Source organism: Schistocerca piceifrons, chromosome 5 (assembly GCF_021461385.2).
Source record: "Schistocerca piceifrons isolate TAMUIC-IGC-003096 chromosome 5, iqSchPice1.1, whole genome shotgun sequence".
In the NCBI taxonomy this organism is placed as follows: Eukaryota; Metazoa; Arthropoda; class Insecta; order Orthoptera; family Acrididae; genus Schistocerca; species Schistocerca piceifrons.
The window spans coordinates 592,375,199-592,951,914 of record NC_060142.1 but is presented as its reverse complement, the minus strand read 5'-3'; the positions used below and the strand labels follow the sequence as shown (position 1 = coordinate 592,951,914).

General features: G+C 40.2%; 5 protein-coding genes across 12 annotated transcripts; 3 read left to right on the top strand and 2 right to left on the bottom strand.

Annotated features, from left to right (window-relative positions):
• Window positions 1–7,729: 7,729 nt before the first annotated feature.
• Window positions 7,730–10,680, top strand: LOC124798342 (gamma-glutamylcyclotransferase-like). Of its 2 annotated transcripts, XM_047261699.1 has the most exons (4): window positions 7,730–8,040; window positions 8,167–8,300; window positions 9,755–10,093; window positions 10,140–10,680. In XM_047261699.1, the coding sequence occupies exons 1-3, from the start codon at window positions 7,936–7,938 to the stop codon at window positions 10,047–10,049; spliced, it is 534 nt and encodes a 177-aa protein (XP_047117655.1). In that variant the 5' UTR covers window positions 7,730–7,935; the 3' UTR covers window positions 10,050–10,093; window positions 10,140–10,680. The 2 variants fall into 2 exon arrangements, with proteins under 2 accessions (XP_047117655.1, XP_047117654.1); XM_047261698.1 differs by having other exon boundaries at window positions 9,755–10,677.
• A 13,048-nt stretch (window positions 10,681–23,728) lies between these two features.
• LOC124799305 (leucine--tRNA ligase, mitochondrial) lies at window positions 23,729–179,348 on the bottom strand. 3 transcript variants are annotated; one of them, XM_047262892.1, is made up of 12 exons: window positions 173,303–174,552; window positions 172,359–172,571; window positions 146,545–146,787; window positions 134,168–134,310; window positions 132,094–132,846; window positions 127,725–127,891; window positions 103,090–103,263; window positions 92,395–92,577; window positions 70,926–71,167; window positions 61,480–61,713; window positions 46,261–47,125; window positions 23,729–24,477 (listed from the first exon to the last, which is right to left on the bottom strand). In XM_047262892.1, exons 1-11 carry the CDS (start codon window positions 173,504–173,506, stop codon window positions 46,898–46,900), a joined length of 2,784 nt encoding a protein of 927 aa, XP_047118848.1. In that variant the 5' UTR covers window positions 173,507–174,552; the 3' UTR covers window positions 23,729–24,477; window positions 46,261–46,897. The 3 variants fall into 3 exon arrangements, with proteins under 3 accessions (XP_047118848.1, XP_047118850.1, XP_047118849.1); XM_047262894.1 differs by lacking the exon at window positions 173,303–174,552 and adding an exon at window positions 179,043–179,348 and having other exon boundaries at window positions 23,741–24,477; XM_047262893.1 differs by lacking the exon at window positions 23,729–24,477 and having other exon boundaries at window positions 44,427–47,125.
• Window positions 179,349–179,557: 209 nt separating this feature from the next.
• LOC124797999 (60S ribosomal protein L13) lies at window positions 179,558–198,908 on the top strand. The gene is made up of 5 exons (XM_047261188.1): window positions 179,558–179,635; window positions 179,801–180,053; window positions 180,677–180,853; window positions 198,428–198,559; window positions 198,728–198,908. The coding sequence occupies exons 2-5, from the start codon at window positions 179,808–179,810 to the stop codon at window positions 198,839–198,841; spliced, it is 669 nt and encodes a 222-aa protein (XP_047117144.1). The 5' UTR covers window positions 179,558–179,635; window positions 179,801–179,807; the 3' UTR covers window positions 198,842–198,908.
• A 48,007-nt stretch (window positions 198,909–246,915) lies between these two features.
• Window positions 246,916–410,798, bottom strand: LOC124798516 (pyruvate dehydrogenase phosphatase regulatory subunit, mitochondrial-like). 3 transcript variants are annotated; one of them, XR_007016947.1, is made up of 16 exons: window positions 410,548–410,798; window positions 395,080–395,393; window positions 394,870–394,997; window positions 370,882–370,985; window positions 355,673–355,814; window positions 355,395–355,516; window positions 345,243–345,513; window positions 341,218–341,342; window positions 340,912–341,108; window positions 317,988–318,142; window positions 317,712–317,851; window positions 298,287–298,435; window positions 277,183–277,504; window positions 276,771–277,090; window positions 273,172–273,496; window positions 247,570–247,692 (listed from the first exon to the last, which is right to left on the bottom strand). XR_007016947.1 is itself a non-coding variant. In XM_047261960.1 (15 exons), exons 2-15 carry the CDS (start codon window positions 395,373–395,375, stop codon window positions 247,440–247,442), a joined length of 2,724 nt encoding a protein of 907 aa, XP_047117916.1. In that variant the 5' UTR covers window positions 395,376–395,393; window positions 410,548–410,798; the 3' UTR covers window positions 246,916–247,439. The 3 variants fall into 3 exon arrangements, 2 of the variants coding, with proteins under 2 accessions (XP_047117916.1, XP_047117917.1); XM_047261960.1 differs by lacking the exon at window positions 273,172–273,496 and having other exon boundaries at window positions 246,916–247,692; XM_047261961.1 differs by lacking the exons at window positions 247,570–247,692; window positions 273,172–273,496 and adding an exon at window positions 271,584–271,699.
• Window positions 410,799–411,168: 370 nt separating this feature from the next.
• LOC124797953 (low-density lipoprotein receptor-related protein 12-like) lies at window positions 411,169–516,935 on the top strand. 3 transcript variants are annotated; one of them, XM_047261103.1, is made up of 8 exons: window positions 411,171–411,393; window positions 411,543–411,651; window positions 434,680–434,796; window positions 435,755–435,914; window positions 463,172–463,398; window positions 505,549–505,860; window positions 510,983–511,200; window positions 515,427–516,935. In XM_047261103.1, the coding sequence occupies exons 3-8, from the start codon at window positions 434,715–434,717 to the stop codon at window positions 516,264–516,266; spliced, it is 1,839 nt and encodes a 612-aa protein (XP_047117059.1). In that variant the 5' UTR covers window positions 411,171–411,393; window positions 411,543–411,651; window positions 434,680–434,714; the 3' UTR covers window positions 516,267–516,935. The 3 variants fall into 3 exon arrangements, with proteins under 3 accessions (XP_047117060.1, XP_047117059.1, XP_047117058.1); XM_047261102.1 differs by having other exon boundaries at window positions 435,752–435,914; XM_047261104.1 differs by lacking the exon at window positions 505,549–505,860 and having other exon boundaries at window positions 411,169–411,393; window positions 435,752–435,914.
• The last annotated feature ends 59,781 nt before the right edge of the window (window positions 516,936–576,716 follow it).

Below are 576,716 nucleotides of genomic sequence, written 5' to 3'. Positions count from 1 at the left end.
GTCACAAATGCCTATCTGCAACTCAGCATCTGAGCTATATGTTGAGTAGCAACTTTCCTTTTCACAGTACTGTTACATTCCATCCTGGATTTTCCATTGCTAATATCACAAAACATATACACAGGTCACGTGGAGAATGACTCCCTCCCACTATAACTCAGATTGATTTGTACATGCGCAGATCTGGCAGCTTGGGCGTGCCAGAAAAATTTTTCCCAGTAGCATCTGGCTACTTTCTACTACTGCTCATATGGCAAACACTCCAAACAGCCACGATTCAAGTAGCCAGATGCGGGTGAAAACACCGCTCATTCGCAAATTCAGCGCTGCACATGTGATCCCGCTGGCAACTGCTCAAACGAACCTTGGACGATCAACAAGTTTACTAAAGACACATGTATCACACAAAAACAAAGAGCTCATAGACATCACAGCTACCCTTTGACGATAGGTACTACCTATGGTCGAAGCAGCTATCACAGTTGGAGGAAGCAAGGAAGGAGAGATCATAAGGATCAAGGGAGATAGGGTGAGGAGGGTGGTTGGGAACTGACAGCTGGAAGGAGGATAGGAAGAAAGAGAACGCGATCTGACAGTTTTATCATCAACACCAAAAACAGGCATCTACCACTGCCAGAGTTAAGTGGAGAACAGCCTCAGGTAGAACAAGGAGCAGGAAATGTGCAGCACACTTCAACTGAGGCCAAGAAGCCTACGAATGTAGAAAGTCTTAGGAAGAAGAAAGTGCTGCTGCTAGGTAGTAGCCATGGGCGAGGTGTAGGCCCTCAGTTACAGGAAAGTATAGGGGCAGCGTACTAGGCCACCAGTATCTTTAAGCCAAATGCAGGGCTAAGTCATGTTATAGAGGACCTGGGGTCTTTATGTAAGGACTTTACAAAAGAGGACCATGTAGTGATAGTGGGTGGGGCAGGAAATAGTTTTGACAGGAATGGGGTGTATGACATAGGTGGTAACCTGGACAAGATAGCTTCCCTGATGCATGGCACCAACGTACACTTTGTTGAGCTGTTCTGGCGTCATGATTGGCCACAACTTGATGGAGCTGTGAGGCGAATCAATGTGGGGTTAGGGATGACTCTGAGGACAGTCAACTTTGCTCGTGTTTCCCTGGTGCCTGTCAGGGCTATCAAATGTCTGACAGACAGCAGTAATAGTTTCAAAAACAAATTGAAATCATACCTCCTTGACAACTCCTTCTATACCACAGATGAATTAAATCTGGAGATATAATATGTGCATTTTGTGCCATTTAAGGGAATGTGATAGATAATAGGAACATTTAGGTATAACACTATAATGTAAACGAAACAAAAAAAATTGTATCCTGCGCGCATTTCTTGTGCGTTTGACATGTTCCACATCATAACGGTTTTCTGTGTTATTGATCAATAGAACACGTAACTAACTAACTAACTAACAGATGAGGTTTCACTAGGCATGGCATACACCTTAACAGGATTGGGAAGGGAAGATTGGTAGAGCTGATTCATGAGAGTATTGGGGGTGGATCTCGGTCCACACATGGTCAAATACCTGTTGTCATAGGTAGGAAAAGTAGGTCTTTTGTAGGATAAATCCAGACGACAAGTTCCCCTGCCTAAAGAGTATCTCCAACACTTCCAAAAATACTGAAACAGCCACTCACAAGACAGATTTTAACATATCAAACATCACACATACCAGATGTCACGAAGAAAAACAAACCGTTGGGAAGAGTAACATGGGGCATTTCACAGACTTAACAATCCTCCATCAAAGCATGCAATCAATAAAAAATAAAATACAACTCATACAAGTTGAGCTTCAATCTTTGAACTGCACAGTAGCTTGTATTACTGAGCACTGGTGTAGAGACACAGAAATCCAACATGTAGTATTATTATTGTATGAAAAGGCAAACTCTTACTTCAGAACTACTTCAGGGGGTGGAAGATCATGCATTTAAATCAGAAAAGGAACACAGTTCAAATCAAGACATGACCAGAGTACAGTAAGTGAAGACAAACACTTTGAAATCTCAGCCAATTAACAGGGCTTGATATCACCAAGAAATTAATCATTTTGTGTGTGTATAGATCTCCCAGTGGTAGTGTGGACACTTTTTTCAATAAGTTCTAGATAAAGTCTCAAGTGCAAAGGTCAACATAATTCTGTGTGGGGACATTAACATCAACACTAATTTCACAAATGAATCCAGCAGCACCTTCATAAGCATCCTTCAAAGTTCTTGCATCTCCCTATTGGTCAATAGTGCAACAAGGATTACTACAACGACATCAGTAATTGACCATGTGGCCACAAATATGGACAGGGAAAAATGTGATGTAGCTGTAAAAGATCTCAGACTACCAGACCATCTCAGTCAAATAACAACAGTAAAATCAGGCATCAAATCATTCCCTAAACTCCAAGCCTACAAACGACATCTATCAGAAATGAAAGTAAAAGATTTTTCAAAATAACTAGAAAAACAAAGCAGGGATGAAGTGTATAAGGAAACCAATGTGAATATGAAATTCTCTAAATTCTCCACATTGTTTCAATTGAACTTTGAAAAGGCACTTCCAAAAGTATGCCTGTCTGTATCAATAACAGCAGGTATTAAGAAGTCCTCCCAAACAGTTAAACACCTCAGTTCCATGAAAAAGATTCGCAATGATCCAGAATTCTTAAATTTCTATCATAGATACAAAAAGATATATAGGAAGGTGCTGATTGCTGCAAAAAGTCATTTAATGACAAAATAATATATAATGCAGATACTAAAGCAAAGCAATCTGGGATGTTATAAAAAAGGAAATGGGGAGAGACAAACAAACGCAGAATAACATACTGCTAAGGGAGAAAGATAAGGTAATAAATGATTCACAACATTTAGCAAACTATGTAAATGAGCATTTTTTTAAGTACTGCAGAGAAGTTACAGCAAAAATTCCCCCAAACTAATATAGCACCTGTAAATAATGTTGCACTAAATACAATGATGTTACTCCCAACCACAGAGAATGAAGTCAATAAAACTGTTCAAAAACTAAAAAATAAAATGTGTGTACGGAAACAATACATAGGGATCATACAAGGCCCTTTATCAAATATAATAAATGAATCCTCCACATCAGGGACATTTCCAGAGCAGTTAAAACAGGCAAGAGTTGTACCTTTGCTTAAGAAAGGTAATGCAGAAGACTTAGAAAATTACCAGCCCATTTCCCTGCTGTCACCATTCTCAAAAATAATAGAAGCAATTATAAAAGACAGATTAATGAATTACCTGAACAACTACAATCTTTTAAGCGAATCACAGTTTGGTTGCACTTGATGCTCTTGATAAAGATGAGTGTGTCAGAGGTATATTTTTGGATCTTTCCAAGGTGTTTGATACAGTCGACCACAAGATTCTATTAAATAAATTAGAAGCATGACTGGTTTCGATCTTACCTAACAGATAGGGTACAAAGAGTAGAGATAACACATAGTTCAAATAGGTTTAAGTATTTAGTAAAACACTTATCAGAACCAAAATACATTAATATAGGGGTTCCACAAGGTAGCATATTAGGACCAATACTGTTCCTGATATACAACAATGACTTTCCCAGTAGTGTTACTCATGGTGAAAAAATTCTCTTCACTGATGACAGCAATATTATAGTCACTGAGAAAACAAGAGAACTCCTTGCCGAGAAGGAAAATGAAACTCTCAAGGAAGTTTATGATTGGTCAATAAGCAATAAAGTGACACTGAACATAAAGAAAACTAACGCCATTAATTTCAGTTTGAAGACGAAAAATGACAATGTTAAATTAAATGTAGGTGGCACCTCTATAGCCTGTGTAACAAATGCAAAATTTCTAGGTACTGATATTGATTTTCAGTTGAAGTGGTGTGAACACACAAAGGAACTCACAAACAGAATGTCATCAGCATGTTACGGCCTTAGAATCCTATCATCAGTGTGTAGCATGCAGTGTCTTTTAGTTACATACTATTCATATGTACACTTACTTCTTAGCTATGACATTTTTTTTGGGAACAAATGCACAAAATATGAACACAATTTTCAAACCCCGAAAAGAGCCATAAGAATAATAACCAATAATACTATTCGAGCTGATTGTAAAGATCTGTTCAAAACACTGGGGATTTTAACTGCTCCATGTGAATACATTTACCAGTCAGTTGTACATATCAAAAATAATATTGGTAATTACTGCACAAACAGCTCTGTCCATGACCATGCAGCAAGGTATAGACTCAACTTACATTTACCAAGAAAAAATAAACATAAAACTCAAAACAGCATTTTCTACCAAGGAATAGAACTGTACAATAAATTACCAAAAGGGGTTAAAGAAATTGCAAAAATACACTTATTTAAAAAGGCAGCTAAAAAGTATCTATTATGCAATATTTAAGATTACTTAGCTAAAACAGAGTAAGGGTTTGCTAAAAAATGTTATACAAATAAATAATAATAATAATAATGATTATAAAATATCCAACATTCCACATAACACCTTCACTTTATGTTTTTTTCCTTCTTTTTTCATTTCTAGAAATACTACATACATCTGGCACAAACATTTCAGGACTGCTGGATTGGTCAGCAAGTATTTAGAGTTACTGTTACACTCGAGAGCATACCCATTTGACACAGTTGCATTTTGTTTATCAAATAATGTCATTCAGTCTCACCATTTGATTTCTTGACACATGCAGATTTTCACAAACAACGTTTTATAGCTATGGAAGGGTGAGAGAGAGCAAGGGTGGGAGCGTATGTTAGATAACACGATAACAGTGCAAAAAAATCGTCATATACACAGTTCGATCATTCACAAATCGCGAAATACAAGTCCAATGCTCCCCCTTGTTATCTACGTGAAAAGTTAGAGTTCACACAAGGCGCACAGCTGCTCACCACTCCGAGACTAAGTCCTGCGATACAATACAACGCGCAATTTTCTAATTCGTTTCACTTCCTAGCTACCTAAAAACCGATCATCTGCTTTCACGTCTCCGCCAACACTGTCCCTCTGCCCGTCTCTGGCCGCATCTCTCATGTGCTGAACATCGTCGCTTAACTGATTAGTACAGTTCCCTTCCCTGCAGCCGTCCATTTGATTGGCTACAGCTTATTCTACATTATTTTACATTTTAACATATTTAAATAATCAAAGCCTGACCACTGTCACATCCTAAATAAATGAATAATAATATCCATTACATAATAAGTGTTAAATTGAGATTTTAGCATTCAGGTCTTTGTTATAAAACTTGTTAATTTCACTTTAACAGTAAATCTAAACTATAATAGATATGATCAATATTCAAGTTTTATTGGGATCGCCATGAAAATTTAAGAAAAACGGTAGATTAAAATTACTGTGGCTTGATTCCCTGAATTACTACAGGATTAAATAGTTTTCGTAAATGTTTCCCTTTATGGCCGAGCTTATGTCTACCATATTTAACACTGCTACGCCTCCCTGGACAAAAACAGCTCCTAAAGGTTTCCCTATGATGTAGGTTCTCGTCTGTCTCACTCGCACACTACAGTGCTTAGGATTGATCAGCCTGGCCTCATTCAGCACAATAGATGCCTGTGAGTTTCCTCATCTCATGGCGAATCTGCGCTCTTTGTGGCACACGGTCCTGGACTGCAGGATTCGTTTCACAACTCCTGGAAGGCTGTCTCTTTTGTCCATATATTTAAATGAGAACGACATGCTCGTTAACTCACAGTCATCACAACCGACATTCAAGGTGGGAGAGATGGACGGATCAGTATCACACTCTAGCAAGCCTTTATCACTAAATACATGGCAGAAAATTCTGGGGTATGGGATGAAAGATCAGAATTGCCATTATCTTAATTCACTCACAAGTTAGTAAATATTAATTTATTATCCCTTTCAAATCACATAATGACTTTTTCATGACACACTGTACCAATACTCATTTTATCAATTATGGCTCTAATATTCTGAGAATTCTTCAAGGGTCGTTTTGAATCTTGACGATTCTCTCTTCTAGACGTGGATGGGTACATAGAGCAGACAGTAATCGAAATGGGAACTGCTTCCGGAAAATCATGAGGATTACTAAACTTTTATACTGCTACTAATTACTAATAATATAATTCACATTATACAACTAATAATACTTGTGGGAATTTTAAAGGCACACTTGTAGAACAGGCGTGGATATATAGCAAAAACGTAGATATAAGTTCAGAATATAAATAAAAAATTACATAAGATATTAATTAGTAGAAGTGGTTGTATCGAATGTGCTGTGCAACCGCTGAAACAATAGAACAATTACGCAGTTCAGTTGTCTTGCTGAGAAGATCGCACATTTTTTAATCTGGAAGCCGTCCTGACGGGAGGCATATCTGCCATCGCTGCAGATAATTATTTGGCACACCGCCACTATTATATATATTAAAACGCAATCTCATTAGGCGTACTCATAGCTGCTCACAGCAACAGAATTAATGTGTCTGTGTTATTCAATTTAGTATAATATTTTGTAAATACAGTGATATTATTTAATCTTGTGTTTCATTTATGTTGCAAGCTATTGTTCCAATTAAACTGCATCTTGGCAAGGCTAAAGGTTTTGTATTACAATTTATATCAAGGTCCACTACGAACCAAAGCTTTGGAATTATTCAAACTACGAAGTCCGATATTTACCATAAAATCACAGTAAATTTACAATAAACGGACCTTACGCAAAAACCCATTGTTAAGCGCGTAAAGTTTGTATAAACCTATCACATACCATTATTAATAATTATTATCTATCTGTTGTCTGATATTCAAAATCCTGACAGGAAAAGCCACGGCAAGAAAAATCAAATAATGAAAGCAGTTGAGTGGGGGTTTCACACTTTGCGTAAACGATACCCCCTACGTTTTTTTACGAACATAAAAACTAACCTTACTTCTGACGAAGACACTGTAAAGTCGCTGTGGCAACTTTTCCAGTTCGTTGTCACTGATATTTTGCATTATTGCTATATAGAGTGACTGACAGTGTTGTTCAGATACTTGTGAACATATCGACGTGGTTAGAATCCGTATTCTAAACTTGAACTTCTATGATACTGTGTGGTATTTATGTTATGATTCTCAACATAACACTATCAATATTTTCACCCTTGTTTCATTAATGTAAAACTTAAGTCACAGGAATAACATACGTAAAACATTCTTAATACTGACTGTTTTTTGTAATATTAAATTTTGTCTGTGGGCAAACGTTTCTTTCGTATACCACGTAACAACTGAGCAAGAATCGTTGGAAATATTAATAATACCATTTCAGGTAACCTTTTGTCAGCTGAAACGTTACATTAGGCCATCATAAATAATCGTATATACAGGCGCGAACATTTCTCGATTGCATTGACACAGTTTACTTCTTACTTGCGCCTAATGACAATGTGGCATCCACAGTGATAAATCGCGTAAGCCCATAAATCGCAGAAGTAACAGAAATCGCAGGTGTAGCAGAAATAGCGGAGGGATACAAGTTGTGAATTCGTTAACTGCGACTCTTCACTGCGACAAATCGCAGTTCAGAATGACAATTACTGAAAAGCAACAGTTACAGAAGTCACTGATATCGGGGAATCGCAGTTTAGCCATCCTTCTCATTCCCAGAGAGGTTTCTACCGTTTGGCGAAGTAGGGTGTGTATGACAATGTCATATGACTACAGCACTCCACGTACTTAATTGTATGTGTCGTGATCACGAGTAGGTTGTGGGCAAAGGAACTGTGTTTGACTGTTAAGTCGCTTTTGCGAGCGTCGTGGGTTAATGTTTAGCAAAATAAATTCTGCTGGAAAATACCACGTCAGTGCTTAAAGTCACTTACACTATATGCGCTTAAATAAGCAGTAATGGGCGGAAAATTCTTTTATTTTGCATACGGAAGTAATTTGCTAGCAAAAAGGATTCACATAAACAATCCATCAGCAATAAGGATATCAGCAGCAAAGCTTAAGGTAAATCGGAAAAAGTTAAAATTATGGGAGAACTATTGACACATCAGCTTGCCGAAAATCTGGAAAGCGAGGTACAGTTAAAGAAGGATTTAGGAAAATTGTTAGTACTGCACTGCCTTTTTGCAGGATTTCCGACTGGATTTCGGAACGTGGGCCGAGAGATGGAGAGGTGCAGTAGCAACGCTAGTGCCAGAACAGGGCAAACACGTATGGGGAGCGGTGTGGGAAATTGATAAATCAAATTTGGCGGATTTAGACAGGTCAATAATTTTAAAATACAGTTAGTGTTTGCAAAAGCAATCTGAGAATTACGGTAATGCGAAACTGTAGTGAACTAGTATTTCTGAACTAGTGATTCAGCGGTGCAAATTCGTGTAATAGATTTCTTGAGAAAAAGAACAAATTGTGTCAGATTCCCAATATTGTTATAAAAAAGAAATCTTTATTGCAAGAATTATAAAAAATTCTCATTATCACACCATATAGAGAGACGCATGAAGTATAATTTCTCAACGACTGAAACGAGTAATGCGCTACCCACCACGGTACAACATTGGGGCCAGCGTTTTTTATGTAAATTTACCTGTTAGATGTTATGCCGTGCAATTTTACAAAGAGAAATAATATATTCATATGTACGTATACTAAATATTCACTTAAGCAGTATTAGTGTAGATATTCTCAAACAGATTTGTCAGATAATTTATACGTTGGACACACCATTCTTCCTTTTAATCGTGTATTGTGATTGAGTATGCAACAATTTTTTTTCATGTACTGCCACCATTCCCATAACAGTTCTACGCAAAAGAATTAGTGTGTCAATATAATGTAATGTAAATGCATGCTAATGGTAGTAATGGTTCACACAACTATTCCCAATAATGATTTAAGTTTCAGTTTTGGGTTGCGAATGACCTGTGAGCTGCTGTAGAATTTCCCCAGGATGTTAAGCCCTATTTCAGATGCACATTAAAATATTCATAGTAAGCACTTGCCTATGCACAATCGTGAACTGTTGAAAGTTAACTGTGCACTCAGCTTGTAATTGATTTATTCAACATGGTTATTCCATTTTAAATCACTTTGTCTTCAAATACTAGAATCCTTGTTGCCTCTTTATTTACAGTGGTTAATTGTTGATGGTGCTTCAGGGTGATGCAAGATATTGACATGGAGCATTCTGCTGCATGTGTCATTCTTTTTCTTGATTTATGTGGCCCATTTTATCAGTACCTACCATGAATATGTCTCTCCACAAAATATAAGCACGTTCACAGAATCTTGTTTTGCAGAATAGGCAGCTAAATGTGACTGATTGACATCACAGCCATGAATAAAAATTTGTGTACAACTCTGCACAAAGAGTGTTTTCAAACACTAACACTCGCCAAACATCTGTTTCAACTAAGTAATTTATGACATGCCTGTAGGAGGAATGCTGATATAGTTCTTTTAATTTTCTTTGTATTTTTTCCATATGATGCTAAAACTCATGGTCTGGTTATCAGATAATTGCTTAATATTTACTCCTGTACAAGATAGTCTTACTCCTTGCTTTATGAGGTGTCAGCAGTAGATGAACACAATCTCCACAATTGAATAAATTTTATGTGTAAACTTTGAAAATTAACAATGCTTTCAGTTTAATTACTATACATATATCATTTGCTAATTCCCTCAGTTGTGTCATTCATTTTTTTTCTGTTTTCAGGCAAGAAGGTGTAAACGATGGATTTTATTTTCCCATGCAAGTTGATGTGGAGAAGCTCTCAGGAGAATTTGTAAATTGTCGCTCATATCAGCTTTGTGATACGCCAACAAAGATATCTGAAGGAGATATCATTCCTGAAAACAGGCTGCCATCTGCACTTTATTTGGATGTTGTCATACAAGGAGCAATTGAAAGTGGATTACCAGATGATTACATAAATCAGTTGAAAAAAATACAGCATAATGGTTATGAAGGTGTTGGTAATAAATTACAGTTCTTGATTTCAAGTCAGTAGTTATCAGCAAAGGGATATAAGTTAAACATAAGATATGAAAGCAGGGAAAAATTGAAATTACTTTTTCAGCAGTATTTGTTAGTGTAAGGTGAGTAGTTAATATAGCTGAGAAATTGGAGAACATTAAGGAATGTACGGAGAGGGAATTAAAAATGTTCACATGGCTGAATACTATGTGGCGGAACTGATAATGCTGTGTCATCAGTCTTTTTTTTAATTTGATTTACGAAGTCAGGCAGTGACAGTCACTAGTCTGAAGGGACATACAATAAATATTAGTACAAGCATTTTCTTGCAGAAAACAAATGTGTACTGCTGATTCATAAAATATGCCTTTCTCTGGAAATGTGTGTTCTTGCAACACGAAATCTTAACCATAGGATTCAGAAAAATTAAAGTCTTTTTGTCAAGGAAGAGGTAGTTCCCAATTCTGTCTAGTCCTGCCACGTTGTCTCTCCCGTGAATGAGGATTCTGCATAACTTTTTTGTGTAATCCCATTACTGACAAATTATTGGAAAGAATTACCATATTCAAAAACAATTTAAAAATTGTGTGTTCATTGGCTTTTTTTTTTTTTAATTTTCGAAAGAGATATTGGTATAATTCTGTTACTGTGGTCTCATTGGCTTGTAGAAAAACTAAAATATGTTCATTTTTTATCTTTGGAAAATAAAATTTCTTTTGTTACTAATAGTAATTATAGGTTTTTTAATTTGTGGAATTCCTCAAAACAAGAGTTCCCACACATAGTTCAGTCAGCAAAGGAAAATTAGGGGAAAAATTTGTATAGTCACAAACTTTTGTAGAGTGAAGGGGGGAGTGTAATGAACAACATACGAAAAATCCTGATCAGCGGGGTGTGAGTGCAGAGATGAGGGTTCTTTTTAGAGGTCACATTTTTATGTTTTTCGTAATTATCTCGAAAAATGTGGCATTGAACAGAAATGTTTTCCAGTACAAAATTAAACTAAATTAAATTTCGTACAAGAAAGGTCCTATTCATTTTTTCCCTAGGACCATGAGTACTGCTCCATGTTGCAAGGGACGGAAAAATCACATATTATTAAAAACAGTATTTTAATGGCATAATATTTATGTTAAGTGAAGTGGGTTAAGAACAAATATTAAATGTGTGTACTCCATCTAAGTTCAGGGAAACCATGTTAAAGGATGAATTGTGTTCTGGAGGTGTAACAGGGTGAAAAAGGGGTGGGGGGGGTTGGGCAGGGTTGAAGTTAGAAGCGTGAGGGAAAGTAGGTTACTGGATCATGGTCCTAAAGTTCCATCATTACAGGTTTGTAAACTGAAGAACAAGCAAGTAATTCCCTAATTTCTACCGCACTATGTCACAAAAAGAAACTACTAGGTACTTCTCAACATTAAGTCGACCCTTCCGCAGCTCGCGTTATGAATCAATGGCGGTACAGTGTGCAGACACTTGCAGATTGGCGTTTATTTTCCACATAGTGTGTTAACTCTACATTCAATATAGATATGATTTGCAAAGTGGAGTTATAATACTAATGCAAGAAAAGCATATGAACAGATACTATGTAAATCTGTGCTCACTGTTCTACAGTGCTAGAGGGGAAATTGATTCTCAGTGATCCTGCATGGCTGCTGTAGCATTCTTCTGGGAAAGACAACTACCCCCACCATGACTGCTGTTCATTTTTCAGTTTACAGGCAGACTATACCTGCCCAGAACTTCCTGCCCAGTTCACTCATGTGAGTAGATAAAATAACTTCACTGACCTCTTGTTTATACAGTGGAGTTATTTTCTGTTCATTGAGTGAGTATTTATTTGCAGTTGTTAAATAAGCTAATATAAAACAAAGCTCAACAGCTGGGGCTGTCAACAGTTTACCACACCCCCACCCCAAGTGTAACACATAGTCGATATGTATACGACTATGTCGATTTAATTTTTTTCCACTATTAATGGCTGGTATTCTTTTTGCATGCTGAGGCTATCAAATGCCTCACCCCATCTTCAGCTCTCCCAACATCTGAAGAAGCCCAGAGACTTAAATTGCCTCACCCCATCTTCAGCTCTCCCAGCATCTGAAGAAGCCCAGAGACTTAAATTGGCTCCCTCTGTAAAAGCAGTAGATCACCTAGGTTTATGGAACTTCAGATATTTCAGCATAATCAAGCAATGGATTACAGCAGATTACTGTTGCAGATATAAATGTGTTCAGTCCTATTCCATCAGACACGTTTGACACTACACTTGATACATACACTGTGGATGTGTGATAAGTGACTTTGCTCAGTGCAGCTCACTCTACAAGTGCCAGGAATTCCTGAATTGTAGAGGTTTGTGCAGCCTGTCGGTAACACAATTAATGTTGAGAGAAGAGCAGTAACTACCTGGTCATTCACTAATCCACCACCGTGACTACAACATGATTAAATCGCTTTACAATATACAGTCAGTGACTGAAGATATCACATTTACCAGTTCAGTCCCTTTCCCACCAAAACTACATAGGTCACCGACTACAGTAAAATTACAAATTAAGCACTTCTCACCCATTGTTTATAGGAATGCAATTTTACATAAAAGCTCACATAACAACTGCAAATCACTCAATAAATTGAAAGTAGCTCCACTATTCTCAAGCTCAGTGAGGTTGTTTTGTCTACTTGCATGAAAGAGCTGAACATGATATTTTGGGAAGGTATAGTCTGTCTGTAAACTGAAAAGCAAGCTGTGATCACGCACATGAGTGCAGTCTTCTGTGACTACAGTTGTATGTGTGAGTTACGTTTGCGTGATTGTGTATGTGTGCGTTTGTCGTCTAATTTCGACGAAGGCCTTACTGGCTGAAAGCTATATTTGTGAAAGTCTTTTTGTTGTGCCTATCTGCAATTCAGCATCTCCACTATATGGTGTGTGGAAGCTTTCCTTTTCACAATATTGTTACATTCCATCCTGGCTTTTCCATTGTTTGAGATACAGTCACAACTTCAATACTTAATAATATGAGTTCACATTTTACACTGAGACACTGTCTGCAGGCCACACACACACACGAATGCTTCATTGCTGACCACAGTGTGATGACATTCATTAGCAGTCCACACTTCCTGGTCACGGCATCACTCCAAACTCAGCTGTTTCTGTTGTGTCTCAGATGAGAGTGCGGCACCTTTGTGTCCTTCGTAGTAATCAACATTTGATACTGTTCGCAGCACTTATATACCCTACCACGCCTGGTAACAACAATAAACAGGTACAAAGGTAATGGGCATTGGGGTTGTCCTGCCTGCCTGTCACAGGTAACTGCAACTCTAAGTATGTACATACCAGGCAACGGTGTGTAAATGTATGAAGTTACCTTGACATCTGACCTTGTCTTTTGATGTGGCAATAACTGTGTGAAACATTTATTCATGTTATGTGGATGCTTCACTTTTTTTGTCAGGCAGTGTATTTTGGCTTTGCACACACTGACCTTGATTGGTGAGTGTCTTTCCTGTATTTGCCCCCTGTTGCCTTCCCACCTATGGTGGTGTGATCATAGCAGTTTCATCACAAGCATTCTATTGCAAAATTGTTTTATATATATAGCAACATTCATTTTTCTTTAGTGCTCGACTATTGTTGTCAGGTCCCTTTCTTCTTTGGAGTCCACAACACCCCTAAAGCACAACTGCAAAGAGCACATGACCATTCACTGGCCAGTCCTAATTACAAATCTGTAGTCACTTTCTATGCTGTGCCCACATTTTTCTATTTGATATTTGCACATAAATTGCAACAAACCTGGTCACAGTAGATGTTCTTTACGCTACTGCTAATTAAAGTCACATTTTTCACATTCACATATTTCATTGGTGTAGTGAAATGAAAATGAGATGTGTTGCTATGCTTTATAGCAGCAACGTACCACTACAGAAGACATTCTTACACTGTCAAGCTTTTTTACAATAACCAAGATTTCAGCTTCTTAATGCAACTTCAGAGGACTATTCTGTGAAGCCTCTTAATTTGTGTTGGTTTTGGTGATGTCTACTGCCCCACCGCACACATACCATTGAGAGATTTTTTTTGTGTGTGTGAGGTTCCAAAGTGTTCCCATGAACAGCTAGAGATCTATACAATCCACCCAAGCATAGCCCTATTTGCCTCGGTAAGCCATTTAAGACTGATTTCTTATATCAATCACCATGATTTAAAACCCATTTGCTCTCTGACCATGTAAAGATTTCTTTCTTTCTTTTCTTTTTTTTTTTTTTTTTTTTTTTTTGCAGAAAGACGATAAAGTTAAATTAAACAAGAGGCAGTTGCTCTTTCATATACACTTTTTGTCCAACTTTACACTATAATTTTTTAAGATCATTATTTTAATAACATGGTTTGTTTAATTAACATGAGATACTAAATTTAGCATGCTATTTACGGCATTTCATGTTACCTTAATTTCCACTTTTATGAATCTCGGAGTTGCTCTCGTTCAACTTGTAAGCAAAAGGGAAAAGTCTGAGGAATCAATCAAGTCCCAGTAAGTCATATGCTTAAACTATTTTGGAGAATACTTTCCAGTTTCCATTTACTTTACTTTCCCAGTTTTGTATTTTTATATTCACTGCATTCTCACCTAAGTCTCTATACAGATACACTGAACATGCTGTATTGCTTTCACAAGGTAAGTGCTCCTTCATTGTGTATGCATTTATTTATTTTTTTAAAAGGAAGTTCCAGGTCCATCCTCCTTCGGACCCACCTGACCTGAGGTGTAGGTTCCCTGTTTCATAGGTAAAGCTACCCTCTCTTTCGTACCAAATTGGTTCAGGTCCGTCTTTCTTTGGATTCACCTGAGCTCAGGTACAGGTGCCTTTTTTCCTCGGTAAACTTACACTCTCATCGTCATACCTCTCTTCAAATCTGGATACATTCCACTTTCATGCTTACAATCATATACCTAGTCTCTGACCATATGGTTTTTACCGTGTCTCATATTGAAGATTTCTCCTCAGCATAGTGATCTTATCCATTCACATGATGTCACTAATATAATCTACAGCCATTTAACTTACTGGAGAAAACAATGTCTGTCATGACCTCTGGTTTTGCCTGTAAAAACAGTGTCATTACCACTATATGGCCAGATAAGAGAAGGATTACAGCAATAGTAACATCTGCATATTGTTTATGTAGAGGATAAAAAAGACAAAATCTCACATACAAACTATATAAAAGTATTTAGATCATTTTTAAAAATATTGTGCAAATAAATACCATATTTACCTGACAAAGTTTTTTCCAAATCTGTCATTTGAAAAATTGGGGTCATCTTATATTCACAGATTAAACTATTGCTGCTGAGGTCAAAGTTTTACATTATTGTCTTACATTTATAGACGAAGCTTTCGGCTATTTAGGTTTCGTATAAACTTATTTTGAAGATTCCGAAGGCGAGCACACTTAGAAACAGTGCTATACAGGAGGAAACAGCACTAAATTCCATCAAACTACAAACTTTCGTTGTATTTAAACAGGTTTGCAATGAAAGTTGTCATTCATGTCTTGATAGTGTATATATAGTGTATGTAAAGGTAACATTCAAAGACGAAAATTTTGTCCTTCAAAACCGATTACTTGATTCTGAACCAAAGTCAGTATTATATTTGGTTATGAGAACCTTATTGAACTACAAAGGGGGTTGTAAATGAGAATACTGGAATGCAGGGCAAAAATGTCACAAATTTGCAATCAGCCTCAGAACAAGGTGGTGACGTTCAGATAAAATGAGAAAAAAAAAAAATTAATCAAGAATTAAATGTCCAACAAATGAAACGTTGTTGTTGTTGTCTTCAGTCCTGAGACTGGTTTGATGCAGCTCTCCATGCTACTCTATCCTGTGCAAGCCTCTTCATCTCCCAGTACTTACTGCAAACTACATCCTTCTGAATATGCTTAGTGTATTCATCTCTTGGTCTCCCTCTACGATTTTTACCCTCCACGGTGCCCTCCAATGCTAAATTTGTGATCCCTTGATGCCTCAGGACATGCCTACCAACCGGTCCCTTCTTCTTGTCAAGTTGTGCCGCAAACTCCTCTTCTCCCCAATTCTGTTCAATACCTCCTCATTAGTTATGTGATCTACCCATCTAATCTTCAGCATTCTTCTGTAGCACCACATTTCAAAAGCTTCTATTCTCTTCTTGTCCATACTATTTATCGTCCATGTTCCACTTCCATACATGGCTACACTCCACACAAATACTTTCAGAAACGACTTCCTGACACTTAAATCTATACTAGATGTTAACAAATTTCTCTTCTTCAGAAACGCTTTCCTTGCCATTGCCAGTCTACATTTTATATCCTTTCTACTTCGACCATCATCAGTTATTTTGCTCCCCAAATAGCAAAACTCCTTTACTACTTTAAGTGTCTCATTTCCTAATCTAATTCCCTCAGCATCACCCAACTTAATTCGACTACATTCCATTATCCTCGTTTTGCTTTTGTTGATGTTCATCTTATACCCTCCTTTCAAGACACTGTCCATTCTGTTCAACTGCTCTTCCAAGTCCTTTGCTGTCTCTGACAGAATTACGATGTCATCGGCGAACCTCAAAGTTTTTATTTCTTCTCCATGGATTTTAATACCTACTCCGAACTTTTCTTTTGTTTCCTTTATTGCTTGCTCAATTTACAGAATGAATAACATCGGGGATAGGCTACAACCCTGTCTCACTCCTTTCCCAACCACTGCTTCCCTTTCATGCCCCTCGACTCTGCCATCTGGTTTCTGTACAAATTGTAAATAGCCTTTCGCTCCCTGTATTTTACCCCTGCCACCTTCAGAATTTGAAAGAGAGTATTCCAATCAACATTGTCAAAAGCTTTCTCTAAGTCTACAAACGCTAGAAACGTAGGTTTGCCTTTCCTTAATCTTTCTTCTAAGATAAGTTGTAGGATCAGTATTGCCTCACGTGTTCCAACATTTCTACGGAATCCAAACTGATCTTCCCTGAGGTCGGCTTCTATCAGTTTTTCCATTCGCCTGTAAAGAATTCGCGTTAGTATTTTGCAGCTGTGGCTTATTAAACTGATAGTTCGGTAATTTTCACATCTGTCAACACCTGCTTTCTTTGGGATAGGGATTATTATATTCTTCTTGAAGTCTGAGGGTATTTCGCCTGTCTCATTCATCTTGCTCACCAGATGGTAGAGTTTTGTCAGGACTGGCTCTCCCAAGGCCGTCAGTAGTTCTAATGGAATGTTGTCTACTCCCGGGACCTTGTTTCGACTCTGGTCTTTCAGTGCTCTGTCAAACTCTTCACGCAGTATCGTATCTCCCATTTCATCTTCATCTACATCCTCTTCCATTTCCATAATATTGTCCTCAAGTACACATCGCCCTTGTATAGACCCTCTATATACTCCTTCCACCTTTCTGCTTTCCCTTCTTTGCTTAGAACTGGGTTTCCATCTGAGCTCTTGATATTCATACAAGTCGTTCTCTTTTCTCCAAAGGTCTCTTTAATTCTCCTGTAGGCAGTATCTATCTTACCCCTAATGAGATAAGCCTCTACATCCTTACATTTGTCCTCTATCCATCCCTGCTTAGCCATTTTGCACTTCCTGTCGATCTCATTTTTCAGACATTTGTATTCCTTTTTACCAGCTTCATTTACTGCATTTTTATATTTTCTCCTTTCAGCAATTAAATTCAATATTTCTTCTGTTACCTAAGGATTTCCACTAGCCCTTGTCTTTTTACCTACTTGATCCTCTGCTGCCTTCACTACTTCATCCCTCAGAGCTACCCATTCTTCTTCTACTGTATTTCTTTCCCCCATTCCTGACAATTGTTCCCTTATGCTCTCCCTGAAACTCTGTACAACCCCTGGTTTAGTCAGTTTATCCAGGTCCCACCTCCTTAAATTGCCACCTTTTTGCAGTTTCTTCAGTTTTAATCTACAGTTCATAACCAATAGATTGTGGTCAGAGTCCACATCTGCCCCTGGAAATGTCTTACAATTTAAAACCTGGTTCCTAAATCTCTGTCTTACCATTATATAGTCTATCTGATACCTTCTAGTATCTCGAGGATTCTTCCACAAGCTTCTTTTATGATTCTTGAACCAAGTGTTAGCTACGATTAAGTTATGCTCTGTGCAAAATTCTACCAGACAGTTTCCTCTTTCATTTCTCTCCCCCAATCCATATTCACCCACTATGTTTCCTTCTCTCCCTTTTCCTACTCTCGAATTCCAGTCACCCATGACTATTAAATTTTCGTGTCCCTTCACTACCTGAATAATTTCTTTTATCTCATCATACATTTCATCATCATCTGCAGAGTTAGTTGACATATAAACTTGTACTACTGCTGTAGGCATGGGCTTCGTGTCTATCTTGGCCACAATAATGAGTTCACTATGCTGTTTGTAGTAGCTTACCCGCACTCCTATTTTTTTTATTCATTATTAAACCTACTCCAGCATTACCTCTATTTGATTTTGTATTTATAACCCTGTATTCACCTGACCAAAAGTCTTGTTCCTCCTGCCACCGAACTTCACTAATTCCCACTATATCTAACTTTAACCTATCCATTTTTCATTTTAAATTTTCTAACCTACCTGCCCGATTAAGGGGTCTGACATTCCACGCTCCGATCCGTAGAACATCAGTTTTCTTTCTCCTGATTATGACGTCCTCTTGAGTAGTCCCCGCCCGGATATCCAAATGAGGGGACTATTTTACACAAGAAGACACCATCATCATTTAACCATACAGTAAAGCTGCATGCCCTCGGGAAAAATTACGGCTGTAGTTTCCCCTTGCTTTCAGCCGTTCGCAGTACCAGCACAGCAAGGCCGTTTTGGTTAGTGTTACAAGGCCAGATCAGTCAATCATCCAGACTGCCCCTGCAACTACTGAAAAGGCTGCTGCCCCTCTTCAGGAACCACACGTTTGTCTGGCCTCTCAACAGATACCCCCCTGTTGTGGTTGCACCTACAGTATGGCCATCTGTAGCGCTGAGGCACGCAAGCATCCCCACCAACGTCAAGGTCCATGGTTCATGGGGGTAGGACAAATGAAATAAATAACATTAAACTGACTGGAATTGTCATCACAAAAATAATTACAAGGGAAAGACCTATTGTGAAGATAGTACCACAGCTGACTAAAGATACTGGCCTGGGTGCACTCTGACGACGTCAGCTTTGTAGTGCTACAACCAAAACACAGCGCTCTAGTCACCCAGCTTTGCATGCACAGATCCCGCATATTTGCCATTTCTGCTTCACAAAATTGCAAATGATGTTACTGTTTGTTCATTATTATTTTCTCTTGATACTAAAAGAATACTAATCTTAGTAATACTATTATTTTTAAATTACTTCAAATCTTTGGCCTCAAAAGAGTTTGATTAATACAGTTTAACAACACACTGTACTGTTTCAACTTTTTATAAAAAGAAAAGGTGTGAAACTAACTCACAATGATGCTCATAAATAACTGTTTTACACTTTACTGATGCATTTTGTTTATCAAATAATGTCATTCAGTCTCACCATTTAATTTTCACAAACAACGTTTCGTAGTTATGGAAGGGTGAGAGAGAGTGAGGGTGGGAGCGTATGTTAGATAACACGATAAAAGTGCAAAAAAATCGTCATATACATATGATTATAAATGGTTTTTGTTTTATATCAGACTACAGCATATTTAACATGAAACATTGTACTTCAATTCTGTCTCACCTCCTCATACATTGAGGAACTGAGTGTTCAGATACAAATATTAAATGAACTACCTCCAAAAACTGTACAAGTCAAACATACAATCCTTAAAGTGGAATCCTCTGTCTTTCCTTGGCAGACACTTCATCAAAATTAGAGTTGAAAACTTATTGTAAAGGACAAGGGGAAATTAATTATTTTTTCAAAGAAATGTATTTAGTATTTACATAGTAATTTATTGAAAAACTACACATTCCATGATTTTTAAAGTAGTAGAATACATTATTTACAACTGTCATGGACATTGTTCCACGTTGTGTGTTAAACGTTATCTTACTAACTACAAAATTCATTTTGTGGTGAATGTGTGTTAGAAAATTGTATTTATTTTGTCACACATTAATTAACAGTAGACACTTTGTAGTGACTCGAGAATTTCGGTGTAAATTCTAGAGACACTTGGCCTTCCACCGTCTTGAACACCCGGTATTTTAAAAGTAAGTAAGAGAGCGGAAACGTATCTACTGCGCTGCCTGTTTCTGTGTGCAGGTTGGAAGTTTGTAATGAGAAGATGATAAGCGGGGCAGTTGAAAGGCACCGACAAGTGTTTGCTGCAAGAGCCACGGATGCTGTGTGAGAGAACACGGAGTAATTAAATGCTATTCTTTGCTGTGTTAGTGACTGTGATTGTTGAAACAAAAGAAAAATGAACATTTGCCTATAGACTTTTAAATAACTTCACGTCTTATCTCTGAATGAAGCAAGATACATGGGACGTCTATAAATTATTTGGTTGTTAAAACCAGGCAGTTGTGATTATATGTAATTGTGTCAAATGGGTTAAAAGCTCGAAATATGAGTGAAATACGAGAAGACAGAAATATTTACATGTGAAATGCGAGAATGCTATTCTGCATAATCCAATACATCGTTAATTGGTGAAAACATGAAGCTTGTATATTTACTCCACACATTCTATTGTCAGAAACCGTTAGAACGTAGCGACTGACATGATCAGGACTCTAAGAAAGAGGAATTTCCAAACAAAATCAAGATAAAAAGATATTGTGAGTTGCTATAGCAACCAATGGTAACATGACAAGGAAATTGTTTCACAGAGTTGGATTCTGCATAAATGGTAAAAAGGGCTGAAAATCAATAAATACCATACAAGAAAAGATGCAAGGAAAATCTCAACAGTTTAGACTAAGAAGAGTTACGACGAGATCTGTTTGACGATGAAGATCCAGTGCGGAGAGTAAGCAGCCCTCACACACATCGCGAGGGCGTGGACTCTATAACCAGCAACCGACGCCAACGGCACCAGGTGCTGCTCACCAGTGCTGACTACAAATCCATTCATTGACACCGACGCTGAAACCAACCTTTGACGCTGCCGGCACCCATGCTGTTCACTGGTGCTATTCCCCACCTGCTCACTGATGCAGCCTAAAACTCTACGCCGGGTGAGCGAAAGACAATTACTTGAGTGTGCAATTAAAGACACTGTTCAGTAATAAGACTCGGAGGTGATTTTTTTTTTTTTTTTTACTGATAACTTGATCTAAAAGTAAGAAAAACGTGGATAATACTAAAAACATCAGAACCAGCCACGGCCATGATGGTGACAAAAGAAATACCAGACTGGACTGAGGTAGCAAATTTAATTAAAGCACTAAGTCTTAAATTAGACTCAGTGAATACTCAGTTAAATGATAGATTGGATGCACAGAGTGAAAATTCAGCTACTTTACGACAAGAACTAGGTCTTAAGTTCGATTCAATAAATACTCAGTCAAATGATAGATTAGATGAACAGAAGGCGGATTCAGCTGCTATAAGAAAGGAACTAAGTGCTACTTTAAGTGAAAAACTAGAAGCACAGCATGAGGTTTGAAATTCTAAGTTCAATGCCTTAAATGATGAAGTGAAGAGTTTGCAATTAGATTTAAAGAATGAATCAAGTAATTCCCTGACTATCCATGTAAACCAACTGTTCACTGACTTTAGTCAGACCCATAGTAACCAGTTTCAGGATTTAGCTAAAAAACTAGAATTTGATATTGAAGAGATAGTAATTTTTTGGTTCCTCTAACCAGCATTATTTCTTCAGAGAAGAAGTAATGGAGATCGACGCAGTCGCATATCCAGAGAAGGGGATCGGCTAAACATTTCAAGTAAGTCAACTGTAGTAAGAGAAGTGTGAAGTTTGCAATCCAGTATTGCACTGCTTCTCTTGTTGCCGAAACCGTTAGAATTTCTCCACTGATGTAGTGAGTTAACAAATCAAAAAAAATATTGTACACAAAAATATTATATGTTGTCCTCAGTTTCTTTAACTGCCTGCTTACAGAATTATTGACATTTTTATTGAGATTGTTTGTCATTACTTTACAGGATCGGAAGTATGTTCTTCAAAGTTGTCTGACATTTACAAACATCACTTAAGTCAGCCTCAGTAAGAACCCAGCTCTCCAGCTTTAAGCAAGACGGAAAGTTTATGTGAATCACCAATGAAACTACCCAAATACAAATCGTAATACTGCTTTCAGCTCGAACCAAGCAAGGCTAGTCACCGTAACAGCAGTTTCAGTGGGAATTGTCAACTTTCGATGGTCATATTCTGTTATGAAGTAATTTGGGATGGATATTTCAACTTCTTTAGCAGATAGCATCCAAGTACCGTATCTTTGAATTTTAATTTCTTTTCTCTCTCAAATATCTGAATGTAACTTACAGAATAATTTGCCCCACTCATTTGACAGTAACTTCTAATCTACCTTCCAGATTGTCATTCTGAAACTCAGTAACATATAATCTGGCTTATAACATTCACATACATGTGGACTCAGTAGTAAAACCCCGTCAAGAGTATTGATCAGTGCCTGAAAAGTTTGAGAGCACAAAGTAAGGTAGTTATGAACACACTATCTCCAATTTTTTTTAACCAAAAAGATATTTTTCTTAAAAAACCTCACTGTAAAAAGCTGTTTACCCTAATAGACTGCCTGTATTGATCATTAAACCTTTCATCTTCATATGCACCTTTCACATTAACAATGTGCCACCAGTTACAAATTACTTGTACAAAAGGTGATGAAGTATGTTCAGAGACTGCAACACCTGTCTCTCTTGAAGCTAAGACCTTTAAAGCAGCAATATTTCTATCATCAAAATCTTGAATGCAAGGTTAGCATTTTGCTCCTGAATATTGGAAGGAGGTAAGGCCTTAAAGGACTGTATTTCACCATCAAACCCTTTTCCTTCTTGTACATCCATTCTAAATACTTAGTCTGCAGTAACTGCAACTTCAAAATAGTCAAAACCAGGAAATTTCAAGACTGTCAGATTTAGTACTCCAGTTGTTACGGATACATTTCAGTATATGTACTGTGTTAAAAATTAGGAACAGCTTCCTAGTACTGCATATGAGGCTGCAAAATACCACTTGGAGTAAGTAACTCAAACGCTTTTCGATTTACTGCTTTATTATCTAAAACTGAAGTTAACCCAACTCTTTCTGTAACATATTTCTTAGCTGTTCAGCAGTTAAATTATTAATTGGTATGTCACATTATCTTTAAATTTTGAAAATAAAATGGATATCATGAAAGGCTGAGCTGTTTTGGCAAGATCATGGCTATCAGTGTTACTGTCACCATAAATTGTACCTCCTTTGAAGATCAAGTGAGCCTCAATGTAAATTTCATTGAGGAGCACATTTATCCCAAGTTCATGATCTTTTAAAAATTTTGTCTTAACTGTTGAATAATCTATACTCCCATCTACATTTATACTATTTAAACTGAACTGTGGCAAATATAAGTAACCACTATTGTGCATAGCTGTGTATGCTGATGAATGAACATACAGAGAAGTGGCCAGTAATAATGTATTCCAAAAATATCTACAACTGTTGTCATTTTTTGTTAGGAACTGAATTTTTATCAGCTGCAGCTGTGAACATGTATCACCTGAAAATTTATCGTCTAGCACTTTCACTATATTTTCAATTATCAAACACTTGTTTAAACTGTCACCTCCAGACACTATTGAACGCAACATATCTCAATATTCTATCAAGAACTTGCTTGGTTTTTACTGAATTATATTCAGTGGGCACTTTATGCTGGGGAATTTTGTATCTGTTGACAGAAAGTAGGATCCTTAAATTCATATTAATAGTTACAGAACCTAAAATAGCTGGTAATTCATTACTGACATCAATGAAACAGAGCATTATCTTCTGTTCACACTTGATACAGCAGTACTGTACCCATTTTTAATAGTGATTTGTTTTTCATATTGCCTGCAGTCATCCAAACTTCTTGCACTGCTTTTTCAAGATTGTCACGTACTACATCACATAATCTTCTACATGAGGGTGCAGCTGTTGTCAAGTGTTCTGGTAAATTTGGAAAAATTGAAGGCATTGCATTGGTTTCAGCTTTGGATATCTTCTTTAAAATGTGTCTATTTCTCCATCAATGACAAACTTTTCCATCGTGATTATGCACTCTTCAGTAAAATGTTTTATGCATATTACTGGTTTCTTTAGCTTTGTGAAAATGGTGGGAGTTTTCCTTGGCCATTTCCTTTTTAGTTCCTCATTGTTTGGTAACAAAAAGAGTGTTGACAGCTTTGTTTTGAGATCTGAAATTACTTTTACGGCCAGCCACACTAGAGCACCTTGGCATTTCTAGGATCAGTATCTGAAAACAGAAATTTAGTGTAGCTTTTGCAATGAAGATATACACATTTCAAAATTTATTTGTGCACATTTAGTTAGTTTGCAGCTTTTGGCATAACCTCTCAAACACAAGTGTTCTCTGCTTATTGAGTAGTCACAAAAAGTAGTTATATTGGCATTTATAAAGTACTTACTGTTCAAAGAACTGCAAATTCATTAAATTTTCTTTGCTAAAAGAAGATTGTAGCAGCTAATATAAAAATGCAGTAAATGAAGCAGGCAAAAAGGAATACAAACGTCTCAAAAATGAGATCGACAGGGAGTGCAAAATGGCTAAGCAGGGATGGCTAGAGGACAAATGCAAGAATGTAGAGGCCTATCTCACTAGGGGTAAGATAGATACTGCCTACAGGAAAATTAAAGACACCTTTGGAGATAAGAGAACGACTTGCATGAATATCAAGAGCTCAGATGGAAACCCAGTTCTAAGCAAAGAAGGGAAAGCAGAAAGGTGGAAGGAGTATATAGAGGGTCTATACAAGGGCGATGTACTTGAGGACAATAATATGGAAATGGAAGAGGATGTAGATGAAGATGAAATGGGAGATATGATACTGCGTGAAGAGTTTGACAGAGCACTGAAAGACCTGAGTCGAAACAAGGCCCCCGGAGTAGACAACATTCCATTGGAACTACTGACGGCCTTGGGAGAGCCAGTCCTGACAAAACTCTACCATCTGGTGAGCAAGATGTATGAAACAGGCGAAATACCCTCAGACTTCAAGAAGAATATAATAATTCCAATCCCAAAGAAAGCAGGTGTTGACAGATGTGAAAATTACCGAACTATCAGTTTAATAAGTCACAGCTGCAAAATACTAACACGAATTCTTTACAAACGAATGGAAAAACTAGTAGAAGCCAACCTCGGGGAAGATCAGTTTGGATTCCGTAGAAACACTGGAACACGTGAGGCAGTACTGACCTTATGACTTATCTTAGAAGAAAGATTAAGGAAAGGCAAACCTACATTTGTAGCATTTGTAGACTTAGAGAAAGCTTTTGACAATGTTGACTGGAATACTCTCTTTCAAATTCTAAAGGTGGCAGGGGTAAAATACAGGGAGCGAAAGGCTATTTACAATTTGTACAGAAACCAGATGGCAGTTATAAGAGTCGAGGGGCATGAAAGGGAAGCAGTGGTTGGGAAGGGAGTAAGACAGGGTTGTAGCCTCTCCCCGATGTTGTTCAATCTGTATATTGAGCAAGCAGTAAAGGAAACAAAAGAAAAATTCGGAGTAGGTATTAAAATTCATGGAGAAGAAATAAAAACTTTGAGGTTTGCCGATGACATTGTAATTCTGTCAGAGACAGCAAAGGACTTGGAAGAGCAGTTGAATGGAATGGACAGTGTCTTGAAAGGAGGATATAAGATGAACATCAACAAAAGCAAAACAAGGATAATGGAATGTAGTCGAATTAAGTTGGGTGATGCTGAGGGAATTAGATTAGGAAACAAATACTGCTTTGGACTGTAGCATCCCTATTATCTTGAAAGGTCCAGCATATTTTGGGAAAAACTTACTTACGTGTTTCTATATATTTGAGTTCTGTAGCATAAATCGAGAAAATACTCATAAACATATTGAATGTACTTCTCCTTCTGGCTTAAATTTGTGAAACTGCTTAGCACAACTAACTCCATTTCCTATTTGTAATTCTTCTAATACTTGTGCTGATAATCCTGTGTTAGATGTAGATATTTTGCTTCTAATTTCCTATTTAGTGTTTCCTAATTCTATCCATAATTTCAATAAATCAATCTTATTATTAATAGTACTGTCCACGGAATTAGAGATAACACTGTTGATATCTACTTTTTCATGCACTTTTTGCTCTACTATTTCTTCTAGATGCTTCTCCGAATCAGTTAAAGTGTTTGGAATGCTGGAAATTTCAATAAGTTTTTTATTTAGTTCTAATATTTCTAACCTATCTTGAGTCTCTGAGATTTGATTACATATAGTTAAGTAACTGCTCAAAGATGATTTCTCTGACTGTGTCATCATTTACATTTTTAAACCCTATTTTCTCTTCCTGTTTAACAGTATCACAATGCTCGACTATTTTCATTTTGAACTTGTTAGGTAAATTAGCTAAGGTTTCTTCTAATTTGGAAATTTTATCTATTTCTGTGGCTAAATCATCTATTTTTTTTATTATTTTGAGGTAGTTCATCTAATTGCTCCATTTTATTAGACTCTCATCTAGTTTATCTGCTTGTTCATCTCGTTTTCCTAATGCTTTAAACTTAACTAGAATTTCTGCTAAGAACTTACAATCTGTGCTTACAGTCGTGATAGACGTGTAATCTAAATTATGATACAGCTTATTAAGCCTATATCACACTAATAACCTTCATTGTTTATCAACATCTTTACACCATCACCTAATGATATTCAGTGTCGTACACAATCAATTATTTCAGATTAAATGACTAAACATCCTGTCACAGTCTCTACATTAGGCTTTTTTCTTGTTGTGGGTTGATTTTAAGTGATCGATATATTGCAAGATACCGAGTCTTTACAGAGTCTTTCCTGAATTTCTTGGGTGCCATCTTGTTTTCTCGTGATGATGTGGTTCTGCTATACAGTGCCACGTTATTGACCGTTGACTTCATTTCCGATTGCAGCGGGCCAAGGGCTATAAGAGAGCTTGCATTTAAGCAATTCACTACAAAATCACCAAACACAGTTTCTGTAATTCTTCTGTATTGAAATGTTCACAACTCACAACAGCTGATAATTAAGAAAGCTTTTAGGACATTTTATGTATGATGCTTCGGTGCTTGACTAAAAGCGAGTTCATACTTAATTTGAGATAGCTTAGGATAGAGTCTATATAACAACATTCTTTCTTTCTTTTTTTTTTTTTTAGTGCCCTACCATTGCTGTCAGGTCCCTTTCTTCTTTGAAGTCCACTGCATCCCCAAAGCAGGACTGCAACGTGCACGACCACTCAATGGCCAGTCCAAAGTACAAATCTGTAGTCACTTTCTGTGCTGTGCCTGCATTTTTCTATCTCATATCTGCACATAAATTGCAACAAACTTGGGCACAGTAGATCTTTACACTACTGTTAATTACAGTCATGTTTTTCAATGTGTACATCTTTCATCCACTACACTTTATAGCAACAACCTACCACTACAGAAAACATTCTTACATTGTCGGGCTTTCTTACAATAACCAAGCTTTCAGCTTCCGGATGCAATTCCAGAGGATTATTCTGTGAAGCCCTCTAATTTGTGTTGGTTTTAGTGATCTCTACTGTCCCACCACACCCATACCGTCAAGAGATTTGATTTTGTGTTTGTGAGGTTCCAAGGTGTTCCCATGAACAGCTAGGGATCTATACAATCCACCCAAGCAGAGCCCTGTTTGCACGGCTCGCCCTGTAATGACTGTTTTGTCTCAACAGTAATCCACCCCATTGGCATGCTGCTCCTCTTGAGATTGAGGATAATTTTTAAAAATTTTTGTTACATATGTTGGTCTCATCTTTGCAATCTCCGTAGTTAAGCCATGACATTGACTCTCCAAGGCACACTATGCTGCATCATCATGCCTCACCATGTCCCGAGCTTAACGTAAGAAAAGGCACGTGGAGCTAACGAGCTCACATCTCTGTAACCTTTGATATGTTACACCTGTAGCTAGCCCTCACTGACTGAACTTCTGGGGGTAATGTATAGGGCAGCCAGGTTTGGCTTACAGCACGGAAAGGGAAATAGTACGACAAAAAACTTGAAGACCCATGTTCTACAATCATTTGCTCACAAATGAATTGTAAGCCATCTTTGAGGGTGGACACTTTCTTTTTATTGTATTACAGAATTCTTTACCATTGTTATCAGAAAACTTCATACTGTCAATTGTTAATTGCTTGCAGTACGGTAGTTTTCTCGATCCATATCCCCTGTTTTGAGATTTTAACCAACTCTCCCTCCTCTTGTGTTGCATTGTACTACAAGCCATTTCCCTTTGGCGAGTCTGTTACTTCCAAGAGAAGTTACCCTGCAGTTCGTAGTCAGTATGAATCTGTTGACTTTTTTAATCGTATATATCCCAACACTTTCGTTTGGTAAGTTACATCATCTTTGTTTTTAGATATATTTTTCCCACATGGAATGTTTCCTCTATATACAAAGATGCTTTAACTTACCAAACGAGAAAGCGCTGGTATGTTGATAGACTCAATAAAAAACACACAAACACACACACAAATTTCAAGCTTTCGCAACCCAAGGTTGCTTCATCAGGAAAGAGGGAAGGAGAGGGAAAGATGAAAGGATGTAGGTTTTAAGGGAGAGGGGAAGGAGTCATTCCAATCCTGGGAGCGGAAAGACTTACCTTAGGGGGAAAAAGGACAGGTATACACTCACATACACACACACATATCCATCCGCACATATACAGACACAGGCAGACATGTAAAGGCAAAGAGGTTGAGCAGAGATGTCAGTCGAGGCGGAAGTACAGAGGCAAAGATGTTGTTGAATGACAAGTGATGTACGAGGGGCAGCAACTTGAAATTAGTGGAGGTTGAGGCCTGGTGGGTAACAGGAAGAGAGAATATCTTGAAGGGCAAGTTCCCATCTCCAGAGTTCTGATAGGTTGGTGTCAGTGGGAAGTGTCCAGATAACCTGGACAGTGTAACACTGTGCCAAGATGTGCTGGCCGTGCACCAAGGCATGTTTAGCCACAGGGTGATCCTCATTACCAACAAACACTGTCTGCCTGTGTCCGTTCATGCGAATGGACAATTTGTTGCTGGTCACTCCCACATAGAAGGCTTCACAGTGTAGGCATGTCACTTGGTAAATCATGTGGGTGCTTTCACACGCGGCTCTGCCTTTGATCGTGTACACCTTCCGGGTTACAGGACTGGAGTAGGTGGTGGTGGGAGGGAGCATGGGACAGGTTTTACACCAGGGGCAGTTACAAGGGTAGGAGCCAGAGGGTAGGGAAGGTGGTTTGGGGATTTCATAGGGATGAACCAAGAGGTTACGAAGGTTAGGTGGATGGCGGAAAGACATTCTTGGTGGAGTGGAGAGGATTTCATGAAGGATGCATCTCATTTCAGGGCAGGATTTGAGGAAGTCGTATCCCTGCTGGAGAGCCACATTCAGTGTCTGATCCAGTCCTGGAAAGTATCCTGTCACAAGTGGGGCACTTTTGGTGTTCTTCTGTGGGAGGTTCTGGGTTTGAGGGGATGAGGAAGTGGCTCTGGTTATTTGCTTCTGTACCAGATCGGGAGGGTAGCTGCGGATGCAAAAGCTGTTTTCAAGTTATTGGTGTAATGGTTCAGGGATTCAGGACTGGAGCAGATTCGTTTGCCACGAAGACCTAAGCTGTAGGGAAGGGACCGTTGCACATGGAATGGGTGGCAGCTGTCACAGTGGAGGTACTGTTGCTTGTTGGTGGGTTTGATGTTGACGAATGTGTGAAGCTGGCCATTGGACAGATGGAGGTCAACGTAGAGGAAAGTGGCATGGGATTTGGAGCAGGACCAGGTGAATCTGATGGAACCAAAGGAATGAGGTTGGAGAGGAAATTCTGGAGGAGTTCTTCACTGTGAGTCCAGATCATGAAGATGTCATCAATAAATCTGTACCAAACTTTGAGTTGGCAGGTAACCAAGAAGGCTTCCTCTAAGCGACCAATAAATAGGTTAGCGTACAAGGGGGCCATCCTGGTACCCATGGCTGTTCCATTTAATTGTTAGTATGTCTGGCCTTCAAAAGTGAAGAAGTTGTGAGTTAGGATGACGCTGGCTAAGGTAATGAGGAAAGAGATTTTAGGTAGGGTGGCAGGTGATCGGCTTGAAAGGAAGTGCTCCATAGCAGTGAGGCCCTGAACGTGCGGGATATTTGTGTATAAGGAAGTGGCGTTAATGGTTACAAGGATGGTTTCCAGTGGTAACAGATTGGGTAAGGATTCCAGGCATTTGAGAAAGTGGTTGGTGTCTTTGATAAAGGATGGGAGACTGCATGTAATGGGTTGAAGGTGTTGATCTACGTAGGCAGAGATACGTTCTGTGGGGGCTTGGTAACCAGCTACAATGGGGCGGCCGGGATGTTTGGGTTTGTGAATTTTAGGAAGAAGGTAGAGGGGCGGGGTGTGGGGTCAGGAGGTTGATGGAGTCAGATGAAAGGTTTTGTAGGGGGCCTAAGGTTCTCCTACTGTGACGGAGGATGGAACTCTTCCAGACAGGGTTCAATGTGGATAGTGTCTTGGGGAGTTGGATCATTAGGAGTAGGATTAGGATTATTTTTCTTCATGGCAAAGTGATATTTCCAGCAGAGACTACGAGTGTAGGACAGTAAATCTCTGACGAGGGCTGTTTGGTTGAATCTGGGAGTAGGGCTGAAGGTGAGGCCTTTGGATAGGACAGAGGTTTCGGATTGGGAGAGAGGTTTGGTGGAAATGTTAACTACTGAATTGGGGTGTTGTGGTTCCAGATTGTGTTGACTAGAGTTTTGAAGTTTTGGGGGGAGTGGAGCTGGAAGTGGGAGATTGAGTAGATGGGATGATGATAATGTTTGGTTTGTGGGGCGCTCAACTGCACGGTCATCAGCGCCCGTTCGAAGTCCCAGTTTTCACACAGTTCAATTTTTAACTCTGTCCAATCTGGCAACTCTCACAAATGAGGACGATGAAATGATGAGGACAACACAAACACCCAGTCCCCAGGTAGAGAAAATCCCCAACCCGGCCGGGAATCAAACCCGGGACCCCGTGATCCAGAGGCAGCAATGCTAGCCACTAGACCATGAGCTGTGGACGGAGTAGATGGAAGAGACTGGGTCTGTGCACAATGAGAGGAGGTTGAGGTTTGTTGGAAAGGTTGAGAGAGAGAGATAATGCTTACCCGACTCGTGTTCTGCTTTGACAAATCAAACTGATGAAATTAGAGTAGTAAAAATGCTTCTTGATTTTGCAATAGCTTTAGGAGGGGATAATTTGTTGAAAGAACTGCATGGATATATTTTTCTTTGACGATAAATTTAATTTCATTTCTGTACAACATCTTTCACTATCATAATGCCAAGAAGTATTTATATGGCTCTTCAAGCACAAGGGAGAAATGAATTGCCACTAAGCTGACTGCATACCTAATATCTTTGTGTCTTATCCAGTAAAGTGAAATCAGATAATTATTAAAACGTGTGTGCTGTACTTCCATCACATGTGACAATGACGTACAGGTAGACAGAAATGGTGGTGGCAAAATCATTTCATTAAAATCGACATTATACTATACAGTAATGTCTTAAGCTCACTCATTTCACTATTAGACTAATACCAACTTTGACTGTAGTATGTCAGATGCTCTTGGGCCAAACTTACATGTGACTGCCTTGTTACTATTTGCGAGTCTTTTTGTTGGGTTTATCTGCGACTTAGCATTTCCACTATATATGGTGAGTGGCAACTTTGCTTTTCATAATATTGTTACATTCCATCCTGGATTTTCCATTTTTTGACGATTACTGTCATTCACATTTTTAATATGCGTGACAGCTATTGTAAATTTTTACTGATGTCACTGTGTAGAGAACCATTTTATGTTTGTACTAATGGAGCAACTGACATTGCCCAATGTGACAAGGCTGGTCAAGTGGGCAATTTGACGATTTGAAGATGAGTTCAGTGCCCTGCAAAGTCTTTTCTGTATCCCCCAAGCAAAGGGATATAAGAGCCTGACAAAAAGAAACTGTCTAGTTTCTCTACCAGAAGCAGCACCCTCCTTCCACACCAGGAAGAATGAAGTCATTCTCTGTCGAAAGAGAGTGCCATCTTCATTAGTGTATCAGGATCGTGGAAAACAAAGTACTGCTGCTTTGGACGGCTGAAGAACACCCCCACAGGAACAGATTTTGGAGATGTAATTAAATATAGGAAAATATAGCGAAGGAAGACTTGTAAACTCAATGAAGGGTCAGTGAGCTATATTAGGCCTCATCCAAGCATCAGGAGGAGGAAGTAACAAAGCTGACTTTGGCAAAGAGTCTGCTCTGATGTCTCTGGCTTCGCTGATAATGGATGAAAAAACTTTTTTTTCGCTACAGATCATTTTTCCTTATAATTACTTGCTCAGTGACCAATATAAAGGGCACTGAATTGCATGTGTAAGTGTGTACAATAAGCGAAAGGCCCTGATGGAACTTTCATCTAAACTTGCATGGAAGCAACTCAGTGATAGAATACGCTGACAAAGGTGTAGCAACACTTTCTTACAGTCATGGTGAGATGAGCACTCTCTTCAGTTATCTTCGTACTGGTAATTTAAATCCCACTGTAATGTTGTCTGAATGCACATCATAATTTGTGGGTTAAACAAAGACATAACAGTTTTGCTTTTAGGAGAAGATAAATCACGTAAAAAATGAATGTTCGCATAGAATATCAACTTCCACAAGACTTCAACATTCTTTCTACTGTCTCCTTTGGCTACATAAAGTACTAGGAGACGTAACTGCCTGGTAAGTCAAGAAGGTAAGCTAAGTGCAGCACTGACGTGCAGTACAGGTAATATTGTACCTCATCCAGCTTTTCAGTGGTGCAGCAACAGTTTTACACCAGCAGAATACTATGAGGGTGAATTGATAAGTCTCTGAAATTTCCATGAAAGACTGGAACATTTTTGTTGTACTTTTATTGTTGGTAAACTTGGTTATTTCAAGGATCACACAAAGAATTTCAACAATGTACAGTGTACAATTTATTGTTGAAAACTGTCTGAATTGGTCAGTGTGTCAACAGTGATTGAATGTGGAGTAAAGAGAGTTTCGTGCTGTTATAAAAAAATTTTCATTTGAAGGGTTAGACTGCTGCACAAATCAGAGTAGAATTGCATGAAGTTCACATGGACCCTACATCATCACTGAAGATTAGCTACTTGTGTATTAATGAGTTTAAACGATGTCAGACAATCACACAAGCACCGAAGATATAGCACGCTTCCAATTGAGGTCACCACAAAAGAAACGATTGACAAATTCCATAATATGGTAACGCAAGACTGCCAAATAAAAATTAGTGAGACTGCCAAGACTGTAGGCATCCCAACTGAGTAAATGAGTAGTGTCCTGCATGGAAAATTGGCTGTGAGACGCTGTGTGCAAGGTTGGTGCCACGATTGCTCACAGTTGACCGAAAGCGCATCTGGCACAATGTCTCAACATAATGTGTGGTGAAGTTTAATCGCAATCCGCAAGATCTTTTGCACCAATTTGTGACTGTTGATGAAACCTGGATTCATTATTACACACCAAAGTCAAAATGGCAGTCAAAACAAAATGGGGTACCATCTTTACCTGATTTAAAAGACCACGGTTGCTACACACGAAAGTGCTTTTTCACCAGTATAATGCACCATCCTATTCATTAGCAATAACAATAGCGAAAATGTATGAACTGGGTTTTGAACTTGTTCCTCATCCACTCTATTCACCCACAAATGACTTCTTCCCGTTACTTTAACTTGAAACTTTGGTGTGCTGGCAAGAAATTTTCATCAAATGAAGAAGTGATAGTGTAGTCAACAAGTATTTTGCAGAGTCTGACAGAACCTATTTTCCAATGGGACGAAAGAGATGGAGTATCATGTGTTTTTTATGAAACAAACTTTTTTTCTTTCTTTTTTACCAGACTTATCAAATCACCTTTGTATAGCACACTTTGACAAATTGTTACCAAGAAACATGATGAAAATTGAAATACGTAAGTCATATAACATTGAGTCATCACTGGAACAATAGCGAGATACACTGTGAAGAAATTAATGAAACAAACTACTACTCTTGTCATATGGAACTAGAATGAATTACAGATGAGTTTATTTGGAATATGATGGAAAATATGGACACATGCATAAGTTAAATCCGAATAGTATTTTGCAAACAAGTAGGCAAAAGAGAGAGAACTTGGAACAATGGATCCCTGATCAGTCTATGTTGTTCTCACTATTCGTCATTTTTCTCGATAATATAACATCTGGCTCCAAAAACCAACATTTACATATATGTTTTTATATGGCTGTATCTCATATGACCTGAAAATGGAAAATTTGTTTATTTTTTATGCATTTGTAAACCATGGAGGCAGAAGATGATAAACTGATGCAAATACAAGAGGAAACTGAGAAATTGGCACATTGAATAACGCACAATGGGAGTTTTGTATTTAAGGCTAGAAAACTATAGTAAAAGAAAGGAATGAGGTAGAAGCAGAGGGGCTTTGTCAGCTCTTACACCTTGGGATATAAAATTATGTCTACTAAACCCATTTCTTCAATCCAGTGCAGCTGCAGAGAATCTTAAAAAGCCGAGTCCTCTCACAAGGATTCACAATTGCCTACATACAACTCTTTATTCTTCCTGACTGACTCCGCATCCTTCTATTCAACCTATTTCCCAAAATACCCCCTTACAATCACTCTGTTGTCCCAGCAGACTTAGAAGCTCTGTTTATCACCACCTTAGCCAGTTTCATCCTGAACTATAACTGCTCCATGTTTGAGGGCTCGATCTATCATGTAAGTGGAGCTGCTATAAGAACTAGGATGACCCATCTTATATCAACCTTTTCATGAACTGCATGGAAGAGGCATTTCTCAACATCCAGAAGATGATCGTATTTGCTCATCTAGACTCATGGTGAAGAATAACTTCTAAACTTTCTGCAACAGCTTAGCTCCTTTTATCAAGTGTTATTCACTGGGCCCTTTTCCATATCCCCAACTCTCTTCTTAACATTGACTTTCACCTCACTGAAGTTTACATTCATATTCCAGATCATACACAACCAATACGTGACAGATGCCACCCCTTCTACATCAAATGTTCCCATCTATACAGCCTATGCACAATTCCTCAACACCTAATCTACAACCTCTCCGTGGCTTTTCTCTTCTACAGCTATAGCACTGATTCTGCACACAAATCTCCAAAAAACTCAGAAGCATCCCACTTGTCACCCAGTAACAACCGATTTTCTCAAGTGATACCTCGAAATGAGATCACCTCTTCCTGAGATCCTTCAGACACCACCAACTGTTGACTTCCATCCCCCCCCCCCCAAACGCCATTACACCCTCCCCAGACCATTATTCCTACCACAAGGTTACTACCCCTGCAAATGTTCTCACTGTTAACCTGAGCATCCACCCAGCTCCGCCAATGTGAAACTACACAACCAAAGGCAGAGCTAAATGTAAAACAATGCATGTTGTTACCAACATGTGTACACAGCACAACTTTTTACTCAGGAAAGAGTACCACTAAACTGATTGAGTGTATAAATGGACACAGAACTACTCCCTGCACTGGGGTGACCCAGTACCCAGTTGCTGAGCATGCTCTACAGTATTATGTTAATTGAGGTGATTGGATATCTTCATCAAAAAAAGACCTTTATGTGGATCATACTTGGGAAAAATGTCAGTGATGGTGCACTTCATAGACCCGCCCAGATATCAGTGCACGTTGAAACAGATCCCGGATTCGTGGATGAGCACCAGACCTGGTGCGTGACTGATGATGACTGGTGTGCTGGACAGCTTGGATGTGGTTTCTAGGCTGCTTCCTACATCCAACTAGGTGAATACAGGGCTGGTACCCACATCCACCTCATTTACACAATTCACAAACATTTCGAAAATGCTTTCACACTTTCACAATGGTGACACTAGGCGCAGAGGGACAGGGCACACAAATTTTGTCCTGAGAAGGAAATAGTTGGCAATAAGAAGGGTGTCTGGCCAACCTCTACCACTAACTTCACCAAATCAAGAATAACATGCCAACCCCATGGACATACAGGGTAAGACCAGGCAAAAGAAGAAGAATAGTCAATTTTATATCTAGAATCTGAAATGGAACAAGATGGCTACTAAAGAAAAGGGGAGAATTTCAAGCAAATGAAGCAGGGCAGAATATGCTGAATTAACCAAAACTAGTTGGAAAGCTCTTTGATACGTTGTGATAAAAACTTAAAGACAATTTAGTAAGCAAAATAATTGAAAAAAATAAATTTATGAAGAAAAAAACACAAAAAATGTGTTGGGCTGTTGATAGTGTAAACAACAGTATTCCTGAAATAATGCCTAAAGGTGTGTCTAAAGCCATTGTTGATACAAAGAAAAGAAAGGTTTCAGAAGATAATGGCATTTCAGTGGAAATGGTTAAATTGGGAGATGTAATGCAAGAGCAATGTGGAGTAGTGTGTCTGTGGAGGAAGACACTTTCTTTTGACTGGAACAACACAGACACAGTCATGAACAGCACACGGAAAACATTGATTTTTAATCAAGAAAAGGAACAAGCTGTCACTGCCAGGTGTCAACAACATGTTTGCTCAGAAGGTTGATTATTTTTATGGAGTTATCCTCTGGCCTAAGACATTGGAATATGAGCCCATTTGCTGACAGACATCTACACCATCCTTTCCAGCTACATAGAGCTGTTGTACAGAGACCACACCTCATGTGTTGACCAGGGACGACCTGCTTTGAGGCTCTGATACATGTTACAGACACAGCATCATCCAGACACTGCATCAGCAGGACTATTGTCCAGGCAATGCCACCCTCTCCCCGCTGTTTTCTTTCCTAAGCAAGGAGGGAAGAGGAGGCACAAGTAAAGCACAGTTACCACAACAGAAGTACCACACTCAATCACCACAGTGGCCTTCTTGGTGTTGAGACAGCATCAGAGCAGGATTAAAACTTGAGCTATTGAAGATTATTAGCCTCATTTTCATCAGGAGATGATTGTCTGCTGTTAGCAAAATCTGCTTCCCTTATAGTTGCATTCACATTTGTCTTTAGTCAGGGAATATCACTTGGAATTCTAATTTCTATAGGCAGTGTGACATTCACCTGGAAAGCGGGATTCACTTGCGTTTATGCAGGAAATTGGCAATGTCACAACATGCCAACCTCCTATGATTGAGGGGGAAAGGGGAAGGGATACTACTCCCAGTATCACACCTTTGAAGATGTTCTGTCTCATGTGCTCACTTCCAGGCACCACTCAGATTAAAACCTTCATCTATGTTAAAACTGCCACTGCACATGCAAATTTCCTCTGCTTCTTTTATCACAAAATTCCAGCAAGTTGATGTGTGGGAGAAGACTTCCATTTACTCAAAGTTGACCTTCTGCCCTCCCATAAGTCTGCGGTCTGTTATCGCTGATTTATCAAGATTTCTATACTTTATGTAGCGTTTATGTTATGCGCAGCACTCGGTTACAGTGTCTTATGTAATTTTTTCACACACTCACATGGCTTATTGTAAAACATACTTTCCAACCAGTCTGCCTTTCACTGGGTACAGCAAATTGTTAATTTTCTGCAGAAGTCAGAATACTGATTTAACATCAGAATTATATGATATGCGCCCAATTTTGCTTGACACTGCTCAGTAGAATGCAAGGAATGGTGCAGGTTTATCTTCTTTTGTTGGCTGGATTGGTTTGTGCCCACATTTATCAGTGAGTGCAGCTCTATTGTGATGTGGTCTGTGTCCATCTTCCCTGAAGACATTGTGAAGGTGTTTCAAGTCAGATCTGAGGTGATCAATGTCTGAAACTGTCAGCATTCTATGGTCTGAACAACAGATTTGATATGAGGATGCGGCAGCAAAAAAATTTCGAAGTCAGTTCTGTTGGCTGCTCTTCATCCAGGGGTTGTACCACCATGCATCTCCTAAGAGGCCAGTGTTGCAATCAAAATTGGGCACCATTCAGAAAATCCGACAATGCAGCATAACTTGGTCCAGTCATGGTTCTACCTTTTTCTGAATAATATGGAGAATTAGTCCTTAGGAATCCCAGAAACAGTGAGCATCACCTTATCAGCTGATAAAATGGTACTTGCCTTCTTCGGTACACTTTCTCCAGCCTTTGTCCATTATGGAAGTTGACAGAAAGCTAACAGCAGTTCAAGCCACACTTATTCCTGTGTTTGATTTGCGGGAAAAAAACAACACCTGTTGTCATACTAACTGTTCGTATACATTATGGTCTTCATTTCTAGTTCTGCTCTTTTAACTCGAATGCCTTTTGTGTGTGTGTGTTTCCTGCAAACTCCCAAAATACCAACTTAGTATAAAAACCCACCTAGCAGTGCTTATTTATTTGTACTACTTCTTGTGATAGAGGGGACATAAAGTATCGTGTGGTCTTCAGCTTGATGCAAATGCTTCAATTTGATGTGTCACTTTGTTGGCTTTTCTGTCAATTTTTCTGCTTTTTTTTATCCATATAACTTTTCCTTTGGCCTCTTGATGGTGAGTAGACTTAGTTCCACAAAAGTTTTGTGGTTATCCAGAATCAAATCTGTGACCTATGCATTAGTAGCCAGCAATGTAACAAAACGAGGAAAGTAACCTTCTTTGTTGGTGTTTCACATCATGCTCTGAGTAAATAATGAAATTGTACTGAGGAAGAAAGGCACAGAATTGTTATTAATGCTGTGGGGGATATACTTTGCAATAACTGTGTTACTTCACTATGTTTATGGGAACATGCTGTACTGCTTCTTTGTACTCCTGGCATGTAGTGGTATTTCACTGCACCAGCTGTAGTTTCTGTTTGGTGTGAAATATACCCTCAAACCCCAGCAAACAACAGTGTTTTTAAAGGTTCCTCAGAAGTATCTTTACCGCAAAGTAGTTTCTCAAAGGGGCTTGGGAAGAATTCATATCACAAAATTATTGTCTTCTGTGGTCCATATGAAGCATACTTACCGAAAACATAGTGGTATCCCAAACGTTAGGAATATGTTACCAACTCTGGATGTACCTGATTGTGGTAGTACACTGCAACAAGTGCACGTAAACTGTTACAACAATCAGTTTGTTTGTTGTGGGATCACTGCTGTTGGAACACACTACTGCATTTTTGCAGTATATGTTATTGTTACATGTACTTTGAGCAAGCAGTAAAGGAAACAAAAGAAAAATTTGGGGAGCAAAATAACTGATGATGGTTGAAGTAGAGAGGATATAAAATGTAGACTGGCAATGGCAAGGAAAGCGTTTCTGAAGAAGAGACATTTGTTAACATTGAGTATTGGTTTAAGTGTCAGGAAGTTGTTTCTGAAAGTATTTGTATGGAGTGTAGCCATGTATGGAAGTGAAACATGGACGATAAATAGTTTGGACAAGAAGAGGATAGAAGCTTTCGAAATGTGGTGCTACAGAAGAATGCTGAAGATTAGATGGGTAGATCGCATAACTAATGAGGAGGTATTGAATAGAATTGGGGAGAAGAGGAGTTTGTGGCACAACTTGACAAGAAGAAGGGATCGGTTGGTAGGACATGTTCTGAGGCATCCAGGGATCACAAATTTAGCATTGGAGGGCAGCGTGGAGGGTAAAAATTGTAGAAGGAGACCAAGAGATGAATACACTAAGCAGATTCAGAAGGATGTAGGTTGCAGTAGGTACTGGGAGATGAAGAAGCTTGCACAGGATACAGTAGCATAGAGAGCTGCATCAAACCAGCCTCAGGACTGAAGACAACAACAACAACAACAACAACATGTATTTGCTCATGACTTAACTGTGTGTAAACAAAGTTTGCTTTCACAGAGTGGTAAGTAAACATTAATACTAATTACAAATATAACTTAAAAATTAGTTTATGATTTAATGTTCATCTCACAAGCATTCATTACTTTTTGTGGCAAAAATGTAAAAGAAGCAAACCTATACAAGGAAATACATGACAGAAGAAGCAGTGGAATTGATATGTTCACTTCCTACCAATCCTGAGGATTTGTAAACAGTAAGTGATGAAACTTTGAAACTTCCTGGCAGATTAAAACTGTGCGCCAGACCAAGACTCGAACTTGAGATCTTCGCCTTTCGCAGACAAGTGCTCTACCATCTGAGGGCTACCCAAGCACGACTCACACCCCGTCCTCACAGATTTACTTCCGCCAGTACCTTGTCTCCTCCTTTCCAACTTCACAGAAGCTCTACTGTGAACCTTGCAGAACTAGCACTCCTGGAAGAAAGGATATTGCAGAGACGTGGCTTAGCCACAGCCTGGGGGATGTTTCCAGAATGAGATATTCACTCTGGAGCAGAGTGTGCGCTGATATGAAACTTCCTGGCAGCGGATTAAAACTGTGTGCCAGATCGAAACTCAAACCGAGTCTCGGTCCGGCACACAGTTTTAATCTGCCAGGAAATTTCATATCAGTGCACACTCCGCTGCAGAGTCAAAGTCTCATTCTAGTAAGTGATGAAGTTACAGAAAATGAATTCATTGTAGGCCTTGTACAGGACATTGATCTGTGTCTGGTTCCACAGCTCGATATCAATAACAGTGCAGACAGTTCCTGTCCTATGGACACTGGGTTTCTAGTCACAGTACCGTAAGTGTAAAATAGTCATTGGTAGAAGAGAAATGGTCAGGTGACACTTCTGCTCTTCTGTTTTCGACTTGCTTGACATTGATACACAAGGAGAACAGTTGTCATGTCACCCACTGACAAAACACAGCACAGAGAGAGACTACTTCCTTCCTTATTTACCACTGAGATGTTAAGAGCATGTGATTCGGCAGACAAATGCATATGCAGAGCAATTTACACAAAAACAGCAATCTGTTCAGATTGTAAGTCAGGCGATAAACAACTGGACAAATTTATCAGCAGATGAGTTGAAAGGCTTGGATCGGTACAAATATCCTGATGGGTTTTATTGTGTTGCCAAGTGTAATGCACTACTAGAGCTCAGCACCTGGTCTAGGTCAGTCTTGTATATCGAAGCCTGTGAGATTCAAATGTTTCAGGAAGATACATGAAATTACTCATGTAAATGACAGTATTTGGAATCCTCCAAGAGAGCATACAAATCACAGCACACTCCATAAGGTCAGACCTTTTATAACCTTTTGAACACATAGATCATACACTGCCAGTAACATATTAGCTATGGAAGAAAGCATGACATCTTTCAAAGGATGGACATTGCTCAAGCTGTAAGTGCCTTTGAAAACAATCAAATGAGTATACAAAGTGTTGTGTTTAGCAGACTCAAAGAGGCAATGTCACAAAATTTTATATTCATGAAGGAAATATCAGATGCTGTATCTACAGAAAATGGAGCAACATACAGTAGTACAGAGGGAGGTGTCGATCAATTCAATCAACTTAGAGAATGTTATGCAGTAGGTTGATGTTCTTGTACAAAATGGCATTGGATTCTCTACTTTCTGCTACACATGGCACTTAGAAAGGTGTTTATATTGTGCCAAATTAGTAAAGGACAAGAAGGGCAACAAGATCACCTGAACTTTCGATTACGACTTGCAAAACAATTGTTCCAATGGCTTCACATCCTGCATAAAGAAAGGCTGTCCAGTAAATAACCAAGAAAAACACCATGGCAGAACATGTTTGACTGGCAAACATAGGAGATCATATGCCTATTTTGGGAAAAAAATGTACATACAGTGCCGAAAGTGTTCTACAAAAGCTTGAGAAAAAGACAAAATACTTATGCTGCTCCTGCATATATATGGAAAATAAAAATTGTGACAATCATTTGAACTTTTTGGGTGAAAAAATATTGTTGGTTTGTAGGTACCAATTTATTAATGTTAAACATAAACCACATGTAAATATGAAAAGTAAATATTTTTGAAATAAAGTAAAGTAAAACAACAAAATGCAGTTTATTTTATTTTATTTATTTATTTATTTTTTATTTTTGAAATGGCAACACATAACAGCTCCAAAGAGGGAAGTGGGACTTTCACTGACCCCCATAACTTAAAAGCTCACAAACGTGCCTTGTAATACACATATACAAATGGCAGTAGTATGACATACGCAAGGTACAAAAGGGCAGTGCATTGGTGGAGTTGTTGTTTGTACTCTGGTGATTCATGTATGAAAATGTTTCCAGTATGATTATGACTGCACAATGGGAATTTACAGCCTCTGAATGTGGTGCTAGATGTGTGGGTCATTCCATTTTGGAAATTGTTAGGGAATTCCATACTCCAAGATCCACAGTGTCAAGAGTTTGTTGAGAATACCAAAGTTAAGGCATTACCTCTCACCATGGACAATGCAGGGGTCAATGGTATTCACTTAATGATCGAGGGCAGTGGAGTTTGTACAGAGTTGTCAGTGATAATTGACAAACAACACTGCATGAAATAACTGCAGAAATCAATGTAGGACATAAGATGAACATATCTGTGAGGACAATATAGCTAAATATGGCATTAATGAGCTATGGCAGCAGATGATCAATGTGTGTGCCTTTGTTAACAGTACATTGCCTGCAATGCTTCTCCTGAGCTTGGGACCATATTGGTTGGGCCCAGACTGGAATCCCATAGCCTGGTCAGATGAGTCCCAATTACAGTTGGTAAGAGTTGATGGTGGAGTTTTTAGTGTGAAGCAGACCCTGCAAAGCTATGGACCCAAGTTGTAAATAAGGCACTGTGCAAGCTCGTGGTGGATCCATAATAGTGTGGGCTGTGTTGACATGAAATGGACTGGGTCCCTTGATCCAACTGAACCAATCATTGACTAGAAATGGTTATGCTTGGCTACTTAGAGACCAGGCATTCATGGACTTCTAGTTCCCAAACAATGATGGAATTTTTATAGATGACAATGTGCCATGTCACCGGGCCACAATTGTTCCCAACTGGTCTGAAGAATATTTTGGACAAAATGAGTGAATGATTTGGCCACCTAGACTAACCACATGAAACAGTTCAAACATTTATGGGACATAATTGAGAGGTCGTTTGTGCCCAAAATCCTGCACTGCCAACACCAATTGTGGATGGCTATACAGGCAGCATGGTTCAATATATCTGCAGGGAATTTCCAAAGACTGGTTGAGTCCATGCCACCCGTGCCACTACCCCCCCCCCCCCCCCAAAATAGTTTTTGGCCCTAAATCACAAAAATAAAATTATAAAAAAATAAATATGTTCAATTGATCACAATTCTAATACAATACCAAGAAAACTATCTTCACTGAGTCTTTATAAAAAAATGTCCAGTGAAAGGGTTAAGTACAGGAGGATGGTGTAGGGATGCGGGGAGATGTGGAAGAGCAGGTTCCTCTCTAGAATTCAGGGAAACTAGTATTGGTTGGAAGGATCCAGATGGCTTGTGTGTTGTAGTAGGCACTCAGGTCCTTTGAGTCATGTTGTTGTGCATGCTTAGCATCAGGGTATTGGTGTGCTAAGGCAGACAGTTGTTCTGGGGCCACTAATGAGTTCAGGCAGTTTGGTGGTGGTCATTCGCACATAAAAAGCTGTGCAGTTGGAAGCAAGCACTTTTAGCTGCACAGAAAAGTGATGAGCTTGGGGGGGGGGGGAGAGGGAGAGGGAGAGGGAGAGGGAGAGGGGGAGGGGGAGGGGAAGGGAGAGAGAGAGAGAGAGAGAGAGAGAGAGAGAGAGAGAGAGAGAGAGCACTGTGCAACTATATAACAGAAATTAAATATTGCTAGAATTTTAAAATTTGTTCATAGATTAGTGTAGAATGATAAAGATGTAAGAAATACACTTTGAGAAGCACTGACTAAGCAGTTTCTACAAAAATTGAAGTTTTCCATAATTTTTAGTGGCAGGGAAGAGAGAGAAAAAGCTGAAATTTAGAGAATGTATGTATTTTGGCATAAAGGTATGATTCAGAGGGTTTGGTGCAATTTTGTTAAATAGTGTTTGACATTTTTAAATAAATGTAAATTTCGAGCTACAAACCAGTAAAATGGAGTATATTATCATATAATTAGAGAAAAGCCAGAATGGAGAAAACACTACACTATATTTGATATAATAATTCATGATGTACCAAATTACAGTCCTTTTAATGAACTTTTCTTGGAAACAGCATTAATACAAGAGATATTTCAGAGGCTAGCACCCACTCGAGATTACATGGGAAAAGTCATAACAGTCATAATTGATTAGACATGAGATGATGACCTAACATATATTTACAAAAGAATTAAATTACATAGGGGATATAGTCACAATAGAAGAAGTTATTAATACTATAATATGCTCTTTGAGCACCAAATTAGATGCACTAACATTTTACAGGCAAGTATTCCCTTTAGCGGTCAGGTCCAAGTAATACCAATGGTATTTAAGGAATCTCAAAGCTTTATTATGATTCATTTGTTCAAATCTTTCGCCACATTGTTTGTGCTGTACTCTGTGACAAAATGCATTGTGATATAATCTGTAACTGGGAACAAGAGACATCAGATAGCTGTATACAAACACTTTGAGTGATGCCAAAAACCTATAGGATTGCTCATTATACAACTGGGAGGAGCGAACTTTCACATGAATTGCAATATTTGTAAAGCCTCTTTCATTTCAATCTAACGTGGTTTGTATATTGTCTGTCACATTAAAAATCCAAGTGGCAAGCAGAGTAAAAATTTAACACTGTTAGGGGAGTGATACATAGTACTTTGAATTATTTGTTTCAGAACAGGGAGTAATATGAAATAGAATGTTGATGAGATTTAGGCTCTGAACCATGCCAAGTGCTGATTAGGGTAGTAAAAATTGATTTGTTTTACAAAATATTTCAGTGCATGTGAAGCAGTTTATTTTAAAATATATGATACTTTTGAAACCAGTGACCTTTTAAATTATCAGTCATTGCTTTACTGCTTTTCAAAGTAGACATCATGACTTCATTTTTCAGTCTAGGCGAGCTGAAATGTGGACAAGGGAATGTAAGTTACAAGTATCAAGTTTCAGGCTACTTCTAGGAGTTCAGCAAAGTAACCTGCAAGCTCTTGTGGCAAAATCACCACACCACACAGTGAACACGTTACTTAAAAATAATACATGTGGCTTCACATGTTGTTCTGCCTTTGATGATGTTGGGTTTACCAACGGTGCAGGTGGTGGAAGTGGTACAAGTCCATGGGACATGTTTTGGTTGTAAAACTACTGCAAGGGATGGAACCTTTGTGAAGGGATAGTGGACTGGTTACGTCATATGGTTTTATAAGAATGTTACAGAGGGTAGGATGATGGTGTGGGAAGGCTATAAGGGAGAGATGATCTTATTTCAGAACTTGACTTGAGAAAGTAGAAGTCCTGGTAGAATTTCATTATATCTTTCCTTCTTTCTCTCTTTGTTTTTGGTTTTCCTTTCCTCCTAGTTTTTAATTGTACTATTCATTCCAATTCTCATTTCTCTTCATCTTAATAAATATTTGCTTCTTACTATGTCCTACTATCATCTCTGGTCTGAAGATGGCATAATGCATACCAATGTACCAACTGAGTTCTCTGACACACCTGTCTTCACCTTGTCCTAGCAACATGTAGGTCTCTTGAACCTGAGGATTTGAATGACTTGCCTTCCTTTACAGCCATCCCCAGTCTGTGTCCCTTTCCTCTCTGACAAAGGAACTAACAGTTACAATAGTCTATAAGCAGTAACTGGAATTACATTTCCCGAAGGTAAGTACTGGTCGGCCATTCTCTTTCTTTGGAATTTTATAATTTTCTTATGTGAAATATAATTTTGACACAGAAACTGTATCCTCAAATAATGTCAAATATAAACACGATATTTGTGACCAATAAAGGTGGCACAATAGCAAATAAGAACCATATTTGAGAAATGTTATGGTGTATATCACAGCTACAGCCCCAAGACTTCATTTGAGCAGTGTGAATGACTTTTAGTGATCTCAAAAAAATTGTATTTCCTTACCATAAGTGAAAGAGAGATTTCTCGACCATCTAGGTGGTTTGACAGATCCATTCTTATGCAGTACTTTCAACAATTTATCTTTCTGTCAATTGATGCAAAAAATTCTCTTAAACAGGTGTGTTGTCTAGACTGCAAATGGACTGAATAATACGAGTTCAGGCAGCGGCAACATCTAAAGTAATGACTTGCAGTACCTGATGAAAAAGATTAGTCATTTGTTCATATTTGTACAGCAGAATGTAATCTTGAATCCATCTGGACATCTGGAACTATTAATCAGGCTTAAAAACTTTCAAACACTCAGCACTTCTATGACAGATACTTCTTTCACTAATGCAACTTATTGCTTAATCCCATAGTTAAATTACTTATTATAAGCTAAGGCATTTTTCTATCAGAAAGAAACCTTCACAGGCAACCATTTCAAAAATAAAGTTGTTACTTTAATTATTTCTCGTCAATATTTTGCATGATAAAAGCTACTAAATTATTCAAATTTGTAAAAGCATATAGAAAATCTGTATTTGAGACTTGTTTCTGCATCATTTATGTATAAGCATAATGTGCCAACAGAGCACCACAGAAATATCATGTATCAGTTTCACAAAGACAGGCTAATGAAATGATAGTAGTGTTTTCACACTTCTTGATGTTGTTTCATGCTGTTCACAGATCGTTCAGTTATAATGTTGATAATAGCTTTGTAGCCTGGATAAAGTGTGAACTGTGTGTTTATAATCTTGAATCCTGATAACATTTCTTGCACTTTTGTCTGTGTTAATGCTAACTCCAAAGCCTCATCATGCGTTATGTTGTCCATCTCATAGCGAGGCATACGGACTGTAGCATTATCGGCACCATTTACCTGAAACAAATGATTAAACCGAGTATGATTATGCTTTTATTTAATGAAACTTCCCAACATTAAAATTGTATGTTAGGCTGAAACTTGGACCCAGAATCTACTAGGACATTTCAGAGCAGTGCACACAATGTTGCAGAGTGAACTTTTCATTCTGCTCTCTCCTTGCTATCAGTTTTATGCATTTGCCTTGATGGCCCTGTGGGGGTTAAACTTTCAGTTTCCAGACAGACTTAAAATATTTTCTAGTTCTTTTCAAGACTTTTGCCTCATGCAATGTACAGGTGGAGCAGATAATCTAGGAAGAAATTGAGAGTATTACTTTTGATGTTGTTTATTAAAACTGTTGTAACATAAGTATTATGCTTTTACTTTCATTGGATGCAACCACATACCACAGTTGTTATGTAGTGCAGGGGAAATGCAAATTGTGTACTGTCTTCAGAGGAATCTCCATGTGTTAGTGTCATGGTAGCCCATGGGCATATGTACTCAAGACGCAATGCTTTTTAAGCGGAGAGTAGCTTCTTTTATACTGATGAAAAGCAGCTTGGTGGCCAGTTTAGAAACTCGAAAACAAAAGTCAAACATACCAACATCAATTTACATATTCAGTGCAGGATGACTATATGTTATAGTATCTGATAGTGTCCTGAGGTACTCTGTGTGCTTCAAAGCTCTGAATACAATTCACATCAACAATACCTTCCATGCAAAAGATTATGGACACCTGGAATGCAAAGAGCAACAAAACACTATTAAGTTATGTGAGAAAACAAATGTTACATACGTCAGAGCAGAAAAATAAATGTCTTTCCCCAACATTTTCACTATGAAAATATATTTTTGTTTTCAGAACGAACGCTCAAGAAATGAAACTGCAATTTGAGCAAGTTACCATATTGTTTTTCATGTTAACAAAATACTGCACAGTTTCAATGAAGGGGACTTTATAAAGACATGTTCAGGATCTGCAGCAGAGAGACTTTAAGAGATGCAGGCAGTTAGTTTTTCTCGTTCAACCATCAGAATTCAGGATTAGCCAATAAAGTTTCTGATACGGCAGTGGTTTTTGCAAAAAATTTATTGCATTTTCTAGGGTTTCCTTTGTAATATTATGCACTACATAAGTGTTTTAAACTTTTCATGAAAAAAAAACCCATTGTCATTTCAGAGATGTATGACTACATTTGGGAGCTTCAGGTGAACATCTCTTTGTGGAGTGGACAAGAAATGGAAACGGATGGGGGCAAAGTGGAATTTTGAACAGAATCAAAATCTACTCATTGATCTTTTCCACAAATTTAATAATTGTGTCCAGGATTTTCAAAAGTTACAAAAGAACTTTAACATAGTTTTGCTTTCCTTTTCAATTGATGTTGACAGTGTGGAAACTGAGCTACAAATTAGAACTTCTAGACCTACAATGTAACAGATTTCTGCTTGATAAATTTCATAACAAAATTAGTCTGAGAGGCTTTTATACGGATTTTCTTCAAAATACATCTCCATGACCAAAAGTTTGCAGCTACAATTATATTGATGTTTGGCTCTTTATACCTGTGCAAGCAACCTTTTTTCTGCATTTAACAGAACAAAATCTACCAACAGAAGCTCACTGACAGACTTCACCTCAAAAGCTCATCCTCAAAGCAGCAGTGTTCAGAAAGTGGCATCAGAGATTGATGTTTTAGTGAAAGGCAAAATTAGGAATATTCACCAACATCCTATGTTTTTATGTGTAACATGGGAATAAAATAGTCACTAAATACAAGTTGTTGACAATTTATACTTCATTCATTCTAAGGCTTGCATCCACTGTAAAAAATATATTTTGTACTTAGCTGCCTCAAGTTCTTGGATTCATCAGAATATTATAAGAAATGTGTTTCAGTTCATTATCATTTCTCATCAATTCAACAATATTAGAAAATAAATTTAGCATGAAACATACTGATGAGCCACAATGAAGGGATACAGCTTAGTAGAACTTGATTTTAGTGACTGCAGAATTAGACTTGTTAACAAAAATTTCTCTTGTAATTCTACCTTATTCTGACTCCTCCCTCTCCTCCCCCAGCATTAGCCATTGTGAGCTGGTCATTTGCTCACTGTTGAGATGTGGACATGAGACAGCTCACATGAGCAGGTTACTAACTGGAAATTTGATTGTGAACCCAACAGGATCAGCACCAAGGACATGGATAACTGCAGACTGTTCCTATCATTCACGTCATTGCCAACAAGGAAGATCAGCCTAAAATAATCATTATCATTCTTCAAGGTTTACTGCAAAACTTTAAAATGCACTCTAAGACAAAAAAGACAAACCACAAAGAAGTTCAGCAAACTGGTCACAAATTGATATTCATATGGGTATTGATCGAGAATCCAAACTGTAAACTTCGGTGGCTGACAGATCAATGTGTGATGCTGCAGCGCAGTTTCACCATGCACCTGGCACAGATGGTAAATGGGAATGTTGATATTAGGGCACAAAATATTTACAAATTTCATTCTGTGTACTCAGTTTTAAAGTAACTATGCCTCACAGGCAGGCACATGAACAACATATGCAGGTTTCTTCTAGAATGAGATTTTCACTCTGCAGCGGAGTGTGCGCTGATATGAAACTTCCTGGCAGATTAAAACTGTGTGCCCGACCGAGTAGAGCACTTGCCCGCAAAAGGCAAAGGTCCCGAGTTCGAGTCTCGGTCAGGCACACAGTTTTAATCTGCCAGGAAGTTTCAACATATGCAGGTGTTACCATTTGAGAGGGGACATGTACGCTACTGGCCATTAAAATTGCTACACCAAGAAGAAATGCAGATGATAAACAGGTATTCAGTGGACAAATATATTATACTAGAACTGACATGTGATTACATTTTCACGCAATTTGAGTGCATAGATCCTGAGAAATCAGTACCCAGAACAACCACCTCTGGCCGTAATAACGGCCCTGATACGCCTGGGCATTGAGTCAAACAGAGCTTGGATGGCATGTACAGGTACAGCTGCCCATGCAGCTTTAACACAATACCACAGTTCATCAAGAGTAGTGACTGGCGTATTGTGACAAACCAGTTGCTCGGCCACCATTGACCAGACGTTTTCAATTGGTGAGAGATCTGGAGAATGTGCTGGCCAGGGCGGCAGTCGAACTTTTTCTGTACCCACAAAGGCCCGTAAAGGACCTGCAACATGCGGTCGTGCATTATCCTGCTGAAATGTAGGGTTTAGCAGGGATCGAATGAAGGATAGAGCCACGGATTGTAACACATCTGAAATGTAACATCCACTGTTCAAAGTGCCACCAATGGGAACGAGAGGTGATCGAGACGTGTAACCAATGGCACCCCTTACCATCACACCAGGTGATACGCCAGTATGGCGATGACGAATACACGCTTCCAACGTGCGTTCATCGCGATGTTGCCAAACACAGATGCAACCATCATGATGCTGTAAACGGAACCTGGATTCATCTGAAAAAATGACATTTTGCCATTTGTGCACCCAGGTTCGTCGTCGAGTACACCATCGCAGGCACTCCTGTCTGTGATGCAGCATCAAGGGTAACCGCAGCCAAGGTCTCCGAGCTGATAGTCCACGCTGCTGCAAACGTCGTCGAACTGTTCATGCAGGTAGTTGTTGTCTTGCAACGTCCCCATCTGTTGACTCAGGGATCGAGACGTGGCTGCACGATCTGTTACAGCCATGTGCATAAGATGCCTGTCATCTCGACTGCTAGTGATACGAGGCCGTTGGGATACAGCACGGTGTTCCATGTTGACCCTCCTGAACCCACCGATTCCATATTCTGCTAACAGTCATTGGATTTCGACCAAAGCAAGCAGCAATGCCATGATACGATAAACCGCAATCGCGATAGACTACAATCCGACCTTTATCAAAGTCAGAAACGTGATGGTACACATTTCTCCTCCTTACAAGAGGTGTCACAACAACGTTTCACCAGGCAATGCCGGTCAACTGCTGTTTGTCTATGAGGAATCGGTTGGACACTTTCCTCATGTCAGCACGTTGTAGGTGTTGCCACCAGCGCCAACCTTGTGCGAATGCTCTGAAAAGCTAATCATTTGCATATCACAGCATCTTCTTCCTGTCGGTTAAATTTCGCGTCCGTAGCATGTCATCTTCGTGGTGTAGCAATTTTAATGGGCAGTAGTGTAGTTTCGCTCAAAGAAGCTGGTTGGAGTAATCAACAAATCACTCAACATTTGAATAGGAGTGATGCCACTATTTAACAATGTTGGTAGGAAAGGGGGAGCCATGGCTGAAACAGGTCAAGAAGGAAGCAGTTGACCTAGAGATATTATAGAATGAGAAGACCGAGCAATCATCAGAGAGCCCCATATTCATCATTATCATGGATCTGACATGCAACTAGTGCTTCAGTGACCACAAGGACCATTAACAGGTAGCTAACTGAAAGGGGTTTGTACTGACTACCTTGATCTCTGTGCACCACCAAGTCCGTTTGCTGTGGTGCCGGCCACATTAGGTCTGGAATCTCATTGACTAAAGTAGAACTGTCTTCTGTGATGAGTACTGCTCCCAATGACCTTTGAAGATTTGTCTGGAGACGCCCCTGACAGCAGTGTGATACCAATCTGACTGTTGCTCGCCATGTGGCCCAACAACCAGGAGTAATGGTCTGGGGTGCCATTTCACTTCAAGACAGGACCCCTTTGGTTGTCTTCTGCAGCACCCTTACAGCACAGTGGTATATTCACAGCCTTACAGCACAGTGGTATATTTGCTCTTCACAGCAAACCATTCTGGACAAATGTTCCAGCAAGGTGATGCCTGCTTGCACAGCAAAAGTTTCTACTGCTTGTCTTCGTACTTGCCAAACCCTACTTTGACCAGCAAGGTCACAAGATCTCCCCCCCCCCCCCCCCCCCCTGCACCCTCTTTGAGAAGTTTGGAGCATTATGGGCAGGGCTCTCCAACTAACTTGAAGATATTGATGATATAAGGCACGAACTGAGCATAATTTGACATGATATCCCTCAGGAGGACACCCAACAATTCTATCAATCAATGCCAAGCTGAATAACTACTTGCATGAAGGTCCGAGGTGGACCAATGCATTATTGACTTGCTCAATTTGTAAAGCTCTTTCTCTTGAAATTTCTTTCTGTAAGATGTACATTTTTCTTTGTAAATCTCTGTATAGTACTCTCTTTCACACTCAAAACTGAAGGTAATCTTTAAAATGGTATACCAGTATTCTTTATAAGCTATTTTTGAGATTCTCACCTATTTTCATACCTTTTTTTGTGGGTGTTCATACCTATTTTCTTTGGAATTCAGAAACAAAGAATTTTTTAGTGTGGTCTAAACAGAAGAATTTGTGTAATGAAAGACTTTTATACTTTACATTGGGATTTAGCCATTAAAGGACTGTGCAACTGATTCTTTGGATATGTTCAAGATTATAAAGAGTAGCACCCATTGTGGAAGTAAACGTTAGTGGGAAATTCAATTTAAATTAGTATCAATTTAGACACAACACCCTGCATATGCAGAAGTGCCAAATTGAATCTTAGTTTGGATTTTAAGTTGAACTGTAGGCCCCATACAACTAGCTAGCTTAGATGGTTTTCAGGTTACGGCACAAAGATTTCTTCTGTGGGGCTATTTCTTGAAAACTGTGTTAAAACTCAATAAAATATACGACCTAAAAGAGCTTATTTACCACTGCCTAATCAATATACACTATGGCAAACAACTAAATCTTCCTCAGTCACAATGAGTGGATAAATGAATGAGGTCTTTAAATAGCTTCAAGTAACTGATTACCTAGCAAATTCCATCAAGTGATAAGGTGACAGAGGCAGTTGATAACTGGATCATTTTCTACATTCGTTGTGTAAGAAGATTAGAACTGGTTCGGTCAGAATAGACCATGTATGACAATATATTGTAAATATTCACTGAAGAAACAAAGAAATTGATACACCTGCCTAATATCATGTAGGGCCTTGTGAGCATGCAGAAGTGCCGCAACACGATGTGGATGGACTCAACTAATGTCTGAAGTAATGCTGGAGGGAACTCACAGCATGAATTCTGCAGGGCTGTCCATAAATCCGTAAAAATACCCCCAGGGGGTGGAGATCTCTTCTGGACAGCAGGTTGCAAAGATGTTGAATAATGTTAATGTCCGGGGAGTTTGGTGGCCAGCGGAAGTGTTTAAACTCAGAAGAGTGTCCCTGGAGCCACTCTGTAGCAATACTGAACATGTGGGGTGTCACATTGCCCTACTGGAATTTCCCAAGTCTGTCAGAATGCACAATGGATATGAATGGATGCAGGTGGTCAGACAGGATGCTTACATGCGTGTCACCTGTCAGAGCCATATCTAGACATATCAGGAGTCCCATAATACTCCGACTGCATACGCCCCACAGCCTCCAACAGCTTGAACAGTCCACTGCTGACATGAAGGGTCCATGGATTCATGATGTTGTCTCCATACCTGTACACGTCCACCCACTCGATACAATTTGAAACGAGACTTGTCTAAGTGAACATGAGTGGGCCTTCGGCTCCGAAAGTCCACATCGATGGTGTTTCATTGAATGGTTTGCACACTGACACTTGTTGATGGCCCAGCACTGAAATAGGCAGCAATTTGCAGAAGGGTTGCACTTCTATCATGTTGAACGATTCTCTTCAGCTGTCGCCGGTCCCGAACTTGCAGGATCTTTTTCTGGCTGTAATGATGTCAAAGATTTGATGTTTTGCTGGATTCCTGATATCCACAGTACACTCATGAAATGGTCGTACGGGAAAATCCCCACTTCACCGCTACCTCGGCAATGCTGTGTCCCATCACTCGTGCGCCACCTATAACACCACCTTCAAGCTCTCGTAAATGTTGATAATCTGCCATTGTAGCAGCAGTAACCAATGTAACAACTGTCACTTGCTGTCTTATATAGGTGTTGCTGACTGCAGTGCCGTATTCTGCCTGTTAGTATACCTCTGTATTTGAATACGCATGCCTATATCAGTTTCTTCAGTGCTTCAGTGTATGTGTTCATTTCTATGACAGTGATACTGTTACAATTGGTAAGGGTGACTGTTCTTATTGTGCTGATGCACCTTGGATTTCCTAACACCATAGCGTTCAACAAGTACTCATTTTTACTGTCAGATAGCATGGTATTCACAGATATTTCATGAAAATTATGAATCAAATATTGTGTTGGAAAAAGAAGAGACATTAAGTTGCAGGCAGGTACAATTAAAAGATACTTACACAAAGCTTTCAGCCACAGCCTTTATCAGCAACAGAGAAAAACACACACACACACACACACACACACACACACACACACACACACACACACACACACACACACACACAAGCTAGCACATCTCATGCAGACAAGACTGTCAACTCTGGCTTGTGTGTGTGTGTGTGTGTGTGTGTGTGTGTGTGTGTGTGTGTGTGTGTGTGTGTTCTCTTTAGCTGATGAAGGCTGTTGCTGAAAGCTTTCTGTAAGTGTCTTAAAACCCACTTTTTTTGTTTTGAAAAATTGCCTCCAAAATTCAGGAACGCCTTTCACTCAAAATTAATATAAAAATGTCCAGTGTTTGATTTAAAATTCCCATCAGTCTTAAAAATGGCCATATATTCAATGCCACGGGAAACCTATATCTATCTGGCAACAATGGATTCAACTAGCAGCAGCAGTGCACCGCTATGACGAACATGAGTTGTGGGGATTTACAAGCTTGCTAAAATTGTCTCCCTCCCGCTTTGCCATCACAAACCCATCACTACAATGTGCCATTGCAATCTACGGTGCCATGAACTTGAACTGAAAATGACTTGTGCTATTGGTAAAAATAAAAGGTATTCATATGATGCATTGAAAGTAATAGCATATGCAGAAGAACACAGAAACAGAACAACTGAGGGGCAGTTCATATCTTCACCAATAGAGAAAACCATTCACAATTGGCGAGCTGGTAAATAAAATATATATATATATATATATATATATATATATATATATATAGAGAGAGACACACACTCCTGGAAATTGAAATAAGAACACCGTGAATTCATTGTCCCAGGAAGGGGAAACTTTATTGACACATTCCTGGGGTCAGATACATCACATGATCACACTGACAGAACCACAGGCACATAGACACAGGCAACAGAGCATGCACAATGTCGGCACTAGTACAGTGTATATCCACCTTTCGCAGCAATGCAGGCTGCTATTCTCCCATGGAGACGATCGTAGAGATGCTGGATGTAGTCCTGTGGAACGGCTTGCCATGCCATTTCCACCTGGCGCCTCAGTTGGACCAGCGTTCGTGCTGGACGTGCAGACCGCGTGAGACGACGCTTCATCCAGTCCCAAACATGCTCAATGGGGGACAGATCCGGAGATCTTGCTGGCCAGGGTAGTTGACTTACACCTTCTAGAGCACGTTGGGTGGCACGGGATACATGCGGACGTGCATTGTCCTGTTGGAACAGCAAGTTCCCTTGCCGGTCTAGGAATGGTAGAACGATGGGTTCGATGACGGTTTGGATGTACCGTGCACTATTCAGTTTCCCCTCGATGATCACCAGTGGTGTACGGCCAGTGTAGGAGATCGCTCCCCACACCATGATGCCGGGTGTTGGCCCTGTGTGCCTCGGTCGTATGCAGTCCCGATTGTGGCGCTCACCTGCACGGCGCCAAACACGCATACGACCATCATTGGCACCAAGGCAGAAGCGACTCTCATCGCTGAAGACGACACGTCTCCATTCGTCCCTCCATTCACGCCTGTCGCGACACCACTGGAGGCGGGCTGCACGATGTTGGGGCGTGAGCGGAAGACGGCCTAACGGTGTGTGGGACCGTAGCCCAGCTTCATGGAGACGGTTGCGAATGGTCCTCGCCGATACCCCAGGAGCAACAGTGTCCCTAATTTGCTGGGAAGTGGCGGTGCGGTCCCCTACGGCACTGCGTAGGATCCTACGGTCTTGGCGTGCATCCGTGCGTCGCTGCGGTCCGGTCCCAGGTCGACGGGCACGTGCACCTTCCGCCGACCAATGGCGACAACATCGATGTAGTGTGGAGACCTCACGCCCCACGTGTTGAGCAATTCGGCGGTACGTCCACCCGGCCTCCCGCATGCCCACTATACGCCCTCGCTCAAAGTCCGTCAACTGCACATACGGTTCACGTCCACGCTGTCGCGGCATGCTACCAGTGTTAAAGACTGCGATGGAGCTCCGTATGCCACGGCAAACTGGCTGACACTGACGGCGGCGGTGCACAAACGCTGCGCAGCTAGCGCCATTCGACGGCCAACACCGCGGTTCCTGGTGTGTCCGCTGTGCCGTTCGTGTGATCATTGCTTGTACAGCCCTCTCGCAGTGTCCGGAGCAAGTATGGTGGGTCTGACACACCGGTGTCAATGTGTTCTTTTTTCCATTTCCAGGAGTATATATATATATATATATATATATATATATATATATATATATATATATAATGGAAGGAAACATTCCACGTGGGAAAAATTATATATAAAAACAAAGATGAGGTGACTTACCGAACAAAAGCGCTGGCAGGTCGATAGACACACAAACATACACACAAAATTCAAGCTTTCGCAACAAACTGTTGCCTCATCAGGAAAGAGGGAAGGAGAGGGGAAGACGAAAGGAAGTGGGTTTTAAGGGAGCGGAAAGACTTACCTTAGGGGGAAAAAAGGACAGGTATACACTCGCACACACGCACATATCCATCCACACATACAGACACAAGCAGACATGTGTGTGTGCGAGTGTATACCCGTCCTTTTTTCCCCCTAAGGTAAGTCTTTCCGCTCCCGGGATTGGAATGACTCCTTACCCTCTCCCTTAAAACCCACTTCCTTTCGTCTTCCCCTCTCCTTCCCTCTTTCCTGATGAGGCAACAGTTTGTTGCGAAAGCTTGAATTTTGTGTGTATGTTTGTGTGTCTATCGACCTGCCAGTGCTTTTGTTCGGTAAGTCACCTCATCTTTGTTTTTATATATATATATATATATATATATATATATATATATATATATATATATATATATAGTTATAATAGAGGGAAACATTCCACGTAGGAAATATATATCTAAAAACAAAGATGATTTGACTTACCAAATGAAAGTGCTGGCAGGTCGACAGACACACAAACAACCACAAACATACACACAAAATTCAAGCTTTCGCAACAAACTGTTGCCTCATCAGGAAAGAGGGAAGGAGAGGGAAAGATGAAAGGAAGTGGGTTTTAAGGGAGAGGGTAAGGAGTCATTCCAATCCCGGGAGCGGAAAGACTTACCTTAGGGGGAAAAAAGGACGGGTATACACTCGCGCACACACACACACACATATCCATCCACACATATACAGACACAAGCAGACGTGTGTGTGCGAGTGTATACCCGTCCTTTTTTCCCCCTAAGGTAAGTCTTTCCGCTCCCGGGATTGGAATGACTCCTTACCCTCTCCCTTAAAACCCACTTCCTTTTGTCTTTCCCTCTCCTTTCCTCTTTCCTGATGAGGCAACAGTTTGTTGCGAAAGCTTGAATTTTGTGTGTATGTTTGTGGTTGTTTGTGTGTCTGTCGACCTGCCAGCACTTTCATTTGGTAAGTCAAATCATCTTTGTTTTACGTACTGAAATGGATTGAAGGACACTGTCAAAATGGCATTGGAATCAATACAAAAATGATTCGAAGATATGCTTGTACATTTGCACTACAACAAAACTTAACAGACTTTAAGAGTGGAGTTGGTTGATGCTACCGGTTTATGAAGCATCATGGACTTAGCATGTGGACCAAAACAAAATATCTCAGAAAATATCACAAAATATTATCTTTCCATTGCTTTTTTATTCAACATCAAAAGTAAACCAGTGTGGAACTAAGCCAAATAGCGAATATGGGCAACAATCCTCTGACATCTGATTTGCTGAGTGACAGAATTGTTGCCATGAAAACAACTGGACATGAAAAAATGCACTACACTTTTTATTCTTTCATGCTGTGCTGATGGTACTAAACTTAATCCAATGATCATTTTCAAACGCAAAACAATGTCAGAACCTTTTGAAATACTGTCAGGCGCCTACAGGGTGGGAGAAAAGGAAAGGTGCTGTATTGAAGAAAAGTTCTCTTCTTGTGTTAGATCAATTTAGCAGTCATTTGAAAAATTCTGTGAAAGAGAAATTGAGACAGGGAAATGCTGAACTTGCTGTTATTCTGTGGGACTTACTTTGCAACTGCAAGATCTTGATGTCTCGATAAATAAACCATTTAAGGAGTATATGAGAGAGGGATGGAAAAATGGATTATGGATGAAAACCAAAATGAATTCAGGATGCAGGGAGCTTTAAAATGGCCTATAATCAAACAAGTGTGTCAGTGGATAAAACAGCTGTGGTCTAGAGTGAGAGAAGACATTACTGTTAAATTTGTCCAGAATTGCAGCATAAGTAATGCACTCAATAGCAGTGAAGACAATCTTATATATCTTTGATGATGATGATGATGATGATGAGGATTATGAAGAGAAAGAAGAAGAAGAAGAAGAAGAAGAAGAAAATTCAGATGACAATTTTCAGGGATTTTAAAGGCAGTTCGCTTCTATGAGCTAAGAATATTTTTAGTGTGGCTTTGCACTCAAATAATAAAAATAGTAAAAATGTTTTTTTTAATGCTTAAAAATTAAGGTGTGTCTTGTAGTCCTTAAAATACGGTATCTTTCCCTACATTGTAAATATTAGTTGTGATTCTTGCTGTACATCCTGAGCTTTCTGTTCTCAATTTTTATATTCCAAAACTATTTAAATCCCCATGGGCTACCTTTCTGAGGGTACTGAGTCCGCAACATACTCACTCAAGGAAAGTTTATTTCATCCTACACATTTTTGGCTACATAAAGATAACGGCTGCACTGTGTCTTTCAGTACAAAGAAGGCAAATATTATTACTGGACAGTCTTTTGTCCTTAATTTACTGTAACACACAAAACACACACACAGTATAAGGGAATTTCCAGTTTATGTCAAAGAGTATTGTTACTGGAAGGAATTTTGATGACATGCACAAGCAAACCACAAACCAGTGTAATAGGCAATTACCAATCTTCAGCAGTAATAATATAATAATAATAATAATAATAATTGCCTGTAAATCAGACACAATCAATGCAACTAAATAGTGGTGTTAATCAATAATAAACATGTTACTCGGCTCTGACATCACCACCCTTGCTTGCTTGAGAAGGAATTTAAAGTGTGTGTCTAGAAACCATGTGGGCTATTGCTGTAGTAAAAATTATTAGTCCTTGAATCCATTTATATTCAATTGTGGAAGGTACATATTTTTTTCATGTTTTTATTGGTGTTTATCAAACAAATCACATAATACTCAACAGCACTCATGGAGTCATGTGCATAAGAAGTAGTTAGGTTCTGCCTTTATTTATCGCATCCCCCCTCCCCAAATGTTTTGCTGCAACGGAAAGAGAGCCGTGACATTCTTTACTGATGCAACTGCTAGCCTATGTTTAAGTTAAGGTAAACTGCTAACCTATGTTTAAGTTACAGTACATTCTTTCAGAATGTACTGCCCTCAAACTCCATAGTCGTAAAAACTTTGTATGTAATAATACTATGAGGTTCAACAACCTGGTGCAAGTCTTTCAATAGCATGCCACTTTCGCGACTTGTGTGTATCTAAACTACCCCAGTAATCCCACTATGGAAAAAGGATGTATAATTTGATGTGGAATCTGAACCATGTCTCATTCCTGGCAAACCTACGTGTCACACGGAGGTGAAGGCTAGTTTAAAGACAGACTGAAATATTATGTGGTCTGACTGAAATTCAATCTCATGACATTTCAGTTTCCAGGAAGATGTTTTACCACTACAACATCAAACCCAATGTACAATCCAACAGTACACATTTTTGTCTCCTTAACTCTGATTAGTTTTTATATGTGAGAAGTGGACACTAAATGCTGAACAATCAGCACAGTTATTGAAAGTTTGATATTGTTATGTTGGCAACTGCACATTAATGTAAGGCAAGTGTAAACTTGAAATGTTAATGTCTTGGTTTACAAATCTCTTTGCAAAGATAAAATGAAATAATAAGCCATTCTAAAATTATATATTCTGGATGATTTATCACCAATAGATTTTCACTGCTTAAGGCTTATAAGAAGTCTAATCCTTTATTTTCAACTCTTAAAAAATGGGCAACTGAACAAAAACAGGCCATATTTCTCTTGAAAATTCCAAATGAATGAAATTCTAAGAAAACATTGGGAAAGTGCACAATATGTTGTTGGGTGATAGGCAATTACAGGTATGTGAAATTGCTGACACTAGTGGAATAACAAAATAAATTATATGGTACACTTTACAAAGAAAATTGTCTATGAGAAACCTTTGTGCAAGAGGAGTATAGTATTTGTTGAATGCTGACCAAACGGAAATGTGAAAATAAACTTCTTAGTAATGTTCAGCCATTTTTAATAAACATTCAACTAATTTTATGCCCAACCCTGTTATTCTGAATGATACAGGTATCAAATACTTCCATGGTCATGTGACTCATCTTATCACAGACATGTTTATCTAACCATTATAGAGCCAGTAAGAAGTGTAGGCAAGTAGATAAATTAACAGAATCACAACTGAGAATTGTAACTTGTTTGCTTATAGGTCAGCCAAGTAACAAACACTGCTTGAAAATAATCCTGAATCCAAACACTCCTGCAAGCAATGTACAGCACACACGTTCAAAGAGCACTCCCCCCCCCCAAATACACACACACACACACACACACACACACACACACACACACACACACACACACACACACACTAAAATGAGAGTAAAAAGAAAAAAGATATGCACACACACTTGTTTTGTGCTTGCCTATTAAACATTTGTGACAAGCTTCTCAAGGATGCGTAACATCAGAGACAGAATGTTAGCTTGGAATGGACAAGGTTGGGGATGGAAATCAGCCATAACCATACTGAAGGAGGGAAATCGCAAAACGACTGGTGGGAGTTGAATCCTTTACCTTACAAATACAACTTTTCTCTTGACCACGGCATCACTTTGCCCAGTCTAAGAAGAAGCGGAGATAAGTTCTCAGAAAAATATTAACTGTGCACTTGCTCAAAACTTTCAGCTCGGCCCTTGTCACAGAGCAAATGAAATTTTTGTGTCTGTAATTTAGTACATAGCTTTGCCTTGTTAACTGTCACTATCTAGAAAGACCTGGCGAACTGGCTGCTAACCTTGCAAAGAAGGTCCAAAATATACTGTTGATCAACATCAGGCCACTTCTGCTGGTGAACTGGGGCATCCCAGAGAATTTCACTCGAGGCGGTGTCAATCCTGTGAGGTGCTGCTAAAAATCCAGCCCACAATTCAGATGCAAAATGTGGTGCCATTGGAGCAAGTACTACAATAAGAGTGGCAAGAGCCCTCTCAAACTGCTGGCTGGTTGCAATGATTTCCTTTGGTGTTTGCTGAAACAAAAATGAGGTATAATGCTGTTATTTCATTATTCTAATATGTAATGCAAGGCCAGCTAGAGGTTTATGCAGTACTTATATAATCTCTAAAAATACTAACTAGCCACATTCCTTAAATGTGGTGTCTCTTTATGTGCAACGGCCCTTATTAATGTCCAAAAAACCACTTTAAATTGCCACATGTCACTACATAAGTGGTTAATGCTTTAACAGAAGAAACAAAATCAATAGCAATAGTGTGGCTCCACAAGACCTTAATTTCAAATTACTAATAATGGATATGTGACAACAATAATATATTGTCAGCATCTCAACATTTTCCAGGAATAAAATGGGAAAACAGCAGAAAATCCCAATTAAAATGGCTGCAACTGAAATCCTATTACAGAAACCATATTTCCAAAATTTCATTCATTTCAGTGAGCCACTGAAAAAAAAAAAAAAGACGCTGTTTAATGAATCTTAAGTACTTTTACACAGGATGAGACTAAATACTTAACAAGTGACTACAATGGACATGGCACAATCACATAACGCACTGAATTCAGAGTCGTATTTCCAGCCAGTGGTAGTTATTGGGTCACCAATAAAACTACAAGACTTGCTGAACTGCAAATCAAACTAGCCACTCCTGCAGTGGTGGTGATATGTAATTAAAAATCACGTGGTAGGTCTCCCTTGGTCTTGGGGCAAATACTTTTCTTGTATCCTCAAATGTTACCAGTTCCTTTTCCTACCAGCCTTTCCTTATTTATTTCAGAACAGACTCCTGGTTCTGCCACCTACAAATTTTACATCTTTTTAGGGTTTGTATCTTATGCTGCTTGAAGGACTTCCTCAACCTATATTATAAATATTTTCCATTTATTGAGCACATTTAAAGTTACTTTCTGCTCAATGGTAGAGAATGGAATGCACACACACAGAGATTGCTTCTATGCCTTATGTCAAATGAACGGATGTAAGAGTTCTTTTAAAACAGTGCATGTTCTCAACAAAAAATGTAATGTGATTCATTAATTGCATGTGGCATAGGTGGCACACTTTTCTACAAAAAATATACTTTGTGATTCATCTGAGTTGCTCCAAAATATTAGCCAATGGGGAGACAGTGAAATGTAAACCATTTTAAGTGTATTGCAGTAGTTGGTAGTAAATAGTATTTACACTATAAAGAAGCTGTGTCAAAACTGTGCTGGATATTATGAAAAATGTCCCAGCTATGCTGAGAATAAAAATTTGATGTCTTCCACTTCCTTTATCATGTCATTATTGTAAGGCCGTATAATGTCACCCTTACATTAATAGTGTTTTAGTTTTGTTGCAACCAAGAGTTGATCTATTAGCTATAAACTAATTACAAATATCAAACAATTCATTATTGTGTTGTTATTCAGCCCCTACATGGATCTGTAACAATTCTGCTTGTGTCACAGGCAGATAAGGGAGATCTGTATTAATCTTGTTAAGTCGTACATATACAGGTGTTTCAAAATAATATTGACAGACACAAAGGAATACACTCGCAAAGCAAAAGCGGCTACAGAAAAAATTCAAAGCTCTAGAAGCATAAATGATTATATGAAAATTAGACACCGTGTACAAGAAAATTAAAGAAACATTTGCAGAAAACTGAAGGACCTGTATCAATAGCAAGAGTTGTGATGGCAAGTGAGTATAAAGCACAGAAGAAAAGGCTGAAAGCTGGATGGAGTATACAGCTGTACTACATAAAGGAAATAAACTTGAAAACAGTATTAAGGAAAGAGAAGATTATGTAGTTAAGGTGGGTGTGCAGCACTGCAAGAAGAATTTTGAAACAAATGATGGGAGACTCAAGTCAAAACATGGCACCTGGAGTGCATTACATGCCTTCAGAATCATTCAAATAGTTGGGAGAACCCAACCATGACAAAACTGTTCCACCTGGTATTTAGGATATAAGAGCCAGGCAAAATAACCTCAGATTCTAAGAAAAATGTCATGAACCGAATACCAAAATGGTTAAACAAATCATCAATTAGTTTAATAAGTCTTGGCTGCAAAATACTACCATGAATCACCTACAGAAGGTTGGACTGAACTTCGCAAGCCAATCAGGCGGAAGATCAGTTTGTGTTCTGAAGAAACATAAGAATACAAGAGGCAATACTGACCCTAAGACTTACTTTAGAAGGTAGGTTAAAGAATGGCAAACCCACTTTTATAGCATCTGCAGATTTAGAAATGCTTTTGGCAATTCTGACTGGAATACACTATTTTGGAATCAGAAGTTATGAAGATAAAATGAAGGGGGTGAAAGGTTAGCTACAACTAGTATGGAATTAGGTGGCCATTACAGGAGTCACAGGACGTTACAGGGAGGCAGTTGTTGAGGTGGGAGTCAGACAGGATTGTAAACTATGTGCCATGTTATTCACTTTGAATGTAGAGCAAGTATTAAAGGAAACTAAGAAAAAGAAAAACTTTGAGGTTTGCTGATGAAATTGTTGTTCTTCAAATATGGCAAGGACTTCAGAGATCGGTTGAATAAACTGGACAGTGTCTTGGAAACAGGTTACAAGATGAATGTCAACAAAAGTAATACACAGAGGTAAATGAGTGTACTTGATTTAAGTCAGGTGATACTGGAGAAATGAGATTAGGAAGTGAGATGATAAAGGCGGCAGACAACTTAAGCTAATTAGGCAGCAAAATAACACATACTTGCAGAAGTAAAAAGTATATGCAGTACAAATTAGTCTATGCAGTACACATTAGCAGTAGGCAATGAAGAAATAATGAATCAAACTGGCGAAAAATTATGACAAAACTTGACTAAAAGAAGTGATAGGTTGATAGGTCACATCCCAAGTCATCAAGGAACAGCTAATTTGGTGGTGGTGGTGGTGGTGGTGGTGGTAGTAGTAGTAGTAGTAGTAGTAGTAGTAGTATGTGTGTGTGTGTGTGTGTGTGTGTGTGTGTGTAGGTGGATAGATTTGGGGGTGGGGGGGGAGTGGTATAAGTTCTAGAGGGAGACCAAGGCGTAATTACTGTGAACTGCTTGATGTGGACATAGGTTGCAGTAGTCGTGCAGAAATGAAGAACACAGGTTAGACTAGTGTGGAGAGTTGCATCAAACCAGTATTCAGACTGAAGTCAACACCATTAACACGAACATTATAGTCATACAGTAAGCTCTGTTTCAGTATTCTTCAAAACCAGACAGGTATTACAGTATGGAAACAGGTATCCCACACATAACAGTTTGTCAGGGGCATGATCTGTGGCTGTGATCATACCAAAACCAAGCCATCCAGCCACTGTCCGTAGAACAAAAAGCATGCTCACAAGGAATGATCCAAGTGTTAGCAAAAACAGTGAATATTCATGTGGACATATGAATCTCATAGCTTCAAAAGCAGCTTTTACGAGAAGCAAACACATCATCCAATTAACTGTAATCTTCTGAGGTGTCAACAACAAACTATGCATGGTATGGGAAGATGAATTTAATTTGTTACAGTATATGAGTAGTGTGCAGTACTGTCATTAGTGTAATGGACATCACCATCACCATCACCATCATCATCATTGTTATTATTATCTGAACCCCACAGTGATGATGTGGCAGTTTGCTGGTATTCAATGAACTTTGATTGCAAATCAGCAAAACAGTGCACCATCATGATATGTCTGAATAGTCTGAGATTACTTTGACTGACTATTGTACAGGCACCCACAGTGCACACACTGTGATAACTGGTAATGATACAGCACCTTGTGTCCCACCACAAATTCCTCTCTTGTGCCAAGCTCATCATCTCAGAGTAGAACTTGCACTCTACATCCTCAATTACTTATATGATATATTCCAATCTCTGTCTTTCCCTACAGTTTTTGCCCTCTACAGCTCCCTGTAGTATCAATGTAAGTTATTCCATGATGTCTTAACACATGTCCTATCATCTTGTCCCTTCTTTGTACCAATTTTTTTGCATATGTTCGTTTCTTCACAGATTATGCAGAGCACCACCTGATTTTTCTTATGTTGTCACTCCACTTATTTTCAACATTCTTTTATTGCACAACATCATAAATGCTACAATTCTCCTCTTTTGTGGTTTTCCAAAGTCCGCGATTCACTACCATACAATTCTGGGCTTCAAAAGCAAATTCTCAAAAATTTCTTACTCAAATTAAGGCCAATGTTTGAAACTAGTAGTTTTCTCATAGCCAAAAATAACATCTTTGCCTGTGCTAGTCTACTTTTCATATCCTCCTAGTTCATCTATTATTTGTTATTTTGCTCCCAAGGTAGGAGAATTTATTAACTTCATCTTCTTCTTGGTCCCCAAGTTTGATGTTAAGTTTATCACTCATCTCATTTCTGCTACTCCTCATTACTTTTGTCTTTCTTTGGTTTACTTTCAATCCATTATTCTGTACTTCTTAGACTGTTCCCTCCCTGAAACACATCCTGTAATTCTCCTTCACTTTCACTTCACCCCTCCCCCTTGTAAGGCCTTCAATTTACTCTTTCCACTATCTGCTCTCTCTCCTTTGCATTTAACAGTGGAATTCTCACTGCAATCTTAATTTTGATGCCCTAGGTTTTAATTTCACTGAAAGTTTTTTAACTTTTCTGTACACTGAATTAATCCTTCCAATGAACATTTCTTTTTCAATTTCTTCACATGCTTCCTGTAGCCATTTCACCTTGGTTTCTCTGCATTTCCTATTTATTTCAATCCTATGTAACATATTTCTGTATTCCAAAATTTCCATGAACTTTTTTGGGCTTCCTTCTTTCATGAACTGAAGTATTTATTCTGTTACTCAAGGTTTCTTCACAGTTACCTACCTTGTACCTGTATTTGTCTGTCCAACTTCTGTGACTGCCATTTTTAGAAATGTCCGTACCTATTCAATTGAACTGCCTACTGTGGTATTTGTTGCTACATTATATATATACCCTTCGAGACCTTTGAATGCACCACATCATTCCTGTGCACTTCAGTATCCCACTTCTCTGTGTACTGATTCTTCCAGACAATCCTCTTAAACTTCAGCCTACTCTTCCTTATTATATCTCCTCCTGGGTGTGGCTTATGATCTACTATTTATTTTCACAATTTCTGTCTCACCACATTGTAATCCAGCTGGAATCTTCCTGTACCTACGGGATTTCCAAGTATATGTCCTCCTCTTGCAATTTTTGAACAGTGTAGTCACTATTACTAGCTAATATTTATTGTGAAATTCAATTAGTCTTTTTCCTTTCTCATTTCTACTACCAAGCCCATATTCTTTCATAACTGCTCCTCCCATTCCTTACCCTATTATCTGTCTTCCAATTCACCATCACTATTACATCATCATCTCTCATCTTCCATTATATCCTGAATTACTCATTCAGTGTCCTTATACAATTACTCTCTCTCTCTCTCTCTCTCTCTCTCTCTCTCTCTCTCCATCCATCTTCTGCTTGTGACACCAGCATGAATACCTGAACTATTGCTGTTGGCATTGGCTGGCTGTTGATTCTGATGAAAACAACCTTATCACTCAACTGTTTGCTTTGCCTCACTTTCAACCCACCTTCCTATTCATAATGAACAGCACTTCTTTTATAACATTTTCTGCTGTTGTTGATATTACCCCACATTTGTCTGACCAGAAATCTTTAATCTTCCTTCAGCTTCACTTCACTGATCTCCACTATGTCTAGAGTTCACCTTTTCAGATGTGTTTGCTTCCCTATCACTTATAAACTTCAGACATCGCACACTTAAGTGTTGTTCAAATGAAAAGGTATAAAACATCATAACAACCAAACTCGTTGAAATTTGCATGTACCGATTTGGGATAACATAGTGAGACATCCATCCAAATGTCTCAAATGGCCAAGTTCAAGAGGGAGCAGCTTAAGCATCCGCCCTACAACCTGGACATGTCACCCTGTAACTTCCATGTGTTTTGTCTACTACTAAAAGAAGCCAGTGTTTCAATTTAGATGCCGAACTGGGGACACAATGGAGGACTGGCTCCTGTCACAATGAGAGAAATTCTGGAAACAGAGAATCTCTCAGATACGAAACAGTGGGATAGTAGTGCTCAGGTCTCTGGTGATTACTTTTGAGTGAAGACTTCAATTATACCCACAGTGTTATTTCCTACCTTTACCTTTGAACACCCCTCGTACATTACCCTTTCCTTAATTTTTCAGTCTTTTTCTCATGGTGTCTCATGGTGTCCAAAGAGAATTTAAGAAATCCACGAGTCAGAAGTTCATCAACTGCAGCTTTTAAGAGCTACAATTGATTGTCAGGGCCACAACGACACCCTAGTAATAATAATCACATTCGCGGCTCATCAGCCTAAAGAATGGCAGATTCAGCCATGCAAACCCCCTCCCGCATCAACACAGTTTGCCCACCACACAGATCCAACTTCCTGGCAGTATTGCAATATGATGATCTGAGCAAACATTGCCTGGTGGGCTGTATTTAATCCAAGCACATTTTTATTGATTGTGTGTGTGTGTGTGTGTGTGTGTGTGTGTGTGTGTGTGTGTGTGTGTTGCATGGGTAATTACAAGGGGATTTGACACTCAATGTTGATTAGTTGTTTGACAGAGTTGTGCAAATACTGTAACTGTTAGCAGTAGACTAAGATCAATTGCAAACATTTTATTGTAGTTTTCATTGTATGCCAATAGTGATGAGAGGTGTGGAGGGGAACTTAAAAGGTTTGTTTAAAAGTTTGAGTGAACTAAGTACTAAACTACTAAAGCAAGAATAAAAGCTTAGGGCAATGAATTCAAAAATGAATTTAACAGTGAGTCAGATAGAGTAATAAAGTTGAATTTTTAGAACAATTAAAGGCTCAAGGAGGTGATTTAAAAATAGATCTGCTGGTAACTAATCACAAACTCAATCAATATATTACAGAGTTACATGCAGAACACTCAACAATAATTAATAAAATATCGGAATTAGAATCCACTGTATTAAAAACACCAACAGGGTTACATTTTAATGTAACTGTACCATCTAATTTCATGGCAGATCTGTAACTATAAGTTTTGTTTGGTTAAATATAGAAAGTTTTTATTTTTTTTCAAGCAACAACATTGTCCCTTTCAAAGTAGTCCTCTTCGGCAGGTACATACTGGCGGAGTTATTGCTCCCAGTTTTGGTATTGTGCTGTAAGACTTCAACTGGTAAGTCCTTTTACATGTCAGTCACATTCTTTTGAATGTGTACCAGAGTCCCAGAATGATATCCTTTTAAGACTTTTTCAATTTTGGAAAAAGAAACAAACATCGCAAGGATTCAGATCAGGTGAATAAGGGGATGCCTTTTGAGGTCAGAAATTCCATGATGGAAGGGACAGTGTGACATGGGGCATGGAAACTCAACTTTAGACCAGGGTTATTCTAACATATCAAGTTTTACTGATTTAGAAGCTGAATGACATAACCTGACTTCCAGCAGTCTATAAGCTGTTGACACTGAGTATCACTGACAAGTGAGCCCAGCTGGTGTGGCTACCAATAACTACCACTTAGATACTCACAAATCATAGCCATCTAGTAAAGTAGTCTTTCGCTCTTAAAAGATCAACTTTTCTGACAAGTCACTGAGCAGCTTGAAGCTACCTCTATTTATGTCAGAATAATAATACCACTTTTGCCCTGCCACCAGAACATCAGCACATGAAACATTTCCATTAACACTATTAGAGTCACACAACACACCAACATCAATTGTTTGCTCCTTACTAGACAATGTAGTCCAGAGTCTAGTATTTATCAACATTTGATTAGCATCTTGAGATTTCTTTGCCCTGATTCTCAACAGAAATAATTCCCCTAGATCATAAAATTTCTCTGACCTGACACACCACTAAAGTCTGACCGTCAAACACCGTAGGCCAATTATCTGATTAGGTATGGAGACAACTTTTTGCTTACAGTCTTAAGAAGTAGTAGAGCATAAACATTATACTTTTCTCAGTTTTCTAAAACTTTTCCTGTATTTTTAAAACTTCTGTGACTATTGTGCCCATTCATTTTTTCTGGTTATCCTCATTTTCAAGTCATTTGTTAGAGTCATTGATACCAAAGACATCAAAGATAGATCACTACTTCAGACTCGTGCACAAGGATCAAAGAATAAAATGTCGGTAGGTTCACTGGTCATGTCATCTAGATCTTCAGATTCCATTCACATATGCAGTGCACTTAAGTGGTTTTATATGAATGATCTTTACACGTACTTTGTGAAGGTGTGTGTGTGGGGGGAGGGCAGTAAAACCATTTATGTATACTTCCACACTGTTGGAAATATGTATGCACATGGTGCAGCATTGTCATATGTACTGTTGTGTTTACTGACTTGTGGTGCTAAACTTCTCCTATAACAGATACTTAAAACACCATTTATATGATTGTTTTGTTGAGTGCAAAATGCAAATGTAGTAAGTTTATAGTTCTATGATGCATCAATGTTATTTGTACATGTAATACTTTGAAAAACATAGAGCACTGAAAATGAATGAACTAGTTATAGTAGCATTATCCTTTGTGATTCAGTGTCTACAAACGTAAGATGAAATCATTTCAGATTTTCGGGTTTGTAAAAGGCTTGCCTGTATTTTCAGTGATTTAAACACTATAATCTTTGTGTGAAATTTAATTATAATCAGTTCCAGTGACATCTTTGAATTTCTGGATGCTAACTTTGATGCCACTGAGCAACCTTTGCATATGACAAGAATTTCTTTGGGTTTGTGAGAGATCTTTTGATAACATTTTGGCACAGTGGATGATGAGGGCTTCACACAATGGCTCTGACAGTCAAACACATTTTATTTAGCATTTCTCTATCTGTAGTCTATGTTTTGTTTTACAGCTGTTGTGTAGGAGTCATCATTTCTTTAGAAGTCATTTCAGCTTCATCCTGGAGATATTTAAAGAAGCCACAGAAAATGTAAAAGAGCAAAATCATGGACAAAGAATTCAAGTAGTGGTCCCTTCAAAGCAAAGTCCTATTTTAACTACAGACCATCCCATTGAGAAAGCGGTGGTGTAGCTTGACATGGCTCAGATACATTGGATAAGATAGTTAAAGATTGTTACAACCATCGCCCAAGCCCAAAAAATAAGTAATACTTTCTCTTCTCTGCCTTTAAGAAGTTCTATTACATTATCATCAACTTACTCGTAAACTATTTGTGAGACCTTGCATTTTGGAAATAGCCACACTCAGCTGATAAGTTTCATTATAGTTGAATGTTATACTCTTCAGGTAATAGTTTCGGGCATCTAACAGCCTTGCTTCATGCTCTTCGAGTTTTGCAGGATCTGTAGGCTTTTGTTCCATGCTGAGAGAGGAACGAACCTCTATAAATGTTCTTATTGTAAGCCAGAGGCGATGCTGCCATTTCAGTATGCCAGGAAAGGCTAGAAACAAAAACAGTCACTTATTTGTATGAACATATTTTGATACTACTTATATTGAGAGTAATCTTATGACCAGGAAGCACTGAATGTATTAGGGACAGAATGTAAATGATAGAAGTATTAGGCAGAAAATTAATACACAGAAAATTCTGTACTATTTTATCCTTCTTCCAAGGCCCATCTCACATTTATTATTAGAATTCATATTATTGGAATAATTATTTCCTACTCTGCTCAGTTAGTTTAGGAATAAAGATGCTAAAAGAAAAGATGACAAAGAAATGAACAAAGTCCGCAGAATTGGAAAGCAATTTCTTTCGTAGAATAAAAAAGCGTGTGTGTGGGTGTAACAATGAAAGAAAGCTTCTGCTTGGTAATGGAAATTATTAGTGACATTTTATGAAGATACCCTCCACAAGACTAGAATAGATTATGCACCCATTGTAGAAATATTACAATGGTAATTGAGAGTACGCCTGAGTATGGACGTAAATGTGGTACTCTCTCTTTTTAGGTTCTCCACTCATAAGTCAGATACAAGATCTAATTATGTTGCCAACAGAAGCCTACAATCATACACTGGTCTATATAGTATACATATCAATACTCAAGATAAAAACAAAATAATATCAGTTGTATGAATTATAATAAAGCAGATGCAACTAATTACTGGTTTTTAGTGAACAGCAAATGGCAGCAGTGTCTCTATGACATACAGATATGATGTACTTACATGCTTAAAAACCTATCTTTGTAAAGATGTTCATTAAAAGATATAAGTATCAAATAAAACAAAAGACTGAAGGATACTTGACTTAGAGCAGTGATGATGATAACGATGATGATGATGATGATGATGATAGTAGTAATAATAATACCAATAAGAATAAGAAGAAGAAGAAGAAGATTATAACAAAAATCCAAGCAGATTCATTTATTCATCCACTCGATTAATTCTAAAACGCTAGTCATTCCTCATACATTTTGAAATACTTCAAACTCTTTTCTTATTTATTTCATTCAGACATCACATGCCATCTGAAAACTATGTGCTGTTCCTCTCTCAGCAAATTAAATGCCATTGGTTGAAAGTGGTGTACAATGTGCTACAAACTTTGGGAAATGATGGGTGTTCTCTCCAGATGAGGAAGCAATGTATCTTAAGGAAATGCACACTGTCTCAGTTGGTTAGAATGACCTGATGCAATCTTGTTAAAAGGAAGTAAATTTGCTGTGGATATCACACACATGGATACAACAGTTGGCCTATATGCCTGATGACAAAGTACTTCAGGCTTATGGAACATATTAAATTCAGTTTTATCCATACAAATCATTTTTAAAGCACAATCAGCCTTTTATGTTCAACACTGAGGGATGTAAAATAAGCTTGCTTGCTTGCTTGTCTCCTTCATAAAATTACACTCAAAACTAAAATGCAAGCAAACAAAGTGAGAAGAAATGTGTGTGCAACCAACTGCAGGTGACTGGCTGGCTTCCCCTTTATCATCATTTTTGTAATATAACTGGTAAATTACGAAATGGTGAAACAACATCGGGTTGTTATAACACGACAAACTCAGTCTAAGAAACCAACATTGATAGAGATCATGAACAGCTTTGTGCTATGTACTTAAACCTACAAGTTTAGTTGGAAATCAGATAACTTAAGATCATTAATGATTACAGTTATGCAATACATGATACTGGTGAAATCTATAATGCTGGATGTGACAATCGCATTCCATCTTGCAATGGTCCACATGACTGAAGTACCAATTTCCCACTAATATTTGCTGTTGAAAACTTGCATAAATAACAGTTTCATATACTATTATATATTTGTAAGAGTATCTGTGTTGCTGTGTAATTTGCCTTTCTTTAAAGTTCTCAGTTGTTGATGTGTGTCTTGCTAAAAGTAATGTGTCGTTGATTTTAGAACACTGAATAAATCTTTGTTTAAGCAGCATACTTATTAGATCTTTTGTATTCTTGATATGATAGCAGATGTGCATGGTCCTACAAAACATTGATTTGATGGATGACTGAGCTGCACAATTAAATAATGTGTTCTAAGAAAGGAGGAATTCAAGCAGACAGCTTGCGATGTTATACTAAATTATTGTGGACAGCTTATGAAGTCACAGGACATCTTTGTGAGCTCAAAAAAAGACACAGAAGAGGAAAAGGACTCCAGTTAATGTGAGTGGATAAGAAGAAAATCATGAGTGAAGAAGAAAAACAAATTGAAAAATTAGTCAGCAAAGAGAACTGGGCAACCTGGCATATTCTCATGAAGGTTATTTTGGAATGTGATCCAGTTTTTGATGATGTGCATTTTAATCGAACCAGAAGCAAACATTGAAGGTTGTGTTGCAAAATTAGATGCGTAGACAAAAGCAAATTCCACGGCATAAAGGTCTTTTTTTCTCATTAGATACAAAGTTATTACTTCAAGTTGCTACATGTGAAACCGTAAAATATGTACGGTAAAAGTCGCAACAGATCTACAATGGTCAGTCTGCAGTAAATATCGACTTGTTATGACATAAGTTTGATAATATTGAACGGGAATGGCCAGGTGGTATGCAAGGTCATTTAGCAAAATTTGATGAAGTTTAAACATAGATACCTATGCTAAATGAACCTACAGATGAAGCTGATTTGTGTGCCCATTTCCTTCAGACACTGACAAAGGAATCTGATCACACTTATGTGATTTGGCATGATCTTCCACAAGAAGAAAAACAAAAAGGCATAAATTGCAGGAAAGATGTCTGAATTATTAGTTGCAGATATAAGGAAGAGATGAAACAAATGTAGCAACTGAAATGATTTCAAAGTGAAAAGCGAATGTATCATCCCAGCAATGAGGCAAAAATACAATGATCAGTGTACAAAAAGAGAAAATTCAAGCAAATAAGAAGTGCGGAAATGTTTTTCCTGTTGTAAAAGCAGACACATTTCAAAACACTGCAGCACAGGATTAGTGTAAACAGAAAGGTAAAGCAGTACAATGGAAAACCAGCCAAACTAGCAGATTTCACTTTTTCTTCTTTACTTGGTGACTAGTTTCGGGCCAGGACCCATTTTTAATTCATCCAGTCAAAATGGTATTTCCAAAAATACAAGAACTATGTCATGATAACAATACGGGAATTGTGGGTCTGTCTTGATGTAAAACACTTTTGTTATTTATTTATTTATTCCCCAAACTAGTTTCAGTGACAAAAATCATCATCATCATCAGTGGGTTATTTAAATCTAAAACACACAGAAAATGGCGTAGTTACAAAACACAGTAAAACATTATTACCGGTGTACTGTTTTTCTTTTAAATATTATTTTCTGTGAATACTTTCATAATACCTTATTTATTATACATTACAACATGGTTTTAAGATTGTTGTCGCTGTTTGCACCATAGTTTCTGTGTTTTTCTGTTGCCATTTTTCTCTGCATGCATAATGTCATCTGCAACTGTGTGAGCAGCTGTTAGTAAACAAATCCAAAAACGTGAACTTATACAGTTGGGATTACGATAGTGTTGTGGATACAGTTTTGATGTGTACTAGGTTGTTCCTTAGTTTCTAATGTACTCACATTCATTGGACACCTTGCAGCTACTTTTGTACACAGGAAAACATACTGAAGACGGCGAAACTAGCTTGGGGAATCATCAAGGCAGGCCCACAATTTCCGTATTATTGTTTTTGCATGCAAACACGGACCAAATGGAAGCGTTCCAAGGTAAAAATATACTGTCATGATAAATATGCACATATTATGAAATGCAAATGAACAGTTACAGCATATACAGATACTGTTGATTTACACTTCATAATATGGTTTTGATTTGATTTGATTTGATTTGATTTTTTATTGGTCCAGTTTTATCATACAGCACAAATTGTACAATTGATATTGGACAGGTCAAAGATAAGTTACAATTATACATAGTATTAGCAAAATAGTAGGCAAATTAAAAATAGGTTCCTATTACAATTAATTTTGTTACGTATTCAGAAATTCTCTGAAAGAATAGAAACAGTGCTTTATTAGAAATGCCTTTAGTTTAGCTTTAAATATTGGATGAGTAGCATTTTTTATTTCCTCTGGTATCTTATTGTGTACTATTACACTAATGTTAATTATGCTCCTCTGACAGGTGGTTGTTCCGTGATACTTTTGATGTATATTTGATTTTCCTCTGGTACTATAGTTGTGTACATTTTTGTTCTGTAGCAGTTTGCCTGTTTTCAGGACACCAAGCTCAGTATAATGGGATTTACAGGACTCCATCTTTTTAAGGCCACAAATTATTCTTAGAGCTCTTTTTTGTATTCTAAAAACCTTTACACTGTGAGCTGAGTATCCCCAGAAAACGATCCCATATCGGACTAGTGAGTGGAACTGCGCATAGTATGCCTGCACTACAGTTGTTTTGCTTGTTGTAGCCTTTAAAATTCTTAGGCCATAGCACACAGGTGATAGTTTTCTAGACAAGTTATTTATATGTGTGTCCCACTTTAAGTCTTGCTGAGCCCATAGACCCAAAAATTTTGTGACACATACATTTTCTAGGGGATCATTTTTTAATTGTGCTTGAATAGACATTTGATTAGTTGGAGGAATTAAATGAAAATCGACACACACATTTTTTTCAGTATTTATAATGAGTTTGTTTTTTGTGAGCCACTCAGAAAGTCTTTTCATAGAACTTTCTCCTGTGGACTGCAAAGTTTCTCTGGACTGGATCCATTGAGCAATATGCTGGTGTCATCGGCAAACAGGATAGTTTTTGTGGGACTCATATATTCAACTAAATCGTCCACATAAATCGAGAAGAGTAGTGGACATAGGATTGAGCCCTGTGGTACATCATATTTTATTGGTAGTTCGCTAGAAAGAAAGAGAGTTGTTTCTTGTTTTATTCATTTTGTTGAATTCATACTGAAGTGATACTTTCTGCCTGCGGTTTTTTAGATATGTACACAACCAGGTATGTGCTACACCTCTTACTCCTCGTCTTTCTAATTTTTCGAGCAGAATGTTATGGTCTAGGACATCAAAGGCTTTTGATAGATCTAGGAAAAACACCTGCAGCTAACTTATGTTGATCAAGGGATTTTAAAATGCAGTCTATGAATTCGAAAATTGCTGTCTGTGTAGATTTAGACTTTCTACAACCATGTTGTTGTACTGTAAGAGGTGTATATTTATTTATGAAACTTAAAAGCCTGCCATAGAAGAGCTTTTCTAGAATTTTTGAGAAGGAACTTAACTGTGACACGGGTCGGTAGTTTGATATTTTTTCAGAAGAACCTTTTTTTAGCAGTGGTGAAACTTTTGCTTTTTTAAAAATATCTGGAAATACACCAGTTTTTAAAGAGAGGTTGAAAATTTTTGCCATGGGGTTTGCTATGTGGTGAGCACATGCTTTTAATATTAAATCAGGTACTTCATCAAGACCACTTGACATTTTATTGCTTAATGATTTAATTTTGCTTATAATTTTATTGGGGTTTGTTTCATAAACATACATAGAAGCAGTCGAGATCACTGACTTGCTGGAGAAACTTGGGACTGATCACTGACACAGTGTACTTGGATGAGGTCTTCAGCTAGTGAAGTGAAGTATTCATTGAATTTTTCCACAACCGAATTTGGGTCTGTCACTTTTGAGGCTTCTAGTGTTAATGATACATTCTTTTTCTTTGGAGCTGAACTACAAGTTTCTTTCTTTATAACTCTCCACATGGATGTCATTTTGTTAGATGAGTTTCTTATCAAATTGTCATTCCACATAATTTTTTCCTCTTTGACTACTCTACCATAGATTCTTTTGTAGGCTTTTGAATAATCTGTGAATTCTTGGGTTACTTTATATTTCTTACAACAGTACTGCAGAAATCTGTTTCTCTGTTAGGTTTTACCATTTTTACTACTTTTGGAAATACTACATTAAAATAGCGAAGAAAGATGCTCTGAAAACTCATGTACATGCTATCAACATTGTTCTGAGTGGCGACGCTTTTCCAGTTTTCCTTCCCAGTAAGAGATTAAAAATTCTAATGTTATCTTCAGAAAAGGTTCTTTTTTCAACACTTTTTCAGAACTACTACTACTTGTTGGCATTTCTATACACAGCAGCTGTGCCTCATGATCACTATAACCCATGCTCAGTACTCTGCTTGCGAAACTGTAATTTATATCTGAGATGAATATTTGGTCAATAATGGAATTTGTGCATTCTGTTAATCTTGTTGGGCAATGTATTGTGGGGATCATACTGAATGTGTTGGTCATATTTATCAAAGCATCTCTGGTGCTGCTGACTCTTGTATTTTTTGAAATACCATTTCGACTATCCGCACGATATGAAAATGGGTCCCAGCCCAAAACCAATCATCAAGTAAATTAAAAAGTGGAGTTTGCAAGTTCGGATGGCTTTCCTTTGTACTGATTAATGGAAACTACTGAGCTGAAATATTTCAGCTTGCTGGAATTTCGCAAAGGAAAATGTAATTTATATAGGAACTGTCGTAACTGTGGTGATTCTGCAATGTTACCAGGTGTGAAAATACCATCAGAAGTAAATCCAAGAAAGATTTCATCAAAGATGTATGGTTTATCTCCAAGTATAGGTATAGCAGTGTGTGAAGAATGGGGCATTGGGATGGTTGTGCTACACATCATGTAACAAACCAAGGAGTTGGTTTGTTTTGTACAATCCTTTTGAGGCATTAAAGAAAATGGACAGAGCTAAGAATAATATCCACATCAAAGCATTTGGAAGAAGGTTGTACTGTTGTTGAAGCCTATGATGGACACAGGTGGACTAAATGATATTTTGAAGATGTGTAGCACTGTCCAGATGGTGCTTGTATTTTATTCTCTCTTAGAAAGGCTGAAGAAAAAGGTATTGATCAAAGTATCAAAAATGGTGGTAAAATACGGTTATTTTACAGAGACAACATACCAATTGCTGCTGCTCTATCAGAAAGCGAGAATAAACTTTATCAATTGTCAGCAAAAGTGATTTAGCAAGAAAAGCATTTTGTTGCAAAAGTAGCTACTTGGGCACCGGACTAAAAACCATGTACTATCAGCCTTGACAGCACATGGTACTGATGTAAAGGTTGATGGTGAATTTTGTGAAGTTTTATGCTTGACTAGTTTTTGGTAACCGAGTAAGTAAATAAACTAGCCCAGGAGAATTAGTCTTCGCCAAGGCCTGTGGTCCAATGGTAGAAAAGGATTTAGCTGTCTACTGATGTTTTCTTTTTTTAAGGATGGTCTTTCTGGTTTCAGGGTGACATACCTTTTAAGGTAAAGAGACGAAGTTAAACGGAAGTAACTAATATTTATTGAGACGGTGAAAACAGGAGATCAAGTGAACATTAAAGAACTGCGAACTGATGGTGGCAAGGAATTTGATAACTACGATGTAAAAAGATATGGATTCAAACATTCCCTGACTGTTCCATACACACCACAGCAAGATAGAGTTGCTGAAGGTGAGAACATGATTATTTGTGAGATGTTATATTGATGGTTTTAATCAGCAAGAGATATTCCAAAAGCATTGTGGAATGAAGTTGTACTTGCAGCAACTCATACTTTTACCTGAATTGGGACAAGGGACAAAGGAAATACACTAATTGGAATATTTTTGAGGAAGAAGAGTCAGTTTGAACATCTAAAAGTATCTGGGACAATGTTTTGTCTGGATTGCAGCACAGAAACAGAAGTAGTTTGATGCCGGATCTTTGAAAGGTTATATTGTTGGGTATCATGGCTATGGCTATCACGTCTACTTTACAGACAGGTATGTAGTTATTGCCAGCTGAGATGTAAAATTCAAGAATGAAAAATTACAACCATTGAAAAATGATGTAACCAAGTTAGCTGACATCTTGTCTATGAATGGTTTTACATATGCGACACCATATAATCTGAATGATGAAGAAACCATTGAAGACTACATTGCAGGATTGGATCATCATCATGATGGTGCTGAAGTGAATGTAGATGGAAATAACATCGCTTTAACTGGAGATGGAAGTACAGATGGACATCGAGTTTTGAGAAACAGAGAAATGATTAGACAGCCAATATGTTATCAACATGAATCAAAGGTGATGATGTTGAGGGAACCTCCAAAAGACTATGATGAAGCAATGAAGTCTTCAGATGCAGAAAACTGGAAATCTGATGGATGAAGACATGCAGTTTTAAAAAAAAAATTGTACCTGAAAACTAGATGATTTACCAGCCGGAAGGAAAACTATTGCTAATCAATGGGTGTTTTGTAACAAAACTGAATAATAATAATAATAATAATAATGACCTCATCTGCTACAAGGCAAGATTAGTTGCAAAATGGCCAAGAATTGATTTTTCTGAAACATTTAGCCCTGCGGTTAGGTTTGAAACTATGTGAGCTTTTTCTTGTGTTGCTGTTCAACAAAACTGTAACACTGAACTATTTGATGTTAAAACAGTACTGCTGCATGGCACATTGGAAGAAGAAATTTACATGTGACAGCCACAAGCTTATGGTGATGGTACAGGTCATGTGGGCAGATTGCCTTGAAGTTTGTATGGACTGAAGCAAGTAGGAAAATGTTGGTCTCAGTGTTTGTAAGAATATCCTAAGAAATCCACTTTAAAGGAGAGCAGTGCCGATCCCTATGTGTATTTGAATGAAAATTTAATCCTTTTATTTCATGGGTATAATGGACTGATGATGTGACCTGATGAAATGGTTCATAGTTGCACAAAAAATCGCAAGAAGAATTTGATATCGTGATAAGTGAAGTGGATTCCTATATTGGCATTCAAATCCAGAGATTTGAAAACTGTGTGAAGATCAATCAAATGGCAAATGCAAAGAGAATGGTGGCAAGGTGTGGTATGACTAATGCGAACCCGATACCATTACTGACTGAACCTGGATGGATACCTAGCAATCCAGTGCCAGCCACTGAAACTAACACTTACCAAGATATTATTGGTAGTCTCAAATATCATAAGGCTGTGGCCTATGTGAAGGTGAGTGAGGAGGACCTCGTCCTGGCGATGCAGCTGGAAGGAGGTATGCTACGGCCTAGTTATGGGCTTTACAGCACAGAGCTTACTGTCAATCACTTACAGCCACTCGTCCTCCCACTGACGCAAGACTCTGGAGCTCAACAGCGACATCATAGCATGAAGGGGGTTGGCACACTAAAATATCTGAGGATCAAGGCACGCCTCCTTGGCTGCGAGACCTGCCCTTTCATCTCCCAAAATTCCCAGGTGTCTTGGTACTCAGAAGAAAGACACCTCTTTTTCCAGTCATTGTACATGGAGGAGGGCATCCAGGACAGTCTGGATTACTTTATCTGCTGGGTACAAACGTTTCAGAGTGTGAAGGGAAGTCAGAGAATTGGAACAGACCAGAAACTTAGCACTAGAAGAATTTCTCATCTGCTCCAGTGCCTGCAAGATTGGATACAATTCTGCATCAAAGATAGTAAAGTCTGGAGGCAGCTGGACCTTGAGGTCATGATCTGGGAAAACAATAAGCAACCAACAGACTTCCCGTTTCGACCTATCTGTAAAACCGGGACATAGTTGTGGTGCTCAGATACCATGTCAGAAAATTTCACATTAAAAATGGAAGCAGGAGAGCAATCTCTCCTGTACCGCACCAAATCTAAAATCACTCTGGATCTCTCAAGTAACCAAGGTGGCAGATGGTTAAAACCCTGGATTTGGGATCATACTGGCTCCACACTGAGTGACTCTAGCACATGCTGCATGTGGACCCCAAATGGCATTGTGGCTTGTGGACAGTTGGAGAAAAGTCATTCCCGAGGTGGATAGGCAACAGGACGGAGTGCAAGAAAAGTCAGAGCTGCGAGGAACTGCCTGATTCACCGGATGGTTAAGTGCAGTTCTCCTTCCTCAGCACAGAGGATGGGTACAGGACTGGTCCAATAAGCACATATGGCCAGCCGATTCCCCTCATGGTGAACAGTGTCAATGATCTTCAAATAAGAGGGCCTAGCTGACCCATACACCATGCACCCATAGTCCAGCCGCGAATGCATGAAAGCCCTATAAAAATGGAGGAGACGCACCCTGTCGGCTCCCCAAGACCTGTGGCTAAGCCACTTTAAGATATTCAGTGCCTTCAGGGTACTGGCTGTCAGGTGTCTATGGTGTGGCAACCCCGACAATCTGGAGTCAAAAATGCAGCCCAGGAACCTCACTGAGACTCTAAAACATAGGATGGTATCCCCCATATGCAAGGGAGGTAAGTTAAAAGTATGTTGAGAATGATTAAAATGAACATACACACACTTATCTGCAGAAAAATGAAAACCCTTCTTTGCAGCATACTCCTCTAATCCTGCACTATAAGTTGCAACTGGCAGCTCGCCGTTGCAACACTGGAGGAGGGAACAGAAAGAAGCAAAACTGCCCATAAATAAAGAACACAGTACAGGACTCCTTACCATAGATGTGATACTGTTTATGGTTATGGTAAAGAGGGTAACGCTTAAAACACTGCCCCGATGGACACCATTCTCCTGCTCAAATCAATCTGACAACGTCATCAACTCAGGTTCTAAAAAATTTCTGAGATAGGAAAGACAATCTAAAGATGGGGAGGTGGCCACGGAAGCCCCATTGAAGCAGCTGTGTGAGAATACAGTGTCTCCAAGTAGTATCATACTATTTATCTATATCGAAGAATAAGCCGATACAGTGATGCTTACATAAGAAAGCCTGCTGAATAGCTGCCTTTAGCAAGGTCAGGTTGTCAACAGTGGACCAAAATCTCCAGAATCCACACTGGGAGCAGCTAAGGTGTTGCCTGGTCCCTAACAACGAGATCAGATGACAGTTAACCATTCGCTCCACTGTCTTTCCTACACAGCTTGTTAAGGTGATACTCCAATAACTACTGGGACATGTGCATTCCTTTCCTGGTTTGAGGAGAGGTATCAGAATTGCTCCCTCCATGAGTTGGGGAAGTTACCTGTTGCCAATGGGATTAAAACATTCTAGGAGGATATCCTTTGACACGACTGAAAAATTATGAAGCATGCAGTACTGGATTTGGTAATGACCGGGTGCAGTGTCACGAGTCTCAGTCAGAGCCAATTCAAGCTCCCACATGCAGAAAGGAGAGTTATAGGCCTCAGAACTGTTGGATCTGAAGTCCAACTCCCCTCTCACTACAGTCGCAGAGTAGAAATGAAATGCCAGATCCTAGCTTACATTGGCAGTAGAGTTTTTGTAAAATGCTTGGTCCCTGTCTGAGCAATGTCTCCGGATGTTGTTAGGAGGACCCGCACCCCCCGTTTCAGCACTGCTGCTATTGGTAAACGACTGTGTTTACCAGAAATCCTCCAGATAGCTTCCTATACTGTTGTAGAAGAAATGGAACAAATTGATGGTGTCCAGGAACACTTGCCATGACCTTTTCTTACTCTCCCTAATGATGTGTCGAGCCTTGGTCCTTGGAATTCAAAAGGCCATTAGGTTGTTTGCTGTTGGTCGGCATTTAAAATGTCTAAGAGCCACATACCTGTCCCGCATTGCTGAACGGCATTCATCTATCCACCAAGGTACAGGTTGCCTCCTAAGGTGGCCTGAGGACTTCAGTATGGATAAGTCAGCGGCACGAATGGAGCACTTGTCTGATGTGGTCCCCCCCCCCCCCCCCCCCCCCTCCATGGACACTGTCACAGTGTTCGAACACAGCCAGCTGCCTGAAGTGCATTCAGTTAGCCCTGCTGACCATTCATTTAGGTGGCTTCACTTCAGACAGTGCTCTATCCAGTAGGTGGATGTAGAGTGTGAAGTGGTCACTGGAATGAAGGTCATCAATTATCTCCACTGAACAGAATTTGTGAGGGTGGGGGAGCAGAAAGAGAGGTCAATGGCTGAGATGAGTTTCCAGTACCTGTGTTGAGGATGCACAGATCGTGTTATGAGGCCCTCCAAAGCCTGACCCCGAGGGCAGGTAGAGGTTAAGAACCACAAGACACAATGGCCATTGAAGTCTCCCAGGAAGAGAAATGGCTGAGGGAGTTGATCCACAAGAGCTGTGAGAGCCTCAGAGTCTACTGCACCTAGAGGAGGTAAATACAGTGAGAAAACTGTAATCCTCTGACAGGCATGAATTTCAACTGTAACTGCTTGCAGGTCAGAAGCCAGGGGGAGAGCAAAGGAGTGGTACGCATTATTGACAAACACCACGTCCTCTCCCTTGGTTCTTTCCCCTGATAGGTCATCCTTGAGTTACAGCATATAACCCTGTAGTACAGGGATGGATGTATGTTTAAAATGTGTTTCTTGTAAACACAAGCACAAGGGGTGCACCTGTGCTAGCAGTTTCACTTCCTCTACATCAGTTCTGAACCCATTGAGTTCCATTGTGGTATGAAAGCCATTTTAAAAATGAGGTTTTACTCTATCTATCCCCTTCTCATTCCATGGTGGTGTGAAACAGCTGGTACCCTCAGATAAAATTCAATGTCCATACCAGTGATCGTACGATCTTCAGATCCATCAGACAATAACAAGGGTGCATGTTCTGATGGCTTCGGAGCGGACCGCTTTGGCAATTTGGCCTTCGTCACCAGTTTGGACTTTGGGGACATTGGCAAGGCTGATGGTACAGAAACAATCTGGTAATCTCTTAAGATGTCTGCCATCAGGGTTTACTTACACTGACATTATGTTTGGCAACATTCAGTGCTTCAGCTATAGGGAGCAGCAGTGCAGGCTGGCAGCTACATTTACAGTTGCAGGTAGATGTGCCCTTCTGGACAGGCTGCATCAATGCCGAGATGAAAGACTTGACGAAAATTGGTGGCTGAGTGGTCTTAAATTCCTTCTTTGTATCAGAGTATAAGACATATTGGGTGACGTTAATTCCCTGAATCTTGTTTTCTTCAGCGTAGATACGACAATCCCTGCTCCAAACCAGATGGGCCTGGGAGCAATTAACACACCTGGGTGGTGCAGTGCACTGGAAACCATGTTCGTGGGCCATGCTGCCACATCGGCCACATGTAGCCTGACTGTTAAAACCCTTAGTGGTGTGACCAAAGCGTTAAGTGTTGGCACGTGAAGCAGTATATTGGGTTTGGGATATAAGGTCTTACCTTAAGGTGGAGAAAACCTGCTGCAATGCAGTCTGGCAACTTCGGAAGATTGAATGGCAGAATAAATGATGCTGACTTTCGGAGCTCTCGAACAATTATTTTCATAATGTTTTGGGCGTCAGTCGCCCGTGCACTTCCCCATTCCTGTTGCAGTTCTTTTGTATCCATATCCATAGTGTCCTGGCAAGTAACAACATCTTTAACACTATTCAACCCGGTGTTCAGCTAACTAGTGATGGGATATTTCCCAAGTAGACTGGCATTCAACAGCTTCTGTACTTGGGGCACCTTCATAGTCTCCAGCAGAAGAGTACCATTCCGTAGATTTGAGTTGCCCAGCAAGTCTCTCGAGTACTTTATGGATATAAAATGGTGACAATTTTTCAAAAGAACCTTCCACATGTTTCACAACAACAAAAACATTATTCACCACAGGCCGTGTACTGCTACTTTGGTTACTGTTGTTGACAGTCAGAGATGACCCATGTGGACTAGCCACAAGAGGCCTCTTAAGATTTTGGGTGGTAATACTACCCAACTGCCCACCCGAACCACTGGTAGTAGAAAAATGAGATTTATGCTTCATGGTGTTCCCATGAGCAGCTAGGGAAGAACGTTCACTCAGGCAGAACCCCACATGCCTGAGTAAGCCTTACACAACTGAAGTGCGCCAGGACCCTAGAGGTTGCCTGCTAATAACTGTTCCACCCCAGTAGCCACGCAACTCATCGGCATGCAGCACACTTCAAGACTTTTTTTTTCTTCTTTTTTTCTTTTTTTAGAGGTTTGTATCACCCTTGTGATCTGGGCAGTGAAGCCAAGGTCCCTTTCCCTGTGGCACGCAATGTTCCACCACTGTGCCAAATGGCGGTTGCTGCAGCATAGCCAGAGCTTACGGTGACAGGGAACTTGTGGCACTTACCAGTCCCCAGCCCAGGAACCCCGGGGTCATCAAGCCCGTACCCAGCAAATGAATGCTGAGCTCCTGAGGGCAGCAGATCAGGCAGCAGACATTTTTACCGTGCGTTCACCCATAAAGATGTTATGAATAATGAAAACTTTGATTGGAATGATTGAGTTAAATCTTTGATGTGATAATAAAATATGAATATTGCGGGAGACAGTTAAAGATTCAGTACCTGTGTTGCTGTGTAATTTCTCTTTCTTTTAAGTTCTCAGTTGTTGGTGTGTGTGTGTGTGTGTGTGTGTGTGTGTGTGTGTGTTTGTTTTTGTTTTGTGAAGTTGCTGATTTTAAAACACTGAATAAATCTTGTTTAAGCAGCACGTAGCAACTGAGGCCTACAGTTCTGTACAGTGTAGTGTACGACTGTTTCACGCTCGAGTTGTGCCACGAGTGTTTGATTTCGCACTGTCAAATCAGTTCTCCGCTGGCTGCCAGGAGTTCTGTTTTTCATCTATTAGCCCCTTGCCATTTACTCCTAGTTTACAGGAATTTGCATGTTCATGTTTACTCTATGTTAAGTTCTATCATGACAGTCATTGTGCATGCCCTTAGTAACCAGTCAAGAGTCTTTTGGGTTTTCTCACTGCACCTAAAACATGTTCTATATTATTCGACCTATGAACGAATAAAGTCATCACGGTCCCAACACATTAGATATTGTCTGTGCATTATCTGTCATAAACTAACCAAGCTGGACAGGTCAGTATTCATCCCTATGGCCAAATTGGTGACACTGATGTGATTTATGCCTGCCTGATGCACAAATTAGAGGAGGTACTATTGCAGGATAACAGAAAATCTGCTGTGTCCAGACTCACAGTACTATCACCACCATTCTGGCCTCACAACCTGGCCCTTTGATTTTCTCAAATTGAAGCCAGTGTCATTTATTTGGGAATAATCACCGACACTACCAAGTTTGTGCTGGTTGTGAGCCAACTTGGCCATCAGTACACGGATGAATTGCAAGATGTAGTAAATCTGCTGCCAGACAGTGGTTCCTATGACCATATCAAAGCAGAGCTAATCCGTTGTGTATCTGCTTCACAAGAAGAACACCTCCACCAGGTCCTGATGCAGGAAGACAATGGGGATTGCAAGTCATCCCAGTACCTGTGAAGCAAGATCAACAATGGCACAGTACTGGTCAGCCTGCTGAGAACCATCTGGAGTAGTCGGTTGCTGCCTGCCGTTAAAGCAATCATTGGGTCACAATCTAACATGTCTTTAGACACATTGGCAGAGCTAACAGACAAGGAGCAAGATGCTATATCACCTGCACCTATCAGTGTAACATGCACATCTGCCATGGTACTGTGCACTGACTACGATGCTCTGACAGCACAGGTGGATGTACTAACTAAGCAGATCAGATGTTATCTCTCTGTGACACGAACAGTGACTGGGGCTGAGCCGGATTCTGGAAGCACTCACGCAGAAGATCGTTAACCACCTCGACTATACCCTGGACAGAAACACAGCAGGAGACACACTGGTACCACAGAAGATTTAAATGAAGCACATCGCTGGGCCAAACTCTGCGCATATCCAAATGCCAGCAGGACTTGAATGCACACACACTCCGTCCAATTGCTGGTCTGAGCCACAGTGTCCGTCTGTAAGTGACGAGTGTACAGGACAGAAATATCTGGTTGACATTGGCTCTGATCTGTGTATATTCCCACAAACAATGCTACATCAGTGTATGCCATATACATTGTTCTATCCAGCTGCTACAAGCAAGTTCTTTTATTGTGACGTAGAGCACAGACTGATTTGAGCTAGACCCATGCCTACACCAGACATTCATGTGGGACTTCACGATTGTGGATGTTGCAGAACCAATAATGGAGTGGACTTCCTGGCATACTACAACCTTCTGCCTGACACTGCCAACACATGCCTGGTGGACCAAACCACCAGACCAATGGCTGCAGGATTTCAGTGCCATGTGACGACCCAGTCCACCAAACTGATTGAAGCCGCGGACAGTGAGAGTACACTGCACTGATGAGACTGCCAGGTACACCTAAAGATGAGAAGCATAACATCTTGCATTATATGAAGACTACTGAGGGACCCCCAATAATTTGTAATCCATGATGGTTAGCCCCGCATTGGCTAGCAATTGCAAAGGCAGAATTTGAGAGGGCATCATGCAACTGTCCAGTAGTCATCGATCTTCAATGTTGCACCTAATGCCAAAAAACTGTGATGCATGGCACTCTTGCGGTGACTATAGAGTGCTTAATGCCTGTACAGTGCCAGATCATTATCCACTGATGTTATTCCATGATTACAATCATGAGTTGAATGGTGCTCACCAATACAGTGGTTTGGACTGCATCAAGACATACACACAGATACCTGTGGCCCAGGCACACATCCCAAAGATGGTCATCATTATACTGTTTGACGTCTTTGATAGAAAATTCATGAGCACACAGGCATGGCAGAGATTCCAGATTTCATTCGGGAAACATGCATCAGGCTGTGGCTAAGCCATGTCTCCATAATATCCTTTCTCCTAGGAGTGCTAGTTCTGCAAAGTATGCAGAAGACCTTCTGTGAAGTTTGGAAGGTAGAAGACGAGGTACTGGGGGAACTGAAGCTGTGAGGACGGGTCGTAAGTCGTGCTTGGTTAGCTCAAATGGTAGAGTACTTGCCCAGGAAAGGCAAAGGTCCTGAGTTCGAGTCTCGGTCCGGCACACCATTTTAATCTGCCAGGAAGTTTGATGGCAGAGATTTATTGACTCCGTGTTGCACGGCCTGCCATTCTGCTTCACTTACGTTCGTGACATACTGGTATTCTCAGCCTCACCAGAAGATCATCGCCAGCATCTCTCAGAAGTTTTCAAATGGCTGGATAAATATGGCATTGTTCATAACACCGAAAAGAGTGTTTTCAATAAGTCACAAGTCGATTTTCTTGGCTAGCACATAACACTTATGTTTATCACACAGTGCAGCATGGACATCCAACAAATGTCCAGGATCGAGAATGTGGTAGCAGACTGTCTCTTCTTAGTCAGGAGTGACTCCACTATTGGCTACGCAGAGCTCACAGAAGCACAATGTACTGATCAGGAACTGCAAGAGTTGTTGTTGGAAACAACTTCAATGTTAGACTTGCAATCAGTCAATGTTCCTAGCGCTGGCTTCAAGTGATTGTGATTTATCAACTGATAACCAAAGCCTCTTTTACAAGCAATATTCCAAAGAATAGCTTTAAATCTTTACACAACCTGTGTCACTCCAGTGTGTGATCTACATTACACCTCATCACAGATTGCCCTATGTGGCCAGGAATGAAAAAAGGTTGCCATGAGTAGACCATGTTGCATACAATGTCGGCATTGCTAGGTAAGCTGGCACGTACATGCGCTGATCGGCAACTTCCCAAACGTTACCATGTGTTTCACTCATGTGCATGTGGACATCGTGGGGCTGCTACCATCTTCGAACAGTCAGTGGTACCAGGTGACAATGACTGACTGATTCACTCACTAGCCAGAAGTAGCACCGGTGAATGACATCTCTGTGGAAAGTTTGGTGCTTGTCTTCGTGCTGAACTGGGTATCACATTTTGGCTTTCCTCTGCACATTAAAATAGACCATCGTAAGGAATTCAAATTGGAATTGTTCACCAAGCTGGCAGCATTCTGTGGCATGATCCTTCACAAACAACAAGCTACCACTCAGCCATCAATGCACTGATGGAGCATTGGCATTGAACACTACAAGTAGCTCTGATGTGCCACACTGCACACTGTCAGGTGTACAGAAGCTCTGTCGATGGTTTTACTTGGCCTACTGTATGTGTAGAAACCCAATCTGGATGGTTCCTCTGCAGAACTCATGTATAGAGAGTCACTATGACTGCCTAGTGAATGTGTAGATGTGGCTCCACAGCCTGATACCTTAGGGGGTAACCTTAGAGATCACACCAAGAAGGTTTGACCTCCACAGCAGTCCAGACATGGAACTGTTGCCACATTTGTCCACAAAGATCTTGGCACGTGCACACACATTATGTTGAGTACTGAAGGTGTCAAACTGGACCTACAACCACCAGACATCAGGCTACATTGTGTCGTCAAGAGGGGAGATCACACCCTACATGTTCTGGTCAATGGCAAACACACTGCTGCTACTACTAAAAACAGGGTCAAGCCCCCATACATCTCCAACAAGCGGCCCCTCCACCAAGACTCGACGAACACAGCCTCGCCCAGCACTTGGCCAGCATCAGCAACTCTGGCACCAGCACTAGCCACAACTTCAGCTCCAGGGGATCAGTGCACTACAAGATGTGGGCGATGCATCCACTTACCGGTGCACTTGCTGAATGGCGTTCTGTTTCTGCCGAGGGGGCTGTATAAAGAAACCATGGCTAACAGTTCTGTACAGTGTAGTGCATGAGTGTTGCGCTGTGGGTGTTCAATTTCACGCTGTCAAATTAGTTCTGCACTGGCTGCCAGGAGTGCTGCGTTTTGTCTATTAACTCTATGCCAGTTACTCTTAGTTTATGGCAATTTATATTTTCATGTTTACGCTGTATTGAGTTCTATCATGTTTGTCATTGTTCATAGTCCTTAAACCAGTCCACAAGAGTCTTATTTGTTTTCTCACAAGACTTGTTTTGGCATACACTGCCTCTGTAAGATGTTCTGGTTTATTTGACCATTGAACAAATAAAGTCGTTGTCATCCCAGCAAAGGAGATATTGTTTGTGCATTAGTTACCATAATCTAACCAGGCTAACTGGTTGGATGGGCCAGTACTCAGCCCTATGGCATATTTGTTAGGTCTTTTATATTCCTGACATTTTCACAACAGAAAAGGCAAAAACTTACAAGATAAACACAAACTTTTTGAAAAGACTGTATTTTCTGCACTCTTCTATGGCTTGACTGTCAGACCTTCACTATACAATGCTTAATCTTTACCCTTTATAAGTTACTGTATAACCTGAAGGTATATCTGCAATATCACTCCAGAACAAATCAGTACATTTGTATTTTTGTTTATCATTTTCCCTCAATAATCTAAAAGAATTATATTTGTTACCTGTTACTACGATATGTCGTTACAATCTTATTAGTTACTGTTGTTCTGTTTGTACATAATTTACTGAAGTCATCAGATGTATTACTGCTGTAATTTGGCCTATCTATACCAAATATCAATGGAATAAAATAAAACTGCTTTGTGTGGACCTACACATTGATAAAACAGAATCATTAAAGAGAATACAAAGTTCATCAGGTCACTAAAAAGGTATACTTCTGGTAGCTATAATGATGTTTCTAGTAGAGTTGTTTCTATGATGACTTAAATTGCTTGTAATAAGACCTATCCACAAAACTGGATGTATGCAGACTACCTCTACTGAAGACCAGTATATTTCCTCCCAGTTTTTCTCAAAAGTGTTTGAGAACATAGCCTATGATAGAATACTGATGCATTTACGTCTAAACAAGCAGAACTTGTTAACTGCCTCTAAATTTGGCTTTTATGACGGATTCTCCACAGGGAAAGCAATACAAAATCTCACAAATGAAGTGCTTGCTGACTTAAACAACTAAAATTATCCCGTTGGTATACTCTGTGACCACCTCACAGCTGTTCATTGTATCACAAAATTCTAGTAGGCAAACTGAAGTGTTGTCATATTAAAGGTACTCTCTTGCAACGATGGAGTCTTACCTTCATAATATAGAGGTCTCACTAACAGAATGTATCACAGGCATGAAACTAACCTCAGAAGATAGGAAAACATGTGGAGTGCTACTAATGTTTCTAATCAACATAAATGATTTTCTAATCATTTTAAAAGGAGGTTCAAAAACTGTAAAGTCTGTTGATAGCAAAAGCATATCAATTATTAGTCCAAGATAACTACACTGTGAGACACACAGGTATATCTTGTCCGCAAAAAGTAAGTATTTATGAGTAATCAATGTTTAAATTTATTTTGCTTTTCTTGCTATGTAAGTGAATGTTTACTGCTTGTATAGTACTTGTTCTTTTTTTTTTTTTTTTTTTTTTTAATTGTATTATTTGACATCTTGATAGCTGTATATGGCCCAATGCTTTGTGTGTTATAAACATTGAAAATTTTATTTAAATTTTCTCCACACTATAAATTTACTTAAAGTGAGGTGGTTGCTATTAAGTAGTGTCTGCTTTAACCATGAAAATGCAATTTAATGTTTCTAAATAGTATTTCTGAACACATTTTGTGTTAGTTACTAGTTGGATAGACACGACTTGCATCTAAATTTAGTCATTTTGTGTGTCGGTTGTACGTGAAGCAGGTGGTGGACTATGGTTTATTGGTTGAATACCAGAGAAATACATCAGTCTGGAAAGGAGATAGCATACAAAACACTTGTGTGTCCCATTCTAGAACACTGCTTTAGAGTGTCGGGTTCATACCAAATAGGACTAACTGGGGATACTAAACATATGAAAAAAGGGCAGCACAAATAGTCACAAATTTGTTTGACCCAAGGGACTGTGTCGAAATATACTGAAAGAACTGAAATGGCAGACACCTGAAAATAGATGGAAGTCTCTACAACCAACTTGAAGTGATGAACCTAGGAATATACAACAACCACCTACATATAATTCTCATAGGGAGTGTAAACACGAGTTACAGCACGCACAGATGCATTTACGCAATCATTCTGCCTGCTCTCCATATGTGAATGGAATGGGTACAAGTGGGATGTATGATCTACCAAGCACTTCACATTGGTTTTCACAGTTTAGATGTAGATGTAATAAAAGACAGAAGTACTGTGTAGACAAATGATGTAGATACTTTCATTTAAGAAAATTTTTTGTGGGGGGTGTATAAATTTATGACGTATTAGACATATCTATCAAAGTACAAATCACTTACCGCAGACACATGTGTAGAAGAGGACAATTACCAGCAGAGCTTTCAAACAAATATTTCAGAAATCTAATAAACACAAAGTCACTAAGTCTTCTGTCACCGCAGTTTGAATTTTCATTGACATATGATTTACACTAAGTGGCACGACACATACTGAATGTTCTACTCAGTGTGTACTTACTTTCAGGAGACCAGTTTCTATGGGAAGTAGGTGCAACACTTCCTAATATCAAAAGGCGAGCTGTATCAACTCCATACTCTTTGAATACAGCTTCTGGATCAACTCCATTATGTTTTGACTTGCTCATTTTCTCCCATGCAACAATGACAGGTTCTCCAGTTTTCTTCTCTTTAGGCTTCTTCCCTGAAACACCAGCAGCATGACCATCTCGATGAGAAACTTTTCTCCACTACATGCTTTGAGCACTAATATGCAATTAATTCACTATGTCCAAAATATTAACTTGTAACATGCAAGAGATGTGTGACACACACACACACACACACACACACACACACACACACTTGTTTGTGGACATTTGATCTTTATCTTATGATTATGGGTGTAGTAAGATCAGTCAACAACACTAAAGTTGGGTGGTTTGCAAGACATTTATTACAGTTTGTGAAACAAGATTAATATTGCACTGTAGATATACATGAACCCTACCTGTGATCAGAAACACTGCTTGGATGCACGCTTGACACTACTCGGGATGGTAGAAGCAAGTTTTATTACATAGCGGGTGTTAGGGGTGTAAGTGCAGATACTGTGATCATTGGTACCTTAATACGTAGCCATTTCAGTGAGTTACTTGATTTTTTTGCTGCATCTAACAGGCTTTCTGCAAACACATCACATAATTTACTACCTGATGTTTTCCGCATATTCATAACTGTACCACTAAGTGGACTATGCCTGTCATTCTAGACTAACTGTTTTGTGTTCTTGCGCCCACACTTCATCATTTGACCTGCTGCCCAGTGGAAAGTAAGCATTAATGGCTTTCTTTTGCCCTATGTATTTGGAGATAATAACCAACTTCAGAACATACTACTACTAATAGTTATAATTATTAGCCTAAAAATGAAGTAAATACTGATGCAATGTTGTTCAGTACACTGTCCTCAGCCACCAAAAAACTGTGATTATACTCCTAACACCCTGTATAACAGAAAGAATAAAGGTGACCACTCACCATAGATGTCAAGTGTTGAGTGGTTGATATGCACCCAATCGAGACTGAAACAGCTGCTGAGCTGACAAGCAATGTCCTCCTTTGGAGTCAACACACACACACACACACACACACACACACACACACACACACACAGTAACAGTGGGTGTGAGGTACACAGAGGCAGAAGAGGAGGAGGGGTACGAGTCACATAGTGTGCTCAAAAAAATTTTAAATCCAACTGTGAGCCAAATGCTTAACAATCAGTTTAGCGGCTGAGCTGTGGCACTAATAAATAAAGCACTGAACTACACAGCATCTTGTAAACAATAACCACGACATCACACTTCTTTTGTCAGTTCTGTTTGTGCATGAGGTTGGCAAGCTGAGTTCCACCCACAATGAAATTTTCAATCAGCACAGAAAATTATGACATGGTAGCAAATTCTGTAGTGCAGGTTCTCTAAGGATCAACAAGAACCAAGCTGAATGCTGCTCAGTACATCCTTCATAAAGTCATAAACATATAGAGGTAATTCATTTAAAACTTCCTTAGCAAACAGGTAGTTACATGAAATTTTGGCGGAACTGTCAGACATCTGTAACTTGATATCACAATATTTCTGATCATTCTCAGGTGTACATTGCTGAAAGACACCTCCAGTATGCACACAGTGTACTTGCAACTTGCTACACAAGACTTATTTAAGTGCCTGTGGTGCTGCTGACAGTTCGTGCACTTCTCTGATCACACTCTCATGTTATCAATATGAGACTGGTCATCTGCATTTGGTGAAATTACAGGAAGATGTTGACTATGCAGAGAATGAAACTTCCCAATGACAGGATTCAATCCAATATCAACATGGAAACCCCTGTTCTTACTGATTACATCCTCAGTCAGTCACAAATCAACAGACTGCTCGACTATGCAAACAGCTTTGCAAGCAGAAATGGAACATCTACTAAATTTGTTACTCAAAAACATATTTCACCTTTTCAGATGCATAGGACACTAAAGAGAAGTAAATGATGGAAGAAAGCATATGAGACTTTCAGGATTACAGTTTACTTGTCATGTATTGGGAATGTTTCTATGAACATATGTACAGTACTGAGAAAACATCAGGTTAAAGAGGTCTTTGGTCCTCCAGCAATAATCTTGGGAGTTCTGAGATTGGTCAAAGACAACTAGGTACTGTGCAAGGCAATGGTTTACAGGATTCTGTGCAAGTTTGGAAAATTGTATATAAGGCAAACCACCCACATTCTGGAGTATTAGTGGCATACTTGTCTTCTGTAAGGCAGCCAAAGTGCTATTGCCAACCACTACATTTCTACTAGTCATTCAATGGATGCTCTGAAACAAAAATTGTGGCCCCACGCATTGAAATATTGGGACTATACTGTCAACAGATCAGCAGAAATACATCTGAGGACCTGACCAACCATAACAGTGGTATCCATTTGGATGACACATATGCTATTGGGAAACTCTGTGCTCTACATAACAGACCATTTAGATGACACAGAGGAATATGTTATTGGGAAACTCTGTGCTCTGCATAACAGAGTTCTTGTGAGATTTTACCAACTGACTGATCCGATATCAATGAGGTGGGCTTTTGTCATGAAATGTGTTCAGAACAATGGACAGTCTCACAGCAGAAGCGTGTGTGCTCCAGTAACACCTGTTTAATGACTTGCAAGTACACCATGCTTGTGCTGGCAGGATAAAACAGTAAATCAGTGTACTTTTGGCATTATAACCTGAAGATGGCCTGAAGACTCTACAAATGACTGAAATACAGTGGCAGTAATTTACTGATACCCTGTATTTCTCCCAAAGTTTCATAGAATATAGAGCATCTGCCAGGGACTAAACTGCTACGCATACCATCAACATCTACATCTACATCCACATACGAGGGCAGTTCAATAAGTAATGCAACACATTTTTTTTCTCGGCCAGTTTTGGTTGAAAAAACCGGAAATTTCTTGTGGAATATTTTCAAACATTCCCACTTCGTCTCGTATAGTTTCATTGACTTCCGACAGGTGGCAGCGCTGTACGGAGCTGTTAAAATGGCGTCTGTAACGGATGTGCGTTGCAAACAACGGGAAGTGATCGAGTTTCTTTTGGCGGAAAACCAGGGCATCTCAGATATTCATAGGCGCTTGCAGAGTATCTACGGTGATCTGGCAGTGGACAAAAGCACGGTGAGTCGTTGGGCAAAGCGTGTGTCATTATCGCCGCAAGGTCAAGCAAGACTGTCTGATCTCCCGCGTGCGGGCCGGCCGTGCACAGCTGTGACTCCTGCAATGGCGGAGCGTGCGAACACACTCGTTCGAGATGATCGACGGATCACCATCAAACAACTCAGTGCTCAACTTGACATCTCTGTTGGTAGTGCTGTCACAATTGTTCACCAGTTGGGATATTCAAAGGTTTGTTCCCGCTGGGTCTAACCGAACACCATAAAGAGCAAAGGAGAACCATCTGTGCGGAATTGCTTGCTCGTCATGTGGCTGAGGGTGACAATTTCTTGTCAAAGATTGTCACAGGCGATGAAAGATGGGTTCATGACTTCGAACCTGAAACAAAACGGCAATCAATGGAGTGGCGCCACACCCACTCCCCTACCAAGAAAAAGTTTAAAGCCATACCCTCAGCCGGTAAAGTCATGGTTACAGTCTTCTGGGACGCTGAAGGGGTTATTCTGTTCGATGTCCTTCCCCATGGTCAAACGATCAACTCTGAAGTGTATTGTGCTACTCTTCAGAAATTGAAGAAACGACTTCAGCGTGTTCGTAGGCACAAAAATCTGAACGAACTTCTCCTTCTTCATGACAACGCAAGACCTCACACAAGTCTTCGCACCCGAGAGGAGCTCACAAAACTTCAGTGGACTGTTCTTCCTCATGCACCCTACAGCCCCGATCTCGCATTGTCGGATTTCCATATGTTTGGCCCAATGAAGGACGCAATCCGTGGGAGGCACTACGCGGATGATGAAGAAGTTATTGATGCAGTACGACGTTGGCTCCGACATCGACCAGTGGAATGGTACCGTGCAGGCATACAGGCCCTCATTTCAAGGTGGCGTAAGGCCGTAGCATTGAATTGAGATTACGTTGAAAAATAGTGTTGTGTAGCTAAAAGATTGGGGAATAACCTGGTGTATTTCAATGCTGAATAAAACAACCCCTGTTTCAGAAAAAAAAATGTTGCATTACTTATTGAACTGCCCTCGTACATATGACTTGCAAGTACACCATGCTTGTGCTGGCAGGATAAAACAGTAAATCAGTGTACTTTTGGCATTATAACCTGAAGATGGCCTGAAGACTCTACAAATGACTGAAATACAGTGGCAGTAATTTACTGATACCCTGTATTTCTCCCAAAGTTTCATAGAATATAGAGCATCTGCCAGGGACTAAACTGCTACGCATACCATCAACATCTACATCCACATACATATTCCGCAAGCCACCAAACGATGCGTGGTGGAGTGTATGCTATACCACTACTAGTGGTTTCCTTTCCTGTTACACTCGCAGATAAAGCGAGGGAAAAACGAATGTCTATATGCCTCCGTATGAGCCCCAATTTCTCGTATCTTATCTTCATGGCCCCTAAGTGAAATGTTTGCTGGCAGCAGAAGGATCGTTCTGCAGTCAGCTTCAAAGGCTAGTCCTTTACACTTTCTCTGCAGTGTTCTTCGAAATGAGTGTCTTCTTCCCTCCAGGTACTCCCACTTTAATTCCCAAAGCATATCTGTACCACTTGCATTCTGATCAAACCTACCAGTAACAAATCTAACAGATCGCCTCTGAACTGCTTTGGCGTCTTCTTTCAATCTGACCTAGTGTGGATCCCACACACTCAAGCAATGCTGAAGAATAGGTTGCACTAGGGTCCTACACGCAGTCTCCTTTACAGATGAACCAAACTTTTCTCAAATTCTCCCAATAAACCGAAGTCGACCATTAACCTTACCTACCACAATCCTTACATGCTCATTGCATTTCATACTGCTTCGAAACTTTATGCTTGGATATTTAAATGACGTGGCTGTGTCAAGCAGGAGAGTACTAATGCTCTATCTCAGCATTATGGGTTTGTTTTTCCTACTCATCTGCATTAACTAACATTTTTCTACATTTAGAGCCAGTTGCCATTCATCACATCAACTACAAATTTTGTCTAGGCCATTTTGTATCATCCTACAGTCCCTGATCTTTGGTAACTTCCTGTACACCACAGCATCATCAGCAAAAAACTGCAGGCTGCTGCCCATCCTGTCAGTCAGATCATTTACGTATATATGTATTTATGTATATTCGTATTTATGTATAGAAGCTTTCTATCAACGTGTCTATCAACATGCCAGCGCTTTCGTTTGATAAGTTACATCATCTTTGTTTTTATATATCTAAAAACAAAGATGATGTGACTTACCAAATGAAAGTGCTGGCAGGTCGACAGACACACAAACATACACACAAAATTCAAGCTTTCGCAACAAACTGTTGCCTCATCAGGAAAGAGGGAAGGAGAGGGAAAGACGAAAGGATGTGGGTTTTAAGGGAGAGGGTAAGGAGTCATTCCAATCCCGGGAGCGGAAAGACTTACCTTAGGGGGAAAAAAGGACGGGTATACACTCGCGCGCGCGCACACACACACACACACACACACACACACACACATACACATATCCATCCACACATATACAGACACAAGCAGACATATTGGTCTTTAAATATGTCTGCTTGTGTCTGTATATGTGTGGATGGATATATATATGTGTGTGTGTGTGTGTGTGTGTGTGTGTGTGTGTGTGTGTGTGTGTGTGTGTGTATATACCCGTCCTTTTTTCCCCCTAAGGTAAGTCTTTCCGCTCCCGGGATTGGAATGACTCCTTACCCTCTCCCTTAAAACCCACATCCTTTCGTCTTTCCCTCTCCTTCCCTCTTTCCTGATGAGGCAACAGTTTGTTGCGAAAGCTTGAATTTTGTGTGTATGTTTGTGTTTGTTTGTGTGTCTGTCGACCTGCCAGCACTTTCATTTGGTAAGTCACATCATCTTTGTTTTTAGATATATTTTTCCTACGTGGAATGTTTCCCTCTATTATAACCATCTTTGTTTTTAGATATATTTATGTATAGAAGTATATACATCATTTATGTATATAGGTCCTATCACACTTCCCTGACATTACCTGTGTCTGTGATGAACACTCACCATTGAGGACAACATACTGGATTCTATTACTTAAGAAGTCTTTGAGCCAGTCACATATCTGGGAGCGTATTCCATATGCTTGTACGTTCATTAACAGCCTGCAGTGGGGTACCATGTCGAATGTTTTATGGATATCTAAAAATATGGAATTAGCTTGTTGCCCTTCATTCATAGTATGCAGTATATCATGTGAAAAAAGAGCAAGCTGGGGTTTTGCACAAGCGATACCCTCTAAATGTGTGCTGATTGCGGGGTCAGGGATTTTCTCTGCCTCGTGATGACTGGGTGTTGTGTGACGTCCTTAGGTTAGTTAGGTTTAACTAGTTCTAAGTTCTAGGGGACTGATGACCATAGATGTTAAGTCCCATAGTGCTCAGAGCCATTTGAACCATTTTTTTGTGCTGATCGTGGACATGAACTTTTCGGTCTCAAGGAAATTTATTATATTTGAACTCAGAATGTGCTCTAGAATTCTGCACCAAATCAATATTAAGGATATTGGTCTGTAATTTTATCCTTTTTATACACCAGCCGCTTGCCCCTTTGCACTTGTGGAGAGATTTACAATAAACGCAAACTTTGTAAGGGGCCAATGACCTAAGAGTACTCTTTGTAAAACTGAACTGGAATTCCATGTGGACCTGGCAACTTATTTATTTTCAACTTTTTCAGTTGTTTCTCTATGCCAGGGTTGTTTATTACTATATCATCCATATGGGACTCTGTGCGATGATCAGATGACAGTACATTTGTATGATTCTCCTGCGTGAAAAATTTGTTAATCATGGAATTTAAAACTTTGGCCTTCCTTTTGCTATCTTCTACTGCCAAACCAGACTGATCAAATAAGTGACTGGATGTAAGCCTTAGACCTGCTTAGCAAATTTACATAGGACCAGAATTCTTTCGGGTTCTCCACTAGATCTTTAGCAAAGGCATGATGGTGGTAGCTGTTCTGCGCTTCGTGCATAAATCTTTTCACAGATGCATTAATCTCTATAATCTTTGCCTGTCATAATTTGCATGTCTTCTTTTGAACCAGAAGTACAACAGCCTTTGTTTCCTCAGCATTTTCTGAATTTCATTATTAAACCATGGTGGCTCTTTTCCATCGTTAATCCACACATAGTTGTCCAGAGCATGATTTACAATCTGATTAAACTTTGCCCTTAATTCCTCTATGTCCATCATTCTGGAACAAAATGAGTGCAGTTCACTAAATGAGAAGCTAACAACTGCTTACCTGTTCTTTCTAACAGAAACACTCTGCTAGCACTCTTGACTGATTTATTAACTTATGTAACCATAGTCACTACAATGACATCATATTGACTACTCCCTGTCTACATACTGATGTCATCAATAAGGTCTGGCCTGTTTGTAGCTACGAGGTCCAAAGTACAATACCAGGAAGGTATTGAGGGCTGCCGCCTCTCCAGGTAAAAGTGAGTAAACAGCTCATATCAACATGACTCACTGAGCTGTTTACATGTCTAGCAATGCATGGCTCAGGCTCTTTATGCCACAGCTTCCCACAGCCTCCGTGGCATCTGTTGGTGCCAGTCTCATCAATAGGCAGTGTGCCCATTGTGGTAGAGAACACTGTAGTCAGGGCACTACTCTGTCACCTTTATTACATGCCCATTCAACACCACACTGGTGGTATCCTTCTGCTGGAGCATATTAGGCCACTGTCTCACCATGCTTCAGCCAGTACCACTACAGGCTTCATGTCGGCCACCCTAGCAGCTCACTGATCAGAGTAATCACCCTCACTGTTGAGCACTGGTCGCTGACACTACTCTGGACCACTGTCTGCTGCCCCAAGTGCCACGCCTCGCTACACTGCATCTACCCAGTGGCCGCCATTGTCAAGCTATCACCTCAGACATCTGCTGGCACCCGATGCCCTAGAAGCACCACAGTCTCACCAGGAGCTGTCATCACTAACACATTGCCTCCGATGTCTACTGATGCCCAACATCCGTGAAGCCCACTGTCCTCGAGGGCACACTCCAAGCGCCCTGTTGGAGCCTACCACTGATTATCTTCGGCTCAGTCTGCTCTGCTGCCTACTAGGACTTGTGGATTTCAACATGTAGGCACATCCCAAGCAATGTCTAGGAATGATATTTCTGTTTGTATTTAAATTGTGTGGACATTCACCCATGGACCTTGTATTTGAGTTCTGTTTCTTACAAAAATAATAAACAGTTGTCATGGCCCTTGTGCATTTCACTTGTAGTCCATAACACCCCTCAGCCAAGGGACACACAAGAAATATGAAGGTTTATCAAAAAGTCTTAGAAATGATGCAATCTCAATTGATACATGTAAATCAATACAAACTAATATTTGACTGCCAAATTTTCAGAATGGATATTGCTTTGGACTGCTTTTCATAGTAATCTTAGCAATAAGGGTGTAGTGCAACAGTTGCTGACAATATCGTTTTATGTATAAAAATGTTCAGCATTGCTGTCCAGTTAGAATGCTCACAGGATCCTGTTATAATTAATAACTGAGTTAGAATATTTAATGAGAACTTAGGCAAAAAGCTATGGGACAAGCATGGAAAATGATGTTTAAGTGTGTGGGGGAGGGGGATGGGGAGATGGTGACAGAGACAGAGGGGGAGGGAGGGAGGGAGGGAGGGAAGTAGAGATTGCGGAATGCAACTGCAGAGCTATTTTCACAATGTGCATCCCTTCCAGAATAGCTATTTTCACAATGTGCATCCCTTCCAGAATGCCCATTATCAGCAATACACTGCAGTGAAGAACAAGTGAATTACAAACACTTGCCTCATAGCACACTCATTTGTTCTGAAACTGGAAGCAGTGTACTGAGTCATGGACTGCACAAAAAATTAAAAGCAATAGAGAAACATTCAGACCCATTACCACTCAACCAACAATCACAACTCCTGGAGGCTGATCAGAGCCAGGACCAAAGTGCTACCAACCACCCTTGTTTGCATCCAGTGCTGCTCACACTATTCTATCACAATTCACAAACAACGGGTGGTGCACTATATGAAGAAATGAATGCAACAATTGACTGCCAGTGATATTTGAGCAGACACTCAAGGGACTATTTTTAATCCCATGTAAACATCATCTTCACAAAAATACTTCCAAGAACAGCTTGAGCAGTGCCCTGCTAGCAAGAGGGATACATAATACCATGTGGTTTTCAATGCCATTGGCACAATTACATCAATATGACTTGCCAGTCCACATTCCCATTTTCTCAACCTCTGTACCATGCAACGTGATTAGTAGATGTACATGAGTGGTGGTACCTTCCGTACCATACAACAATGAGGAAGGGAACGCTCACCAGTTGTTTTTGTTGTTCAATACTAAGCTGTCGCGTGGCATGGGTATTTGTTATTACAATTCACATTAGCCAAAGGGCGTCATTGCCATCAACATGGTGTTGTGCATGGCTGCTGACTGGTACGGGTGGTCAATACTAAGCTGTCGCGTGGCATGGGTATTTGTTATTACAATTCACATTAGCCAAAGGGCGTCATTGCCATCAACATGGTGTTGTGCATGGCTGCTGACTGGTACGGGTGGTTTTTCCTCAGACTGGTGTACTTATAGTACAGCGCGAACACAGTGTCTTATGGAAATTCCAGTGCTGCAGAACCTTGGAGAGTCCCTTGTGATGGGCATCCACTGTATGCCCACTAACAAATGCTTCGGCATTGCGCACCTTGCTCTTTTTGTGCCTGATTGTCATGCAGATGTCCATTACAATATCCCAGTCACACCACATGCTGTGTCCATCTCTTTTTTCAACAAAACAGCTATTTATAATTCAATTGGTCATGAGAATACTCATATGTTGTAAACTTTTCCAATTTCTTTCCTTGTTATTCCTCCTCATTCTACCTATTTTCATTTACATCTGTTACATTATAGTTTAAAGTCATTTATGCTCAGAACTTCCCTTTCTGGAAATTTTCATACTATTTGTAACTGAAATACCAAAGGCTTGTATACTGAGTGCCAAAGTGTATGTAGTATTTATATACTTACTGTCATACATCATAAAGCTTATCAGTATGTAGTTTGTAAGCAGCAGTGATATCATTTAACCGTACACACAAACTTCAAAGAAGTTTCTTTTGAATGCTTGAGTCCATTTCAAATCTCCCTTATACAACTAGAGATAATATCAGGCATGTAACAACAATAATTTGCACTATAACAGAAAATATACCTTAAAGTTTACTGTGGTTTGAAATAAATTCTCTGTCTTCACTACATACTGGTGAATGCAATACTTTTTCATGAGATACTTAGGATGTTCTGCATCAATTCAATACCTACTTAAAACATTTGTATCCTGCTTGAAAAATGCAACAGCCTTGTTTTTGTACAAGTCAATGGAAACCACAAAATTGTTGAGTCTAACAATACACACACAATGTACTTACCGGATAAGTCCACTTCTGATTCTGGAATGTATTTTCCTGTTGCTTTCACTCTGTAACTTCGCCCCATCACCATACCTTGCACAATGAGTCTTGCAAATGGCTCCTTGTGTGGTACAAGTTTTATAGAATGCAAGAAATGATTCATAAATCGAGCATAATACAAGTGTAGTGTAGCTGTAATAATACAAAAGTAATGAATAAAACATTCACAGATTATATTCTGAAGGATTTGTCACTAAATAAGAACACAGTGTTACAAATACATGAGATGCCAATGTATACTGCGAATTAATTTAACTACAGCTTAATCACAGCTTATATAATAAACTAAGGGCAGACATGCTCATCAAGATTTTTTTAAAAGAGAGAGAAAGAAAGAAAGAGAGAGAGAGAGAGAGAGAGAGGGAGGGAGAGAGAGAGGGAGGGAGAGAGAGAGGGAGGGAGAGAGAGAGGGAGAGAGAGAGGGAGGGAGAGAGAGAGGGAGGGGGGGAGAGAGAGAGGGAGGGGGGGAGAGAGAGAGAGAGAGAGAGAGAGAGAGAGAGAGAGAGAGAGAGAGAGAGAGAGAGAGAGAGAGGAGGGAGGGAGGGAGGGAGGGAGGGAGGGAGGGAGGGAGGGAGGGAGGGAGGGAGGGAGGGAGGGAGGGAGGGAGGGAGGGAGGGAGGGAGGGAGGGAGGGAGGGAGGGAGGGAGGGAGGGAGGGAGGGAGGGAGGGAGGGAGGGAGGGAGGGAGGGAGGGAGGGAGGGAGGGAGGGAGGGAGGGAGGAGGGGAGGGAGGGAGGAGGGAGGGAGGGAGGGAGGGAGGGAGGGAGGGAGGGAGGGAGGAGGGAGGGAGGGAGGGAGGGAGGGAGGGAGGGAGGGAGGGAGGGAGGAGGGAGGGAGGGAGGGAGGGAGGGAGGGAGGGAGGGAGGGAGGGAGGGAGGGAGGGGGGAGGGAGGGAGGGAGGAGGGAGGAGGGAGGGAGGGAGGGAGGGAGGGAGGGAGGGAGGGAGGGAGGGAGAGGGAGGGAGGGAGGGGGAGGGAGGGAGGGAGGGAGGGAGGGAGGGAGGGAGGGAGGGAGGGTGGAGGGAGGGAGGCGAGGAGGGGGAGGGAGGAGAGAGAGAGAGAGACGAGAGGAAGAGAGAGAGAGAGAGAGAGAGAGAGATAGGAGAGGGGTGGGGGGAGAGGAAGTTAGCCATTTCTACAGTTCTGTTTGCACAATCCATCAAAATAGTATGTTTGAAATGTACACAAACGTACAGGAAGATATGAACATGCACACACCTCAAGAAATGCTAATTCAGACAGTAAAACACTGGTACATACAGAAAAAGTGAAGACTGTTAGAATATTTCAATAAGACCCATGACTTAACCATCAGCTTCACAGTGGTATGATGCATTAAGTGCTATATACTGTAAACCAGGGCTGGTTACGGCACACCAAACTTCAGCGCGTGCAACGTGTCAGCTGATGGATTCAAACCACCTCATCTCTCAAATATATGGATTTGCCTCAACTCAGCGCCTCAATGAACAGCGCTACCCGGTCGATGGAGAATGTGGAAGCACTAGTTGTTGGTTGAAGGTTGATATGGGGGAGGGGACCAAACAGGGTCATAGGTCCCATCTGATTAGGGGAGGATGGGAAAGGAAGTTGGTTGTACCCTTTCAAAGAAACCATCCTGGCATTTGCCTAGAACAAATTAGGGAAATCACGGAAAACCTAAATCAGGATGGCTGATGCAGGTTTGAACTGTCATCCTCTTGAATGCAGGTCAGGTGTGCTATACCACTGTGCCCCTTTGCTCAGTAACACTGGTTGTTGTACAATGTTTTAAATAATAAAAAGCATCACAACAAAAGATGCAATTCTGATAGTCCATATTTCCCCCTTTTTTTCTTTTTCTTTAAAAGTAGTTCAGAATCAGAATGTAACCATATGTAAAAATTAATTTGCAACTTGAATATAAAATGACTTGTTCCACATAATTACAATCTATCATGTAAAATGATCCACGGATCCATGGAATATGTAACTAACTGAGATTTAATTGTGCATGGAACTCCAGGCTCAGTTATTATAGGGGCATAATTAGATTCTGGATGAAAGGGAGGGGATACAGCACACTGTTGGCTTGGAAAAATTCGAGCAGCCCCGAGAGAACTGCTTTCAGAAATGAATGAACTATAGAATGTGCTTTTGGCACACACCCATTTTGCTTTTTCACTCTCCACAAACCCCTCCCCATCGTTCTGCACTGAAACTGGTTTTCATAATTGAGTACCACCCATGTGACCACATTAGACAATATTTTGCCATCTGGGCTAATGACAGAAGTTCAAGCAAATTTTTTTAAGAAATGCAACCACTGTAATTTGGGCAATAATTCTGTTGACTGATGTGATTTTTGGATGACACAGGTAAATCTAAGTCTATTTTGATGCACTGATTTCCATTTCATGTTATATACAGATATATTTACCACTCTGCTGCCTTGTGAAATACTGAAATATTGCAACCCAAAGTTTTACCAGTCTCCAAATAAGGACTCCAGTGCTAACATTAAACTGCTACAGGCAGGTAATTAGACTACTATAGTAGGGTGTACATATTTTTAGCTGTCCGTAATGCTGGTGGACAAATCAAAATCGTCTTTCTTCTTCTTCTTTCTTTCTTTCTTTTTACAAACTTATTGATAATTAAAAACTATCATGACAGCACACAGCACAAAAACAATGAATGCCAGCACTTATTACATTTAATTCAAGCACAAGTAAGAACTGAACTGCTGTTCGATGGGCTTGTTGATTACCAATGATGCATATTCTGTTTTCATTGCAGGATTGAAAATCAAAATATCTTTCAATTTCAGTACAGAGCAACTAGGTCACATGTAATTTCATTCGGGTTGTAGGGCAGGATGGTCTGGAACCTCCCTCCCTCCCTTCCCGACTATATCCTCGTCTACAGTAATGTCGACATATTGTCTTGGGCTGCTCGATCTCAATCACTAGATATGTCTCCAATCGAGCACATATGGGACATCATCAGAAGATAATTCCATTGTCATTCACAAACAGCATTACCTGTTCCTGTATTGGAACGATGAAGGACAACAGACAAAGGAACTCCATCCCAAAACTGACACCAGGTACCTGTACAACACAATGTATGCATGTTTGCATGCTTGCATTCAACAGTCTGGCAGTTACACTGGTTATTAATGTACCAGCATTTTACATTTTTAATGGGTTATCTTGTGCTTACATTATAACCTGTGATCTCGCAATGTTAATCACTTAAATATGTTGTTACATTCCAGCCTGGATTTTCCATTGTTTGATTTTTACCTGCACAAATTTATTCCTGAAATTTTATTACTCTACATTATTCTTTTTTTGTGTTGTGATGTTTTTTTCTGTCAGTGTATTTTACATAGCATGTTATGCAAATTATTGTCTGCTGAGTTTATTATTAGTGGACTCTGTGTTATGTTAGGAATGCTACAGTACATCAATGCAGTGTATTTACTAGTAAGAAGTGTAGTGTTTAGTGTAATGCTTGAAAGTGAAGACTTATGATGTACTTATTCTCCTGATTTACAGAAAGCTATCATATATTTTGTTGAGGGCACCTGACGATCATTATGGGTGTAATGTGCCTCACATAAATCAGTGGCAGAGCTGGAATGACTTAATTATTCCAAAAGTTATTTAGTAAGACTCGTACAATATTTACATGCCTCAGGTATAGTAAGTCTTATTTTCTTTTTTACTTGTTGATAAATGAACAGGATAAAGTAACAAAAGATTAAGTATTTAGGTAATATGTGGAATGCTGTCAAGTGTTCATCTGTTTTTGTGCCACAGCAGAAGGTCTAGAGTAAAACAGACTAGGTAGTTATGCAGCATAGCCTAGGCCTAAAGTTAACCAAAAACTGAACTGAAAAAAAGGCCTGGAGTTTATTTTAAAGTTGTAGATTGAAATTTATGATTTTATTTATTTTTATTACTTACCTGAGATTCTATGGCCTTATTACATATTTGTTTATTGGTCAGTTAATGATGAACTATGTCATGAACAAAGTGAGCAGCAACTTTAGTTGTCAATCAGCTATGTTTTGAGCTTTTGATTGGCAGGAAAGAATCTACAGCTAACATTCAACTGAATTTATGTAAGAATAGTATGTCACCACAAGACATAGTCTGTTACAAACAGACAACAAAACCCTAAGAGCATGACAAGCCGATGACTTCCTTTTTGCTAGTATCTCTGTGAGTTTTTAACTGACAGTTGATACTAATACCAAAAACTCTGTGCTTCTTACACACACTATAGATTCATCATCTATGCTTAATGCAACAGTTGTTTTCCCTCTTTATGCTGGAGAGCATACTGTTTGTTTTCTTTTCTTTCAATGTTGATTTCTTGTACATGTTGGCCAGTCAAACACCCTGTGGGTTTTCTTTTGCTTTCTCTAATAGGAGCTCTAGTGTTTTATCAGCGTCTATGATGTAACTGTCATTAGCGAATAGAATTCTTGCTCCATGTCTTATACTATCTGGAAAATCATTGATATATAGGGTGCATCACCTAAAACGTGCACCAAAAATATTGCGGAACTGGAAAGTGCTATTGATGTGTGGTTTTCACAGAATGGATTGGTTGTCAGTGGGCTCATATTTTTAACCAGTAAAGAGATTGTAACAATATTTAAAAGTGTCCTTTTGTGCAAAAATACACTTTTTAAATGGAACAGTGCCTATTGACATTAACAAACTAAAAATAGAGTAAATGAGAATGTAAGTGGTGTTTGTTGCAGGAGTCTAGAGTGAGTCTTTTATGAGATATTGTATTGTGAAAAGTTTCTGCACCAACACTTGTTTGTGCCATTCAACCAGCATAGTTGCTAGGTATGTTATGTCTTCTTACAGTGTGCTTGCTTGTTCTTTGAGTGCATTGCGATTGCGATTGCTATTCAGTCAGCATGTGATAGTCTGTGTAGTAGGTCGTGAGTGGACTATGAGATTTACCAGTGCAGAAAAAGTCGATATGCTCATTGTATATGGAGAGTGTAGAAAGAATGCAGCTTGTTCTTTTATGGTGTTTGCAGCAAGATATCCCAACCGACATCAACCATCTTGGCAATTATTTATTACCCCCTACAACCAGTTATGTGAAAGTGACAATGTAAGACCTAGACAATGTTCTTGTTGCTGTTGCAGTTGATATACATGTTGGCTCCCGTGCAGTCGCATGAGGAAGTGGCATGAGTCAGGGAAGTCTCCTACATTTCCTCTGTTGACATAGGTTCCATCCCTATCACATCCCTCCATCAAGTGCTTCATGGTAATGGTTATGAGAATTGTGTTAACTTCTGTACATGGGCACTAAGACAGGATACTCCAGATTTGTCATGTACCTTCTTCACTGATGAAGGTCATCCGAAGACCAGTATCATTTGCAAAGCGATTTAGAAAAGATTGCTGTATGGGGTGGCAGGTGGCAGTTGACGCTAAATAACAAAAAGTGTGAGGTGATCCACATGAGTTCCAAATAAAATCCGTTGGAATTCGATTACTTGATAAATAGTACAATTCTCAAGGCTGTCAATTCAACTAAGTACCTGGGTGTAAAAATTACGAACAACTTCAGTTGGAAAGACCACATAGATAATATTGTGGGGAAGGCGAGCCAAAGGTTGCGTTTCATTGGCAGGACACTTAGAAGATGCAAAAGTCCACTAAAGAGACAGCTTACACTACACTCGTTCGTCCTCTGTTAGAATATTGCTGTGCGGTGTGGGATCCTTACCAGGTGGGATTGACGGAGGACATCGAAAGGGTGCAAAAAAAGGGCAGCTCGTTTTGTATTATCACGTAACAGGGGAGAAAGTGTGGCAGATATGATACGTGAGTTGGGATGGAAGTCATTAAAGCAAAGACGTTTTTCGTCGCGGCGAGATCTATTTACGAAATTTCAGTCACCAACTTTCTCTTCCGAATGCGGAAATATTTTGTTGAGCCCAACCTACATAGGTAGGAATGATCATCAAAATAAAATAAGAGAAATCAGAGCTCTAACAGAAAGGTTTGCGTGCTCGCTTTTCCCGCCACTGTTCGGGAGTGGTATGGTAGGGAGAGAGTATGATTGTGGTTTGATGAACCCTCTGCCAAGCACTTAAATGTGAATTGCAGAGTAATCATGTAGATGTAGATGTAGATGAAGCCATTTACCAACCATGGCCAAGTAAACTGCCGAAACATTCGCTATTGTTCTGCTGACAGCCCCTGTTGGCTTCATCATGTAGCCCATCAGTGGCCATGGAGAGGAAACAGGTGGTGTGGGATAGTGAACCATCAGCTCATAGGCCGATTTGTCATAGACAGAACACTGAACATGCACAAATATCGTAGCCTCCTAACAGACTATCTTACATGGATGCCACAAGACATTCCCCTGCAGACTACGATGAACAATATGACGGCTATCCAGCCCAGAGTGTACGAAATACTATAGAATGTCTTCATGAATTGTTTCCAAATCATTGGATTGGACACAGAGTACCTGTACTTTGGCTAGTTTGTTCCCCAGATTTGACATCTGTAGACTTTTCTGCAGGGGAAGTTGGAAGGTGCTGACTGCAAGGACATACCAACTACATCCGATGATATGCAGCGACATATTATTGAAGCCTGCTCAGACATCTCTGTTGAAAAGTTAGCAGATGTGCAGCTATCGTTCCACACCAAGCTGGAAACTTGTATTGCTGCTGCCGGTAGTCATTTGAACACAATCTATGATGGTCGATTGTCTTGTTACTGGTCCGAATCCACATAACTGGTGTGTCCACTTGTGTTGTTCTTTGGTGCGTAGAGCCACAGGTATTGCACAAGTGTTTGTGTGGGAACGTTTCAAAATATGATATCTTGTAAATGACTCGCACTAGAATCCTGCAACCAACAACACTGTCATTCTAATTTATGATACTTTTAGTTTGTTAATGCAAACTGCCATTGTTCCTTGTAAAAAAGTGCAAGTTTAACAAATAATACACTTTCTAAGTATTATCAGAATCTGTTGATTGGATAGCAATATGAGCCCCTAGCTACCATTCCATTTGGTGAAAACCGCACGTCAATAGCACTTCCCATTCCCACAATACTTGCAGTGCACATTTTATACTAAGAACAGAACTGGACCCACTACACTACCACAAGGAGCAGCTATGTTTGTGTGTTTATTGTGGGATAGTTGTGTCACTAAAAATTTATCACCAGCAAATGTGTGAACTCTCTCTACCTTTTGCATCTTGTTTTCCAGATAAAACTGGAACCACTTATTCACTATTCCTCTTACACCTAGTGTTTGTAGCTCGTTTTGCATTATTTTATGGTCAACAGTGTCAAAAGTCTTGACATGACCAAGAATATGCCTGGAACACATTCATCCTTGTCAACAGCTTCAAGTACACTTCTGTAACCTCCATAATGGCTGATATTGTACAAGGCGTAAATGATAGTACACATATTAGGTTATTTTTTAATGATCTCCATACCAGTTTAGGCACTTGCTGCTTCATAGGATGAACTTGAATATAACCTCCTGGTAAAAATCTTTTCTTTGCTTGTTCAGCCATGTTGCTGCAAAGTGTTTCACCTCCTTGTTTGAAGCAAATTGTCGGCCTTCTAGGTGCTCCTTCAAGTGAGGAAAATGGTCAAAGTTACTTGGAGGAAGATTGAGGCTGTAGGGAGGGTGGTCGATGATATCCCAGTGAAACAGTGTGGTAGTGATCTTGGATGTACAGGGTCTCATGGTGCATGAACGAAGATGATGTTCTTGGTGAGAAGTCCTAGCTACTTGTATTTCTTCCCGATTGCTCTTTGCAATCGTGTCAAGGTCTCGGAGTACCAGTCAGCAGTCACTGTCTTCATCTTTCCAAAAATCCCAAGAGTATGACACTCGCACTGTCCTCAAACACTGTGGCCATCACCTCCCTGCAAATGGCATTGTCTTAAACTTTTGTCTTTGGAGAGAAGGGGTGTTTCCACTCCACCACAACTGCTTGCTGCAGGGGATGGAGTGGTGGATCCACATTTTGTTGCCTGTGACAATCTGCTGAAGAAAACTTTTTCCTTCCAAAGAGAGCCATTGCAAAAGTTGCCAATTTGCTCCCATGAGCTTCTCCTGGTGTTAGTTGGTCAGAGTTCATGGAACCCATCGGGAACAAACTTTCCGATACTGCAGAGTATTGTGAACAATGTGACGAATGCTTCTGAATGACACTCCTAATTCTACTGTCATATGCTGTAGCACTATCCTGCTGTTGTCCCGAATCAGCACTTCCAAGCAAGCTGTAGATCTGTTGACACAGAGCTGGGTCAGCCATTGCGATCCTTATCTGTGAGATTTTCTCTACTGACTGCAAACTTTCGACACCATTCTGCAACATGCTGATGAGATATTACCATTGCTCTGTAAGCCTCTACTAGCTGCCAATGAATTTCAACTACGATTACTTGTTTTGCCCATATAAATCAAATAACTGAGTGGATTTCTTCCAAACAATTTGACATTTCTGTTTACTTACAACTAGCACGTAGAAGGCGTGTGGCTGAAACAACTATGCACAGTTGCCAACCACATGTATCAAGATTACAGCAGATTACTAATTCCTCTACAACAGACTAAACTCCAGGAACATCAGCCTTGTAACTTCAGTTTCTGATCACCCCTCATACTTGTACAAATGCATATTGCACGTATGTTTGCACATTTTTAGCATTTGGGGAATAAATGCGTACTTCAAAGATTTCATCAATATAAATGCATGAACTTAGACATTTAGAACGCATAATATGTAATTTTTTTTAACCCAGTGCATGTATTGCAACAAGTTGCATAACAGCATCTTTTACATTAGAATTATGCTGAAAATGCAGAACACAAGTAATCTCACTAATTCTGTTAGCCTGTCAACTTCATAATGAGCTCAAGTGCCCCAGTTTGGCTTGGTAGATGTATGCAGAAGTCAATATACTTAATGCCGACAAATATAAATAAAAAAAGAATTCTATTGTTGATGAGTCACGCTGTCCCCTAATATGTTGAAGGCCAGGAACGAAAGTAAAGTATTTATCCTACCCTAATGCATGTTATATGTTTCACCCATGTGCTACATCATGTAGCTGAAACAGTATGTCTAAATTGACAACATGAATACACTGGTGTCACACACAAGATAAATATACACACAAAATACAAAGGTTTGATAATTCTGACAACTAACAAAGTCATCTCTGTTGCTGCAATTAGAGGTTTACTGTCAGATTTAGTTCTGCCACCATAGCCTATGTTAACCAGATGGGGATTGGGATGGGGTGGTGGGCAGAGTAGCTGGATAAATGATGCCATTTTTTACTATGATAATTTCGATGAAGTTAAGTCAGTAAGAAACTATAAATTCCTTCAAATTTATTATAGTTAAAACCTGTTTGCTTCACTCTATTGAAAAGCCTTATGATACTGCACCCAATACTTTTTTGGGTCATAGATACTTCCGAAGCCATGAATGCAGCTTGTAGAAGTGGCACTGAAGTAAACACATTTTAAGAAAAAGCAGATTTACATCAAATCACATTTTGTGCATTTGCCTGCGGAAATAACAAAGCTGAAGCTACAGCTAACAGGAGGAATCTTTGATGATTACTGAAGAGGTTGAAAAAATCTTTGCAGTCATACTATGGAGAAATGGTTGTTGCAGCAAGAGTTATCACATCAAATTGTGATTTTGCATTTACGAAGTTACCGAAAAGTATTTTGTGACAAAAATATAAAAGGTTTTCAACTTTGTCTGACTTTATCAAAATGTCTTAACTTAAGTAAACACCTAGCATTCCTTACGACATCAAAAGGTAATTCCCTATCTAAGTACATTTTCTATGTATAAAATCACTATCAAGAACCAAGTCCCATATACTGTTCCTGCACCACTGCTTCACTCATGGAATTTCCCCATACAGTCTTACCGTCAAGTTACTCATCTCCGACTGCAAACCCCTCCTTCCGCGATGATCTCCTTTTGGTCACATTCTGCCAGTCCTTAACCCTCACCAACATAGTAACCCTCACCGACATGTAAATCAGACTCAAACCTCCTTGCAATACCTCCTCTCCAGCCATAAAATTCTCCTGCTCTGCACCTCGAAAAACTCTCCAACCTGTTCACCTTCTACTGCCACCTTGGACTATCACTATGCACCACCTCTACAACAGTCTCTAAACCTCACCTACATCCCCTCATAACTGACAAACCCTGCCTCACAGTCCTACTACATCTACTCCATCCTCACAAACTCCCACCACAAGAGAGAATACAGAACCTATGTAGATTCGAAATGTAGTCATGAAGTTTCCTCCAAAGGCCTTAGTCCTACAGAAGTATCAGTCCTTTCCAACAACATTACCTTTTGCCCCACTCTCAAATTCAATCATGCTTGACTTTTTAAGGACGTTCTCTCCTTCGTCTAGTCCCTACAATGGAAACACTTTTTGCCACCAACCCTACTGATCAGACTCAACCAAATACCAATGTTGAACTCTGCCTGCCTTAGTTCATTCTTCCATCCAACTGTGGTCCATCCCCACATCCTGATAATTTTCTAGAATTTCTTAACCTCGAAACTTGCCTCACCATCATTCCCCAAATCCCTTAACACGCAACCAAACCTTACTTCTGCAGAGAACTGCAATCCAGCACCTAAAATCTGATCCCAACCTCATAATCCTACCTGCTCAAAAAGGCCCCACCACTGTTGTTTTGAACCACAAGGATTACCTGGCAGAAAGACTGCCAGCTGTCTGATTCACCCACCTACAAAACCTGGCATTGTCCCCATTCCAGAAATCCAGTACGGTCTCCTGTCTCTCCTCAAATCTTTAGGCCCATCCCAGAACCTCTCCCCAGAGTCCATATCTCTCCTCACCCCTAGCACTCCCTGCACTCCTACCTTCTATATGCTTCCTAAATTCCATAAACCCAACTACCAAGGACGTTCCATTGAGGCCGGCTACTGTGCTCCCACAGAGAGAATCTCCACTCTCACAGACCAACACCTTCAGCCTATTACCCACAAGCTATCCTCCTATATAACAGATATCAACCATTTCCTCTACTGACTCTCCACACTTTCTGTTCCTTTACCACACAATGAGCTGCTTGTCACTACTGATGCCACCTTCCTTTACACTAACATCTCTAATGCACATGGCCTTGCCACTTTTCACAACACATGGCACGTTCCAGACCTACAACCTCATTCCTAGTCACATGATCAACTATATCCTCACCCAAAATTGCTTCTCCTTTGAAGGCATCACATACAAACAAATCTGGGGTATGGCATGAGCACCCGCATGGCACCATCCTCTGCCAACCTATTCATGGGCCATCTTGAATAATCCTTCATAACCACCCAGACTCCCAAATCCCTCAACTGGTTCAGATTCACTGATAATATTTTTATGATATGGATCAAGGGCGAGGACACCCTGTCCACATTCCTCCAAAACCTTAACACTTTTTCCCCCATTTGCTTCACCTGGTCCCCCTCAACCCAACAAGCCACTTTCCTCAATGTTGACCTCCACCTTAAAGATTGCTACATCAGCATCTCCATCCATATCAAACCTCCAGCAATACCTTTACTCTGACAGCTGGCATCTATTCCATAGCAAGCAGATCCTCCCATACAGCACAGTCAACAGTGGCCGTTGCATCTGTTTTGACAAGCAGTCCCTCTCAAAATGCACCAAGTTTCTCATTGAGGCCTTCACAGACCATAATTACCCTCCCAGCATTGCAACGAAACAGATCTTCTGTGCCTCATCTCTCCAGTCATCTGCTACCTCCCAAAGTCCCACCATCTGGCCACAGATGACTCAGTACCACCTAATGACTCAGGACTGGAGCAGCTGAGCCACATTCTGCTAGGGTTTCGACTACCTCTCATTGTGCCCTGAAATGAGGAATGACCTACCCACTCTCCTTCACACCCCTCCCACAGTGGTATTCCACTGCTCACTGTACCTACACAATATGATTGTCCATCCCTACTCAACCCCTGCCCTTGCCTCACAGCTCATGTCCCTGTAATAGACTTTGATGCGAGACCTGTCCCATACATCCTCTCACCACCATCTACACTATGCCATCAAAAGTATCCGGACACCTGGCTGAAAATGACTTACAGATCTGTGACACCATCCATTGGTAATGCTGGAATTCAATATGGTGTTGGTCCACCCTTAGCCTTGATGACAGTTTCCACTCTCACAGGCATACATTCAATCAGGTGCTGGAAGGTTTCTTGGGGAATGTTAGTCCATTCTTCACGGAGTGCTGCACTGAGGAGAGGTATCGATGTCTTTTGGTGAGTCCTGGCACGAAGTTGGCGTTCCAAAACATCCTAAAGGTGTTCTATAGGATTCAGGTCAGGACTCTGTGCAGGCCAGTCCATTACAGGGATGTTACTGTCATGTAACGACTCCACCACAGGCTGTGCATTATGAACAGGTGCTCGATCGTGTTGAAAGATGCAGTCACCATTCCCGAATTGCTCGTCAACAGTGGGAAGCAAGAAGGTGCTTAAAACATCAATGTAGGCCTGTCCTGTGATTGTGCCATGCAAAACGACAAGGGATGCAAGCCCCCTCCATGAAAAACACGACCACACCATAACACCACTGCCTTCAAATTTTACTACTGGCACTACACACACTGGCAGATGAAGTTCACTGGGCATTCGCCATATCCACACCCTGCCATCGAATAGCCACATTGTGTACCGTGATTTGTCACTCCATACAACATTTTTCCACTGTTCAATCGTCCAATGTTTACGCTCCTTACACCAAGCGATTTGTCGTTTGGCATTTACTGGAGTGATATGTGGCTTATGAGCGACCGCTCAACTATGAAATCCAAGTTTTCTCACCTCCTGCCAAACTGTCTTAATACTTGCAGTGGATCCTGATGCAGTTTGGAATTCCTGTGTGATGGTCTGGATAGGTATCTGCCTATTACACATTGCGACCTCCAAATGCTGGCGGTCTCTGTCAGTCAACAGATGAGGTCAGCCTTATGCTTTTGTGCTGTACATGTCCCTTCATGTTTCCACTTCACTATCACATCAGAAACAGTGGACCTAGGGATGTTTAGGAGTGTGGAAATCTCATGTACAGACGTATGACACAAGTGACACCCAATCACCTGACTACGTTCGAAGTCCTTGAGTTCTGTGGGGCGTTCCATTCTGCTCTCTCATGATGTCTAATGACTACAGAGGTCACTGATACAGAGTACCTGGCAGTAGGTGGCAGCACAATGCACCTAATATTAAAAGCATATGTTTTTGGGGGTGTTCAGATACTTTTGATCACATAATGTACTCCAGTCTGGTCACAAGCATCACCTATCCCATCAAGGGCAGAGCTACCAGTGAAACAAGTCATGTGATCTAAAAGTTAAGCTGCAGTCTCTGTGCTGTGTTCTACATGGAAATGACAACCAACAAGCAGCCTGTCCACATGAACGGCCGCCAACAAACTGCGGCCAAGAAACAGCTTGACCAAACAACTGCTGAGCACGAATGCTCAACACAATGTTCTTCATTTCAATGACTGCTTCAGGGCCTTTGCCATCTGGATCCTTCCTACCAACGCCATATTTTCTGAGTTGTGCAGGAACTCTCCCTGCAACATATCCTAAGTTCCCATAACCCTCCAGGCCTCAACCTTTGTTAGTCACTGTCCTTCACTTACCTCTCCCCTTCCCTGTTTGTACTTCAGCACCACATGCCTTGATGATGATGATTTGAGGTGAGAGGTGCTCGACATCATGGTCATCAGCTCCCTGACAAAAAGTCAGCATGCTAATCTCATGGGTGGGAGTGAAGGCTGTCCTCACATGTAGAGCAGCATATAATGTATTTAAGTCTGCCTCCCTTTCCCACCAATTGAGGGGTGAGGCCTGACAGTCCACAAAATTTCACCACCCTTGTAACACTGGAATCAGTATCTGTGAGAATGGTGGGCAGATCTCCATTGAGACTGAGGGCTCCCCTAACATCAGTATATAGGACATAAGCTGCCACAGTATGATGAACTGAAAGTGGCATGCCATGAACTTCACAGAGTGGTAGATCCTCCCACCTGAGAAGAAAGCCACGTGTTAAAGGGCTATGTCCGCTATACAGTCTGGTAAGCAGATCAGCACCTTACCACAATGTTGGAGCTGCTGTAAGGAGCTATGAATGAGCTGAAGTAGCTGATCAACAGGATACATTTAGTGAAGTGATTGTAGTGCACTAAGCGAGTCTGAACAGACAAGAAACCTTGTATGGTGATGTCTATGAACCCTCTCCAGTGTCATCAGAATGCCATATAACTCCGCATAGTAATTTGTAAATTGTTCCAGAAGATGCACTTTACAAACCCAATCAGGGAAAGAGCAGAAAAACCGAGGCCATTCTCTTTCTGGGATACAGCTGTATAAACAACAATGAAACTGTGGTAGATACTGAGAATGGACGAAAACAAAGTTGTAAAAACATAACCTGGAGTACTGTGTCAAGCTTAAAACCACTTTGGGCCTCTGAAGACATCAAGGCAGCAATGTGTTCCATCCCTGGCAGGTATTTTGATGCCTGATAGATTCAGATCCTTCAGACAGGCTGTAGCATCTATCCCAAATGGCTTGGTCACATGGGGCCGATTCCTGAACAGCCGTTCAAAGGTGGGTTGGATCACTAAACAAAATGTCAAATGATTGAGGTGATGCTGAAATTTTCAGTGCCTGTCAAGCCAAAAGGATACGTCGCTGAATCCAGACAGATGGTTCACCAGCCTCTGCACACAGACTTGGGACTGACAGGCTGATCCACAGACCATGCTGCCATAATCTAAACATGATTGAACAAATGCCCTACAAAACTGCAGGAGGTGGCACCTGTCAGTTCCCCATATTTTTCCGCTAAGGCAGTTCAAAAATATTTATGACCGGAAGCCCTTTCTTTGTAGGTCTTTCAGGTGTGGAGCCAACTTAATTTTGAGTCAAATATAAACCTAAAAAGTGCACAGTTTCTTGAAAACATAAAATATTGTCCCGCACTGTGAGCTCTGGTTGGTTAAAACTTCAACAAACATGGGTAAAATTGACACATGTAGTCTCAGGCGAGAACCGAGAATCAGTTGTCCTGGCCCACATTTTCAGCCTATTAATGATCAGCTGTAGCTGCCTCATTGTCATTATAAGATCAGAGGAGGAGTAGAGCATTTGACAGGGCATCTGACTGTGGAGGAAATGCCATTGATAGCGATGACAAACAATGTGACACTGAGGACACTGCGTTGAACATAGCAGTCAGACAAGGCATTGCCAATGCGATACTGGAAATGACAGTCCTCGAGAAAGAATTGGATAAGAATGGCAGGCGTCCATGTAGTCCCCATTCATGAAGTTGGTGAAGGATCTTGTACCTCCAAGCAGTGTCATATGCACAAACCAAATGGTTCCGGTGTAAGAAGGACTCCTGTATTGCTGTCTCCAGTAGAATTAAGTTGTCAAGAGTGGAATGTTAGCACCTGAAACTGCACTGGGAGTGGCTCAGGTTATCTCGGGATTTGAGCAGCCAGATGAGGTGGGGGTTGACCATGCCTTCATGAGTCTTCCGATACAACCGGTATGGGCTACACTCTGGTAACTGTTAGGGGCACTACAGTCCTTGCCTGGTTTCCAGAATGGAATTTATATTGCCTCTGCCCAAGTTGTGAGGCAGTGTCCATCAAACCAGATCTGACTGAAACAAGAGAGGAGCTGTCCTTTGAATTCAGGGCACAGATGACAAACCATGTCATAATGGATCTCATCAGGTCCTGGAGCAGTGTGTCTGGCTGCAGACAAGGCTGATTTCAGTTCCCACTTGGAGAACAGAAGGTTGTAGACTTCCCTATTATGCGAGAAGAAACTGAGCTTCCCCATCTCTGCAGTCCTATGGAACACCTAAGAAGCAGCACAGTGGAAGTGAACCAACTAATGGAAGTCATGAATTCCCTCCAGGAAGCCCTCTTCTGTTCTTTTATTACTCTTCTCACTTGTGCTCTCGCAGATATGAAGGTATGACAGTTTTCTGTAGTTGGACAGTGTGTGAAGTTTGGCAGATCTGTTCATCTGGCCCTGATTGTCAATCAACATTCATCATTCCACCAAGGTACAGGCCATCATCTGAGGTGGTTCGGATCCGGGGATGGATCTGCGACAGCCTGTTGGATCCACACCGGGAAGTGTCACTAGAAAGTAAATCTGGAGCCACTTACCAATGAACTGAGTCTGCAATAGCTGGGGAACAAAAATAAAGGTCAGTGGCTGAAATGGTAAGAGGGGCAGGAGAGGAGTGGCATCTGTCATCAATGAAAACAACCACTCCACCTTTAGCCCTGTCTCCAATAGTATCATCCTTTCCGTACGGGTGGTAAACCTGTAATGTAGGTGTGTCGATGACTTCAAGATGCGTTTCTTGTAAGCAGATGCAAAACAGTTTCTCCTGGACCAGGAGATGTAATTCTTCCAAATGTGAGTGATATCCATTTAAATTCCACTGCAATACAAAAGTCTCCACAGAAACCATTGTTTAGCAATTGTTCTTTTCTTTCTCCCTTGAGGGTGGTGATTGACCGGGGAGGTCGGGGGGAATGTTAGCCAGTTCCCAGCTCTCCGGTTCCTCCGACTGGAAGTCCATATCCTCCAGGGCATAGTCCCTATCAGAGAGGGAGAGAGCTCGCCGATCTGAAGGCTTAACTACCACTTTCTTGAACTTTGAATTACTTTTCACAGGATGTTTTTCTTTACTGATGGGAGGAGGTGGTTGTCTGGGTTGTGGGGATGGCTTAGTTGGCTTCTGATGGTGGGTAGTGATATGTGGCTTAGGTGATAAGCCCATTGCTGATGGCTTCTGAATGACTTCAGTTTGAAGTGGAGCACTTCCCCCATGGGTACACCAACAAGTGCATGTGCTCATACTTTAATCTGTGGTCTGAGTTTGTGTGGAGGCATCACACTTGATGATTGGCGTCCTAACGACTGATGCAAAAGAAGTAGCGAAAACCAGAGGTTGCACAGCTTTGAAAGCTTTTTTACCTTCACCATAGGCCATGCGTCTCTTGACTTCCAACTCCTGAATTTTCCTTCCTTCGTTGTAAACCTCACACTTTCTGCTCCAGATTGGGTGATCCCCAGACCAGTTTACACATTTTGGAGGAAGTGTACAAGAGTTTTTGCCTGATTCATGAGCTGAGTCTCCACAACTGTCACATTTAGCCCTCCCATTACTTCCCATAGGGGGTGGAATGGCCAAAACTTTAACATCTGTAGCATTGTATTTGGTTAGGAACAAACAGGTGAATTTTAAGACGGACATAGCCGGGAAGGATATGTTCAGGGAATTCCGGAGTACTAAATGTTAGAATAAATTTTGCTGATTTTTCCAATTTTCCATTGACTCTCCTCATACAAAACTTCCTGGCAAATTAAAACTGTGTGCCGGACCGAGACTCGAACTTGGGACCTTTGCCTTTCGTGGGTAAGTGGTCTAGAGTACTTGCACGTCAAAGGCAAAGGTCCCGAGTTCGAGTCTCGGTCCGCCACACCGTTTTAATCTGGCAGGAAGTTTCATATCAGCGCACACTCCGCTGCAGAGTGAAAATTTCATTCTCCTCATACAGTTCTGCACTTCCATGATGCCCGTATTTTTCCACTCTTCACATAACTCCAGGGGGTCCACCTCCACTATATCGGAGCAGGTAACCACGCCTTTACTAAAGTTAAAGGTGGTATTCAACTTAGCCTCAACTGGGTAGTCCCTCAGGCATTACATCACAGGAACTTAGATACTTGGGTTGAACTAGCAGTTTCAACTAGAAGTATTCCATTACAAAGTCAATTGGCACTTTTTAGAAACCCAGCAGTACATTCGGATGCCTTGTGAATATATACAGGGCATTCAAACATAAATGATCTGGAGGCATAATTACAGAAACCAGTAACTGTATGTTATAAGTATTGACCCTAGCTGTTGAGATACTTGTCCCACTGTGACACAAGGCAGTGTATGGCTGTCTCATAAAATTCCCAGAGCTGCAACATTAACCAGTTCCACACGTACAGCTGGACATCATCGTACAAGGTGAATCATTTGCCCCTACGCTGACATTCTTCTTTGACCAAGATGGCCCTCTTCTGATTCACTTCCTGCAGCATGGGACAACAGTGAATGCCCAGTGTTACTCGCAAACCTTGACCACCCTTCGCCAAGCGATCAAATCAAAACAACCATGCAATCTCACCCATGGGGTCATTCTGCTCCAAAGCCTCATACGGCCAACACAGTCGTGGCACTCCTGCAGAAATTCAAATGGGAGTTTCTCGGCCTCCCTCCGTACAGTCCAGACTTCTCTCCCTGTGATTATGCCATTTTTGGTTGTCTTAAAAAGGCTCTGAGGGGCAAACGATTCACCTTGGGCAATGACGTCCAGCTGTACATGCTGAACTGGTAAATACCGTAGCCCCAGGAATTTTATGAGACAGTCTTTCACTGCCTTGTGTCACAGTGAGACAAGGCTCTCAAGGGTTCCCCACTCCCCCCCCTTTTCTTTGATTACAATGAAAGTGTTATGGCACACTGATGCCCTGTTACTATGATTCTGATACATCTTTTCGGGAGGATTGACCAACCGAGCTCTCTTCGATGAGTGGATGTAGGTACTACCTGACGGTACACTTGTCCTGTCAGGAGTAGTAGTTTGATGAGGCTGTTTTATAGGGATCCCATGAGATGCTGAGGAAACAACCGTCGACCTGGGCAGAGCCCTGCATGCCTCAGCAAGCCTTATACAACTGGGGGGAGGCAGGTGCCCCATTGGTTAGAGACAGTTTTACCTCAACAGCCATTCACCTCATCAGCACATAGCATAATTTGAGGTTGAGTTTTTTTCTTTTAATAGATGTGTGTACCTTCCTTGCAATCCAGGTGGTGAAGCCAAGAGTCGTGTTCTCCAAAACACACAACATCCCACCGCTGCACTGCATGGATGGTGGTCCTGAAGCATGTCCAGAGCTTATGGTGACACAGGGCTGGCGGTGCTTACCAGTCTCCAGCTCAGGAAACCCAAGGTCGCCAAGCCCCTACTCAGCAAATGAACACTGAGCCCCTGAGGGGACTACACAGCCTTCTATCCCACCAATGAACCCACAGTCTTTTTCCTTATCTCCTTTACCACATCTCTTCCCACTCCGTGTAATCTCCCAGCTGCACCTAGCTGCCCTACCCTCTCCCCACCCCTTCCTTCTATGCTCCCACAAGCAGCCCCTACACTACTATCCCACCCTCTCTCCGATCCAGCTTCCTCTTTACACCAACCACCCAGAATGATTCTCCCATCATACTTTGTTGCTTATAGTCTGGTCTTAGCAGCCAGAGAAAGTGATCATGTGTGTACAAGTTGTGTGTGTGTGCGTGTGTATTTGTTTTGTTGTGCCATTCTGCGACTCAACATCTCCACTCTACATGGTGAGTAACAATCTACCCTTTTCATAATATCATAAAAATCTTTTATCTGATAAGCAACTAAGTGAAGAAGATTATGAGAATATGGTGGTTGTGTACTGTTTTTGGAGAAAATAGGATAACTACAGAACTGAATTTTGATTCCACACATTTTTATTGTTTTGCTGTCTTACTGTGCATGTTTAATTATATGATAATGCATGAATGCAAGCATGCTTTGCAATACGATACTGACAGGGCATGAAAATCTGGCTCTGCTGATTAGTCTATCCTTCTTGATAGATTCAATTATTTTTTAGAATAAAGACAGTAGTGAAATTAGCTTTTAGTTTTCAGTACCTTCTGTGTTACCTTTCTTTAGTAAGAGCACAACTTAGGCATGCTTTATGTACTTTAGAAAAGTACCTGAACTAAAGGACTCATTTATTGGGTTTGTTAATGGGTCTTGTATGCTTCCTACGCATCCCTTCAGAACTGAGATTGGAATCTTGTCTATGCCTGCTGGCTTCCTACATGGACAGATTAAGCACTATGGTCGATTGTCCAGGAAATCTACTTGCACTCTTTATACATGATATCTTCAATGCCATGGATAGATGAAGTGGTTGCTGAAGAAAACACAAGACTATGGGCTATGTAACAAAGTTTGTGACGGAATCAGAAATTTCCTGACAGGAAGCACACATTATGCTGGATAGGGTGCCATGTGCAGACACTACAGTAATAACTGGTGTGCACAAGGGGAATATGAAGATCACTGTTGTTGCTGCTATACATTAAAGACTTAGTAGATAGTATTAGTTGCAAATCCATTTAGCTATGGGGAAATTTTATCTGGGAGAAATTTTATGGTTTTGAGTCCAGAAATGAAAACAGAGGAACTATGGACAATGACAGAAGTAGCAGAGATAAAAGCCACTGAAGATGCCTAAAACAATTGTTTGAAACAGGTTTGGTTAAGACACAGGATAAAATTCAGGTGCAGAACATGAGTAATAGTTATTCTTATCCACAAGATAACCAGCAATGAACTAGCAACCGAAAAAGGATGACTACATTATACATTTAACCTGTTAATGCATAGTGTAGCTGATCAGCTACAGGCTTCAGTTCTTCAATGTAACCTATACTGAGCAACATTTCCTTACAAATTCATTATGTAGCTGAGTGTATACACTCTACTGCATCAAACATAGATGACAGGACGAACTGAAGCAGTTCAACAATGAGCTGTGTGGACATATTGCGCATGTGTGTTTTGGCGGAGAGTTGAGATTTTTTTGGAGTTTGTGCATTGATTTGTGGGTTTGAAAACTACTTTTTTATTTTGAAAACGTAAGTAGATATGGTGTAAACAGTTAATTTGAGTGTCTTTACGATAGATTTGAAATGAGGTCTGTTTTTGTGTTTGTAGCTTATCAGCTACATTTTGCATTTACTGCATTTCAGGCGCTAACTAAAAATATGTCGTAAGAGTGACGAAGAACTGCTTATGGAGTGGTTAGAGATTCCAGTAAGCAGTGATGATGATCTTGAGTGTTTCTCTGATGATTCCATTCAAGATGAGACATACATTGCTCCAGAATCTGTTGGTAGTGATAATGACAATAACGTTGAAGAAATTCATGTAATTAGGACTGAAGATGTTTCTGGAACAAGACAATGTGATTTTATAATGAAGGAATCGATGTAACAATTGGTTGATAATTCTCTGAAACTCCCACACAGCAGCAAAAGTGTGACCAAAAACAGCAGGAGTGTGGTTTGGAAAGATAAACAGTTAATTATTCCAGAACTGCAGTCAAAATTTTGTGGCAATGTTTTGTTACCAGAAGAAATACTAAACTTAGATACTTCATACCAATTCTTTAAACACATATTTACATATAAATTTTTTGATATAATTGTTGAAGAGTCTCATGGATACAGTGTGCAGTGTAATCCTGTGTGCAGTGTAATCCTCATAGACCAGTAGACTTGTCCTGTGATGACATAAAAAAATTATAGGCATCTGTCTCATAATGTCAATTGCTCATGTACCTAATACAAAGGATTACTGGGGAGAAGTTACTGGTAATCATCTGATCAAGTCAATGATAACAGTGAATGAATATGAGCAAATACTTAAGTTTCTGCACTTCAGTGACAACAGTGTAATGATATCCAGGGGTGAAAAAGGTCATGATAGACTCTTCAAGATAAGACCCATAATAGAATTGATGAGATCTAACTTTGAAACCATCCCTATTGAGGAGTGTGTTTCTGTTGGTGAACAGTATGTTCAACAAAGGCTAGAAGTTATCTGCAACAATATATGCAAAACAAACTTCATAAATATGGATATAAATTATTTGTTATTAGTGGCATATATGGCTACACCTATACTTTTGAGATTTTCACTGGAGATGAAAATTCCCCTGAAAAAAGAATGACTGGGGAGGAAGACTTGGGAGCAAGTGCAAATGATGATGTTCAACTCAGTAGAGTACTACCAAGAAATATAAACCACAAACTGTGACAATTATTACACGAGTCTGGCGCTGCATGTATGGTTACATAAGCAACGAATTTACTCACCTGGGACAGTGAGAAGAAACAGAGTGCCAGACTGCAAGCTCCCTTCAGGAGCTGAGCTGAAGACTGTGGCATGAGGTACATTAGTAGAGCACATCGCAATAGTGGATGGTGTCGAAGTATCAAATGTAGTGTGGAAAGATAACAAGAGTGTGATGTTGCTTTCTACGTTGCTGGACAGCACCCTACTCACGAAGCAGGGAGGTATGACAAAAAAACACAGTCAAGAATAACAATACCTCGTCCACAAATAATTACGGTCTACAATAAACATATGGGAGGTGTTGACCTTCTTGACAGCAGAACGGATCGACATAAAATTCTGATGAAAAGTTGAAAATGGTATATAAGATTGTTTTACCATCTTCTGAACATGGGAGTAGTCCATTTCTGGCTGATGTGTAGGAGAGTAGCAGAAACCAAAGGGAACTCGAAAACCAAATACAAGCTAAGAAGACAATGGGGACCACAGCATGTGTACCTCTACAAGATGTAAGGCTGGATCAAGTAGGTCATCTGCCTTCATACTTGAGAGTGAGAAAAAGGTGCAAAATGCCAGGATGCAAGAGAGTTTTTTGGGTTCAGTGTAATAAATGTGCAGTTGCATTGTGTTTGCACAAACAAAAGACCTGTTTTCAAACTTTTCATGTAAAGTGATTATCACGTGCTCGAGTACAAACCTTTTGGAACTAGATACTATATTGTTCATATATAAAAGTGTATAAAAATATGCAACAAATGCTCAGTATTCACAACACCAATGTCCTATTTATTTATTCTAGCATTTTTCCCTTCCCGTGCAAAGTATTTAATCATAATCAACAATTAAATTATGAGAGACTTGGTAACAAATGAGGTAGCAAAATAAGCACATTTGTTGTGGTTCGTAAGGTGTTAGCTCAATATGTAGCTGATCGGCTACAAAGTGATTGTCAACAATAGTGCTTAGTTAATTTAATTAAAAAACTTTTTCAATATTTTTTCGTAATTTAGGCATTATAAACTAAACACGGTAATTTTTACAGCTTGAAACAAAAAATCGTGCATTTAAGGGTTAAACTTGCTATTAATTCATCTCTCTTGTGATTTTAGTGGTTCTCTTGGGTTGAATCTCATTCTAAAGCCTAGTTTACATGACGACACTAGGTTGCAGGGAACTGGGCTACCGGCCACTGTGCATGTGCGCCGCACGTTTACCCAACTCATTGGTGAAACTAAAACACTTTCAGTATGTTCCAACTTTGAAGACACTAGCTGCATGAGTTTTGAGGTTATGTGTGTTCGTAGAGTGTAGACAAACTGAAATATGAAGTGGGGAACGGAGAATAATGTTCACTTTTTGTTTGTCTCTGCTTTGCATAGGTGTTTGTGGGATTTCAGTGATGCTGATTACAAAAATAACCAACATATTGCTGCCGCTGAGACCGTCGTGTGCGATCATAACATAGATGGTTTGACAGTATCTGAGCTGCAGGGCAATTTTATTGAGTTAGCAGCACATATACAACTGAATTAAGAAAAATACAAGCAAGTGCAATTCTAGCTGTGGCAATGCTTTCATCTACAAGACTAAAATCCCATTGTTCCAGTTGGTCAACTCTTTTTTAAGGGATATTTTTGACAGGAGGGAAGGCTATACAAATTCATAAGCTGCATTCTTTATTTAATATTCATCTGTTTAAAACGTCACTGCAGTGCTCCCCATTCACATATGTTAGAATTTTGAAATATTGCCACTGTACAGGTCTATCTTCAAGAGAGTAGTTTGCAAACCATTCTCTTCTTAATGCAGCTTGCTTTGAATAATTACTGTTGCTAATGTTAATAATTATTACTGTCAATGTCAATAATTATTGGTATTAATGAAAAAGCGTCATGACCAACTAAAACCGTATCTTATAGAATGCCGAGTGTTCTCGACTGTAATGCACACACTATATGTAATTTCAGTTCTGGCAACAGTGCTTCGTGCACAAACAGTACCTTTATTCCTTATTGCATAATTAACTCTATTTAGATGAAACATGAACGGTCCTGGTGACATTCTAAGATAATTAAAAGAACTTTTTGGATCTTCCATTATAAATTATTTCAGGAAGGATGCTGAGCAACCGAGCTGACGTCTTTTCTTCATCCAGTCATGAATTGAAACACATTTCTTATTTTTTTCTTATGCAGCGATTCCACACAACAAGCTTTAACTCCATCACAACTCGTGAGACGTGCAGCTGCCAAAACTTTCATTTCAGAGATGACTCAGGGACCCACAAAACGACGAAACTGAAGTGTACACTGGTGTCACCGTGTCTGTAGTCATATATGAAACCACTTGCGTACAACTCATTCCACGCAATGAGTGGCACAACCCAATGTCGTCGTGTAAACTAGGCTTAAGAATATGGGCATGAAACTAGAACTAGTTCATTTACGTAAGAGAAATCAGTTGGTGGAACAATATGACTTACCATGTTCTTTGCCTCCAACATATATGTCAACAGGCATCATGCCGTCTACTTTTTCAGGGTTGAATGGTACATCTTTATTATATGGATCGAGAAATCTGAGAAAATACCATGCTGAGTCTACAAATGTATCCATTGTGTCTGTTTCTCTAACTGCATTGCCTTTGCACCTGCAAGGAAAAGTTTTCATACATTTGCAGTGTACAATACACAAAAAATTCGCTGCTTATAAACCAAAGAGAAGTTTTGATTTTAGGATCCGGCAGCAAACCCGAAGAGACTTTCAAGACTTATTACGCCGGGAAAGCCTACGTAACTACATCATCTTTGTTTTTAGATATATTTTTCCCACGTGGAATGTTTCCCACTATTATATTCATATTATTTTATTATTAGTTATGTTTCATTTCTGTTTGAAAAACAGTCCATTGTTTGTCTTTTTCCCTTTATCTAGAGCTCACTAAATACTGCTGTATACCTGAAAAACTGTGACAATAGAAAATATAGGTTGGAATATATTTCTTTTTAAAACGAATTTAATCTTTGGTTATATCTTTTCTATCTTAGTCACTGTCTTCTCAACAACAGCATTCCTCTAAGCTGACTTTGAACTATGTATGCAAATATCTAATGTTTGGAGGTAATTTGCTGACGTTGCTACAATGGGGGTAACATATTCAGCCATTATGTCCTGCAATCTAGTGACACCTCTATTAAGATTACTGATGGCCTGTCTTTTGGTAATTTATTATTGGTATTATAGGTAACATGGTAAGGATTTACACAGATAATATTTATACAGAAGATACAAAAATAATTACATGCAGAGTGTTAACAAAGGAAAGTATTAATTGTTTTGTCACTAAGAAATTGTTACGTTAACTGAGAGATGAAACAAAGTTTTTTATGTCTAGATACTTTCAAACCTTTGATAGAATCTTTTACACAAAACCAATCATATGGTTTAGAATGTGAAGATTTGTATTATGTTAAGAAAATCAGAAAGATGATCCTACTGGAAATCAAGGAAGTATGACAGAATTCAAGGTTAGTATTAAATGACCAAACTCAATTTCCTTTTTCTTCTCTGTTAAAATATGTTTTAGTTACAAATACTAGATGGAAAACCTAAACTCAGCTTCAATAAGAAGAGTTATTACAAAAATTCAACTCTACTTTTCATTAGTTGTTAAATGTATCTCCACATTAAAAAAAAAAAAAAAACACACACACACTTCATGTTTCCTCTTTCATTTAATAGAACTATTTCTGCATGACAAAAAAATGTAATACTTTCCTATGTAAACACTCCACATGTTACTATTTTTGAATCTTTTCTATCCTCAGTATGAATAATATTTGTGTAAATTGCATGAAATTTTATCTGTATTTGCAACATTCAGTTGTCATCTGATGGTGAAGCCAAAAGCTGGTTCATGACCAAACAAATATAATTTTACAGAACAGCATGCACAGACAGAAAATCCAATTAATGTTACAAACATTATACTCCCATATCACTTCAAAATTTATACTCTCAATTTTTTTTCTTTTTCTTTTCATTTCTATTTTATCTGTATTTGCAACATTCAGTTGTCATCTGATGGTGAAGCCAAAAGCTGGTTCATGACCAAACAAATATAATTTTACAGAACAGCATGCACAGACAGAAAATCCAATTAATGTTACAAACATTATACTCCCATATCACTTCAAAATTTATACTCTCAATTTTTTTTCTTTTTCTTTTCATTTCTTACAGAGGTTATCAGACTTAAAAACATACTGGAAAGTGACAGGCAGAATGCGCAGTAAAGGCAACCACTCACCTCGTAGTTGAGGTGTTGAGTGAATTCTTTGGTATGACTACCAACCAGCTGTCCACCAGCATGAATGGCCACTGCCAAACTGTGGCTATGAGCAAAGTACACCACCCTGTGGATCAACATGAAGCTGAACATAAAACACTTGATTTCAATGTCTGCTTCACTACCCAAGCCCTCTGTATCCCTCCTTCCAACACCAACTTTTCTGAACTGCACAGATGGGAGTTATCATTACAACACATTCTCCACTTCCATAATTATCCCAGCCTCAACCTATGGTAACTACTGTCCCCACAACCTCCACCCAACAGTTTCCACCCCTTTGTCTTATCATCTCTTTCCCTCTTCCCCTTCTTAGCCCCAATTGCAATTGCTGCTTGCAACCCACATGATAGCTGCATTGCTGTCAAAGCTGCACTACTTAGCAGTCGTGTGTGTGAGGTGTGCTTGCTTGTGTGTATAAATCGTGTGTGTATGTGTGTGTGTGTGTGTGTGTGTGTGTGTGTGTGTTTCTAATACTGATGAAGGCTGTGATCGAAAGCTTTATGTATGTGTCTTCTAATTGTACCTGTCTGCAACTTAATGTGTCTTCTTTATGGCAAGTAGCAATCATTGTATTCCTACTTGGAGTTTCCATTGTTTGATGTACTTATTACAAACTCTACCTTATAATGTGACTGCTACAAAATATCCAACATTGGCACAGCTTCAGTACAATAATAAATTTACCCTATTTACTCGAACTTAAGCCACACTTTTTTTCCGGTTTTTGTAATCCAAAAAACTGCCTGCAGCTTAGAATCAAGTGCAAAGTAAGCGGAAGTTCTGAAAAATGTTGGTACGTGCCGCCACAACTAAGTTCTGCCGTCGAATATACGAGGCACTACACAAAGATAAATACTGGCGTCAAAACCTCTGCGTCAGTAAATAAATTAAAAAAAAAGGTGGAAAATGAGCTTTTTTCTCCGCTCCGAGTTTCGACCACTGCATTTTCATACATTATCCAACGAAGTAAATACAAATTCCGTATTGTTCATCTTCGAATGTCGCAGCATTTCAATGTACTATGAAAATCCGACTGGCAAGACTATTTGGGATGTTTTTCAGAACTCTACGTTCTGAATTTTTTCCTACCTGAGAGAAGAGATGGTTGCTAATAGGAACTTTTATGTATCGTGAATCACGTGCAGTATTCTCTTCACCATAAGAATAATACGAATATAAACATTTTGCCATGTATTGTTTCGTGTTTGCTGCCATCTCATTTAAATCCTGTCCGCCTAATAAACTACGAAACTTGAGTGAGACAACAGCAAACGAGGAAGAATATACATATCATGTCATGTTTATATTCATATTATTCTTATGCCTAATAGTGGTACAGTCAGAAATGAAGCACGGCAATTGACTAGATTTTTAAATCTAAGATGACTCTAATTTCTGTGCAGAATATAATGTACTAAAGAGGCGTCTACAAAGATTTTCAAACGGAGAAAAATTTTCGCTAAACTCTCGTTCAGAACATCTTTCATACGCAGTCTATTATTTGGTTCTTGTTGATCATTATCGAAGAAAGCAGCAGTAACAACAAACAGCAGTCTCTTGCCATTGTTTCGCTAATGAGACGATTCCTCTCTTTTAAACACACATTATCAGAATGCGACAAACAATACATACATGCATTTTCAGCTTAGAGTGACGTAAACACCTAAAACAAAGAGAACGACACTTTTCAAAGAAAAATAAGCAATCAATTCAAACCATACGAAGCACGTGAAAAAGGAAGGGTACCCGTATAAATACGGACGGAGCGCCTGACGCATAGCAATGGCTACCTGGTAAAGCTTAACTGCTAAGCTTACGACTCAAACCACACCACTGTAGCTGTATCGTCATTCATTCGACCTAAATTGTGTCTCATATTACAATGGACCAACTTTGTTTCGATTTGGAGGTGCAGCCTAAAACTTTTCTCTCCCCTTGAAATTTCAAGTCTCAAATTTCAGGTGCGGCTTAGATTCAGGAATTTTTTTTTTTTTTTTTTCCTTTCTTGATTTCGAGTCTCATTTTTCAGGTGCGGCTTAGATTTGAGTGCGGCATAGATTCGAGTAAGTACGGTATTTATTTAAATGAACAAGTAAGTAAATCTGTGTAAATATGGCTCCCAAATTGTTTTTGTTTAACATTAATATATCAGTTCATTTATAAACAAGTATTACATATCTTTTTCCAAGTTGTATCACATCCTTGAGGATTTCCTCAGTGTGGGTCTATTATTCATCTGTACTTATTTGGCTTGTCAGTTTGCCATAAGAACCTCTTTCCTTACTACCATATGAAATGAGACTGTCTTAATCTTGCACCTCCTTGAGTCACATGATTCAGTGACCCTAGTAGATGATATAATGAAGTCTGGAAACACAGTACTTAGAAGGGTAATATTACCTGTATCTATACAAAATCTCAACAAGAAAATAAATGGGTCTACATTTCTTATGCTGATACTCTAACATTTGTTTTACATCAGATATTTACAAGTTACTTACCTGGGACATTTCGTGTGTAGCCAAGCAGTTGCTTCCTTCATTGACAATCTCTCTTTCCCTCGCAGTTGTGGTAATACAACAGGCAGTTCGGCAACTGGAACTGGCTGGGGCCCTTTGCAGTTAGAACAATGTACCATTGGTATAGGCGTGCCCCAGTATCGCTGTCTAGATATCAGCCAATCGTGAAGTTTTGAACTTGTCGGGTATCCACCAATGCCTCGTTGCCTGGCAATGTGGCAGATCTGTTCTCGTACAGAACTGTTACTACTTGAAAACTCGGGAGTACTACATTCTTCCTCAGGAATGCTAAATATTGGAATATTGGCAGAAAGGGCAAAGTCTTTATCAGAGTCAGAAATTCCTGGTATGCCCAGGTGAGTGTCCGTGCCTTCGCTGAACTCCACCTGGTCAGTCACAAATACTGGAAGCAACTGAGCAGTAAATGGATTTTTGGCAAATATTGGAAGTTTCACAAAGCCTTTTGAACAAATATTCTGCTCACATCTTCCATATAGTTGGTCCAGAACACTGTTTGGGGAAACAGCAATAAATGATGCACCAAAAATGAACTCCGGGGTTTCAGTCCACACAGTTAGAGTTCGTTTGGAATTATTATCGGTGTTGGCATCAGGCACATCAACTAATTCAAACTGTAATGTGGTTCCATTACATTCACCAATCCAGTGTCTCTGTAAGTCAATAACATCACGCCAGTTCTTCAGACAAGGGTCATCAAGACCATCAAGTAGGGATCTGAAAGGATTTACATTATTATCATCATTATTATTATTACTACTACTTTTGCTGCTGTTATTGTTACTACTATTATTATTATGAGTGCTAGTCAGTCAACTTATCAATGAGCGATAACAGTTTTTTTCGGACATTAAATGTAAGTATTTGAAACACAATATACTTTTTTGTTGAGGAGAACATGAACAATTTGGCAAATCTAAAAATTAAAAAAAAAACTGTAGATTTTAACTTTAAGACAGTGTGATGTAAATTAAGGTTTCATTACACAATGAGAAAATGGCTTAATATGCATATGAACCAATGACTGCATGCTCCACATATTTTATTTATATAATTGAAAAAGCTTATTAAAAGAGACTGACATGGGAATGACACAGTTACAAATACAACATATTAATGTTATTATGAACGAATGACTGAAGCAATGTCCAAAGGATCATACTTGTAACAGTAGCCGAGAAGCAATAAAAGAATTACAGAAATTAGCAAAATCTTATAACCCTTTGTGTAAGTAAATAAAGCTGATTGTTAAAGGTAATACAGTGCTGTAATTCACAGATTTTATGGTGTATGTTTCTGTGTGTGGGTTAAGGGCATAGATTTTTAAGGTATGGATGTTGGTAGGTATGTGGCAGTAATATGTTAAAAAGCTGGGAGCCTCAAATACCAAGTACAAAGTTGTCTCATAACAGGGGAGTTTCTGCACTTCATCACCTCAGAAATTTTTTCCCCATGCTAAAAGGGAGATGGGGAAAGACAACATACTATCTGGCCGTGATAAGTTGACCCTTTTTTACTGGTGCTGACTGCAGGCTGAGAAAACTGGCACTAGTTGGAAGACATTCATTTGTCTCCAAGTGCTATCAATATTTCCACATGTCACCTCTGCTTCTGTATAAGAACAAAACCAGGGCAATGGTGTCAGCACTGCAGGACGGAGACAGTTCTACCCTCCTACCTCACCTCTTCTCTTGTCTCACCATTATGAACATAGAGCAAGGCACAGCTCTGGCTTTTCTGGCCAGCCATGCCAAGGGTCAACTTTATCATCATTGCCAAACAGCACAGGGAGTGATGGTAGTGGAGGGAGTGGTGTGTGTGTGTATGTGTGAGGGGGGCAGGGTGTCAGTGGGGAGGGGCAGGGGGTGGCAGCTGCACGTGCACATACTGCTGAGTGCTCCATCTTATGAAACGAAGACAGCCAGCCTTTGTGACCATGCTTTAAGTGCATACTAGAAACGTTACTGTTTATTTACAATTAAAACATCCTTTTACTAACTAATATGAAAACTGTATCAACAAAAACAATTAAACTAACTTTGAAAACTGTGTTGTTTTAATGAACCATTGTTTAAGAAGTTTTTTCTCCACTTTTGCTCCAGATCTCCACGAACAGCCATTAACATCAACTTGTTCATCAGCCAAAACTGTTTCATCCACTGGATCCCAGTTCACCATGGACTAAAAAGTGAAAAACAAATGCCACTAAGTACAGAAAATTACAGCAAACAGCTGACATTATACTGTCCTAGGTAGGGAAACGAGGTGGGGGAGAAAGAGCAAAAGTGGCTTAAGGGTAGGTGTTGGCTTAAAGAAAAACATTTGAAAGTAGACAGTTCTTGCAAACATTCGACATTAAATAATATTTGCAGAATACATGTAACTGTAATAGTGGTTGTATATTACATACAATATCACAGCATATTTCTTCCATTACACAGATCCTGGCAATTGACTTTTGCAGTTCAATATTTAATGGAAGCTGAGATGTAATATTCGAAGAATTGGTCCACCACATTAAACAATGTGATATAATCAGAGAATTTCTACAATGTTTGGCTGTCATCAAGACTGATACTGTGGCAAGATATCGGGCCTAGGGATTCGAAGATTTTCGAGAATGTTTTAATGATATAAATGTGACAAAATCACGCAGGAGGCAAGTGAGAATATTATAATAATCACTAGTTCTCCATTCAGGCTGAGTGGGCACAATGGTAAAAGTCAAACAAATGGCAAGGAATGATCTTATTGCTCATATGACATGTTTTGGGATTTATCCATCATCAGATATCCAGAAGCAACTATTGCATATAGATATGGCATTTCAAGTTGTATGTGACACAAACATTCGCATACAACTTGAAATACTAACCTATGTACAGTAACTGCTCCTGTATATCTGATGACTGATAAATTCTGAAACGTGTCACACGAGCAATAAAGTCATTCCTTGCCTGATGCTTGACTTTTACCACTGTGACCCAGTCAGCCTGAATGCAGAACTATTGATTATTTTAATTTCAAGTTTGACATTGGATAACAAGTAACAAAAGAAAAATTTTTTTTCATGTGATATAATTAAAAATCAATACTTTCAGATTGTTTCCCTTACTTGTACTGTGAAACCTTACTTACCATTAAATTTCATCATTTTAGATCAATGGGAAGTATGCTGTAGGTTCTGATGGATGAGTTTGTGAGTATCAAAATATGCAACGTAAATAGCCAAACCTTTTGGCTGCACTGACTTAGAACCTAATGTTTCTTGTACTGCCAAGGGATCAATTTCAGCTTGATATGTCGACACATTCCAGAGAAAAAGGGGTCTTAACAGATGGACAAACAGACAGAAATATCATGTGATATAATTACAAATTTACAGTTTTCATATATCTTCTCATACCATGCAGTAAGCCTTCCCTGACCCGTGATTTGGGATGGCTTTCCCAACATCTACCCCTTTTCCTAGACATCTCCAGTCCTTTTCCTTCACCCCTCATCCTTCCCCTTCAATCCTTCTGCCTGAAGGAGGAGCCACTGGATCTGAAAGCATGCCAATTACAACCGTCTTCTGTGTGTGTGTGTGTGTGTGTGTGTGTGTGTGTGTGTTTCCGCCGCTTGGAGAGTAAATTTTTTATCTATCCAGTTAAATTATTTTGTCAGTAATTGATTGTTTTAGTTGTTAAATATTAACATGTGTGACACAAATGGGCATATCTTTTTAACTGAACTGACTTAAATTCAGCTTGATACATTCCTGAGAAAAAGGAATTTTAACAAATGGCTGGCTCTGAGAACTATGGGACTTAACGTCTTAGGTCATCAGTCCCCTAGAACTTAGAACTACTTAAACCTAACTAACCTAAGGACATCACACATATCCATGACCGAGGCAGGATTCAAACCTGCGACCGTAGCAGTCGCGCGGTTCCGGACTGAAGCGCCTAGAACCGCTCGGCCACTGCGCCGGCGGATTTTTAAAAGTCGGATGGACAACAAAGAGATCTTATATGGGTTCCATTTTTACTAACTGAGGCACAGCACCTTAAAAAATGAATTATCCCAAATAGTACAGGGGTATTTCAAATGGCTCTGAGCACTATGGGACTTAACATCTTAGGTCATCAGTCCCCTAGAACTTAGAACTACTTAAACCTAACTAACCTAAGGACATCACACATATCCATGCCCAAGGCAGGATTCGAACCTGCGACCATAGCAGTCGCACGGTTCCGAACTGAAGCTCCTAGAACTGCTCGGCCACCATGGCCGGCCAAGGGTATGCAATCTCCACATTGGAATATCAACAATATTATGGGAAGGATAGATTGCTACTTACAATAAAGATGAGGTGCTGAACTGCAGACAGGCACAATGAAAAGACTGTACACACACACACACACACACACACACACACACACACACACACACACACACGCCCATTTTTTTCTGAAGAAGGCTTTGGTTGAAAGCTTAATGTGTAACAGTCTTTTCATTATGTCTTCCTGCTACTTGACATATCATCGTTATGGTAAGTAGCAGTCTCTCTTTTCCATAGTATTGTACAGTTTACATTAAAATAATTGTTAAAAATTACTGACATATAAATTAAAGACACAATTAAGTCTCTCAGATTTTGGAAAAAATAACTGATTGTGTTGACAGGAATAAGTTATGTGACTAGTATTGTTGTGGTACTCGTGTTTAGTCTGATGACTGGGTGGATGCAGCTCTCGACACTACTCTATCCTTTGCGAGCCTCTTCACCTCTGAATACCTACTGTGACCTAAATCCATTTGAACCAGCGTACTATCCTCATCCTTTGGTCCCCCTCTACAATATGACAGTGCCTTACAATATCAATTATCCTTAGTGGAAATCACTTAGAATAATTTATAACTCAGGACAAATGTTTTTCAGCAATGTAACAATGCATGGATCACTAGAGGGACTAAAGTATCTCGAGAAAGAAAAAGGGAGATGTATGTGTTGGCAAGAAAAGTAAAGATCCTGCATTAGTTGTGCACTACAAAAACTACTGAGAATTATCTAAGAAATATTATTAAAATTAAAATAAAATTAACATTATGTCAGAATCAGTAACTCTAATAACAGACTTAAGTCTACATGGATTGTAGTGGAACAAGAGACAATACAACAAGCCACAGAACATGATAACAATGCAACTCAATTACATGGAATGGCTATAAATGAGCAGCCACAGGTAACAGACATGTAGCTGCTCAAATAAATTTGCCCAAGAGGAGGCAAGATCGCGAAATTTCCATTTTTGATATAGCTGATTCATTGTGTTTAAGACCTAAATTTTACGAGAAGTCTACTAAACATATTATGGGAAGGGTGGATTGCCCTACCCACCAAATAAAGGAGGCATTGAGTCACAGGCAGGTAAAAAAAGAAAGACTGCTAAAATATGGTACACAATTGTAAGCTTTTGGACAAAGTTCTCAATCTGAAGTAGGACTCTCTCTCTCTCTCTCTCTCTCTCTCTCTCTCTCTCTCTCTCTCTCTCTCTCACACACACACACACACACACACACACACACACACACATTCAAAACTCATACACACATTGCAATTCTCTCCAGAAGCTGAAGCCGAAGTGCCTAGAGACAATCATCTCGTGTGTGTGTGTGTGTGTGTGTGTGTGTGTGTGTGTGCGCGCGCGCACGTGTGTCCCCTCTGTTACAGAAGGAATTTGTCCAAAAACTTATGAATACATATCTTTTTCATTGTGTCTGCCTGCGACTCAATACCTCCTCTATGTGGTGAGTAGCAATCTACACTTTCCATAATATTGCTGTTATTCAATTCTAGACTTCTTGTTGTTTGGTACTAAACAAATTACATGTCAAACAATTGATAGTTTCAAATCAATGTTTTTTGGAGGTAGATTACTTTGATACCAAAGAGGTACGCATACTTCATTAACATAAATAAAGTACATATTTTGGTTGATGGTATACGAATATAGATGTCACCTTTTCAATTTAACAATACGAAACAGTATTCCTCCTTAAATACCCTCCTAAGGGGACACCGCCTTACCGCAGCACTGTCCGTGTGGGAGAGGTGGTTTGCGTGCTCTGGATCTGGAGGGCTATGCTGGTGGTATCGTAGCTACCAGCAGGGTCATCCATGCCAGACAGGCCGAAGGGGAGGAGCCAGACAAAGTGTGTCCCATAACAGCCTATTGGAAACCTGTCTCCTGTCCTTTTCCTATCCCTAGCCCATTCTTTTTCTTTTCCTTTCCACTTCCTCCACTTAACCGATGCTGGCGGTTAAACCACATATAGGGGTATGGAGGAAATGCCAAGCCCATACGCTGAACATCTGGTAAATCGTCATTGCCTAGCCGATAAGGAGGCAGCCCCACCAAGGCATTCAGAGGTGGTGGGCCAATCTTAAATAACCTGATTACTGAAACCGAGATGAGAATAAAAAAGCAGATGGATAAACTCGTGACGACCTCTGGCATGAAAAGGAAAACGAAAATTGGCTTTTGGAATATACAAACCTTGAGGGAGAGTAGCAAGCTGAAACAAGTGACCAGGGAAATGAAGAACTATAAGCCTGATATCCTGGGATTGAGTGAAGTGAGGTGGCCAGAGTTTGGTGAAATGCAGACATCGGATGGAATTATGTTTTTATACTCAGGAGGTGAAGAGGAGGGGGAACACTGGAATGGAGTTGGGCTATTGTTGACCAAGGCAGCAAAGAAGAGCCTTCTAGGACGAAGATCCGAAACGTGATGATTATCCAATGCTATGCCCCCATAGACACATCAGAGGTCGAGAAGAAGGAAGTACCTGTTACGAGAGACTGTAAGGAAAGTGAGCGAGAAAGATATCCTCATTGTTATGGGAGACATAAATGCCAGGGTGGGAGATAGCAATGATGGGTTAGAACAGATAATGGGGGTACATGGCTTGGGTGAAATGAATGACAATGAGGAAAGATTTAGTGACGTCTGCACAAGCCATGACCCTGTAATACAAGGGCCCTTATTTCCTCATTGGAGATGTCATAAGATAACTTGGGTATCCTCAGATCATATCACAGAAAATCAAACTGACCACGTCGCAGTATCCAAGAAGTTCAGGAGGAGCCTGGAAGATGTGTGGAGTAGAAGAGGAGTAGATGCAAGTAGCAACCCATCACCTTGTTACTGCCGGTTTCTGAAGGAAGAGTGTGGCTTCCAGAAAAAAATTCGAGCCAAAGAGTAGAAGATTTGGCATAAGTAAAGATCTACAGATAGCTGAGGGCTCCCAGCTGGAACTCCAGAATCAATTCCAGGCACTGAAAATGGAGATGACTGAGGATAAGAACATGGAGGAAATGTGGAAAGAAGTTAAGAATACTTTTGTGCAAGTGAGTGAGAGACAACTTGGCTTTGAAAAATCACCAACAGAGAGATTGGATGTCCGAACATACCTGGAGAAAGATCACCCATAGAAAGGAGGCCAAGGGAATAGTAAACCAGAGCAGGACCAGACAACAAAAAGCACAGGCACAAGCTGATTATAGAGCAGCAGATAAGGAAGTGAAAAGCAGTGTGAGAAGAGACCACAGAAGATGGATAGATGAACTGGTTGACAGAGCAGAACAGGCAGCGCCGAGGGGGGGATGTGAAAGAAATATATGCTATCTCTAAGATGCTCTCCAAGGATAGCTTCCAGAGGAACCGACCAATAAGGTGTAAGAAAGGGGAGGTACTAACTAAAAATGAAGAACAATCACATAGATGGAAGGAACACTTTAACAAAGTTCTAAATAGAGACCTTGGCAGGGAGGTAGAAGAACAAGAACAAAGGGAATACAATCATCGTAGTCCTAGCATTGGTGTAAATGCACCCACGAAAGCAGAAATTCAAATAGTGCTGAAGCAGTTCAAGAATGCGAAGGCACCAGTACCAGATAATATATCTGAGATGCTGAAAACAGATTTGGATACCACTGTCTGGTTGTTGTACATCCTCTTAGAGAAGATATGGAGAGAGGAGAAACTGCCAACAGATTGGAAATGAGGTATTATCATGAAAATACCCAAACAAGGAGATGTTATTAACTGCAACAACTGGTGGGGCATTACCCTGTTGTCAGTACTGAGTAAGATACCTTCAAGAATCATTTTAAACCACATTAAGGATTCTGTGGAAGCACAACTGAGGAGAGAGCAGGCGCATTTTAGAAAACTTCGAAGCTGTGTGGACCTTATCAAGGCTTTTGACTCTGTCAATCAATGAGCCATGTGGGATACACTTGCAAAATATGGTATTCCATTGAAGATTATTAAAATCACCAAGGAAATGTATGAAGACTATGAATGCCAAGTACTATATAATGGAGAAGTAACAGAGCCTTTCCATGATAATTCAGGAGTATTTCCTTTGGTGTTGGACCATATGATGAAGAGAGTGAGGGGAGGGGGAGGGGGGAGGGGGAGGCAAGAGAGGTGTGCAATGGGGGATGCGGGATAGGCTCGAAGATCTAGATTTCACAGACGACATCTGCTTAATGGCACAATGATATCGAGACATCAAAGAGAAACAGGCCAGGTTACAGAGAGAGGCAGAAGTTGCAGGCCTCAAGATAAGTGTTCACAAAACCAAAGAAATGTGGATAAATTCCACCATCATGAGTAGGCTGGCTGTTATTGGAGAGGACGTAGAACAGGTCCAATCTTTCCTCTATCTCAGAAGTATAGTCATGACTACAGGAGGTGCTGAGGAGGACGTCCGTAGTCACATCCGCAAAGCAAATGGTGTGTTTGTACAACTGAACTCTTTTTGGAGAAATAAGAACATCTCAAAGAAGACCAAACTCTGGCTTTTCAATAGTAATGTGAAAGCTGTTCTGTTGTATGGCTGCGAAACCTGAAAGGTGACTAACCACATCAAAAACCAGCTCCAAGTTTTTATCAACCGCTGTCTCCAGCGTATTTAAAATGTGAGATGGCCAGATACAATGACAAATGAAGATCTCTGGAGGGAGACAAATCAGCAACCAATCAATATACAAATCAAGGAAAGAAAATGAAACTGGATTGGGCATATATTGAGGAAACCAGATGGAGCTGTTGGAAGGATGGCATTGGACTGGAACCCTCAAGGAGTTAGAAAACGTGGTCATCCCAAACAGACCAGTAAAAGGGTGATCACGAGAGAAGCTGCAAGGATGGGAAAACCTGGAGTGAAGTGAAGTGAAGAGACTTGCTAGCAATTGTACCAGGTGGAGGAATTTTGTCACGGCCCTACGTTCCAGAGGGAACAACAGGAACTAATGCAAAAAAATAACTAAATAAAATGAGTTAGAAAATACAGTGAGAAACTTCCATGAAAGATACTTTTGATCATATATCAACAATGTTGGCACTGCAAATTATAAACCTGACATTTAAAAAAAAAGCTGAAAAATAGGAGAAAATCTTCTTGGTCATTAACGACAGCAACTAGCTCAAATGTAACAGATGAATACTCTTTAATGTGGAGAACCAGGATATAAATAAAGGTACAAACATTTGGAAAAAATATGTGCCGGATCACTCATACAAGAGACGCCCTGTCTATGTTTATTAACTTTCAGATTTGTTGTTATCTTCAGTTTTGAACAGGCTGCATCTACAGTTAATATTCTTCCTGACTACATCAATGCAGTGTGTCTCTCAAATTTCAATAAAGGAACACACATACTGCTACTTCTGATAACTGCTTGTATTGTATCCCAACATATAACATTACAACAGTTAATAACAAGAAATATTACTTGTTCATTCAGTTTAGCATTGGACATTAGACTGTGATATTACGTGGACAAAAGAACGATTTAACATTTCTGTGGACGTCTTTTGCTCATTGTGACATTGTCAGCATTGTCAAGGCACATTCCTTACTCGTAGCGCACCTTATTACTCCAAGACGAGATGCCACATCACAGAACAAATACAAATGGCCACAGGCACTGTAATTCGTGATAATACTGCAAACTCTGTCACACATTGAAAATGTGGTGTCACCGCCAGACACCACACTTGCTAGGTGGTAGCCTTTAAATCGGCTGCGGTCCGTTAGTATATGTCGGACCCGCTGTCGCCACTATCAGTGATTGCAGACTGAGCGCCGCCACATGGCAGGTCTAGTCTAGAGAGACTCTATAGCACTCGCCCCAGTTGTACAGCCGACGTTGCTAGTGATGAATCACTGTCTACATATGCTCTCATTTGCAGAGACGACAGTTTAGCATAGCCTTCAGCTACGTCATTTGCTACGATCTAGCAAGGCGCCCTATTCAGTTACTATAATTACTTCAAGAATGTATTCTGAACAGATAATATTGTGAATCATGTACCTTCAAGAGCGACGTTCATCATTAATGGATTAAAGTTAAGTATCAAAGTAATTACGTCCGCTTTCTGAATTCTCATTCCTTGTCATGTTCCAGACCTCATGTCGGTATAGTTCTTCCCTCCTCACGCCAGCCTGCATGAGCTAAAACGCGTGCATTTCGGCCTCCACTCTAACGCGGTGTTGGCTCTTCTGCTAACACAAAAGAAAATGTGTGGCGGCCATCTGTATCACGTCACATGCAAAAACAAATTACAAAAACCTCAAAATAGTTTCCTATTTTTAATTATTTAATGAATAAATTGTTCCAACTACTGCAATCACCATTTGTCAGTTAGGTAGATGTAGGGTTACACATTGATATCTGAGTAACAGAATGATATCTACTTGTACATCTACACTTTGCATCAACTGTGAAGTGCTTGGGAGAGGGAACGTCCTATTGTATAAGTTATTCGGGTTTCTTCCTGTTCCATTCACTTCTGGAGCATGGGAAGAATGATTGTTCCAATGCCTCTGTGTATGCTGTGATTGTTCTAATCTTGTTCCAATGATCCCTAAGTGAGCGATACGTAGGGGGTTGTAGCATATTCCTAGTCATCATTTGAAGCCGGTTCTCAAAATTTTATTAATAGACTTTCTCGGGTTAATTTACACATATCTTCAAGAGTTTGCCAGTTCAATTTCTTCAGCATCTCGGTAACACCCTCCTATGGGTCAAACAAACTTGTGACCATTCATGGTGCCCTTCTCTCTATAAGGTCAATATCCCCCATTTGTCCTATAGTGTGGGTCTCACACACTTGAGCAATGTTCTAGAATGTGTTGCATAAGTCATCTGTTAGCAATCTCCTTGCAGACTGATTGCACTTCACCAGTATTCTACCAATAAACCAAAGTTTACCACCTGCTTTACCCACAACTGAACCAGTGTGTTCATTCCATTTCATATCCCTACAAAGTGTTCAATCCTGGTATTTTTGTGAGTTGGTCAATTCCAACTGTGACTCGGTTCCAACTGTGACTCATTGATATTGTAGTCATAGGATACGACATTTTTTTTCCCCATTTTGTGAAATGCATAATCTAACACTTCTGAACATTAAAAGCATGTCACCAATCTTTGCACCACTCCATCTTATCAAGACCTGATTGAATATTTATGTACCAAGCGAGGTGGCACAGTGGTTAGCACACTGGACTCGCATTCGGGAGAACAACAGTTCAAACCCACGTCCACCATCCTGATTTAGGTGCTTTACTTTAACCTCATTCAGTTTTGCGATGGCTTCATATTAGCGAAGTTGCTAAATTTCAGGCAAAATCTTTTACTAGCCATAACTCTGTAACTAAACATTTTCGGACCTATGTTTATCTGAACTTTTTTCTTTAGTTTTACTTCTAAAATAACACATTAAAATATCTGCATATCTTTGTGAATCACCCTGTATACTTTTCCTACTGTTGGTCACTGTGGCTTCATACCTATGATAGGTTCACTACGTAGTTGAAAGTAGATCACCAGCATTTCTATTTTCTTATACATTATCATACTTGTTCTTGCACTACACCTATTTGATTTTATATTTGTAACCCTGTCTTCATCTGATTAGAGGTCCTGTTTCTCCTGCCACCTCCCTACACTACTTCTCACCATAGCTTCAGCCTTTCTATCTTCCCTTTGAAATTCTCTAACTTACTTACATTATTAAATGATGTTAACATTCCTCACTATGAACTGGGAAACACTAATCCCCCTACCCTAAAGACAGCAGCCTCATGAGTAGTCCCCACTTGGAGAATGGAAAGGGTGGCTGTTTTAACTCCTGAACATTTTATCCAAGAGGATGCCATTGTAATTAAACCATAAAGTACAGTGGCAGGTTTTTGGGAAATATAATGGCTGCACTTCCCCTTTGCTTTCAGCTGTTTGCTTTACAACCACAGCAAGGCTATGTTGGCTAATGTGACAAGGCCAGAATAACCAATCATACTCCAGACTGTTGCCCCTGAAATTACTGAAAATGCTGCTGCACCTCTATAGAAATGAAATGTTTGTCTGGCCCTTCCACACATACCTCTCCAATGTAGCTGCAACTACAGTCTGTTTTGTGGAAGCATGCAAAGTGTCCCACAAAGGGAATTCGGTGCTTCACTGTTCTTATGTGACTATAAATATTAGAAATGAAATTTTCCAAATCTGTTAAAGGTTGCAGCAGACAGGACAAAATCAGGAACAACTACATAAGAGTAGAAATATGCATAAAATTTATGACACAGAAAGCTGCTGCACAGATCAAACAGAATAAAAGGAATGTGTTCTGCATATTTTGGATGACAGGATACCAAAGAAATTTTGCATTATGAACCACTGTGGAGGTCAGTGGGCAAACCAAGGAGAGAATGATGACAGAAATAAGCTTATCTTACCCAAAACCTGAAAAGCAAGAAGGAGGAGGAGGCGATGAAAATGAAGAAGAAGAAGAAGAAGGACCCTTACAAAATACATGGAATATCTTTTACCACTTTGCAGTCCTCACCAATAAAATGATAAGTTTATATTCTCTCTCTCTCTCTCTCTCTCTCTCTCTCTCTCTCTCTCTCCCTCTCCCTCCTGTGCATGCCCACACCATGTCTCCATGCCACTGCCGCACCCCCACATGAGGCCCCCCCCCCCTCCCAAACACACACACAGACACAAAAAAATCTGTAACTTTCAGTAACTGAGGTTTAACATCCAGTTGACAGGTCACCACTGAATCCTCCATTCTCAAATACTAGCTGCAGCACAAACTACAGTAAAAGTATTTCATAACTCAAACTTCTGTACATTAGAATGAGATTTTTACTCTGCAGCAGAGTGTATGGTGATATGAAATTTCCCAGCAGATTAAAACTGTGTGCTGGACCGAGACTCGAACCTGGGACCTTCATCTTTCATGGACAAGTGCTCTACTTAGCTACCAAGCACAACTCACAACCCATCCTCACAGCCTCTATTCCGCCAGTACCTTGTCTCCTACCTTCCAAACTCCACAGAAGTTCTTCTGCAAAGGTTTGCAGAAGAGCTTCTGTGAAGTTTGAAAGGTAGGTGACAAGGTACTGGCAGAATTGAGGCTGTGAGGATGGGTCGTGAATTATGCATGGGTTGCTCAGTAGAGCACTTGCCTACAAAAGACAAAGGTCCTGAGTTCGATTCTCGGTCCGGCACACAGTTTTAATCTGTCAGGAAGTTTCTGCACATTAGATTATACATATCCTCATATAAATGACCTTTGTGTATCCCACATGTTGAACTGACAGTCCCAAATATAAGGTACTAACTCAAATGAGAACTTAAAGCTAGTTCTGAATTTAGTGAATCAATATATTCAAAAAGCAGCAGCAACTTTGTGCTATTTATTACATTACACACTAGTTATTTGTACTACTTAGTTCGCCTCTGCAATATTTTCAGTGTAAAATATTTGTGACAGTGACAATGTTTCGTACAAAATCTGGATCACAGACATAGCAATGGGGTTCTAACTGAATTCATGACAGTTTATTATTTTACTTAAAACTACATTATTAATTTTTGGCCAGTCACAGAAACAGGAATTTTTATGGGTTCTGCACTGAGTATGAAACTGATAACAAATCACAACAAATTAAATCTTTTCCATCATCTTGATTACTATGTGTATGAAAACATTCGCAGTATGATAAACAGTTTTCTTAATTTATAGAATTATGGTATTTATACTCGGACAAATTAACAAATAGCTTTACTGGTATCAAAACTGGAGCAAGTAACAAAGAATAATAACCCTATAGAACTGAAAAATAATTATATTGGGTTTTGGTATGCAAAATGATTTCTCCATAAGCAAAATGAAAGATACAAATGTAAGACTACTTACTAGAGACTGAAAATATTTGAGGAATAGCTAGATATAAAACTTGTGAATAAATGACAGAACACTTATTTTCAAAATGTTTCACAAACTCCTACTGACTGAGGATCACATTAAATACTAACAATATTACACTTGAAATATGTGTTACCTCCTTTTGATAGACTAGGCCAGCTTCATACAATTTTAGAAAAATGTATTGTGTCCATTGGTAATATTTAGGGTCACAAGTTGCCAGCTCTCTTTTCCAGTCAAAACTGCAACCAAGTTTCTGCAATTGGGTTTTCATGTGAGAAATGTTACTCTCAGTCCATTGGTGAGGCTCCACTTTATGCTCTATGGCAGCATTTTCTGCAGGAAGTCCAAAGGCATCCCACCCCATTGGATGCATTACCTGAAAATTATACTCACAGTAGCAAAGAAAACTGCAAATGTAAATTTAAATTAAATAGATCATACTATATAATATGGCACATCATAACTCAATGCTCCAGGTTTTGTATTTTGTGGTAATTCATCAAGCTGAACTAAATTTTTCTGGTTCCAAAAGTATGACTTGATTGGGAAGTAAATTTTAGTATGTTGTGCAGAAGCTTGTTGAAAGAACTGAGTATACTACCTACCGCCTGCCAGCGAATTTATTCTTGACGAAATTTGTCATATGCGAGAAATCAATACCTCAGTTCACAAGTTCAATACCCGGAAAAAGAATGATCTTCATTAAAGAGTTCCAATTGCTCACTCCAGAGAATTGCCCATTAATCAGGGAAATACATTTTCAATAGCTTGCCAGCATCCATAAAAAGTTTGGCTGCTAATAAAGTAGAATTTAAGTGGAGCCTAATGAATTTATTAATGGCCAACCCCCACTCCATCGATGAATCCAGTAGCAGAACCAATAGATGAACTTATTTTTAACCATATCAAGTAACATGAATGCCATGCTAACTTCTGCACAGATGCAGTGCATTAATCCAATCCAAGTGAGTAAACCTCATGAACTATTTTTGTTTCTGACAATGCTTTCCTTGTTTTGGTGCAATATAAAAGGAAAAAGTACATTAACATATCAACTGCTCTATAAATATGTATTATGTATTTTTTGTTTTCCTAATATGGGGAACACCTAACTATGAGGTTATAGAATGAACAGTCTGTCAACTCTAATGTAATCCACTGTTTGGAGAAATACACAAAGACTTAAATTTCAGCTTGTCATTGACTGCAGTTCCTCCATGATGATTCACAAGCTTGTACAATGGTCATTTCTCAAGAAGGGTTGCTCAGAGTAAGCTAGCTCATTGTTCCTTTACTGGTATTTCATTACATCATTCAAAGGTGTGCTCTAAGAAAAGCTTGCTAGTATAAGAATGTGATATTTAAATACAAGGTATAATACATAAATAATATACAATATATATGAATATAATAAAGGGAAACATTCCACGTGGGAAAAATATATCTAAAAACAAAGATGATGAGACTTACCAAACAAAAGCGCTGGCAGGTCAATAGACACACAAACAAACACACACAAAATTCAAGCTTTTGCAACCAGCAGTTGCTTCATCAGGAAAGAGGGAAAATGAGGGAAAGACGAAAGGATGTGGGTTTTAAGGGAGAAGGTAAGGAGTCATTCCAATCCCGGGAGCGGTTCCTCCCCCTAAGGCAAGTCCCCCCGCTCCCGGAACTGGAACGACTCCCCACTTTCTCCCCCAAAACCCACATCCCCCCCCCCCCCCCCGATGAAGCAACCGCTGGTTGCAAAAGCTTGAATCCCGCGTGCATGCTTGTGTTTGTCTGCGTGTCCATCAACCCGCCAGCGCCTTCACCTGGCAAGTCACACACACACACACACACACACACACACACACACACACACACACATATATATATATATATATATATATATATATATGAGGCAACAGTTTGTTGTGAAAGCTTGAATTTTGTGTGTATGTATGTGTCTGTTTGTGTTTCTATCGACCTGCCAGCACTTTCGTGTGTGTGTATATATATATATATATATATATATATATATATATATATAAAAAACAAAGATGATGAGACCCACCAAACAAAAGCGCTAGCAGGTCGATAGACACACAAACAAACACAAACACACACACACACACACACAAAATTCAAGCTCTCGCAACAAACGGTCGCCTCATCAGGAAAGAGGGAAGGAGAGGGAAAAACGAAAGGATGCGGGCTCTAAGGGAGAGGGCAAGGAGTCACCCCAATCCCAGGAATGGAAAGACTCACCTTAGGGGGAAAAAACGACAGGTATATACTCGCGCACACACACACACATCCATCCGCACATACACAGACACAAGCAGACATTTGTAAAGGCAAAGAGTTTGGGCAGAGATGTCAGTCGAGGCGGAAGTAAAGAGGCAAAGATGTTGTTGAAAGACAGGTGAGGTATGAGTGGCGACAACTTGAAATTAGCAGAGGTTGAGGCCTGGGGGGGAAAAAAGGACAGGTATACACTCGCACACACACACACACACACATATCCATCCGCACATACACAGACACAAGCAGACATTTGTAAAGGCAAAGAGTTTGGGCAGAGATGTCAGTCAAGACGGAAGTAAAGAGGCAAAGATGTTGATAGACAGGTGAGGTACGAGTGGCGGCAACTTGAAATTAGAGGAGGTTGAGGCCTGGCGGATAACGAGAAGAGAGGATATACTGAAGGGCAAGTTCCCATCTCCAGAGTTCTGACAGGTTGGTATTAGTGTGAAGTATCCAGATAACCTGGACGGTGTAACACTGTGCCAAGACGTGCTGGCCGTGCACCAAGGCATGTTTAGCCACAGGGTGATCCTCATTACCAACAAACACTGTCTGGAATGACAGCCTACTTACCATTTGCTGACATGGAAAATAAATATATGCTGAAAGGAAAGTTTTTCTAAAACCCAGGCAGGAGCAACAGAAGTAGTAGTTAGTTACAAACTGGTAAATCTGACTAACAAATATCAACAAGTCCTAAATGTCAATTTTATACAATGACTCTCATACTAATTACCCTGATTACACATCCTCATTACAACTTTATCTATATCCTGTGAGCCACTTTACAATGTGTGGCAGTGTGTACTTTAGGAACCACTATCGTAACTCGTTCCTGTTTGATTCAAAAGTCATGTGGTTTCTAAACAAACATGTGACAAAACATGTTACTCTTCTTCGAATTTCCTCTGTCTCCTCTATTAATCCTTCCTGGTATGGTTCCCAGAGTGGTGAAAAACACTCAAAAACTGGTCAAACGATTGTTTTGTATGCCATTTCTTTCTTTTCTGAACTGTATTTCCTTACGATTCTTTGAATGGATTATTTTTCAAGTAATATTATGTATACGAATCACTTTAGGGTGCCCCAGGCACCAACTCCTACACGTTTACAGCGATAAATAATAATGTTTGATACATTAAGAGTCAACTGTCAGTCCTCACATGAAGTGTCACTCCACTAGAGGCATTCCTGCACTCTGCTACAATTTTCTGGCTCTGTGATTCACTATATACTACAGTATCATCCATTAACAACATAACAGGGTTTCCAAATGTCATTCACCAGTCTATGGGGCCAAGACACCCTCTCCTCATTCCTCCATAACTTCAACACCTTCTCTCCGATTTGCTTTACTTGGACATCAGCCCCATATACCACCTTCCTGGACATTGAACTCCACCTCTCAGATGGTCCATCTGAAGCCAGCTAACCACCTACAGTACCTGTACTTTGATAGTTGCCATCCATTTCACACCAAAAAGTCACTCCAATACAGGCAGGCCACCCATGGACAGTACATTTGCAATGCGAAGCAATCCCTTGCCCAGTATGCTGAAGGTCTCACAAAAAGGCATATCCCCAAAATCTAGTCAGTAGACAGATACATGCTAATTATCTGGCCATCCCTGGGAACCAGTTTCAAAGAAGCCACAGGACCCTAACTTCACTCATCCTGTACCCACCTCCTCTCCCTCACAGTCTCTATTTTGTCTTCCCCCTCCAATCTAGTCCTACATGTCGCTGTGCACTACGCACAACTCACCCTGCATACAGCCATAACAATCTCGCCAGTGCCACATTCCTACTCACTGCCATCACCACCCCTTTTCAACCCTCCCTCCCATCACTCGCCTCTTTTCTCCCCTCACTCACTCAACTTTACAAAAACCCTCAGTCCAGTCAAGCTGCAGTGCTGGCACATTGTAGCCATAAAGCATGCATTTGAGTGTCCTTCAGCAGGTACTAGTGGACAAACAGTAACATGTAACATAATGAGGCTGTACTGTATTTCTTGTGTAAATAGGTCTTGGGTGAAATTTGAGCCTAATTAGATGAGGACCTAACTGAAAAGTTTACATTTCAAATACATTTACGCTAATCATGGCAATATTTGATGCTGAAGTCAGTGGCTTTTAACCACACATTCAAAATTATCTCACAAAAGGCTTATTTGCACTGAATGCCTTTTGGAACTCAAAAAGAAGGATGGAAGATTAGGGTTTAATGTCCTATTGACTTTGAGGTCATAAGAGACAGAACACAAGCTCAGAATGTTTCAAGAATGGCCTAATTGGGCCCATGCAGCTTTAGACTATACAAAACGAAACTGTAAGTGCTACAGAATATAGTCTTGTGATGAGCACCACATGCTATGTGTTTCAGTAAGGTTGTTGAGTTGCCCATGATGAAGACATCACACCCTTCCTCCAGGGCTACAAGATAATGGCAATTAGGTTTTACCTTTCCTGCCGTATGGTTCGAAACTGTCACATCTGGAACCTTTGGAGGTATGCCAGTAACAAAACCTGGATGCTCAGGCAGCCCTTGTGACTGTTAAGGGATTGAAACCACTCATTTCCAAGTCATTTTCATTTCAAGTTATCACATCTAAACCATCATTATCTCGATAATCATGATTCAACAATTACTGTCATACCATTTTGATCAATGGCTGGATAGTTAATTCCACGTCCTGGGGTGTAATACTGAAATAAATCCCAAATGACAATAGCCATTTGAGGTATATGAAGATGTGCACACCTGTTGTTGTTGTGGTCTTCAGTCCTGAGACTGGTTTGATGCAACTCTCCATGTTACTATATCCTGTGCAAGCTTCTTCATCTCCCAGTACCTACTGCAGCCTACATCCTTCTGAATCTGCTTAGTGTATTCATCTCTTGGTCTCCCTCTATGATTTTTACCCTCCACACTGCCCTCCAATACTAAATTGGTGATCCCTAGATGTCTCAGAACATGTCCTACCAACCGATCCCTTCTTCTATCAAGTTGTGCCACAAGCTCCTCTTCTCCCCAATCCTATTCAATACCTCCTCATTACTTATGTGATCTACCCATCTAATCTTCAGCATTCACCTGTAGCACCACAATTCGAAAACTTCTATTCTCTTCTTTTCCAAACTATTTATCGTCCATGTTTCACTTCCATACATGGCTAAGCTCCATACAAATACTTTCAGAAACGACTTCCTGAAATTTAAATCTATACTCGATGTTAACAAATTTTTCACCTTCAGAAACGCTTTCTTTGCCATTGCCAGTCTACATTTTATATCCTCTCTACTTCGACCATCATCAGTTATTTTGATCCCCAAATAGCAAAACTCCTTTACTACTTTAAGTGCCTCATTTCCTAATCTAATTCCCTCAGCATCACCCGACTTAATTCGACTACATTCCATTATCCTCGTTTTGCTTTTGTTGATGTTCATCTTATACCCTCCTTTCAAGACACTGTCCATTCCGTTCAACTGCTCTTCCAAGTCCTTTGCTGTCTCTGACAGAATTACAATGTCATTGGCAAACCTCAAAGTTTTTATTTCTTCTCCATGGATTTTAATACCTACTCCGAACTTTTCTTTTGTTTCCTTTATTGTTTGCTCAATATACAGATTGAATAACATGGGGGATAGACTACAATCCTGCTTCACTCCCTTCCCAACTACTGCTTCCCTTTCATACCCCTCGACTCATAACTGCCATCTTGTTTCTGTACAAATTGTAAATAGCCTTTCACTCCCTGTATTTTACCCCTGCCACCTTCAGAATTTGAAAGAGAGTATTACAATCAACATTGTCAAAAGCTTTCTCTAAGTCTACAAATGCTAGAAACATAGGTTTGCCTTTCCTGAATCTTTCTTCTAAGATAAGTCGTAAGGTCAGTATTGCCTCACGTGTTCCAACATTTCTACGGAATCCAAACTGATCTTCCCCGAGGTCGGCTTCTATCAGTTTTTCCATTCGTCTGTAAAGAATTCGCGTTAGTATTTTGCAGCTGTGACTTATTAAACTGATAGTTCGGCACACCTAGTGATGTGATAAACAGGAGAGTTACTTTCATTCCTTAGGAAGGAAACAATTCTGAGACAGAACTCTCAACATGGACATCCTTGTTAATGGAACAATGTACTGATGTAGTTTCATCACCCAGTCAACTGGCAGTTTCATTTCATTTTATTATAGCTTACCAGTAATGCCTGGAGTTTGTTGACATGTGATCTGTCTTTCTTTTACTGTTCACAAGTAATAAAATCCCAAATATTCTGGTTACTGGAAGGTAAATTTAGTTTTGTATTTTTCGTCATATAGGTACCACATTGCATTTAATTTTTTAAGGACGAATTTTCTTTTAATGTTTTACTTCATGTTTTTACATGTCTGTGTTCAGCATTGATTTAAGACAATAATTCCTTTACTGCTGGCAAGAACACACAATGTACATGTCTCTTGGGAAAGTGCAACAATCTGGCTCAAGAATATGTATGGACATTGAAAATACACTAGTGTGCGCAACTTAAGGATGAAGTAAACTTTTGCGCAATGTGCACTGCCAAGTAACATAGCTTGATAAAACATGGAACGTGCAGAGAAAGAACTGCTTAAGTATAGTACAGATAGTAACAAAGAAGTACACAATGAGATGAACAGAAATGACATTTTTATTCAGAGACAATAATTACGCCAATGTCACCATGACCCATAATGGTCTTGTGGTAGATCATTCCATTCTTCTACCAGCTTGGTTGACAAATGGTGGATGGTCGTTCGTGGATGTGGACATGCTGCCATGTATCTCCCCAGTACTCAGTGGGGTTTAAGTTGGGGACCAGGCAAGCCAGCCCATTCGTCGAACGTCCTCAAGTTCCGAGAGCTCCTCCATCTGTACTGTTCAATGCTGTCATGCACTGTCACCCGCTTACTACACCCAGATTACATGCATCAATGACCATTCGGAAGTTGTAAGTCATGCTGGTGGAGAAATAGAATGTCCTACCAGAAGAACTACTTGACAACCTTGTGGCCAGCACGGGAGTACATAGCAGACCATGCATTGCCATCTTTGGTGCTGAAATACCTTACTACGAAACATGTTCCATCTTTTGTAATGTACAGGGGAGCATATCAATCTAGGTGACTTCAGTACAATTACTGGCTTTGAAAAAAGTGTATTTTCTGTTCATCCCATTGCATGTTTAGTTGTTACCTTCTGTACTAACTGCAACAGTTCTTTCTATGTGTTGTCAAGTTTCATTGAGCTATGATATCTGGCACTGACACATTGTCCAAAAGTTACTTTTGTTCTTAAGTTTTGCACATCAGTGTAAGTTGATGGTTCATCTGCTTATTATGAGTGTCATGTCACTTACTGTTGCTACCTTGCACCAGGTATGGGTATTGAAACAAAAATATTGATAATTTGTATTGATATTGTACAAAATGTAATGTACATTTGGGAAATGTCAACATTTGTGTGTCCATATTTTAGATTCTCTTTTGAAACTAAAAGAAAATATCAAAGCGCACGCTCCAGTTGTTCCAGCAAATGTTGAAAGATTTTCTTGCTCACAAGCACTTGTTGTCTGACTAGAGACATTCTCTCATTTTCAAAAACATCTGCATGCTGACTGACACACACTGCAATGACTCTACACTGGTTATATAACAATTTTCATAAATCTTAAAAGAGTGACTTTAATTATGAAAAGCATAGCAATTTTAAATTAATTATCCATTTTGTAGTTCCAGTTCCAACCTCCTACAGTTTTTTAATTGCTCTAGTTCACTTTATACATATTTTATATCAATTTTACATTTTATCAGTATCTTCACTTCATTTACCTATAACTTTAAAGGTATCTTATCTAGATGAAAGCTGGGGCCTGCAGCTACAGATCCTTGTTCACAATAGTAAACTAAATGGATTCTCACTAGTGACAACTGCCGCCCCCCCCCCCCCCCCTCCTCTTGTGGGTACCCCTGATTTCCACACCATAAAAAAATAACGTACAAGCGTTAGTGTAATAGTTTCAACTGCTCTATTGGCTACTAATGGGATTTTCTGTCATCTATTGCACATTGCAGAAAGAGAAGGAAAATGAGAAGTTGTTGCTCAAGGCTTTCAATATCAATGGAGTTTTCCAAACCGTTTGGGAGCACTGGGTGGGAAGAATTTTCCATGAAAAGATCACTTCAGACTGATTACTGTTATTATAACTATAAGAAGTTTTTCAGCATAGTACTAATGGCTGTTGTAAACTAGCTGTGAATTTATAATGGTTGATGCTTGCATTAACAGCAGAATTTCAGAGGTGTTTTGAGCTACACTGATTTCTGAAAATCATTACTTGACAATGCAATAAAAAATCCCTGCACAATGTAAAGGGTGACAATTATTGAACTACCCGAAAAAAAGTAAGTTAGTTACAAACTAAGGCATACACACACTTTATTCAACATGTAAATGTCACTATGGATATTCGAATTTTTGTTATGACATGTTCGATATGCATGCCATCATTGGTGATGATGCGGCGCAGAAGAATAGTGAAAATCTGCACGACTCGCTGAAGTGTCTGACCATTGACGCTGTCAATGACCTCCTGAATGGCCGTTTTCAGCTCAGCAATGGTTCTGAGTTATTGTTATACACCTTGTCTTTAATATAGCCCCACAAAAAGGAGTCGCATGTGTTCAGTCCTGAAGAATATGGCGGCCAATAGAAGCCCATGCCTCTGTATACTCCAGAGCCAGAATGTGATCCCCAAAGTGCTCCTCCATGACATCAAACACTCTCCTGCTTCAATGGGTTTGAGCTCTGTCTTGCATGGTCATCATCCTGTCGAAATCAGGGTCACTTTGTATAAGGGGGACGAAATTATCTTCCAAAACCTTCACGTATGTGTTCAGTAGTTACCGTACCATCGCGGAATATTGCACTGATTATTCTGTTAGTGGACACTGCACACCACAGTCATCCATCGAGGGTGAAGAGACTTCTCGATTGTGAAATGTGGGTTCTCAGTCCCCCAAATGCGCCAGTTTTCCTTACTGACGAACCCATCCAAATGAAATCAGGCTTTGTCACTAAGGCGCATGCGCATAATAATCTCCATCATGTCCCATGGCCAACCATGCAGTCTGAACGTTCTAACGTAAACTGTTCAGAAGCTATGATGATTTTATTTCATACAGTTCAATAACTGTCACCCTGTATATTGCCAAATAGTGACAAGAATCTTTCATTCATTTTTTTTTTGCCACTGACAATTTCCTGAATCCTTTCAACCATATTGGATTATAAATACAACAGAAAAATTTTAATTATCGACTACATCAAGCACGCTGTATTGAAGAGAGTGCATTTGGAATATTGGTCTTACGAATTAGTATACTTCAAAGACCTGTGAATGTGTCTTCCAATGAAGTCCAAATTGTAGTATTAGTCTGTTACCATTTGTTCTACTTTCTCAGGAAAATCAAGAACACACATAAATGGCTAATGGATCTATAAATATGGAATATGTGGAGTCTGGTCATGTCACACGAGGAACTTGGTGGCAGAATCAGGAGAAGCAGGACAGTGAAGCACTCATTCCTGACATGCAAAATCAGTGAAGGACACTTTTTTTTCTTCCTTCAATTTTGAACACCAGGTTCCAAGGCAAACAAATTTCATGCAATACATACTGGGTGGATATAAATAAACTGACAGTGCTCTGAATGGTGCAATGTGGGTTCTGTAGATTGCAGGACTCTGAAACACTGTAGGTATATTCATTAATCAGTGCACTCACAGAGTATGCTGAGAAAGAAAGTTCCGCTTCCTGCCACAAGATGAAAATATGGTGTTGTAAGCAGTCAGTAAGTGAAATGTTCCGAGGTTTGCTGTCAGGATGTTGTTTGCTCTCTGGTGACACACGTCAATTTCTTTTTTGAGGTTACTGTTGGTGTAAAGGGTTAAGAAAGTTGAAGTTTTCTGTACAAAATGCCATGGCTATTGAGAAAAAAACCCTGTGCACTGCTGGTAAAGTTGTTTTATCAGAAAGGCAGCAACAACAGTGCTGCACTGCAGGAATATCACCAACAAAAAGAGCTGCTCCATGTCAATGAATGGGCTAAAGAATATGATCAAGAAATTTGAAGAAACAGGTGAACTAGGTGGTGCAGCCAGGAGAGGGAGACAGCCGATTCTCATGGCAGTTGTTGTTGTTGTTGTTGTTGTTGTAGCTGTAGCTATAGCCAGCTACGCAACACATGCCTCAAATTCTGCAGCCAGTGCTTCAGCTGTCTCATGGGAATTCTCTAACCCCCGCTCAACAGTTAAAACGATATTGCGGCACATTTTACACTTGTATCCCAATGATATTCAGAATGCACACCAAATGAAGCCCCAAGATACGCTAAAAACCTGTGTATTTGCTCTTTCTTTATTCAGATGCATGGAAATGAATGACTTGTGGCTGGGGTATACTCTTTGGCCAGAAGAGGCACATTTTACTCTGCAAAGTGTTGTGAATGCACAGAACTATCGCACATGGAGTTCTACTATGCCACACGCTGTGCAGAAATATCTATTGCACACAGCTTGTGTCACTGTCCAGTGTGGTTTCACAAGCTCCTTCATTCTCAGTCAGCATTTCTTCGAAGAGATGACAGCTGTTAGGTGTATAGTGACACTGGTTGGTTGGTTTGTTGATTAAGCGGACTAAACTGCAAGGTTATCACTCCCTTTCCCCTTACTCAGATCTCGGATTAAAACCATACCCCAAAAGAATCCTATCACCTGAAATCTGGGAAAGGCCGGTTGGCTGATTCAGGGGAGGTGACCAAACAGCAAGGTCATCGGTTCCATCAGATTAGAGAAGGATGGGGAAGGACGTTGACCGTGCCCTGTCAAAGAAATCATCCTGGCATTTGCCTGATGCAGTTTTAAGGAAATCATGGAAAACCTAAATCAGGATGGCTGGACGTGGGTTTGAACATTGTCCTCCCATATGCAAGTCCAGTGTGCTAACCACTGCGCCACCTCGCTAGGTCCCAGGAAGAAACACAATGTGTAGAACTTTGTGTGTATGGAAAATGAAAGTAGAAAGCCAAAACAGAAAACATTAACTAATAGGAAAAATGCAGTAAAAGGTGTTAAAACAATACAGCAGATGGCCTGGGCTGGTTCATCACAAGAATAGAAAAGGCTGAGCCAGCAGCTCTGCAACACACTAAAACCTCCAGACTAAAAACAAAACACAGACAGTGAAAACATGAACACCACGCTGAACAGACAGTGCCAGAGGGAGCAAGAAGTGGTTAAATGTAGGTAGGGCGAGGGCCCGGGTGGCAGCGTGAGGCACCCACCCTTAGATTGAGTGATAACCCCCTCCCACCCCTCAAATAAAACTTAAAACTAGATCAGCCGTTGAGGCATTGTCACCTAACACCTTGGGCAGTGTGATAGGAAGGTTAAAAATCCACTTCAGGGTGGCGAGATTGGGACAGTCCAACAAGATGTGGACTATTGCCAATCAAGAAACTGCAGAAACACTGGGGTGGAGATTACTTGTGCGTCAGCCAAGCAGGACCGATGCGGAGTCCCTGCTAGTGGTTCACATAGATGACCTCCACACATTTGTTATCTCCCTTATAGCAAGTAATTTATTGGCATAGTTTAGGTGTGTGCCATTTGGTATTCCACATCCCGAAAACTTTATGCCATAATACCTAACATAGATCAGTTTCTGGTTGCGCCAATCACCAGAGTTGGTTTATTGGTAGCCTGCTTTGCCAGTCTGTCAGCAAGTTTATTTCCCGGGATTCCAACATGTCCTTGGGTCCAGATGAAGGTCACCGAACACCCACATTGTTCGAGGTCATAAACAGATCCCTGGATAGTCATTATCAAAGGATGGTGAGGGTAGCAGTGGTTGAAAGCTTGCAGGTTGCTTAAGGAGCCACTACAGATGAGGAAAGACTTACCAGTACAGGAGTGGATATGCTCAAGAGCATGACAAAAGGCTACAACCCTACGATGAAAATAGTGCAGCCATCTGGTAAGGAGCACTGTTCAGTTACGTCCAGCCTGAGCACAAGAGAAGCCAGCCTAACCATCTACCACCAAGTCATCAGTGTACGCTATTTCTGATCCCTGAAATGCACCAAGAATAGAGAAAAATTGGTGGAAGAGGGCATCAGGATGAACCAAGTCTTTTGAGCCTTGTAATATGTCTAGATGAAGCTGTAGTTGAGGTACACACCATGGAGGTGTACGTTAGTGAACCTGGAGAAGAGGTGGTAGAGGGAAAGACTTAGCTTCAATGAGAAGGGACCAGATACGCACTGCAGTAGGGTATTTACTGCTTTCTGGAAATGGTCTTCAACGATTAATTGTGTCATGTTATGCTCCTACCTTGCTTTTTCCCTCTTGAAATTCAGTATTATTTTATAAAAATGGACATGAAATTCAAATAATTTGAAAGTCCACTAAAATGCTCCATCCAAGTCAAGTGATGCCAGTGACGTCAATAGTTAACTCGGTGCTCCTACTGTCATAATGCTAATTCACAGTGATGTCTTGTTTTGGCGTTTACAAATTGTGCACAGTGTACACATTTACAAAAACTCCTAAAAAAGTTGTTTTTGAGTGTTCCAGAGAATAAGATGTGCAAGATGTGGTTGCACTCTACCGACAAATTGTCATCATGTCAATGCACAAGTTCACTAACTTAACTAAAAATGTGTAGCACTGTGAATTAACATTAATTTACCTCTGAGACACGTTCTCCTACTGTTACAATGAAGGACTGCGTCATTCAACGAAATTAAACATCTAGTGAAAACTGTTGTTTTACCCAACTACACCTCAATTATTCAGTAGTTCATTTGTTACAGCGGTAGACAGTCGAATTTTATAACACGATGTCCAAAGATCGCTGGTTCGAATCTAATGTGAAAGAACATTTTTTAACTTATTTGTAGAATGACTCTACTGCCTTCCCATGTGAAAACCAAATCACAATTATAAAACTTCAGCACACCGATCAGAATTAGATTATTATTGTGTGTTCCTTACTCTTTTACATGCACTTACATTTGCATTCAATGCTGTTCACAGGTCATGACCAAGAAGAGATTTTCTAGTTAGTGTGACCACACACTTTTCACTTTATTAGAAACAATGTTTTTATCTTCATACTGTCCAGCTGGAATCCTTACTGTTTAAACTTTTGCAGTTACATCATCTTACATAAAGATGAAGTAAGTCTGCTTCAGAAGCTAAAGTTAGTTTACATTCATTAACATCACAGCCCTTACGTTTGTGTCAAGAAAAAGACAGCTACATAGGGAACTAAAATATAATAAAAGTCCTGATTTTGTTACCGATGTAAAAGATTACAAAAATATTTTTTAAAAAAGTTGTAAAGGCAGCCAAAGAACTGGCAAATAATAGATTTATATTGGATAGTGAAACCAAATCAAAGGCGTTATGGTCAGTGATCAAAGCTGAAACAGGTGCCACAGGTAGAGGCCACGATATTTCTGAAATCAAGATAGAGGATTAATGAATTCTTTATACATGTAAACAAATCTAATGTCAATGTAGCAGAGTATCCAGACACAGTAAACTTCTTCAACGGTGAGCAACTTGACAGTGAATTTTTCAGTACCTCTACAAAAACTACAGTAAAAGATAAGTAAAAGATATAGAAAATGTGATACTGTCACTAAAAAGTAAAACATCAGCAGGATGGGATGGGATACAAACAAAAGTGTTAAAAACAATCTCTAAAATAATTGCGCAGCCACTAACTACAATAGTTAACCAGTCCCTTCAAGATGGTTATTTTCCAGGAACACTGAAGTACGCAGTAGTTAAGCCCCTATTCAGAAAAGGCACAAAAGAACACATGGGAAACTATCATCCAGTCTCTTTTCTTCCATCACTGTCAAAAATATTTGAGAAGGTAGTCAGCATACAAATTCAAAATTTCATAGAAAAATTTAAAATAATTTCAAAAAATCAGTATAGATTTCAAAAAGGCAAAGCCACTATATCTGCTATAAATAATTTTGTTGATAAAACTAGCTCGTCTCTAGACAACTCACTGCATGCCACAGGAATTTTTTGTGACCTATCAAAGGCCTTGAATAGTGTGAATCACTCCTTGCTACTTTGTAAACTGGAAAAGTATGGAATTAGGGGCACAGTATTAGAATGGTTTAAATCCTATCAAACCAACCAAAGACAAAGAGTGGTTATGACATCAGAGAGAGGAACTTATACTTCAGAATGGAAAACCATTTCACAAGGAGTACCCCAAGGTTCTGTCTTTAGGTCCCATTCTGTTTTTGTTGCACGTAAATGATCTGCCACTTAATATTGAGTGACACTCAGTTTTATTTGCAGATGACATATCTTTAATCACTGAAAGTAACATTACAGATCAAATTCCACAAACTGTATTAAATACTCTAGAAAACTTAGATATCTGGTTTGATTTAAATAGGTTAAAATTAAACATGGAAAACACTCAGTTAATGCAATTTAAAACAAAACAAGCAAAATTAATGATATTCAGGTCAGTCACAGAAACCAAGAATTGCAGGAGGCTAGCTGTGTGAAATTCCTAGGAATGCAACTAGATAAAAATCAATCATGGGGTCACACATACAGTACCCTGCAAATAAATTAAATAGCCTAGCATATGCGATGAAAATATTGTATGGGCATAAGAAAAGTAGTATATCACAGCTACTTTGAGTCAGTAATAAGGAATGGAATTGTATTTTGGGGTACCTCAAACCATATGTGTCGAATACTAAAACTTCAGAAAGCCATCATTAGAAATATGTACAATGTAGTGCGAAGAAAATCATGTCGCCCACTACTAAAAAATCTGAGTATACTAAGTGTTCCCTCACTATACATATATGAGCTGATTATCTTTGTACACAATAACCCTGATTTATTTGAAGCAAATCATTTTCAACATGATTACAACACCAGAAATCAAAATAATTTTATGCTGCCCACCCACTGTTTAAAACTTAATGCTCAAACTCCACATTATATGGGTATGAAAACTTATAACAAAGTGAAAGGAAGAGAACTGCTCCGCATAAATTTAGAAACACTGAAAAAAATCCATATATGAGAAACTAGTGCAGAAATGTTACTATTCAGTAGAAGAATTCATAAATGACAACCTGAAAATTTGAGCAGGAGAGAGCAAATATTTAGGACTGATAATCTTAAAAGTTTGTTACTTTTGAAGAAAAATTATTAACTGCTTAATTAAGTATGTAATGAGACAATAAACTTCTACTTCTACCTGCACACTGTACATGCTTTATATCTCTCCATATAATCTCATCGTCCCACACCTCTTTGTGCTCTGGACGTATGCCATATCTCCACTACTAGCAAAGCTTCCCAAAAAGTGAATTGTTTGTTCGTACAGTAAATGCATTTATCCTCTGTTGTCCAAACCAAGACTAATTTAAAGCTATATATCAGCGTTCACAAAATTCCTTTCATTATTCAAAAGTTGCAATTGCAAAAGTACGTATAAAGCTCGCAACTTCGGCTAACGCTCCTTCACACACATATAGCTTCATATTTCTCCTAGCCTGTGATGTTACCAGAACATTAGCCAATAACAGGGCATTTTTAATCATGTGACCAGATCCTGATGCTTAATGATTTTTAAGCTTAAATTAAATAAAAATAACAGCTATTTTGTGAGAATATTTACCATAAATGCTATTTATATGTTATAATGAGTCAAAATAATAACAATCCGAACCATATTTTTAACACAGGAAAATAGCCTATTGGAGCCCCCATCTGGGTCACCACTGTGGGAGATGGATCACCATGTTAGAGAAAAGGAGACAGTGATTTGGATGTTTAGGAAAGCTGGGAATGTGTGCAGTATAACTGGCAAGCAACTGTTGTCATAGGATTTGCAATGGAGGAACTGCAGATTCCATGAGCAGGCTGTTCACAGGTCTCTTTTGGAAAACTCCTGGTGTATGTGGTCCACCATCCGCAATGCTGAGGGTGATGCTGAACCATATGCCATGCCTCCATAGCCAGGATGGGACTGTTCAGGGGCTTTGTACAGCTGCAACAGTGTAGGGCAATCTGCAACCCAGTCGGTGTAACTCAGACAATGAAGAATGTTAAGATGCTGCCAGCACTTTTGCTTAAGAGATGAAGATGGGGATGCCAAGTTAAGCAGGCTTTGAAAACCAGTCCCAAAAAGCTTTAAGAGTCCACTACAGTAAGGAGAGAGTCATTAAGGTAAATTTGTGGGTGCAGGTGAAATGTACAATGGCAAAAGAAGTGCATGATCCAAGTCTTGGCATCTGTAAACTGAAAGGCGTGGGTGACGGTCCGTGATTGAACCTTCCATATGGTTCCTTGCAGTTGACATTCAGCCACACCTGTAGTAGATGAGCAAAAAGAAATGCAAAAGTTGTCAGCATATAAGGAGTTTGCTACTGAGGACCCCACAGCTTCTGCAAGACCATTAATGGCCAATAAAAGGAGAGGGATGCTCAGTGCAAAATCCTGTGAGACGCCATTGTCTCGGATATGGTGGGAACTGTGTGAACACTGACTCTAACTCTGGAGGTGTGGAGTGACAATAAGTTCTGTATAAAAATGGGGGTGGGCCCCATAGACTGCACTTGTGTAATGTAATGACGATGTGGTGTCACCAAGTGGTATCATAGGCATTCATCAGGTCAGAAAAGATGTCAATAAGTTGATGACGGCAAGAAAAGGCCACTCAGATCACAGACTCCAGGTATACCAAGTTGTGAATGGTGGAGTGTTCGTGGCAACAACTGCTCTTGGACAGAGCCAGAAGGCTCGACACTAAAGGAGCTGAGCCAACACAACTGCCAGCTCACAATATGTTCGAGCAACTTGCACGCAACTGCCGTCACTTCAGATGCAGTTGAAGATGACAAGGATGTGGCATTGGTAATCTGCTCAATTATTTGGTGATGGATGCAGTCTGGCCCAGAGGTTGTGTCGGGACAATGCGCAAGGGCACTAAGAAATTCCCAATCACTGAATGGAACATTATATGACTGAGGGTGGCGTGTAGCAGAAGACAGGTGTTGTCATTCCACCTGCTGTTTTAGGGAACAAAAGGCAGGGTGGTAATTCTGAGACGCAGAGGTTCAAGCATAATGCTCAGCAAAATGCTCTGTGATTGTTTCCGGTTAGTATATACAGCTCCATGTGTGGAAATCCCAGGTATACCTCCAGGGTTCTGATATCTGTAAAGTCGTCTGGTCTTAGTCCAAACATGGGAAGGAGATGTTTGTGTTCCAGTGGTGGATATGTACCATTTCCCCCACATTCCTGCTTCTGTGTTTTAATTAGTTGACAGACCCAGGCACAGTGCTGTTTGAAGGCAATGAGGTGCTCCATCGATGCGTGCCGATTATGACACTGGAGTGCCCACCTACGATCTTTAATGGCCACAGTGATTACCAGTGACTACCAAGACACTTTCTTCTGCCGGCGGCAACCTGAAGAACAAGGGATTGCCAATTCAGCTGCAGAAACAATGGTTGTAGTTACATTTTGGATCACCACATCAGTGTTGCCATGAAACGGAGATCCAATAGCGGTGGCAGAGGCAAAAGCATCCCAGTTAGCCCTGGTAAGAGTTCACCTGGGCAAGCATCCAGGTGAGACACACCGGAAGAGGGAACGGAAGAGTGAAAAGTGGCCACAAGTGGGAAAGGAATGGGCAGAAGGTGGTCACTGCCATGCAAGTCGTCATGAGCTCTCCAGCGTATAAATGGTAGAAGGCTATGACTGCAAATTGAGACATCAATGGTCGAATATGTACCCTGTGCAACACTGAAATGAATATGGGCACCTATATTTAGGAGGCAAAGGTTGGGTTGAGTTAGTGGATTCTTGACATTTTTACCATGGCCAGTAATCTCGGTTCTACCCCAAAAAGAGTTATAGATGTTGAAATCACCTAAAACTAGAAAAGGAGGAAAGACGTTGCAAATGGTAATTTTCCGTGCTGTCCTCACCCTGACAGCCACAGTTTCTAAAGTTGTATGAAGGGACACAGGTACACTCCAGACAGAGGTCAAGGACATATACACATACTCTACATGACAGTCACTGTGATTTTTGTAACACCTCCAATAGCCACAAAGAGTGGCACTCTGCATTGCTGGAAACAGGTTTCCTGAAGGGCAGCGCAGAAATCAGGTGTAATGCTCAGCTAGGTGGGGGAAAAAAACCACCACATTTCCACTTGAGGATGACGCTTTCTTGAACCAAGGAGACAGTTTACACTTCAGGTCATCTGTGGCCACCAGTTGAGTGCTTGTATCCATTACCATTAATTCTGAGGCATCGGTGAGATTGAGGTCCTTGTGGGATGCTAGAATCTCCACCTCATCCTCACACGCGGAACCTGTAGGTGGGGACCACCAGAGTCTCTCATTTCTTAACAGTCTTCTTCTTCATCTGCTTGCTCTTTTGCTGTTCTTTATGGGCTCGCTGGGAGGGCTTCTCTGAAGTGGATTCAGAAACAGATGAAGAGTGTGAAGCCCTTTGAACAGCAACTTGTGACCCCTTCAGCCACTGGCTGGTGTCTACTTTGGAATTGATGGAGACCTTGGAATGTAAAGTCCCAAGGGACCCCGTCCATGCGAGAGGAGTTGGAAAGGCTGTTTCTTCTCTGGCAGGTGGAGGGGGGGGGGGGACCGATGTCATCGGGATTTGGGGGGGGGGGGGGGGGGGAGGGGGCGGCAGTGGCACTGCCCCCACAGAAGGTGTTTCGGGAGCAATGGAAGAAGAAATGCCTCCAACCACCAAACGGGGGTGGGGGGGGTGGGGGTGTAGTTGGGCAGCCCTGAGGGTCCACTGTAGGAGGCATAGATGAAGGGTCTACAGTCGCCAGTGAGGACGACATCACTGTAGCTGCAACATAGGACAATATCAATCGAATGGGGTTCAACTGGTCATATTTCTTTTTAACCTTTTGGTAAGTCAGCCTGTCGAGGGCCTTGTATTCCATAATTTTCCTCTCCTTTTCAAGAACCATGCAGCCTGGTGAGCAGTGGGAGTGATGCTCTCCACAGTTGACACAGGTTGGAGGAGTGGCACATGGAAGTATTCAGATGTGATGTATGCCTGCAATCTCTGCATGTGGCACCGGAATTGCACCGGAAAAACATGTGCCTGAATTTCCAGCACTTGAAGCGCCACATAGAGGGAGGGATGTATGGTTTGACATCACTATACCATCACCTTGACTTTTTCAGGTAACAAATCACCCTCAAAGGCCAAGATGGCGGCACCAATAGCAGTCCTACTTTTGGTCCCCTATAGATGTGCTGGACCAAGTGAACAGCCCATCATTCTAAATTGGTGCGTAACTCATCATCGGACTGCAATAGGAGGTCTTGATGAAAAATAATGCCCTGAACCATGTTTGGGCTTTTACGGGGAGTGACTGAAATGGAAATATCACCAGCTGGGGGTGCTGTCTTAATCACAACTGATGCATATCTCATTTTGGACAGTGCCACCACTTTCCCAAACTTATCCTCTAGGTTTTCAACAAAAAATAGAGGCTTCGTAGCCAGAAAGGAGTCCCTGTTGGTTCTCCTGCAAACTAAGTATGGAGGCGAATATGGCTCTCTTGTTTCTGTAGCCCTATGTGCCCTGGTAGCTAGGGATGGGAATTATTTGGAGTCATACTTTTTGGTGCTGAAATCTAGCCTTCCTTTCTTAGAGACTTCTGGGGCCATTCAGCTACCAGCAAAAGATGACTTGGTCTGCTTTACTGTGAGTCATTCACCCTGGTGCCACCCACTCCACCACTCCGACCAGGAGCTCTCCTCAAGGGTGCCACCCAGCCACAGCAATGGCCACCTGGCAGAATGGCTGTTGCCAGGAGTCCCAAAGCCTCAGGCATCTACTCCTTGGGATCTGTTAGGAGTTTGCAGCTCAGGCATCAGCAGTGAAATCCCTGTGTTGCCAGGGGGCTACAAACAAGATGGTACATGACCCCCCCCCCCCCCCCCCCCCCCCGGCCCCCCAAGAGATGTTGTGCTGGAAGTTGGGTGCAAAATGATCCAGTATTATCGTGGGTGCACCCCATAAGACATCCTTGCCCAAAAGGCTGGATGACAGGTGTAATTACATTTCCATTACAATAATTGGTGCAGAAGGTCTCAGCTTAGAACCGATATATAATGCATCACATAAGGCGTCCTTCCCCAAATGGCCCGCACTTCTGTAGCATTTGAAAGGTGGGGATCCAACCCTAAAAGGGGACCATAATACTTAAGGCCAAAAAGTAGGAGACTCCTTTCAGTAACTCTTACGACAGGCAGGAATACCTTGGGCCTGTTCTAGCCCCCAAAGCAGCAGGGGGTACAGTGACATTTGCTCCCTGTTAAACACGTGATTCCAACTTAGCAAGGACACAATTGTGACCCCACCACTATTTTCATACGAGGTTGGGCGACACCACATCTCGCTTGCCAGGTGAAACATTTACTTAGAGAAAATTTTGGTAATGACCAATTCACCCTTAGGCAATTTGAAGATGTGTGCGCCCTACCAGATCCCCCGACATAAATTCTGGTTTTAATGATACCTGTTGAAGCACAACATATGGCACCATGTTGCTCTGGTTACACTAGACCTGTTGCAAGCAACTGGCGACCATGTCGTGTTACAGATGCTGAATACTGCCGAGCTAGGAGACCATATTAAAAAAATGTCGTAACAACTGATCATATTCTAATTAACATGCCAGAACCACCGTTATCATGTGTCTGACTGTTGTCCTGCTTTTCCTACATCCACACCACATTCTGATTGCTTACAGCACCATATTTTCGGCTGGTAGCAGAAAGTGGAACTATAATTTTTTCAGCATAGTTCATGAGCACACTGATTTATGAACATACCTATGAGGCTTCAGCATACTACAATATATACAGCCCACAATGAAGCACTTCTAACACCTCCAGTCTAATTAGAACCATATGGTATAACATATGTAATGGGGTACATGCTGTTACTTAGGTGATAAAATGTATAAATACCAATGTATAGAGTAATATACGAAATAAAATTGATATAAAACTATTTACAATGCTTTGCTTAAGTACAACCACATCACACCTCTCTCAATCCTCTGCTTCCTCTCATCCATATGGTTTTATGTTAATGGAAGTTACTGAATTAAAAGGGATTTCTTGTTCTTGCAAAAAGTTCATGGCATTGAATTACCAAAGTGTTGGCTCCAGTAACTTGGTAGCAGAAGCTCTGCATGTCATTACACTTTTAATCCTTTTTCAGTTCTTTCCAGTGAGTCATCCACAATGAATTGAACTTCTTTACTAACTGAATATACACTTGTTTGATTCTACACACCACAAGGTTGACAAACCCTATTTACTGCCAATAATTCCAAAATGAACACGTGTTCCACTAATTTTTAAGCCACTTCCACAATTCAATTTATGCTATAGTACAAATTGCAGAAAATAAACAGTTTATCATATGAGACTGAGTGACAGACAAACATATACAATATTAGCCCGAGAATATATGGTTCAGTATTCTGTGCAATAAAAATCTAAGTTCAGTAGATCGTTCAATATATTGCATGACCTCCTATTTTATCCATAGACAGTCAATAATATTGCACAGTATGGAATGCTGTGTAATATTAAGGATAGTGTGGGTGCTTCTTAAAAATAAGATATGAATTTCACATCATCTCCAATGCTTGTTGACAGGTAAGCAGTATGCTTTGATGTATAGAATTACAATTGTTGTTGTTGTTGTTGTTGTGGTCTTCAGTCCTGAGACTGGTTTGATGCAGCTCTCCATGCTATTCTATCCTGTGTAAGCTTCTTCATCTCCCAGTACCTACTGCAGCCTACATCCTTCTGAATCTCCTTAGTGTATTCATCTCTTGGTCTCCCTCTACGATTTTTACCCTCCACACTGCCCTCCAATGCTAAATCTGTGATCCCCTGATGCCTCGGAACATATCTTACCAACCGATCCCTTCTTCTAGTCAAGCTGTGCCACAAACTCCTCTTCTCCCCAATTCTATTCAATATCTCCTCATTAGTTATGTGATCTACCCATCTAATCTTCAGCATTCACCTGTAGCACCACAATTCGAAAGCTTCTATTCTCTTCTTGTCCAAACTATTTATCGTCCATGTTTCACTTCCATACATGGCTACACTCCATACAAATACTTTCAGAAACGACTTCCTGACACTTAAATCTATACTCGATGTTGACAAATTTCTCTTCTTCAGAAACACTTTCTTGCCATTGCCAGTCTACATTTTATATCCTCTCTACTTCGACCTCCATCAGTTATTTTGCTCCCCAAATAGCAAAACTCCTTTACTACTTTAAGAGCCTCATTTCCTAATCTAATTCCCTCAGCATCACCCGACTTAATTCGACTACACTCCATTATCCTCGTTTTGCTTTTGTTGATGTTCATATTATATCCTCCTTTCAAGACACTGTCCATTCCATTCAACTGCTCTTCCAAGTCCTTTGCTGTCTCTGACAGAATTACAATGTCATCGGCAAACCTCAAAGTTTTTATTTCTTCTTCATGGATTTTAATACCTACACCAAATTTTTCTTTTGTTTCCTTTACTGCTTGCCCAATACACAGATTGAATAACATTGGGGAGAGGCTACAACCCTGCCTCACACCCTTCCCAACCACTGCTTCCCTTTCATACCCCCCGACTCATAACTGCCATCTGGTTTCTGTACAAATTGTAAATAGCCTTTCGCTCCCTGTATTTTACCCCTGCCACCTTCAGAATTTGAAAGAGAGTATTCCAGTCAACATTGTCAAAAGCTTTCTCTAAGTCTACAAATGCTAGACACGTAGGTTTGCCTTTCCTGAATCTTTCTTCTAAGATAAGCTGTAAGGTCAGTATTGCCTCACGTGTTCCAACATTTCTACGGAATCGAATCTGATCTTCCCCGAGGTCGGCTTCTACCAGTTTTTCCATTCGTCAGTAAAGAATTCGCGTTAGTACTTTGCAGCTGTGACTTATTAAACTGATAATTCGGTAATTTTCGCATCTGTCAACACCTGCTTTCTTACAATTAACATTTATAATAAGTAGGCTAGTGTATAGCACAATCCCCTCACCTGTAATATCACAAACATGTCGTTAGTAAGTTGGTCAAAAACTTACATGATATCATACTTCATAACAACAACAATACTTTATATTATCAGATATAATGCAAAAAATAATCTATGCTAATATATAAAGGGGAAATGATGTTAGCAAAGAACTTATAAAGTTCTTGATCAATTCACTTCAAATTTTTACATGATTCTCTAGTAAACATTTGGACAGACATAGTCTATATATCTTTTTAAAAACAACATAGAGGTTTTCTTTTAAAAATGGTAGTGACAAAGAAAATGCTATGCTGTGAAGATGTGCCGCTTCGTTTTTTCTCGCAATAGGTTTAAGCTACAATTGCTGGATATTTAAACCATCAACAAATTGTTTCTTTCAATACATAATTTTAAACAAAAATGGTATACACAGCAATGTGCTATTTTGTTTTCTTCCTCACAGCCAGTTTTAACAGAAAACCGGTATTTAGGAAAGTTGTCTTTTTAGCTTATCAACTTATTAGAATACTACTTTGCAATCTGATGAATCATCCAAAATTTTGTAGTGCTATCTGTTTGCAGATTAAAACTATGTGAAATAATGTCATTGAAGCTTCTATCCTCATAGATCCAGGAGCTGCAGATATCTTTCTCATACCAATGATCATAACTGATTTACCCATTCAATTTAAGCAAATAAAGGTTTCCTTTGCAGGAACAATAAAAAAAGAGTAAAGTCAGACATTCAAATACATTGAAAGTGGTTTGTGATCAGATTGTTTGTGCATGATCAATTTCACAAACAGGTAGTTCAGAAATACCTGTTCATACTCTTACCACACAGTATCCAAAACTATTGTACATTCTGAAGTTTTGTAATTGCATTGTGTTCAAAAAGTTTAAAAAAACCTTAAAAACATTAAAAGCCAAAAATAGGAATGAAGAATTTTCTAATAACTTATGGGTACAACAGCCAGGTAATATTTGCAGCGAGCCCTGATATTTCAGCGGGAGTACACCCCACCATTTTCAAGGCACAAACTGCAATGGAAAGGCAAAGGCAATGTACAGGCAAATTAAAAATCTCCATTCTTGGAGTAATTCAGCAAAGATAAAAACACACACACACACACACACACACACACACACACACAAACACACACTAGTGCCACCAAAGATGACCAAAGTCAGAGGTATCGATAGTCTTTGAAAGGCAGAGTGAACATGCGTTGCACTATTGACCAACTGTACATCAGGTGATTGATGATAATATTGAGTTGACACCTAAGTCTTATGAAGGAAGCACTTCCAACAAGATCAGTTGTATTTTACAGAAATACGATGTGAAGTGCTTATGAAGGAAGCACTTCCAACAAGATCAGTTGTATTTTACAGAAATACGATGTGAAGTGCGTTTTCTGACCTCCATCTAAAATTAGAGTGCTTTTGGGTTTTGTTAAGGATGAGCTCGGTTTGCGTAAGGCAGGTGTATATCACATTCCTTATAGCTGTGGCATGGCATATATTGGTCAGACTATCAGGACCATGTAGGACCAATGTACTGAGCATAAATGGCACACATGATTACAGCAGCCAAGTAGATCTGCTACTGCCTAACACTGTTTGGATACTGGTCACCCTATGTTATATAACAATACCGAGATATTGCCATGCACGTCCAGCTATTGGGACAGTGTTATTAAGGAAGCTGTTGAGATTAAATTAGTGAGCAACCTTGTAAACAGGAATGGAGGTTTTTGTTTAAACTCTGCTTGGAATCCTGCTCTCTCCCTTGTCAAGAAAACAGATGGACAGAGTAACTGCTAGTTTGTAGTCTTTCACTATGGTCATCTTTGGTGGCACTAAGGTTCAGCATGTGTGTGTGTGTGTGTGTGTGTGTGTGTCGTCTTTGCTGAATTACTCTAAGAACAGAGGTTTTAAATTTGCCTGTACATCGCCTTTCTGTTGCAGTTTGTGCCTTGAAAATGGAGGAGTCACTGTAAATATTACCTGGCTGAATTCACCTAAGTTGTTTGAAAATTGTATACGCCAGGAGAAACTCAGGTCTCACAAAAATGAAGAAGTCTTTTTCACTCACATACTGCAACATTTATTATAATTTGAATCCAATAGCTCCAAAATGGGCCAAAATTTGAGTCCTGACACAATTCCTGCTGATAACCCAGATTAGGATGAATATCCAATTTCCGTACATATTTAGCATGAGTAGTGCATTGCTGGGTTTACCAGTATTGATTATCATGTGAAGTCCAAGTGGAGAGGATAGGTTATTCCACTTAACATACTGACTACAAAGTTTCTGCTGAATGCCACAAAGACATTAAAACATACCAGAGTAAACATCTGAAACTGGCTGCAATGACCCTGCATTGTTACATATACTCCTACTTAAGAACAACTTCAGTGTACAACGATAAAAATATTGACTCACATTTTTTCCATTCATCATGTGAAACCGTGCCATTGCATCACTTATTGCATAGACACGCACATGGCCCATATGTAATTTTCCAGAAGGATATGGTATCATAGAAAGTACATAACATTTTGGTTTATCACTATTTTCATCAAATACAGGGTTCTTCAATTTATCCTTCCAGTATTCCTCAATGCTATGTTTTATGTCAATGCTGAGGTCTTCATTCTGCAGCATAAATGAGAAAGATAACAGATTAGTAATAAGTTTTATTTCAGAAAATCATGACACTTGGCTGCATTAGAACAATTTATTAATTCACTACTGGTTTCGGTCAATGGCACAAGAAAGTGGCTACTGCAAGTCACATATCTATCATGCTAACCCAGACAATCATATTAACTGTCTGTTTCATGAGTAATAATATCGATGAACAATGATTTTCATACATCAGCAACCTTCCTAATGTACACGCAACGGAAAACTGGCCATATGTAGTCAGGCTCTTTGAATCTACAAGTGCTTAGGCTTCTCATCCCATCTCCTGACTATACCTGGCCAATTTCCTGTTATGTGTGCATGATGAAGGTTGCTGATGTATGAAAAGTATTGTTCTACATTATTACTCATGAAACTGACAGTTAATATGACTGTACAGTTCAGCATGATTGACAGGCGACTTCTGGTAGCCAATTTCTTGTGCCAGATGATGGTCAGTGACCAAAACCGGTAGCGAATTAACAAATTGTTGTAATGGAGCCAAGTTTCACGAATTTCCTGAAACATATATCTAGTGCTGACAGCTGCCTAAAGAAAACATTTGAAGTTTTCTTTTCTGTAATGAGTAACAAACAATGTGTGAAGTACAAGAAGCTCAAAATACTTCTATCAGAATTGAACAATGGAAAATTGAAGACTGAATAAGGACAATATTATGAAAACAGTAGACTGCTACTCACCATATAGCAGAGATATTGAGTCACAGAAAGACTGTTAGAAAAGTAAGCTCTTGGCCAAATGTCTTCTCCCAAATTAGAACACATACACCTGTATCTGTGCAAACACAACTCTCTCTCTTCCCCCTCTCCTAGGGGGAGAAATAAACCACCACCACCCTCGTTGAGCGAGGGAGGGAGGGAAAAATGGTCCCAGTTTTCTTGCATATGTTACTAAAGAAACCAGGATGACAACCTCAGTCCTATTATAGGAATATGTTAATCAAGCCTCCAGCTTCCTCGGCGTTAAATGATTCATTTTGATAAGAGAGAAGATTTTGTCGGGGAGGGGGAGAGGCAGACTCTACACTGATGATAACTGCAGAGAAAAAGTGTAACAGCTCTTGTTTGAAGGACACAATAACTATAACTTGATATCAATCACCTGAAGTAGCTCACACTGCAATACAGGGAGGAAGCAACTACAGAATCACTTAGTCAGTTAGGTTATACACCTTCAGCAGATGACATATAAGCCTTTTCATCATAGAGAATGATAATTTAGAGCCCTAGACAATACAATTATTAGTGCCCTTACCTAACAAATTGAGATAAATGTGATTACAAAACACAAATACTGCAACATGAAACACAAATACAGTGTAAAATAGAATAAGCAAATGTACAACTGCAAGTTCTCAACTCTGTCTCCCATTCATATCAAATATATCATTTTAATATTTTGAATATAATCTTCATGATAATTTACTTTTAGAAGAAAATCAAACACTATTTAAATAAGGCGCAGAGCAATGCCTTTGCTACTGTTCCTTTCAAGAGAATCAGGCTATTGGTGGTGGGTTGCTACCACTTGAAACTACACTCCAGAGGAGTGAGATGCTTCATAAATTGCATAAGACACCTTTAAGTGGCTGGTGAGCATCCTCTTTAACGATTCTACCCACACAAATAATTAGGGTTACACCGCAATGTGTACCTGATCTTTCACTGGCTTCAGGGTACAAATTATTTTGGTCCCCCTTGAGGAGTCATGATATTGGTTGGTTTAATAACTAAAAGAACCCAACTACAAGGTAATCAGTCCATCCTACCTGGAGCAGGCAATTCAACAAAGCAACATACCTAAGAAGGACCTAGTGTGCAAAAGCCATGCAAAGAAAACATCAACATCTACCAAATGTCAACATAACCAAGAGAAAGGGGGGAAAGGAAGAAAGGCAGGCAAGGTGCATTGTCCAGAGAGCAACTGGAGGTCCCCAAACGCAGTAAGTGCAATGGGGAACATATTCCGTCCCTGTCCCCCCCCCCCCCCCCCCGCCCTCTTACCAGACACACCACACCCAACACTACCCAGGAAAGAATGAAACAGACAGGATGAGAGAGGCACAGGGAAGCAGTGGAAAAACACTAAGTCAAACAGAACATGCGAGAAGGGTGATGACGAGCAAAAGAGTGGGTAGGGCAAGGTCTGGGACAGACCACCAAACCGAGACAGCCTTGTCAGGGCGAAGGAAGCAACAGAGTCTCCTGCCAACCCATCAAAGAGCCAACAAGGCTGACGTGACTTCCCTACGAGAGATTGGTAAAAACCCCTTTCATGAATAAATTGTAAAACAAGCTCAGCTACTGAGGCATTATCCACTAACAGCAGGGCTAGATAGTCAGGAAGATTGAGTGTCCGTCGCAGGGCAGCTAGATTAGGGCAGTCCCACAAAATGTGTCATTTGGAGGACAATCAAGAGCATCAATGCCTCTAGCACTTTGAATTTCTTACACATCAATAGGAGTGATATTGCAGTAAAGAATCAACAACCTGATGACAATTTCAGAAGCTTTCAAGAGACCCTAAAATATGAGTCAGACAGCATTCTACATTCCAGTTCATAGATACATTTCTTGAAAGTCTATCTTCACATCACCGAAGACAAAAAATCCACCTTTATCATTTCCACTGATCTAGTTTTTTCAGACTTTAGCTGTGCAGCCTCATCTTCACATCTCACCGTCAAACAGGCACCACAATGACAGTGGTGCAGATCCTTGTAACAAAGGAGATAACTAAGAGTCAGCCTAGTATGACCAATGCAGAGCTGGCAAAGGACGATGGAGTCCTTGTGAGAGGCGCGCATGGAGGACCTCCACAAATCTCTGGTCTCCTTAATTGGCCACAATTTGTTCAGCAAGGTCATAGTCTGCCACACTGCAATCCAAATCCTTAGAATCTGATGGCATAACACCAATCAAAGGACCGAATCTGCCAATTTGGCCAGTGTGTCAGTGAGCTCATTCTCTGGGTTCCCAACATGACCCAGGATCCAAGCAAAGGGTATAGTGTGTCCACACTGTTCGAGGGCAAGAGGGGAATCCCAGATCGTCAGGACCATGGGATGGTGAGGGTAACAGAGGTCAAGTGCTTGCAAACTGCTCACAGAGTCACTACTGATGAGGAAGGACTCACCAGTGCAGGAACAGATATACTCAAGAGCACGAGAGATGGCTACCAGCTTCAAAGTAAAATCACTGCAACTCTCCAGCAAGGAGCAGAGTTCATTGCATCTTGCATGAATATAAGTGAAGCCAGCATGACAGGAAACCACTGAGCCATAAGTATATATTACTTCTAAACCCCCAAATGCACTGAGAACGGGGAAGAGTTGGTAACGGAGGGCCTTACAATGAGATAAGGCTTTTGGACTTGTGATAGGTCAAGACAGAGCTGTGGACAAGGGATGCGCCATGGAGGTGTATGTGAGCAGGCCCATAGAAGAGGTGATAAAAGTGGAAAGCTGTAGTTCAGAAAAGAGGAATTACATGTGGATGGCAATCATAAACACAGACGTGGGAGGTGGATCTCCATATCTGGAAAGTGGAGCAGCGTATGCATAGGACATAAAGGATAATCTATTGATGGTTCAGAACCTGCAATGTTGACATCTGCCTCCCCAAGGAAACCGATCACAGGGCTAGTCCAAAGGGCACCAGTTGCCAGTCATACACCACATAATGTATTGGTTCCAGAACCTGTAACATCAAAGGCGATACCGAGCCACATTCGAGACTCCCGTAGCCTAAATCGGCTGGACCAAGTAACTTGCAGAGGACATTGGTTAAACTGGCTGGAGGATAACTGTTCAGTTGAGGAGGCAGTTTGTATGATTTAAAAACTGTAATAATGATACTTTCTTGCCACCGGGAAGGGAATTCCCCTTGCTCCAGAGGTGGTTAAAAAGGACAAGTATATGATGGTGGCTAGCCACCAATAAGTGCTGAAGCATTTGGTTGAACACCCAGCCTGGTCCAGGAGCATGGTGGGGCAAAATGCAAGGGCACTTGTGAATTCGCACTCACTACACATGCAGCGGGGAATGGGGGAACAAAACAGAAAGGAAGTCTTGCTGGTAGATCAAAACTATGTGCCGGACCAAGACTCGAACTCAGGACCTTTGCGTTTTGTGGGCAAGTGCTCTACCAACTGAGCTAACCGAGCACGACTCATGCCCCGTCCTCACAGCTTTACTTCTGCCAGTATCTCGTCTCCTACCTTCCAAACTTTACAGAAGCTCTCCTGCGAACCTTGCAGAACTAGCACTCCTGAAAGAATGCTAGTTCCCCCCTCCAACATCCCAGGGGTTGTCAGCCCTCCCTCTCCATCAGGATCTGATCTTACATTCATGGATGTAACCCCATCCTTACTGGTGATGGACACTGACTCGGCACAATGGCTGATTATGGACTAGTTGATGTCCATCAAGCCTCTTGTACTACTCTCCTCCAATGGAACTGTACTGGTTACTATTGTCACCTTCTAGAAATGCAGTCTCTTCTTTGTTTCTACTATGCAGCTTGTTTTATATTGTAGAAATATACTTCTGCCAGTATCTCGTCTCCTACCTTCCAAACTTTACAGAAGCTCTCCTGCGAACCTTGCAGAACTAGCACTCCTGAAAGAATGCTAGTTCCCCCCTCCAACATCCCAGGGGTTGTCAGCCCTCCCTCTCCATCAGGATCTGATCTTACATTCATGGATGTAACCCCATCCTTACTGGTGATGGACACTGACTCGGCACAATGGCTGATTATGGACTAGTTGATGTCCATCAAGCCTCTTGTACTACTCTCCTCCAATGGAACTGTACTGGTTACTATTGTCACCTTCTAGAAATGCAGTCTCTTCTTTGTTTCTACTAAGCAGCTTGTTTTATATTGTAGAAATATACTTCTGCCAGTATCTCGTCTCCTACCTTCCAAACTTTACAGAAGCTCTCCTGCGAACCTTGCAGAACTAGCACTCCTGAAAGAATGCTAGTTCTGCAAGGTTCGCAGGAGAGCTTCTGTAAAGTTTGGAAGGTAGGAGACGAGATACTGGCAGAAGTATATTTCTACAATATAAAACAAGCTGCATAGTAGAAACAAAGAAGAGACTGCATTTCTAGAAGGTGACAATAGTAACCAGTACAGTTCCATTGGAGGAGAGTAGTACAAGAGGCTTGATGGACATCAACTAGTCCATAATCAGCCATTGTGCAGAGTCAGTGTCCATCACCAGTAAGGATGGGGTTACATCCATGAATGTAAGATCAGATCCTGATGGAGAGGGAGGGCTGACAACCCCTGGGATGTTGGAGGGGGATGGGGGGGCCCTTGTGCTGAGACTTACGCACCATCGTCGTCATAATACTCTCTTTCGGAAGGTGAGAGGAGGTGTAATCGAGAAGACGGCAAATTGCAACAGGAATTGAAAGAGAATGAGCAGCCTTGAGGACCACAGAGCACTGGTCCTCAAAGTAACAGGTTTCTTGTCCCAGAGATGCTGGCCAGGGAGCCTGATACCCACCAGGTGCCAGAGAAGAGGGTTTCTTCCACGGCCAAGGAGAACGATTCCATCATTTGCCGTATGCAGTTTTGAGAAATGTATGTCCTGTGGGGATTTGAACTAGCATATTTCCCAATAAAAGGTGTGCCTTAATGCTACACCAGCTTGCTCTGCAAGTTCTCAGAAAAAAATGATTAGATAGCACAAAAACTTTATGAACCAGTTAACATGTTTGATTACCCTCTACACAAATATGACATTAAACTGGTGATGCTGGATGCATTTCCCTTGTAACCTCTGGATCATATACGAAAAACAACCTATAGATTCTAAATCAGTACAAGGAGTAATCAAACAAAAGGTGTTGAAAGATGGAAAGAAAAAGAAATCTGTATTTGGTGCCCTAATGTTTCATAATGACAGCTCCACAGGGGATGCACATTTTTGTTCTGCAAAGAACATTTTGCCATGCATACAATACAAAGTGTGCTCTCTTTGTTTTATGGAGACCATCACGTTTAGAGGAATATTTTATTTTAATCAGTGGAAACACTGGCCTACTAGTATCTAACACAGACACTGAAGCATTATCCTAAAACAACACGTCTGGGAAATCAAATTTGGCGTTTATTTTTATTGCTTCATTACAGATCAAATCTTATTTTGTATTCAATCTGTCGCTCGTTAAGAGTTGAATGCTATATTTTTGGGGAAAAAACTCAAACTGGAAGTCAACTGGGGTCGGGGGGGGGGGGGGGGGGGGTAGGTAAGTAGTTAACTGCGATGCAGCAAGAGGCCGATTATTTCTCCGAAATTTATCGACCTATAATTTCAAAACGTTGCTGGAAACACCACAAATTTCCTAAATTCATCCATAATGTAACTCCTGATTCTCAAAACGGGGTGTCTCTCTTTTATACTTTCACTTACCCATCTCCTAATTCCACTAGATATACACCTGCTGTTCTTCCCATATTTTGAAAGTTTCTCGACAAGACAACTTGAAAAAGCTTTCGAAATACTCGCCGGCACAGGTACCATCCTGAAGTTTTGTTTTCTTACGAGTTTTTGAATAACACAGCCTAGCGTTATATTTTAAATGTTGAACTACAAACATCTGTCATATGTGTGATGGCACATTGTGGCGTCGTGTGTCTTTCGGTCTATTTCTTCTTTTCATTTGCTACTGCTTCATCCCAACACTCCCTTATCCCTAATGTTTTGTAAACTATTAGGAAGCACCTGGTTCGCCAAAGATCCTGTTGATGGCAGCCATAGGTGAAATCGCAATTTATCAAGTTCGTCAACATATCTACGTAAGAAATTTGAAAAATAAAGAGAAATATTTTATGCTTATAATTATATTTCCTTTCCAGGGTTAACGGATATAAAGTAACTACATATTATTTGAAAACTTTCCTACTGCCAAAGATACTAACACAGTCTTTTATAAGATCTTTGACAAACTGGTCTTTCCTCGTGTCGGCTGAGGGTGGTGAGGAGAAGACGTGAGAATAATAGTGGTAAGTTGTATCGCATGCCATCGGTTTTTTTCGACGATATTTAAGTGCAGTAATACTTCATATAGTATATTCTTTCATCGCTTTCTAGATAGAACAAGCATGTTGCTAAGTCCAGTGTTAAAACTTGTTAATCCACTGTAACGAGACTTAACCTCTGCTTTTCAGTGCCAGGATGGCGCCCAAGAGGAATAATATGATCCCTAATGGGCATTTTCATAAGGATTGGCAGCGATTTGTGAAAACTTGGTTCAATCAACCAGCAAGAAAAATTAGGCGAAGACAAAACAGAATTAAGAAGGCAAAGGCTATTGCTCCAAGGCCAGCAGCCGGTCCCTTGAGACCCGTTGTGCGATGTCCAACGTTTAGGTATCATACTAAATTACGTGCAGGTCGTGGTTTCACATTGGAAGAAATAAAGGTAGGTGTAATATGACCATGTGGTTTATGTAATGTTACGTGATGTGTGAACATGTGATGTAGGTATTTAGATGTGAGTTTTCTTTGTAGCTATGGTTGCGGGTATTTTGAAGGATTATGTTGCAGCAGTAGTATTGCCGTTAAGTTGTAGCTCATGCTCATTAACCGAAAGCGCGTTCAAGAACGATGCGGATTACAAGACTTGTTTCGTGTAGTCAGCTGTTTAGGTAGTCTCTATTTTCTGTTTAGTACTGTTTCTTGCTGAAGCTTGTCTTGTAAGTAGTGCTGGCGTTTGAGATTAATGTATGCTAGCTTTGGAGAGCTGGTGATTACATGGGAACCATTAAACTATAGGATCATATGTACATTTCGTATATATTATTAACATCTGTTGGTGAAAATTGTTTATTTTTAGTTCTGTGGATTGTTAGCGTCACTGGGAATCAATAGAGTGATATGGTTTTGAGGTGAAAGTACTTTTTTTCATGAACCATTGTGGCACTATGAAAGCTCTCATGATCAAGTTTGAGAGATTTCAGCAAACAGTAAGGTATAATTTTATCAGCTGGTACTGCTGTGCTACCTATTTTGGTTTCTTTATTTAGTTACATCTTTCTATTTCAGGGTGCTGGACTCAATGCAAATTTTGCAAGATCGATTGGGATTGCTGTTGATCATCGTCGTAGGAACAAGTCAGTGGAATCCTTGCAGCAGAATGTTCAACGTCTGAAGGAGTACCGATCTAAACTCATACTATTCCCTGTTCATGAAAATAAGCGACTAAGGAAGGGTGAAGCCACGGTATGTTATTTTCCGCTCTTAGCATTGTTTTACGTAGTTTAATCACTTAATGTTAAGAGTTGAGAGCTTTGTTTTTACATGGCTAGGCTATGTTAAATGTGGAACCTTTCAGTTGTGCCAGTTTCGTAAAAATGTTACTCAGGTCTTCAATTCCGTTGGTTGTAAGTTGAAAATTTTCCCATGTGGAAGGAATAGCAGTGTTAAACCTGTTGGTTTTAAAATTTGAAACATGTTCAATGAAATTGTAGAAAAGCTGTTTAAAATATAAATGCAGTATAAAATGCCTTGCTTCATAAATTAAATATCTAGGGTGGTTCTGTGGTGCATGTCTTATGATAGTTGAACTGGTGGCTGTCTGTTGTACCCTTTTCATAGCGTCAACTATTTGTATTTTTGCCCATTTCTAATTTTGTCCCTTCAGATACTTTTCACAACTCTTCCTCCCATTCCTCCCAATTTTCCTCTATAATTCTTTGTTGCTTACAGTTTCTACACAGTATGTGTCCTGGCAAATATTTTTCCTCTTTCTGGTCACTTCCAATCTTCTTTCAGCCCTATTTTCATTACTTTGTCACTCCTAATTGTCACTCCACTGCACCTTATGCATTCTCCTGCACTTTATTTCAAAAGTGTCTAGATATCTTTCTTTTTAAAACTGGCTGATACATATGGGTCAAGAGGAATATTGGTTACTAGTTGTCAGCTTGACCAGTGACATAATGTTAATGGCTACTGTCATGCCTTTTGGTGCATGTTTTTGTGGAAGCAAAGGTCCTGGTTGTGACAGCCTATATGTACTTAGCCCGTTTGAAAAACCTGCTACACTGCAGTTGCCATGTTTACTACATTTGAAGTGTTCCCAATGGTTCTAGTCAAAGCCAATGACTAGTATAAAATATTCCTCTTTATCCTTCACTGCAGTAAAACACTACACTCCAGGCGTAATAATTAGCAAATCTTTTCCTCTGTTCCATTGGAATTGGTTAGTAACTACTTCACTCAAATGCACTTTTCCATGGACATCATCCTCATGAGTTCTCCTGTACAGCTTGCAGATACAAGGAGGATTTTTTTTCATGTAAGAGTGGACATTTCTCTTGCTTATGCTCAGGACGTTTGTTTCCTTTTTATTCAATAGTCATCATCCCATTATGCAATGCTTTTGAGCATCTGACTGAGCAAGGCAGTGACATGGACTCACATTTGGATGCCAAGATGCCAACATTTCAAATTTTCTGTCCAGCCATCCTGATTTTGATTTTGTTCAATTTCTCTAAATTGCTCGTAGTAAATAATTCTTTTGAAGGGGATGAGTGGTTTTTCTTACTCAACTGTCATTATTCTTGGCTTGTGCTCAATCTCTAATGTCCTTCTCGGTGGGATGTTTAAGTTGGCGTACTAATCTTCCTGTCTTTCTTAAACATTTGCTCTTGTCCATCTGCTGATTCTTCTAGTACTGCTTCATTGTTTGTTAGTCTGTATCCATCCTCCTCCCTTTAAAATGCCTCTTCCAACCTTTCTGATCTTATCTACCAGTTCTTCATCTCATGGTTATGATGGAGTGTCTAGTAGAATATTAAAGTACTGTGCTGCACGTGTTAGCCCTGTATTTAGCCATATTTGTAATTTTTCCTTTCGGAATGGTCAGTTTCCTGAGCGATTAAAGTACTCAGTAGTAAAGCCGCTTTATAAAAAGGGAGAAAGGGATAATGTAGATAATTTTAGACCTATTTCTATGCCATCAGTGTTTGCAAAAGTTATCGAAAAGGCTGTGTATGTAAGGTTAATTGATCATTTTATTTCACACGAATTGCTATGAAATGTAGAGTTTGGCTTTAGAAGTCGTATGACAACTGAAAATGCTATATTCTTTTCTCTGTGAGGTACTGGATGGGCTAAACAAAGTTTCGAACGCTTGGCGTATTTTTTGATTTAACAAAGGCATTTGACTGTGTTGATCACATAATATTGCTCCAGAAGTTGGACCATTACGGAATAAGGGGAGTAGCTCACAATTGGTTCACCTCTTACTTTAGCAACAGACAACAAAAGGTCATTATTCACAATGTTGATAACAGCTGTGATGTGGGATCTGAGTGGGGTACTGTCAAGTGGGGGGTGCCCCAGAGATCAGTGTTGGGGCCTCTCCTGTTCCTTATTTATATAAATGATATGCCCTCTAGTATTATGGGTAACTCTAAAATATTTCTGTTTGCTGATGACACTAGCGTGGTAGTAAAGGATGTTGTGTGCAACATTGACTCGGTTTCAAGTAGAGCAGTACATGACCTCAGTTCATGGCTTGTAGAAAATAAACTGACGTTAAATCACAGTAAGACTCAGTTTTTACAGTTCCTAACACACAATTCAACAAAACCTGACGTTTTAATCTCACAGAACGGGCATATGATTAGTGAAACTGAACAGTTCAAATTCCTAGGTGTTCAGATAGATAGTAAGCTGTTGTGGAAAGCCCACGTTCAGGATCTTGTTCAAAGACTTAATACTGCCATTTTCACTATTCAAACGGTATCGAAAGTGTGTGATATTTTGACACGTAAATTAGTCTACTTTGCTTATTTTCATTCATTTATGTCTTATGGTATTATGTTTTGGGGTAACTCTTCCCATTCTAGAAGAATATTTTTGGCACAGAAACGGGCAGTTCGGGCAATAAGTGGTGTGAGTTCACGAACCTCTTGTCGACCTCTTTTCACGAGTCTGGGTATCTTGACATTGGCCTCTCAATATGTATATTCCTTATTGTCATTTCTTGTTACCAATATTAGTTTATTTCCAAGAATAAGCAGCTTTCTCTCGGTTAATACTCAGCAGAAATCAAACCTCCATTTGGATCGGGCTTCCTTAACTCTTGTTGCAAAAAGGTGTGCAGTATACTGCTGCATCCATTTTCAATAAGCTGCCACTCGAATTCAAAAATCTTAGCAGTAATCCACGCGCTTTCAAATCGAAACTGAAGAGTTTCCTCATGGGTCACTCCATCTATTCTGTCGAGGAGTTCCTTGAAAAATTAAGATGATTCTCATTGTATTGCTGATAGCGTTTGCTTAAACTTATGGACTGATTTTCTTTCAGGTTCATGAACATTTATTTTTATCTGTTGTTACTTTTTATGTTGTAAGTTCATGTACTGACACGTTCCATGACCTTGGAGATTTGCTCCTCAATTTGGTCCTACAGAACTTGACATTTAAATAAATAAATAATAAAATAAATTTCTTGAACAGCTTCCTCATCTCTTCTGTTTCCTTATTTGCTACTGTCAGTTTCTGCTTTGTGTACATCTCCTTTATTAACGTTTTATCTTTCCAGTCTAGACCAACATTATGAAATTCTCAGTGGTGTGCTCTAGTTGATACCAAATTCCTTCCCCAGGTGATGAAATAACATTGTTCATTTCCAACTTTGTCTCAAATCATTTTCAGGCAACTTGTAGTACCTCTTGTTTGTTTGATCTTTCTGAACTTGAATGGAACGGGTCTTCCCTAAGTTTTCCTCTATTTTCTTTTAACTTCTCCTTAGTATCACCCTATATACAGACTTTGTGACATGACTGACAAAACTAATTGTCCTATAGTCTTTGCATTCTTTTGCAGTGCTCTTTTTAGGTTTAGGTAGTATAGTTAAATAGATCTTGGAACTTAATTTGTTATAAATTGTTTCCTATCTGTCTGGCTATTGCATTAGGATCTTGAGACTTTTAGTACCTCAGATTGTATTGTCAGAGATTAATGCTTTCTTTTCCTGGAGCTCCTGAATTGTTCCCAAATTCCATTTCAGTATCTTAAGACCTCAGTCTTCTTCATTCAGTCTCCCTTTATTCTAAAATCTGCCTGGTGTTATCCATCTGTGCTCTTTATAACTTTTCCACATAACCCATCCAAACATTCTTCTCTTCTGTTTATATTGTCTTCTTCCCATGTTTAACATTCCTTGTTTATTTTCCTAGCTTCTTCCTTTTCTTCTTTTTTTAAAAAAAAGAAGAAAAAACCTTCACTGTTCTGTACATCACTTCCAACTTTCCTTTTTTTAAAATTCTTCCTCAGTTTCCTCACCCAGTCCTTTTTAGCTTGGTCAGTTAACCTTCTTAGTTTGCTGGTCAATTTTCTGTACTGTCTTGTGGCTTCTTCAGAATCATCGGTTTAGTTAAATTTTACTTACAGCAGCAGCAGTGTACTGTGTTACTGTTAGCAAAGTGCAATCGATCTGCACAAGCACACAGTGGATCCATGTTTTTAATTAACTTGTGGGAGAAGGTAGGTGGATTAATATGTGTTCATAATACTTACACTTGATTATACTAGAAAACATTGATCCACGTGGTGTCCTTGCACAGATTTCGCGTTGCCAACATTAGAACACTAAACTGATGCTGCTGTAAGTAAAGTTTTACTGTCATTTTTTCATTTCCTGTGCTTATCCATTTTACCCAACGTGTTCGTTTCCTTGTACTTTCCACTTCGACAGTTTCTGTCTTTACTCCTTCCAACATTGTCTTTCTAACAATATTCCACTCTTCATAGACTTCTGCACTTCCCCTTATATGTTCCAATTTATTTTAGACATAGTAACTATTCGAAGCTTCCTGGCAGATTAAAACTGTGTACCGGGCCGAGACTTGAACTATTCCTTTGGCCGAGCGGTTGTAGGCACTTCAGTCTGGAACCGCGCGACCGCTACGGTCGCAGGTTTGTATCCTACCTCAGGCGTGGATGTGTGTGCTGTTCTTAGGTTTTTTTTTAGGTTTAAGTAGTTCTAAGTTCTAGGGGACTGATGACGTCAGATGTTAAGTCCCATAGTGCTCAGTCATTTGAACTATTCCTTTAAGTTTCATTCTTCAGTTTCCCAACATCCCGTTTATTTCATCTTCTGTCGTCTTTTCTTAATATGCTGTAATCTTGTCATGTTATATGAATGAATGGTGGTTTTCCTTCTGATGAAGGCTGTGGCCAAAAGCTTTGTGTAAGTCTCTTTTAATTATGCCTGCCTGCAACATGTGTTGTATTTGGGTATTTTTTAGACAATTATGAAACATTAGGCATCAGAAGATAAAAATCTTTATAACTGAAATAGTATTTCTGCAGTAATTTTCTATACATTAATTTTTTAAATTGGTAATGTGCACCAGTGCTGTACACCTTTCTCACACAAGTTTTCCCTCATATTTTTGTTTTTGAATGTAAATTAATATTGGGTGGGAGTGGATAAAATATATTGCCGAAGTTAACGAAAATCAACTTTCCAGCATAAAACATTTTAAAGCAAGGTGCTGCCCTCAAGGAAACTTCACGTACTGTGTGCCAGTATGAAGTCTTTGTGAAGACCTTTTCTCATGCCTCCTTAAATTTCAATTCTTTGTGGGTGTCAGGTGGTCTGGAAAATGCCTGGCTGTAAAGCGTGTTGCTTTTGGTGGGTATCCTATTGATGGCCCTTGTTGTGGTGAAGATTTGGCCAGTTCTCAATGACTAATCATGAAACTCATTCTGCTTTATAAAATTAATGAAAAACAACCTAGGTTGCAGTGGTTATTTTATTTAAAATGACTGGTTTTGGCCTACTCTTAGGCCATCTTCAGAACAGTACCATCAGCTGAAGCTGACAGTGTCCAGAACAGTCAGTAGACTTAAGTTGCTGAGGGACCGATGGCTTTTCTAGTCCCTTCAACCCCCACAAACCAACCAACACCAGTTGCTGAAACTGCTGAAGTTTTTCCTGTTGTATTGTCACAAAATCTGGACTGGTGTACGACCTGTCAAGATAAAAACAGTGGCTTTTTCTGAATGTATAATGTGCAAGCTCCAAAACAAGTAGAGGTAATTGTTTCCTCTAGATAGTGGCTACCATAAATAATGTTCTTTCCACTGTAAACCACACATATACACAGCTGCATTCACACAGTTCATTGAATTTGATGCCAAATCTGCTGCACTTTGGTGTAATAAAATTGCTTCAAACCAAACTGCCCATTCCAGAGCAACAATAATTTGTCAACGATGTTCCTTTCTGGCTTGCATCCTGATCTGAAATTATGCTGCAGATGCTCCATAGTAATGTGAATTTTGAATATTTTTCTTCTAATAGTTTTTAGGGTACCATCAGTGGTATTGCCAGCAAAGTGGAGGAATTGAAGTATGAGTATTCCAACAAATCACTTGGAATATCCTGCCATCTGTCAACACTGTGTGCGCTGCTAAATTGAGATAAGAACTGTTGTGAATACAAGTTTGTCTATTCAGTTTTCATTTTGCAGAAAGAATCATCCACAAAACACATGAAACAACTCATCACGTCATATTGTTTGAGGCACAACTGTACCACTATTATCACTGAGAAAATATTGATCAAGAACTGAACTAGCATGCACAAATGCACTAGGTACCATATGTTGCAGTAGTGTTTTGTCATCAAAAGTTTCTGAATCAAAACGTCTTTCACTAGCCTTTACATTTGTATCTTGAAAACTTTGAGCAGCTGCTCATCTCCTAATCTGATAAACTACGTCTTTTTGCATTGCAAAATATCACTCGCTAAAGCGCCAGTAAACACTGCTCCTGCAACAATGGGCACATACTGTCGTCATGTGCTCAAATGGATAATGTAACTACACAGAATATACTGTATTGCATGAAGAGAGCTGCCGTCTAATACATCAGACCGATAACTTGTCATTGCCACTAGCTGCTAGTCTCAGGATGCAGTGGATGGATATCTGTCCAACGCACTGTGAATTATCAGTGTGTGTATGGATATATCCTTCATAACTGTATGGATATATCCTTCATAACTGCTTAGAGTTAAAGAACTCTGATGCTTTTTACATTGCATTGATGTTTAACATTTGGTGGATTTAACATGAAAAGGGTTGATAAACATTGTCGTGATTGGCTTAAAAAAAAAGAGAGAATTTTGTAACAGCTTCTAGTGACCAATATCTAACCTGTAACCACCCCAAAATCCTCATTTCATCTTTCATCACTTTTATCTTAGATGGTTCTAAGCAAAAATTGGCATAAAGGTTGTAAATTCATTTTTGATTCTCTTTTATACCGAGTCATGCCATTTTTGCATGTTAACAAATCATAAAATTGTAAGTTATGATGTGAATCAATTGTGAAATGTCTTCTGGCTTGCTGTAAGGGCTCTGCTTTCTTCACTATCAAATTGTGGTATTTCATCACTTCGGAACAAGCCTTCTTGTGGTCTGTAATTGGTAAAAGGAGTAAGAACGTTTTATTCAGTCCCATACACTTTCATAGTGTCTTTTACTTTTCTATTGCCACTTGGCCACATTTCTGAGAGTTTGCTAGTTCCACCTTCATTTTCTGGCATAACGGGTGGTCAGCTGTGTGACTTCCTTGTCCTTTGAGGTAACATATATCCTGTAGTTCGTACTTCCTGGCAGTGCTTCTGATCCTTGCTCTGATTTTCTCTCACTTCTGTAGATGTTGTTAATAGTTGGTCTTCTGAGTAGGATTTACCTTTCTTGATGTGTGTTTGTGGCATTTTATGACACTTTTTTGCTTGAAATAATGAACATTGTCTTGTAGAACCACTAGCAATATGCTGTCTGGAACTTCAGTATTTATAAAATTTCCTTCCTTGCCACACTATCTAGAAATTTTCCTTGCTTCAAGAGTGTGTGGTGTAGGCTGGTAACTCTCCATGTAATTTAACCATTGTTGGTGCACTGGTACAATGGAAATTTAAGTTAGAAGTTGAAAATAAAAAGATTGACATTTTTATGCTACATTTTCTAATGTAAACACTATGGAATTAAAATTTGGTCCAAAGTGTGTAAAACTACATGGCAAATACTGCTGTATGAGAAAACAAATTGACAAAAATTCAATTTCTGTAGGGCTGTCTGTTAATTACCCCAAATTTGCCTGTCTAAAAATTAACCCCAAGTCACCCTACCTGTTGTGGAGTTTGGAGCACCCTGGTCATTTTGATTTGTGGAGATCAGTAGGATTCAGTTTTCAGATGCTGAGAAGGTGACTTTTTCGGCAATGTTCTAAGGTTTTTATGAGTTCGTTGAGAATCCTTGGTTCGAAATATTTTTTGAAAGTATCTGTCTGGAGTGTAGCCTGATACAGACGTGAAATGTGGAAGATATATTGTACAGACCACACGAGAAGATGAATTTGGGATGTGGTGATAACAGAAGAGTGTGAAAGATTAGATGGACAGACCAAATAATTAATCAAGAGGTACTGAATTGATTTTTGACAGGCAAGAGCTGTATGGAATAACTTAATTCAAATTATACAGGGTGTTTCAAAAATGACCGGTATATTTGAAACGGCAATAAAAACTAAACGAGCAGCGATTGAATTACACCGTTTGCTGCAATATGCTTGGGATAACAGTACATTTTCAGGCGGACAAACTTTCGAAATTACAGTAGTTACAATTTTCAACAACAGATGGCGCTGCAAGTGATGTGAAAGATATAGAAGACAACGCAGTCTGTGGGTGCGCCATTCTGTACGTCGTCTTTCTGCTGTAAGCGTGTGCTGTTCACAACGTGCAAGTGTGCTGTAGACAACATGGTTTATTCCTTAGAACAGAGGAGTTTTCTGGTGTTGGAATTCCACTGCCTAGAACACAGTGTTGTTGCAACAAGACGAAGTTTTCAACGGAGGTTTAATGTAACCAAAGGACCGAAAAGCGATACAATAAAGGATCTGTTTGAAAAATTTCAACGGACTGGGAACGTGACGGATGAACGTGCTGGAAAGGTAGGGCGGCCGCGTACGGCAACCACAGAGGGCAACGCGCAGCTAGTGCAGCAGGTGATCCAACAGCGGCCTTGGGTTTCCGTTCGCCGTGTTGCAGCTGCGGTCCAAATGACGCCAACGTCCACGTATCGTCTCATGCGCCAGAGTTTACACCTCTATCCATACAAAATTCAAACGCGGCAACCCCTCAGCGCCGCTACCATTGCTGCACAAGAGACATTCGCTAACGATATAGTGCACAGGATTGATGACGGCGATATGCATGTGAGCAGCATTTGGTTTACTGACGAAGCTTATTTTTACCTGGACGGCTTCGTCAAAAAACAGAACTGGCGCATATGGGGAACCGAAAAGCCCCATGTTGCAGTCCCATCGTCCCTGCATCCTCAGAAAGTACTGGTCTGGGCCGCCATTTCTTCCAAAGGAATCATTGGCCCATTTTTAAGATCCGAAACGATTACTGCATCACGCTATCTGGACATTCTTCATGAATTTGTGGCGGTACAAACTGCCTTAGACGACACTGCGAACACCTCGTGGTTTATGCAAGATGGTGCCCGACCACATCGCACGGCCGACGTCTTTAATTTCCTGAATGAATATTTCGATGATCGTGTGATTGCTTTGGGCTATCCGAAACATACAGGAGGCGGCGTGGATTGGCCTCCCTATTCGCCAGACATGAACCCCTGTGACTTCTTTCTGTGCGTACACTTGAAAGACCAGGTGTACTGCCAGAATCCAGAAACAATTGAACAGCTGAAGCAGTACATCTCATCTGCATGTGAAGCCATTCAGCCAGACTCGTTGTCAAAGGTTTCGGGTAATTTCATTCAGAGACTACGCCATATTATTGCTACGCATGGTGGATATGTGGAAACTACCGTACTATAGAGTTTCCCAGACTGCAGCGCCATCTGTTGTTGAAAATTGTAACTACTGTAATTTCGAAAGTTTGTCTGCCTGAAAATGTACTGTTGTCCCAAGCATATTGCAACAAACGGTGTATTTCTATCGCTGCTCGTTTAGTTTTTATTGCCGTTTCAAATATACCGGTCATTTTTGAAACACCCTGTAAATACAGTAATGGGAAGTCATTAGTGGAAATCAAGGATTGTAGATAACCACTCTCTGGATAAGCTGATTGGTGTTACTGTATGTAGTGAGAGCTCTTCAGTTGGCTTATTGTGAGGTAGTGCCTAATTTAGGTTGATAATATATGCATAACTGAGCTGAAATTTTTAAGTGTAATGATTTTTACTCCATCACCATTGTATTTGTTTACTGTAGCATTGTGTGGTTCTAATAATGGCAATGTGCAATAATATCATGATTGAGTAATTTGGTTGCGGCATTAGGTATTCAGTATTGACATAATCAAGACGACAACATCAAGCTTTCTGATGTCCCTCTGGGCTAAAAAATGTTAATGTGTGCCCACACTATCTGAGACTGCAGTGGAGTTTCATGAATGTAGCTATTCTGTATATATGTTCATACTGTGAAAACTATTGTGAAGTGCTTGTCAGAGGGTACTTCCCAATTTGCAAGCTATTAGAGCTTCTTCCTGTTCCATTCATGAAGTATGGGAAGTATGTTTAAATGCTTCTCTATGCACTGTAGTTAATGTAAGCTTGTCTTGCAATATGTTGGATTGTAATATATTCCTAGTGCCTTCATTTAATGCTATTTCTTGGAACTTCGTAAATAGGCTTTCTAGGGATAGTTTGCCTCTTACTTGTCTGTCAGTTCACTATCTTTGTGGCGCTTTCCGATGGGTCAAACATGTGCTGTTCTCTGTATGCATTCAGTATCCCCTATTAGTCCTGTTTGGTACGAGTCCCACACACTTCAGCAACATTAGAGGCTGGATCACCCAAGTGGTACGTAAGAAATCTTTGTAAACTGAAAGATTTTTACTATTCTACCAGTGACTCTTGTCTATTACATGCTTTTACCTATTACTGAGCGTATGTGATAGTTCCAATTCCTTTCCCTGTGCATTGTTACACTCGGGTATTTTCCATCTTACTGCCACTCTGAAGTCTCATTATAGATAACAGCATCATTTGCAGTAAGTTGGAAGTTGCTATTAATATTATGTGCCAGGTCATTATATACAACATGAATAGGAAGAGCCCCCAACACACCATCCTGAGGCACCCATGAAGCTACACCTGCTTTTGTTGACACTCCATCCAAGATAACATTCTTCATCATCCTTCTCAAAAATCATCAGTCCAGTCAGATTTCCCTCGACCCCCATAAGATTGTACACTCATGCTCACAAATTAAGGATAATTGCAGAATGTGGTACCACACAATGTGGCACTACACAAAACTGGTGCTAATAGCATAGATGCATAGGGAACACACACAACTCAGATCTGTAAGTCCACGGTATTGGTGATAAGTTGAGAAAACCGTCCCGAAACACATGCTACAAAACGCCACTGTTTCCTGCACACGTACCCCGACATCAGTATGGAATATGATCACAATGCACACGTACACAGGCCACACAACGGGTTGGAATACTATGGATCAGGTGGTCGAGCAGCTGATGGTGTATAGCCTCCCATTCTTGCACCAGTGCCTGTCGGAACTCTTGAAGTGTCGCAGGGGTTTGAAGACGTGCAGCGATACTTTGACAGAGAGTGTCCCAGATGTGCTCGATGGGGTTTGGGTCTGGGAACAGGCAGGCCATTCCATTTGCCTGATATCTTCTGTTTCAAGGTACTCTTCCATGATGGCAGCTCGGTGGGGCCTTGAGTTAACATCCATCAGGATGAAGGTGGGATCCACTGCCACCCTGAGAAGATGGACATACTGGTGCAAAATGACGTACCGATACACGTGACCTGTTGCAGGTCCTCTGTCAAAGACATGCAGGGGTGTATGTGCATCAGTCAAGCCCACCCCACCCCACACCATCAAACCACGACTTCCATACAGGTCCCTTTCAAGGCCCTTAAGGAGTTGGTATCTGGTTCCTGGTTGACACCAGATGAAAACCCGGCAAAAATCACTGTTCAGATTATACCTGGACTCGTCCGTGAACATACCCTGGGACCACTGTTCGAATGACCATGTACTGTGTTTTCGACACCATGCTTTATGGGCTCTCCTGTGACCCGGGGTCAGTGGAATGCACCTTGCAGGTCTCCGGGCGAGTAAGCCACGTCTGTTCAATTGTCTGTAGATTGTGTGTCTGGAGACAACTGTTCCAGTGGCTGCAGTAAGGTCCCGGGCAAGGCTACCTGCAGTACTCCGTGGCTGTCTGTGGGCACTGATGGTGAGATATCAGTCTTCTTGTGGTGTTGTACACTGTGGACGTCCCGTACTGTAGTGCCTGGACATGTTCTCTGTCTGCTGGTATTGTTGCCATAATCTTGATATCACACTTTTGTGCCACACGGAGGGCCCGTGCTACAACCTGCTGTGTTTGACCAGCCTCCTGTTGCCCTAGTATTCTGCCTCTCATAATGTCATCAATATGTGTTCTTTGAGCTATTTTCAACACACAGTCGCCTTTAGCACATCTGAAACTGCACACACATGTTCTCTCTCTCTCTCTCTCTCTCTCTCTCTCTCTCTCTCTCTCTCTCTCTCTCTCTCTCTCTCTCTCTGCACCGTACTCTGACATGCACCCACACACCTCTGAGTATGTGGGCTGCTGCCAGCCCCACCGTGCGACCTGTGCTTTCTTCCTACTACTTCGTTGGAGGGGTCTGTGGTAGATTGTAGTTAATTGAGGCCAACTCCACTGCAAACTGTGTATAGAATCTAATAGGGATTCCATCAGGCTTTGGAGCTTTGTTAGATTTCAGCCACTTCTCAGTTCCAGTCACTGATTTTACTTCTCTGTGCAGTGGTGCGGGAATTAAACTGAAGCCTGGGATTTTCATTTTTAAGGGAATGTCTGAAAATGGAGTTACGTATTTTTGCTTCCATTTTGCTACCCTCAATTTCAATCCTCGTTATCTCTGAGTGTTAAGACACTAATTTCAGGATCACGAACACCCTTTACGTATGACCATCATTTATTTGGGTTTTGTGGGAAATCCTTTGGTAATATTTTGCTGTGGTACTCATTGAAGGCTTCATGCAGTACCCAGTTGAGAGCCAAACATATTTTCTTTGGCATGTCTCTAGTCCTGTATATTGTTTTACACCTGTTATGCAGTAGTCTTTCTTTAGAAGTTTTTTTTACAGTGACCATATACAATGGTGGGGTCCCTCCCATCATGAACTATTGTACTGGGTACATATGTTTACTGTGTGGTCATCTATTCTAGATGTGAGCCACAGTTCATCTATATGTTCCTCTAAAGAGCTAAAGATCTCAGAGTTTCTCATAAAGATAAATCATTACAGCTTCTGTATCTAGTTCACTGAAAATATAAATCCAATGTCTTTTAGTTACCCTTTGTATTTTGGTAATCATTGTTGCTGCAACTACCTCATGGCCACTGATAGTTTTTATGTAGGTATCCTCAGATATCAAGTCTGTTTGTTGCTCTTAGGTCAAACATATTTTGAACTTTGGTTTCTGTAAAGTTTTCTGCTGCATCTGGAGGTGAGTGGTGGTCAGTAAAAGAATTGAACATGATTTTATGCCCACCCATGATACTAAGTTTTGCCCAAGCAGTATCACATGCGGTTTGTTTCTATCTTGGTGAGATAGTTTCTTGTCTACTGTGAAAGATACACAACCTTTATCTGCCTTTAGCCTATCCTAAAAAATTTCCCCAAGTATCACACTGCTATCAATTTTGGGTTTCAACCAGCATTCTTTACCTAAAATAGTGAGGGTTCCACAGTGTTTCAAACTCGTGCACTTCATTGCGAATACAGATATAATAGTTGTCAAAGCTTAGTGACATTTTAGTCTTGTTTATATGCATATTGACCATTCATCACCGCAACTATGTTCACCCCGATAGCTGAATGGTCAGCATGACAGACTGCCGTCCTAAGCGCCCTGGGTTTGATTCCCGGCTGGGTTGGGGATTTCCTCCACTCAGGGACTGGGTGTTGTTGTCTTCATTATTTCATCCCCATCTGGTGCGCAGGTTGCCCAATGTGGTGTCGAATGTAATAAGACCTGCACCAAGGCAGCCGGACCTGCCCCGTAGGGACCCTGCTGGCCAATGATGCCAAATGCTCAATTCCTGTTTTACTGCAACTATATGGTGAGAAGGGACAGTTTAATAGGAGACATCCTGTGGCCTCGAGGCTTAGTTAATTTGGTGGGAAAGTAAAATGAGAGGAGAGGGTAAAAAAATTAAAGGGCTAAATAAAGAAAGTAGATGGAAATAGGTGCATTGCTGTACTTAATTCCCATATGAATGAAAAGTCCAGAGAAGAGTGCTGCATCAAACCAGGCTATAGTCTGGAGATGAACTTTAATGTAGCACTATTGCAAAATTGCCAAGCCATGGAGTTTAAGGGAATACTGAAGCTCACAGTTAGGCAAAATCGTGTCCAACCTGTCTGTAAACATCAGCATCAAAGCTGAGGATGCTGATTGATTATTTGAACTACATTAGCACAATGCAATTTGCTTTCACCCAAGTATACCCATGTGTACATGATTCAGAAATTAAAACAGTAAGAAACAAGTGAGCACCGTCATTGGAAATTCTGCTACTGATGTATACATAGTAACTGCAATTTTAAATAACCGCCAGAACTCACGAAAAACTATGGCGTACTCTTCAGCTTCTGCTGGTAGCGGTAGTATAGAGTGTATACTGATGGCAATTTTACTGTTGCAATGTTAGTTATGGGACACTTAGTATATATTGCATGGAAAAGATAATGTTCCATATATATACCAATTTATCGTGAGAAGTAAAGTTGCAGCTGCTGCAGCAAGTACTTGGTCCAGCAGTGCCCACTGGTTTGCCCACTGGTTTTCATGTCAGTAGTTTCCACACACGTGTGATATAAAAATTTTGACATTATCTCTTATTTTCTCCTGTTTGTTTCTACATTGCACTTTAGTATCTGGCCAACGTTATAAACATAAACAAGCTAACAGTATATTTTTCTGCCAACTGTATTTTCTCTCTTCCCCAACCCAGTTCAAATACTGTTCTGATGATTTATTGCAGTTTAAAGTTAGTTAATGAAAACCTGCCGAAACATTTTGAAAGGATCCCTAAAATGCCTCCTGCATTTCTAGTAGAATCTAAAACGAATATCTTGCGTATTATCCGACATGTCGTGCACAAGTAGGTACACTATGCACATTGCGGAATGTGCATAGTGTACCTACTTGTGCACGACATGTAGGATAATATATTTGTTTTAGTCTACTAGAAATGTGGGAGGCATTTTAGGGACCCTTTCAAAATGTTTCTGCAGGTTTTTATTACCTGACTTTGCTCTAAACTGCAATAAATCATTAGAATAGTATTTGAACTTGTTTTTTGTGTTACTAGTAAGTCATGTAATGCACAAAAATATACGAGAAACAGTTTCAACTTAGCAAAATTTTGCAACACTCTCATTGACATGTTCTTCTATTCTGCTAGTTCAGTTTAATGTGTTTTACATGGCATGAAAAGCGCAAATGACTGACAAACTGCTCCTTTCGATAGCGTTTGAATTGACCAGCCATGGATATGACACCTAGTCAATTCAAAATGGTCTCGTAGATCGTTGCCATGGTTTTAATATAATTTTACACTTTTGGGGCATCCTAAGTCTCCTTATTTTCAGCATAATTTCAGACATCGGAATTATTGACACCATCTCGGTTTATAAGGTTTCCCGATGTCTTTATTTTGATGGACTGCTTAATTATGGTGTCACAAAAATTTTATGTTTGCACCACAGTAGTGGAGGTATCAAATAAAGATTGCGGTCTAACAGTATTCACTAAATCTCACCAATCATCACAGCCAAGAGAATTAGAAAGCAATGATGGAATTTGTGTTTCACAGAATATCCGTGTGAGCTCTATAAAAGAAGAGCATCAAAGGGTGTAATGGTATCGGTAACAGTTAAGTACAGTAGGAAACACATTGCAGAAATGAAAACGGGGAGAAGACTGCAGGTCGGTACAAATTCCTACATCAGTATTGACAATAATAAGCTTTACTTCCACCCTTTTCCTGATGCCGAAGTAGCTATGCTGGTGTACCTGTATTCTTTTCCAACATCTATTGTAGAAAACTGATTAAATGACAGATTGTTAAACAATCGTATTGACTGTAGGTACCAGAGAGGCTGTTGCGAGATAATTGCTGACAGTGAGAAGATTGATATCCTTCCGAAATTTCATGACTTTCCAAGCAAAGATGCTCAAGATTTGTACCTACTGGGCCTTATTGATACTTATAATTTCAAGAAGTGCAGACCTTGGAAATTAGATGGTGATGGAAAAAAATAAGCTCTGTTCCAGTTTTCAGTATTTTGTAATGTGTGGCTCACGTAGAGTGCAAGTGTGTCAAAAAGCATTTCAGTTTCCACTCCTTTGAAATGAAATGAAACTGGTGTTCTGTTACACGTTAATAAATGGGAAACTGCCACAAGATAAACGTGGGCAGAATGTGAAAGGAAGTAAAATTCCTGAAAACAATAGATGAACATTACAGTCTTTTCCTCTGACGTCCTCATATTATGCTGGAAAAGAAATTCAGTACTTAGATTTGTGATTGTATGTGAAAACATTCTACTGGGTGTACTGTACTGCGTATCCATAGTTGTGAAATGACTTCTAAGGGCAGTATTTTTGCGAAAATTGTTAGTTCAGCAGTCCACAGATGTATGTTCTCTTTTTGAGGAGCGAAATTAAAAAGTGCCCATTTCTGTGAAACTCCGACTTGCAGTCGGAGCAGATTAGCAGATTCATCTCCAAAGGAGTTGAAAGTTTTAGGAGTCCCTGAAAGAAGCCAAATCTCAGTATCTTCAAAATGAAGAAATAGGTGCCATTGCCTTTGACTATATGCAGAATTTGCCGTTACCAAAAATTCCTGTGCAAGAGGTATTTTATATGCAGCAACTATGGGTAAATGTGTTTAATATCTGCAGTTTAAAAGATGGCAGCACAATGGTATATCTTTATCATGAGGGTGATGGAAGGAAAGGTGCGAATGATGTGTGCACTTTCCTATACCACTACATTAAAAACTACATTCCAGACACAATCATCTCATCTAGTTTTCAGATGGACGTACTGGACAAAACTGAAATTGCACAATGGTGAGACACTGTATAGGACTGAATACAGTTGGTCGATTTGAGTAATTACACAAGTTTCCTGAACGTGGTCATTCATACCTACCATGTGGTAGAAATTTTGGGGTATTCAAAAAGATAATAAAAAATTGTGGTAATTTGTATTCCAAAATGTTGAATTAATAGCAAACAGCAGAAAAAATGTGGAAGTTCCTGTTGCAGAGTATGGTGAAATCATTGATTTTGATGAAGTGTGTGTGTGTGTGTGTGTGTGTGTGTGTGTGTGTGTGTGTGTGTTTGTGTGTTTGTTGTGCCTATCCACGACTCATAATATCTGCTATATGGTGATTAGCAATCTGTCCTTTTCATAATATTGTCATTACTCCATCCTGGATTTTCTATTATTTGATTTTACCTTTAAGATAAATTCAACATGAAAATGGGAGTGTCCCTGAAGGTCTCCATCTTATTTCAGTCTGTTAGTATTAATCCAGTTAACAGAGAAGAAGAATATTGGGGGAAATAGGGATACTAGAGAAACATTTTTTTGTTGTGAATACCTGTGTATTAATCTGCAAATGGCATAATTTTTAATTTATTTTATGTTTTAATTCCTTAACAGGAGGAGGAGAGGAAGGTGGCTAGCCAACTGAAAACAACAGTGATGCCAATAAAGCAGCCATCTGTGAAACCTAAAGCAAGGACTATTACCGAAGAGGATAAGAAGTTCTCTGCCTTTACTGCTCTGCGCAAGGTTTGTTACTACACATATATTTTAAAAGATAGTTTTGTCTTGTTTTGCCTGTGGTCGTGTGTGCTAGTAACATTGTACCATGTTAATGACACAGCAGATGCTTTGCTTTTGACTTAATGCATAGCCATCATGTAGTAGAGAAACTTGAACAAATCTCATGTGTTCCAGGCACGTGCTGATGCTCGTTTGGTGGGTATAAGAGCTAAACGGCTGAAGGATGCTGCTGAGAATCCAGATGATGTAAGCAAGGCAGGCAAGGAAGCAAAGAAGAAGAAGAAGTGAAATTGATGTTAACTGTGTAATATTTTCACAAATAAATGATAAAGGGAATGTGTTCTGTTACACCCTACTTTGACTTTTATAATGAATGCCTTCTAACCTTCACAATGTCCTTATTGTCTGTCCTCATTAATCTGCTGCTTCGAACCTGTTACCCTGTAACTCATACCCCTGTAAAAATTGTAGCTGGAAGATATGTCTCATAAATCCTCAATGTACAAACTACTCCAGTCCTGCCACAGGCATTTAAGATCCCATCAGAGGGAGGTTGCCTGTGAAATGAGCATAGCTGCAACCACTGTGCAACATTCTGTGGGCATGACCACACACAAGCTGCCTGCCTGCATGAAAGACCACTTTACGAAGTTTGATGGTAGAATTAGGCTCGTTCTTGGCACCTGATGTCGCACATTCTCAGACAGAAAATGGGTGTTCTGTAGTATTCTGAAACCTCTACTGTGAAAACACATGATCAGCAACTTAAGTTATGTGTTGAAAGTCACTCCATTTGTTGAGAATTTTTGTGGGTGATAGTGGTAAGCAAGAAATTCTGCACAAGCAACTGGGGGACATAGTTTGCAGGATACATGCTTTCTTAAAGTGCAAAGCCCCTCTATGCACATACAAAAACAGTTCTTGAAACTGGCAAAACTGCTTTCCCCGTCCATGCTGGAGCAACATGGACTGCCATCTTCTTGAATAGGACTAGGCCTGTGCCTTGCCTGCCTCTCTCCCCTTCCCTGCTCTTAACATGAGCTCACGTGCATCATCCTTTCCTTTTCTCTGGTTCTCGAGCACAACCCTCTTGATGCTGCACTTGGCAGCCCACCTACCTGTGTCTGCCATGTCCCTGCACACTCCCACAGGCAGAATCGCAGCATCTCCCCTCCCACCCCCCCAATCTTGTTTTCCCTTCCCTTCCCTTCCCTTCCCTTCCCTTCCCTTCCCTGCTCCATGCCTTTCCTGTACCCCCATCCCAGTGAATATTATTACTACTACAGATATTTCCCTTGGGCTATGTAGGTCGACATTAGGAAAGATGTTTTTGTTCTAATGTTTTCTTAGTATAATCAAAGTAGTTGTGGGATACTCTGATGTAACAGTGTGTGGGGGTAAGCATTATTACAAATAAAGCTATCTATCTCTCAAGTCTCCAGAATAAAAATTTTTCCACTTATTAGTTGATTTGATGAGTTATTTTGCTATGGTTTACTTGTGTTTCTTGGTAAATCAGTGTTTTGTTACATCATATTCTAAGTCTTCCGGTTTCAGTACGCTTGTGGTAATAGAATTTTAAAAAGCCCTAGCTTAACTTGGTTATTCTTATAAACCTAGTAAAACAGAGGACTGAGATCACCGACATGTTCTCACTCACAGCGATCCAGTCAGATTCAAACTTGTCATTAAATTGACTATTCTATAGAATTTGTTCATATTGCCAATCTTCTGAGTACACTGGTTCAGTCCAATTTTTATACAGGTATTTCATTTGGGCTCTGAAGGCAATATTCAAGGGATTAATAGTATCAAGGGCCTGATTCATTCTTAAGAATTAGTACTGTAAGTAGTGGCAGTCAAAGTAGAGCATATCCCATTATGAAGGAGAACTTTGGAAGTGTAGGCAAAGTAATTGTAGTGCAGAGATATTGCTGCAGTAGAATGCATAACTGACATTAATGATAGGAGACATTTGGTCAAGAGTTCAGCAATTTGTGGAAAGATGAATTAGGTTATTAAGAGGCCAAGCTTGAGCATAGCTCAGGCCACAACACTGAAAAGATCGTGCCCAAGTATGCGTGAGCTGCCCATTGCTAGAAAACTGGATTTGTTTAGTATGAGGACAATGTATGGAGGTCTTGTGATCTGTTCTGTAACTTGGGCTGCCTTCTGTTGTCAATTTCTAGAATTATTCTGGAAAAAAATTAGCGAGCATAATAGCTACTGTCGTAAATAACAGCCAATATGATCTCATGGCCATAATTTTAATTTTGTGTGTGTGTGTGTGTGTGTGTGTGTGTGTGTGTGTGTGTGTGTGTGTGCGCGCGCGCGTGTACGTGTACGCTCTTTCTTACTTCATAAAAATCTCAAGATTATGGCCAAGCTGCCCTGGCAATCCTTGAATCCTAAGTATCTATTACCAGTTCATGGAGCAGTCTTATGTGAGTAAAAGTAACATACAAGGTGTGCCATAAGGATTTGTACCAGGGCTTCTGTTGTTTCTGAAAAACATATTGTATAGTCCTCAAACAACACAGCATTATTTGCTTGTTGGAAGAGTAATTACAGGCAGTTTTGATTCTCAGCTGGGTTGGAGGCTTTTCGGAGGGTCGGGACAAATGGACTATATTATACGCATTATTTGCTAAACTGCCTCGTTCACACAAAGCTGAACCATAACATGTACAGCCAGAAACATCAAGTCATGATCCAATCCCTAGTTCCCACTTTCATAACTGGGCTCTACTGCATATTTCAGTTGTTCGATAAGAATGTACACTATGCGATAGGTGCACTGTCTTGCTACCTACTGCCAGGTACTCCATATCAGCGACCTCAGTAGTCATTAGACATCGTGAGAGCAGAATGGGGTGCTCCATGGAACTCACGGACTTCGAACGTGGTCAGGTGATTGGGTGTCACTTGTATCATATGTCTGTATGCGAGATTTCCACACTCCTAAACATCCCTAGGTCCATTGTTTCCGATGTGATAGTGAAGTGGTACTGTGAAAGAACATGTACAGCACAAAAGCTTGCAGGCTGCCCTCGTCTGTTGTCTGACAGACCGCCGACAGTTGAAGAGGGTCGTATGTGTAATAGGCAGACATCGGTCCAGACCATCACATGGGAATTCTAAATTGCATCAGGATCCTCTGAAGGTGCTATGACAGTTAGGTGGAGAAGAGAAAACTTGGATTTCGTGGTCGAGCGGCTGCTCGTAAGCCACACATCACACAGGTAAATACCAAACAACGCCTCACTTGGTGTAAGGAGTGTAAACATTGGACAATTTAACAGTGGAAAAACGTTTTGTGGAGTGATGCATCACAGTGCACAATGCGGTGGTCTGATGGCAGGGTGTGGATGTGACAAATGCCTGGTGAAAGTCATCTTCCAGCAGTAAAATTCAGAGATGGTGGTGTTATGGTGTGGTCGTGTTTTTCCTGGAAGGGGCTTGCACCCCTTGTTTTGCATGGTACTATCACAGCACAGGCCTACATTGATGTTTTAAGCACCGTCTTGCTTCACACTGTTGAAGAGCAGTTCGGGGATGGGAGGGCATCTTTAAACACGATCGAGTACCTGTTCATAATGCATGGCCTGTGATGGAGTGGTAACACAACAGCAACGTCCCTGTAATGATCTAGCCAGCACAGAGTCCTGACCTGAATCCTATTGAACACATTTGGCGTGTTTTGGACTGCCAACTTTGTATTAGGCCTCACTGACCGACATTGATACTTCTCCTCAGTGCAGCACTCCATGAAGAATGGGCTGCTATTCGTCAAGAAACCTTCCGGCACCTGATTGAACATATGCCTGCCTCTCTCTCTCTCTCTCTCTCTCTCTCTCTCTCTCTCTCTCTCTCTGTGTGTGTGTGTGTGTGTGTGTGTGTGTGTGTGTGTGTGTGTGTGTGTAAGACAAGGTGAGCCCAATAAAACCAGAAACTGACTGATGACATTATAAATTGATATTGCGGACCAAATTAGAAAAAAATGGCTTTTTATTTTCAATTTAGTGGAAGATATTTATTTTTTTATGTATGTATTGTATACTCACTTATAGTTAGTGTAGTCTGCTTTACGATTCTCTGTGTGGCTTACTGGTGCTCAATACTTGGATTTTAGAGGTTAGCAGGCCTTCTCTGCCCTTAATCTTAACTATTTTAATGCACTAAACTCAAAGTACGGTACTGTAAGATAATAGCATAGGCAAGTATTATGTTTCTTAGATTACTTGCTTTGTAGGAACTGTACCACATTTCCACCCGTGATTTTTCTCTAAATATTTTGATGGTATCACCAAGATAATGCCTCTGTTGAGGTCAAAATTAAGTGCGACAGTCTTGTTATACATCTCTAGATGAAACCAAGTCGATTGTTGGATGATTTTATCAGCTACCTGATTCCGCTGTGACAGTCATTCAAAGAAAGTATACAGTCAATCGCACAGAAATACCCAGATCATGCTCTATTAATTGGAGGCGACTTCAGTCTACCAAGTATAGACTGGCATGCGTATGAATTCATTGCAGGGGGCACAGATACAGTCTTGCAAAGTACTTTTGAACACAGTTTTCTGAAAACTGTCTTGAGCAGCTAGTTTAGCACCCAACATGCAGTGGAAATATCTCAGACCTTGTTGCTACAAACAAGCCAAACCTTGTTGATGAAATCGGAAAAACCTTGAGGAGGCAAGGCTGTTGCATTCTCGGTTCAAAAGAGAACGCCTAAATGACGATAGGCGAAGGATAGCAGAGATTGTTCACCTGTGAAAAGATCTATGCACGACGCATACAACTACCATCGTCATACCTTAGCCAAAGAACCAAAGAGAATTCTGGTCCTATGTAAAATCACAAAGCAGGTCTAAGGCTTCCAACCACTCGCTCACTGACCAGTGTGGTGTGGCAGTAGAAGATAAGAAAACAGAAGCTGAAGTTTTATATTTCATGTTTAAGAAATCATTTTTGCATGAGTCCTGTACAGGTGACAGTAATAAGCATCACTGGTGTAGAGAAACAACCTGAAAGAGTTGAAAACAATCAATTTGCCACATCTGGAGGGAATCTGAATCTGGTTGTACAAAGAGAACTCTACAGCATTTTCCCCTTACTTAGCTTGCATTTATTGCAATTCTCTCATCCAGTGAAAAGTCCGAAGTGACTGGAAAAATGCGAAAGTGCCTCCATCCTACAAGAGTAGTAGAAGAATGGTCCTGCATAATTACAGACTAATATCATTAATATCGGTCTGCTGCAGCATTTTTGAACATATTCTGAGTTTGAATATAATAAATTTACTAGATAATGAAAAGTTTCTGTCCACAAATCAAACCGGTTTTAGAAAGCATCGCGGATGTGAAACTCGGCTTCCCCTTTTCTCACATGATTTCCTGCAAACTGTGGATGAAGGGCAACAGGCAGATCCCCCATATCTAGATTTCCAAAAAGCATTTGATATGGTGCTCCAATGCAGACTGCTAACAAAGATATGAGTATGGAATACTTTCCCAGGTATGCGAGTGGGTTGAAGACTTCTTATGTAATAGAACCCAGTATGTATAAGGGGCATTCAAAAAGAAACGAGCCGGAGGCATATACGAGGGTTATTCCAAAAGTAAGGTCCGGTTATAAAAAAAAATCAAAACTAAAATGTTTTTTCAAAACAATTGTTTTATTTACATTCCTTACATCTTTATCTACTTTTCTACATAACTTCCATACTTATTTAAACATTTGTCACATCGTTCAACAAGCTTTTGAATGCCCATGTTATAGAAATCGGCCGCCTGTGACGATAACCAGTCCTTAACTGCTTCTTTCACTTCATCATCTGTGTCGAAGCGCTTGCCGCCGAGAAACTCCTTTAAGTAACGGAACAGGTGGAAATCACTTGGCGCCAGGTCCGGACTGTAAGGAGGATGGTCCATCTGTTCCCATCCAAATTTCTTGATCAGAGCTTGCGTTTCATTTGCAGTGTGGGGTCTGGCATTGTCATGCAACAACAAGATTCCAGACGACAAAAGACCACGTCACTTATTCTGGATTGCACGTCGAAGTTTAGTCAGGGTAGCGCGGTAGGCGGCTTTATTAATCGTTGTTCCTCTCTCCATAAAGTCGACTAACAATACTCCACGTCTATCCCAGAACACAGTCGCCATAACCTTACGTGTTGAGATTGTCTGCTTTGCCTTGACCTTGACTGGCGATGACGTGTGACGCCATTGCATTGACTGACGTTTAGACTCTGGAGCGATGTGAGAAACCCATGTCTCATCCCCTGTGACAACATTGTCTAAAAGACTGTCACCTTCCTTATGATATCGCTCCAAAAAATCAAGAGCAAAAGCCATTATTTTCATTCGTTGGGGCTCAGTAAGCAGCCTGGAACCCAACGGGCACACAATTTGTGAAACTTCAAATGTTCAGACACAATTCTGTACAAAGTTGTTCTACTCACATTCGGAAAATGCATGTCTACGTCTGTAATAGTGAATCGGCGATCTTCACGAATTTTTTTGTCAACCGCATTGACCAAATCGTCTGAAATCACTGATGGTCGGCCACACCGTGGTTCATCGTGCACATTATCCCGTCCTTCATTAAAAGCTCGCACCCACTTGCGCACTTTACTGTCGCTCATTATGTTAGGACCGTACACATCAGTAATCTGCCGATGGATTTCCGCCGCTGAATTGTTTCTTGCAGACAAAAACCGTATCACTGCCCTTACTTTACAATCGGCGGGCTGATCAATTGTCTTAAACATTGTAAAGTGACACTGTGAACTACACTCAGCAACAGTAACAAAGCGAATGGCGGTGTTTGACGCGCAAGGCTTGCCAGGAGTCGGCGCGCATGCGTGTTTTGTCATTGGCGCCAAATTTCAATAGTTACGGCGAATCGGACCTTACTTTTGGAATAACCCTTGTAATTACAGAAATCAGTTCCTGTTTGTTAGAAGTATTGATCCTGGCTGTTGAAACACTTGTCCCACTGTGACACAAGGTGGTGAACAGCTGTCTCATAAAATTCCCAGGGCTGCGATGTTAACCAGTTCTGTATGTACAGCTGGATGTTGTTGTCAGAGATGAATTGTTTGCCCCTCAGAGCCTTTTTGAGGGAACCAAGATGGCCCCCTTTTGATTCACTTCCTGCAGTACGGGACAACAGTGAATGCCCAGCATTACTTGCAAACCTTGACCACCCTTTGCCAAGCAATCAAATCAAAATGACGAGGCAATTTCACCCGTGGGGTCTCTCTGCTCCACAACAATGCAAAGCCACACACGGCCTACATAATTGCGGCATTTCTGCAGAAATTCAAATGGGAGGTTCTCGGCCACCCTCCATACAGTCTGGACCTCTCTCCCTGTGATTACGGCATTTTTGGTCCTCTTAAAAAGGCTCTGAGGGGCAAATGATTCACCTCGGACGACGACTTCCAGCTATATGTGCGGAACTGGTTAACATCGCAGTCCTGGAAATTTCATGAGACAGCCATTCACTGCCTTGTGTGACAGTGGGACAAGTGTCTCAAGAGCCAGGGGTCAATACTTGTAACATACAGATGCTGGTTTCTGTAATTATGCCTCCGACTCGTTTCTTTTTGACTGCCCCCTTATAGATAGTGTTGGGGAAAATGTTTTCAAAGCATGACTGAATATGTCTTATTGTTGTTTGATAATTATGGTTAAGAAAAAAAAATTGTATAGTTTTAACACCTAAGAAACTTCTCTTTGTTGAGAATAAAAGAAACATGGCAAGGAAAGTTCTGGCGGAATGCAAAATGTAGGAGTAGACGAAACAACCCACCAAAAAAGTGGTGAGTTATTGACAGACCCAAAAAGAAAGGAAGAAAAAAATCACACACCAAGAAAGTACTCGATGAAGATGACGTGGGGTAGTGGATTGGGAAGGGACGACAGAACTGATTAAAAGGAGACTGGATAGAGGGTGTGGGTGCAGTGGGTTAGCAAAGTTTGAGGCCAAGAGTATTACTAGACTGAATAATGTGTTGCAAGGGTAGCTCGTATAAAGTAGAACCTCAATAAAATGTCACTTTAAAGTCCAGTGGGCGGCTGGAATGCTAAAAAGATCAGATAATCAGAAGAGACTGAACAAAGTTATTTACAGAGCTCAAAACAATGTAGTAAATCAAAATTAAATAAAAAATTACATTTCTGATAAAGAGAGAGGAAATCAGAAATCCATTTTAAAAATTGTAAAATTTTTTTTGTGCCAATTTCTTGAGCCTTGACTGTGTCATGCCACTTCTTTGCTCACAATATGTCCATAGTTGTTGTGGCTAGCTGCTGTTCCAAATATTCGAGGGCAGCCTCGAATGCGTCCTCTGCTGCAGAGTGGCTAATCTTTCCGTCGTCTTCTTTTTCATCATCATCTTGCTCAACACTATACTGTTGCAAATCAATACTGATATTTGATCGTCCTCAAGGTCTTGATTGGTAACAGCAGCAATGTCGTCTGTTAGCAATTCATCTACTTCAGCAGGCTGTATATCATTCTGAAGAGTTTGCAAGTCAATGACTAAATCTGCAGTGTCTGGAAGTTCTTGCCTTAGGCTGAGACAAACCTCCTTGCATGATATTTAAAGAGTGGTTTTCTTGCAGTCTTACCAATCTTGACCAACTTTTTCAATTGCAACTTTTATGCTGAGGCTATTTAAGTCTTCAAAAAGTTCACAACCATTCTCTGTTTTCTCTGACAAGGTGCAGACTTATTTCCTCCTGTAACATCGTTTTAATTACTCAGTAACATCCAGGTCAATTGTTTGGATTATTCAAGTCATGTGGGTGGGCAAAGACATAGTTTTTACTGTATGTCACCTTGTTGAAGTTCAGATTCAGAGGGGAGCTTGGAGCATTGTCTAGCAGTACAGTTAATGGGGTGGTAGGTTGTTTGATGTAAAGTTCTTTTAACAACTGGAACAAATATCTCAAAAGACCATATTTAAAAATATTACTATTCATCCAAGCACTTTTTTGAGTTTTGTAATAAAAACGAACTACTGGCATGTTGAAGTTTTTGAAGGCTCTTGGTTTCTCACAATTGCCAATTACAAACAATGGCAATTTATTGCCACCACATGCATTACCGTATCTTGCTCTGACCAGTATGTCCTTTGCTAGTTTTGTGCCTGTGACTTCCTTTCTTTGGGGCGAGGGATTTTTGAAGGAGAATTTTCTGTTTTAGCCCCATCTTATCAGTGTTGTATAATCGATTGGCTACCAGTTTATTTTCTAAGACTTTCTTTTCCAAATTTCTCAACAAATTCTCTACTTGCAGCATCACCTGAAATAGCAGCTTGCCTAACGCCGTGATGATTTTTCCGCTGGTGAAGCCAACCTTCACTTGCTTGGAATTTGTATTCTACACCCCTGTTTCTGGTGCAACTGAAAACATTTCATGATAGGGCATGAAAGTGGGGTCCCCTTATGCCTTTTCTGACTAAACCAAATCCACACATTGTCATCCAAGAGCACAAGTTTTTTTCAATACCTTTCTAGTTCATAAATAATTTTCATAGTCTACAGTTACCTAAAAAGCTTAAAGATCAAGTGAGAGCAGGCATTGTCTGCAGGGGAAATAGTGACTGTTGAAATTAAGTTTCTCAGGACAGCCACAAGTTGCACTCGGTAGGTTTTATTTACTGTTTTTGATCTATAGTATTACAAGAACATCATCAAGATGGTGGAAATTCTCCTGGAGGTGGTAGCGACCCCATCAAGTCAATATGTACAAGCACAAATCTTTTGTAATTGTTAGAGATTATCCTCAAAGTCAGATGGACATGACACCCCACATTACTCATTTGGCCTGCCAAAGGTTCCTGTGCCCATTTTTACAGTCTTTGATCATGCTGAATAACACACAATGCTCTGTCGCTAGACAATATGTGGTTTTTATGCTCATATTTGCCAGATCATGAACATTATGAAATGCGTGCCTGTAGTATATTTCTGGTTCAAAAGGACAGTGTTTTCGTGGAAAGAAGTCACACCAAATTTTCAGATTTGAATTAGGCAACTGTACTTGCACTTCTAGGAGACCAATCGTCTTGTCTTAAAGGAACTTGTGCAAGTGTGTGTTATTGCCTTTTGCCTGTTTATACAAGGAAAGAAATCTGTAGCAAAGTTTTCTACACCTGATATGTGCCCCATGTGAGTATGAATTGTTATATATATATTCTTATAATGGAAGGAAACATTCCACGTGGGAAAAATTATATATAAAAACAAAGATGAGGTGACTTACCGAACAAAAGCGCTGGCAGGTCGATAGACACACAAACAAACACAAACACACACACAAAATTCAAGCTTTCGCAACAAACTGTTGCCTCATCAGGAAAGAGGGAAGGAGAGGGGAAGACGAAAGGAAGTGGGTTTTAAGGGAGAGGGTAAGGAGTCATTCCAATCCCGGGAGCTTGTGTCTGTATGTGTGGATGGATATGTGTGTGTGTGCGAGTGTATACCTGTCCTTTTTTCCCCCTAAGGTAAGTCTTTCCGCTCCCGGGATTGGAATGACTCCTTACCCTCTCCCTTAAAACCCACTTCCTTTCGTCTTCCCCTCTCCTTCCCTCTTTCCTGATGAGGCAACAGTTTGTTGCGAAAGCTTGAATTTTGTGTGTGTGTTTGTGTTTGTTTGTGTGTCTATCGACCTGCCAGCGCTTTTGTTCGGTAAGTCACCTCATCTTTGTTTTTATATATAATATATATATATTCTATTTGCCTGTGCTGTCTCTGAGAACAGCGTTCAACGCATTGCATGAAAACAAATGCTAGGAATAATGGTTGGTGAGTATAGTGAAATATTTTGCCCCCAAAAATGCCTGGTGACTTTGGACAATATCCTTGAGAAAATAAATTGCAGCGGGCTGCCAAGCAGATTTAATGTTGTTGCAAAACTGTACCTATTGCTGTTTGACTGGCATTTACCACAATGGGCAAAACTGCCAAGGAACAGGTTGTGCTAAATGTCACGTGGACTACACTTTCTCTCACTGCATTCAAAGCCTGTTGCATTTCTGGCGCCCAAATGACGATGCACTTACCTTTGGTGTGGGTGCCTGTGAGTGCTATTGTGAAAGGTTCTGGTAGTTCCACAGTCACCGATAGGTATCGATGCTAAAAAATTTACTATTTCCAAGTATCTCTGTAATTCTAGGTACATAGTACAAAGCGGCACTTGCTGTATAATACAGAGAAATAATTAATGCCATAACCAAATAGCCTGAAAAAAGTTGCTTCTTTTTTTCTTGGCACATACTTCCTATTATTTATGGTTGGTTCCATAGTCACTGAAATGTTGAGAAACTTGTCTTAAATGCTCTGTGTGTTTTCTTGAGATTACTGCATAATATGTGTAAAACAAAGTGTGGGCCTATAGATACAGAGATGCTGAATGAAACACATTTGGCTGTCAAGAGAGCAATGGGTGATACCTTCAATGACTACCTTAGCAGAAAATTGACAAGTGATCTTTCACAGAACCAAAGAAATTGTGGTTGTATGTAAAGGCTATTAGTCGCACCAAAGTTAGTGTCTAGTCCCTTGCGCATGGGACCGGAATTGAAATTGAGGCTGGCAAAGCAAATGCTGAAATGCTTAACTTCATTTTCAAAAATTCCTTTACAAAGGAAAACCCTGGAGAATTGCCCCAATTGAATTCTCATACTACTGAAAAGATGAATGAAATAAGTATTAGTGTCATTGGTATTGAGAAACAAATGAAATTGTTAAAATTGAACAAAACTCTTGGGCCCAATAGTCCCCCCCTTCAGATTCTGCACTGAATTTGCAGTGGAGTTAGCCCCCTCTTCTAACTGTAATCTATTGTAGATCCCGTATTGGTACGTAGGAAAAGCCAAGGATAACCGCTGTAAGTGCCCGCAAAAGATGTATTTTGCTACGCCGGAAGGTGAGAATAAATGATAAAGACCTCATTCAATTTTTTGTCACCTTATGTCTTGAGTTCTCGTGGATAGAGGACGTGTTTAGATATGAGATGCGTGTAGTAGCTTTCAGGGTATCTGAATAATAATTTTTCTCAGTGCAAAAATATGTGGCCTTTTTATTTTCTTCCGCGCACCACAAAAAGGTCCTGTCACACCTGCTGCCTGTAAATGGTGAAGAAGTCTGATAAATGAAAATTACATTTACCTACACCATCAAGAATGGAAAGTTTTGTGGTGTCAGAAGGAGAAGCACTTAACAGAAGTGTTTAGATCTCGACAATATGGAAGTAAGTTCAACGTAATAAGGACGCAAAGGAGAGAAACGCTAAGAACTAAAATTTTGGCATTAATTGAAAATAATTGATTTCTATTAATCTCTTTATTTATGTACCCTTTCTTATTATTGCTATTTATATGTATACATATATAAATTTGCACAATCCCTCGAACAAAAATCTGTGCTCATTCTTGGAAAAAGGTACAGGTCACACCCATTTACAAGAAGGATAGTAGAAGTGATCCTTTCTCACATGACATACTGAAAGCTCTAGATCAAGGCAACTGGGTCGATGCAGTATTTCTTGATTTCCAAAAAGCATTTGACTCAATATCACACCTACGCATATTGTAAAAAAGTATGATCATATGTGGTATCAAGTGAAATTTGTGATTGGATTGAGGATTTTTTGATGGGGAGGATGCAACATGTTATCTTCGATGGAGAGTCATCATCAGATGTGGAAGTAACCTCAGGTGTGCCCCAAGGAAATGTGTTGGGACCCTTGCTGTTCATGCTGTATATTAATGATCTTGTGGACAACATTAATAGTAACCTCAGAATTTTTACAAATGATGCAGTTGTCTATTATGAAGTGCTACCTAAAAGAAACTTCATAAATATGCAGCAGATATTGATAAGATTTCAAAGTGGTGCAAAGATTGGCAACTTGCATTAAGTGTTGAGAAATGTAAAATTGTGCACTTCACAAAATGAAAAAAAATGTAGTTTCCTATGCCTATAATATCAATCTTTCACTGTTGGAATCACCCAACTCATACAAATATCTCAGTTAACACTTTGTAGGGATATGAAATGGAATGATCACATAGATTCAGCTATGGGTAAAGCAGGTGGGGTTATTGGTAGGATACTGGGAAAGTGTAATCAGTCGACAAAAGGAGATTGCTTACAAATCACTCATGTGACCAGTTCTAGGATATTGCTCAGCTGCGTGGGACCTGTACCAGATAGGACTAACACAGGATATTATACTGAGAAGGCAGCATGAATTGTCACAGGTTTGTTTAATCAGTAGGTGAGTGTCACAGAGGTTCTGAAAGAATTGAAATGGAAGACTCTTGGAGACAGATTTAAACTAGTCCAAGAAAGTCTATTAATGAAGTTTCAAGAACCGGTTTTAAATTATTACTCTAGGATTATACTATAACACCCTACCTATTGCTCACGTAGGGATTATGAAGATTACTGCATGCACAGAGGCATTAAAACAATCATTCTTCCTACACTCTATATGTGAATGGAACAGGAAGAAACCCTCTGCCATGCACTTCGCAATGGTTTGCAGATAATTATCTACATCTATACGGAAATTGCAACTCGAGAATTTGTCTGATGCAAAGAATTTGAGAGAGAAGGTATTTCACTGTTTTGTCTGCCTGTTTCCACATTCAAGATTTGTTACTCTGGTCATCACAAAAATTCTCCTAAATGGCTGTTCACTAAGGCACTGGCACCTATGACAGCTTTTATTGAACTGTTTGTTGAGTTGGTGCCGGATACAGCTTCTAGGGTGAGTCGGATCTACTTTTGACTGTTTTGGGAGTTTGAGTGTTCGCATGGCAGTGAGCATTGTGTTGCTCGTGACCAAAATGTTTGTGATACCGCCAAAACTGGCCTCAGTCTCTATAGGGACTGCTATTCCTTGTAGGGGAGTGGGGGTAAGCTCCTTGTTGTCTTATGATATCTCGCCATCTGCTGGAAACATCTGCTTGTTCTCATTGTACTGTTAAAGTCTATACATGGTGCGTCAACTGTTGTGTTGTATCTGTCACTTGTTCCAAATCTTCTTGGATATCTCTGGAACGATCACTTTCTAATGGTGCAACTAATTCAGTTGTTGCCATTATCTCTTGCTGTTGGGAGCCTGTAACTGATGATGGTGTAAGTGATAACGTTCCCTGTTTCCTACCACTAGTGCCAACTTACCTAAGCTTAATTCTGTGCAACAATTCATGATATTTTGCATTTGTATCAGCAAGTGGCTTGTCCACAACACCCAAAGCAATGAATCTGACACTGATGTGTCAGGTGCAAGAATTCTTAAATGCCAAAGATATTGGATACAGGTATCGTCACTCATTACTTCACAATATAATAACTGGAGAATTTTTTGTTCTGCTGATCTGACAACCTGTTGTATCAACACTGATCCCAAGCATTCATAACAATTGGAATTTGGTGGAGCGACAATATCACCCATTGCAAATGTAAAGTTTTGATCAAGTTGGCTGATAACATAGGCAAACTTCGTTTCATGGTTCATTAGTCCAATACAGAAAAAAATTGCTTCTATTTGTGCAAGTTTTTGGGTTAAGTGGCCAAAACGTAGGGCCACTCGTGAGGTCAAACTTGTGTCTGATCTATTGGCACAGGTGAAAATTCGACCAGGGCAGCTTGTATCTCACTGCTTCCCCCTTCCTGCTGTCTTATAACTGCCTGTAAATTCTCATCTTCCATTTTCAACTTGATTTCCGCATGTGTACTTTAGTGTCCACAAAACTAGGTATTCAAAATGCTGGTTGAAGGACATAGCTGAGTTGCTCCAGACTGGGATGACATTGGGTAATTATGGGGAGGCTGATTCACAGATGGTTATTTCGGGTGATGGGAGGAGTGTGTGTGTGTGTGTGTGTGTGTGTGTGTGTGTGTGTGTGTGGATATGGCACAGATAATTTGTTTTTGGACTAGATCTGGAAGCTGGTGCTTTCATGAGAAAGTCTTCGTGAGATCTTCATCATGCTGGGCAGAGGAATTCTCATCACTGCAGATTTGCCATTCATGAGTGGCCGGTATTATGGAAGTGATTTTTTTGGTGTGGAAGGGATGGCAGCTACAAAAATGAAGGTGCTGTCGATGATTGGTGGGCTTTGTGTGCACAGAAGGATGGATGGAGCCATCAGAGAGGACTGGGCACATTTAGGGAGGTGGTACATTGGGCTGGGGAAGACCAGTTGAAGCAAAGGAGAAAGAAAGTTTTGAAGCTGTGAAGGAATGAGGATAGGGTGTCTTGACTCTGGGTCCAGGAAGGTTTCTTTTAGATGGCCGATAAACAGACTGGTGTAGTAGAGTCGAGTACTATGTAGGTCCCAAGACATTAAACAGTGATCTTGCAATGTTAATCACTTAAATATGTGACCTAGACAAATGTATTCCCAAAATTTCATTATTCTACATTAATTATTTCTTGTTGCTGCAACTTTTTTTGTCAGTGATTTTTGGGTTCCTACTTACATTTCCAGACTCAAATATACTCTGCAAGGAATAATAGCATTGTTTTCTACTTGCTATCTTTTCTTGAATTTCTACTGCTGTCCTAGTATCTTCTGTTATTATCAAACTTAGATACTTAAAGTCGTTCATACTTTGATATTCTTCCCCATTTATATTCCCTGAAGTCTCTCCTGTATCCCTACCAGGATATCCCATCATCACATATTTTGTTTTGCCTATATTCACTTCCAGTTCTAAATTCTGCACCGCTCCTTCTAATGCCGCATAATTATCCTTTAAAGCTCTAACATTCCTTGCAATTACTCTACATCATCAGTATATGCCAACATCTCGACCAGCCAGTTAAATATTTTATCTTCCTGTAGTTTTTGACAGCTGAAAATACTTGTCATTTAAAGTTGTCATGTCTCAGTCTAAGGCTGCCAAGGAAGCCACTGCCATACTCAATCAACTGGGGATTCACATGACATTATTTATATCACCATCTGAGACTGGAGAGAGTAATCATTATCAGTTGCCAATATTGGAACTGTGTTGACACTCATGAGTTAAAACATTATTAGGACTATAATGCATGGCCCTTCTAAATTTTGTCAAGAGAAAGCAGTAGGGAGGAAGGAGGTCACAATTAAGATGAAAATTAAAAAAAAAAAAAAAATGCTATAGTAAGATTAAGATATTCAACAGCAACAGGGCATAAGCAATTAACCAACATTAGAAGATGAGGTTTAGAAATTTAGTCACAGATTTAGTGCACTTTATGACAAACATGCTACTCAGTGTTCTGTCAATAACATAACAACTTAATTTAATGAAATGTGCAGAAAAATGCCCATAATGCCAAAATCAGAGATACCAGTCGTCATTTGCAGAAAGTCAATTCCAGCAGCCTTGTAGAGTAGAACCTCTGAGAAGTTATCAGTCATCACAACCACAAGATAGCACTTTAACAGGAGTACTTTTCTTAAAACCATTTCTACAAATGTGATGTAGAAAGACATTTTGAATCTGTCTCCTGAAACAGTAGGTAATGATGGGAATGGGTATAGGCATGAGTAAAAATATTGTCTAAATTATTATTCCAATTCTTACAGAAATGTGCAACTTCTCTCTTGTTAGTAACACATATTCCACTGAGAGGAAAGACCAGAGAATAACTCAGAATCATCATGTTATTACAGGCATGAACATAACCAAAGGGAAGGGGGGCTCCAGACCCCCCCACCCACCCTCATCACCTAAATGAAATTACACAGAACCTAGATGCTGTGTAATGAAACTGAAAGATATATAGGACAGTCAAAAAGTTTCTATTTGAGGGCATTGCATTGATGCAGCGTGTATGCAACAAAGTGTGACTCCGATGTGGGTGTGCAAGCACCAACATGTAGGCAAGGAATAAGTCTGGCATTTATGTCTTTCCGAAGTGCATGTGATAAATGTGAACTATGACAATGTTCTTACCAAATGCATCCAATACAACCAATATCCTGCTATTCTTTTCTTGGCTACTGAAGGACAAATACTGCTAGACAACTAACTATCAAAGAATGAAGAATGTGTGTGTGGCAGTATGTTTATAGAAAAACACCATTGTGGAATAGTGTGACAGGGTGTGCTGTTGCTTCATGATTATAACGCTTGTCCCCATATCGCCTATATAAAAAAGAACTTGTGCAAACTTTTGTGGGGGACACCTGAGCACCCACCCTATAGTTGTGATCTCTCCTCATACAATTATCACGCCTTTGGTCCCTTAAAAAAGGCCTTGAAGGGTGCATGATACCTGTCAGAGAAGGATGTGCAACAGGTAGATATGGACTTCTTCACACAACAGGACACAGTGTGGTACCAAACGGGTATCTTCAGCCTGGTGCACTGGTGGGATGATTGCCTCACTGCCCACAGTTATTTTGCCTGAGTGGCATACCGATTCTGGACTGTATATCCATCAAACAGAAACTTCTTTATCGCCCCTTATATTGTGATTTTCAAACATGTGATGGAAAAGGGATATGACCTATCAACAGGCAACATGGCTACCGATAAACTTAAACTATCAGTATTTTGTCAACATTACCGGATTTTGCCTATCCTTATGTTAGCCAAGACCAACTATTTTGCATTTTTGGCCTTATTTGAGTTCAGTTTTTTGTTTTGTTAATTAGTTCCAGTTTAATGTAATGTAAGTGCTACTGTATATTACTTTTGTACAGTGTGCTGTTCTCATAGTTTATAATTACAGATATGTTTGTAACAAGAAGGAAGTAAACCGATTTTGATTCATCTACTAGTGTTATGAAAAGTTAAAAATATGCATGGACCACTATAACAGCCTAATAACCCATCTTTTGAAGTTTAATGTTAGCAATAGAGTCATAATTCAGAGACTGGTAGAACTTAGGGGTTGAAATATTTCTGTATTTCACAAGACAATGGAGCGGTACACATCGTTGCAAATAACATTAAACTAAAATCAGTGTATAAAAGTACAACTGGATTTGAGGATGTTGTCCACAAACTGCACAGATCAACAAAAATATTGCCCAAACAGTGATGGTTTCATTTCTTTAAAAAATCTGCCCAAAATTCTGTCATTATCACCCCAAATCTGGTCATCCAGGCAGTACTCAATTAGGAAAACTACTCCTGTTTGAAATGATGGGGAGTGGTTTGTGAAGAGAAAGAGTATTTGATGACAAGACATTCTATAGTTCATTTGTTTCTAAAAGATTTTTTCTAGCGGGCTGCTTGAATTAGTATGAGCCAGCTGCCGCTCTGCTTCCCCCCCCCCCCCCCCCCCATCCAAAATCTGTTTACGAGTAACTAAATCCACAAATTCTCTGCACAGTTAAACCATAAAAATGCATGCAAAAATACACAATCAAAGGAAAAACATACAATATCAGAATTTTGTCTTTTGTTGATGCATTTTATTTTATTTGAAAACAATGAAAAACTTGTTTTTTCACATAGTCCACCAACCAAGGTAGCTGTTCACCTTGAGATGCTGGATTCAGGAGGCGAGGTTGTTCAAATCCATCTGCTGGCAACCAGGGATATAGTTTTCTGTGGTTTCCCATTTTCAGTTTAGGCAAATGCCTGGGTTACTGTAGGCCACAGCCAATTCCTTCCACATTTCTTTCTCCCTGACAGATCCCAATTTCCTTACAGATGAAGCATCTCTGCTTAAACGAAGAGAGCTGCATTGAAGATGAGCCAAACATCTCTTTGGAGACTCACGGCACTGATCATCATATTTACATTGGAAGGTGGCTAGCAATAGTAATTTGTACTGCACATCTTTGTGTAAAGATGGTTCACTAACAGAATGGTGATACAGTAAGCTTTCAACTTTTACTACAAGAACATGTTCTATTGTGAAATGTCTCATTACAAATGTCCTTGGAACAGTGAATCCAACCCTCACAACTCCAACGTATTTGTAAATAAACGTCATATGAACGATGGTTTATTTTGTAAATCATAAAGGAGGTTACTTGTGTCAAGGACTATATAACCATATTACCTTAGATAAATACAAACTCATTCATTAGGTCTTATATATTAGGAGTCAAGTGGAAATTAATGTAGGAATCGATGTTAAGATCTCAAAACTGTAGCTCATAGTATCTGCGTATTCTGTTTTTTGAATAAATTTGGTGGTTGTTGTTTCAATCTGACTGTTGAAATAATAATTTTAGAAAAGTTCTTGATGACTTAAGGAAACTGAAAAATTTTAATGAAATTTAAGATACTTATTAAAATTTGAGACTGAACTGAGGAATGTGGGATTCTTTGCACCTTCAGTCACAGTCACGATTTTATTTCAGTGCACTATGCATTTCAGCCCTTGGGGGTTCCCCTTCGGGTGCTTTAACACTGTGCATTAGTTTTTCTTTCTTTTCTCAGATTTGGGTTAATTCTGGTATATTACAAAGTGGCACACTGTGAATATAAATTTACAAAACTAACACAAATTGAAAAACACTTTATTGTTTCCAGTAGTGGATACATTGTTTGGAAGCATAGTATGAGCAAGCATTTTTATGTGCATACATACACATCTACACATAAGTGTATAAATGCACATAGACATGTTTACTCACACTGTGCTTCAAAACCACCTATCCACTACTGGAAACATTAAGTTATATTTCGATTTGTCTTAGTTTTGTAAACTCTTATTCACAACATGCCATTTTGTAATATGCCATTGTAATTTTATGAGGACCTGAATGAACCTTAATCTGAGAAAAGAAAAGAAAAAAAGAAGAAAGAAAAAGATTGATGCGGACTATTAAAGCACCTAAAAATGAGCTCCCCAAGACTCGAAAAAGATCGCCTATTGAAATAAAATCATTCTTGTGACTGAAGGCAGTTGTTCTTTATTTTACAAAAGAAATATTCAATTGTGCAATTCGATATTCCTTATTATATGTTACATTTTTTTAAGTTTCCCGAAAGCAGATTATGTACATAAACTTAATAAATAAATGTGTTTTCACAATAGAATGAAAAAGCATGAGCCTTTTTAAGGTCCTCTCTTAACAAATTGGATCCCTCTGTGACAAAATCCTGGCTATGTCCTTGTTACAGATTGATAAACATACTAGCTGCTGTGTCTCATGCCTTGGAGTAAATCGTTCATGATCATCTGACCGACTACTGTAAAACTAATAAAATCTCAGATGAAAACCAAAGTGGCTTCTGTAAACATTGTACCACAGGAACCGCATTAAGCAAATAAATCAGATATTTTTGGCAGCTTAGTCACTCATGCCATAGAACAGTATGAAGTAATAGTAGTGTGCAGCCCAAAGGATAAAAAAAAGAGGATTATTTTTTCTTTCAAATTAAGCAATATTTTTCTTGAAACCACCACTGTAGTGTTATGAGGTTATATAAGCAGCTCTGCAGATCAAGGGAGCGATCCCCCTCTTGGTTCTACTGGGCTAGGGATGCTATCCACACAGAGAGAGAGAGAGAGAGAGAGAGAGAGAGAGAGCAGAGATTGGTCATGTGGGGTGTGCAGGTTGGCAGATGAGACACTGGCTACAGCAGCAAATCGCTCTCTTGTCTCCCTGCTCCTACCACTGAGGGCTAAATGCTCTCCACCGCTATGCACGGCCTGCCCCATGGTTGTAGCAGATGATGGACCAAGTGCACTCCGTAGAATATGAGAATGAGAATAAATTTTTCATTTCTTGCTCCAGAGTGAAAAAGGATCAGTCCTGGATGTCCACTTACATTCCTTAACACATCCTGACGTGTACAACTGGTGTCAAGAAGTGGGATCACCACTGTTAGGCCCACCTGACCTTTTCCTGTTCACTCACATGAGCTGGTAGAAATACATACGGCCACCAGTACCTTGCCATGGGATACATGTCTGCATGTACCGGACATGCAACTTTGCTGCTGCTGCCACCACCTCCGCCACCACATGTGCAGATGCCACCACAACTTCCGTGTGAAGTAAGTATTACTGCAATGCATTCTGCTAGTTAACAACTCCAGCGAACTTCCACCAAGGGATCTTTTCACGGCCTAGAATAGGGCAAGGTCTCTTTCTGTGTACATCTGTTCGGTCTTAATCCCAGTTTTCTAACCGTGCCTAAGTTACGTCCTTGCCAACCAGCGGGGAGGACCAAATTGATCCCAAATGCTGCAACTGCAGCCACAGGCAAGCCTGATCACATCACTTTACTGCAACAGTAGATAAGCACCCTGTCACTTGAAAAAATAGACCTACACAAATGGCTTAATGCAGTAACTCGTGAACATGAAACCAGAGCTGCCAAAAATGTGGCAACTTTAGGTTCTTCAAGAGCCGCTAAAGCTGAACCTGAAAAACTAGTATCATATATAGCCAGTAAGCTTCCAACTGTAATTTTTGTACCTCTTTTTGTTGGAAAGCCACACGAAAATGTAGCAATATTTCTGCAAAATGTCAGGGGCCTGGGGCATACATGCACATGGCCAGACCATTTTTTGTTAAATGTTAGCAAGCTGAAGCTTTTGGGCGATGCGCGAACTTTTGTTGAGTCAGTAGACACGTCGTGGGAAGCACCCACTTTTGGAGTTTTGGCAAAGGCATTAGTGGAAAACTAATCCGACAAGCTTGGGGTTAGCTATTAGTGTGATCGATATTGTCCACCCTTGGACAGAAAAGTGAGGAGGACTTTGGAGCATTTACAGACAGAATTACTGGAGTATCTTGTCGCACATACACCCTAGGGAGGGGCAATATACATAATGAGGAGTTAATTGAAGAAGCTGAACTGAGAGCAATTGATGTATTCATACATGGAATCAATCCACAAATAGGAAGTGACATAAAGGTAATCTCCCTGAATGAACAGTCTAATTTGCTCTGTTACGCAAGGAAGTGGGAAGATATGTATCTGCCCCTGCAGGAGCCAGAAATGTGTGGCATGTTCATTAATGACACAAATTGCCAAAGATGTGGGTAGCTCAACTATATGGCTGAGTGCTGCTGGACATCCTATTGTGAGAATAGCCATACCATCAGACACAAACAGGACTGTTGTCTGCATAATAAGTGGCCAAATTCCCCCAAAACAAAAAGGTACTAACACATGGGGAAATGAGTGTGGGGCAGGTTTTCCACTGACCCCCACCTCCAATGAAATATATGAACCCTATAAAAGGGGGAAGAGTCCACTGAGGTGGAAAATTTAGTTTCAGAGGCCAAGCTCAGAGGGAAGACTCTCAAAATTCTTGTGGGTCCTGGAGATCAGATTAGTGTTCTCTTTGTTCCTAATAATGACAAGCTTGTGCTAAAACCACCATGCCACAATATAAGTGGACTTGGAGACGAGATAATAATTCCGCAGGTACCTGTACAATATACTTGCACATTGAAGGGAAAAAGTATGCCTTTGTTATGGAAGTAGCAGGAAACTCAGACCGGATTTTTATGTTATCTTAGGGAATGATTTCCTAACATGCTATCAGGCTGTGATATGTTATAAAACATGCACTGTCCAATTCTGTGATTCCATACAGTGAGCAGGCATCACAATCTCAAGGAACCAGTGAAGGGTGGCTCACCTTACAAGCTCCCAATCAAGCTGCATATATGGGCACTGAAAATGACCACACCCGTGAAAATCAGTGGTGGAACAGGATGAGTTCTCTGGATCAATACCAAAGGCTGGGAACCACCAAGATCAGACTTTATGGTTGATTCACTCACCCAGAATGACTTTCTCGACAGGTCGCAACTACATGTTAGTATAGGTTTTCAGTAAACCGAAGATTAAGGGGAACAGGTTTCAAAATACTGTGTGTGTTGATCATTTTTGGTCAATAGGAAATAGAAATACCACGTGGTACAATTTTGTCAGTGGCGAGGTGGTTATAGAAACTGAAATGGCAAAGATAAAAACAGGTTAAAAGAAAGAAAAGGAGGAAAATTATCAGTAAGGAAGTTTTGCATAATAGCACCTGCATTAAGAGATCAGTTAAAAGAAGAAGTTGGCACATTTTGCTGGTGCCAGCGCAAAATCTTTTATATCCAGTTTTAGAGGAATATGGTGTGTTTCTTTGAGGAAAGGTAGTATTTGCCCAGCTACTGACCTCATACTGCAAGAAATTGACACAGGAGACACAAGCCCAATCATACAGAAAGGATATCGAATACCATACCATCTACAGTGTGTTTATTGAAGATACTATTCAGCAGCAGTTGGATGTGGGAACAATTCAATTCTCGGCAAGTCTGTGGTCGAGGCCTACCATCAATGTTCCCAAAAAAGCAACCAATGGGGGGGGGGGGGGGGGGGGGGGAACCTATCATGTTTGTGTCAATATGAGAGTGGTAAACAAGGTTACCACACCTGATACCTACCCCTGCACATATTGATAAGACCTTAGACAGATTATGAAACTGCAAATACTTTACCACTCTTGACATGCATTTTGGATATTATCAGATTCTGAGTGGACCACAAGTGGTTCCGTCTGGATGGTATGAATTCTTGCACATGCCTTTTAGTCAAAGAAATGCTTCTGCAACTTTTCAGAGATTCGCTGACTTGTTATTAAGAGATTTAAAATATACTATGTGTCTCATTAATCTCGACAACATTGTAATTGTTGCAAAAATAGTTGAAGAGCATGCCAAAAGATTAAGAAATGTATTATCTCAACTCCAAAATGCAAATCTAAGTTTAAAGATACATAAATATTCCTCTTGCACAGTCACAGGTTCAGAACCAGGGACCATGCCATTAGTTCAGAAGGAGTTAAGCCACATCCTAAGCTAACTGATGCAGTTGATACCTAATTTCCTACTGCCAAAAAATGGTAAAGAGTTACAATCTTTTCTTGGCCTACCCAATTATTGTCGTTGATTTGTACAAGATTATGCTACAACAGCAAAAACCATTGACAAATCTATTAAAGAAAAGTACAGGTTTTGAATGGCCAGAGGAGTGTGAGGCACCGATGAGAGAAATTAAGAACATACTGTCTAATTCACCTCTATTAGTATACCTAGAGTTTGAAAAACCGTTCATCCTTTGGGGCGGATGCATAATATTACACAGTTGGGGCCATTTTGAGCCAGGAAACTGATGGGGAGGAAAGACCAATAGGTTATGCCTCCAGGCAAATGAATTATGCAGAAATGAACTACAGCACTACTGAGAAAAAGTTGTTAGCTCTCATATTTGGTGTAAATTACTTTAAATGTTATTTGTATATCAAGCAATTCACTGTTGTTACAGACCACGCCACACTAGTATGGATACTGAGTTTAAAGGACCCCAGCAGTCATCTTACTAGGTGGGCATTAAGATTATCTGATTATACAGTGCCGCATAAACCCGGCTGTTTGCACGGTAACGTTGATGCATTTAGAAGGAAAATTAAGAGTCGTGCAAACAGATGGTGTTTCCATAGAAGAACTGAAAGAATCACAAGAGAGAGATGTAGAATGCCACCGGAATGCATCACACTGATTTTGTTACACCAGATGGTGTACTATAAGCAAGACTCTGTTGGGTAACAGAGTAGTGATACCTAAACAACAGCAGCAACAAATAATAGCACAGTACCATGACAGTTTACAGAACCGCCATAGCGAGTGACAAGGCACAAATGCAAGAACAGCATGAAATTACTGGCAGAGTGCTCGACAAAAAGAAATTTGGAAGTATACACAAAAACTCTCTGCCTTGTGCACCAGGAGCACCTCTACCAAGGACTAAAGTTCCTTTAAAGACCAAAACCATTTCAAATTGCAGCCCTCGATATTTGCGTCCCATTTCCACAAAGCACCAAGAAGAATAAATATGTGTCAATTATTTACCTGTTTTTGAGGTACTTAATTTTTATACCACCTGCATGTTACGACTGCTGAAACTGTTGCTTGTGTCTTCGTCAATCACTTGATATTGCCGCTCGGAAGTCCCAATGCAATACTCACCAACCATGGCTCAAATTTCATGTTGACACTGTTTGCACAAGATTGCAAAATGTTAAAATTCGAAAAATGTTGAACTATGCCCTGCGCCCAGAGTAAGTGCACAAAAGTATTGAGTGAATGTTATCATATTATTTACTGAAAGTACACTAAATTGGGACAGATATGTAGAATTTCATCTCTTCTGCATACAACAGCTGTGTCCATGAGGCAACGGGATACTCCCCATATGAAGCCGATTATGAGAGAACCATGAATTTGCCTTTTGAAATTGACAAATTTTCCCCCTGGCACCAATGTAGGCAAATTGTAAAGATTAGCCGTGACCTCAAAGTCACTTGGAAACAGGTTAAACACAGCAATTCCAAAGCCACACAAAGACAGTTGGAGTGTAGCAACAAAGGCACTACACTCCCTCAGTAAGAAGATCAACGATTTAGTATTGCTTCAAAATGCTGTGGTGAAAAAAGGGTGAACCAAGAAGTTCACTCTAAAATGCTGTGGTGAAAAAAGGGTGAACCAAGAAGTTCACTCTCTCTTAAGAGGGACGTTTGCCATTCTTATGGACAACTTCTTTGGTAAATGCTCAAGTACAGTAACCCAATACCTCTATCATAGTACATTTTGACCAGCTAAAGCCGTATCACAGACTAGCTGCCCTGTCTCAATTTGCTCGACCTGCCTCTTCTTTTAAAACAACTACAGCACACAAATGCCACAAGGTGAGGCCAAAGAAAAAGGAGGACCGGCTGATGGCAGCCCGTTCCCACTATGCCATAAGGAATAAGCACTCTTGTGGCCTATGCTCCTGGGACTTAATACATTCTGTAAGTGAGAAAAAACATCAATGTTATTACTGAGTGAAGTTTAATGGAAGTTTTAATTATGCAGCGTACCAGGTGGATGAAGACAATGGCCAAGGAGATGCATTGTAGCCCCTTGCACACAGTAAGAATTTGCTTGCACTTTCCACGTTTATGATCAAAAGTGTTTGTATTTATGTCATGTTTATATAAGTCATAGTTCTGAGAATTAGCAGCCAGAGCAGAGAGAAATAATTTTATAATTAATTATAGGAAATAAGGATAAAAGTTAGATGGAAGTCACAGTAACTGCTTTTGCAGTCGTAGTAAAATCATATCACACCGGAAAACATGAAACTGCAACTGAGCTTTTGAAACAATAATCTCTAAGTTACACAGACTAGTATATGCAAACCAGTTTTTTCCTGGTCTTAGAAGAAGATAATTCACACAGAAAAGACTAAGTAATTACAAGTTCACTGCATTCGTAAGTCATGTAAGACAAAAGACCTCTGTGAGGCATATGGGCAGCATTTAGTTTACACAATATTATTGCCACTAGTAACAGATGTAAGATGTCATAAAAGACCTCTCAAATGCTAACCAATAACCATCCTTCAGGAAAACATACTTGCAAGTCGCACCTGAACATTAAATACATTCAGAGACTACAAATTACACTCCATTAGAGGATTTATCAGAAACTGCTTCTTGTGCTACACCTTGAACGCTTTCGGAGAATAATTGCTGAATTTTGTTTAGTCGGCCTTCCTACAAGAGGACCCAACACTAAAATTACATATTTGATATAGTACTACATTTCAGTCTAATGCTCATTCTCAGTTAATTGTTATGTATCAAAATGATGAAGCTACCTGAGCATGGAAATCACACCATCATACTGTAGTCACACTTATGAGTGTTAACAATGAACAACCTACAACACATATGAGTTAACAAATACTTCACTGTATCTCGATATTATGAATGAGCCAACAGCTACACATTTAAGTGAAACATCTGTACTTCATTACACCAGTATTTTACACTTTGTCATGACACAGCAGTTCTACCTGATAGAGTCACCTGCAAATGCTTTTACTAGGATGGTTTGAAAAGTTCTAGCAATCACTGCGAGAGGTCAGCACTAGCGCAACGAGTTGTTCATATGATATTCATTGGACTGTTGCCTGCGAACAAGTGCCACGTCAGTGCTCATGGAGGAGAGCTGTGATGGTGACATGGTTCTGGTGTTGTTCCCGCATAGTGATTTGCGAAGATGGAAAAAAATCGAGATTAGAGCAGTGATTAAGTACTTCATAAAGAATGGTATGAAAGCAAAGGACATTCCTGGAAATTTACAAAGTACACTGAGTGACTCTGCTCCTTCATATTTAACTGTTGCCAAGTGGACAAATGAATTTAAATTTGGTCAGGAGAGCTTAGATGATGATCCGCACAGTGGTCGGCCAAGATGTGTCACTACTCCAGAAATCATGGCAAAAATGCACAAAATGGTCATGGAGGATCGCCGATTGAAAGTGCGTGAAATTGCTCATGCTTGCCAGATGTCATCTGAAAGGATACATCACATTTTAACTGAGGAATTAGAAATGTAAAAATTATCTGCATCGATTGGACCGATGACCTCGCTGCTTGTCCCCTCTCCCAAATCAACCAGCCAACCCTCCCCCAAATCAACCAGCCAACCAACCAACTACAACAATGAGAAGTCTATCAAGGTAAGTTTACCTCTGCCAGTCTGGAGATGGCAGAACTATGAAAGTGTCACTACAGGTCATCAAACTGTAGCATCACATACAGGTTAATCATTAAACACTTTTCACCCCTTCTCCATAAGGAATATGGTCAAAAATATGAATCAAAAAATTCTCTTGCTACTAAGTATGATGTCATGAACAACACCAGATAGTGCAAATGCATGGCTCTGTGACATCAAAACAGCAAAATGGCTGCCACATGACATCTCAGAGCCTTTAGCCCTTGGTCCACGTGTCGACAAGCTGCCTGTGCAAGGGAGTACATGTGCACCTTAAATTAACTTTACAAACACTAAAAGATGGACTCTTCTCACCAAGTTTGCGGGTTGTATCACACTTTAACAATGAAATTTTTACATAGGAAATTGAAAATTAAACCCACTTGTCATGTGAATAGTTATGCATTTGCCAAATGACTTGAATAAAACCAATTTTGGAAGGTACCCTGTTCACTCAGGTGATTTGGTAGAATTCTTGCGTAGCAAGCAAATATTTGAGTCCCTTTCAGAGGAAAAAGTAGGCATACTGGAGACCTCTCAAACAACTTAACGGCATTGTGTGACTGGAAATTCAGTATATTAATGCCAATAACCTTGAATAAATGGAATTATTTCAGCCCTATTCAATTACTGATTGCTCGCCACATTTGGCTGTCCTATTCATCACTGGAGCTGGGGTGATTAATGGAGGTTCATCTTTTAGCAGCTGCTGCTACAGTATGCATTTTCACGAAAGTTCTCCCTACATGAGAGAGGGGCAATACAATACATTACAGTATAATCAGATCTTGCCAGCAGATTGATGTTTAACACACACAGTGATTCTTAATGGAAATGCAAAATCATGAAACCTTACTTTGCAGCATGATGTGAATGATACGTAACTGTCTACAGACATGCGAACAATACATTTGACACAAACAACCAGTTTATTTTGAATTAATTTTATTTCATCTCTCAGATGGCGCAATATTCTGAAACAAATACCTTACATTATACGCAATTTATTTATGATATACTGCACTGATAAATAAATGTAACTGTCATGTGACTAGGGCCTCCCGTCGGGTAGACCGTTTGCCAGGTGCAAGTCTTTCGATTTGATGCCACTTCGGCCACTTGTGCATCAATGGGGATGATTAGGACAACAGAACACCCAGTCCCTGAGCGGAGAAAATCTCCGACCCAGCGGGAATCAAACCTGGGCTCTTAGGATTGACATTCTGTCACACTGACCACTCAGTTACCAGGAGCGGACACTACACCGGTGAGCAACCTACATGCATTAAAGTAAGTTCATTGCTGGAGAATTTGCAGCCACCATTTATGAGAAAATATGATTCACCTCAATAACTGATTAGATGCTGGAGGTAAGTCAAAAACCATTGCAAAAGTCATTTTGGAGTTTGCAATCAAGGCTAACTTGGCAGAGAAGGTTACACAAGGAATAAAAACACACACAGATAGCAAACCTAGATGAATATACCACACAGTTATCAACATGTTTGAGAGAAGTGGAAATTGTTAGGAATATGTAAAAAAGATCATGCCTTGCTTCTATACCATGAGAATAATATTGATGTATATGAGCATAATAGACAATGAGACAAGCTGTTTGACACATACTCCCAGTTCTTTCTTGTAAGTTATGGTGATCAAGTCGGAGATATGTAATACAGAATATGATGACTAAACTATTAGCTCATCTGCTCCTGCTGTATTGTTATTTACATGTGATATTTACAATTGGAGCTCCACCTTAAGTGTTGTATTTCATGTAATATGTTCATTTATTTCATTTGACAGTCTACCACTTCTTTCTGAGCCTGACCAATTTTATCATGTCAGTATGTGTGAACATCTCATTGCAGTTACATATTGCTCAGAGTGAGCCTTTGTGAATTAACAAATGTAGTTAGTGCATGGAATAGCAACTTGGTTTATGTGTATGTGGTATCTAAGAGAAATACCCCAGTTTCAAGGACATACCTCGTCATGCAGTTAAAATTGTAGTGCATTACTGTTCTCAAACAGGGACTTATACCTATTCATTCCACAAACTTTGTAAGTTTTTTGTGCTGAAACTGAGGCACGATATTTCTTTCTTTGGTCAACGAGGAGCTAACTAGTATAATCAGTACTAAGGCCTCCAACAGTGCCAGCACTATCATATTCTTTCACAGCTATTTAATATCGAGGTATTGCTCCTCCCTTATTGCAGTAGCCACATTATTTTACTAAGACCTAACTGCAAGCTACCAGATGCTACTCCAACAGCCAGTCAGGCACACTAACACTGCTTAAAGGAAGAGAAACAGGATAACTCATGCCTATATTTAGTGAACAATGTCAGGTTAGAGAAGCCCCTACATTGACATTATGCTGATTACACCCGTGGCTAGGCACGTACTGGATGGTGCATCTAGTACGGACACATATTTCTGCCTTGTTGATGCCCCCAAACATCTTTGCTCTATCACTAACCTTTTTTTGGCAAGTGTCACTTTGGTGACATCCTACTGTTAATCTATCAACTTCAGTCATGAAACATCGAAGCATACGTTATTTAGCAAAAATCTTTAGTTCTGTAGTCAGAGATAATGGATCAATAAGTGATAATCAACTATGGATCCATTGTAACTTATTGTGTATGCGCATAGTGCAGTGTGATTGCCAACCATATGTATTATAATCACATAGCTTGGCGTACAAAATTTTTCTTCGATTCTTAGCAGATCAAGAAACTTACCTGTTTCATTTTCGTACCAAGAGTACACTAGATGATGGACTTCATCAGGGATAACCTGTACACTAAAATCCATTTATCTAGCTTTTGACTTTTACCCCATAGCCATGCTCTCGATTTTAGCCGTCCCCGTACATCTGCCCACTACCGTATGGCTTCAGCTGCCAGAGGTTGCAGTCATATGTGTGGGAGTTGCATTTGCGTGCGCGCGCATATATGTGTGTGTGTGTGTGTTTTCGACAAAGGCCTTGTTGGCTGAAAGCTTATTTTATGATTTTATGACAGTCTTTTTGTTTGGCCTACCTGCAACTCAGCATCTCCGTTATATGGCGAGTAGCAACTTTCCTTTTGTTACATTCCATCCTGGATTGTCATTGTTTGATAATTGCCCATTACTGTACTTTTGATTTGTTATCAACCCATTGCCACGTCCCAGACCTTTCAGGTCACTTTAGTGTATGGTAGTCTTTTGTTCAATATTCCCTTGCATGATATAATTCCCCCTACTGTTAAACTCTCAGCACATTTAATTTATACCCATAACATTACCCTTAGCCCTTCCTGCTGTACCTACCTGAACTGCCAGTCCCTTGTCACATCTACATAATTCTCTGACATTATCCAACATGTCTCAGAATCACCTCTTAGAATCCATGAATAAACTCCTAGCCAAGAATCATAGACAAATTTCTCTTGACTGGGGCTGCCGTACATCTTGCGGAACATCACACTCAAAATTATTACAATTGAGTGGTTGTTCTGAGCGTTATGTCTGTGCCTTCAGCTCTACTTGGTATTGGCTTTATTGTATGGATTTTATATAAAATATGGCTATGGTAAATCACATGAGTCAGCACTGTAGGTTGCACCAAATCCCCAACCAGCCGGTGAATATCGGGATTAAAAACGTCATTTCACAGGCATGGCCCTCCTTTAGGTTAAGACACAAATTCTATTTCAAATAATTAGTCCAGTTCTGATGCAGGTCTAATCATACCAAATTTGTAAAGAGGAACACCTACCTTTGTTTACTTTAAATGTCAATTGTGCACTACGTATTATGCCTTTAATGGAAAATTGTTGTATTTCTAATGATAGTCATTATAAATCTTCTGCTCCCCTTTCTACACAATGTAAACTACTTGAACCCCTGTTGACGCGACTCCCATCTACGACTGTTGTAGTCACTGGTAGCCAACCCATTTGCTGCACATCAGCCTTGAAGCCAGAACCTACTCACAGTACCCATGTAACCATTCGCTGACTGCTGCTACCGTGCTCACAGCCACGCCTGGTTGACAACTAGCCTCTGCACACTTGTTAAGTGAGACTCTTCAAGAAGTAATGCTTGTGAATGAAACAGTAAATGTCGACCAACTTATAGGGATTCACTTCAACAGTAATACATTTTTTGATCATCAAACTTGATCTAAATCAATTAATAACCTATAACTGGCTCTAACGAAAGAGAGGAGGGAGGGGGGGAATTGAGCAGCCCAGCGTAGTGTTAGGGATAAAACACAGCATTAATTTCTTTTTCAAATTTTGCAATTTATTCTTGTGACCACCACTGCACCTTAGTGGCATGATGAGATTACATAAGCAGCTCCGCATCACTGGTGATGGATCCCATGCTCAGTTCCGCTGAGCTAAGGATGCTATCGATGGAGCTGGTGAGCAAGTAACACTTTCAGAAGGTTCAAAGCCAACCAATGAGAGAGCAGAGATCAGTCACCTAGGGTGTGTGGGTTGGCCGGAAAGACAGTGCCCACAGCAGTGGATCACTCTCTTTCTACCAGCCCTTTGACTCTACAGACGCGTCCGCCTGCTTCTCCCGTTGAGGGCTAAATGCTCTCCACTGCTATGCGCAAGTCTCTTCTTCATTTCACACTTCAGGGAGAACAGGATCGGTCCTAGATGCCCATTTATGCTCCTTAACCCATCCTGACACATACAATAGCTCATTTCCAAAATTATCTGAATGGTTACAGAAATATGTACAACCATCCTTTCACAACCTGTCTGTGCTAACAAAACAAGCAAGGAAAAGTGTAGATGAAAGCCCATGTTTTGACACTGCTTGGTTTCACGACTGCTTTGTAATCTGTTAATTTCATACCTTACTTTGGAAAATGAACAAACTGACTTCTAAAATTGTGCAGCACTTAGTTCAACTCCTGCACGACAATCATATATTGAAGATTCTTTTTGCGAAATCATTACAGGAACAATGTGTCCTTAGTAGTTTCCTTCGAATGTCAGCGATATTTCATCTGTGTTACATTCTATCTCACATATGCAAATAACACCCAAACATATCAAAGCAGCAGTCCAAAGAATATCACTGTTGCTATATCAGGCATGCATAAATGACAAACTTTGTACTGTGTCATAATGGGCAGAAAACCTGTCTTATACTAAATCCTAAGAAGACAGATGAATCTCATATTCCACCAATAGTTGATCAGCTAACATTTTGGTGATGACACAAAACAAACTTTCTTTTATGTAACAACTCAGGTTGATCATATACAATGGGAAGAACAAACTGTTGCAGTGTGCAGGGAATCTCTCTCTTGACTGTCTAAAATAATTGCAAATCTTTGGAAGAGACATATCAGTGTGTTAACATATTTTGCGTATTTTCATTCAATACTGTCATATGGAATAATGTTCTGGGCTAACTTATCTTCAAGAACTCAGTTCACTCCTCCATCCAACCGTGATCCATCCCCACTGCCTTCAAACCACCCCCTGTTAACTTTCTAGAATTTCTTAACCTCGAACCACGACTCACCATCATTCCCCAAATCCCTCAACATGGTTAGTTTTAACCTTACATCTGCAAAAAGAACTGCAGTCCACCATCTAAAAACTGATCCTGGCCTTATAATCCTACCTGCAGACAAAGACTCCACCACCATTGTTTTGAACCACAAGGATTACGTAGCAAAAGGACTCCGTCAGCTGTCAGATACTTCCACCTGCAAAACATGCCACAGTGATCCCATTCCAGTAATCCAGCAGGATCTCCAGTCACTACTCAAACCCTTAGGCCCATCCCAGAAACTCTTCCCAGAGCCCATCTCTCTACTTACCCCTACCACTCCCCGCACTCCCACCTTCTACATGCTTCCTAAAGTCCATAAAGCCAACCAACCGGGACGCCCCATTGTGGCCGGTTACTGTGCCCCAACTGGCAGAATCTCTGCTATCCTCCTATATAATAGATACCAACCATTTCCTCAACCAACTCTCCACAGTTCCTGTCCCTTTACCACATGGTGCCCTGCTCGTCACTATTGATGCCACCTCCCTGTACACTAACATTCCTAATGCCCATCGCCTTACTGCTATAGAACACTACCTTCCCAGACAGCCTATGGATTCCAAACCAACAACCTCCTTCCTAGTCTCCATGACCAACTATATCCTCACCCACAATTACTTCTCCTTTGAAGGGATTACCTACAAACAAATCCACGGTACAGCTATGGGGACCTGCATGGCACCATCCCATGCTAAACTATTCATGGGCCATCTACAGGAATCCTTCCTAAAAACCCAGAATTCTAAACCCCTCACTTGGTTCAGATTCATTGATGACATCTTTGCTATCTGGACTGAAGGCGAGGACACCTTATTCACATTCCAGAATCTCAACAATTCTCCCCCATTTGCTTCACTTGGTCTTACTCAACCCAACAAGCCACCTTCCCAGATGGTGACCTCCACCTCAGAGATGGCTACATCAGTATCTCTGTTCATATCAAACCTACTAACCACCAGCAATACCTCCACTTAGACAGCTGCCACCCATTCTATACCAAGAAGTCCCTTCCGTACAGCCTAGCCACCCGTGGTCATCACATCTGCAGTGACGAGCAGTCCCGAGGGTCTCACTGAAGCCTTCACTGACCGTAATTATCCTTACATCCTTGTACAAAAACAAATCTCTCGTGCTTTATCTTTCCAGTCTCCCACCACCTTCCAAAGTCCCACAGTCTGGCCACAGAGGAGCATTCCCCTCGTATCTCAGTACAATCCAGGACTGGAGCAACTGAATTACATTCTCCACCAGGGTTTCGATTACCTCTTGTCGTGCCCTGAAATGAGAAATGTCCTACCCACTATCCTTCCCACCCCTCCTACTGTGGTATTCCGCTGTCCACAGAACCTACACAATATACTCGTCCATCCTTACACAGCCCCTGCTCCCAACCCCTTACCTCATGGCACATACCCCTGTAATAGACCTAGACGAATGATCTGTCCCATACATCCTCCTACCACCACCTACTCCAGTCCGGTCACTAACATCACCTATCCCATCAAAGGCAGGGCTACCTGTGAAACCAGTCATGTGATTTACAAGCTAAGCTGCAACCACTGTGCTGCATTCTATGTAGGCATGACAACCAACAAGCTGCCTGTCCGCATGAATGGCCACCGACAAAATGTTGCCAAAAAACAAGCGGACCACCCTGTTGCTGAACACGCTGCCGAACATGATATCCCTCATCCCAATGACTGCTTCACAGCCTGTGCCATATGGATCCTTCCCACCAACACCAGCTTTTCTGAATTGCACAGGTGGGAACTTTCCCTGCAATACATCCTACATTCCCGTAACCCTCCCGGCCTCAACCTTCATTAGCCACTGTCCTCACCCATCCAGCTCCCTCCCTGTTCCCATTCCAGCACTACACAGCCGTCATTTCACCGCCACACCCAGTCTTTTAATTTCTTCTTTTAATTTCTCTCCTTTCCGCAACTTACCCCTTCCCCCCCCCCCCCCCCCCCCCCCCCAATATCTTCTCTCCTGCTCACTGTCTAAACTGCAACATCCACTGACCGCCACTCCCACCAAACTATCCTTTCCCCTCTCCACCCCAGCCTCCTCCTTACTCCCACCCAGTCACCACTCCCATCATGCACTGGTGGTGCTGTTCGCAGTGTGGTTTCAGCTCTCTGAGACCGCAGACGCGTGTGCAAGTTGCGTCTGCATGAGAGTGAGTGTGTGTGTGTATGTGTGTGTGTGTGTGTGTGTGTGTGTGTGTGTGTGTGTGTGTGTGTGTGTGTGTGTGTGCGCGTGCCCGTGTGTGTATGTGTGTCTACTGCTGACAAAGGCCACAATGGCTGAAAGCTATAATTGTGTGAATCTTTTTGTTGTGCCTATCGCAACTCAGCATCTCCGCTATATGGTGAGTAGAAACTTTCCTTCTCTGGTATTGTTATATTCCATTCTGGATTTTCCATTGTTTGACTATCTTCAAGAAAGAAAAGTCTTGGTTGCTCTAAAATCTGCTGTAAGAATAATATGTGGTGCTCACACATGATCATCTAGCAGATGTGTTTAAGGAGTTGGCCATTCTGACTACTGCTTCACAGTATATTCATTCCCTTATGAAGTTTGTTGTAAGTAATCCACTACAGTTCAAAAGGAACAATGATGTACATAATTACAACACCAGAAGGAAAAATGACATTGTTTACCCAATGTTAAAGTTGTCTTTAGAACAAAACAGGGTGCACAATGCTACCAAGAAAAAATTTTGATCACTTACCCAGTAATAAAATGTGTGTGGCAGACAGAAAAGTAAAATTTGAAAACAAACCGACAACTCCTTCCATTCTGTAGAAGAATTTCTATTATTGTAATGTGTAAAAGGTGTTGAGCAGGAATTACTAACTCACATCTGTATATCATGTTTCTTTTTGGAGAAAGAACCTTAAAATGTTCATAATGTAATTGTATGAATATAATAGGGAAACATTCCACGCGGGAAAAATATATTTAAAAACAAAAGATGATGTGACTTACCATACAAAAGCGCTGGCAGGTCGATAGAAACACAAACAGAGACATACATACACACAAAATTCTAGCTTTCGCAACCAACGGTTGCTTCGTCAGGAAAGAGGGAAGGAGAGGGAAAGACGAGAGGATGTGGGTTTTAAAGGAGAGGGTAAGGAGTCATTCCAATCCCGGGAGCGGAAAGACTTACCTTGGGGGGAAAAAAGGACGGGTATACACTCGCACACACACATATCCATTCACACATATACAGACACAAGCAGACATATTAAAAGGCAAAGAGTTTGGGCAGAGATGTCAGTCGAGGCGGACGTGCAGAGGCAAAGATGTTGTTGAATGACAGATGAGGTATGAGTGGCGGCAACTTGAAATTAGCGGAGATTGAGGCCTGGTGGATAACGGGAAGAGAGGATATATTGAAGAGCAAGTTCTCATCTCCGGAGTTCAGATAGGTTGGTGTTAGTGGGAAGTATCCAGATAACCCGGACGGTGTAACACTGTGCCAAGATGTGCTGGCCGTGCACCAAGGCATGTTTAGCCACAGGGTGATCCTCATTACCAACAAACACTGTCTGCCTGTGTCCATTCATGCGAATGGACAGTTTGGTTCCATCAGATTCACCTGGTCCTACTCCAAATCCCATGCCACTTTCCTTGACGTTGACCTCCACCTGTCCAATGGCCAGCTTCACACGTTCGTCCACATCAAACCCACCAACAAGCAACAGTACCTCCATTATAACAGCTGCCACCCATTCCACATCAAACGGTCCCTTCCCTACAGCCTACAGCCACTTCCTCATCCTCTCAAACCCAGAAACTCCCACAGAAGAACCACAAAAGTGCCCCACTTGTGACAGGATACTTTCCGTGACTGGATCAGACCTGAATGTGGCTCTCCAGCAGGGATACGACTTCCTCAAATCCTGCCCTGAAATGAGATCCATCCTTCATGAAATCCTCCCCACTCCACCAAGAGTGTCTTTCCGCCGTCCACCTAACCTTCGTAACCTCTTAGTTCATCCCTATGAAATCCCCAAACCTTCTTCCCTACGCTCTGGCTCCTACCCTTGTAACCGCCCCCGGTGTAAAACCTGTCCCATGCACCCTCCCACCACCACCTACTCCAGTCCTGTATCCCGGAAGGTGTACACGATCAAAGGCAGAGCCACGTGTGAAAGCACTCACGTAATTTACCAACTGACCTGCCTACACTGTGATGCATTCTATGTGGGAATGACCAGCAACAAACTGTCCATTCGCATGAATGGACACAGGCAGACAGTGTTTGTTGGTAATGAGGATCACCCTGTGGCTAAACATGCCTTGGTGCACGGCCAGCACATCTTGGCACAGCGTTACACCGTCCGGGTTATCTGGATACTTCCCACTAACACCAACCTATCTGAACTCCGGAGATGGGAACTTGCTCTTCAATATATCCTCTCTTCCCGTTATCCACCAGTCCTCAATCTCTGCTAATTTCAAGTTGCTGCCACTCATACCTCACCTGTCATTCAACAACATCTTTGCCTCTGCAGTCTGCCTCGACTGACATCTCTGCCCAAACTCTTTGCCTTTTAATATGTCTGCTTGTGTCTGTATATGTGTGGACTGTGGATGGATATGTGTGTGTGTGTGTGTGTGTGTGTGTGTGTGTGTGCGCGAGTGTATACCCGTCCTTTTTTCCCCCCAAGGTAAGTCTTTCCGCTCCCGGGATTGGAATGACTCCTTACCCTCTCCTTTAAAACCCACATCCTTTCGTCTTTCCCTCTCCTTCCCTCTTTCCTGATGAAGCAACCGTTGGTTGCGAAAGCTAGAATTTTGTGTGTATGTATGTGTCTGTTTGTGTTTCTATCGACCTGCCAGCGCTTTCGTATGGTAAGTCACATCATCTTTTGTTTTTAAATATATTTTTCCCGCGTGGAATGTTTCCCTATTATATTCATATCATTAATTTGAACCCAACAATCACGTTTATTATTGTCACTGTTGCATTTCGAAATCTTTTCTGTCGTCTTATTTTCTCTTTCTGTTTTTTGCCAGTAGTTTCACTTTGTATTCACCTTCTCCTTTTTAGCGTAATCTACTAGACAATTTTATCCCGCCGATATATACTCAATAATACGTAATACGTAATAATACGTAACCTACTTCCAAACCATAACCAAAAAAATTGTTTTCCCGCTTTCAACACTACCGCCGCTATAAAATCCACCGTTTCTAGTTCACAAACCTATTAAACAACCATTTCGTCTAGTTCTAATAACTTTCGCTTTATTTCCATTTCCGTTTTTTCACACATCATTGACATTTTTAGCCGCTTCCCACAGGTTTTAACGTCATTATATCTTCGTCAGACAATTGTTAGCCTCATTCTCATAATCTGCCACCACAAAACCACTCCTTTTAATACATTTACACGTAGTTTTTTCGAAATTTTCCCGAATTTCTCCACCCTTTAACGTGTTTTGGCGGCGACACAACCACCTAACCTTTATGCACATCGTTGTCTACCAACCCAAGTTCACCACAGGATCAACACAACCAAGACTTTTTCGCCTCTTTTCACACCAGATCTCCAGTTGCTTTCTAGTTCACCTTTATCTCTCCCCATATATATATATATTTCATTTTCATTTCAGCCTCATGTTACACTTTCCACATTCTAATACCATGTCACCCTCACAACACCCCCACAACGACCCCATTAAGTTTTATTTACATTCCCTCCGCAAACATGCCTTCGTCCTAGCCAGATTACGCTCCCATATTTTATTTTCACAGGCTTGTCTGACATTTGGCACTACCCCCAAAGGCCTCACACTTAAAGTTCCCATCTCTGGCTGCAACCCTATACCAGTTCCAAACTGAACAATCCATTGCCCTCACCCACCTAATCCTTCACCTACACATCAGCTCAGCCAATGAACACACCCGTCAACTCCTATCCTTAATAAAAGTCCTCAATCTTTCCTCTCCCGCATCCACACCGGCTGTTCAAAGGATCCTCCTACAGGCCAACCGCAAATTAGAACAGCATGCCACCCTCCACCTCAAAAAATTATCCAATCTCCTGGTTTCCCACCTCCGGAAAGGCAACTCACTCACCCTCCACAAGCTTTCCAGCAAACCTCAACCTCCTCTCGTTGCACACAAACCCAGTCTCTCCCATCTACTCAATCTCCCACTTCCAGCTCCACTCCCTCCAAAACCTCAAAATTCCAATCAACACAATCTGGAACCACAACACCGTAATTCAGTAGTTAACCTTTCCTCCAAACCTCTCTCCCAATCCGAAACCTCTGACCTATCCAAAGGCCTCACCTTCAGCCCCACTCCCAGATTCAACCAAACAGCCCCCGTCAAAGATTTACTGTCCTACATTCGTACTCTCTGCTGGAAATATCACTTTGCCACGAAGAAAAATTATCCTAATCCTACTCCTAATGATCCAACTCCCCAAGACACTATCCAAATTGAACCCTGCCTGGAACAGTTCCGTCCTCCGTCACGGCGGGACCCACCTCCTCTTCCTCAAAATCACCCTCTCCAAACCTTCCAGGAATTTCTGACTTCCAGCCTTGCCTCTCAATCCTTCTTAAAAAACCTTAATCCTACTCCCAACATCACCACTGCTGAAGCCCAGGCTATCCGTGATCTGAAGGCTGACCGATCCATCGTCATTCTTCCGGCGGACAAGGGTTCCACGACCGTGGTACTTGATCGTCGGGAGTATGTGGCTGAGGGACTGCGTCAGCTTTCAGACACCACCACATACAAAGTTTGCCAAGGTAATCCCATTCCTGATGTCCAGGCGGAGCTTCAAGGAATCCTCAGAACCTTAGGCCCCCTACAAAACCTTTCACCTGACTCCATGAACCTCCTAACCCCACCGACACCCCGCACCCTACTTTCTACCTTCTTCCTAAAATTCACAAACCCAATCATCCCGACCGCCCCATTGTAGCTGGTTACCAAGCCCCCACAGAACGTATCTCCGCCTACGTAGATCAACACCTTCAACCCATTACATGCAGTCTCCCATCCATCATCAAAGACACCAACCACTTTCTCGAACGCCTGGAATCCTTACCCAATCTGTTACCCCCGGAAACCATCCTTGTAACCATTGATGCCACTTCCTTATACACAAATATCCCGCACGTCCAGGGCCTCGCTGCGATGGAGCACTTCCTTTCACGCCGATCACCTGCCACCCTACCTAAAACCTCTTTCCTCATTACCTTAGCCAGCTTCATCCTGACCCACAACTTCTTCACTTTTGAAGGCCAGACACACCAACAATTAAAGGGAACAGCCATGGGTACCAGGATGCCCCCTCGTACGCCAACCTATTCATGGGTCGCTTAGAGGAAGCCTTCTTGGTTACCCAGGCCTGCCAACCCAAAGTTTGGTACAGATTTATTGATGACATCTTCATGATCTGGACTCACAGTGAAGAAGAACTCCAGAATTTCCTCTCCAACCTCAACTCCTTTGGTTCCATCAGATTCACCTGGTCCTACTCCAAATCCCATGCCACTTTCCTTGACGTTGACCTCCACCTGTCCAATGGCCAGCTTCACACGTCCATCCACATCAAACCCACCAACAAGCAACAGTACCTCCATTATGACAGCTGCCACCCATTCCACATCAAACGGTCCCTTCCCTACAGCCTAGGTCTTCGTGGCAAACGAATCTGCTCCAGTTCGGAATCCCTGAACCATTACACCAACAACCTGACAACAGCTTTCGCATCCCGCAACTACCCTCCCGACCTGGTACAGAAGCAAATAACCAGAGCCACTTCCTCATCCTCTCAAACCCAGAAACTCCCACAGAAGAACCACAAAAGTGCCCCACTTGTGACAGGATACTTTCCGGGACTGGATCAGACCTGAATGTGGCTCTCCAGCAGGGATACGACTTCCTCAAATCCTGCCCTGAAATGAGATCCATCCTTCATGAAATCCTCCCCACTCCACCAAGAGTGTCTTTCCGCCATCCACCTAACCATCGTAACCTCTTAGTTCATCCCTATGAAATCCCCAAACCTTCTTCCCTACCCTCTGGCTCCTACCCTTGTAACCGCCCCCGGTGTAAAACCCGTCCCATGCACCCTCCCACCACCACCTACTCCAGTCCTGTAACCCGGAAGGTGTACACGATCAAAGGCAGAGCCACGTGTGAAAGCACCCACGTGATTTACCAACTGACCTGCCTACACTGTGACGTGTTCTATGTGGGAATGACCAGCAACAAACTGTCCATTCGCATGAATGGACACAGGCAGACAGTGTTTGTTGGTAATGAGGATCACCCTGTGGCTAAACATGCCTTGGTGCACGGCCAACACATCTTGGCACAGTGTTACACTGTCCGGGTTATCTGGATACTTCCCACTAACACCAACCTATCTGAACTCCGGAGATGGGAACTTGCTCTTCAATATATCCTCTCTTCCCGTTATCCACCAGGCCTCAATCTCCGCTAATTTCAAGTTGCTGCCACTCATACCTCACCTGTCATTCAACAACATCTTTGCCTCTGCACGTCTGCCTCGACTGACATCTCTCCCCAAACTCTTTGCCTTTTAATATGTCTGCTTGTGTCTGTATATGTGTGTGTGCGCGAGTGTATACCCGTCCTTTTTTCCCCCCAAGGTAAGTCTTTCCGCTCCCGGGATTGGAATGACTCCTTACCCTCTCCTTTAAAACCCACATCCTTTTGTCTTTCCCTCTCCTTCCCTCTTTCCTGACGAAGCAACCATTGGTTGCGAAAGCTAGAATTTTGTGTGTATGTATGTGTCTGTTTGTGTTTCTATCGACCAGCCAGCGCTTTCGTATGGTAAGTCACATCATCTTTTGTTTTTAAATATATCATAATGTAATTGTATGTACAAATTAATTTGTGATGTGGATGTAAAGTGTCTTATTCCACATCATTACCATTTATTGTTCAGTATGATCCATGGAACATGAAACCAACCAACTATACAATGCAAACACTTTGAAAAATTTTTGTACTTAAAATGAAATAAAAATTTGTTGAGCCACTAGTTTTTTTTAATCTATGCTGCTGTGATGTACAAGTAGTTCCAACATGACACAAAACAGTGAAAACACCTGACAATTCAACTAGCCATTAATGTTTGCTCAAGATATATGGGTAACATTTTGTTGTTTGATCATGTGAGTCTTCCTGTGGTCTATTGTGTTGGATGCCATGAAATTATTATAGGGTGGGTGCCACTGGATGAGTGATGTGATTCTCACATGCTCTGTTTCATTCATTGGTTTCTGACGTCCTTAATACTTCTCTTCATATACTGCCACGTTCTTCTACATCCTAGACGTTCTATGTCATATTCTCCACATATTTTTTTCCTAGTTATTTGTATCTTGTGACATATTCCTATTATGATTTATTAATTTTGCTGTCAAAAATTATGTTTCTGCATTTAGTGAAGTTTCCAAAGCATAGAGTAACCAAGGATGGGACAGTAACTGATTAATATGAAGCAGGTGGATACTGCATATGTGAGGTGTGGCTTCATATGAATGGCCCACACTTTTAACTTGTTCCACATTCTGAAAGGTTTCTTCGTGATGAGATCGAAGGAATATGATGAATGATTCCGAGAGAGAAAAAAGTCAGTTAGGTCTCCTAATACAGTAACAGTATGAGGTTAAGTTGTGACAAAATTGGAATTAAGTTCTAGGTGATGCTATTAAGTGCCCCACCAGTAAGGACTTCAACTACCACAGAAATAATAAAGAAATATCAGCCTTCACCATTTAATAATGTATCATGTTTGCTGCATGAGACAGATAACTGAGGATGCATAATCTGTACAGTCCTAGATTGTGCGAGCAAATACAGTGCATAATTTTATTAGAAATAAATTAATAAGCTTACATGGAATGTGATTTAAACTACACTGACGAGACAAAGAAACTGGTACACCTGCCTAATATCGTGTAGGGCCCCCACGAGCATGCAGAAGTGCCACAACATGACATGACATGGATTTGACAAACATCTGAAGTAGTGCTGGAGGGAACTGACTCCTTGAATCCTGCAGGGCTGCCCATAAGTCCAGAGGGGTACGAGGGTGTGGAGACCTCTTCTGAACAGCACACTGCAAGTCATGCCAGATAAGCTCAATTATGTTAATATCTGGGGAGTTTGGCGGCCAGCGGAAGTGTTTAAACTCAGAAGGGTGTTCCTGTAGCCACTCTGTAGCAATTCTGGATGTGTGGGGTGTCACATGGTCCTGCTTGAATTGTCCAAGTCTGTCGGAATACACAATGGACATGAATGAATGCAGGTGATCAGACAGGATGCTTACATACGTGTCACCTGTTATAGACGTATCCAGACCTATCAGGGGTCCCATATCACTATGACTGTACATGCCCCACACCATTACAGAGCCTCCATCAGCCTGAGCAGTCCCCTCCTGACATGCGGGGTCCATGGATTCATGATGATGTCTCCATACCCGTACATGTCCATCCTCTCGATACAATTTGAGACAAGACAGGCAACATGTTTCCAGTCATCAACAGTCCAATGGCAGTGTTGACAGGCCCAGGTGAGGTGTAAAGCTTTGTGTCATGCAGTCATCAAGCATACACAAGTGGGCCTTCGGTTCCGAAAGCCCCTATCAATGGTGAAACTTCCCGGCAGATTAAAACTGTGTGCTGGACTGAGACTTGAACTTGGGACCTTTGCCTGTTTTGTTAAATGGTTTGTGCGCTGACACTTGTTGATGTCCCAGCACTGAAATCTACAGTAATTTCCAAAAGGTTGCACTGCTGTCACGTTGAACGATTCGCATCAGTCATCATTGGTCCCATTCTTGCAGGATCTTTTTACAGCCATGTTGTTGTTGTTGTTGTCTTCAGTCCTGAGACTGGTTTGATGCAGCTCTCCATGCTACTCTATCTTGTGCAACCTTCTTCATCTCCCAGTACTTACTGCAACCTATATCCTTCTGAATCTGTTTAGTGTATTCATCTCTTGGTCTCCCTCTACAATTTTTGCCCCCACGCTGCCCTCCAATGCTAAATTTGTGATCCCTTGATGCCTCAGAACATGTCCTACCAACCAGTCCCTTCTTCTTGTCAAGTTGTGCCACAAACTACTCCTCATTAGTTATGTGATCTACCCATCCAATCTTCAGCATTCTTCTGTAGTACCACATTTCGAAAGCTTTTATTCTCTTCTAGTCCAAACTATTATCATCTATGTTTCACTTCCATACATGGCTACACTCCATACAAATACTTTCAGAAATGACTTCCTGACACTTAAGTCTATACTCGATGTTAACAAATTTCTCTTGTTTAGAAATGCTTTCCTTGCCATTGCCAGTCTACATTTTATATCCTCTCTACTTCAACCATAATCAGTTATTTTGCTCCCCAAATAGCAAAACTCCTTTACTACTTTAAGTGTCTCTTTCCCTAATCTAATTCCCTCAGCATCACCTGAGTTAATTTGACTACACTCCATTATCCTCGTTTTGCTTTTGTTGATGTTCCTCTTATATCCTCCTTTCAAGACACTGTCCATTCTGTTCAACTGCTCTTCCAGGTCCTTTGCTGTCTCTGACAGAATTACAATGTCATTGGCGAACCTCAAAGTTTTTATTTCTTCTCCATGGATTTTAATACCTACTCCGAATTTTTCTTTTGTTTCCTTCACTGCTTGCTCAATATACAGATTGAATAACATCGGGGAGAGGCTACAACATTGTCTCACTCCCTTCCCAACCACTGCTTCCCTTTGATGTCCCTCGGCTCTTATAACTGCCATCTGGTTTCAGTACAAATTGTAAATAGCTTTTCGATCCCTGTATTTTATCCCTGCCACCTTCAGAATTTGAAATAGATTATTCCAGTCAACTTTGTCAAAAGCTTTCTCTAAGTCTACGAATGCTAGAAATGTAGGTTTGCCTTTCCTTAATCTAGCTTCTAAGATAAGTCATAGGGTCAGTATTGCCTCACGAGTTCCGATATTTCTACGGAATCCAAACTGATCTTCCCCGAGGTCAGCTTCTACTAGTTTTACTATTTTGCAGCCGTGACTTATTAAACTGATAGTTCGGTAATTTTCACATCTGTCAACACCTGCTTTCTTTGGTATTGGAATTATTATATTCTTCTTGAAGTCTGAGGGTATTTCGCCTGTCTCATACATCTTGCTCACCAGATGGTAGAGTTTTGTCAGGGCTGGCTCTCCCAAGGCTGTCAGTAGTTCTAATGGAATATTGTCTACTCCCGGGGCCTTGTTTCGACTCAGATCTTTCAGTGCTCTGTTAAACTCTTCACGCAGTATCATATCTCCCATTTCATCTTCATCTACATCCTCTTCCATTTCCATATTATTGTCCTCAAGTACATCGCCCTTGTATAGACCCTCTATATACTCCTTCCAACTTTCTGCTTTCCCTTCTTTGCTTAGAAATAGGTTTCCATCTGAGCTCTTGATATTCATACAAGTGGTTCTCTTTTCTCCAAAGGTCTCTTTAATGTTCCTGTAGGCAATATCTATCTTACCCCTAGTGAGATAAGCCTCTACATCCTTACATTTGTGCTCAAGGCATCCCTGCTTAGCCATTTTGCACTTCCTGTCGATCTCATTTTTGAGACGTTTGTATTCCTTTTTGCCTGCTTCATTTACTGCATTTTTATATTTTCTCCTTTCATCAATTAAATTCAATATTTATTCTGTCACCCAAGGATTTCTACTAGCCCTTGTCTTTTTACCTACTTGATTCTCTGCTGCCTTCACTACTTCATCCCTCAAAGCTACCCATTCTTCTTCTTCTGTATTTCTTTCCTCCATTCTTGTCAATTGTTCCCTTATGCTCTCCCTGAAACTCTGTACAACCTCTGGTTTAATCAGTTTATCCAAGTCCCATCTCCTTAAATTCCCACCTTTTTGCAGTTTCTTCAGCTTTAATCTACAGTTCATAACCAATAGATTGTGGTCAGAGTCCACATCTGCCCCTGGAAATGTCTTACAATTTAAAACCTGGTTCCTAAATCTCTGTCATACCATTATATAATCTATCTGATACCTACTAATATCTCCAGGATTCTTCCATGTATTCAACCTTCTTTTATGATTCTTGAACCAAGTGTTAGCTATGATTAAGTTGTGCTCTGTGCAAAATTCTACCAGCTGCCTTCCTCTTTCATTTCTTACCCCCAATCCATATTCACCTACTATTTTTCCTTCTCTCCCTTTTCCAACTGACAAATTTCAGTCACCCATGACTATTAAATTTTCGTCTCCCTTCACTATCTGAATAATTTCTTTTATTTCATCATACATTTCTTCAATTTCTTCGTCATCTGCAGAGCTAGTTGGCATATAAACTTGTACTACTGTAGTAGGCGTGGGCTTAGTGTCTATCTTGGCCACAATAATGCATTCACTATGCTGTTTGTAGTAGCTTACCTGCATTCCTATTCATTATTAAACCTACTCCTGCATTACCCGTATTTGATTGTGTGTTTATAACCCTGTATTCACCTGACCAGAAGTCTTGTTCCTCCTGCCACCGAACTTCACTAATTCCCACTATATCTAACTTTAACCTATCCATTTCCCTTTTTAAATTTTCTAACCTACCTGCCCGATTAAGGGATCTGACATTCCACACTCCGATCCATAGAATGCTCCAGCCATAGAGATGTCAGAGTTTTGATGTTTTACTGGATTCCTCATATTCATGGTACATTTGTGAAATAATCATAAGGTAAAATCCCCTCCTCATCACTACCTCAGAGACGCTGTGTCCCATCACTCATGCACCAACTATATAACACCACATGCAAACTTACTTGTATCTTGATAACCAGGCATTGTAGCAGCAGTAGCCGATCTAACAACTGCACCAGACACTTGTTGTCTTATACAGGCATTGCCGACCACAGTGCCTTATCGCAACATTGAACCCATGACCAAAAGCATTTTTGGAAGGCTTGTTTTGAAAGAGCATTCCAATGATCTGTCATGGCTCTTTCAATGTCAGGAATGGTGCAAAACATTTTCCTTTAAGCACGTTTTTAGTTTTTTGGAAGAGCCAGAAGCTGCATGGTACTAAATCAGTCTGGTGAGTAATGTGGATGTGGACATACAGGAACGCTTTTTTCAGGAGAAACTAATGACTCAGAAGTGAGGTGTAGCACATTGGCATGACGAAGAAGGAAACCACTGGCTCATTTTTCTAGTCTCTTTCATTGTACATTGTTTCGCAAATGTTGCAGTATGCTTTTATAAAATTTGGCATTTACAGTTGTTTACCCTTGGAAAGAACCCTGATCACAGTACACTGTCAATATGGGGAGGGGGGAACCAACAATGAGCACGACATACATATTTGATTTTGACTGAAGTGTCTTTTTCAGGTGAGGAGATTCACTGGTTTTCGATTGGGAACTCTGAGTTTTCATCCCAGGGCCATGTCTGTAGACCCAAGTTTCATCTACAGTTACAATTTTGGGGATTTGAATGAACACAATCTTTCAACTCCATGCAAACTGACACATGATTTTCTTTCTGTTCATCACTTAAAATGTTGGGAACAAGTTTTGCATTCACTCATCTCATTTGCAAATTATCAGTTAAAATGCTTTGCTGGACCCAAACAAGATGCTAAGTTCTTCAGCAAGCTCTTGAATAATTATTTGCCACTTTTTGCACATTTCCTTCTGTTTTTGAGGTTAATGTATGTCCCAAATTTTGCTTGTTTTCCACCGAGTCAGTTCCACTTTTAAATCGCTCAAACCATTTGTAAACTGTCTTCAGAGTTACAGCGTTATCACCATACAACAATTTAAACATTTTATGAGTTTCTTTGGCACTTTTTTGCAACTTTAAACAGATCTTAATTTTCACAAGTTGTTCAAAATACATGATGCGCTACAGATGTGGTAAACACAGCCTCACTGTAGCATCTCTGGCCATTAACTGGCAAGTCACAACATGTCCCAACTTGACACTGCCTGTCTCAATGGATCAGGCTACCAGATAAATTACATAAATGGTTATAGTGTCAGCAGTTGCTGCTAAAAAAAAAAAGATTCATCATATTATTTCTGTCAGTATTTATGTTGAAGACTGAAAGTAATAATGCTGTTAAGACAGTTTGCTTAGTTTTTGGGATGAACAGAATGTTAGTATTTCAATAGTTATGCAACTGCAGCAAGAACACATGGCAAATAAATTTTGACAAGAGTTACCTGTTGGTTCTTTTAATCTATAAGCACATATGAAAAATCTCATGTATTTTATACAATGATTACTATAAGTTATCTGTTTCTGTTTTGGCATACAAAGTCATGAAAAATACATATTTGTTTTTAATCTAATGGAAAATTTAATTAACACACCTTAAAATTATAAGAAAAAAATGGTTAGCCATAACTTACTTTCAGGAGACAAAAATCCAAGTACTGCCGACAACCAGTACCTCTGTTCTCTGTTAATAATGGACATTGTGTTCTGAAAGCTTGGGTCACTGTTCCTAGTTTCAGTGTTTCTGCAGGAAGCATTAGGGATTTCACCTCCTGAAGATAAAGTGTGTTTTTTTTCCTTATTTGGATTATGAAGGATCAGACAATATGGAGTTTGCTTTATATACTGCTGCAAATAGGAATAAATCAGATCTCACAGGCAGGACTATAGATTAGAAGTTTGTCAAATAAGAGCTTTGCAGACTCCAAACATTCAGTTTAAGTGTCTGATTATTGCACAGACTTTTCCTTGATGATAGTTGGCCGGTAACGATTGTCACTTGTCTTCCTTTTCACTGTAGTAAAAAATGGAACATGCATGTGTGGCTTAGCAGTTACTCTTTGGCCTGCAATATCAACTTCATACTTTGCATTTCGGGTCATTATGAAGTCATTTGTGACAATGGGTCTTGAATCACTGTTGGTTAATCCAGGGTGTCTAATATAACCCAAGCATATTAGTTTGTCAAGTGTGAAACCGTACCTGCAACATAAAAAGAATCTCACAGCCTCAATCACCATATACAAAATATATCGTTACTTCTACTTGCAGTTTTTATGTAAGTTGCCTTTATTGTTACTCTATGGACACAATCTGCATACATGTTCTCTGACTTGATAGAAGGGAGGGGAGGGGAAGTGAAGTGAAATGCAAGGAGGAACATAACATAAAACACAAAGAAGTCCCACAGGAAAAGGAATAATTTGGAGGAAGTAATCTTGTTAATAAGAGGAATGGGAGCCACATTTTTTTGCTTTGTGAGGAAGGTTTGGAAAACTGAGGCCTAATAGAAATTGCTTTATAAAGCAATGTATGTGTATAGTGATATATTGCTCAAGTCTGCTCTACTCTTCCATTGTGGTTAATCTGAGGCCTTCCAGTGGGTTCCTGGGACAACATGCTCCAAGTTTCAACTGGCCCCACCAAGGCCCAACATATTCAAAGACAAACCTGTCAACAATATGTTGACTGTAAGCTTGGACAGTAGATTACAGAATCCTTTCCTGATTCTGCATAGTTCTCAAATTACCCTTGACAGTGATGAGAGACATTCCACATCCACACACCATACCGGCATAATGCATGACTCCTTGCTTAGCCCATGAGACTGCATGTCTGATATGTCCACTGATACCCTGTCCACACTCTGCTGTGATGATCATCATGCATTAGACAAATCACGCGCTCATCAGTGAAGAGAATCCTATGACAATGATACAGGTTCCATTCTATGTGTTTCCTTCTGCACCTTCTTTGTGCACCACTGTGTTGGGAGGTTTGCACTGTTTGTACTAGATGCCTACAGGCCAAACTGATCATGTGGAGATGGCTATGTATTTCTAGGTCAACATACACCTTCCAGTTGCAACCAAAAATGCAGCATACAGTTCTGTTGCATTCCCCAAGTCATACCTACAAGTCATAATTTGTAACAATCACCAGCTGGTGTTGTGTGGATGACTACTACAAGGCAGATGCTTCATTTTCATAATAGCCACAGAATTTTCTAATAACATCACTATGGTGTATTTCAGTTCAGTGGGCAACTTCGTGTGTGGGTAAACCTACATGCTGGAAAGTGACAATCAAGAATCAAGAGTTTTATTCACCATAGATCATTTTACAATGATACTGGCTTTGTCATACATGATGTACTAGTACATGAGTGACTGATATAAACTTCAGTGGCTCTTTCAAGAGTGCTGGCAAACTGAACAGCATACACAAACCACATTGTCCCTGTTCACAATTAGAGACACAGTGTGGTCTCCTGAATTGCACTGAGAATGTAATTTTCTTTCACCTTTAGTATGCATGTATGCTGTACATGGCAAACTCTGGTGGTCAAATCAGTACTGAGAACCCTGATTCTTTAAACTGACAGTCATTGGAATGGTGTAAAACCTTTTTAATTGTTTATTTCTAAACAAAGATAGTAAATCTTGGAATATTTTGAATTTCAATTAGGAAGACCAAAAAATGGCACAATGACTGCTCTAGTGCAGAAGTGTTATTTGAGTGGAAATATTGGTAGATCTTCTGGTCTCTGCTGAATGAGAATTAGGTGTCTAAGAATCAAAGAAGAGTGCACAGATTGCATTCACTCATTCTCAGAACTACCACTCAACTGATGGCTTCCATTAAAATATACTTCATCATCTGAAACAAAATAAAATGATGATTTCTTCAAGTTCACCGATTTCTTAATTTATTGTGTTCTTCAGATCCCCTCAAGAAGGAGAAACTTCAGGGATGTGGAGCAAGTGAAGATATACATTAACAAAAGACAAGAAATTCATAAAACTTCATTCATACACAGTATTGACAGTAAACCATCACTACACAGCTTATTGCTAAGCATACTTACGCCAGCTAAATGTGATACAGCAAATTATATACAAAGGTGCTACTTTATCAGCTATATTAAATAGCTGCTGTTTGTCCACTGTCGATAACTTATTATTATGCATTTACATTGTGTTTGTGTATTGCTACTGGGAGGTCCGTAGCAACATACTGTAAGCAGGTGCATTGCCTAGGTTTTGCATCACATTGGTGTAAAGCATTTGCACTACTCTGCAGATTGAGACTATTTATTTATTTATATATTTATCCTGTGGATCACATATTGTACAAAGTACACATGATATAGGACAAGTCATTTTTCTTAACAAATATGTAGTTTGGAGAAAAAAATAGGCAATGGACTGCCATTTAAAAAAATGTACACAAAATTGTTCATTGATGAATATAGTAACTTCACATACAGAGAATACAAACAATTTACATGGGGAACTAAGAAACATGTAGGCAATGTAGTGCTACTTTAAATTTACACAAATAATCACTGAGATTACAGAATAGTGAAAATGTCAACTGGAAACACAACAGAAGGACAATGTAATTTAAAAACTAGATTAAACATGAAATTAACATTGAGATTTCACAGACAATTAAGTTTTAATACTAATAGAATGTGTACTTGTACATTCAAAAACGAGTTGAAAAATTTTGGGAAGTGAAACTGAAACATAGTTGTGTATAGTAGAAATTAAGTTATTATTTTGCCTACAGAATGTTTTACTCTAATCACAGTATTTTACAAAGGAACTTTATAATTTTTCATTTCCAGGAATTCTTGTACTGAATAGAAACAGTGCTTTGTCAGAAATGCCTTTAGTTTATTTTTAAATATTGGATCTGGAGCAGTTTTTATTTGTTCTGGAATTTTATTGTGTAATACGACACCCAGATGAGTAATATATTTTTGGTATGACGATGTCCTTGAAAAAATTTGATGGATATTAGATTGCCCTCTGGTATAATGAGCATGTATATCATTGTTTCGGATTAATTTGCCTGTTCTTGAGAGGTATTCCCTGGTGAATAGGATTGTTTCTTGAATGAATAGGGATGGGATGCTTAGAACATTAAGTTTTATAAATTGATATTTACAGGATTCCAGCTTTTTGAGGCCACAGATTATCCTCAGTGCTCTTTTTTGTAGTTTAAATATATTTGTGCTGTGAGTTGAATTTCCCCAAAAGATGATTCCATAGCGGAGCAATGAGTGGAACTGCGCATGGTATGCTTGCATTAGTGTGGATTTACTTGTAGTAGATTTTAGTATTCTTAGTCCATAGCACAATGATGAGAGTTTCTTTGATAAGTTGTTTATATGTGTGTCCCATTTTAAATTTTGTTGGACCCATAGACCCAAAAATTTTGTTGCATTTACATTTTCAATTTTATCGTTATTTAACTTTACTTGGATAGTTTTTTGACTGGATGTGGGAATTAGATGGAAGTTGATACATACAGTTTTCCCACTATTAACAATTAGGCCATTTTTGTTAAACCACTCAGAAAGTTTTTCCATAGGGTTATCAGATACTGTCTGAAGGGATTCAGGGCTAGATCCAGTCAACACTATGCTTGTATCATCAGCAAACAGGATAGTATTTTGTGGGCTCATACATTCAACAAGATCATCTATGTAAATGAGGAAAAGTAATGGCCCTAGAACAGAACCCTGGGGAACACCATATCTTATTGTTCTTTCCTCCGAGAGGAAAACTGTGTTGTTTATTTTATTCTGTACATTAATATCGTATTGAAGTGATACCTTCTGTCTGCGGTTTTGTAGGTAAGAGCATAGCCAGTTGTGAGCCACACCTCTTATTCCTCTTCTTTCCAATTTAGCAAGCAGTATTTTATGATCTAGTACGTCAAAGGCTTTAGAGAGATCTAAGAAGATACCTGCAGCTATATTATGTTGGTCAATTGATTTCAGTATGTGGTCCAACAGTTCAAAAATTGCTGTCTGGGTGGATAAAGATTTACTAAAACCATGTTGTTGAATGCTGATTGGTGCGTGGTTTTTTATGAAATTTATAAGCCTGTCATAAAAAAGTTTTTCCAGGATTTTTGAAAAGATGCTTAATATGGATAATGGTCTATAATTGGATACTAAATCAGGGGAACCTTTCTTTAGTAATGGTGAGACTTTAGCTATTTTGAGAGCATCTGGAAAAATGCCAGTTTTTAATGATTGGTTGTAGATGGTTGATAATGGCTTTACTATATGGGGAGCACACACCTTTAATATGAGGTCAGGTACTTCATCATAGCCACTACAGATTTTATTGCGTAACAATTTTATTAAGTTCATAATTTCATCAGGGTTTGTTTCATAAACAAACATTGTAGCATTAGTGCTGTTTGAGGTATTGGTGAAATTGAAGAACGATACCTTGCAGTTTGCCTGAATGAGATCTTCTGCTAGTGAGGTGAAATATTCATTGAACTTGTTTACAATTGTGTATGGATCTGTGACCTTAGAGTCATTAAGTGTTAGAGAAATGTTTTCCTTTTTAGGTGTTGAACTACAAGTTTCTTTTTTAATAACTTTCCACATAGCTTTCATTTTGTTTGAAGAGTTTCTTATGAAATTGTCATTCCATAAAAGTTTTGCCTGTCTAATCACTCTAAGATAAGTTTTTTTGTAGGCTTTACAATAGACAGAAAATTTCAGGCCTTCCTTCTCCCTCGTGCATTTTACTAACATCTCAGAGGATGAATGCTTTTCACAAACAAACTTATGAAATAAATATATAGTATTAGCATATATAAATTAGTGATAGCCAATATGCCTTTTGGATTATGTAAATATAAGAATTTACATTTTGGTATACTCAGTGCCCTGGAAATTTTCAAAAGATTTTTAGAACATGTAATTCTGGCCACACTATTCTAAACAAAATACTTTGATAATATTATTACAATAAAAGCTATGGTCCATGAACACTTGAAAACCTTTTCATTTTATTTTAAGTTATGATAATTTAGTTCTGATTCAGAAGCATGCAGAGGAGAAAGAGAAGTTCTTAAAATCATCTGCCTCTAAAAAAAATCATTTCTGGGCAAAGTCATTATTATGTCTATTAGAGCCTAATATTAGAGAAGTTACTTGTTGAATCAGCTACAAAAAAGAATGCAAAATGTTTCTGCATCCTGAATGTGACCTGGTTTCCAGCAGCTCAATACCGTACTACAATCAGCACCATGACTTTATAGATACTCCAATGTGAGCACACTGGGCATGGCATATGGGTTCAATCTTTCACACAGAAACAAACATGGTTCAGTATGTATGAAAGCTTATGTAGCAAATATGCTACTAGCAATGCAACAAAATTATCCTACATGTAAGAACAGCATCAGCTCGGAATTTTCATTTATATCTTTACAGCGCAAAGTTTTTTCAGGTGACACATCATAAGCTATTGCTAGCTTTATTGAGGCCTAAAGCCAGGTTACCAGAAGAAGAGTATCCCATGTTTATAATGATGAGCCCTTTTTCTTACTAAATACAATTATCAAATACTATACAAACCAACACGCAGCTGTAAATGACTTCCCCTGACCTCCCTATGTCCCAACTCTTGTTCTGAAGCTCATGAAATAGTATGACTCCACATGAATGTGAAACCATGGCAACTAATCAGAACATTTTCATTAATGACAGCCTATATTGTAAAGTTTATGGTCCAGTATTCCCTTTTTCAGCATGCAGGACAAATGGTTCAACAACGATGCTCATCACTTATTGATGAAAACTAAGTCTTTAGAAATCATTACTCACTACATAACTGACTTATGATAATGCTGTTTGTTAGTAAAGACATCTCTAAGCATTGTGCCTTCATTTTTACCACTTCAACCCCTGTATATTATTGTTTTTTATATTGCAGTATGATGCCAATGGATGTCCTTAATCACCACAATAGTATTGGTCACGAACAGTGATATCAAACAACTTTCCTGCTCTCACCAAGACTGCCATCAGCAGCAAGTGGTTCCTTTGCAGGTTTTCTGTGCGTGGCTGCCTTCCTTAATTCATAGTGATTGTGGTGATTCCAATTTATTTTTTTAAATTTTTTTATGTAGAGCCCAAACAGTTTATAGCCACTATTGACACTGTAACAAAGGTTTTCCAAGCTACAGTTTCTGCTGGCTGCTTGGGACAGATGCAGGGTCCCGTATTGGTTTGATTCCAGTGGATGCTATTGATAGGTGGGACTACACTAGGCATGGCCTTCACCTCAATAGGAAAGGGAAGGGAAAACTGTCTGGGTTGATTGCAGAAAACTTAGGGGGGGACACTGTCACAAGTGGTAAAATACCAGTAGTCACAGGTGTCAGAGGGATGCCTTTTTTAGGATAGGGAAGGGGGAGAGAAAACGAGTTTTAAGAGAGATTGGCAGACACACTCAGTTTGAGAAAACAGATGAACAAGAGTCAGATTTTAGCATACAGCCTCCATTTAAACAATGTTTAACAGAAAGTAATCAGAAACTGCCAGTTCATCTTCGCAAAAGCAGTTATAATCCCATTAGTATGCAGTATCAGTTGTCTTTATTACACCAGAACATTCTGGGACTCAGAAATAAAGTTGATGAACTACTCATTTGTATTGATGAAATGAATTCATCTAACCAAATTGACATAATCTGCCTCTCTGAACATCAAGTGACCACTGGTATAGATATGTTAGACATTTCAGGATTTAAGCTAGCTTCCTACTTCTGCAGAGTAGATATGGATGGAGGAGGAGTTGTCACATTTATTAAAAACTGCCATAAATTCATGAACATTGACATTAATAAATTGTGTTTAGAGCAGCATCTAGAAGCATGTGCAACAGAAGTAGAGTTCCATAACAGATCCTATATAATAGTAACTATTTACCGAGCACCTGCGGGAAATTATAATCTATTCATAAATCATCTAGAAGCTCTTTTGGGTTATTTAACAGGAAGAAACAAAGAAATTTTGATTGCTGGTGACTTTAATACATATTTTCTAATGCAATCTTCCAGTAAACATTTACTGCAGTTAGTAATGTTGTCTTTCAATTTAACTCACACTGTAAACTTTCCAACTAGGATCACTAAATCCTCAAGGACAGCCATTGATAACAATTTTATAGACAAATCAAAGGAACAAAATCATATCATATCATAAGATAAGATAAGATAAGATACTTTATTATCACATGACATGTTTTTATACAATCATTCGATTGAGAACATTGGTGACTTGTCAGTCTTTAACCTAAGTTGTTACAGTATTTTATATACTACAGGAAATACGTCATACATACATTGCTTATTATACTAAAAATACATTATATTTTAAATCTTTTCATAGCTCATCGAATCATTACTATAGCCTTCACACACTTATATGAACTATTGATGTACGGAACGGGATACAAACAGCCATATAATTCTATACATAAACATGAATATACAGTGAACGTGTATACTTTGTATCTATATGGCTTCGAAAGTATACCATTTGTACTTGCATCTTTACTCCCTATTCCTATTTATAAATTCTTCTAAACTACACTCCTGGAAATTGAAATAAGAACACCGTGAATTCATTGTCCCAGGAAGGGGAAACTTTATTGACACATTCCTGGGGTCAGATACATAACATGATCACACTGACAGAACCACAGGCACATAAACACAGGCAACAGAGCATGCACAATGCCGGCACTAGTACAGTGTATATCCACCTTTCGCAGAAATGCAGGCTGCTATTCTCCCATGGAGACGATCGTAGAGATGCTGGATGTAGTCCTGTGGAACGGCTTGCCATGCCATTTCCACCTGGCGCCTCAGTAGGACCAGCGTTCGTGCTGGACGTGCAGACCGCGTGAGACGACGCTTCATCCAGTCCCAAACATGCTCAATGGGGGACAGATCCGGAGATCTTGCTGGCCAGGGTAGTTGACTTACACCTTCTAGAGCACGTTGGGTGGCACGGGATACATGCGAACGTGCATTGTCCTGTTGGAACAGCAAGTTCCCTTGCCGGTCTAGGAATGGTAGAACGATGGGTTCGATGACGGTTTGGATGTACCGTGCACTATTCAGTGTCCCCTCGACGATCACCAGTGGTGTACGGCCAGTGTAGGAGATCGCTCCCCACACCATGATGCCGGGTGTTGGCCCTGTGTGGCTCGGTCGTATGCAGTCCTGATTGTGGCGCTCACCTGCACGGCGCCAAACACGCATACGACCATCATTGGCACCAAGGCAGAAGCGACTCTCATCGCTGAAGACGACACGTCTCCATTCGTCCCTCCATTCACGCCTGTCGCGACACCACTGGAGGCGGGCTGCACGATGTTGGGGCGTTAGCGGAAGACGGCCTAACGGTGTGCGGGACCGTAGCCCAGCTTCATGGAGACGGTTGCGAATGGTCCTCGCCGATACCCCAGGAGCAACAGTGTCCCTAATTTGCTGGGAAGTGGCGGTGCGGTCCCCTACGGCACTGCGTAGGATCCTACGGTCTTGGCGTGCATCCGTGCGTCGCTGCGGTCCGGTCCCAGGTCGACGGGCACGTGCCCCTTCCGCCGACCACTGGCGACAACATCGATGTACTGTGGAGACCTCACGCCCCACGTGTTGAGCAATTCGGTGGTACGTCCACCCGGCCTCCCGCATGCCCACTATACGCCCTCGCTCAAAGTCCGTCAACTGCACATACGGTTCACGTCCACGCTGTCGCGGCATGCTACCAGTGTTAAAGACTGCGATGGAGCTCCGTATGCCACGGCAAACTGGCTGACACTGACGTTGGCGGTGCACAAATGCTGCGCAGCTAGCGCCATTCGACGGCCAACACCGCGGTTCCTGGTGTGTCCGCTGTGACGTGCGTGTGATCATTGCTTGTACAGCCCTCTCGCAGTGTCCGGAGCAAGTATGGTGGGTCTGACACACCGGTGTCAATGTGTTCTTTTTTCCATTTCCAGGAGTGTATAACGTTGCTTTTTATTCATTTAGAAATTCTTCTAGACTATAATAACATTTGCTATTTAGGTATGTGCCAATGGTCTCCAATGTGAATTCCCCAAATATTGACCTTATCTTATTTCTGATCTTCAGAGCCATGTAATATGGAGTATTTTCATATACTGTGAGTCGGTGACAAGGTAGCATGTACACTCCTGGAAATGGAAAAAAGAACACATTGACACCGGTGTGTCAGACCCACCATACTTGCTCCGGACACTGCGAGAGGGCTGTACAAGCAATGATCACACGCACGGCACAGCGGACACACCAGGAACCGTGGTGTTGGCCGTCGAATGGCGCTAGCTGCGCAGCATTTGTGCACCGCCGCCGTCAGTGTCAGCCAGTTTGCCGTGGCATACGGAGCTCCATCGCAGTCTTTAACACTGGTAGCATGCCGCGACAGCGTGGACGTGAACCGTATGTGCAGTTGACGGACTTTGAGCGAGGGCGTATAGTGGGCATGCGGGAGGCCGGGTGGACGTACCGCCGAATTGCTCAACACGTGGGGCGTGAGGTCTCCACAGTACATCGATGTTGTCGCCAGTGGTCGGCGGAAGGTGTACGTGCCCGTCGACCTGGGACCGGACCGCAGCAACGCACGGATGCACGCCAAGACCGTAGGATCCTACGCAGTGCCGTAGGGGACCGCACCGCCACTTCCCAGCAAATTAGGGACACTGTTGCTCCTGGGGTATCGGCGAGGACCATTCGCAACCGTCTCCATGAAGCGGGGGTACGGTCCCGCACACCGTTAGGCCGTCTTCCGCTCACGTCCCAACATCGTGCAGCCCGCCTCCAGTGGTGTCGCGACAGGCGTGAATGGAGGGACGAATGGAGACGTGTCGTCTTCAGCGATGAGAGTCACTTCTGCCTTGGTGCCAATGATGGTCGTATGCGTGTTTGGCGCGCGTGCAGGTGAGCGCCACAATCAGGACTGCATACGACCGAGGCACACAGGGCCAACACCCAGCATCATGGTGTGGGGAGCGATCTCCTACACTGGCCGTACACCACTGGTGATAGTCGAGGGGACACTGAATAGTGCACGGTACATCCAAACCGTCATCGAACCCATCGTTCTACCATTCCTAGACCGGCAAGGGAACTTGCTGTTCCAACAGGACAATGTACGTCCGCATGTATCCCGTGCCACCCAACGTGCTCTAGAAGGTGTAAGTCAACTACCCTGGCCAGCAAGATCTCCGGATCTGTCCCCCATTGAGCATGTTTGGGACTGGATGAAGCGTCGTCTCACGCGGTCTGCACGTCCAGCACGAACGCTGGTCCAACTGAGGCGCCAGGTGGAAATGGCATGGCAAGCCGTTCCACAGGACTACATCCAGCATCTCTACGATCGTCTCCATGTGAGAATAGCAGCCTGCATTGCTGCGAAAGGTGGATATACACTGTACTAGTGCCGACATTGTGCATGCTCTGTTGCCTGTGTCTCTGTGCCTGTGGTTCTGTCAGTGTGATCATGTGATGTATCTGACCCCAGGAATGTGTCAATAAAGTTTCCCCTTCCTGGGACAATGAATTCACGGTGTTCTTATTTCAATTTCCAGGAGTGTATTTCAATTTATGTCTAGTTTCATAGGCATGTGTGAATGTATTTCCTTCAAACAGATGTGAGTTTTTCTGTTCAAAGAGAAGTATTTCATATATGAAGATGGAAGGGATTGTCATGAAGTCTAGGCTTTTGAATAGTGGTTTGCATGAATGTCTACTATTGGTTCCTGTCATTGCTGTGATTTTTTATTTTTATTTTTTTTTATTTTATTTTTTTTTAGTTTGAAGATTCGAAGGAGGTTTGTCTTTTCAGCACCCCAAAATATTATTCCATATCTTATAAGTGTTCTGAAATACACGTGGTATACAGTTTTCTTCACTGTTAAATCCATTACTTTGTGTAGTACCTTCATTGCATAAACTAAACTATTTAATCTCTTCAGTAAACTGTCCATATGGTCAGTCCATTGCAAGTTTTTATTTAAAGTTATCCCAAGAAATTTTACAGAATCAACTGTGGTCAGTTCTTTACCTGAATATTCTATTTGTGATATACATTCAGTAGTTTGTTTGGTCCTGAAGTGTATGAGTTGGGTTTTTTCAAGATTTAATTTCATAGCTTTAACTTTTATCCATTGTTCAAGTTCTTGTAGAGTTGGTTTCGTGGTCCTTACTAATTCGTCAGTGTTTTTGCAGCAGAGTACAGCAGTTGAGTCATCTGCGTAAAGTATTGTATCTGTATTTACTTTGCTAGGCATGTCATTTATGTAATATAAGAACAGAAGTGGTCCTAATATCAAGCCCTGGGGCACGCCTGCTTGAATTTCTTTCCAGCTAGAGCAAGTTTTCTCTCCCTTTTGATGTATCACCACCCTTTGGTATCTGTTTTTGAGATAAGATGAAAACCATCTTATAGATTTTCCATGGAAGCCATAAGTACCCAATTTTTGGAGCAGTAGCTTATGGTTTCCTGTGTCAAAACCTGTAATAAATGGACTATCAGATCATGACATGCAGCTCCTTGTTTTAGATGTAAATTCTAAACAGATTATCAAGACTGCTAAATCTGAGTACAGGAGAGTAGTCAATAAACCAGAAATGGAGTGTTTTAGAAAACTGCTCAAAGATATGAACTGGAAAGATGTTTATAGTGCTCATGACATGAATGAAAAATATAACACATTTATGAACAATGTCAGTACCATGTTTGAAAACTGTTCTCCTCTAAAAGTTACTCAAATTAAACAGAAGTCTATAATAAAACCATGGATTACACAAGGAATAAAAATTTCCTGTGAGACAAAAAGGAAAATGTATCTGTCGACCAAGAATAGCTCCGATGCTGATGATTTACCTAAATACAAGGAATACTGTAACGTATTAAAAAACGTAATCCAGACATCTAAACAAATGCACTACGAGAAGAAGATAGCAATGTCAGGGAACAAAATAAAAACAATATGGGATATAGTGAAAGAGGAGACTGGTAGAACCAGAAAGGAACAGGAGCAAATAGCATTAAGGGTAGATGACACATTAATAACCAGTGGGTATAGTGTGGCAAATCTATTTAACAAGTACTTTACATCCATTACTGATAGAATGGGATTGTCAGGATCAGTAAATAATGCCCTTGAATATTTGAAACTAGCCTTTACAAATAGCTTCAGGTACATTAATATGTCACTCACTTCACCAAAAGAAATAACTTCCATAACAAGAATCTTTAAAAACAAAGCATTCAAGGGGTTACAATGAAATATCAGCAAAGTTAATTAAGGCATGTTCTTGTGAGTTTAGTACAATTATAAGTTACTTGTGTAACCAGTCAATTATAACTGGGACATTTCCTGACTGGCTAAAATATGCAGATGTTAAGCCTCTATTCAAGAAAGGGGATAAAGAGATACCATCAAACTACAGACCGATTTCACTTTTGTCAGCGTTCTCAAAAATTTTAGAAAAAGTAATGTACAGGCAGCTTCTCAGCCATCTGACCACAAATAACATATTATCAAGAACACAGTTTGGATTTCTGAAGGGTTCTGATATGGAGAAGGCTATTTACACTACAGTGAAAATGTACTTAATTCATTAAATAACAAATTACAAGTAGCAGGTATTTTCTGTGATTTGTCGAAGGCATTTGATTGTGTGAACCACAACATCCTTTTAAATAAATTAGAAATCCATGGTGTCACGGGCAGTGCTGCAAAATGGTTCAAGTCATACCTCGCTAACAGGAAACAAAGAGTGTCAGAGCAAGGGACTAGTGAATTAAGTCATCAGTCATCATCAGAAAGGGAAGAAATTTCATGTGGTGTCCCACAAGGATCCATCTTAGGGCCATTGCTTTTTCTTGTGTACATTAATGATCTCTCATCAGTTACACTGCCAGAAGCAGAGTTCGTTCTGTTTGCAGATGACACAAGTATTGCAATAAATAGTATGTCGAGTGTAGTTCTAGAAAGATCTGCTAATGGTATTTTCATGGATATTAATAAATGGTTTAAAGTCAACTCACTGACATTAAACTTCGAAAAGACTCACTATATGCAATTCAGAACCTGTAAGAGGTTTCCACCCAGCTTATGGATAAAGTATGAAGAAGAGCATATAGAAGAGGTTGACAGTCTTGAATTCCTGGGATTACAACTTGATAATAAATTCAGTTTGGGGGAGCACACCACAGAACTGCAGAAACGCCTTAACAAATCTGTATTTGCAATTCGAGTGTTAACTGACATAGGCAACATAAAAAATGAATAAGCTTGCATACTTTGTCTACTTTCATTTCATAATGTCATATGGTATAATATTTTGGGGTCACTCTTCAAGTCAAACAAAAGTTTTCAGAGTCCAAAAGCGTGTAATACGTATTATTTGTGGAGTAAATTCAAGGACGTCTGGAAGAAACCTCTTCAAAGAACTGGGTATACTAACTACTTGCAAAATACTTTCAGAAATGACTTCCTGACACTTAAATCTATACTCGATGTTAACAAATTTCTCTCCTTCAGAAACGCTTTCCTTTCCATTGCCAGTCTACATTTTATATCCTCTCTACTTTGACCATCATCAGTTATTTTGCTCCCCAAATAGCAAAACTCCTTTACTACTTTAAGTGTCTCGTTTCCTGCTCTAATTCCCGCAGTATCACCCACTTAATTCGACATTCCATTATTGAAGTAATGTTAAGATACCAGTAATGTTGTTAAAATCTTACAAAAATATGGGGATGTAGCATTGGATGGAATTGAAAGTGATCTCTTACATGAAGTGTCTAATAACATGGATGTCCTTACATTAAGATTAATATTGATCACTGGGAAGGGGACTATTTGATTGATACAGGTAGTCCAATTTGTGACATGTCTGAACAATTTAGACTCAAGATCCAGTATAATAAGAATATTAGGGAAATGTCCATTGCGCTTGTAAAAATAAGAGGGGCTACTGGTAAGCAAAGCATGCATTTAAAATGTCAAGTACTTTTAACGTTTAGTATAGAAGGCAAAACCTTTGAACATGGTGATCCCTAGACTGGAAGAAAATATAATTCTCGGTCTGGATTGGATAGTGAAAGTTGAGGCTTGTTTTGGATGGAATGCCAAAGAATTGTTTATTTTGGAACCTAAAAGTAATACTTATATGAAAACTAATTTCTGTAATTTAAACTTTTGGAAAAGTTGTAACTATTTGCCAAACATTGTGAACCAAGGTGAGTACCAGGTGTTTGTTTATGATATAGATTTTGATGAGACTGAAAATCAAGATTTTTTAAGTGTAGTAGATTCTAAAGTAAGGGAGGTTACGACTCTCAATGACATGCAAAAGGACAACTTAGGAATTTATTATTGGAGTTTAGAAATACGTTCAGTGAAAATCCAGGGAAACTGAAAGGCTACCAGTGCATGCTTTACCACAAAGATCATCAACCTTTCTTTCTCAAGCCATACAATATACCATTTACAAAAAGGAAAGATGTTGAGAAAGAAATTCAGAAAATGGAAACATGGGGTGTAATTGAAAGAAGTATGAGTGCTTACAATAATCCGTTAGTTGTGGTAAGTAAGAGAAAATTGTTCTGGACTTTAGACATCTTAATAAATTTCTTATCAGAGAGACTGACCATCCTGAAAACATGGACGAGCTGTTACACAAATTTGATTATGTAAAATGCAACAGTAGTTCGCACCTGACTTCTGGATTTCACCAGATCCCACTTGAAATTAATTCTAGAAAGAATACAGCATTTTTGTATGGAGGTAAGTGTTTTCAATATTGTATGGTGCCATTTGTGCTGAATGTATCTGTAGCTGAACTGGATTCTGTCTTAGGAAGCAAAGTGAGTTCAAAATTAATTGTGTATGTTGATGACACTCTGGTCACTGAAAAGACTTGGGAACAACCTTTGAATCTCTTAAGAGATGTGTTTTCAAAATTAGAATCAGGAGGCATGACTTTGAAAATAGGTAAGTGTAAATTTGGAGTGGGAGAAGTTAAATTTTTAGGGCATGTTATATCTGAAAAAGGAATTGCACCTGATAATGAGAAACTTGATGCTATTGCTAATTTTCCTACACCTTGCAACAAAAGATAGCGTGAATCATTTTCTGGAGTAACTGGATTTTATAGAAAGTTTTGTAGCAGCCAAGCTTCGAATGCTCCAGGCTTGTGCAAACTTTTGAAGAAGAATACCATTTGGGATTGGAATCAGGACTGTCAGGATGCTTTCAATGAGATCAAACAACAGTTGCTTTAAAGTCAGATATTGTTCAGACCGGATTTGTCTCTTCCTTTTTGTATTATGACAGACAGTAGTGATGTTGGATTGGGTGCTCACTTATTTCAGGAGGTTGAAGTTGATGGTGTTATTGAACTTAGATCTCTTGCATTTGCTAGTAGAGTATTGCAGAAATGTGAAAAGACGTACACTGTAACTGAGAAAGAACTTTTGGCTGTACATTGGGCATTCATCAAATATAAAAATTATTTACTAGGTAATAAAGTCATCATCTATACTGATTACAAAGCATTATGTTATCTTCAGGTGTGTAAACTGTACCATAACAGAATTACTCATTGGGCCTTGTTTTTACAGCAGTTCAATTATGAAATCAGATACATTACAGAGACAGACAATGTAGTTGCTGATGCTTTGCCCAGGTTACCTTTAGGGAGTGAATCATCTAACAACTTTGAAGAAGGAGAAAAATAATTTCAAATTATGTAATTGAGAGGTGTGAAAGAGGAAAAAGAGATCTTGAAAATTTGCAAAGACATTTGTAGGTATCAAAATCATGATCAAAATTGGAAATTCGTTAAGAGCATGCTGGGTAAGAAAGGAGAAGAAAAGACAGAAGAGTATTATAAGGTACACTAAGGTATTTTATTCAGAAGACATAAGACTAACTCAGAGGATTGGAACAATGTTGGCTGGAACAATGTATTGATACTTCAATTACTTACACATGTGAGAGTTTTGGTCATTGTGGATCAACCAAATGCACACAAAAGATTCAGGAAAACATCTCATTATTGAACCATTAGCTCACCCTTGTAATAGTTCCTTTCAAACCGGAATTTTCTCATCATGCCTAAAAACAGCTAATCTCAAAACACTATTCAAAAAAGGTAAAAAGGATGAAGTGGTTAACTCCATGCCCTTTGCTGTACTATCTGTATTCTCAAAAATCATAGAGAAAATTTTTCAAAGAAGAGTAGTAGATTTTCTGGAAGAGCACAAAATACTATCCACAGCACAAAATGGTTTCAGGAAAGGCCGATCAATTGATACAGCAATTTTTTAACTATTAAGTGAAGTACTTCAGAAACTAGATAATGGCAAAAATGTCATTGGAATATGTCTAGATCTCTCTAAGGCTTTTAATATCATAGACCATACAAAACTATTGCCTAAACTTGACAACATGGGGGTTAGAAGAACATCTAACAATTGGATAAAGTCATACCTATGCAGTATAAACAAGTGGTTGAATTGCAACATCAAAATTTCATCAAATTCACTCAACACTATTCAAACTATGAAACCATTCAGTTCTGGAACCTCTTCTATTTCTGTTAAATGTGTATGTCCTGAACATATTCTGCAAGAACATCATCCAGTTTGCTGATGATACAAGTGTGTTAGTGAGTGGGAAAGAAATAGAAATGCTTCAGAAGTCTACAACAGAGACACTGAACAATATTGACAACTGGTTCAGTCACAACAAATTGGTAATAAATGCAAGTAAGACAGTGGCACTAAATTTCTACAATGTACAAAAGGTGAGCAAACTGTTCAGATTCAGATATCTGACAAAGACCTTCAGAATACAAACAACATTAAGTTCTTGGGAGTATGACTCCAAGATAATCTTAAATGGGGGATGCATATTGATAAAGTCTGTAGGAAATTAAGCACTACATGCTACTTAATGAGAATATTAGAGGGATTCTGCAAACTAAGGTTCTCTGAAAACTGTGTATTATGCCTCTACATACTCACAAGTGAAATATGGAATTATTTTCTGAGGTAACTCTTCTCTTAGCCAAAACCTCTTTAGGCTACAAAAAAGAATTATAAGAATAACAGAAGGTGTTAAATGGAACAAAACCTGTAGACCACTTTTTAAAAAAATCTAGAAATCCTCCCACTTCCATGTATATATGTGTATGAGATAACCGTGTTTGTGAAAAAATACTCGATGGAAAATCCCACTCCCTTCCAGAAAAAAGAAAATATCCACTCCTATAACTCCAGGCAAAAAGGAAACTTTCATTTAGACCCCACCAACACCACCCTGAATAAAAAAGTAACCCTGTATTATGGGAAAGTTATTTATAATAAACTTCACCCCACAAATTAAATCAATAAATGACCTGGCTAATTTCAAGTCAACTGCTAAGGCATATTTGACTCACCACTACTTCTATAGCCTCCACGAGTTCCTTCAGGAAGTTCACTAACGATTTGTGTCTTTGCCTTACTGATGTATCATATAAATGGTACTAGAACTTTAATGATTTACCATGCAAATGTTGCTGCAATACAAATATTAATCTACCAGTAGACTACACACTCCTTCTGCTTTAAAATATCTTCTCTTTATTTTTGTACAATATTTGCTATGTATATTGTAACTCAGTGATCATTTAGTGTAGAAATAATGAAATTAATGCAAATTTAATATTATATTTTGTTATACATTGACTTGTCCTACATCAGAATGTACTATTTGTGTACTATATGATAATCAGGACCAATAAAACTCTACTCTACTCTACATCTATTTTTAAAACACAGGAAGAAGAGTCAAGAAGAAGATTGCCAGCTGTGACAGATGTCAAAGAGTGAAGGTAAGTAACCAAACAAGTGCAGGCCAAATGCAGAACACACTGCCTAATAGTAACCTAGATCTCGCATCTGTGGATGTTTAAGGACCTTTACCTACATCTAAAAATGGATTTTGTTATGTTTTTGTGGTGGTTGATGTATTTTTGAAGCTCATAAAGCTGTTTCCTCTTTAAAAAATTACTAGTAAGCAAATCATCTCTAAGTTTGAAAACACCATCAAGTGGGTATTCTTAAAAAAATTTTAACTGATAATGGTTCTCAGCTTACATCTCAAGCTTGGAAAGATTTTGTTGATCTTGCAAAAATAAGGCATATTCTAACCTCGGTGTACCATCCTTCGAGTAACCCTGCAGGAAGATATATGAGAGACATTGGAAGACTATTTAGAGCATATTGCAGTAAGAATCATATCAGTTTGATACATGTCAGTGATTCTGAGGATATTATGAACAGCTTACAACATTCTTCAACAGGTTTATCACCATTTGAAATCACGTTTAATCGCAGACTAGCTAACTTTATTTCTGAAAATGTTGAGTTTCCACCATGTAAAATTCTGTCTCCACAAGAGAGAGAAGAGTGTGTTATGGAGATGATAAAAAAAAGGGGGATATAATAAAGCAGAAACATGATGGTAAAGGTAGATTTTCTAAGTTGAGGTAGGAGATCTGGTTTTGGTGAAAGCCAAAGAGAAATCTCAAGTGTTGGCATATGAGATAAATAAATTTTTCGATATTTACTTTGGACCATTAGAGATTCTAGAAAACCCACATCCTAATGCATACAGATTTATATATCCTAAATCTAAGAAGTTGTTTGGATTACGCAATACCACTGAACTGAAAGCATGTAGACATCATCCATAAGTATCTAATATTTGTTTGCTTGTTCCTTTTCCACTTTCATGAATTTAGTATGTGAGATGACGTGATTTCTACAGTTTTATCTTACCTATTGACTGAGTTTAAATCTATTTGCAAATTTGTAAAACTATATAATTGCATTTTGATTTCTGGCATTTAGTATGTAAGTTGATGTGATTTTTGAAGTTTTGTCTTATCTATTGACTAAGTACAAATCTATGACTCACTGTATAATTATGTTCTGTAGTAGATTTGTGCTTTAGAATTTAATACATATATGCCATGAAAATAATTAAATATTTTTGCAATTTTGAAATGGGACAATGTTCATAATTTTTACTGAAAAAATTAGGAATAGTATCTGAGCATATTTGTATGTATTACCTTATTAGTCCATTTTTTTTATTGCACTTAACTCTGTTTATTAATGTTTCACATGTGAACACTTTTTAATTTCACCTGACGTAAATCCCATATAACTGACTTTGAAAAGTTACTAATGAGAACATATCTCATGTGATGTGAAGGAGGTATTGAACAGCATATTTAGTACACAAAACAATGTTTCAGGATTTTATGTGAATGCTAGACAGGAAGTTACCTATTTGTTGAAGCATGTGATGAGAACTCTAGGGAGGAAGGTGAAAGACGTGGATGGATCCACTCCCCATAATGCTGTATGGCTGTACCCTGCTGGACCAGTCAACTTGCAAGAGATCGTGGGTGCTGGGTAATGTACTCGAGCATCTGTCGACTGGATCTGTGTTGTGACTGATATTTGTGAATTGTTAGCCAAGACTGGTAAAGACAGTGTTATTCAGCATAAACACATGTTTTTTTCCCCCTGAAATAGGGGGACTGACTTTCCAATGCATTATGTAAATTTAAATCAGTATGTATTTTTTTATCATTGTTAAATGAATTTTCTATGCTTTTATGTATGTAGGTTAATTTGTATGGACAGTTAGCAAATAGTGTGGAAGACATTTACTAGTATGGACAATATAACAAGATGTATACGTGTCTGCTTTCATGCTCTGATTTTGGTTCTCAAGCTACTGGACTGTATCATCCTTCAAAGATAACTATGACTCTGTTTACCTGTATTTACCCTGAGTATTGCAGTATTGTGTCTGATTGGATCGGTGTGGTTTGGATTCTTGGATCGATACCCAAATCATAAACTTTAGCCCTAATATTTTTCCATTATTTTGTTCTTTCCTGAGTCAACATACCCTTGAATACTACAGTTTATGTCGCTGATTGATTCCTACTCATGGTTGATTATATTCCTCTGGTATGTACCCATCGTCATGAGTTTTTCGAGTCGGCTCACTCATCGTACACTTAGGCTCTGAAATTTTTCTCCTCTCTTTTGAAGATTTTGAAGGTTTGATTGCATGAACGTAAACTTAAAATTTGTAATTCTAGCAATTTACCTGTCTCTGTATTTATTACTATAGTTGTATTGCAATGTTGTAGTTTTGGCTTTGTATTGTTTGTCTTGTGAAAGTATGTTACACAGATCTGAAAATGTGAATGCCACATCCTGACATATGTATAGATTATGACTCATATAGTAGATATTGTTCTTGTTTTCTGTAATATGTTATGTATCAGATACTTCTATAGCTCTATATGCAATCCTCGGCATCATTTTGTACACTGTTTGGCAAACCTTGTAGTCTGTCACAAAATATCGTAAACAACCTGTTTCTAAATTTTGCGAGGGTGAAATTGTAATACGGCACCTTCCTGTAACATTACTTTTTTTTTTATAGATATAACTGATACTATTTATACTATCGATTCTTGAGTAGTTGAACATTATCTCAGTTGTTTAAATAAAATAATTTTATATAATTTTGTATACAATGTATTATATTTCAGGCTCAAAAAGAAATTAATTTGGTAGTACTATGTATGTACAGTTAAAATTACTCTTCTTTTAAAAATATTTGAAATTATGAAATTTCTGGTATACTTGAAATTATCAATTGCATGATTTAATGCTAATTTTTAAATTTATTTCTGGATTCATTTATAAAATAATGATATATTTGAGCAAAGACTCTTCTTTTGTCAAGAAAGTTTGTAAACTCTTTTGATTTGTAAACTCTTTGGAATACTGTGAGTACCGCAGAATGTAAGTAGTAGTGGACATGCCTCTGATGGAATTAGACATGTTTTTGACTGTGTCACTAATAATGTAATTTGTGGTGTGATAGAAGTGGAAATTGTAAAGACGGGTGATATTTAAAAAAGTGACAAAAATTAAAATTCGAGAAATATACAGGCAAATCTTCATCAGTTATTTAGTCATCAGGAACCCACAACGATAAATCAAAATTTCAGCCGCAAGAATGTACCCCTAGACACAAAAACTGTAGCCAACAACAAGAAGAGAAAATGAAGATAAGTAAAAAGTTTTACTTTTGTATATCTTATGCCTCTCAAAGCATTTGAAACTAATGAAGACACGAAGAAAAATTTTAATAGTGATGTATGGGAGGGTAAGATTACAAACTACTACAGAGAGATGCTTAATCTTTGAGGAAGAAGTGCAAAAAAGAGACACTGATATCTTCTCCACTCTTGGCATTGTATGATGAGAATGGTAAGACAGAATTTTACACTGACACTAGCGGTCATGGGGTAGGAGTAATTCATCTGTGATTACCTACTCTACAACTGAGAAAGCGTGCCTTGTAGTTGTTTGAGTCATAAACATGTTCCAGCTGTATTTATTTGGCAAACTATTCACCCTTGTGGTGTACCACTGTTCTGTATGTTGGCTGACTAGTCTGGAGGATCTGCTGCATTGACTGGTGAGATAGGCACTGAGGTTTCAGGAGTATGATATCACAGTGGTATACAAAAGTGGATGCAACCCCAAGGATGCCAACTGCCTTACAAGGAATCCTTTGGTTGAAGACAACAGTGTGATTGAAATCTCAGTTGTCCTTGCATTAAACAATAATGCTGCTGAACAGAAGGGAGATCCAGTACTACTGAAAACCGTAGCTCAAAGGAGGAGGAACTGACCGAAGGAGAATTACAACTGATAAGTGGGACATTTTATATGAGGAATTATGATCCAATGGAGCAGAAATTGTTGCTAGTCATCCAGCTCATCTACAGCCAGTTATTCAAAGTTTTTCCATAATGCCCCAATATATGATCACCTGGGATGTGTCACTGACCACGCCACTACTGATTTGTTATAAATTATCTGAGCCACTGTAAGGAATGCCAATGACACAAGAACATGCCATAATTACCTCCAGGATATCTGTTTCCAATTCCACCTGCAGCAGCATCATTCCACTGGATCTTAATCGACTTCTTGTGAGGAATCACAATGTCAAAAAACTAGGATTGGTGGATGATATTCTGCAATGAGTACTTCACCCACTGCACTTTGTGTAACTGTGATTCTTAAAGCTGTGATCATGTTTGATGCGACAATCATAACCCCCTACATCAAGCAGAGTTTTGCACAAAACAAAGTTGCCACAAGCAACTTATTACCCTAACACCATTTACACAAGTAGGCTTCCAAAAGAAAAAGAAAAGTTCAGTAGCATTTATTGACATCACACCAGAATATGACACTGTGTGGCTGGATGGTTTAATGTATAAATTAAATCAAACCATTTCAAGCTCAAATATCACAGCAATAATTGAAATGATGCTAATGTTCTTTTCAAGTTAGCATCAGAGAAACTACAAGTAAATCCTATACCACAAGCCCCACATTTATTTAACTGTACACCAGTGACATAGTCACAATTGGTTCTATAAAGTTTAGCTATGCCAATAAGCTAGAGACAGCAAATCAAAGCAACAAATTCAAGGAAAGTGAACAATACTGAAGCCTGTGTGTGGAGTTGGGCTGTCAGAGAAGTAACTAAAACACAACTTTTGGGCCATATCACATCCTTCGTCATTTGTCATTAGTCACATACAAAGTCGAGGATTATGACCCTTCATCAAGAAGACAAAAATGCAAAGACATCATCGATGTCCTCCATATGAAGCCCTACTACAGTCCTAAGGGACAGCTTGATAATGTGACTTCTCATTCAAGGAACCTGAAGACCTACTTGACAAATGTGAAGCTTCAATGGGAGGGACAAGCTTCGATGGAAGGGACTATCTTCAATGCTCATAGTTGAAGAGGATGTGACAAAACTGCCAAAATGCAAGGATCCACCAGCACCAGTACCCCTGATACGATCTAGATCCAGAGTGTTGTGGTCAGCTCAAATGAGGACTTCTTAACCACCAGGTTACTCTTTTTCCAAGAGAAGAAGTAATGTTGCGGGCTGTGCTGCATGCAATGTAGAGTTTCTGCTGCTGACTAGCATACTACAAATCAACAGGTCAAATCTGGCCACCAGCAGTTACTTATTATTTAGTATTGATCATTTCTGGAAGATTTTCAAAATTTCATATGTTTGTGATGTATGCAATTTCTCAAATACTTTATGTTTGTATAAGTAGTAGCAATCTCTGTCCAAGACTTCAGTTCAGTTCTGTCTGTACATTGGGGTGTTCTTAATAAATGTACTGTCAGTGCTAACTGTTGAACTACAATGATGACCCTGCTTTTGGATTTGTACCTAACTGTGGTTACAACGTGACAATGTGCTACATGACTACAAGTAGCAAATTGTTACTTTGGTGCTTTGACGAAGCAAGCTGGGATATTTTTACTTCCCCTCTTGTTTTCCCATCTGCCTCTTTACAATTCATTTTACCATTAACATTCATGAGTATAATCTGCATTTTCATAAAAGAGAAAGGTTGGCCATCAGTTTTAAAGAATATAACACCAGATCTAATTTTGTGCTTAGTTTTATGTATGTAATTGATTTTCTAATTTATTTCAACTATTCCTAGTTAGTATCTTTTATTGCAAGGTAAAATCAGTATGGTAATTGTTTCATAACTTAAATTCTATTGTTGACATATAAACAAATATAAATTCTGACCTAATTATAAACATTTGGAGGAACAACTAATAGTATTCTTAAATGGTCTATCTGGATCTATTTGAAAACATTTTGGCACAGCCAACCCTTAATTAAGTCCAAAATAATTAACAGATTTGTCAAAAGTATTGTTTGCATAATGATATTTGTTAATTTCATGATTTATACAAATAATTCGGCTTAATTCTTGTTGTAGAAGAAACTGTTAAAAAGGAACGAATTTTTTGATGTATTCAGTTAATCTAACAAGCTAAGTTTTAATTGTAATATCTGTAAATTAAACATCAACCAGTGTGTAGTTTCAGTACCTATTATTGTGAGGATACATAAGGGCCCAATTTCTGGTCCTGAGACAATCAGTCCACGGCTGAGTTTCAGATGAGGAACCTGTATTGATTAGAACAACAACAATGCGTCTGTGAAATAAATGTAATACAATTAGACCGTGTGTTAAAACAATGACATTGTCTGTTCCATTGGTACCTTTTTATTCTTCAAGAAATGTGGACTATGGGGTTAGGCTTTTACTGCTTGTAAATGTTCAACAGGAAACTGTTGTAGCAGTATGTGGGTGTTCGTCTGCAACCTATTAATGAGGCTTATGGAAAGTTTAACAATAGTGTACTGGCCATATAACTCTGTATTATTGGGGGGCTGTGAACAGTAAAAGCAAAGTACAGTGAAATGCAAATGTGCACCTGTTGGCTACATCATTTGGTGTTGTACTTCCACACCCCATTTTTGAGCCAGTGTAGCAACACAGTACGTCAACACCGAGGACAATTAACAAAGAAATAAACCAGGCGAATCGTCACAGTGCATCTTAGTCATGTCTTGCTAGTCTTCTAAGACTTACAATACTTCTTGCAAAACTATTAAATGGATTTTAAAAGTTTCTAACACATTTAATATTCAAATAAATATTGGGCCTATATCCAGACTGGCTGCAACCTCGAAATTTATTTGAACATGTTAAATGAAACTACACAAGATATATTAAGTAGCATGTAGCAAAGTTTTTATTACAGTTGTTCTCCAGGATTAAAATATTTGCTATCAACCCATTGCCGGTAACCATTTCCATGCAACTTCTTAGCTGAGATTGCTATAAAAACTTTATTATAGATAACCAGTTTTGGTAAAACTAAGTTGCCATCTTCAAATCTCCATACAGATTGCTACAAACATCTTGTGTCACACAAAATCATACCATTGAATTTCCCGGTATACAATACATAAAATGAGTAATGCATTGGCATGTCAAAGTTAAAATTACTATGCATATCACAATTTACTAAAACATCATTCCCATAACATAACATGCCATGCTTACCAGGGTGTCAAAGGACCTTTTGCTTCCAGTGATCCAATGTTGGCAAGAACTTATCATATTCTTTGATATCCGTGCATGTACCCTACAATTTTTGTGTTGTTTTTTTTTGTTGATTTTAGAATATTCTGATTGCTAAAGAACAAACTTTTGTCCCTTCTTGTGTTAGTGAACACTGCTCCTATTATTTATGTTTTGTCAGTTAAAAAGAATACACTCCACTTCTGCCATGAACATTACCAGCAAGTAAAATATATTATTCTATCACAAAATAGATACCATTTGCCAATGATTGGTGCTGTTCAAGTTGTACTATTCAATTGCTGGTTATCTAATAGACTAAGGTGCTGCTATTTATGGAAGCATGCATATGCTTATGCAGGTTACATTTGTGAAAGCCAGTTTAATATTCTTTCTTGGATTCTCCCACATACACCACCATGTAGGTAGCTAGAGAGGTCTAGAATTATAAAGTATATAAGCACCCAAAATTTATAGCAGGAATAACTCTTAATTTATGTTCCAGTACCTTTTTGGTTCCCATTTTTCTGCCAGCAAGTTAAACAGCGTTGCACCATGGTGCAGAACTGCAGTACCAAAATACAGGATTCAACACTGACAATTGTTTAATTTCCTTGTGTAATATTTATTTGGCTTTAGCATTTGGATAATTAATGATTAATCAGGAACTAGTTTATACTTTGAGCCACATTTATCTGATCAAATCCCTTCATTCCTCCCTCTGGTCCCCTCCTTGTCTCCGTTCATGTGTTCTTAAACCAGAGTCTTTACTCTCTCCGAAGTCTTGTGCAGTACAGCTTCCTTTGTTTCTAAATCAGTTATCTTCAGTGGTCCTATAATGCCAGATACATAAAAAAGAATGCACCTCACATACAAAAGAAATTTCCCTGTGAGTAATTTTACATGTTTTAACAAACATTTTAAGGAAGTGGTCATTGAGAGATGTGTTATCATAATGCTATTAATGTTCCATTCTGTCTTCATGGCACATTTTGATACACACTTTCAAAGAATTTCGACAGAGACAGATTAAGTAGAATCATTAACTGAACTTCATTATCACAATAAGTACAAATAACTATAAAGTTCAATACCAAAATGAAACTTCAGTATATTTAGAGGGGAAGCTGTAATCAGTAAACACGTCATCAACCTGGAAGTTGGTTTTAACCAAACAACATTTTAGTAACCATTCTGCTATTGGAAGAGGTATGCATTTGTCTTCTGGCAAACTGTGGAATGACTCTGCTGTCCTCTCTTTAGGGCTGAGTGACTCTGAACCCTAGTGGACCTTGTCATTTTAGATACACACAGCAAGTAAACTCACAAAAAATATCAGATAATGAATCCTATAATTAACCAGGAGTTAAATCCCACTGCCTTTCACTTTGACTCTCAGGCATCTAGAGAAAGATGAAGCAAAATGATATGTGGCGGTTATCGACTGCAAGAGTTGACCGCCTCATCTCTGAGAACGAACTTCTTTGAAAACTATTGATCACAATGTGTTCCGAACTCTGTATTCGAGCGGATGTGTTTGTACCGGCATGATCACAATAAAGTTAATTCATTGTAAACGAGCGAATACTTAATGTTGGGTTCGATATCACCGTACGTAACATCTCCATCCCCACACTGGTGACTCCGACGCTCACGAACGCCGCATACGATGCCAGAAATGTGTACTGGAACATCGCCATGGACAAACAATGTAGCAACCCTTTGTCGGATTTCTACGTCCATCGACTTCACATCGCGCTGCATCTGGATGCAGTGTACAGGAAGTGTAATTAGTGTGTAAATTCCCGACCCTTGTGTAAGTCGTGCTTTTTGGTAACTTTCGTCACCTTCTCACACATCGACAATGTGACCGAGGCGCACACGTCGTCCATCGAAACCCACTCAACGCATCGGTAATTTCACTTCCGGACAGTGCAGTGCTCCTTCACCAATTAATTTGGAGAATTTTGACTTTCTGTTGTGTAACGAATTAACTTTGTGCAGTGCTTCGACATCGGACAATCATGCCAAACAATGGACTGCAACAAACGGGGACTATGTTGCAAATCCCAGTTCGCACAAACTCCGAACTACGGCTAAATTGCATGCCTGGTGAAATTCACAGGAACAATATCATCAAGGACATCCTACCGATCAACGACAATGCAACAATTACACCGACAACAATGCCGGCTGTTTCTCAGTGCAACACTCGACATGCCACGCCTCCCTCTACACAACACCCGAGCCGCACCGACTCTGCTCGACCGCTACTGACAGTGACGTCACGGCTGCCGCCTGCTGGCTCACTGACCTCGACCCAGTCAAAACAAACAGCTGCGGGACATACGTTGCCGCCGCGGCTACCGCACCCGCATCTTGTCAACAACTCGCCGACACTACGCACGCTTACCGTCCGGCCGTTCACTACTCGATCGCGCCCGCAACTTGTTCACCCACCCCAGAAGACGATTTCAGTCGTATCAATGCTTCATACAGCAGTGAACGTGTTCTCACTCTGCTGAGTACCGAGTTTCACATTCGTGATCGCACACACGATCTCCTCTCCTCAAACTGTTACGCCAACACTGTGCCGCCAACCTTGTCTTGTATGCCAGGTTACACTTTGACAGAGACAGATTCTGATTTCGACCCCATCTTACTCAGTGATACACAGCAGACTGCTTCACAACATACATTTTCGCCTGAACAACTGCAACAGCTACGTGAGCAAATTGCGACATACAACTTGTTGGTACAAGATCAGTTACACATGCTGCAGCCAACACCGTCCGAGCAAGACATGCAATGAGATGCTCCTGTCATTGTTCCGCCTCCAACTGCTTCCGATCCTTCGCCATTACTACCAGCTACAACTAATACCCTGACGATCACGCTACATGGATCTATGTCCGAGATGTCACAACTGTCATCATCACGCCACCTCAAGTGGAAATTCTACATTACTGATGTGATACAAGCAACTTATTTACGCTGCTGCCACGTTTCCTTGGTAGTTCCAGACACTTCATTTCTGTACCACAGCATAGCCAGCCACATTCCAGTGCCGCTTGCTTTGCCACCCTCTTCACCACCTCCGAAATGTTCGACCAACACATCTGCCATTTCTGCTTTGACGAATGAGCATCTTTCCGTTCCGACGCGCCTGCCACGACACGATTGGTCACGCCCACCTGCGCCTTCAGCCTGCCGGGTGCACGCACGCTTCTCATCATCCTTATCGTGCTCCACACTACCGGCGGGGGCTCTGTGGTGGTTATCGACTGCAAGAGTCGATCGTTTCATCTTTGAGAATGAACTTCTTTGAAAACTGTTGATCTCAGTGTGTTCCAAACTTGGTATTCGAGCGGATGTGTTTGTACCGACATGATCAAAATAAAGTTAATTCACTGTAAATGAGTGAATACTTAATGTTGGGTTCGATATTACTGTACGTAACATCTCGATCCCCACAGATAATTGAAAGGTATGACTCAAGACTCAATCTTCCCCACCCTCACAGCTTCACTTCTACCAGTATCTCTCTATTACTTTATGAACTTCAAGGCAGGTCTCCAACATATACTGCTAGACTAGAACTCTTGGAAGTAGGGCTATCCTGGAGAAATGACATCCACAGTATAGGTGCTGTTTCCAGAATGATTCTTTTACTTTGTAGTGAAACCTCAGCTGTTTTACAACTTTGTGGCAGACTAAAACTGTTTGCCAAACTGGGACCTGAACTAAGACACTTGACTTTGGTGGGAAATGCTATTAGCTATTGGCACAAACATGACCCATATTGACAGTTTCATTTCTGTCTGTATCCCTCTCCTACTTTCTAAAACCAATACACACTCTGCTGCAAAGCTAAGACATTTTTCTGCAATATCCTTTCTTTTATGAGGGATAGTACTAAACTCATAGGGCTGTTTCTATGGAGTGTGGAAACTTGGAGAGATGAGCTGGAAGAATTTCAGTTGTGAAGGTGGGTTGCAAATAGTACCTGGATAACTTAGTCAGTAAGAACATTTCCAGCAAAAAACAGGATTGCAGTTTTGATTCTCATCAATAACTGTTTTACAGCAATTACTATATGGTACTTACCCTGCTGACGTGACAGTCCCAACAAATTCATTATTTCTGTACAGTGGTTCACCGCCCCATGGCCATACATGTTTATCGGGATCGATATCCTCCAGTACAAACAAAACAAGCCTTTTTGTCACACCCTGCTCCTTCTGACGCTGAAGAGCAAATTTTCCAATGAAGTACTCTTTATCAAGCTTTACCCGGAAACCACTTCCTGCTTCAAATGGCGTCACTAGACTTGTGAGCTCTTCTCCCCAAAATGGAATAAACCTCTCAATCCTCATGAAACGTTGTGTCAAGCAACCAACATCTCTTGCACCATAGTCATGTCCAATCTACAAGAAAAATATTTATTCTAATGTCATCACTATATATTTTCAATTAGAAACAATTTTATGACAAATTTAGTGACAGTGCTTTCACTTACCATCATCAGTTGCTCATATACATGCAAAGCATATTCTGATGGAACATAGAGACAATATCCTGGCTCTCCTGTGTGTGTGAATGCCATTACCATAACATCTGATGCATACCCAACATTAATTTGTTTGTATGTAAAAGGATGAAGATTCACATCAGAGTTTGACAGTTCTGCCATCAGGTCAGGTGCCTTAGGCCCAACCACATTTATGACTGTGTACATCGATGTGAGATCAGAAATTCCTACACTTCGATTGGCAGGAAGATGTCGACGCATCCATTCAAATATCCTTGTCTGTTGACTAGTTGGTGACACCATGAAGTAGCTGAAGAAAAAAGAACTGATTGTAACCAAAGTGTTGGTTGTTACGTGCTAACTTCCAATAATTCATTGTATAACTGTTTTCGGCTAAAAGACTTTACTTGTACTGCAGAAATAGTAAAGACACCAAAATCTGCATCCTGCATATTGCAGGAAGGCCATGTAATGCAGTAACTCTGCTACTGAACAAAATGAAGGATTTGGTAGTACTTACTCCCCACTCCTCCTTTGCAGCATTAGTGTACATTACATTAATTCTATGGATCCTGCAGAGAGCAGATACTGGGCTGCAGGAAGAGGTTTGACTATAGCCATTCATGTGAACAGAGAACTTGTTATTTGTCCTGTCCCAAGTACCACATTTTATGTGAGCATGAAAGCTAACAAGCCATCTGCCCACATTAATGGCTACAGTCACACTGTGTCCACGAGACAGCTGGACCAGTGGTCACTGATCATGGCACACACCATAAGGCACTTGTCTTCAGTGACTATTTCATAGCTTGTGCCATTTGAATTCTTTGCACCAACAATGCCGTTTCTGAATTGCACAGATGGGAACTCTCTCTGTAACATATCCTTCATTCTTATGATTCTCCTGACCTCAACCTTTACTAGTCCGTGTCCTCCACCTACCTATGCCCTTTCCTGTTCTACACCAGCCCTGCCATGCTGCTAACACACCAGTGCACCTGCATAGTGCTTTTCTCTTCTCTTCTTTTCTCCTCTCCTCTTTACCTTCTGCATGACCCCTGATGCTGCACCTACCAGTAGACAATCCTGTTACATCCTGTCACACTCCCACAGCCAACAGCATTTTCTTCCACCCTTACCCTGTTATCCCTCTCTCTTCCCACCTCTTCTGCATCTCTGCTGCCCACCCCAGCAAAGATCACTGTTAGCCTGAGACACAGTCACAGTCGGGCCTTAGTGCCCGGAGATGACAATGTGTGTGTGTGCGTGCGTGTGTGTGTGTGTGTGTGTGTGTGTGTGTGTGTGTGTGTGTGTGTGCGCGCACATGTGTGTGTGCATGCGTGTATATATGACCCAAAATCTAAAAAATGCAGAAGCGATAGAATCATCAGCATTAGTAGCAAAACACACAAAAAATGCTGGGAGTTGGCAGAAACAAAAGTGGATAGTGAAGTGAATGACAAGAAAATTATAGCTCCTCATCATCAAAACAATTTTTTGGAGGAAGACAAGAAAAATGAGAAGGCTCCAAGGTAAGAAGTACTCAGTGTTTCTCAGTGATCCACCAAAATATCCAGTCCATAAGAAATAAAATGCAACAGCTAGATGTGGAACTGCAGACTACTGACAGCTCACTTGTTTGCATAACAGAACATTGGTGTAGGGGATCTGAAATTACCCTTGTAGCTCTAAGTTCATGTAATCTAGCATGCCATCATAGTAGAACCACTGTGAGGGGTGGTGGATCATGTAATGGAAGAGATTATGTACAAAGTTAGAGGTGACATTATTTGATTAAGTGAAGAAAAACATGTAGAAATATCAGCTATAGAGATACGAAAGCCACATATGTTCCAAAGACTACTGTATTTACTCGAATCTAAGCTGCACTTTTTTATCCGCTTTTTGTACTCCAAAAAACTGCCTGCGGCTTAGAATCGAGTGCAGAGTAAGTGGAAGTTCTGAAAAATGTTGGTAGGTGCCACCACAACTAACTTCTGCCGTCGAATATATGTAGTGCTACACAGGCATGCTTTGCAGGCACAAAGATAAATACTGGCGCCAAAACCTCTGCGCCAATAAATAAATTAAAAAAAAAGGTAGAAGAATGTAAACATTATGCCATGTATTCTTTCATATTTGTTGCTATCTCATTTAAATCCTGTCTGCCTAATAAACTAGGAAACTAGAGTGAGACACCAGCAAGCGCGGAAGAATATACGTATCATGTCATTATTATATTCGTATTATTCTTATGCTGGTTAGTGATACAGTCAGAAAGGAAACACTTCAACTGACTAGATTTTTAAATCTAAGATGACTCTAATTTCTATGCAGAATGTTATGTACTAAACAGGCGTCTGCAAGGATTTTCAAACGGAGAAAAATTCTCGCTAAACTCTCATTCAGAACATCTATCATATGCAGTCTATTATTTGGTTCTTGTTGATCATTATCAAAGAAAGCAGCAGTGTAAGTAATAACAAATAACAGTCTCTTGTCATTCTTTCACTTATGTGACAATTCCTCTCTTCTTTTTATTGTAAGTGGCGGTAGCGCGCACAAAAGCAAGCCATGCCTCAAGCGGCGACAGGTCATAATCACTCATTATCAGAATGCGACAAACAATGATGACACAGTACAATAATGCATTTTCAGCTTAGAGTGGCGTAAACACCTATAACAAAGAGAACGGCACTGATTTGATTAAAGCAAAATAAGCGATCAATTCAAACCAGACAAAACGTTTGAAAAAGGAGGGGTGCCCTTATAAATACGGACTGAGTGCCTGACACATACCAATGGCTACTTGATAACGCTTAAATGTTGAGCTTGCGACTCGAACCAAACTACTGTAGCTGTATCTTCATCCATTCGACCAAAATTGTGTCTCATGTTACAATGGACCAACTTTGTTTCAATTTGGAGGTGCAGTCTAAAACTTTGCTCACCCCCTTGAATTTCGAATCTCAAATTTCAGGTGCGGCTTAGATTCGGGAAAATTTTTTTCCCTTGCTTTCGAGTCTCATTTTTCAGGTGCGGCTTAGATTCGAGTAAAAACGGTAACTGTACTTTGTATTTACCATTCTCCCAGTGGTGACACAGCTACATTCATAGCAAAACTAATCCAAGTATCGGACCTTCTTACTAATCCTATCGGCAAAATTCTCATTTTTGGAGATTTAAACATCAACAAATTGAACCCAGATAGGCTCTGCAACACATTTCTGAACATTATGTACAGCTATAGAACATCACCACTGGTAAGGGTAATTAAGCATTCAGCATCAGGCATTGACTGGAGAAAGAATGAGTAACCAGGCCCTTTCAGATCATTCCAGTCAGCTCTTAAAATTAAACATAGCTGCAGAAAACAAAACCAAAATACTCACATACAGAACAGCCTTCTCTAAGCAAAAGGGTTGAATTTACCATGTGAACGAACAATGGAACATGGGAAGCAGTGCACATGGAGACTAGTACAGATAGGAAGTTTTCAAAGTTTCTACCAAAATTTAAATTCAGGTTTGAAGAAGTGTTTCCAAAAGTACTACAAGGCACTAAAAGACAAAACAAAAGCAACTGGCTGACCAATGGGATGAGGAAGTCCTCTGTAACACTCAAACACCTCAGCAACATAAAAACAACCAAAATGACCCCGCATTTCAAAAATACTACTAAACATACCTAAACATGTGTATGAAAGTTTTACCAACATCAAAAAAGTCTGAAAATGATAAAATTCTAGGAAAGGCAGAAAACAAAATAAAAGTGGCCTGTAATGTCACCAAACAGGACAAAACAGATAAATGTACAATTACAGCACAACGGTATCACAATTAATGGTCCAAAAAAATTGCAAACGTTGCAAATCGATATTTGAGCTACATAGCTACCACGCTAAAAAACAAATTTGACAAAATACAGCCTGTACAAACACTGAATTATGTTCCAAACACCATGATGCTGTGGCCCACCACTTCAGAAGAAATAAGTAATGTTGTTCAGAATCTAAAAAATAAAACCTCAGCAGGTATAGATGAGGTATCTGTGTGCTTAGTGAAGAATGTGTACACAGTATCAAAGAGCCTTTGGCACACATCATAAATGAATCATTCACCACATGTTGCTTCCCAGAGGTACTGAAGCATGCAAAGGTCCTGCCCCTACATAAGAAAGGAGACAGCAAAAATATAGAAACTTATCTCGTTACTCTAATCATTTTCACAAGTAATGGAAACCATAATGAAAATTAGTCCCATGGGGTACCTAACAAAGCATGATCTTCTGTGTAAAGAACAGTTTGAGTTCAGGCACACAATCAGCTATAGCTCATTTTACAAATGTTTTTCTAGAAGCACTATATAAAGGATGCATCTTCCTTGGCTTCAGCAAAGCTTTTGATACAGTACATCATACAGTTCTGTTAAATAAACTAGAAGCTCTAGGTATAAGATGGGTATCAAATAAGTGGTTTTGTTCATACCTACAAAAACAAGAGTGCCACAATTAGAGATCTCTCAAATGAACCTCAACCATACTGTAAAATACCTTTCAGACCCAGTGTAAGTTAACATGGGAGTCCGCCAAGAAAGTGTGCTTGGCCCATTGCTCTTCTTGGTGTATATCAATGATTTCCCCCAGTGTGTCAAACACGACGAAACAGTACTGTTAGCTGATGACAGTTAACATTTTGATCAGTGAAACATCATCAAGTGTGGTAAAGGACAAAACTGAAGAAACACTCATGCTTGTATGCAGATGGGTAGACAACAGCCAATTAACTTTAAAAAACAGTATTAGTTTTCACATTGGCAGGAAACTGAAAAATACTCTTTAAAAGTGAAAGATGAGCTCACAGAATGTGTATCACAAACCAAATTTCTATGGATGGATGTTGACGCACAACTAAAATGGACTGAGTATGTTACTACCCTCAGGAAATGAGTAGCTTCAGAATGCTTTGCACTGAGAATAATAAATTCTGTATGTAGTAGCTCATGCACCAGAACAACATGTTTTGCAATACATTCATTCTGTGATGCATTATGGGATAATGTTCTGGGGTACAAATGAGAAGAACAGGCAGACAACTTTGAAGTTACAAAAAATAGCTGTATGGATTATGATAAAAGGTAGCAAGAGATATCGCTGCACTGAGTTGTTTAAATCTAAGGGAATCTTGAGTGGTCCATGTGAGTATATTTTGTGAACAGTGATCCACATTAAAAAAGACATTGATCATACCCAACAAACAGGTCTCTACATGAACATGGAACCAGATCACTGGGCAAGATGGCCGCGAGTGTAGAAGTGTGTGAATCTAACTTGAGAAATAGTTATAGTTATGCTGTTAAAAAGGGAGTTTGTAAGAATTGTAACACTGAAATAACAACGCTAAAAGAACGAATTGCTAGCTTACAATTCATAGTCAGTTCCTTAAGAAGCGATATTGACTCACTCAAGAAAGAAAATCGGGATCTGCGATCGAAGCCAACACTAAGTGAAGTGATGCAAGACAAAAGTAATATATCTTCCGAGTGGGTAAAAGTGCCGTACAAAAATAGTGTTCCAACTACAAAAAGAACAACAAAGTCTGCTAAAAATGTCACATTTTCGGAGAAAAACAAATATCATGTTTTGCAAACAAGTGACTGTGATAACGACTCTCCAAATGATCGTGAACTTGAAAAAGACAGTGAACTGAGAATGAATAGAGTTTTTTCAAATAATGTCAACAACAAACACAGATCATCAGGGAAAAAGAGTAGTGTACTATTACTAGCAGACAGTCATGGCAGGAATCTATCCAGCATGCTCCGTGAGAAAAATCGCAACATAGCAGTAGCTAGTGTAGTGAAACCGGGAGCAGGATGTAAAAATGCTGTAGACATTAACTCTCAGACGAAATTAATGCAAGAAAATGACTTTATCATCTGTATAATGGGTTCAAACGATGTGGCAAAAAATGAAGCAGAGGTTTGCGTGAAAACGCTACAGAATTTTTTACAAGCTAATAAATGCAGAAACACAGTAGTTGCCACACTTCCTCATAGGCATGATCTGATTTATAATTCGTGTGTAAACAAAGAAATTCGGAAAACAAACATTAAAATAAGGAAACTGTGTTCTCAATACGCTAAGTGAGATGTACTGGATATAAGCAAGCTGCATGGAAATCTGCACACGAAGCATGGAATGCATTTGAACTATGATGGGAAAAGATTTGTTTGTGATCGTGTTAGTGAAATAATCAAAGAAAGACTTGTAAGGGATAGAACAATTTATCAGCTTCCTGAACATCCTTCCAACAGCGAGGAAAACAAAATAAACAAGAAAGAAGAACGAAAATACAACGCTGCTGATGTTCCTAATTTAAACTAGAGGTATGTGATGCTGTAAATATGATTCCCAATTACCAAATCGTGAATACGCCCGAACTAAAAATTTATCACCATAATGTGCAAACCCTGCGTAATAAGATCGATGAAATTAACGTTCTATTAACACATGAACTTAATGATATCTCAGTGTTATGCATTTCTGAGCACTGGCTTAACCCAGAATTAATCCAGAATACGAAAATAAACAAATTTGTCTTGGCTGCTTACTACTGCAGAAAAAACAGCAAACAGGGTGGGGTAGCAATTTACACAAAGGAAAATGTAGATTTTATTACACTACCTGACTTAACTAGGGCAAATGTCGAAAAGGATTATGAAATTGCAGCTATAAAAATTACTCAGTTCAACCTGGTTATTGCTACAGTTTACCGATCACCGTCCGGGAATTTTGAACTTTTCTTAAACAAAATGGAGTCATTGCTAAATAAAGTAAATAAAATAGATTGTGAATTGATAATCTGTGGTGACTTCAATATTGACTTCCTCACGAATAGTGGAAATAGGGAGACCATTTTGAACCTTGCAACGTCCTACAATTTAAAGGCTGCAGTAAAAGCAGCTACCCGAGTATCAGAAACTTGTCAAACAGCTCTTGATCAGTTTCTAGTAAAGAAGAGTTTACACAACACCTCACTAAAAATTTTCAATGCAGGTTTTAGTGATCATCTTGCTCAAATATTAAGCATAAAAGTACAAGGCAGTATTATTAACAACATGTCTCTTAGAACAGCATATCGAAGTTATAATCAGCATAATGTGAACTACTTCAACAACTTATTACAGAAAGAAAAATGGCTAGGAGTGTACAAAATGAATGATATAAATGAAAAATTCGACACTTTCATTGATACATTAACCCATTTCTTTGAACTTGCATTCTCACTGAAAACATTAACCATACGGGGAAACTCTAGAACAAACAGCTGGATCACAAAGGGAATAAGGGTTTCATGCCAGAAGAAAAGACTACTTCATGAAATATGTAACTCAAAAAATTCCTCACCAGTAGTACGCGCATACTATAAAAAATACTCCAAAATATTAAGAAAAGTAATAAAAGCAGCAAAAATAATGCATAATGATGAAATCATTTATAATTCAGCTAATAAATCAAAGGCTATGTGGAGTGTTATAAAAAAAGAATGTGGAGAATACAGACAACCTTGGAAAAATATAACACTATCACATAAAAATAAAAAAGTAACAAACCCCTTAGAAGTAGCTAACACATTTAACAACTTTTTCACAGGTGTTGCTGAAAATATGTTACAATCAAACTTTAAGAGCATCCAGGCAAATGAATATAAAATAAGTACATGTAGAGGATCAATGTACATCAGTTCTGTTTCACAAGATGAAGTAGCTAAAGCAATAAAAGGACTAAAAAATTCCAAATCGGCAGGTATTGATGGTATACCTGCAACAATGTTAAAGAAGAGCGCATCAAACCTAATTGAAGTACTCACACATTAATGCGACTGCTCACTTCAGGCAGGCACTTTCCCTGATGTGTTAAAAACATCAAAAGTTATTCCTGTATATAAAAAAGGGGATAAAGACAATGTAAATAACTACAGACCCATCACAATTTCCTCCTGCATCTCTAAAGTACTGGAAAAAGTTATGTATGAGAAAATTATGAAATTTATAAATAAAAACAGCATCCTATGTAATGAACAACATGGATTCAGAAATAAGAGGTCAACGACAACTGCTGTCTATGAGTGCATCAATTCCATCCTAAACCTGATGGACAAAAAACAGGAAACAATAGGAGTCTTTATTGACTTGTCAAAAGCATTTGACATGGTGGACCATAAAATTCTGCTATCAAAGCTAGAAAGATATGGTATTCGAGGTCTGTCCAACAAGTGGATCAGTTCCTTCCTGACAAATCGTATGCAGGCAGTGTGCGTCAAGCACACAGATATTGAACTAAAAACTGTATCTAATCACTTATCTGACTATAAACAAATAAAATGTGGTGTACCCCAAGGATCCGTATTGGGACCCCTTCTGTTTCTTCTATACATAAATGATCTAAGCTTAAATATTGATGCACACAAATCAATCATATTTGCAGATGACATCACGATTCTATTAAAAGGAGACGACGATGAACAGTTACAGCAGACAGTAAACACGGTCACGAAACAACTTAGCAGCTGGGCACAGAGTAACCATCTTGTAATAAACAGTAAGAAAACCGTTGCTCTAAAATTCCACAATGTTCCTAACAAGGACATGTTTATCCCATCAGTCTCTATCAATGACGAGCCAGTTGGTAACAGTACTGAAACCAAATTCTTAGGACTTTGGCTGCAGAGTAACATCAGATGGAATAAGCATATTGAATGTCTCAATACAGAACTGAGCAAAACATGTTATCTTCTTTGTTCATTAAAATCATGCTGTAGTGAGAAAACAGTAATGAATGCATATCATGCGTACTTTCATTCTCGTCTTAGATATGGGGTCACCTTCTGGGGAAACTCTAAAATAGCTAATAGCACTTTTAAACTACAAAAAAGGGCCATTAGAATCTTGTTTGGGTGCAAGCCTAGAGACTCTTGTAAACCCCTGTTTAAGAAATCTGGTATTCCCCCATTACCGTGTGTATACATTATGGAAACCCTTTTGTTCTTTAAATTAAATGTAATAGGCAAGGACCAGAGGCTACAAAAAAACTGTGATATACATACCAGACAAAACAGGAACTTACATATGACTCAAATCAGCACAGCACTGTGCCAAAAAGGTACTTTTCACATGGGAGTTAAGCTTTACGACAAACTTCCTGAAAACATAAAAGCTATCACTGAGGTCAATACATTTGGAAAATCTCTAAAGTCATATTTACAGCATCACTGCTTTTATTCCATTGAAGAATATTTAAATTTATGAAATTGTGTGTGTAAAGTGTATTATTGTAAGCTTAAATATGTATTATTGTAAGCTTAAATATGTATGCCTTGAAATTACTTTCAGCCTGTATATTTATAACTTGACTTGTCCAATGTCTTATGCATAAGCTGCTATGTAGACAACAGGACCAATAAAATACAATCTACAATCCAGCCACCACTTACATCTCAAGAGAAAAAACAAAACAAAAAACCAAAATAGTGTGGTATATAATTGAATTAAACTACACAATAAACTACCACAAGAGATTAAAGTGAAATATATGCCTTCAGGAATAAACTAAAAAATTAGTTGTTAGAAAAGTGTTTTTATACCTTAAAGGATCATCTAATATAATGTGCAAATTTGGTGAAAATTGTGTGAATCATCAATTACTGAAATTAAGAGATATTTTACAATACATCCAATAGACAGTGAAATACAATGTGCAAATGGGTAACTCAGGAAGACAAGAAATGTATGTATCTATTTGTGAGTGTAATTGTGTATGTTTATGTATCTCTGTGTATGTATTTTATGTACTTATCTGTTGACAACATCCATACAATTTACAGTGTCTGTGATTGGATAAATAAATAAATAAATTCATGGTCTCCTCTAGGTCATGAATAGAATCTATCCTCTTCATATTAGTTACAGTTGTGATACACCTGTAGTCTTAACACAATGTTTCTTCATTATTATTGTTACAGCCCTATAACTCTTTTTCTTTATTTCTTCTTCAGGTTGTCAATTCTTTAAGAAGGTAGACTATGGTATACCATCTCATGACTCTGGTGATGCCCAGTGATGTTTTCCTTTGTTGTTATTCTCTAAAGCATTACTCTACTCAGAGTCCTTTTTTTTCTTACCTGCATTTTTTCATCTCTTTCCAAACCACACATGCTCTGACATCTGAGCCACACTGTATCAATGGTCTCACTCAAATACAACACACAACTATATGATAATTCAGATTGTGGGTGCAGAATCACATGCCCCAAATTCTTCCTGGTGGCAATTGTAATTATTCCTACAGATTACATTTCCTCACTATTTTCACATGTTATTTTCCACACCTACATGTGCCATGCCCCATGACCTTGTGAATCTTGACAGAACTGCCCCCCCCCCCCCCCCTCTTTTCTCTTAACCCAAAAAGTGCATACTTCCATACCTCATCCATTCCAGCCTCTTCCCCACATTTTTGTACTTTTTTCAATATCTGTATGTGTTTGTTTATGTTTTTATATATTTGCACATATTTTTTGTGTATTTTAATGTATTTGTACATATTTGTGCATATTTTCACATATTTGTGAGTATTTTTACACTTATTTTCTGTTAGCCAGCTCCCCTCACAACCAACTAAGGCCTTCATTTCTACCTCATTTCCTATTTTCCCAACACCATCCCTTCCATGATGGACCTCTGTTCCATCTTCCTGCAGCAATTCAGAAAAGTATCTCTTTTCCTGGCTAAAACCCAGTCCCAAATTGTGTTCCTTAAATGTTGACTAAACATGGAATCCCCCCCCCCAAATGGCCTAACCATATAAATTCGTTTCTCTGGCTCCCATCCCCCCTCTCATGATGAACCACATAAATTCGTTTCTCTGGCTCCCATCCCTCCTCTCATGATGGCCTTCATCTTTTCAGATTCTGTCAGCCCCTGTCCCTTACAAATCTGATACTGTGAAAACACATCTTCACAGCAGAGACATCCCAGAACCACCTCTGCTCCCTTCACAAGATACTACTACTGTGGAATGCCTACTACATACATTACATCTCTGAAACTGAATACATTGCACTCTAGTACCTGGAAGAGGATTCCAGACACTAACTACATAAGTTACCCAGCCTGCTGATATCCTACTGCTGTCTTGGGGCACCACTATCTAAACCCTAGCCAAGCCACAGTGTTCCTCCTTCTCAGCCCCTCACAGCACCCAGTCCCTGCCAACCGGATCTTTTCAAATTGCCACGTCCACAAAACTCCCACCCAACACTCCACTAAATACAGAGCCAAAACAATCCCAAAACACTCTTTTAACCTCTGCACCAAGATACTTTGCCCCACAGAAGTTTCAGTCCCATCCAAAAGGCCACAACTTCAACCCAGCACCCAAATTTAACCATGTTGGATTGTCAGAAACCTATTCTCCTTGTCCGGATCCAGGCAATGTAAACAATTCTTTGTCACCAATCTCACCATCCAAAGCCATCCTATTCCCAACATTGAACACTGCCTCATCCAATTCATACAAACATCTAACAACGATCCTCCCTCTTCCAACATACCCCCCTTCCTACTGGTCATCTTCCACGAATTCCTTACCTCCAACTTGGCCTCATCATTCTTCCCCACATTTCCTCTTAAGAACACCAACCTTTTGGCAGAAGGAAGAAAAGCCATACACAGATTCAAAACAGATCCTGACCTAATTCATACTACCTGCAGATGAAAGGTTCCACCACTGTCATTGTGAACTGCAGATGAGGCTATGCCACTTGTCTGACACCTCTACCTATAAACTCGGCAAGAGTGACCCCATCCCAGAAGTCCAACATAACCTCCAATCCCAGCTTAAAGCCTTAGGTCCTTCCAGAACCTCTCCCTTGAATCCATTTCCCTCCTCATCCTTATAACACCTCACACATCCACCTTCTACATTCTTCCCAAAATTTACAAACCAAACTATTCTGAATTCCCCATTGTAGCTAGTTATTGTGTTCCCACTGAAAGGATTTTCATCCTCATTGACCAATACCTCCAACCAACTTCCCAAAATCTAGCCTCACATGTCAAAGACACACCTTCATAGACTCTCCACCATCCCCCCTCCTTTACCTCCTGGATCCCTACTCATCACTGTTGCAGCCACTTCCCTATACACTAATATCACTCATGTCCATGGTCTTGCCACTACTGAACATTACCTCTCCCAATGTCCTTCAGACCCCAAACCCATAATCTCATTCCTCATAAACATTACTAACTTTCTCCTAACATGTAAATGACTTCTCCTTTGAAGGAAAGGTATACGAACAAATCCACACTACAGCCATTGGAACCCAAATGGTGCCCACCTATGCCAAACTGTTTATAGGCCATCTACAAGAAGCCTTCCCAGCCTCCCACAACCTCAAACCCCTGGTTTGGTTCAGGTCCATTGATATCTTCATAATCTGGACTCAGGGCCAAGACACCCTACCCTCACACCTGCAGCAGTTCAGTATCTTCTCTCCCATCTGCTTCACCTGACCCTCCTCAACCCTGTGTGCCAGCTTCCTGGATGTAGACCTCCTCTCTGGTGGCTCCATTCACACCTCTGCCCACATTAAACCCGTCAACCATCAACAGCAGCTGCATTTCAGCTGCTGCCATCCCTTCCACACCAAAAAGCCCTCTCATCCAGCCTGAACGGGTATGGCATACCTGCAGTGATGAGAACTCCCTTGCCCAGTATGCTGAATGCCTCACAAAGTCCTTCACAGACAGGCACTATCCCCCAGACCTATTCCGCAAACAGATTTTCTGTGCTATATCCCGACACACCCCTAATCCTCCCACCACCTGCAAGAACAAGCTACAAAGGAGCACTCCTTCGTCACCCCCATCACCATCCTGGACAGAAACAACTGATTTACTTCCTATGTCAGAGCTTTGATTATCTTTCATCAGGCCCTGAAATAAGGGACATCCTATTCAAGAACCTTCCCACCCCTCCTAATTCCATTGTCTATCAAACCTCCACAACATCTTCATCTATCCCTACACCACACCCAACCCCAAACCCCTGCCATACGGAACATATCCCTGAGGAAGACTGAGTGCAACATGTGCCCAATCCACCCACACAGCACTTCCAACTCTGTTTTATCACAAGTTTATCCTACTCCATCACAGGCTGGGCCACATATGGAAGAGGCTGGGCCACATATGGAAATCAACCATGTCATGTACCAGCTCTGCTGCAATCAATGCACAGCTTTTCATATTGGTATTACTACCAACCAGCTGTCCACTAGCATGAATGGCCAGCACCAAACTGTGACCAAGAGCAAAGTGCAGCACCCTGTGGCACAAAATGCACTTGAACACAACTTGCTAGATTTCAATTACTGCTTCAAAACCCGGGCCATCCAGATCCTGCCATTTACCACAGCTTTTCTGAACTATGCAAATGGGAGTTATCCTTACAACACATTCTCCACTCCCAAAACCTTCCTAGCCTTAAACCACTGTCCCCACACCCTCCACTCAACAATTTCTGCTCCCTCTGTCCTGTCACCTCCTCCAGATTAATGTCCCCTCACTCTCATTGTATGCTGCTCTCTGCCAATGCACTCACCTGTCTTTCCCTCTTCTCTACTCCATTCCTTTTCCACTCTTTGTTTGCAATCCCCTTCCCCCATCCTGCCCCACAGCCTTGTTCTAGCACAGTCTAGTCCCTGCACACTCCATCAGGCAGTGCTAATTTACCTCCCCCCCCCCCCCCCCCCCACAATACCCTGCTATCCCTCCCCCTACCCCACCCAACTCTGGATTGCAGCTACTGTTCAACATTACACATTGCATTCTGGCCAGAGCAGCCAGAGATAGCAGTGATGTGTGTGAGGTGTGCTTGCTGGGGTGAATGTGTGCCCCTTCTGAAGAAGCCTTTGGCTGAAAGATCATGTGTAACTGTCTTCTTGTTGTGTCTGTCTGCAACTCAGCATGTCTTCTTTGTCTTCTTTATGGTGAGACACAATCTACCATTTTCATAAGATGTTGAACAACATCCCAGAGAAGGATGTTTCTGACAGTTCCAGATGGTTGTATGAACATTCTGTATGTTGTACTCAAGTGGGGTGGGGTCTATGTAGAATACCTGAGGTACTGAATCTTGCTGTCAGCTTTCTAAAGAATGATGGAACCTGTCCTTATTTTTTTACCTTCAAGCAGATGAAATGTAAGAAGTATTCTTAGTACACACAAGAGTTGCAGTTTGGGTTAATCTGCCCATAAAGCTTCCATTATTATGCAAATATCAGTGACTTGCAAAGTATATGTTACTGAAATATAATTTTGATACACAATTATAGCCAGCTGTTAACAATTTCAAAAATTATAACCAGCTCTTAACAATTTCAGTCATTCTACTGTATGTCACAAAACTCTTTATTAACTACTAGCTTCAGTTACAGAAAACATCATCATTAGGTTTGAAGAGACTGACATAATTAGGTGAACTTCACAATGTTATATTGTAAATGTGCCATAGTAATTCTCTGTAGTTACAACAGTTATCCTCCACATTTCTGTCTAATTAAGTGAAACATGACAAACACTGCTAGCAAGCAGTGAGTAGCAGTCTATGCTATGGTGTAGTTGGCTACAGAAAAGGCATTGGGAATTCACTACCTACCACAGCCAAGGTCACTACTCACCACAGTGGCACTACAGCATTCAAAGACAGCTTTGTAAGTTGTGCATGTTTGAATGTGTGTGAATTTGTCTCTCATCTGATGAATACTTCATCCAAAAGCTGACATTCTTCAACAGTATACCTTTCAATTTGTCTGTTTGTCACACAACACTTCCACAATGCGGTGAGTAACAATCGACTTTATTTTTATGCTGCTTAGATATCAGATATTCTTAGCTTTCACTACACATTTTTATACATGACAGATATCTTTTATGTTTTTACAATCAGCCATTTTATGACACTATTGAGATGTAACTATACTATTGTTCTAAAATTTGTCATTTGTTATTGTTAAAATAATCTAATGTCAGAAATTAACCAAGTAGTTCATTTGTATTGGACATTGAAAGAAACTGTGTTGAGGAAAAAACTGAACTTCACATGAAGGTTTTGGTTGAAGATTTCTTGTTTTTCGCAAAAGCCTCAGGTGGCAACACTGCATTTAGTTCAACTTTTGCTCATCAATCACCCCAGGGAAGATTGTTTATAACTGGGTTGCAGAATTCCATTGTGATCAACCAGAATCAATGTTGTTCCAAGAAACACTGAAGCTGTGCTAAATATGATTGAAGAACATCAGCAAGTGACTTACTGTGAGACATAGGCATCCTCAGGAATATCAAAGACTGCAGTACAGTAGTGAGGTCAGGGTGGTTCGAGTGTTTATTGACCTCATTACAGGTCAAGACGACAATGCAGAATGGTTGCCAGGACAGCAGGTACATAGAACCAACTGGTCAGTTGCCACGGGATCATAGAAACAGTGAGAGATAACAACAATTGATCATAATTTGTACATCAGCCAAAGGCAATGGCTTGCTGTGTCCATGCCCATCAGCGAAGGCTGGCACTTTGATGGTGGTGCTTGCTTAGCTCAGCAGGAGGCGGCCATGGCACAGAGTCACTAGGCTGGACAGAAATGCTGTGTTGTATAAACCAGATCAACTGCTCAGTGGGTGCTTAGAACTATGTCAAGCTGGGCAAGTGACAGGTATTCCAGGGCAGCAAACTCCAAAGTAACTGTCTGTGGAGGGCCTAGTGCAGGAGGCAACTGTGTGTGGCTGTGAACCGAGAACACCCCATGTAAGACGCAGCATCGACGGGCAGCAGACATAAGCCTGCATTAGCACAAAGCATACAGACAGAGGGCATGTGGCAGCTCGGTAGCAAGTCAGCCATGGGAGGCACCAGAGTATAGGCTACAAACTGTGGACCCCCTGGGTACGCACCATGAAGTTGGTTTAAGTCAGCCAGCAGTTGGCCCCCTGCAGGAAGGCACCAAGCTCCCATCAGGACCAGATGCATCCCACTGACCCATAGCTAGCAGAGATAGCGTGTAGTAGATGCAGTTAGACAGGGGGACCCACATCAGGGTGACTTCTCAGAGCTGGCTGCTGATGGTGACAGATCCTGCATAGCTGGGGCAAGTGGTATATATGGCTGTTCAATCCACCCTATTGTGATGAGACATCATTTCTGTCTGCTTAAACCATGGAAGCGGTGCAGTGCCAGGCTCGGATGTGACATAATCCAGGTCACTACTGCGGCAATGTGACCTCATACTATGCTGCATGAACAATGTTCCAGCCAGGGTAGCAAGCAGTGGGGCTTGACAACCCCACTTGCTTCAGTGCCAGGGCAGATGCTTTCATCATGTCAGATCCACAAGGTCCCAGACTAGTATTATATATGAAAATCACTTATTATACAGTTTGCATCTATGTACATTTTCAGTCAGTCTTCTCTTTCAGTACCCCAGTCCAAATTATAACATGCAGTGGCTGGTATATTTAATCTTTAGTTACGTGCTAAGCGTGACTCACTTGGTCGACACATGGTGCACAGGGAGTACAAAAGAATGACGGTTTTCCACCAGAAATAGAGATAGGCTACACAGATAAGTGTCAAAATGAAGATGGTACCTGAGGTTGAAATGCTTATTGCCACAATTCGATGATAGTAATTAGTGATATATTGCTGAATGTACTGAAGCATTTGCTCCATGTTAATACGTCCCTTCTGCACTACTATCAGCTCATTGGAGAGTTAAGCAGGTTGGATTCTAAGGTACTGTTTAAGATGCTCAAGTTTTGGGTAAGTAGTGTATCTAAAAGTTTACCCGCCCATTACAACAGAGAATATGTTATGTCTAAAATCATATCTCTAGTTATGGTAGCTGGAAGGTGGAACATTGTTTCTGAAATACCATGGTCTTAGCATTTACCAATAAGCCACTATCTCACAGCTCTAACCATACTGTACACTTAGCTTGTGCCTGCTCATAACAATTCACAAACCACTACTGGTTCATATGTTCAGTGTGGACTCACTTTCTGGAAATAGGGTTGTGGTGTCAGCATGTCTCCCAGGCATCCTGCCACTTCTGTTCCACTAACGTATAACTGCACTTCACAGACTCATGTGGTAGTCTGATAATTTTGGATGGGCATACGGTGCGTTGGCCCCAATGGGAGTTACAAAGTTCATCTGCCTTCATGGTGAAATCAGCAGTACCTCATTGGTCCTGATTGCATGAATTTTCCCAGAGTCTCACATCTCTCTGGGAATGGGTGAATTCTATAATATTTGTACTGGGCTTAAATAGTGATAGGTTCCCCCCTCCTTCCCCAACCAGAGGAGGGAATAAACTCTAGCATAGATGGCAGCTCTTCCTGTGCCTTACAAAGGCCATTCAGAAACTGTCTCAGCAACAAAAGGGTAGGGGTTAATTGTTAGTGCACGATGTGATATATGGCTTGCTGTAATTCCACTACCTCAACAAGGGCATCCTCTACACTGCCAGCCAGAGCTTGTAAAAGTCTTGCTACAGTCAACCTGGTATCCAGTAGCTCTAACTAGGGCATTTTTATGTAACACTGTAGTTTTGCTGTTAATCCTTGTAGCATTATAGTATTTTTCACAACCCATTGCTCCAGATTTGTTAGTTGTTTTGTGTGCCATTCCGTTAGAGATTTAGCACCTTCCACCTCTTTCTGTAGTTGCATTAGAGTGTCATGAAATCCTTTATGTCATCAGCATTTGCAGTCCTCCCACATCCAACCATCCCCATTTCCATCATCGCACTGTGTGTGACACCAAGTCCACAACTTGCCATAACTGGTCTAAGAGATTTTCATGGGAAGGTCACAGGACCTGATATTCTCCCAGTTTCTCTGCTAATATCTCTTTCTTCCTGGCTTCATGTTACAGTTCTGAGAAAGCTTCTTCCAGCCAACATACTTCATTTCTCACTTACCATGCATCATAAGTTAGTTTTAACATCCACTGGTTACTGTTTAGGATGATGTCTTCCTGCTCGGAGAAAAGTATTCCACCCTGCAGTGGTCACTTTTCCGAGATGCTTACCCCCTTGCAGCTGTAGAGGTGCAGCACTGCAAGAATTATAATGCACCATACTCTACTGATGGTGCTGTACATCATGGGCCACTAGAGTATTTATTGACACCACTGCAGGTTGCAATGACGATGTAGGATGACTGCCAGGGCAGCATGTATGCAGAACCAAGTGGTCAATCATTGTGGAATCATAGAGACAGTGAGTAATAACAAGTTTACTGATAAGAATTTCTGCAGAAGCCAAAGGCATTTTCTGCTGTTAATCCTTGATTAGCTCACTGCTTAGCTGCGATCTGTGCCCAGCAGGATGAGATGGCCATTGATGGGCTAGGTGGAGACAGAGTCGGGGTTGCGAACCGGGACTCCTGGATAGACAACCTGAAGTCGGTTTAAGTCAGCCAGCAGATGGACCCCATCTGGAAGGCACCAGTTCATCTCTTAGCAGCATCAGGACTAGGTGCAGACATAGCTGCACAGCTAGTGGAAACAGCATCTGGTACTGGCTAAACAGTAAGACCTCACATCAGGTCGACTGGCATAGAGTACTTTTCAGAGATGGCTGTGGATGAGGACAAATACCGCTTACCTAGACCCTGTCTGGCCTAACATCCAACCTGTTGTGACAGAACATTATTTGAGGTTAGGACACGGTGTGATCCGGGTCATCACACACTGTGACAGTCTGACCCTCGTACTATGCGCCATGGACAATGTTCCAGCCTTAGCAACTGGCAGCAAGGCTATTCATGTGGCAACCAGACTCTTTTAGTGTCAGCGCAGAGACTTTTGTCATGTCAGCTTGACCTTTTCATCTTCTGGTCGATAAACTTGGTGACAGCTTTTTGCTCACTTCGCTGGAGGTCTCGGATACCAAATCGAAAGGCAGTAGCACAACAGTACATTCAATTTTGCCAGGACATTAACTCTTTCACTGCTCCTAGGGCTGAACATCCTGCCCTGCCTAGCTAGCTAATGGGGGAAATGTACTGTGGGCCTTGCCAATGGACAGCTGACACAGCCCGACAACCGCTGTATGCTACAGCCACAATAGACTAATTACACGATCCAGAGTGCATAGAACCTGTCTTCAATAATACTCTTTATAAAATCTGTATCACACTGCACTCTCATAGTAGTTACAGTTTCTGATAACTGTGAAAGAGAGCTTCAAAACAAAATTCAAGCTTTCTGTTAAAAGTTTATCCTGACCCGAGAAAAACTTATTTTAGAAAAACCATAACAACTTTTTAATTTGTGATTGTAAAATTCTGTAACTTGAGATTTACACTACCAAAATATATGCATGTAACCTACTAAAACTTCATTAACATCAGACAAATACATTCCAAGATACATGGTTTTAAAGTGAGCAGTTCCTGAAGACACCCAAAACTCAGACCCATCTCCTGCTTCTTGCAGCAGCAAGTTTTGCTAAGAAACTGTACATATTTTGCTGCAGTTTTCACCTTTTGAAACAGCTGATATGCCAGTTCTGTATGACAATTCATGCTCTGTCACATTATATATGTTCATATCATGTGTACTTTGTAGATTAGGAAATTAAATTACATTTACTTGGCTGTATCCAACATTTTCTGTTCCATATTGTTGCACTGTTTGCTTTCTGCAACATTTGATATGTCACTTCTAGAGGATAATTCATGCCCTTTCAGATTATATGAGGTTTGTATCATGTGTAGCTTGCAGATTAGGAAATCAAATTTCATCTGTTTGGCAGTGCTTGTCATTTGCTGTCTGATGGGCAGCGAGTTTTGTTGAGAAACTGCACACATTTTGTTGCACTGTTTGCCTTTTGCAACATCTGATATGTCAGTTCTGTGGGATAATTCATTCCCCTTTCAGATTATGTATGTTGATATTGTTTGTACTTACTAGATTAGGAAATCAGAGTTCATTTGTTTAGCTGTGCACATTGTTTTCTGCTCCAGGCACCATCACATATTTGCTGCTCTGTTCTCCTTTTTTAACATCTGATAGATCTGTTCATTAGGATAATTAACACCCTACAGAATATATATAAACTATCCTGAGAAAGTCTATTAACAATTTTCCTTTCCATTGGGCCAACAACATAGCCTACATCAGTATAGGACATAATGATAATGAATGTTCCAAAACTAGTTGCAATAAGGTAACATATTTTTTAAATATTTTACATGGCAGGCCTGTTTCAGCTTATTGGCATTATCAGATTATGTCTAGCTGGAAGTGACGACTGTATTGCATCTGTAGTAAATTTTTTCTGTCATGTCTTGGTAAGTATTTTATTTTTGTGGTTACAAAATGTAAAATATGTTCTTATCAAAATACCTAACAAAAACATATTTTACATTTCATAGCTACAAAAAATAATATACTTACCAAGGCATGACAGAAAAAATTTACTACAGATGCAATGTATATGGTTGTCACTTCCAATTAGATGTCACTTGATAACTGCAATAAGCCATAACAGGCCTGTCATGTAACATCTTAAAAAAATATATATTACTTTATTGTAGATAGTTTTGGAGCATTCATTTTCATTTCATCTATTAATAAAGTTTCAAGAACTGAACCCCTTTGCATCGCTCACATAGGGATGGTAAAGATAGCAAGAATAATTATTGCATGTACAGAGGCATTCAAACAATTTTTCTTCCCACGCTCCATATGCGAATGAAATGGGAAGAAACCCTAATAACTGGTACAATGGTCTGTCCCCTCTGCCATGCACATCAAGCTGGTTTGCAGAGTATAGATGTACATGTAGATGTAGATGTAAATGTAGATGTGGATATTGTAAGGCGCTCCTATTTGTCAATTGCCTGAAGATGATGAGTAGACGCTGTGTTGAAATACCACAGAGCTTCAATGACACCATCTGATGCAATGGCCAAGTTCCTCGATAACATTATGTAGACTTTGAAATAGCACAAAAAGTTCCTTACCTGTTATCAGTTTTTCGAACTAACATGCAGTCATTTTCATAACCACCTCTTTCATTCTGCATTCCAGTATGAGATATACCACCTACTGGAATATTGACATCATTAGAGCAAAGCTTTTGGAGATAGTCAACAACTTCAGTGCCAGAAGACTGTAAAAATAAAAGTAAATTTTTATATTCATTGAAACACATATTCAGTATACTTAGTGATATAATAATACAAGTCCATATAGATTTTACTGATACTACAATTTATGAAATACTTCAGAAATGGCAAGCGGCAATGAAAACAAACAGCAATGATATTAGTAGACTGACATGAAGGAGTTTATTTATTTATTTATTCCATGTGATCTGATGGTACACAGTGTGTTGCAGATGTCGGAAAATATCAGTTAACATTATTAACATATATTAACATACAGTATCCTAATGTATTAAATTGTTCAATGTTTTCAATTCAACACAAATAGCAAGATTACTGTTCTAAGTATTCACTTACAGAGTAAAAACAGTGACACAACAAATATGACTTCACGGTTTTGCTAAATTTTATGTTGTCTTCGATGGACTTAAAACTGCTGGGAAGATTGTTGAACAGTTGGAGGCCCACGTGGAAAGCTCCCTTTTTACACAGTTGAATATTTGTACATAAAACTTGCAGATTTGAGTTTTTCCTGGTGTTGTGCTTATGTATTTAATTATTTTTTACAACTCTGGTGTCAGTTGGCACTATGCGGTTTCTGGAAAATTTTAGAATCTCGAGAATGTATAGGCAAGGCAGTGTAAGGGTTTCAAACTTCCTGAAGATGGGTTTGCAGGAGTCTCTGGGTTTGCTCCCAGCAATAATCCTCATTGCTCTCTTCTGGATTTTGGATGTGCTTAGAGCAGTTGGAGAATTTCCTGAGAATATCACACCATATTTTAGGTGGGCTTGTATGTAAGCGTAGTACGTGCTGGTTAATGTTTTCAGGCTAGCACATGATTCCAGTACACTCAATGCATAACAGCCAGTACTAATTCTGACATTTACCTTTCCTGTTTGTGTATTCCATTTCAGGTTATCTTGAACCCACAGACCCAGGAATTTGAAAACAGTGTCGGTATCTATTGGCTGGTTATTTACAGTGACAAATGGCTGAGAAGAATTTGCATTTTGTGTTGTGTGAAAGTTCATGGAAGCTGTCTTTTTGGTGTTGATAGTTAATCTGCTGATTTTAGCCCAGTTGCTGAGTTGTTCAGTGGCCAAGTTCACAGCTTTTTGCACAGCCTCTGTATTCTCCCCTTTGAGGAGTATGGTTGTGTCATCAGCAAATATTATTGTTTTGTGTGGATCTACATTCAGGCTCAAGTCATTAATATACAGGAGGAAAAGTAGGGGTCCCAATACTGAGCCCTGTGGAACACCTTGCTTTACAGTTTTATTACTTGATAGGATTTCGGTTATTGAGTTGCTTTGTCTATTGGTGTATTTCATGCTGACTCTCTGCATCTGACTGGTTAGGAATGTAGCAATCCAATTGTTTGCAATTCCTCTGATACCATAGCGTTCTATTTTTTACAGCAATATTTTGTGGTCAACAGTGTCAAAAGCCTTTGACAGATCCAGAAATATGCCTGTTATGGGTTGTTTTCTATCTAACAGATCTAACAGAGTATTTATGCAGTCATATATTGCAGTTTCAGTAGATTTGTTGCTTCTGAACCCATGTTGAGCAAAACTTAATAAATCTTTTTTTTTTTTCAATGAAGTCCATCATTTTTTTGTACATTATTTTTTCAACAAAAGCAAAACGAGGATAATGGAATGTAGTCAAATTAAGTCAGGTGATGCTGAGGGAATTAGATTAGGAAATGAGACACTTAAAGTAGTAAAGGAGTTTTGCTATTTGGGGAGCAAAATAACTGATGCTGTCGAAGTAGAGAGGATATAAAATGTAGACTGGCAATGGCAAGGAAAGCGTTTCTGAAGAAGAGAAATTTGTTAACATCGAGTACAGATTTAAGTGTCAGGAAGTCGTTTCTGAAGGTATTTGTATGGAGTGTAGCCATGTATGGAAGTGAAACATGGACGATAAATAGTTAGGACAAGAAGAGAATAGAAACTTTTGAAATGTGGTGCTACAGAAGAATGCTGAAGATTAGATGGGTAGATCACATAACAATGAGGAGGTATTGAATAGGATTGGGGAGAAGAGAAATTTGTGGCACAACTTGACTAGAAGAAGGGATCGGTTGGTAGGACATGTTCTGAGACAACAAGGGATCACCAATTTAGTATTGGAGGGCAGCGTGGAGGGTAAAAATCATAGAGGGAGACCAAGAGATGAATACACTAAGCAGATTCAGAAGGATGTAGGTTGCAGTAGTTACTGGGAGATGAAGAAGCTTGCACAGGATAGAGTAGCATGGAGAGCTGCATCAAACCAGTCTCAGGACTGAAGACCACAACAACAACATTTTTTCAAAAACTTTAGGAAAGCAGGATGAGATTGAGATAGGCCTGTAGTTATTCATATCTTTATTATCACCTTTTTTGAAGACAGGAATTACTTTAGAAAGTTTCAGATCTTCAGGGAAAATACCTGCCTGGAAAGAACAGTCACAGACGTGAGTTAATGGTTCAGCAATTGTGTGTGTACACAATTTTCAATTACAGCTGCTGGGATACCACCGATTCCAGCTGATATGAATTTTTTTAACTCTCTGAGGGCTTTTGCAACATCACTTTCAGTGACTTTGGTAATGAAAATTGACTCTGCACATGTGTGATATTTTTGGTTTGCTGGTTGGTAATTTGTGTTAGGATTATTTTTGACAAATTTTTCAGCTATGCTTGTAAAGAAATTGTTGAAAGAGTTCACCACAACTTCAGGATTAGATAAAGATTCATTGTTGAGTTTGATTTCTATGTTCGTGTGTGTAGCTTTCATTTCCCCTCTTTCCCTTTTTATGATATTCCCACATTGCTTTTACTTTATTGCTGGATTTATCAATGTACTCATCATTTTGCATCCTTTTTGCTTGTCTTATCACTCTTCTTAGGATATGTGTGTAGTTTTTATAGTATTCTGTTAGTTGGGGGGAGTCACTACTTTGTTTAAATAACATGTATGTAGCACCCAGAACTGATTGTGGCCACATGATTCTGAGTTGAGAGGAAGGTTTGAAGTAGAGTCTCTGAAGATTCTGTGAAAATCTATCTTGTACCTTCCTAAATTTGCCAAATAAAATTGAAAAAACTCTCCCTAAATGGTTTAGGGGTGCATTGTGTGTCAGAAACTGCTACCCAAGTAGCTGACTGTGTGTGAGGTGTACAAAGGTTTTTCTTAGATTAAGCAATTGTCCATTAATCTATGTAATGACAGCTGTTCAAGATCCCAAAATATTAATGTAATACCTGAAGAAATGCCCTCCCCCCCCCCCCCCAAAAAAAAAAAATAAGGCTATTGAAATACTACTCATCAACTGACAAACTATTCACAACAAAGTACTCATGTCTGAAGCCCTCCTAAACTGTATAATCTGACCCATTCCACTTCCACGAAGGCACAAATTCACAATGGAACTTTTGAATTTTCAAAAGACATTGTGTGAATGAATGTTCAGTGTACAGCTTCTGTAAAGAAACTTCTAAATTAATGTTGACTGCTCCACAGTAGGTGTAAATCAAAGATGCTACAGGAAGCTCATTTGGATGTCATAAGGGCAATGCGTGAATCTTTCAATGACTCCTGTAGCAGAATCTTATCGAAAGACCTCTCACAAAGTGCCAAGAAATTCTGCTCGTATATAAGACTGTCAGTGGCACCAAAGTCATTATTCAGACACTCATGGATGACTCCGGAACTTACATTCAGAAATGCAAAGCAAAAGCTGAAATGCTGTACTTTGTCTTCAAATATTCCTTTACAAAATAAGATACAAGAGTGCTGCTGTAACCCATAAGTTACTACACCTACCACCCACAGCAAACGTAAGTCGTGCCACTACGGCAAGTGTAGTATGTACTGACACCCAATCGGCGCATCCATAACTACCTGAGGCAGCTGCCAATGTCAGCTCAGTCACTGACTGCTGTCACCACATCTGCCACACACATGCAGTCCTACACCAGCAACACCTCTTGTGGACAGCATCATTATAAAGGCATGCACAGGGCTCTGGGCCCTCAGTTGTCAAACGTGCTCAAGATGTGTAAACTACTTTCTTTGTATTCTTGTTGATGTTGTCTGTGACCAAGTAAATTGTATCTCTTTTACTGCCCTGTGTTATCTTGTGTTCCCAGTCAGAGAAAGCTGTGTCCCTGTTTAATTTTTACACCACTTCAGAGATACTGGAATCATTGTCAGATTCTGTACTGATTTCCCAGCTGAGGTACACCTCCTCATAACTACAACAGACAGAAAATCAGCTGAACAAAAAACTGTGCCCAATGCTTGGAAGAAAGTATGGATCACATCTTTTTACATAAAACTAAGTCCAACACCACTGTCATCCATGTGTAGTAGAATCTTAGAAAATATTCTGAGCTTAAATATCATGAGCTATCTCAAACTGAATGATCTGCTCAATGTAGTTTTGAAACATAAGTGTTGGTTTTAGGGTATTTAAGTAATTTTCTCAATCTCCGTAACTATAATAGATAAAAATCTGAAATTTTGACAGGATACTTTCCTTAATAATAAAAGATTGTGTACCAAGTTTGAACAAAATCAGATAATAATTACTATGGTTTATTTAGATTTGTAGGGGGTATGAATTTGTGTACCGACTAAATGTTACTTGAGACCGTTATCACGGCTGGTAATGTCACCTGCTCTGTGAGTCAGAACAAAGAAAAAAGGTAGCCATCCCGAAGCCACCGTGCTACACGGTTGCATGCCTTACTGCATAGAATGTTATTTCATAATAACTTGCTACATTGCAGTGTGCCTGAAGGAAGGGTGTTAGAACTCATTATTCATTTTATATGTTAATGACCTGCCACACAATATTAATAGCAACCTCAGACTTTTGCCAGATGATTCAGTTATCTACAATGAAGCACTGTGTGAAAAATTAGACATATTGAGTTTCAGACAGACACAACAAGAAGACTGTTACAAATTCAGCTTTTGTGCACAGTCTTCTTCAGAAAAGAAAAGAAAAAGAAAACACATGCATTGGGAGTCTGTGGGGGAAGGGAGGGTTGAAAGAAACAGGGAGTGGATAAGGAGAGGGAAGAGAAGGGGAAAAAGCCCAGTGGCTGCAATGGCAGAGAATGATGCACAATGAGAGTGAGAGGACATACACTGGCAAGAGGTGTAGGACAAAGGATGTTGAAACTGTTAGGTGGAGGGTTATTGTAGGTTGAGACCAGGATAATTTTTGGAGTGAAGAATGTGCGCAGTTCAGAACAGGTGGTGGAGGGGAGGATCCAAGTGGTCGAGGTTGTAAGCAGCCAGTGAAATCAGTAGTGAGCAGCTATTTATCTTTTCATAATATTGTTGATATTCCTATTGACTTTCCATTGCCTGAAAAAAGCTACACAAATATTCTGTCAGACCTTATAAGCTATCAAAGTGTTGAAAAGATTGGCAACTCACTTTAATTTTCAGGAATGTATAAATGTGCACTTCACAAAATGAAATCAAACAATGGAAACTCCAGGTAGGAATGTCAACAATGTACAAAAACACAGATTGCTAGTTACCGTAAAGAAGACATGTCAAGTTGCAGACAGGCAAAAATTAAAGGTGCTCACAAAAAGCTTTTGGCCACAGCCTTCATCAGTCAAACACACACACACACACACACACACACGCACAAACACACACACACACACACACACACACACACACAAAAGCAAGCATACCTCAGGCACACACAATCACCAACTAAACCATCTCGAGCCAAAATGCAAGCAGCAATCTCGAAGGGGCGTGTAAGGGAAAGGGATAAGAGTGTCCAGATAGAGAGAGAGGAATGCTGTCTGGTGGAGTATACAGGGACTACACTGCCAACAGGCACAGTGTCAGGAGGTTGTGAGGCAAGGTGGTGGGGAAAAAGGAGCAAAAAAGGAGGAAAAAAGCAGAGGAGTGATGAAAGATGGGCAGATGCGTTGGCAGACTGCTGCAAATAAAGAGGGTGGGAGATGAGAATGGGGAGGAGATGGCAGGACAGAGGGGGTGAAAACTATTGGGTGGAGGGTGTGGAGACAATATGTTACTGTAAGCTGAGGCTGGGATAGTTACGGGAGCAGAGAATGTGTTGTAAGAATAATGCCCATCTATATAGTTAAGGAAAGGTAGGTGGAGGGAAGGATTCAGGAGGTTCAGGTAGTGCAGCAGCCATTGAAATCTAGTGTGTTATGTTCAGCTGCATTTTGTACCACAGAGTGGTCTACCTTACTCTTGGCCACAGTTTGGCGGTGGCAGTTCATCCTGGTGGACAGCTGGTTAGTAGTAATTACCAATATAGAAAGCTATGCAATGACTGCAGCAGAGCTGCTAAATGACATGGCTGCTTTCACAGGTGGCCCGGCCCCTGATGGAGCAGGGTAAACCCGTGACAGGACTGGAATAGGATGTGCTGGGTTGGTGGATTGGGCAGGTTTTGCACCTGGGTCTTCCACAGGGATACGGTACTTGTGGCAAGGGGCTGGGAGAGGGAGTGGCAAATGGATGGACTAGGATGTTACGGAGGTTGGGTGGGCAATGGAACACCACTTGAGGAGGGGTGGGAAGTTCTTGGGTAGGATGTCCCTCGTTTCAGGGCAAGATGATACGTAATCAAAGCCCTGGCGAAGAATGTGGTTCAGTTGTTTCCGTCCGAGATGGTACTGGATGATGAAGGGGACACTCCTTTGTGGCTGTTTCTTGGGGGTGGTGGGAGGATTAGGAGTGTGAGGGAAAATGGCACAGGAGATCTGATTGTGGACTAGGTCTGGGGGTAGTGCCTATCTGTGAAGGCCTTGGTGAGACCCTCAGCATACTGAGCAAGGGAGTTTTTGTCACAGCAGAGATGCTGTTCCTGGAGGACCAGGCTATATGGAAGGGATTTTTTGCTCCTTCTTCTTCTTTTTCCTCCCCACCTCCCAGCCTCACAACCTCCTGAAGCTGTGCCTGTTGGTAGTACAGTCCCTGAACACTCCACCAGACAGCGTTCTCCTGTCTCCACACCCGTACGCTAATATCCCTTCCCCTTCTGCCCCTCCACATTGCCAGTTGCATCCCATGTGATGTTGTATTCTGGCCCAAGATACTGGAGTTGGCAGTCATGTGTGTGTGTGATGTGTGCTTGCTTGTGTGTGTGTGTGTGTGTGTGTGTGTGTGTGTGTGTGTGTGTGAATAGTGTATGTGTCTCTCTTTGACTGACGAAGGCTGTGGCCGAAAACTTTATGTGAGTGTCTTTTAATTGTGCCTGTCTGGAACTTGACGTGTCTTCTTTACAATAATAGTAATCTCTTTTTCCTACATTTTAGTATCAATGACTACATTATAAATCTCTCAAAATTGGCTCAGCCACCTCATATAAATATCTGGGTGCAAAAACTGCAGCAGTGTGAAATGACCAAGAATGCTCAATACACAGTAAAACAGCTGGCAGACTCCGGTTTATTGATAGGATACTATGGAAACATTCAACCTACAAAGAAGATTGTTTACAAAACAATTCTCTTAGAATATTGCTCACAAGGTACACACATAATGGCAGCATGGAAGGTCACAGGTTTGTCTGACACACAGGAGAGTGTCACAGAAATGCTGGAAAACCTGAACATGCAGATTCTTGGAAACAGACACCATCTACTCCATGACACATCATAGCCACCTTATCCTGAAGACATGTTTTGTTATGCACCAAAACTTTTGTTGTTTTTAGTGGGATATACTGATCCTACAGTGTTCACCTTTGGTACACTTGTGTAGAAGGGGTCACAAAACTAGTTAAGGGCAAAATCTGTGCATTTTGCACATGTATTTACACATAATTAAGTACATAAGCAGAGTTTTTGTACTGCCTTTGTGTTTGAATAAAATCACATGTGAAAAATTTATTTCATACTACAGTGTCAGTTGTAATCTACATTTGTGCTCTGTACAATTATGGCAGTAGTATTCTCATGAAAAATAACAACCTTGTGATGGTGCCTTACACTCAGACCACCGATGGCCATCATACCGTCCATAACTACTGTTATTCCACACGGATTCTCCCACAATGTAGTTTGACCTCAGCGAGTGTTTGACGTCAGCCAGTGGCATCACTGGAGATGACGAGAACATGGACACACTTCTTAACCACTTCAGAGACTGTGTGGATCTTAGTAGTGACGTGCTTTTAGTCATTCTGGCTTCTCACGAATATGAAACTGCCAAGACACTACAGCTACAACACTAACATGAACGCCTGACCAACAGCTATATCTCATCATCAACAAGACTACTTTGGGCAACAGCATGGCGTCTTTGCTCTGTCACAGCATGTGAGTTGTAATTGATCTAGCACTCCTGCCTGATTACACACTATGGACACTTTGGCTCCTAAAACTGGCAGAGAACATCCAAACAATGATGCTAGAGATGAGAAGGCACTGCTGGAGTTTAAACTTCAACTCACTGACACAATGCAGGGATTATCACAACACTGCATTCTAATCAAAAACCAACGGTTGCTACGCTGCAGTCACCACACAGTATGCCTGCAATGAAACCAATTTTTCACGATCCAGCTCGAGCTGTCCTGACATTCCACGCAGCCACAAACTGCCTGACAACAGTCGGACTGACTGAACTGGGTCATGCTCCCGGTCTCTACCACCCTGAGCACCCTTCACAGCTTTGGCAGACAACAGTCACCTACCGTGGCAGCTAAGATTGCTGACAGCTGGCGATGACCCAGACTCTGTGCATAAACAAAAGTCGTGCCAACCAAGTGCACTGCCTGCTTCCACACCCATAACAACACTATTGCTGGATTCACATCAGATTTGAGCAGGATGCACAATACTGCAGACGACCATGAAGCTACCTGACATAGGCATACTATGCCACTCATCATCAAGAAGACGCCTCTGCACACCACAACAACACAGCACCGACTTAGCGATTCAATGGACTATTGGTCCATGACAAGCACCTGCATACATATTTCCTTGTTGATACCAGCACTGATGCGAGCATTCCACCACCTGCTCTTGCGTCTGCTATACTGTTACTGTTGCCACTGTAACTGGGCGTGGCCAATGTCACTGTGATCGCAGTTGCGGGAACTGCACACATCACCTCGGCATAGCTAAGCAAGTACCTTGAACATTCTTAGTGGCAGAGATAGTTGGACCAGTCCTGGGAACCAACTTTTTCTGGCACTACTACCTACTGCTGGATTTAAATCACACCCTCCTCATACAACGGGGCAGTTGCCACCGCTCGATGCACCACTCAACCTGAAGCTACAAACCGAAGCACTTTGCAACCAGCTATGCTTAAAGGCAGCTGAGTTAATAACCAGTATCAAAACTGATATAGGGATTAGTGAACACAGGGTTGTCGTAGTGATATTGAATATTGTAGTCCCCAAATCCTCGGAAAAAAAGCGAAAAATATACCTATTCAAATAAGCAGATAAAAATTCACTTGACGCCTTCCTGAGAGACAATCTCCACTCATTCCAAATTAATAATATAAGTGTAGGCCAGATGTGGCTTGAATTTAAAGAAATAGTATCGGCAGCAATTGAGAGGTTTACACCAAATAAACTAACAGACGATGGAGCTGATCCTCCTTGGTACACAAAACGGGTTAGAACACTGTTGCAGAAACAATGAAACAAACATGCCAAACTTAAACAGACGCAAAGATTGGCGATCTTTTACAGAAGCTCGAAACTTAGCGCAGAGTTCAATGCAAGACGCCTTTAACAGTTTCCACAATGAAACTTTGTCTTGAAACCTGCAGAAAACCCAAAGAGATTCTGGTCGTATGTGAAGTAAATTAGTGGCAAGTAACAATCAGTGCCTTCTCTGCATGATAACAATGGAGATACTATCAAAGACAGTGCTGCCTAAGCAGATTTACTAAACACAGCCTTCCGAAACGCCTTCACAAAAGAAAACGAAGTAAATATTCCAGAATTTGAGTCAAGAACAGCTGCCAACATGAGTAATGTAGAAGTAAATATCTTTGGAGTAGTGAAGCAACTCAAATCACTTAATAAAAGCAAGTCTTCTGGTCCAGACTGTATACCAATTAGGTTCCTTTTGGAGTATGCTGATGCATTAGCTCCATACTTAACAACCATATACAACCGTTCGCTCAACAAAAGATTCGTACCCAAAGACTGGAAAGTTGCACAGGTCACACCAATATTCAAGAAAGGTAGTAGGAGTAATCCACTAAATTACAGGCCCATATCGTTAACGTCAATATGCAGCAGGATTTTAGAACATATATTGTGTTCGAACATTATGAATTACCTCGAAGGAAACAGTCTATTGACACACAGTCAACATGGGTTTAGAAAACATCGTTCCTGTGAAACACAACTAGCTCTTTATTCACATGAAGTGCTGAGTACTATTGACAAGGGATTCCAGATCGATTCCGTATTCCTGGATTTCTGGAGGGCTTTTGACACTGTACCACACAAGCGGCTCGTGGTAAAATTGCGTGCTTATGGAATATCGTCTCAGTTATGTGACTGGATTTGCGATTTCCTGTCAAAGAGGTCACAGTTCGTAGTAATTACCGGAAAGTCATAGAGTAAAACAGAAGTGATTTCAGGCGTTCCCCAAGGTAGCGTTATAGGCCCTTTGCTGTTCCTTATCTATATAAATGATTTGGGAGACAATCTGAGCTACTGTCTTTGGTTGTTTGCAGATGACACTGATGTTTATCGACTAATAAAGCCATCAGAAGATCAAAATAAACTGCAAAACGATTTAGAAAAAATATCTGAATGGTGCGAGAAGTGGCAGTTGACCATAAATATCGAAAAGTGTGAGGTCATCCACATGAGTGCTAAAAGGAACTCATTAAAATTTGGTTACACGATAAAGCAGTCTAATCTAAAAGCCGTAAATTCAACTAAATACCTAGGTAATTTAAATTGGAAAGAACACATAGAAAATGTTCTGGGGAAGGCTAACCAAAGGTTGCGTTTTCTTGGCAGGACACTTAGAAAATGTAACAGACCCACTAAGGAGACTGCCTACACTACGCTTGTCCGTCCTCTTTTAGAATACTGCTGCGCTGTGTGGGATCCTTACCAGGTAGGACTGACAGGGTACAATGAAAAAGTTCAAAGAAAGGCAGGGCATTTTGTATTATCATGAAATATGGGAGAGTGTGTCACAGAAATGATACAGGATTTGGGCTGGAAAACATTAAAAGAAAGGCGTTTTTCGTTGCGACGGAATCTTCTCAGGAAATTCCAATCACCAACTTTCTCCTCTGAATGCGAAAATATTTTGTAGACACTGACCTACATAGGGCGGAATGATCACCATGACAAAATAAGGGAAATCAGAGCTTATACAGAAAGATATGGGTATTCATTCTTTCCGTGCGCTATACAAGATTGAGATAATAGAGAATTGTGAAGGTGGTTCGATGAACCCTCTGTCAGGCACTTAAATGTGATTTGTAGAGTATCCATGTAGATGTAGATGTAGAGTACTCATCATTACATCATGACAACAAGGTCACATGCCTCACCGATAAACAACTATGGAGATGAACCATGGACAGCACCCATCACTACATGCAGCCCAATAGCGTCTCGATGACCTCCATCATCTCAATATGGATTACCACCATCATGCCACTAATATGGCTACTTCTCGGGTTAATAAAGCATTACAACCCCCACTCAAGTGCGCTCCTGAGAAAATGCCATGTGACACTAACAGTGATGGCGAATCATGTTGCACCCTGCTTCCTGGATTCAGTCCATGCTCCCCTAATAGACCACATACAATCTGTGCCATATGGGAAGGTACAGTCCACCACATTACAGCTACACCAGGTCCCCTTGTCCATTGCTGCCCCATCATCTAGCTCCCCACAAACTTAAAGTGGTTGAAGCAGCATAGTCAGGCCATCAGACAGTGCTTGGGCCTCCCCAATTTAACGAATTCCTACAAAGAACAGTACATGGCACCTATGCAGAGACTACCACCACCTCAACGTACATACAGTCGACAACTAACCCATTCAAACTTGCATGGTCTTTCCCACATCTTGGCCAGTGCAAAACTTTTAAGTGTCATTGATTGCAAAACAGCATACCTGCAAATTCCAATGGCAGACAAAGACGCACTAAAAGCTGCAATAATCATGCCACTTGATCTCTCTGAGTTCATCTACATGTCGTATGGACTAAAATATGCAGCACAGACATTGCAAAGATTTATTGATAGTGTACTGTTCAATTTGCCTTTTTGATACACCTGTTCAGATGACATCATAATCTTTTCACAAAATCAGCAAAATCGCGACGATCACTTGCATATTGTCCCTGATAAGCTCATCTTTCACTGGTTGTGATAAATGATGACAAGGGCCAACTTCAGCAGATCCTTGTGACCTTTGTCGTACACACATCAATGTGGCTGGGATGCATCCTGCTGCTGAGAAATCTGATCAGATACACCTTCCCCCACCTCCCATCAGCTATCAAGAGCTGCATTGGTTTGTGTGAATCATAAATTTCTACGGGAACCAATTGCCACATGCCACTGAGAATTTGCTACCACTTACCCCAGCATTGAGCAGCAAGAATACAGCTGGTAAAGGACACCTCAATTGAACAACGCAGATTCCAGTGGCCTTCAAGAAAATAAAATAGCACTTGCTACATGCCATGACCCCCACCCATTCATTGTCTGATGCACATCTAATTATCATGTCTGATGCTAGTGATCCCACGATCGGAGCTGCTTTACAGCAAGAGATCAATGGAATCACTCAACCACTTAGGTTTTTCTCATGCAAACTTACTGACACCCAGAAAAAAATGGTCCACATTTGACCACGAACTATTAGCTATAGATGAAGAAGTTCATCACATTCAGGATGAAGCTGAGAGGAGACCACTTACCAGATATAGAGGCTACCACCCATTGGCAGATGCATTCCACAACCTGTCAGCGGATTCTGCAGCCAGCAAATTCTGCCACCTGGATTTCATAGCACAATTCACTATTGACATGTGATATGTTATATGTGCCAATAATACTGAGGTGGACTATCTTTCCTTTATTGCAGTTACCTCCACCCAGTTGGATGTTGATAGAATCACGGATGCACAAGCAGGAGATGCCAATCTCCACAGCTCGTTTAACAAACCAGACACCGTACTCCAACTGCAACAATGCGTGCTACCCAGCAAGACCAAATAAGTTTTGTGTGACATTTCAAATGGACTGGTCTGACCATTAATTCCAGTCACACGACAACTTTTGACCTTCTCCACAACCTTGCACATCTGAGCAGGTGCACTACCATACACCTCATACTCGGTCCAACATTAAAAAGTATTGTGCCATGTGGACCAGGACTTGCATTCCATGCCAGCAAGAAAAAAGTGGCTGCACACAGTCCCCCTTTGGTAAATTTTCGATTCCAAAGGGGCAGTTCCAACATGTCCACATTGACATCGTAGGAACACTCCCCGAATCGCATGGCTACAGTTGCAGTCTATCAAAGATAGATCGCGTGACATGATGGGTGGAGGCCATGCCCGTTTCTGACATATCAGCAGAGACATTAGCAAAAACTTTTGTCAACAGCTCGATTGCCAGATTTGGCTGCCTGTGCTCCTTAATGTTAGACCACAGTCGGCAGTTTGAATCCCAACTGTTCAATGACTTGTGTCACCTATGTGAATTCAAATGGTCCTAGACACATCGCTCACCAAAATACTATATGGTGACCAACTCACTCTACCCGCTGACTTCGAAGTGTATGAAACGATCCTCACAGACCAAGACTTACCATACTTAGTTGCACGCATGCACACACATATACATCCATATGCCACCACCTTCTCATCACATGACAACAAATTCTTATTCGTACAGACCTGGCCATGTGTTTTCACATGATGCTATGTACAGACACAGTGCATACTGCCCTATCACCACCATTTACAGAACTATGTCAAATGTAGAAAAGTGATACAAACACTTTTGACTAACAGTGTCAGTGGCATGGGATTTAGCAGACCTGTCACAACAGACACTTCCTGCCCAATAGCCTCCTATGCACCCTTTAGTCAATTTCCAAGTGCATGTGAATCTCCATGATTTTCTGCATCATGACATATCCATCATGTGAAGCAATACTGACCACTTGATTACCGCTACCTACATGGATAGGCAGTTGGGTGCAAGCACTGCCACACACAGTTTCATACACACCACTCCTGTTCCACTGGAAGTTGACACGGCAGGACTCACCTCCCATTTTCTTAGCAGATAATACACTCACCATCACTGCCTTGGCTTACACTGCCATCTGCCCCGCAACACCTCCTGTGGAAGCAACAATGCTAGGCAACACTGCCAACATGCCTCCCAACAATTGAAAATGTTACTGAGACCACTCCCTTATCTGCTAATGCTGCCAGCGGCAACCCATTAGTCGCACACTGCTGCTGTGCTTGGGGGTGCTCTGTGCCCCCCTCCCCACCCCCACCCCCCTCCACCACCACTCTCACCAAAGCACCTTGCTGACTACAGTGTGTCATCCATCATGTATGTCATCACATCACTTAAGACAGACAATGCCCTATCACATGTGCTCTGCACTACAGGATGAAGAGGGTCTCTGTAGCAGCATAACATCTCCGACTCTCTAAATGAGGGATGCTGCCCCGCAAGGCAGTGGGAGTTAGCATGCTCTGTATGCTTGTAATGCTTACATGTGCATGTATCTCTGCTCACTAATAAATAGTGTGGGAAACGGTATGTCTATGCTGTGTCAATATTCTGCTATTAGATCACCCATAGCCCATTTCCCACAATTTCCTTATGGCATCCACCTGCTCTGCACAAATGTTCATGGCTCTTGATTGTTTGGGCATGTCTGGTACCTTATGGACAAAAAAAAAAAAAAAAAGTCATCAAATCAACTGCACGGGAAATGAACATAAAATAAATTTGAGTAGTATTTGTATGAAAATACCAACATTGTTTCTGTAACACACTGAACAACTGAAAGAAGTCCATATGGAGATTTTATACACAATGGACTCCAAGAGAACCATAAAACACCTCACAGAACAACAATGACAATAGACTACATAAAAATCATGTGTTAATACACACTTAAGCACCAAAGAAACTGGTATTGGCATGTTGTTGTTGTTGTGGTCTTCAGTCCTGAGACTGGCTTGATGCAGCTCTCCAGGCTACTCTATCCTGTGCAGGCTGCTTCATCTCCCAGCACCTACTGCAGCCTACATCCTTCTGAATCTGCTTAGTGTATTCATCTCTTGGTCTCCCGCTACGATTTTTACGCTCCACGCTGACCTCCAATACTAAATTGGTGATCCCTTGATGCCTCAGAACATGTCCTACCAACCGATCCCTTCTTCTAGTCAAGTTGTGCCACAAGCTTCTCTTCTCCCCAATCCTATTCAGTACCTCCTCATTAGTTATGTGATCTACCCATCTAATCTTCAGCATTCTTCTGTAGCACCACATTTCGAAAGCTTCTATTCTCTTCTGGTCCAAACTATTTATCGTCCATGTTTCACTTCCATACATGGCAACACTCCATACAAATACTTTCAGAAACGACTTCCTGACACTTAAATCTATACTTGATGTTAACAAATTTCTCTTCTTCAGAAACGCTTTCCTTGCCATTGCCAGTCTACATTTTATATCCTCTCTACTTCGACCATCATCAGTTATTTTGCTCCCCAAATAGCAAAACTCCTTTACTACTTTAAGTGTCTCATTTCCTAATCTAATTCCCTCTGCATCATACGACTTAATTCGACTACATTCCATTATCCTTGTTTTGCTTTTGTTGATGTTCATCTTATATCCTCCTTTCAAGACACTATGCATTCCATTCAACTGCTCTTCCAAGTCCTTTGCTGTCTCTGACAGAATTACAATGTCACTGGTGAACCTCAAAGTTTTTATTTCTTCTCCATGGATTTTAATACCTACTCCGAATTTTTCTTTTGTCTCCTTCACTGCTTCCTCAATATACAGATTGAATAACATTGGGGAGAGGCTACAACCCTGTCTCACTCCCTTCCCAACCACTGCTTCCTTTTCATGTCCCTCGACCCTTATAACTGCCATTTGGTTTCTGTACAAATTGTAAATAGCCTTTCGCTCCCTGTATTTTACCCCTGCCACCTTCAGAATTCGAAAGAGAGTATTCCAGTCAACATCGTCAAAAGCTTTCTCTAAGTCTACAAATGCTAGAAATGTAGGTTTGCCTTTCCTTAATCTAGCTTCTAAGATAAGTTGTAAGGTCAGTATTGCCTCACGTGTTCCGATATTTCTACGGAATCCAAACTGATCTTCCCCGAGGTCGGCTTCTACTAGTTTTTCCATTTGTCTGTAAGGAATTCGCATTAGTATTTTGTAGCCATGACTTATTAAACTGATAGTTCGGTAATTTTCACATCTGTCAACACCTGCTTTCTTTGGGATTGGAATTATTATATTCTTCTTGAAGTATGAGGGTATTTCACCTGTCTCATACATCTTGCTCACCAGATGGTAGAGTTTTGTCAGGACTGGCTCTCCCAAGGCTGTCAGTAGTTCTAATGGAATGTTGTCTATTCCCGAGGCCTTGTTTCGACTTAGATCTTTCAGTGCTCTGTCGAACTCTTCACGCAGTATCATATCTCCCTTTTCATCTTCATCTACATTCTCTTCCATTTCCATAATATTGTCCTCAAGTACATCACCCTTGTATAGACCCTCTATATACTCTTTCCAACTTTCTGCTTTCCCTTCTTTGCTTAGAACTGGGTTTCCATCTGAGCTCTTGATTTTCATACAAGTGGTTCTCTTTTCTCCAAAGGTCTCTTTAATTTTCCTGTAGGCAGTATCTATCTTTCCCCTAGTGAGATAAGCCTCTATATCCTTACATTTGTCCTCTAGCCATCCCTGCTTAGCCATTTTGCACTTCCTGTCGATCTCATTTTTGAGATGTTTGTATTCCTTTTTGCCTGCTTCATTTACTGCATGTTTATGTGTATTCAAATACAGAGACATGTAAACAGGCAGAATATGATGCAATGGTCAGCAATGCCTATATAAGACAACAAGCATCTGGCACAGTTGTTAGATCGGTTACTGCTGCTACAACGGCAGGTTATGAAGATTTAAGTGAATTTGAACATGGTGTTATAGCTGGGGATGGGACACAGCTTCTCCAATGATGAAGTGGGGACTTTCCTGTATGACCATTTCATGAGGGTACCATGAATATCAGGAATACGGTAAAACATCAAATCTCTGACATTGTCTTGGCCAAAAAAACATCCTGCAAGAACGGAACCAACCACGACTGCAGAGAATATTTCAATGTGACAGAAGTGCAACCCTGTTCAGGAAGAATTCCTCCCCCCCCCCCTCCTCCCCTTTCCCTCCCTGGACAGCCCTGCAGGATTCATGGTGTCAGTTCCCTTCAGCACTACTTCAGACATTACTCAAGTCCATGCCACATTGTGTTGTGGCACTTCTGCGTGCTCGCGGGGACACTACACGATATTAGGCAGGTGTGCCAGTTTCTTCGGCTCCTCAGTGAATACTGTCCACATGGATAAATGGAAATGCTAAGAATAGTGAAATATTTCTGTTGTGTGGTGTGGTCTCTGGCAATTTGCTACCCTTCTGTACAGACATAATATTAAAAATACTTTCCAGCCATTTTAAAATATACGTTGCCTCCACAAACACAAAGCTAGCTAATGCCCTAGAAGTGTCACAGCCCTTCCTAACACCAAATTAAAAGACCACCTTCAACAAATTCTGTCAGAAAATCCATTTCATTCACTATGAAAGATCTTTGACTGCTCTCTAAATAAATAGAGCTTTTCTTTTTTGAAGGTATTTGAGTCTAGTGGTCAGCACAGATGGCTGTTATGAGGAGGACCCAGTTTGACTACTGGAACTGCCACGAATTTTTCCTTCTTGGAAGGACTGCTTGGGGTGGACTAAGCCTTGTGGTGCCAATTCAGAACTGCCTGAATGAGGAGTGGTGGGTCTACAGTCTGAAAAGTTGGCAAAACATACCACATCCATTTGACGTTGCAAGGCAGAGGATGACACAGCAGTCGGTCTACATAACCTGGGCATTGATGGACCGCATGAGGAGCTTGTTATTTGAGTTTAGTTTAGTTAAGTAAAATGTAACAAATTTAAGTTTCTTACAACAGGTGTTCTGGGGGTTCCTCTCTTCTCATTCTGGGAGGTTTGAGTGACCAGGCCCTCCTTTCTGACCTTCCACAACCTCTTCAATTTTCCACCCTCAGCAAGGAAATAGAAGTTCTGAAAGGTAAGAAGTTTGTTTCACCTGTAAATGTGCCTATTGGAAGTACTGGAATTTCATCTCCCAAAAGTCTGGCCAGCCATTCCGTTTCTTTGTAATTGTATAGTTTCCTCAGGTGAATCTTCCTTTTGAAACTATTACTATTATTATTATTATTATTACAACACAAAATGCTATTATGTTTATTCTAGTGGTGTTTATGGAACAGAGCAGCAGTGGTACATTAAGCAAAATGTATATATGGCTTGTTAAGCGCATGAAATATTTTGGTCATCAACGCAGAAGGTTTCTAGATCAGCAGTTAGAGACAGAACTGGAATGAAAGCATCAGGAAGTACCATTGGAAGATAACATTTCTCAGACATCAGCAGTCCATAAAACATGATTTGAATGGTTCCAAAGCAGGCAAGAGATTAAAACATTTCTACGAATAAAGATTGGCAAAGTGCATCATGTTACCTTGCTGTGTTCAGCACCCATATTACCTGACCTATTTAATGCTGATACAACAATGAAAGATGGACGTTCCCTCTCTAATCCTGAAAAATTAATCATCTTGTACAATAAGAAATTTTATAAAAAGAGCTCACTGACGCGGAAATCTTATTCCATGCACCTGCTGCCTCTCACTCCCAGCTGTCAGCGACAGTCCTTCAAATCTTCCTCCCGCTCCCCACCTTCTTCCCCTTTGCCCTCTGAATAACACCTCACCCCAGTCAAGCTGCAGAGCAGCTACAATGTAATCAGTCAGCACAATATAGTCAGTCAGGATGATCTTACAGGTGTGTGTGTGTGTGTGTGTGTGTGTGTGTGTGTGTGGTGTGTGTGTGTGTGTGCGAGTGAATGAGTGAGTGTGTGTATAAAAAGACCATACTAAATATACTAAGTATAGGATATAAAGCACTGAAGTTCACCTTTATTTCTATCTTAGAGAATGACGACATGTCAATTATGCCAACTCCTTCTCTGCATGCCAAATATTCTTCACGCATAAAGTCAAAGAACTTTGGTTTGTAGAAGCTTCCTCGAGGCATTTCGGGTAAAGGATCACCACCTGAGAAAGGTAACAAACACAACAACAAATTACAAGATATAAACAAGGGCATCAGTAACATATATCCAAAATTAGCACAAGGAGAGTAACAAAAATTTATCCTGATAGATATCTTATTACTATTTATGCTACTTACGCTTGTATGTTGAATCAAAGTAAAGTGGTCTTTCATAACCCATGCGTGTTCCAAATACAGCACCTCTGCTTTCTAGTTCACTGTATAATGGTGAACAGCGCAGTTTTCTTGCGTATTTGTACTCTGACTGGTGAGGGTAAAGAATACTGTAGTGCCTGCAACATACAGTTTATGACTCATACACCAAAATAAGGGCAAACCACTGCACAATCAAGTTTTCATCTATTAAACAAGATAACATAGAGTGTGTCAATATTCAGGGATATGACAGTGACAACCATCTGGAGCAAAAAAGTCTAGTAAACATGGGCTCTGCAATGCATACCTTATGAACTATGAGCACTTTCTCACTTTCACTATTTTGAAACAAATCTCCTCTGCTACTGCTACAAGCTCTTTGCTTTCCATATCCCAAGAGGTGGTAGTATGGACCAAAGCAAGAAAGAAGTGTCCAGTAAACAGGGCCCCTAAAGCACATACCCTAAGAACTATGAGCACTTGGTCATTGTCTCTACAGTGTAACACATCCCTTTCACTGAGCAAGTGCTCATAGCTCTTCAGGTATACATTCTAGAGACCATATTTACTAGTCAATTTTTTCCTTGTTTTCATCCATACTACCTCCTCCCAAAATAGGGAAAGCAAAGAGCTTGCGGTAGAACAGATTTTTTCTTCACATTATTGAAGATGAGGAAGTGCTCATAATTCTTAGGTTATGCACTTCAGAGCCCATGTTTAGTGGACTCTTTTGCTTCAGATGATCATTCCTGTCATATTCCTGAATATTGACTATTTCTCCTGGGACGTTCTGCATATTGGAAAATAAGTACTCAATATCAAACTTGCAGAACTTAGAGCCAAAAACAATCCTTTGCCTATTGTTCATTTAGAGCACTGTAGCACAGTCAACTCTACGCAGTACTGGCATTGAGGCATTATGGATACTGTGATTTTGTCAAAAGCAAACATTCAGTTGCAATTATTGGACGATCAGATCTTTTTGTGTGGGTGAAATAAATAACTTTCACCTACATTCGCATGAACACTGTGATCAGTGATCATAATGCAATAGTAAAGAAAAATGGCCTCAAATACACAAATGGGATTAAAAATCAGCAGCAAATGATGTATGTTCTGTGTGATAAGTAAGAAGCAGATTGAATAGAGCTCTGTCTCTTAAGTCTTCAACACTGACATTAGTTTGCAGCAGTCTTCTGTCTGCCTTCCTCTTCATTTCCATGTACGTAGTGCATCACAAATCATTCAAAATACGCTGCATGTATTATATCCTTCATTGTCCCCAGTGATTCTTTCCCTCAATAGCTCCAATTGTGTCACAAAATGTGTCCTATCAGTTTGCCTCTTCTTATTTGGAAGCTTCTCTATGGAGATCCAGTTTCCTGACTCTTCTTAGCACCTCTTCGTTGGTCTCTCCAGCTGATCATCATCATCCATCTGTAGCACCAAATTTCCAGGGCTTCTAGCTGTCTTCTCTCTTTTTTTTCCTATATCCAAGTTTCGCACATGTAAAGGACCACAACCCAAACAAATCCTTTAATAACCCATTTCCTTATTTCCAGACTGATGTTCTTGCTGGTGAGTTCATTCTTCCTCAGGTTAAATGCAATTTTATCTTGCTGTATTCTGCTTGGAATTTCTTTCTGGCTTCAACCATTCTCTGTGACCCTGCTCCCCAAAGACATAAATTCCTCTATCATTTCTAACTCTTCTCTTCCAATTCTTATTCTTAAAGGTTGAAACTCTTCTTCAACACTGCATACCATACTTTATTCTATTATATGCTTATTCTCATACCATACTGACTGCAGAACATCCTTTCCATTGAACTGAGGACCTTCTCTAGATCTCCTTTCATCTCTGTGATTGTAGCTATATCATCTGTGTAATGTAGCATGTCTATCATCTGCTCGTTAATTTTGATTCCCACTTCAGCAGTTTCACAAATTTGGTCTACAGCTTCCTGGACAAAAGCAGTGAATGTAAGAGGGGAAAGAACACATCCTTGTCTCAGAGCTTTTCTAATTTTTGCTTGTTGTCCTTGATGAAAATTCCTACTCACAGCCTCTTCTTTCTTATAGAAGTTGTGTGTCACCTGCATATTTTTGTATTTTAGACTTGCTTTCTTCAACACTCTGAATACCTCTCATCAAATAACATTTATCAAATGCCATTTCCACAAAGGCAATATTAGTTGGTTTATTTATCTGTATTTGCTTTTCAATAAGAAGCTTTTGTGCCAGAATCACTTCTCTTGTTCGTAATCCTCTCCTGATTCCAAACTGATCTTCACTTTGTATATCCATCACCTTGTCTTCATTTCTCCTCACAATTATCTTCATAGATATTTTGATGCATGTGATATTAGGCTAAAGCTAGAATAATATAACTTGTGTATTAAACATGGAGACGAAATGTGAATAGTTAACCACATTCTAGAAAAATAGGTTCCTTGTGGTTTCTGTTGGTATACAAGAAATATCAAGAAAATTCTTAAGATACTGTGCTTGCTACACAACACACGCAATGCAGAAAGTAACACCATTGATAGGCAGCTGTTAACAGAAACAAACTCAAATGTGTGAAGCCTTTGATTCAATAGCAAAATACCATCATGTGATTCCAACCAAAACCTAAATCTGAAACTAGTCACCACAAATAAAAATTTTAAAAATTTTCAATGTGTGTGTGTGTGTGTGTGTGTGTGTGTGTGTGTGTGTGTGTGTGTGTGTGTGTGTGTGAGTGAATTACTAAGGGACCAAACTGCTGAGGTCATCAGTTCCTAGACATACACACTACTTAAAATAACTCATGCTAAGAACAACACACACATGCATGCCGGAGGGAGGACTCGAACCTCTGGTGGGAGGGGCCGTGCAATCTGTGACATGGTGCCTCAAACTGTGCGGCCACTCAGCATGGCATTTTTTTTTAATGCAGCTGTGACAGAAACTGAAAAGGCAAAATTTAGTAATCCAAGTTCCTGGTTCTCACTCTTACATTATGCTAAAACTCTATTTAAAAAACGTAAGTAATTCTACATGAAATGTATTCATAATGATGAATATGGAGTACCATCAGCTGCATAACGGAAAGACGACAATTAAAATTTGTGCCAGACTGGGACTCAAAGCCAGATTTCCCACTTATCGTGAGTGGTTACCTTACGATTTGCCTATCTGAGCAAGACTTACAGTTAGACTCAACCTTCCATATGCTGTCAACCATGTGTCCGCAACCTGTACTTGTACAACCATTATGTATGTTCCTTTACAGGGGAGGCATTTTATTGGAAAGTTGTTTGCCTGGTGTCGGCAGATAAATACGATATTGAAGTGCCTGTGTTATTCTGAATTACGATGCAAAGTTCATGTATTTCATAATGGGTGTAGTCACCACAGTGCCTGTTCCTTATCCTGCATGCGTTTACAAATAAATTCATAAAACTTTGTCAGCATGACCATTAGAATTTTCCAAATCTATTAAAAACTGCGGTAAAAGTTGACATAATTAACTATAAAATTTGAGTTTTTTCCAAACATGAAGTTGAAAATGTAAAAGCTCATTCATTTTTTCATAAATTTAATAAATTCTAATGTTTCATACACCTGTAAGTATGGTTTGTATGCTGTGGAAAATTCATCAAAGAATCTCTCTTACTTATGAAGAAAAGTGTACCTATAGCAACAAATGCAGCCAATGATAAGTGAAAAAATGATGAAATTTCACATGTAAAAAAATTATTTGGTTATGTTTTTGAACTTCCACTGCTAAGATTGCAAATCCTGAATCCTTCCTGATCACGCTTACAAAGTTTTATGAATTTATTTGTAAAAGTATAGACAGTGGAAATTAAAATGTCCTGTGGTGCCTCTCCTGCTCCAAGTCAGCCTGTTTGATGACACTCTATCTCACTTATGTAATTTTGATCACATGTTAAGGCCATCAGTATGACATACATTAGTGTCCAGGCACTTGTTGGCCAGACAAGGACAAAAATAAATACCCGCATAATGAAAGATGAAATGGGCATTCACAAAGCAAATAAAAAAAAAGAAGTCAGCATGCAATTGCTGTACCGCCACAAAGACAATTGACCCAGCAGTAAGTACATGCTGCATTGAAAAACAGCTGTAATTTCTAAAACTCAACATGGTCACAAGACTTAGTGAAATTAGAGTAAATTTCACACAAAAATTTCGAGATAATTTCAAAAGCTATAATTCTGATGGCTCCAGGCAAAGAAAATGCAAATAAAAAATAAATATCTAAATTTATTGTCCAGCCTTTCAGTAGAGAACTGTTCTCTGTTATTGGAAAAGGGCATAGGTCACACCCTCTAAAGAAAAAGCAGGAGTCGTCCTGGCTCAGATATCTATGTTTCTAGGTAAAGCACAGGGCACAATTAGTTTTTTAAGGAAATTGGTATGGATTCCGCAAACATTGATCAAATGGTGCCCTAAGTAAAACTATTCACAAAAAATATTATTTGCACCATGAATAAAGATTAATCTGGTGGATTTGGTGTTTCTAAACTTTCAAACATCCTTTGCTCCAGTACCATACTGACACTGTTGTGGTCTTCAGTCCTGAGACTGGCTTGATGCAGCTCTCCAGGCTACTCTATCCTGTGCAGGCTGCTTCATCTCCCAGTACCTACTGCAGCCTACATCCTTCTGAATCTGCTTAGTGTATTCCTCTCTTGGTCTCCCTCTACAATTTTTACCCTCCATGCTGCCCTCCAATACTAAATTGGTGATCCCTTGATGCCTCAGAACATGTCCTACCAACGGATCCCTTCTTCTAGTCAAGTTGTGCCACAAACTCCTCTTCTCCCCAATTCTATTCAATATCTCCTCATTAGTTATGTGATCTACCCATCTAATCTTCAGCATTCTTCTGTAGCACCACATTTCAAAAGCTTCTATTCTCTTCTTGTCCAAACTATTTATTGCCCATGTTTCATTTCCATACATGTCTACACTCCATACAAATACTTTCAGAAACGACTTCCTGACACTTAAATCTATACTTGATGTTAACAAATTTCTCTTCTTCAGAAACGCTTTCCTTGCCATTGCCAGTCTACATGTCTACCCATGATATAATTTTCATGACCTACTTGTTAGAATGTCCCAGAAAGAAATCATAACTTACTACATACTGGGACTTTAAATGTGTTAATTTCTCTGCACTTGCAACTGAGGTGCACGAAATAGTTTGGGGGACATCTTCTGTTCCATTCTTGGACATAAACAAAAAACTTCATTGGACTTACTATCAATGTTACTCAATTTTATGACAAATATGCCCCCCAAAGAGCAGAAAAGTAAGAAGGAACTCTGCGCCTTGACTAACTGAAGATGATATCTGGTTTACGGGGCATTCAGCTGAGTGGCTACCAGTGCCCATACAAATTCCCAATCTTTTTGATTTCCAGTCTCGCCACTTCCCTAAATGATGATGAAATGATGAGAACAACACAAACACCCAATCCTTGGGTGGAGAAAAGTTCCATCTCAGCTGGGAATCAAACCCGGCCCCCATGTTCTAGAGGCAACAGCACCAGCCGCTAAACCACGTGCTGCGGACATTAACTGAAGAGCTAAAACATCTCATGAAACTCAGAAACACTGCAAATTGGGCATATGGACTATTTCCCAGACCCGAAAATCATATCTCTTAGCAGCAATAGTGGAATAGAGTCAGTCAAGCTGTGAGAAATGCAAAACTCAGGCATACCCATGCATTAACTGACACCAGAAACAGACCAGTTGTCCTATGGAAAAACCTATGTGGTCTTGGTATAGCAAAATAAAAGCTACAGCTGATCCCATAGTACCAGCCAAAGATCTGAAATGGTAGTCCACATTACCTACAACTACACCTGAACCACAAACAAAACAGAGACTCAATGGTTACTCAGTGGGAGTAAACAAGTGCAGATGCAAAAAATTCTATCTAAAACATATTACTTGTACATAGTGTCAAAAAAGTCATCATGTGTATCAGATCAGCATCTACTGCACATCACAGTCCAAATGATTAAGCCCACTATAATAGATATTTTCAATCACTCCTCAAACACAAGTGTTTTCTCTGAGGCCTGGAAACAAGGACTACATAAATCATTACCTAAAAAGGATGTTGCCACAGCACCCTCTGAGTATCAACCTGTTTGCATTCTTTCTGCACTGTCCAAGACCTTAAAATATGTAGTCCTTGACCAGTTAGCACGTTACCTAACTACAAACAATGTATTAGACAAATAAGAATCAGGCTTCTATAAAGATCACAGTATAACATCTGCCTTAACAACGGTAACAGATAACCTGAAGCTTGCCATGACTACACAAGAGGCAATTATTGTGTGCTCCTTAGACTTCAGCAAAGTCTTTGACACTGTTGACTTTGACATTTTACTTGCCAAATTTAGCAGCCTAAATTTCTTGCCAAGTGCAGTGCAATTGTTTCACTCATACCTGATGTCTCACCAGCAGTGCATCATGTCTGGCACTATAAAGTTACTCTGGAAGCAGGTTGTATCAGGCATCCCTCAGGGTTTGGTATTAGGTCCTATACTCTTTCCATTGTATGTAAATGATGTGTGATAATTTTTATACTACTGCAAATACCACATGTACACTGATGATCTCCAGTTGTATCTAAGTGCAAAACCAATAAACCTGAAGCCAACAAACAAGAATCCCAGTATCAACATGTGTGCGCTATCAAAATTGGCACACAATATAGCATTAAAGCTCAACCCATCCAAAACCTATGCAGTACTCGTTGGTCATTCTAGGACCATTAGCCAGAAATATTGGGAATCCCTACAATATTTAACCCTAAATGGGTCACATATCAACTTCTCTAACATCTAGAGGTAATAACAGATGAAAATGTAATATGGAATGAGTACATAACTGTGATATGCAAGAAGGCATCAGCATCTACAAAAATATAAAAAGGTCTTCCATCTTGACCTGAAGAAGAAGCTTGCGAAAATGCTTATACCTCCAATTATTGATTACAGTGATATTATCCTGCAAGGCCTTTCTTGGTAAACCTCATGGTGCCTAGAACGAACTGGTTATGAATGCCTGTGATGGTCAACCCTTTGACCACATTTCACGATCGTATACACAGCAAGACTTGCTATGTGCAGACAAGCAGACAAGTGCACAGATTTCTATATCCTCTGTCTTCTCTACTGTCTCATCAATGGACACTGTCCCTCATATCTCTCCTTGGCCTTAATGCTGTTGTCTGAACAACATGGCAGAAACACCCACTCCCATCAGAGCAAAATCTTTTCTGTCCCACTCCATCTTTCAGCCACTTTCTCGAAGTTTTTGCAGTAATAGGAACAGGACTCTGGAATAACCTCCCACTTCGTGTAAGAGAACTGAATAAAGTATCTAGTAAAGCAATAATGAGGACTACCACTGTTCCTGTATGCACCCGTTGCCCTTGTACATCCCCCATTCCAAGCTGATCTCCCTCAGTTCCCAGTATTCTTAGCTGATGCAGTCTCCTTAAATTTCCTGTCCCCAGAACTTGCTAGATCAGAAAACATCTATTTTGTACATTTACAAACTATTTTTATATCTGACAGTATCATTATTGCTATTCTTGCCATTATTATTATTATTATTATTATTATTATTTCTTTACTTTCTCAGACGTTATGTCTGGTTAAAAATGGAAAGTGATGCAGACCTTGATCAAGCATGACTTCCTTTTAACTGTACAGTATATGTTACATTGCATTTAGGAACTTTCGGGTAATTGAACATGTATCAATAATTACAGATTTCTGTAGTTGTACATATACATTTGGATGAAGCTGTATTGCATTGATGTACTGGTGGATATTGTGTGGTATGACTCCTGTAGTTGATAGTGTAATTGGTATAATGTCAACTTTATCCTGATGCCACATGTCCTTGACTTCCTCAGCCAGTTGGATGTATTTTTCAATTTTTTTCTCCTGTTTTCTTCTGTATATTTGTTGTATTGGGTATGGATATTTTGATTAGTTGCGTTAATTTCTTCTTTTTATTGGTGAGTATGATGTCAGGTTTGTTATGTGGTATTGTTTTATCTGTTATAATGGTTCTGTTCCAGTATAATTTGTATTCATCATTCTCCAGTACATTTTGTGTTGCATACTTGTATGTGGGAATGTGTTGTTTTATTAGTTTATGTTGTATGTTATTATTATTATTGTTATTATTATTACTATTACTACTATTATCACTATTAATGGCAGCAGCTGTAGTATTATAAGTACTGCCAGTATTAACTTAATCAGTCCATAGTTCATATTTTTAGTCAGACTGTCATTTCAGACACTCAAATAATTTTAATACTATTTGTCATATTAAAATTGTTGTGTCTTAATAACTATGACGTAAAAAAAGTACTGTACATGTGAAATCCTGGTCCGATGAATGAGAGGCCTCTTGGTCATTATATAAATAAACATAAGTTTAAAAGTTTGCCCCGCTATGCATCTGAAGACGAAATTGCTACAAAAAAAGTTACGGGAGATAAAATAGTAATAAAAGAGAAGGCTTATTTTGTTATTGTTTACAAGGTCTTTATTAGTGGAATATTTGCTTCTGCAAATACTCAACTTTTTTTCTGAAGTAGTCTTAGCTTGTTATCTTCTTTTGGGTCTATTTAAGCTTTCAGCAAATGATTGTTTCATTGTGAAGCAGCAGCATTTTATCACTGCTAAACAGAGTGCTTCTCAGATTTAAGATGTTTCTCAACATTATCTGTGTTTTCACATCCAGTTCAATAATTAAAATATATGCAAAACACTGATTTCAAATTTGTAGCATATTAGCCCTGATTACCATAATGCTGAGCCCTTCCATGGGCCATGTGACCTGTAGTTAGCAACACTACAGACAGAATCAAAAAGGTACTTATAGTCGTAATACAATCAAAAATAGCTCTATTTGTGCTTTACATGAAGACTCTCAGTGTGACTGGTATAGAGCGGACATTATAACATAGCAGGTGGCTGCAAATGTAAACAAGCAAGCTATGAATGCCTCACAAGTGAAGAGCGATGGGGGCAAATAAGTCCTGCCTCCCTTTCACAATGCCACCAGCCTACATCTGTGTTCTCTCAGAAAGCAGAACTGACACATGGATTGCCAATCCCTTCTGGTGTTGTGAGAGTCCCACTAGAACCCTGTGATGGACCAGGATTAGAGTCTCTTCATGCATTTCAAATTAAGAAAAGAAAATAATGAGCTATGAACAACACAGAGTATAGTGGAGTACACAGAGCTCATGATAAAGGCTATCACGCAATTACTAGCTGAGGCTGACTTCATTGTAAATGAGCTAGTTCTTGCCTGACCTTTACCAGTATCTTATACGACCATAGTTGAAATACCACAAACCTAAAACTGCAATGTTAAAGTATCCACAGTTTTGTATAATATCAACTTTAGCTAGCTAGCAGTCTCTGTTGTAAGATGTTAAGTCCCGTAGCTGTGCCATATAGTGCCATACCTGGCATCTATCTTGTCTATGCGACCATCCTACTTTTCTACAGACCTTGCAACCACCCACTGTTTGACATGTGACCAGAGCATAACTTATGAGCACACAGAATCATTGTTGCATTCATGCATGGGTGTGCTATTTATTTTGCAAATGCATTCTGGTAGCCTTTTCAAAATTTTTATGCACAAAATCAAGCTACTCCAAACTATCCCTGGTTAACATAGTTCACCTGTATACAGTTCACTATGAAATAGCATTTATTTTGTAAATTTGCATTTTTGCATTTTGAAGCAGAATTTGCATGTATATTTCCACTTACCACAAATGCAAATTTTTCAGGTCCCTACTGATTGCTTTGATCCATGGCATTCAGGGTGTCATATGAGAAAATCGTGAGTTGCATTTTGCATGGCTGCTGTTTTCAAAGTCCTTTCTGTTTCATATGGCATTAACTCTGTTTGACATAACACATTATGTTTGAGCTAAGAATATGTTTTAGGATTCTATAAGAGATGGACAGCAGTTTTATGGGTCACTTTTGCTGCCCTTCCTGTAGATGAGTGTGACCAATGGTTTCTGCCAGCCACTGGATCAAATTTTCGGTATGATGGATGTATGATAAATTTGGTTAAAACAGGAGCTAATTCAGCTACAAATTCTTTTTAAAATCTGACAGGAATTCCCTCAGACATAGGATCCTTCTTTAATTTTTGTGATCTCAGTTATTTCTCAACATCATTGAGACTAATATGCAATACCATAAAAAAAAGAAACACAGAGTTCAGATGCTATGCTTTTGACTTGTTTTTTGAGAGATCTTTCAATTGTCTGTGGTAGTCATTGAAGGTTTGACAGTCAAACATATTTCATTTAGCACATTTCTATCTACAGCCCAATGCCTGTCCTTACACCTATTATGCAGTAATCACTGTTTCTTTAGAAGGATCTTCACAGAGATTGTAAACCATGGAGGGTCCCTCCCATCATGAACTAGACTAGGTACAGTTGACCAAACAAAATTGTTCACACTGAAAATGGCTAAGACCCACATTGGGCATTCTCGGCATGTATAGCCAAGTCACAAACTGTTGCAATACTTTTGCTCATTAATGCTCATGCTGGGTTACAGTGATAACATACTGTCACACCAGTAAGCCATGCTATACACAACATTGAAAAGTATTACCAATTAAACATAATACACAAAGTCTTAGGATGTTGAAAGTGATCACATAATATGTAGTGATTTGACCAACAAGGCTACATGCAGTCCAAAACTTTTAGTGTTGCTGTGCAAGCAGCATATGGTCAGAGTGCCTGGTTGTCACTCATTGAATCAGAGTGCGGTTCCACCGTGTGACAATTTTTTTTTTTTTTGTCTCTGTTGTAACAGGTGTCAATGGTCTTTCTATGGTAGCTTCTCTTGTCTTAATGGGTGCAGCACTGGTGCATATTATTTCAAGTCTTTAAGGGAACTATTGTAATACTGGCTAACAAAAACTGTATCCCAAAAGTCACAAAATTTCAAACAAAATTCATTCAAGTTATTTTAAGTGCATTCGTTCTATACAAGTGAGAGTACACTATTTGAAGGAGTAAGTAATTTTAGAGCAAGCAGACATCTATCAAAATTGTATGTGTTATGAAGCATGTATTTCAAATGTAGGAGAGGGTAACTAATGAAGTAATTATTCAGGTCATTGGGATGAATGAGACTGGTAATGATGTACTTCCTTTTTTCTCCTAATGTAATGACCAGGCTTAATGGCAATCTTTTCGTCTTATTATTTGGGAACACTAGAATTCACTACCAATTTAGAATACAATCACATCCAAATTAAGTTGTCAAAGAAAAAGTTTTGCTTGTATGCATAAAACTATTTGCACAACTAGCAGACAGAATGAGAAAGCAATGTAGTGGAAAAAAATCATTAAGATGAAATGGAGTGATGGGAAATAAGTGTTTAATGATGAGCTCATAAAGGTGGGTTTCAAAGTTAAATTACAAATATGCTGGGAAAAATAAGGTAAAGTATTCAGTGTAATTGGTCTGAATAAGATGCTTAAATTATAACAGAAATATTTATTAAAATCCAGTTGGATGTGTATGATGATCCGAAAGAGATAAGCAGGTACAAAACTGCATGATCTTCCAACTGAAAGGACAGGCACAGAATATGGTTTTTTAATGGAAACTATAGTTTGCTTCTCCCTTATTTCCACTGAAAATAGAACTCAATAACTTCAGTAGTCTGCAAATATGAAATTACAGATGCCAGAAAACAGAATGGACTGTACTTTGCCTCACTGCAATTAGAATTTAACTTGACAAAATGACTATTTATGTTCTGATATGACATTGTATTTAATTTACAATGTCCTCTCTAACACAAACTTCAATTCACGTTTTCAGCTTATTTTCCCCTTCTTAGATCATCACTATTGCCGAGGCTTCCGGTATTGGAATAGCACCTGACCGTTGAATGTAAATGGAAAATCCTGCCTGTAACTCAGGTGTAGGTGAACTATTGTGGGAGAGTTCACTAACGTGAGACAGCAAGATTCTCATTAAAGTCATTGCTCAGCTCTGTTGAAAAATATCAGAACTTAGTTCTCACACCACCTGAGGTACAGAGAAGTGACAATAAGATTATTACGGAAGTGGACGTTGTCAAGAACGCTTGATTTTAAAAGTTTTGAATTTTAAGTTTTTTTTATGTTTATGTACTTGTAGGGAGTTAATATCTTAAGTTGATTATAATCTCCATAAAGTACTCTTTCATTTGCTATTACGAATTCTGGCTAGGTTTCTTGTGTAACATGGCTTATTTGTAATATGCAATAAAAGGGGTATCCTAGTAAGCAACAAAGAGCATACTAGGACATGCTATCTCATTTAAGGATAACTTCAGCTTACCACCCTAATAGATGGAATTAGACTCATATTTTTACCAAGTGGTTGTGTTAATACTTGATGGGTATCAATCACATTTGTGTGACAGACAAAGCAAGAGAAACCTGCATCCTCAAAACCATTTATCACGCCATTCCACACATAATATGCAGCGTCTTGCGAGGAACTCGTGGGACAGTTTAAATGCACTATCCCTAATATATAAAACCTGTGGACAAATAACCAAGATCAAGTAGTGAACTCATTTTTAGAGTTCTGTGTCTCAGCTGGTAAAAACTGAACCTTTATAAGATCACTTTGTTGCCTGTCTGGCTGTTTGTCTGACTGTTAAGACCCCTGTTCCTCAGGAACGGGTAAAGGTAACAAGTTGAAATTTATGTCACACACTAAAGTCTCAGCTCCTTGGTGGTGTGAACAATTTAAACTTCTAAGTAAATGCAATAAGAAGATGCATCCATTTATGTCTCATATTTTGATACTTACAAACTTACTGATCAAAACCATAGTGTCCTTCCTGTTGACATAGAATCATAAAATATGGCAAGATGTAACATTTCACAGTACAAGTAAAGGAAAAAATCCAAAAATTGTTAATTTGTCATTATATCAAATTTTTTATTTTATTTTTGCCACTTGTTGTCTGTCTATTTGTTTGTCTGTCTGTCTGTCTGTCTGTCTGTCTGTCTGTCCGTCCGTCTGCTAAGACTCCTTTTTCTCAAGAATAAGTAGAGGTATCAAGTTGAAATTTATGTCTAATACTAAGGTCTATGTTCCCTTGGGTGTGCAAATAGTTTAAGCCTCTTCGTTGATGCAATCAAAAGATATACACCACATATTTTGATGCTCACAAGCTCATCATCAAACCCTATAAACGAACTAGCTATATACTGTACATATCAGGCCTGGTGGTTTAGTGATAAGTAGTATGCAGGGAAACAGAGAGATTGCAGGATCAAATCTTGGTTGCATCATGGATTTTTTAGTCTTCATTTTAATCTAGTGAGGAGTTGCCAGAAATAATACATGGTTTGGATTACAAGTTAAGCTGCAGATCCCCTTTCTTCGTTGAATAACTAGGGTAAGTTAGTGACACACAAGTCAGTGAAGCGGCCTCCAATAGAAAAACTTGCACAAGGCCACTGAGCCACACAATAGTACTATTATTATTTCTTTCCTTTCTCAGACGTTATTATTATTATTATTATTGCCATCATTATTGTTACCTGTATACATGATTAAGTTTGTACAGAACACTCAGAACATGAGTCCTCCTTGCAATTGTCCAGTTTTTATTACGTCATTTGGAATGGCCTACATCAGAACAGTAAACATGGAAAATGCTATAAACAACCTCTAGAAAAAAGAACTGGAAAACAGGACTCTTCCCATATACTTGGAGACAATAACTTTGTAATACACCAGGAGTCTGACATACTAAATGTGAGTCTAAATGTATCTGGCCAGCTCCAAAAATCAACAAGCCACATCAAGTAATATCACTGTGTTCTGAATCTGTTATGTAGCTAACATTGTCTCCATACATGGAATGTTTAAAAATGTTCACAGAGAAGAAAACTACCGTGGAATCAAAGGAGATAGAAGTGAAAGTTTTAACCTTGAAAAAGAAAAAGAGAAAAACAAGGAACATAATCTTCCAGTCATTTGGCGTTTGATACAAATTAATTGAGAACAATGGTCCAGATGTGCAATCTGAAAAAGACAAAAATGAAGAAGACGCTGAATGCATATCTACAGTGGCCATTTCTCTCAAGATCAACATAGAGAAATGGGCACAGTTCATGGAATCTCTCCTTGAGCTCCTGAATAATGTTAACCTGAAAAAGAGCTTTTGTATGGCCTAACTGCATTTATTTTGCACAATAAATGCAGAAAATGTTGAACAGGCAGTAATGAATAGAATATTACTGTTTTAGAGTCACTTGTTCTTATATTTGTCAATATTAAGGGTTTTCTTTGACTATCTCATATAGCGATACCATTTCTATTTTGATTCCAGTTGATTTTTTTGTACGTTTTTTCAAACACACATTTATTAATTGTTGAGTAGCATGAATTCAATAAATAAAATTTAAAGTACAATTAACAAACATACAGTATTACCAAATGTGTAATATGAAGTGGAGTAATGAGAGTAGTATGAGGCCCACACACCACTGGCATCAATTATCTGTCTCATCCTATGAGGCAGGGGTGTAGTCAGCCTTTGGAAATATGTCTAACTGTCAGTGATACTCTCCCATGTATTCAAAACTAGGTCTCACAATTGGTCAGATGTGCTTTGGGCTGGTGCCAGCAGTGTAAGTTCATATGATACTTCATTGTGCCCCACACATTTTCAGTGGGATTCAAGTCCAGCACTTGAACAGGTCAGTCAGTCAGGTCATCGTCGTGTTGTGAAAGCCAATGCTGAACAACTCGACTTGAGTGAGCAAGTGAATGATCCTGCTGGTTCTGGATCACTCCATTGGGATAATACATCCTCACACTTTCCACCATAATATGTTTCATGATGTGCGCATACTGATCTGTGGAGAGATGACCATATATTTGATAAAGTATTCCTATCCCATTTGATGACATCTATCCCCAGCATGAGTCTGTGATGTGGCCAGCACACAAATGCTGCACCATATACCATGGAATACTGTGGGTCATTAACATGCTACCTGTGGACCCTCACCAGACCCTCATTCACTGAGCTAAATATTGACTTATCTGAAACGATGACATGGTGCCAGTCATGGTCTACAGTCAATTTGGTGAATACAAGCCTATAAAGTTTGTGGTCATCAGAGAGGGTCTCTTCATCAGCAGTCCTAAGGGCTCTAAGGCCAGCACTCTGTAAACGGTTGTGAATGGTCTGTGAGCATCCAGGGACATTGCTCTCATTCTTGAGTTAAACGGTATTTAAAAATGGATGTTACATACAGATATAGATAACACATTGTGCTGATGAGGTGTTGACACTTTTCCTAAGCCTAGGCCTCAAAGCTAGTCATTTGCCTCTGTTTTTTGCCACCATTTTATACACTTATGGGCACAAAGAGGTTGACAAACCTGGCTGCTGCTTCATGCACATGAAAACCATCATAGTGGATGTGTTTCAGGATGCTACATCTCAGGGCCTGCATACACTCAGACATTTTGGCAGTAAATGAGTGTTTTTCATATAGCTAGCTGTGGCACAGAGTGTTTTCATATTCGGCACAGTTCGGCTATATTCACATAATGCTTGCCACACAACAACAAAAAATACAATGTTAAAAAAAGTATTGCATCAAGGGAATGGGAACCCTAATTACTTCTGTGGAATTCCTGAGCCTCATACACATATCCACACTGATATCTCAGTATTTCAACTGTATAAAAGTAATGTTATAATGAACACATAAAAAATATGTGGTTATTATATGCAGCCACAGAAAACCAAAAATGTCTGCAAGTAAAATTGTTTACAATAAGAAGGAACAAACACACTGTTAAACATATGCTGCTTGTGGTGCTACTGCCTTTGCCAGTGTGTGTTGCGTTACCACCACTGGTGCGAAATGCACACAACTGAAGGTCGCCGAGCTTATCAAGACGTGCAAACAGTTTCGTTTTGCTGACTGTACATTTCTATCCAGTGCTTTTAAGCTTGACGCTTACTTCCTCTATTTCCTTCTGCACAGAGGCAAATGTTTTGACTTCCTCTTTGAAATGTGACCTAACTGCCTCTTTAGCTAGTTTACTGAACATGTAAATAATTTAAGCCTAAAGCATTTAAGCACTTCACTTGCTCCCTTTGCTTCTGGTACTATGCAATGATTTTTTTCGGTTTGTGTCATTAAACCTGGATCGTATCTTTGTCCGGTGTTTATATTCCTCTCACTATTGTCACATCTTTTTCCGTGTTCTCTTTCTGCTTACTCGGTACCATAAAAAATCCTCACTTAGTGTAGCAGGTCTCCTAGTTCTCAGGCATCTGTCTTGAGATCAACAGCAGAAGCAGCTTCCAATCAAGACAGATGCCTGAGAACTAGGAGACCTGCTACACTAAGTGAGGATTTTTTATGGTACCGAGTAAGCAGAAAGAGAACATGGAAAAAGATGTAAGTAAAACTGTCCATCTTAAATACCAGTGTGACAATAGTGAGAGGAATATAAACACCGGACAAAGATACGATCCAGGTTTAATGACACAAACCGAAAAAAATCACTGCATAGTACCAGAAGCAAAGGGAGCAAGTGAAGTGCTTAGTATATTACAGGAAGGGAAACTATTACATTTAAAGCCAACTGTTAGAATACTTCACCAAAATGTTCAATACATAAACAATAAAACAGAGGAACTAGAGGTAATATTACAGGAGTATAGGCCAAACATTCTAGTAGTTACAGAACATAGGCTAAAAGAAAATCACATAGGAATTTACAACTTGAAGAATTATGTGAATTATGTGAAAGTAGCCAGTTTTTGCAGAACTTCCTATAAAGGTGGTGGGTTGCCATTTTTTCTAACTATAAATCAACTAAAGCCATAAATATAGCAAAATATGCTATAGATATATATAAAAACAAAGATGAGGTGACTTACCGAACAAAAGCGCTGGCAGGTCGATAGACACACAAACAAACACAAACATACACACAAAATTCAAGCTTTCGCAACAAACTGTTGCCTCATCAGGAAAGAGGGAAGGAGAGGGGAAGACGAAAGGAAGTGGGTATTAAGGAAGAGGGTAAGGAGTCATTCCAATCCCGGGAGCGGAAAGACTTACCTTAGGGGGAAAAAAGGACAGGTATACACTCGCACACACGCACATATCCATCCACACATACAGACACAAGCAGACATGGTCTTTAAATATGTCTGCTTGTGTCTGTATGTGTGGATGGATATGTGCGTGTGTGCGAGTGTATACCTGTCCTTTTTTCCCCCTAAGGTAAGTCTTTCCGCTCCCGGGATTGGAATGACTCCTTACCCTCTCCCTTAATACCCACTTCCTTTCGTCTTCCCCTCTCCTTCCCTCTTTCCTGATGAGGCAACAGTTTGTTGCGAAAGCTTGAATTTTGTGTGTATGTTTGTGTGTCTATCGACCTGCCAGCGCTTTTGTTCGGTAAGTCACCTCATCTTTGTTTTTATATATAATTTTTCCCACGTGGAATGTTTCCTTCCATTATATAAAAATATGCTATAGAATTGAGCTTTGAAGCTACAGCACTGGAAACTAAAATTGCTGGGAATTTATGTTGTGTATTAGGTTTGTATCGATCACCAAATGGTATAATTAAAACCTTCTTTGAACAGCTGGAAAATATAATCCAACACCTCTCAAAAACATATGCTTATTTGATCATTATAGGAGATCTGAACATAGACACGAGTAAAAATACAGACAATACTAAGACCCTACTGGACTTATTGTGCATATTCAATCTAAAAATAAAAATAGATAAACCAACCAGAGTAACAAAGCATAGTGAAACTATTATTGATCATGTAATAACAAATATTCCTACATGCTATTGTGATACACAGGTAATAAACTCCACATAGCAGACCATTTTGCAATCATGATAGACATAAATATAAAGACTAGTGATTAAGTGCAGAAGATATGGGAGATGAGAAGACAGAACTACCCACATAACATAAATCTGCTAAAAAAGATGTTAGAGGCAGAAAACTGGGAAACAATATATGCAGCTAAAGATGCAAACACCAAATGGAACCAGTTTTATTCTTTATTCAATTATTATTATGATGTTACATGTCCTGTTAGTAAAAGGCTTGTCAAACAGCAACAAAAAAAGAAAAGCTGGGTGACTGGAGAAGTAATCCATGCCAGAAATAATCTGAGAGTGTATTATGACCTCTCCAAACAAAAAAATAATGAGGCCTACAACACACTGTATAAAATAAAAAAGAAAGAGTACTGTAGTTTTATCAGAGAAACTAAAGCATCATTCATCAGGATGTCTATAGATAAGGGAAAGAACTACTCAAAAGGTTTATGGTCGTTCATTAATGGAGAGAGAGGAAAAGTAACAAATCGGGCAGAGGACATCTGCCCACTGATGAGTGGGAAAAGCAACGCAAACCCTCTAGAAGTAGCCAATACTTTTAACAGATATTATATTACTGTAGCAGACGAATTAATAAGTCAAAATAAAACAAATGCAGTAAGTAAATTGTTAAACCCCCCACATACAAACCATACTATGGTTTTCATACCTACAACAGATGCAGAAGTGTCAAACCTAATAAAACAACTTAAAATTAAACACTCTTCTGGCTTGGATGGTGTTACATCACATCTCATAAAGGAATGCAGAGAATGTATATTAAAACCATTGACACACATGCTGAATGCTGCGATAGAAGAAGGTATATTTCCAGATTCACTGAAAGTAAGTAAAGTGAAGCCAATATTTAAGAAAGGGAACAGGGATGAATTAGGAAATTACAGGCCAATATCATTGATCTCAACATTTGCTAAAATCTATGAAATGATAATAAAGAATAGAATTGTAAGTTTTATAACGAAGTACAGTATACTGCATTCATCACAACATGGTTTCAGAGAAGGGAAGTCAACAAAAACAGCATCAACAGATATAATTGAGCACATCCTTAATTTACTTGACAGGCAACAAAAGACTTGTGGGATTTTTATGGACCTATCTAAGGCATTTGATTGTGTGAACCACTCAAAATTAATGATGAAATTATATCAGTATGGAATTAGAGGAAAATGCTATGACATACTTAAATCATACATTACAAATAGGAAACAATGCACAGAAATCAGACATACTAGTGGGGGAAATATAACAAACTACATATCAGAATTACAAACAGTTAAACACGGTGTGCCGCAAGGATCTGTGCTTGGGCCAATACTATTTATTCTCTACGTAAATGACTTCCCTAGCTATATAAATCAGAAACTTATAATGTATGCTGATGACACAACAATCATTTGCCCAGCTGACACAAAGGAGGAGCTTGAGAAGGAAGTACTCCTGACTATTGAAAATGCAAATAAATATTTAACACAAAACAACCTGTTTATGAATCAGTCTAAAACAATGAATGTAGTATTTCAGACCAAGCATAGTGAAAATTATAATATAAATGTTAATATAAATGGAAAGACTATTAAAGAAGTAACCAGCACAAATTTTCTAGGAACTATAATAGACAAACATTTGGCATGGGGGGAGCACATAGATGCACTGTGTAAAAAGATAAACAAACAGATCTTCATCATGCATAAAACAGCTAAGACTGTGGATGATAAAGTCCTCAGATCAATGTATTATGGACTTGTCTTCCCACATTTGTCTTGTTCAGTTCATATATGGGGAAATGCACAAGCTGGCTACCTAAAAAGAATATTCACAATTCAGAAAAGGGCAGTGAGATGCATTGCAAAAATACCACCAAGACAGACCTGTAGGCAAGCTTTTGTACACTATAATATTATGACAGTATATTCACTGTATATATACCAAAGCATAATGGTGGTAAGGTCAAGTGATAAACACCTCCTAAATAAAGATGTACACAAACACGGTACAAGAGGAAATGAAAATTACTACATGACAAACAGAAATCTAAAACTGTCTATGACTGCCCCAGAAGAAGCAGGCAAAAGGTTTTTTAATAAACTCCCCAAAATCATTAAAAAAGAAACAGATCTAAAATGTTTTAAAAATCATTTGAAACTATATCTCACAGAGAAATGTATATACAGTTTGAGTGAATACTAAGATGGTGTTTAAATATATCATTACTGAAATGTACCTGTAAAAATTATCATTTCTGTATGTTTTTTTGATTTGTGTGTACGTATAATGTGAAATATGTAAAACCTTTGTATGATTATGGACTATTTCTGTTTAATCATTTGTTTCATTTATATATATATTGAAAGTTTGATGTTAAAAGGCTATTGTATGACACACCCAATACTCTCAGCTGGATTTTCAGCTGGAGTCCATGGGCAAAGAATAAATAAATAAATAAATAAATAAATGACTCACTGGGTAGCAGAAGCATTGCGTAATTGATAGGCAAACCAAAATATCATGAAAACTCTGCCAGCTTTCGGAAGAAATCTCTCTCTCTCTGTGTGTGTGTGTGTGTGTGTGTGTGTGTGTGTGTGTGTGTGTGTGTGTGTGTGTGTGTGATCAGAGGATTTACCTGAGAGCTAGCAACGTTTACATTCTCTCTTGTATGTGCATGTTGATGATTCAATGCTTCTGCTACTTGGCGAATAGCCTACATCTCCCCTAAATGATTTACATTCTGTCAGAACTTTACTTACTGTTTACTGAACATGTAGATCTTTTTGCTTCTTGTAGTTGCTATTTGAACTTTAGCAATCATTGTTGCTACAACTGGCACATGTCACTGACAACAGTTTCTATATGGTCATCCTCAAGGAGGCCATGTCTAAATGTTGTCACTAGATATAATATATATCTATCACATGTGGATACACATCCATCAATTAAAAACTTTAATTATCTCATCAGACGGCAAATAAGAAATTGAGATTAAGAATCTATTAACTCCACAATAATTCCCAGAGAACAGCAACATGCTGACCACTTGTCATGTCATCCTGTGCCAATGATAGCATTGGAAGCGGTACGGAGTTGTCAGCTTTAAAAACCTTGCAGCTGTTACTTCTCATTGAAGTAGCTCCTCCCCTAGCTTTAATTAAGCAACGAGTTCAGCATCTTGTTCACTCATTCATTGTGATTTGTAGATTCTTTCAAGAATGAGAACCTTCAGAGACGTGGAAAATGAAGACTGTGTGGATGAAGACAGCAGGGAATTTATTTAATAAAGGTATTTAGCCACATGATGTTCCAGGTGTGATTAAAACAAAGGAAAGGAAAACCTCAAATGAAATAAGTAAAGTAGGCACAAGTGTGAATCAAATGATAACAGGAATGTGGCAGAATGAGCTGAATTTGGAACTGTCTTCACGAAGATATGAGAAAATACAATGAATATTTGATAAGATAAATTATTGAAAACAATAAAAATATGATGAAAATCAAACAGAAGCTAAAGACAGGTAGACATCACTTTTTATCAGTTAATATGGCAGATGGCACAGTAGCTAACAACAGAAAGAAGATTGTGAAATCATTCCAAGTTTTCTTTAACAGGCTGATAGTTCTGGCAATGATTTACAAACACAGATAGTTAACAATGAAAATAATATCATTCTAGAGGTAATACCAGACAAAAGTAAGTGTATGTAGTCAATAAAGATACAGAGGGTGGGAAGGTGCCTAGAGATGCTGAAATTTTAACACAAATTATTAAAGCTGGAGGCAAATGAATACAAAAGGAACTTACAGAAGTATTTATGCACTGCCAGTAAATGGAGTCAATTTCCCAAAACTGCAATAACAGTGTTATCGTTTTACTTTACAAGTAAAGAGACAGACAACACAGAATATATAACAAACAGGCCCCCTCTGTAATGCAGAAAGTATTAACTAAAACTGTTACCAGTCACAAAGGAAAAAACCAATTTATTTTAACAAAGTAAAGGAACACGCTGGCTTTAGAATGGACCAGTTATACTGAAATTAATGGAATATGAATTACTACTTGGCCTGGGAATGACAAATTTTGAGAAGGCTTTTGATGCAGCAAATGCCAATATGATTACTTCTGAACATAAATTAGTCAAGTTATGGACCAGTTAATGGGCTGAAGATAACAACTGCAGGGACAGGAAAGGCACAAGAGAATGAGTGATATTGACATCAAGTGCCTTTTGTACTGAAACAGAATTTTCAAAATAAAGCATTTGTCATTATGAAATGGACAGTTTAAAATCAGTGTGTATTACCAGTTATGACCCATGGCAAAGAGATATGGACTTTTAATGTGAAAACCATTCAATAACTGAGGGAGTTCAGTGTGCGCTGGAGACAGCCAGGAGAAGAAACTTATGGCTCAGGGAGCAAACTATAGTTTAGCATGTGACTGCAGTGAAAACAACACATGGGTGGCTGGGATGTGTAGCAACGGGAACAAATGGAAGATGATGCACAAGTTCTTCAGTGGGTCCCAAGAGTAAGAAATGACTAAGATTGTGATGTAATGGAAGATGTGTAGCTGATGATAATATGGGAGCAACATGGATGTGTACAGCTGAAGACATAAGTGCAACTAGTTTAAATTACCTCTAGCAATACTTTACATGTATAGATCACTGTCTGACAGACGTAATTCTATTAATATATGTGCACCAATTTTCTGTCATAAGCTATCTCTCCTATACTGCGTAACTTAAGCCAAACAGTCAGCTTTGCACCAGAAGTATGGCTCAAATTTATCCAAGCAAAGTTTCTTAGATAAGGTAAAACATTACAAAAATATTTACCACTCAAAACAGATGTGATCCAGTGATCCACACCTACCTTCCAACAATTTCTCTTGCTCTTTCTTGTAAATACTGTCTATTGTTATGTAAATCTATAAAACGCTGGACACTGAATGGAAGCAGTTCTGTTGTTGGTTCACCTTCAATGATCCACTCAGCCACTGCTTTCCCAATCCCTCCAGCACCTTGCAATGAATTACCATTCATCCCCACTGCTACAAAGTAGTTGTCTACCTAAATAGGAAGAATGGGCAGTCACAGTCTTTCAGTTTATTGAAATACCTTCTTACAATGGCTACTGGCAAAAATTAGCCATGCCAAAACAAACTTGTGCCTCACTTACCTCAGGTGTTTCTCCCAGAATCCACTTTCCATCAGGAGTAAAATTATCTGGTGAATTAGTAAGGATTGGCGTTGCCATGTCATTCAGTATAGGTAACCTGTGTACCGCTTTCTCCCACAGTGGTTCTGCAAGCATGGTAAGAAAAAGAGTACTGTTCTCAAAATTCTTGAGTCATTAATTCTCTTGGTAAAATGGTCATATATCTCAAGTGAGCTAGTTCAATATCATATATTTCTTGCTATCTGACATGTTTGCTCCTTTGGGGATACACTACATGAGTATTGAAGGGATTTACAGTTAAGTCTATAAATGATGAGTAGGCATGCATGTGAGGTGTGTCGTGTTTGTGTTTTACGAACAGGTTTTTACATTATGTCATGAAGCGCTGAAGATCAGTTCTGAATACATGACGTATGACACCTACAGCTCAGATTCACTTAGATTTCAAATAAAAAAAGTTGTAGAGTACAGATACTTTGGACTGTTTTTACTGTAACAGCACTTATTACACATATGAGTGATATTTCGGAGACAGAGACTGCCAAGCAGTCACAGTTGGGCCTGAGTACATGGAGACAACAGTGACTGTGTGTGTGTAAATGGTGCTTGTGTTAAGGTGTCTGAGTTTTTTACATCTGATGAAAGACTCAGTCCAATAGCCAAATACATCTAGCATTCTTCTTCATTGTGTCTGTCTGTGATGGAAGATGGATACACAAAGACTACATTTGTGATGTCAACAAAATACTGATAAATTTACAGAATGTTTGTGTTGGCTAGTTATTAATATAAAATGGTTCAGCAAATGTGTTAATTAAATTGTTTTGGGGAAAATGAGTTTAAACTATTTAAATAGATGTAGAGAAGGAGGGAAAGTGGCAAAACTTCTGACATAAGCAAGCAAAAGGAAACTAAAATATTCCAAGAAGAATACTGGTTTTATAAAAAATGTAAATTTAACGCTGTAGCAATTAATGATTATTTATTGAGACATAAAATGGAGATTTTTGGTACACTGGAAGGAAGCAGCTGCTCATACAAAAATTCACAATGAGACTGGAAAGTCACAACCACTTTTGTGTTTAAACAGGTGTATAACAATGACAAGAACAATACATCAAAATTTAAAGACTGTGGCAGTCTTTCGCTGCACAGCTGTCCCAGCAGTTCCGTATGCCCCTAGCTTGCAATGGCCACCTGCTAAGGCAGTGAGTTTCTCCCTTCATATGTTAGTTCTGTCCCAAGCTGTTGATCCTACTGTGTGACCAGAAACGTGCACACTACGGACACTGGTTACTGGTGCAGAACAGTAGCTCGGTCCATAGCAAGAGTTCGGCTGACCTCGCCTTGATCAGTCACCTCCTTCTACTCGCAGTGTCAACATCAGTTCCTGTTATGTCCTCGCACTGCTACGGACATGCCACATGACAACATATACCGTGCAGTTTTCATAGACACCCACGCCATGTTGTCTCTACCATGCTGCACAGCTGGGCTTTTAAATGGTGTTTCATGTTGTGTCTTCTGCCAAAGACTATTAATTCCACACTGCATGTCGGAATATCATTGCCCTGGTGAAACTCGGGATGAGACTACCACCTTGCTTGGCATCTGCTTTTTTACCATGCCGCTCATTTTTCCAGCACCACCCATGCCAGCAAGTGACTTTGTTCAGAGCTTATCAATTTTGAGACTATTTTGTGTGTTTCTTTGTAGTCACGTACTCAGTAATTAGATGTGTTCCTTGAACAAGTGTGAAAATTGTTCCTTGTGCGGCACCTACCACACTTTGTTCTACCATTTGGTAATCAATTCACAAATTAGGTAAGGAAGCATTCCTACATTGGTGCATCAAGATTAGCAAACCAATTGGGATTAACAGAATAAAGAAACAAATTTTCCTGCACAAAAAACTGAAAAGTGTGGGTTCTTCAGGAAACTGAATCAATGTGTTCTGGCAAAGCAATGTGTTTGAACATACTTCCTGTCATTTGAAGCAATATTCAAGAAACAATATGTTTGACTGGCATTAGCTCTGATCCACTAAGACATCAGTAACTACTGAAGGGAACTGAATGTAGCAATGAAAACAGAGACATACATTTTACACACTCTGATCCTATAAATGCTGTTAATATATCTCATTAATGTGGATACTTCTCAAACATTTATAGTCGTACTAATGTGTTGTCTGTGACATATTGAGAATAATCTTGCATGACCACATCTAAAAAAAGTGTTTTCTGATACCTGGGACATGTACAGAAATTGCCTGAAAAAAGGATGGACCCCACCTCCTCTTCTCTCTTTCCTTCCTCCCTCCAAAAACCCTGGAGGTAGTAGACTAAAGAACAGTTCTAAAAATCACTGCCAAAGAATATTTGAATAAAATAAGCAGAAAGATATGTAAAAATATGACAGTTTACTTCTGACAAAAACAAATTAGTCAACTAAGACATGAAAGCCATAAAACAAAATGTCTATAGTCAAGTAGTAACACACAATGAGAGTCTGTTTAGAAAGTAAACCAGATGCCCATCCACATGCTACCTAAGGATCTAAAAAGACCAACACACTTTGGACCAGTAACTGATTGCAAACATAGCTCTAGACCAAATGATCTCAGTGCTTCAAGATTTTACTTGATATCCCTATATAATCAAAAGAATTAATTCTTTTCATTGCTTGAATAATTTTTTGTAATTTAGTGAATGTGATGTCTGTTAGTATGCCTGCATCATCTACCAGAGTAAACTTGTAACATCTGTACTGAGATGGAAGAATGCACGCCAAAACAATAGCCAGTTTTGCAGAGAGGAAGCTAAATCACACGAAGACTGTACAAAAAAGAAAGAGAGAGAATAATGTTAACTGAATATTCCATAGGATTTTAGTAGAACAACATTATAATAAATGGAAAGCACTAGGTTGCTTTTGTTCTACATTGTACTACATACTGTAGAACAAAAGTAAAGTAGTGCTTTTCGTTCATTAGAGAGAGAATAAATTGAAGTTACCAGAAAAAATACTGAGTAATAAAATCGGACGCAGTCGAAAAAAATATAGTGTGAGGCAAAAGGTATTCTTATAAAGTTCCTATTTGGAAATATATTGAAGATAAAACACACAATCTAACAACTGTCCATGCATGAAATGTTGCCACACATAAATTAAACAGTGTAATCCTACATTTTAGCGATAAAAAATTACAACATGAATACATATGCCATGAATAAAACAGATTCTGAAAGTTAAATGTATCCCAAAAAGAGATTTACATGTCTATATCACCCTATTCTAAAATAATGGAAGCAGTAAAGGCAACCACTCACAATATAAATGAGGCATTGAGTGACTGACAGGTGTGTAAAAGAAGACTGAAACTAGTGGCAAACTCCTAAATACACACACACACATTTTCTGATGGACTACATGCAGCCAACAGGAATGATGTTGCTGTTGTTCATATTATGTGTGTGTTTTTCTTAGTTAGGTCTGAAGAAGAATACTGTCTGAAAGCCTAGCAACAGTTTCAGTCTCATTACTTTGTTCAACATGCTTCTCATTTCAGAGACAGGGAATCCATAGTTGTTTTAGCAATCTGATTAAATATCAACACCAATGTCATAAAAAAATTGTATTTCATGACCAGTTTTGGCCCTTAGGCCATTATCAAGGGGTCAAATACATCTTTCCACCTGGTCATGCTATTTTTTTCTTTCTTTTTTTTTTTGTTATTTTGTTCAACATGATCCTCATTTTGGACATAGGGCACTTACAGTTGTTGCTATCAATTTGATTAAACAGCAACTCCAGTTGCATAAAACATATTTCATGGCCATTATCAAGTGGTTTGTTTATTTGCGTATTGATTGATTAATGCCTCAGCTCCATAATGACTGTTTACATTTCCTCCTTCCATTATTTGTAGTCCACTTTGGAGTTTCCAGTATCACAATCAATTTGAATTTACAGTTATAAGAAATACAGTAGTTGGAGTCACCAGGCACAGAAAGTTCACTTACTGAAATGGGCCCAGTCTTGAGGTAAGCGATTTCTCCATTCTTCAGGAATACCTCCACCCCCAAATGCAGGTTTTGCTTCTTTTTCAAAACCACCGACCATAAAACCTCCTTCCCACTCTCTAGCATATGTATGTGCATCATAATCCCTCACACATGGCAACCACGGATCTAACAACAGTTGTGGTGACGCAGTTGTTGCATAGAAGTGTTCTGCTGGGACAGCAGGCACACGCACCTTAGGGCTACATCGCTGGCCCAGCTCTCTTGCCCACTGCCATAAGAGGATAACAAAGAAGAATTAATGGCATATTTAACATAAAGAAAATACTAAGTGAGAATTATAAATCTGAGAACTTTTGGAATGAATAATCACAGAAATTATCTTCTCTTTCATGCCCCTTGTCTACCAGAGTAGAGAGAACTAATGTTGGTGACAATCTCATTGTAGTAGCTCACATTTGTGATTTTAAGAAGTTGGGAAGTGCAAATCCATGTTTGATAGACAACAGGGTTTTTTCTTTATTTATCAATTTTCATCCTTTGTAGATAATAGATTTTTTAATGTAGCTTAGCACTGCTTGCAGTGCCACATTTGCATAGTTATGAATATTGTAATGTAGCCTCCCACACCCACATTTTGCTGTCTGTCAGTATGCAGTGAACTACTGTCACTGACAGTCTCTGTGCAGTAACTTGCGTTTGTGATTTTAAGAAGTTAGATAGCTCAAATCTGTGTCTGAAATAAAACAAAGCTCATTTTTTAATTGTTTTCATTCATGCAACTCACAGCTGCATATGCTGTTAGTCACAGTCGGCTATCTGCAAGCAACAGTCTCAGCATGTAGTACCTTCAGGGAAACTAGCGAGTCACATACGGCACTTCACGTATCGCTTGTTTCGAATGTGAGCTCTGTTTCTGAGGCACCTACCAGAGGATCAAATGTGGGGAATGCACTCACCTCAGAGTGGGTGAAGGTTGTAACCTGTACACATTACTAGATGTGTAGGTTGAATGTGGGATTTGGCTATCTGGCCTCACTCATTCACCCTGTGAGTGTACAAGTGGCCACTCCTTCACCAGGGTCTAAGCAGGCAGACAGAGCGGGCGGAGGTGATTTGCTAGTTATCAGGAGCCTGAACACTAGGTGTGTTATGGAGCCCCTCAGGGAAATGGCGTCTGGGCTGGGAAGAAGTCCAATGTATCCTCAGTATGTCTACTGGGGGGCCACATCCAAGGTGAGGAGGAAGCCCTGCATGTGGCTATTGAGAGTCAGAGTGCAGTCTGCGAGTTGTGGTTCATGCAATGCCAATGACTTCTGTTGCTTGTTTTCTGAGGTCCTTCTCTGTTCATACAGTGGCTGGTGGTATTGTAAATACTGCTGGCCTTACTCACCGAGTGTAAGCAGAGCATAGAATCTGCAGTGTTGTACCCAGGGTCAATCAAGATCCTTTATTTGGAACCAAATGGAGGGTCTAAACAGAGGATCTGTGGATTCTGTGAAGGTCTTGACTGCAAATTTCTGTCCTTCATAACTGGGTGGAGAATTTCAAGAGTCTCTTGACAGGTCAGAGTGTGACAGTTTGCCTTCTTCATTTCTTCGTTTGTTGTCCTCGGTGTCAACATAGTGCATTGTGATACTGGCTGAAAAATGGGGTGTGGAAGTATAACACTGACTACTTTAAATAATGTAGCTGAGAGGTACACAGTTGCATTTACTTTCACTGTTCACAACCCGCTAACAAGACATAGTTATATATGGCCAGTGCACTATTGATTTAACTTTCCATAAGCCTCATTAATAGTTTGCAGCCAAACCCCCACATACTGCTACAATAGTTTACTATCGAACATCTGTGAGCAGTAAAAACTTAACCACAAAGTTCACAGTTCTTGAAGAACAGAAAGGAGCAGACACTGTCATTGTTTTAACACATGGCCTAATTGTATAACACTTATTTCAGAGTTAAGTTGAAGCATTGTTGTTGTTCTAGCCAACACAGGTTTCTCATCTGTAATTCGGCCATGGGCTGACTGTCTTGGGACCAAAAATCGGGACCTTATACATCCTTACAATAATAGGTACTAGATCTACACACTGTTCAAAGTTAAATTTACAGAAATTACAATTAAAACTTAACTCATTAAATTAACTGAATGCATCGAAAAATTGGTTCTTTTTAACAGTTTCTTCTACTACTAGGTTTAGGTTGAATTATTTGTTTAAATGATGAAATTAACAGATATTGTTAAGAAAACAATGCTTTTGATAAAACTGTTAATCACTTTGGAATTAATTAAGGGCTGGCTTTGCTAACATGTTTTCGAATAGAGCCAAATAGATCCTTTAAGAATACTGTTACTTGTTCCTCCAAATGTTTGTAAGTAGTACAGAATTTATATTTGTTTATATGTCAAGAATAGAATTTAAGTTACAAAACAATTACTGATTTCACCCTGTAACGAAAGATACTAACTAGGCATAATTGAAATAAATTATAAAATAAATTACATACATAAAACTAAGCACAAAATCAGATCTGGTGTTACATTCTTTAAGGCTAAGAGCCAGCCTTTCTCTTTTATGAAAATGCAGATTATACTCACGTATGTTAATGGTAATTAGTCAGAAGTGAAAAACTGAATTTTAAGGAGGCAGATGGCAAAACAAGAGGGGAAGTAAAAATGATGAATGCACCCCAGTCAATATGCTTTCTCCAAAAGCTGTCTTGAGTAAATACACCTCAAAGCTACAAAGAGGCCTGACCTTATCGACAATATCAGTATAGAGGCAGGGACTAGCAGTCACAATGTCATCACAGTCACAACTGTTACTTAAGTTTCATATATCTATCAGGAAGACCAGGAGAGTTTTTATGCTGGAGACAGCAGATAAGCAGTTGTTAACAATGTAGGAAAAGACATATTGTTACTTACTGTAAAGAAGACATGTCAAGTTGGAGACAAGAACAATTAAAAGACAGTCACACACAGCTTTCACAGCCTTTGTCAGTAAGACACACACACACGACTGCTAACTCCAGGATCTTGGGACGGAATGCAGCTTGCAGCTATCATGTGGGATGCAAGCAGCAATCTGGAGGGGATGGGGAAGGGGAATGGATCGTGAAGGGGTAGTAGTGTACAGGTGGGGAGAGAGACAAACTCTATCTGGTGGAGTGTGCAGGGAATAGAATGCCAACAGGTACAGTGTGGGGCAGGAAGGAAGGGAAAAAAGGAGAGGAGTGGGGAAAGACAGGCAGAGGTGTTGACAGAGGGCTGCAAACAAACAGAGTTGGAGATGAGACTGGGGATGAGATGATAGGACAGAGGGGATGGTAACTGTTGGGTGGAGGGTGTGAGGACAGTGAGTTACCGTAGTAAAACGTGGCAATGTGCTGTGCAAGAATGACCACACTTCAGATAAGCAATAGTTTTAAGAACTTCATTCGATAGCTAAGAATATGAGGTGGCTTCAGAAAGAAACCTGCTTGTTGTATTGGCAATGACACTAAAGTTCTAGCCTTTTTAATTAAGTGAGCGCTGATTAGAATGCAGTGGGATAGCAGACAGACGTCAGCCAGAGTGGGGGTAGCGTGCCGAAGGTTTACGATAAGAGCAGAGTCGAGCGCGGTAGGCTGGCATGGTGACTTCGAAGAACATGGAGGCAGAAGGACACAGAAAAGCCAGGGTAGCTCAGAAATAAGATGCAGTATCCACAGGCAGACACCCCTTGGGGATGGAGAAGGTGGACTGGTCTGGCCAGAGGCTGCCGAAGGGTAAAAAAGTAGTTCATTTGAAAAAACTTAAATTGGAGCAGAGGGCCAGAGCAAAATTGGCAGAAGAGTGTAAATCAAAAGCGTATATGCACAGAAAGCAACAGGGAAAGTATAAGGTAAAATGTGTCTGTGTTAAAGGAGAAGATGGTGGCTGATCTCACAAGCGGTTTAGTGGTGGAGAAGGGCACACAGCATGCCATTGTTGAGGACTAGCTGTTCAACCGGGAAGCAGTACGGGTGGCTGGCAGTTGTGCCCCCGCAAGATTACAAACTAAGCTTTGCTTTTTGGCTAAATCTGAATAAGACCATGACAAAGTAACGTTCGTGTAGCTGGTGAAGTTATTTTGACTGTGAATGAATGTTTATCTTAATATGTGACAATTAGTGAGGCATAGATGCAATTAGTTAATTGAGCAGAGCTTATTGCATGCAACAACATGACAGTCATTGAACACAGTAAGGCAGCTGCTGTGCTCGCTACTACTGTTGCAATTCTGTTTTTTGGTTTTCTGCCAATTGGTTATGATCATGCTTATTTTTATGTGGGGTATCAAGTGTAAGTAAAGACTGAGTTCTTTGGTATTTGGTAATATAAGATCCTGGCCTTGTGCGTTAAAATACCCATGTGGCAGCTGAGTGAATTATATTAATATGATCACAATTGGAATGAGCCTGATTGGGACAACAACCAAATGCAATCGGTATCCGACAATGATCTTGAACCCACTTAGAGGGGCATATCCATCTGACCACTATCTGGCTGGATTCTGGTGTGTAAACTACGATTTTGCAATTTGTTTGTAATAAATTGTATCAAAGGATTTTGAGGCCAACATGTCTCTAGAATACAACTGCTTTTATCAGAGCTGCATTGCGTTTTTTAGTAGCACCGAAATTCCTCTCCAAAACCTTAGTTCTATGTATTTTTCCTCTCCAAAACCTCAGTTCTACATATTTGCTAAGTCCAGAATCCACAGGGTGCCGAATAATGTATGAGTGGCTGAACTGCAGGTAAGGGCAGGTAAGATTACAGGTCGAGAAAGTGCGGAGGCTGACTATGCTGCCACCGCGTAGGTAAGTCACAAAGAGAACCTGCCACGCACCCCTGTAAATAAACCACTTACCGTACCAGACAGTTCAAGGGGTCCACTACATTATAAGTTAGGGTTTCTCATTCCACAGAGGGGAGGTTACAAAGTGCTAGATGGCCTACGAAATGTCACAGTAATATTTAAAGCTTATGGAACAATGTTACAGTAGGTTGAGGCTGGGATAATTACAGGAGTGGAGAACGTGTTTTAAGGATAACTCACATCCACACAGATCAGAAAAGCTGGTGGCACAAGGAAGAATCCATATGGCTTGGTTAGTGAAGGAGCCACTGAAATCAGTTGTACTATGTTTAGCTGCATGTTATGCCACGTGGTGGTGTACTTTGCTCTTGGTCACAGTTTGGCGGCAGCTGTTCCCTCTGGTGGACAACTGGTTGGTAGTCATACCAATATAAAAAGCTGGGCAATGACTGCAGCAGAGTGTAATAGGACTGCTTGTGTTCTCCGTATACACAAAAAATCTAACAGACAGGATGAGCAGCAAATCTGTGACTGGTGGTACTGCTGTGGTGCATGGGAAAGTGTAATCGTCAAGTAGCTGTGGGATGATTCGGGATGACTTGGACAGAATTTTTATTTGCTGTGATGAATGCCAACTTGTTTTAGATGGAAGCTGATATGATCTATAAAGGATACCACTTGTAGGACACTAGTGTGACCCATTGTCGAGTACAGAATACTTCTGTGGGCAATTCTTGAGTACTGCTTGAGCATTTGGGCACCCTATCAGGTCCAATTAAAGGAGACCATCAAAGCAATTCAGTGGCATGCTGCTAGATTTGTTACCCGTAGGTTCAAATCAAAACAGAATTATTACAGAAGTGACCTGTGAACTGTGAATCCCTGGAGGGGACCAGCATTTGTGGCTCACTGCATAATGATTTTATTGCTGCCAATGTACATTTCCTGTGTGGATTGCTAGGACAAATAAGGAAATTAGGGTTCGTGTGGAGGCATATAAAGAGTCATTTTTCCCTCACTACTTTGTGAGTGGAACAGAAAAGGGAATGTCCACAGATAGTGGTCAAGTACCAAATGATGGCTTGCACATTATGTATCCATATAGATGCAGAAGCTTTGTATGTAGACCTCTGATACTTACATTCACGTACCGGAAGCTGCCTAGCATATAGTCATCTATAGAATTTATGTTTTTACTGCTTTCAATGAATTCATAGATTCTTTTGTGTTTCTCTGTGAGGTTTCCTTCTCAAAATTACAAGAGAAGTCTACCACGTGTCATACGATATGTTTTTTATTGGTTATGCCATTGGTATTCATTTTGCGTATTCACGTAGCAACCAAATGAACATCCCACAAATAACATAGCTTGCTATGGTAGTTACTGGTACTCTCAAAATTTCATTGCAGTTTGCATGGCAACATCAGTGATACTACATTCAATTCTGCATTTCATAGTTACAGTGTTGAGTCGGCTTACAGTTTGTAATTTACTTCATGGTTAGTATACATGTTTTGGTCCTTCTGAGGCAACAGATGTAGATTTATAAAACATGTATGGTAAAAACAAACAAATGAATTTTTTGCTAAAGATTTTACTTTTTGTTGATACATGATACGCACATCAAAAAACGTTCTGCATCACCTTGGTTCCGAGAGTTCTGGAACCTGTACAGAAAATTGGAATAGAGATCAACATAAACATCATTTCCACCCTTTTTATTGCTCCTGAAAATCACACATTGAATGTTGTACCACCATACAGCGAGACCTTCAGAGGTTGTGATCCAGTTTGCTGTACACACTGGTACCTCTAATACCCAGTAGCATGTCCTCTTGCAATGATGCAAGCCTGTATTCGTTGTGGCATACTATCCATAAGTTCATCAAGGCACTGTTGTACCAAATTGTCCCACTCCTCAATGACGATTTGGCATAGATCCCTCAGAGTGGTTGGTGGGTCACGTCATCCATAAACAGCCCTTTTCAATCTATCCGAGGCATGTTCGATAGGGTTAATGTCTGGAGAACATGCTGCCCACTCTAATCAAGCAATGTTGTTACCCTGAAGGAAGTCATTCACATGATGTGCACGATGGGGGCATGAATTGTCATCCATGAAGACGAATGCTTCACCAATATGCTGCCGATATGTTGCAATATCGGTCGGAGGATGGTATTCACATATCGTACAGCTGTTACTGCGCCTTCCATTATTACCAGCAGCGTACGTCGGCTCCACATAATGCCACCCCAAAACAGCAGGGAACCTCCACCTTGCTACACTCGCTGGACAGTGTGTCTAAGGCGTTCAGCCTGACTGGGTTGCCTCCAAACACGTCTCCGATGACTGTCTGGTTGAAGGCATGTGTGACACTCATCGGTGAAGAGAATATGATACTAATGCTGAGCAGTCCATTTGGAATGTTGTTGGGCCCATCTGTACCATGTTGCACGGTGTCATGGTTGCAAAGATGGACCTTGCCATGGACATCGGAAGAGAAGTTGTGCATCATGCAGCCTATTGTGCATAGTTTGAGTCATAACATGATGTCCTGTGGCTGCACAAAAAGCCTTATTCAACATGGTGGCATTGCTGTCAGGGTTCCTCCATGCCATAATCCATAGGTAGTAGTCATCCACTGCAAGTAGTAGCCATTGGGTGGCGTGAGTGAGGCATGTCATCGACAGTTCCTGTCTCTCTGTATCTCCTCCATGTCCGAACAACATCGCTTTGGGTCACTCCGAGACGCCTGGACACTTCTCTTGTTGAGAGCCCTTCCTGGCACAAAGTAACAATAGGGATGAAATCGAACTGCAGTATTGACCATCTTGGTATGGCTGAACTACAGACAACACGAGCCATGTACCTCCTTCCTGGTCGAATGACTGGAACTGATCATCTGTCGGACCCCCTCCATCTAATAGCTGCTGCTCATGCACTGTTGTTTACCTCTTTGGGCAGGTTTAGTGACATCTCTGAACAGTCAAAGGGACTGTGTCTGTGATACAATATCCACAGTCAACATCTACCTTCAGGAGTTCTGGGAACCGAGGTGATGCAAAACTTTTTTTGATGTGTGTGTAGTTGGGTGGAGTGAGGCGGGGTTGTGAGAGGAGAAGGGTAGGAGATTACTGTTTCAGAGCCTTTTCAGTTAGATTTGTCTAAACTGGGAGTGCTTGGCAGAGGCAGCAAGACACCACTTGCAGATTACAAATCTACTGCTTCACTCTAGAATAGAGCACAGAAAAAATGAACACCTAAATCTTTCCATATAATCTCTGCTTTTCCTTTTTTTATTATGATGGGCATTCCTTCCTATATAAGTGTAAAGCAACAAACAGTTTTGGTTTGTTGCCTGTAATTTCATGAAGAGATTTCACTGTAATGAAAAACACCTTTGTTTTAATGATTGTCATTCCAACTTGCTTATATCTGGCATTTTCTGCACTATTTTATTGTAACACAAAACTAGCCATGATTTATTGAGCTTTTCCAGTCTTCTGCCAAATCTATTTGGTAAGGATCTCTTAATGAACAGGAATATGCATGTGAAAGATCAATAAGCAAAGTGTAAGCAATTTTGGTGGATTTTTTTGTAGCTTATAAATGTCCTGTCAATAAGAGCCTCTTTAGTTTATATTCTCTAGAACATTTTTATGTGACGGTTCCAAATTAAGTTGCTCATAATTTTAATCCCTACATATTTAGTTGAATCAACTACCTCTAAATATATCAAACAATGGAAACTCCAGGTTGGAATATCAAAAATATAATGAAAAGGTAGATTGCTGTTCACTTAAAGGATGTCACATTGAGTTGCAGACAGACACAATGATAAGACACTTACACATTAGCTTCAGCCAAACTGTTCGTCAGAAAAGGAAACACATACACACATTCATTCACACAAACAAGCACATCTCATGCATATGTGACTGCCATCGCTGGCAGCTTGGACTGGAATGCAACTGCAATGTGGAATGAAAGCAGCAATCTAGAGGGGACAGAGAAGGGAAAGGATAGTAGGGTATGGGTGGAGGGAGAGAAGAGCGCTTTCTGGAGGAGCATGCAAGAGATTAGACTGCCAACAGTCATGGCATCAGGAGGCTATGGGGCAGGAAGGTGAAGAGGAGGAGGGAAATGTAGCGAAAAGGAGAGGAGTGGGAAGGGGAAAGATGGGTGGGTAATCTGGCAGAGGGCAGCACACAAAAGAGTGTGGAAAACAAAAATGGGAGCAAGGTGATAGGACAGGGGATGAAAAATGCTGGGTGGAGGGTGTGGGGACAGTAGGTTACTGTAGGTTGAGGCTCCTGAAATTATCCCGGCATCTGTATGCTCCACCAGATAGTGGCCTTCTGTCCCCCCAGCCACACTCTGCTATACCTTTCCCTTCCCCATCCCCTCCAGATTGCTGCTTCCTTTCTACATCACAGTTGTATTTCAGTCTGTGCTGCCAGAGGTGGTGGTCATGTGTGCACACGATGTTCTTGCTTGTGCGAATGGATGTGGCTGTTTTTCCTTTTCTGACAAAGGCTTTTTCATTGGGCCTGTCTGCAACTCAATGTGTCATCTTTACCTCTAAATATGTGATATTTACCATGAAACAAAATTCTCTCAGTACTCATGTGGAGAATGTTACACTTTTTAATGTTCACAGTTAATTGCCAATTTTTGCACAATCCAGATATCTTGTATAAATAATTTTGTAATGAATTTTGATTTTCTGTTGACCTCATATGATGGTAAACAATGGCTTCATCTGAAGATAATCTACCAGGGTTGCTTACATTGCCTCCTAAATTGAAGTGTCTACCACACTTCCTTGGGGAACGCCAGATATCTGGGAAGATATCTCTGCTCTGGAGAGAATAATGCAGACTGTGGGCACAATTAAAATTACACAAACAAAACTTCTAGTATTAAACAAAATGTTAAGCAAAGCTTCACAGGTAGTGTCACAGGTATCTCTAATTCTGACATGTCGGAATGAGCTTCTGGCTGAAATGTGTCTTGAGTGGCTACTGGGGCAATTTTTTTCAATATGCTGAACAAATCACTTGAGCAAAAGTACTATATTCCAATCAACTGATAACAATCCAATAAGCAGTTCCATTACCGACATATATGACACCAGTGACTAATTATCCTCAAAATCTACTTTGACCATAAATATTAGGTAGATGGTTTCCCATTGTGAGAATTATGTCACAATGGCATCATGGGAAATACAAGTATGTAACAATGGCACATATTTGTTTATTTAAAGGAGCAGTCCCACTGCACCTTTGTCTTACATACCATTCCTGCACAGTTGATAAAATATTCACATAACACAGTTCCATTGTTGGTTGCTACAGCTTTTACTCGAGCATTTTCAGTTAAAACTTGTACCACCTGGCAGTCTTCAACATATCGTGCACCTGCACACACATGAAAACAAAAAAGATAAAAGATAGCATCCAAGTTATTGGATGAATGATTTAAAAACAGTGTGAGGCTTATGACCAAATTTCTTTGTAATGAGATTATGTGAGTCACTCCATGTAAAAAGTTAAAAGCAATGTTTTTGAACTTACCTCCTTCTCTTGCCAACTTTGCTAAAACATAACACACAGCTTGAGGTTTTGCCACAGCATCCTCAGGAACCCAGATTGCTCCAACCAAGTCTTCAGTTCTCAAGTATGGATGCAATTTCTTAAGTTCATTGCTACCAACAACCTACAAGAGTTGAATAAAAATGAAAGACGGTAGAAAATTACCCTTACTGTCATTGATTTTTACAAAAAATCTTTGAAAACAACAGAAAAATTTGGTCCATCAAATTTTGAGGTAAGATGTTCACCTGATTTTATGAAGACAGACACAGACAGACAGAGAGAGAGGGAGGGAGAGAGAGAGAGAGAGAGAGAGAGAGAGAGAGAGAGAGAGAGAGAGAGAGAGAGAAGTATTCACCACTCAACATGAATAAGTTGCAGGCAGTATTTATGTGGCAGCAATCTTTATGTACGGTATTACTTCCCCAAGTCAACAAATACTTTAACTTGTTTCACACAAGTAAAAGTGTCCTTTATGATGAGTTACTTGGAAAATTATGTACAAACGAATGAATTTTTATCATCTAGCTAAGACTAGCATTTTGTTTTAACATATTCATAAATGCTTGATATATGCCAAATTTAATCTTTGCATTTGGATTCGGCTTACTCATTTAGTGACCAAACTTTTTTTCCCCAAGGATCCTTCAGTTTTTGTCTATTATTACATTAATTTTTACATCTTTTGTGGCCCCAACTGTCTTATACAATTTGCTGCTGTCCAACGTCTGCCACCATAATTAATAATCCAAGGTAATTGATTAATGAAAGATTAAATGTGATTGTGCTATTTTCATTTTTTGTCCCTTGTTTATTACCTTTTCTTGTTTTTCACATACCATTCTTCCTTTAACACAATGAGGTGACATTTCTATGGTATGGGAAGTTCTTGCAGAATGTAAATAACTTTGGAGAAAGTACTAAAAGTGTTGAGTCACTGGTGTGTACTCTAGCTGGAAAAAGAATTTGTTCAAAAGCTAGTGAAGTTTTCAGTCTTGTTCCTATGCCTGTCGAAGACTCAATGTCTCTACTGTTCAGTGAGTTAGTTTAGTACACATTTCATTATTTTAATTCAGTCTGAAAAATACCAATCTCTTCCTCAGACTCAGCAGTTCTCTTTTTAGACATAATCTGCAGGCATGGGAGAGCCAATACAGATTCCCTCTCTACTCCCCCAATACAGTTGCTTCAGAGAAATGTCTAACACATTTTCTAAATGATGTTCGACAATTAACTCATCTATGAGAACACTGAGACTTCTTATAAAATAAATCTGACAACTAAAAATCACAGTAATATGACACTCTAAAGTCCTAGATGAAATGTAAATGACACTGGGAGTTAATGTAACTAGTCCCAATATACACTCCTGGAAATGGAAAAAAGAACACATTGACACCGGTGTGTCAGACCCACCATACTTGCTCCGGACACTGCGAGAGGGCTGTACAAGCAATGATCACACGCACGGCACAGCGGACACACCAGGAACCGCGGTGTTGGCCGTCGAATGGCGCTAGCTGCGCAGCATTTGTGCACCGCCGCCGTCAGTGTCAGCCAGTTTGCCGTGGCATACGGAGCTCCATCGCAGTCTTTAACACTGGTAGCATGCCGCGACAGCGTGGACGTAAACCGTATGTGCAGTTGACGGACTTTGAGTGAGGGCGTATAGTGGGCATGCGGGAGGCCGGGTGGTCGTACCGCCGAATTGCTCAACACGTGGGGCGTGAGGTCTCCACAGTACATCGATGTTGTCGCCAGTGGTCGGCGGAAGGTGCACGTGCCCGTCGACCTGGGACCGGACCGCAGCGACGCACGGATGCACGCCAAGACCGTAGGATCCTACGCAGTGCCGTAGGGGACCGCACCGCCACTTCCCAGCAAATTAGGGACACTGTTGCTCCTGGGGTATCGGCGAGGACCATTCGCAACCGTCTCCATGAAGCTGGGCTACGGTCCCGCACACCGTTAGGCCGTCTTCCGCTCACGCCCCAACATCGTGCAGCCCGCCTCCAGTGGTGTCGCGACAGGCGTGAATGGAGGGACGAATGGAGACGTGTCGTCTTCAGCGATGAGAGTCGCTTCTGCCTTGGTGCCAATGATGGTCGTATGTGTGTTTGGCGCCGTGCAGGTGAGCGCCACAATCAGGACTGCATACGACCGAGTCACACAGGGCCAACACCCGGCATCATGGTGTGGGGAGCGATCTCCTACACTGGCCGTACACCACTGGTGATCGTCGAGGGGACACTGAATAGTGCACGGTACATCCAAACCGTCATCAAACCCATCGTTCTACCATTCCTAGACCGGCAAGGGAACTTGCTGTTCCAACAGGACAATGCACGTCCGCATGTATCCCGTGCCACCCAACGTGCTCTAGAAGGTGTAAGTCAACTACCCTGGCCAGCAAGATCTCCGGATCTGTCCCCCATTGAGCATGTTTGGGACTGGATGAAGCGTCGTCTCACGCGGTCTGCACGTCCAGCACGAACGCTGGTCCAGCTGAGGCGCCAGGTGGAAATGGCATGGCAAGCCGTTCCACAGGACTACTTCCAGCATCTCTACGATCGTCTCCATGGGAGAATAGCAGCCTGCATTGCTGCGAAAGGTGGATATACACTGTACTAGTGCCGACATTGTGCATGCTCTGTTGCCTGTGTCTATGTGCCTGTGGGTCTGTCAGTGTGATCATGTGATGTATCTGACCCCAGGAATGTGTCAATAAAGTTTCCCCTTCCTGGGACAATGAATTCACGGTGTTCTTATTTCAATTTCCAGGAGTGTATTTGAGTTACTGAACAATCTGTGGGCACATAAACAAGACTGAAAACATGTTCCTTGGCTCATATTGCTGGAATCTACACTACCTGCATTTTGAAAGTAAGGCTCCCTGTCAGGTACTAAGACCTTTCCTGCAATATTTCCTAGCAGAGCGGGTTGAGCATTTCACTGAAACTGACACTGACAAAAGAAACTCTTGATGAATCTTGTTTGGATCTTCTTAGTCTCTTTATTCATCAAAATTGGTAAGGATCACAATTTGGTGAGCACTCCTCAACAACCAGCCTAGAATGCTTTCGTTAAGTGAGCTCATCCATGGACAAATTACATTTCCTAAGGATCCTTCTGACAAATCTTAGGTTGACACCTGCCTTCCCCGCAAATAGGCTGATGTGGTCATTCTGTCTTGACTTGCTCCAGACTAGATACACAATGGTTACGATTGATTACAGTGGATGACTGCCCATTTACACAGTCAAATTTCATCACAGCTAACTTGCACACGTTAATTTGTTAATTTGCATTGAAGGTCCACTGCCAGTCTTTTAACCTAATGCTGTCTCTGATGACCTTGTAGCACCTGCTATGTGGGTCATGACTTCAGTTATTATTTGCACAAACAAGTGATGTTATGCATATTCATTGGTGTAGTCATGTGTATGCAGCAACAGAGGAATTGCAGCTATCAAGCAGTTTCTGCACCAGTTGCCAGGTACGCTGTGGTTTGTATGTGTTCTTACAATTTCTATGTGTTGTTAATTCCTTAATGTCTGAATTTTGATATACTTTTGTATGTTCCATGTTTAGGTACTCTGTACTTACTGTCACTTCTGGTAACAGTAGTAACAGGTATCCTGCTTTTCACAAAATATTCTTACACTCAGGAAAGTTATTGCTATTGGTTAAGCATTCCTGATCTTCCACTTGTCTCCAGTAACGTTCTGTGTTACGAACTAGTAAACAGACCCAGTTATTCTTCAATAAAGAATTTAAATCTAGTTCAGTTTCTAGCCCCAGACTGAATACATTATTTTAAAGGTCAGTCAGACCAAATTATGCTGATCACAACAGGTGGTGGCCCCGACGTGATCTGAGCTGAAGAACCTGAACTGAAGAGAACTAAACCACTCCTGAATTTACTACATGGCAAGACGACTGATGAACCAACAGTGTCCAGACTAGTGGTCTGTTTGCCTCCCTTCTGGTCTAACAACCCTGTACTGTGATTTGCAAAAGTGGAAGTGAGCGTTTGCTATGTGCGCATCATGGCTAACTCGACAGAATTTCCTCTCTTCATGAGCCAGCTTGACCACCGTTTGCCACAGAAGTTCCCGATGTCATTACTGTACCATCACAGGAAAACTCATACAAGAAGCTTAAATCAGAATTAATCCAGAGAGTTTCAGCATCACAAAGGGTCAAATACAGCACTTACTGTCATAAGAGAAGATAGGATATTACAAGACATCACAATACTCACATCACTTACTGAGCAAGTTAAACACAGTAACCATACTGGACAAGCTGCTTCACACCCTGTGGATCATTTGACAACTGCCACAGATCAAAACCATTGTGGCATCATAAATGAAGATGTCACTGGACGACATGGCAGAACTTGCCGATCGCACCAAAGAGGCCATTGTACATTCTCAAGTTAGGTGACAGTGTCAGGTGTTGGTACAGTAGGGGCCACCACAGTTGTGGACCAAGATTCTGCCTCCTTGGCATCAAAGGCAGAATTGTTATGTATGCAGATTAACACACTTCTGTCCTAAAACAGTACTAGAAATAGTAGCGGGTATTACAACAAGAGAACACAGAGTTGTTTCACATCCAATGCTGCATCATCTAACACATAACAACCTACCTACTGGTAAGTTTGGTAAGCGGGTACAAAAATGTACAACAGCCTGCTTGTTCCCAAAAGCCAGTGGTAGTCAGTTGTAGGTGCAACCGGCTGTCCTGTGGAGTCATGACATCTGCTCATCAGTGACAATAGACAAGGCCAAAAGTATTTAATAGACACCAGTTTGGATCTGAGCTTCTTAGCTTGCACTTCAATGCACTGCAACAGATTGCTGACAGCGCTCTGCTTCTCTGCCACTAATGAATCATAATCTCCACATACGGAACACAGCGGATTGAACTAAATTTGGGACTTAACCATCGAGGAGGGCATTATAGGAGCTGGTCTCTTGGAACATTACCAGCTCGTAGCAGATGTGGCCAGTGCTCAGCTGGCTGACAGTGTTACTGGACTGACAGCTGCAGGATTTTATTGCAATGCAACAGTGGACAGTGGCAGTCTGATACAGGTGTGTGACGATAAGTATGCCTCCTTACCAAGGCAATTCCCTGTGTTGGACAGACCTCCAGGCACACCTATGCAGTGCCTCATAAAACAATGCATCATGCAGAAACCACATGTGGCCTGCCAGTATCTTGCGAGCCTAGGAGCTTGGCACCTGATTGCCTGGTCTTTGACGAGGCAAAATTTGACACAGTGCTTAGAGAAGGGATAATCCATCTGTCAAGCAGCCCAAGGTCACCTGCTCTACATGTCGTTCTGAAGAAAGGGTGAGCTTGGCACTCATGTGGTGACTATAGCACACTTAACACTGTAACTGTTCTATCCCCTGCCTTTGTTGCATGCCTACAATTACATGTCACATGGAGCTACAATATTTAGCATTCTAGACTGCACCAAGGCAGATTCCTGTAGTGAAGGAAGAAGTCCCAAAGACTCCATTTGGACTTTATGAGAGCAAATTCATGACTGTTGGTTTATGGAATGTGGCTCAAATATGGCAGAGATTTATAGATTCCATACTTCAAGGTTTGCCATTTTGATTTGCCTTTCTCCATGACATTCTCACGTATTCGGTTAATAAGGAGCAATACCACCAGCACATTAAAAATGTATTTAAACAATTGGAGCAGTCTGATGTCATGTTGAAAGCGACCATGTGCATGTTTGGACAACCCAAAATCACACTTCTACACCTCTGGATATCACCTGTAGGGTCCCTACCATTAACAGAGAATGTCAAAGCAGTTCTGCAGATACCAAGACTGACCACAATTAAAGAATTACACAGGTTCCTAGGGATGGTAAGCTTTTCCACTGCCACCTACCACATGCAGCAGAACAGCATACCGACCAAAGGTCAGAGGCAGTACCCCAGTGCAGTGGTCGTAGAAGATGTGCTCTGCTTCTGAGGCCACAAAGCACGGTATGGCAAACATAGCACACTTTGCGCACCACAAGCTTGAGGCACCCTTGGCATTGGTGGTAGACCCAAGCTAAACAGCTATCCTCAAGGCACTGCAGCAGTTGTCAGACAGTTTGTGACAACCACTTGCATATTTATCATGGAAACTGACACCATTGCAGTAGAAATGGAGTGCATATGGTGCGCACTTCCAGCTGCGTACAAGGCAGTTAAATGCTTCCAGCCACAGAATGAAGCGAGAGAGTTTACAATCTACACAGACCAAAAGCCGCTGGTCTACACTTTAAGGTAGAACAGCTACACTTTAAGGTAGAACAGCAACAACTGTTCTCATAGGCAGTACAACTCTCCGTCCAAACAGGCCTTGGAAGGCCCAACGGTACCGATCGGCCGTTGTGTCATCCTCCGCCTAAAAGAGTCACTGGATGTGGATGTGGAGGGGCATGTGGTCAGCACACCGCTCTCCCAGCCGTACGTCAGTTTCTGAGACTGGAGCCGCTACTTCTCAATAAAGTAGCTCCTCAGTTTGCCTCACAAGGGCTGAGTGCACCCCGCTTGCCAACAGTGCTCAGCAGACTGGATGGTTACCCATCCAAGTGCTAGCACAGCCTGACAGTGCTTAATTTCGGTGATCTGATGGGAACCAGTGTTACCACTGTGGCAAGGCCGTTGCCTAGGCAATACAACGGTTTGGAGTTACATGTCAATTTACTGCCAACATTTAACACATTTCTGGCATTGACAGTGTAGTGACCCATTGTCTCCTGCACCAACATTGTGACAAGAACTATAGATTTGTCATAAGTGGTCAAGGCTCAATGAGACGACAAAGAACTCTAGACCTTCATCAGCAATGCCATGTCAGGTTGAAGTTGTAACATGTCAACGTTCCTGGCAATGATGTCCAAATATACTGTGATGTTTTTCAAGGAAGATCATGCCTGTTTCTACTAACCACATTTCAACACAAAGTTTTCAACAATTTTCACAATCTGTGCCACCATAAAGCCCATCCAACTTTCCACCTAGTGTTACAACATTTAGTATGGCCTGAGATGGAGAAAGACTGCAAGGAGTGGACACAAACATGTCCCAAATGTCACTACTATAAGGTGTCCTGCCTTGTGCATGCACCTGTCGGTGATTTTCTAGACACAACTTTACATTTTGCACCTTGATCTTGTAGGCCTACTTCCTCCAACGGGTGATCAGCAGTGTTTGCTCACTATGACAGGTCACACTACGTGCTGGCTGCAGGCAGGGCTGGTGGACAGTATCACTGTGGGAACTTTAACCTTCACATTTGCATCAGTGTGGATAGCAAGATTCAGCTGCCCACTACACATAACTACTGACTGTGGCCAGCAGTTTGAATCTGCTCTGTTTGCAAATCTAGTGAAGTTTTGTGGTTACATACACCACAAGACCATTAGCTATCACCCACCCCCTTTCCCTTCCCCAAGTAATGATATGATAGAATGTTGGCATCATACCCTGAAGGTGGCATTCATGTGGCATGGAACTTCCTGGACATGTTCCTTTCCAATAGTTTTCCTTGTACTACAAACTACTTACAAGCTTGACATTGACTCTTCAGCTATGGAATTAGCCTATAGCAAAACATTATGTCTTCCTGGAGAATTTGTCCCTGAAGGCGGTGTTCACGTGTAATAGAACTTCCTGGACATCTACCCTTCTGATAGTTCTCCTTGAATTATCAACTACTTACAACCCTCACATCAATTCCTCAGCTGCAGAATTAGTATATGCTGAAATATTACATATTCCTGGAGAATTTGTCCATGCAATTTCTCTACAAACAACACCATGAGACCAGCCAGATTTCCTAAATAAGTTATGAGACCAATTTGCTTACATCTGACATCCCAAGGCCTCCCGATAGGCATGGTACAATGAGCAGTTGCATGCATCATAATTTAGACAGCTGCTTGCATGTAATGCTCCATACTGATAGTGTCAAGCAACCTTTGCAACACTCATACACCAGACCACATCATGTCTTAAGAAGACGTACCAAGATGCCAGTCATTGCCATAAACGACAGGTTGACAACTGTATCAATCAACAATGTGACACCTATGTACATTTTTCATGAAGCACCACCAACTACAACAGAATTAAGACTGCAGCTTCCTCTTGCACCAGCCACAACCGCCAACAGAGTTGCAACAACTGGCAGACACAGAAAAACGGCACGCTTGTACAAGCCTTTTGTGTGTTTCATGTTTAGTTGTTCTGTGCTTACTGTCACCCCTAGTTACAGTAGTAACAAGTATAGTGCTTTTCATGAAATATCCTTATGCTCAGGAACATTATTGTTATTGGTTACACATTTCCGATCATCTAGTCATTTCCTGTAACATTCTGTAAATAGATCCAGTTATTTATCAACAAAAAAATTTAATCCACCTCACTTTCTATCCCCAGACTGAATACATTATTTCAAAAGTCAGTCAGACCAAATTATGCTGATTTTGACAACCTCATCATTAAGTGAATGTTAAACCCCAACCTTTCTGCATTACTTCTTTTAACATAGTGTTGATTATCTGTGAGTCCCTCCGCCTCCCATAACAACTTTCTAATGGTGTCAAAACAACTTGATCTACAAACACTCCAAGAAAGCTACTATTGTTATTTATGTTTTCCATGAACATCCAGAAATATAATACTGGAACAAAAAATGACTTCCACTATGCCTCACTCAGCCTTCAGGTGATATGCAAAAGAGAGATGTATTCAACCATAAAAGCCTTTGACCACTTACCCAGAGGTGTAAAGATTCTAATAGATAACACAATTAACTGGAAACACAAGCTGAAATCATAGCTCCTTGTACCATAATGATAAATTTACTCATTCTACATAACAGTGAGAGATCACAATTATGATCAAAGGAATGCACTGATAACTAAATAACTAACTAACATCCCACCAAACTTGTATGGAAGTCCTACTAATTTTTCTCCTGATGACATCTCCTCATTATAAAAAACAGTCTGATTTCTATTTGACAGGAGATCTTCAACTCATCTACATGCCTGTTCTGATATTCCATATGCATACATTTTGTTTGATAACAGTTTGTAAACATATAATAAGCTATCCTCAAGTCAATAAATATGACATCAGCATACTGTAATAAAACTGGCTAATGTGAGACAAATGTACTAACCGATCTTCGATCATGTGGAATGACCGATTCCAAATTGAAATCCCAAAATCCAGAAATCCACTACCACATTGCTGCACGAAAAAGTATAAACGTCAACATATATACACACTTGATGTAATTATGATGAAATTTTGTGCTTTCTAGAAGGATAAACTGTTACTTGTATTTTATTTATGAAATGAATGTTCTAGAGATGATTTTGCACAAATAAATCGATATATGATAGTATTCCCCCCTATGAACCATGGAACTTGCCGTTGGTGGGGAGGCTTGCATGCCTCAGTGATACAGATAGCCGTACCGTAGGTGCAGCCACAATGGAGGGGTATCTGTTGAGAGGCCAGACAAATGTGTGGTTCCTGAAGAGGGGCAGCAGCCTTTTCAGTAGTTGCAGGGGCAACAGTCTGGATGATTGACTGATCTGACCTTGTAACACTAACCAAAACGGCCTTTCTGTGCTGGTACTGCGAACGGCTGAAAGCAAGGGGAAACTACAGCTGTAATTTTTCCCGAGGGCATGCAGCTTTACTGTATGGTCAGATGATGGTGGCGTCCTCTTGGGTAAAATATTCCAGAGGTAAAATACTTCCCCATTCGGATCTCCGGGCAGGGGCTACTCAAGAGGACATTGTTATCAGGAGAAAGAAAACTTGCGTTCTATGGATTGGAGCGCGGAATGTCAGATCCCTTAATCGGGCAGGTAGGTTAGAAAATTTAAAAAGGGAAATGGATAGGTTAAAGTTAGATATAGTAGGAATTAGTGAAGTTTGGTGGCAGGAGGAACAAGACTTTTGGTCAGGCCAATACAGGGTTATAAATACAAAATCAAATAGGGGTAATGCAGGAGTAGGTTTAATAATGAATAAAAGAATAGGAGTGCAGGTAAGCTACTACAAAAAGCATAGTGAACACTTTATTGTGGCCAAGATAGACACGAAGCCCACGCCTACTACAATAGTACAAGTTTATATGCCAACTAGCTCTGCAGATGATGAAGAAATTGATGAAATGTATGATGAGATAAAAGAAATTATTCAGATAGTGAAGGGAGATGAAAATTTAATAGCCATGGGTAACTGGGATTCGGTAGTAGGAAAAGGGAGAGAAGGAAATGTAGTAGGTGAATATGGACTGGGGCTAAGAAATGAAAGAGGAAGCCCCATGGTAGAATTTTGCACAGAGCACAGCTTAATCATAGCTAACACTTGGTTCAAGAATCATAAAAGAAGCTTGCTTAAATGGAAGAAGCCTGGAGACACTGACAGGTTTCAGATAGATTATATAATGGTAAGACAGAGATTTAGGGACCAGGTTTTAAACTGTAAGACATTTCCAGGGGCAGATGTGGACTCTGACCACAATCTATTGGTTATGAACTGTAGATTTAAACTGAAGAAACTGCAAAAAGGTGGGAATTTAAGAAGATGGGACCTGGATGAACTGACTAAACCAGAGGTTGTACAGCATTTCAGGGAGAGCATAAGGGAACAGTTGACAGGAATGCGGGAAAGAAATACAGTAGAAGAGGAATGGATAGCTTTGAGGGATGAAATAGTGAAGGCAGCAGAGGATCAAGTAGGTAAAAAGGTGAGGGATAGTAGAAATCCTTGGGTAATAGAAGAAATACTGAATTTAATTGACGAAAAGAGAAAATAGAAAAATGCAGTAAATGAAGCAGGCAAAAAGGAATACAAACGTCTCAAAAATGAGATCGATAGGAAGTGTTACATGGTTAAGCAGGGATCGCTAGAGGACAAATGTAAGGATGTAGAGGCTTATCTCACTAGGGGTAAGATAGATACTGCCTACAGGAAAACTAAAGAGACGTTTGGAGAAAAGAGAACCACTTGTATGAATATCAAGAGCTCAAATGGAAACTCAGTTTTAAGAAAAGAAGAGAAAGCAGAAAGGTGGAACGAGTATATAGAGGATCTATATAATGGCGATGCACTTCAGGACGATATTATAGAAATGGAAGAGGATGTAGAGGAAGATGAAATGGGAGATATGATGCTGCATGAAGAGTTTGACAGAGCAATGAAAGACCTAAGTCGAAACAAGGCCCCAGGAGAAGACAACATTCCATTAGAACTACTGACAACCCTGGGAGAGCCAGTCCTGACAAAACTCTACCACCTGGTGAGCAAGATGTCTGGGACAGGCGAAATACCCTCAGACTTCAAGAAGAATATAATAATTTCAATCCAAAAGAAAGCAGGTGTTGACAGATGTGAAAATTACGAAACTATCAGTTTAATAAGTCACGGCTGCAAAATACTAATGCGAATTCTTTACAGACAAATGGAAAAACTAGTAGAAGCCGACATCGGGGAAGATCAGTTTGGATTCCGTACAAATATTGGAACACGTGAGGCAATACTGACCCTACAGCTTATCTTAGAAGAAAGATTAAGGAAAGGCAAACCTACATTTCTAGCATTTGTAGACTTAGAGAAAGCTTTTGACAATGTTGACTGGAATACTCTCTTTCAAATTCTGAAAGTGGCAGGGGTAAAATGCAGGGAGCGGAAGGCTATTTACAATTTGTACAGAAAGCAGATGGCAGTTATAAGAGTCAAGGGGCATGAAAGAGAAGCAGTGGTTGGGAAGGGAGTGAGACAGGGTTGTAGCCTCTCCCCAATGTTATTCAATCTGTATATTGAGGAAGCAGTGAAGGAGACAAAAGAAAAATTCGGAGTAGGTATTAAAATCCATGGAGAAGAAATAAAAACTTTGAGGTTCGCCAATGACATTGTAATTCTGTCAGAGACAGCAAAGGGCTTGGAAGAGCAGTTGAACGGAATGAATATTGTCTTGAAATGAGGATATAAGATGAACATCAACAAAAGCAAAACGAGGATAAGGAATGTAGTCGAATTAAGTTGGGTGATGCTGAGGGAATTAGATTAGGAAATGAGACACTTAAAGTAGTAAGGGAGTTTTGCTATTTGGGGAGCGAAATAACTGATGATGGTCGAAGTAGAGAGGATATAAAATGTAGACTGGAAATGGCAAGGAAAGCATTTCTGAAGAAGAGAAATTTGTTAACAGTGAGTATAGATTTAAGTGTCAGGAAATCGTTTCTGAAAGTATTTGTATGGAGTGTAGCCATGTATGGAAGTGAAACATGGACGATAAATAGTTTGGAAAGAAGAGAATAGAAGCTTTTGAAATGTGGTGTTACAGGAGAATACTGAAGATTAGATGGGTAGATCACATAACTAATGAGGAGGTATTGAATAGGATTGGGAAGAAGAGGAGTTTGTGACACAACTTGACTAGAAGAAGGGATCACTTGGTAGGACATATTCTGAGGCATCAAGGGATCACCAATTAGTATTGGAGGGCAGTGTGGTGGGTAAAAATCGTAGAGGGAGACCAAGAGATGAATACACTAAGCAGATTCAGAAGGATGTAGGTTGCAGTAGGTACTGGGAGGTGAAGAAGCTTCCACAGGATAGAGTAGCATGGAGAGCTGCATCAAACCAGTCTCAGGACTGAAGACCACAACAACAACATGATAGTATTTTCATGTTGTTAGTGGTATATCTTGGTCTTTGAGTAGTTAGTAGTATTAGTTTGAACTGCGAGGATGGAGTACAAGTTATGTTGATTTGTATTGTGGTGTGAAATGACTGAACGTGAAATGACTGAAAACATACATGCTCTATTCCAGAAAGTCCACCAGTGTTCATATTATTCGATAGGATGGACCCAAACATCTATAGAGCAGAATAAAAACTTATCTTTTAGAATGAACTATAAGCCTACAACTTACAACAAAGAAGAAGAATACAAGATGAGTATTATGAAAAATGTTTATTCAAATTCTTCCGCTGCTATCTCTCTTTGTGGTGTGTCACTATCTCAGCGTGACAAGTGCCTTGAAATGAAAATGGGACTAGCCCCCCTCCCCCAAATTAGTAACTTACTTCAAAATTAACAAATCAACTTTGGGCAACAAGAAGGTGGTGATGGTCAGCATATGCATATGAGTGAACAACATATTTTTGAATTTGTACAGTAACGGATGCTAAATTTTCACAGCGAAGTTCATGAGACACTTCCCACAAAAATATGTTCACAAAAAGAAATGAAAAATCACTAAACTTGTATTTGAGAAATTGATGTCATGAGAGACGCTTTCTTTCTGCATCTCCATTTTCCTTGTACTTCATGCATTTTTCTAGAGAATGCTATACTAGGTAGTACATCCTCTATCATTCTTATGTGTGACCAGTCCCGCTCAACCTGTTCTTCTTTAGTTGTTCATTCTCTGGTCTTTTCAATATTTGCAGTTACGAAATCTAAAATGCCTTGTCTTAATTTTGTTGAGAGCAACGGCCTTGCCGCAGTGGATACACTGGTCCCCGTGAGATCACCGAAGTTAAGCGCTGTCGGGCGTGGTCGGCACTTGGATGGGTGACCATCCAGGCCGTCATGCGCTGTTGGCATTTTTCGGGGTCCACTCAGCCTCGTGATGCCAATTGAGGAGCTACTCGACCGAACAGTAGTGGCTTCGCTCAAGAATACCATCTTACGACCGGGAGAGCGGTGTGCTGACCCCACGCCCCTCCTACCTGCATCCTCCACCGAGGATGACACGGCAGTCAGATGGTCCCAGTAGGTTTGGAAAGTGTGAATGAACTTTTTCTGTAAAAAATAGCTCAGTAAATGTAAATTAAGTCACTGATGAAAAAGAAAACAAAAGTGAAATTTTAAACACATTTCCTATATCATTTATCATTATTTGAGCATGTGTGCAAAATTACATCGCTACAGAGTTGATTTCCTCAAGGAAATAATGGTTATGCTCCTCAAAAACTGGGGATAATTGTTGGAGCCCAAAATATTCTTGCAACTAGCTTTTCACTAACTTTTCAAGGATGCTGTCTTCCAAACAGTTGTCACTGAATGGCTGCCATTTTGTATATATTGTCCCAAATAGTGTGTTTAAAACAGCTGGTTATTTATCAAATTTTGCTTGATTCATTATCCTCTTTCCTGGAAAAATTTTATTATTACCCTCCCCCCACCGCCCCCCTCCCACCCCCACCCCCAATTCTCTTTCTTCACCCTGTCTAATAAAGAAATCTATCTAAAATAATACATTTTCACATTTCCAAAGAATTTGATAATTCTTTTATGCACACAGTATTTTCACCAATGGTGTAATCACCTTCTTCTTCTGCTGCTGCTGCAGTGAGCAGTTGTCCAATGTTTTCTCACTGCTGAACTCCAACCAGGCAGCACACACATGTAAGATCACTGTTAATAGTATCTATGAAAGATGACTACATCTGTCAATGAAATGTTTGATAACTGCCAAACTGAATGTGATTTCTTTAATGATTTAAACACAATACAGATTTACTAACAAATTTACAATGAAAATAAATTTCTAATAATAATTATATCATTCATTAGAAACACCAGGTACAAAAATGCTGCTTCAATAAATTATTTTCAATAACGAGCAGAAAATTTAATCTCTCTCTCTTTTATGTACTTAAAACTACATAAGTATTATTGCAGCACAATGACTATGGCCTCTAAATAAATATGAAAGGGTCATTAATAACATTGGAGACAGAAGAGCAGCATCTTCATGTTACAAAAAGGTACTATGAACAAGAACTGGAGAGGAAAGGGGGAGAAAAATCACTGCAAACCCTGCACTTGGAGAAACATAACGTATAGGGGATGAATCAGAAAAGACAGTTGTTGCAAACACCTTCAGATGTCAACCTTTTCCTTTGACCCTCTCCTTCCTTCCTTCCTTTTGATCAATGAAATATTTAAAGGCTTCAGAAGCTACACATTCAACCATGATTCATACTTCTTGTGTCATCCCCATTCCAAAGGCTCCCACTTTTGAAATCTGGCAAGAAGATACTGCTCTTCTGTCTGTTAATACATTTCAGAAATTTCTTTCAGTCTGCTGTATTCAGATTTGTCAAGCAAAATTGTCTTACTTCGCAATGTAAACCGGTTGCCTGATGGTATGCCATTCGACGACGTAATGATATCATCCTGTCCTTGGTCTGAGCCAAATTCAAGCTACCGCACTGTTTTAAACCTACAAAGAATGAAATTCAGATATAAGGCCACACAGTTACAAATACAAAGAAAAAGTAAGAACATAAGAAATAATGTTACAAAGAGATAAGAGAACAGACAGGAAGACAAATACTTTAAAGAATCTTGTCAATATTTTATTGGAAATTATTTTCTTCCAACAAATAAAGGCTGTAGAGCCTTGAGTGTATAAAACAATCTTGACTGTCTACAAGTAAATCTGGTTTCTTCTTAGTTAGACAAGGAAATATAGTATTTTCAGCAATGTATGATCTGTCTTATCAGCACTCCACATCATTACTGTAATTTATTAGTATAAAATCTTTGCTAGAACACAAACAATGGAACATGTGCCCATATGTATTCGACATAGAGGTATTCATTGGTCAGGGAACATGTGCCCACGTGTATTCGACATAGAGGTATTCACTGGTTAGTAGATATGTACATAAGCAAGATGATGAAATATTCCAGAATGCACACAGCCACATCACTTGGCCGTACATTCAGCATGAACTGTGAGCCAAATGGACATGTTTCCTCTGATGAAGTAGGTGAGCTGAAACTGGAAGGTATGGGGGAGGGAGGGAGGGATGGAGAGAGAGACAGAGGTGAGCTGAAACTGGAAGGTATGGGGGATGGGGAGGGAGGGAGGGAGGGAGGGATGGAGAAAGAGAGAAAGAGAGAAAGAGAGAGAGAGAGAGAGAGAGAGAGAGAGAGAGAGAGAGAGAGAGAGAGAGAGTGTATATGAGTGTAGGGGGGTTTGGGGGGGGGGGGGGGCTAGGACAAAGATAATTTAATTTGGACAGACAGGGGAAACATTCTTGTAATGTTCAAACACAGTAGTAATGGTATGCTGCTTGACTATGTCACTATGATTAAATATGTACATATAACATAGAGGAACATAATGAACCAGAGGAACGGCAAAAGGTCACTTGTAACGGAGGAAAATGGCTTTTTGGGAAAGTTCTGGGAATATCTAATACACCTCTACAGCTAACTGCATGCAACCAATCTTTGAATACTGCTCGACTGTTTGGGAACTGCACAAGGTAAGATTAAAGCAAGACACCAAAGTAATTCAGAGGTGTCCTGCTATATTTCTTACCAGCAGGTCTGATCAGTATTAGCATGTTATAGAAACGCTCCCTCTGTTTACATGTGAGTCTTTGAAAGAAAGAAGATGATTTTTTTTCACAAACTGCCGTTGAGGAAGTGAAGAAAGGTAGCATATGTGACAAATTGCATATTGATTCTACTGCCTCCAACATTTATTTTGTGTAAAGAAAAAAATGTGGGAGATTAGGGTTCATACAGAGGCATACGAACAATCATTTTTTACTGGTTTCATTTTCGAGTTGAATAGGAAAGGGAAAGACTACCAATGGTACAAATGCTCTCCACCACATTTTACAGTTGTTTGCAGGGTACATATGTAGATGTAGGTGAGATGAGGAATGGGTCAGGAACCAGCAGAAACTGATGTTAGGATTATTGTGTGACAGATATGTTGAAGAGGCAATATGGGGATACTGATGCTTGCAGAGTGAAGGGGAAGAGGGCAATCAAAACAATGGGCATACTTTGTTAATGCCCATTCATACGAGTGGACTAATATAGCAGATGTCATGTTGGACAGTAGTCCAGTTCTGAATTGCTCTGCACATTCGCCTATGCTAACTGCTGCCATCAGATGATAGTTAGTCTTACTCAACACCTTACCGCAACTGGCAATGAGTAGAGATAACTGTTCTCCTCAAGCTTATGATGTGAACACACTTCCTGCACGAACACACAGTTTGAATCTACAGTTCATAACCAATAGATTGTGGTCAGAGTCCACATCTGCCCCTGGAAATGTCTTACAATTTAAAACCTGGTTCCTAAATCTGTGTCTTACCATTATATAATCTATCTGATACCTTCTAGTATCTCCAGGATTCTTCCATGTATACAACCTTCTTTTATGATTCTTAAACCAAGTGTTAGCTGTGATTAAGTTAAGCTCTGTGCAAAATTCTACCAGGCGCCTTCCTCTCTCATTTCTTACCCCCATTCCATACTCACTTATATGTTTTCTTCTCTTCCTTTTGCTACTATCGAATTCCAGTCACCCATGACTATTAAATTTTCATCTCCCTTCACTATCTGAATAATTTCTTTTATCTCATCGTACATTTCATCAATTTCTTCGTCATCTGCAGAGCTAGTTGGCATATAAACTTGTACTACTGTGGTAGGCATGGGTTTTGTGTCTATCTTAGCCACAATAATGCATTCACTATGCTGTTTGTAGTAGCTTACCTGCACTCCTATTTTTTTTATTCATTATTAAACCTACTCCTGCATTACCCCTATTTGATTTTGTATTTATAACCCTGGATTCACCTGACCAGAAGTCTTGTTCCTCCTGCCACCAAACTTCACTAATTCCCACTATATCTAACTTTAATCTATCCATTTCCCTTTTTAAATTTTCTAACCTACCTGCCTGATTAAGAGATCTGACATTCCACACTCCGATCCATAGAACGCCAGTTTTCTTTCTCCTGATAACGGCGTCCTCCTGAGTAGTCCCCGCCCGGAGATCCAAATGGGGGACTATTTTACCTCCGGAATATTTTACCCAAGAGGGCGCCACCATCATTTAACCATACATTAAAGCTGCATGTCCTCAGGAAAAATTATGGCTGCAGTTTTCCCTTGGTTTCAGCCGTTCGCAGTACCAGCACAGTAAGGCCATTTTGGTTAGTGTTACAAGGTCAGATCAGTCACTCATCCAGACTGTTGCCCCTGCAACTACTAAAAAGGCTGCTGCCTCTCTTCAGGAACCACACGTTTGTCTGGCCTCTCAACAGATACCCCTCGGTTGTGGTTGCACCTACAGTACAGCTATCTGTATCGCTGAGGCACGCAAGCCTCCCCACCAACGCCAAGATCCACGGTTCATGTCCTATCATTCTGTAATAATGATTCTAACCACCCATGAATTCTTCTGATTCTTGTAAGTGAATGGAAAAGTTTTTAGTCCCATAAAGCACTGCATATTCTTAGACTACCCCACAAACAGCAAGGATAGCCTGTGTGTTCCAGTAACATTTCTACATAGCATAGCAGTGATGGGAGTTTTGCTCGTCTTATGACAAGATGCTGACATTTCTTCCCTGGAAAATAGGGATTTTGTTGGCATTTTCTTCCAATGCAAATCAGTTTTATCAGCACAGTAAATAATGGTTTTGTTATGGCCCTCTGTATCAATCAGTTTATTAAAATAGTCTTTAAAATGTTCAGTCCATAATTTTTCACCTTGCATGTCCAATTCCCTAATTCCATGTCTAGATTCGATATGCATAAGCCAGCTAGTAGTTGCTTTAAAATCAGCATTACCTAAAGTTTCCTATCCATTTCAGGCACTTTTTTACAAATCAGAGGGCCACTTTTTTGTTGTCTTTGGTTATGTATCTGCATGAACTATGTGTAAACTGCAGTGTCTAAACCAGGATTTTCTGCCATTTACGACGTTTGTCTGTGTGAGGTTCCATTTCCACTGTCAGGTTGACTCATAAATTTTGTGATGTCATCACTGTTCCTTTCAGTGTCCGATACTGTGGCATGCTAGCTAAAACTGATCCACTAACAGCGTACATCAATTGGTTTATTATTTTAAGTTTATTGGAAACACTGACAACAATATGTTTATGTTTGTCTGTCATTGTGTATGGTACAACTACAGCATGATGTTACAAGTGAAGACTCACACATCACTGACTCAAGGTCAAGCACGTGATTGCTCATTGTTGGAGAGGAAAAGAGCTGCAGCCCCAAAGAATTAGCAGGTGCTAGCAGAAGCGTATTGTGCACAAATTCAAATTTGATGACTAGATCCTTTTGGTTAACTGGTGTTTCAGATGATCGGTATTCATGTAGACGATGCCCTATGGTATTCTTGTTTTACAGATTCTGTTTTTTCCTGTAAATCTGTAAATATATCTGGTATGCTTGTTTCTTTTCCTCAACTGCTTTTGTGATATCTTCATTCCATACTCTTAATCCCTTCTTACTTCTTCTTTTATTCTTTTTTCCTAGGACTCATTTGTGGCCTCTTCAATATGTAGCTTTGCCATCCAGTTTCTGAGCTATCATTTGCATCTGTCAGACTAAGGCAAATATTCAGTCTTTTTGGTATAGATGTTTTATGCTCTCATCCTGTAACAGGTAGACCTTAAAACTTTCTTCCCTTCTTGTCTCAAATCTCCTTGTTCTTTTCTGTCTAGTGTGCATAGATATTTTTTGCTACTACCAAGTACAGATCCAAGTAATTGTCACTGTCTGTGAAAACACGAACTTTCTGAACTTGTTTACTTTGTTTACTGTTGGCAATCAAATAATCTATTACTGACCTCTGTCCTCTCATTTCCAAGTGTATTTATGTATCTCTCTTTTTAAAAAAGAATTAGTAATTTTCAGACCATTACTTGAGGCAAAATGTATAAAAGAATGTCCGTTATCATTTATAAGTTGTTCGTCACAAGTTTGCCTCAGTTACAAGTACTGTGTTATTTCCTATTCTGGCATTAAAAGGTGGTCTGTTTTGTTGCATTTATCAAATTGCCTTTGCAGGGTTTCATAAAAAGCTTTGGTGTCTTCTTTTTTTCCATCCCTGGGAGTGTGCACTCGAATCACTGACAGATGCCCTTGATCTATTCCGAAACTTGATGTTATGATTCTATCTTTTATGTAAGCATAATCTTCAATTTTATAATTCCATTTACTATCTACTAATATAGCAACTCCACACCTAGCTCTTTTGTCATTTCATAAAGCACTGTAATCATTAGGTACCCCTCTAAATCTACTGTTCCTCTTAGCTTTTTCTTTGTTTCTGTAATTTCTGCAATATTAATATTTCATTGCTTCAGTTCTTTTGATAGCTCTGTTTCTATTAAGTGTGAGCTTCTCATATTCCAAGTCTTAATGCTGAGCTTATCCACTATTCCTAATTGTTTACCTTTCCTTTGCTTGGGTTGTCTTCTATTCAATCCATCAGGCAGGTTTCTTTGAAGATTAGCAGTAACTTAAAGTTCCCAGTATGCCATGCTGCTCTGTAGCCAGGCTAGACATGTGGTGAGGCCCCCACCTCCTGGCCTCATGACTTGCCAGTAATTTTTGATCACCATTTACTTCCTCTAGCCACTGGTAAGACATTCATCTAACTGCAAAGCAGCAAGTGCTTAATTTTTCTTTGGGGTCATTTCCCCCCAGGAATACTGACTTCACCCTATCTGAAAGCTCTTCCTGCCCCATGTCCGGCCACTCCTGAAGGCCATCAAAGGCATCATTGTAGACTAATCTTTGTTTTTTGGCTTGGGCGACACTGCCAGGAGCTTAGGCTCTCACCAGCTTAGCTCTCACAGTACAATGTGATGTGGAAACTTTCTCTTCACTGTAAAGCAGCAGTCTACATCTTAATCCACACCTACATCTACATCTATACTCTGCAAACCACCCTGATGTGCATGACAGAGGGTATGTCCCATTGTACCAGTCATTAGGTTTTCTCGCTGTTTCATTCAAGTATGGAGAGTGGGAAGAATGATTGTTTGATTGCCTTTGTATATGCAGTAATTATTCTAATCTTATCCTCACAATTCCTATGCAAGTGATGCATAGGGGGTTGTAGTATATTATTAGAGTAATCATTTAAAGCCATTTGGTTCTTGCAATGCTGTTAATAGATTTTCTCGGAGTAGTTTACGTCTGTCTTCAAGAGTCTGCTAGTTCATTTCCTTCAGTATCTCTGTGACTCTCCCGTGGACTGAACAAACCTGTGAGCATTTGTGCTGACCTTACCTTCTCTGTATACATTCAATATCCCCTGTTAGTCCTGTCTAGTATGGATCCCACACTCTTGAGCAATATTCTACGACTGGTGACATGAGTGATTTGTAAGCAATCTCTTATGTAAACTGACTGCACTTTCCAGTATTCTATCGATAAAACAAAGAACACCACCTGCTTTTCTCATGACTGAACCTATGTGATCACTCCATTTTATATCACTACAAAGTGTTACACCTAGGTATTTGTATGAGTTGGCCGATTCCAACAGTGACTCACTCATATTATAGTCATAGGATAATACATTTTTTAGTTTTGTGAAGTGCACAATTTCACATTTCTAACATTCAGAGCAAGCTGCCAATCTCTGCACCATGTTGAAATTAATCAAGATCTGACTGAATATTTATGCAGCTTCTCTCAGATAGTACTTCATTATAGATAACTCTATCATCTGCAAAAAGCCTGATTTTACTATTAATATTGTTTGCAACATCATTAATATACAACAAGAACAGAAAGGGGCCCAACACAATTCCCTGTGGCACACCCAAAGTTACTTCTACATCCAACAATGACTTTCCATTGAAGATAACATGCTGCATCCTCTCTACTAAGAAGTCTTCAACCCAGTCACAAATTTCACTTGGTACACCATATGGTTGCACTTTTGACAATAAATCTTTGTGTGGTACTGAGTCAAATTCTTTTCGTAAATCAAGAAATACAGTATTTACCTGATTGCCTTGATCCCAGGATTTCAGTTTGTCATGTGAGAAAACTGAGAGTTGGGTTTTACATGACTGATGTTTTTGAAATCCACACTGGCTGGCATTGAGGAGCGCATTAGGTTTAACATATTTCATTACATATGAGCTCAGAATATGTTCTAAGATTCTACAACAAATCGATGTCAAGGGTACTGGGTGGTAGTTTTGTGGATCACTTCTACTACCCTTCTTGTTTATGGGTGTGACCAGTGCCTTTTTCCAAGAACTGGGAATGGTTTTTTTATTTGATGGATCTACGATACATTATAGTGAGAAGAGGGGTTAACTCAGCTGAAATTCAGATCAGAATCTGACAGGGATTCCATCGAGGCCTGGTGTTGTGTTCAATTTTAATGATTTCAGCTGTTTCTCAACACCACTGACACTAATACTTACTTCATTCATTTTTCAGCAGTGCGAGGATTAAACTGGGGCAATTGTCCTGGGTTTTACTTTGTAAAGGAACATTTTAAAATGGAGTTAAGCATTTCAGATTTTGCTTTGCTACCCTCATTTCTGTTCCTGTCCCGTTTGCTAGGGACTGGACACAAACTTTGGTGCCACTAACAGCCTTTACAAACAACCAGAATTTATTTGGGTTCAGTGAAAGGTCACTTGACAATATTATGTTACAGCAGTCATTGAAGGCATCATGCATTGCTCTCTAGGCATCACACATTATTCTCTTGTCAGCGAGACATGTTTCATTCAGCATCTCTCTATCTATAGCCACACAATCACTGTTTCTTTAGAAGTTACTTTACAGTGACTGTATACCACGGAGGTTCCCTCCCATAATGAACTGTTCTACTGGGTACATATCTATCCAGTGTGTGGTCAACTATTGTTTCAAACTTGACAAAGAGTTCCGCTACATGGTCCTGCCTCTGCTGAAAGTTTGAAGTTCCTCACTGAGATGTGATATTACTGATTTTTTATCTAGCTTACTGAACATATATATCTTTCTGCTTGTTTCAGTTGTCCTTTGTACTTGGGTACTCATTGTTGCCACAACCACTTCATGGTCACTGATACCAGTTTCAATATGGACATTCTCGAAGAGGCCAGGTTTATTAGTTGCCATTAGATCCAATACATTTCCATCAGGACTAGGGTTCCAAACTATCCATTCTAGGTAGTTTTCGGAGAAGGCATTAGTAATGCTTCGCAAGATGTCTTATCACCCCCATCACTAAAAGCCTGTAATTAACCCAATTAATTGTTGGATGATTAAAGTCTTCACCAATGACTACAGAATAAAGTAAGTGAACTGAGGTTTTCCCTATAGTTTTTGATTACACCAGGAGATGAGTCCGGTGGGTGATAGGGAAGGATCCAATTATCATTTTATGCCCTCTGTAATACTAGTCTTTCCCAAACAGTTTGACATGTACCTTCAATTTATATCTTGGTGGATGTGAGATTTTTGTCTACAGCAACAAATACACCACACCTCCATTTCCAATTTGCCTATCCTTTCGATATACGCTTAAATTTTCCCCAAAAATCTCGCTGCGGTCAATTACAGCTTTCTACCAGCTTTCTGTACCTAATATTATATGAGCTTCACTGACTCGAGGAAGTTGAGGAGTGTTTGTTATGAAAATTTCCTGGTGGAGAACTGCATTTAGTTACACCGAGTTTGTGGATGGTTAAGAGACCTAGACACACAGTTATAAAATTTTTGTGTGTTTGCTTACACTCTGTAATTTTTATATACATTTAATAGTTTTTATAACAATATTATGAAAAGGAAAAAGTTGCTACTCACTATATAGCGGAGATGCATTTTTATATGAAGTCCTTACATAAGAAAACAAAATGAACCAAGTAAACCATAATAATAATAATAATAATAATAATAATAATGGTGATCTCAGGCCTTCTGCTGATGATGCAGCTATATACAATGAAGTACTGTTTGAAAAAAGCTGCACAGATGTTCAAACAGATCTTGATAATATTACAAAATGGTACAATGACAGGAAACTTGCTTTAAATGATCAGAAATGTAAAACTGTGCACTTCACAAAATGAAAAAAAAAAACCATAGTATCCTATGACTATCTACATCTACCTCTACTACATACATACTCCATAAGCCACTGCATGGTCCATGGCAGAGGGTGCCCTGTACCACTATTAGTAGTTTCCTTTCCTGTTCCACTAGCAGATAGAGTGAGGGAAAACCGACTCTCTATATGCCTCCGTATGAGCCCTAATTTCTTGTATCTTATCTTCATGGTCCTAATGTGAAATGTATGTTGTGGCAGTAGAATTGTTCTGCATGCTAGTTCTCTAAATTTTCTCAATATGGGTCCTCTGTAAGAATTTCATTTTCCCTCCAGGGATTTCCATTGTGTTCCTGAAGCATCTCTGTACCACTTGCATGTTGTTCCAACCTACAGGTAACAAATGAAACAGCCTGCCGCTGAATTGCTTCATTCTCTTCCTTTCATCTGACCTGGTGCTCTGAATTGCTTCATTCTCTTCCTTTAATCTGACCTGGTACATATCTGAAACTCTCGAGCAGTCTTCGATAAAAGGTAACGCTAACATCCTATATGCTATCTCCTTTATAGATGAACCACACTTTCCTAAAATTCTCCCAATAAACCTACACTGACCATTCGCGTTCCCTACCACAATCCTCATATGCTCATTCCATTTCATACTATTTTGCAACATAACATTCTGATATTCAAAAGTCTGTACTACTAATGCTGTATCTGGACATTACAGGTTTTCTTTCTTACTCAGCTGCATCGACTTAAACATTTCTACATCTGGAGCCAGCTGCCATTCATCGTACCAACTACAAATTTTGTCTAAGTCATCTTGTATCATACTACAGTCACATATTCAACACCTTCCCATACACCACATATCATCAGCAAACAATTGCAAGGAATTCTGTAGTGAGAGTCTTCAACACATGGCAAAACCAAGGTGAAACCATGTCCAGACATTATGGGGCTAGGCATTTACCCCTCATTACAGATGTCGGATGCCTTTGGCTTGGCAGACTGGTAAAATGGGACAGGTGTAAAACTGTGGCAGATCTAACATGAGACTTTATTGTTGGGCAGAGTACAAGTGTGTCTGAACACACAGTGCACTAGACATACCTAACGACGGGTCTCACAGCTGACAACCCACGCACATTCCAATGTTAACACCACTACATCAGCAACTATGACAGCAGCGGCTTTTTACAAAAAGATAATGCGGCATGTCACAAGAGTAGTTTGAGGAACTCGGTGGAGAGTTCCAATTAATGTACTGACCCCCCCAAATCGCCAGATCTGAACCCAATTGAACATGTCTGAAATATGATTTGATGTGCAATCAGAGCTCATTGGCCCCCTCCTCAGAATTTACGGGAATTAGGTGACTTATGCAGGCAGGTGTGGTGTACACTCCCACCAGTGACCTACCGAGGCCTCACTGGTTCCATGCGAGGATTTGTCACTGCTGGACATACCGGCTATTAAGTAGGTGGTCACAATGTTCTGGCTGATCAGTTTTTGTGAGAGAAAGTAACATGTTGCCTGATTCTTCTTGAAACATACACTCTTGAAATTTCAAGATAAACCTGTCAGTAATGCAGATCCCACAACAAAATGTGGCATTCTTTGTTGGATGAACTCAAGAATCGGTCAAATGAGAATTTTGTAAGCTATTTTTTTAGTGGGTTAATTGCATTTTCTTAAGATTCTCTCAACGAATCTCAGTGTGGCATCTGCTTTTGCTACTATTTGTTTCATATGGTCATTCCACTTTAGATTACTCCAGATGGAAATTATCAGGTATTTCATGGTAGTTACTACTTCCAGTGATTTGTCATCAACAGGGTAATAAAATAATGACTAATCTCTTTACCTGTTTATGTGCAACATTTTACTCTTAATTATGTTCAGGGTTATCAGCTAGTCCTTGTACCAACTGTCAATACTCTGCACATTCTTCTACATTTTGCTACAGTCTTCTGCCACTGCAACTTCCCTAAAGACAACAGCATCATTCGCAAGTAGCCTTAGGAAGCCTCCAACGTCATCCACTAGATCATTAATGTAAATCTATACTAATAATAAAAATGTAAAACTGTCATGTCTGTCTGTATAGCGAAGATGCAGAGTCGCAGATAGGCACAACAAAAAGATTATTAGAAAGTAAGCTCTCTCTCTCTCTCTCTCTCTCTCTCTCTCTCTCTCTCTCTCTCTCTGTGTGTGTGTGTGTGTGTGTGTGTGTGTGTGTGTGTGTGTGTGTGTGTGTGTGTGTGTGTGTGTGTATTTCTGATGAAGGCCTAGTTGGTTGAAAGCTCACTTTCTGACAGTCTTTTTGTTGTGCATATCTGCGACTCAGCATCTCCACCATATGATGAGTAGCATATCGGTACATCCCATCCTGTATTTTCCATTGTTTGATTTTGTCATGTCTGTCTGTTTGAACACACTTTTCAAAACTACTTGTCAAATTTTCATGGGTTTTTCGCATGTAATTTGGGCATAGCTTGGGGCACTGTATAGGCTTCAGTTCATGAAAATCAGACCACAGAGAGGAAAAAAAAAAAAGATTTAAAGTTTTACTAAAACTGTCTTGTCTGTCTGTCTGTATGAACACGCTATCTCCAAACCATTATTAGACGAATTTTCATCGGGTTTTCGCAGGTAACTTGAGCTTGGAGCACCGTGCAGGCTTTACTTCATCAAAATCAGATCATGGACAATAAATACATTGTAACTGATAGTTTTATCCATAACCATAGTAATATTATAATTGTGAAAGCAACTCTGTCTGTTACATTTTCACGACTAACCTGCCAAAGTGATTTGAATGAAATTTCTTAAGGAGAGAGCTTGAACCCTGAGGAACAACATAGGCTGCTTTAGAAAGTGTGTAGCAAAAGAAACTTATTGATTTGAAGGTTATTACACCAAATAGGGAAAAATAATCACTCTTTTAAAAAGCTATTTACTCTTTTGCTTTTGAACTTTATCATATTTGTAAAAATGCTTTTACTGGTTCATACATGCTACATGCGTAAGTAATGAGTACAATGCTTACACAATCTTCATTGTTTGTGATTCATACTTCCACACTATTTGTTGCATAATGTGCACATTGTATAACACTTAGCTACTCCAATAGCATGATGCACAGATGCACACTCCTGTCCATGCCCCTCTGTATGCACTGTTCAGAAGCGGTGCTGTGCATTCCAAAACATCGTGCATTGGCACAACTTGGAAGGGTAAGAGTGGGGTGCGTATCACGAGCTGTACTTATCTGAAGAGCATAGATGCAAGGGCAACTGATACTATTGTGTGTACAGTAGCTTAGTCACCACCACTCATCATAACAAAAATACTGATATGCAAGTGCAGAATGAGGTAATAGCTAGATGTAATGAACACGCTAATCTCCAAAACATTACTAGACGAATTTTGCAGGTAACTTGAGGCACAGCTTGGAGCACCATATAGGCTTTATTTAATCAAAATCAGATCTGGCTCTCAAACAGAATGACCTCCTCATTCTAAACATCATGAATTCCAAAAACATCAGTGAATCCCAACTTGTGCGTTTCTCACACAACATCCTGAAATCCAAATGATTGGAGGCAGTTATGTGGATACAGTATTTCTTGACTTTTTTATCTTCCAAAACCATGTGACTCAGTACCACACCAATGCTTATTAACAAAAGTGTAATCAAATTGAGGATCAAACAAAATTTGTGACTCGATTGCAGATTTCTTAGTAGCTGTGACACATCATGTTATCTCAGATGAAGAGTCATCGATAAAGTAGAAATAACTTCAGATGTGGCCCAGGGAAGTATAGTGAGACCTTTGCAGTTACGTTGTATAGTAAGGACTTAGTTGGCAATATTAATAATAACCTCAAAATTTTCACAGATGTCTAGTTGCCTATGACCCAGTACTATGTGAAAATGCTGCAGCAATGTCCAGTCAGATCTTTATAAGATTTCAGAGTGTTGCAAATTTTGGGAAATTAGTCTAAGTATATAAATGTCAGATGGTGGCAAAATGTGTTGACAAAATATGGAAAAGTAGTATCCTAAGACTATAAAACCAATTAGTCAAAACTAAAATCAGACGAATTGTACAAATAACTGGTTGTAGCAATATGAGGGTATATTAAATGAAATGATCAGATAGGATCAATCATAGGTAGTGCAAAAATGCAGTCATTCTACAAAGGAGATTACAAAACATTTGAACACGCCATCCTAGAACACTGCTGAAGAGTGTGGGACCCATGTCACATAGGAATAACAGGAGACACTGAATGTCTGCAAAGAAAGACTGCAAGAATCATCTTTTTTTTTGGGGCGGGGGGGGGGGGCTCAGAGGAGGAGAGCATCATGAAAACACTGAAAAGCCTGAATTGCTTGCTGATTGAAGATAGACATTACTTATTCTATGGAACCCCACTCACAAAGTTTCAAAAACTATTATTACGTGAGGAACATAGGAATATACTTCAGGCTCCAATGTATCACTGCCTTAGGAACCACAAAGACAAGATCTGACTAATTACAGTGTGCTCGGAGGCCTTTAAGCAGCCATACTTCCCATGCTCCAAATACAGGTATGAATGAAACAGTAACAAACGCTAATATGTAGTACAATGCTAAGTACCCACTACCACACATTACACAGTGGTTTGCAGAACATGTATGTAGTAGATTTGGTATTGTTTCTATTTTTTATGGATATCTGCAAGCTTCTTTGTTCTGCTATATCACTCAGCACATTAATTTGCTCCGCTGCAAATTTGAAATTCCTCTGTCTGTATACCTATATCATGAACAAACATTATGCAGTCGTACTTCAGTCTTAATCATTCTTCTTCCCAGTGGTTTGAAGAGGAACGTATTTCTTAATATGTTAAGCTACATCTGTACAACATTCACCAGCTCACATTTTAATAGGAGACCAAACTGTTGACACTAGTAAGATTTAGTCATTGTGTTTTAATCACCTTTCTTATTGGCTGCAGTTGTTCCCATAAATTTATAAGGCTTCAAAATATTTTGCTAGCATTTCACAGTTATCATTTGACTTGGTTAGTGTTAATTTATTCTCTGAACCATCTTTTTGAAATGCCTGTGGTATTAGTGGGACTTTCTCCGTAGATATGGAGTTCAATATTTTCTATTACCCTTTCATATTCAAGTTTATTGTTTCATATTCTACTCTCGTCAGTGTGGATTCAATTTTATTATTGGATCTTCAATATTTTTTTCACATAATTAAATGATTCTTCTAGACATCTTCACAATCCTCACTCGACAATGCACAGTCCTTTCCTTCTTTGATCTCTGGTATTTCTTTAGTAATTTGCATGATCTACTGTGTTATAATATTAATGTCTTTTTAAAGGACATGGGCAAATCGTCACAAATTTATTTTCTTTGTCTCTAAGCTTTTTGGTATTAAAATAGATCACAGTTTGTTTATTTCTCATTCTATTGAAAAGAAATGGATCTAAAAGTAATTTCTGATACAGAATTATCAGAGTTGGTAGTCATTCCCTTCTTGACCCAGACATTAATTATTTCAGTGTTGTGTCTTTGAAACAGTGCAGCATTGCCAGTTTCTGAAACAGTGTGACACAGTCCATCTGAAACTTTCCGTTACCTGAGCCTGGCGATTGTTATGTTGGTTGTTTCAGATATATGGGATGGAAGAATGTGTTCACAAACAATGTAATGGTGTCTCCCATTCTTACTTGTGCACTGAAATCACCCATGACAATCTTGACATGATACTTCAGCACTTTTGATAAATTTTGGTCTGCACTGTCCCAGTTTACCCATGATGTCGAGGTCAATAGAATCTTTTTCATCATTAGTCATGGCATGGATATTGTATAAATATTTTAATTGCACAATGTGGGGATAGCAAACAAAACCAGTAAGTTAAAAGTTTGGGCCAGCTCTTGAAAATCCTATATCCATCTGATCCAAAAACTTCTTCACCTGTGAAGCATATTTCTTGTACAGCTATTAACAGAAATATAACTTTCATAAAGATTTTGCTCAGTTTGTACCAGACTGTTCCTGTTGATTGTTGTCATAAACTTTTTCATTTAGGTTTGAGTTTTCATGATTACTTCAGATGTCCAAAACACTCCAACTTGTCTGTAGCATGATGTTACATCCTTCCCTGAATCCAAATGGGACGCATGTTCTCTGTACCCAGAAAAGTAGTCTAACATTGATTTAAAGCAGTCAGCAGTCAGCAGACTATAAATAAGGATGTGAAACTTGTAACACCCCCCCGCCCCCCATGAACCATGGACCTTGCCATTGGTGGGGAGGCTTGTGTGCCTCGACAATACAGATAGCCATACCGTACGTGCAACCACAACAGAGGGGTATCTGTTGAGAGGCCAGACAAACGTGTGGTTCCTAAAGAGGGGCAGCAGCCTTTTCAGTAGTTGCAGGGGTAACGGTCTGGATGATTGACTGATCTGGCCTTGTAACATTAACCAAAATGGCCTTGCTGTTCTGGTACTGCGAACGGCTAAAAGCAAGGGGAAACTACAGCTGTAATTTTTCCCGAGGGCATGCAGCTTTACTGTATGATTAAATGATGATGGCGCCCTCTTGGGTAAACATTCCAGAGGTAAAATAGTCCCCCATTCGGATCTCCGGGCGGGGACTACTCAGGAGGACGTCGTTATCAGGAGAAAGAAAACTGGCATTCTACAGATCAGAGCATGGAATGTCAGATCCCTTAATTGGGCAGGTAGGTTAGAAAATTTAAAAAGGGAAATGGATAGGTTAAAGTTAGATATAGTGGGAATTAGTGAAGTTCGGTGGCAGGAGGAACAAGACTTCCGGTCAGGTGAATACAGGGTTATAAATACAAAATCAAATAGGGGTAATGCAGGAGTGGGTTTAATAATGAATAAAAACATAGGTGTACGGGTAAGCTACTACAAACAGTATAGTGAACACTTTAATGTGGCCAAGACAGACACAAAGCCCACGCCTACTACAATAGTACAAGTTTATATGCCAACTAGCTCTGCAGATGACGAAGAAATTGATGAAATGTATGATCAGATAAAAGAAATTATTCAGGTAGTGAAGGGAGACGAATATTTAATAGTCATGGGTGACTGAAATTCATCAGTAGGAAAAGGTAGAGAAGGAAACATATAAATGAGTATGGTGAATATGGATTGGGGCTAAGAAATGAAAGAGGAAGCCGCCTGGTAGAATTCTGCGCAGAGCATAACTTAATCATAGCTAATACTTGGTTTAAGAATCATAAAAGAAGGTTGTATACATGGAAGAACCCAGGAGATACTAAAAGGTATCACATAGATTATATAATGGTAAGACAGAGACTTAGGAACCAGGTTTTAAATTGTAAGACATTTCCAGGGGCAGATGTGGACTCTGACCACAATCTATTGGTTATGAACTGCAGATTAAAACTGAAGAAACTGCAAAAAGGTGGGAATTTAAGGAGATTGGACCTGGATAAACTGAGAGAACCAGAGATTGTACAGAGTTTCAGGGAGAGCATAAGGGAACAATTGACAGGAATGGGGGAAAGAAATACAGTAGAAGAAGAATGGGTAGCTTTGAGGGATGAAATAGTGAAGGGAGCAGAGGATCAAGTAGGTAAAAAGACGAGGGCTAGTAGAAACCCTTGGGTAACAGAAGAAATATTGAATTTAATTGATGAAAGGAGAAAATAGAAAAATGCAGTAAATGAAGCAGGCAAAAAGGAATACAAACGTCTCAAAAATGAGATCGACAGGAAGTGCAAAATGGCTAAGCAGGGATGGCTAGAGGACAAATGTAAGGATGTAGAGGCTTGTCTCACTAGGGGTAAGATAGATACTGCCTACAGGAAAATTAAAGAGAGCTTTGGAGAAAGGAGAACCACTTGCATGAATATCAAGAGCTCAGATGGAAACCCAGTTCTAAGCAAAGAAGGGAAAGCAGAAAGGTGGAAGGAGTATATAGAGGGTCTATACAAGGGCGATGATTAATTATCTGGCCTTGTAACATTAGTCATCATAGTCTTGCTATACTAGTACTTCAAATGGCTAAAAGCAAGGAAATCTGCAGTCTTTATCTTTCCTGAAGGCATGCATTTCACTGTGTGGGTAAATGGTCATAGTGTTCTCTTGAGCAAAGTATTCCAGAGGAAAAATTGTTCCCAATTCAGATCTCCAGGCAGAGACTATTTAGAAGGATGTCATCATTAGGAAAAACGAAACTGGCATGTGAGTTGGAGCATGGAATGCTTGGTCCCTTAAAAGGACAGGTAGGCTGAAGAATTAAAAAAGGTAAATGGCTAAGTTGCAGTTACATATAGTAGGAATTAGTAAAACCCAATAGCAGGAAGAATAGGACTTCTCATCAGGTGTGTATAAAGTTGTAAATTCAAAAATAGGAGAAATTCAAAATGAAATAGGAGTAACACAGCAGTAAGTCTACTAATAAAGAACAAGAAAATATGAACATGGGTACGGTTCTATGAACTGCATAGTGAATGCATTATCCTAGCCAAGACTGACACAAAGCAAATATCGAACCCAACAGCACAACTTTATATGCCAACTAGCTCAGCAGATGTAAAAAAAGACTGAAAGAACGTATGATGTGATAAAAGAAATTATTAATACAGTTGAGGAGGGGGACTAGAATTTGATAGTAGGAAAGGGAAGAGAAGGAAAATTAATAGGGGAACGTAAAACTGGTGAAAGGAGTGAAATAGGAAGCCACCTGGTAGAACACTGCACAGAGTATAATTTCATCATACTTGGTTCAAAAATCATTTAAGAGTTTTGGGCTGGAATACCAACAACATTATGAAAAGGTCAGACTGCTACTCACCGTAAAGATGATACACTGAGTTGCAGACAGCCACAACAAAATTTCTGCTACGCAATGAGCTTTTGGCCAAAGCATTCTTCACAAAGAAACATGCCTCATACACTCATCACCACTATCTCTGGCCACTCTGGCCAGAATTCCAGCATTCTGGGCACAGTGGCCGAAGATAGTGGTTACATGTGTGTGCGTGCGCGCATTTTGTGCCTGATTGTTTGAATGTGTATGTGTGTTTTCCTTTCTTTTCTGTGGACTGCTTTGGACGAAAGCTCAATGTGTAACAGTCTTTTCACTCCATCTGCCTGCAACTAAACGTGTCATCTTTATGGTGAGTAGCAATCTACAATCTATCCTTTCCATAACATTGTTATTAAAGAGTTGGTATCCATGGAAGAGACCTGGAGACCCTGGAAGACATCAAATATGTTTCATAATGGAAAATACAGATTTCAGAATCAGATTTTGAAGTGTAAAACATTTCCAGGGGCAGATGTGGACTCTGAGCATAATTTGCTGGTTATGAACTGTGGACTGAATATGACAGAACTGGAGGTTGTTGCAAGTTTCATGGAAAGAATTAAGTAATCATGGGTAAGAAACACAATAGATGATGAGGAGTTAGCTCTGAGAGATGAAATAGTGATGGTGGCGGAGGATCGAATAGGCAAAAAACACAAAATCCAGTAGAAATCTTTGGAAAATGTAGGAGAGGCTCAGTGCAATTGCCGAAAGGAGAAAATATAAAAACTACAGAAAATGAAGCAGGGAAAAAATGAATACAGACACCTAAAAACTGAGAATGTCAGGAAGTGCAAAAGGGCAAAGCAGGAATAGCTATAGAGAAATGCCATGGTATAAAAGCATATATAAGAAGGGGAAAGATAGATCTTTGGAGAAAAGAGAAGCAGATGCATGAATCTTAAGAGCTCTGATGACAAGCCAGTACTAAGTAAAGAAGTGAAAGCTGAAAGCTGGAGGGAATATGTAGAAGGCCTACACAAGGAAATCGAACTAGAAAGTAACATTATAGAAAGAGAGGAGGAAGTAGATGAAGATACAATGGGAGATATGATACTGTGAGTATAATTTGACAGGACACTGGAAGCCCCAAGTTGAAACAAGGCCTCTGAAGCAGACAACATTCTCACAGAATTACTGAGATCCTTGTGATGGCCAGTTATGATAAAACTATTCCATCTATATAAGATATATGAGAAAAGCAAAGTACAGTTCGGAGCTAAAGTGAATTTAATAATTCAGTTCTAAAGAAAGCAGATACTGACAAATGTGAATATTACTGAACTCTCAGTTTAAAGAGGCATTTTTGCAAAACACTGACATGAACTATTTACAGAGTTGTTGTCATCAAGCAAGAGGTACCCAAAAAATTGGGCAAGAGGCCACCATGACAAAACCACGACCACCTGCTTGGTGCCTCTCCATTCTAGGCAGCAGCCTCCAGATGGCCCTCACAAACTCGGACCACTTCCTGCTTCTGCACCATTTCCTTAATCAAGCTGTATATGTATGCCGCTAGGGCAGATGGCAGCCAACAGAGAATGCTGTCAACCACAGACTACTTTGCTTCTGCCTTGCATTGGCTGACATGGAAATTCTTCCACCAACAGGCACAAAACATGAGGCTCCGTGGAAACTCCATAGTCATGAACCAGCAACTGTTCAGTTCAGTACTTGCAATGCACTCAGTACATTACTCTGAAAACTACCTTCCGATTTAGTAATCGTTATTTGTGGGGAACTAACACTCATGCCTGCTCAATTACTATCGACTATTGTGAGCACATACAGCAAAGTTGTTTAGGGATATCATTTTATTAGGTTTAGGACATCAAGTGCCAAGCATCAATCTGTACAAAAGACGAGTACCATTTTCTAACATACTCTTAATGAATATTGTTTGTCATTTCTTACTGTGTCACCACTTTTCTGTTACAGTGCTGCCCTGACAGACAAGTGTATAATAATCATAGCATGCAATGGCTAACTTAAAGGAACTATAGCAGAGTAACTCTTTATCTGGTACCAAGGATATTTGGGCTGAATTAATAGCAGCATTCAGTTACTACAAGAGAAATGGAAGAACTGACAGAATCTGACCTTGGGGTGGATCAGTTTGGATTCCAGAGAGCTATATAAGCATGCGAGGCAATACTAACCTTACAATTTGTCTTAGAAGATAGGTTAAAGAAAAGCCTACCTACATTTATAGCATTTGTCGATTTAGAAAAGCTTTTAACCATGTAGCCTGGAATCCAACCTTTGGAATTCTGCATGTATCAGGGACAAAATACAGGGAACAAAAGATTATTTACAACGTGCACAAAAACTAGAACGAAGTTTTAAGAGCTGAAGGACATGTAAGTGAGGCGATAACTGATACGAGGGTGAGGCAGAGTTGTAGCCTATCATCGATGTTACTCAATCTGTACATTGAGCCAGCAATAAAGGACACCAAGGGTAAATCTGGAGAGAGAATTAAAGTTCAGGGAGAAGAAACAAAAACTTTGAGTAATAGACGAGTTCTCCTAACTGGAAAGAAAAATAACTGATGATGGCCGAAGTAGAGAGGATATTTGCTATAGCATGAAAAGCATTGCTGAAAAAGCAGAATATAAATTTAAATGTTAAGACTTTTTCTGAATGTATTTGGCTGGAGTGTAGCCTTTTATGTAAGTGAAATGTGGAAAGCAAGCAGTTCACACAAGAACATAATTGAAGCTTTTGAAATGTTGTGTTACAGAAGACTGCTTAAGATTAGAGCAGTAGATTGAGTAACTAAAGAGTAGGTACTGATACAAATTGGAAAAAAAGAAATTTATAGCACAACTTGATTAAAAGAAAGGATCAGTTGATAGAACATATCTTGAGGTATGAAGGTATCGTCAATTTGGTAATGGAGAGCAGTGTGGGGCATAAAAGTTGTAGATGGAGACCAAGAGATGCGTACAGTAAGCAGGTTCAGTTCATTAGTAGTTATTCAGAGATACAAAGGATAGAGTAGTGTGGAGAGCTGCACCAAATCAGTCTTCAGACTGAAGGACACAGCAACACAAAGCTTGTAATGATAAAATCTTTTAAGATAGTGGAATTATTTCTAAGACTCTTTAATGCAAGCAGTGACTATATAACTAATCCATAAAGCTTTCTAAACCATTTTTTAGTATTATCAAATCATTTTTTCTGGGGAGAGTTTCCATCAGGCTACAATTATTATGGTTGTTCTGACTTTTAATGTGGTATTGAGACCACTGTCAATAATGCCTGTAGTTTTCAAAATTTTCAAATATGCTTTGAAAAACCATCTCTCTTGTTTTATTGTCAAATATAACACTAGTCTGCAAGTTATCAGATGACTGAAAACTAATATATAACATTGCCTCAACTTTTTATGCTGACTCCAAATCTGTTTTCAGTTTCTTGCTATCACGTACATTTTTGCCACAATTTGACTTCAAAGATATATTGCTGTGCCAGTATGTTATGTCTATTGTCGGAGGGAAATTTCTCAATATGGCCCTGCATACCTTTAGGCTGTTACATCTGTTGATGCTAGTTGTTATTGCGTGATCCTGAAACTGTTGCTTGTCTCGCAGGCTTGGATAACCAGTGCTGTATTGTGATTATTCTGTATATTTAAGACAGTATTAATGAAACACTTCACCTATTGTTGATAGTTACAATAATGTCAACATGCAAGAGTGAGAACCAAAATATTTTGTGTTACATTTTTGCGAATTATACAGTGACTAAGCAGACTTTGTGTAAAAACCTTATCAAGCTTATTTTAAAACGAAACTTGGTGACCAGCACAAGGGATAGCACCAGAGACAGTTAGCCACTATCATGTGGAAAGATTACGATTGTGGATGAAAGAAAAGAAAAGCATGCATCCCATTTGTGATTCCAGTACTGTGGAGAGAGCCTAAAAAAATCTTAATGACTGTTACTACTGCTTAGTTAATGTTGAGGGCTGCAGTTCAAAAAATAAGAGACAAATTGTGTATCCAAGCATTGATTGAGCCATTAGGCCAGTTTGCACATGGAGAAGATCCGATTGCTCCTCTTCCCCCAGCTGTTGTAGAGAACATGGCAGAAGATGATGATGAAAATGAAGTTGATGGAATTACCAAAGACGATAGTGATGTCCAACAGTCTGAATGTGACTTTACTCCATAATTGTTCTCTGAGTGAACTTAATGCTCTCATATAAGATTTGAATTTGCCTAAGGAATCTGCATAACTACTTGGCTCCCGGTTAAAAAGTAAGAATCTTCTGGAAGCAGGGACACATTACTCATGGTACACATATAGAGGAAGAATTAGTTCCTTTATTCTCACTGAATGAGTCCTTGGTTTACTGCAATAGCATAAAAGAGTTAATGCACTTCTATGGCATTGGAACATTATCCTACACAGTGGGGACTTTCCTAGACTTGTCACTGAGGAGCCTGAAAGATGTGTTACTGCATAAAGATGTATGGGTCCAGTCTTGTGGCCATTCATTTCAAATGAAAGCGACGTATGAGAACATGAAGATATTTTTCACAAGTATCCAGTATGAGGAACACACTTGGCTTATCTGTCATGACTTCAAAGTTATCAGAATACTATTGGGACAACAAGCTGGATTCACAAAAATATCTTGCTTTCTATGTGAATGACACAGTCAGTTAAGCAGAGACACTGGAATGTGAAAGTTTGGTCAGGGGGGAGAAATTTTCCATCTGTAACTAAAAATATCCTGCATGAACTACTTAAGAAAAAAAAGAAAGAAAGAAAAAAAATGATTAAATCGGGCTTGACGAAGTAATTTGTAAAGGCTCTACCCCAGTAGAACCTGCATCAAGTACCTTTCCAAGAAATTTCCCTTCACCACATGAGACAAATTGAAAGCTGGAATTCTTTTTTAGTCCTTAAATAAAGAAATTGATAAAGGATGAAGATTCTGAGAAGACAATGAAGAAAAGAGAAAAAGGTGCATGACTGCCTTCCCGATCAGTTACTGAGGACTTTCTGTGGAATAACGAAGATCCTAATTACAAGGCCATTGTTGAAAATAGTTGCAAAATTCCAAGAAGATGGGTTGTTAAATGAGTGTGGACGTTCACTTTCTACACTCACATATCGACTACTTTCCGGAAATTTGGGACATTATATTGAAAAGCAGAGAGAACGTTTTCACCAAGATATTAAGAGGTGGCACTGGACAGCAGCTATGATGACCGATTACTGTTGTATGTTGAAGAGGGACAGTCATCATGTACCAGGATCTACAAGGAAGTCACAGAAAAGAAATTTTAAAAATTTATGGAATACTGTTGACTTCTTGTTTTTATAGAAGGTAGTCACGAAACAAATTAAGGGAGTTCTGAGGAGTATTTTTTAAAAGTGTTTTGATTAAAAAGTCATCTTGTGTGAAATGGTGTTAGAATATATTTGTGAACTCAGAAGTGAAAAAACATCAAAACATTACTTCTTATTTTGTGCAAAAACCTGATATGATAGACAAAAACAGTAATTATTTCTAGAATCAGTATAAAAAATTGACTGAAGAACACCAACTTCCAAACAAATCTTCTGGCAAAAAGTTTTAAAATAGAGACTAGTGTAATTTACAACATAAAGTATAACATCAATTCAGGACCATCAGAAGCATCAAGTTTGTAAGACAAGAACTCAAACACAACAAAATAAACATGTGTGGTAATAAGAATGATAGACAAAAACAGTGGTAGAGCACTTGCCCGCGAAAGGCAAAGGCCCCGAGTTCAAGACTCGGTCTGGCACACAGTTTTAATCTGAAAGGAAGTTTCATATGTGTTAATGGTTACAGGGCAATAAATACATTCTTAGTTATCAAGGCTGTTTGAGAGGGTTAACCACAAAATTCCAAATGACAAATATCAAAGGCATATTGAATGATTGGTTATAATTACATTTAACAAACAACAATCAGTTCTTCACTGCCATGAATTACATGGAGCAATGTGAATTTGAAAAGCAACTAGCAAATTTAGCAGTAGGTCTGTCTCACGCCAGTTTATCCAGAAATTAAATTTACAGCTACGTTCACAGGTAAACAAAAATATATGAAATAAATGAATATGTATTACTTTAGGAGTTAATTATGATTAGCAAGAATATTTTTAAAAAAATGTTTACAGCAAGCAGTTGTTTTCTACATGTGATATTCTTTTACATGAAATCTCACACCAGACATAACATATATTTTCCCATAATTTTGACTTATTTAGTGTATGATCATGTACAGACACTAGGGAAAAAAATGAGACAAGAAATATATCTAATGTATTGTGCAAATGCCTGCTGCAGATCTCAGAGTCTGCTGAGGCAGATTATTACCTATATCATATCCCAATTCCTCAAGCTGTCGATATAGTTTAATGCTGTACATAATAAGATGTCTGTCAGCCATAGGTTTAAAAAGGCCCAAGGTGCCAGAGCCAAATGAAGATGTGCCACTTCCAATCCTTTACAACAAAAATTGGATTAATATTTAAATAAATAACATATAACATATACAAAATGTAAACCATATTTTACATTACTAACCTTTCTTGTTCCAGTACCAATATATCATGCCACCCACTTTGCACAAGATGATATGCTACAGAATTTGCTACTGTTCCAGCACCACATATTACCACTTGAGCTTGTTTAGGAAGAAGAGAATTATTTCCAGTAGATGTTGACCATGACAACTTCTGAGATCTCGGACCATCACTAAAGTATGCAGAACTGTCACCCTGGGGGCCTTGGGTGCTGACATACTTATAAAGCATCTGGAGAAATTCATTTTGACAGCTCCATTGTTTTACAAGTACTGCTCTTCCACAAAGAGACAACATTGTGTATGTTCACAAAAACTGGAAAAAGAAACAAGTAAATATAATCACCTCTCTTCATATTTCTATGCTTACTGAGAAAATCACCAAAATATGGAAATTGCTGATATTTCTGTTATCTTACTGCATTTTGATTTAATATATTTCTATTTCATGATACACAACACAAAACATTTTTGTTCAATATGTTTCAAGTATGATGGTAAGCATTTATAACAACTTGACAAGTCATAGATTTTTGGAAACGTTACATTGATATCGTGACACCTGATGCAAAGATAACACCAGTCAATTCCTTGTTGACAGTTACAAGCACCATTAGGATCTAAGAAGCTACAACAAAACCAAACAGCTCAATTTCTGTAGCAAAATCAGAGAGATGAACCTTAGAAGGGTGCAGGACCTACTGGACTGATACTGAATATTTGTCTTTGGTAGTTCAGCATATAGTTTTTCATTTATCAGGATGGGTGACTTTAGAGCACTCTGTTGTGCATGGAGCTGTTGGGGTAGTTGAGTGGCGGTGCACTCTCTTGAGTTCTCCCATTTGCACTGACTTTTGTAATTGTTTAGCCTATGACTGGGATAATCATCTAATCAATGCTTACTTGATTACTTTATATTTTTATATGACTGATTACAATATCTGTATGTCTTATAAACTATGCGATCAAAAGTATCCAGACACCCACCAAAAACACGTTTTTCATATTAGGTGCATTGTGCGGCCACCTACTGCCAGGTACTCCATATCAGTGACCTCAGTAGTCATTAGGAATCGTGAGAGAGCAGAATGGGGCATTCTGCAGAACTCACGGAATTCCAATGTGTTCAGGTGATTGGGTGTCAATTGTGTCATATGTCTGTATGCGAGATTTCCACACTCCCAAACATCCCTAGGTCCACTGTTTCCAATGTGATAGTAAAGTGGAAACATGAAAGGAATACATACAGCACAAAAGCATACAAGCCAACTGCATTTGTTGACAGACAGAGACCACCAACAGTTGAAGAGGGTCTTAACCCTAGGATGCCTAAGGGGAGGGGGGTGGGGGGAGGGTGGGGGGGAGGGTTAGTTGAAGCCACAGTTTTTTTATGTCCCCTGCTTTAGCCCAAGTAACTTTCATACTACATATTCCCTTTGAGTTATTGTTTGTTGGCTATTTTATGAAACATTAGAGTCAATATATTTTATAGAAAATCCCTGCTTTGAAAGAAAAAATAAATAAACTTATTATGGGTCCAACAACCCCCCCCCCCCCCCCCACCTTAGGCTTTCATGCTATAGAAAAATTCCCTTAGTAGAATTTCATATTTCTCATCTCTACAACAATGCAAGTTAGTTTCTTGTTGGTTGCTATTCTTGATATTCACAACAATCGGTTTACTTTCAGAGGAAGTGATTGTTGATGTCAGTCAGCTGTTATTTAGCTTGTAAACTTGCAGTGAGTTAGTGCAGTTCCCTACTGTTCACACGCACACTTAAAAATGACTAAAAGAATACCTGACTCGTCTTTAGAAAGAGATCTGAATGAAATTTTAGATGCAGATTCTGCTTGGGGAGTGAAAGTGAATATGAGGATGGTGTTATGGAGTATGATTCAGATTGGGAAAGTGATGTGGATGTTAGAGAAGATGAAGATAGCGCAGCTCCAGGCAGTGACCATCAGGATGTTATTGTGGCCAAGTCTGGAAGAAGGTACGTAACCACACAACCTAGGATTCCTCGGAGGTCTGTTGCTAATATAGTAAGAGAGCAGGCTGGAGTAACTCCAGCCGGTGTTTGCCATTCACCTGGAGAAGCTTTGAAGTTACTTCTTACACCTGACATCATGGATGTTATAGTAAAACATTCAAATGAAGAGGCAGTTAGGCGAAATGTTACTTTGACTAATGAGAAAGAATTGTATGCCTTTATAGGAGTCCTGACACTTACGGAGGCAAATAAGGACAATTCTGTCAGTGTACACGATCTTTGATCAGCCCTAATGGGTCGGCCAGTTTACAAGGGCATTATGGCAAGAGAACGTTTCAAGGAACTTATTGCAATCATAAGGTTTGATGACAAAAGTACCCGCCAGCTAAGAAGGGAAGCAGACAAGTTTACAGCAATCTGTGATGTTTTCAACAAAGTGAATGATAGGTTTCCGCTACTGTATAAACCGGGGGTCCACCTCGCCATTGATGAGATGCTCAGCTTGTTTAGAGGGTGCTGTCCCTTCAAAGTATTTATGAAGGATAAACTGGGCAAGTATGGCATCCTTATACGCATGATGTCCGATGCACTTGACAGATACATCTTGAAGATGGAGCCCTATGCAGGTAATGTTCAGAATTTGTCGAAAGAAGAACGGGGTTCAGCAGCTGTCATCAAGCGTCTGGTAGCACCTGTGAAAAATACTGGTCGAAATATTACTACAGACCGATACTACACATCGGTGGATTTGGCGGAAGAGTTTTACCAAGACTACAAAGTTACTACAGTAGGAACTCTCCAGTCAAACAGGAAGCATATTCCAGACATAATGAAGAACACGTCAAATTGAGAGCTATATTCATCAATGTTCTTGTTCACAGAGCCATCAACAGGTAGGCCTACATAGCAAAAACGAAACCACTGTTGGAGGAGAGAAGAATAAAACCAAGATAAATGTATATTATAATTCCACTAAAGGTGGAATTGATACCATTGATCAAATGGCATGTATGTACGTACACCTGCAAGAGGGGAACAAAGAGATGGTCTCTATCTGTATTTTACTCCCTCATCGACATTTGTGCTATCAATGCAACCACCATATTCAGCCAGCAACATCAAAGATGGAATGAAAAGAAACACAACAAACAGAAACTTTATCTTCTGCAAGCTGGGATGGAACTAGTGAAATTGCAGGTAGAAGAAAGAAGTGCCAATGCAAGAGGGTTATCTAACCAATTTTTTCAATCAATGGAGACTATTCTACAAAAGAAAATCAAAGAAGTGACAACAGAAGCATATCAGCCTCCTGCAGGGAAAGGTCGGTGCCATATTTCTGTAAGAGAAGCTAAAACAAAGAAGCAGAAGTACAACAATCTAAGTAAACCAAAACAGTATTGTGGACAGTGTCATAAACATGTGTGTAACACACATTCAGAAAAAATTGTGAAGTGTGTCTATTGCCTTGAAGTTGAGGACTCAGAGTACTCTGTTGTATGTGAACACATCTGTATTTTGTATTGTAATATGTCAATTTTTTATTCACTCAATCCAGTATAACAATTAACAACATTTATAAACCAATGGGTTAGTTAAAATACACAGACAATTTTGAAAGTTGAAATTTTTCATCAGTAAACTTATTTAATACCTGTGGGCTCGCCGAACCCCCCCCCCCCCCCTTCCCCCCTCCCCCCTTAGGCATCTAAGTTAGAAAAAAAAAGGCTTGGGTGTCCTAGGGTTAATGTGTAATGGGCAGACATCTATCCAGACTATCACACAGGAATTCCAAAGTGCATCAGGATCCACTGCAAGTACTATGACAGGTAGATGGGAGGTGAGAAAACTTGGATTTCATGGTTGAGCGGCTGCTCATAAGCCACACATCACGCCGGTAAATGGCAAACACCGCCTCGCTTGGTGTAAGGAGCATAAACATTGGACGAATGAACTGTGGACAAACGTTGTGTGAAGTGACGAATCATGGTACACAATGTGGTGATCTGATGGCAGGGTGTGGGTATGGCAAATGCCCAGTGAATGTCATCTGCCAGCGTGTGTAGTACCAACAGTAAAATTCAGAGGTGGTGGTGGTGTTGTGGTGCGGTCGGTTTTCTCATGGAGGGAGGCTTGCACCCCTTGTTGTTTTGTGTGGCACTATCTCATAATGCACGGCCTGTGGTGGAGTGGTTACATGACAGTAACATCCCTGTAATGGATTGGCCTGCACAGAGTCCTGGCCTGACCCCTAAACAACACCTTTGGGATGTTTTGGACACCGACTTCATGCCAGGCCTCACCGACTGGCATCAATAACTCTCCTCAGTGCAGCACTCCATGAAGAATGGGCTGCCATTGCCCAAGAAACCTTCCAGCACCTGATAGAACATGTGCCTGCGAGAGTGGAAGCTGTCATCAAGGCTAAGGGTGGGCCAACACCATATTGAATTCCAGCATTACCGATGGAGGGCACCACGAACTTGTAAGTCATTTTTAGCCAGGTGTCCAGATACTTTTGATCACATAGTGTGGCTCTGTAACCATTTGTTTGTCAAGGGTGGCTTCAATATAACTAACAAATGACCATTATACACTGAAGAGCCAAAGAAATTGGTACACCTGCCCAATATCATGTAGGGCCCCCACAAGCTCCAGAAGTGCGGCAACTGATGTGATGTGGACTCGACTAATGTCTAAACTAGTGCTGGAGGGAACTGACACCATGAATCCTGCAGGACTGCCCATAAATCCATAAGAATATGAGTGGGTGGAGATCTCTTCTGAACAGCACGTTGCAAGGCATCCCAGATATGCTCAATAACATTCATGTCTGGGGAGTTTGGTGGCAAGCGGAAGTGTTTAGACTCAGAAGAGTGTTCTTGGAGTCACTCTGTAGCAATTATGAATGTGTGGAGTGTCCCATTGTCATGCTGGAATTGTCCAAGTCCATCAGAATGCACAATGGATATGAATGGATGCAGGTGGTCAGACGGGATGCTTACATACATGTCATCTGTCAGAGTCATATCTAGACGTATCAGGGGTCCCATATCACTCCAATTGCACATGCCACACACCATTATAAAGCCTCTACCAGCTTGAATAGTCCCCTGCTGACATGCAGGGCCCATGGATTCACGAGGTTGTCTTCATACCCATACACATCCATCCACTCGATACAATTTGAAATGAGACTCGTCCGACCAGGCAACATGTTTCCAGCCATCTACAGTCCAATCTCAAAGTTGATGGGCCCAGCGAGGCATAAAGCTTTGTGTCGTATAGTCATCAAGGGTACACAAGTGGGCCTTCAGCTCTAAAAGCACATATCAATGATGTTTCATTGAATGGTTCGCACACTGACATCTGTAGATGCCCTAGCATTGAAATCTGCAGAAACATGCGGAAGTGTTGCACATCTGTCATGTCGAACGATTCTCTTCAGTCATCGTTGGTCCCATTCTTGCAGGATATATTTCCAGCCACAGCGATGTTGGAGATTTGATGTTTTATCGGATACCTGATATTCATGATACACACATGAAATGGTCGTGCAGAAAAATTCCCACTTCATCATCTGAGATGCTGTGTCCCATCGCTCATGTGCCAACTATAATACCACATTCAAACTCACTTAATTCTTGATAACCAGCCATTGCAGGAGCAGTAACCGATCTAACAACTGCACCAGACACTCGTTGCCTTATACAGGCGTTGCTGACTGCAGTGCCATATTCTGCCTGTTTACATGTCTCTGTATTTGAATGCACATGTCTACACCAGTTTCTTTGGTGCTTCAGTGTGTTCTGTGTAATTTTCCAATCAACAAATAATAGCAGTGAAAACAGTAGTTAGTTAGTTCATGTTCCTTAGATAATTCACATGATAAATGGTTATATTGTGAACAAGTCATTTCATATTCACATCACAAATTAATTTGTAACAATGGCTACATGTTGAAAATTTAGAAGATTTTTATTTTGTCTTTAAAAAACACACTGCTGTGAGTTAGTAAGTCCTATCTACCACCTTTTATACATTACAATTATAATAACTCTCCTGTGGAATAGGAGTAGTTCTTAACAAGTTATTAATAATAAACTTTTTCAGTTTGTTTTCAAATTTTACTTTGTTTCCTGTCTGATATTTTATATCACTGGGTAAGTGATCAAAGATTTTTGTTGTAGCATTGTGCATTCTTTTTTTGTAATAATGCACATCATTGTTTCTTTTGAATTGCAATGGGTTATTTGCAACAAATTTCATGAGGAAATAAACATACTGTGAAGCAATAGTCAAAAAGCCCAGCTCCTTAAGCAGATGTCTCCCAGATGATTGTGGGTGAGCACCACATATTATGTTTATAGCACATTTTGGGCAATGAAGACTCCATATAATATTACTGAGTGAAAATAGGAAGAATATGTCAACTTTTTGTTACCCAAGATTTGCAATGATTCTAAGCGCAAATGTGGCTGAACTAAGTTGCTATAGGAGTTCAAAATGTGTCTTTTTCCAGTTATTCTCATCAATATGGGCAACTAAAAATTTTGAAGTTACACTATGTCAAGAACAGAATATGTTGTGTCTGTTTAAAATTGAGTGTGTGACCATTCACAGAAACCTAGTCAACAATACTTTTGAGAACACAGTTTACCATTTCTTCTGTTGCTGTATGTATGTCTGGATTGATTACAATACTAGTGTCATTCACAAAAAGAACTAATTTTGCTCATTGTGTATTAGATGGTTAATTGTTTACATGTATGAGGAACAATGGTGGACCTAAGTTTGAGCCTTGTGATACCCCACACATGATTTCACTTCATTAAGAATAATCTCCCCTCATTACATTAGTTGATTTACTTAGTCCAGTTTTCCGTATTGTTAGATATGATGCTATCTGTTGGCTAGCTAATCATCAGTTCCACAAAACCTCAGTTAATGCAGGAGCATTCTGTGATTCACACAGTGAAATGCCTTAGATAGGTCACAGAAAATATCAACCGGTGCTATCTTGTTGCTTGATGTTTGTAAAATTTTGTGAGTGAATGTGTAAATGGTATTCCCAGTAGAGCGACTCTTCTGAAATTCAGAATGTGATTTACTGATACTATTCTGGAATACATTACTTTCTCAAAAATTGTGAAAAATTATATCAATATTGAAGCAAGTCAGTAGTTATTGATATATTTCCTATCAACTTCTTACAAATGGGTTTAATAATGTCATTTCAAGCTCTATAAAAAGTGCCTTGAGTGAGTGATACATTACATATTTCTGATAAGACAGGACTTATTATATGAGAACAAATCTCTAGTACTCTGTTGGAAACACCATTAAACCCAGATGAGCGTTTATTTTTGAGTGAATATATATTTTCTTAATATCAGAGGAAGAAGTTGGTGATAAATTCACATGATTGAATTGCTTTTCAACACACTGCTGTGATTTTTCTCTTGAACTGTTCGTCACTGTATTTTCTACTACATGCATTCGTTCGGTAAGTCACATCATCTGTGTTTTTAGATATAAAAATATTAGCTGTTATAAACATGTATATTTACACTGCCCCACTGCATATAAAGAGCAACTTACCAGATTACCAGCGTAGAAGAGATGTACACTCTCATGGAACCGGAAATAGTAGCCATCTTGACATACCTTACTACAGGTTATCCAAGTCACTGGACAGCTACGAAGGGGTGGGTATGAAGATGTTTAACAAACTACCACTAGAATGAGTAGAAGCTCCATCTGATTTATTTAACGACAAATTATTCAGCTGATCAGCTGCAAATCCTTGCTACTCACTTCAGGAATTTTATGACTATAAAATATCATAGTGGTACCGGTTTGGAGAGTGCAGCATAATTTCTTTAACTGAGTAATTTATGATGCAATGTTTTCCTATTATTTCATTTTAAATATTGTACTTTATGAAAACCAACAGTGACATACTGATCTTCAACCCATGTACACATGCTGTATAACTTGTATACAGAGGGGTCCAAAAAAAAATGTGTCCACTGTTTAAAAGTCCATAACTTGCAAGCTAATTGCCGGAGTTGTCTCATTTTTGGTGTAAGTGTAACTAAAAGTCCAACTTAAAGATATCACTGTAGGTGTTCGAAATGGTCACCATTAACATCCACACACAAACGATGCTGCCGAACTGCAGCATGAACTACTGACTGCAAGGTGTTCAGTTGGATATTTGCTTATGAATGTACGATGGATTCTCGAAGTTCATCGAATGTGCATGGCTTTTGTCGATAAACGACGTCCTTTAGTGTTCCCCACAGGTAAAAGTCCAGAGGAGTTAGGTCTGGGGAATGTGGTGGATACTCTACAGGAGCTCTACAGCCTATCCATCTTCCTGGTAGATTTTCATCGAGATACGCCATAACACAATTTTGGTAGTGGGCTGAGGCACCATCTTGTTGAAAGTAAATTCTTCCGTCTCCATACAAGTCTCAGATGGCAGGTAAAATGGATGTCTGAAGTTACACGTAACCGGTAGCTGTGCCGTCAAAGAAGAATGGCCCAATCAAGCCCTGGTAAGACAACCCACACCACACATTTACTCCTGGCAAATTCACAGCTTTGTCTACATGGACGTTCAGATTTTCGGTGGCCCAGTAGATGCAATTGTGGCGATTTACTGTACCATTGAGTTTGAACTGTACCTCATCAGACCACACAATCATCTCAGCAAACTCTTCATCATTGCGCACCATGTTAGTAAACCACTAACGAACTACTGACTGCAACGTGTTCAGTTGGATATTTGCACATGAATGTACGACGGATTCTCGAAGTTCATCGAATGTGCATGGCTTTTGTCAATAAACGACATCCTTTAGTGTTTCCCACAGGTAAAAATCCAGAGGAGTTAGATCTGGGGAACATGATGGATACTCCACACCACCTCTACAGCTTCAAATTTGTCTCGAATGCAACGAATCGTTAAACGTGTCGGTGGCTCTGTTTGATACTCATTTCGCCATAGCCATTGAACCTCATTAATGTTTTCGTATTTAAAATACCACTTCAAAACTGACTTCCTTTCATCGAATGAAAGCCTTGCGCCAGCCATTTTTACTCGAGTAACTAGGTGCAACTAAGAACAAAACACTTACTATCTGGCGACTGTCATATGACAAAACAAAACAATGCAACACAACATCTTTGTGGCGATTGTTGGAACTGCAAACTATTACACTACCAAAGATGAGATAACTCCGTCAATTAGTTTGCCAGTTATGGACTTTTAAACAGTGGATACATTTTTTTTGGACCCCTCTGTATATGTAACTTGACTTTGTCAATTGTTGTAATAGCTAAATGACAATAAAATTTCATTCGATTCAATTCAATACACTCATAAAAGACTGTTGTGACTGGCAAGCTTTCGGAACCAGTGGCTCCTTCTTCAGAGATAAGGGTTGAAAGGGAAGAAAAAAGGGTGAAGGAAAAGGACTGGAGAGGTCTAGGAAAAGGATTTCCCAAAATCCTGGTGAGGTCTAGGAAAAGGATTTCCCAACATCTACCCCTTTTCCTAAACCTCTATAGTCCTTTTCCTTCACTCTTCTTAATTCCCCTTCAACCCTTCTGCTTGATTAAGTAGCCACTGGCTCCAAAAGGTTGCCAATCACAACAGTCTTTTATGTGTGTGTTCTGCCGCTGCTCGGTGAGTAGAATTTTTCGTCTATCTAATTAAATAATTTAATAGGGAAACATTCCACGTGGGAAAAATATATCTAAAAACAAAGATGATGTGACTTACCAAACGAAAGCGCTGGCACGTCGATAGACACACAAACAAATACAAACATACACACAAAATTCAAGCTTTCGCAACAAACTCTTGCCTCATCAGGAAAGAGGGAAGGAGAGGGAAAGACGGAAGGATGTGGGTTTCAAGGGAGAGGGTATATGTGTGGATGGATATGTGTGTGTGTGTGCGCGAGTGTCCTTTTTTCCTCCTAAGGTAAGTCTTTCCGCTCCCGGGATTGGAATGACTCCTTACCCTCTCCCTTAAAACCCACATCCTTCCGTCTTTCCCTCTCCTTCCCTCTTTCCTGATGAGGCAACAGTTTGTTGCGAAAGCTTGAATTTTGTGTGTATGTTTGTGTTTGTTTGTGTGTCTATCGACGTGCCAGCGATTTCGTTTGGTAAGTCACATCATCTTTGTTTTTAGATATAATTAAATAATTTTATGCTCACTTAAGGCACTCTGAGTTGCAATACAGATAGCTCTACTTTTATATACTGTACGGTATTAGTGGAAGTAAATGTTTGTATACGGTTATATAACATACTACTTGATGTATATATTAGTTATACATATGGCATGATATCACTGTTATAAATGAACAAAAAATTATGATGTCCAAGACTGAAAACTTAATATGGACAAATAAAGATTATTATTATTATTATTATTATTATTATTGGATTAAAGAAGTGTCTGATTCTACCAGTCTGCTTTGACCCACGACGTCATCAGTATGACGGAAAGTGCTATTCTAAGCGTCTCCAATACGGCGCCTATGACATCACTACACACACATGCCAACAAACAAGAAAATAAATATAAATAAAACAACAACATCTCCCTCCAAAAATACAATCAAACTAATGGGTCAACAACGGGAAATTGGGGGTTTCAGGGTGGGGACATGCTAAATACAAAAGTAAACAAAACCCAATCCCAAAACTCATTGGGCAGGAGGGTGGGGGGGAATTACAACATTCCATACACAAACAAAAATCCACAGGAATCGGACACTTCTCTTGTTCTACATAGGTAAATCACAGCTGATGCTACCAACACCTACAACTAAAACTACAAAAATTGGAATCGGTCATTTCCCTTGACCTATATAGGTCAACCACAACTATTGATCCCAAAAAACCAACCAAAACACACACACACACACACACACACACACACACACACACACACACACTCTCTCTGCTACCGCCACATATACCCATCCCTGGTCCGAGACGACGGCACTGGTCAACCTTACGTTCTCGTGACAAATGCTACACTTCACAATCTCAGTGATCAGTCCAAATAACTGATAACTGGAGGAATTTTATAATGGACAGCATACCCCCCCCCCCCCCCCATCTCCGACTGCAACATAGCACTGTTATATTTCATCATCATATCCATACCTAACAACAGAAGCCACACAATAAATTAAATGTCTCGCAGCACCACAAACAGCAAACCAATAACACCTAATGAAATGCCAGACACATAAACAAACAAAGTTAACTGATAACTCACTGAAAAGACTTCCAAAGCTTACACGCTAAACCACAAATTCACACATCCAACACCAAGGCTCAAATGGACCCAATACAATACATTACAAAAATGGTTCAAATGGCTATGAGCACTATGGGACTTAATATCTGAGGTCATCAGTCCCCTAGAACTTAGAACTACTTAAACCTAACTAACCTAAGGACAACACACACATCCATGCCCAAGGCAGGATTCAAACCTGCGACTGTAGCGGTCGCGCGGCTCCAGACTGAAGCGCCTAGAACCGCTCGGCCACTCTGGCCGGTCAACACATTACACTCAGCACATATACACACATCGCCAGAGGGCACCATCAAACACAACAAGACAGCATCTACAAACACAACCAATTCATAAACTCCATGCCGTAATGACGTCACACACCACAACACCCTTACGCCACGGGTCAAAGCAGACGGGTGGAATTGGACGCTTCCATTGACCCATTATCATCATCATCATCATCAAGATACTGACTGATAAAAGACAAGCATCTCCCAAAAATTTAACTAGTATTCAGGCTGATTTCCTAGGCAGTCTACTGGATGTCACAAATTTTTATTGTTATTTCTAAATTTTTCCACTTAAATTTTTGCCTGCAATGTTCCAGCATAATTCATTAAGGTGTACTTGCAAGTATGATCGTTGTCTCAGCACAGGTTGTTTGTTCCCTTAAAATGAATTGTCTGATAAACCCAAAGGACTTCTGAAGAGCTAGTGAGGCGCATGGGAGGAAAGTCGTGTTGGCTGCAGGATGCTACTTGCTCCTGCCTCCATCTCGACATGACATGCACCCTCTTCTCTCTCTCCTGATTGTTCAGACTTTGTTGTGATGTTAGAACAACATCCTTTCATGACCAGCTCAACTGGCTGATGGTCTGCCATTCTGACTCGGGTGTGCCCAATTGTATTCCATAATCAAGAAAACACATAATATTGCTTGAATGAATTCCCTTATTTCAGAAGTAACTCTATCAGATGTCCACACGCTCATTCATCCTCACCAGAACCGACCTGCGCTTGTACAATGCTTTATTAATGATAAGTTATCACTATTCTACATCCATCCTCAGCAAACCCTTTTGAGGTGCATGGCAATGGGAAAAAAGCACCACACTCATAACAACAATTATGTATGGTTTTATTTCTTCTGTTTAATTATTGCTGTACTTTTGTTAATGTGTTCGAAGGCTCAGACACATGTGGAAGAAATTTTGATACTAAAATGATTACAGTGTGATTTCATATCATATGTTAGGCAGTGAAACAAATCAGTTATGGAATGGCACACAGTATTCTCAAGTATGTTGTTTCTTGGTACTTATCATTTAGTAAATTGAAATGAATAGGCTAAAACTGTGTTCACCATTCAAACAGAAACCATTTGTGATAAGTTTCCAAATACTCTTAGTTCAAATCCTATCAAGCAGCCAACTGCAGTTATTACAAAACCAGAAGACAGACATTTAGGCAATGTGGAGTGTTAAGAGGGGGAACTAGTACACAATTTGTGGACACCTATCCCAAGACTGTGTCTGTTGACAATAGTACCATGCATAAATGGGTATGATATGTGATATGTTTTATACTGCTTACAACGAATACCCATTCTGTACTCGAGAATAATCATGTGATCGAAACTAGCCAATATAACTGTATAAAGTTGGCTATTTACTTAACATAACAGCCTGGTGGCAACACTGTCATTAAACAAGTGGAACTAACACATAAGAAAATTAAATGACAGATTTTTATCTACATCTACACACTTAGTCCGTAATCCATTGAATGATATATAGTGGAGAGTCTGCAAAAAATCGACAAAACAGCAGAAGTGACAGAAAAATATCCATGAACAGATACAAGACAAAATGAAAAGTTTCATGTCCAGTCAATAAGGACATCAGCCTATAAAACCTCCACAGTAAACAGCGCTATACAAATTTACAATAGGCTTCCGTATAAAATAAAAGACATATCATCATTCTTACTCTTTTGTAAAACCATATGGGCATTCTTATTGGATCATTGCTTCCATTCAGTAGCAGTATTTCTAGACCATTTAAGATATAAAATACTTGAAACAAGACAGTGCAGCTACTGCAAGAATCTTTGTGGATAAATCTAAAATTCATGTATCTGCTGAAATAATTACTGTGTTCTTAACGACAAGACAACTGTATGGATGAACTTCAACCATGTACAGAACAAAAATAGGACCAATGTACAATTCACATTATCAAATAGCCAAATTTAGCAAAAGAATCACATAAAACTTTTAGGATTATGGGTGGATCAGCATCAAAGATGGGAAAAACATGTAGAAATGCTTAACAAAAAATTAAGCAAGTACTGTTACATATTAAGAGTGCTTAAAGATAGCTGCAATACCGAACAGTGTTAAGTGCTTATTACGCATACATGCATATTCTACTGAAGTATGGAATAGTGTTCCGGGGAAATACCTCTTTTGCAGAGCAGTCTTTTAAGCTCCAAAAGAAAACTTTAAGTTTAATAAGTGATGTTGCTTACAGATCACCATGTAGAGGTATCTTTAAGGAATTCAAAATCATGACTTTACGATCTATATTTATATTTGAAAGCATATGCTTCATTAAAAACCATGAATAATGAGATCCACCACTATCAAACAAGGAACAGGGATGACTATCATAGGGATGTGCACAGAAAATCAATGTATCAGGAAATGCCGTTTACAAACCTAAAATTCTGTGCAGTGCATTGCCAGATAGCATCAGAAAAATACCACACACTAATATATTCAAAAAAGAACTAACAAATCTATTAATAAACAACAGCTTCTACAGCAATAACAAATACCTGGAATTTTGCTCAAATCTGTAAGTCTACTTCATAACTCTCTAAACAAAAATTCATAATTATCAACCATTCTTAGATAAAACCGAACTCCTTTCATCCATGTATGTATAAAATTATGCACCTAGCTTTTGTGCTGTATGTTACTATGTCTAGTTAACTAAAGTACTGGTAGGCCTACTTACTAGTTTCAGTAAAAATCAAGCAAAGGGTTTCTCAAGCTTTTGTTCTATCTGTATGTACGTAAGCAGAATAATGTTTTTGTTATAAAGATGTTTTGATACCAATGATAAGATTTTGTACATGATGTAAATATGTAATATTTTATACTGTTCTGTACTTTGTCAAGTCCAATATCATGAATGTGGTAATTTGGTGCTAAATAAATAAAGTAAATAAATAAATCTTTTATACATAGTACTTAACGCTATCTGTGCTTGTCATTAGAAGATCATTGTGTAATATATAATCATTCATCTAAAATAGTAACTGCTGGCTATCAACACAACCCACTCACAAAAATGATAAAATACATAATCTGAATGTATTTCTTATTTTATCTGTACAGTTTGTTACTGGCTAGCTGATTTTGGTATTAAGTTCCCATTTCAGGAAACAACCCTGCTCAGCAGAGAATATTCAACAGAACCCCACAAGGAATCAATTTCTTTTTGTGGCAATACTGGGGCAGCATTCTGCATACCTTACAAGCTAAACAGGAAAGAAATAGTATATATCAAATTGATATACATAGTTTTCCCTTAGTTCCAGGAGACCAATATATCCAAATCTTAGTTATAAGGGCAAAGTACATTCTGCTGAAGGGCAAAACATATCCTTCTGAACCAGTGAGAAATCAAAAATAAAACATCAGTTGTGCCACAGTAGCCTACCCATAAATCATGCCCTATAAATAACTTTCTGTCCATACAATATATTAGTACATTAAACAACATCTCGAACTATACAGATTTCTTGTTATAAACCATCTCCTGTGCCTCACATACCCATTAAAGTGTATATGCATCCTCTGTTACACTGTTTCATTCATAACGTAACCCCTCTTGCATAATAGAAATTACACCTACTTTATTTCTCCCCTCGATCCAGAAGCTAGTGTGAAAGAGATGAATGAAAAACAAATCTTAACACTGGCTTTGAGGGCTGATTAGGCCTGTATTTAGGTAGGTCCACTTGCCAAAAACAAGCTATTCAATTGCATTACTACAGGTGGCTACACTAATGCGAAATCGAATTTCTTTATAAAGCACCAACAATGCGAATACAACATTCTGCGTTCCTGTAATTAGTGTTACCTGAAGACAATTTTTTTCTGGGTATTTTGCATGTGATAAGTAAAATACCAGCAGGAAGTCTGGAGAATAACAGTAGTACTTCAAACAAGTGAGTCTTATTGTCATTCTTCCCAATGGTATATTCGGGATTTCCGGGTTTAGTATCAACTGTTCAACTTTTTTCTCCGCATTTTGTGCAGAAAAACGTGAACAACATATGTACTGCACTATGTTGTATACCGCGCAGTCTCAGAATCAGCTGTTCGCCATTTGCAAACTTTACGTAAAGTTTGTTTATAAATAAAGCAAAGCATTCTCGTATCGAAAGTATTTTGGTGAAGTCAACTTTTAATCTGTCATAATTTCTATGGGATGAAAATCTTCTCAAAGTTTTTGAAATGACAAATGCGTCTATTTGCAAACGCTGAAATATTTTTACGACAGTTAGCAGACAGTCATCTTCAATCTTATTGCTTTTTTTTCTGAAGCGCATTTCATAGTTCATAATAAGTCTAAAGAGAACCAAAATTCTTGATTGATTTTTCTATCCTCGTCAGGAAAGTATTAAGAAGAGGGCATGAAAGGAATACCGTCTCGTATCTCACTGTAAAAAATACGTAGTTTAGTGACGTTTATTATGTTGGTACAGTTTGTTGGTAGCACTACTTATTGCTGAGTGCAGGAAGTAAAGTAAATGTAGAAAAAAATGATTGTAAGGTGAAGCACTGTGAAAAATATCTCAAAATAATTATAAGGAAAAGCGGCAAATTTGACAAGTTACTACTACGTTTTAATGTTGTGGCGAAAACACGCCGCTTTGTGTTTTTGCGAATTAGTCATGAACTTGTCGATCTGACATTAAACTTGGTAAATTTCCTTCAATCTGCATTTATCGATGGGATTTTTGTGGCTTTCGAGAGAGTTGTATAATTATTTGAGTATGCATAGATAGTCTGTTTAAAATCCCCATTATTATTATTGTGTTACTGCAACACGACAATGTTAATTGCTTTCAGTGCACTGTGCTGTGTGCGCGACTCGATGTGATGCCAGTGTTATTTACTGTACAGCGCCGAACACCAGTGACATCATGTTAACAATCAGAAGAAACATAATCTGATACAGGTGCGATACTTTGTAGAGCTTTGGTAATGCACGTGTGTATTGTTGTTAGTTTTTGTTACTGTAATCAGTTTATAATTTTTGCCCTAAATTAAACATTATTTATCCGTTGTTTTTATGCACACAATTGTGGAAAGGTATATTTGAACAGTAGAAAATATTGTAATGTTTACAAAACAAAGCTATTCACAGCATGCATTATGATCCTGTTAATCCTTGGTGAATTCTTAGCAGCTAGAGCACAGTATGACATGAGATATTTGGTGGAAGTGCGATGATTCAGTTTATATGTAAAAGTTACGATCAGTATAAAATAAATGATAAAAAGACAAGCGCTGTGAATGCAAACGAGAACTTCGTTGCTGTGGGGAGGCTCTCCAGAATTTCATCAGTGGAAAAACATGAAAAGGAATAGTAAAAAAGATTCTGCAGACAGCTTTACTATATGCATTCTAATTTGTTACTCCACACGAGGTATGCTGGGAGCAAAGGAATAGACAGAATCCCTTATGGTTGTTTGTAGCATCCAGAATATGGACATAAAGTTAAGACTATGTGTACTACTACTATCTCCTGCATTTAACTATTTAGTAATGTAAATGTATTGCAGGCTTCATCTGTTACAGTCAGAATAATTAATTCCTTACAGTTCTCCTGTGATATCACTAGACCACCATAGCTGTGGTCTCTTACTGCTGTGCCATGGTGTTCTGTCTCAACATGTAATTGTCTCTCACCCCATATTCTGCCTTGCTACACTGTGTTTATTGTAAATTGGGCAATTGTTAGAGGGGGTGGCGTGGAGTGGCAGAAGCAAGCTCGGGTCCCATGGAAACCGGCACAGGATGAGATGCCATGCAAGGGCAACAAGCCATGCTTGCGTTCCACAGTGCAGGCATTTTAATCTGTGTTGCATACTTCTGCAAAACCGGAAGTCACACCCAGAGATACAAATGCTTCAAATGTTGTTCACAAACAAAACTGGAAAAGTTGACATGCTTTAATAAACATTGCAACTGCAACAGTTATGTGCACTTCTCACAAGGAAAGGGAAAAGTATAAAGGAGAGTGAAGTACAACACAGTAACACATGAAAACAAGGCATCTTCACACACTACTGTCAATTAGCTAACACTGACTGCATCCAAAACAAATGACTACCTGCTGAAGCTTCAGATTTCTACCAATTCAGGATGGAGCTGATCAGCTAGCTCACGGTTAACATACTGCCCAATTTTGTGTAATTGTTGTCATTTGCCAGATCACAACAATTGCTATGGCTCATTTAAGGATTTTTGTATTATGTTTTGCCCGAAAGACCAATTTCTGACAAGCTAACTCCCCAAATATTACAAGCATTAAATAATAAAATAGTTCTAGTTTGTATTTTCTGCAATCTATGTAAAGCATTAACTGAGAGAATCACAGTATCCTAGATAAGTTCAAGTTTTATGGGGTTGATGGTATAGCCAACAAATGGATGATGTCATATCTGGCCAAAGGAATGCCGGAAGTTGTACGTAGTAATTCTGTCAATATAGTTTGGGGGTGTAATTCTGATTGGGTAGAAATCACATATGAGGTTACCCAAAGCTCAGTGTTAGGTATGCTGTTGTTCCTTGCAGGTGACATTAGTATTGTAATCACTCCAATTATACAAACAGAATCAGAAGAAATGGTAAACAATGTTCTTAAAAGTATCATTGACTGGCTTTCTGCAAAGGTTTCACCCTCAGTTTTAAAAAGGCACAACATATTAAGTTTCGTACATGTACCAATGGCAAGTGTAACATGTGGTGAGGAAATAATAAATAGGGTAGAAACTTCAAATTTTTAGGAGTCCATATTGATGAGAATTTAAACTGGAAACAACTTAGTTCACCCACATTTGCACATAGGATTATTACAATCCCTAGGCAGAGATAGATCAGTAAGTCGACATATTTTCATTGAATAATGTTGTATGGAATAATGTTCGTGGGTAATCATCTTTAAGAAAGTCTTCCTTGCTGAAAAAGGTGCTGTAAGAATAATTTACGTTGCTCACCCACAATCATTTTGTATACATCTGTTTAAGGAGTTGGGCATTCTGACTAAAACTTGACAGTATGTTTATTCCCTCATGAAGTTTTTTTTGTAAAATAATCCACAACAGTACAAAAGGAACAATGATGTACATGATTGTTATACTAGAAAGAAAAATGACATTCATTACTCCACATTTAGCATGATAAGGGTTGCTTAATGCTGTAACAAAAAATTTTATCACTTACCCAGTGATATAAAATGTCTGACAGACAGCAAAGTAAGATTTGAAAACAAACTGAAAAACTTGTTCCCTGACATATATAGATTTGATACTACCCTAAACCCCTAAAAGGGGTGTGCATTGACTGCTTGGCCTTTGCCGATGACCTGGCCATTTTTGCTAACAACATAGAGTCAGCAGTCAACAAGATCAATAGGCTGTCAGAAATTGCTGAAAAAGTTGGACTCCAGATCTCTATTCAAAAGACAAAATATATGACGAACATCTGTGATGGCCCTTAATGGATGATCACCAATCTGTGAAAAATCGGACAAGTTAAGAATTTCAGGTATCTCGGTGAAGTCATCCAGGAGAATGGTTAGAAGAAGAAACAATTAATGTCAGGATGAGGAAGTTAGACCAGGCATACCAACTGACAAAGAATACCAATAGCAAAAAGTCAATGAGTGTAGGGGCCAAGTTCTGACATTATAATACAGTTGTAAAACCTGAGGGCTTATATGCGTGGGATATTAAGGAAAATACTAGGTAATAGATGGGTTGATGGACAATGGTGAATGAGAACAAATGAGGACTTGTATAGCAAGACAGAACCTGTAGCTGCATCCATTAAGAAGAGATGATTGTTATTTTACGGTTATCTCATGAAGATGGACAGTGACAGACCAACAAAAAGAATATGGAGTTTCATCCAATCTAAGAAAACAAGCATACAGTGTGCTAATCCCTGTTCTGCACTCATAGGCAGCACACAGCGCCTGTTAAATGCGGCGCTTGGGGACCACAGCATAGCTACAACACCTGCGGATGGGTTTATAACAGTCCGAAACCGGTCGTGTGAAAATAAAGTAATTTGCAACTGAAGCAGTATTTTCAACCTCTGCTAAGAAAACAAGGCCGAGATGGTATGAAGAATGTGAAAAAGATCTTAGCCAGATTGGTATCTCATAGAGAGAAATTCCTGACAGTAACAAATTTAGAAGACTGGTGAACAACTACCAAGGTTTTAAAATGGCATCAACGTTCAAAAGACGGGGAGGACCATTTTGATGCAAATTGTGGAAAAAAATTAAAAATGCTGTATCTCTGGAAAAGTCCTAGATTTTTTTGAAAGATGCTTTATGATTACAAAGAAATCATCCATTTTGACTTGTCTGTCAAAGCTCTTTTTCTATAGCATTCTGACCTTTTTTATAATCTATGGATTTTTTTTAAATGTCAGTTCATAAAATTTTGATTTTTGTTTTTCTGTTGATTAGTATGATATAGTTCTTCATTCCCTGAAAAAGAGAGCTTCCACTTTTAGATTGAACAGGTTTTATAAACAATTGAATTTTTTTTCCATACATAAAACCTTGCGCATTGCTAGCAAGGCATGTGCTGAGTCATGTCCTGTGTCATCAATTATAGCTGCAACACTTGTGGTCTTGTTTTGAAAATATGTCACTCCTGTAAAATTGAAACCTGACCATTACTCTAATGATACCCTTGTACTTCTTGTGGGAGAATTACAGACCACTTCTCAGCAAAATAACAGTGAAGCACTAAACTTAGTTCTTCAGCCTGTACACACCCTTTCATTTCTGCAGTGTGTTGTTGCAATTTCTTCAGATGCTGGTGTGTTACTGCTTTCACTAACCATTTACCAAATTCATCAATGAAACTGTCAAAGGCGAAAGTTTTCTTAATTAGTTTATTTCCCTCCTACGTCGCATATGTAATTTCTGCAGAGTTATCTGCTACATCTTCCAGGCCAAGTGTCTGTAAATATAGTCCTCCCTTTTAAGGGCAGTCACCACATTCCTGAAACAAATAAGTCTCTCACTTTAAGTCACAGACTACTAATGACTTAACACACCCAACCAAGGTGTCATATGTCACGTCTCCAGTAAGTTCTTCAAAGTTACCATACAAAGTTCAAAATTCACGCAGTACACACATAAACAGACATCTCTAGATTTGATCTTCCAATATGTGAAGTTGTGTAGTTGCTCTTATAAATTGCAAAAGTTTCTTTAATACTGCAAGTTGTCTACCTCTTCACTTCCACAACTTTGTGAGCTTCAACTGTTACAGTTATAGTGTCTTTTCAGTTGACATTCTGGCGAGAACAGTCCCATTTATCTTCCAGATAAAATGACTGAACTATTTCAACGCGTGTTGCTTCTACAGGATGACTATAATAGGGATCTGGTCTTCCAAAGACTCCTTTTACAGACCTCAAATTTCTTGATTTGTCTACCACGTGGTTCAATAGTGTTTTCTTTGGAAATCTCTCTGGAATAATAGTTGAAGCTTCCACCATTTCACTGTCGGATGCACAATACTCAACAGCTGAATTGATGTTTATGAAAAATTCCTGGCTAGAGGTGCAAGAGTGCTTTGGTCCATTTTATTCTGAAGTTGGAATTTCTACTTTGAAGAGTGTGGTCAGTTTTGCTGTAGTGTATTCATCCATATTTTTAGTAATTTATCTGTGCTTTCTTGATGCATGGAGCTTATGACTCGACTTCACTAACCACTGTTTCTTAACAGGACTAAAACCTACTTCTGTAGTTGACTGATTCAGGGTATTTAATTCTTCCTCTATTGATGCAAAATCTGCATCATTTGCACCATTAGGGTCTTCACCTTGTTCAGATACTATCAATGTTGTTATTCTGTTAAAACATTTAGAACACGAAAAGTCGACAGGAAACATCTTCACTTTGAAACAGAGGATTCAAATGAGAACACTTATTCCTAACCTGAGCAAAGTCTGATTTTTTGTTTGTCTTATATATCACTCTTTTATGGCTATGCAAATAGTGAGCACACTTCACTCTCCTGTGGCCCCAGTCAGAAGACATTTCAAACAGTCCTTTTCACAAAATACACTGCAACTGTGCCAACTGGCAAATTCCTTATGAAAACACAGAACTCACTGGATGGTCTCAGATTTCTTAGAAGCCTCTTCAGTAAACAAATTAGCACTGACCAACTACAAAACAGAAACCTACAACGAACAACCATGACAAACAAACTGACAAGACCACTGAAAACACATGCGAAGTTGTAGTGTTCCCATTCTCTGACCATGACTCCGTATCTCTAAATTATGCAAGTAAAATTCCCCTCAATAGGAGCAATGCAAACAGACCTGTCCCAACAGTTGTGATTACCAGACCCATAACTGAGGATAAAATTAACACATTTCATAATTCCCTTGCTGACAGATCCTGGTTTGGCCATTGTAGTGTCGATGGACATTACACATCAAGTAATGACTTGCCAGCCAAAATAATATTTGATAGATTTTTTAATGCATTCTTGACCCTATTTAACCATAGTATTCCCATAAAGAAAATCAAAATAATGGACAGCAGCCACAAATCCAGATCTCAAAACAGACAAAATATATGGTACACTAAACAGCTGACAGATCTAAAGAAACAAGTTTTGTTACTGTACAACATATACAATAGTATGAAGTCTGACTGTGCCAAATCAGCCTATGTGGAATGCAGGAATGAATACAAAAAAGCCATCCTGCAAGCCAAAAAAACCTACAATGCCAACAGCATACATAATTCCACCAATAAATGCAAAACCGCTTGGAAAGTAATTAACAGTGCTGCCAGAGATACTAAAAAAGACAAAATTAATATCCCACCAGAAACACTCATTGAGTTTTTTATTAATTCAGTGAAAGAAATAGGAGACACAATTATCAAACCAGACATTAGTCCATCAGAGTTACTCTCCCAAAATTGGGGTAGACAGTCACTAAATACAAGCATGGTAACCTTCTCCGAAGTATCGCCTAGATATGTACAAGGGGTCATAAAACAACTGAAATCATCTGATAGCTTAGATATATATGGCATATCATGCAACCTGCTAAAAAAAGTGTGTGACCACATTCTCCACCCCTTAACCCGTTGCATAAACAAGTGCTTACTTGAGGGATATTTTCCTGATGAGTTGAAACTGTCTAGGATCACCCCAGTATACAAAAAGGGAGATAAAGACTCTCCATCTAGCTACAGGCCTATTTCAATAGTACCCGCTTTCTCCAAGGTAATAGAATGCATCATGTATTAACAATTATCATCTCACTTTGAGAATCTAGGAATAATTAATGATACACAATACGGGTTTAGGAAGAATCTGTCGACCATTGATGCAATCAACTCGGTAGTCAGTTACATCCTCAAAGTTTTTGAGAACAAAGGCTTTGCTCAGGTCTCATTCTGTGACCTAAGCAAGGCCTTCGACTGTGTTGAGCACATGCCACTACTAGAGAAACTAGAATTCTACGGCATCAATGAAAACAGTCTCAGACTATTAAAAGCTTTTCTCAACGACCGTAAACAGGTAGTTTGTGTTGGTAAGGAAATGTCAAACATAGAAAATATTAAAGTAGGTGTGCCTCAGGGGTCTGTACTGGGGCCCTTCCTGTTTCTGATAATGATCAATGACCTCCCCTCATTTATTAGATCCACCACTGTATTGTATGCAGATGATATGACTTTTCTCCATAGCAGTAACAGTCTTAATGATCTTAAAACCTGTGCTGAAAATACACTCACTCATGCAGCATATTGGTTCAGAGCAAATGGTTTCCTGCTAAATGAAAATAAAACTCTGCAAATAATCTTCACCCTAAGAGACAAGCCACTATCTGATGACCCTAGTTCTGTTAAATTCCTGGGAGTTTATTTAGATGAAAAGTTATCCTGGGGCCAACATGTAAACTATATTAGTAGTAAACTATCTAGAGTAATTTATTTATTAAGACAACTCAGAAATTGTGTACCTGAAACATACATCAGATCATCTTATTTTGCATTTTTCCAGAGTATAATATCCTATGGCATTATCTTGTGGGGTAACTGTAGTCATATACATGACATCCTATTATTGCAGAAGAAAGCTATTAGGATAATTACAAATTCTTCACATAAGGCTCACTGCAAACCCTTATTTACTAAACAAAAAATTGTGACTGTAATAAACATCTATATATACAATGTCTTAATCTTTATGAAGAAGAACCTACAAGATGTGAAACGTAGAGAAAATGTACATTGTTACAACACAAGAAGCATCAAACACATATACACGCCTTACCACAGACTATCAAAATCAATAAATAGCTATGAAGTCACAGGGCACAAGCTATTTAATAAGCTGCCACATGCCATACAGGATCTTTTTGAACATACATTCAAAGAAAGAATGCATGAATGGTTTATTGCCCACCCGTTCTATGATATCAATGAATTCTTCAACTGTAAAATGCAGTAATCCAACAGATGACCCACTGTACATTTATTGTAATATAAGCTAAAATATTTCAGTAGTCAATACCTTATCACACTGTATTATAAATTGTAACTTCATTTGACGTTGTCAATTGCTGTAATGGCCTAAAGACAATAAAATCTTTATTATTATTATTATTATTATTATAACAAAGTGAAAGAGAAATCTGCACAAATGAAAGTGAAAAGAAATAACTGCAACAATGAAACTGATAAGAAATAATGTAACAAAGACAATAGAAATAAACATTGTAACAAAGAAATTATTAAGAAACAACTTCAGTGAAGACATACATTACCCTTGAAAGTTAAAAAATGATTTTTTAAAAATAAAGCCTGTCCAACTTAAAAGTGGAAGGTCTCCTTTACAGAGAATATACATGGTACTAATCAACAGAAAAAATTTAACTTTTCTGGATTGGCATTTTTGAAAGAAAACAAATTCTGTAAATTAAAAAAAAAATTCAAAAGGTGACAGTAAAAGAACTTTGACAGGTATGTCCAAACGGAGGATATCATTGTAATGATAAAGCAATTATCATTCAAATAAACAAAAAAAACTCTTAACAAAATAGCTAGAACTGTTACAGAGATACAGCATTTTAAAAATTTTCCAAAATTCGCATCTTCAAAATGGTGTTCGCAGTGTTATCTTTGGAGGCCTGTATCTTTGGGCAGGAATTTTTTTGGAGAAAACAAAAAAAAAAAACATGTTTCTTACTTACTCCTGAATTTAAATATATGCTAAATTTAATAACATCTGAGACTATGAAGGTAACCCCCCTGCCTGATGCAGTGTTATCTTTGGAGGCCTGTATCTTTGGGCAGGAATTTTTTTGGAGAAAACAAAAACTTACTCCTGAATTTTAACAGATGCTACATTCATTAACATCCGAGACTATGAAGGTAACCCCCCTGTCTGAAGTGGTTCGAATTATAACCTATGAAAATTACATGGAATGAGCTCTGAAAAAATGTAAGGTTACCTGGTATATAATGACACAAGAATCCACTTCTACCTGAACTAAAGACGTCCTCATTGAACCAGAAGAGCTTAATAAATGCTTTACTACTGTAGTACAGGAATGAAGATCTAAATTAACCAATCACACACACCAGAATCTGATATTCTTGCTGATCACTTCACAGAAGACATGATTTCTGTTGCAATCTTGCCACACCCATAGCTATAGTAAACGCTGTTTTTTAGTATTTTGTGACTAGAAAAGCATGAACTTTTGCTGACTGTGTAACTACACAATAAAAGGGACAGTACACTAATCTGCAACCCTTATTTTTATTATGAATAATTGCCTTGAATTGGGAGTTTTCCCAGACCAGCTCAAAATTTCAAAAGTTGTTCCTACATACAAAAGGGGGAAAAGCATCTCCCTGAGAACTACAGGCCAATGTCTATTGTTACAATCTTTTCCAATGTATTTGAAGCAATTTTTCACATGTAGCTTAGTAATTACTTTGAAAAATGCAACCTTCTTTGTAGCAGATAGCATGGCTTTCAACAAGGAAAAAGTATCACTTCTGCAGTCCTTGAAATTGTTAATCAGACACTAACTGCATTTGAAAATAAGATTGTGATCTCTCTTGAGCTATGCAATTTGAGTATGGCTTTTGACTGTATCCCCTATGACATCGTACTAACCAAATTGCGGTATTATGAATAAATAATATAGCATTATAAGTAATTAATTCTTATCTAAATAACAGGAGGCAATTTGCATCAATTCAAAATAAGTGTTCTTCCCTGAAGAAAGTCACATCTGGTGTGCCTCAGGGCTATGTCCTTGGATTGTTCTTCTTCATTGTTGTAAATAACATTTTGCCACGTTATGTTGGGCTTCATTCAGTTTTCTGCATTAGTAACCAAAGATTGAGATAGGATAAGGTTAAGCCGGGTATCACGGAACAAACTCTCCTCAACACTAAACTAGTTCACATCTAATAAACTACTGTGTAACCCAGAGAAAACTCAACATCAGCTACTGGGACTAGCTAAATCCATAGAAGCAAAATGTGTAGAACTACCTGGAATAAATATTGCTTCTAAACTAAACTGGAAACCCTTTTTAATTTTCATTTTCATCTACTTCTTCGTCCCTTTCTAGAATACTGCCTGCAAGCTCATTTCTGCCATTTATATTTATTCCACTGTTAACTTTCCTTTCTTTTCATAGTACTACGTTGCCATCTGAGTTATTCATACAGCTGCTTCTGTTCACTCTGCTGGTCTCCTGATTTTCCTATCATTGGAAGCTATCTATTCCCTAATTGTGCATGCTTCTTCTACACCCTAGCATTTCTCACCTAGCAATTCCCGCTTTGCCATTTTGCACTTTTTAGAAATATGTAGGGCAATTTCATCCCAAATCATACAGGTCAAGGGAGGATGTCTCGCATCACTATTTCAGAGTTTGCTGGGGAAAAAAAGTTGAAGTTCCGTGATACCTCTCCAAAACTACAATATTTTGATTTTCTGATGGTTTGTTAAAATGCTACAGATCTCTCTGAATGAGAGTATTTGTGGAAATGTTGTAACAAAAGGGAAAATTGAAAAATCATCATAAAGAAACCAAAAGTGATAGAGACCTGAATTTATTTTCAATAAATACCTTATTCCCAATACTATGAGGCATGATTAATACATACACATTTCTGCAAATTTCAAAATTATGTTTTGAAATTATAAATAGCCACAAAATGTTAACTGTCTTGGGAAATGGTAAAGTGGAAGAACTGCAAACAGTCAGCTATGACATTAATTCATTAAATTCTTAAATTGTCAAAATATTTGTACATAAAGATGAAATAATCTGAAATTTTTTGTTATTTAGAAATTATTTTCTCCAAAACCCCCATCCTAAATGTTCTAAAAATTTCATAGCACATTAGTTGGTCATTGTACTTAGGAAATGTACAATCAGAGTGGGCCATTCTTGTCTGTACAAAATGAAATTTTTTAGGTTGACCTACCTCAACTCTCAAGTGTCATGGACACTTGAATATTTAAATTGATCACTGATTGGAAGTAAATGTCATGCAAAACTGGTATTTCTAAATCAAAATAATTATTTTATAATAATATCAATGAGTAGGAAGACAATTCATAATTTCGTTCAAAAGCATTTTATAACAAAAATTAGATATTCTATAAAACATTTATACCCATTTTTCTTTTATGACATTATTCACAATTCACAAATTATTATTGTCTTTTGTCATGATTTTACTTCTTCAAGACTTCCCATGAATTAAAATTGCCTGCAGTGTAAAAATCCATACTGCACTGTTGAAAAGAGTGTTTTTTTTTCTCTTTTTTTTCATAAAAAAAAAAATCGCCAAGCTGAATTTTCCACACGGGCAAGGATAATCCAACAAGAGTGGTACTTGGGAAATGGGAACTGCACACTGATCTTTTGATGATGACCATTTGAAAGCATTAGCAGAACCTTGAGGTGTCATAAAGGAGATGGTTATATCTTGCAGCTCATGAGACACTTATTATCTGTCCTGTCCACCACTGATTGTCACACAAGCACAAAATCAAGTGGCTCACTACAAAATCTTCTAATGTATAGTGTGGTCTCTGCATTTCACACACAGTAACAGGCTGCATTTTGTGGAGAACAGTAATCGCAATGTATGTGGCATTCCATGTTGCAACCCAGTAGTGACTTGATTGAATTCCTACCACAGGCTTCATAGCAGACCACTCTTCTTTTTTTCCTTTTAAATGGAATTCCCTTAATGTACTTTCATTTGGAATTAAGAGTTTCATGCTAGTTACTAAAACATGTGTGTTTGTGTACAAATCCAGTAGCACCTCTTATATCATCAATAGCTTAATGCTGGAGATTAAATCTTGTTGCAAGATGTTTCCAGAGACCTTCTACCCCATCACATGCACTTTTCCCATGACCTGTTGTTGAAAATACCTTTTTTCCCCCTTAATTCCTGTGCTACAATGTTGACCAAGCTCATAAAACTGAAAGCGGTTTTTAAACTGAGATGCTGCACCATCAGTCACATAAACATGTTTATGGAATGCATGGCCTCTAGATTCTACATCATCAGTTATCATGCTGACAGCATAGCATGCAAGTGCACTGTCATGAATGACATCATCACTGACAATAGCAAAACAGTGTTATGTTACAAAAAAGTGAGCAACACTCGTCACTATTGATATCTGTGATGTGTGCCAGTGATTAACTTTGAATTTCATTCTGCAAAGCAACAGGTCAGTTCCCAGCAATGTCGAAATGAAGAACTGATGTGTCAGTACTCTGGGATGTGGCTGATTTTACTTCTTCCATAGCCTGTCTCTGAATCCTCCGGATATGATTGTGAGCTATTCTTTTCATCACCCAACACCTAACCTTTGTAACAAACTTCTCTGGCTCTACAGTCTTCTTCCCCAACTCTCCTCCCTACCACAATGCATAGGTTATGTCATTGTCAGTATCCTGAAGGTGTAATGCTTCAACAGTCATCACTTCAGCACCAGGACACATTTCACACTCCTGCAACCAACATTTACCTTGCAGCTCTTGTCATATGCATTAAAGCACCATGTCCATCTCTGTATACTTCTTGCCTGTGACACTGCTTATGGCAAAACAAACAAATTTCAAATTAGTGCAGTAAATATATGTGCATACTTCCTTCACTGGCATTTTAGCCATTTTGGTCGTAAGGAGTAGAATTTTGAGAGAGCAATTTTTAATTTCAGGTTCTCCTTTTTCATTAGGAGATTGGTTCCCTTATTGATCTTGTCATATATCTTTGTACCTTATTAACTTTTTCACCATTTTCACTAACTGATAACGTCAGCCTGGTTAGGACATCGCCTGCTGCAGTCTTTGTCATCACTTACTTAATACTCCAGAGCAACAGTAAGGTTATCATCTTGCAACAAATTCATACAGCAAGAATCTGGGCATGCCCAAATACCTTTTTCATTCTTTATTTTATGAGCTTTTGAAATCAAATAATGTGAGGAAGTGGGTATGCATTTCTTTATCCGCTGCTTAGAGTAGCTACCTGTTATCAGCGACAGTAACTGTACCTTCTCAGTATAGGTGGCTGTAGAGATAGCAGTATTTAGGTTTTGAAACCGTACACCACATTTTGTGCACATATCACTTATCTCAGGTTCTGCACCAAGTGCATCTACATTATACATTTCACAAAGTTTCGAAGATGTTGCTTGTGGGAAAGTTGTTTGAATTTCTTCCACTTTTGTTTTTACATACTGTTTTTCTCTTATGTGTCTTACCTTTCCTGGATGTTTAAAGGGAGTATATGGTAGGGGCTACAGCAGAAATGCCAACTTTCAGTTTATCAGCTACTCCACACCCAGGAATATAAACATCTGCACTGTCTTCAGTTTCACAGTCGGGTGATGCTGATCGTTCAGTTGGGTTTCCCTAAATTTCTTCTTGTAGTGAGTGTAACAATTCTTGCACAATAGATGTGATGTCATATCGTTACTTGAGGACCAGAATATTCCTGCAATACCTCTGACATATTTCCAACAAATGTGAAGTGTTTTTTCACTTTTCTGAGACATCACCCTCTTGTGTCTTTTTTTCATAGTCACTCTTTCACTACTTTATTTCCTCACTGACATTGTATCTAACAAAAAGTTCAAACCAAACACATAACGCGATGCAGAATGGTTTATATGCAAGTTCTCACTCTATTGTAGTAAATAGAAGAGTGCTGGAAACAGTGTTGCCAACATGCATATTTTACGCAAGAAATTCAGTGATGCAAAATACACAGAATGTTGAAAAATTTTTAACACTTTACACAGAAAAATTTTGACCACGGCTTTTGCAACATATTAATCAAACAATATTTTGTGTAATTCTCAAAAGTTTTTGGATGGGGGTTTTCGAGTAAATAATTTGTACAAATGCATTTTTTTACATTTTTAGTAATAAATATGTGTGTAATACAGATAGCCGGAGCAGAGAAGATATTGTTCATAATTACATGTATTTTGTTTTAAGAGTTATTTACAAAACATACATTTTTCAAAGAGTCAGACTATTTACATAAATTAAGATAAAACAAAAATAGTTTATTTCGTAACACTTATGATATAGAAGTCTGATATATTTTTTTTCCAGAATTGACATGACCTGCGTGATTTGAGATGAAATCACCCTGTATTCCCTTTTGTCTGCTTCATTTGCTGAATTTTTATGTTTTCTTCTTTCATCAGTTCTATTCAGGATCTCTTGCATTATCCAAGGGTTACCCCTCGTCCTTGTCTTTTTGCCTATTTCATCCCTAGCTGCCTTTCCTATTTTGTCTCTGAAGGCTGCTTCTTCTGTTGTGTTTTTACTCCTGAACAGTCAGTTGTTGCCAAATGCTCTCCTTGAAACTGTCAACAACCTCTGGTTCTTTCAATGTGTCCATGTACCATCTCATTAATTTCCTACCTTTCTGCGATTTCTTCAGTTTGAATCTGCAGTTAATAACAAAAAAATTATGGCCAGTGACCACTTCTACAACTGGAAAAGTTTTGCAGTTTAAACTCTGGTTCTGAAATCTATTTGAAATCTTGCGGAGTCTCCAGGTCTTTTCCAAATATGCAAACTTCTTTCAAGATTTTAAACCAAGTAAGAGCGATGATTACATTATTATCACCTTCATTTGGTTACCTGTCTTTCGGCAGGTTTAGACAATTTTCTCTCCTCTGATTTCATCTTCATTCTTTGGTACCCTTCTTGTGATTTACAGATTTTATCCAGCATTTGGTATCTTCTTCTACCCTTCCCTCACTTCCCTAAAATAAAACCTTCAGTTGCCTCTACTAGAAGGCAGTTTTGTCTAAATTTATATCCTAACCAGTTTAGCTTCCTGTTCTTCAGTGTTAGAAGCATCTTCCAGTCTTCTCCAACTCTTCTCAGTACTTCCTCAAAAGTCCAGCATATCTGAATCATTCTGCACCATATCTGCATTTCACAAACTTCGATTCTCCTGTTTTCCTGCTTTCTCAATGTCCGTGATTCTGTTCTGTGCATGAGCAAGCCCCATATCAGGAATTTCACTAGTCACTTCCTTAGTTATGTGTTAAAACAACTAGCTAAAAGTCTTTGCTGCTTCAAGCCCTATATCAGAAATTTCACTAGTCACTTCCTTAGTTTTATGTTAAAACAATAGCTAAGAGTCTCTGCCGCTTTTGCCAGTGCCATTCTCACTTTTATGTCTTTTTCAGAATGTGTATCTTCCCTAATACAGCTTTCCAAAAACTTGAATCTTCTCATGCGTTCTGTGGTTGCTGGCCCTGAATCATACTTTGCCTGTTTTTCTTTAAGCGTATAACCACGCATTCCATTTTTTCATACTGTATACTACACAGCCTTCATTCAGGTCACTTATCTTTCAAATCTTCTTTTTCTGCAGCAATCACTTTGTCATCTGCGAATCTTATGCATTCTATTTTCCACCCATCTATCCTGATGCTTCTTTTTCCCATCCAAACTATTTTTCATCGTTTCCTCTAAATGAATGTTGAATAGGATCAGTGAGAGATAACAACCCTGTTTGATCTCTCTCTTGATCGTTCTGTCTTCTGAGGTCCCATTTACTGTTCATAACCTTGCCTTCCTCGTCAAGAACAGGTTTGCAATCGGTCTTCTCTCCATCAGCTTTACTCCCTTCCTCTTCAAAACATCTGTCAGCTTATCCCACAGCATCCTCTCAAAGGCATTTTCAAAGTCTATGATGGCCACAAATACTTCTTGGCCCTTTTTTAAAATATATGTTTTCTGAATAGTCCTTAGAAGTCCAATAGGATCTCGTGTCCCTTTTCCCCTTCTGAAACCATGTTCCTCCTCTCCAAAGTGCTTCTTCTAGCGTCCTGTGCAGACCTCTATTCGAAACTCAAACAAGAGCTTACAATGCTTGTGGTATTAGGCTGATAGTCTTGTGTTCTTCACACTTTTCACAATTCTTATGGATATAAGAAAGTCCTGTACAAAATTCTTCTCCTCTTCACTACTCCCTCTTCCATTCCTTTCCCTCAGTTCATGTTCTGCTACTACTTTTCGATTTCTTTCTTTTTCTGCTGTTGAATTCCAGTCTATCATCACAATTAAATTTTCACCTCCCTTGACTGTTTGAATAATTTCTTTTATCTCATCTTACTTTCTTTCAGTTTCATCATCTGAAGAGCTGATTGGCATAAGAACGTGTAGATTTGTAGTGTGTGTTCACTTGATTTCTATCTTGGCTGTGATAATGCATCCACCGTACAATTGATAGAAACTTACCCACAATCTTGTTTTCTTACACATTATTAAACCTCATTTTGTGTTACCCCTATTTGATTTTGTGTTTGTAACTTTCTACATACTTGGCTAGAAGGTATGTTCTGTCTGCCACTGCACTAGGTTCTGCTATATTTAATGTCAACCTACACATTTCCTTTTTTAAATTCTGTAGCTAGTCAACCTGAATAAGGGCTCCAACATTCCACACTCCGACCCCTGCAATTGTAGTTTTGTTTTTCTTGATTATGATATCCATACCCTGAGATCCGAGTGGGGTATTATTTTACCTATGGACTATTTTTACAAAGAGGATGCCAGAGGCTAGTTATTAAGTCATACAGTAAAGCTGCAAACCCCCAAGAAAAAAAATAAGAGCTATAGTTTCATCTTACTTTTAGCCATTCCTAGTACTAGCACAGCAATATCAAGTTGGCTAATGTTACAAGGCCAGATCCATCAGTCATCCAAACTGATGCCCAGCCAGCTACTGAAAAGGTTGCCACCCCTCTTCAGGAATCTTATGTTAGTGTGGCTTCTCTACAGATACCTGTCCATTGTGATTGCACTTGCAGTACCATTAGCTGTATCATTGAGGCACACAAACTGACCCACCTTGGGAGGCTCCATGGTTTTTTAATAACATTACACATATAAACTTAGTTTCTGAGTGTGACCGCATGCTGTAGATTCACCTGTGCATATATCTGTCTCTCCATTTATCCTTCAGTAAGAGTGGAGATCACTCCAGGGCCATTGGCATGGTAAATGTATACTCATTTCCATGCCAACCTTGACCGATAACAAACAATGGAAAATCCACATAGGAATATAAACAATGTAGGAAAAGATGGGCTCTTATCACCATAAAGACGACACGCAATGTTGCAGACAGGCACTATTAAGACACTTACATAAAGCTTTCGGCCACAGCTTTCATCAGCAATAGAGAAACAGAGAATCACACACCATGCGCGAGATGTGCTTGCGTGTGTGTGTGTGTGTGTGTGTGTGTGTGTGTGTGTGTGTGTGTGTGTGTGTTTTTTCTCTATTTCTCCTTTCCTGATGAAGACTGTGGCCGAAAGCTTTGTGTAAGTGTTTTTTAATTGTGCCTGTCTGCAACTTAACATGTCTTTCTTTATGGTAAGTGGCAGTCTATCCTTTCCTACGTTGTTGACTTATAACTGTGCAGTCTGGACTCTTATAGCAACCTTCATCTTATGCTAACATTTCTATTACCCTTTATCCACTTCCTTATCTCCTGAAGTTGTTTGTTATTGTAAAATTTATTTGATTATAGATTTTCTTCTGGCGTTTAATGTGTCACGGCAGGTATTGGAACATGCCCTCAGAGTTAAAATTAATGCAATTTGATATGTTAGTAACTTCCTGATGGTTGTTTCTGTTGATTAGCTTAATGTAATCATATACCACCCTGATTTTTTTTATATATATGTATATATTCTTACAGGTATTGTGGACATCTTTTGAGTGAATGTGTTAACTGCTTCATATATGTTGTTGTTGTTGTGTTCTTCAGTCCTGAGACTGTTTTGATGCAGCTCTCCATGCTACTCTATCCTGTGAAGGCTTCTTCATCTCCCAGTATTTACTGCAACCTACATCCTTCTGAATCTGCTTAGTGAATTGATCTCTTGGTCTCCCTCTACAATTTTTACCCTCCACGCTGCCCTCCAATACTAAATTGGTGATCTCTCGATGTCTCAGAACATGTCCTACCAACTGATCCCTTCTTCTAGTCAAGTTGTGCCACAAGCTCCTCTTCTGCCCAATTCTTTTCAATACCTCCTCATTAGTTATGTAATTTACCCATCTAATCTTCAGCATTCTTCTGTAGCATCACATTTCGAAAGCTTCTATTCTCTTCTTGTCTAAACTATTTATTGTCCACGTTTCACTTCCATACTTCGCTACACTCCATACAAATACTTTCAGAAACGACTTCCTGACATTTAAATCTGCACTCGATGTTAACAAATTTTTCTTCTTCAGAAACGCTTTCCTTGCCATTGCCAGTCTACATTTTATATCCTCTCTACTTCGACCATCATCAGTTATTTTGCTCCCCAAATAGCAAAACTCCTTTACTATTTTAAGTGTCTTATTTCCTAATCTAATTCCCTCAGCATCACCTGACTTAATTCGACTACATTTCATTATCCTCGTTTTGCTTTTGTTGATGGTCGTCTTATACCCTCCTTTCAAGACACTGTCCATTCGGTTCAACTGCTCTTCCAAGTCCTTTGCTGTCTCTGACAGAATTACAATGTCATCAGTGAACCTCAAAGTTTTTATTTCTTCTCCATGGATTTTAATACCTACTCCGAACTTTTCTTTTGTTTCCTTTACTGCTTGCTAAATATACAGATTGGATAGCATCGGGGAGAGGCTACAACCCTGTCTCACTCCCTTCCCAACCACTGCTTCCCTTTCATGCCCCTCGACTCTTATAACTGCCATCTGCTTTCTGTAGAAATTGTAAATAGCCTTTCGCTCCTTGTATTTTACCCCTGCCAACTTCAGAATTTGAAAGACAGTGTTCCAATCAACATTGTCAAAAGCTTTCTCTAAGTCTACAAATGCTAGAAACATAGGTTTGCCTTCCCTTAATCTTTCTTCTAAGATAAGTTGTAAAGTCAGTATTGCCTCACGTGTTCCAACATTTCTACTGAATGCAAACTGATCTTCCCCAAGGTCGGCTTCTACCAGTGCTTCATATATAAAACACCCTTAATATTTTTATTTTGTCAAATTTGAAGATAATCTGTTACACCATTTACTTAGAGTATGACCTGCTCATTATGTTGGTAGAAATTAAATTTATCATATATTGATTACAGGAACTTTGTGAGTGATGTTTTGAGTTGAGTGGTAGCAGCCAGCTGAAAGCCAATTGCAGTTTTTCTTCAAGTGCCGTACACTCACTGTGTTGCCTGTTAGGCACTGTACATGCAGAGCCTTGTGAGGTGAAGCTGCATTCTGGCGAGCAATGCTGCCCCTTGCCCTTGCAGTTGGTGAATTACAATGTTATTTTATTCAAGCTGTAGGTCTAATAACTAGAAGTCTTCACACTTGTGAAGAATGTTTGCAGTTAGAAGTTGTAAATTGTTAATTTTGTAACTTGCTCATGGTATTCTGAATTTTGAGACTATATGTTTTACAAAGCTAGCAAAGCTTCTTTGTAGACTTGGTTTCATGGCTTTCACTACACCAACTAGAAATTTTGCCTAAGTCATCTTATATCATGCTACAGTCTCTCAACGATGACATCTTCCTGTATTCCACGATGTCATCATCAGACTGCTCCAGATTGCTGCTTACTCTGTCTGTCAGATCTTTCGTTTGTACAGAGAGTAAGAATGGTCATTCACACTTCGCTGGGGCACTCTTAATGATACTGTTCTCTCTGATTAACACTTCTTGAAGACAATGTACTGGGTTCTACTACTTAAGAAGTCTTCGAGCCACTCACATATTTGGGAACCTATTCGATGTACTCATACCTCAGTTTACAGTCTGCAGTGGGGGACTCTGTCAAACGCTTTCCGAAAACGTGGGCATATGGAATCTGCCTGTTGCCCTTCATACATGGTTCAGAGAATATGTGAGAAAAGGGCAAGTTGAGGTTCACATGTATGATGCTTTCTAAATCAGTGCTGATTTGTAAACGGAATCTTTTCCATCTCAAGGAAATTTATAATATTCAAACTGAGAAAATGTTCAAGAATTCTGCAACAGCCAAATGCTAAGGATATTGGTCTTTAATTTTGCAGGTCTTTTATTCTTACAGAAGTCACCTGCACTTTTTTCCTATTACTTGGGACTTTGCTGTGGGTGAGAGATTCTCGATAAATGTAAGTTAAGTAAGGGTGTCAAGTCCATAGAGTACTCTCTGTGAAACTGAATTGAGATTCCGTGTTGACCTGGTGACTTACTTGTTTTCAACATTTCATTTGCCCTTCTATGCCAAGGATTCCTATTACTGTTCTCTGTAAGGGGATCTGTATGACTGTCAAACAACAGTATGTTCGTACAATCCTCCTGCGCGGATGATCTCTTAAACACAAAATTTAAAACTTTGCTTTTCCTTATTCTGTTTTATATTGCCACACCAGACTGGTCAATAAGTGACTAGATAGAAGCCTTTGACCTGCTAAGGGATTTTACATAGGACCAGAATTTTCTTGACAAGCTCTTTTGCTTAGGTATGAAAATGGAAGTTGTGTGCTTTGTGCATTGATCTTTTTACAAATTCACAAATTTCTAATAGCTATTGTCCGTCATCACACGTGTATTCTTTTTTGAACCTATAGTGCAACATTCTCTGATTCCTAAGTATCTTTCAAATTTTGTTCTTAAACCACGGTGGATATTTTCTGTCCTTAATTGACTCACTCAGAACATATTTCTCCCAAGTGCATTAGTGGGATGTTAACAACTGTTTATCTGCTCTTTTCTGCAAAAATACTCTCATTGCCTTCTTGAAACACTCTAACTTTGTAACTATTAATTCCTTTCTTGGAAAGGAAAGTTGAATTGATTGGGGAAGGTTAAAAAGGAAGGTGAGCCCCTAAGTCATCAACACTGCAGTTGGGTCCTTGTCATCTTGGGATCTGAGTCACCTACCCTCCTTTTGTAACCTTTCCAACCTACCCCTTTCTCCTCCCTCAGAAAGGAATTAACATTTCCGAAAGCTGTGATAGTGTCATCTACTTTTTCTTTTATATGTGTCTATTGGCAGTACTAAATATTTCATATCTTGAAAATAAGAACTGTTCAACAAGTCTTTCTCACTAGTAAACTGTAGATACTTCATTACCTTTCAAGTTTGGAGTGCAGGCTTAAGTTTTGGACCTCTAGTCTCACAAATCTTGTTGGCTTATTTTTTTTCCTTTATTTACGTAATACTTTTTGAAACACTCTGATTGGCATGCCTTTCTTCGAATGAGAGCTCACTGTGTTTCAGAAATCTGATTTTTCCTTCAAGTAAGCTTTTAATAGGACCATGTAAAAATCCTTTTTGCTTCTTGTTTGATTTCTCTAATTGAAAAATTAACTTTCCTAGTGTGGTGTATATGAACAAGTGGAAGTAGTACAAAAATTGAAACACTCTTTCAACTATTGGTTTGTCACTGTGGAATATTTCTCAACTTCAGAATTGTAAGAAATGTCGAAATCAGTGTCCATGAGCGTAGCAAGGATGTCCTCGTCTGTAACTTTATTTATTTATTTTATTTTCACTCACTTTTCTGGTATGATATTGTACAACAATTATGAAAACCAAACCTTTAAGTGGTTATAGTAAATTAACGTAAAACGTGCATGCCACTCTCCTCTCTACAACTTCACTTTATCAACAATATTAGGAAAAGGATAGATTGCTACTCACCATATTGGAATGGTTCCGGTTGGATCTACCGCTGGTAGCGATCATATGTGCATGAGATGAGCTTGATTATTTGAGTGTGTGTGTGTGTGTGTGTGTGTGTGTGTGTGTGTGTGTGTGTGTGTGAGAGAGAGAGAGAGAGAGAGAGAGAGAGAGAGAGAGAGAGAGAAGGGTTAAGGACATAGTGAGATCTTAGTGTTTTTCTTATGTTTTTCTGTAGTACATTTTGAACCTTGGCTTCTTCAGCAATTCTCTGGCAGTTATCACAGTCAAATGCTCAAGCTTTCCACCCTTATAGCACATTTTCTGCAGGTATTTCATGATTCCATCTCTCCATCTGGTTCCCAGTTGATCACATCCTCTTGGACTCCCAGGATTTCCACCTAATGTTCTTTTACCTTCATGACTCTCCCAGATAGCTATGCGTGTTGGAACAGCACATTCGGGATTTGGAGAGGTACACTGGCTCTGGACTGAATCTGCATGGTGCATGAACAATGTGCCAGCTAATGTGGATGTTGGTTTTAGGCAGTTTCTCACAACTTATTAGGTGAAAATGGCCTGATACCCTCATCTCTTCTCAGTTACATAATTTACAAAAATCATTTCACAAACATTCTCCAACTGTCACGTAAATAACACGTAGCAAAAAGCAGATGGTATACACAATTTCCATCCGGGGGGGAGGGGATGGCAGGGGGAGCAGAGACAGGAAGTAAGGCCGTTCTATACTGCTAACATGCCAAATCCATATTAACAAGCTGATCTCTTGTAGATACGGTATAAACACCAGGAAAAAGAAGAAGAAGAAGAAAGAATTCCTGACTACTTCTATATCACTTACATGTGCCACGTGCCCTGCCCATGTCAATGTGGTTCATTTCACTATTCTCTTGATAGGTGGATTTTTATACGCAGTGCGCAGCTTATGATTATATCTCCTTCTCCATCTTTTCTGTTTCACAGGTTATGCCAATGATTCTAGAAAATACTTCTTATCTCAAAGGCATGTACCATTCCATTATATTTTGATCAATTTGGTGGTACAAATTAACTGGAGAAAAATAGTTTTTAATCAAAATAGGCTCTGAGAAAATCATCATTTGTTAAAGAATTGAGTTATGCTGTGAAATTTTCTCAACAAGTGCATTTTGAAAAATTTGTAAGCTGGATGAAAAATGCACAGTATTTGAAGAGCTCTGTGCAAAACAAATTAGGCCTAGTTAAAGACATACACACACCATACAAAATCATCCATAGAATGTATTATATGAAATCAAGTAATTGTATGACATTTTTGGCTGGGATATCCTGTCTCTGGTTGTTTGACCATGAGGTGCAAGTCTTTCTATTTGATGTCACTGTGGTGTCTTGCATGTTTATGAAACCCAAGTGAAGAGAATGTCTGACTTAGTTAGGAATTTAAACTGAAACACTAGGATCTAGAGACAACAATACTGATCACCAGACTATGAGCTGCGGACAAATTTATTTTGAGTTGTATGTTTTTAATGGCTTTGTGCTGCAGAAAAAACACTATATATTAAATAAGAAATCTGCTACAGTTGATGTCTTGTATTGCAATATGGAAACCAAATGTGGCCGTTTAATGGTATGGGCATTCACAGATGTTGCAGTTGCAGCATTCAACAGTTTACATGATCTTTTTTCTTAATTTTAGTGGTGATGTGATTTCTTTCTGTAACTGTGACATGACAGGTGCTTATGAAACAAATTTGATTGTTTCAGCAAATGCAGTAGATTTGAAGCAGCAATACTCCACTATGAATAGCACAAAGAAGATACAGCACAAGGAAATTTTTCTGGCATGCATATTTTTATCTCATTTTGCTGCTATATGTTCAGGTAAGGTAATACTTTGCTAAAATCAGCTGTTAAGTTTAAATAATTAAAATGTTAGCTTTTTTGTGGTGTATACAACAGTTTTATCAATTTTATAAATTTTCAAATTATACATATAAAATAGCAAATACGTTTCCTAGCCATGCAACACAATAATTAGACACTTTAAGAGAGTATCAGTGTATTGCGTCACCAATATAGCTATTATTTTATTCATTGCTATTACTTTTCGCAACTGCAGTATATATTTTTATTTTGCTTGTGATTATAATAAGTGAAATAAAAATATATTTGCAACTGTCAATTGAATTTCATTCTGAAATTCAGTATAATTGTTTTTGTCCTAGGTTTCTGTTTGTCAGTAGTTTTATCAATGGTACTTGTTACACCACATTTAACACGTCTTCTTATTAAGGTGGAGGACACTTCTCTGCTTAATTAAGGCACCTTTCCTTTGTTTTAGTGACTGTGAGGTACTACATATTTATTTGTACTGTGTTGTGTGAAACCAAAAAGAATGCATGGTGAGCAAAACATTGATTCAGTAATTGTTTTGTTCCTTTATGACAACTGCTATGACTTGAGAGCACAGGAATTTGAGCCTGAAATATGAATTGGCTGTGGAGTTGATTACACAGACAGTTACATTGCTCATGTATTTCTACAGTAGAAACAATAGAAATGCACTTAAATAAACAGTGGCTCATTGAGAAAGCTTTCACCCTGTCACATTTATGTCTCATATTGAGCATTGAGTCTCTCCTTTCTAAAAATAATGACATTACGTTAAATTGTTTTCCTGTTTATAGTGTAGCAGTGATAAATTCTAAGGGTTGTAAAGATATATTTTTGTGTACATGGAAGTGACATGTATTTTTCTTTTTCCTTGTTTCCTATTGCTATTAAAGAGGTGATGGATTTTATTTGTATTTTCAATCTTTAATGGTTTATCTTTCAGCAGAAGCAACTTATTATGAACAACAAAGTGATGTGTGTGGACACACTCACTATAGTGCTCCACAAGGAAGAATATCAAGTCCACATTATCCATTTCCATATCCAAATTACACCAGTTGTACATGGGTAATAACAACTTCAGCCCAGCATCCTCTTAATATAAGGTACCAGTTTTCAATTGCTTCATTATGATTAATCGTATATGTTGCAGTGTAGTGCATGATACACATGGCCCAGTCACATCAATATGATCACCGCCTATGCAGTAACTACTTAGGCAGTATATGGCAGCACTAGCAATGGAAGGTACATAAAGCGTGTCCGAGGGATGCGGTAAACTGTGCAGTCATTGTTGTAATGTGGCAACAGGATGATTTATCTGATGTCCAAAGAGCAAAATCCATTGGCGTTGGGGGTGTGGCTGAATCATATCTGAAATGGCTAAGTTTTTAAATTGTCAAAACGACACTGTCAAAAACTGTTGCCAGGGCAACTGTAGTACACCACAGGCTGTAGATGACTGGGGAGAATGACAGCTGCGGAGATGTGGACAGGTAAATAGACGTGCAACTGTTAAGCAACTGACTGTCCAGATGAACCAAGGGGCTACCAGCAGTGTCTCTGCAACGACCGTTCAGCAAACATTGCTGCTACCTATCCTCTGCAGCAGCCACCAGGTTCGTGCTGGTGTTTGTTGGCAGCAAAGGCTGTAATTTGCATGCCAGTACTGCAGCTGGATATCCACAGAGTGGTGACAGCTGGCCAGTTCAGGTGAATTGTGTTTTATGCTTCATCAAACAGATGGCTGTTGTTGTGTACAGCATTAAATGTCTGAAAGCAAATGCTCTGCAACAATCGTTGTAAGGGTCCAAGCTGTAGGAAGGAATGTTATGGTCTGGGGAATGATTTCTTGGCATTCCCTGGGTGACTCATTCTGGAAGACACAATGGCTCAACACAGGTATGCTTTTGACCTTGGGGACCATTCTCACCCTTACATGGAGTTTGTTTTTCCTTGGCATTATGGCTTCTAAAAGCAGGGTAGTGCAATGTGTGGAACAGCTTGCAGTGTATGTCTGTGATTTGAAGAACACCAACAAACATCCTTCCACCTTTGGAAGCACTCATGCAGGAAAAAGACACTTGCCTGATTCTGATAATAAGACTGCCAACTAAATCGTCATGTTATCTGCTGTCACTCATTAACTACCTGATGGTTCTGGCTTACATATTACTAGGAAGATCTAGGACCGGGCTTTTCGCTCATCTGAAATTTGCTGTCCTGTTTTACTGGGTGATTTGAAAAGCAGGCTCTCCGTCAGAATTACCCAAAAATTTGTGCCTTGAGTTAGCAATTGTGGATCATTGTAATGAGCTGGAAATCTCAGTGTTTATGGTCAAAGTATTAACAGTACCACCCTGTGTAATGGCATACTTGATATTTGGCGATAAGAGTTATATAGAAAGACACGATACTCCCAGCCAAACAGCCAAGTTCAGTCATTCCAAAGTTAGTCAATAGGTGTGTTTCCAGCTAATAATAAAACAGTTTATATTAAAATGTTCTGTGAAGATGAAACTTCCTGGCAGATTAAAACTGTGTGCCCGGCCGAGACTCGAACTCGGGACCTTTGCCTTTTGCGGGCAAGTGCTCTATCATCTGAGCTACCCAAGCACGTCTTACGCCCCGTCCTCACAGCTTTACTTGTACGTCGGTCAACCAAACTGTTGCTTAACCAAACTGCTGTCCACTTGTGTGTACTGTCCCCCCCCACCACCACCACCACCACCACCACCACCACCACCACCCTCAACGCCCGTTCCGAGTTGCCGACAATTGTAAACAACTGGAGTCTGTTACAATCACTTGTCAACTTTTCTGTGTAAAGTGCAGTATAAAATGCCTAAAGATAAACTTGTTGTCCTTTTTATGAGAGTTAAGTACAAGATTAATAAAAGGTTAGAGGAATCTGAAACCAAATTATGTAATGATTACAAGTTTGGTAAGTCAGAACTACGGATTTAAGAAAAGAAAAGATGAGCATCACAGATTTTATATCTAAGCTTCATTCTATTAATGGATCAGTAACTCCATAAACTATGAAACTCACCACGGACATGGATCAAGATGATGCTTTTTACAAGTGGTTTTGCACTAAAATATCACAAGGAGAACCTATTTCTCATCCCAGTGTATGTGAAAAAGCAATTTAGTTCAATTAAAGTCTTGGAGGTATGGGCTGGTTAGAAAGTTTTATGAGGTTCAAATACAAGGAGGGAACTTTCTGTAATTCTTCAGCAGCTAATTCTTTCAAAATAAAGCTAAGATATGTATTGAGAGAGGGAGATTATGCTCTCAAAAACTGGGCTCAGTTGGAACACTTTTACAAGAAAACCTCTAACTTCACATTGTGAATTAGCGCCACCGTCCTAAAATAAGCAAGAAACATATTCCTGATTTAGCTTGTGCTAAAGCTACTGATAGCCACAAATTGTGTACGCTCATCATTCGTAAAAGGAAGAAACTATGTTGTTCCAAACACATTTATATATTTATGATGCCTTTTGTTTACATCTCTCAAAAGAGCACCTGGATGGGTAGTACGATTTTCATGGAATGGTATATAGAAATATTTATACCTTCCATAAAAGTTCGTCAGTTAAAGAATGGAGAGGATGAGAAAACATTACTGCTCCTTGACAACACACTTAATCATCCGTTGTGTGATATCTTAATTGAAACGAGTGAATTCATAGAAGTGATGTTTCTTCCACCTAATGTAACTTTGATCCACACGGCACAAAGCTCACGATGAATAGCTGCTGCAGAATATCCTTTGGCTGTAAAAAACCTTATGACAGCACGCACTTCACATTTGGCGGGGTTTTCTATTGCAGCACACATTTCAAACTGCCACAAAAACTAAACTAGTGGAGGTACGACGTTCACTCGACCACGGCTTGATGCCGACTGACCTGTTGAGTGCGTGAACGCACAGATGGCGTCGCTACTCCCCCCACAACCCGCACTGTGACCAATCGGAGGTTACTTTCTGAACCGCCCTCGTAAATTCTCCATGTTAATGAGAAATTGTTTTCAACAAACTTTACCATTTGTACACTTAACTACATAACAGAAAGAGGATAGATTGAGAGGAGACGATAGCTTGGAAAGTTCACTGAAAAGGGGAAGAATGATGTAGCACCAAAGAATGAAAAACAAAAAAACAATGCTGCATAGCTCTGGGTCCTGTGATCCCAATAACATATATCATGAACTTTGAGGGCTCACATCCTGATGTTCATTTACATCATTCTTGTCTTCTGCATCACCTGTTTTTACTAAAGACACGAATCTGTTTCCATATGTTACTTTTTATACTTCTTTGAACAGAATTTTAACAAAACAGGACACTGACAGAAAATCCTTTTGACACAATTCTTTGCAATCTCATCTGCAAACATACTACGCTCAACTATGGCTGCATACACATTTCCTAAGTTCGAAGTTCCCAACATTCTCAAACACTTACCAAAATAATAATTTCCAAAAACCACAAAAATTAAACACAAATTTGTCATTACAATATAGAATCAACATCACGCAAGTTTCGTTATTTTCCCCACAGATGCTTTTAATATACAAATCTGCCAACTCCTGTCGAAGTACACTTTCTTGGCTGCTGTTTCGTAAAGTTTATTCAACATTTTGCGACCTTGTACAGCATGTAAGTCTACATTATGGTGAAGCTTATCAACAACCGCAGTCAGGCCGACGGTCTGGTGCAGAGACTTAGCTTTGATTTCTTACATGTCCATCTTCTTATTGAGATTCTCATTTTCTACTTTTAGTTTCTGCAGCATTTGTACAAGGGTGAGTCAAATGAGAACCTTAAATATTTTTTTAAATATTATTTCTTGTGCAGAAGTAGTACAAAGCTGTATAACTTTTCATCATAATCTCCCCCATGCTCAATGCAAGTCCTCCAGAACTTACAAAGTGCATAATTTCCTTTAGAAAAATATTCTTTTGGTAGTCCGCACAACCACTCATGCACCACGTGGCGTACCTCTTCATCAGAACGGAACTTCTTTCCTCCCATTGCGTCTTTGAGTGGTCCAAACATATGGAAATCACTTGGGGCAATGTCTGGTGAGTATGGTGGATGAGGAAGACACTCAAAATGCAGGTCTGTGATTGTTGCAACTGTTGTACGGGCACTGTGGGGCCTTGCATTGTCATGTTGCAAAAGGACACCTGCTGACAACAATCCACGTGGCTTTGATTTGATTGCAGGCCGCAGATGATTTTTTAGGAGATCTGTGTATGATGCACTGGTGACAATGGTCCCTCTAGGCATGTAATGCTCCAAAATGAAGCCTTTTTTTGCCCCAAAAGAGTGTCAGCATAACCTTCCATGCTGATAGTTCTGTTTGAAACTTCTTTGGTTTTGGTGATGAGGAATGCGGAATGCCGCCATTCCTTGCTCGCTCTCTTCGTTTCCGGTTGGTGGAAGTGAACCCACGTTTCGTTCTCAGTAACGATTCTTGCAAGGAAGCCATCACCTTTTCTTCAAAGCGCCGAAGAAGTTCTACACAAGCATCAACACGTCGTTCTCTCATTTCAGGAGTCAGCTGCCGTGGCACCCATTTTGCAGACACTTTGTGAAACTGGAGCACATCATCCACAGTGTGGTGTGCTGAACCACGACTAATCTGTAAACATGCTGCAATTTCATTCAGTGTCACTCGGCGGTTTTCCTTCACTATGGCTTCAACTGCTGCAATGCTCTGTGGAGTCACAACTCGTTGTGCCTGACCTGAACGAGGAACATCTTCCACTGAAGTCACACCATTTGCGAACTTCTTACTCCATTCGTAGACTTGCTGCTGTGACAAACATGCATCACCGTACTGAACCTTCATTCATCGATGAATTTCAATAGGTTTCACACCTTCACTACACAAAAACCGAATAACAGAACACTGTTCTTCCCTGGTGCAAGTCACAAGTGGGGCGGCCATCTTTATAACGATACTGCAATGGTATGTGTGCATCTGCACTATGCTGCCACGTACAGGCCATTCTGCATGCTATTTGTAGTGCGCTTACCAACTTACAGGATAACGGCGCGAAATTTTGATTTGTTATTACAAATTTAAGGTTTTTATTTGACTCACCTTCGTATCATAGTGCCATTTCCTCTGCAGGCAGCTCCTCACTTCTCTCAACTTTTCTGCCTGTTAAGTTACTGTCCAATCACTAGTAATCAAACAATATTAATCCAAAGTCAGACTCAGATCATGAACTTATGATTAATAACATGTAGTCCAATGGAACAGTGGCCTTATAAGGGAATACCTGATATTTGATGATAAAAGAGTTGGGTTGGACAAAGGTGTTGCATAGGTTAATTCGGCAGCAGAATATAACCTTGATAGTGTTAGGGAGGATATTTCTCATTTCAGGGCACGGTGAGAGATATTCAAAACCCTGGCGGGGAATGTGGTTCAGTTGCTCTAGTCCTGGATGGTACCGAGTCACCAGACGGGGGCAAAGATCGCTGCTCATCTCAGATGCAGTCACAATTGGTTCTTAGTGCCCAGATACGACAGTGGCCATGTGTGTGAATTGTGCTTATGTCAATGTGTGAGACTTTTGTTTTATATTGTCTAATAAAGGACGTAGTCGGATGACTGAATGATATCTAACAGTCTTTTTCATTGCGCCCGTCTGCGACTCGCATTTTCAAGAAGTTAGAAATATTAATCCCTCTTTCGCGTTGAGTGATGGGCAGGCACACAATCTAGGCTGAAAACTTTACTAGCGTTCAGATGAATCCTTTATTGAGATAGAGTACACAAAAACCTGTAAAGCTATGTTTGCCACCTGAGTACACTGTCATGACAGCCACTCTGCAGCTTGATTGTGCTGCGGGGTAATGTTGAGAGGAGTGAGTGAGGGGAGAAAAGGAGGGGGGAAAGGGGGGGGGGGGGGAGATCATTGGGACATGGTGGCTGATGGTTGGGAGGGAGACAGAAGATGCTCAGGTTGGGAATGTGACACGGGCACTGGCACGTGCAAGTTCATGCAGCGCATGGTGATGATGTCATGGAGGAGTGAATTACGCTGGTGTGTGAGAACACAAAAGGGAGGAGATACTGCAGAGAATGCAATGTGGGTACGAGACTACTGAAGTCAATGTTCTGGGGCATGCTGCATCTAGGTGTAGGGCTAGAGAAAATTGAGTGCAGGAGAATTATGGAAATGAAGTAGGACATATCTCCGCTGCAGAGCAGCTGATGTTGGGGGAGGGGGAAGGATCCAAATGGCACAAGTTGTGAAATAGGTATTGAAGTTGAGCATGTTGTGCTGGCACCTTAGCCTTTTGCCGGCAAGTGCTCTACTGACTGAGCTATTCTAGCATGAGTCACCATCACTGCTTTACTACTGCCAGTACGTCATCTCCTACCTTCCAAACTTTACAGAAATGCTTTGATAAGTCAGTCAGTAGAGCCCTCATCTATGAAAGTTAAAGGTTTCAAGTCCAAGTCCTTATCCAGCATACAATTTTAATCTGCCAGAAAATTTCAACGAGAAACAAGTGATTAGGTTAAGGAATAGTGCCTCCCTGAGAAGGCATCAGCCTATTATGCAAGGTTATTCACATCACTGCAGATGTGTCATCCACTGGTGGCCATACTGTATGGGAGTAACATTTTGGCCTGGAATTGTTGATAGCTGTCACTTGCAGGATAAGAAGTTCTAAATTTGTTGTTGATTTGATTTTCATGTTGAAGTCTGTGGTGTAACCACCAGTGTACCATACTACTATAGTCAATAAACAATTACTTTAACTGTATGTTATTAGCTTCTTGTATATCTGCAGGTTTGTCTCATTTGAGGAAGAGTAATATAAAGTAAGGAAGATTCTTTTCTATGATCACTTTCTGAAATCATCGTGAATTTCAATTACCGATTCTCCTCGTTGCCTAGGTTTTCCCTATGCTTGAAACAAAAATATATTTTTTTCATAAATTTACGTTGTTTAGGTGTTAGAAGACCAAACATATACTTCTGACTTTTAGCAATTCTCAAAATTAAAGAACTTCTTCATCTACACCAAATTAGTTGACTAAAATTCCATTATAAATACAACTGAAATTATGTTTCTTATTTACAAAGGAGATAGTATCATTCAGTGGATAGTGATTATTCTGTACTTTAACTTTCACACCAATAATGTGTAGAGGTCGGCCATGTAATGTTTTACTTATACTATAAAAGTGAACTTCATTTGAAAGGGCCCAAGAGGAGACTGACTACATTTTGAAAAATATAAATGAAAACTAATTATCATTCATTTCATTATATCATCATACACAGTCTAGTCTCACTAATGTGACACTGCCGACATTTAACATCAGTGTGCAATAACCACTCACAGACAGCAGGTGGCGGCAGCACTAGCAGTGGAGGGTATGTAAAGCGTGTCAGGAGGGGGGGGGGGGGGGTAGGGGGATGCAGAAAACAACACAGTCATTGTTGTAATGCGGAAACGGAGCGATTTATCTGACACCCAAAAAGGGCACAATCATTGGCTTTTGGGCCTAGGGTAGAAGCATTTCCAAAATGGCTAAGTTCATAAACTGTTCATGGGCCACTGGGTTAAAGTATACTATGCTTGCCAAAATGATGTTATCCATAACTGGGCCCAGGGCAACTGTTGTGCTTCACGGGCCATAGATGACAGAGGTGAACAAGAGCTGCAGAAATGCGTACGGGTGAGTAGATGCGCAAGTGTTGAGCAGCTGACCGTGCACGTGAACCAAGAGGCTACCAACAGTGTCTCCTCATTGACTGTTCAATGAACGTTGCTACATATGGGCTTCCACAGCAAGTACCTGGTTCACGAACACATACTGATTATTGTTTGTCGGTGACAGAGGTGGAATTTGCACAGCAGTACCACAATTGGACGTCCACTGAATGACTTTTTCAGATGAATAATGTTTATGCTCCATCGGACAGGTGGCAATTGGTGTTGGTGTGTATGACATGAAATGAAATGTCTGAGAGCAAATACCCCGCAACAAGCGTTGGAAATGTCCGGGCTAGAGCAGGAAGTATTATGGTCTCGGGGAATGTTTTTTTCTTGCTATTCCCCCGATGATTTCATCATTCTGGAAGGTGCAGTGGATCAGCACAAGTATGCACATATCCTTGGGGCCCATGTCCACACCTACATGCGGTTTGTTTTTCCTCGGCATGATGGCATCTACCAGCAGAACAGTGCAGTGTGTCACAGCTCGCAGTGTACACGCGTTGTTTGAAGAGCACCTGGATGAGATTACTGTGCTCCCCTGGCCACCAAACTTCCCAGATTTAACCCTAATTCAGAATATGTTGGATTACCTCGATTGGACTGTTGGCGCCATGGATCCTCAACCCAGAAATGTGGTGCAGCTGACCATGGCACTGGAGTCAGTGTGGCTGGACATCCCTGTCAGTACCTTCCAGAACCTCATTGACTCTCTTCCTGAGTCTCGCAGCGGTCCACACTGCGAAAGGTGGCTATCCAGTCTTTTGACAGGTGGTCACATTGATGTGACTACACAGTGTAATTGCTGTAGGATTTGTGGAATTGTGTCAGTCTTCTTGTTATGGTGGACAGCTGTGGACCACCTGTGTGTTGTATCCAGCGATATGATAAACTTGTGGTGCACAAAGTATTGCCTTCAGTGCATGTGAGATCTGTGTATCACATAAAAAACAGAACACTTTGTAGATCATATTAAAGAAAAATATTACTATAACCAAACACTGTGTAGATGGCAAAGTGGTAACTATAACCTGCAGATTCCAGTTCGTGAAATGATGGTATTGTACATATTGTGGGAGTATGAATTCATTTATTTTTCGTTGTAATTGCCCATGCAGATATAATACTGTCTATTACTACCCGCGATTGTGTTGTAACTATCATTAGCAGGACAATGGGTGAGCAAGAAGGAATCTCATCAGTTACACAGCGTGTAACTATGAAGTTGCGAACTACAAGAAAGTAAACATTCAGGGAGGTTCCACCAGCGAACACTATACATAAGTAATGTAGAAGAAAATCAGATGTGTATTAGTTTCTGAAATTATTGGCTGGGGTAAGCTATAAAAGTGCACAGAACTGTTTCACTTAAAACACAGCAAAGTGCAGCATTTTCAGTTGCTTTGACATCCATCTCAGATTTAAATAATCCTCCTTCTTTTAATTGTGTTTGGAACAGTAATTACCTAGGAAATAAACAAAATACTTCATAGTTGTTTGTCTTTCATATTTTTATTACTCGGCCAGAAATTTTGTTTTGCAGAAGCATTCAATATTTAAAAATTTCATAGTGCCGAGTGCTTTAATAATTTAGATGTCACCAATAAATTTTTGTTAAAACATTGATGTACACAGATTTAAAACACTAAGTCTTCTGATTATAGAAGTGTTTTATTTAACGTAATATGCAATAATTTGGAAGTTATTTTAATTTAAAGATTGCACTGTATGTATAAAATTTAATAATGAATACTGCTTGAATTCCTCTCAAAAAAAGAGGGTCTGATTAATTAAAATTTAAAAATGCATATAAATTACTGTGAGGTGTAAGGAAGTGCATGTTTATTTCATTACTAACTGAAGTTTCTTTAGTATAATGTGTTTGAAATACAACTATTTTATTATTTTTGTGGGGATTGGTAGACATACACACTTGAGATAGACTATATAGGACTACAACCAGTAAATAAATCAGTATTATATGTTATTGCTAGTAATAGCAAGAAATGTTAAGTATTTGATTGGTATTGAACACTTTGAACTGTGAATAACTTTAGACATCCAGTTTAAGACCTGATAAAAGCCTTTGTGACATATCCAGCCATACGTCTGCATAAGAACCGCTGGTAGCAAATTCATATATTTGCAAGGGTGTTTCTGAATGCTAGATTTTGGACAACAATCCATCAGTGTAGTTACAGGTACCTGGACTACTACTGTGTCATATCTAAATATTTACCACATGTCAGGATTGCTGTAAACTTCATTAGAAATCTTGGACACCAACTGTCAAGAGGTACCAAAGGTCCCACAATGTCCAGGTGGACATGCATGAACTGTTCTGTAGTTGGTGGGTATTCTCCCACTGGCTTGTGGACGTGCCAGCTGACCTCGAATTCCTGGCGTGCCTTCGGCCACTTACGGCAATCCTTTTTAATGCTTGGCCACGCTAACTGGTCCGTCAGAAGTTTCACCCATATGTTAGCACTTGGTTGGGCTAGCCCATGGGTGCCGTTGAAAATAATCTTTCACAGTTTCTCAAGAATTAAAGGTTTAGGCATATCTTGTGACATCTTGCACCAAATGCTAATCCTCGCTCCTGCCAACCACAATTGCTTAAGCTGCAGTCCTGCAGTAATGTCCTGCCGATACTCCTGTAACTGAGTGTCCGTGGCTTGTGCCATTGAGAACTGTTCATGATCGATTGTCTGAGAGATGGCTTCCACCCTTGATCAGAAATAAGTGACACTGTTTTCAGTTCCCTTAATACGACACAAATTCCATCAGGAACTGGCCAATGAATTCTGATTGTCAGAATTTTTATTCTTTTAATTGGATTTTGAACAATAATTACCAAGGAAATCAACAAAATACTTCATTGCAGAACAATTGTCCTTACACTTGCTGAACGCGAACATGATGGGTTTGTGGTTGGTATATGTCGTGAACAACCTGTCGTCTTTGTACGGACAGAAATATTTCACACTGCTACGTACATTCGAGCAGATCCCTTTTGTAGGTGCTCCATTTTATCTGTGTCGTGAACTAGCATGAAAAAAAAAACCCAAAGGTTGCCAGTGCTTTTCCACATATAGGTGAAGGGCTGCTCACCTTTTCCAGGTTTGCGTTCACTTGGTCGAAAAGCTTATATATTTATGGTATCCACTGCAGTGCCTATTTGCCACTTGCATTCTTTCCCACTAGTTCTGTTGTCCACAGCACCTGCACCTCTGCCATTCCTGGCAGATGTTGTTGATAGAAGTTTACTGGTCCTAAAAACTTTGTGCTAGCGGTAATCAGTTAGTCGAGGTATGTCGTTGATGATGGCTGTTTTATCCTTCAGGGGATCTATCCGAGCTGCTGACACTGTGTAGCCCAGGAATGTCACCTGCTGTTGTTGGAACATGCACTTCACCAGTATTGCTGGAAGATGCATTTCATCTAATTAACTACCATTCCATATTTGTTGATGCACTTGAAAATGGCCCTGAGGTGCTTTTTGTGCAACTTCTCCAATGTTGCAAATACCAGTGTATCATTCAAATACATGAAACAACACTGTTATCCCTTTAGCATATCATAAATGAACCACTACCACATCTGAACCCCATTCTTAAAGCCAAATAGTATTTGCACATACTGAAGGATGTTGTTACTGCTGTCTTCAGTATATCTGATGGTATTCCTTCTTGCAGTCAGTTACACTAAATATTGCCGATCCTGCCAGAATATTGGTAGTGGTCTGGCAGCATAAGGTATTTAACACCCAGTAGTTGCCACAGGGCCTCAAGTTGCCTTCTTTCTTTTTTACCGTGTGCAGTGGCAAGCCTTTGCTGCTATGGAACAATGTGGGACTAATGTCTGTGACTGCTGTGAGGCTTATCGAGCATAAGTCATCCTGATATGGCGCTCTCTGTTGTGAGACATCTTCGGCGTGTGCGGCATGTTGCTGCCGCTTTCACAGGTTGCCACCAAACTGTGCTTGTAGCTCATGGTCTGATTTGTTTTTCGTCCTAGCATACCTTTGACGACTTCTTCGTCTTTCCTAATTTGTGCAGTGCCATTATGTACATCTCTTCACATCTAACGAAGGAAATCGGCACCCAGTATGGCCTCTGCCACCTCCAGCAGTACAAAGATCCATCAGTAACTCTGCCAGAGCCCTAAATCTACCTCTATATCACACTTTCTGTATAGCACTATTGGTGACTTATTTACTACCATGAGAAGCATTTGCGAGGTGATGGCTGAAGTTTTACCGACTGCCAGTATCCTAATGTGTGATCTTGAATCAGTGAGGTGATAGCATCTCCACTTCACGTTTTTGACGTATAACCTATGTGACAGTGTAGGTAAGCTTGACAAGTTATTCACACCATGCCAGTTTCCTCGCTGTGCTCACCTCTGTGTTGAAGGTGCTCCTGTTAAATATCACTGCCTGCCATGTTTACTGCCTGGCACATTTGCTGTTTGGGTGCAGGCATGATTTCGTGCATTTTATTGGTCTGTCCCCGAACTGCTGGTGCTGCCAACAAATCTGTCCCTATTGGATATTTCCAGCAGCTCTGTTGTTGTTATTTGTTTCTCACCCAGGCAAGTTGTTCTTGTTTTGCAATAACATTGACATTTGCATCTTTTGCATGTCAGATATCTCTTTAGTGTAACTGTTTAGCAATATCCACATGCTGCCTCTTTCGTATTGCTGAAGTCTCTTGCTTTGCGAAACCAGCTGCAACTATCATCACATTTTCTGTACGGGTACTGTCCAATGTTGCGTAGACTTAGACTGAAGTCAACAACATGTGGACATCATGTTAGTTACAGTTTACTACTGCTGCCTTGATTGCACCCCAGCAGCTGCACTAGCCATACATGCTGCAGAATCATGTATGGTAATTCTGCTTCTTTGACGATGGACCATAGGTGCTGCCAGTAATTGTAGGGTGTTCTGTCTCCCAATTGCTGAATCTGCAGTACCTGTCATATACATTGATGTAGCAGTTTACACATTCTGATGAACAACTTCCTCAAGAATGTACGTTGCCGTTCCGCTGGGTATTTAAGTATGATGTCTACATCTACACCAGCCACCGTGGCATTTAATGCGCTCGACTGCCACAGAAAATCTCATGTGATCATTGGCTATCTCATTCTGTTCAAATGCTAGCTCAGGTATTGCAAACCAAAGTTCGAGTTTGTCCAGCAGGAACTGCAGCGTCCACACCATCATTTGCAGTTTGATTGTTGTTGCACATCTGCTGCAAACTGCTGTACTTGGCCTCACTGCAGAACTCTCCTCTTCCTCCATTGCCAATTGCAGCTCCTTAATCTGTCTCTGCAACCTGTCTTGGAGTTCTTCTAATTCCTTTTCATGTGTGTGTGTGTTCTCGCTTGACCCAATGATATTGGTTGACTCTGCATGTCTATTTGTGTATCTCTGGTTGCTTGCGGGGCCACCACTTTATAGGTAGGTTGACTATCAACATTATGTCGTATCCAAATAATTACCATGTGTCAGGATTGCTATAAACCTACCAATCTTAGGTGTCAACAGTCAAAAGAAATGCAAAATAGAACAACCAGAGAGCAATAACAAAATCCAAGGAATCAAGGAACTGTCAGCTGGGTCTGTTCCAGAAAATAAAAAAAACAACTTGAACTACATGCGCTTTGCTCTTGCCACGTCAGCTCCCACATACTCATTGTTGGTTAAAGTCTATCTTTATGAAATTTTTATTGAATATTGACTCTTTTATTAAAGAACATCTTTTTTGTGAACTGCAAATTTATTGAAACACAAGTCTGAAAACACTTTCTATATCCCTGGAATATAGTGTACAGTTTCACAGCCTTTAGTACCACACTGGTAGTGATATTCAGAATTACAACTTAACCAGATGTAAGATAGAGGATGTTTTGAACATTGCATGTAACACCGAGTTTCATATGGTATGTTGGTACATTTTGTTTATATCTGTTTCTTATAATTATGAAGAGTTGTAGCAAATTATTTCTAACATAAAAATAAAGCTTGCCCCGTCTGATGTTCATATATTATTTTCTTCTTTCATATTTGAGAAATACGCCTTGAAAGATTGACCACACCATTTATTAATCTTGTATTGTCTAATCTGATCTCTCTACTTTCACACCCAAGTCAGCTTCGTGCTGTCCCCCCTATGGGGCTCATGGTTCTTTCGTGAGTTCGTCCTGGCACCCACAGGGCCCTGAGCTCTTGCACTCCATTCTTCTTCTCCGGGCTGCATTTCCTTCTCTGTGCCCCTCCCTCCCCATCCTCACTCCTTCCCCGTGCCCCTCCCTCCCCACTTCACTCCTTCCCCACTGCCTCCCTCCTTCCTCTTTCTCGGTGTTCTTACTTACGTTGATCTGGCTATCCACCTGGTTTCCTGTACTCCTAAAGGTTTTGTTCCCCTTTCCTTTCTTCTTTCATCCTTTCTTTTCAGCCTATGTGGTACCCCTTTGGGTTTGACTTCCAATTCTAAATTCTCTCTCCATAGTGGGAGCCACTTAGGGAAAAACTCCCCCTAGCATCTACAGCATGAGTTCCTCTCTCCCCTTCCTTTCCCTCTATCTTCCCCGCCGTAGCCAGCCCCCCCCCTCTATCTTCCCCGCCGTAGCCAGCCCCCCCCCACTCTGGCCCGCTAGGTCATCATCTCGTGTAGCCAGTTCGTTAAGGTGTAGGTGTTATGTATCCATCTGGCTGATCCCACTGACAACACAGTGTCACACTTCTGATACCTGAACTGTTGCCTTTCCATCTACATCTAGGAGTGGTTGCTTGTCATTCTAGAGCATCGGAACCCCGGGCAGTAGCTGAAGATACCCTGATCGAAGTAGGTGTTATCAGGGTGGATGCTTTGCGTATGAAACATGTCAAGTTCCAAAAATCTGACCCTTTATGGCCATCTGTTTTATATGTAATGGGTAATTGAGTGCTGCTTCTTATGACTCTGTGGCCTTCCCTACCCTGGCTACACCCTAGGAGTAGGGCCAGGCTTGCTGGTTTGGGATGAAAAACTTTCCCCACTGCCTTGTCTGTATTAGGATGGTCGGGGACACGTTCACCACTGCAAACTCATTATTTTTTGTGGAAAACATCGAAGAGAAGCTTGACAAAGTGGAGTCTCTCAGTAATATGCAGTCAGGTTCCCTGTTGATTACAGCTTTTTCTGCCACTCAGTCCGCAGCTCTTCATGCTTGTGATTGCCTTGGTGATGTCCCGGTGTCCATTACACCTCACCATTCTTTGAGTATGATCCATGGAGTCATTTTTTATAGGGACCTCATCCTTCTAACTGATGAGGAACTCTGGGCCAATCTGGAACAACGGGACGTTCATTTTGTTCATCGAGGACAGAAATGTCGTAAGGACATTTGCACTGACACCGGTGCCTTTATTCTGGCTATTTAGGGAGATACCCAATCAGAGAAGGACAAGGTTATCTGTTACCGCTGTGACGTGAAGCTGTAGGTCCCACCACCCACAAGATGCTTTCAGTGCTTGTGTTTTGAGTATGTCTGCCGGAAGTACCTGGACCCTGTATGTGGTGACTGTGGACACCCACTCCATGAGGGGAGCCCCTGTGTTCTGCCACCTATGTGTGTTGTCACGACAGTCACTCTCCACACTCATCAGATTGCCAGGCTTATAAGAAAGAAGATACAAGAGCATTAAGTCCCTGGGTCATTTATCCTACACTAAATCTCACCAGAAATTTGACTTCATCCTTTTTCGATAAATTCTACTTTTGCCTCTGTTACGTCCTTTCTGCCTACTCCCTCTTCGTTACCCAGTCCCATCCCTCTCTCCTCTCCTCCTCCCCTGTGGTTCCCTCACTCTCTCTCTCCTCCATATGCCAATCCCCTTGCCTGGCTGAAGAACTGTCCCCCTTTCTTCAGCATCTGCCGGTGATGGGGCTCCCTCCCAGGACCCCTCCCCTCAGCGTTTCTCTTGCCAGAGACCTGCTACCACAACACGACCACGGTACACAGAGTCTGTGCACTCCAAGGTCGCCCGCTATTCTCTAGTTCCAGAAATTGCAGAAGCCTGCTCTCCCTCTGTGCCCTGCCTTCCTCAACCTATGAAAGAGACGAAAAAGGAGAAACTTAAGTCCCAGGACATGGCCACTGCCCCCCGCCCTACCCTCTGGTGCCATCTCACCCCTTGCAACCTGAATCAAACCTCTTATTTATCGATGTCACCCCATCCTTGTTGGTGACAAATGGTGACCCGGCGGTGTGATTGGCTCCAGCCTTTTCGCCTTCCATTTGGATATCTACTCTGAGCTTGTTCAGTGGAACTGCAGTGGAGACTACTGTCAATTTTCAGAATTGCAGTCCTTTATTGCCTTTCACTCTGTAGCTTGTGTAATGCTACAGGAGTCTTGTTTTACTGATACTCACTCACCAACCCTTCGTGGGTTCCATGCTTTCTGTTTATTGCCTTTTACTCTGTAGCTTGTGTAATTCTACAGGAGTCTTGTTTTACTGATACTCACTCACCAACCCTTTGTGGGTTCCATGCTTTCTGTTGGAACTGAATCAGCCCTTTGATGGCTTCTAGTGGTGTCTGCACTTTGGTTCCATGGATATTGTTAGTACATGGATCCCACTTTGTACCTATTTGGAAGCAGTTGCCATTTGAGTCTACTTGGACTCTGCAGTCATATCTATCTCCCTCGTGGTGTAGTGGCTAGTTTTTCTACCTCTGGATCACAGGGCCCCGGGTTCAATTCCCGGTCGGGTTGTGGATTTTCTTTGCCTGGGGACTGAGTGTTTGTGTTGTCCTCATCATTTCATCTTCATTTGTGAAAGTGGCGAGATTGGACAGTGTAAAGATTGGGGATTTGTAAGGGTGTTGATAACCACACAGTTGAGCACCCTGCAAACCAACCATCATCATCTGCCATTGATCTTTTGCTCTCTTCCCCTCTCATTCTTCCTTCCCTACAGAGGCTGCGACAAGATAACCTCTCTGTTAGTGACCACTTCCCATTGATTCTCTCATTCCCTTCCTGCCTCCTGATGACCCAGTTACCCTGCTGCTCTTTCCATCATGCTGATAGGCCTCTACATACCTCCCAGGTCTTGTTTCCCCCTTCGTTGTCAGCTTATATTGATGAGGTCATCTGTGATCTGTCAGACAAGATAATGTTAATTACGAGCATAGCTGTTTCCTATTTGATACATCCCGTCCACTGTCGGCCAGTTCCGTGGTGTACCACGGCCAGTACTACCACTGTGTGTCATCATCTTATTACCTTCAAACGTCTTTGTGCCAAAGCCCATTACATAATCAAACAGAGCAAATGCTTGTGTTGGGAACTCTTTGTCTCCTTATTCAGTTCTTCTGTTCCTTTGTCGTGGGTGTGGGCTGCTCTCTTCACACTCCAAGGTTGTCAGTGGCAGACTTCCATTCCATCAATTCTCATGGAACATATTGCAACACATTTTGTGATGCCATTGGTGTCAGCCTCCTATCCAGCTGCCTTCCTCCTCTGTCCTCTGGAAACAGCGGGCTGAAGCTTTCCGCTTATGTTTACCCCTTGTCAGGCAGAATCCTATAATGAACCTTCTACTGAATGGGACCTGCTTCTTGCCCTCTCTTCTTCCCACGATTCAGCTCCTGGGCTTAATTCCATCCATAACCAATTGCTTCAACACCTTAATCCTCCACAGCGCCAATATCTCCTCCAGGTGTTAACCAGATTTGGCTCCAAAGCATTTTCCCCTCTCAGTGGAGAGACAGTATTGTGGTTCCTGTCCTTAAGCTTGGAAAGGATCCGTTGTCCCTTAATAGTTACCAACTAATCAGCTTGACCAATGTCCCCTGCAAGTTACTAGAATGGATGGTGGCTCATCGGCTCAGTTGGGTCCTTGAATCTCTGGACCTTTTATCTCCTTACCAGTTGCAGCTTCTGGGAGGGACAGTCGCCGATCGATTATCTGCTTCAATTGGAAACCTCAGTTTGGCAGGCCTTTTCTCAGCACCGCCATCTTGTTGCAGTTTTCTTCGATCTTCTTAAGGCCTACAACGCAACTTGGTGCCGTCACATCATCCTTAAGCTCCATGAGTGGGATCTTTGGGGCCCCCTATCAATTTCTATACACCAGTTCCTGTCTCAGCACTCTTGAGTCCTGGTTGGCACTGTTCTCAGCTTTCCATAGACACAGGAAAACAGCATTCTAGAGGGCTCTGTGTTAAGTCTCCTTGTTTTTCTCATCACTATTAATGGACATGTGGCGTATGCTGGACCATTAGTTACCCCTGCCGTGTATGTGGATGATCTCTGTGTTTGGCCTAGCTCTCACTCAGTCACTTCTGGGGAACAACAGCTCAAGGGTGCCATCCGGCACACTTCCTTGTGAACATTCTTGCAAGGGTGTCAGTTCTCTCCCCATGAGTCGAGGGTGGCGCATTTCTGTCGCCATACTATGCTTCATTCTTATCCAGAGCTCTGCCTCGATGCCTAATGTCTGACCGTAGTCCCAAAGTTCTGTTTCTTGGGTTTTTCGTTTGACAACAAGCTTACTTGTTTACCCCATATCTGTCATCTGAAGGTTGGCTGTTTTCATAAACTCAATGTTCTTCACTTCCTTGCCCACACCGCTTGAGGCATGCACCGTTCGACCTTTTACTTTCACAGGATTTCAGTTCTGTCTCCTCTGGAGTGTGGTTGTCAAGTTTATTAATCAGCTTCTCTGCTTGGACCTGGTTCACCGTATGGTATCCATGTAGCCACTGATGCCTTTCACAGTAGCCTTGTCAGTAGTCTTCTGGTTGACACTGGGATCCCTCCCCTTGCTATTCGGTGGTCCCAGCTCCTGGTTTCCTAAACTGGGATCTCTTCCCTTTCGATTCAGCGGTCCCAGCTCATGGTTTCCTATGTCATCACTATCCACGTTTCGCCTGCTCACCCCTCCTGTTCTATTCTTTTCACAGCTTTGGGCCATCTCCCACCTGTTGCCCGCCCTCAGGTGGGTTTACCATTTGGTTTCTGTCTCACTTCTCTTCATCATGACTTCCATCTCACATCCTTGTTGTCTTCCCCATGTTCTCTCCTGAGCAATCCCCCCTAGATTAATTCCTCAGCCATGGATTCAGATGGATCTGTCCCCCCAGGGGGTCCACGACTCTTTTGTGGATACGTGCGTAGCGAGCACGGGACCCCGAGCTAATGTGGCCCTCCTTCCTTTCCGGGCTGCATACCTTCCCTTTCCGCATCCTTCCCCGTCCCCCATCTTCGCCCCCCCCCGCCCCCCCTCACCTCTGGCTCTTTCCTTCTCTTTCTCCCCCTCTGGGAGTATGGTTTGTGCCTACGTCCGGAGACGGACGCTCGAAACTGTTACAAATTCCTTGCTTTCTACACTTGCAAGTCTTCGTCCTTCCTCTGTCCTTCTCTTTTCCTTCCCTCTTCTCTTTGCCCTTTTCTCCGCTGCGGCGTTTGAGACCCCTCTTCTTTCCTTTCCCTTTCTCTTTTTTCCTCCCTGTGCATGTCTGAAGGCCGACCCACGCACTTCCATGCGTAGCCGGTGACGGGGTAACGCGTAATTCCCCGCCCCGGGTAGACAGGTAGGACACGTACGTACCCCCTGGTAACGGCCAGGCCCAGGGAGGGGTGATTACCCGAGCTGATACCTTCCGAAAGTGCCGATTTGTCCCTCCGTCTGTTTGTCGGGAGGTGTGAACTGAGGTGTGAACAATCACCTAAGACGGGAGTGCCCTCAGAGAGGGCCCCCACAAGGGAGGAGCGCGCCATCGGAGACGCCGGTAATCATGGGTGATTCTTCCGCAATGGTTTCCTCACCTTCCACTATGTCTGCTCACAAGCGTAAGTTCACTGAGTCTCAGCCACAGACAGTTCTTCCATCGTTGCCACAGTTCCTTGTTGTTTCTCGGTGTGACGAAGGTCACGACTTCTCCACGGTCAACCCTGTCATTATTCAGAAAGGTGTCGACGCAATTGCAGGTCCTGTAAAGTCTTGTTCCAGATTACGGAATGGCACCCTGTTGATAGAAACAGTCAGTGCCCTCCAGGCACAAAAATTGCTGCGTACCTCACTACTACACACCTTCCCTGTCCGGGTGGAACCGCACCGTACTTTAAATTCCTCGCGTGGAGTCGTTTATACACGTTCCCTCGATGGATTGTCTGACGAAGAAATTCAGCACTACCTGTCTGACCAGGGCGTAACAGCTGTTCATAGAGTCATGAAAAGGGTTGACACGAACATCATTCCAACCCGCACTGTCTTCTTGACATTTGACAAAGTTCAACTCCCATCGAAAATCAAAGCAGGCTATGAGATAATTTCCGTTCGCCCTTACGTCCCAAACCCTGTGCGTTGCTATCGGTGTCAGCGGTTCAATCACACCAGCCAGTCCTGTTCCAATCCGGCCAAATGTGTTACGTGTGGCAAGGATGCCCATGAGGGTGCTTGTCCACCTCCATCCCCTCGCTGCATCAACTGTATGGGTGACCACGCTGCTTCCTCTCGAGATTGCCCCGTTTTTAAGGACGAAAAGCTCCTCCAGGAAATCAGAGTGAAGGAAAAGGTGTCGACCTTTGCTGCTCGAAAATTATTCGCCAGTCGACAGCCCACCATGCCTCAGACAGGAAAATACAGCACTGTCCTTGCTTCTCCTTGGCCAACAAAGGATGCGGCCACGCAGACTTGCGACCTCACCTTTAGTGCCACAGTCGTCAGATCGGCCAGCGCAAAGATCGCCCCTTCAACCTCACCACTTTCGCCTGCCCACTCTATGGCTCACCCTTTATTGGGTTCTGCTGAATCTCGAGCCCAAAAGTCAGACACCAAGACTTCGAAAAAAGAGCATACTCCTGAAGATTTTTTACGTACCCCAACTTCACACCCATCGGTTCCTCCTTCATCTAAACATCATACTTCCAAGAAGGCTACAAAGAAACCCAGTTCATCTCCTTCTCCGCCAAGGCGTGTCCCATCTACAGCACCACCTGGCGGAAATCGCCCTCGGCCGTCTTCTGTGTCGCTGAGGCGCACTGCTGGCGGCCGATCAACTGGCCGATCGCTGCTGGCAGGAGCTGCTCCTGAACAACCTATGGATCAGGATCTTCTGCCTTCGGCTGAATGCCATTCCATGCTGTCGGTCGCAAGCTCTGAGCAGTCGTTGAGTTGACAGCGACCTTGGTCACATTCCTCCATTTTCTGTTCACCCTATGTCCATTATCCACTGGAATATCCGCGGCATTCGAGCCAATCGGGATGAATTGTCGGTCCTCATACGATCCTACTCGCCAGTCATCTGTCTTCAGAAAACAAAGCTGCGTCCCCATGACTGCTTTGTTCTCCCTCATTTTCAGTCAGTCCAATTTGATCTCCCCTCTGTTGATGGCACTCCAGCATGATACTGTCCATTATCACCCAATTCCCTTAAACAGTTTCTTCCAAGCTGTTGCTGTCCGTCTTTCCATTTCTGGATACACCTTCTCTCTTTGTACTGTATACATTCCATCGTCCACACCAGTGGCAAGAGCTGACCTCCTTCATCTTCTTGGTCAGCTTCTGCCCCTGTATTTGCTGGTTGGGGACTTCAATGCCCACCACCCGCTTTGGGGATCTCCACATCCTTGTCCACGTGGCTCACTATTGCTAGACGTCTTCCACCAAGCGGATCTAGTTTGCCTCAACACTGGGGTCCCTACATTTTTGTCTGCCTCCACGACAAATTTATCTCATTTGGACCTTGCAGTCGGTACTGTTCTGCTAGCTCGGCGCTTCGAATGGTTCGCCCTTGATGATACACACTCGAGTGACCACTTTCCATGTGTCCTTAGACTGCAGCCTCAACTGCCATATATGCGCCCGCGATGCTGGAAGTTTGGCGAAGCCGATTGGACACTTTTTTCGTCTCTAGCGACATTCGATTACCGTCACTTTCCCAGCGTTGATGATGAGGTCAAACACATTACCGACGTTATTCTTACAGCTGCGGAACGTTCAATACCACGCACCTCCGAATTGCCCCGGCACCCCCCAGTTCCTTGGTGGAACGAGGCATGCCGTGACGCAATACGTGAGCGGCGACGTGCTCTCCGCGTTTTCTGCCACCATCCTACTTTGGCCAACTGTATCCGCTATAAGCAGTTCCGTGCGCGATGCCGTCGTGTCATCCGCGATAGCAAGCAGGCATGCTGGAAAATCTTTATTAGCTCATTTAACACCTTCACTCCCTCCTCGGAAGTTTGGAGTCGGCTTCGACGGTTCTCAGGTGCGCCTAGTTTCTCCCCGGTCTCTGGGCTCACTGTCGCGCATGATACATTAGTGGACCCCGTCGCAATTTCTAACTGATTGGGTCAGCACTTTGCTGAGATTTCGAGCTCTTCAAATTACCCGCCAGCATTTCTCCCGAAGAAACGTGCAGCGGAAGTGTGACCTCTTGCTTTCTCCTCTCAAAATCGCGAAAGCTACAATACTGTTTTCTCCATGCGGGAACTACAACATGCACTCTCTTCTTCTCACTCCTCCGCCCCAGGACCGGATGGTATTCACGTCCAAATGTTGCTGCATTTATCAACCCATAGTCTGCATTACCTCCTTCGCCTTTATAATCGAATTTGGACCGACAGTACTTTTCCCAGACGATGGCGGGAAGCTATCGTCGTTCCTGTTCCGAAACCTGGAAAGGACAAACATCTCCCCTCTAGCTATCGCCCCATTTCTCTCACGAGTAGTGTCTGTAAGGTTTTGGAGCGTATGGTGAATTACCGTTTAGCTTGGTGGCTGGAATCCCGCAGTCTTTTAACACCTGCCCAATGCAGATTCCGAAAGCATCGTTCTGCAGTTGACCATCTTGTTGCTCTCTCCACTTATATCATGAACAATTTTCTCCGGAAACGCCAAACAGTAGCAATATTTTTTGATCTGGAGAGAGCATACAATACCTGTTGGAGGACAGGCATCCTCCGCACACTGTTCTCTTGGGGCTTTCGAGGTCGGCTGCCCATTTTTCTTCACGAATTTATGGCAGAGCGCACGTTTAGGGTGCGGGTGAACACTACTCTCTCCCATACTTTCTCCCAAGAAAACGGGGTACCCCAGGGCTCCGTGCTGAGTGTTGTACTGTTTGCCATTGCCATAAATCCAGTTATGGATTGTCTCGTTCCTGATGTCTCGGGCTCCCTCTTTGTGGACGATTTTGCGATCTACTACAGCTCTCAACGGACCAGCCTTCTTGAACGACGTCTTCAAGGATGTCTCGATCGCCTCCACTCTTGGAGCATCGAAACCGGCTTCCGTTTTTCTCCCAGTAAGACCGTTTGTGTTAATTTTTGGCGACGTAAGGCGTTTCTTCTGCCCTCCTTACATCTAGGTCCTGTCAACCTTCCGTTTGAGACATCGCAAAATTCCTGGGTCTTATGTTCGACAGAAAACTGTGCTGGTCCTCCCATGTTTCCTATCTTTCGGCTCGCTGTCTGCGATCCCTCAACACCCTCCGTGTCCTGAATGGTACCTCCTGGGGAGCAGACCGAGTGGTCCTTCTCCTCCTCTATCGCGCCTTAGTGCGCTTGAAATTGGACTATGGAAGCATAGTCTACTCCTCTGCTCGGCCGTCTATTCTTCGGCGTCTCGACTCTATCCACCACCGTGGATTATGTGGTGTCACCACCAGACACCACACTTGCTAGGTGGTAGTTTTAAATCGGCCGCGGTCCATTAGTACATGTCGGACCCGCATGTCGCCACTGTGTGATCGCAGACCGAGCGTCGCCACAAGGCAGGTCTCGAGATACGGACTAGCACTCGCCCCAGTTGTACGGACGACGTAGCTAGCGACTATACTGACGAAGCCTCGCTCCTTTGCCGAGCCGATAGTTAGAATAGCCTTCAGCTAAGTCAATGGCTACGACCTAGCAAGGCGCCATTAGTAACATTGCATGTATCTAAAGAGTCTCACTTGTATCGCCACAATCTCCAGATGTACCAAAATGATGGATTAAAGTTAAGTATTCCAGAAGCTACATACTTTTCTTTATAGCATTCATTACGTATCCTGTTTCAGACCTCCTGCCATCCTGCTTTAGCGTAGCGCGTGCCTTTCGGCTTCCTCTCATTGTGTCTAGGCTGTCTTGTCTAGACACAACAGATTACGTTTAGTGTCTGGAGCTTTTTACACCAGCCCTGTGGAAAGCCTTTATGCTGAGACTGCTGAACCTCCGCTGTCCAATCGGCGAGCAATCCTTCTGAGTCATTATGCTCGCCATCTGTCTTCCATGCCTGCTAATCCAGCCCATGACATTTTTTTCGACGCCTCCTTTGATGTAGGATATGCAGGCCGCCCCTCCTCCCTACTACCACCGGGAGTCCGCTTTCATCAACTGCTCCATTCTCTTTCCTTCCGCTTTCCTAAAACCTTCTTGACAACTTGGGGTACAGCACCGCCTTGGCTCTGTCCCCGGATCTGCCTGCACCGTGACCTTTGTCGATTTCCCAAGGAAGGTACCCCTTCACTTGTTTATCGTCAGGCATTTGCTGCTCTATGTGCACAAATGACAGAAGCCACATTTATTTACACCGACGGCTCGAAAACATCGTTAGGTGTAGGGAGTGCCTATATTGTTGGCGACACCCCAAATCACTTTCGGCTTCCCGACCAGTGTTCGGTTTATACTGCGAAGCTTTACGCTGTTCTCCAGGCTGTCCACTACATCTGCCGCCATCAGCGGATACAGTACGTTATCTGTTCAGATTCTCTCAGCTCTCTCCTCAGTCTCCAAGCTCTTTACCCTGTCCACCTTCTGGTCCACAGAATTCAGGACTGTCTGCGCTTGCTCCACCTGGGGAGCGTCTCGGTGGCGTTCCTGTGGCTCCCAGGACACGTTGGTATCTGTGGAAATGAATTGCAGCCAAGGCTGCAGTCCATCTTCTTTGGCCAGCTATTCAATCAATTCCCTTCGCCGATCTACGGAGCGTTTTATGTCGTCGTGTTCTTCATTTATGGCATGCACATTGGTCGACAGTTCCCCATAATAAATTGCGGGACGTGAAGGCTCTTCCTTGTGCTTGGACCTCTTCCTCCCGAACGCGTCGTCGGGAGAAGGTAATTTTGACTAGAATCCGGATAGGGCACTGTCTTTTTAGCCATCGACATCTTTTAAGCAGCGATCCTCCCCCACTCTGTCCCCACTGCTTTCAGCTGTGGACGGTAAGACACCTTTTAATTGAGTGCCCCTATTTTAACCCGTTACGCTCCCGTCTACAGCTATTGCCTGATATATCGTCGATTTTAGCAGATGACACGCGCTCAGCCGATCGCGTTCTCGAGTTTATTAGTGCCAGTGAAATGACGTCCGTCATTTGAAGCTTTTTTTGGGGACAACCAACCCCTTTCTGTAGTGGATTTTTAAGCCTTCCTTCTGCTTTTAGTTTCTCCAATTTTATTACTTTCGTTCCCATTGCTGCTGGTTTCAATTTTCGGTTTTTTACTGTTTCCTAAGTCACGGACCGGACGCTAATGACCATAGCAGTTTTGCGCCCAAAAACCAAAACAAAAAAAAAAAAAAAGATGGATCTGTTCTGGGGTCAGAAAGATTCCATCACTCCAGTGGTGTTACATTGTTTGTTCCGGATGCTCTTGTGGGAGTTTCATGATGCCATTGTTTTTTATACGATGGCTCTAAATCCGCTGATCATGTGGGATATGCTTTCACGTCTGCTGTTGGCACTGAACACCATCTCCTGCCTACCACGTGTGGAGTGTTTGCTGTGGAATTGATGGCCACCTATCGGAACCTCTGCTTCATAGAACAGCTGTCACACACCCAAGTTTTATTATGTACAGACTCAAAGAGTGGTCTTCAGGCTATTGCTCGGAGTTTTTCCAGCCACCCCTTGGTCTTTGCCATCCACGACCTTCTTGCTGATCTCAGTGATACTGCTTGTTCGGTTGATTTCCTTTGGGTTCCTGGCCATGCAGGTATCCCAGGTAGTAAACTTGATAACCATGTGGCGGGGAAGGGGAATGGAGGGTAGGGGGCAGTCACCTACAACCCCCTACCACCACCATCACCACCACCACCACCATTGTCCATGACCCCTCCAGGGGTGAATTTGTTGCTTTACATCAAATCAATTTTTGCTCAACCATGGCTTGGCTCTTGGGAGGCTACTCCGGTGTCTAAAAAACTTTCTGCCATCAAGGAGACTCCCACAATGAAGCATTCTTCCCTCTTTCTCCTCCAGCAGCAATCTACCATCCTCTGCAGTCTTTGTACTGGCCATACTAGGTTGACTCATGGATTTTTACTTTAATTTTGCACTGTGTTGGTCTGAGGAATGGAATTAATTTTCAGTATTCATCCATAAATATTTTTATTAGAAAAATTCAAGCTCTTTTTCCCATATGCCACTTATTGAAAATTCAAACTGTTATAAGAATAGATAAAAGCACTACTCTTATGCCAATCTGTTACATTGCTGAACAAGACTTCAGCTGAATGTATGAGATTCCAAAAAATTCAATTAAATAATAGTTACATGTAAAATCCCTTTTTTCCCCATTCTAAACCCTCTCTAGGGATTTTTCCAAGCCAAATCTGCAGCGGTCAGTGTTGAATGTTTTCTTCTTGAATGTGTCAAGTGACTGTCATTTGTCCTCCAAAAATCTCAAGACAGGTAGATATGAATATGTAATGCAGTTTATATTCTCTGTTTGCTCATTTATGAGACACTGGGGGCATAATTTGGAAGTACACTTTGAAGAGTAGTTGACAGGAACTCAGTCCAGCTGTTAAATGTAGAAATTTTGTTCCTTAATGCACTCAGAACTGACAAATGGTAAGGTGATAGCAAAATTTGCTGGAAAGAAGCCTCCACTGTTTTTTTTTTTTTTTTTCCCCCTCATAAGCTTCCTACATCAATGAAAGACAGCATCTGGATTATTGTTGTTATTATTATTATTATTATTTAATTTTTTTTTTTTTTGAACAGTGGGGGTTTGTGAAACTTCCTGGCAGATTAAAACTGTGTGCCGGACCGAGACTCGAACTCGGGACCTTTGCCTTTCGCGGGCAAGTGCTCTGCCAACTGAGCTACCCAAGCACGACTCACGCCCCGTCCTCACAGCTTTACTTCTGCCAGTACCTCTTCTCCTACCTTCCAAACTTTACTTTGCCAGGAAACCTGAAATTCTCTCCTATATTCCGACGTAAAAATCCACTCTGCTGCATCAACATACATTAAGAAATTCCTGGGAAAGCCCACGAATACTGTTCTAAAAACTCCAGAGCTATTGCCATGTGATTATGGTTTTATTTTGAGATTAATATGGAAGGTAGAGAGTCAGTAACAAAGCAGTGGTAAAAGGGTCTGGTTTTCAACAGAGCATTCTTCATTATTAGTTTAAGAATGTTTGCTGGTTGAAAGATGTCTGTAGAACAGCCTTGTGTATATTTTTTGTTTCTTTATTAAACTTACCTAATTTAAAAAACTAAAATTTATTTTCACCCACTCTCACATATCTGGATGTTTTAAATATGACACAGCTGAAAAATAAATCACTGTTGAACATTCACTTATGCGTCTGCTTATTTTCCTCAGGGTAACAGATCTTGACATCGAAGATGATGCTAACTGTAAACATCCTCCATGTTGTGTGAGCAATTGGTTATCTATTCCAAGAGCAGGAGGAGGAGCAAAACAAAAACTGTGTGGCAAACTGACACATTCCGTGATGGTTACATTGCGGCAACCACAAGCAGTAATCAAGTTTCATTCATCTGCTGTTCATAAAGAAGGGAGAGGATTTTTGATCGTATATAACACATGTACGTAATGTGTGAGAAGTTTGAATTATATTTTGCATGGTAGTGTTATTTAACAACTGAATTTGCATTGTGGCAACCACAAGCACTAATCAAGTTTCATTCATCTGCTGATCATAAAGAAGGCACAGGATTTTTGATAGTGTATAACACGTATACGTAATGTGTGAAAAGTTTGAATTGTATTTTGCTTGGTAGTGTTATTTAACAACTGAATTTCACAGATGAAAACAACTAAAACAATGAGACGGGGCAACCATGCAAATTTAAATGATAGTATATACTGGCATTTATCAGTACTCTTCTCAAAGTGTGTCTTTCCCTTTTCCTGGGTACCGTCAAATGTGGTGATTTCGGACAGTTTTGTCGTTATTTTGATTGTAACTTTCATATATACTGTTACATTAAATAGATTGTTATGGAAGTGGTAGGGTATATGTTTAACGAATAAAATATCCCAGAACCAGAAAGTGTATGTGTAGGTATATTTATCTGAGGCAGTTAAATAAAGTGTCAGAGTTCACCCCATGGATTGGGGTGATTTCGGACACATGTGTTTTTTAAATCTCTGTCCAAAGTTGCAGTATATAGAGGGTGAATTCGGACATATACTGCCTTTTTTTAAATTCTACGTGCTTTTTATTTGATTCTGGTGACATTTTACACATTTTAAGGTAGCCCTTTGTTACGAATAAGTGATATGGAATGATAGAATGAATTTTATATATTACAGATAAGTTTTTATTTTGCAAGAATTGAAATAAATTTTTTTACAGTTCTTAACTGAAATATTGGAAACAGACAGAAACAAACAAAGCAATTTAACTAAAAAGGCCAAAATAATTTTTCTCATTCATTATTCTAAATTAATTTGCAAACACTTTAAATAATGATTGTCCTCGAGTATAAAGCACATCTTCTCAAAAATTGAACATTCCTCTCTTCTCAACTGGTGCGGGAGGTGTTCTTGAAATTTCCAATTTTTGTATTGTCTCTTCATTGGCGACATTAGGAAACACAAATATGTTCTTACTGTTCTCGTATGGGTGCATGAATTTCACACTTACCCCTGTAGAACTAACATTTGTGGCCACTCCAACATACTGCCTTGTTTGCTCCTTGTTTCTATGTTCATATTTGTACTCTGCAACAGGAAAAGCTTCTTCTTTCAGCGGTAAAACTTCATTGGATAAAGTATGATTTTCACTTTCACTACTGCTAGAAGCACTATCACTTGTACTAAAATGTAGACTTACACAGCCGGAAATGTCATGTCCATTATAATTAATCGGGCTGTTATGCCGTGGTCGGTTGATGAATTCTGTGTCAATTCCCAACGTTTCGTCCCCATCTGCGGAGGACATCTTCAAGGGGGTCTGTAGCTCGATGGAAGGTCCAACACACCCACTGGCTCGCTACTGACTGCCGCTAAATTCCGTGTCTGCACACTCCCGCACCGACAAGTGACGTCACGTGTTTTGAAAACATCTGTGCAATTGGCCCCTGTCCGCTGCCGTCGATTTCCGTTGCCATTACCCAGTGGTGGACGGGTGGTACACATCTTCTTCAACACCGGCATCCAAATACCGTTTAAATTCACGCCCTCCGCCTTTCGATTGAAATTATTAGGGTGTTTGGCGATTTCGATTGCCTCCCTGTAGAGCCTTTCATAATATCCACTTGTGGGCGCTAGTACTTGCATCTCCTCGAAACGAATATGGTTGTTACCTGGCTGGAAAGCATGCTCCGCAACAGCTGATTGTTCCATTTCTCCTCTTCTACAATTGCCCTTGTGCTCTTCCAAACGTTTTGAAACAGTTCTTTTAGTGGTACCCACAATAACATCTCCACAACTGCATGGGATCCTATACACTCCAGCTTTTTCCAGTGATTTGCGAGCGTCCTTGGCAGGCTTAAGGTACTCCTGTTTCTTCCTGGTGGGCTTGTAAATTAAGGTAATATTCCACTTCGTCAAGATCCTCCCTATTCTTTCCATTACACTTTTAACAAACGGCAGGAAAACCTTAGATTTTGCAGTAGCCTGTACGTCACTATGGTTTCTGCGTGGCTGTCTCAACGCACGTTTTATTTCGGCAGACAAATATCCATTCTTCATTAGTGCATTGTAGAGATGTTCCATCTCAGCATCGAGCAACTCAGGTTCACAAATATTTATAGCTCTGTCCACTAACGTCTTGATAACACCCCGCTTCTGTTGTGGGTGGTGGTTCGAATCCCGGTGCAAATAAGGGTCCGTGTGCGTGGGTTTGTGGTACACTGAGTGGCCCAAACTACCATTTTCGTTTCTAAAAACAAGCACTTCGAGGAAATGTAATTTGCCGTCTACCTCCTCCTCCATTGTAAACTGAATTCTCGAGTTTATACTATTCAGATGTTCGTGAAACCAGCTTAGTTCCTCCCTGCCATGTCTCCACAGCACAAACGTGTCATCCACGTATTGGAACCATACATTTGGTTTTTTGCTGGCTGTACCTAAGGCCTGTTCTTCGATTTTCTCAATAAACAAGTTTTCAATTACGAGACTTCCCATAGCAACGCCATCCATTTGTTCATAAAACTGTTCATTCCACTTGAAATATGTGGTCGTCAAACAACACTTAAACAGTTCTGAAATATCAGCAGGAAAAATTCGATCCAGCTGTTACAATACATCATTAAGTGGAACCATGGTAAACAGTGATACCACATCGAAACTGACCAATATGTCCTCCGGCTGGACCACTATGCCATTCAATCTGCTGATGAAATGTGTCGAATTCTTTATATAAGAGCCCAAATGGCCCACATGTGGTTTTAACAGCGTAGTCAAAAACTTGGCTAACGAGTAAGTGCGCGAACCGATGGCACTTAGTATCGGTCTCAATGGCACATTTTCGTTATGAATTTTGGGCAATCCATAAAGCCTCGGTGGTAGCGCAACCGATTTGCAGAGACCTTTCTGTACACTCTCTTCAATGGAGGAGTTTTTTGTTAACCGCGACACAGTTCTAAGAACGTTGTTAGTGGGGTCCTTATTCAGCTTCCTATATGATTGTGGATCCAGTAGATCAGTAATTTTACTCTGATAGTCGGCCACATCCATAGCCACCATTGCACTTCCTTTGTCAGCTGGGAGAATCAAAATACTATCACATCATTTAGGAGTTTTAAAGCTCTTCTCTCACCCACAGTTATAATACTCTTCGGCAGTTTTGCATTGGCTAATATTCTCACTGTTCCTATATGGATTTCTTCAGCTGTTACAGAATCCACACTGCGAATTCCTGCTTCTTCACTGGCTATAATTTCTTCCGTGGGCACAAAACGCGGACTAACAGCAAAATTTCCGCCCTTGGCAAGCACAGACGTTTCATTGTCAGATAATGAATGTTTGGATAAATTGATAATGGTCTGATGAGGTAGCAAATTATCAAACTTCTTCTTCTGTCTATTAGACATTGTCAACATACGCTTCCCCATGGTTTCTTCTTCTGTCTACTAGACATTGTCAACATACGCTTCCCCATGGTATCATGCAGTAGTCTATCAATTTTATCCCAGTCACCGCTGCACAGTATTACTGATAGTAATATGGAGAAACATTAACTTACAGTTTGTGCTTGCCAAGTCCCGTCAGGTCTGCTGAATGCGCTCTCATAGTAAGGCCTCCTCAGTCCATTTGAGAATGCGTTACGCCTTTCCCGAATAGAACAGTCACTTTATCTTCAGAAACTTCGGTATAACACTGACGGCTCAGCAAGGAGACAGGAATGTGAGGGAACACAAAAGCTGGACTCTCTTCTTCTGGAGTCCTTCCAGGCGACGCACTTCTGTTGACATCTCCTCCCCATAGAGCGTCTGATACTAAAATGTAGACTTTCACGGCCGGAAATGTCATGTCCATTATAATTATCCGAGCTGTTATGCCGTGGTCGGTTGATGAATTCTGTGCCAATTCCCAATGTTTCGTCCCCGTCTGCGGAGGAAATCTTCAAGGGGTCTGTAGCTCGATGGAAGGTCCAACGCACCCACTGGCTCGCTCCTGACTGCCGCTAAATTCCGTGCCCTTGCACTCCTCCATTGAAGTCCTCCATTGAAGAGAGTGTACAGAAAGGTCTCTGCAATTCGGTTGCGCTACCACCGAGGCTTTATAGATTGCCCAAAATTCACAAAGAAAATGTGCCGTTAAGACTGATACTTAGTGCCATTGGTTCGCCCACCTACTCCTTAGCCAAGTTTTTGACCAAGCTGTTAAAACGACATGTGGACCGTTTGGGCTCTTATATAAAGAATTCGACACATTTCATCAGCAGATTGAATGGCATAGTGGTCCAGCCGGAGGACATATTGGTCAGTTTCGATGTGGTATCGCTGTTTACCATGGTTCCACTTAATGATGTATTGTAACAGCTGGATCGAATTTTTCCTGCTGATATTTCAGAACTGTTTAAGTGTTGTTTGACGACCACATACTTCAAGTAGAATGAACAGTCTTATGAACAAATGGATGGCGTGGCTATGGGAAGTCTTGTAATTGAAAACTGGTTTATTGAGAAATTCGAAGAACAGGCCTTAGGTACAGCCAGCAAAAAACCAAATGTATGGTTCCAATACGTGGATGACACGTTTGTGCTGTGGAGACATGGCAGGGAGGAACTAAGCTGGTTTCACGAACATCTGAATAGTTTAAACTCGAGAATTCAGTTTACAATGGAGGAGGAGATAGACGGCAAACTACATTTCCTCAAAGTGCTTGTTTTTAGAAACGAAAATGGTAGTTTGGGCCACTCAGTATACCACAAACCCACGCACACGGACCCTTATTTGCACCGGGATTCGAACCACCACCCACAACAGAAGCGGGGTGTTATCGAGACGTTAGCGGACAGAGCTATAAACATTTGTGAACCTGAGTTGCTCAATGCTGAGATGGAACATCTCCACAATGCACTAATGAAGAATGGATATTTGTCTGCCGAAATAAAACGTGCGTTGAGACAGCCACGCAGAAACCATAGTGACGTACAGGCTACTGCAAAATCTAAGGTTTTCCTGCCGTTTGTTAAAAATGTAATGGAAAGAATAGGGAGGACCTTAACGAAGCGGAATATTCCCTAAATTTACAAGCCCACCAGGAAGATACAGGAGTACCTTAAGCCTGCCAAGGATGCTCGCAAACCATTGGAAAAAGCTGGAGTGTATAGGATCCCATAAACATCTGTGGAGATGTTTATGTGGGTACCACTAAAAGAACTGTTTCAAAACGTTTGGAAGAGCACAATGGCAATTGTAGAAGAGGAGAAACGGAACAATCAGCTGTTGCGGACCATGCTTTCCAGCCAAGTAACCACCATATTCGTTTCGAGGAGACGCAAGTACTAGCGCCCACAAGTGGATATTACGAAAGGCTCTACAGGGAGGCAATTGAAATCGCCAAACAGCTTAATAATTTCATTCGAAAGCGGAGGATGTGAAATTAAACGATATATGGATGGTGGTGTTGTAGAAGATGTGTACCACCCATCCACCACTGGGTGATGGCAACGGCGATTGACAGCAACAGACAACGGCCAATTGCACTGACGTTTTCAAAACAAGTGACGTCACGTGTCGGTGCGGGAGTGTGCAAACACGGAATTTAGCGGCAGTCAGTAGCGAGCCAGTGGGTGTGTTGGACCTTCCATTGAGCTACAGACCCCCTTGAAGACGTCCTCCGCAAACGGGGAAACTTTGGGAATTGACACAGAATTCATCAACCGACCACGACATAACAGCCCGGATAATTATAATGGACACTGTCAACTTCTTTCAGCACTGTTTTCGTTTCCTTGAAAATCTCAGCCAGTGATTGATTTTCCAGGTTGAACGTGTAGTTTGCGGCAGTGGTGAGAGCTACCAACTTATTTGGAGGATTACGAATTTCTTTGAGCATTTCTTCAAAAGTGGAAGACCATGTGTCTGCATTGTTTTGCTGGTTCTCCTCATTATCAGGCAATTTTCGTAAGACATGATCTGGATCAAAAGGGATTAGGCCCGTGGCGCGAAATCCACCCTTCGCGTTTTCCTTGGAGTGTGCTGAAATCTTAGTCAGTGTCTCCTTCACGAACAGCTTTTTGTAAAAGTTCTGGGTCATAATTACACCGTGCTGCTCTTATACGTTCTTGGCATTGTCCGAAATCACCCCACATAGTACACAGTTTTATAAAAACCATCGTTATTTTATAACCTTGCACGAGAAACTCTACAAACCTGTAGAGAAATTGTCTCAATGCTCTTAACTACTGAGTGCGTCGACAATTACGGTTACAATAACTTCCCACTCGGCGCATCAATAGAAAGTTTCCACTTTATACGATAATGCATGGATTTTTAACACTGAGACTGTTCGTCAATTATTCACCTAGGGAAACAACTGATGCAAAATAAAAGTTGTGGGAAGCGATAAATGCAATCCTGCACTTAAAATAACTGGCGCGCAGATGTTAAAATAAGTAACTCTTTGTTTCTATGCAGTGGCAAAGAGCAAATAAGCCATACTGTCCGAATTCGACCCAGTGTCCAAAATCACCCCATTTGACGGTACTTTTATATGACTAAATGGTAGCACACACAGTCCGCGATTCTCCTGATTTATTTTCATTTATCATAAATGTGTTGTCTAAATTAAAATGGTTCTGTACAAGTTTCATTCAAAAAGTAAGGGCCGTTTGCTCGTATTTAAATGTAGGCAGCTCAGAACGAAGTTGCACGATTGCAGTGGCATCTATTGATTTTTGAGAGAGCAAGAGAAGCAGTTGTTTTGGCTCAGTAGTCATTTTACTGTGGATGAAAGAAGAAAGCAATGTCTCTCAAAATAGAATGAGGGTCTCACTGAAGCCTTCACAGACCGTAATTATCCTCCCAACCTCATACAAAAACAGATCTCCTGTGCCTTATCTTTCCAGTCTCCCACCACCTCCTCAAGTCCCATTGTCCAGCTACAGAGGAGCATTCCCCTCATAACTCAGTACCACCCAGGACTGGAGCAACTGAATTACATTCTCCATAAGGGTTTTGACTACCTCTCATTGTGTCCTAAATGAGAACTGTCCTGCCCACTATCCTCCCCACCCCTCCCACAGTGGTATTCAGCTGTCCACCAAACCTACACAATATACTCGTCCATCCCTACACAACCCCTTCTCCCAGCCCCTTACCTCGTGGCTCACACCCCTGTAATAGATATAAGTGCAAGACCTGTCCCATACATCCTCCCACCACCACCAACTCCTACTCCAGTCTGGTCACAAACATCACCCAACCCATCAAAGGAAAGGCTACCTGTGAAACCAGTCATGTGATATTCACTGTGTTGCATCCTATGTGGGCATGACAACCGACAAACTGTCTGTCTGCATGAATGGCAACCGACAAACTATGGCCAAGAAACTTCAACCCTGTTGCTGAGTACACTGCCAAACATGACATCCTTCATTTCAGTGACTGCTTCACAGCTTGTGCCATTTGGATCCTCCCCACCATCATCAGTTTTTCTTAATTGCACAGGTGGGAACTTTCTCTGCAATCCTACGTTCCTGAAACCCTCCTGGCGTCAGTCATTGTCCTCACCCATCCAGCCCCTTCCCTGTTCCCAGTCCAACAGTGTTTTTACTTCTCTCCTTTTCCACAAACCTTCACCCCTCCCTCCCAATCTCTCCCCTGTCCTCCGTCTAACCTCTCGACTGCACATAGCTGCCCTGCACTCTCTCCACCTCGTCCCTGCATGCTCCCTGGCAGCACTTCACTGCCCGCCCTCTACCCTACTGTCCCTCCCCCTCCCCACTCCAGCCTCCTCCTTACCCCCACCCAGTTGCCACCCCCATTATGCACTGGTGCTGCTGGCTGTAGTGTGGCTTCATTTGTCTGAGTCTGCAGTTTGTGTGTGTTTGTTTGTCATCTATTTTTGATGAAGGTTTTACTGGCCGAAAGCTTTATCTGTGACAGTCTTTCTGTTGTGCCTACGTGCGACTCAGTATCTCCGCTATATGGTGAGTAGCAACTTTCCTTTTCATAATATTGTTAGAATGTATAGTGATTATGTGGAAAAGTGAAACAGATTTGAAGGAATGTAAAACTGACAAAAGTTTCTTTCTTGTTACACTGAAGGGCTCTTATTTTTTGAGTAAGTCTTGTATGTTCTGAAACTCGTCAGCCGTATCTGCATCAACATGACTTCTCCACATTTCACACATAAGAACTTGGCAGATGATTCATTAAACCCATCTTCAGACTATTTCCATTCCACTCCCAAAAGTGCACGAGGAAAATGAAAACTTAAATCTTTCTATGCAAGCTCAGATTTATTGTATTTTATTATGACTGATGTAAATGTCAGAATGTTGACTGCATTGTGTTGTACCAGTGTGGAATATGATTGTGGCATGGAATACCTTAAGCCTTATGGAGGATGCTGGAGTTGTCATTTGCTGGTGTCCCATATATGCTCAATTATAGACAGATCTGGTGATGGAGCAGGCCCCGAGGTAAAATGTTGAGACTCTGTAGAGCATGTTGGGTTACAACAGTGGTTTGTGGGCAAGTGTTATTCTGTTGGATAACACCCACTGAAATGCTGTTCATGAATTCATGAATGGCAGCACAACAGGTCAAATCACCAGATTGATATACAAATTTGCAGTCATGGTACATTGGATAAACATGAGAATGCTCCTACTGTCATAGGAAATCGCACCCCAGGCTATAACTCTAGGTGTAGGTCCAGTGAGTTTAACATGTAAACAGGTTGGTTGCAGGTCCTTAACTGGCCTCCACCTAATCAACACACGGCCATCACTGGCACCGAGGCAGAACCAGCTTTCATCAGAAAATACAACAAACCTCCCCACCATGCCATCCAGCGAGCTCTTGTGTGACAACATTGGAGTCACAAATGGCAATGGTTTGGGGTAAGTGGGATGCACATTACAGAGCATATGGCTCATAGCTGTTCTTGAAGTAAGCAAATTGTAACAGTTCGTTGCGTCACTATGGTATCAACTTCTTCTCAGATTGCTGCTGCAGATGCAGTATGATGTGCAGAAGCCATATGCCAAACATTGTGGTCTTACCTTTCGGTAGTGCTGCGTGGCCATGCAGAGCCCGGTCTTCATGCAACTGTGCATTCTCGTGACTGCTGCTGCCAGCAGTCATGTATAGTGCCTACATCCCTGACAGAGAGAACGTCCAGCTTCCCATAGTCTATTACATGACCTCGTTAAAACTCACTGAGGTGTTGATAATGGTATCTTTGTCGCATGAAAGGCATTCTCGACCAACAACAACTCACCATATCCAGTCTCAAAGGTAACAAACCCTCTCGATTGTAACAGCATGTATTTGAAGCAAACGTGATTTGCATCCTCATAGTGGTGCTTCTAGTGCCACTCTTATGCGGCTGGCACAAAATTTGAATAGACATGATCTTTCAGATGTAGAAACACACTTACCAATGTTTGCAGTGTAGTAGAAGTGATGAGTCGTCAACAAATGTACAGGACACACACACAGTGTATTCTCCTATAGTTTTTCATCTGTAAAAGTACAGAAATGTGTGTATTGCAAATCATAATTTCATAATTATTCAATGATTTTTTGTGATGGTGCGTCCATGTATGTACTTAATTTATTCACTTTCTCGTAGGTTCAGATTTCTCTAAGTCAAAGAGGCCAAAGAGGTTAGGCAAAGAGATTATGTGCTTTGGATTTTGACAGCCTTTAGAACATGTATTATTTCATAATGTCGTGTTTGATTATTTTGGTTTACACAAAATAAATAAACAATTTTTGTCTCTACCGGCTTATTTTAAACCTGTAATCGCTCTGAACACAGAACAAAACATGGTTGCTATTTCTTTGATTGTTAGAAATAGGTAGTGGAGTTGGAATGTACTTATCCTGCTTATTTCTCCTGCCCATAATGTGTATACTGCTCACAACTAATTCCTTCTACTCTACACACCCTTGTACAGGGTGGGCGTATGGGAAGGCAGTGGGCGTTATGGAATAATTAGGATAATATTTAGATAAAGGCCATTTATTGGCGAAAGCATGTAAAAAAGGGGTCACGTAGCCAGGCCTAGGGAGGCGAGGGTGAGACAGAGCATAGAGTTTGGTGAAACATAGTTCGTGAAGCTAACGAAAGTTCGTGTCTGTCAAAACAGTCCACAGTGCCGCGGCACCAGGAGAAGCGGGAAGGTCTACACTGCTACAGGGCGCACGTCCAGGAGAGCAAGAAGACAAGAGCACAAGAGAGCGGGCCTGACGACGGGCGACCGGGTATATTCGACGCACCACGCGGCTTCCTCCGCCCTGATTGGTCAGGACCGAGAAACCCGTGGGGGTGGCAATGGAACTTTCCAGTGTTGTGTGCTAAGTGACGCCTGGGGCGGTGTTCCCTCGTAAGCACATGAAGGAGGCGCCGTGATCAAGGTGCCGTTCCTCGGTGCTGACTTCCTGTTACTAGACCATGGGACGAAAGAATTTACAGGCGGCTAACATTGCCGGCCGTGGTTTGGCCATAATGGAAAAATGAAGTTACCGTTTGAGAGATCATACAATAAAGTAAAATCCCCTAGTGTCTGGCTCATCCTTTACATTCTTCCCCCTTCCGTGGGAGCGGAGAAAGTATGTGAATTTACTCAATGTAATTATTATTTAAATGTAAACAATTTTAGTTTGCAAAACAAAATAAACATCACTTGATTAAGAATGGCCATCACGGAAGATGGCAGGGGTCTTAACCTATGGGAGGGTGTAGGGACTCTAAAGACCTCCTAGGGCTCGCAAAGGGACTTACACACGTCAACAATATTATATGTTTTCAAAACAAGAACAAGTATTAAGAAACATCAAAACAAAATTACAAGTGTAACAAAAATGCAAAGAATATAGTATGAATATTGCAAAGTAAATAAACATTACGGAGCATCATTTTAGCGTGAACCTGAAACAATTGTCTTTAAGTGTGAAGGAACGGAACTAAACAAGTTGTCTTTAAGTGTATTCAGAGATATGCAGAGTTCACCACTGAAGTCACAAGTGAGAAATACAAAAAATAATAGTCTGAATGTAGCATTTATGAAAAAAATGTTTTTGGTTTTCCTTTTGAAATGAGATGCAGAGATACATATCACCACTGGTGAGTCACTGCGGGGACGAGTGGCACGAAGCAGCGTGTTGTGTTGTCCTCAGTGGGCAGCGCGCAAGCTGGCGGCGGGAAGGGGGCGTGGCCGTGGTGAAGCCCGTGCACTGGAACTCAGCACAGTGGAGTATGAAGGGAAGACCACACGTTTCAAACACATTTAGAGTGGGAGTTATCGCAAAGGGAACACTTCACTATGCTACACTAGTGTTTCCACATTAGTTGATATTGCAGTTGCACTCTTAGAACTAAGGGAGGGCACATGCCTGATAGGTTCTTTTTATCTCGTTTTTATGTCCATATCAGTACAATAATAATGTGAGCGGGTTTACTGTGGCACTGAGTATAATGGTTGTATATAGTTTGGTGGCTGTTTGCTATTTAATTAAGTGTGCCAACAGGCGATCGTAAGAAATTTGTCCTTTTACAGGTTTTAAGAGGTCGTCAGTGGACACTAAGAGGTGATCACGAATAAGCTTTCAGGTATAAAAAACATAAGTAAATGAGCGCGAATATTGAGTGAGTCAGCCATAGTGGCATGAAAGGTTGTTAGCGGCAGTATAATATCACAATAAGAACGGTTGTAACAAGGTAAGTCTATTGTGTAACTTCGTGGTACGTGGTAGTATTAATAAGGCAGGTGGGAGTGCGGCAGCTACGACAGAGCGGCACAATACAGATTACTTCAAGGCTGTGTTAAGTCATGGCAGCATTTGGGAGCTACGCCAGAGCGGCAGCTAGCTGCAAGACCGAATCTCGCGCTAAGTCAGAACGGCGCAGGGCGGATAACCTCAAAGGCCAGTGCGGCGTCAGAGCTGCACCTGCCAGCTGAGAAGCGAAGCTGAGGTGGCTACGACTGTCAAATGTGACGTGCGCTGCGCAGGAAGCAAGCGTTGGGTTTAAGAGCGCGAGAGAGATGAAACTTACTGATGCTGTTCACTGCGCTTTCTGTATTTTACACTCTCTCCAAATGTTCTTGGGCTGCTGCATCTAATGAGTGTATTTATGTGCTTCAAAGTGAGAAGTGACAAATATAAATGTCACAAAAGGGGTATAATGTTACTGAATAAAAGGGAAATAGATGTGCGTGATCGATATGGTTTATTCAACAATGACCAACAAAACAGAAGTGGGATTACGCGTGACATCATGCTAGATGTGGTGTTACTGTGGGTTCTGTTTAAAATATAATTATGCATTAGTAAATTGGTTCATAACGAAGTTCCTATGAAATCCATTTGAGCCCAAACATAACTGTTACATTAACATGAAAATATAAAAATGAGGTACACAAATGTCATACATATGCTATATCAATAAGTAAATAAAGTTAAATGCCTCTGTGGGCTGACCATCGAAGTGCAATAACATTCACATTGTGAGAGGAAGTTTCTCATGCATCAATATTTTTGCTAAAGACCATAAAGTGAGAATGACAAAGAAAAGTGACACCAGTTTGGTGCAGGTGGGGCGTAGATTGTGTCTGATGTCGACGCTGTTGCTAACGAGGGGAGAGAAACAAAACTTGACGAGAACCTAGAGATTTCCATAGTGGAAACAGAAAGCATAAGGATTTGAATTAGAAAAGACCACATTGAGCATAATTTATGAAAATATAAGGCACGGCACATAGTTGACACGACGGTATCACCTACTTAACTGGGTATATGACAATGCTGCGACTCCAAGATAGCTCCTACGTACTTCTTCCTAAAAAAAATATATTAAATATATTTTATAAAAAACTTTTACTGTGCAACCAAATTCACCGTCTTTATCCTCTCAACATCTTGTGACTAAACTCGCCGTCTCTATAACTCCATAGTGCTGGCCTCATAAGGCCCAGCTGGTTGCTTAAAACTCCCATCTATCTGTGGGTGTATCGCAGTGTCCTGAGACACGTCATACAGTTAAATGCTACTACTTCAGTAGTCGGTATTCCTTCGGAAAGTACAACAGAAAAACGGTGTCAAAGAAGGCTCAAGTTTTGAACGGAGATTTCTGCTTACTGGCGGTTAGGCTGCGGGCTAGACACGGTTCGTGTCTGATGTTGCCTGATCAGCTGTCATCAGAGAGCACAGAACATTTTTCTCGTGAACTCTTCTTCGACATGAAAGATTAAGGTCTAACTGTGTTAGTCCACATGAACTGAATAGTTTTGTGTTCGAATACACCCAGATAATAGACTCCAAAAGGCGTTGTTTGGTTGAAAGTTGACAGATGAAAATGGGTAGGATGGACTATGCCGCAAAATTGAAAAGTGAAGAAATGGCACAGATGGCTAGGGTTTCCGCACGATTGCCAGTCGCATCATGTAAGGTACGTGCCCCTGCGGGTGGTGAATGACTTCATGTGTTGTTCTGTTGAAAGTTGACAGATGTAAGTGGTTAGGATGGACTATGTTGCGAAACGGAAAAGTGAAGAAACAACACAAACAGCTAAGGGTCCGCGGGGGTGCCAACCGCGTCACATAAGGTACATGCCCTCGCCTGTGTGGTTCTCTTGTTCATCCAGTGGACTAGGTATATGGCCAAAGCTTGCTCTCTGTTTACGTTACCTATCATGGGGGTAGGCATGTGGTATGTCCCTTCAGATAAACTTTCAAATACAAGTGAAATAAAACATGGTTACCTCTTAAATTACCCTTCCAGAATAATTTATTACCTAAGGCATCATTATTACTAAACACTTAAATAATTGTCTATACTTGGAAACTTATTATAGCATACTTGCAATCCCACAAAAATAATTATCCTCATCGTTCTAGTAACACAATGACACTGGAAACACTCGGCTGACACAAATACTAAATTACTGGTGCTGGCAGACTAGCTAAAACTCTTTAAACATTTGATAACAGCATAAATGAGACATGGACAAAATGAACAATATTAAAAATAATACATGGTCATAAGTAATTGGCAACTCGTCATAGTGATACAAGCGGTGGCAAAACTGCAACAAAAGCAAAAGTTCAAAATATTATTTTCTTTATACAAAACTTCCTTATCCTCCAGTTACATTTTGTAGCAAAATGAATGTAAGTATCCCCTGGTATTCTTTTATGCTCTCGTTTATATTTTCATACCAACCGATAGTCTTTGGTACTTGTACCTACAAGAAAACTGTCGTTAAGTCATGGCAATGTTAGGTGTAATGCTGTGGAATAGTGTAATGTCACGTTAATACTTCCTATAACAAGATTCTGATGAAAAGTGGTTTTATGTCTCCTTCAATGAACAGACCAATAATTATTAAACATGGGATATGCCGTTTCCTGTGTTGATTTGTATTTGCAAAAATTGGTGATTATCAGTCTCCCAATCAATCATTCAAGGGTATGATTGTTAATTCTCTCGCCTACCTGCTTGCATGTATTCATTATAGTCAACTCGACGAAGCTAGTTGCATCTGGAAGACGTCGATATGACTTACCCGTCGGGCTTTTGTTTTCAATAAAATTGGAGTCCAGTTGTCATGTGTAAAGTGTGTAGGGAGGAAAGTATGTTCCTTAGTATTGAAAATCTGTGTAAAGTTATTCAAAGGGTTCGTTATATAATGGTTGAGAAATCTGTGTTAGATTCAGTGCAGCTTGACACACGTCACGCTCATGAGATTGTAAGTTGCTGACAGTACAGCTGACAGTACGGCTGCATCCGGTTTCAACTGGCTTGGCGGTAGTACTGGCGTTCACGCTGGGTCCGTACTCTTGCTATGCATGGAGTTTAGTTGCTCGGTACGGTCACAGAATTTCCTTCCAGAGTTAGCTTATGTTGTTCACTACCGTTATGCATAGAGGGCGTTTTCAAGGAACTCGGATAACTCAATCATTAAAGTTTGCAAAGTGATCATGACTCATTTATTCGTTTAGATGCCGTGTCCTTCTAAGATTTCGGTAACTGGTAGGTTTTATGCTTCTAAATAAACTGTATTTTGCGATGGCATTCCAAACCCAACTCCTTGGCTAATGCGTTTCCCACACAGCGGTCATTTACAGGACAAATATTACGACAAGGGCCGGCTTTCTGGATGCCATATAGATCCGTTTATTAACTGCGGTGGTGATACAACATAGCCGGAGATCAATCTGAAATTCCAACGGTTTATAATCCTGATGGTTTAGACAATGCGTACAAGGAAAACGTTCTCTCTCTCACAGTTTTGTTCCTTACTGAAAACTCAAATAGGTAACACAAATAGATTCCCATCCTTAGATAAGACTAGTAAAATCTGTAAGGCAATATTAAGCTCGTGAATTTATTTCTATAACTATCCCTTTAGGTTTGCTGTTTAAACTGCAACGTACGAAGGTGGAAAGTGGCTGAGGCACACGGCCTGCAGGGCAAAAGTTGGTTGGTGAGGAGGGGCGAGGGGAAAGGTGCAGATGCTGCCCGCACCAACGGCTGAGGTGGGGGCCGGGGGAAGGGGAACTGTAATGGCCGGGCAGGAGGGAGGGAAGGGAAGGGAGCTGTGTCACCAGCTGACAGGGAGGGGCGGACTTGCCGCATGTGAACAGCTGTAGACAACAGCGGCGGTATTTACATGACTGCTTCCGTGGCATTTAATATGCAGAAATACGTGGTATCAAAAAAACTTACCTTGTTGTCTGTTCAACATTGCATTATGAAAACAATAAAATAGCACTTGAGGAAGACACCTTTTACTTTAGAGTAACATATTTGTCGTTTAACTTGGACATACATATTCTTGTTATTATCGTTGTGTGAGCATTTACCAAAACATACACGTAATGGGGTGTGTTTCAAATGGCAGGTAGATGACAGCATGGTGTCAGGGTTCTACTGGCAGTTACAAAGGTGTGTTCCTATTATGTTTTTATGGTAAAGTTTCATCAGCTGTGTCAATTCAGTTGAAGTTTGAATTGCTTTGAAATATGCATATATACTGCAATTTATACAAGATTAACTGCATCTTAATTCAGCGTGTTCTATTGGCAAGGACAACTTTCCCCTTAATTCCATGGTTGAAGAACATTTGTGTTTTTAATACTCGTCCTCTACGATAGCATTACTGGAGATGTTAAATGACACTAGACAAAATGATTAGAAAACTTCAATCACTTCCATTAACATGTGACATCATTAATTATCAAGTACCAGTGGTTGCCAATTCTTATGTCTGCTTACAACTAACATACAAAACTTAAATAAATTTATAGTAACGACGGTGTTTTCCATCAATTAATTCTCTTACCTCACTCAGGACTTTTCCAGCTGATTACATATCATGTTGGATCTAGCGGCGGTGGCCGCACATTTGGTGAGAAAATAGTGACTTTGTGGGGGAAAACATTGTTAGTATGGCCTGCAGTCTGGCTACATTGACCAATAGATCATCTGGCCAGGCACAAGTGCGACCCACATCGCAAATATTTTGTAGGAACATAGCCACAATTTCATGGGACTTCCCAGAAAAGGGGGGAATGAACTCGGACACAGGGAAATTGTTTGCAGTTGCCATGCTAGGAGCAATTGTGGTATTTGCATTAGAGACAGAATCAGTGTCAGTTGCCACTGTTTGAGCATTTGTTACAGGGGTGGTGTTAGCTACAGATACAGAGCTTCCGGAGTCTGTTTCAAGACGCGGTTTTGTTCAAGTAGCTCCTGATTTTGTGCGAATAATTGGCGCATTTATGGCCTCGAGTGGGTCTTGCAAGGCAGGTGCCTCTGCGGGAGTATCCTGTTCTGTCACTTGTGTTCTCATCGGCATATTTACAAATTTGAGGAACAGTAGTGACCAAAAAAAATATTTGTGACAAAAAGGGACGGCCACAAAGTTTCCTAATCCAGCAGCGGATGATCGAAGAAGTTAATGTTGAAAGCATCACGGCAACCTACATAGTAGTGGAGTTGGTGCAACACGTTGGTGGCAGCACGACGTGATGGAGTGGCAGCCGGCAGGCAGCACCGGCGTCCGGACCCTCAGGCGGCGGCAAATGTGTTGGCGGCGCATGGCGCTGGCTCGGCCGCTTTGCAATGGTGGCAGCCCTCTGGCGTGGCAGCGACAGCGGTGGGTGGCACGGCGGTGTGCCGACAGTGGCTGTCGCGATGGCGTCTGGCTGGCGATGAGCCGCACAGGGCAGCAGGCCCCTGGCGCGGCAGTGGAAGTCGGCAGCCGAGCCAGTCGCACAGTGCACGCCCCTCGAACTCAGGCAACGGGCAGCGCGGCGGCGTCCGGCTCACGTGGCTGACTAGTGTGGGCTCCCTCACTGCAGTGCGCGCCCTGTGCGTGTTTACTGGCACAGCCACGACCTGCGTGTAGCAAACGTGGCAGCCAGTTGGAGCATTCCATGCGCGAAGTTCATGGCATCTTGCCGGAAAGAATTCAATGTAGCGACAAAGTTGCTATGGGAACGGATCCGCACTTCTGACACCAGTTGTACAGGATGGGCGTATGGGAAGGCGGTGGGTGTCGGGAATAATTAGGATAATATTTACATAAAGGCCATTTATTGGTGAAAGCATGTTAAAAAGGGATCACATAGCCAGGCCTAGGGAGGTGAGGGTGAGGCAGAGCGTAGAGTTTGGTGAAACGTAGTTCGCAAAACTAATGAAAGTTGGTGTCTGTCAAAACCAAGTCCACAGTGCCGCAGCACCGGGAGAAGCGGGAACGTCTACACTGCTACATGGCGCGTGTCCAAGAGAGCAGGCCCGGCGACGGGCGGCCAGGTATATTCGACGCACCACACAGCTTCCTCCGCCCTGATTGGTTGGGACCGAGAAACCCGCGGGGGCGGCAATGGATCTTTCCAGAGCGTTACCTGCTAAGCAACGCCTGGGGCAGCGTTACCTTGTAAGCACTTTCTGTTACTAAACCGTGGGACGAAAGAATTTACAGGCAGCTAACACTGCCGGCCATGGCTTGGCCGTAATGGAAAAATGAAGTTACCGTTTGAAAGCTCATATAATAAAGTAAAATCTCCTACTGTCTGGCTCATCCTTTACACCCTTACCTCAAACGACTAAAGGAAAACTTGGACAAGTATTTACCTTATTTTTAATTAAAAATGACTTGCCATAATTTTTAACACAACTATTGAGTTTGAGAGAAAAATTAGCTGAATAAGTTTCCAGGATCCTTATGTGAGTCTCCGTGTATCACTGGAAACAGTAACAACTACAAAACACCTAGGAGTAAGTGCCACTACATGACCTTGTAAAGTAGATGCCAGAATCTCGATAAAATATTTATCTATAAAAAAAATTTATTTACAACGCAGTTGTTCAACGATCTTTGTACACCGCCTTATCCATCCACATATGTAGATCATGTTTTGAGAATGCCACATGTAGTGACACATATCAGTTTGTTGAAGCAATGTATTGTGCTAACTTGGGGGAAATTACATTATTGAACACTGCATTTAAAATATTCTCATCTGTGCTGTGACCCATGCAAAACCTTTTGCTGAAAAAGCAATTGGAAGATGTCAGACACGCTGTGAATCTGGTGAATCAACAGTTGACCAAATATCCAACCAGAGGCAAATATTGAAAAAAATAAATAAAAGAACAAGGGAATACAATATAGAAAAACACCATATATTTCAGATATAAAGAAACTTATATCTACATCTCCACCTCTACTGTGCAAATAACTGTGAGGTGAATGGCAGAGGGTACACCCCATTGTACCAGTTATCAGGGTTTCTTCCTGTTCCATTTACATATGAAGTGCGGGAAGAAAGTTTGTTTGAAAGCCTGTGTGTGTGTGTGTGTGTGTGTGTGTGTGTGTGTGTGCGTGTGCAGTAATTATTCTGAACTTATCCTCACGATTCCTATGTGAGCGATATTTAGGTGGGTGTAGTGTATTGCCAGAGTAATCATTTAAAGCCCCTTCTTGAAACTTTGTTAATAGACTTTCTCAGGATAGTTTATAGCTGTCTTCAAGAGCCTTCCCCTTCAGCTCATTCAGTATCACTGTGACACTCTTCCACAGATTAAACCAACTTGTGACCATTCATGCTGCCCTTCGATGTATACACTCAATAACCCCTGTTAGTCCTATCTGGTACAGATATGACACCCTTGAGCAATATTCTGGAACTGGTCATGTGAGTGATTTGTAAGTAATCTCCTTAGTAGATTGATTGCACTTCCCCAGTATTCCAACAATAAACTGAAGTCTGCCACCTGCTTTACCCATTCCTGAACCTATGTGGTCATTCCATTTCGTCTCCCTGCAAAGAGTTGCACCCAGGTATTTGTATGAGTTGTCCAATGCCAACAGTGACTGATTGATATTATAGTCATAGGATACCATGTTTTTTCACTTTGTAAAGTGCAAAATTTTACATTTGGGAACATTTAATGCAAGTTGCCAATCTCTGTACCACTTTGAAATCTTGTCAAGATCTGACTCAATATTTATGCAGCTTCTATCAGGTAGTACTTCATTATAAACTACTGCCTCATTGCAAAAATCCTGATTTTACTATTAATATTGTCTGCAAGGTTATTAATATTACGTGTAAGGTTATTATGTACAACAGTAACAGTAGGGGTCCCAGCACAATTCCCTGAGACACACCCGAAGCTACCTCTACATTTGATGGTCACTATCCATCCAAGGTAACATGTTGTGTCTCCTTACCAAAAAGTCTTCAAGCCAGTCACAAATTTCACTTGATACGCCATATGATCATACTTTGACAATAAGCATATATGCAGTACTGAGTCAAATACTTTTCAGAAATCAAGGTATACTGCATCTACCTGGTTGGCTTGATCCAAAGCTTTCAGCATGTCATGTAAGAAAAGTACGAGTTGGGTTTCACATGATGGATGTTTTCGAAATCCATGCTGATTGGCATTGAGGAGCTCATTATGTTCAACATACCTCATTATGTATGAGCTCAGAATATGTTCTGTCAAGCATACCGGACAGTAATTTTGTGGATCCCTTCTACTGCCCTTCTTGTACATGGGTGTGACCTGTGCCTTTTTCCAAGAACTGAGCATAATTTTTGTTTGAGGGATCTATGATAGCTTGTAGTTGGAAGAGAGGCTAACTCAGTCACAAATACAGTATAGAATCTGACTGGGATTCCATCGGGGCCTGGAGCTTTGGTTACTTTTAATGATTTCAGCTGTTTCTCAACCCCACTTATTTCATTCATTTTTTCAGTGATACGAGGATTAAATTGGGGCAATTGTCCTGAGTTTTCTATCTTCATCTGCATTATTACTCTGCTGTTCACAATAAAGTGCCTGGCAGATGGTTCAATGAACCACCTTCAAGTTGTCTCTCTACCGTTCCACTCGCAAACAACGTGCAGGAAAAACAAGCCCTTAAATTTTTCTGTGCAAGCCCTGATTTCTCTGATTTTATCGTGCTGACCATTTCTCGCTATGTAGGTGGGTGCCAGCACAATGTTTTCGCAATCGGAGGGGAAAACAGGTGATTGAAATTTCATGAGAAGATCCTGTCACAACGAAAATTACCTTTCTTTTAATGATTGCCACTCCAATTCACTATCTCCCCTATTTTGTGATAATACAAAACGAGCCATCCTTCTTTGTACTTTTTCGATGTCATCCGTCAGTTCCACCTGATGCCGATCCCACATCATACAGCAATACTCCAGAATAGGGCGGACAAGTATGGTGTAAGCAGTCTCTTTAGTAGACCTGTTGTATCTTCTAAGTGTTCTGCCAATGAATTGCAGTCTTTGGTTTGCTCTACCTACAACATTATCCATGTGATTGTTCCAATTTAGGTTATTTGTAACTGCAATCTCTAAGTATTTAGTTGAATTTACAGCATTCAGAGTTGTGTGAATTATCGTGTAATTGAAATTTAGTGGATTTCTTTTAGTGCTCCTGTAAATAACTTCACACTTTTCTTTATTCAGGGTCAATTGCCACTTTTCGCATCATACAGATATCTTATCTACATCATTTTGCAATTTGTTTTGGTCATCTGATGACTTTACAAGATGGTAAATGACTGCATCATCTGCAGACAATTGTAAGATGGCTACTAAGATTGTCTTCTATATCGTTAATATAGAACAGGAACAATAGAGAGCCTATAACACTTCCACAGGGAACGCCGGATGTTTTCCTTTGTAAAGGATCATTTTAAAATGGAGTTAAGCATTTCAGCTTTTGCTTTGCTACCCTCAATTTCAATTCCTGTCTCCTTTCTAGGGACTGGACACAAACTTTGGCGCCACTAACAGCCTTACATGTGACCAGAATTTCTTTGGGTTACATGAAAGATCATTTGACAGTACTCCACTACAGTAGTGATTGAAGGCATCATGCATTGCTCTCTAGACATCACAAATTGCTCTCTTGACACTGAAACGAGTTTCTTTCAGCATCTCTCTATCTATAGCTATAAGCTTCGTTTTACACCTACTATGCATAATGTCTGGGTTTTTTTATTTTTTATTATTATTATTAATGTGTTTTTTTTACAGTGACTGCAAACCATGGAGGTTCCCTCCCATTATGAACTGTTCTACTGGGCTACTGGGTACATATCTATCCAGTGTGTGGTCAACTATTGTTTTAAACTTGAGCCAGAATTCCTCCACATACTTCTGACCTGTGCCGAAAGTTTGAAGTTTCGCAGTGAAATATGACATTACTGATTTTTCCTCTAGTTTACTGAACATGTATATCTTGCTACTTATTTTAGTTGTCCTTTGTACTTTGGTAATCATTGTTGCCATCACTGCGTCTTGGTCACTGATACCAATTTCGATGTGGACATCCTCAAAGAGGTCAGGTCTGTTAGTTGCCATTAGATCCTATATATTTCCATCGTGAGTAGGGTTCCTAACTATCTTATCTAGGTAGTTTCTGGAGAAGGCATTTAGTAATGCATCACAAGATGTGTTATCACACCCACCACTAAAAAAACTGTAATTTTCCCAGTTAATTGTTGGATGATTAAAATCTTCTCTGATATGAAATTATCATATGGCATTTATTGGCCAGGATAACCCCTTCGGGATTCGGCCGCTTTATTGCAAGTCTTTTTAGTTGGCGCCACTTGACTTGCATAATCTGCTGCTGATGCAGTTATATACAGTGAAGCACTGTTTGAAAAGAGGTACACAAATTTTCAAACAGGTCTTGATAATATTACAAAATGGTGCAGTGATCGGAAACTTGCTTTAAATGATCAGAAATGTAAAACTTTGCACTTCACAAAATGAAAAACACGTAATATCGTATGACTATCTACATCTACCTCTACATGTTGTTGTTGTTGTTGTTGTTTTCAGTCCTGAGACTGGTTTGATGCAGCTCTCCATGCTACTCTATCCTGTGCAAGCTTCTTCATCTCCCAGTACCTACTGCAACCTACATCCTTCTGAATCTGCTTAGTGTATTCATCTCTTGGTCTCCCTCTACGATTTTTACCCTCCAATGCTAAATTTGTGATCCCTTGATGCCTCAGAACATGTCCTACCAACCGGTCCCTTCTTCTTGTCCAGTTGTGCTACAAACTCCTCTTCTCCCCAATTCTATTCAATACCTCCTCATTAGTTATGTGATCTACCCATCTAATCTTCAGCATTCTTCTGTAGCACCACATTTCGAAAGCTTCTATTCTCTTCTTGTCCAAACTATTTATCGTCCATGTTTCACTTCCATACATGGCTATACTCCATACAAATACTTTCAGAAACGACTTCCTGACACTTAAATCTATACTCGATGTTAACAAATTTCTCTTCTTCAGAAACGCTTTCCTTGCCATTGCCAGTCTGCATTTTATATCCTCTCTACTACGACCATCATCAGTTATTTTGCTCCTCAAATAGCAAAACTCCTTTACTACTTTAAGTGTCTCATTTCCTAATCTAATTCCCTCAGCGTCACCCAACTTAATTCAACTACATTCCATTATCCTTGTTTTGCTTTTGTTGATGTTCATCTTATATCCTCCTTTCAAAACACCGTCCATTATGTTCAACTGCTCTTCCAAGTCCTTTGCTGTCTCTGACAGAATTACAATGTCATCGGCTAACCTCAATGTTTTTATTTCTTCTCCATGGGCTTTAATACCTACTCTGTATTTTTCTTTTGTTTCCTTTACTGCTTGCTCAATATACAGATTGAATAACATCGGGGACAGGTTACAACCATGTCTCACTCCCTTCCCAATCGCTGCTTCCCTTTCATGCCCCTCGACTCTTATAACTTCCATCTGGTTTCTGTACAAATTGTAAATAGCCTTTCGCTCCCCGTATTTTACCCCTGCCACCTTTAGAATTTGAAAGAGAGTATTCCAGTCAACATTGTCAAATGCTTTCTCTAAATCTACAAATGCTAGAAACGTAGCTTTGCCTTTCCTTAATCTATTTTCTAGGATAAGTCGTAGGGTCAGTATTGCCTCACGTGTTCCAACATTTCTGCGGAATCCAAACTGATCTTCCCTGAGGTCGGCTTCTACCAGTTTTCCCATTCGTCTGTAAAGAATTCGCGTTAGTATTTTGCAGCTGTGACTTATTAAACTGACAGTTCGGTAATTTTCACATTTGTCAACATCTGCTTTCTTTGGGATTGGAATTATTATAATTCTTCTTGAAGTCTGAGGGTATTTCGCCTGTCTCATACATCTTGCTCACCAGATGGTAGAGTTTTGTCAGGACTGGCTCTCCCAAGGCCATCAGTAGTTCCAATAGAATGTTGTCTACTCCCGAGGCCTTGTTTCGACTCAGGTCTTTCAGTGCTCTGTCAAGCTCTATACGCAGTATCGTATCTCCCATTTCATCTTCATCTACATCCTCTTCCATTTCCATAATATTGTCGTCAAGTACATCGCCCTTGTATAGACCCTCTATATACTCCTTCCACCTTTCTGCTTTGCCTTCTTTGCTTAGAACTGGGTTTCCACCCGAGCTCTTGATATTCATACAAGTGGTTCTCTTTTCTCCAAAGGTCTCTTTAATTTTCCTGTAGGCAGTATCTATCTTACCCCTAGTGAGATAAGCCTCTACATCCTTACTTTTGTCCTGTAGCCATCCCTGCTTAGCCATTTTGCACTTCCTGTTGATCTCATTTTTGAGATGTTTGTATTCCTTTTTGCCTGCTTCATTTACTGCGTTTTTATATTTTCTCCTTTCATCAATTAAATTCAATATTTATTCTGTTACCCAAGGATTTCTGCTAGCCCTCGTCTTTTTACCTACTTGATCCCCTGCTTCCTTCACTACTTCATCCCTCAGAGCTACCCATTCTTCTTCTACTGTAATTCTTTCCCCCATTCCTGTCAATTGTTCCCTTATGCTCTCCCTGAAACTCTGTACAACCTCTGGTTTAGTCAGTTTATCCAGGCCCCATCTCCTTAAATGCCCACCTTTTTGCAGTTTCTTCAGTTTTGATCTACAGTTCATAACCAATAGATTGTGGTCAGAGTCCACATCTGCCCCTGGAAATGTCTTACAATTTAAAACCTGGTTCCTAAATCTCTGTCTTACCATTATATAATCTATCTCCAGGATTCTTCCATGTATATAACCTTCTTTGATGATTCTTGAACCAAGTGTTAGCTATGATTAAGTTGTGCTCTGTGCAAAATTCTATCAGGCCTCCTCTTTCATTTTTTAGCCCCAATCCATATTCACCTACTACGTTTCCTTCTCTCCCTTTTCCTACTACCGAATTCCAGTCGCCCATGATTATTAAATTTTCGTCTCCCTTCACTATCTGAATAATTTCTTTTATTTCATCATACATTTCTTCAATTTCTTCGTCATCTGCAGAGCTAGTTGGCATATAAACTTGTACTACTGTAGTAGGCGTGGGCTTTGTGTCTATCTTGGCCACAATAATGCGTTCACTATGCTGTTTGTAGTTGCTTATCCGTACTCCTATTTTTTTATTCATTATTAAACCTACTCCCGCATTACCCCTATTTGATTTTGTGTTTATAACCCTGTATTCACCTGACCAAAGGTCTTGTTCCTCCTGCCACCAAACTTCACTAATTCCCACTATATCTAACTTCAACCTATCCATTTCCCTTTTTAAATTTTGTAACCTACCTGCCCGATTAAGGGATCTTACATTCCACGCACCAATCTGTAGAACGCCAATTTTCTTTCTCCTGATAACAACGTCCTCTTGAGTAGTCCCCGCCCGGAGATCCAAATGGGGGACTATTTTACCCAAGAGGACGCCACCATCATTTAACCATACAGTAAAGCTGCATGCCCTCGTGAAAAATTACGGCTGTAGTTTCCCCTTGCTTTCAGCCGTTCGCAGTACCAGCACAGCAAGGCCGTTTTGGTTAGTGTTGCAAGGCCAGGGCCAGATCAGTCAATCATTCAAACTGTTGCCCTTGCAACTACTGAAAAGGCTGCTGCCCCTCTTCAGGAACCCCACGTTTTGTCTGGCCTCTCAACAGATACCCCTCCGTTGTGGTTGCACCTATGGTACGGCCATCTGTATCGCTGAGGCACGCAAGCCTCCCCACCAACGGCAAGGTCCATGGTTCATGGGGGTACATACATACTCCATAAGCCACTGTACGATCCATGGCAGGGGATACCTTGTACCAATATTAGTCGTTTCCTTTCCTGTTCCACTAGCAGATAGAGTGATTGAAAACCGACTCCCCGTATGCCTCCACATGAGCCCTAATTTCTTGTATCTTATCTCCCTGGTTCTTTTGTGAAATGCATGTTGTAGCAGTAGAAGCGTTCTGCATCCCAGTTCTCCAAATTTTATCAATAGGGTTCCACTGAAAGAATGTCTGTTTCCCTCCAGGGATTTCCATTGTGTTCCTGAAGCATCTCTGTAATACTTGCATGTTGTTCGAACCCGCAGGTAAAAAAATTAAATTTCTTCAGTGTCTTCCTTTAATGCGACCTGGTGCAGATCACAAACACTCAGACAGTCCTCAATAAAATGTAACACTAGCAGTCTATATGCAGTCTCCTTTACAAATGAACCACACTTCTCTAAAATTCTCCCAAGAAACCTATGTTGACCATTCGCCTTGTGTACCACAGTCCTTATATGCTCGTTGCATTTCATGTTACTTTGCAATGTAACATCCAGATGTTTATACTGCTGTACTACTAATGCTGTATCTGGACGTTACGGGTTTGTTTTTCTTACTCAGCTGCACCAACTTACATTTTTCTACGTTTGGAGCCAGCTGCCATTCATCACACCAACTAGAAATTTTGTCTGAGTCATCTTGTATCATCCTACAGTCACTTACCTTCAGCACCTTCCAGAATACCACAGCATCATTAGCAAACAACTGCAGATTGCTGCCCATCCTGTCCGCCAGATCATTTATGTATACAGAAAATAATAGCGGTCCTATCGCTCTTCGCTTGTGCACACCTTAAGATACCCTTGTCTCTGATGAACACTCGCTGTTGAGGTCAACATAATGGTTTCTATTACTTAAGAAGTCTTTGAGCCAGTTGCACACCTGATCCTATTCCATATACTTGTTTCTTCAGTAACAGTCCTCAGTTGGGTACTCTGTCAAATGGTTTTTGGAAATCTAGGATTATGGAATCTGCCTGTTGCCCTTCATCCCTAGTTCGGTGGTTCGATGAACTCTCTGCCAGGCCCTTAAGTGTGACTTGCAGAGTAGTCATGTAGACGTACATATATCATGTGAGAACAGGGCAAGCTGTGATTCATGTGAGTGATGCTTTCTAAAACCACACTGATTCGTGGATGAAAGCTGTTCAGTCTCGAGGAAATTTATTATGTTCAAACTCAGTATATGTTCTAGAATTCTGCAGTAAACCCAAGCTAAGGATATTGTTCTGTAATTTTGCGGGTACATTCTTTTACACTACTTATACCTGGGAGTCACCTTCACTTTTTTTCAGTTGCTTGGGGCTTTTCACTGGGCAAGTGATTCACAATAAAGGCAAGCTAAGTAAGGGGCCAATGCCATAGAGTACTCTGCAAAACTGAATTGGTATTCCATTTGGTGTGAGTTGGGTTCCACAGGATTGATGTTTTCGAAATTCATACTCGTCGGCATTGAGGAGGTCATTCTCTTCAAGATATCTCATTATGTTTGAGCCCTGAATACGTGTTAAGAGTCTATAACAAACCGTTGTCAAGAATATTGTTCAAGGAATCTATGATAGATTATAGTTAGGAGTGGGGCTAACTCTGCTGCAAATTCAGCATAGAATTTGACAGGGATTCCATTGGGCCTGGAGCTTTGTTCAGTTGTAATGATTTCAGCTGTTTCTCAATACCAATGACACTAACACGTATTTCATTCATCTTTTCAGTGGTGCCAGGATTAAATTGGGGTAATTCTCCTTGGTTTTTGTTTGTAAAGGAACATTTGAAAATGGAGTTTAGCATTTCAGCTTTTGTTTTCTATTGTCAGTTTCAGTTCCTGTCTCATTACTCTATTCATCATAAGTATAAACCTGATGTAAACATTACACCGTGTATTCTTCCATGTTTGCTTGAATTTCATTGGATTCTGTTTCACGTGGAGCAGAAGCCAAGCTGTGAGCAGTGAAGTCAAGTACGATCATAAGGATACTTTTCATGCTGATTTACATGCACGTAGACTGAGCGATAATGCGGGAAACAGCTTTACTAGCACATTAAACTTGGACAGCACTGGCCAGCCGTAAGTCCAACTAACCTGCAATGATGTGAGCACTTGCAGTTCAGACATAAAAAGAGACAAGTAAAGAAACAATACAGCTTCAAATGTCATTTAATTTTTTAAAGAGAATGAAATAATATTCAGCTAAACTCCAGAACTACCGCACACTTCTTAGGTGACCAGACGGAAAGCATAAAATGCTCTCATTCTCACTTGACATAGTATTCTAACTACAAAGCAAGAGTGATGAAAATTTCTAACTTAACACAGAATATTTTTCTGAGCAAGCCGTGTGTGATGTGAAAGCATACTGCATGGATTTCACTGTACTGTTGAATACTGAAGCCACTGAAGGTATTAATTACAGTGTCTCTTAGCTCCTTCCTTATCTTAATCAGAGAAATACATTTCAGTTCTGGAAATGTCACCTGCTACATTGATAATGAACCTATCAACAACAGAATCCACAAAGCCAACCAGGTGCGGCATTTTCTCCTCCTCTTTTATGATGAGCCATTCTATATCCTGCCAGCATTTGGCAGCGACAGGTGGAAAACCTGCGTGCGTTAGTTCCAGCATGCCTGGCTGCTTAACAGTGTTGTTACTTCATGGGGTAAATCCCGTAACTTGGCTCCAGATCAGTTCTGTTGGGTTTATATTGTAATGGCACAGTGGCAAATGTAAAAATGCAGCATTCGTATGGTGTGCTTGACATTGTGAAAATGATTGTTTTTAATGTTTCTAAGTCACTTATCTACACCTGTGATAGAAACCGATAGACATAGTCCAAATAAAGAGTATTTGGTTTTTCATTTTTGCCTTAAAAATTAAATTGTTATGTTTTCTTAATTCGAGCAACTTTTACTAACAATCTTTCATAAAATATTGATAATTAAGAATTTATATTTGAAATGAAAACTGGAATTTTGCATGCAATATGTAATTAGAAACAATAAGATGTGCATTATTCATAAAAAATGATGATGAATTTTGCAATTACGAGATGTAGGCATTTCAAATTCAATGAGAGGGGAAAAAAGAAGAAGACGACTCAAAAAAGATTCGAACCAGGGAACCATGAATTGTAGTAAATTATCAGTCTATTACACTATTGATTCCGCTAAACATTCAACGTGTATTTGTGTCTCAACTGTATGTAATACGCTTCATCAGAAAACTTCAAAGCCGATTTTCACTGTAAATTTATGAAAAACATTAAGAGCAAGCTATTTCTTGGCATTTTTTTAACCATGTTCCACGTGTGTCTTTCACTACGGAACTGTAAGCAGCCAAAGCCGTTATCGTACTGTTCATTAATAGCACGACAATCGGAGAGCAATAGTGCAGGGGTTGTGACTGTACACAATTTTTGAAATCAAAACTACATAGCTAAAGTGTGATTAAGAAAAACATTGATGGCTGTTAATACATTTGAATATCTTAAAATTTCATTTAACATGACTTAGTAATAATATATCTTATACGTAAATAGGACATACTTCCAAGAACGTAACAACACCAGCATACATGTGCTACGGCTTCTGACCAATCATCTCGTTTGTATTTGTTTACATCAGGTTTATTCTTATGATGAACGGAATATAGCTTTGGTGCCACTAACAGCCTTCACATACAAACTGAATTTCATTGGGTTCTGTGAACGATCACTTGACAGTATTCTGCTACAGTACTCATTGAAGGCATCGCGCATTGCTCTCGTGACAGCCAAACATATTTCATTCATCGTATCTCTATCTATAGCCCTACTCTTTGTTTTACACCTATTCTGCAGTAATCTCAGTTTCTTTACAGTGACTGTATACCATGAAGGTGATCTTTACAGTGACTGTATACCATGGCGTTTCCCTCCCATTATGAACCATACTACTGGGTACATATCTATCCAGTGCATGGTCAACTACTTTTTTTACCCAGTGCTGAAAGTTTCTAGTTCCTCACTGAGATATCACACTACTGATTTTTTATCTAGTTTACTGAACATAAATATCTTTCTGCTTGTTTTAGCTGCCCTTTGCACTTTAGTAATCATTGTTGCAACAACTGTGTCATGGTCACTGATACCTTTTCTGATGTGGACATCCTCAAAGAGTTCAGGTCTATTTGTTGCCATTAGATCCAATATATTTCCATCATGAGTGGGGTTCCTAACCATAGGTAGCTTTCCGAGAAGGCATTTAGTGAAGTTTCACAGGCTGTCTTTATCATGCCCACCACTAACAAAACTGTAATTTTCCCAGTTAATTGTTGGACGATTAAAGTCTCCACTGCTGATTACAGTATAATTGGGGAACTTAGTGTAAACGAACTCAGGTTCTCTCTAAAGCTTTCGGTTACCTCAGGTGGTAAGTCTGGTGGGCGATAAAAGAATCCAATTATCGTTTATTGGCCATCCCTGATACTGAGTCTTGCCCAACCAATATCATATGCAGCTTCAATTTCTATTGCTGTGTTTGAATTTCTTATCTGCTGTGTCAAATACACCACATCTATTTCCCATTTGCCTATCCTTTTGATATCAGTTTCAGGTTTCAGCCAGCTTTTTGCACCTAGTATTATGTCAGCTTCACTGCGTTTCATAATCTCTTCAAACTTTGACTCTTTGTTGCAAATGCTCTGTCATTTTACCATTAGGATTTTAATACTCTCACCTGTGGGAGGCATTTCTTTTGATCTGACACTGATACTTCTGGGTGTCCTACAGCTGTCATTATCTCAATTGGATGGAGAGTCACCTAATGTATAAAACTCTTGTGTGCACCCCACCCACAATCAGCTACCTGAGTAGCAGCCTCTGATATGTAGTGCACACCTGACCTATTTAGGGGGACCATACAGTTCTCAATTGTATGGCACAGGCCCAGGTAGTCGCAACCTAGCTTGTCACAGAATGTTCTAAGTCTCGGGTTCAGTGCTTCCATTTGACTCAGAACCAAAGGGCCGTGATCTGTTCTGGGGCTAATGCAACTCTACACACGAAGTTGGTCTTCTCATCCTTCTCTGCCAGTCGCTGGAATGACCCAAGAATGACATTATAGTACAGGCCAGGGGCACCTTTTGTTCCAACATGCGCCACAATCTGCAGTTTGTTACTCCCTGTTCCCGCAGTGACTGCTGGAATAGCCTCTTCAACATGTTGAATGAGGCCCCCATGCATATACATTGAGTGCACGTGGTGTCCTTTCCTGTCCATTGCTCCCCTTTCCCTAAGGGGTACCAACATTCGCTGTACTCCTCCTGACACTGGGCAAAACAGGATTACCCAGAACAGGTGAATTGAGTCCCGCTGGCTCAGTTTCAGTGAAATACAGCACCCCAGGCTTGTTGGTTAGAGGAATTGGTAGAACTCCCTGAGTCCTCCCTGGTCCCCATCCTCCTTGTACAGGATGCCAAGATCTACCATTGAGATGCCACTTGCAGTCACGTAGACAGATAATGACAGACCCTGTACTTTCTGCATAGGAGACAGGATCCACACAAGAGGGTAGTACCTGAAGTACCTCTGGTAGAGGTACACAGGTGCACGACTCTCAGGAGCTCTCCAACACACCGATTTGCAGCAGCTGCCAATGGTTTGACAGCAGTGAGGGCGATTTCCAGTTGCTTACGAATGTCAACCAACTTATTCCATCGTTGAGAGCAATATTCACAGTTGGGCTGCATTTTGGTTGGTGCAATGTATTACAAGGCAGTGAACAAGTAACCTTCAATTAAACCGTCTGATTATCTTTTAATCTGTTGGACTAAAAAATTGCTAATTCCCTATGAGAATTAAAGCAGATACACAAAATGAGATTTCTATTAAGGCAACTCAAAAACCTGTGTAAAAATTACTACTTTCCTAAAATGTTTTGATGTTAACTTTAGCTGTTAGAAACATGAAAACAGAATTAATTCACAATGAATGCAGACGATTTAAGGGAAAACTAGGCATAATACAATATTTTAGTCAGAAAATCTGCTACAGTAACTAAATCGCAGAAGTCGATTTGTTACAAATTGCTAATGGATTACGCGAAGTACCAGCTAGCTTCCGAAAATTCTCAAAAATGCATTTTTTATTTGCGTTGATTTACAATGAAATTCATGGGTGCTGTGTTATTCATTGACTGAACTGTAAACCACAAACACTGATTTGCTACTCTATAAATTACGTATCCAAAACACTCATATTGATAACTTACGAAAATATAGTTTTGGAAGCAACTGAAAATTCTGATACTAATGTATTTCTCACATAATTGTGCAGTGAAATTAGAGAATGATTGTTTTGAATGAGGCTAGGCCTACTTACTGTTCTCAAATTTTAAAAGCGCGCAATTTAGTTTAAGCCTATAACTTACGATAATATTACTAGTTCATCATGGCGTTTGCATTTGTACAAAATTTCACAATATATCACAATAGAAATGGATGCAATCAGTGAAAGATTATGCAGAAGAAGTGATGTGAACAGTAAAATAAGTGAATCTAGAACTTTAAATTGCCATGCGATCTTGTACATGCGGTCTCACACGAGGGAAAATTCCTAAGTTGCTTTTATATATAAATAAACATGTATATTGCACAGATTTTTCACTTAGATGATCCTGTGCACACTTCTTCACTGGCATGCCGAAGAAGAACACTGCAGCAGAAGTCTGTCTTGATCAAAATCGCTAAAATGTGCAGCTCCAACACAGCAAGTTTGAAATTAACTGTGAACTGAGGCAAGGGGGTGCACTCTAATGTATGCGTTTTATGTAGTACTACAGAAGATTATAAGGACAGCTCAAATCAACCCAAGAGGCACAATATATAATAAAATGGTGCATTTCCGACTTGTGCAGACGACGTGGATATTATTGCAAGAACAGAATTGGCTGCTAATGAAACATATAGGTCACTGGTGGCAGGAGCAACAGAAATGGGACTGGAAATGGACATCATAAATCCAAATCATGTGACCAATATGACTGGAACTAAATACAGTGTTAGAAACTGACGAGACACAAATAGAATCTCTTGGTGACCTCGTAGAATGATATTAGTATGGAAATAAAACAGCTTATTCACCTATATAATAAATACTATTATGGGCTGGCCCCACAACTTAACTCCAGAATTCTGTCCAGAAGAACGAAGTGTCAGCTGTATAAAACTTTAATACATCCAGTATAAACATATGGCTGAGAAAACTGGAGGACACTGACACATCAGTGTGAAGAGCTAATGTTTTGAAAGAAAGGTGACGTGCAACATCAGTGGAGCAACTAATGAAGATGGAGTGTGGCGTAGATGATATAATTTTGAACTTTACAGATTATATAAAGCTATTAAAAACATGAAGTTCATTAAAATAAACATAAACTGCCCAAAATGGGTCGGCTGTGTTTTTCACATGGAACATGAGAACCTAACAAAAATAGCACCAGTGCAAAATCCAGTGGGACGAAGAAAGAGGGGAGGACTAACGCATCAATACGTGGATGACATATATGAAAATTGGAATGTTATTGGTGTTAGAGGTTGGAGACACAAGACACTGGGCAGGAATGAATGGAATGATGTTCTAGAGTAGGTCAAAGCCCGTCAACAGCTGTAGAGCCAGGAAGAAGGGGAAAAACATTTTTTGAACCAATGAAAGCTAAAATTTTTATTTTCTGTCTATGAAAAATTGAGAATGGAATAATGACAGTATTATGAAAAGGATAGATAGTCACTCAACATATAGAGGAGATGTTGAGTCGCCGACAGGAACAACAAAAAAGACTGCACCCCGGCCAAAAGACCTTCTTCTAAAGTAGACAACACAGACACACATGACCTCCGTCTCTGGCCACGGGATTGGACTGTGAGCTACTTTGCATGATGCGAGAAGCAATCTGGGTAGTGAGGGTAAGGAGGCGGCTGGGGTGGGGAGGGGGAGGAATAGCAAGTTAGGGTTAGGGAACGGTTAAGTGCTGCCTGTGGGAGCATACAGGGATGAGACAGAAAAGGAGATAAGTAGAGGAGGGAAGACGTTGAGTGCATTGTGGAATAGAAGGCTTTTTAGTATTGGAGAAGGTTGGCTCAAGGAAGGTTACGGGAATGTGTGATATATTGCAGGGAGAGTTCTCACTTGTGCAGTTAAGAAGAGCTGGAAAGACAGCTTGTTGGTTGTTGCACACACATAGAATGCAGCACAGTGGTGGCAGCTTAGCGTGTAGATCACATGACTGGTTTCACAGGTAGCCCTGCCTTTGATAGGATAGGTGATACTTCTGATTGGACTGGAGGAAGTATCCAATGTTGCAGGCTGCGAGACAGTCATTGTCAAAAGTGTTGTAATGGGCAACGTGTTCGGCAACTGTTTGTTGCAGCTGTCTCTTGGCCACAGTTTGTCGGTGGGCATTCATGCAGACAGACAGTTTGCTGGTTGTCATACCCACATAGAATGCAGCACAGCTTGTAGATCATATGACTGATTTCACAGGTAGCCCTGCGCTTGATGGGATAGGTGGTACTTCTGACTGGACTGGAGGAAGTGTGGGACAGGTCTTGCATCTAGGTGTATTACAGGGCTATGAGCTATGGAATAAGGGACAGGGAACAGGGGTGGAATAGGGACATATGGAGATACTGCATGTTTCAGTGGGCAACAAATACCACTGTGAAAGGGATGGAAAGGATAGTGGGTAGGGTATTCCTCATTTCAGGGCACCACAAGAAGAAATCAAAACCCTGGTGGAGAAGATGAGAATGTGATTCAGTTCCTCCAGTTCTGTCAGGTACTGAGTCATGAAGGGAATGCTCCTCTGTGGCCAGACAGTAGGACTTTGGAAGGTGGTGGGTGACTGAATAGATGAGGCACAGAAAATCTTTTTCTCTCCACAACATCCTTCACTTCATTAACTGCTTCACAGTCTGCGACATGTGGATCCTTCCTGTCAAGACCACCTTTTTTTGAATTGGGCAGATGAGAACTCCCCCAATATATCCTGTGTTCCTGTAAACCCCAGGCCTCAATCTTCATCAGTTCTTGTTCATCACCCACCTATCCCTTTCCATGTTCCCACCCCAGCACTGCAAAGACTTCTATTCCATCGATGCACCTACAGTTTTTTCCCCCCCTCTACTTCTCTCCTTTTCCGCTCCCTCCCGACTGCACCTTCATGTCCCCACCCAATCTCTGTATGTTCGCATAGGCAGCACTTTACTGTCCCCAAGCCACCCCTATCGTGCTATCCCTACCCCTCCCCACCCCAGCCGCCTCCTAACCCCCATCACCCAAATAACTTCTCCGCTTGTGCCCAGTTGCTGTGCCCAATTGCTCACACTTTAGTCTCAGTGGCCAGAGACAGTGATTTTTTTTTTTTTTTTGTGTGTGTGTGTGTGTGTGTGTGTGTGTGTGTGTGTGTGTATGTTGTCTGTTTTGCAAGAAGGCCTTTAGGCTGAAACCTCCCATGTTTAGCATTCTTTTTATAGTGCTTGATTGTGACTCAACATAGCCTCTATACGGTGAATGCAGTTTATCCTTTTCATGATATTGCCGTTGTTTTCGTAATGAATTGGATAATTCACTGTTCAGATATATGTTTTATTTGTGCACATGTATCATGAAATGGATGGGTACAGGGTAGGAAGAGCAACTGTTACAATACTTACGATGTTATATGGAGAAGAGAAAACTTGTTACACATTCAATCAATTGGAATCTGTTAAATAAGAAAGACCACATGTGGACTTGATGATTTTCCATATGATTGTGATGCTTTGAATGTTAAAACAATTTTACGGTTAATGGTCACTGTACCCAAGAGTACAATACAATATACAATACACTGATTATCAGAAGCATTGTATGTATTTTTACAATTGGATGTTGATTTTGTACTCTTTAACAGGCTGTACATCCCTCGGGACAACTGGAAAATCCAGGAAAAACCTAGGAATTTTTCCATCCAGGAGAAAACTGGGAAAAACAGGGAATTTTTTAGAATTTCCGGAATTTTCCATTGTTCTAGTTTGCAGTTTTAACTGGCTGCGGAAAAAATATTGCAAATGGTGGTTTTGAAGGCTATCAAAGTAAATTTCCATTTATGCAAGATAAATTATAAGACGCGTGAAAATGTGTGATGAATTTCTTAAATTGTGGAGCATTTGACTCTCACTTAACACTTTGAAGACCAGTCACTGAGAAAAATTTCAGGCCGGAAGATCAGACATTGACATCGACATCGTTATTTAAAATTTTACTGGCACATTTCTGTTTGATATATCTTACAGGGTAACACACACAAAAAGACCAGTATTATATGTGAATGCTTAGCTTTTCTTGTAGCTGTACACCACGTGTTCTATGCTCTGAATATCTATTGTCATTGGCTAACAAGATTACGTGATGTGAGCTATGACTGGCCGACAAAAACACATTGCAAGAAAACATGCAGCGTACCAGTTGCTGCTCATCAAAGGTATTTAAAAAAAAAAAAAAGAGGGCTTTTTCCGCTTGACCTCTTTTCCTAAAGTGCCGGGAAGTTTTATGCTGGTATAAAAATCTTTACCATTCAAAGGACTGATAAGTTTTACAGTTATGAGGCAAAGTACACTGTCACTTAACATGAAGAAAGCATATTTTCACCTGAAAAAAACTGTACTTTCGCCTGGGGAAATAAATGTTCTCACCCAAGGAAAAGCGTATTTTTAACTAGGAAATTCGAGAAAAATCTGGGAATTTTTTTCCTTGTCAACGTATACACCAAGTTTAACTTCCAGCACTACCTGCAACTCTTCGAGAAATGAAGTTTGATCGGAAGAGGTTTTCAAGTGTGCTGAAATAGTAAGATGAGCAAGATTGAATAATAGGACATCTTAGTTCCCAATCAGACTTAACTTTTTCATCCGATATCACAGTACAGAATTAGCGGAATGTTGCACACAGGAAGATGATTTGTAGTAGTTGTCACTTGAATTTTGAGGACTCATCTGTTGATTAACAATAGAAGCACCTATACAAATACACCTGTTATTTTTTATTACTACTTTTTCACCACACAATTCTGTATCATGTGCCACTAAACAACTGCATAAGAGCAGAGGAGCTTTCCTTCGAATATTCATGAGAGACACACTACAGAGAGAGTCTTACACTAAACAAAGAACATGCCAGGTCAAGACAACAGTCTTTGAAAGTTCACACAAGCGAGCTTGCACAGAAGTGACACTGGAATGCAGTGTCAGTTGCCATTCATATGTTCCTGCATTGTTGAAACATCAACAGTTACTTCCTACATTACTGATACAAATTAATATAGTCTCCTGTGCTATATTACATTGTGGAGATTCATATGTAACAAATTCTTGAATGTTGCTCATCAGTCTGGGACACTTATTGATTGGGATCAATAGAAGAGCTAGCGAAGATCCAAATAAGATCATAAAGTAAGTGCTTGAGTGTTATGGAGTTGTGCATCAGATTCTGATGGCAGACTATAAGGTAGATGTTATGCATCATGGAAAGTTTAGTGTTAAAATTCTATGTATAAATTCCAAGAAGAGTCATGTAACACATTACTATAGCTCATGTACATCTTTGAAAATATCTGTGAGGGGAAGTCAAATGAAACTGAACACCTGCCACAACAAGACCATGGAATGGCTCTAGTCAAAAGTGATCACCTCACATGTTAAGATGTTTATCCCATTGGGAGACAAGGCAATCAATTCCTGTTCCGTAGAACGCGGTCAGCCACTGACTGATCCACAACCACACCCACTCTTGTACTTCCTCGTCCAACCGAAACCAATGCCCATATAGGTCTTTCTTCACCGTCAGTGAGAAAACCACATGGTGAATGATCTGGGCTATAGAGAGGATGAAGGAGTGTTACCCCACCAAATAGCGACTGTAATGATGACTCCAGAAATATAATACAACCACCTACCTATCACTAACATCGCGATTGTGAGGACAAGAGCAGAATAATTACAGCACGCACAGAGGCATTCAGTCCAGTGATGCCACAAGTTCTGGAAATCAGGGAATTTCAAATGTGTCAGTTCCGGAACCGCGTGACTGCTACGGTCGCAGGTTCGAATCCTGCCTCGGGCATGGATGTGTGTGATGTCCTTAGGTTAGTTAGGTTTAAGTAGTTCTAAGTTCTAGGGGAATGATGACCACAGATGTTAAGTCCCATAGTGCTCAGAGCCATTTTGAAATGTGTCAGTGAAACATCAGGGAATTCGTACCACTCCTCTCAGCTTGCAGTGAGTGCTGCCACCACTTCTTGCCACTAGCTTAGCAGCTGCCAACGAGAGGCAGGGAGGCATGAGGAGTGGTTTGTTTGGATCTGATTCTCAGAGATTGTTGATGCAGCGGCCAGAGACGGTGGTCATGTTTGCATGAGTTGTGTCTGAATATGTGTGTGCTCTCGTTTTCTGTCAAAGACTGTGACCAAAAATTTAGTGAGTTGCAACCTATCCCTATTAGTACTGATTCTCAGAGTATTTGCGCAAGTTATCTATTGCATGGATTGATCACTGCAGTCTCCTTTCATCAACATGGCTTCTGTGACACACAAATAGCTGGCCTCACGAGTGGATTTCCGCAATGGGCCAAAACTGCAGGCCATTTCTTTGAGTATCCCTAACGGATCGGGCCTGCCGCTCTGAAGCCATTGTTTCCCACAGATGTGCAGGCCCTGCCTGTCAGATATAGTCTCATAGATCTGCCCATACATCGGATCTGTCTTTGTGTGGCATAATGCAGTGGATTTTCATGGTTTATCCATGGACACAGGACCGAGGTGTTCCTAGGCAGGCCAGAGGCCTCAGGTGACGGATTTCAGGAATTGTGACTGTCTTACAGCAACTACATTGTACAGTGCGTCATTATATACACATTTTATTTATTGTTGTACATTTTGGTACTTCAAAAGTAGCTTATATATTAGAAAGTATGGACGATAAGAAGAAGAAAATTGTAGCAGTCGCTGGCATTGTTTATGCTACGTACTCATATTTCTCGAAAGAAAAATCACACAATACCTGTAAAATAATATACGTATCACAGTGGGTAATAACTGACAATAACGAACATAGTAAAACCAACATTTTATTGGCAGTCACCTATAGTGCCTTATACACTTACTTCAAGAGGCCTTTTTTCTGAGGTTATTTTTTATATTGGTATTTTAAATCTTTCGTGCGAAATGTGTGGTTCTTTCACCCAGTGTGTTTCTTTCACCCAGTGTGTTTTATTGAATTAAAATAATGACAGTGGTCTTAATGAAACACAGCTACCATTTGGCTTGCGTTCTCCATCTAAAAACAGTTCATTGCGAAAGATGGTGGTGATAGTACAAGATTTTTGCTCACACGGGGGAGAAATACAGAAGTCCATACATTATTTTGTCACCTTATGTCTTTGCTTACCTTTGAGATCCCAGAATTAGTCAGGGAAAAATGCTAAACCTTGTCTGAGAATCAGGGAAATATCAAGGGCTTTCACTTCGGGAAACATGTGGCAACCCTGCGATCATTCTTCCCATGCTCCACATGGAACCCTAATAAGTGGTACATGTCATGCACTTCACACTGGTTTGCGGAGTGTAAATGTAGATGTAGAGGCAGATACAGAGTTGCTGAAGTGTAGCATTTTTCTGATTGAGGGTATGAGGGCAGACATTATCGTGCAACTTTGACTGCAGGACCCCTGTGCTCCTCAGGTTCCTCAAGCGTGGAACCACAGTTAGTGTGCAGTGCTGTGAAGGCACTTTGCAGAAATTGCAATGCACCATAAAGCTGCAATGCCCATGAATGCTATCAGATGGTATGATTGTATTGTACTACAATGCTGGCCCCTCACTGCCAATCATACGAAGACTGTGCTTCAGTAATTTGATTAGGAAACTCTGCAACACCCTCCACACAGCTCAGGTCATTTACCGTGTGATTATTAGCGACTGAAGAAAGACGTGCGTGAACATCTGTTTCAGTCGGATGAGGAAATGCAAGAGTGGATGCGGTTGTTGATCTGTCAGCGGCTGACCACATTTGATGAACAGGAATTGGTCATCTTGTCTCCCAGTGGGATAAATGTCTTATCACTTGTGGTGATTACTTTTCAGTGGTACCGGTGGATGTTTGATTTTTATTTGACTGCTCCTTATACAGTGGCAAAATCATTTAAAATTAGAGCTCGTACAGAGGCTTAGTGACAGTTGTTGTTCTCACTTGGAATTTGTGAATGGAGGAGGAAAGGGAGGAAGTGGTAGTAATATTAGTGTACCCTCTACCACACCCTACCTTGCAGAGTACAAGTGCAGATGTAAATTTCATTGTGTACGTAGTCTACCAGAGGTAGAAACGTGGCTGAGAAAAGTGAGAAAGATGTCCAAAGATCAGACAGTGATCAGGTGTTGCCAAAAGTAAAATTTTTGAGGACACTGAAATAAATTACGATTAACATTATGAAGCAGAAACATGTGTTGTTCAACTGAAGAAGAATAAAACCAGAAAGACTAAGATATGAATTGAAAAATTGTCAGATATTTAGTTTTTGGTGTTTTGAAGTCATTATATGATAAGGTGAAAGGTAAAGTTACTTTAGCTACAACCTTTCCGACCCCTCTTAGAAATTGGCACTGCAATTAGTTGCTGAGCAGTTGTGGTTGTCCCACATCTATACTCTACAAGCTACCCATTACATGTGGAAGCAAGTAAAATGTTGCTTTACTATTCTTGGTTTGCACACTATCAGAATTTTAAAAGTAAATCTCTCTGTGATGCACAACACCTTCTTTTAAAGGCTGTCATTGCAGTTAGATGAGGATCCAAATAACAGTCTTGTGTTTAATAAGCAAATATGACACAGTGCACCACTTTTCTTTTGATGTTCTCAGTCATACGTGTGAAGGGTTCCAGACTGACTGGCAATACACAAGAAGTAGTCAGGTGGATGTTTTGTAAGCCACCCTTTGCATTGGGAATTATAGTTCTTCAGCACTATTCTGGAAAATCTCATCCTTGCATCTGCATCTAGAACTACAGACATACAGATTATGTATGTCTAGTGTGGTGCTTTCTCTGTATGTGGGTTGGTACTGGTAAGAGCTTTTTCCTGCCCATCTTAGCCTGCATGGCACCCATACTGAGCACTGAGGAGAAAAATATTAAGCAAATTAATTTACTTAAAAATAATTTGTTGACTGTAGTTAAACTTATCAAGGATTAGGAATTTCTTGATAATAAATTGTGTTTTTCATAAACTAATTGTACTATCAGCAATAACCAAGTTATTTGTGTGTTTCATTTTGATTTTATTATTTTTAGCTTGCATATGCTTGGTAACAACTCTTCTCCTGCTAGTTTTGATGATGGTTGTGACGACTGTGCTAAAGTTCTTGTTTGACTACACTAAAGTGTGGTCATTTTAATACATCTGCTGTATGCAAGGTTTTTGTAAAAGTTTGTTGTCATAATATGCCACCTGATAATTCACTCTTTGCTTTTCAGGAGAAACATTAATTAATAATAGTTAATACTTTGTGAGTGGTCTCCCTTACTGCTAAATGATTTACATTATTATTAATGTCTTCTTTGATTATTTGTTTTTTTTTCATTGTGTTTTTGTTTTACTTTATGGTCTGTATTTATGTCTACCCTCTCCACACACTCCCCCTCTCCTCCCAGTCATTAATTGCACTCTTTTTTTTTTAAAAAAAAACTCTGTCTTGATCATTCCTGGACTACTGAGGCTCTAGCACCGTGCTTACCAGTGTACAACCCTGACCAGCCTCCTGCTCACTTTGACACCTCCCCCATGATCTTGGTCTGCTCATTTTGACACCTCCCCCATAGTCTTGGTCTCCCCTCATCCTCACAAATAGGTGTGGCCCTTTCAATGTTCTGCAACCTATCCCTCTCACCAACCTGAGCAAGGACCTAATAATTCCAAAATCTAGGACAGAGCTATGTGCTTTTATATGTGTCTGTTGGCAGTAATGAACATTTCCCCTCCTGAAGCCAAGTACTGGGCAACAATACTATCTTAGAATTTAAATGGTGGGAAAGAATATCATTTTTTAAATCAGTTCTAATATTGCACGCATAAAAGGAAAGAAAGGAAGATTGGTATTTATTGCCCTGTTGATGACAAGGTCATTAGAGATAGATACATAAAGGGAAAACATTACTTTGTATTCAGTTCAACATTGTCCCTGGTATATTTCCATACCACAATGAGGTCAGAACAGTCTTAGTTTGCCAGTATAGTTGTATGAATCTGTGAGAAAATGGAAGTATTTGCTAGACATTGGGAAAAAAAGGAATGTATTAGTTTTCATTCCTAAAATAATTTATGCAACAATTTTTTATATGTTGATTTTTTTCCCCTTCTTTAGATGATTATTATGAAGATTGTATGCATTGCACTGATGGAAGATGTGTGCAGGACTTAACAGTGTGCAGTATGTTTTCCTGTTCTGGAAAACCAGGAGCTCCGTGTATGGGAGATAGTTATGACTGTTTCAATGAAACTCAAAGGTGTAATGGAGAGATAGATTGTCGGTCTGGCCGAGATGAGGAAAACTGTCCCCGTCATAAGTGCTCTTCAGATGAACGACCGTGCCGTTCTGGACAGGGTTGTTACACATTTGAACAAGTGTGTGATTCAAAATCTGATTGTGCTGACAACACTGATGAAACTAACTGTGGTATGTAGTTGTGGTATTTACTAATTGAAATTCACTTCTGCTTTTTCTGTTTTTATTTCTTGAGGAAGACGCTATACTCTCTTATCCGTAAGTTGCAGTAAAAGTTTGGACCACTGTTGATATTGTCACATACAGAATCTATTACCAAGTTAACAATGCCATAGCGTGTGACTGGATTACTGGATTCATTTAGAGCTTGATTTTGTAATTTTTCTTGGTGGAATGCTTGACGATTCATTTCTTTATAGACTTTTAAATAAGCTTATAAAAGTAGTATAGTTTCGAGCTGTGCTGCATGCATTGTGGAATACTAGTTAGGATCGCTGGCTGGGTGGTGTGGTGCGGGTCGCCAGTTTGTATATGATCACCCGCAAATAGTCGCTATTTAGTATTTATCATTTCTGGAAGGTTCTCAAAATTTCTTATGTTTTTTGTGAAAACAAAGTTACCAATATCTCTGTGGAATTTTGACAGTTGAATCCAAGTCGTGAGTTGTATTACATGTGTCACATTAGTATAAAATTTTCTAGAAATTTATCTCTCGTGTTTTACAGAATCATGCTGCAGAATGAGCTTCACAATTTGTGGAAGGTTGCTTGAGCCTTATATTATCCCCAGTGACTGAAGAGAGCCCAACAAGGCACTTTTCAAAGGGGGCAAGAGAACTGAATCACCACTGCCTTATCCTTTTAATGTCCTTATGCTGCAAAATCCTGAAGCCTGTACATTGATGCAGTTCTTGTAAGCATAAGCGAGTCTTGTGAAAAAGAAACCTACCTGCTTTTGCGTGTGCACAGATAGTGTACAAGAGCATGGTACTTCAAAATACACCTACCTTCATACTGCATACTATCATGCCAACTTATGGACTGGAGCACTTTTTGTTAGTAACTTCAAAGTGCACACTCAGTGCATTCTCCCCACAATTAGAGAATATCAGGTGCTTTAATTGTAAAAAGAGTTTGTGTCAATACTAAATAAGAAGTTGAACCACCATTTAAAATAAACCTGTCTTTATTTGGAAATGCGGTGGCTTCATAAAGCACTATATTACAAAATATCAATTCTGTAAATTCACTTGTATGTGGCACCAAAATAATGTCATGCATGCACCTACCCATACACGCTTTTATCAGCACTAATGAGGCGCTATAAAATTATATAGTGTGTTGGAATTATAGTCAGACCAAAGGCACTGAACACAATAAACTGCTTATCCGCCATGCAGGATTTACGTATTAGCTGTGAAGAATAACATAGCAAATCAGGCTAAAACCCTTGAAAATTACTACTCATTAAACAAAGTTAAGAATTCAAGCACTTATTTGCTGACGCTAGTAATTGCAACCATACAGCCATCAGAGATCAGAAAATATCGTCATGACGACACAGGCATGAAGCAGTATTTGAGAGATGTACCAGCATGTTGTGCTGTGTGGCCATCTTTAACGCTTGAGGGTAACATTACATGAGAAGTTGGGTGGTTATGAAGTCAAAGCGATGCATAGAGTGCCTTTTCATAAAACCGCATGTAAAATGACCACAAAATGCTGTTTTTGCCCCAAGATAACTTTTCGCCTTAATAATAACTTTTTGAAGCTGTTAGTGATATAAGCTGTCATATGCATGTCCACCACATGTACATTTCTCCCACGCACTCTGCCTTAATGCTTTCTGCCTCAAAATGTGGATGTTGCACCTATATATCTCTTGCGATTCAGTGTCATATGACAAAACTAAAATCCGTTTGTTCATCCTAAAAAACATCATTACAGCTACAAATGTCATCTGAGTGCATTACCATTCCTCCCTTTTATCAGGTCCCAGTAGTGTGCTCAGGAAGTGTTAAAAACTTGCATACATGAAAAAGAAACTTGGACAAATGCGTATGTTTCAGTTGTTGAGAGCAATGTTACCCTGCAACCTCTTTGTCAGGAAAGCCTTAGGGCACTCAAAACTGGTGAAGAATGTCTGGACATGATACCTCTTCAGAGCTCTTTTGTTTCTTCGTTTGTTGTCATCGGTGTCAACGTACTGGCTGAAAAAATAGGGGGTGGACGTGCGGTACTGTCTTCTGTAAATGATGTAGCCGACAGATGCACAGTTGCATTTCACAGTCTTTTTACTTTCACTTTTCACAACCCTCCAATAGTACACAGTTATTTATGGCCAGTGCATTATTGTTCTAACTTCCTGTAAGCTTCATTAATAGTTAGCAGGTGAACCATCCACATACTACTACAATAGTTTACTGTTGAACAATGACCATTAAAAGCCTAGCCACAAAGTTCACAGTTCTTGAAGAATGGAAAGGTACGTATGAAGCAGACACTGTCACTGTTTTAACACATGGCCTAATTCTGTAACACTTATTACATTGTTAAGTTGATGCATTGTTGTTGTTCTAATCAACACAGGCTCTTCGTCTGGAACTCAGCCGTGGACGGACTGACTGACTCATGACCAAAAATCGGGCCCTTAAATATCAACACAGTAATAGGTGCTGAAACTACACATTTGTTCTAAGTTTCATTTTCGGAAATTAAAATTAAAAATTAACTCGTTCAATTATCTGAATAAATAAAAAAATTGGTTCCTTTTAACAGTTTCTTCTACTACAAGAGTTAGTCCAAATTATTTGTTTATGAAATTAACAAATTTATGTATGCAAACAATACTTTTGACAAAACTGTTAATTACTTTGGAATTAATGAAGGGTTGGTTTTGCTAATGTGTTTACGGATAGAGCCAAATAGATACTTTAAGAATACAATTAGTTGTTCCTCCAAATGTTTGTACTTAGTACAGAATTTATATTTTTTTATCCGTCAACAATAGAATTTAAGTTACGAAGCAATTACTGATTTCACCCTATAACAACAGATACTAACTAGGAATAGTCAAAATAAATTAGAAAATCAAGTACATACATAAAACTAAGCACAAAATTAGATCTGGTGTTACATTCTGTAAAACTGAGGGCCAATCTTTCTCTTTTTTGAAAATACAGATTATACTCACGTATGTTATTGGTAACTGGTTCAAAAATAAAGAAAACGAATTTAAGTAGGCAGATGGCAAAACAAGAGGGGAGAAAAAATAGCCCAGCTTGCTTCATCACATACTCTACCTGTGTGCAGGTAGTTTCAGATATTTCCATACATTCCATCTATTTTACTGTTTTATTGGTGTATACAGTCTTTCATATTTCTCCCAATCTTAATGCGCTTGCGTGAACAACACAGCAGAAAATCTCATTGCCGTCAAACAAAATTCATTCTGACCCATTCCATTGCTAAGTTACTGTTTCTAATTACTTTTCGGTAGCAGGGGTCCTACTGGAATGGCCTGTCTCACTTAGCCAGACAAGTGAACTATAAGCTTCAAAAGACAGTTAATGATGCATCCACTAAAACAATAAAATGTTTTCCTTTGTTCCTCCTCACATTCCTTACATAATTACAACTAAGTACACTTATTTCCTACCAGACTTTCGTCATTTCCTAAAGTCATTAGCAGGTGCAGTCCAGCTAAATTTCTCCCATTCAGAAATCACTATATCAGAAAATATCATTTTTGTACACCTGTAAACACGTTTTATACCTGCTATTATAGTGTTATTATCACCAGCAGTAGTAGTGATAGGAAAAGTAGTAGAAATACTGCTAGTATTGATACTATTAATTCTCTGCCAGTAGTATTACATTGTCATAAGGTATATGCAAATATTGTTGCAAATCATTTTTTATTCTATTAATACCATTTTATTACTATTTATCTTATTTAAATTATTGTCGTCTCTTAACAGCTAAGACGGCTTCAGTAGCCAGTGACTGTGCTCATGTATGTGTTAGTTGCATTTGTGTGTGTGTGTGTGTGTGTGTGTGTGTGTGTGTGTGGGCATTGTCTAATTTCGATGAAGGCCTTTTTGGCTGAAAGCTTACTTGCTTAAGTCCATTTTGTTGTATCTATCTGTGGCTCAGCCTCTCCACTGTATGGTGAGTAGCAAATATTCTTTTCATAATAAGCCATTGAGATGTAAAAAGAGCTATATGTGTAAAACACTTAACTGATGGAAGATAGGATGTGGAGGTCCCAATTTGATCAGGTTGAATAAATAAATAAAATCTATTAGAGTATTTTTAATTAACTTACGATTTTCACATTTAGTATCCTATTACTTTTAGATCAAGATATTTAAGCCTTCTAAAATGTCTTTATTTGAGCACTGTAACTCAGAAATAACTAATTGGGTTGCACTTAGGCACAGTAACATATTGTGAAACTGTTCTAGTTTGTGGCTGTGGGAGCCAAGGAAAAGTGCAATATTGCTCAGATTTATCCATTTCTTGGTGCAGCAGTTAATAGCCATTCTTCTTGTATCCATAAGTAATATTTATAGTTTTCAATTATTTTATTTTATTTTTGTGAGAGTTCCAAACACAACTCTTAACCAAAGGGCCTTAGGAACTTTCCCTCTTTGATTTTCTTCATTATTGTAATATTCGAAGGTCAGTTTCCTGTAACAGTACTGTACGCTTCTCAAAAGCATACAGAAAAATTGGCTTTGAAGATTTGCAAACACTATTAAGCAAAAAATGTTTCCACCATTTTTAAATGCTTGTCTTGTCTTGTCAGTCTTGTAATCATGACGTCATTGGTAGCAACAACTATCTTTCTTCTTTTTCCCAAATTGAAATGATTTTATTTTTAATTAGTAATTGAATAAAAATGAGTTATTGACAATGAATTAGCTACTTTTACTACAAAATTACAAATCAGCATATTTATTAATTAACATTTCAATTTGATAATAAACACAGAATTTTAAAACAAATTGCTGCTAGTGAGAATTGACACAGTGACAGCACAATTACTAGACTAGAATGCTTTGCATTCAGCAACAGGGAGCTGTAAAAATGCTGCAAATGTTTTATACATAATAGCAATTGATTTTTCCAATTTTTTTTTAGAAATATATCGTAGTGCTTTAGAAAACTGATGTCTAGCCACTGACTTTTGAATCATGTACTTATGAAGAAAATCAAAGAGGGCTGACCACAAGGTCCCTTTGTAAGATTAAAAATTTTAACTGATTTTGGAATCAATTTTCTTTTTATAGATGACACATGTATAGGAAGGCATAAATGCAGCGATGGTCGCGGATGTTATTCCAGTGTTGAACGGTGTGATGGAGTACACAACTGTATGGACAATTCTGATGAGGAAAATTGCTATAGAAGATTTCAGTGTGACGATGGAAATTATATACCACATTCTGAATGGTGTGATGGACAAGAAAACTGTAAAGATGGAAGTGATGAACAAGGGTGTATCAAGGTAAATATAATTGGAATTTCATGCTTTACACAGGACAGGATTTTAATATCTGAAAGAATGGGAAGGAGTGTATGTTGTTGTGGTTTTCAGTCTGAAGACTGGTTTGATGCAGCATTCCATGCTACTTTATCCTGTGCAAGCTTTTTCACTCAGAATAACTACTGCAGTGCACATCCTTCTGCAACTGCTTACTGTATCCATCTCTTGGTTTCCCTTTATGATTTTATGCCCCCCCCCCCCCCCCCCACCTCCCCCCCAACATCAATCAACACGCACACACACACACACACACACACACACACACACACACACACACACACACACACACACTTCCATCCAGTAATAAATTGGTGATGCCTTGGTGTCTCAAAATATATCCCACCAACCGATCAGCTGGTTGCGTGACATGGCTTCCCCATCTTCATCAACTTAAGGAGATGTGTTGGTCACACCTCAGTGCTCTTCAGTGCCTCAGCAGTACCAATTGGGGCACTCACCACTCTGCTCCAATATGACTCTACACAGCATTGGTCCAGTCGTGTCTAGATAACGGGAGTCTCGCAGACCGCTCGACTTCACCTACGAGATCGTAGATGCTAGACCTAACGCCCCGTTACGGGATTCGACCAACCCCGTGATCAGCCTTCTAGTGGATGCGAGGATTCCATCGTTGTGGGTTCTGTGGCAACAGCAGTTCGTTGCTTATGGGTTATGCATCTGCTGTTCCCCGGAGCACCCACTAACGTCTCCTATTTCCAGATACGGAGATCCACCTCCCGCAATGGCAACCCGTGGTGCATGCCTCGCCCACAGCTCTGTGTTGACCTATCACAAGACCCAAAAGATTGGCTCATCCTGAGGCCACCTGCCACCAATTCTCCTCCATTCTTGGTGTGTTTTGGGTTTCAGAAGTAGGCCACACTGACGGCGTGATGATCACCAGTCGTGATGGCTTGCTTACATTCGTGTAGGATTTAATGAACTCCGTTCTTTGCCAGATGTCTGCAGTATTTTCACTGTGGGGTTGGTAGCCATCTCTGTCCTTGACCATATTCGTTGCTGCACTGGTGAGCCCTTCCTCATCTGTTGGAAATCTTTGAGCAGCTTACAAGTTATTGATCAGTGTAACCCTCACCGTCCCTAGGTCCTGACTCTCCAGGGTTCCTTTTTTACCTTCGAACAGGGATGCTCAGGGACACGTCTCGACCCAGATCACATTGGGATCCCGAGGAATGAACTCACTGATAGGCTGGCCAAATTGGCTACCGACAAGGTCTCAAGATCAGTATTGCGCGATTGGACTTTTGATTGGTATTACGCCATCCATAATTGAGATCAGTATTGCGGAATTGGACTTTTGATTGGTATTACGCCATCAAGTACTAAGGATTTGGAATAGAAAACGGTATACTCAGTCTTTGCGGAACAAACTACGGGTGATAAAGAGCATGCCAAATTTGTAGGGGTCCTCCATGTGGGCCTCTCGCTAGCACTCCATTATCCTTGCCGGCTCTGCATCTGTCGTACTTGGCTGACTCGTGTCATCTCCTCCATCGCAAGGATCCACCCCACTGTCATTGTGGTGCCCATTTGATGGTGGTCTGCATTTAGTTGGACTGACCTAATCTATCAGCACTGCGGCGGCCTCATAATCTTCCTGACTTGCTATCCTGGTGTTAGTGGGCAATGCCTCAGCAGTTGACCTGGTTTTACAGTTTATTCATGAAATGGAGTATTTACCACTCTCTCTAAGGGTGGACACCTCAGCCTCATCAGCACATTGAGGGGTTGGCAGGATGCTCTGTTGTGTCCTCTGCCCCAACAGGCTGTCTGGACTTGGTGGACTGCCCCGGTCCTCACCCTACTGGCTCTTTTTGCTCTTCTTCCCCCTTCTCCCATGTTCTGTCTGACTTGACATTCTTTTCTGTTTTCCTGTGCTTCTCTTGCCCTGTCTGTGTCACTAGTCTTTCCTGGATATTGCTGAGTGGGATGCCTCTGGTGAGCAGCGGGGGAGGGGGGGATGTCCCCCCTTGCTCTTTCTGTCTTGGGGAACTCGGCCACCTTTCTTCCTATCCCCTCCCCCCCCCATTTTCTTCTTCCTTGTTCCTTTCTGTAGGCTTCGTTGGCCTTTGGCAGACCTTGGGGGCTTTCTTTCCTTGGGTTTTGTGGACTAGGCCTTTCTTTGGTGTGTAGTTTTGTTGACTTGCGTGTTCCAAGTAGGACTTTGTAGGTTTGTCGCTTTAATCATTAAGCCAACCAACCACCCATCAACATTAACTGAATTTTGACATCTGTCGTCCTTTCCACACCAAAATTCTCTCTTATATAGTGTGGCCACACATGGACAATGCATCTGCAGTGACAATAATTCCATAGTCCAGTATGTGAAGGTCTTATTAAGGTCTTCAAAGGCTGCCAGTATAACCCAGACATGATCCAGACAGATTTCCTCTGCCATACCCTCACAATCCTCCAACAATCTCCAAGAACCAGCCGCACTGGAACTCCCCTATCACCCAAAATTACTATTTTTTGTTGTGCGCAGAAATGAGGAACATCTTAACATACAGTCCTTCCCATCCATCCTGAAGTTGTATTCCACCACATTTCCAATCAATACAATAACATAGGCCATCCTTATGACATGCCCACTCCCAGCCCCTTGCCATAAGGGCCATATCCCCTTGCCATAAGGGCCATATCCCTGAGGAAGACCCAGATATAAGACCTGTCTGATACACCACATAGCACTTTGTTCTCCAGTCCTGTCTCAGGCTTATCCTATCCAGTCAGAGGCAGGGCCTTTTGTGGATGCAGTTAGGTATATCCATTTGCTCTGCTGCAATTTCTGCAAAGTATTTTATGCATGCAAAACCACCAGCCAGCTTCCAACCTGGCTGAATGGCCACTGACAAACTATGGCAAAGATCAGAAGTGACCAACTAGTGGTTGAAGACACGTCTGAGCACACTGCGCTCAATTTCAATGGTTGCTTCACAATCCTTGCCATCTAGATCCTTCCTCCCCTCCTCCTCCTCCCCCCCCCCCCCCCCCATTCCCATCAACAGTTGTCTGAACTATGTCCATCGGAGTTGTCATTGCTACAAATCTTTTGTTCCCATAATCCTCTTGGCTTTGATCTCCACTAGTGGTCTGCGCCTCGCCTACCTCCACCCTGCCCCAAGACTCTAACTTTACTCATTTCCCACATCCTCTTCCATGAGTTCTCTTCTTCCTACATCCTGTCACCCCCTCCCAATCCACTCCACATCTCACCTTGCTGCTGAACAAACTCTTGTTCCTGTCCCGTTGTGTTGCCTCATTCCCAGCAGTCAGCCAACCTTCCCCAAATCGTCCTTCTTACTCCCCTCCTTTGTCTCCTCACCCAGTCCACCTGACACAAGCCCTCATCACAGTCCAACTGCAGCCTCAGCACAGTGTACTGTGCCAGCACATTGTAGTCGTGTATATCCCTGTCAATAAATCAATGCCTTTTTAATCTGCCAGGACGTTCCCTTACAACATAGTCAAAGTTGTTCAATTATTTTCACAGTATTTATGATCAAATATTTGGTACAAGTTATATGACTTATCAACAAAGGATATGTGGGAAGAGGTTGAGAGATGAACCAGTTTCCCATTAGCTATTCTGACAGTATCCAAATGTGATGAGAAAGCAAAATTGGTTTGGTTGCTCAGTAACAGTTCAGGTTGGAATGTGTAAAAGTGGAATCTTTTCTGCAATTTCCATTATGTTTCATAACATCTCTTAATTTCTTTGTTTTTAGTGTAAGATCATAATGTCCCATTGTTTCAAGTTACCACTTAATTTCTTAGGTGATTGGTAGATTCTTTGTTTCATAGTGCACCAGGAGACAAAAACAACATATTTGGAACAGTAGCACAAAAAATGGACTTGTAACACAAAACCCCTAGATCATGTAAAATATTTTCATGAGGAACATAGTCAAAAAAGTTTACTTGTGTATTTATTTTCAATGTTTCAATGAGAACTCACAATCAAGTAGTTAAAATAATTATAGTGGTGTAACTTTTAATGCAACTGCTGTTTACTTTGTGAATTTCTTCATTATCAGCTAAGTGGAAGTACAGTAATAAATATAGATAGTGTAAATATACCACTTTAATGTATACTTTGCGCTTGTTTGTAGTTTGCCCGTGTTGTGGAAAGCAAAATATTTTAAATCAAAATGTCACTATTACAGAACTCCGTAATAGCAGCAGCTATAATGGGATCCTTGCTGTGCAGTTTATTGTTGGTGATTGCTGTCGGGTGCATGTGCCGTCTGTACAGTCTGCGCCTTGCTGTTACAAACAGTTACCGTATTCACCATAACAGTGGGAGCTTTTCTACACAGCCACCAGTGCCACACCTCGACGAAGAGTTCTTCAATCGGGAACCACCACCAGCGTACAGTGTGGCAGTCAGTGGGTGCCCTTTACAGTGTGCAGCCACTCAACCAAACAGTAGGCTGTTTGGCAATGAACACAGTATGATGCAGAGACATCAACATTTGAGCAGCAGGCGCATGTCCCGCAGACATTCAAATAGGAGGAGAAGTCAGAGGAATATTATGGTCACAGTACCTCCACACTGTGATCCTAATGTCACGCTCGGTTTGCAGTCCCAAACTGTGACACCAAATTATGCTGGTCTTACAAGCAGCCAGTTGCCAGTTCTCACTCAGTCTTCCGGTGCAGTATCGGGAGCAAATGACCCTGTTTTAGTTCAACAGGGTGAGGCAATACTACCAGCTGAAAACACAAATAATAAGTTAAATAATACAGTTAGCGGTGTTCCCCAGCCTGCAGCACTTGTGCCAAATCAGGTAGCAGAAAACTTGCCCCCTCACGCTCTTTATGAAACCTGTATTTTAAATATACCTGTAGTTCAAACTCCTGCAAGAACGGTTTCCCCATCTCATTCCTGTATAACATCTGCATCAGAATCTCCGAGCAGGAATAGTGTCACCTCGTCAACAAGTTTGCTTTCGTACCTCTCGGGTGATGAGGATGAACAGCTCTTAGTCGTTCCAGCTTCGTAACTTCCCCTCTTTCATCCTTTGGTTCAGAAAATTGTATGCATAAAGGCAGAAAGTTTTGAAGTAATATTAAAGTATAGCGGTTAAAAAAAAAAGATGGCATTTTAGAGTGTTGTGTAATTGTGGTTCAGCTGTGTGTATTTGATTGGTATATGAAGAGAAAAGTAAATGAACCAATTAGCTTATGTGCTTGAGTTGTGTGTGCCTTTTGTCCCATCGATGAATCATTTGTGTAAGCTGGTATTCATACTGTTGTCATAAAGATTTATGTTTAAATGTGTGACCTGTCCCTGGTTCAGTTATTGTACATTAAAATGATCTGTAACTGTAATCATTATGATATTGTGTATGGCTTTCTAGATTTATGTTCCATAAGAAGTACAATAATAAAACAAAATTGCCATACTACTTAAGTTGAAAATATGTGATATAATGGTGGCACATGGAATCTCAATTTATTCTAGCCACACCCAATGTAAGAATAATGCTCTGTTCTTGCCCGGTATTTGGCATGTAGCAGTCTAAAAGCATTGATTAAACTGCTGTGTTAGCATTTACTGTAATGTCTGTTTTGTTATATGTGCTAATTTTACATTTATTTACAGAAATATTTTGCTGTACATAATTTTGACATATTTGACCAGTAATAAAGTATTATTAGTAATAAACAAATTTGTTGTGTTTTTCATTTCTGTTTGTGCTTTTGCTTGAACATCAGATGATGGGAGGGAGAATAATAAGAAGAATCACGAAAATTTGACCAGGGACAAAAATTTGACCAGGGACAAGTAAAATCTCAAAAATGGCACAGTAGCGGGGATTTAGAAGTGATTAGTCATTCTACTATGGTACATAGATGATGAAAACTTAAAACTTGAGAAACCATGTATGTGTATGCTATGAGAAGTCACAGCAGTTTTTAGATGTGTCATCTGATGTCAGTGATAGCATGGAAAACTAAACACACTCACACACAGATGTTTCTGCTAAGAACTTTGCAACTTGTCATGCACCCCTCAACCCTCTGTTAGCCGACAAGTGTTAGCATGTCCATAATAGACTCTGCTAGTGTATGACAGAGCAAATCATGTGTGATCATTAGACCGCGCATTTTAGGTAAAAACCTATTTTGTTCCTGAGTTCCTATTTGCATAAAAATTTGTACTTATGCATTTCATGACTATTTACACTTAATAGCATTAATTCTATAGGACCTAAAAAAGCCTATTTCGACGTTAGTGCCTATTTTTGCCTATTTCGGCTTTAATATCCTAAAAAGTGCCTATTTCATCATGTAAGACAGTGGCTCCAAGTTTTTCCACACTATACAACAGATGGAAAAAATATTTTCTGCCCAGCGTGCAGCAAGGAGACTAGTTGATATGCGCTCATGCTTCGTATTTGCCTAACACTTCGGTCTTTTTTTATTTTTGTATATCGCTATCCCTGTTAATACCAAATACTCTTTATAGGTGTTTTATTATTCATATGTAAAAAATAGATCACGAATCTTTAGGTTAAAACCTATTTTTTTTTCCTAAGCTCCAATTTGCATATAAGTTGGTACTTAAGCGTTTCGTGACTAACTAAACTGAATACCATTAGTTCTATAGGACATAAAATTGCTTATTTCGATGTTGACGCCTAATTTTGCCTATTTCGGCACCAAAATCCTAAAAAGTACCTATTTCGTTAATCTGACATAGAGTTCTTGTGTTTTCAAAGATTAGAAGAAGGAAGTAAACTTTGGGCTTTACGTCTCGTCGAAGGCGATGGTCATTAGAGACTGTTTACAATTCCTTTGTTTGCCTTACTACCAACAGCACTCTGCACGGTTGAACTGTCATCCATCTAAGTACGTGCCGAGTGCAACAGTGCTTAACTTCGGTGAGCGAATGGGAACCGGTCAAAGATTTGAGTTACAAATTAGAATCGAACGTGAGAGTACTAAATGTTATATCTGAGAATATTTCGTTTGTAGGATTCTGGCCAGCTGTGTACTTTTGCAAAGAAACGGTTTCATAGGCCTTAAGCTGAGCACAGATTAAAAAATCACAATGTTAATCGTAGACGCCCTCTATAGCTAAATTACTGCCCTTCGTGCATTTTCTCGCTGCTACCTACAGGTTGTCCTATCAAACTACTCTGTTTCGTGAAAGGTATTATACGTGAATTTTCCGGTTCCAAAAATAATTTGCCAGTAGTAAGATGTTTTCATCTGAAGCACCGGTAGATTCCATTCGCTTGTTCAGAAGGGGCGGCCATCTGTCAGGTGCCATATGTCCAGCAACGAGTATGGTACTTCCCCCTCCCGCTTTCATGCAATGCAGTAAAAGGAAAAAAAAAGCAAGTCATCGTTCACTTTTTCCCAGCGAAAACAAATCAGTACATTGTGTAACGACCGACGTGTTAAGTGTTACTGACATTCTAAGTGCAAAATAAATTCTAGTTTCTGTGTGAGAATACTATGCCATGCCAAAAAGAGCTAGTTCAAAGTCTACTTATATAAGACAGTGGCTGCAAGATTTTCCGTATTATACAGCAAATGCGAAAATTATTTTCTGCCAAACATGCAACTAGGAGGTTAGTTGATGTTTTTCTGAGACTTCTTATTTTCCTGTCACTTAGGATTCTTTTTTATCGCTATCCATTAGTAATACGAAATACTCTTTATATGCGATTCTAAATTGCATTTCCCTTTTCTCTCGTATTAGGTTTCGAGTGTTAAGAAACCTCACTTAACTCAGCATGCAGATGGGATGGAATCGCACATAAAGCTATGTTGAACGAAAGTCAAAATTGAAGCAAACTCTTTTAACCAATAACTCTGGTGAATCCTCCGGGGAGAAAAAAAAAAAAAAAAAAAAAAAGGTTCTGCAGTGCTTTTTCATGCACTTGTGGCAGCAAACATCCCCTTTCGGAAACTAGAAAACCCTATTTTCAGAGGTTTTCTTGAGAAGTATTGCCATCAGTCTATTCCTGCAGAGTCAACTTTACGTAAGAATTATGTGGATTCAGCTTACAATGCTGCATTGCACAGAATCCGAGATGATGTTGGATAATCTTGTATATGGATTTCTGTGGATGAACTACTGACAGTCTTGGCCGTTACATAGCAAACCTGATTATTGGCAAGCTAGATCCAGATGCTCCATCCAGGGCTCATTTGATTACTCAAAACAGGTTGCAAAAACTAACCAACAAACAATAGCACAGTTTGTGAACAATGGGCTTAAGGTGCTATACCCAAATGGAGTGGATGAGAATAAGGTGCTTCTGGCCATCACTGATGCTGCTGCATATATGATAGAAGTGTTTCAACTATCAAAAGTATTCTACCCATTGATGCTGCACGTAACTTGTGTAGTGCATGGGATCAACCGCATAGCAGAGCAAGTACGGCTGCAATTTCCTAAAGTAAATAAAGTAATATCTATGGTGAAGAAAATTTTTGTTAAGGTACCATCAAGAATACAGGCATTCAAAGAACAGCTTCCAGATGTCCAATTGGCGCCAGAGCCTGTTGTCACCCGCTGGGGCATGTGGCTGATAGCAGCAGAATACTATAGTACGTATCTCCCAACTGTCCAGAAGGCGGTTGAAAATATACCGGAGGAGCTATGGATTTACTCAAGGATTCTTCTTTAAAACGGGACTTATCTTACATTAGGGCCCACTACACATTTATGGCAAGAATAATTTCACACTTGGAAGGCTCAGGCAGACCTATCTACGACAATATTTCTTTGCTTGAAGAAGTCAAAATGAAAATTAATGAAGCGCCAGGTGAAGTAGGGGAAAAAGTATGGGCAAAAATGCAAACGGTTTTGCAGAAGAACACTGGCCTGAAGGAGTTGTGTGCAGCTGCCGACATACTTAGTGGAAAATCCAGCACTCCTGACTGCAGCATTCCTGCCCAACATGTGCCGAAAATGAAGTATGCCCCTGTCACATCTGTTGATGTAGAACGTTCTTTTTCAGCGTATAAATAGATTCTGACTGTCAAGCGCCACAGTTTTTCACTAGAAAACCTAGAAAATATTTTGGTTATTTATTGTGAAGCCAACTATGGTCAGAATGTGTGAAACAATGAATTTATTAATTAAACCATTGCCACATATTTTTTACGGAGATATTTGTATTGCAGGAACTCAAAAAATTTGGAGTTATGTTCAACATTAATGTTGTAGATTGCTGTGCTCTGTAACGGTGTAAATATTCATTCTCCTTGTTTTAATGACTAAAAAGGTATTCATACTGTGAACACTGTGTATTTTAATTTATTTTTATTTTCTCTGCATCATTTTTATTAGAGCCTATTTCAGGTTTTATATAGCCTAAATGAACTACTGAAAGAGCCTATTTTAGGTGCCTAAAACACACTTTTTTAGGACCTAAAAATCCGTGGTCTAGTGATCATATACAAATACAGACATAAACAATAGTTTAGAAACAAAGAATAAAAGTTAAGATGAAAGGACATTAGGTACCCTGTTGCCATCACATTGGCATTATTGTGAAGCTACCTTTCCTTGTCAGTAGATAAAGTCTTCACATTTGCCATGTTTTGCTGTTCTGTTGAGCCTGGTCCATGTTTCCATTGTTAGTTAAAGTTTGGGAAACCTTGCTCCCTTCCGTAAGTTGACATACCTGAGCCGTGACAGGTGAAACTATATACAGCATCCAAAATACTTGGAAAAAAAACAGATATGGGGAAAAAAGTCCTTGAAAAATGGTGTTCGTTCCAGCCAGTCTTCTGTAATATAGCCAACTAATTCTGCCTTCAAATTCAAGACCATGTTTCATGTTCACCAAGAAAAGCCTTCAATTCTTCTAATGAAACATCCCTCCATAAGTGCCTTATTGAGTGTTTAGTAAGCGGAGTGACATACATATTTGTAGCATTCACAGTTTCACTAATAAAATTGTCAGTGAAGAAGGGTTGGAAATATTCAAGTTCAGATTTTGGTTGAATACGTTGAGAAATGGTGAAGCCTCGTTGCATGACAGAAAAAGGAAACTTCACGAGGTCACCATTGCCATCACGTTGAACTTGCCAGGTATTTGCTATTGGTTGTGTCTCTTCATCACTTTCCACTCTGTCAGCAGATTATGATTCACTAGAACTTACATCACGGCAGAAATTTCTTCGCAGTCACTTTCATCAGTAAATTCTCCTTCGTCCTCAATGCCTTCAAGAAGCCACCTGGCAATGTCATCATTTTCGACCGGCCATTATCGTACTAGAAACACGTGAATGCAACATGCTTTGAGTTGTCAGATCTTCGCATGAAGTGCTGCCATACACCTAACGAATTCCAATAATGGAGTGGATGGAAAACACAATAATGTAAACACGTCAGACATGAGAGTCATAGTAGAAAATACTAATGTCGGACAGTCCAACAGTGGATCATAAAGGATTAAGTGTGGAGGGTCTCAGGAGTGCAGCTTGTCAATTGCAACATTTTTGAACTTTTGGTGAATTGGGAGCAAAGAATTACTTTTTATTTTAGTATATTCTATGTTCTGCTACTTTTACCACAAGAATAATTGCCAACTTTAGGTCATAGAAATCAGAAAAATGTACCTGCACTGATGAGCCAAAACATTATCACTGCATACTTAATAGCACGTTTGTTACACATTTCAAATGCAGTGTTGCAGCGATTTCTGTGTTGTATGGATGCAACAAATCCTTGGTAGTTTTCCTGAGGTATGTGGTACCAGATGTCCACGCAAAGGTCTTGCAATTCCTGTAAATTGCACGTCGGTGAATTGTGGACACTGAACTGGCACCCGGTACTGCATCAGATATATTCCATCGTGTTCATAACTGGTGACTGCTGGCGAAGACATCAATGTGAGTTCACTGACATGGTCCTCAAACCAATGTAGCATGATTCTGGCCTTGTGACATGGACAGTTACGCTCTGGAAGATGCCATCACCATCAGGTAAAAACATCAAGCATAAACGAATGCAGATGGTTCGCAATAATGTTCAAGTAGTTCGCAGCTGTCATGGTGCCTTCAAGTATTACCACTGAAGCCCAGATGAATGTCCCTCACTGCACAATACTGCCCCACCAGCATGCACTTGCTACGGTGTATGTTTTGAGCAGCCTTTTGCCATGGTGATGGTATATAACTAATGTACATGACTAATGAGGAGGTACTGAATAGAATTGGGGAGAAGAGGAGTTTGTGGCACAACTTGACGAGAAGAAGGGACCGGTTGGTAGGACATGTTCTGAGGCATTAAGGGATCACAAATTTAACATTGGAGGGCAGTGTGGAGGGTAAAAATTATAGAGGGAGACCAAGAGATGAATACACTAAGCAGATTCAGAAGGATGTAGGTTGCAGTAGGTACTGGGAGATGAAGAAACTTGCACAGGATAGGGTAGCATGGAGAGCTGCATCAAACCAGTCTCAGGACTGAAGACCACAACAACGACGACGATGGTATATCTAAACACAATTTTGATCTGGTATAGGTACACATTTCCATTGAACCATGGTCCAGTCACGTGATTCTGTGTCCTCTGCAGTCAAAACTGACAGTGTCAGGTCAACTTGCTAATGCATTGGGATCGTCTACTGTGAAGCCCCGTGTTCAACAATGTGTGCTGAACAATCACACATGTTTGCACCAACTTTTTATTTTGTCATCAGATCTGCAACAGATCATCACCTATCCTGCTTCACAGAGTGGGCAAGCCTCCAACTTCTACATTCAGTGATGGGGAGTTGTAATCTCCCTCCTCCTTCCTTCTTCTATCTATTGTACACATTAAACAATGCCCAGTCCAAGTAATTAATAAGCAGTCTTTTATGAAGACTTCCCCGGGAGTAGCAAAGATTGTAATAAACTTTCAAGTTTACTTAGCTTGTCATGTTGAGATGGCTCCAGTTCTTGTCCAGGGATTTGATTCTTGAAGCTGAACACCGGGTCAGGTCCTCATGGCTGTTTTGAACTAAATATACTGGAAGATTGTTGTTGCAGAATTTCTTACATAAACATATTTTCCACTGATTTTTTTCACATTTTAGTATATCATACAGTATTTTGATTTTTCAAATTAACAAAGCCGAAATTAAATTGCTCGCACCTATTATACAAAAAACCATCTGATGACATCGGAGGCAAGCTTACGACTATCACTCTCTGCAGAAATAACAGTACTGCAAAAGGTTTACAATTTTTTGCAACAAATGAATTCCTACTAGATTTTGTTATATTATTAATTTTGATTATTATTTCATAAATGAGCCCAGAAATAAACATACTAAACAGTACAGGGGTGCTTAATTAATAATAGAAATTTTAAGTGTGCAAATAATTCGTAATTTCAAATGTTGCAAAAAAAAAAAAAAAAAATTGTAACTGTAAGTTCAGAACTAGTACTTATCGATTGTAACATCAAAACTGAAATATTTTTAAAGTAATTCCTTTTCAAAAATTTTAGCTCGAAATATAGCATACTACGTATAAAATTATGTGAAAGTTTTCAGAAAAGCAACTAAGATAATACTGACCTATCCAAAATTTGAGAAATAATACTGGTATGGACAACTATTGTTGAGGAAAAGTAATACTAGAAGAGGATGTTCTGTTACAACATACGCCTCACATAATATGGAAACAACGTGTTTACAATATTTTGTGACCTCCTATAATGGTTGTCAAATGGTGTACAAAATGATGCCAAAAGATAGAATACAGATTGTCAAAGTTAAATTCCAAAATTACAAGAACCTATAGTCCAAATAAGTATGAAACCTGAACAGTGAAATGGCAAAATTAACATGTGCATCTTATTATACAGTCCATACACAATTTATGATCACAAACGTAAATGTCTTCCACACTATTTGCTAACTGTTTATACAAACTAACCTATGTACATAGAAGATTCATTTACAATTGTTAAAAAAATACATATTGAGTGTTGAGATAAGAAATTTCATTGAAATGTATGACTACTAACCTAACAATGCCTAATTTTATCAGATCCTGGTAATTATTTGTGAACTTACTAAGTTTTCACATTTCTGTGTTGAACATAATAAATCATCAGTCATAGAATATCAACCTTCCACAGCATTTAAAGTTGCATAATGTATTGGAAATTTAATCCCCCTACTTGAAAAGACACACATTTATGTGGAATAACACTGTCCAATAGTAGTGACTTCTTTTCTAAACAAATAGTTCCTTGAAATTTTTATAAATACAAGAATTTTGCATATAGGATAATTTATTGGCTAACAATTTACAAATTTCAGCCACAAGACTGATGTAGTTGACAGGTGTTTGAGTACATTACCCAGCACCTATGATCGTCAACTGGACCAACAAGGATCCAGCCATATAGGGGTGTGGGAGTGGATCCACGTATATCTTTCGGTTTCTTCCCTAGATTTCTCATCACATGCTCCAATGAATAGGTATCTTCCTGTCTAGCCTTCACATCAAATCCTGAAACATTGTTTTATGTACTAAGCATGCTGTTCAATACCTCCCTTACATCACATGGAATATGTTTTACCTATTTATATTGAAAAAATATGTATTCACAGTTTACATCACAATGGATTAAAAAGTGTTCACACATGTGGTACATTTATAAACTGAGCTAAATGCAATGAAAAAATGAACTAGTAAGGTAACAGACATATATGTACTAAAGATATCGCAAAGTAACATTCACTTAGCAGTTAGCAGATGAAAAGAAATTATGTAAACAAGTAAGACAAGCTGGAACTGCACTGACATAGCATCCGACAAATGCCTACAAAATGAGGTAAGGACCATAGACCATGATGTACTGTCATAAGAATTCTGTGTTTAACATATTCGTGTTTGGTTTCTATATACTATTCCTAATATTTACAGTACACATGAAAAAACGAGTCTTCACTCAATTTACCACAACACCCATGACTTTACCCAAAAGAGTTCCTTACAATTAAATTAAACCACATTCTGCAGGGTACACAAGAATAATAATATATTTAACACAAATAGCATTCTAAAATCAGAAATCTATCACTAGATATTTGATGGCATTGTTACATTTCAAAATTGAAAAGGATCTACGCATTCAGTCACAGAGCACAAATCTATTACACAACAGAATTATATAGTTGTATGAATCTGCGAGTATAGTGTGGCGTAGACTTAAACCCAGTCAACAGACAAGACAGAACTTTAGAAATCACATTATCTTACATACTACATTCCTGACAAAGGGGAAAGAAAAAAATTAGATACTTATGGATCATGTCTACAAGGTTTCAGTTCAGTGATATTGTGTAATCCAAACAACTTCTTAGATTTAGGATACACAAGTCTGTATTGCATTAGGATGGGGATTTTCGAGAATTTTGAATGGTCCTAAATAAATATCAAAGGATTTCTTTGTCCGAGATGTCAATACTTTAGATTTCTCTTTGGATTTCACCAACACAAGATCTCCTACCTCAAACTTAGAAAATCTGCCTTTACCATCGTGTGTCTGCTTTCTCCTGTCCCCCTGCTTTTTCATCATCTCCCTGACACACTCTTCTCTGTTGTCAGACACATCAAGCAAAAGATCACTTTCAATTTCAGCTTTCAACCAGCTTTCAGTACCTAGTATTATGTGAACCTTCTCTGCTTTTTAGGAGTGCTTGAAATTCTGGCGCTTTGTTGTGAATGCTTCGGCAGTCAACCATTAGGATTTTAATACTACCACCTGTGGGAAGCATGTCTTTTGATCTTAGACTGATTAAGTCTTGGTTTTCTACTGCTGAGTTTATACCAAAAACATAGGTAAATGAGAAATGGAGGGAGTGTGAGATAGAAATTGAAGCTGCATGTGAGATTGCATTTTCAACTTCTCGCGGTGTAATGAGTAATCCATTAAATTTCGGGCATGCAGCCGCGCAAATAAAATTTCTTCTACTGATATTTCGGCCGCGTATCGTCCGGCCATCTTCAGAGCGAGTCACAAGACTGATGACAAGGTGCCAAGCGCGGCCTTATATGCTCCACCGCAGCGGTACTGCGCATGCGGGTCACAGATGCTGCGCCGCCTGTGGCGAAAGCGTACGGACGTTCGATGTGCTTATCGATGTTTGATCGGCGGCGATGACACGGTGACGACTTCTCTGCAATTTAATTAGTCCAAGAGCCGGATTCCATGCTTTGTCCAAATTGAAACCTTTATCTCTGTTTATTAAATTGTTGGCTAATCGAATTTCTATGGCTTCCTTGAATACAGAATCCCAAAAAGAAGAGGTGGATGTTAAAATCTTCACATCACTGTAATTCATGGAATGACCCGTATCAATACAATGTTCGGCCACAGCTGACTTGTCTGGTTGTAATAGGCGTGTGTATCTTCGGTGCTCCACACACCTTTCATGAACGGTGCGTGTTGTTTGACCTATGTATGACTGCTCACAATTTCCGCAAGGAATCTGGTACACACCCGCCTTACGAAGCAATAAATCGTCCTTTACAGAGCCGAGTAAAGCCGCAATCTTCGTGGGGGGCCGGAAGATCACCTTAACACTGTGTTTTTCTAGAATACGGCCTATCTTTGAAGAAAGAGCACCCACATAAGGCAGAAACGCCCTAGATCTGAAGAAATTACTATCTTCTTCCGCATCGTATACCTTCTTTTTAGGTTTTACATCGAATGCTCTACGAATTTGTTGCGGAGAATATCCATTCGATTTAAAAATACTCTTGAGGTATGTTAGCTCTCCTTGTAAATTGTCTTCATCGGATACACAGTACGCCCGATGCACTAAGGTCTTAAGGACACCCATGCTCTGAGAAGGGTGATGGCAGCTACTGGCATGAAGGTATAGATTTGTATGCGTTGGTTTCCGATGTACGGCATGTCCTAATGTGCCATCACTTTTACGGCGAACGACAACATCCAGAAAGGGGAGGCACCCGTCTTTTTCTATTTCCATGGTAAATTTAATGTTAGCATGGATAGAATTCAAATGCTGAAGAAATCGATGTAATTCATCCATACCATGGGGCCATACCACGAATGTGTCGTCCACGTACCTCCAGAAGACCGTGGGTTTAAAACATGCTGAGTCCAGTGCCTTGTCCTCGAAGTCTTCCATGAATAAATTAGCTACCAGAGGGGAGAGGGGGCTTCCCATGGCAACACCGTCAATTTGCTCATAAAATTCACCATCAAACTGAAAATAAGATGATAAAAGCACATGTTCAAATAAGGCCGTAATGTTCTTATCAAAATGTTGGTTGATAAGAGCTAAAGAGTCCTTTAAAGGTACCTTGGTGTATAATGATACTACGTCAAAACTAACAAGAACATCCATACTATTTAGCCTGACATTGCTAAGTCTCTGAATAAAATCCATAGAATTACGAATGTGGTGACTACATTTTCCTACCAATGGTTTTAATAAGGAAGCTAAATATTTGGCAGAAAAATATGTTGGTGAACCAATAGTGCTCGTTATAGGTCTCATAGACAAGTCCTCTAGACGCTCATCCTTACCCATCTTGTGAACTTTAGGAAGACCATAAAATCTCGGTGGTACTGCACCTCGTACTTTTAAACTTCTTATGACTTCCTTCGGTAGTGATGAAGCGTTCAGCAAGGCAGCAGTCCTTATTGTCACCTTGTTAGTAGGATCTTTGTTAATCTTCCGGTATGCACCAGAACTAAGTAGACCACATATCTTTTCCTTGTAGACTTCCTGAGGCAAAAGGACGGTAGCATTACCTTTATCAGCACGCAGGACGACTGTATCAGTATCCTCACACAGCTTTCGTATCGCACGTCTTTCTTCCTTGGAAACGTTGCTTCTTTGTGGACGATGCTTCGTGATTGCTTGACAGGTTTCTCGTCTGATTTCTTCCGCAGAATCCTCTGATAGTGGTCGGACAGCTTCTTCAATGGCACTGATGAAAGATGATATCGGCAAAGTCTTGGGAGTAGGGGCAAAATTTAGCCCTTTACTTAAGACAGACAACGTAGCTTCGTCCAATTCCTTACCCGTCAAATTTATGACAGGGCGTCGAATAACTGTGTCCACCTGAGAAGGCTGGTCCAATCGGCTATACTTGGTAATCTGCCTTTTCGTGGCCACTTCGCGAACCCAGTCAGACTTAGCCCATGTCGTGCCATCGATCCAGTCCCAGGAGTCAGGAGATAAAACAGCTGCAATCTTCAGTTGCAGATGATACAGATGTTCAGAAACATTGTCCAACTTCCGACGAGTAAAACGAATTCTTTCTCTGACAATAGCGGAACCAGCTCTATGTAAAATTCTATTTACTGCAGCATTCTTAACAAAGTGAACCAACCTTGCAAATTTTGGGACAACTCCATGGTCGCGGCACTTCAGTAAGAAACTCAAGGAGCTCAATAGTCTTGCTCTCTGGTGTCTTAATTTGTCCAAACTATGGACCCATGAAACCATCTCCTCCCCGAAGAGGTACTTGATGTGCATTTTCAACTTCTCGCGGCGTAATGAATAATCCATTAAATTTCGGGCATGCAGCCGCGCAAATAAAATTTCTTCTACTGATATTTCGGCCGCGTATCGTCCGGCCATCTTCAGAGCGAGTCACAAGACTGATGACAAGGTGCCAAGCGCGGCCTTATATGCTCCACCGCGGCGGTACTGCGCATGCGGGTCACAGATGCTGCGCCGCCTGTGGCGAAAGCGTACGGACGTTCGATGTGCTTATCGATGTTTGATCGGCGGCGATGACACGGTGACGACTTCTCTGCAATTTAATTAGTCCAAGAGCCGGATTCCATGCTTTGTCCAAATTGAAACCTTTATCTCTGTTTATTAAATTGTTGGCTAATCGAATTTCTATGGCTTCCTTGAATACAGAATCCCAAAAAGAAGAGGTGGATGTTAAAATCTTCACATCACTGTAATTCATGGAATGACCCGTATCAATACAATGTTCGGCCACAGCTGACTTGTCTGGTTGTAATAGGCGTGTGTATCTTCGGTGCTCCACACACCTTTCATGAACGGTGCGTGTTGTTTGACCTATGTATGACTGCTCACAATTTCCGCAAGGAATCTGGTACACACCCGCCTTACGAAGCAATAAATCGTCCTTTACAGAGCCGAGTAAAGCCGCAATCTTCGTGGGGGGCCGGAAGATCACCTTAACACTGTGTTTTTCTAGAATACGGCCTATCTTTGAAGAAAGAGCACCCACATAAGGCAGAAACGCCCTAGATCTGAAGAAATTACTATCTTCTTCCGCATCGTATACCTTCTTTTTAGGTTTTACATCGAATGCTCTACGAATTTGTTGCGGAGAATATCCATTCGATTTAAAAATACTCTTGAGGTATGTTAGCTCTCCTTGTAAATTGTCTTCATCGGATACACAGTACGCCCGATGCACTAAGGTCTTAAGGACACCCATGCTCTGAGAAGGGTGATGGCAGCTACTGGCATGAAGGTATAGATTTGTATGCGTTGGTTTCCGATGTACGGCATGTCCTAATGTGCCATCACTTTTACGGCGAACGACAACATCCAGAAAGGGGAGGCACCCGTCTTTTTCTATTTCCATGGTAAATTTAATGTTAGCATGGATAGAATTCAAATGCTGAAGAAATCGATGTAATTCATCCATACCATGGGGCCATACCACGAATGTGTCGTCCACGTACCTCCAGAAGACCGTGGGTTTAAAACATGCTGAGTCCAGTGCCTTGTCCTCGAAGTCTTCCATGAATAAATTAGCTACCAGAGGGGAGAGGGGGCTTCCCATGGCAACACCGTCAATTTGCTCATAAAATTCACCATCAAACTGAAAATAAGATGATAAAAGCACATGTTCAAATAAGGCCGTAATGTTCTTATCAAAATGTTGGTTGATAAGAGCTAAAGAGTCCTTTAAAGGTACCTTGGTGTATAATGATACTACGTCAAAACTAACAAGAACATCCATACTATTTAGCCTGACATTGCTAAGTCTCTGAATAAAATCCATAGAATTACGAATGTGGTGACTACATTTTCCTACCAATGGTTTTAATAAGGAAGCTAAATATTTGGCAGAAAAATATGTTGGTGAACCAATAGTGCTCGTTATAGGTCTCATAGACAAGTCCTCTAGACGCTCATCCTTACCCATCTTGTGAACTTTAGGAAGACCATAAAATCTCGGTGGTACTGCACCTCGTACTTTTAAACTTCTTATGACTTCCTTCGGTAGTGATGAAGCGTTCAGCAAGGCAGCAGTCCTTATTGTCACCTTGTTAGTAGGATCTTTGTTAATCTTCCGGTATGCACCAGAACTAAGTAGACCACATATCTTTTCCTTGTAGACTTCCTGAGGCAAAAGGACGGTAGCATTACCTTTATCAGCACGCAGGACGACTGTATCAGTATCCTCACACAGCTTTCGTATCGCACGTCTTTCTTCCTTGGAAACGTTGCTTCTTTGTGGACGATGCTTCGTGATTGCTTGACAGGTTTCTCGTCTGATTTCTTCCGCAGAATCCTCTGATAGTGGTCGGACAGCTTCTTCAATGGCACTGATGAAAGATGATATCGGCAAAGTCTTGGGAGTAGGGGCAAAATTTAGCCCTTTACTTAAGACAGACAACGTAGCTTCGTCCAATTCCTTACCCGTCAAATTTATGACAGGGCGTCGAATAACTGTGTCCACCTGAGAAGGCTGGTCCAATCGGCTATACTTGGTAATCTGCCTTTTCGTGGCCACTTCGCGAACCCAGTCAGACTTAGCCCATGTCGTGCCATCGATCCAGTCCCAGGAGTCAGGAGATAAAACAGCTGCAACCTTCAGTTGCAGATGATACAGATGTTCAGAAACATTGTCCAACTTCCGACGAGTAAAACGAATTCTTTCTCTGACAATAGCGGAACCAGCTCTATGTAAAATTCTATTTACTGCAGCATTCTTAACAAAGTGAACCAACCTTGCAAATTTTGGGACAACTCCATGGTCGCGGCACTTCAGTAAGAAACTCAAGGAGCTCAATAGTCTTGCTCTCTGGTGTCTTAATTTGTCCAAACTATGGACCCATGAAACCATCTCCTCCCCGAAGAGGTACTTGATGTGCATTTTCAACTTCTCGCGGCGTAATGAATAATCCATTAAATTTCGGGCATGCAGCCGCGCAAATAAAATTTCTTCTACTGATATTTCGGCCGCGTATCGTCCGGCCATCTTCAGAGCGAGTCACAAGACTGATGACAAGGTGCCAAGCGCGGCCTTATATGCTCCACCGCGGCGGTACTGCGCATGCGGGTCACAGATTCTGTATTCAAGGAAGCCATAGAAATTCGATTAGCCAACAATTTAATAAACAGAGATAAAGGTTTCAATTTGGACAAAGCATGGAATCCGGCTCTTGGACTAATTAAATTGCAGAGAAGTCGTCACCGTGTCATCGCCGCCGATCAAACATCGATAAGCACATCGAACGTCCGTACGCTTTCGCCACAGGCGGCGCAGCATCTGTGACCCGCATGCGCAGTACCGCCGCGGTGGAGCATATAAGGCCGCGCTTGGCACCTTGTCATCAGTCTTGTGACTCGCTCTGAAGATGGCCGGACGATACGCGGCCGAAATATCAGTAGAAGAAATTTTATTTGCGCGGCTGCATGCCTGAAATTTAATGGATTATTCATTACGCCGCGAGAAGTTGAAAATGCACATCAAGTACCTCTTCGGGGAGGAGATGGTTTCATGGGTCCATAGTTTGGACAAATTAAGACACCAGAGAGCAAGACTATTGAGCTCCTTGAGTTTCTTACTGAAGTGCCGCGACCATGGAGTTGTCCCAAAATTTGCAAGGTTGGTTCACTTTGTTAAGAATGCTGCAGTAAATAGAATTTTACATAGAGCTGGTTCCGCTATTGTCAGAGAAAGAATTCGTTTTACTCGTCGGAAGTTGGACAATGTTTCTGAACATCTGTATCATCTGCATCTGAAGGTTGCAGCTGTTTTATCTCCTGACTCCTGGGACTGGATCGATGGCACGACATGGGCTAAGTCTGACTGGGTTCGCGAAGTGGCCACGAAAAGGCAGATTACCAAGTATAGCCGATTGGACCAGCCTTCTCAGGTGGACTCAGTTATTCGACGCCCTGTCATAAATTTGACGGGTAAGGAATTGGACGAAGCTACGTTGTCTGTCTTAAGTAAAGGGCTAAATTTTGCCCCTACTCCCAAGACTTTGCCGATATCATCTTTCATCAGTGCCATTGAAGAAGCTGTCCGACCACTATCAGAGGATTCTGCGGAAGAAATCAGACGAGAAACCTGTCAAGCAATCACGAAGCATCGTCCACAAAGAAGCAACGTTTCCAAGGAAGAAAGACGTGCGATACGAAAGCTGTGTGAGGATACTGATACAGTCGTCCTGCGTGCTGATAAAGGTAATGCTACCGTCCTTTTGCCTCAGGAAGTCTACAAGGAAAAGATATGTGGTCTACTTAGTTCTGGTGCATACCGGAAGATTAACAAAGATCCTACTAACAAGGTGACAATAAGGACTGCTGCCTTGCTGAACGCTTCATCACTACCGAAGGAAGTCATAAGAAGTTTAAAAGTACGAGGTGCAGTACCACCGAGATTTTATGGTCTTCCTAAAGTTCACAAGATGGGTAAGGATGAGCGTCTAGAGGACTTGTCTATGAGACCTATAACGAGCACTATTGGTTCACCAACATATTTTTCTGCCAAATATTTAGCTTCCTTATTAAAACCATTGGTAGGAAAATGTAGTCACCACATTCGTAATTCTATGGATTTTATTCAGAGACTTAGCAATGTCAGGCTAAATAGTATGGATGTTCTTGTTAGTTTTGACGTAGTATCATTATACACCAAGGTACCTTTAAAGGACTCTTTAGCTCTTATCAACCAACATTTTGATAAGAACATTACGGCCTTATTTGAACATGTGCTTTTATCATCTTATTTTCAGTTTGATGGTGAATTTTATGAGCAAATTGACGGTGTTGCCATGGGAAGCCCCCTCTCCCCTCTGGTAGCTAATTTATTCATGGAAGACTTCGAGGACAAGGCACTGGACTCAGCATGTTTTAAACCCATGGTCTTCTGGAGGTACGTGGACGACACATTCGTGGTATGGCCCCATGGTATGGATGAATTACATCGATTTCTTCAGCATTTGAATTCTATCCATGCTAACATTAAATTTACCATGGAAATAGAAAAAGACGGGTGCCTCCCCTTTCTGGATGTTGTCGTTCGCCGTAAAAGTGATGGCACATTAGGACATGCCGTACATCGGAAACCAACGCATACAAATCTATACCTTCATGCCAGTAGCTGCCATCACCCTTCTCAGAGCATGGGTGTCCTTAAGACCTTAGTGCATCGGGCGTACTGTGTATCCGATGAAGACAATTTACAAGGAGAGCTAACATACCTCAAGAGTATTTTTAAATCGAATGGATATTCTCCGCAACAAATTCGTAGAGCATTCGATGTAAAACCTAAAAAGAAGGTATACGATGCGGAAGAAGATAGTAATTTCTTCAGATCTAGGGCGTTTCTGCCTTATGTGGGTGCTCTTTCTTCAAAGATAGGCCGTATTCTAGAAAAACACAGTGTTAAGGTGATCTTCCGGCCCCCCACGAAGATTGCGGCTTTACTCGGCTCTGTAAAGGACGATTTATTGCTTCGTAAGGCGGGTGTGTACCAGATTCCTTGCGGAAATTGTGAGCAGTCATACATAGGTCAAACAACACGCACCGTTCATGAAAGGTGTGTGGAGCACCGAAGATACACACGCCTATTACAACCAGACAAGTCAGCTGTGGCCGAACATTGTATTGATACGGGTCATTCCATGAATTACAGTGATGTGAAGATTTTAACATCCACCTCTTCTTTTTGGGATTCTGTATTCAAGGAAGCCATAGACATTCGATTAGCCAACAATTTAATAAACAGAGATAAAGGTTTCAATTTGGACAAAGCATGGAATCCGGCTCTTGGACTAATTAAATTGCAGAGAAGTCGTCACCGTGTCATCGCCGCCGATCAAACATCGATAAGCACATCGAACGTCCGTACGCTTTCGCCACAGGCGGCGCAGCATCTGTGACCCGCATGCGCAGTACCGCCGCGGTGGAGCATATAAGGCCGCGCTTGGCACCTTGTCATCAGTCTTGTGACTCGCTCTCAAGATGGCCGGACGATACGCGGCCGAAATATCAGTAGAAGAAATTTTATTTGCGCGGCTGCATGCCCGAAATTTAATGGATTATTCATTACGCCGCGAGAAGTTGAAAATGCACATCAAGTACCTCTTCGGGGAGGAGATGGTTTCATGGGTCCATAGTTTGGACAAATTAAGACACCAGAGAGCAAGACTATTGAGCTCCTTGAGTTTCTTACTGAAGTGCCGCGACCATGGAGTTGTCCCAAAATTTGCAAGGTTGGTTCACTTTGTTAAGAATGCTGCAGTAAATAGAATTTTACATAGAGCTGGTTCCGCTATTGTCAGAGAAAGAATTCGTTTTACTCGTCGGAAGTTGGACAATGTTTCTGAACATCTGTATCATCTGCATCTGAAGGTTGCAGCTGTTTTATCTCCTGACTCCTGGGACTGGATCGATGGCACGACATGGGCTATGTCTGACTGGGTTCGCGAAGTGGCCACGAAAAGGCAGATTACCAAGTATAGCCGATTGGACCAGCCTTCTCAGGTGGACTCAGTTATTCGACGCCCTGTCATAAATTTGACGGGTAAGGAATTGGACGAAGCTACGTTGTCTGTCTTAAGTAAAGGGCTAAATTTTGCCCCTACTCCCAAGACTTTGCCGATATCATCTTTCATCAGTGCCATTGAAGAAGCTGTCCGACCACTATCAGAGGATTCTGCGGAAGAAATCAGACGAGAAACCTGTCAAGCAATCACGAAGCATCGTCCACAAAGAAGCAACGTTTCCAAGGAAGAAAGACGTGCGATACGAAAGCTGTGTGAGGATACTGATACAGTCGTCCTGCGTGCTGATAAAGGTAATGCTACCGTCCTTTTGCCTCAGGAAGTCTACAAGGAAAAGATATGTGGTCTACTTAGTTCTGGTGCATACCGGAAGATTAACAAAGATCCTACTAACAAGGTGACAATAAGGACTGCTGCCTTGCTGAACGCTTCATCACTACCGAAGGAAGTCATAAGAAGTTTAAAAGTACGAGGTGCAGTACCACCGAGATTTTATGGTCTTCCTAAAGTTCACAAGATGGGTAAGGATGAGCGTCTAGAGGACTTGTCTATGAGACCTATAACGAGCACTATTGGTTCACCAACATATTTTTCTGCCAAATATTTAGCTTCCTTATTAAAACCATTGGTAGGAAAATGTAGTCACCACATTCGTAATTCTATGGATTTTATTCAGAGACTTAGCAATGTCAGGCTAAATAGTATGGATGTTCTTGTTGGTTTTGACGTAGTATCATTATACACCAAGGTACCTTTAAAGGACTCTTTAGCTCTTATCAACCAACATTTTGATAAGAACATTACGGCCTTATTTGAACATGTGCTTTTATCATCTTATTTTCAGTTTGATGGTGAATTTTATGAGCAAATTGACGGTGTTGCCATGGGAAGCCCCCTCTCCCCTCTGGTAGCTAATTTATTCATGGAAGACTTCGAGGACAAAGCACTGGACTCAGCATGTTTTAAACCCACGGTCTTCTGGAGGTACGTGGACGACACATTCGTGGTATGGCCCCATGGTATGGATGAATTACATCGATTTCTACAGCATTTGAATTCTATCCATGCTAACATTAAATTTACCATGGAAATAGAAAAAGACGGGTGCCTCCCCTTTCTGGATGTTGTCGTTCGCCGTAAAAGTGATGGCACATTAGGACATGCCGTACATCGGAAACCAACGCATACAAATCTATACCTTCATGCCAGTAGCTGCCATCACCCTTCTCAGAGCATGGGTGTCCTTAAGACCTTAGTGCATCGGGCGTACTGTGTATCCGATGAAGACAATTTACAAGGAGAGCTAACATACCTCAAGAGTATTTTTAAATCGAATGGATATTCTCCGCAACAAATTCGTAGAGCATTCGATGTAAAACCTAAAAAGAAGGTATACGATGCGGAAGAAGATAGTAATTTCTTCAGATCTAGGGCGTTTCTGCCTTATGTGGGTGCTCTTTCTTCAAAGATAGGCCGTATTCTAGAAAAACACAGTGTTAAGGTGATCTTCCGGCCCCCCACGAAGATTGCGGCTTTACTCGGCTCTGTAAAGGACGATTTATTGCTTCGTAAGGCGGGTGTGTACCAGATTCCTTGCGGAAATTGTGAGCAGTCATACATAGGTCAAACAACACGCACCGTTCATGAAAGGTGTGTGGAGCACCGAAGATACACACGCCTATTACAACCAGACAAGTCAGCTGTGGCCGAACATTGTATTGATACGGGTCATTCCATGAATTACAGTGATGTGAAGATTTTAACATCCACCTCTTCTTTTTGGGATTCTGTATTCAAGGAAGCCATAGAAATTCGATTAGCCAACAATTTAATAAACAGAGATAAAGGTTTCAATTTGGACAAAGCATGGAATCCGGCTCTTGGACTAATTAAATTGCAGAGAAGTCGTCACCGTGTCATCGCCGCCGATCAAACATCGATAAGCACATCGAACGTCCGTACGCTTTCGCCACAGGCGGCGCAGCATCTGTGACCCGCATGCGCAGTACCGCCGCGGTGGAGCATATAAGGCCGCGCTTGGCACCTTGTCATCAGTCTTGTGACTCGCTCTGAAGATGGCCGGATGATACGCGGCCGAAATATCAGTAGAAGAAATTTTATTTGCGCGGCTGCATGCCCGAAATTTAATGGATTATGCATGTGAGATTGTTTGGGCAAGACTCAGTATTTTTATTTATTATTTATTATTATTTTATTTATTTTATGGGATGGTGTAAAATGTTGATTGGATCCTTCTATCATGTTCAAGACTCATCTCCAGAAATAACCAAAAGCTATAGCGAGAAACCTCGGTTCACTTGTACATAAGTTCCCCAATCATACTGTAATAATTGGTGGAGACTTTAGTCATCCAACAACCAAATGCAAAAAACTACAGTTTCATTAGTTATGGGTGTGATAAGACATCCTATGAAACAGTATTAAATGCCTTCTCTGAAAACTACCTAGAACAGATAGTTCAGACAACCACTCATCATGGAAATATATTGGACCTAATGGCAACTAATAGACCTGACCTCTTTGAGGATGTCCACATGAAAATCAGTATCAGTGACCATGATGTGGTTGTGGCAAAAATGATTACCAAAGTACAAAGGACAACTAAAATAAGCAGAAATACATATATGTTCAGAAAACTAAATAAAAAATCGGTAGTGTCATATCTCAATGAGGAACTTGAAACATTCAGCATAGGGCAAGAGCATGTAGAGAAAGTATGGCTCAAGTTTAAAAAAATAATTGACCATGTGTTGGATACATATGTACCCAATAGAACAGTTCATAATGGGAGTTACAATACACAGTACACAGTCATTGTAAAGAAACTTCTGAAGAAACTGAGGCTACAGCATAATAGGTGTAAAACAAAATTTTGGGCTGTAGATAGAGAGATGCTGAATGAAATGCTTTTGGCTGTCAAGAGAGCAATGTGTGATGTTTCAGTGACTACCTTAGTAGAATATTGTCAAATGATCTTTTATAAAATACGAAGAACTTCTAGTCATATGTAAAGGCTGTTAGTGGCCCCAAAGTTAGTGTCCAGTCCCCAGTGAATGAGTCAGTAACTGAAACTGAAGGTAGCAAAGCAAAAGCTGAAATACTTTAAAATTAAATGAAGCTCCAGGGCCCGATGGAATCCCTGTCAGATTCCAAACTGAACTTGTGGCTGAGTTAGCCTGCCTTCTAACAATATTCCATTGTAGATCCTTCAAGCAAAAATCTTTGCCCATTTCTTGGAAAAAAGCATAGGTCACCCCCATCTGTGAGAATGGTAGTAGAAGTGATCCACAAAACTACCGTCCAATATCATTAACATTAATTTGTTGTAGGTTCTCAGAACATATTCTGAGCTCAAACATAATGAGGTATCTTGAACAGAATGACATCTTCCATTCCAAAAACATCAATCATGTGAAACTCAACTCCAATTTTCTCACATGACACAGTAAAAGCTTTGAATCAAGGCAGGCAGGGAAGTGCAGTAATTCTTGTTTTCAAAAAGCATTTGACTCAGTACCACACCTCCGCTTATTGTCAAAAGTAAGATCATATGGTGTATCAAGTGAAATTTGAGACTGGACTGAAGACTTTTTGGTAAGGAGGATAAAGCATGTTATCTTGGGCGGAGAGTCATTGTCAGATGTAGAAGTAACTACAGGTGTGCCCCAAGTAAATGTGTTGGGACCCGTGCTGTTCGTGGTATATATTAATGACCTGACAGACAATATGAATAGTAATCTCATATTTTTTGCAGATGATGTAGTTATCTATATGAGTTATTGTCTGAAAGAAGCTACATAAATATTCAGTTAGATCTTGATAAGATTTCAAAGTGGTGCAAAGATTGGCTACTTCCTTAAAATGTTCAAAAAATGCACTTCACAAAATGAAAAAATGTATCCTATGGCTGTAACATCAATGCTGCACTGCTGGAATCAGCCAACTCACACAAATATCTGGATGTAACACTTTGTAGGGGTATGAAAGGGAATGATCAAAAGGCTCAGTCATGGGTAAAGCAGGTGGTAGATTTCAGTTTATTGGTAGAATGCAGGGGAAGTGCAATCAGTCTACAAAGGGGATTGCTTACAAGTCACTTGTGCAACCAGGTCTTGAATATTGCACAAATGTGTGGGATGCATACCAAATAGGACTAACAGGTGTTACTGAATGTATTCAGAGAAGCTCGGCACGAATGGTCACAGTTTGTTTGATATGTGGGAGAGTGTTGCAGTGATACCAAAAATTGAACTGGGAAACTCTTAACAATAGATGTTAATTACCACAAGAAAATCTACTAACAAAGTTTCAAGAACCGGCCTTAAATACTGACTCAAGGAAGATACTATATGAGGATAAGATTAGAATACTTACAGCACACACACTCAGCATTCAGACAATAATTCTTTCCTCACTCCATATATGATTGGAATACGAAGAAACCCTAATAACTGGTGCAATGGTACGTACCCTCTGCCATGCAGTTAACGGTGGTTTGCAGAGTATAGCAGTATATATAGAACAAAATTTCTGTATGTGGTGCAGTGTTATTTTTTTTTTTAATAAATTATAGGTACCTAATTAATCGGACTCAAAGAAAGTTTACAAAAGTTAAGGAGTCCTTTTTTTTTAAAAAAAATTAACATTTAAGTTAATGTTTTAGTCAAAATGTTAACTTCATTTGTTAATGATTAGTGGTCTTGTGCCCAGCTATGATGGTAGACAGTAAACAAGAGGTCTTGATGTGTATACTGAGCCAGTTGTTTCATTTACAAACATCACTAACTCTAGCTTATTGGAAACAGCATTTATTTGCTCAATGTCTATTGTTATACCTAAAACTTACACTATTTCTTCTGGGTCTTTTTCACCTAAAAAACATCTGTGTATTCTTCTTTTTGCTTGTTGTAGAAATCTTGTACATATATTTTCTTTCAGATTAATAATTAACTCATTTTCCATGAGCCACTGTGCTGACCAATGTGAAAGTGGTTTTTTTTTTTGCAAGTGCTTCAAAATTGTTGGGAAGGTTTAGCACAGTTATACCATCTGCATACAGTACCTTAATTTCATTTTTATATTTTTGTGCATTGTTTACAAACAAATTGAAGAGCATAAGGTCCCATTATTGACCCTTGAGTTACACCATACTTAATGCTTCTAACTTTTGATCTGTATAAGTTGTTAATGGTTACATATTGCCTCCTGTTACTGAAATATGATGTTATCCAGTCCACTGCTTCTCCACAAATACCAGTATTCTCTAGTTTCTTTACTAAAACTGCACGATTAATTACATGAAACACCTTGGATAAGTTGATAAAAACTCCAGGCACTACCATCTTGTTGTCCAAGAACTGTGCAATAAATTATGTTAATGACTCAATAGCTGTTCCCTTTGAGCATTGCTAATATTTTGGAGAAGCCTGATACTAAGGATACTGGTCTGTAATTGACATCTTCAACTTTTGTGATCATGTCATCCTCAGTTGCCTGTAATATTAAAGTATGTTGATAATTTTTACTTTTGGATCATCCAATTACAACTGAATGAAACACAATTTTCGTGCCACGCACATTTTGGCTTTATTCTTTGCTAGGCATCTTCAGTGGCCTAGAATATGAACATATATGGACTATTTAGTTTACATTTTGGGAGAATATATAAACAGTTCTTCTGTTGGTTGGCTTTTCTATCGCATAGTAATAATTTAAAATCCTACAATGTAAACTAAATAGTAAAAAAAATATGTACATATCCCAGGCCATTGAAGATGCCCTGCAAAGAATAAAGGCGGAATGCTCATGGCACAAAAATCAAGTTTCATTCAGTTGTAATTAGATAGTTCAAATGTGAAAGTGGTCTGTAATTGTTTGAATCATCATTATTTTCCTTTTTGAATACAGGTGGCACTTAAATTAATGTAAGTTGATGAGGAGACAATCCTTCGTGCACTGAGCAATTGACAATATCCAATAGTGGTGTAATTATTTAGTGGTGTAATTATTTAGTGGTGTAATTATTTCTGCTGTCGCCTGCTTGATTAGGTAGTTTGTGGAACAAATACTAACAAAGAGATAGAGGGGCTGGCCAGTACTTACCTCAGCTCAGTACAGCCGATAGATACACAAAAAACAGAACCAAAAATTTATGTTTCTAGCTTTCAGAACAAATGTTCCTTCATCAGGGAGGAGAGAGGGGAAAGAAAGGGAAGAAGGGAAAGTAGATTCAGTTACTCACAACCCAGGTTATGAAGCAACAGGGAAAGGAAAACAGGGAACATAGCATGGTTGTCAGAGGGAAGCCAAAGATATTCTACTGTAAGTACTGTGCCAGCTTCAGACCAAAGAGGATGCATACAGAAGTAAAGAGGTATATAGTATAAAGATAAACACAACTATGTAGGATGAAAAGATGTGTGAATGGCTAAAGAGGAAAGGGAAAGAGGAGAAGACTGAAGAGTAAATGGGAGTGAGGTTGTTTAACGTAGGTTCAGTCCAGGGGGATGGCGGGATGAAAGGATGTGTTGGAGTGCAAATTCCCATATCCGCAGTTCAGAGGGACTGGTGTTGGGTGGGAGAAGCCAAATGGCACATACAGTGTAGCAGGCTCCTAGGTCCCTAGAATTATGCTGGAGGGCATGCTCCGCTACTGGGTATTGGACATCTCCTAGGTGGACAGTTCGTCTGTGTCCGTTCATGCGCTCAGCCAGTTTAGTTGTTGTCATACCAATGTAAAAGGCTGTGCAGTGCAAGCATGTCAGTTGATAAATGACATGTGTAGTTTCATACGTGGCCCTGCCTTGAATTGTGTATGTTTTACCAGTAGCGGGGCTGGAGTAGGTGGTTGTGGCGGGATGCATGGGGCAGGTTTTGCAGCGGGGTCGGTTACAGGGGTAGGAACCGCTGGGTAGAGAAGGTAGTCTGGGAATATTGTAGGGTTTAACAAGGATGTTACGGAGGTTAGGAGGGCGACGAAAGGCAACTCTGGGTGGTGTGGGGAGAATTTTGCCAAGGGATGATCTCATTTCAGGGGTTGACTTGAGAAAGTCATACCCCTGGCGGAGTAATTTGTTGATGTTTTCGAGGCCAGGATAATATTGGGTGACAAGGGGGATGCTTCTGTGGGGTCTGGGGATAGGAACATTGTTGTTGGACGGGGAGGAATGTATTGCTCGGGAGATCTGTTTGTGGACAAGGTCTGCAGGATAGTTGCGGGAGAGGAAAGCACTGGTTAGGTTATTGGTGTAATTGTTGAGGGATTCGTCACTGGAGCAGATACGTTTGCCACGAATACCTAGGCTGTAGGGAAGGGAGCGTTTGATGTGGAATGGATGGCAGCTATCAAAGTGAAGGTACTGTTGTTTGTTTGTGGGTTTGATATGGACAGAGGTGTGGATGTGAGCCTCAACAAGATGAAGGTCAACATCCAGGAAGGTGGCTTGGGTTTTGGAGAAGGACCAGGTGAAATTCAGATTCGAAAAGGAGTTGAGGTTATGGAGGAAATTAAGGAGTGTTTCTTCACCATGAGTCCAGACCACAAAGATGTCATCTATAAACCTATACCACGCCAGGGGAAGCAGCTGTTGGGTCTTTAGGAAAGCCTCCTCCATGCGGCCCATGAAGAGGTTGGCATAGGACGGAGCCATCCTGGTTCCCATGGCCGTTCCCCTGATTTGTTTGTAGGTCTGGCCTTCAAAAGTGAAGTAATTATGGGTGAGGATGAAGTTGGTAAGTGTGATAAGGAACGAGGTTTTTGGAAGATCTTCGGGTGGGCGTTGGGAGAGGGAGTGCTCAAGGGCAGAGAGACCATGGGTATGTGGGATGTTTGTGTAAAGGGATGTAGCATCTATGGTGACAAGAAAGGTTTCAGGTGGGAGAGGAGTGGGAATGGATTTGAGGCGTTCTAGGAAGTGGTTTGTGTCTTTGATGTAGGATGGGAGTCTGCGATTGATAGGTTGGAGGTGTTGGTCTACCAGAGCTGAGATACGTTCTGTTGGGGCTTTGAAGCCTGCCACAATGGGACGGCTACGATGGTTCTCTTTGTGGATTTTGGGTAATAGGTAGAAGGTAGCGGTACGTGGCTCAGGTGGAGGGAGTAAGTCTATGGAAGCCGTTGTGAGGCCTTGTGAGGGACCTTGGATTTTTAGGATTTTCTGCAGCTCAGTCTGGATGGAGGGAATGGGATCCTGGGTAACAGCTTTGTAGGTTGAGGTGTCGGAGAGTTGACGCAGTCCTTCCGACACATACTCCACACGGTCAAGTACGACAGTTGTGGAGCCTTTATCCGCCGGGAGGATGACAATAGAGCGGTCTATTTTCAGCTCCTTAATGGCACGGGATTCTGCTGGGGTGATGTTGGGGGTTGTTGGGATGTTCTTCAAGAAGGACTGGGAGGCAACACTGGATGTAAGGAATTCCTGAAATGTCTGCAAGGGATGGTTTTGGGGGAGGGGAGGAGGAGCCCTTTGAGAAGGTAGTCGGAACTGTTCTAGACAGGGTTCAACACTGGGTCTAGTATTCGGGGGCTATGTTTGGGTAGTGAAGTGATATTTCCAGTTGAGGTTCCGGGTGAATGATAGGAGATCTTTAACCAGGGCAGTGTGGCTGAATTTAGGCGTGGGGCTAAAGGTTAAGCCTTTTGATAGAGCAGATGTCTCTGGAGGAGAGTGGGATCTGGATGAGAGGTTTAGAACTGAATTGGGACTGGTGATATGTGGCATTTGACTGTGGTTATAGTTGAGATTTGGTCTGTGTGGGGTATGTGCTGGGATGGGGAGATTGAGTAGGGTGGCTAGGCTAGGTTTGTTGGCTATGAGGGGGGTTTGTTGAAGGTTCTGTTGTGGTTGGTGTTTGTGAGGGATAGGCAGAGGGACCCCACTTCTTAGGTGTTGCACTAGCACTGTGGATAGTTTTTTCAGGTGGTGTGTGGCTGGCTTCTAGGATGATGTTCCTGAGTGTGTTCTCCACGCAAGGGTTTGAAAGGTGGAGGACTTTGAAGAGAGATAGGAGCTGTTGGGAGTTGTGGTTACATGAAGTAGTATAGAGATTCAGGACAAGTTGGGTAAGGGCTAAGGATTGAAGGTTCTGGAAGTCCCCGAGAGCCTGGTGGATGGAGAAATTGCACCCCGAGATGGGAACTTATAAGGTAAGTCCTTTAGGGGTAATTCCAAAGGTTAACCAGGACCGGAGGAAAAGTATGTGGGATTGCAGTTTGGCTACGGTGAATGCATGTTCCCGGAATGAATGTAAATAATGTGGTATAGGATTAGGGTACATAGTGGGTAACTGGTGGGTAGGGAAATTAAATAACTAAAGTAAAAATAGTAATCATAAGAAGGAATAAAACACGGAGGGAAGGACGAGAAAGAAAGAAATTGTGTTGGTAATGTTCAATACCAAAGGAAGACCACTAAATAAGAAAAATACGGAAAAAGTTGACCAGACCAAGCAAGTATGTCCAGATCAGGGGAAAAGAACACACGTTGCTCAAAAACAGAGATATCGAGTGGCGAAAAAAAGATCGCGCGTGCAGCAAAAGAGATCATGCGTGCCGCAAAAAAGATCGCGCGTGCCGCAAAAAAGATCGCGGGTGGCGCAGAAATGTCCCAAAAAAATTTTCCTGTGGCAGAGAAACCCCGTTGAAAAACCTGCCCCATGCATCCCGCTACAACCACCTACTCCAGCCCCGCTACTGCCAAAACACACAATTCAAGGCAGGGCCACGTATGAAACTACACATGTCATTTATCAACTGACATGCCTGCACTGCACAGCCTTTTACATCGGTATGACAACAACACGACCACGAGATACGGGCATCGGAGATGGGAACTTGCACTCCAACACATCCTTTCATCCCGCCATCCCCCTGGACTGAACCTACGTTAAACAACCTCACTCCCATTTACTCTTCAGTCTTCTCCTCTTTCCCTTTCCTCTTTAGCCATTCACACATCTTTTCATCCTACATAGTTGTGTTTATCTTTATACTATATACCTCTTTACTTCTGTATGCATCCTCTTTGGTCTGAAGCTGGCACAGTACTTACAGTAGAATATCTTTGGCTTCCCTCTGACAACCACGCCTCCATCCTTGCTATGCTCCCTGTTTTCCTTGCCCTGTTGCTTCATAAACCGGGTTGTGAGTAACTGAATCTACTTTCCCTTCTTCCCGTTCTTTCCCCTCTCTCCTCCCTGATGAAGGAACATTTGTTCTGAAAGCTAGGAACGTAAATTTTTGGTTCTGTTTTTTGTGTATCTATCGGCTGTACTGAGCTGAGGTAAGTACTGGCCAGCCCCTCTATCTCTTTGTTAGTATTTGTTTCACATCTTAAATATGAGATTTTCTATTAATCGTTTAGATCACCTATATGGTCCACATCCTTCATTGTTTTGTCCCTTTTGTTAGCTATCACTTACATCTGTCATCTTAACACATTCTCTTCTTCAGTGTTTTGTATATACATAAATAAATATTTTCGTCACCAACTGTGCTAGTTTCATCTTCCTCCTATTATCTTGCTCCGTTCATAGTCCACTTCTCTTTTTTTGTTTATTGATTTATTTATTTAACATTCCATAGTTTTAACGTTGGTTATTCGCTGTTTTTCAGCCAACAATCACTGCCAACAATCTCTTCCACACCTACCAGTATCATCCATTTCCGTCGATTTCGTGTTTCTGGCGATATTTTTGTGCCATTGGCTATCTTTCTCTGCCACAGGAAAATTTTTTTGGGACATTTCTGCGCCACGCGCGATCTTTTTTTTAGCACGCGTGATCCTTTTTGCGGCACGCGTGATCTCTTTTGCTGCACGCGCGATCTTTTTTTCGCCACTCGCTATCTCTGTTTTTGAGCAACGTGTGTTCTTTTCCCCTGATCTGGACATACTTGCTTGGTCTGGTCAACTTTTTCCGTATTTCTCTTATTTAGTGGTCTTCCTTTGGTATTGAACATTACCAACACAATTTCTTTCTTTCTCGTCCTTCCCTCCGTGTTTTATTCCTTCTTATGATTACTATTTTTACTTTAGTTATTTAATTTCCCTACCCACCAGTTACCCACTATGTACCCTAATCCTATACCACATTATTTACATTCATTCCGGGAACATGCATTCACCGTAGCCAAACTGCAATCCCACATACTTTTCCTCCGGTCCTGGTTAACCTTTGGAATTACCCCTAAAGGACTTACCTTATAAGTTCCCATCTCGGGGTGCAATTTCTCCATCCACCAGGCTCTCGGGGACTTCCAGAACCTTCAATCCTTAGCCCGTACCCGACATGTCCTGAATCTCTATACTACTTCATGTAACCACAACTCCCAACAGCTTCTATCTCTCTTCAAAGTCCTCCACCTCTCAAACCCTTGCTTGGAGAACACACTCAGGAACATCATCCTAGAAGCCAGCTGCAAACTTGAGTTCCATACCACACACCACCTGAAAAAACTATCCACAGTGCTAGTGCAACACCTAAGAAGTGGGGTCCCTCTGCCTATCCCTCACAAACACCAACCACAACAGAACCTTCAACAAACCCCACTCATAGCCAACAAACCTAGCCTAGCCACCCTACTCAATCTCCCCATCCCAGCACATACCCCACACAGACCAAATCTCAACTATAACCACAGTCAAATGCCACATATCACCAGTCCCAATTCAGTTCTAAACCTCTCATCCAGATCCCTCTCTCCTCCAGAGACATCTGCTCTATCAAAAGGCTTAACCTTTAGCCCCACGCCTAAATTCAGCCACACTGCCCTGGTTAAAGATCTCCTATCATTCACCCGGAACCTCAACTGGAAATATCACTTCACTACCCAAACATAGCCCCCGAATACTAGACCCAGTGTTGAACCCTGTCTAGAACAGTTCCGACTACCTTCTCAAAGGGCTCCTCCTCCCCTCCCCCAAAACCATCCCTTGCAGACATTTCAGGAATTCCTTACATCCAGTGTTGCCTCCCAGTCCTTCTTGAAGAACATCCCAACAACCCCCAACATCACCCCAGCAGAATCCCGTGCCATTAAGGAGCTGAAAATAGACGCTCTATTGTCATCCTCCCGGCGGATAAAGGCTCCACAACTGTCGTACTTGACCGTGTGGAGTATGTGTCAGAAGGACTGCGTCAACTCTCCGACACCTCAACCTACAAAGCTGTTACCCAGGATCCCATTCCCTCCATCCAGACTGAGCTGCAGAAAATCCTAAAAATCCAAGGTCCCTCACAAGGCCTCACAACGGCTTCCATAGACTTACTCCCTCCACCTGAGCCACGTACCGCTACCTTCTACCTATTACCCAAAATCCACAAAGAGAACCATCGTAGCCGTCCCATTGTGGCAGGCTTCAAAGCCCCAACAGAACGTATCTCAGCTCTGGTAGACCAACACCTCCAACCTATCAATCGCAGACTCCCATCCTACATCAAAGACACAAACCACTTCCTAGAACGCCTCAAATCCATTCCCACTCCTCTCCCACCTGAAACCTTTCTTGTCACCATAGATGCTACATCCCTTTACACAAACATCCCACATACCCATGGTCTCTCTGCCCTTGAGCACTCCCTCTCCCAACGCCCACCCGAAGATCTTCCAAAAACCTCGTTCCTTATCACACTTACCAACTTCATCCTCACCCATAATTACCTCACTTTTGAAGGCCAGACCTACAAACAAATCAGGGGAACGGCCATGGGAACCAGGATGGCTCCGTCCTATGCCAACCTCTTCATGGGCCGCATGGAGGAGGCTTTCCTAAAGACCCAACAGCTGCTTCCCCTGGCGTGGTATAGGTTTATAGATGACATCTTTGTGGTCTGGACTCATGGTGAAGAAACACTCCTTAATTTCCTCCATAACCTCAACTCCTTTTCGAATCTGAATTTCACCTGGTCCTTCTCCAAAACCCAAGCCACCTTCCTGGATGTTGACCTTCATCTTGTTGAGGCTCACATCCACACCTCTGTCCATATCAAACCCACAAACAAACAACAGTACCTTCACTTTGATAGCTGCCATCCATTCCACATCAAACGCTCCCTTCCCTACAGCCTAGGTATTCGTGGCAAACGTATCTGCTCCAGTGACGAATCCCTCAACAATTACACCAATAACCTAACCAGTGCTTTCCTCTTCCGCAACTATCCTGCAGACCTTGTCCACAAACAGATCTCCCGAGCAATACATTCCTCCCCGTCCAACAACAATGTTCCTATCCCCAGACCCCACAGAAGCATCCCCCTTGTCACCCAATATTATCCTGGCCTCGAAAACATCAACAAATTACTCCGCCAGGGATATGACTCTCTCAAGTCAACCCCTGAAATGAGATCATCCCTTGGCAAAATTCTCCCCACACCACCCAGAGTTGCCTTTCGTCGCCCTCCTAACCTCCGTAACATCCTTGTTAAACCCTACAATATTCCCAGACTACCTTCTCTACCCAGCGGTTCCTACCCCTGTAACCGACCCCGCTGCAAAACCTGCCCCATGCATCCTGCCACAACCACCTACTCCAGCCCCGCTACTGGTAAAACATACACAATTCAAGGCAGGGCCACGTATGAAACACATTTATCAACTGACATGCTTGCACTGCACAGCCTTTTACATTGGTATGACAACAACTAAACTGGCTGAGCGCAATGAACGGACACAGACGAACTGTCCACCTAGGAGATGTCCAATACCCAGTAGCGGAGCATGCCCTCCAGCATAATTCTAGGGACCTAGGAGCCTGCTACACTGTATGTGCCATTTGGCTTCTCCCACCCAACACCAGTCCCTCTGAACTGCGGATATGGGAATTTGAACTCCAACACATCCTTTCATCCCGCCATCCCCCTGGACTGAACCTACGTTAAACAACCTCACTCCCATTTACTCTTCAGTCTTCTCCTCTTTCCCTTTCCTCTTTAGCCATTCACACATCTTTTCATCCTACATAGTTGTGTTTATCTTTATACTATATACCTCTTTACTTCTGTATGCCTCCTCTTTGGTCTGAAGCTGGCACAGTACTTACAGTAGAATATCTTTGGCTTCCCTCTGACAACCATGCTATGTTCCCTGTTTTCCTTTCCCTGTTGCTTCATAACCTGGGTTGTGAGTAACTGAATCTACTTTCCCTTCTTCCCTTTCTTTCCCCTCTCTCCTCCCTGATGAAGGAACATTTGTTCCGAAAGCTAGGAACGTAAATTTTCAGTTCTGTTTTTTATGTATCTATCGGCTGTACTGTGCTGAGGTAAGTATTGGCCAGCCCCTCTATCTCTTTGTTAGTATTAATTTCACATCTTTATATGAGATTTTCCATTGATTAGGTAGTTTGGAACTTCATGATGTCTAGCAGGCTTTTTAGCCTTAGGGTCAGTCTATATGAATCATCCAGTTGTCTGGTTCTTGACATCTCAGATTTTGATAACTTTTTGTACACTTATAGTAATAGCTGTTTGCATGAAAAATTCCACGTTAAAATTCTTTTGGACCTTTCATTTTTTGAGTTACCCAGAACTCACTGTAGAGAATTATTTATTAAACTTAGTGTTATGACCTTGCCATGTATACACATATTTTCAATGTCTCTTGTACATTAAAAAGGACTTGTCTAGTTTTGATCTGAATTCTGATGCTCATAGTTATAACACACGACACTGTAATGATGTAAGAAAAAGACTACTGCTCATATACCAAAACTCTGAACAGCTTTAAAAAAAACACACATCTGTAAAGCTATGTAATAAACTACCAGAGTCAGCTAAGAGTCTGGAGCTGAAAAAATTTAAGATATTTGTAAGAACTTTATTAATTCAAAATTGTTTTTATACGATAGAAGATTTCTGTGAGCAGAATTTCTAACATAGATTAATTATTTGTGTATTTATTGTCATTGTTGTTTGTACATTTATTGACGTTGCTTATACAAGCTTTGCATTCCTGTAAATGTTTTGTTTTTGGACAATAAAAATCAATCAATCAATTTAAAGCTTCCAAAATTATGCGTTTTTTCTTATATTTTGAAAACTTAAAATAATCATATCTCAAAAACTATTGCACTTACAGACTTAAAATTTGTACCATTTATTTTATTCAGTTTCTTATAAGCTTAAAAAGTATGTATTAATTTACAACATTCATATCAATGCTAAATTTTCCCAGACGAAATTATTTTTTAATTTTGAAAATTCCAAAATCACATTTTTTGGTTTGAAAAAAAAAAGTATGCTACTCATTCGTTCTTTGTTAATGTGTATGCCAAATGTCATGATGATGATCCAGTGGGAACATATTAAAATAAATTTTATTTTACTGGTAAGTGCAGCACCATGTGTATAGTCTGTAGGGCTTTGGACTTGTTATTAAGAGGTAATGTGTCAAAAACCAAACAAGACTGTCAGATCATTATTTTTTATTTAATGACAATAAGTTAATACATTCTTGGAATTGTACGCTTTGGTTTCCCCCTGTTAACTGTAAAGATATTTTAACATACACCATAACAACACATGCGCTAAAAAGACTACAAATAATTTACTTAATTATGCCTTCATTTTACAGATAAATTTATATTAATCAATATTATTAATTAAACAATGATGTAGCTGTTATTATTTAACAATGTGTTATTTGAATGCCTTTCAAAGATAAGTTTCTTACCCACCTCCAACAAGAAAGATTTTTTGGTGATCCACTACTAACAATCTTATTTGAATCTAAAACTGTATGTTGCTCTTTTAACACATCTTTACACGCGTCACCCATTAGGATCGGACACTGGCACGTGTCTCATAGCTGGAGATACATACTTAGTTAACGGAAGAAAGTAACGTTTCAGATTTCCTTGGTGAAAATATTCACATATAATATCAAATTACGAGTGTACTTTATTAAATAAATCATGTGTAAACTATTTTGTATAAACTAGTTCATAGATATTCAGTCAAAGAGAGTTAAACCTGACTATAGCCCACTTCACATAGGGCGACACTTCTGCACATCGTGACAGACTGATAGGGAAGCGTGGAGGGGACGAGGTATGCGCATGTGTGGCGGCAGGGAGTGGGCAAACGAAGTCTGTGTTGCCGAACTGTGGTGCTGCAGACATCAACCAGGTTCAGTTGTCTTCGGTACATCATATTATATATTCAAATCCACTTTTTAACACCAGTTTCGATCATTTGTCTACATCAGAGAAATCTTACTTGTGAGTCTTGAGGTTGTGTCCACTGCTCCACAGCAATTGTCTGTGTGAGGTCAGAAGGCAAGAACAGCTGATACAGCTTTGTGAAGATGTCAAGTACAATTTTTCTCAAAACGATGATTGTCTAATGACCGGGCCATCAAAAATAGTTGCAATAATTGCCATTTATTGTGATTTGGACTATATTATAAGTAAGAATGTAATACTTATCAAAATAAATTTCAAACGCAAACCAAAATCATTATATTTGTGTGACAACTGCTGCTCCATATAATTTTTATAAGTGTGTGTAATGCGAGTTTGTGGGTGTGTTTCACCCCAGTTCAATGTAAATCATTATGCGTAAAAAAGAATTAGCGGTAGCTAACACTAGTGCAAAAGAGTATCATAAAAACTGTCAGTATGTTATCATATTTTTTGGTGTCAACAGGCATTATGAGTTTAAACTAACATTACAGTGGAAGAATGCATTTATGATCCATTGAACAAGCTGCCTGTTAACCATATTCTGTGAATAACTCAATGGAATGCTAACCAATAACATCGAAAACCAGAAATACCTTGACAGGTAACCCTCCCTTTCATTTTAAAGTGTTTTTCAATTCGTGCCATGAAAATGACATGGGTTTACATGTCGAGACGCTGCTGTTTTTGACAAATTTATCCAGCGACATTCTTGCGAGTAATTCAACAGGCTGGCAAAAGCTTAATTTCTCCTTGGGCAATGTGTTGAACAATATAGTCTGAATACTTCACATGCTAAATATCCCTAATCAATAAAATCTAGGAAGTTCTCATGTACAGTGTATGCAATTGATATGTTGACAGAAATGTCTTTAAACCATGATTCTTTAAAACCAAGAAAGATCATTAAGTACTTTGTTTCAAAATTTACATCATAATACAATCTGCTATTGGAGTCCATGTCCAAACCATCTGACTGGATGACACGTTCAAGGCTTGTATCCATCTTCACCTCCCGGTAAAAGTTTTATTTCCTAAGCTTTTCAGCATGACACACACAGTGTTCTGTGCACACACTGAAGGGGGATGCTGTCTATTGCTTCATACACAAGCCTCTCAGTGTCTGTTATCTTAAATGTTTTGTTTTTTCTCCCTACATACTCCATGTGATCAAAAGTATCCGGACACCTGGCTGAAAGTGACCTACAAGTTCGTGGCGCCCTCCATCGGTAATGCTGGAATTCTATATGGTGTTGGCTCACCCTTAGCCTTGATGAAGCTTCCACTCTCGCAGGCATATGTTTACTCAGGTGCTGGAAGGTTTCTTGGGGAATGGCAGACCATTCTTCACAGAATGCTGCACTGAGGAGAGGTATTGATGTTGGTCGGTGAGACCTGGCATGAAGTCAGCGTTCCAAAACACCCCAAAGGTGTTCTACAGGATTCAGGTCAGGACTCTGTGCAGGCCTGTCCATTACAGGGATGTTATTATTGTGTAGCCACCCCGCCACAGGCCGTGCATTATGAACAGGTTCTCGATTGTGTTGAAAGATGAATCACCATCCCTGAATTGCTCGTCAACAGTGGGAAGCAAGAAGGTGCTTAAAACATCAATGTAGGCCTGTGCTGTGGTAGTGCCATGCAAAACAATGCGTGTAAGCCCCCTCCATGAAAAACACAACCACATCATAATACTACCGCCTCCGATTTTTACTGTTGGCACTACACACGTTGGCAGATGACGTTCACCGGGCATTTGCCATACACACACCCTGCCATCAGACTGCCACATTGTGTACCGTGATACATCACTACACACAACGTCTCTCCACTGTTCAATCATCTAATGTTTATGCTCCTTACACCAAGCGAGGCATCATTTGGCATTTACCAGTTGGATGTGTGGCTTATGACCAGCTGCTCGACTATAAAATCCAAGTTTTCTCACCTCCCGCCTAACTGTCATAGTACTTGCAGTGGATCCTGATGCAATTTGGAATTCCTGTGTGATGGTCTGAATAGATATCTGCCTATTACACATTATGACCCTCTTCAACTGTCAGCAGTCTCTATCAGTCAACAGACGAGGTCGGCCTGTACTCTTTTGTGCTGTACCGTTCACATTTCCACTTCACTATCACATTGGGGACAGTGGACCTAGGGATGTTTAGGAATGTGGAAATCTCACGTACGGACGTACGACACAAGTGGCACCCAATCACCTGACCACGTTCGAAGTCCGTGAGCTCCGCGGAGCACCCCATTCTGCTCTCTCACATTGTCTAGTGACTACTGATACGGAGTACCTGGCAGTAGGTGGCTGCAAAATGCACCTAATATGAAAAACATATGTTTTTGGGGGGGTGTACAGATACTTTTGATCACATAGTTTAGCTTGCAACCTGTGCACAAATTAATTCTATCGAATTATACTGACATTAATATGCGGGTATATGCAAAACTGTGTGACCACATTCACAAGCAAGAAAGTCAAATCTGTACATTCTGTCATTTGCCTTTTATAAATTAATGAGTTGCAGGAGTTCAGCTCGAGTCTTCTTCTATTGTCCGGAATATTTTTATTTTTCCGCTAGAGCACAATATCCTCTTCCCTGGTACTCATACTTGGTATTTTCTCTGTAAGAGCTGAATGATAACTGACATGGTAATTACAATGACCGACTTCAAAGCTGGGTATGGCAAGAATTGTTCTGTGAATCACTTCTTGAAAGTGACAGCATTCATTTCCGAATGGTAGTCACTGCTGTATTTCTTACACTTAAATAAAAGTTTACTCTCAGGAACTAAATCAGAAGAAGAGAGAGCATGCACAATAAGAATCCGAGGAACTTTTCCTAATGCAACTATAAAACCACCAGTACCATCACTCATTTTCCAGCAGTATTCATGGAATGATTCTGATTCACTCATGTTTCATCTAGATAATACACTGCAGAACTACCACCTGCTATTGTATCATGCATCTTTACAATGAACGTGGTTTGTGCTGCTTCTATATCACTTCTGTCAATTAAAAACTCTCTTCTTATCATACTTGAACCTTCATATTTATAATTCTTTGCACTGACGAAGTGCTACCTGTAAGCCAAGGCATAATTGTAACAAGTTTTTGTGATGTTGAGTATTCCCTTCTTATATACATTTCAAACACAGAACTAGTGGAACAACCAGTGCATCACCCCACTCTCCATTATTGCTAAATTTATTCAAGATGGCGGCAATAGATATGACATAACAATGATGTCATGGTGGGAACTTCAAATTTTTGCAGGAAGATAGGTCAATTGGGCAGGACAATGCAACATACTACGGCTACCTCCACTAACCTAAGAAAATGGCGGGAAAAAAGGTCACTAACTTAAGTCATCCGACCGCCACCTCTTCCTAGGAAGTGGCCGGGAAAGGATTCAGCCTGCGCTGGGCTGCTGGATAGGATGCATGTAAGTCTTTATTTTGCATGCAGTGTTTATTTAAATAATTTGAGGCAGTAGCTCCATCCAGTGTCTTCACCATGAGGTCTGGAGTCTAACTGACCTAGTACATAGTACTGCCAGCAGACTGCGCTTTCATCCCATGTCGGTCTGGGGGCAAAATGGTGGGAAAATAACTCAGCCTGTGCTGGGCCAATGGACAGGGGAAGGAATGTACTTTATTTACTTTGTGACGATTTATTTAGGTACGGATTTCACATAGTTTCTTTATTACACTGATAAAAACACATGCTTTGACGTGATTGGGGTCGCAATTCACAGCCTACAGACGTGCAAACAACTCGTAAATTACCCAAATAATGCAGTACACTGATGTACAGACACACAAACAACTCATAAATTGCCGAAATAATGCAGTACACTGATTAGATTAGATTAGTACTTGTTCCATAGATCATGAATACAACATTTCGTAATGATGTGGAACATGTCAGGTTAATAAAAGGTGTCTATACAAGATATTACACTACACAAAAACCGAGCGAGGTGGCGCAGTGGTAGGACACTGGACTCGCATGCTGGAGGACGACAGTTCAATCCCACATCCGGCCATCCTGATTTAGGTTTTCCATGATTTCCCTAGATCACTCCAGGCAAATGCCGGGATAGTTCCTTTGAAAGGGCACGGCAGACTTCCTTCCCCATCCTTCCCTAATCCGAGCTTGTGCTCCGTTTCTAATGACCTCGTTGTCGACGGGACGTTAAACACCAATATCCTCCTCCTCCTTCTCCACTACACAAAATATTACATGACACTTAATATTTCTTCTTTTTGTGGGGGTTGGGGAAATTACCCACTTACTACATCCAAAAATTCATCTAATGAGTAGAAGGAGTTTCTATTAAGAAATTCTTTTAATTTCCTTTTAAATACTATATGGCTGTCTGTCAGACTTTTGATGTTGTTAGGTAAGTGACTAAAGACTTTTGTGGCAGCATAAATTACCCCCTTCTGAGTCAAAGTTAGTTTTAACCTTGAATATTGAAGATCATCCTTTCTCCCAGTGTTGTAGCCACGTACAATGCTATTACTTTTGAATTCGTTCAGACTGTTAATAACAAATTTCATATTGTGAGGCTACAGTGAAGACATCTAGCTCTTTAAATAAGTGTCTGCAGGATGATCTTGGATGAGCTCCAGCAATTATTCTGATTACACGCTTTTGTGCAATGAACACTCTTTTACTTGAAACTTCCTGGCAGATTAAAACTGTGTGCCCGACCGAGACTCGAACTCGGGACCTATGCCTTTCGCGGGCAAGTGCTCTACCAACTGAGCTCCCGAAGCACGACTCACGCCCGGTACTCACAGCTTTACTTCTGCCAGTACCGAGTTCGAGTCTCGGTCGGGCACACAGTTTTAATCTGCCAGGAAGTTTCATATCAGCGCACACTCCGCTGCAGAGTGAAAATCTCATTCTGGACTCTTTTACTTAATGATGAGTTACCCCAGAATATGACGCCATACAAAAGCAGAGAATGAAAATAGGCGTGGTAAGCTAATTTACTCAGATGTAAATCGCCAAAATTTGCAATGGCCCTAATAGCATAAGTAGCTGAACTCAAATGTTTCAGCAGATCCTCAGTGTGTTTTTTCCAGTTCAACCCCTCATCAATGCATACACCTAGAAATTTCGAATATTCTACCTTAGCTACCGATTTCTGATCGAAGTCTATATTGAATAATGGCGTCATTCCATTTACTGTGTGGAACTGTATATACTGTGTTTTGTCAAAGTTTAATGAGAGCCCATTTGCAGAGAACCACTTAATGATTTTCTGAAAAACATCGTTCACAATTTCACCAGTTAATTCTTGTCTGTTGGATGTGATAGCTATACTTGTACACAGTACTTGAGCTTATCTAGAAGTATTCCATGATTTAACAATCAAAAGTCTTTGATAGATCACAAAATATCCCAACAGGTGACTTCCGGGTACTCAGAGCATTTAATATTTCATTAGTGAAAGAATATATAGCATTTTCCGTTGAAAACCACATCTGGAAACCAAACTAAAATTTGGTAAAAACTTCATATTTACAAAGGTGTGAAGCTACTCTAAAATACATTACTTTTTCAAGAATTTTGGATAAGGCAGTCTGAGATTGGGTGGTAGTTGTTGACATCAGACGTAACCCCTTTTTTATGCAGTGGCTTAACAATGGCATACAGACATGCAAACTACTCGTAAATCACCGAAATAATGCAGTACTCTGATGTACAGGCATGAAAGCAACTCTTAAATTGCCGAAATGATGCAGTACACAGCATATAGACCTGCAAATTACTAGTAAATAATGCAGTACACTGACATGCAGACACGAAAACAACTCTTAAACAGTCAAAATAATGCATGTATAATACTCTGCAAACACTCTTACTAATTGTAAACTGTCAAATAATGCACTGAACAGCCTACAGAACCGCAAATTAAAAACAACTCATAAATTGTCAAAAGATAATGCATATGTAACGCTATGCAAACACACTCACAGCACTTAAACGGCCAAAAATAATGCAGTCCACAAACACTCACTGCACATAAAAAACGCTTTCGAACCATCGTCAACTGCGACGTATCAGCGAACTGCCTGTCTACAAAATTCCAAGGCGCGCATACATGGTGGCGTGCTCATGTCGGTCCCATATGCAAGACACCTCTGGGCTGCATGCGTGTATTTACCATTGCTGGCATGATACCTCTCTATCTGTGGATGCTGACGCCACAGGTCGCACTGTAGAAATCTGTTCCAATGCTTTCCAGAATAGCACAGGGTGCATTGTTCCTAGCGATCCTAACAGGACATATGAGCTGTGTCTAGCCATGTACGCATTTACCTCACCAGCACGGCTGATGCATCACTGCAAAATGTTCATGTGATGACTTACCATCTAAAAGGTTCTCAATATTATACCGATGTCACATTTGCTATGTAAATAAGAGCCAAGTCGACCTCTCGTAAATTGGTAAAGTGCTGCAGAAATAGTTAACGGTCGCTTTTGTACGAGCTTTCGTGATGTCTCAGGTTCTCCACATGGAAATTCTTGTTCTAACAGAACCTGTTTCCAAAAATAGTCCAGAATAACACCGAATGCATTCCTCCTGATGTTCCTAACATGGCACCCCGTCCATCGCGCGTTACCCTTCCTGGAAATCGCGGTATCCTGCTTTCAACATATACACTCCTGGAAATGGAAAAAAGAACACATTGACACCGGTGTGTCAGACCCACCATACTTGCTCCGGACACTGCGAGAGGGCTGTACAAGCAATGATCACACGCACGGCACAGCGGACACACCAGGAACCGCGGTGTTGGCCGTCGAATGGCGCTAGCTGCGCAGCATTTGTGCACCGCCGCCGTCAGTGTCAGCCAGTTTGCCGTGGCATACGGAGCTCCATCGCAGTCTTTAACACTGGTAGCATGCCGCGACAGCGTGGACGTGAACCGTATGTGCAGTTGACGGACTTTGAGCGAGGGCGTATAGTGGGCATGCGGGAAGCCGGGTGGACGTACCGCCAAATTGCTCAACACGTGGGGCGTGAGGTCTCCACAGTACATCGATGTTGTTGCCAGTGGTCGGCGGAAGGTGCACGTGCCCGTCGACCTGGGTCCGGACCGCAGCGACGCACGGATGCACACCAAGACCGTGGGATCGTACGCAGTGCCGTAGGGGACCGCACCGCCACTTCCCAGCAAATTAGGGGCAGTGTTGCTCCTGGGGTATCGGCGAGGACCATTCGCAACCGTCTCCATGAAGCTGGGCTACGGTCCCGCACACCGTTAGGCCGTCTTCCGCTCACGCCCCAACATCGTGCAGCCCGCCTCCAGTGGTGTCGCGACAGGCGTGAATGGAGGGACGAATGGAGACGTGTCGTCTTCAGCGATGAGAGTCGCTTCTGCCTTGGTGCCAATGATGGTCGTATGCGTGTTTGGCGCCGTGCAGGTGAGCGCCACAATCAGGACTGCATACGACCGAGGCACACAGGGCCAACACCCGGCATCATGGTGTGGGGAGCGATCTCCTACACTGGCCGTACACCACTGGTGATCGTCGAGGGGACACTGAATAGTGCACGGTACATCCAAACCGTCATCGAACCCATCGTTCTACCATTCCTAGACCGGCAAGGGAACTTGCTGTTCCAACAGGACAGTGCACGTCCGCATGTATCCCGTGCCACCCAGTGTGCTCTAGAAGGTGTAAGTCAACTACCCTGGCCAGCAAGATCTCCGGATCTGTCCCCCATTGAGCATGTTTGGGACTGGATGAAGCGTCGTCTCACGCGGTCTGCACGTCCAGCACGAACGCTGGTCCAACTGAGGCGCCAGGTGGAAATGGCATGGCAAGCCGTTCCACAGGACTACATCCAGCATCTCTACGATCATCTCCATGGGAGAATAGCAGCCTGCATTGCTGCGAAAGGTGGATATACACTGTACTAGTGCCGATATTGTGCATGCTCTGTTGCCTGTGTCTATGTGCCTGTGGTTCTGTCAGTGTGATCATGTGATGTATCTGACCCCAGGAATGTGTCAATAAAGTTTCCCCTTCCTGGGACAATGAATTCACGGTGTTCTTATTTCAATTTCCAGGAGTGTATATCAGAAATGCAAACGCTCTCACCACTATGTAGAGTTCCTACGTCCCAGCACAAAGGACGTCTTCTGAATGAATGGAGCATTCTGATCAGCTCTTATTGAATTTACCCACCAAATTACTGACGCTGCCAGTGTGGAAGCACTGTCCACCTCTCTCTCTCTTCCTTTCTGCAGGCGAGACTTTCAGCGCCAAAACTATTTTGTACAGATCGCCATATTGCACTGACAGTTAAACCTTGCAAAAGTGACCTACACATCCATATTGAATCTTCTCAAATTTCCACGCAATCATGAAAGATGTCCAACACATACCAAGTATTAGTTCGCTATTCGGCCGTCTGGAGGGCGACACGGTTAAGTTAGCTACATTCTTGCACCCCAACTGGCCTCTCCATTTGGACAGCTCCTGCCATTAGCCAGAAACTTGAATCATTCCTGCCACAGGTCACCAGCGCTGCATGCCAAGCACACATAAGCAGACTCATCATCCTAGGAAGCCAGCCACTTATATATTATATCAATGTACTTACAATAAGATATTACGATCGCAGTCTCAATTAGACGACATTCGACAGTGAGCAAGGTATTGGAAATACACCATGCTGACGGCTGTGGCTCTGGAAATAGAAAAATCTGTACCATTCTTATTACTTGACATACTCTCCCCTTTTTCTGTCACAGTATTCCACATCAAATCCAGACCTTACATATGACTGGACAATTTCATTTCCTTTGCACATGTTGGAATACACACACAATACTTTATAAGCCTGATGCTCGTGGCAAACCTATCACACATCCCCTAAGAAATAATACAGACCGAAAATCAGCGATGGATGGACATGTGTCATAATTATTTTTGTTTTTTGCAAGCGGTACCACTGTGTCTTAGAAAGTGAAACGTAATCGTCTTACAAACTGCCAGATCTTAAAAAACACGACCATATTACTATCACATGCGGTCTTGGTTCTACAGGTGTACACAAATATTTCTCCAGTAGTTGTAAAGCATTCTGTCTCGATGCTATGTCAGAGGTTCTGCGATATATCCACTGGGTTATAGGCAAAGGTTGGTTGAGGGGGATTACAAACAGTAGATGGTGTGCTGATTGAGGTTATAAGAAATGTACACTAGCTTCTCAGATCTCTAGTGTTACGCTCCCCTATCAACTACAGTAAAATTTTACACAGTCCCTATGCCTCTTGCAACCGCTGCCATTTTTGCAGCTTTGCACATGTGATTGTTCCTTTTAAGCAGTAACTGAGCAGAAGTCGGAGAGGGCTGTATCTATCATCTTCTGCAACCCATGTAGAAACAGAGTGACCTGAGTTAGTATACCAGGACTGTGTTTTGACCAGTCAGTGGCAATGGGAGCAAGTTGTTGTATCTCCGCCAACCTTGAACGATGTGGTAGGTCAGTGCTTGCTGCTGCATTGTGGTGAGTCCCCAAACTACATACAAGTACTGCTGTCCAGAGCAGATCCGCATCTCTCATGACGCATTCACGTCTATCACATCTTCGGATGTTACTACTGTACCGCCTTTGACAATGAATTAAGTAATTAGTTATGTCCTCCCACCATTTTCTGGTACACTTTTCTAATGTCACATGCTTTTGAAGGCCTTTTCTCGCGCAATCTTCATTGTCACCCACCCCGTTAAACTATGGTACTGTGTTTTACATAAAAGTTACGCAAATTAACCTAGTGTTCTGCACTTAACCTGCTGTTCTGCTTCATGTCACCCACTAACGCACGTCCTCCCCTCAACTATTGTACTACTAACACCACAGTCAAATAAAAAGATTTATGCAAATTAATTACATCAATGTTCTTCACATGTATGGGGTAGTTTTTTCAATTCGCATCATTCTATTGGTTGATGAAATCGATGGAATATAGTTTAAACAAAAGATTGATAGTAAGAAAAACATCCACCACTCGACGCCCGACACTGACGCGGCTCCCCCGTGAAGTGACAACGCACCCGTGACCTGCCAAACCACACGTAGGTGTCAGTTTGGGTCCCGCAAGGAAGAGGCGGCGGCATCTCTTCCATACATGACTCCCAAGAAATATCTGTCGAAACACGTGTTCACCTAGGCATAGTTGCTAGTGCGATGACGCAAAGCTGCGGTGCGAGTCCAGTGCTGAGAGAGATGTTGCAATGCTTCCCAGAACAGCACAGGGTGCATTCTTCCTAGCAACTAACGGAACAGCCCGTCCATTACTGAATTTACTCATCAAACTGCTGCTGCTTCCGGTGTGAGAGCACTGTCCGCTACTTTTTTTTCTGCAGACGAGACTTTTAGCAGCAAACTGTTTGGTACCCATCACCACATTGCACTGGCAGTTAAAACTCGTAAAAGTTGTCTACAGATCATGAAATACATACAAGACTCACAAGAATATTGGGATCCAGGAATACATTTCCAGTGAACTACAATTAAATATTACGATTGCTGCTGCAGTCTTATACCGATCGATGTACAGGTAATGTCTCCTCTTGACAGCTGTGGTTCTAAAACGAATCTCAATATCTATAGCGCACATAATTTTCCACATAAAAATCTCTCTCATACCCTGACGATTATCGATGCGCTGAATCTATACATACTTCATGATAGGACACACACTCATTTTCTCCGGTCATGCCACAACATAAGCCACAGTAACATTACACTGCAATACATACACATTTTACACAAACAGTGTAGTTATATTTTATATCTGTACAGCGCCCAAAAACTTATGGCATGCCTTCACTCACACTGGCTATATGTCTCGATTCTCCTCAGCCCTAGGAAATCATTTGACAAAGTCTTCCAATCAGCGCTTCTGGAAGGTGCTGCATCCTACCAAGATTCTCTCAAAAAAGTGTTATGAAGGACAGGCGTCCGGCACTATGTGTGATAGTGAATACCGCACCCGCGGATGTAATGCTTGGAAAGATATCATGGACGTGTGTTGGTGTACTGTAATCAACATCACTATCGATAGAACAACAAGGAAAATGCGAGGGTACGCTTAGAGGTGCCGATGAGGATATGTACTGTTACGGCCGTATTGCCCGTCTTGTTTGTACACTATAGCAGGTGCAATTGAACACTTGCATTGCTATATTGTGCAGCTGTTTACGAAATGAATCCATCACCACTTTCATTCGGATATAATCCTCAGTGCATTGAAATCACAATGCGCCATGTCCAATCTATCCTTCCATTACGGCAAGACTTATGTAATTCATTTTGTTTTTATGTGAATAGTAGTTTGATTACTTCTCACAAACGTATGTCGGAACATAAGCCACGGTACCTTTATGTTCAAGCAGCAGCATGTGCACTGATAATTAAACCTTGCAAAGTGGCCTACAGATCGTCAGATACAGAACGACTCTTACTCAATCTCCAACCCACCAATATATCACCGCGTACCATGTCGATGTAGTAAACGTACAATTCGTATCCTGCGCCACACAAAAATCGCCCTTTTACGTCATTCACATAGCTTTCGACCACCACACAGTCGTACATGAACCGCGATGACAGACAGCACCGTATATACTCCTCGCAGCTCTAGAAATTTTCCTGCAGCCCACGGTCACAAGTATTCATAACCTGATGCGTGACCAAAGTGCCCGCAGTGGACTGAAGTCACTCTCAGAACTGTTCTACAAATTCGGGCTCGTTTCCCGTCGGCACAAACCCGTTACCGTTTCTGCTACAGACCTGCTTGCTTTTCTACACTCATCTGCAGACTCTGGAATTACAAGAACACATGTATTTTTGCATGGTTTGACATAATATTACACCATTATCGCCATACTTCTCGATATCAAGCACACATCAGTATCCTACTGAACGCTCGAGCAACATAATCCCCAAGATATAGACTGGAAATTATTTGTCTACAAACCCGAAAATTTTGCGAGGCAGAGCATGCTGTAAACCAATGAGTGACTACAAACTTACCCTGCCTGCAAAGACGATTACGTGAGAACTCGAAAGAATTAAAGGAAACTGATATTTCCACTCATGAATACCGATGTCGATGATGTAACAAATTCCAAATCATCCCTATAATTTACAAAGTCAACTAAGGTGTTTCTCATGTCTGGAGAACCAGCAAGCATGTTTTCCACCCGTCTTTCAGTTGCTGGATGCACACACCACACTCAATGTTCCCTCAACTAAATAAAGGCGCGAAATGTGCAGAAGCAGTCAACCGAACAATTTACATGGGACGGAATATCGGTCCAGTGCGAACACATGTCCATATTGAGTCTTCTCAAATTTCCACACAAGCACAAAAGTTATCAAACACAAAATAAGTATTAGTTCGCTATTCGGCAGTCTAGAGGACAAACGGTTAAGTCAGCTACATTCCTACACTTCAACAATCCTCTCCTTTCAGACGGCTCCTACTGTTAATGGGAAACGTGAATCATTCCCACCACAGGTCACCGGCGCTGCACACCAAGCACGCATAGACAGAATCGTCCTAGGAAGAAAACCGGTCTCATATATATTTTACACCTGTTCTTACAACTAAACGTTATGATTGCAGTGTCAGATGAACGACATTCAACAATGAGTGAAGTATCGGAAATACACGCTAATGATGGCTGTGGCTCTGGAAATAGAGATACCGGTACCATTCTTATGACTTGACATACTCTTCCGTTTAGTATCACGGTACTCCACGTCAAATCCATACCTTCCTTATCACTGGACATAGTCATTTCCTTTGCACTTGTCAGAACACAAACATGTACTTTATAAGCCTGATGCTCCAATCGATTCTGTCATGCACCCCCTACTACTAAGTATAATACTTCATCAATAACTGATTGCTGGGGATACGAAATAATACTGAGCGAAAATCAACGTTGGATGGACATGTCTCATAAGTTTTTCTTGTGAGTGCTACCACCGTGTCTTAGAAAGAGAGGTGTAATCGTCTTACAAAACTGCAGATGTTAAAAAACCCAACCTTATTACCATCACAAGCGGTCTTAGTTCTACAGGTGCACACAAGTATCCATGTTAAAAGCTATACCGGCTTTATAAATCCACGTATGGCATTACCTAAGAATGTCGTGATTTTTCCAGACAAATGACGTAACACTGAATATAGACGGTGATCGCCGGAGTGTATATTATCAGACCAGCTGTGCGATGACACGTCGCCGACGTGGCACTCTCGTAATCAAATTACCGAATTTTGAAAGTGATTCAGCTGGGGAGCGTGGTATTAAACTGGTATTTGCAAATATCTCACACCACCGCCACTATATTTCTCCAGAATTTGTAACGCATTCTGTGTCGATGCCGTGTCAGAGGTTCTGCAATATATCCACTGAGTCATAGGCGATGATTGATTGAGAAGGATCACAAACAGTATCATATTGCAGTCATGTACATGATCACTGTTTTGGTGCTATCCATCCTCAGAAGGTGTTATCCCTCCACCAAAACTCTTTCTCCAACTACACTCCTGGAAATTGAAATAAGAACACCGTGAATTCATTGTCCCAGGAAGGGGAAACTTTATTGACACATTCCTGGGGTCAGATACATCACATGATCACACTGACAGAACCACAGGCACATAGACACAGGCAACAGAGCATGCACAATATCGGCACTAGTACAGTGTATATCCACCTTTCGCAGCAATGCAGGCTGCTATTCTCCCATGGAGACGATCGTAGAGATGCTGGATGTAGTCCTGTGGAACGGCTTGCCATGCCATTTCCACCTGGCGCCTCAGTTGGACCAGCGTTCGTGCTGGACGTGCAGACCGCGTGAGACGACGCTTCATCCAGTCCCAAACATGCTCAATGGGGGACAGATCCGGAGATCTTGCTGGCCAGGGTAGTTGACTTACACCTTCTAGAGCACACTGGGTGGCACGGGATACATGCGGACGTGCACTGTCCTGTTGGAACAGCAAGTTCCCTTGCCGGTCTAGGAATGGTAGAACGATGGGTTCGATGACGGTTTGGATGTACCGTGCACTATTCAGTGTCCCCTCGACGATCACCAGTGGTGTACGGCCAGTGTAGGAGATCGCTCCCCACACCATGATGCCGGGTGTTGGCCCTGTGTGCCTCGGTCGTATGCAGTCCTGATTGTGGCGCTCACCTGCACGGCGCCAAACACGCATACGACCATCATTGGCACCAAGGCAGAAGCGACTCTCATCGCTGAAGACGACACGTCTCCATTCGTCCCTCCATTCACGCCTGTCGCGACACCACTGGAGGCGGGCTGCACGATGTTGGGGCGTGAGCGGAAGACGGCCTAACGGTGTGCGGGACCGTAGCCCAGCTTCATGGAGACGGTTGCGAATGGTCCTCGCCGATACCCCAGGAGCAACACTGCCCCTAATTTGCTGGGAAGTGGCGGTGCGGTCCCCTACGGCACTGCGTACGATCCCACGGTCTTGGCGTGCATCCGTGCGTCGCTGCGGTCCGGACCCAGGTCGACGGGCACGTGCACCTTCCGCCGACCACTGGCAACAACATCGATGTACTGTGGAGACCTCACGCCCCACGTGTTGAGCAATTTGGCGGTACGTCCACCCGGCTTCCCGCATGCCCACTATACGCCCTCGCTCAAAGTCCGTCAACTGCACATACGGTTCACGTCCACGCTGTCGCGGCATGCTACCAGTGTTAAAGACTGCGATGGAGCTCCGTATGCCACGGCAAACTGGCTGACACTGACGGCGGCGGTGCACAAATGCTGCGCAGCTAGCGCCATTCGACGGCCAACACCGCGGTTCCTGGTGTGTCCGCTGTGCCGTGCGTGTGATCATTGCTTGTACAGCCCTCTCGCAGTGTCCGGAGCAAGTATGGTGGGTCTGACACACCGGTGTCAATGTGTTCTTTTTTCCATTTCCAGGAGTGTAAAACATGCGATGTCAGTCAATCAATATGTGGTAACCAACAGCGCACCAGTGGATGGATCCAGTGGAAAGACACCATCGATGTACTCTAATAATAAGCATCACAGTTGATAGTGAGAACAATTTTAGCAATTTTACGGTAATTTCAACACCGACCAATAATGTGAGAGTATGTTTCCTAATTTCAGTATCATAGCGAAACCACCCCCTCTCTACTTTGCGAGTATCATTACAGATGTAGATGGATGAGTGCAGTACGTCCATTAATTGTTAATTGTCGAAAACATACATCGTCAAAGAATACCACACAGCACTCTACATATTTCTAATCCTCGAGCATAGTGCATAATTGACGATCTATCTCTAGGTGAATGGGAGTCACAGAGCACTCTCGCTCTCTTAGGATAAAATTGGAGACTGATATGGCCCCCGGACTGTCTTTGACCAGCCCTCCCTGCAGCACCGTTACCGATTTAATCTGCAGCCGACCAGAAGTAGACCGCTTCATTCCGCGTCTCCTGAATGAATGGACCTTGTCGAGTCCTCGCCCATCCAAGTACACAAGATTTCTCTAGATGCACCCATGTCGAGGAGGTTAGCACCCCTTATCGGTGTATATTAACAGTTTTAAAAGTGTTGTGATGTAACAGCAGATTGTTAAGAAGAACAAGAAACGGTTGATTTTTATGCATAAAGAAGCTCCACATAGATGGAGGTTCGAAGCATTTTACGTAAATCAACTATGCTATCAACTATAAAGTATTGTTCTAGAGTCTAAGATCAGTACCTGGAAGGTATTGGTAAGAGAGAATGTAAACACATGCACTCTAAGGCTACAACGTTCCGCACTTAAAACAGGTTATAATGTTAGATCGCTTGAGTTTCCGACCTGTCAGTCATGTGGAATGCAGCGCTGTTAATATTCCAATGTAAGAAATATATTTCCAGGGCATGACATACATCCTTCTTGCAGATTTCTCTACGATAAACTGTGGTATTGAACTGTAAAACAAGAAAACTTCTTCCTTAAAACAGTGGCTCTGTGTGATACACGCACAGTATAGCTTTCCAGAGATGTATAGTGTCCACTGTCCACATCCGATCACGGGTCAGAGATTATACGTTGCCCACATCAATCTTACATAAAATGATCGTTATTAACGGAGAGCCGGCCGGAGTGACCAAGCGGTTCTAGGCGCTACAGTCTCGAACCGCGCGACTGCTACGGTCGCAGGTTCGAATCCTGCCTCGGGCATGGATGTGTGTGACGTCCTTAGGTTAGTTAGGTTTAAGTAGTTCTAAGTTCTAGGGGACTGATGACCACAGACGTTAAGTCCTGTAGTACTCAGTGCCATTTGAACCATTAACAGAGAATACCTCTTACAAGGAAACAGATAAACGCATAGCAGCGGCGTCCGACATGTGAAATTACAAGTCATGCCGCCACTAACTCCATAAACAGCACATCTCTCTAGCAGATGCATACACAGAGGATTGCAGTGACTTACAAACACCTATCGTTAACTTAGTTTTGAAAGTGAAGTATCGATTTTACAGTTAAGATGCGACAGGGGAATGAAGTACATTGCATAGATCTTCATTCGTTTAGAAGAATGTGTCACGTTTCATCACACGTAAGATGGAAGTCCTCTGACGACCGAGATGTTTGCTGTTAACGATCGCAAGTGGACATTGCTCTAAGACCCATACAGAACAAGTGGTCGTATACAAGTCGAACGCAGGCTATGTCACACAACTGATGCATCCTGACAGAACATCAGAAAAAAAAATTTCAAATGACCTGCAACAACTTCTCTCTCTCTCTCTCCAGAATGCATCATCAGTCTAACATTAAATCGAATTTCTTTACAATTCCATCTCAATCAACCAATCCATCCACTCTATGTCATCCTTTAACGCAAATGCAAGTAAATTTAGAAGCAGATGGTTCTCTGTCTTCTTGAAAAGCGTCAAATACAGTAGTCAACTGGCGTGTATCACTATTACCTCAATAGACATGCAATAGAATGTTGCCGCGACAGAAGAAAGTGACTGTTTCCTTGGTTCCCTTCGCTTCCATGTCAATGTTTTCTCAGATACCTCTTGTTGTCGCATGCATGTTCCCCTGTACAAATTGTTCTGCGCCAAGCAGAAGACACGCAAGTACTTCCTCAATTTCCCCGCTTTTCAGTGTATATTCCATCAATATATATGTATTCTTCGCAATTCTATCGATTTTTTTATGTCAGTTCTACCCATGCAATCATGAAATAACCTCTCGTTCCATGTTTTAAATTTGCTATTTGCTTGTAAATGTAGTGCAGCTGCTAACACAAGGTGCATATGCACTGACCAGGAGGTATAGTATAGCACTCTACTAGATTATATCCAGTCACCTCAACCCCACATATTCCACATTTGCAGAGCATCTGCTCTGATTTCTTTATGCCTGTGTATGTGCATGTGTCGCGAATGGCTCCCAGGATCCGCTGTAGAACCGAGTTAGCATTCGATGTAGATCCGCCACACATTATATACGGAGTGATTTTGGGATGCGAATTCACAATGTGTCACGTCCGGGATAGGGTTTGAAGATCGATCCGCCACACGCAACGTACAGAGCAATGTTGGAACGCAGATCCACAATATACCACATCCGAGTTAGCTTTGTAGTGTGGATCTGCCACACACTATATATCCAGACCAATGTTCAGAGGTGGATCCACCACACGTCACATATGGGACAGGGCTTGCAGGTGAACCAACCACGCGTTACTTCCGAAGATGTGTTCTTTGTTCAAAGTTGGGTCCACCAGCACCAAGACCTGGTCCTGGGAGCCGTCCACGACACATGCACATACACAGTCATGCAGAAAACAGAGCAGACGCTCTGAAAATGTGGAATATGAGGGGTGAAGGTGACTGGATACAATCTAGTACAGTGCTATATTATACATCCCGATCAGTGCATTCGTGCTAGGTGTTGGTAGCTGTACAACATTTACAAGCAATTTTAGAACACAGAGCAAGAGGCTATGTCATAATTGCATAGGTAGAACTGAAATAAGAAAATCGATAGAATTGCGGAAAATATGTATAAATTGAGAGAAAATGCACGGAAATGTCGGGAAATTGAGGATGTACTTGTGTGTCTTCAGGTTGGTGCAGAAGAATTCTTGTTCTTAGGAACAAGTATGCGGCAGAAAGAGGAATACAAGGAAACGTTGACATGGAAGCATCGGGAACCAGGTAAAGTGTCATTTCTTTCGTTGAGGCAGCATTTTGCTGCATGTCCATTGAGGTAATAGTGATACACATGAGTTGATTGCTGTCTTTGATGGTTTCCTGAAAAAAAAAAGAACTGTCTGCCCCTAAACTTACTTGCATCTGCGTTAAAGGATGACATAGAGTGGATAGAGTAGCTGGTTGAACTGGAGCTGTAACGAGGTACGATTTAATGTTAGACTGATGATGCATTTTAGAGAGACAGAGAGAGAGGGAGAAGCTTTTTCCCGATGTTCTGTCAGGATGCATCAGTTGTGTGACATAGCCTGTGTTCGACTCATATACAACCACTCGTTCTGTATGGGTCTTAGAGCAATGTCTACTTGCGATCGTTGACAGCAAACATCTCGGTCGTCAGAGGACTTCCATCTTACGTGTGATGAAACGTGACACATTCTTCTAAACGAATGAAGATCTATGCAATGTACTTCATTCCCCTGTCGCATCTTAACTGTAAAATCGATACTTCACTTCCAAAACTAAGTTAACGATAGGTGTTTGTAAGTCACTGCAATCCTCTGTGTATGCATCTGCTAGAGAGATGTGCTGTTTATGGAGTTAGTGGCGGCATGACTTGTAATTTCACATGTCGGACGCCACTGCTATGTGTTTATCTGTTTCCTTGTAAGAGGTATTCTCCGTTAATAACGATAATTTTTTGTAAGATTGATGCGGGCAACGTATAATCTCTGAACCGTGATCGGATGTGGACAGTGGAAAGCTATATTGTGCGTGTATCACACAGAGCCACTGTTTCAAGGAAGTAGTTTTTGCGTTTTATCGTTCGTTACCACACTTTAGCGTAGAGAAACCTGCAAGAAGGATGTATGTCATGCGCTGCAAATATATTTATTACATTGGAATATTAACAACGCTGTATTCCCCACGACTGATAGGTCGCCAACTCAAGCGATCTAACTTATAGCCTGTTTTAAGTGCAGAACCGTGTAGCCTTAGGAGTGCGTGTGTTTATGTTCTCTCTTACCAATACCCTCCTGTTACTGATCCGAGCCACTAGAACAATACTTTAAAATTGATAGCGTAGTTGATTTGCGTAAAATGCTTCGAACTCCATCTGTCTGGAGCTGCATCACGCATAAAAACCACCCGTTTCTTGTTCCTCTTAACCATCTGCTGTTACATCACAACACTTTCAAATCTATTACTATACATCGATAGGGAGTGCTAACCTCCTCGACATGCACGCATCTGGATAAATCTTGTACACCTGGACGGCTGAGGACTCAACAAGGTCCATTCATTCACGAGACGTGGAATGCAGTGGTCTACTTCTGGTTGGCTGCAGATTAAATCGGTAATGGTGCTGCAGGGCAGGTTGGTCAAAGACAGTGCGAGGGGGTCTTTCAGTCCCTAATTTTATCCTAAGGCTGCGAGAATGCTGTGTGACCCCCATGTGTGTAGAGATAGATCGTAAATTATGTATTATGCTTGAGGTGCTAGAAATATGTAGAGCGCTGTCTGGTATACTTTGATGATGTATGTGTCTGAGAGTTAGCAATGAATGGACCTACTGCACAGTCATCTATTTAAATTCGCAATGATACTCACAAAGTAGAGAAAGGGTGGTTTAGATATGATACTGAAATTGGGAAACATGCGCTCACATCATTGGTTGGTGTTGAAATTACTGGAAAATTGCTAAAATTGTTTGCACTATCAACTCTGATACTTATTATTACAGTACATCGACGGTGTCTTTTCCACCCCATCCATCCACTGGCACACTGCTGGTTACCACATAATGACTGACTGACATCGCTTTTTTGAGTTGGAGAAAGAGTTTTGGCAGAGGGGCAACAGCTTCTGGGGATGGCTAGCACTGAAACAGGGATCGCGTATATGACTGCAATATGAGAAATCAGTCGAAACGGAATGCAGAGCCGTCAGCTATTCCGTCACTGTGACAGATGAGTTTAAATGTAGAGGTCGTCAATCACTTTTTGACAGCATTTTGGAAACTCTCCACAACACAGCCAAACTCTTCCTGTTTCCTTATGTTGTAACTGTCTTACATCTAGTGTGTGTGTGTGTGTGTGTGTGTGTGTGTGGCATGTTACGGCAGCCACAGTAACAACATGATTTGCACCATACAACGTCTAGTTTTCTGTGAGAGGCAATGGATCAGAACGTGTTAAGGTCAGTTTAGAACCTGACACAGACCTCACAGTCGTGGTGGAAAAACAAAATGTATGGCAGTGTACAAAGCGTGTTGCAGCAGAAGAAAACAACGTTCGAAACAACGACCCAGGGTGACAGGGAGCATCTCTTGGGACTTACAGTACAGTCTGTGGGATACAGTCATCCCCCTACAGCACAGGTGATGAAACTTTTGTGCAGTGGATCAATGCCTGTATATTTAATAGGATCGTCACATGTGTTCGATGCTGGCACATATGCGATATTTGTTTTCTCTTTTATAGTTCGTAATTTTTCTCTGGTGAATGGTACAGAATAACGATGATAGAATGTTGGTGTGATAGCCATGAATGGGCCGTGAGGGACGTGGATCTGTAGTGCTACACTTATTGATCCGATCTTTGTAAACACTGACATGCACACCTCAGAAAACTTTAATACCGGCTACAGTGACCACAATGCACAGCTACTTGCCATATGCGGAAGTGTTGATTTGTCTAGCAATGGAAGTGCTATCTAGAAGAGAAAATTCAGCATGCAAAATATTGAGCACTTCAAACATATGCTAAGTACCCACTCGTGGAATAAAATCTACAACAGTTACAACACAGATGAAAAGCTGGATAATTTCATGGAAATTTACAGACATTGTTTCGAAATTGCATTTCCAAAAAAGAAAATAATTTGTAAAGGCCCCAGTAAACCCAAAACTTGGATTACATCAGGGATCAAAGTATCATGTAGAAGAAAAAGGGAACTTTTTGCACTATCAAAAACAGATAGCAGCCCTGAATTTGCTCACCACTTCAAAAAATACAAGTTAATTCTGAGTCGTGTAATAAGGGAAGCAAAATTAAGGGAAAATGTCAAACTTCTTATGGAATCATCAAACAAAGCTAAGATAATGTGGAATACGGTACAGAGACTTACTGGAAAGGTGGAAACACACAAAAATATTGTATTGTCACAGGCGGGCAGCAAGATCACTGATCCAAAATTAATTGCTAACCACTTCAATTCTTACTACACCAATATTGCTCGTGAGTTAGCGAAGGAACAAATGGGAAAAACATCAAACAAAATATTACAGGAAATTTCTGGAAATAGTGTAACAAATACATCCATGTTCCTCCATCCAATAAGTAGGGAAGAACTGTTAAACACTATAAAGTCATTAAAAAATAAATATTCAGCCGGAGTCGACGATGTGCCAGACTACATTATAAAAGTATCAGCTGAACAGATACTCGCACCACTGTTAGATATATGCAATTCTTCACTATCAAGTGGTATTTTCCCACAACAGTTAAAAACTGCAAAAGTTGTACCCCTTTACAAAAAGGGCGATCGGCAGCAGATGGTCAACTATAGGCCTGTGTCACTCCTATCAGGTTTTTCAAAAATCATTGAAAAACTAGTTCTGCTACAACTAACTGATTTCTTTAACAAAAAAAATATGATTTCAGGATGTCAGCATGGCTTCAGGCCTCAGTGCAGTACTGAAACAGCCACTTTTAGCCTCATAAATCGTATTTTAAATTCAGTGGATAGTCACAAAAATGTTTCGGGGATTTTCCTGGATTTAACAAAAGCATTTGATCTAATAGACCATGAAATTCTCCTAAGAAAGTTAGAGTGGTATGGTGTAAGAGGCCTGCCACACGAGTGGCTGAAATCCTACGTAGAAATCGCTCTCAGATGACAGAGGTAAAACACATGGGAAAAAACGAACTCCAAGCTTATCAATCGAAACCTTCCACATTAACCCACGGTGTACCACAAGGCTCCATTTTAGGTCCCTTTCTCTTCCTAATTTTCATAAACGACTTCCCCCTACACCTTCAACACTCTGAACCAGTGCTATTTGCAGATGACACAAGCATATTAATTGAAGGTGAAAATGAAATGGCTCTAAGTTTAAATGCTAAAGTCACAAGTGAAAATGTCTCAGAGTGGTTTATGAGGAATAAATTACTGATAAACCCTCAAAAAACAGTCGTCTTACACTTCCATATACAACAAAATAAAAACCCATTAAAACCAAACATGTCAATGGAAAACCAAAGAATTAACAGTGTCAGTGAAGCAAAATTTCTTGGCATCTACTTACAAGACAATCTTAAATGGAATTCCCACATCACTTCATTAAATTCTAAACTATCCAAAATGACTTATGCGATGAGGATTATATGGAACAACACAAGTCCTGAAACAGTTAGAGCCGTGTATTACGCTTGCATACACTCCCTATTAAGATATGGCATCATATTCTGGGGAAATTCTCCTCATTGCATAACCACATTCCGGAAACAAAAAAAGATTGTGAGGGTAATGAAAAATGCCAACAGCCGAAAATCATGCAAACCATTCTTTAAAGAACTGGGGATTCTACCCCTACCATGTATCTATATACTAGAAGTTGTAATGTTCCTAAAAAAAGCATGCTAAAAAATGGAAATGTATTTATTCAAAATAAATCTGTACATGAACACCATACAAGGGCAAATAGTGACATACACAGACATCATTGTTATACCACACTGTGCAAGAAAGGTGTATATCACTCAGGTTCACATTTGTTTAATAAGCTGCCAAGTAACCTAAAGGCCATAAACAAAATCCATAGCTTTAAAAAATCTGTAACATCATATCTCTTGGAAAATTGTTTTTACTCAGTAACACAGTATCTTGAAAAATAAGTTGGTTGTATCAATATAAAAATGTAATGTAACAATATAGCAATATAAAAATGTTATAGCAATTTATAAATGTAATGTATACACCAATGTAACAGTATATTAATGTAATATCATTTTGTCCAACATTTAAGGTATGGTATATGTACCACAAAGATTCAGGACATAAATAAATAAAATAAATAAATAAAATGCTTGTAGTTTGGGGAAGCACCACAATGTAGTAGAAAAATCCACAGCTTCCCCTCAGTTCCCGTACTGTCTTTTATACTACCTTGTGTTGCAGCAGAAGGTTCCGTCGAATGGTCAAAACACAGTTCTGTTGCAGTAACTCAGCTGCACCTGTTTCTACATGGGTTGCAGGAGGTGGTCGGTATAGCTTCCTCTGACTTCTACTCAGTTCTGAGTTACATTGTAACGATCACATGCGCAAAGCTGCAGGGACGGTAGCGCAGAGTTGCATGATGGATATGGGCTACCTAAAACCATGTTAGAATTTTACGGTAGCAGATAGGCTCGAGGAAGGTTGCTCCTTTCGACATATGAGTGTGCCATAAATATGATTCACTAGTGGTTGTAATCATTAAAGGACTTCTCCAATAGATGTTGAATCTGGTTGAATGGGAGGAGTTGATTCCACATCATAGACATAATTTCTACCGAAAGCGTAGCACTAGAGATCTGAAAAGCTAGTGCACATTTCCGACGACATCAATCATCACACCATCTACTACTGTTTGTGATCCTTCTCCATCAGTCATCGTCCATAACTCAGTGGATATATTGCAGAACCTCTGACATGGCATCGAGACAGAATGCGTTACAAATACTGGAGAAATATATCGTGGAGGCGGCGTGAGAGAGTTGCAAATACCAGTTTCATACCAAGCTTCCTAGCCGAATCACTTTCAAAATTCGGTAATTTGATTACGAGGGTGCAGCGTCGGCGACGTGTCATCGCACAGCTGGTCTGATAATATACACTCCGGCGATCACTGTCTATATTCAGTGTCACGTCATCTGTCTGGAAAAACCACGACATTCTTAGGTAATGCCATACATGGATTTATAAAGCCGGTATAGCTTTTAACATGGATACTTGTGTGCACCTGTAGAACCAAGACCGCTTGTGATGGTAATAAGGTTGGGTTTTTTAACATCTCCACTTTGTAAGACGAATACACCTCTCTTTCTAAGACACGGTGGTAGCACTCACAAGAAAAACTTATGAGGCATGTCCATCCAACGTTGATTTTCGCTCAGTATTATTTCGTATCGCCAGCAATCAGTTATTGATGAAGTATTATACTTAGTAGTAGGGGGTGCATGACAGAATCGATTGGAGCATCAGGCTTATAAAGTACATGTTTGTGTTCTGACAAGTGCAAAGGAAATGACTATGTCCAGTGATAAGGAAGGTATGGATTTGACGTGGAGTACTGTGATACTAAAGGGAAGAGTATGTCAAGTCATAAGAATGGTACTGATATCTCTATTTCCAGAGCCACAGCCATCATTAGCGTGTATTTCCGATACTTCACTCATTGTTGAATGTCGTTCATCTGACACTGCAATCATAACGTTTAGTTGTAAGAACAGGTGTAAAATATATATGAGACCGGTTTTCTTCCTAGGACGATTCTGTCTACGCGTGCTTGGTGTGCAGCGCCGGTGACCTGTGGTGGAAATGATTCACGTTTCCCATTAACAGTAGGATCCGTCTGGAAGGAGAAGTCTGTTGGAGTGTAGGAATGTAGCTGACTTAACCGTGTTGTCCTCTAGACTGCCGAAAAGCGAGCTAATACTTAATTTGTGTTGGACAGCTTTTGTGATTGTGTCGAAATTTGAGAAGACTCAATATGGACATGTGTTTGCGCTGGACCGTTATTCCCTCTCATCTAAATTGTTCGGTTGACTGCTTCTGCATATTTCGCGCCTTTATTTAGTTGAGGGAACATCGATTGCAGTGTGAGCATCCAGCAGGTGATAGAAGGGTGGAAGACATGTTTGCTGGTTCTCTAGACATGAGGAACATCTTAGTTACTCATTGGTTTACAGCATGCTCTGCCTCGCTAAATTTTCGGGTTTGTAGACAAATAATTTCCAGTCTATATCTTCGGGATTATGTTGCTCGAGCGTTCAGTAGGATACTGATGTGTGCTTGATATCGAGAAGTATGGCGATAATGGTGTAATATTATGTCAAACCATGCAAAAATACATGTGTTCTTGTAATTCCAGAGTCTGCAGATGGGTGTAGAAAAGCAAGCAGGTCTGTAGCAGAAACGGTAACGCGTTTGTGGCGATGGGAAACGAGCCCGAATTTGTAGCACAGTT

What these genes read in the sequence shown, in the direction of transcription:
- LOC124798342 (XM_047261699.1), top strand. Translation starts at nt 7,936, where the DNA reads ATGGGCGGAAAATTCTTTTATTTTGCATACGGAAGTAATTTGCTAGCA. An exon ending in TATCAGCAGCAAAGCTTAAG is followed by an intron (nt 8,041 to 8,166) that starts GTAAATCGGAAA and finishes GCCTTTTTGCAG; the next exon opens with GATTTCCGACTGGATTTCGG. An exon ending in AATTTGGCGGATTTAGACAG is followed by an intron (nt 8,301 to 9,754) that starts GTCAATAATTTT and finishes TTCTGTTTTCAG; the next exon opens with GCAAGAAGGTGTAAACGATG.
- LOC124799305 (XM_047262892.1), bottom strand. Translation starts at nt 173,506, where the DNA reads ATGCAAGAAAACTGGGACCATTTTTCCCTCCCTCCCTCGCTCAACGAG. An exon ending in TGTTGGAGGCAAAGAACATG is followed by an intron (nt 103,264 to 127,724) that starts GTAAGTCATATT and finishes GTATTATTACAG; the next exon opens with CTACACTACACTTGTATTAT. An exon ending in GTCTCACAAATAGTTTACGA is followed by an intron (nt 61,714 to 70,925) that starts GTAAGTTGATGA and finishes TTTTTGTTTCAG; the next exon opens with CAAACACCAAAGGAAATCAT.
- LOC124797999 (XM_047261188.1), top strand. Translation starts at nt 179,808, where the DNA reads ATGGCGCCCAAGAGGAATAATATGATCCCTAATGGGCATTTTCATAAG. An exon ending in TCACATTGGAAGAAATAAAG is followed by an intron (nt 180,054 to 180,676) that starts GTAGGTGTAATA and finishes TTTCTATTTCAG; the next exon opens with GGTGCTGGACTCAATGCAAA. An exon ending in CCTTTACTGCTCTGCGCAAG is followed by an intron (nt 198,560 to 198,727) that starts GTTTGTTACTAC and finishes CATGTGTTCCAG; the next exon opens with GCACGTGCTGATGCTCGTTT.
- LOC124798516 (XM_047261960.1), bottom strand. Translation starts at nt 395,375, where the DNA reads ATGTTGTCTCTTTGTGGAAGAGCAGTACTTGTAAAACAATGGAGCTGT. An exon ending in TTGGTACTGGAACAAGAAAG is followed by an intron (nt 394,998 to 395,079) that starts GTTAGTAATGTA and finishes TTTGTTGTAAAG; the next exon opens with GATTGGAAGTGGCACATCTT. An exon ending in GGGACTGTCACGTCAGCAGG is followed by an intron (nt 247,693 to 276,770) that starts GTAAGTACCATA and finishes TTTATGTTGCAG; the next exon opens with GTACGGTTTCACACTTGACA.
- LOC124797953 (XM_047261102.1), top strand. Translation starts at nt 434,715, where the DNA reads ATGAATAGCACAAAGAAGATACAGCACAAGGAAATTTTTCTGGCATGC. An exon ending in CAGCATCCTCTTAATATAAG is followed by an intron (nt 435,915 to 463,171) that starts GTACCAGTTTTC and finishes TATTTTCCTCAG; the next exon opens with GGTAACAGATCTTGACATCG. An exon ending in CACTGATGAAACTAACTGTG is followed by an intron (nt 505,861 to 510,982) that starts GTATGTAGTTGT and finishes TTCTTTTTATAG; the next exon opens with ATGACACATGTATAGGAAGG.